Source organism: Ornithorhynchus anatinus, chromosome 3 (genome assembly GCF_004115215.2).
Source record: "Ornithorhynchus anatinus isolate Pmale09 chromosome 3, mOrnAna1.pri.v4, whole genome shotgun sequence".
Taxonomy (NCBI): domain Eukaryota; kingdom Metazoa; phylum Chordata; class Mammalia; order Monotremata; family Ornithorhynchidae; genus Ornithorhynchus; species Ornithorhynchus anatinus.
This window is the reverse complement of record NC_041730.1, coordinates 7,234,269-7,797,876: the sequence shown is the minus strand read 5'-3', so window position 1 is coordinate 7,797,876 and position 563,608 is coordinate 7,234,269. Positions and strand designations below refer to the sequence as shown.

Below are 563,608 nucleotides of genomic sequence, written 5' to 3'. Positions count from 1 at the left end.
GCTGAACTTTCACCAGAGCTCCCACTGCGGATGCGACGATTCCGAGCTTCCACGACTAAACGTTCCTCCTCAAATCGGGGAAGCAGCGGGGCCTGCTGGCAAGGACTCAAGTCACACTGCTGTGTGACTTTGGGCAAGTCGCTTACTTTCTCTGTGCCTTGGTTCCCTTATCTGCAAAATGGGATGAGAGTCCCACGGGGGACCTGATTACCTTGTCTCCGTCCCAGCGCCTGGCATAGAGTGAGCACTTCAATATCACACTTATTTTTATTCTCAGTCCCAATCTTTACGCGGGGGACGACTGGTCCAGGGGCCGCCACCTTGGATGTAACCAAGGATATACGTACACGTTTGGAAGCAAGACCGTAAGCCCGTCGATGGGCAGGGATCGTCTCTATCTGTTGCCGAACTGTCCATCCCAAGCGCTTAGCACAGTGCTCTGCACATAGTCGGCACTCAATGAATACTAAATACTAAAGCAATTTAAATTCTAGCCTACTAGAAAGCGCTTGGAACTGGAGAGACAGATTCTCATTGAAGCTCTGCCAGTGACCAGCTGTGGGACCTTGGGCGAGTCTCTCCGCCTTCCTGGGGTTCAGTCTCCTCATCTGTTAAATGGGGATAAGACATCTGGTCTCCCTAGTCATTCATTCAAACGTATTTATTGAGTGCTTACTCTTCGCAAAGCACTGTACGAAGCCCTTGGGAGAGTACTATAAAACAACAGAGAGACACATTCCTGCCCACAGCGAGCTCAGAGTCTAGGGGGGGAGTCAGACATTAATATAAATAAATTACAGGTATATACAGATTCTGAGCCCTGAGTGGGATGGGGTCAGTGGTTAATCTGGTTACTCTGTATCTACCCCGGGGCTTAGTGAGTACCTAATAAATACCATAACTGAAGATCACAGCTAAGCAGGCAAGGTTGTTTAGGTTGCTGGGTTTTATGCTCAGTGGCCCATCTCAAAGCAGGGGACCGTTTCCAGCGGATACAGCCCGGGGCTGGGAGTCGGAAGGACCCGGGTTCTAATCCCGGCTCTGCCACGCATCCGCTGTGCGACCTAGGGCAAGTCACTTCACTTCTCTGGGCCTCAGTTGCCTCATCTGTAAAAATGGGGATTAAGACGGCGAGCCCCATGTGGGGCATGGACCGAGTCCAACCTGACTACCTTCTATCTACCCCGGTGCTTAGCACAGTGTCCGGCACACAGTAAGCACTTAATAAATACCTCAATTTTTATTACTACCACCACTCACGGGCTACTTTACATTTAGATTATATCAATCAATGGTATTTATTGAACATCTACTCCGTGGAGAGCACTGTATTAAATGCTCGGGAGGCTACACACAAAAGATTTGGTAGACCCCCTTCCCTGGCTACGAGGAGCTTACAAGACATATTCATTCATTCGATAATATTTATTGAGCGCTTACTATGTGCAGAGCACTGTACTAACCGCTTGGAATGTACAATTCGGCAACAGATGGAGACCATCCCTGCCCGATGACAGGCTCACAGTCTAAACGGGGGAGACAAGGCAGCACCGCAAAACAGAACAAAACAAGACAACATCATCGAGATAAACAGAATCAAGGAGATATACACCTCATGAACAAAATAAATAGGGTAATAAATAATATATACAAATGAGGACAGTGAGTCCCATACGAAACAACAAAGGGAAGAGATCGCTCCTCATGCTTTCCGGGCTAATCTTGATCATCCGAAGCGCACTGTGGACAGAGAATGTGTTTTTTTACTATCGTATTGTAGTCTCCCAAGGGCGTAGTACAGCGCTCTGCACACAGTGAGCGCTTAATATTGACTGTCCACATGAGGATCATCTGCTCTTTATTTAGCTTTTCTGCCGGTTTCTGAGAGTTACCACCATGGGACGAGAGAGAGGGGAGAGGAGGCCAAACTCAAACCAGTCCCTGCTGTTTCCACATTTGCTACCTAACACCCTTGAAAAACAGTGGTACGGACTTTCCCAAGCGCTTAATTCAGTGCTCTGCAAACAGTAAGCGCTCCATAAATGAATGAATGGAAGAGAGTGATTAGGGACACTGAGGCTGGGGAAGATTATTTATGCATTTCATTTTGCCTCCACCAGCAAGGCCAAGGGGGAGACTTCCCTGAAGTGGTTTGAAAGTTCAGCCGGTTTCCTTGCCCCGAAGGGGATTTCCAAAGAAACGAAACCAAATGAAGGGCACCGTTCATTCATTTAATCGTATTTATCGACTGTGTGCAGGGCACTGTACTAAGCGGTTGGGAGAGTGCCAACCAACAATAAACGGACACATTCCCTGCTCACAATGCTCAGGCGGCATCTGGGAAAAATCAGTGGGGACTTTTGCAGGCCAGGGGTTTCCGAGCCGCTCGGGGACACGTAAGCGGACTGGCTCCCTCGACCCATTTGGGCGACTACCGGCCCCCCCGGTACAAGGCCGGCCATAGGGCCAGTACAGATTGGACTGGATTCTCCCTCTGTGCTCGGCAACCAATCGACCGGGCACCGGTGAAACCTGACGATTAATAGCTATAATAAAAGCATCAGGGACTAAAAGACAAATGGGCCACTGCTGAGGCAGATACCAGTGTGCTTGCCTTGTGTGCCCGCCTTTCCGGGAGAAAACAAATGAAGGAGCTTTTTGTCAGATCTGTAGAACTTCCTGGAACTAAGTAAACAGGCTCAGGGCCACCATTATCTCCTGTTTTCCAGGTGAGCTGTTTCTAAATTCAACCACTTACAGGGTCCTTGGTTACATCACCTTGAAATCAACTAATTACTACTTTCTAACCCAGTTTTCCATGGGGAAATAAGCCAGCCGGTCTAATTTGGTCACACATGATGCAATCCCAACTCGGTTTTCCCCGAAAACATCCGAGGAACGGTCTCTGCTCCTAAAGACGGACAGCATGCTTGCCTTTTTGGGGGGGGGGGGGGGGGAGGGGAAACCAAATCTCCCCAAGATGACAGGATTCGTCTCCATGAATCGGCACCCTCAAAAGGTTGGCTACTAAAGAGGAGCAGCGTGGCTCAGTGGAGAGAGCCCGAGCTTGGGAGCCAGAGGTCGTGGGTTCGAATCCCGGATCTGCCACCTGTCAGCTGTGCGACTGTGGGCAAGCCGCTTAACTTCTCTGTGCCTCAGTTACCTCATCTGTAAAATGGGGATTAAGTCTGAGCCTCACGTGGGACAAACTGATGACCCTGTCTCTCCCCCAGCGCTTAGAACAGTGCTCTGCACATAGTAAGCGCTTAACAAACACCAACATTATTCAAGGGTTTGGGGAGCCTGCGCAAGCGCCCTGGGCTACCCAAGGACACCTCAGAGAATGGGTTGGAGCCAAAGCTGTTCCATGTCATAACCTGACGGAGCAGCTCCCTCCTCCATGCTGATTCTTGAATTGGGAACCCTTAATGCTGAACTCTTGTACAGTCCTGTCTCTGAGCTTACTCACTGGCTCACGGTGGCTTCTCGCGGAAGGCGAGGTGTTTCCTGAGGAGGAATGTGGTCTAATGAAGAGAGCAAGGTCCCGGGAATCAGGAGCCCCAGTGTCGAACCCTGGCTTCCTCGCTCTGCTTATTACTACTACGGTACTTGTTAAGCGTTTACTACTACGTGCCAAGCGCTGTTCTAGGCACCAGGGTATATACAAGCTAATCAGGTTGGACACAGTCCCTGTCCCACATGGGACTCACCGTCTTAATCCCCATTTTCCAGATGAGGTCACTGAGGCCCAAAGCAGTGCAGTGACTTGCTCAAGGATGAAACAGCAGACACGTGGTGGCGCCGGGATTAGAATCCAGGTCCTTCTTACTCCCGGGACCGTGCCCTATCTACTAAGCCACCCTGGGCATGTCAATTATTCATTGGTATTTACTGAGCACTTCCTCTGTGCAGAACACTGAACTAAGCAGTTGGGAGAGGACCCTAGAACACACGACAGAATGGCAGACACGTTTCCCACCCACAACGAGTTTACAGTCTCGTGCGGGATCACGGCCCAGTTTAGGAGTCCGACCCAACGCCTCCCTGGGGAGGAGACGGGGGACCAAGGGGGGCTTCTCGGGGCCTCCGTTTCCGCATCTGCCGGACGGGGCGGGGTCTGATCTGACGGCATCTACCCCAACTTTTAATACTGTGCTCGCACCCGGCAGGCTCTTAACAAATAGCCCAATTCTCATTACTATTTGCTGGGAGCCTTTTCCCCAGTTCTCATTCTTCTGAGCCTCTTGGAGCTCTGGGGCTCTTGTCGATCTTCCTTTTCCCTCAGTTGAGTTCTCCCCAAGACCTTTTCCCGTCTCCTGCCTCCTCCAGGTCCAAACTCTAAGCCGGGGTGGTTTCCGTCAATGTCACCCCCTCTCCCCCACCCCCTCAAATGCCTTTGGCAGCCCTTCCTTTGGGCTCCTCGACCTCCATCAATAAGTCACTCAAACCACTCCGCCAGGGCACGAGACTAAAACCAAATCGCCTTGTGCTGCATATTATTATTATTATTATCATCAACGGAATTTGCTAAGCGCTGACTGTGTCAGGCACTGTTTCTAAGCGCTGGCGTAGCTCATCGGATGGGATGCAGTCCCCGTCCCACACGGGACCCACAGTCTTAATCCCCATCTTCCAGAGGAGGGAACTGAGGCCCAGATAAGTGAAGCGATTTGGCCCAAGTCCCACATCGGAGAAGCGGCGAAACCGGGACTAGAACCCAGGTCCTTCCGACTCCCGGAACCTTGACCTTTCCACTAGGCCACACCTCGGCCCGTCCTGAAATCCGGGGATTTTCCGTCCCCGCCCACCGCCACAGTTTACTGCTGACGAGGGTAGGATTGACGACGGTCCTGTCCACGGGCAGCCGTCCGGGACAGTAACTCTGTCTTCCTGAAGATCCGGAGATTTAAGAGTACACTGGGGCCAGAGGGCAATCACTGACTCACCGCTTAGGGAAATTATTACTCATGGCATCTTAGAAAAAGCTGGATCTGGGCAGGCAGAGGAGACCGGGCTGTTTCCTGTAGGACACTCAGCCACTCCAGAGGTCTCATAGCCATGTTTTTCCAAGGACGGGAGTGGGGTAGCAGAGATAGGAACAAATACGAGGAAAAACAAAACTCCTGCCAACGATAAACAGTCCTGGGAGGGCGAGTTCCTCTCCAAGCCCGCAGAGATGTTTACTTTCTACCGTTGGCTGCCCAAACCACAGGTGTCCATTGATTTTGCTGTTTTACAGCTGTCTCGTGGGCACCGGAGGGGAGTTCAGAAATGACTCAATTATGCAAAGGCGATTCTGTCACGACGCGCGTACAGATTTCTGCCACACACACGCACCGCTTCGCCCCCATCAGAACGCTGCCCTGAGAGAGGCTGTCCCCTTGGACAGCAAGTTGAAGCTACATCGCAATTTGGGCGGCTAAAGCCAAACCGACAAAACGGCACCGTCCGTCCCAAGCCGGGGCTCTTTCCACTAAGCCACGCTGCTTCTCTAGGTCGGGTTGGGGGGGAGGGGAGAAACTGGAGCGTTAACGGCCAGACCGGCCCCTGGAGTAAGGCAGGGTGGACGCACGCACCTACCCACAGCGAGAAGCACACAATCACGCACACATTCATTCATTCATTCAGTAGTATTTACTGAGCGCTTACTATGCCCCGAGAAAGTACAATTCAGCAACAACGAGAGACGACCCCTGCCCACTTTGGGTCTACAGTCCCTCGGCGAGGGGTACATTTGGATATACACAGAGGGAGAGGGACATAGGGACACACATTTACACAGCGAGAGGGACATACGGACACACACACTGACACAGAGAGGGCACGTACGGCCATCCACAGAGGGAGAGGCACACTCGGACACACAAACACACAGAAGCTAGAGAGACATACGGGCACACACACTGACACAGCGAGAGGGACAGACGGACACACAGTGACACGGCGAGAGGCACGTAAGGGCTTACACATAGAGGGAGGCACATTCGGACACATAAACACACCCAAGCGAGGGGGACATATGGACACGTACACAATGACACAGCCAGGGGCAGATATGGACACACACAGAAGGAGAGGGACATACGGACACACACAGGAGAGGGACATACGGAGACACACACATTGACACAGCGAGAGGGACGTATGGATACACACACTGACACAGCGAGGGGCACATACAGACACACACAGGAGAGGGACATATGGACACACACACATTTACACCGTGAGAGGGTCATACGGACACGTACATTGACACAGCGAGGGGCACATATGGACACATACACATTTACACAGCGAGAAGGACATACGGACACACACAATGACACGACGAGGGGCACATAGGGATATACACATATATAGAGGGAGGCACATTCGGACACACAAACACACACCCAAGCGAGAGGGACATACGGACCCACACGGACACGGCGAAGAGGGACATACGGACACACAGGTACATGGGGGGAGGCACATTCGGACACACAAACACACACACAGGGAGAGGGACATACGGACACACACATTCACACAGAGGGAGAGAGGCCCAATCGGACAGCGACGGCCGGGGGGGGGCGAGGCACACAGGGGACACACAAGCGACAGGGACAGAAGGACGGACACGCAACCCATACCCACTGAGGCACGGCCACACACCCAGACACACACACGCCAGGGAGAGTCACAGACACCCCCACGGGCGCTCATTATATATATTATCTATTACCCTATTTATTCTGTTAATGAGGTGTCCATCTATTTATTCTATTTATGGTGATCTTGTCTTGATTTGTTTTGTTCTCTTTTGCCCTGCCCTCAGTCCCCACCACGATTAGGCCGTGAGCCCGTCATGGGGCAAGGCTGGTCTCTATCAATTGCCCAACTGTCCATTCCAGGTGCTCAGTACACTGCTCTGCACATAGTAAGCGCTCAATAAAGTTGACTGAATGACAGTCAGAGACCCCCCCGACCATCGCGATTAAATTGTCTTGTTTTTGTCCGTCTGTCCCCCCCCCGCGATTAGACTATAAACCCGTCCTTGGGCAGGGATGGTCTCTATCTGTTGCCCCATTGTCCATTCCAGGCGCTCAGTCCAGTGCTCTGCACATAGTGAGCGCTCAATAAATACCATTAAAGGAACGAGAGTCACAGACCCTCCCCACCACTATCGCGATTATATTTTCTTGTTATTGCCGTCTGTCCCCCCCCGATCGGACTGCAAGCCCGTCCTTAGGCAGGGATGGTCTCTGTTGCCTAATTGTCCATTCCAAGCGCTTAGCGCAGGGCTCTGCACATCGTCAGCGTTCAAAAAATACCACTAAATGAATGCACGAGAGTCACAGACCCTCCCCACCGCTATCGCGATTATATTTTCTTGTTATTGCCCTCCGTCCCCCGTCCCCCGCCCCCGATCAGACTGTAAGCCGGTCCTTGGGCAGGGATGGTCTCTGTTGCCGAACTGTCCATTCCAAGCGCTTAGCGCAGGGCTCTGCACATAGTCAGCGCTCAAAAAACACCATTAAATGAACGAGTGTCACAGCCCCTCCCCCCCACTATCGCGATTATATTGTCTCGTTATTGTCCGTCCCCACGACATTCTGTCCCTGGTGTCTCTGTGTGGCCCAACTGTCCCTTCCAAGCGCTTAGCGCAGCGCCCTGCGCTCAGTAAGTACTACTGAATGAATGAGAGTCACGGCCCGGCTCCCCCCAGGCCCCCCGACCCCTGACCCTTGACCCCCACGGGCCGACTCACCGGGACGCTGCTGAGCCCCTGCTGCTCCGACGCCACCAGGAGAATGTCCCGGAAGTCCATGGCGGAGGCGGCCCCGGGGTCGGGATCGGGATCGGGGTCGGGGTCGGGACCGGTCGGAGGGGCAGCCGCGACACCAACCCCCTGCCCCCGCAGCGCTGGGCCGCCCAGCCGGCCGGCCCCCCCCCCCACCCGCCGGCCCCGGTCCTCACTTCCGCTTCCGGGCCGGGCAAGTCCCGCCGGCTCCGCCGCCGCCGCTGACGTCAGCGCGTCGGCCCGGCGTCCCTGGCGGGACGCCGCCGCCCTGCCGTCGAGGGGGCGCTCGCCGGGGGCCGTCACGTGACGACGACCGCGCGCTGCGATTGGGCCGCGGGGCTGAGGGGGGCAAGAGGCCTTTACCTCAGGCCTTTACCTCAAGCCTTACGTCAGGCCCTACCCTCAGCCTTTACCTTAGGCCTTTACCTCAAGCCTTACCTCAGGCCCTACCTTAGGCCTTTACCTCAGGCCTTTACCTCAGCCATTACCTTAGGCCTTTACCTCAAGCCTTTACCTCAAGCCTTTACCTCAGGCCCTACCTCAGGCCTTACCTTAGGCCTTTCGTAGGCCTTTACCTCAGGCCTTTACCTCAGCCATTACCTCAGCCATTACCTCAGCCATTACCTCAAACTTTACCTCAGGCCCTACCTCAGGCCTTTACCTCGGCCTTTACCTCAGGCCCTCAGCCGGGTAGAGCGACTCTCGAGCAATGAGAGAGCCCGCCCGCCCGCCCGCCGCCCTCCTTAAATGGCGGCCCTCCCCACACTTTAGTCGTGTTCACAGAAGAGTTCACACCCCAGCGATGGATCCATTCATCCATCCATCCTCTTTAGCGCTGGGCTTCACACTCCCCTCCCTGGGACGCTTTTGTTCTCTCTCCACCACCTTCTAGAGTATAAACCCATTTTCTTGGGCAGGGATTGACTCTATCTATCTGTTCAAATCCCGGCTCCTCCACCTGTCAGCTGGGGCGAGTCACTTCACTTCTCTGTGCCTCAGTTACCTCCTCTGTAAAATGGGGATTAACTGTGAGCCCCACCTGGGACAACCTGATTACTCTGTATCTACCCCAGCGCTTAGAACAGTGCTCTGCACATAGTAAGCGCTTAACGAATACCAACATCATTATTATTATTAGTAGTATCTGCTCCCCATTTGGACATTCCAAGCGCTCAGTCCAGGGCTCTGCCCCCAGTAAGCATTCAATCAATACCATTGAATGAATGGGGTTTGACACCTTTCTCCTTCCTTTCATTCAATTTATTGAGACTTTCCAGTGTGCAAGGCACCATACCAAGCGCCTGGGTGACTACAGTAATATTCATGATGATTATTACAATAATAATCACGATTATTACAATAATAATAATTATTACAATAAGAATCATTTGATTAGTCAAGCAAATGGGATTGGACACAGTCCCTCTCCCACATGGGGCTCACAGACTCAAACCCCATTTTGCAGATGAGGTAACTGAGGGACAGAGAAGCAAAAGGAGTTGCCCAAAGTCACATGGCAGTCGAGTGGTGGAGCAGGATTAGAACCCATGACCTTCTGATTCCCAGGCCATGCTACTTCTCATTCATTCATTCATTCATTCATTCAATAGTATTTATTGAGTGCTTACTATGTGCAGAGCACTGTACTAAGCGCTTGGAATGAACAACAGTACAGGGGCTGAGCAGCATGGCCGACTGGATAGAGTCCGGCCCTGGGAGGCAGAGGGTCTGGGTTCTAATCCCGCCTCCACCACTTGTCTGTTGTGTGACTTTAGGCCAGTCAGTTACTTCATCTGTAAAATGGGGATGGGGGACATGGACTGTGTCCGACCTGATTGGTTCGTATCTATCCCGGTGCTTAGAACAGTGCTCGACACATAGTAGGTGCTTAACAAATGCCATCATCATCATCCTTAAGTGTGCCCGCAGGGCGTGCTAGATGGAGATTGTATCGAACTCTCCCAGATGCTTAGTACAGTGCTCTGTACATAGTCAGTGCTCAATAAATACCATCGAATGATTACTAGAGAATGGACAACAGTAGGAAGACACACTAGCAGCCCTCAAGGAGTTTATGATGTAATGAGCACAGAAAAAATTATTTCCAGAGACTGAAAGCAGAATAGTAATATTAATAAATAATACCAATCATGATAACTGTGGCATTTTTAAGTGCTTACTATGTACCAGAAGCAGAGAAGCAACGTGGCTCAGTGGAAAGAGCCCGGGCTTGGGAGTCAGAGGTTCGAATCCCGGTTCTGCCACTTGTCAGCCGTGTGACTGTGGGCAAGTCACTTAACTTCTCTGTGCCTCAGTTACCTCATCTGTACCTCAGTTACTGTGAGCCTCACGAGGGACAACCTGATTAACCTGTATCTACTGCAGCGCTTCGAACAGTGCTCTGCACATAGTAAGCGCTTAACAAATACCAACATTATCATTATTTTTACCAGTTATTGTTCTGTGCTCTAGGGTAGATACGAGGCAGTAGGCTGTACACAATCCATGTCCCACCTGGGGCTGACATTCTTAATCCCCATTTTGCAAATGAGGTAACTGAGGCCCAGAGAAGCGAGTGTCTTGCCCAGGCCCTCTTACCACCTTCATAAAGTTCTCCCTGATGAATTTCTAACAATCCTGCACCTAGTACTTTAATCCATGATCAGCAATGCCACATGTATATTTATTCAATTATTGATCCTGGCTCCACCCTTTGTAAAATCCTCCTCCCTTCTTAAAGAACATGCTTTAACCTCCTCATTCTCAAACGCTTAGTAAAACAATAATAATGACAGGATGAAAACTCAGGTCCTCCGACTCCCAGGCCCGAGCTCTTTTCACTAGGCCACACTGCTCCTCAGCAGGAGAATAAAAATAAAGCAGGCGGCTAAGCAAACACATCAGGAGTAACAGCTGAACAAACAACAGTAAGCGCTCAATAAATACGACCGAATAAATGACCTTAATGTGCTCTTAAGAGTTAAAGAAAAAATATATATCTCTATACAGGAGTGTTGAGAATAGAGATAAAACACCTTAGTGCTAAAAGTGGCTTTAAGGCGCTCAACCTGCTCTCTCCCTTCTATTTATCCTTCCTCCCCTCTCTCTATAACCCAGTCCATATCCTTCTCTCCTGTTATCAACCTATTCACTGTGCTTCCCTCTGGCAATACTGACCCCTTGATTCATTAATTCATTCAATAGTATTTATTGAGCGCTTACTCTGTGCAGAGCACCGGACTAAGCGCTTGGAATGGACAAATCGGTAACAGATAGAGACATTCTCTGCCCTTTGACGGGCTTACAGTCTAATCATTCATTCATTCATTCAATAGTATTTATTGAGCGCTTACTATGTGCAGAGCACCGTACTAAACGCTTGGAATGAACAAGGCGGCAACAGATAGAGACAGTCCCTGCCCTCTGATGGGCTCAAAGTCTAATCGGGGGAGACGGACAGACAAGAACAATGGCAGTAAATAGAATCATGGGGAAGAACATCTCATTAAAACAATAGCAAATAAATAGAATCAGGGTGATGTACATCTCATTTACAAAATAATGATTGATGAAGTTTGATTGATTGGGCTTGATGAAGCCCTCCTGCTGCCTAGAACTCCCTCCCCGTTGGAAGCAGTGTGGCTCAGTGGAAAGAGCCCGGGCTTGGGAGTCAGAGGTCATGGGTTCGAATTCCGGCTCTGCCACTTGGCAGCTGTGGGACGGTGGGCAAGTCGCTTCACTTCTCTGTGCCTCAGTTACCTCATCTGTAAAAGGGGGATTAAGACTGTGAGCCTCACATGGGATAACCTGATGACCCTGTATCTACCCCAGCACTTAAAACAGTGCTCTGCACATAGTAAGCGCTTAACAAATACCAGCATTATTATTATTATTGTTATTAATAAAAGCTTGAACTTTGCTGCCCTGCCAGGACTGAATTCAGGGCTGAGAGCAAGATTTCATTCATTCATCCATTCACTCATATTTATTGAGCGCTTACTGGATGCAGAACGCCGTGTGAGAAGCACTGTGTGAAAGCAGCGTGGCTTAGTGGAAAGAACCCGGCCTTGGGAGTCAGAGGTTGTGGGTTCTAATCCCGGCTCCATCAGCTGTGTGAGTTTGGGCAAATCACTTAACTTCTCTGGGTCTCAGTTTTCTCATCTGTAAAATGGGGATTAAGACTGTGAGCCCCAAATGGGACAATCTGATGACCTCATGTCTACCCCAGCTCTCAGAACAGTGCTTGGCACATAGTTAAGTGCTTAACAAATACCATCATCATCATCACCTCACTAAGCTCTTGGGAGGGTACGATATAATAGTACGACAGTCACACTCCCTGCCCACAAAGAACTCCCAGCCTAGCGGGGGAGGCAGACATATATAAAAATGAATGAATTATTCAATCATATTTATTGAGTGTTTACTGTGTACAGAACACCGTACTAAGCACTTGAGAGACAGCTATATAGCAATTCGTTCATTCGTATTTATTGAGCACTTACGGTGTGCAGAACACCCTATTAAACGCTTGAGAGGGAGCAATATAGCAGTTTATTCATTCACTTGTATTTATTGAGCATTTACGGTGAGCTGAGGACTGTACTAAGCGGTTGGGTGAGGACAATATAAGAATAAACAGACACATTCCCTGCCCACAGCGAGTTTACAGTCTAGTTCTCGAGCACAAGGAAATATCTCCCTGCAACCCCCAAATCAGGTCACAAGGAAAAATCTCCCCGCAACCCCCAAATCCTAGTAAGGACAGCAGGCGGGTCTTTTATTTCCAAGCACTGCACTAATCAGGTTGGACCCTGTCCGTGCGCCGCATGGGGCTCACAGGTTTATTCCCCATTTTACAGATGAGGTAACTGAGGCCCAGAGAAGTGACTTCCCCTCCAAAAGGCCTTCCTCAGTGAGGCCCTCATTTCTTCTTCTCCTACTCCCTTCTGGGTCACCCTGGCACCTGAATTTGCACCCTTTATTCACCCCTCCCTCGTCCCCACAACGTTTATGTACATACCCATACTTTGTGAACTCATATTAACGTCTGTCTCCCCCTCTAGAGTGTAAGCTCGTCGTGGGCAGGGAACGTGTCCACCAACTCTGCCTTATTGTGCTCTCCCTGCACAATGTAAGCACTCAGTGATAATAATAACAATAATGTTGGTATTTGTTAAGCACTTATTATGTGATGAAGACTGTAAACCTCACATGGGACAGCCTGATTACCCCGTATCTCCCCCAGCGCTTAGAACAGTGCTCAGCACATAGTAAGCGCTTAACAAATACCAACATTATTATTATGTGCAGAGCACTGTTCTAAGCGCTGCAGGGTGATCAGGTTGTCCCACATGAGACTCCCAGTCTTAATCCCCATTTTACAGATGAGGGAATTGAGGCCCAGAGAAGTGAAGTGACTTGCCCACAGTCACGCAGCTGCCAAGCGGCAGAGCCGGGATTGGAACCCACGACCTCTGACTCCCAAGCCCAGGCTCGTTCCACTGAGCCACGCTGCTTCTATAATGTTGGTATTTGTTAAGGGCTTATTATGTGCAGAGCACTGTTCTAGGCGGTGGGGTGGATACCGGGTCGTCATGTTGTCCCACGTGAGGCTCACAGTCTTCATCCCCATTTTACAGATGAGGTCACTGAGGCACCGAGAAGTGAAGCGACTTGCCCACAGTCACACAGCTGCCAAGCGGCAGAGCCGGGATCTGAACCCATGACCTCTGACTTCCGAGCCCTGGCTCTTTCCACTGAGCCACGCTGCTTCACATAAATACCACTGATTGATTGATTGACTTGCCAAAGGTCACCGAGCAGATAAATGGTGGAACTGGGATTAGAACCCAGGTTCTCTGTCTCCCGGGCCTGGGCTCTTCCAGCTGTGTGACCTCGGGCAAGTCACTTCACTTTTCCGTCCCTCAGTGACCTCACCTGTCAACTGGAGATGAAGACCGCGAGCCCCATGTGGGACAACCTGATGACACCGTATCTACCCCAGCCCTTGGAATAGTGCTTGGCACATAGCAAGCGCTAAACAAATAAAACAAATAATAATAAATAATATCATTATTATCATTCCAGCTTCTTTGGCTTTTTCACTCCAAATAAGAGAAGCAGCGTGGCCCAGTGGAAAGAGTCCGGGCTTGGGAGTCAGAGGTCATGGGTTCGAACCCCGGCTCTGCCACTTGGCAGCTGGGGGACTGTGGGCGAGTCACTTCACTTCCCTGGGCCTCAGTGACCTCCTCTGGAAAATGGGGAGGAAGACTGGGAGCCTCACGTGGGACAACCCGATCACCCTGTATCTCCCCCAGCCCTTAGAACAGTGCTCTGCACATAGTAAGCGCTTAACAAATACCAACAATATTATTATTATTCTTCTTTCTGGGAAGGCCGGCCCTGTTGACAGTCTCGGCGCCTTGTTCCTCACCCTTCCTTCCAGCAGGTGGCGCCAAAGACCTGCTTCCTTCCCCCCCATCAATCAATCAATGACACTTATTGAGCGCCTCCTCTGTGCAGTGCACTATACTAAGCGCCTGGAAGATTTCATAGACACGTTCCCTGCCCGCCATCAACTTAAGTCGTCTTATTTTTGTCTGTCTCCCCCGATTAGGCTGTAAGCCCGTCAATGGGCAGGGATGGACCCTATCTGTTGCCCGATGGTCCATTCCAAGCGCTTAGTACAGTGCTCTGCACATAGTAAGCGCTCAATAAATAGTATTGAATGAATGAATAGAGGGAGACATAAAGACATTTACAAGTAGAGTAGGCAACGTGGCTTTTAACGGCTGGAGACTGGGCCTGGGAGTGGGAAGGACCTGGGTTCAATCAGGCATTCATTCGGTCGTATTGTTTGAGCGCTTCCCGTGTGCTGAGCACTGGACTGAGCGCTTGGACTGTACGATTGGGCAACGGATAGAAACAATCTCTGCCCAACAACGGGTTCACAGTCTAAAGGGGGGAGACGGACAGCAAAACAAAACAAGGAGACAGGCGTCAATACCATCAAAATAGATCAATGGAATCATAGATATAGACATACCGTTAATAAAATAGAGTAATAAATAATATATACAAATATGCACAGGTGCTGTGGGGTGGGGAAGGGGGAAGAGCTGAGGGAGGGAGGGAGGGGGATTGGGGAGAGGAGGAGGGGAGAGGGAAAATAAATAAAAATAAATTGTGGTCTTTGTTAAGCGCTTACTATGTGCAAGGTACTGTTCTAATTGCTGGGGGATACAAGGTGATCAGGATGTCCCACATGGGGCTCACCGTTTTAATCCCCATTTGGCAGATGAGGTAACTGAGGCACAGAGAAGTGAAGTGACTTGCCCAAGGTCACAGAGCTGACTAGCAGCGGAGCGGGGATTCGAACCTGTGACCTCTGACTCCCAAGCCCGCGCTCTTTCCACTGAGCCACGCTGCTTAGTACAGCGTACACTGAAGTGTACTAAGCACCCCTCTACTCTGGGACTCTGGCCTCCCCCCGCCCCTTTCTCCCCCCAAGCTCCTGCACCTCCCTACTCCCCCTGCGGGACCCAAGACTCCAAGAGACAGGAACCAGGTGGGTGGGGAAAATTTCACCCTGCCCTCGGAAGGAGGGGACCCCAAAATAAATCTCTCCCCCGGGGGGCTGGTTTGGCCCTGTCTCAGCTCCAGAGTCTGAGCCCTGCATTCATTCACTCAACCGTATTTATCGAGCGCTTACCGGGTGCAGACCACTGTACTGAGCGCTTGGGAGAGGACAATACAATAATAGACACATTTCCCCCCCCCGCAGCATGGCCTAGTGAGTAGAACCTGGGGCGCGGGAGTTGGAAGACCTGGGTTCTCATCCCAGTTCTGCTCTGGCAAGTCAATCAATCGCTGGTATTTATTGAGCACTTATATCGTGCAGAGCACTGTACTAAGCGCTTGGGAGAGGACAATACAATAATAAACACACACATTCCCCCCCTGCAGCATGGCCTAGTGGGTAGAACCTGGGGCATGGGAGTTGGAGGACCTGGGTTCTAATCCCAGTTCTGCTTTGGCAAGTCCCTCAATCAATCACTGGTAGTTATTGAGCACTTACATCGAGCGGAGCACTGTACTAAGCACTTGGGAGAGGACAATACAGTGATAATCAGACCCAATGCCCCCCCCCGCAGCATGGTCTAGTGGGTAGAACCTGGGGCATGGGAGTTGGAAGACCTGGGTTCTAATCCCAGTTCTGCTATGGCAAGTCAATCAATCAATCACTCGTATTAATTGAGCACTTACATCGTGCAGAGCACTGTCCTAAGGGCTCGAAAGAGTACAAGATGACAGATTTGGTAGACGCCTTCCCTGCCTACAGGGAGCTGCTCTGTCTCAGGCGAGAAGGGAGACCTTTCTGTTCCCAGGCCTTGTGTGAGGGAGTGATGACGTCCAAGGCCCCGGGCTTCGCCCGCCGTCCTTGACCTTCCTGCACAACGTCCAAAGCCGCCGCCAGTGGGGGAGAGAAGTGGGGGGTGGCCATTTGAGGTGAGAAATGTAGAAAAACTCATCATCTGGAGAGGAAGGAAGGGGTCTTGTAAGCTGCCTAGGCTGGGTCTAGCTCACGGTCCTACACCGAGAGCCCAGGCCGGGTGGAACAGGGTGTGTGTCGCTCTGTGTGGCGTCTGCCCCAGTTCTTAGCACAGTGTTTGACGCCTTGTAAGCTCTTAATGAACGCCACCATTACTGACAGACTGAACCCACTCCGGTTGGGACCTCAGTCAAACAATCATCTGACGGAAAGCCCGCCCCAGGGAGAGATGCGTTAATGTTATGGGAGAGCCTCGTGACCGGAGTGCCTTGCTTATGAGTAAACCAATCAATTCATTCATTCAATCGTATTTCTGGAGCGCTTACTGCGGGCAGAGCACTGGACTAATTCGCTTGGGAAAGTACAATACGACAGTAAACAGTGACGTAAATAGAAATGAGTGAATTGTGGCTATGAGCGTAAGCGCTGGGGGGACGGGAGGGATGAACCAAGGGAACAGGTCAGGGAAGCGGAAGAAAAGGAGAAGAGGGGTTGGTCGAGGAAGGCCTCTTGGAGATCGTGAGCCTTCGGTAAGACTTTGAAGCCGGGGGGGAAGTAATTGTCCGTCAGAATGAAGAGGGAGGGCATTCCGGGCCAGTGGCAGGACCCGGGCAAGAGGTCAGCGGCGAGATAGATGAGATGGAGGTAGGCTGTGTAGGCTGGCATTAGATCTGTGAAGTGTGCGGGCCGGGTTGGAAAAGAGCGGCGAGGTGAAGAAGGAGGGGGTAAGGTGATGGAGTGTTTTAAAACCAAGAGTTTTAAAGCCAAGGGAGGGGGCAAGGTGGAGGTTGATGGGCAATCATTGGAAGTTCATAATAATATTGGTATTTGTTAAGCGCTTCCTATGTGCAGAGCACATAGGGTAATCAGATTGTCCCACACGAGGCTCACAGTCTTCATCCCCATTTTACAGCTGAGGGAACCGAGGCACAGAGAAGATAAGTGACTTGCCCACAGTCACACAGCTGACAAGTGGCAGAGACGGAATTCGAACCCATGACCTCGGACTCCCAAGCCCGGGCTCTTTCCACTGAGCCACGCTGCTTCTGGGGAAACGTGGACCGAATGTCTTTGTAGAAAAATGATCTGGGCAGCAGAGTAAAGTATGGACTGGTGTAGGGAGAGACAGGAGGCGGGGAGGTCAGCAAGGAAGCTGAGAGAGCAATCAAGCCGGGATAGGATAGGGTGAATTCTTCGATGAACGCGGTAGACGTTTGGCGAGGAAAGGGCAGATTTTAGCAGCGTGGTGAAGGTTGAGCCGATAGGATTTAGTATAGCCTGTAAACTCGTTGTGGGCAGGCAGTGTGTCTGTTTATTGTTATAATGTACGCTCCCAAGTGCTTAGAACGGTGCTCCGCACACAGTAAGTGCTCAATCAATACGATCGAATGAATGAATAGTGGTAGATTGCAAGTGTGGGTTGCACGAGAGAGGGGAGTCAAGGATAACGCCAAAGTTACGGGCTTGTGAGACGGGAAGGATGGCGGTGCTGTAATAATAATAAGGTTGGTATTTGTTAAGCGCTTAATAATAATAATAATGATAATGTTGGTATTTGTTAAGCGCTTACTATGTGCCGAGCACTGTTCTAAGCGCTGGGGGAGACACAGGGGAATCAGGTTGTCCCCCGTGGGGCTCACGGTCTTAATCCCCATTTTACAGATGAGGTAACTGAGGCACGAGAAGTTAAGTGACTTGCCCAAAGTCACACAGCTGCCAAGTGGCAGAGCCGGGATTTGAACCCATGACCTCTGACTCCAAAGCCCGTGCTCTTTCCCCTGAGCCACGCTGCTTACTACGTGCAGAGCACTGTTTTAAGCGCCGGGGGAGATACACGGTCATCAGGTTGTCCCACGTGAGGCTCACACCCTTTTAATCCCCATTTGACAGATGAGGTGATTGAGGGAGATGGGAAAATCAGGGGAAGGGCGGGGTTTGGGTGGGAAGATAAGGATCTCTGGTTGTGACACGTAAAGTTTGAGGTGACGGCGAGACATCCGAGTAAGGATGTCTTGAAGGCGGGAGGAGATGGGAAACTGCAGAGAAGGAGAGATCAGGGTGGGAGATGCAGATTTGGGAATAGAGATGGTAGTCGAAGCCAAGGGAGCGAATGAGTTTTCCAAGGGAGTGGAGAATAAAAGAAGACCCAGAACTGCACCTTAAGGGACCCCCTCGGTTAGGGGGTGGGAGGCAGAGGAGGAGCCCGCGAAAGAAATCTAGAATGAGAGGCCAGAGAGATGGGAGGAGAACCAGGAGAGGACAATGTCAGCGCAGCCGAGGTTGGGCGATGTTTCCGGGAGAAGGGGATCGGCCGACGGCGTCGAAGGCATCCGAGAGGTCACGGAGGATGAGGATTAGGATGAGGGGGTGGTTTCTGTGAAGTGAAGGGGACAGTAGCCAGATCGGAGGGAGTCAAGGAGAGAACTGGAGGAGAGGAACTCGAGGCAGCGGGCGTAGATACGTAGGGCGTAGGCTCAAGGAGTTTGGAGAGGTAGGAGGGAGACGAGGCCATAACTGGAGGGAGCTCTGGGGCGAAGGGAAGGTTTCCTTTGGGACGGGGAGACAAGGGCAGGTTTGAAAGCCGCGGGAAAGAAGCCACTGGAGAGCCAACAGGCGAAGACGGTGGTTAGGGAGGGAAGAAGGCAGGGGGCAGGTATTTTGATAAGGTGCGAAGGGATGGGGTTGGATGCGCAGGTGGAGGGTGTGGATTTGAGAGAAGGCGGGAGATCATCTTTCCTCTCTTGCTCTAGAAAACAGTGTGGTCCACTGGAAAGAGCACAGGCCTGAGAGTCAGAGAACCTGGGTTCTAATCCCAGTTCTGCCATTTGTGGGCTGTGTGACTTGGGCAAATCACTTAATTTCTCTGTCTCTCAGTTAACTCACCTGTAATATGGGGAGAAGATACCCACTGACCCTGCCTTTTAGACTGTGAGCCCTATGCGGATAAGCGACTGTGTCCAGATTCGCTTAGTACAACCCCAGTGTTTGGTACAAACTAAGCGCTTAACAAATGTCATTATTATTATTATTATTGTTCGCCAATCACCTACTCCTGCTCCTCTACTGCCCTCTCTTCTCTGACTTTTTCTCTGCAAAAAGACCAAAGGTGCAGAGCTTAGAAGGAGGAAATCGACTGATGGATTGACTGAGGCAAGCTAACGGTGTTTGTTAAGTGCTCGCTACGTACCGGCCACTGTACTAAGCGCCGGAATAGGTAGAAAATAAGCGGATTGACACAGCCCCCGTCCCACGTAAAGCTAAGAGTCGTAATCCCCATTTTACAGATGGGGTAACCGAGACACAGAGAAGTGACTTGCCCAAGGTCACACAGCAGACAAGTGTCAGAGCTGGGTTTGGACCCAGGTGCCCTAACACCCAGCCCGTGCTCTTGCACTAGACCATTCTGCTTCGGAAGCAATTAGGAATTCTAATCGTGTGTAGGTAATCATAATAATAATAATGTTGGTATTTGTTAAGCGCTTACTATGTGCCGAGCACTGTTCTAAGCGCCGGGGTAGACACAGGGGAATCAGGTTGTCCCACGTGGGGCTCACGGTCTTCATCCCCATTTTCCAGATGAGGTAACTGAGGCACCGAGAAGTTAAGTGACTCGCCCAAAGTCACGCAGCTGACAAGTGGCCGAGCCGGGATTCGAACCCATGAACTCTGACTCCAAAGCCCGTGCTCTTTCCACTGAGCCACGTAGGTGTGATCTACACATAAAACTACCCCCTTTGCCACGGTCTGAGAGCTACCAAGAAGATCCAAGAAATGCCTAGTTGATGTGTTGGGGGGGAGGATAATTAAGGAGATAATAATAATGATCGTCGTATTTGCTAAATGCGTAATATGTGCAAAACACTGAACTAAGTGCTGGGGTAGGTACAAGAAGACCGTGAGCTCACTTTGGGCAGGGGAACTTACTGTTTATTAATAATAATAATAATAATAATGATCATCATCATGGTATTTGTTACTATGCGCCAGGCCCTGTAACTAAGCACTGGGGTAGATACAATCAAATCAGGTTGAACACCGTCCCTCAATCTCCATTTTCCAGATGAGGTAACCGAGGCCCAGAGAAGTGAAATGACTTTGCCGAGGTCACGCAGCAGACAAGTGGCAGAACCAGAATTAGAATTTACGACCTTCCGGCTCCCAGGCCCGTGCTCTATTCACTGTGCCATGCTGTTTATCGTTATAATGTACTCCCCCGAGTCCTCAGTACGGTGCTCCACACGCAGTAAGCGCTCAATAAATACGACTGAACGAACGAACGACTGAACGAATAATCAGGTCCCACATGGGGTTTACGGTCTAAGTGGGAGGAAGCGCCTACAGACCTCCGTCTCCAGTCCTGATATCTCCCCACACCGCAGTCTCCCATTTCCTCCCACTTTCAAAACATCTTGGATGTCCTGCCGACACCTCCAATTTAACATGTCCCAAACAGAATTCCTTATCTTCCCACCCCGATCCTGTCCTCCCCCTGATTTTCCCGTCACTGTAGACAGCACGGCCATCCTTCCTGTGTAGCGAGCCCGTAACCTTGGCATTATCCTTGACTCCCTCTCTCTCATTCAACCCACACATTCAATCTGTCACTAAATCCCGTCGGTTTAACCTTCACGACATCGTTTAAATCTGCCCTTCTCCTCTCCGTTCGACCCGTTACCACGTTAATCCAAGCACTTATCCCATCCCGCCTCGATTACTGCATCGGCCTCCTTGCTGACCTCCCTGCCTTCTCTCTCTCCCCACTGCGGTTCATACTTCACTCAGCTGCCCTGATCGCTTTTCTATAAAAATGTTCAGTCCATGTTTCTCCACTCCTCAAGAACCTCCGGTGGCTACCATCCACCTCCTCCTCCTCCTCCTTACCATTGGATTTAAAGCAATCCATCCCTTGGCCCCCTCCTCCCTCACCCCGCTGCTCTCCTATTTCAACACAGCCCGCACACTCTGCCCCTCTAATGCCATCCTACTCGCTGTCCCTCTATCTAACAATAATAATAATAATGACATTTGTTAAGCTCCTACTATGTGCCGAACACTTTTGTGAGCGCTGGGCTAGTTAGAAGGTGATCAGGTTGTCCCACGTGGGGCTCACAGTCTTAATCCCCATTTTACAGATGAGGTAAGTGAGGTCCAGAGAAGTGAAGTGCCTTGCCCAGGGTCACACAGCGGACAAGTGGAGGAGCCGGGATTAAAACCCACCTCCTCCGACTCCCAAGCCCGGGCCGTTTCCGCTAAGCCACGGTGCTTCCCTAAAAATGATGATGGTATCTGTTAAGCGCTTACTATGTGCCAGGCACTGTTCTAAGAGCTGGTGGAGATACAGGGTGATCAGGTTGTCCCACGTGGGGCTCGCAGTCTTGGTCCCCATTTTCCAGATGAGGTCACCGAGGCCCAGAGAAGTGAAGTGACTTGCCCATAGTCAGCTGACAAGCTGACAGCCGAGCCGGGATTTGAACTCACGACCTCTGACTCCCAAATCCGTGCTCGCTGGCCTCTCGGCCACAACCTGCCTCCGGGCCAGAATGCCCTCCCTCTTCATATCTGACAGACGATTACACTCCTCGCCTTCAAAGTCTTATTGAGGGCCCATCTCCTCCAAGAGGCCTTCCCTGACTTCCCTCATTTCCTCTTCTCCCACTCCCTTCTGGCTCATCCTGATCTGCTCCCTTTATCCACCCCTCCCTCAGCTCCACAGCATGACTGTGGGCAAGTCACTTCACTTCTCGGTGCCTCAGTTACCTCATCTGGAAAATGGGGATGAAGACCGTGAGCCCCACGTGGGACCACCTGATTCCCCTGTGTCTACCCCAGCGCTTAGAACAGTGCTCTGCACATAGTAAGCGCTTAACCAATACCAACATTATTATTATTACATCCAAATCCATAATTTATTAATTTCTATTACTGTCGGTCTTCGCCTCTATACCGTGAGCTCCTTGGGTTAAGGGAATGTGTCAATTCTGTTGCATTGTAATAATAATAATAATGTTGGTATTGGTTAAGCGCTTACTATGTGCAGAGCACCGTTCTAAGCGCCCGGGTAGACACCGGGGAATCAGGTTGTCCCACGTGGGGCTCACCGTCTTCATCCCCATTTTACAGATGAGGTAACTGAGGCACAGAGAAGGGAAGTGACTCGCCCACCGTCACCCAGCTGACAAGTGGCAGAGCCGGGATTCGAACCCATGACCTCTGACTCCAAAGCCCGGGCTCTTTCCACTGAGCCACGTTTCCCCAGTGCTTAGTGTGATGCTCTGCACACAGTAAGCGCTCTATAAATACGATTGATTGATCGGAGAACAGGTATTGCAGCAGCGGGGCTCAGTGGAAAGAGCCCGGGCTTGGGAGTCAGAGGTCATGGGTTCGAATTCCAGCTGACAGCTGCGTGACTGTGGGCAAGTCACTTCTCTGTGCCTCGGTTACCTCATCTGTAAAATGGGGATTAACTGTGAGTCTCACTTGGGACAACCCGATGACCCTGTATCTCCCCCAGCGCTTAGAACAGTGCTCTGCACATAGTAAGCGCTTAACAAATGCCAACATTATTATTATTATTATTATCATCACCATTCTGCAGATGAGGGAACCGACGCACAGAGAAGGAAAGTGACTTGTCCAAGGTCAGTCCATAGGATTTGTTGAGCGCTCGCTCTGTGTAGAGCGCTGTACTAAGCACTCGGGAGAGTTCAACATAAAATATTACAGACCCATTCCCCGCCCACAACAAGCTTACAGCCTAGAGGGAGCGTACAGTCTCACGCAGCAGGAACGTGACAGAGGCCGGAGTAGAACTCGGGTCCTCTGACTCCCAGGCTCGGGCCCTTCCCACTTGGCTATGAATGTGGAAGGGGAGATAATGGGGATAACAGGGATATGAAGAAGCAGCGCGGCTCAGGGGAAAGAGCCCGGGCTTTGGAGTCAGAGGTCACGGGTTCGAATCCCGGCTCTGCCACTTGTCAGCTGTGTGACTTTGGGCGAGTCGCTTCACTTCTCTGTGCCTCAGTTACCTCATCTGTAAAATGGGGATTAAGACCGTGAGCCCCACGGGGGACGACCTGATTCCCCCGTGTCTACCCCAGCGCTTAGAACAGTGCTCTGCACATAGTAAGCTCTTAACAGATACCAACCTTATTATTATTATTATGAAGAGGAGTATGAGGTGGGGTCAGAGATTATTCAGAGGGTGTGGGGGGGAAGAGAATCGGGCAAGGAGGAAGAAGATGAAGTGGAGAAGAACGAAGAAGAGAATGACACAGAGGAGATGGAGGAGGAGATGGATGGGTCGATCCATCTTATTTATTGAGCACTTACTGTGTGCAGAGCACTGTACTAAACACTTGAGAGAGTACAATATGGATAGACTGTAAACTCATCGTGGGCAGGGAACGTGTCTACCAACTCCCCATTTCCCCCACCTGCTTCCTTTGCTCTCCCCGCCACTGCCCCACAGCACTTGTGTGTATATATATATATATATATGTACATATTTATAATTCTATTTATTTTTAAAATGTGTGTATATCTAGGATTCTATTTATCATGATTTATTTATATATTTATATTTCATGAATATATTCATTTATATGTACCTATAAATACATAGACTCATAGATATACACCCATTAATAAAACTAAATTATTATTAATTATAAATCATTATTTATTTATAGTGAGGCTACTGATGCCCACTGACTTGTTTTGATGTCTGCCTCCCCCTGCTAGACTGTGAGCCCGTTGTGGGCAGGGATCGACTCTCTTTATCGCTGAATTGTGCTTCCCAAATGCTTAGTACAGTGCTCTGCACAGAGTAAGCGCTCAATAAATGCGATTGAATGAATGAATGAACTCTGCTACGCCGTACTCTCCCAAGCACATAGTCCAGGGCTCTGCACAGAGTAGCGCTCAATAAATACCACTAATAATAATGTTGGTATTTGTTAAGCGCTTACTATGCGCAGAGCCCTGTTCTAAGCGCTGGGGTAGATACAGGGTCATCAGGTTGTCCCACTTGGGGCTCACTGTCTTAATCCCCACTTTACAGATGAGGGAACCGAGGCTCCGAGAAGTCAAGTGACTTGCCCAAAGTCACACGGCCGACAGGTGGCGGAGCCGGGATTAGAACCCACCACCTCTGCCTCCTAAACCCGGGCTCTTCCCACTGAGCCACGCTGCTTCACTACTTGATTATGGAGAGCGAGAGGAAGATGATGGAAAGAAATACGGAAGATCCATGAGGAACCTTTTTATTTCTCAGGTAAGAGATTGACAAATAGCATCCTTTCAAGTTTCCACATCGCTGACGGCCCAGGTGGCCCAGGTTGGGAAGCAGTGACTCAGAAGGTGGAAACTAGGCCGGGTGCCAGTGAGGAGGCCACAGAAACAGTGAGTCCTTGAAGGGCTAAAAGCCAAAAAGCCACACCAAGAAATACAAAGATAAAAAGGCAAAGAGAAAGATGTCCTTTAAGGATACCAGATGTGAGGGAAAATTTAATGCGCGGCCTTTTTATTAGAGAAGAAGGGATTAACACACGGCTTCAAAGGCAGAGAGGCTTAATCCTCTTTTAAAAACCTCATTCTTTATAAAAGGGATCAGCAGGGATTAGAGAGAATCATAGCACTGCGAGAGACCTTGAGAAATCGTCTAGTCCATCCCACTAGCCCAACTAGCCCGGAGAAGCAGCGTAGCGTAGCGGAAGGAGCAAGCGACTGGGAGTCTGGGGACCTGGGTGCCCATCCCAGCTCAGTCAATCAATCAATCAATCATATTTACTGAGCACTTACTGCATGCAGAACACTGGGAGAGTACGATACGATAGAGTTGGGAGACACATTCCATGCCCGCAACGACGTTCACGTTCACCGTGGACGGCACGACCATTCTTCCCGTCTCCCAGGCCCGCAACCGTGGCGTCAGTCTCGACTCAGCTCTCTCGTTCACCCCACACGTCCAATCCGTCACCGAGACCTGCCGGTCTCACCTTTACAATATCGCCAAGATCCTCCCTTTCCTCTCCATCCAAACGGCTACCGTGTTGGTACAAGCTCTCATCGTATCCCGGCCGGATTATCGTGTCAGCCTCCTCTCTGCTCTCCCTTCCTCCCGTCTCTCCCCGCTCCGGTCTATTCTTCATTCCGCTGCCCGGCTCATCTTCCTGCGGAAAGGCTCCGGGCCTGTCGCTCCCCTCCTCAAAAACCTCCAGGGGTTGCCTATCGACCTCCACACGAAACAAAAACTTCTCACTCTGGGCTTCGAGGCTGTCCATCACCTTGCCCCCTCCTACCCCTCCTCCCTTCTCTCTTTCCACCGCCCACCCCGCACGCTCCGCTCCCCGGCCACCCCCCTCCTCACCGTCCCCCGTTCTCGCCTCTTCCGCCGTCGACCCCCCGGCCCACGTCCTACCACTGTCCCGGAACGCCCTCCCTCCTCACCTCCGCCAAACTGATTAGCTTCCCCTCTTCGAAGCCCTACTGAGAGCTCACCTCCTCCGAGAGGCCTTCCCAGACCGAGCCCCCCCTTTCCCTCTACTCCCCTTCCCCCCCACCCTCTGCTCTTCCCCCTTCCCCTCCCCTCAGCACTGTGCTCATTTGTATATATTATTTATTACCCTATTTATTTTGTTAATGAGGTGTCCAGCCCCTTGATTCTATTTATCTTGATGATGTTGTCTTGTTTTTGTTTTGTTCTGTTTTGCCCTGCTGTCTGCCTCTCCCGTTTAGACTGTGAGCCCGCCATCGGGCAGGGATCGTCTCTATCTGTTGCCGAACTGTACGTTCCAAGCGCTTAGTCCGGTGCCCTGCACACAGCGAGCGCTCAATAAATACTATTGAATGAATGAATGAACGAACGAGCTCACATCCTAAAAGAGGAGGCAGACATTAATAGAAATAATTATGTTCCGGATTTGAACACGGGTGCTGTGGAGCTGAGGAAGGGGTGAATATGGGAAGCAAATCGGGGTGATGAATGAGAAGCAGCGTGGCTCAGCGGAAAGAGCCCGGGCTTGGGAGTCAGAGGTCGTGGGTTCTAATCCCGGCTCCGCCACTTGTCTGCCGTGTGACCTTGGGCAACTCAACTTCTCTGTGCCTCAGTTACCTCACCTGTAAAAATGGGAATTAAAAAACGTGAACCCCACGTGGGACAATCTGATTACCCTGTATCTACCCCAGCGCTCGGAAGAGTGCTCTGCCCAGAGTAAGCGCTTAACAGATACCATAATTATTATTATTAATGAGGGCTGAGTCAGGGAAGGCTTCTTGGTGGAGGTGGGCCTTCAGAAAGGCTTGGAAGGTGGGGAGAGTAATCATCTGCTGGATATGAAGAGGGAGGGCGTTCCAGGCCAGAGGCAGGATGTGAGTGAGACAGACGAGATCAAGATACAGTGAGTAGGTCGGCAGGTGCAATATCACAGAGTTGGTAGACACGCTCCCTGCCCACGGCGAGCATTTCAGTCTAGAGGGGACGACGGACGTAAATCCAAGCGCTCGGTACAGTGCTCGGCACACAGTAAGCGCTCAGTAAATACGATCGGATGAATGAATAGAAATAGATGAATTACAGATATGGACATAAATCCCGTGGGACTGACGGAGGGGTAGATAGAGGGAGGAAATCCGAATGTAAGGATGATGTAGAAGGGAGTGGGAGAAGAGGAAATGAGGGCTTAGTCAGGGAAGGCTTCTTAGAGGAGGCGTGCCTTCAGTAAGGCTTTGAAGGGTGGGGAGAATCATCTGTTGGATATGAAGAGGGAGGGCATTCCAGGCCAGAGGCAGGTTTGTGGGCGAGAGGTCAGAGGAGAGCTATCTATTAAACTATAAATAGTTAGATATCGAGGCACAGCGAATAGGTTGGCATTAGAGGAGCGAAGAGCGTGGGCTGGAGTGCGATAGGAGAGCAGTGAGGTGAAGTAGGAGGAAAGGTGACTGAGGGCTTTAAAGCCGACGGTGAGGAATTTCTGTTCGATGCGGAGGTGGATTGGGCAGCCACTGGAGGTTCTTGAGGAGCGGGGAAACTTGGGCTGAGAGTTTTTGTGGAAAAACCATCTGGGCAGGGGAATCAACTGGAATGGAGGAGGCAGGGAGGTCAGCAAGGAAGTTGATAGAGTAATCAAGGCGGGATAGGATAAATCCCTGGATTAAGGGGTTAGAGGTTTGGGCGGAGGGGACAGGGCGGATTTTAGCGATGGTCGCGAAGGTTGAACTGACAGAATTTAGTGACAGATCGAATACGTGGGTCGCTGAGAGAGGGGCGTCAAGGATAGTGCCAAAGTTTCAGGCTTGCGAGACGGGATGTGCATATCTGTCCCTATCTGTCATTTATTTATTTCTACTAATGCCTTCCTTCCCCCTCGACTGTAACTTCGTTATGGGCAGGAAATGTGTCAGCTTATTGTTCCGTTGTACCCTCCCAAAGGCTTGGTACGGTGCTCTGCACACGGTAAACACTCAATAAGGACGATTTGAATTGAATGAGAGGAGGAGATGTAGATTTAGAATCGTCCACACAGAGATGGTAGTGGAAGCCATGGGAGTAAATAATAATGTTGGTATTTGCATTTGTTAAACGCTTACTATGTGCAGGGCACTGTTCTAAGCGCCGGGGTAGACACGGGGGAATCAGGTTGTCCCACTTGAGGCTCACAGTTAATCCCCATTTGACAGATGAGGGAACTGAGGCCCAGAGAAGTGAAGTGACTCGCCCACAGTCACACAGCTGACAAGTGGCAGGGCCGGGAGTCGAACTCATGACCTCTGACTACGAAGCCCAGGCTCTTTCCACTGAGCCACGCTGCTTCTCTGACTTCTCAAGTCTGCCCCCTTGTCGGCTGGGTGACCTTGGCCAAGTCACTTCCCTTCCCTGTGCCTCGGTGACCTCATCTGTAAAATGGGGATTAAGACCCTGAGCCCCAGGTGGGACCGGGACTGTGTCCGACCCCATTTGCCGGTAGCCACCCCAGTGCTTAGTACAGTGCCTGGCGCATAGTAAGCGCCTTATAAATATCATAATTATTATTACTATTACCTCGTCTGTAAAATGGAGACCAAGACTGTGAGCTTTATGTTTCCTAGCTGAGTATCTTGTGTGCGCCCCAGCACTTAGTAACACTAGCTGGCAGGTGGTAAGCATTTAGCAAATGCCATTTAGGATAAAAATATCCCACTCCTTCTAAGCAAGATCACCCCTGAACTTTACTAGGCAGATGACAGTAATAATGATGGTGTTCGTAAGCGCTTACTTTGCGCCAGGCGCTGTACTAAGCGCTGGGGTGAATATATGAGCAAATCGGGTCAGACGCAGTCCCTCTCCCTCGTGGGCCTCACGGTCTCAATCTCCATTTTACAGATGAGGGAACGGAGGTCCAGAGAAGTGAAGTGACTCGTCCAAGGTCACACAGCAGGCAAGTGGCGGAGCCGGGATTAGAACCCAGGACCTTCTGATCCCCAGGGCCGTGCTCTATGCACTAAGCCGTGCTGCTTCTCTTTTATGCTTCATCATCCCTGGGAAAGGCAAACCCCACAACCTCCCCCTCCCCTCCCCTGTTACCTCATCCTCACCGTCAGGAAGTTCTTCCCTAAATCTAACCTAAATCCTTTCTGATGCAATATAAACCCATCTCCTTCCATATATTATCTGATATTTGTTCAATACTTACTATGTGCTAGACACTGGACTAAGAGCTAGGCTAGATACAAGATCATCGGGCTGGGCGCAGTCCCCCGCCTCATCTAAGGCTCATAATCTTCATTATATATATTCATATATATACGGTATGGCAGACAGAGCACAGTCCTGGGAGTCAGAAGGTCACGGGTTCTAATCCCGGCTCTGCCACTTGCCTGCTGTGTGACTTTGGGCAAGTCACTTTACTTCTCTGGCCCTCAGGTACCTCATCTGTAAAATGGGGATGGAAACTATGAGCCCTAAGTGGGACAGGGACTGTGTCCGACTCGATTTGCTTGTATCCATCCCAGTGCTTAGTACAGTGCCTGGCACATAGTAAGTGCATAACAAATACCGTTATTATTATTATCATATATTTAGACACACCTACATATTATATATAGCCCGTCATCGGGCAGAGATTGTCTCTATCTGTTACCGAACTGGACATTCCAAGCGCTTAGTACAGTGCTCTGCACATAGTAAGCAAGATCACCCCTGAACTTTACTAGGCAGATGACAGTAATAATGATGGCGTTCGTAAGCGCTTACTTTGCGCCAGGCGCTGTACTAAGCGCTGGGGTGAATATATGAGCAAATCGGGTCAGACGCAGTCCCTCTCCCTCGTGGGCCTCACGGTCTCAATCTCCATTTTACAGATGAGGGAACGGAGGTCCAGAGAAGTGAAGTGACTCGTCCAAGGTCACACGGCACTTAGTACAGTGCTCTGCACGTAGTAAGCAAGATCACCCCTGAACTTTACTAGGCAGATGACAGTAATAATGATGGTGTTTGTAAGTGCTTAGTACATAGTAAGCACTCAATAAATACTCTTGTATATATGTTTTATAATATATATACATTTCATATGTATATGTACATATAGTATTTGTTAAACACTTACTATATGCCAGGCACTGTTCTAAGCACTGGGGCAGATACACACCTAATTAGTTTTGACACTTCTCCTATCCCACCTGGGGCTCACAGTCTCAATCCCCATTTGACAGATGAGGGAAATGAGGCCCAGAGAAGCGAAGTGACTTGATAATGTTGGTATTTGTTAAGCGCTTACTAGGTGCAGAGCACTGTTCTAAGCGCTGGGGTAGATACAGGTTGATCAGGTTGCCCCACGTGAGGCTCACAGTCTTCATCCCCATTTTGTAGAAGAGGTAACCGAGGCCCAGAGAAGTGGTCACTTGCCCACACTCACACAGCTGACAGGTGGCAGAGCCGGGATTAGAACCCAGCTGTGCGACTGTGGGCGAGTCACTTCACTTCTCTGGGCCTCAGTTACCTCATCTCTAAAATGGGGATTAACTGTGAGCCTCACGTGGGGCAACCCGATGACCCTGTATCTACCCCAGCGCTTAGAACAGTGCTCTGCACCTAGTAAGCGTTTAACAAATACCAACATTATTATTATCATTATGACCTTAGAACCAATGACCTCTGATTCCCAAGCCCGGGCTCTTTCCGCCGAGCCACGCTGCTTCTCCGCCCAAGGTCACACAACGGACGAGTGGCGGAGCCGGGATCAGAACCCAGGTCCTTCCGACTCCCAGGCCCAGGTTCTCTCCGCCGGCCCGCGCCGCTTCTCTGCGTGGGGAGACGGAGTTCCGCCTGGACCGTGGGCTCTGCACTAACACGTCCCTTCTCTGAGGAATAACATTTCAGAAGCCTTGAAAATGGTGATGCAACTGTCCCTCAGTCTCCCCCGGAAAGGAGAGGGCCACGCCAGGAAAGAAAGGATCCGGTTGAGGTTATTCAAACTACTTAGATGGGTTGGAAAATCAGCCTCACTGCCAGGGTCTAGTAAAGAGTGAGGGTCTGCCTTCTCCCTTCTCGCTTCCTGGTAGGAGTTTGAAACCTCAGAAGAGGGCAGCGAGGTCAACCCACGGTCAAACTTGAGTTTATAATAACAATAAGTTTGGTATTTGTTCCCGATGAGGTAACTGAGGCACAGAGAAGTGAAGAGACTTACCCAAGGTCACACAGCAGATAGGAGGTGGAGTCGGGAGTAGAACCCATGAGGTTGCATTTTATATTCATTCATTCATTCAATAGTATTGAGCGCTTACTAGGTGCAGAGCACCGGACTAAGCGCTTGGAATGGACAATTGGGCAACAGATAGAGACCGTCCCTGCCCATTGACGGGCCTGTGGCTCACGGGCAAGAGCCCGGCCTTGGGAGTCAGAGGTTGTGGGTTCTAATCCCAGCTCTGCCTCTTGCCAGCTGTGTGACTTTGGGCAAGTCACTTCACTTCTCTGGGCCTCATCTGTAAAATGGGGATTAGAACTGTGAGCCCCACGTGGGACTACTTGATCACCTTGTATCCCCCAGCGCTTAGAACAGTGCTTTGCACATAGTAAGCGCTTAACAAATGCCACCGTTATTATTATTATTATAGTCTAATCCACTGTGCTGAACAGGGCGGGGGGGGGGGGGGTCCTCAGTCTCTATAAAGCGTGGCTCAGTGGAAAGAGCCCGGGCTTGGGAGTCAGAGGTCATGGGTTCGAATCCCAGCTCTGCCACTTGTCAGCTGTGTGACTGTGGGCAAGTCGCTTAACTTCTCTGTGCCTCTGTCACCTCATCTGTAAAATGGGGATTAACTGTGAGCCTCACGGGGGACAACCTGATCACCCTGTATCTACCCCAGTGCTTAGAACAGTGCTCTGCACATAGTCAGCACCTAACAAATGCCAACATTTTTATTATTATAAAGGTCAGTTTTCATCAGTCAGAATTGGCTTCAGTTCTCACTAACGGGGACTCTCCTTTTTGCCCTATTGGCCTCGGTTTATTATTTTTTTTATGGTATCTGTTAAGTGCTTACTATGTGACAGTCTCTGTACTATGCACTAGGGTAGGTCAATCAATCAATGGTATTTATTGAGCACTCACTATATGCCAAGCTCTGTACTAAGCACTTGGGAGAGCATTCATTCATTCATTCGTATTTATTAATATTAATAATAATAATAATGATGTTGGTATTTGTTAAGCGCTTACTATGGGCAGAGCACTGTTCTAAGCACCGGGGTAGATACAGGGTAAGCGGGTTGTCCCACGTGAGGCTCACAGTCTTAATCCCCATTTTCCAGATGAGGTAACTGTGGCACAGAGAAGTTAAGTGACTTGCCCACAGTCACACAGCTGACAAGTGGCAGAGCTGGGATTAATGAGCGTTTACTATGTGCAGAGCACTGTACTAAGTGCTTGGAATGCACAATTTGGCAATAGATAGGGACAATCCCTGCCCAATGACGAGCTCAAAGTCTAAACGGGGGAGACAGACAGCAGAGCAAAACAGAACAAGACAAAAACAAGACAACACCATCAAGATAAATAGAATCAAGGAGATGGACACCTCATTAACAAAATAAATAGAACAGAGTACAGTGCAACAGAATGAGCAGACCCGTTCCCTGCCCCTAACAAGCTTCCAGTCTAGAGGAGGAGACGTGCAAGATAATGGGTTGGACGCAGTCCCGGTCCCACAGAGGCTCACGGTCTTTATCTCCTTTTTACAGATGAGAGAACCGAGACACAGAGACTTGACTTGTCCAAGGTCACACAGCAGACAGGTGCTGGAGCCGGGGTTAGAACTCATGTCCTCTGTCTCCCAGGCCATATGAGGTAACTGAGGCCCAGAGACGTGAAGTGACTTGTCCAAGGTCTCACAGCAGACAAGCGTCAGAAGGGGGATTAGAACCCGTGACCTTCTGCCTCGCGAGCCGAGGGTCGCCATGCCCAGACCCTCCCTCCCTCGCCCGGCAATGAACATCTCAGCCGTGGTCCCTTCCTCTTTTCGCGGCTCAGTGGAAAGAGCCCGGGCTTGGGAGTCAGGGGTCATGGGTTCGAATCCCGGCCCTGCCACTTGGCAGCTGTGTGACTGTGGGCCAGTCACTTCACTTCTCTGGGCCTCAGTTCCCTCATCTGTCAAATGGCGATTAACCGTGAGCCTCACGTGGGACGACCTGAGTACCCTGTATCTTCCCCAGCGCTTAGAACAGTGCTCCGCACATAGTAAGCGCTTAATAAATACCAACATTATTATTATTATTTTCCCACTCTCTCCTACCTGTCGCTTCGAGCCCTGGCCAGAAATCTGTAGTTGTAATTCCGCCCGGTGACCTCCCCCTCGGAAAACACCCAGCCCCATGGGCACCAGTCTGGGGGGTGGGGATGGAGGATGATGGTGGTATTTGTTACGCGCTTACTATGTGCAAAGCACTGTTCTAAGCGCTGAAAAGCAATGAATTCTAAAGATATGTACATAAGTGCTACATGGGAGGGGGTGGGGTTGGAGAAGATAATAACCATGATGACACTTGTTAAGCACTTACGATGTGCCAAGCAATAAGGTAAGCGATGGGGTAGATAGAAGGGAATCAGGTTGTCCCACGCGGGGCTCCCAGTCTTCATCCCCATTTTACAGATGAGGTCACTGAGGTCCAGAGAAGTGACTCGCCCAAAGTCACCCAGCTGACAAGCAGCAGAGCCGGGATTAGAACCCATGACCCCTGACTCCCAAGACCGGGCTCTTTCAGAGCTGCTGAGGATTGGGTGGGGGCCGGGAGGGGACGGTCCAGGGGATTCGTGCAATTCCTTCTCTCCGGGAATTCTTCAGCCAAGGTCCTGTTGGGGGGTGAGGGGGTGAGTGGGGGTTGGGGAAGGGTCAGGTCAGTTGACTGGGGGGAGGTGGGAGGTGGGGAAGCAGCGTGGCTCAGTGGAAAGAGCCCGGGCTTGGGAGTCAGAGGTCATGGGTTCTGATCCCGACTCCGCCGCTTGTCAGCTGTGTGACTTCGGACAAGTCACTTCACTTCTCTGGGCCTCGGTTACCCCATCTGTAAAAGGGGGATTAAGACTGTGGGCCAACCCGTGGCCTTGTAACAACCCCAGCGCTTAGAACGGTACTTGGCACATAGTAAGCGCTTAACAGATACTTGAATTATTATTATTATTAACCAGTCATATTTACTGAGCTCTTACTATGCCCACTAGTACTAGCTGAACCGAGCGCTTGCGAGAGTACAGTACAACAGAATTAGCAGCCACGTTCCCTGCCCATAAGGCACTCAGTAGTATCGAGGGGGAGACAGACATTAGTATGAATAAATAAGTAATTTATAACATACAACTTAAGCATGTACATAAGTTGTCTGAGGTTCAGCTCTCCTTGGCTCGCTCTCCCTTCTGCGTCATCCGTGTACTTGGCTCTCCGGCCTTCGGACATCTGATACTGGCCCCACCCCCGTATCTTCTCACGTATATATCTTTTAATTATACATTATAAATGACTTACCTGTTGTCTGTCTCCCCTTCTAGACTGTAAGCTCTGTCTGGGCAGGGAACCAAGGCGTCTGCCAATTTTTTTTTGTACTGAACTCTCCCAGGTTCTTGCTAGAGAGCATAAGTAAGGGCTCGAGAAATACCACTGATTGATTGAAAACCTACAAAAAGGAGGCTTCAGTCAATCCTCAGAGCTAATTTATCGAATCTCTACTGAGGGTCAAGCAGTGTTCTCCTAGTATCGCTTGGGAGAAGATAATAGAACTAAGACACGCATGGCCTGGCTGCAAGGAGTTTATAATCTAATGGGGGCAACACAAAAATCATTTACAAATAAGGTAAAAGGAGGAACAGGGATGAAGTAGGAATCTTGATAATCGACTGTGCTGCTTGTTAAGCACTTATTATGGGCCGAGGACTGTGGTAGACAGAAGATAATCAGCTGGAACATAGGCCCAGTCCCACATGGGGCTCACGGTCTAAGTAGGAGGCAGATCAGGCATCGAATCTCCATTTAACAGCTGAGGAGACTGAGGCCCAGAGAAGAGGTCGTATCGTATTGAGCACAGGCCGGGGAGTCGGAAGGTCAGGGGTTCTCAGCCCGGCTCTGCCACCTATCCGCTGTGTGACCTTGGGGAAGTCACTTCGCTTCTCCGTCACCTCATCTGGAAAATGGCGATTAATAATAATGTTGGTATCTGTTAAGCGCTTACTATGTGCAGAGCACTGTTCTAAGCGCTGGGGTAGATACAGGGCGATCAGGTTGTCCCACGTGAGGCTCATGGTTAATCCCCATTTGACAGATGAGGGAACTGAGGCACAGAGAAGTGAAGTGACTCGCTCACAGTCACACGGCTGACAAGTGGCAGAGCCGGGAGTCGAACCCATGACCTCTGACTCCGAAGCCCAGGCTCTTCCCACTGAGCCACGCTGCTTCCCCTAAGAATAATTTTGGTATCTGTTAAGCGCTTACTATGTGCAGAGCACTGTTCTAAGTGCCGGGGTAGATACGGGGCGATCAGGTTGTCCCACGTGAGGCTCACGGTTAATCCCCATTTGACAGATGAGGGAACTGAGGCACAGAGAAGTGAAGCGACTTGCCCACAGTCACACAGCTGACAAGTGGCAGAGCTGGGATTCGAACTCACGACCTCTAACTCCCAAGCCCATGCTCTTTCCACTAAGCCACTGCCATGTGGGACAGGGACTGTGTCCAACCTGATGAACTGGTATCTACTGGTGTCTCCCTTGATTAGACTGTAAGCCCGTCATTGGGCAGGGATGGTCTCTATCCGTTGCCGAATTGTACATTCCAAGCGCTTAGTACAGTGTTCTGTACGTAGTAATAAATACTACTGAATGAATGAATGAATCTACTCCAGCGCTCGGAATAGTGCTTGGCACATAGTAAGCGCTTACCAAGTACCATAATTATTATTACTGTACTCTCCCAATCGCTCAGTACAGTGCTCTGTGAACAGTAAGTGCTCAATAAATGAATGAATGAATGAGAGTGAAGTGACTCGCCTAAGGTCACCCAGCCGACGAGTGGCGGAGCCGGGATTAGAACCAGGATTAGAGATTAGAACCGGGATTAGAGAAGTAGCGTGGCTCAGTGGAAAGAGCCTGGGCTTTGGAGTCAGAGCTCATGAGTTCGAATCCCAGCTCTGCCACCTGTCAGCTGTGTGACTATGGGCAAGTCACTTAACTTCTCTGTGCCTCAGTTACCTCATCTGTAAAATGAGGATGAAGACGGTGAGCCCCTCGTGGGACAACCTGATTCCCCTGTGTCTACCCCAGCGCTTAGAACAGTGCTCGGCACATAGTAAGCGCTTAACATATACCAACATTATTATTACTTCACTTCTCTGTGCCTAAGTTCCCTCGTCTGTAAAATGGGGATGAAGACTGTGAGCCTCCCGTGGGACAACCTCATTCCCCTGTATCTCCCCCAGCGCTTAGAACAGTGCTCTGCACGTAGTAAGCGCTTAACAAATACCAACATTATTATTATTGTTATTATTATTATTAAAGCACCCCGCTAACCATCTGGAAAAACCACATTGTTGAGAATTAGACACGGCTCTCCAGGGGCTCATAACCTCAGAATGAGAAGAGGAAAGGGGAGGCAGCGACAGGCCCACGAGGAAAGAATAAGATCCCTGCCCTCAGAGAGTTTACAATCTCACCGGGGAGGCGGACGTCAAAATTGATTCCAGGAAGGAGGGATCAACAGGGTATAAAGAGATGTACCTCAGTGATATGCTTCTTCCCCTCTCATTGCCTCTGGATCTCTGGACGCCTGGGTCCCACTCTTTTCCACCGGTCGATCCATCCGCCGTAGGCATTACGTGTCCGCCGCGGGCAGAACCCAGCGAAGAGGACCTGGGGAACACGATCCCAGGCAATCTCAACGATTCTTCTCATCCCCCCGGCCCCGAGCCCTCCCTGAGCCCTCCCGGCCCCGTCGGCCTCAGACGGCCCCCGCGGGCCGCTTGCCTTTGGCCGTCTCTTGGCAGCCGACCTGAATGTATGAGCCGCTCTTGGCCCCGACCGAATGGGAAAGATGGAAAAGGCCCAGCTCTCTCCTCCCGCCCCTCGGGCACAGTGCGGCGGCCCCGGGGGTGACCCGACCCCCATTCTTGGCGGCGTCACAGCGTCGCGGGTTCTCCCGCCAGGCCCGCACGTGCCCCCGGGGCTGGGGGTGAGGGGGAGACCGCAGCCTGGGTATCTCTCCAGATCCTCCCAGGAGGCCCGAAGGCCCCCCAAGCCAGCCCCCTTCCCCGGAGCCAAAAAAAAAGGACAGGACCGGAGCCAGGGATGCGATTTTCCATTTTTATTCGCATGCCACCTCGCCTGCCGGTCTGGCTTCTATTTAGTCCTGGTACTCCCTGGCAGGACTAAGTGTTGGTATGCGCGTGGGTAAGCGGTAAGAGTATTTTCCTCGAATTTCCACCGACCGCTCCCCTCTGTGACAAGAACGCACTTGGCTACGAACCCCTTAAACCCTTTGACTCTGTGGGGAAGCAGCATGCCCTAGTGGCTAGAGCCCGGGCCTGGGAGTCAGAAGGTCACGGGTTCTAATCCCAGCTCCGCCGCTCGGCTGTTGTGTGACCTTGGGCCGGTCACTTCACTTCTCTGGGCCTCAGTTCCCTCATCTGTAAAATGGGGATTAATGATAATGATAATGATAATGTTGGTATTTGTTAAGCGCTTACTATGTGCAGAGCACTGTTCTAAGTGCTGGGGGAGATAGAGGGTCATCGGGTTGTCCCACGTGGGGTTCACGGTCTTCATCCCCATTTTACAGATGAGGTCACTGAAGCGCAGAGAAGTGAAGTGACTCACCCACAGTCCCACAGCTGACAAGTGGCAGAGCAGGGATTCGAACCCATGACCTCTGACCCCCAAGCCCGGGCTCTTTCCACTGAGCCACTCTGCTTCTCAAGACTGATTAAGACTGACAGCCGTATATAGGACAGGGACTGTGTCCAATGTGATTTGCTTGCATCCACCCTAGTGTTTAGTACAGTGCCCGGCACACAGTAAGCGCTTAACAAATGCCACAATTATCATTATTACTATTATTAAGCCAGATCCTTCTGACTCCCAGGCTCATCATGCTCTACCCACTAGGTCATACTACTTCTCCCTATCTACCCCAGCGCTTAGAACAGTGCCTGGCACATAAGTAAGTTATTATTATTAAGCCCCGACCTTCTGATTCCCACGCCCGGGCTCTATCCACTAGGCTACGCTGCTTCTCCCGTCTATCCCAGCTCTGCCACTTGTCGGCTGTGTGACTGTGGGCAAGTCACTTAACTTCTCCGTGCCTCAGTTCCCTCATCTGTAAAATGGGGATTAAGACTGTGAGCCCCACGTGGGACAACCTGATTCCCCTATGTCTACCCCAGTGCTTAGAACAGTGCTCGGCACATAGTAAGCGCTTAACAAATACCAACATTATTATTATTATTATTATTAAGTCACTTGCCTTCTCTGTGCCTCAGTTCCCTCATCTGTAAAATGGGGATGAAGACTGGGAGCCTCACGTGGGACAACCCGATGACCCTGTATCTCCCCCAGCCCTTAGAACAGTGCTCGGCACGTAGTAAGCGCTTAACGAATACCAACGTTATTATTATTATTATTACCCCAGCGCTTAGTTCAGTGCCTGGCACAGAGTAAGGCGCTTAACAAATATCGCAATTCTTATCATTATTATTAACGATAATTATTGTTATCATCAGCGCAGATGGTGAGCCCTTAACAAATTCTGGTTTCATTAAGGAAACCCAGTGGCGCCTGGAAACGTGTCGGGGCCAGTTCCGCCAGAGACTCATTTCCCGGATGTTCCACTTGTGATCTGCCAGCGCCTGGGATCGAATTCTCTTTCTGGTCACCTCTGGCCTGAAAAGGCCGCGGTCCCGGTCGGTGCCTCGGCTTCCGGGCTTTGTCCGAGAGGAGGCTGCCCGCCCGGGCCTTGCAACTCCTAGGTGCTCGCTTTTTTGGGCAGCATCTGCGGGAGGCCCCGGGAGACAGGAAGGAGAGGCAGCAAAAATATCCTCCGGGCTTTCCTCCCTGGGCGGGGGACGTCTCCAAACGAGACCCTCTGTTGCGGAGGAAAGCCGCGTGGCCCGGTGGAAAGAGCGCAGGTCCTGGGTTCTAATCCCAGCTCTGCTCCTTGCCCGTCGTGGGCTCCTGGGCAAGTCGCTTGGCTTTTCTGGGCCTCACTCTCCTCAACTGTCAGTGCTTGTTTTCACTCCTGTTTAGACTGGGAGCTTCATGGGAAGCAGAGGAGCATCGTGGCTCGGTGGAAAGAGGCCGGGCTTGGGAGTCAGACGTCATGGGTTCTAATCCCGGCTCGGCCACTTGTCTGCCGTGGGACTTGGGGCAACTCACTTCACTTCTCTGGGCCTCAGTTCCCTCATCTGTAAAATGGGGATGAAGACTGAGAGCCCCACATGGGCCGACCTGATCACTTTGTATCCCCCAGCGCTTAGAACAGTGCTTTGCACATAGTAAGCGCTTAACAAATACCATTATTATTATTATTATTACTGTTATTATTATTACGTGGGGCAGGGACTGGGTTGAACCCTATTGTCTTGTATCTACCCCATTACTTCCTCTAGACCAGAAGCTCACTGTGGGCAGGGCACGGGTCTACCAACTCCGTTGTATCATACTCTCCTAAGTGCTTACTGCTCTGCACAGAGTGAACCCGCCATAAATACCCTCGATTGAGTGACTGCTTTGCTTCCTGTAAGTGCTTAACAAGATACCACGATTATTATGTGTGAGACAGTATGGTGTAATAGATAGAGCCCGGGCCTGGAAGTCAGAAGGTCAAGGGTTCTAATCCAGGCTCCGCCATTTGTCTGTTATGTGACCTTGGGCAAGTCACTTCACTTTTCAGGGCCTCGGTTACCTCATCTGTAAAATGGGGATGGAAATGTGAGCCCGTACGGGCCGGGGACTGTGTCCAACCCGATTTCCTCGTATCCACCCCAGGACTTAGTACGGTGCCTGGCATATAGTAAGCGCTTAACAAAAACCACAGGGGAGGAGAGCGTCTGCCCTATTGCCTAGTCCCTTTTCCCATCTAATAATGATAAATAATAATCATGGCATTAGTTAGAAACTTACTATGTGCCAGCTACTGGGGTGGCTACAAGCGAATGGGGTTGGACGCAGTCCCCGTCCCCCATGGGGCTCCCGGTCTTAATCCCCGTTTTCCAGATGAGGAAACAGAGGCCCTGAGAAGCGAAATGACTTGTCCAAGGTCGCGAAGCAGACAAGCGGAGGAGGCGGAATTAGAACCCGTGACTCTCTGACTCACGGGCTCACAGACTCCATGCTTCCCGACACATCAGATTCACACTCTGAGGGCGAGAGAAAAAAAGGTTTCTTATGCCCATTTTACAAATGGGTCCCCAGCTTTCATGCCTCACCCCTCAAGTCTCTCTCCGCTTGCCCCCGCCCGTCTCCCTTGGCCCTCTTTCTCCCACTCCCGTCCCCCACATCTCCGCCCTTCAGGGTCCTGTCCAGTGTCAGAGGTCGGGTGACTCTGCTGACCGCTCAGTTTCAGTTCCTGGCCTAGCCCGTCCCGTGACTGGCCAGTTCTGCGGACGGACAGCGGCTCTTTGAGAAAATGCTGACGGCTCAGCTGTTCCCTCCAGAGAAGGGGGTTCGACGGGGAGGCAGGGACGGAGGAAGGAGAAGGAGGTGGCGGCCGGGAACGGGGGGAGGAGGAGATAATAATAATAATAATGATAATAATGTTGGTATTCGTTAAGCGCTTACTATGTGCCGAGCGCTGTTCTAAGCCCTGGGGTAGATACAAGGTCATTACAGTCTTAATCCCCATTTTATAGATGAGGTACCTGAGGCACCGAGAATAATAATAATAATGTTGGTATTTGTTAAGCGCTTACTATGTGCAGAGCTGGGGGAGATCCAGGGTCATCAGGTTGTCCCACGTGAGGCTCCCAGTGAATCCCCATTTTACAGATGAGGGAACTGAGGCCCGGAGAAGTGACTTGCGCAAAGTCACACAGCTGACGGGTGGCGGAGCCGGGAGATGGGCCTCAGATATCCCCACGGGGACCTTCTGGGCCCGAGGGAAAGCAGGAGAGCGGCCGGAGGTTTCAAGATTGAATGGGAGATCTCATCTTCCCAAAAGAGAAGGGGTCCGAGCCCATCGATGCTCCTGTGGGGAAGGAACCAGAGTTTGGGGAGTGGGGGGATTCATTTAATCGTATTTACTGAGCGCTTACGGTGTGCAGAGCACTGGACTAAGCGCTTGGAATGGACAATTCGGCAACAGGGATACCACCGGGGCAGGAAGGGAAATGAGGGGAAGGCCAAACCAGTTCATCTTCACGTCTCTGTCTTCTGCGTCTCTCTGGGCCCCCCTCTCTGCCCACCTCCGTCTTTTCCTCTTTCAGGCTGGGGGGCCGGCGGGATAAGCCTGCTTATTCTCTGTTATAGTGGATCTGTTATACTGTTCCAGCATAGTCTCCCAGTCGCTTTGTACAGCGCTCCGCACACGGTGAGCGCTCAATAAATACGACTGATTGATCTACCCCGGTCGGCCCCCTTCCCTCTTCTCCTCCTCCCCTCCCCACTCCCCCCATCCCGCCCTCTGCTCTTCCCCCTTCCCCTCAGCACTGTGCATATTTGTATACATCCTTCGTTCAGTAGTATTTATCGAGCGCTTACTATGCGCAGAGCACTGGACTAAGCACTTGGAATGTACAAATCGGCAACAGATAGAGGCAGTCCCTGCCCACGGACGGGCTTATTATTTATCACCCTATTTATTTTGTTAATGAGGTGCATATTCTGTGATTCTATTTATCTTCATGATGTCTGCGCTAGACTGCTTGTTTGGTTTCGCTTTGCTCTCTGTCTCCCCGGTTTAAACTGTGAGCCCGTCCCTGGGCAGGGTTTTGTCTCTCTGAAGCCGAGTTTTACACTCCAAGCGCTTAGTCCAACGCTCTGCACACGGTAAGCGCTCAGTAGATACTATGGAATGAATGAATGAATCGAATGAAGGCTTTAGAAGGCTGGAGGAAGGGGTCCCAGAGCCCCAAGACCAGCAGGCCGGTGGGAGGCAGGGGGCTGGCTAAGGTGAACTGAGGGAGCGGGTGGCCGCCGCCCGCGTCTCGGTCAGTCCTATTTAATGATGATAATAATAATGATGATGATGGTATTTGTTAAGCACTTACTATGTGCAAAGCACTGCTCTAAGCGCCGCTGGGGGGGGGGGGTGGATTCAAGCCGATCAGGTCGTCCCAAGTGGGGCTCACAGTCTTAACCCCCATTTTAGAGATGGGGGAACTGAGGCCCGGAGAAGTGAAGTGTTTAGCTTGTATCTACAGTGCTGGGCCCATAGTAAGCGCTTAACAAATACCATCATTATTAATTGTTAAACAGACACGCTCCCCGCCCACGGGGGAGCTTACAGTCTAGAGTTTCTCTGTCTCCGCTCCCTCCCCCACCCTCTCCACAGCACAGTGTGCAGCCCCCAGTATGCGGGTGCTCCTCCCCCTCTCCCTCGCCATCCCCTCAGCACCGTACTCGTCTGCTCAACTGTAAATATTTACATTACCCTATTTATTTTGTTAATGAAATGTACATCGTCTCGATTCTATTTAGTCGCCGTCGTTTTTACGAGATGTTTCTTCCCCTCGACTCTATTTATCGCCATCGTTCTCGTCCGTCTCCCCCGATCAGACCGTGCGCCCGTCAAACGGCCGGGACCGTCTCTATCTGTTGCCGACTTGTTCCTTCCAAGCGCTTAGTACGGTGCTCTGCACATAGTAAGCGCTCAATAAATACTACTGAATGAAAAGGTCACCCCCGGGCTCAAGTGGACCCGTGCACACGTACACATAAACCCTCAGTCCTCTTTCCCTCCCTTCTCCTCCCATCCCCCAGCTGCCGAGTTGTGTGACTGACTCTCACGCCAGCTGACTTGCGTATTAAGCTCCAGCAGATCTGCATAATAATAACGTTGGTATTGGTTAAGCGCTTACTATGTGCAGAGCACTGTTCTAAGCGCTGGGGTAGACACGGGGGAACCAGGTGGTCCCCCGTGGGGCTCACAGTCTTAATCCCCAACTTCCAGATGAGGGAACTGAGGCCCAGAGAAGTGAAGTGACTTGCCCACCGTCACCCAGCTGACAAGTGGCTGAGCCGGGATTCGAACTCATAACCTCTGACTCCCAAGCCCGGGCTCTTTCCACTGAGCCACGCTGCATCTGTCCTCGCCCCCACCCCAGCTCTTGAGCAAGAGCCTGGGAGCCAGGGGGATCTGGGTTCTAATTCTGCCTCAGCCGCACATCTGCTGTGTGACCTTGGTTAAGTCGCTTGATGATGATGTTGGTATTTGTTCAGCGCTTACTATGGGCCGAGCACTGTTCTAAGCGCTGGGGTAGACACGGGGGAATCGGGTGGTCCCACGTGGGGCTCCCAGTCTTCATCCCCATTTTACAGATGAGGTCACTGAGGCACCGAGAAGTGAAGTGAGTTGCCCAAAGTCACCCCGCTGACAAGGGGCCGAGCCGGGATTCGAACCCATGACCTCTGACGCCCGGGCTCTTTCCACTGAGCCACGCTGCTTCCCTTCTTTGGGCCTCAGCTACTTCACCTCTAAAACGGGGATTAAGAGTGCGGGTCCCATGTGGGCCAGGGACCGGATCTAACCCTATTTATTTTGCTAATGAGATGTACGTCACCTTGACTCTATTTATTTGCTATTGTTTTAATGAGCTGTTCATCCCCTTGATTCTATTTATCGCTACTGTTCCTGTCTGTCCGTCTCCTGATTAGAGGGGCAGGGACTGTATCTGTTACCGATTTGTCCATTCCAAGCGCTTGGTACAGTGCTCTGCATAGAGTAAGCGCTCAATAAATACTACTGAATGAATGAATCTAACCTGATTAGTCTGTATCTCCCCCAGCGCTCAGAACAGCGCTTGGCACACATAGTAAGTGCTTATGAGAAGCAGCGGGGCTGAGTTCGAATCCCCGGCTCAGCCACTCGTCAGCTGGGTGACGGTGGGCAAGTCGCTTCACTTCTCTGGGCCTCGGTTACCTCATCCGTAAAATGGGGATTAACCGTGAGCCTCACGTGGGACGACCCGATGACCCCGTATCTATCCCGGCGCTTAGAACAGTGCTCGGCACATAGTAAGCGCTTAACAAATACCAACATTATTCTTAACAAGTAGCATTATTATTATGATGGCTATTACTGTGGAGCCCCTCGCCCAGTGTGATCTGGAGAGTTTCTGTTTTCCCAGAGGGCAAATGAAGCAACCCTGGGGACCTGAAAGGGGGTGGCATGATGGCTCTCTGAGGGGTGACTGGGTCAGCTCCCCGAGGCCCCTGGGAAATACCTTTTTTTAATGCTATTTGTTAAGCGCTTACTATGTGCCAAGCACTGTTCTAAGCGCTGGGGTGATACAAGGTGATCAGGTTGTCCCACGTGGGGCTCACGGTCCTAATCCCCATTTTACAGATGAGGCCCGGGGAAGCGAAGGGACTTGCCCAAAGTCACACAGCTGACGAGCGGGGGAGCCGGGATTAGAACCCACGCCCTCCGACTCTCCAGCCCGGGCTCTTTCCACTGAGCCACGTTGCTTCTCGTTATCTATCCCAGGGCTCAGCGTAGTGCTTGGCACCTAGTAAACACTTAACAAATACAAGCGTTATCGTTATTCTCCTTATTATCATTATTGCATTTTATATTCATTCGATAGTATTTATTGAGAGCATACTGTGTGCAGAGCACTGTACTAAGCGCTTGGAATGGACAAATCGGTAACAGATAGAGACGGTCCCTGCCCTTTGACCGGCTTACGGTCTAATCCTTTTTATTTTATTTTTATTTTATGAAATAAAATCCTTTTATATCCTTGATTCTATTTATTGCTATTGTTTCTGTCTGTCCGTCTCCCCCGATTAGACTCTAAGCCCGTCAATGGGCAGGGACTGTCTCTATCTGCTGCCGATTTGTACACTCCAAGCGCTTAGTACAGTGCTCTGCACATAGTAGGCGCTCAATAAATACTACTGAAAAAATACTATTGAATGACTGTCCATCTGCCGCTCAGTCCCAGGGTAAGAGCTCCAGTTACCTGCTCAGCAGCGTGGCTTCGTGGCAAGAGCCGGGGCCTGGGAGTCAGAGGGCGTGGGTTCTAATCCCACCTCCGCCGCTTGTCTGCTCTGTGACCTTGGGCGAGTCACTTCACTTCTCCGGGCCTCGGTTACCTCATCTGGAAAGTGGGGATTAAAAGTGCGAACCCCAAGCGGGACGACCTGATGACCCCGTATCTACCCCAGCGCTTAGAACGGTGCTCGGCACACGGGAAGCGCTTAACAAATACCATCATCGTCGTTGTTATTATGACTCCCTCTCCAGCCTCCACTAGGACACAAACAGCACGGAGCTGAAGCCGGAGTTCTGTCAGGGTGGGATGGGAGGAGGATCCACGGGCCGGGGGGGACCTTGGACGTTCTCCACTGTTATTACCCTATTTATTTTGCTAATGAGGTGTCCATCCCCTTGATTCTATTTATCGTGACGATGTTGTTTTTGTTTCGTTCTGTTTCGCTCCGCCGTCCGTCTCCCCCGATTAGACGGTGAGCCCGTCACCGGGCAGGGATTGTCTCTGTCTGTTGCCGAATTGTCCATTCCGAGAGCTTAGTACAGTGCTCTGCACAGAGTAAGCGCTCAATAAACACGAATGAATGAATCCCTATCCCTTTCAGCAGCTCCACTCTACTCTCTACTCGCCTGCTGTGTGATCTTGGGCAAATCACTTAACACGGCAGACCTGCGGCGGAGCTGGGATCAGAACCCAGGTCCCTCTGACTCCCAGGCCCGGGCTCTAATAATGTTGGTATTTGTTAAGCGCTTCCTATGTGCCGAGCACTGTTCTAAGCGCTGGGGGAGATACAGGGTCATCAGGTTGTCCCAGGTGAGGCTCAAAGTCTTCATCCCCGTTTTACAGATGAGGCACAGAGAAGTGAAGTGACCTGCCCACAGTCCCACAGCTGACAGGTGGCAGAGCAGGGATTCGAACCCATGACCTCGGACTCCCACGCCCGGGCTCTTCCCACTGAGCCACGCTGCTATCCTCTAGGCCTCACTACTTCTCACAGCTGCATCTTCCATCCAAACAAGACCCCTCCCACGCCTCCCTCCCGATTCGGGGCCCCCGTTCCTTGGCCTTGCCCCATGCAAGGCGCCGGACCCCTCTGCTGACGCACCAAGGAAAGATGGATTTGTCCATCTTCGCTCAGCGTTGGTTTAATCGTCCGGATATCATCAATGCCGGGCTGCGTCGATGTCTTAGCATGAAACCTTTTAGAAAACGGGGGAGCCTGCCTTGGTTTTGTTTCACGCTCTATGCCGGCGCCGTGCCAGGGGGTGATTGCACTATTTGCCCATGTAATAAGAATAATAATAATGATAATGTTGGTATTTGTTAAGCGCTTACTCTGTGCAGAGCACTGTTCTAAGCGCTGGGATAGACACAGGGGGATCAGGTTGTCCCACGTGGGGCTCACAGTCTTAATCCCCATTTTACAGATGAGGGAACCGAGGCACAGAGAAGTTAAGTGACTTGTCCACAGTCACACAGCTGACAAGATCATGATGATGGTATCTGTTAAACGCCTACTATGTGCCAGGCACTGTCTGAAGCGCTGGGGTAGAGACAAGCTAGTGAGGTTGTCCTACGTGAGGCTCATAGTCTTAATCCCCATTTTACAGATGAGGGAACTGAGGTCCAGGGAAGTGAAGCGACTTGCCCAAAGTCTCACAGCTGACAGGCGGCGGAGCCGGGATTCCTCCTCTCCTGTTGGTTTCCCACACTAATACTCCATGATATTCTCCTCCCTCAAAAGAGAGCTCACACCTTCTCGTGGCGGAGGATTTGGGTACCGGGGGCCGCTGTCGTGTCAATCATTCAGTAGTATTTACTGAGTGCTTACTATGTGCAGAGCACTGTACTAAGCGCTTGGAATGTCCAACTCCCGACTCTGCCACTTGTCAGCTGTGTGACTGTGGGCAAGTCACTTCACTTCTCTGTGCCTCAGTTCCCTCATCTGTAAAATGGGGATTAACTGTGAGCCGCACGTGGGACGACCCGATGACCCCGTATCTACCCCGGCGCTTAGAACGGTGCTCTGCACATAGTAAGCGCTTAACAAATACCAACATTATTATTATTAATGTCCAAAATCATGTCCCCGTAGGACACACCCACGAGGTCTCCCGTGGTAATCTCGCCCAGCCCGGCACCACGTGACATAACTTCTCTGTGCCTCAGTTCCCTCACCTGTAAAATGGGGATTAAAACTGTGAGCCCCTCATGGGACAACCTGATCGCCTGGTAACCGCCCAGCGCTTAGAACAGCTCTGTGCACATAGTAAGCTCTTAACACATACCGCCATTATTATTTTTATATTGGATGAAAAAGGAAGAAGAGGAGGAGAAGGGTGACGTTTGCATGGCTGTTTTTGGGTCTCCTTGTACCGGGAGGGTGGGCGGGGAAGGGAGAGAGAGACAGAATTGAATCTGCTGGGCTCTGTCTCCAGGAGTGGATCTCGTCTATAAATCTCGCCGCCGACTGCTCGCCCACATCCTGCCTCTGGCCTGGAACGCCCTTCCTCCTCAAATCCCACAGACAATGACTCCTCTCCACCTTCAAAGCTGCGTTAAAGGCCCCTCTCCTCCAAGAGGCCTTCCCTGACTAAGCCCTCATTTCCTCTTTCCCTAGAAGTTCGGTGGAAAGAGCCCGGGCTTGGAAGTCAGAGGTCATGGGTTCGAATGCCAGCTCTGCCACTTGTCAGCTGGGTGACCGTGGGCAAGTCACTTCACTTCTCTGGGCCTCAGTCACCTCATCTGTAAAATGGGGATTAACTGTGAGCCTCACGGGGGACAACCTGATTACCCTGTATTTACCCCAGCGCTTAGAACGGTGCTCTGCACATAGTAAGCGCGTAACGAATACCAACATTATTACTGTTACTCCCTTCTGCCGTCGCCCTGATTTGCTCCCTTTATTCCTCCCACCTACAGCCTCACCGCACTTAGGTACGTATCCGTGATTTATTTATTTCTTTTAATGTCCGTCTCCCCCTCTAGACTGGGAGCTCCCTGGGGGTAGGGAATGTGTCTACCGACTCTGTCGTACGCTCCCAAGTGCTTAGTACAGGGCTCTGCGCACGGTAAACACTCAAGAAATCCGATGAATTGATTGACTGGAGTCCTGTAGTCACAATGACGGCATTTTGTTGTTACGTTCCAAGCACCGACGTGGGTACAGTTTCGTCAATTCAATGACTCTAACTCTGTTGTATTGTACTCTCCCAAGACCTTAGTACAGTGCTCAGCACACAGTAAGTGCGCTGCACATAGAAATACCATTGATGGACTCATAGAGGTAATCGGATGAGCCATATTCTCTGCGCCTCAGTTACGTCATCTGTAAAATGGGGATTAAGACCGTGAGCCCCACGTGAGACACGGACTGTGTCATTCATTCAACAGTATTTATTGAGCGCTTACTATGTGCAGAGCACTGTACTGAGCGCCTGGAATGTACAAATCGGTAACACGATCGGCTCGTATCTACCTCAGCACTTACCGAATACCATTAAAAAAAGATAAATTCAGACACAGTCCTTGTCCCAGATGAGGCTCACAGTTTAAAGGGAAGAGAGGCCGGGTCTTAATCCCCGCTTTACGGACGAGGTAACTGAGGCCTATTCATTCGGTCGTATTTATTGAACTCTTACTCTGGGCCAAGCACTGTACTAAGTGCTTGGGAGAGTACAAGCAGCGTGATTAGTAGGAGCAGCGTGGCTTAGTGGAAAGAGATGAGCTTGGGAGTCGTGGGTTCATTCATTCATTCAATAGTATTTATTGAGCGCTTACTATGTGCGGAGCACTGTACTAAGCGCTTGGAATGGACAAATCGGTAACAGAGAGAGACGGTCCCTGCCCTCTGACCGGCTTACAGTTTAATCGGGGGAGACGGACAGACAAGAACAATGGCAATAAAGAGAATCGAGGGGAAGAACATCTCCTTAAAGCAAGAGCAAATAAATAGAATCAGGGTGATGGACATCACTCCGCCGCTTATCAGCTGTGTGACTTTGGACAAGTCCCTTCACTTCTCTGGGCCTCAGTGAACGCCAGGGGGGACAGGGACTGTGTCCAACTTGATCGACTTGTATCTACCTCAGCCCTTAGATCCGTGTCCGCCACATAGTAAGGGCTGGTGGATAGAGCACAGGCCTGGGAGTCAGAAGGTCACGGGTTCCAATCCCGACTCTGCCACTTGTCCGCTGTGTGATCTTGGGCAAGTTATTCCACTTCTCTGGGCCTCGGTTGTCTCATCTGTAAAATGGGGATTCAGACTGTGAGCCCCATATGGGACAGGGACCGTGAGTTCCTTATCTTCCCTCCCAAACCCCGTCCTCTCCCTGACTTCCCCGTCACCGTAGACGGCACGGCCATCCCTCCCGTCTCACAGGCCCGCAACCGCGGTGTCACCCTTGACTCCGCTCTCTCATTCACCCCACACGTCACCCAAACCTGCCAGTCTCACCTTCACTCCGTGGCCAAGATCCGCCCTTTCCTCTCCGTCCGAACCGCTACCGTGTTAGTCCGGCCGCTCATCCTGTCCCGGCTGGATGACTGCCTCAGCCTCCTCTCTGATCTCCCATCCTCCCGTCTCTCCCCGCGTCGGTCCGTACTTCTCTCTGCTGTCCGGATGATCTTTCTACGGAAAGGCTCTGGGCACGTCACCCCCCTCCTCAAAAACCTCCAGCGGTTGCCTATCCACCTTCACGTGAAGTAAAAAACTCCTCATTCTTGGCTTCAGAGCCCCCCATCACCTCGCCCCTTCTAAGGTCACCTCCCTCCTCTCCTCCTCCATCCCAGTCCGCACGCTCCGCTCCTCTGCTCACCCCCTCACCGGGCCTCCTTCTCGCCCGTCCCGCCGTCGACCCCCGGCCCACGTCCCCCCGCTGTCCCGGGACGCCCTCCCTCCTCACCTCCGCCCAACTAGCTCTCTTCCCCTCTTCAAAGCCCTCCCGAGAGCTCACCTCCTCCAGGAGGCCTTCCCGGACTGAACCCTCCTTTTCCTCAGCTCCCTCTCCCCCCTACGTCACCTCGACTCCCTCCCTTCGCTCTACCCTTCTCCCCTCGCCACAGCACTTGAGTAAATATGTACGTCTTTAACTATTTATACGAATGCCCGTTTAATAATAATGTTGGCGTTTGTTAAGCGCTTACTATGTGCGGAGCACCGTTCTAAGCGCTGGGGTAGACACAGGGGAATCAGGTTGTCCCACGTGGGGCTCACGGTCTTCATCCCCATTTCACAGATGAGGGAACTGAGGCACCGAGAAGTGAAGTGACTCGCCCACAGTCACCCAGCTGACAAGTGGCAGAGCCGGGATTCGAACCCATGACCGCTGACTCCCAAGCCCGGGCTCTTTCCACTGAGCCACGCTGCTGCCCTAACCTGTTCTGACGCGTATGCGACTTTGTAATTCTATTTATTTATATCGACGCTACTGATGCCTGTCTACTTGTTGCGATGTCCGTCCCAGCGCTTAGAAGAGTGCTCGACTGATAGCGAGCGCTTAACAAATGCCATTATGATGATGATGTAGAGAAGCAGCGCGGCTTAGCGGAAAGAGAACAGGCTTGGGAGTCAGAGGTCGTGGGTTCTAATCCCCGTTCGGCCCCTTGTCCGCTGTGCGACTTGGGACAAGTCACTTCATTTCTCTGCGCCTCAGTTCCCTCATCTGTTAAATGGGGATGAAGACCGTGAGCCCCATGTGGGACAACCTGATGACCTTGTATCCACCCCAGCGCTTAGAACGGATGGATTAGACCGTGAGCCCGTCACTGGGCGGGGATCGTCTCTATCAGTCGCCGAATTATCCATTCCAAGCGCTTAGTACAGTGCTCTGCCCATGGTAAGCGCTCAATAAATACTATTGAATGAATGAACGAATGAATGAATAGTGCTCAGCACATAGTATGCGCAGAGAAGCAGTGTGGCTCAGTGGAAAGAGCCCGGGCTTGGGAGTCAGAGGTCATGGGTTCCAATCCTGCCTCTGCCACTTGTCAGCTGGGTGACTGTGGGCAAGTCACTTCACTTCTCGGCGCCTCAGTTACCTCATCTGTAAAATGGGGATTAACTGGGAGCCTCGTGTGGGACCACCCGATGACCCCAGCGCTTAGAACAGTGCTCTGCACATAGTAAGCGCTTAACAAATACCAACATTATTATTAGCAAGCACCATCATTACTGTAGAAGCAACGTGGCTCAGTGGAAAGAGCCCCGGCTTGGGAGTCAGAGGTCACGGGTTCAAATCCTGCCGCAGCCGCCTGTCAGCTGGGTGACTCTGGGCCAGCCACTTGACCTCTCGGTGCCCTCATCCGTCACATGGGGATGAAGAGTGGGAGCCCCCCGTGGGACCACCTGATGACCTCGTATCTCCCCCAGCGCTTAGAACAGTGCTTGGCACAGAGTAAGCGCTTGACAAGTGCCCTCATGATTATTGATAGTGAATCCTGCCAGGATTATTCTGAGCATGGTGGGGGGGGGGGGGGGGGAGGGGAGCTGAGGGGTCTGAGGGGTCTGAGGGGACTGAGGGGAGCTGAGGGGGGCTGAGGGAGCTGAGGGGAGCTGAGGGGAGCTGAGGGGAGCTGAGGGGTCTGAGGGGAGCTGAGGGGACTGAGGGGTCTGAGGGGAGCTGAGGGGACTGAGGGGAGCTGAGGGGGGCTGAGGGGGGCTGAGGGGTCTGAGGGGAGCTGAGGGGTCTGAGAGGAGCTGAGGGAGCTGAGGGGCCTGAGGGGAACTGAGGGGTCTGAGGGGAGCTGAGGGGACTGAGGGGAGCTGAGGGGGGCTGAGGGGGGCTGAGGGGAGCTGAGGGGTCTGAGGGGACTGAGGGGAACTGAGGGGTCTGATGGGAGCTGAGGGGTCTGAGAGGAGCTGAGGGAGCTGAGGGGCCTGAGGGGAACTGAGGGGTCTGAGGGGAGCTGAGGGGAGCTGAGGGGACTGAGGGGAGCTGAGGGGTCTGATGGGAGCTGAGGGAGCTGAGGGGTCTTGACCCCGCCCGGGCTCCCTGGCCCCGCCCCCTCCCTCCCCGGCCCCGCCCCTGACGTCACTGTCCCGCCCCGCCCCTGACCACGCCCACTTCCCTCCCGGCCCCGCCCCTGACGTCACTGCCCCCGCCCCGGCGCCCCCTCCCACCTCTGGCCCCGCCCCGGCGCGCTTGGCCCCGCCCCTTTCTGCTTCTTCTGGCCCCGCCCCTCTCCCGGCCCCGCCCCTCTCCCGGCCCCGCCCCCCGGCGCCCTCTGGCCCCTCCCGCCCGGGCTCCTGACCACGCCTCTTCTCTCTCCCGGCCCCGCCCCTTCCCATCCGGCCCCGCCCCTCGGGGTTTCCCGGCGTGTCATTGGCGGCGGCGCGGTGACGTCCCCGGGGGGGTGGAGCCTCCCCCTCCTCCCGCGGAGCCCGGCCCCGCCCCCCCCGCCCCGCACTCGCCCGCCGCCCTCCGCCCTCCGCCCGCCGCCCGCCGCCCGCAGCCATGGTGTCCCCCGTCACCGTGGTGAGCCGCCGGCGCCCCCACACCCACCTCTGGGGCTGTCTGTGTGTGTGTGTGTGTGTGTGTGTGTATGGGGGGTGGTCGGGGGGGTCCCCTCCAGGGAGAGCCCGGCGCCGCTGCGGCCCCTGTGTGTGCGTGTGCATCTGCGGGTGGGGGGATCAGAGGGCTCCGGGGGGCGGGGGGCGACCCCCGGGGGGAGGCCGGCTCCCTGCGCTCCGGGGCTTCGTGTGTGTCTCCGTGTGTGGGTGTGTTTGTGTGCATGCGGGAGGGGAGGGGAGGGGAGGGGAGGGGAGGGGCAGCCCCTCGAAGGAGGCCGGAGCCCCCCCCCCACCCCACCGCACCGTGTCTCTCTCTGTCTGTGGCTCTATGTGTGTGTGTGTGTGTGTCGGAGCGGGGGGGGAGGGGAGGGATGGGGGAGGGATGGGGGAGGGCAGCCCCCCCTCCCCCTCCCCCCAAAAAGGTCACTGGGAGGCAAAGCGGCGGCACGTCACCGCGAAGGCCGACGGCCCCTTGCATTCCTCCGCCCCGCCCCCCGGGACGGGGCCCACCGACCACAGGACGGGCCCCACGGAGGACAGGACAGGCCCCGCCGAGGACAGGACGGGCCCCGCCGAGGACAGGACAGGGCCCGCCGAGGACAGGACGGGCCCCACGGAGGACAGGACAGGGCCCGCCGAGGACAGGACAGGGCCCGCCGAGGATAGGACAGGGCCCTCTGAGGACAGGGCAGGGCCCGCCGAGGATAGGACAGGGCCCGCCGAGGACAGGACGGGGCCCACGCAGGACAGGACGGGGCCCGCCGAGGACGGGACGGGCCCCGCCGAGGCCGGGACAGACCCCACGGAGGACACGACGGTGCCCGCCGAAGACGGGAGGGCCCCACCGAGGACGGGGCGAGACCCACCGGGGACGGGACGGGGCTCACCGAGGACGGGACGGGCCCCACCGGGGACGGGACGGGGCCCCGAGCCAGCGCGGGCTCCGGGCCTGGACCGCTCCGTCAACCGCTTAGAAGAGCGCGGTACAGCGGGGGCGGGAGACGCCTCCCCCGCCCACGGCGCGTCCGAGGCCCAGGAGACGGTCCCGACCGGCCCCCGCGTCCGGCACCGCCGGCCTGCCCGGTGCCCTCGGCCGGCCCGGCCCCGGGAGCCGGGGGGAGGCGGCCGGGGGCGGAGGGGCCGCGCGTGTCCGTGTTTGCGTCCGAGCCTCCGTGCGTCTGTGACCTCTGGCGGGAGCGGTGTAGGTGTCGGCGACGTGACCTCCGTCCGAAATCTACGTCGGACGCGAGCTCGCCGTCGCGGACGGCGGGGATCCACGTATCCGAGCGCCGCGACGGCGACGGCCCTTGCGTCCGTCGAGCGCTTCCGATGTGTCGGGCGCCGTTCTGGGCGCCGGGGTCGACGGAAGGCGACCCGGGCCGGGCGCGGTCCCCGTCCGGCGCGAGGCACCTGCCCCACGTGGGCGGGAGAAGGGTTGAATCCTCATTTTACGGCTGAGGAAACCGAAGCGCGGGCGAGCGCGGCGATCCGCCCGAGGTCACGCGGCGGAGGAGTCGGGATTAGAACCCTAGACCTCGGACTCCCAGGCCCCGGGCTTTTTCCACTCGCTCACCGTGCTTCTGTACCGTGCGTCTCCCCTGGCTGCATTCATTCGTTCAACCCTACTTATCGAGCGTTTACTGTAGGCAGAGCACTGTACTGAGCGCTTGGGTAGTGCCCGCCCCTCCGAGGTCGGCGTACGGCTCGGCACACGGGAAGCGCGCGGCTCAGTGGGACGAGCCCGGGCTTCGGAGTCGGAGGTCGTGGGTTCGACCCCCCCCCGGCTCGGCCGCCCGTCGGCTGTGTGACCGTGGGCGAGTCGCTTCGCTTCTCTGGGCCTCAGTGACCTCATCTGGAAGATGGGGATTAACCGTGAGCCTCACGTGGGATGACCCGGTTACCCCGGCGCTTAGGACGGTGCTCTGCGCATAGTAAGCGCTTAACAAATGCCGACGTCGTTAAATCCCGGCGTTATCATTATATGGCGACCCCTCCCCTCTAGAGTGTAAGGTCACCGTGGGCAGGGAGTGTGTCCGTCCTATTGCGGTGCTGCACTCTCCCAAGGACTTAGTACGGCGCTCAGCACGTAGTAAGTGCTCGGTACACACAGTGTGACTGTGGGCAAGTCACTTCACTTCTCTGGGCCTCCGTGACCTCATCTGGAAAATGGGGATTAGAACCGTGAGCCCCACGTGGGACAGCCCGATTACCCCGTGTCCACCCCAGCGCTTAGAACGGTGCTCTGCGCACAGTAAGCGCTTAACAGATACCGACGTTATTATTCGGTCGACCGGCCGACCGACTGACCTGATGGGGGGAGGGAGAGAGAAAGAAAGCAAAGCACAGTGCGGTCCAGTGGCCAGAGCGACGGCCCGGGAGTCAGAACGTGCCTTCTAATCCCGCTCCTCCACGTGTCTGCTGGGTGACCTTGGGCAGGTCACTTCTCCGGGCCTCAGTTCCCTCATCTGGAAAACGGGGGTTAAGACCGCGAGCCCCGTGCGGGACAGGGACCGTGTCCGACCCGATTAGCTTCTATCTACCCCAGTGCTCAGAACGGCGCCCGGCACACGGTAGGCACTCGCCGGATGCCGTTGTTATCACTTTACGGTCAGTGGGCATGCGGCCCATGGAGGGAACGCGCCGTACTTCTCTCGGCCCTCCCCCGCCCCCCGCCGCGGGACCCAGCCGGATAGAGGAAGCGCCGCCCTGGCCCTCTGATCTCACTCTGGCCGCTGAGGCTCGGGAGTCCCAGGAGGAGGGGGCTGGGCTCCTCCCTCGGTTTCCCGGTCTGTGAAACGGGGGCAAGCCGGGAGGAAGAGGAAGGTTTTCTCCGGGCCGGGCACCGGCCCAGGCCTAGGCGAGGCGGCGGGGGGTTTCCTTCCGCCGCCGCGGGGGCCGGGAGCTGGGTCCATTCGAGTATTCTCCCCCTCCTGCCGCGGGCCCCGGACCTGGCCCCGGCCCCCGCCCCCCCCCCCCCGGCTTTCCCCTTCTCCCCCGGCCCCCCAGGACCCAGCCGTGCCTTCTCGTGGTTTGCTCCTCCCGGACCTCTCACGGGGCGAGACTGCTTTGGAGGGAAACTGAGGCCCGGGACAGGCCCCTTGGCCCGACCCCGGAGGCGGCCTTGCGCGGGGCCTGGGGCCGCGCCGCTCTCGCTTCGGGTCCCTTCCGTCCGTCCGTCCGTTCGGCCCGTCGTATTTACTGAGCTCTTACTGCGTGCGGAGCACTGTACCGGGCGCTTGGGAGAGTCCGACATCACGGTAAACGGACACGTTCCCCGCCCACAGCGAGCTTACGGGAGTCCGGAGGCCCCCGAGGCTCTCCCCAGCCCCAGGGGCAGGGGTTCAAACGCCCCCTCCGTTCCCCGACCTCGCTTCTGCGGGGATTCCCAGTCTGGGGCAGGGGGAGAGGAGGCAGGGCGTCTGCCTCGGCGTGGGGTTTCTCTTCCGGAGGAGGGGAGCTCCACACCTTCCTCTTCCCCCACACTCGAATCTCGCCGTTCGCTTAGGAGTCCCCGGTCCCCGTCTCTCCCCTCTTCAGGACCCTCTCCGGGTGGGTCGGGTGACGGGCAGCGAGGCCCCAAGGTCAGCGGGGCCTGGTGGTCGGGACTCGGGGCGGACGTAGCGACCCCCGCCTGGTGCCCACGATGCCCTCGTTTGGCCGGGGGGACCAGCGGGGGGTGGAGTGGGGGGCGGGAGAGGGACTGGCGTAGGTGAGCCCCCCCCCCCCGCCCCCACCCACATTCCTGCCACTCGTCGGCCGGGCGACCGCGGGCGAGTCACTTCACCCCTCCGGGCCTCGGTTCCCTCGTCGGCCAAACGGGGATTAACTGTGAGCCTCACTCGGGACGACCCGATGACCCCGCATCTACCCCAGCGCTTGGAACCGTGGCTCGGCGGCAGGGGCCCGGGCTTGGGAGTCGGAGGTCGTGGGTTCGGATCGCGGCTCTGCCGCCTGGCGGCTGGGTGACTGTGAGAAGCGGCGTGGCTCAGCGGAAAGAGCCCGGGCTTTGGAGTCGGAGGTCAGGAGTTCGGATCCCCGCTCTGGCACTTGTCAGCCGGGTGACCGTGGGCAAGTCACAACTTCTCCGCGCCTCAGTGACCTCCTCTGTCACATGGGGGTTAAGACCGTGAGCCCCACGTGGGACGACCTGATTCCCCTGTGTCTCCCCCAGCGCTCAGAACAGTGCTCGGCACTTAGTAAGCGCCTCACAAATACCAACATCATTATTCCTGGCCTCACCCGGCGGCGGGAGGGCCCGGAGCCTGCGGTGACTTGGCCGGGTCACCGGGCCGCCGAGGCGGGGACAGCTCTCCGAGCTTTCCCTGCTGACCCTTTTCCCCGAGCAGTGGTTCATTCGTTCATTCGGTCGTATTTATTGAGCGCCTACTGTGCGCAGAGCGCCGTACTAAGCGCTTGGGAGAGTACAGTAGAACAGTAGCCGGACACATTTGTCCCTCCCGGGCCCCGGGTCCTCCAGTGGGCGGCTCTGCTGAAGACCCCGTAAATCCAGCCCCCTAACCCTCTCCCCTCAGCCCCCCACCCCATGGGGCCGCCAGACCCGGACTGGCCCCGGGGCGGGGGACGGAGCACTGCGGGGGAGGAGATGACAGTAATAATGAAGTTACTTTTTAAGCGCGTACTCTGCGCCGAGCGCCGACGGAGGGCCGGCCCGGGCCGGCGATCTGGAGGCTCCCGGAGGCTCGTCCTGGGAGGGCGAGGAGTCCGCGAGGATTTTTCAGGGTGGATAGCAGACCCCGCGTTGTCCTCGGGTCTATCTGGAGGAGGGCAGAGAGTCGCCTTTTCTCCACCGGAGTCACCCGGGGGTGTTTAAAGCGGTTCTGAGGAACCCCCGCCCCACGTAGCTCTGGACTTGATACCTCCAGCCCGCCCCGGGCCGGCCGTTCGGATCTCCTCCCCCGTCCCGGCCTCCCCCGCCATCCCGCCCCCGCCTTTGGGCTCGGTTCGGTACCCCGGGCCCAGACGGGGACGCCGGGGTCCTATTTCCCCCGTCTCCTCCGCGGATCGGCGGGGCTGGTCTGACCGGTCCGTGCTGTGGCTCGGCGGTGGCCGGCCTCAGTTCCCTCACTTCAGAAATGGTCTCAGGACCGTCCGGTGGTGGGCGGGGCCGGGCCGGGCCCGGCCAACGGCCCGGCCGCCCGGCCGGAGGGCGTCAGCCTCGGCTCCCGGGCCCGGGCCCTGGCCCGGGATCGAGGAGCCGGGAGAGCCGGGGAGGCGGTCCTCTCCTCCTCCTCCCCCCCCCCGGATCTTCCCCGCGGACCGCCCCTCGGCCCTGACGAGACGCGCCCGGGTGCCCCGTCCCCTCTCTGTCCCCACCAGGTGAAGAGCGAGGGGCCCAAGCTCGTCCCCTTCTTCAAGGCCACGTGCGTGTACTTTGTGCTGTGGCTGCCGTCGGCCAGCCCGTCCTGGTTCAGCGCCCTCATCAAGTGCCTCCCCATCTTCAGCCTCTGGCTCTTCCTGCTGGCCCACGGGCTCGGCTTCCTGCTGGCCCACCCCAGCGCCAGCCGCATCTTCGCCGGGCTCGTCTTCTCCGCCGTGGGCGACGCCTTCCTCATCTGGCAGGACCAGGGCTACTTTGTGCACGGTCAGTGGCGGGGAGGGGGGCGGGGGCGGGGGCGGGGGCGGGGCCGCCCCGGGAGGCCGGCCCCCCTCACGGGGCCGTCCCCTCCTCTGTCGCCCCCCTCCCCGCCCGCCTCCAGGCCTGCTGATGTTTGCGGTGACCCACGTCCTCTACGCCTGGGCCTTCGGCACGCGTCCCCCGGCCCCGCGGCTGGGGCTGGTGATGGCGGCCCTGTCCGGCCTGAGCTACGCGCTCCTCTACCCGTACCTCAGCGGCGCCTTCACCTACCTGGTGGGGGCTTACGTGGCGCTGATCGGCTTCATGGGCTGGCGGGCCGTGGCGGGCGTGCGGCTGGGCGGGACCCTGTGGCGGTGGACGGAGCTGGCCGCCGGCGCCGGGGCCGTGCTCTTCATCGCCTCGGACCTGACCATCGCCGTCAACAAGTTCTGCTTCCCCGTGCCCTACGCCCGGGCGGTCATCATGTCCACCTACTACGCCGCCCAGATGCTCATCGCGCTGTCCGCGGTGGAGAGCCGGGACCAGGACGGCGGCCAGAGAGACTGAGGCGAGGACCTAGTGGGGACCTAGCGGGGACTCGGCTCGGGGAGCTCCGGACGGGCGGAGCCCTCCGGGACCCCCGGCCCCCGCCCGGGGCCGCCGGATGAATCGGGCCCGCCCGCCTCGGGCGGCCGGAGGCCGCCTCTCCCCGACGCCCCCCGCCTCCTCCGGTCGGGCCCGGGCCCCCGTGCCCGGTCCGGGCCGGGCCCCGCGGCGGCACCCGGCCTCTCCTACCGTCCCCCGGCTCGGCCGCAGCTGCGCACGTGGGACTCGGGAGGGTCTCGATTTAGAAGGGAGCCGGGGAGGCGATAGGCTGATTGCCCCGAAGGGGATCATCCTGTCGGGGCCACTGCCCCGAAGTTGGGGGGAGGCGCGCATCCCGCCCCTCCCTCTGCCTCTGGGCCAGATCCCCCTGCCCCCGGGCCAGGTGAGGGAGATCTGCGGGCAAGAGGCGCCCGGCGGTTCCCCGACCGCCCCGGGGAAGACGGACGAGGCCGGCCGGGCCGGCCCGAGGGCGGACCCGACGCCGGGGGGTCCCCGCCCCCTCCGGCCCCCTCCCTCCCCGCTGCCTCACACCCTCATCCGTGGTACTTGAACCGAGCTTGGAGCGGGGAGGGGGGTCCCCCCCGACCAGGGAGCCCTGGCAGTGGTCAAGCTGTGGTATCCCCTTGCCGGTCCATCCTGCTCCCCCAGAGGCCTCGTCCCCCCCCCCCCCCGGGGCGGGTTCAGCGCTCCCCAGCTGTCTCCGTCCCCATCTCCCGAGCCCGGGCGGAGCCAGGTCCCCCGTTCCCGGGGCCAGAGGATTCAGGCGTCCGTCCGCCGTGGCCCTGTCTCCGAGGGGTGAGGGCGGGAGCGGGAGGGGAGGCCTGGCCCCCAGACCGTCGAACCGAGGAATCGCCCCCGCCGGGACCCGAACCTTCCGAGCGGGGGCCGAGGGGAGGAGGGAGGGAAGAGCCTAGCCCCTGGGGGACCCCCCCCCCCCGCCCCGCCCCCGCCCCCGCTTTCCTTCCCGCCCCTCCTCGGTGGGTCCACGGTGCCCGGGGCAGGGGGCCGGAGGGCGCCGAGGCACGTACAATGCAAACAGACCGCGGCGGGAAACCCCGGCGGAATCGTCGCTCGTGTGTGAACGATAAATAATAAACCAGGGCCCGCGGCCCCCCCGGCCTCTTGTCCCTTGGCTGGGCTCGGGTGGGGGCCGGCGGGGCCCCGGCCTGGAGCCGGATTTCCGGGGAGAGGCCGGGGGCTTCCCCGCTTCCAGGGGAGCGAGCCGAGCCAGGCCCGTGGCCGCTGCGAGAGAAGGGGTCTCGTTCACCCCCGGCCCCCCGGCCCGAGGCCCGAGGGAGAGTCGTTTCAGTCGCGCCCTCCCCGCCGACTGGGCCGATCAACCGGTGGATCAAGAACATTTATTGAGCACCCGGGGGGGTGCAGAGCAACTCTACCGAGCGCTACCAACGAAGCGGTTGAGACGATGACCGCCCTCAAGAGCTCAGCAAGGAGCGGGCGCCGAGAGGAGACCCCAACCCCTGGGGACCGGAGGTCTCCCGGTGCCGCCGGGCGCGTCTCCCCCTCCGGCGCGGGGCGGAGCTCACATGAGGTGCTTGGATTTCCGCTGCAGACTCTCCGCCACGGCCGCCAGGATGGCTTTGTCGTCTTTGTCTGGGAAGCGGAAGGGCGCCACGTCACCCGAGACGCCTGCCGGGCCCCGGGAGACCCGGCTGGGGCTGCCCCCTTGCCCCAAGACCTGAGCCCGTGAGCTCGTTGCGGGCGGGCGGAGTCGACCGAGAAGCAGCTCGGCGGTTAGAGCGCGGGCCTGGGAGTCGGCGGCACCTGGGTTTGAGCCCCAGGTCCGCCACGTGTCTGCCGTGTGACCCAGACTGGGTCACCTGACTTCTCCGGGCCCGTTACTTCATCTGTAAAATGGGGCTTACGAGCGGGAGCCCCATGCGTGGGCAGGGAGGGGTCCAACCTGATCAACCTAAATGGGGGGTTGGCACGTTAGTGAGCGCTTAATCGTCATCCTGCTCTTGCAGGGCTCAGTACGGTGGGCGTACCCCTCCGGCCGCTCGGTACGGGTCCCGCACCCGGTAAGCCCCCGACGGACACCGGTGACGACGACGGCCGTCCCCGGGCGGACCGGTTCCCTCCCACCTCCATCCTCCCCTCCTCCCGGCCCCGGCCGGGGCCCGGGCCGGAGGGGGAAGGGACCGCCTCTCCCCCGGGGCCGCCCTCACCGTAGACGTCAGGCCCGCAGCTGCTCTTGTCCTTGCCCAGCTCGTTCTCGATGAGCCACGCTGTAGGTGCCGCTGTCCTTGAGGGTGCAGTGGGGATGACCAGGGTGCAGACGCCGCTGTGGAGTTGTACCAGAACTTGGTGTCAGGCAGGTGATGTTTGACGTTGTCCTTGTAGAGGGTGACGGTGGGCCGCGGGGACCCCAGGAAGGCGCAGCTCATGGTGCAGTCGTTGCCTCGCAGCACCGTGTGCGACTTGAGCTTCGTGATGAAGCGGGGGGCCCGGCGCCAGTCCTTCTGCGCGTACGGCCGGAGCTTGGAGCTCAGGTCCTCGACTGCGGGGGCGGGGACGGACGGACGGAGAGGGGAGGGAGGGGGCTCAGCGCCGGCCCGGGCCCCTGCGGCCCGACCCCCCCCCCCCGGGAGAGCCGGGAAGGGGCAACCCGCCCCTCCGAGGAGAGGACGCCCAGGCCAGTCCTCTGCACACGGTCAGCGCTCTGGAAATTTCCCACCGATTGGGAGGGGGACGGGGGCAGGGCAGGCCCTCGGACTGGGGGCGCGGGACGGAGCCACCGGAGCCCAAGGAGGGGGCGTCACTGCCAGGGCAGAGGGGCAGCACAGCTGAGTGGATCGTCCACCCCGGGCCCCCGATCGGTACCGGGGCCCGAGCCGACGGAGGCGGAGAGGGAGGGAGGCGGCGGGACTGGGGGAAAGAGCCCGGGGCTGGAAGTCGGGGGATCTGGGTTCTAGTCCCAGCTCTGCCCCGGGCCTGCTGTGTGGCCTGGGGTGAGTCGCTTGACCCCTCTGGGCCTCGGTTCCCTCCTCCGTAGGACGGGGATGAGGGCGTCAAACCCTCCCTCCCGCTCAGGGCTGTTGGGAGGATAAAAGGAGGCGGCCGGTGGGAAGGCGCTTCTTTTTTCACGGTATTGGTTAGACGCTCACTGCGTGCCGGGCGCTGTACCGGGCACCGGGGCAGATCCAAGCTAATCGCGTTGGACACGATCCCTGGCCCACGCCAGGCTCCCGGTCGTAATCCCCGTTTTACAGCCGAGGGATCCGAGGCCCGGACAGGGGGGGCCGACCCGCCCGAGGTCACGCGGCGGACGACCGGCGGACCCGGGATTAGAACCCGAGTCCTTCCGACTCCCAGGCCCGTTCTCCGTCCATTGGGCCGCCCTGCTACCCTCGAGCAGGGGGAGGGGGGACAGCTGGTCTCGAGGCCTCGGGGTCAGGGGTCAGAACTCCGCCCTCTCCCTGCTTCGGTCCTTCTCGCTCCCGGGACCGGGGGTCCTGACTCGCCCCTCGCCCCCTCCCCCCCCCTCCTGCCCCCAGGAGGCCCCCAGCCCCCCCACCCTTCAGTGGCACGGGGGGTCCCTCCCGGGCTCACTCTCGTCCTTGTTGACCAGCCAGGTGTCCTTGGAGTCGAGCGGGTCGCTGTCCCCGATCTCGTTCCGGGCCAGCACGCGGAAGTAGTACCTGCGTCCGGGCAGCAGGCCCGGTGACCGTTGTACTTGTTGCTGAACACCCGCTCGGCGGCCGTGAACCAGGTGGCCGTGCTGGCGTCCCGCTTCATGATGACATAATGCGCCTGGCCGTCCTCCTGCACGTCCGGGCTGTGCTCCCAGCTCAGCGTCACCGTGTTGGGCACCTCCTCGAAGAGCCTCAGGTCCGTCGGCGGCCGCGGGAAATCTGGGGACCGCCGCCCCGCTCAGCCGAGGGCCGCCGGTTCTGTCCGGCCCCCTGCCCCGGGGCTGGGCACCCCGGCCCCCGGCCCAAGAAGGTGGAAGCGTTGCGTGCTTCCTCTCCTCTTCCTTCCCCTCCCCTCTTTCCTTCCCTCTCTTTTCCCTTCCCTCCTTCTTTCCTCCCTCTTCCCTCTCTCTTCCCTCCCCTCGCCTCTCCCTCCCTTACTACGTGCCAGGCTCTCGTAAAGTGCCAAGGGAGATACGAGATGGGCGGAAACGGTCCCCGTCCCGCATAAAGTTCGCTCTTCCCTTCCTCTCCGCCCTGCCCCGGGAGTTCCCCCGCGAAGCAGCGTGGCTCAGTGGAAAGAGCCCGGGCTTCGGAGTCAGAGGTCACGGGTTCGACTCCCGGCTCCGCCGCTCGTCAGCTCTGTGACCGTGGGCGAGTCGCTTCTCTGGGCCTCAGTGACCTCGTCTGTCAAACGGGGATTCACTGCGAGCCTCACGTGGGACGACCCGAGGACCCCCGTATCTCCCCCAGCGCTCAGAACGGTGCTCTGCCCAGAGTAAGCGCTTAACAGAAACCAACGTTATTATTAAGAAGCCCACCTCCTGCCCTCCATCTTCCACTGGGTTTCGGCCTTAGGCTGCCCAGTGCCACCCAGTCGGGCCATTAACCTTCCAGATTCCCCCCCTCAGCCTGGAGGAGGAGGAAGAGGAGGAAGAGGAGAAGGAGCAGTCTCAAGGCCTTCACATCCATCTCCTTTTACTCGACTATTTCCCCATCTGTGATTTATTTTAATGCCCCTCTCCCCCCGTAGACCATAAGCTCCTCGTGGGTAGAGTAGCTCCGCGGTCTGTCGTACCGAGCGCGGTGCTGGGTACTCCCATAAGCGCTCGGTGTATATGATGACGATAACGACGGTATCCGTTAAGCGCTTACTATGTGCCGAGCACCGTTCTAAGCACCGGGGTGGAGACGGGGTGATCGGGTGGTCCCACGTGGGGCTCCCGGTCTTCATCCCCGTTTTGCAGATGAGGTCACTGAGGCCCAGAGAAGTGAAGCGACTTGCCCGAAGTCCCGCAGCCGATCGGCGGCGGAGTCGGGATTAGAACCCGCGACCTCCGACTCCCAAGCCCGGCCTCTTGCCACTGAAGCCACGCTGCTCGCTATTGTATATCCAGAATATTATTATACTTAGTTATACAAGTACCATAGTTACACAGTCAGTTATTGGGTATACAATTTGTCGCTGAATTGTACTTCCCAAGCGCTCGGTCCAGTGCTCCGCACCCAGTGAGCGCTCAGTGAATACGCTCGAATGAGTGAATGCAGTCGACCGATTAACTGATGGGTCCCGGAGGGAATGGGAACAGCACTGAATGAGCCCCACTTTAGGACCAGCAAGCGTCGAGGTAGTTCTTGGGTGCCCACGTAGTAATATTAGTAATAACACTAATGACGATTGGGGTATTTATGCGCTTACTTTGGGCCAAGCACCGTTCTGAGCGCTGGGGTGGACACAAGATAATCAGGCTGGATCCGGTCCCTGTCCCACACGGGGCTCACCGTCTCCATCCTCGTTTCACAGATGAGCTAAGTGAGGCCCAGAGAAGTGAACCGGCTTGTCCGAGGTCACACAGTAGACACGTGGCGGAGCTGGGATCAGAACCCACGCCCTCTGGCTCCCAGGCCCGGGCTCTTGCCACTGGGCCGTATGGTACCGATGGCATTTACTGAGCTCCCCTCCTAGTAGCCGCGCTAGTAACATCAGCATCTATGGCTCACCCGGTTATTAACGATAATAACGGCGATGATGCTATTTGTTAGGCACTTACTAGGTGCCGAGCACTGTACTAAGCGCCGGGGTGCATACAAGCAAATCGGGTTGGACACGGTCCCTGTCCCGCACGGGGCTTACAGCCTCAATCCCCATTTTACAGATGAGGAAACTGAGGCCCAGACAAGCCAAGTGGCTTGCCCAAGGTCGCCCAGCAGACGAGTGGCGGAGGCGGGATGAGAACCCAGGACCTTCTGATTCCTAGGCCCGTGCTCTATCCACTAGTAATCGTGTTGGTATTCGTATCTGTTAAGTGCTTACTCCGTGCAGAGCACTGTACTAAGCGCTGGGGTAGATGCAAGGTAATCAGGTCGGCCCACGTGAGGCCCACGGTTAATCCCCATTTGACAGATGAGGGGACCGAGGCCCCCGAGAAGTGAAGCGACTCGCCCACGGTCACCCAGCTGCCGAGTGGCAGGGCCGGGATTCGAACCCATGACTCCCGACTCCCAAGCCCGGGCTCTTGCCGCTACACCCCGCTGCTCCTCGTCGGGGCAGCGCACCGCGCGAGGTGGGCTGGGAAGCCCCCACTAGACCGTGAGCCCGCCGTGGGCAGGGGTCGTCTCTCTTGGTTGCTGAATAGTACTCTCCCAAGCGCTTAGTACAGTGCTCTGCACACAGTAGGCGCTCAATCAGTACGATGGAATGAATGAATGAATGAATGAATGAATGAGTGAAGAAATGACACACTCCTTGCCCACTAGGAGCCGACTCGCTGGCGGGGGAGATGACCCCGGTTGATTCAGTGAGTTCGCCGTGGGCAGGAATGTGTCCGTTGCTGTACCGTACTCTCCCAAGCCTTCAGTTCAGTGCTCCGCACGCAGCGAGCGCTCAATAGGTACGATTGAATGAGTTCAGCCCTCCCCCCGGGTTTCCCACCCCGCCCTCCGAATCGTCCGTCTCCTCCAGCCCCTCTCTCCTGGGCCTCTCCGTCCGGCGCGCCCGCTCGCTCTGCCTTCCGCCGCCCCGACTCCGTCCGGCCCGATTAGCCTGTGTCTACCCCGGCGCTCCCGACGGTGCCCGACCAATCCCCCGACGACTGGCGTCGTCACCACGGTGCGGCCACCTCGCGCCCTCCGGCCTACCCGCCACGCGCACGTGGACGTCGTAGTGCGCCTCCCCGAACTCGTTTTGCAGCTGGATGCGGTAGACGCCCGAGTCCCCCCGCTTGGTGCTGTTGATGAGGAACTGGGAGTGGTTCTTGCTCTTGGTGATGGTCTCCCGGCCCTTGGTGGGGATCCCGTTCTTCTTCCAGACCACGCCGGGTGGGGGGGAGCCCTGGGGGACAGACGGGGTCCGGCGTGGGCCCGGGGAACGGACGGACACGGCGGGCTCCTCTCGGCACCGTCCCCCGGGCCGGGGCCCTTGGCCCGGGGGTTGGGGGTGTCGTCGCCCCTCGGCTTTCCGCCCCCCGGGTGGCCCGGGGGGGGGGGGGCAGGGAGGGAGGGAGGCGGGGAGCTGGGGCTGTTTCGGGTGCAGGCGGCAACTCACGGTGAAGGAAGCGTGGATGCACAGGGCAGTGCCCGCCCGGACCACCATGTGACTACTTAGCCTGCCACCGAGGTCAAACTTGGGGGCGGCTAGAGGCCAGGGAGGAGGGAGAGAGAGAGAGAGACAGAGAGAGACAGAGAGTCGGACGACGGCCAAGGGCAAGGCGAAGCCCTTGGCTATCCTCTTCCCTCCCCTTCCCAGCTTGCTCCAGCCTCCCGCTGAGGAGATCTGGTTCCAAGCCCCGGGAATCCTGTCCCGACTCCCGATCTGTGCCCCCCTACCCGCTCCGCCCATCAGCCCCGCCTGGGGCCTTAATGTTATTAACACGATCATAATAACTGTGGTATTTGTTAAGCGCCGGACTGAGCGCCGGGGTAGGTTCACGACGATCAGGTCGGACACGGTCCCTAGCCCACGTGGGGCCCGCGGTCTTAATCCCCGTTTTACAGTTGAGGGAACCGAGGCCCAGGGAAGTGAAGTGCCTGGCCCAGGGTCACGCAGCGGACCGGTGTCGGAGCCGGCATTGGAACCCGGGTCCTCCGACTCCAAAACCCCTGCCCTCTCCGCTAGGCCACGCTGCTCCCCGCCGCCCGGAGCCCTCGGGAGAGAGTCCGCTGCAGTTCGGTTAGAAATGATCCCTGCCCTCTGGGAGCTTATTCATTCGATCGGATTTATCGAGCGCTTACTGTGTGCAGGGCACCGTACCGAGCGCTTATGGCCCGGCGGGGACGGCTCGCCCTCAGCGGAAACCCAGAGCGGCAGTTCCCCCTCTCCGGCCCGGGTCGGCGGGGTCGGGAGGGGGTGGGGATGGCGTCGAGGGGGTGGGGCCCCACCCCCGGGCCTGCCCGTCTCGGGGGGAGGGTGGTCGCCGGCCTCTCACCCGGGGGGGCATGGCCCGGACCCCCTCGTCCAGCTCCACGGGCTCCCCGACGCCCGCCTCGTTGACGGCGCGGATGCGGAAGAGGTACGTCTGCCGCTCGGTCAGGCCGCCCACGGTGTAGCAGGTGCCGGAGATGGGGATCTTGGTGCAGCGGGACCAGTCCCTGCTGTCCTCCGCCCGCATCTCCAGGATGTAGCCCGAGGGCGGGTCCCCCTCGGCGGGCTCCCGCCAGGCCAGGGAGATGCTGGAGTTGGAGGAGTCGGACACGTGCAGGCCCTGCACCGGGCCCGGGGGCTCTGCAACGGGCCCGACCGGCCGGGCCGTGAGCGGAGCCGGGCCCGCGCCCGCGGCCCCCGGCCGGCCCCGGTTGCCACCCGGCCTTCTGTCACTCAACCCGCCATCCAACCTTGCCACCCGCCACTCGCCCCGTCGCTCACCCCTTCACCCGGCACCTCATCATCCATCACTCCAGGACCCGTCACCCACCACCCTGTCACCCGCCATACACCCCGTTACCCGTACCTCACCCCTTCATCGGTCACCTCATCGCCCACCACTCCGTTACCCATCGCTCACCCCGTCACCCGCCACTCACCCCGTCGCCCGCCTCCTTGTCCCCCGCCACTCTCCCCATCACCTGTCACCCCATCAGCCGCCACTCATCCCATCGCCCGTCACCTTGGCACCTGCCGCTCCGTTACCCATCGCTTGCCCCGCCGCCCACCACTCACCCCGTCACTCCCCCCGCCCTGCCACGCACCCGAGCCGTCCGACGGTACCCACACGGGCAAGGTGTCGTCGCGGAATCGACTACGTGGGCACGTGCGGACCGCCCTTCCCTCTCAGGGGACCCCGCCCTGACCCCCCCCCAGGGGGAGAGAGGGGCCCGGGCAGAGCGAGGAAGGGATCCCCGCGGGGCCCGCCTCCCTCCGGCCCGCACTCACTGATGGGGTCCTTGGCCACGACAGAGTTGGAGGGGCTGCTGGGTTGCCCGGGACCCGCGCGGTTCACCGGGATGACGCGGAACTCATACTCGGTGTCCTCCAGGAGACCGGTCACCGTGCACTTGGTGTCTGCGGCGAGGCCACGGGGCGAACGATCGATGATATTATCATCGTCATTAGCATTATCATTATGGTATCTGTTAAGCGTTTACTATATGCCAAGCACTGTTCTGAGCACTGGGGTAGATTCAAGTTAGTCAGGTTGGACACAATCCCCGTCCCACTTAGGGTTCACACTCTTCGTCCTCATTTCCCAGATGAGGGAACCGAGGCCCCGAGAAGCAAAGTGATTTCATTCATTCATTCAGTCGTACCGAACGCTTACCGTGTGCAGAGCGCTGTACTGAGCGCTCGGAACGGACAGTTCAGCAGCAGATAGAGGCAATCCCTACCCAACAACGGGCTCCCAGTCTAGAAGACTTGCCCGAGGTCACACACCAGACAAGTGGCGGAGGCTGGATTAGAACCCAGGTCCTCCTGACTCCCAGGCCCGGGCTCTAGCCACTAGGCCAGGCTGCTTCTCGTGTGACCTCGGGCCAGTCTGTGCCTCAGTTCCCTCAACTGGAAAATGGGGATAAAGACTGTGAGCCCTACGTGGGGCGGGGACTGTGTCCAAACTGGAGTTCTCGTGCTCCTCCCCCAGTGGTTAGTACAATGCCTGGCACCTAGTAGGCACTTACCAAATGCCACAGTTATTATCTTTATTATTATTCCAACCACTTAATATGTGTAACCTCGAGCAAGGCACTTCACTTCTCTGTGCCTCAGTCACCTCGTCTGGAAAAATGGGGATTGAGACTGGGCCCGACGTGGGACCGGGGACCGCGTCCATCCCAACTCGCTTGTACTCCTCCCCGAGCCGGGCGCGGCGCTTGACAAATAACACAATTATTATTGTCATTATTATTAATAAGGGTGGTGCCTGTTAAGCGCTCACCGTGTGCCAGACCCTGCACTTCTCTGACCTACTCCCCCCGTCCCCCCAAGCCTCCCCAATCCCGCCCGTCCGGGACCGCTGACCCGGGATGGGGTCCCGGTTGAAGGGCACCCAGAGGTTGCTCCCCTTCTTCCTCCGTTCCACGAAGTAGCCGATCACCGGCGAGCCCCCGTCGTGCGTGGGCGGGTTCCAGGTGATGGTGATGGCGTCCTTGGTCACGTCGGTCGCGTGGGGCTGGGACGTCAGCCCGGGGGGCTCTGGGGTGGACATCCGGCCCCCAGAGAGGAGAGGGTCAGGCACCCCGACTCCCAGGGCCGGGCCTCAGACCTCCTCTCTCCCTTTCTTTCCGAGCCCCGATACCTAACCGCCGTCCAGTTGTGCCCCCCCAACTCCGTGAGGCAAGATGGGGGGACGCACAGGGCCCGGGGCGAGGCCAGTCGATCGCGTTTATTGAGCGCTTACTGTGTGCGGAGCACCGTGCTAAGCGCTCGGGAGAGTACTGTACAACGATAAACAGCGTGGCCTGGTGGGTAGAGCACGGGCCTGGGAGTCCGAAGGGTCACGGATTCTAATCCCAGCTCCGCCACTTGTCCGCTCAGACAACTCACTGCACTTCTCTGCTCCTCACTCACCTCAGCTGCCCAGTGGGGATTGAGACCGTGAGCCCCACGCGGGACAAGGACTCTGTCCAACCCAATTTGCCTGTATCCACCCCAGCGCTCAGTACCGTGCCCGGCACGTAGTAAGCGCTTAACGAATACCGCAGTTATCATCAGACAGACACGTTCCCTGCCCACGACGAGCTTACGGTCCAGAAGGGGAGACGGATATTGATAGACATAGAGAGATAAATAACGCTGGGGGTGGGAGCCCGGGGCGGGGACGAAGGGGGGCCCGCCCGCCCCCGGGACTGACCGACGGGGTCGCCGGCGAACACCTCGTCGCTCTCCAGCGGCTCGCTGACGCCCTCGGAGTTGACGGCGCGGATGCGGAACTGGTAGGCCCTGCCCTCCTCCACCTTGTCGGTGGCGAAGTTGGTGAGGCCTCCCTCCACCTCTCCCACCTTGATCCAGGACTTCTTCCCGGCCGCCCGGCGCTCGATCACGAACTGGGTCACCGGCTTCCCCCCGTTGTCCTTGGGCGCCTTCCACTTGAGGTTCACCCGCTGGCCCGTCAGCTCCAGGAACTCCACCTTCCCCTGCGGCGGCTTCGGCTTGTCTGGGGGGCGGCGGGGGGCGGGGGTCAGGGCGGGCACCCCGGGGCCCTCCGCTGACCCCGACCCTCCCCCGAGGGAGAGTCTGAGGCCTCCTGGGCAGGGCCTCCCCCCTTCCCGGGGATCGGGGACCAGCCCGTGGGCAGCCGGCTAGACGTGTCTTCGGGGGGCCGGGGGCTACACCGGAAAGACCGTGGCCCCTCGCCAGCCATTCTTAAGCATGCTCAGGCACACTAGGTCCATATGGGAAGCCTCGCTCCTTTCCTGCCCCTTCATTCGTTCAACGGTATTTATCGAGCGCTTACTCTGTGCAGGGCACTGTCCCGGGCGCTTGGAATGGACAATTCGGCAACAGATAGAGACCATCCCCGCCCAGTGACGGGCTCGCGGTCTAATCGGGGGAGGCGGACGGACAAAAACAAGACAACTTAATCGCGATGAATAGAATCAAGGGGACGGACACCTCATTAACAAAAATAAATCGGCTAATAAAAATATATGCAAATGAGCACGCCTTCCCGCCATAGCGAGCATGCTCAGATGAAGTAGATCCATATAATAAAAATAATGGGGGTATTTGTGAAGCGCTTACTATGTGCCAAGCACTGTTCTAAGCGCTGGGGTAGGTGGAACAGGGACTGTGTCCAACCCGATCGGCTTGTTTCCACCCCAGTGCTTACTACAGTGCCCGGCACGCAGTGCAAGCACTTAACAAATACCACAGTGATTATCATCATTATCGTTGCACAGGGAATCAGATTGGACACGGTCCCTGTCCCATGTGGGGTTCACAGCCTCCCCCCCCCCCCATTTTACAGACGAGGGAACCGAGGCCCAGAGAAGTGAGGCGACTTTCCCAAGGTCACACAACAGATAAGTGGAGGATCTGGGGTTAGAACCCATGACCTTCAGACTCCCAGGCCCGGGTTCTACTCACTTTGCCATGCATAATAATAATCATAATAATAATTTTGGTATTTGTTAAGCGCTTACTATGTGCCAAGCACTGTTCTAAGTGCTGGGGTTAGTACAAGGTAATCAGGTTGTCTCACGTGGGGCTCACAGTCTTCATCCCCATTTTACAGATGAGGTAACTGAGGCACAGAGAAGTGAAGTGACTTGCCCAAAGTCACACAGCTGATAAGAGCTGGGATTAGAACCCATGACCTCTGACTCCCAAGCCCGGGCTCTTGGGCCCCACTCCTTTGCTGCCTATCCCCCCCGCCCCCCCCCCCCCCCCGTAATAATGACTTTATGTGAACCCGTTACTGGGCAGGGATCGTCTCTATCTGTTGCCGAACCGGACATTCCAAGCGCTTAGTACGGTGCTCCGCACACAGTAAGCGCTCGTTGAATACTACTGAATTTATCTATTTTGATGCTATCGACGCTCGTCTACTTGCTTTGTTTTGCTGTCCGTCTCCCCCCTTCTAGACCGCGAGCCCGTCGTTGGGTAGGGATGGTCTCTATCTGTTGCCCAATTGTACTTTCCGAGCGCTTAGTCCAGTGGTCTGCACGCGGTAAGCGCTCAATAAATACGACTGAACGAATGAATGAATGAACCGGGGTATTTGTTAAGCACTTACTAGGAGCCAAGCACTGTACTACGCGCTGAGGTAGAGAACAAGATCATCGGGTCCCTCATGGGGCTCCCTCTCTGATTAGGAGGGAGGGCAGGTAACGAATCCCCATTTTACAAATGAGGGAACTGAAGCCCAGAGAAGGGAAGTGACTTGCCCAGGGTCACACAGCAGGCAAGTGGGAGAGGTGGGGTGAGAACCCAGGTTGTCTGACGCCCGGGCCCGGGCCCTTTCCACTAGGCCACATGCTTCGTACAGTGCTCCGCACCCAGTAAGCGCTCAATAAATACGATTTAATAATGCTTCTTTTTAGTGGGCGTGCTCAGATGTAGAATGGCTCCATGGGAAGCCCAACTCCTTGACCTCCCCCTCCCCGAGCCATACAAGAAGCAGCGTGGCTCGGTGGCCAGAGCCCGCGCTTGGGAGTCGGAGGTCATGGGTTCTAATCCCGGCTCCCCCACTCAGCAGCTGTGTGGCTTTGGGCAGGTCGCTTCGCTTCTCTGGGCCTCAGTTCCCTCATCTGTAAATGAGGATCAAGACTCTGAGCCCCACGTGGGACGATCCGATAACCCCGTATCTACCTCAGCGCTTAGAACGGTGCTCGGCACACAGTACGCACACAACGGATACCGTCATAATTACGAGAAGCGGCCAGGCTTAATGGAAAGAGCCCGGGCGTGGGAGTCAGAGGTCATGGGTTCTAATCCCGGCTCCTCCGCTTATCGGCTGTGTGGCTTTGGGCAAGTCGCTTCACTTCTCTGGGCCTCGGTGACCTCATCTGTAAAATGAGGATTAAGACTGTGAGCCCCACGTGGGACGATCTGATAACCTTGTATCTCCCCCAGCGCTTAGAACAGTGCCCGGCACGTAGTAAGCGCTCAACAAATACCATTATCACCTCACCTCTCTGTGCCTCAGTTCTCTCCCTCCGTAAAATGGGGATTGGAACCGTGAGCCCCACACGGGACAGGGTCTGGGTCCGATTCCACTTGCTCCTCCCCGCCCCAGCGCTTAGTAGAGCGCCCGGCGCACTGTAAGCGCTTAACAAACACCGCCGTCGTCGTCGTCGTCGTCGTCAGGTGCGGAGTGGCTTTGGGTGGGGGTGGGGCGTGCCTCGGTTTCCCCCTCCTCCCCTTCCCCCGCCCCCTCGGGGGGCCCCGTACCGAGCACGCTGAGATGCAGGGTGGCCGTGGCGGTGCCGAAGTCGTTCTTGAGCTTGAGCAGGACGGCGCCGCTGTCCTCGCGCACGCAGTCCCGGATGATCAGCAGGGCTTGGTCCGGCGTCCGCTCCATGGTCACCCGCTCTTCCTCCGTCACCTCCATCCCGTCCTTGTACCACGTCACCTTGGGCAGCGGCTTGCCCCGGAAGGGCACCTTGATGTAGGCCGTCTGACCCACCTTCACCGTCACCGGGTGGGTGGCCAGCGCCTCCAGAACCGACGGGTCGACGAAGGGAGGGTCTGCAGAGCGGGCGGGCGGCAGGAGGAGGGGGCATCAGCGTGTCTGCTGCCCCATCAAACAGACCCGGGCCAACTTAATAATACTAATTACGGTGTTTGTACGCGCTTACTGTGTGCCAGACACTCTTCTAAGAGCGGGGGTGGATACGAGTTAATCGGGTGGAACACGGTCCTCGTCCCACGTGGGGCTCGCACTCTTATCCCCACGTTACAGCCGAGGGAACTGAGGCCCGGAGGAGTGAAGTGATTTGCCCACCGGCAGACGTGTGACGGAGTTGTGATTAGAACCCGGGTCCTTCCGACTCCCAGGGCTCTAACCACTAAGCCACGCTGCTTTCTGTCTACTTCTCCACCCACCCACGGAGAGATGGCTGCTACTCCTCGACTCTGCCGACCTCCTCCTCCACCATACCGCGCCCACTCACCGACTCGGTCACACCCTCGATCTCGTCATCTCCTACCGCTGCACTATCTCCTCACTCACCGACTCTGAAATCCCTCTCTCTGACCATAACCTTCTCACCTGCCTCATCTCTCACACTCCCTCCCCCTGCAGATCTTCGCTACTGCCCCACAGAGACCTCCGCTCTCTCGATCCCATCCGTCTTTCCAATAGCATCTCTCCTCACCTCGCCGCCCTGTCCTCTCTTCCCACTCTCGACGATCGGGTCTCCGCTCTCGACTCCACCCTCTCTACTCATCTCGACTCTCTCGCCCCCCTTTCCCTCTGCCGCTCTCGCTCCACTAACCCACGGCCCCGGATCGCCTCCTCCGTCCGCCTCCTACGCTCCTATGCTCGAGCTGCCGAGCGCCGCTGGCGAAAGTCCAAGCACCGAGCCGACCTCACACACTTCAAATTTATCCTTTCCTGCCTTAACTCTGCCCTCTCCTCCGCCAGGCAAAGCTTCTTCTCCTCCCTCATCGACACCCATGCCCGTCACCCCCGCCGATCGTTCCGGACCTTTAACTCTCTCCTTAGGCCCCCTGTTCCTCCCCCTCCCCCATCTCTCACCCCTAATGATCTGGCCACCTATTTCCTCACGAAATCAACACGATCAGGTCTGAGCTCCCCAAAGTCACCCCTCCGCCTCTCCCCTCCCCCCCAACGACCCCCTCCCCTACTTTCCCATCCTTCCCTGCAGTATCCTCAGAGGAGATCTCCTCCCTCCTCGCAAGCGCCACCCCCTCCACCCGCGCCTCGGACCCCATTCCCTCTCACCTTCTTAAAACCATCGCCCCTGCCCTCCTCCCTTCCTTAACTTCTATTTTTAACCACTCGATCTCCAAGGGCTCCTTCCCCTCTGCCTTCAAACACGCCCACGTCTCCCCCATCCTAAAAAAACCCGCTCTTGACCTCACTTCCCCCTCCAGTTATCGTCCTATCTCCCTACTACCCTTCCTTTCCAAAATCTTAGAACGAGTCGTCTACAATCGATGCCTAGAATTCCTTAACTCCCATTCTCTCCCAGACCCCCTCCGATCTGGCTTCCGTCCCCTCCGCTCTACCGAGACTGCTCTCTCTAAGGTCACCCGTGACCTCCTTCTTGCCAAATCCAATGGCTCCTACTCCATTCTGATCCTCCTTGACCTCTCTGCTGCCTTTGACACTGTCGACCGTCCCCTCCTCCTCCATACCTTATCTCACCTTGGCTTCACGGACTCTGTCCTCTCCCGGTTCTCCTCTCACCTCTCTGGCCGATCATTCTCGGTCTCCTACGCCGGAGCCTCCTCCCCCTCCCATCCTTTAACTGTTGGAGTTCCTCAAGGGTCAGTTCTTGGCCCTCTTCTGTTCTCCATTTACACTCACTCCCTCGGTGAACTCATCCGCTCTCACGGCTTTGACTACCATCTCTACGCAGATGACACGCAGATCTACATCTCCGCCCCTGTCCTCTCCCCCTCCCTTCGGGCTCGCATCTCCTCCTGCCTCCGGGACGTCTCCACCTGGATGTCGGCCCGCCACCTAAAACTCAACATGAGCGAGACTGAGCTCCTCATCTTCCCTCCCGAGCCCGGTCCGCTCCCAGACTTCTCCATCACCGTGGATGGCACGACCATCCTTCCCGTCCCGCAGGCCCGCGATCTCGGTGTCATCCTTGACTCGTCCCTCTCGTTCACCCCACACATCCTATCTGTTACCGAGACCTGCCGGTTTCACCTCTACAATATCGCCAAGATCCGCCCTTTCCTCTCCACCCGAACGGCTACCTTACTATTACGGGCTCTCGTCATATCCCGGCTAGACTACTGTGTCAGCCTTCTCTCTGACCTCCCTTCCTCCTCTCTCGCCCCGCTCCGGTCTATTCTTCACTCCGCTGCCCGGCTCATCTTCCCGCAGAGACGATCTGGGCATGTCACTCCCCTTCTTAAACAACTCCAGTGGTTGCCCATCGACCTCCACTCCAAACAAAAACTCCTCACTCTAGGCTTCAAGGCTCTCCATCACCTTGCCCCTTCCTACCTCTCCACCCTTCTCTCTTTCTACCGCCCACCCCGCACGCTCCGCTCCTCCGCCGCCCACCTCCTCGCCGTCCCTCGGTCTCGCCCATCCCGCCGTCGACCCCCGGGTCACGTCCTCCCGCGGTCCCGGAACGCCCTCCCTCCTCACCTCCGCCAAACTGATTCTCTTTCCCTCTTCAAAACCTTACTTAAAAATCACCTCCTCCAAGAGGCCTTCCCAGACTGAGCTCCTCTTCCCCCTCTACTCCCTCTGCCATCCCCCCTTTACCTCTCCGCAGCTAAAGCCTCATTTTCCCCTTTTCCCTCTGCTCCTCCACCTCTCCCTTCCCATCCCCACAGCACCGTACTCGTCCGCTCAACTGTATATATTTTCGTTACCCTATTTATTTTGTTAATGAATCGTACATCGCCTCGATTCTATTTAGTCGCCATCGGTTTTTACGAGATGTTCTTCCCCTTGACGCTGTTTAGTGCCATTGTTCTCGTCTGTCCGTCTCCCCCGATTAGACCGTAAGCCCGTCAAACGGCAGGGACTGTCTCTATCTGTTGCCGACTTGTTCATCCCAAGCGCTTAGTACAGTGCTCTGCACATAGTAAGCGCTCAATAAATACTATTGAATGAATGAATGAATGAACTTCCAGCTGTAGGTATCTTGCGCCAGCTGCCCCTGCTAGACTGTAAACTCCCGGTAGGCAGGGATCCTGTCTTACTCTATTGTCCTCCCCAGGTGCAGCATAATAATAATAATAATGATGATGATAATGATGCTATTTGTTAAGCGCTTACTATGTACTAACGAGCATAGTGGTAAGTATCCCCGCCCGTCGCGCGGGAGACCGGGGTTCGATTCCCCGACGGGGGGACTGCAATCTTCTCCCCCGATTAGACCGTGAGCCCGTCAGAGGGCAGGGACCGTCCCTATCTGTTACCGATTTGTCCATTCCAAGCGCTTAGTACAGTGCTCTGCACCTAGTAAGCGCTCAGTAAATAGTATTGAATGAATGAATGTTCAAAGCGCTGGAGTAGATATGAGAATATCGGGTTACACGTAATTCCTATCCCACACTGGGCTCCCAGTCTTACCCCCCCATTTTACAGATGACGTTACTGAGGCCCGGAGAAGTGAAGCGACTTGGTCAAGGTCACACAGCAGACAAGTGGAGGAGCCGGGATTAGAACCCAGGTCCCTTTGACTCCCAGGCCCGGGCTGCATTCACTAAACCACACTCCCCAGCTCCACACCGCTCCCCGCCTCTGCACCGTGAGCCCGTGGTGGGCAGAGATTGTCTCTCTTTATTGCCTGACCGGACTTTCCAAGTGCTTAGTACAGTGCTCTATCCACAGTAAGCGCTCGATAAATACGACTGAAGAGAATCGAACGGTTTCTCAGGCTTAGGGCATTCTCGGACTCCGAGAGACACAAGTCAGTGCTATTGACCGATTAGGGACTGGTGCGTCCTTGGGGTTCTTGGAGGTGAAGGCCCGGGTCCAGACCCCCAGCGCGATGGGGGTGTCCCGGGGGCCGGGGGGGGGGACACGGGGGACCGGGATGCAGGTCCTCAAGGGACGGAGGGAGTGACCACGTCCGGGGGCGGCGGGGCCGATGGCCGGAGTTGGAGGGGGGCGGCTCCCAGGGTGGGGGGAAGATCGATCGATCGATCAAGGAGAAGGAGCTTGGCCTAGAGGAGTCCAAAGGATCTGGGTTCTAATCCCAGCTCCGCCACTTGTCCGCTGGGTGACCTCGGGCAAATCTCTTCACTTCTCTGTGCCTCAGTTCCCTCATCTGTGAAATAGGGATGAAGACTGTGAGCCCCATATGAGACAGGAACTGTGTCCGACCCGATCATCTCGTGTCTACCCCAAGCACTTAGTACAGTACCTGGCATAGAGTAAGCGCTCAAGAGATGCCGTTAAAAAAAAATCAGTGGAACTTATTTGGTGCTTATAGTGGGCAGGGAATTCATCGATTCATTCGATCGTATTTATCGAGCCGCTCACTATGCGGGGAGCGCTCTATTATACTAAGCACTTGGGAGAGTACAACGTACCAGAGTTGACGGACATATTCCCTGCGCACGAAGAGCTTACGGTCTAGAGAGGGAAGTCTCGTCCCATGCCGTCGAGTCGTCCCCGACCCGTAGCGACTCCGTGGACGCATCTCCCCCGGAACCCCGCTTCCGTCTGCAGTCGCCCTGGTTGTCGACGGACTCTGTACCAAACGCTTTCCCTCATGGGACTCCCGGTCTCAAATCCCCATTTTACGGAGGAGGTAACGAGGCACAGAGAAGCGAAGTGACTTGCCCAAGGTCACACAGCAGACCGGCGGTGGAGAACCCAAGGCCTTCTGACTCCCAGGCCCGGGCTCTCTCCACTAAGATAAGATTGAATGAACGGAAGTGGCGGTGGGGGCGGGGGGGGACGAGGAGCTTACGGTCTGGAAGAGAGGCCTTAAGATCATTTAGGGTCGCGTATCCGTGCGCCGTGGGGCGACTGTCAAGTGCTTAAAGGGGACGGACCCAAGCGCCAGGGTGACGCAGAGGGAGAAGAGGAGGGGAAATGAGGAAATCTTGGAGAAGATGCGACGGCTTCGGAAGTGGGGAAGGTGACGGACCGTTGGATAGGAAAGAGTAGGGAGTTCCCGGCCAGAGGGGAGAGGCGAGCAGAGGGTCGGCGGGCCAGCGGCCGGGGCCTACCTGCGATGGAGACGGTGGCCTCGCTCTCGGCTCCCTTGGCCCGGAAGGTGTACTTGCCCTCGTGCTCGGGGCCCATGTTGGGGAAGATGACCTTGTGCACGGCCCCCTGCTTGACGATCTGGATCCCCGTCATGTCCGTGATCTGCGGCGCGGGGTGAGGGGAGGCGGGCTCCCTGCTGAGTCCCCCCCGGGCCCGGCGTCCCGCCCCCGGCGCCCCGCGCCCGGCCCTCACCTCCTTGCCGTCCTTGAGCCAGACGCCGTCCACCTTCTCGTCGTTCAGCACCACGCAGAGCTCGGCCAGGCTCCCCGTGGCCGCGTGCACGTCCGACATCCCGCTCTTCACCGTGGCGAACCGCTCTGGGCACGGGGGGCGGCGGGGTTACCTGGGCCCAGGCCCCTGGGGCCCCCGCCCGGGGTGGGGCTCCTGGGCCTCGCGGGTGGGTGGGCGCTACCTCGGTGGCGCCCGGCGCCGTGAGTACGTGGCGAGGGGGCAGTGTGGGTTGGGAGGGGGACGGGTGATGCCCTGAAGGCACACCTCCTCCAGGAAGCCTTCCCCGATCGAGCCCTCCTGTCTTCCTCTCCCACTCCCTTCTGCTCCATTCATTCATTCATTCATTCATATTGGAATTTGTTAAGCGCTTACTCTGTGCCAACCACTGTTCTAAGCGCCAAGGTAGCTACGAGGACATCGGTTTGCCCACGTAGGGCTCCCGGTCTTCATCCCCATTTTACCGGTGAGGGAACTGGGGCACGGAGAAGTGAAGTGACTCAGTAATGTTGGTATTTGTTAAGCGCTCACTGGGTGCCGAGCACTGTTCTAAGCGCCGGGGGAGATACAGGGTCATCAGGTTGTCCCGTAATTTACTTATCTGTTTATTTGTTTATATTCATGTCCACCTCCCCCTGTAGACTGTGAGCTCGTTGTGGGCAGGGAATGTGTCTGATGTAATAATTATGGTATTCGTTAAGCGCTTACTATGTGCACAGCACTGTTCTAAGCGCCGGGGTTAATACGAGGTAACGAGGTTGTCCCACGTGGGGCTCACAGTCTTCATCCCCGTTTTCCGGATGAGGTCACCGAGGCCCGGAGAAGTGAAGTGACTTGCCCGAAGTCACACGGCTGATCGGTGGCGGAGCCGGGATTCGAACCCATGACCTCTGACTCCCGAGCCCGGGCCCCTTCCGCTGAGCCGCGCTGCTCCTGGTACTATCGATGTACTGTCGTACTCTCCCAAACGCTTAGTACGGTGCTTCGCGCCCAGTAAGCGCTCAGTAAATGACATTAATAGTAATTATGGTATTTGTTAAGTGTTCCCTACGTCCCGGGAACCGTACTAAGCGCCGGAGCGGACCCCAGCGGATCGGGTCGGACACGGTCCCCGGCCCACACGAGGCTGACAGCCTCACTGCCCGTTTTACGGATGAGGTGACCGAAGCCCAGGGAAGCGAGGTCACCTGCCCGAGGTCACGGAGCGGACGGGGCCGGGATTAGAACCCGTGACCTCTGGGACCGGCAGGGCGGTACCTCCGACGGAGACGGCGCCGCCGTACACGGGGAGGGGGACGGCGTGTGAAGGGGACGGGGGCGCTGCCTTCAACGGGGATGGCGCCGATAGTCCGGGGGGAGGGGACGGAGTGTGTCTGTGCGTGTGTATTTGCGTGTGAGGGGGTGGCGGGGGGGGGGAGGATACCTTCGACGGTGACGGTGGCGGTGCTGTAGTACTCTGTGGGGTCCCCGTCCTGCACGGCCACCACGGTGTACTCTCCGCCGTCACTGAGCTGGGCGTCGTCGATGACGAGCTCGGCCCGCTTGCCCTCGTGGCTCATGCCGTATTTAGCGCAGCGCTCCAGCAGCCGGCCGTCCTTCTTCCAGCGCAGCGTCACGTCCTTGGAGGTCAACTCGCACTCCAGGCAGGCCCGGCTCTTCTCCTTCACCCGCACGTTCTTCAGGGTGCTCAGGAACTTGATGGGGATGCCTGGCGGGGGACCGGCCCGGGCAGGGTGGACGCGGGGCGGGGACGGCGGGAGGGGATGGGGGACGGACAGGGGACGGACCCGGCCGGGTCACCCAACCCTCACCCCCCCCCCCCCCGATTGGCCTTCCTTATCCGGTGCGTGTGCGGGCGCGTGTGAGCGAGAGAGTCCGTACACGCGTGGGGGTCTGCGTGTGGGAGTGGGGGGGGGGTCCCGGTGAACGGGTGTCCGAGTATACGCGTGTGGATGTGAGCATCCTTGCCCGGATACGTGTCTGCGTCTATGGCGGAATGGGGGGTTCCAGTGGGTGGGCGTGTGTCTGAGTATATAGTTGTGCATATGCGATAGTATTTATTGAGCGCTTACTCGGTGCAGAGCACTGGACTAAGCGCTCGGAATGGACAGATCGGCAACAGATAGAGACGGTCCCTGCCCAGTGACGGGCGCACAGTCTGATCGAAGGGCTTACGGTCTAATCGTGTTTAGGAGCATCCCTGTGTCTGGGTGTTATAGGAGTGGGGGGGGGGGGCGGGCGGGCGGGGGGGGTCTAGTGAGTAGGCGTGTGCCTGAGTTTGTGTGTGCGTGTCCGCATGAGCGTCCCTGTGTGTATGTGTGTCTGTGTGTGTGTGACAGTGAGTGGGTGTGTTTCTGAGTATGTGTGCGTGCGTGGCTGCATGAGCATCTCTGCGTGTATATCCCGACTCTGCCACTCGTCAGCTGGGTGACTGTGGGCAAGTCACTTCACTTCGCTGGGCCTCGGTTCCCTCATCTGGAAAATGGGGATTAACCGGGAGCCTCACGTGGGACGACCCGATGACCCTGTTTCTCCCCCGGCGCTTAGAACGGTGCTTATATGTGTGTCTAAGTGTCTATAGGAGTAGAGTACGCGTGGCTCCATGGAAAGAGCACGGGTTTAGGAGCCAGAGGTCATGGGCTCTAAGAGAAGCAGCGTGGCTCAGCGGAAAGAGCCCGGGCTTGGGAGTCAGAGGTCATGAGTTCGAATCCCAGCTCCGCCACTTGGCAGCTGTGTGACTGTGGGCGAGTCACTTCGCTTCTCTGTGCCTCAGTGATCTCATCTGGAAAATGGGAATGAACTGTGAGCCTCACGTGGGACATCCTGATGACCCTGTATCTGCCCCAGCGCTTAGAACAGCGCTCTGCACATAGTAAGCGCTTAACAAATACCAACATTATTAATCCCCGCTCCGCCGCTTGTCCGCTGTGTGACTCTGGGCCAGTCACTTCACTTCTCTGTGCCTCAGTGACCTCATCTGTAAAATGGGGATTACCCTATTTATTTTGTTGATAAGGTGTACATCTCCTTGATTCTGTTTACCTCGCCGATGTTGTCTTGTTTTTGTTTCGTTCCGTTTTACTTCGCTGTCTGTCTCCCCGCTTTAGACTGTAAGCCCGTCATCGGGCGGGGATCGTCTCTCTCTCTCTGTTGCCGAATTGTACATTCCAAGCGCTTAGTGCGGTGCTCCGCACATAGTAGTCGCTCGATAAATACTATCGAATGAATGACTGTGAGCCCCATGTGGGACATCCTGATTACCTTGTATCCCCCACAGCGTTTGGCACACAGAAGCGCTTAACAAATACCATCGTTATTATTACGTGTGTCTGAGTGTGGGTGTGGGTGTGTGTGAGCATCCCTGTGTATATATGTGTCCGTGCATATAGGGGTACGGGGATCTCATTGCGTGGCTAATAATGATTATGATGGTATTTGTTAAATGCTTACTATTTGCCAAGCCCTGTTCTAAGCGCCGGGGGAGATACAAGTTCATCGGGTTGTCCCAGTGGGGCTCACGGTCTTTAATCCCCAAGTTACAGATGAGGTCACTGAGGCCCAGAGAAGTGAGGCGACTGGCCCAAAGTCACACACAGCAGACAAGTGGCGGAGCTGGGATTAGAACCCATGACCTCTGACTCCCAAGCCCGGGCTCTCTCCACCAAACCGTGCTGCGTGTGTGTACGAGCATCCCTATGTGTACGTGTGTCTTCGCGTCTGCGGAAGTGTGGGAGTCCCGGGGGGCGGTGTGTGTCTGAGTGTGCTTCTGAATGTGTGCGCGGTGTGCGATTGCGCGTGCGTTTCCGTGTATATCTTCGAATGGGAAAGCCCCCGCCTATCTACACGCGTGTCCGAGTTTGAGAAGTCCCCCTGTGCGTGCGTGTGTGTGCTGGTCCCTGGGCGTGTCCTAGTAGTTTGGAGGAGTCTTTCGTGCCTCCTCCTGCCTGTGTACCGGGAGTGTGTGTAGATCAGCGGGCAGGGGCCACTTCACGTTCGATGACCAGCTGGGCCTTCTGGACCAGCCCGCCGGCCTCGAAGGAGAAGTCGCCGATGTCGCTGAGGCGGGCGTCCTTGATCTTCAGGGTGTGGGTCAGCCCGTCCTCCGAGGTCACGATCTCATACTTGTCGTCCCGCTTCAGCTCCTTCCCGTTGAACTTCCACGCGAAGTCGGGCACCTTCTTGGACAGGCGGATCTCGAACACGGCCGTCTGTCGCTCCGTCACCTTCAGGGCTTCAGCTCCGCCAGGAACTTCAGGGGCTCGTCTGCCCGAGGGGGAAGGAGGAGCCAGGAGGGGGGACACATCCTGGGTCGCCCGCTCTCCCCGCCCGGCCCCTCACGGCTACGCTCGGCTCCCCCCGGTTCCCCCCCCCCGGGTCCCCGACCCTCTAGAAACCACCCGGTCCCCCTGTCTAGTCTCTTGCAGGTGGCCTCTTTATTTCCCAAAGTACGTCCCCATCCCTTATCTCACCTCCCAGCTTCCCCGAGGTAGGGAGAGGCAAACCTCATCACCCTCATTTTACAGAGAGGGAAACCGAGGCTGGCCTCTTGTGAGATCGGGTCCTCCTCTCCATTTGCTCGGTCCCGCCCCTGCCCGGCTCCCTCGCCGACAGGGTCTCCCCACCCCGTCCCACCCTCCATCCCTGCCCCCTTCCGTGGTCCCCTCCGGTCCCCCGCCCCGGCCATCCACCCCGGCGGCGTCCTCCTCCCCGGGGACCCCCCCGTCCCTCCAGATACCCAGGACGGTCAGCTGCGCCGACATCTTCTTGTCGCCCACGGAGAGGGAGTAGGTCCCGATGTCGTTCATGTTCACGTTGGTGATGTATAACATGTACTTGGTTCCCATCTGCTTCAGGTCGTATTTCCCCAGGGAGTACTGGATCCTCAGGGGCTCCGTGCCCTGGGGAGGCGGGGGGTCCACCCCGCTCAGCCTCTGAACGCCCCCCACCCCGGCCGCCCACCTGCCCTTCCCTCGGACTGGTCCAACAGGAGGTGGTGACCCCACTCTTCTTTTAATATGTTTGTCGCGCGCTTACTACGCGCCAGGCACCGTACTGAGCGCTGGGGCGCATAACAGTAATTGTCACGTTTAATGATAATCATAGTTGTGGTATTTGCTAAGCGCTATGTGCCAAGCACTGCTCTGAGCGCCGGGGTAGATACGGGGTCACCAGATTGTCCCACATGAGGCTCACGGTTAATCCCCATTCCCCCGATTAGACTGTGAGCCCATCAGCGGGCAGGGATTGTCTCTATCTGTTGCCGAACTGTCCATTCCAAGCGCTGAGTACAGTGCTCTGCACATAGTAGGCGCTCAGTAAATACTATTGAATGAATTTTACGGATGAGGTAACTCAGGTCCAGAAAAGTTAAGTGACTTGCCCAAAGTCATTCAGCTGACAGGGGGCGGAGGCGGGATTAGAACCCACGACCTCTGACTCCCAAGCCCGTGCTCTTGCCACTGAGCCACGCTGAGTGCTTACTAGGTGCCAGGCACCGTACTAAGCACTGGGGTAGATAATTACAATTGTATTTTTCAAGTGCTTTCTATGAGCCAGGCTCTGTACTAAGCATTGGGGTAGATAATAATAATGATAATTGTCGCATTTGTTGAGCGCTTACTCTGCGCCAGCCACTGTACTAGATAATGATAATTGTCACATCTGTTAAGCGCCCAAGGTCACACGGCAGACAAATGGCGGACGACACCGCTGAGCCTCTGAACCCTCCCGCCCTTCCCTTAGACTGGTCCAACAGGAGGCGGTGACCCCCTTCTTTTTTTTATGTTATTTGTTGAGCACTTAGTATGTGCCAGGCACTGTACTGAGCACTGGGGGGGTAAATAATGATAACTGTCGTATCTGTTAAGCGCTTACTGTGGGCCAGGCACTGTACTAACCGCTGGGGTAAGATACAGTGCTCTGCACACAGTAGGCGCTTAACAAATACCAACATTATTATAGAGAAGCAGCGCGGCTCAGGGGAATGAGGCCGGGCTTGGGAGCCAGAGGTCATGGGTTTGAATCCCGGCTCCGCCACTTGTCAGCTGTGTGACTGTGGGCGAGTCACTTCACTTCTCTGGGCCTCAGTTCCCTCATCTGTCCAATGGGCATTAAGACTGTGAGCCCCCCATGGGACAACCTGATCACCTCATATCCTCCCCAGCGCGTAGAACAGTGCTTTGCACGTAGTAAGCGCTTAACGAATACCAACGTTATCATCATCATCATACCAGCGATCAGGCTGGACACCGCCCATGTCCCACATGAGGCTCAGAGTCTTAATCTCCATTTGACCGATGAGGGAACTGAGGCCCGGAGAAGCGAAGTGATTTTACTTCTCAGACAGGTGGCGGAGCTGGGATTAGAACCCGGGTCCTTCAGACTCCCAGGCCCGTGGCTCTATCCACTAGGCCACGCTGCTTCTTGTGGCCTAGTGGGTAGAACACTCCCTCCCCTCACCCCACTGTGTCTGAGCTTCTCCTAGTCTGGGGGTGCCAGCCTGGCGGAGGAGGAGCCAAGCCAGGGCCCGACCCTGCCCGGTGCCCGGGGCTTAGAGATGTGCTGGTTGGTTCATTCATTCATTCATTCAATAGTATTTATTGAGCGCTTCCTATGTGCAGAGCACTGTACTAAGTGCTTGGAATGTTCAATTCGGCAACAGATAGAGGCAGTCCCTGCCCAGTGACGGGCTCACAGGCTTCGAGGCTCTCCGTCCCCTCGCCCCCTCCGACCTCTCCTCCCTTCTCTCCTCCCACCGCCCAGCCCGCCCGCTCCGCTCCTCCGCCGCCCGCCTCCTCGCCGTCCCCCGGTCTCGCCCGTCCCGCCGTCGACCCCCGGGGCCGCGTCCTCCCGCGGTCCCGGGACGCCCTCCCTCCTCACCTCCGCCAAACTGATCCTCTTCCCCTCTTCGAAACCCTACTTAAAGCTCACCTCCTCCGAGAGGCCTTCCCAGACTGAGCTCCCCCTTTCCCTCTGCTCCCTCTACACCCCCTACACCCCCCTACACCTCTCCGCAGCTAAACCCTCTTTTCCGCCCCTTTCCCTCCGCTCCTCCCCCTCCCTCTTCCCCTCCCCTCGGCACCGTACTCGTCCGCTCGACCGTATATATCTTCATCACCCTATTTATTCTGTTAATGAGATGTACATCGCCTCGATTCTATTTATTTGCTATAGTTTTAATGAGACGTCCATCGCCTCGATTCTATTTATCGCTACTGTACTCGTCCGTCCGTCTCCCCCGATCAGACCGTGAGCCCGTCAGAGGGCGGGGACCGTCTCTATCTGTTACCGATTTGTCCGTTCCAAGCGCTCAGTGCGGCGCTCTGCACATAGTGAGTGCTCAATAAATACTATTGAATGAATGAATAATCGGGGGAGACGGGTGGACAAAAACAAGACAACGTAATCACGATAAACAGAATCCAGGGGAGTTGGTTACGTGCTCGCCAAAGTCCAGGCCCCAGGTGGATAAAAGAGAATCCGATCCAACACAGTCCCCCGTCCCAGTCGGGACTCACAATCTGACTTCAAGTGACTCACCCGGGATGACCTAGCAGGCCGGGAGCAGAGGCGGGATCGGCACCCGGATCTCTCGACTCCCAGGCCCGTGCTCTTTCCACCAGGCCGTGCCGCCTCTCGCTAGGTGGGCGGACGAGCCGCGGGAATCTCTGGTTCCATCGGCCTCACCGTCGAGATGAGGGGTCGGAGGGACCGTGGGATTCTGGTTTGGGGGGGGGGGTCGTCCCTGCCCGTCCCACCCCCTCTTTTTGGGGGGGGGCGTCTCCCGCTGGCAATGGGGTTTCCCCTCACCTTGCACCAAGTCATCTTAATGTTGGGGTCCTTCAGTTCCAGGATGCAGTCAAACACTGCAGTGCTGTCCACCTTGACCTCCAAGTCTTCCAGTGGCTTGAGGATCCGGATGGCCTGAAAGTCGCGGGGAGATGGGACCGATCCGTCCCCGCTGGGTCTCCCCCCGAACCCCTCCCCGTCCAGAGCCGGGAATCCCTCTCTCCCTCCCATCTCCTCTCTGACCCAGCCCTCGGAATGATGATGATGATGATGATGTTATTCGTTAAGTGCTTACTATATGTCAAGCTCCGTTCTAAGCGCCGCGGCAGATACAAGCGGATGGCGTCGGACGCGGCCCCCGTCCCGCATGGGGCTCTCAGTCTTCACCCCCATTTTACAGAGGAGGCGGCTGAGGCCCGGAGCGGTGAAGCGACTTGTCCAAGGTCACACGGCAGACGAGTGGCGGACGACACTGCCGAGCCTCTGAACGCGCCCACCGCCCACCTGCCCGTCCCTCAGACTGGTCCGACAGGAGGTGGTGACCTCACTCTTTTTTTTATGCTCTTTGCTAAGCGCTTACTTTGTGCCAGGCACTGTACTAAGCACCGGGGTAGGTGATGATGACTGTCGTTTTTGTTAAGCGCTCACAGTCTCCATCCCCGTTTTACAGATGAGGTGGCTGAGGCCCAGAGAAGTGAAGTGACTTGCCTAAGGTCACACGGAAGACAGGCGGCAGAGCCGGGATTGGAACCCAGATCCCTCTGACTCCCAGCCCGTTCTCTATCCACTAGGCCAAGAATGAAGGAGGGGCTGCCAGGCCCAGTTACAAGGGGACCTGGAGTTTGCCCCCAACACAGACCCTTTATCGCTCCCTTTATTCACACCCCTACTCCAGCCCCACGGCGTTTACGTCCATATCGGCGCGGCTCGGTGGAAAGAGCCTGGGTTTTCGGAGTCAGAGGTCGTGGGTTCGAATCCCGGCTCGGCCACTTGTCAGCTGTGTGACTGTGGGCGAGTCGCTTCACTTCTCTGGGCCCCAGTGACCTCATCTGTACAATGGGGATCAACTGTGAGCCTCACGTGGGACGACCTGATTCCCCTGTATCTCCCCCAGCGCTTAGAACGGTGCTCGGCACATAGTAAGCGCTTAACAAATACCAACATTATTATTATTCTATCCATAATTTATTTTGATTAACGTCTGTCTCCCCGTCTAGACTGCAACTTTGCTGTGGGCAGGGAACGTCCCAACTCTGTTACACTGTCCTCTCCCAAGGGCTTAGTACAGTGCTCTGCACACAGTAAGCACTCGGTAAATACGATTGATCGATAGACCCATTCCCCTCCCGGAGGAGGGTTTGGAGAGGTCAGTCTATGGAACGCTAACAACGACAGTAATAACAGTAGTAATAATGATGATAATGTACACGTTAAGCGTTTACTATGCGTCAGGGACTCTACCGAGCACTGGGATGTATACAAGCAAATGGGGTTAGACCCAGTCCCGGTCCCACGTGGGGCTCACAGTCTCAATCCCCGTTTTACAGATGAGTTAACGGAGGCACGGAGGAGCCAAGTGATTTGCCCAGAGTCACCCAGCGGACGAGTGGCGGAGGGCGATGGGACAAAATCAGCGCTAGCCAAGTCACCAGAAAGAATCCAGTTCTCGACACCCCGGTAGAAGGGACGGTGGCCGGGGCGGGCCGGGGTGACCATCCTGGGGGTGAAAGGTCAGCCCGGAGGTCGGCCCCAGGCTCACTCCTCTGTATCCCCGACTTCCCTCGGGGGGTCCCTGGTCACTGACCTCCACCTCCACTTTCTTCTTCATCTCCTTGAGCTTCTTGAGCAGCCCGCGGAAGTCGGTGAAACCGTATTCCAGGCAGACCTTCTCGAAGTCCTTCTTCTGCACCTTGGACAGGATCTTCAGCATCTCCTTCTCGTCGGTCACCTTCTGTGGCTTCTTGGGAGCCGGCGGTGCCCTGGACGGGGTCGGAACCGGGAAGGGGTGGGGCAGCCAGAGGCCCCGGGCCTTCTCCCCCGCCCTCAGCCGCTCCCCGGGTCGTCGACAGGTCGGGGAGGAGCCGAAGTGGGAGGGGTCAGTCGGGGTCGCAGTCTAGATCCCCCCGCCCTTGCAGCAGAACGGCCTAGGGGCCAGACCACGGGCCTGGGAGTCAGAAGGACCTGGGTTCTAATCTCAGCTCCGCAACGTATCTGCTGTATAACCTTGAGCAAGTCACTTCTCTTCTCTGGACCTCGGTTATCTCCTTTGTAAAATTGGGGATTGAGAGCGTCAGCCCCTTGTGGGACAGGGACCGTGTCCGACCTGATTGACTCGTATCTACCCCAGTGCTCTGAATGGTGCTTGGCACATAGTGAGCACTTGAACAAGTATTATTCTTATTATGTTCAACAAGAGGTTCGAAGCTGGTGGCTAGTAAACTTGGCGATCCAACGTGATAAGGGTCTGTCTGGGGTGGGGGGCTGGTCTGGACAGGCTCTGAGCCGGTGGAGATGGGAAAGAGGGGCTCCACTGACCAGTGAGGAGATTTAAGGTCCTCGAGCTCCTCGTGGGCAGGTATCGTGATGCTTAGTTCTTCCATTGTCACTCTGCTGCATTATACTCTCCCAAGCGCTTAGTAAAGTGCTCTGCACACAGTAAGCACTCAATAAATACCCTCAACTGACTGACCGACAGTGTACCGCTCAACTGTGACTCGGTAAATGCTGCCGTGACGTCCTTCCGGTTGGATATGCACCCTTTCTCCAACCCTCCCTCGGCCTCCTGGGGCTTAGAGAAGCAGCGTGGCTCAGTGGAAAGAGCCCGGGCTCGGGAGTCAGAGGTCGTGGGTTCTAATCCCGGCTCCGCCACTTGTCAGCTGTGTGACTGTGGGCAAGTCACTTCGCTTCTCTGGGCCTCAGCGACCTCATCTGTAAAATGAGGATTGACTGTGAGCCTCACGTGGGACAACCTGATTACCCTGTATCTACCCCAGCGCTTAGAACAGTGCTCTGCACATAGTAAGCGCTTAACAAATACCAGCATTATTATTATTATTATTATGTCCCTATCCGTTATTTATTTATTTTAACGTCGGTTTTCCTGTCTAGACTGTAAGCTCGTCGCGGACAAGGAACGTGCCTATCGTATTATAATACTATTGTACCGTCCTCTCCCAAGCGCTTAATACAGTGCTCTGTACATAGTAAGTGCTCAATATACAGGATTGATTGCCCGCTAAGTCTTACCTTTTCTTCAGCATCTTCTTGAAATCCATCTTTTCCTGGCCTAAGGACCAAGGTCGACACCGTCAGTAGTTAGACAAACGATCCAGCCGCTGTCCTTAGCGCTTACGTTCAGAGCGATCTAAGCCCTCTACCTATTCTCTTATTCATTCGTCTTCCCTACCAGTTGGATCTTCTGGTCCCACTATTTGCAAATAATTTATGTCCTCCTGTCTCCCCCAGTAGGCCGTAAGCTCCCTGAAACACATCTTGTAGATGCGTGCGGTGCTCAGGACACAGTGGGTAATGAATGAATAATTCATTAATTGTATTTGTCAAGCGCTTACTACTTGCCAGGCACTGTACCGAGCCCTGGGGTAGATACGGGCTAATCAGGTGGAACACAGTCCACGTCCCACATGGGGCTCACGGTCTCAATCCCCGTTTTATAGATGAGGTGACCGAGGCCCAGAGGAGTGAAGTGACTTGGCCAAGGTCGTGGAGCAGACAAATGGTGGATCCAGGATTAGAACTCAGGTCCTCCGACTCCCGGGCCTGTGCTCTTTTGACTAGGCCAGCTTCTCAGTTGATTTCAGCATGACTTAGTGGCCCGATGGAAAGAGCAGGGGCCTGGGAGTTCTAATCTTCCCCCACCATTCTAATTCTTGCCCCACCATTTGTCTGCTGGACGGTCTTGGCCCAAGCCGCTTCTGTGCCTCAGTTTCCTCAACTATCAAATGGGTGTTCAATACCCGTCCTCCCTCCCCCTTACCCTGTGAACCCCATATGGGACAGGGACTGAGTCTGACCTGGTTATCTTGTATCTGCCTCAGTGGTTAGTAGGGGCTTAGCACGTAGTAAGCTCTAATAGAGGGCTTAGCACGTAGTAAGCTCTAATAGATACCACCGTTATGAAGGTGAAGGGATTGCGGGGACTGGACGGATGCCCAGAGTCCCAGAATGACCCAGGGCCCGGTCACACGCCTCGCTGCCCCATCACCCAGCTATGACCGGACCATCTTCGGGCTTGCGGCGGAGAGAATCTTCTTCCCCGGCTCCGTGAGTCAGTTGTCTCTGGGGATGAGTTCCCCGGCCTGGAGGCCGTTATAAATAAAATGGACGTTTTACGGTATCTTATTACCGTCACATTTTTAGTCTGCTGGTTGGCCACTCTGTCTCTTGGGCAGTAGAGCCCGAGGAGGAGTTAGAGAGAGTGGAGGCCCCACTCTGACGCCCCCCCCCTTCCTTCCCGTACCCTCATCCGCACCGACGCTCCCTTCCTCACCTCTGTTCCTGCCTCCCTCAGGCCCCTCCGACTCCATCTTTTCCAGAAGCTTCCAGTCAGCCCCCCCCGGACGCGCCGCCCCCCATGCCCTCCCCGCTCGGCCCCCTGGCCTCAGACTCACTTTCGGTCACCAGGAGGGACATGGTGTAGATGGCGTCCGCGTGGCTGTTGGCTGCAATGCACTTGTAGTTGTCGGAGTCGTCCGAGGCGAGCGGCTCCAGCTGGAGAGAAGGGCGGGGGGAGCGGTCGGGAGGGCCAATCCCGCCGGGGGGGGTCCGTGGGAAGGGCAGCGGGGTCACAGTGGGGACGGGTAGGCATTGCCGGGTGAGGCCCGGGCCATTCGTGATGACGGTGATGCTCGTGCTTCTCCGGACCTGGTCTCCCGGCTCCCCGTCTCGGCCCCAGATAGACTGTAAGCCCGTCATTGGGCAGGGATGGTCTCTATCTGTTGCTGAATTGTCCATTCCAAGCGCTCAGTACAGTGCTCTGCACATAGTGAGCGCTCAATAAATACTACTGAATGAAGAGGGAAAAACCAGCAGCTGCAGAGTGCACGAGAAGCAGCTTGGCCTATATATATATAGGTAACAAATACGATGGTATTTGTTAAGCGCTTACTATATGCAAAACACTGTTCTAAACGCTGGGGAGGATACAAGGTGATCAGATTGTCCCACATGGGGCTCACAGTCTCAATGCCCACTTTACAGATGAGGTCACTGAGGCACAGAGAAGTGAAGTGACTTGCCCAAAGTCACACAGCTGACAAGAGTCAGAGCTGGGATTTGAACCCATGATCTGTGACTCCCCAGCCCGTGCTCTTTCCACTGGGCCACGCTGCTCCTCTGGTGGCCTAGCGGCCTAGTGGCAAGAGCTCCAGACCGGCAGTCAGAGGATCTGGGTTCTACCGCCGACTCCGCCACTGGTCTGCCGTGCGACCTTGGGCAAGTCACTTCGCTTCTCTGGGCCTCATTTTTCTGATCTGTAAAACGGGGATTAATTTCGACTCCCTCTACTTAGACCGTGAGCCCCATGTGGGACAGGGACTGCTCTGACCTGAATATCTTGTATCTACCCTAGCATTTAGCGCAGTGCTTGGCACATAGTAAGTGCTTAACAAATATAATAATGATAATATAAATTGGGACGGTTGTGGCTGGGGCCGGGGTTGTGACTGTTGGATTAATAATAATAATAATACTGTTGGTATTTGCTAAGCGCTTACTATGTGCAGGGCGCTGTTCTAAGCGCTGGGGTAGACACAGGGGAATCAGGTGGTCCCACGTGGGGCTCACGGTCTTCATCCCCATTTTACAGATGAGGTAACTGAGGCACAGAGAGGTGAAGCGACTCGCCCCCAGTCACACAGCCGACGAGTGGCCGAGCCGGGATTCGAACCCATGACCTCGGACTCCAAAGCCGAGCCGTGAGGCGTCTCCGACTCCGCTCTTCCAGCCGGAGTATCCATTGCTCTTATCACACTTTGCACCGTTCTGGTCTTTAAGCTTGCTCTCGTGTTTTCATTACGTGTCTCTCCCATTTTTACCTATTCTTACATGGTGAGCCCCTCTGGGACCAGAGATCCGGCCTACTTCTCACCAGTGTATTTTTTTCCCAGGGCTTGGCACACAATAGGTGCTCAGTAAATACCGCACTTAATAATACTTAATAATACTGTATGTTAAGCACTTACTGTGGGCCAGGCACCCAACTAAGCGCTGGGGTGGATCCAACCAAATCGGGTAGGACACAGTCCCTGTCCCACGTGGGGCTCCCAGTCTCAATCCCCATTTTACAGCTCAGGTAACTGAGGCGCAGAGAAGTCAAGTGACCTGCTCAAGGTCACGCACAGACAAGTGGTGGAGCCCGGGATTAGAATCCAGGTCCTTCTGACTCCCAGGCCCGTGCTCTAGCCACCGGGCCACGCTGCCGCTTTCCTCGTCGCCTCTTTCGGGTCCTCCCGCCTCCCCGCCCCTCCCCTGGCCGGCCTGGTCCGTACCTTCAGCACGTACTCCTTATTGATGCTGTCGTAGAAGATCTTGGCGCTTTCCTTGATGGGGAGCCCGCTCTCTCTCTTCCAGGTCACGGTGGGTTTGGGGCTGCCCGTCACTCTGGCCCGGAACACGGCCTTGTCTCCTGGCGTCGGGGCCAGGCGGGAGCGACGGCGGGGAGGGAAAGTTTAGATTTCTTTGCCTCCTCCATCTCACCTGGGGACGCGGCCCTGCTTCTGCAGGTTGACAGGCCCCCGGACCGTCCCGACCCTAAACTTAGAACACCCTCCGGCAATGGGGAGGGAAGATCCTCTCGGAGCCCGTTTTCGCCGGACCGGTCACCGACGGGGGAGGGCAGTTACTTCCCGTTCACATCCCGAGCAAAGGCAACTGGCCTCGTAATGTTGGTATCTGTTAAGCGCTTCCTATGTGCCGAGCACCGTTCTAAGCGCCGGGGGAGATACGGGGACATCGGGTTGCCCCACGTGAGGCTCACGGCCTTCAGCCCCATTTTACAGATGAGGGAACTGAGGCACCGAGAAGTGAAGTGACTCGCCCAAAGTCACCCAGCTGACAGGTGGCGGAGCCGGAATTCGAACCCGTGACCTCTGACTCTTAAGCCCAGGCTCTTTCCACTGAGCCACACTGCTTCTCAAGTACTCCAGACATAATAATAATAATAATGGTGCTTAAGCGCTTACTATGTGCCAAGCACTGTTCTAAGAACTAGGGTCGATACAAGTTAATCACTTTGGACGCAGTCCCTGTCCCGCATGAGACTCGGTTTTAACCCCCAAGTTACAGCTGAGGGAACTGAGGCCCAGAGAAGTGAAGTGACTCTCCCTAGGTCACACAGCAGACACGTGTCGGAGCCAGGATTAGAACCCACGTCCTCTGACCCCCAAGCCCGTGCTCTTGCCACTAGGCCATGCTGAAGTCTAGACCGTAAGCTCACTGTGGTCAGGGAGTATGTCTGTTTATGGTTGTACTGTCCTCTCCCAAGCGCTTTAGTCCAGTGCTCTGCACACAGTAAGCGCTCGATCAATACGACTGAACGAATGAACGTCCATGGGAGCCTGAGGCTCCAGCCGTCGTCATCATCATCATCCAACTGTGTGGTATTGCACTTTCCTAAGCGCTTAATACAGTGCTCTGCACGCAGTAAGCACTCAATAAATACCACTGATGGATTGACCGATCGATCATCATCATCATCATCGTCGGTATTTATTGGGCATTTACCGTATGAAGAGCAGTACACTGAGCACTTGGGAGAGTACAACGGAGTCGGTAGACATGTTCCCTGCCCACAACAAGCTTACAGTCTAGAGGGGGAGATGGACATTAATATAAATGAATAATTTATAATGTATAATTTACAGTTATGTACATAAATGCGGTGGGGCTGCCGGCGGGGCGAATGTCAGATTCCCAGAAGTTACAGATCCAAGTGAATAGGCGATGCAGAAGGGAGAGGGAGCTGAGGAAATTCTGTTCATCTGTCCGTTTATTGTTGCATCGTATTCCCCCAAGCGCTTAGTACGGTGCTCTGCACAAAGTAAGCGCTCAATAAATACCATCGAACGAATAAATACCATCGATGATGATAATAATAATAATAATAATGTTGGTATTTGTTGAGCACTTACTATGTGCCGAGCACCGTTCTAAGCGCTGGGGTAGATACAGGCTCATCAGATTGACCCACGAGGCCCACGGTCTTCATCCCCATTTTACAGATGAGGTAACTGAGGCCCCGAGAAGTCGAGTGACTTGCCCGCAGTCACACAGCTGACAAGTGGCAGAGTCTGGATTCGAACCCATGACCGCTGACTCCCCAGCCCGTGCTCTTTCCACTGAGCCACGCTGCTCGATGAGGTTGATGACAAAGGGGCTCAATCGGGGAAGGTCGGGATTCATTCGTTCGCTCGGTCGTATTTATCGAGCGCTTCCTGTGCGCAGAGCGCTGCACTGAGAGCACGAGCAAGTACGACGAATAAACGGCGCCATTCCCTGCCCACGGTGAGTTTATAATCTAGAGGAGGAGAGCAGCTGCCGAGCGGGGGCACGGGGAGCGGGTTGGTTTGTTCCGGGGCGGGGGGACGGGGGAGAGGTTGGGGGGGGGGGACGGACCTTCTGCAGCGGTGATGGGGTGCGGCTTATCCACGAACTCTGGGACACTCTCCCCCTCGGGGATGGTTGAGCTGTGGGTCACCAGCCTGAAGTGCTCCACCGTGGCAGAGGTCTTCCTGGACACGACTTCCTCTGTGAGGGCGAGGCAAGGGGGTGGGGGGGTCACCACTGGGGCAGGGTGGGGAAAGGACAGGGTTCAACTGTGCCACCCAGGGAGAAGGGCTGAGGCCTTGCTTCTGTGAAGTCATAATAATAATAATAACCGCGGTATCTGTCAAATGCTTATTATGGGCCAGGCACCCTTCCAAGCACTGGGGTAGATGCGAGATAATCAGGTGGGACGCAGTCCCTGTCCCACACAGGGCTCTCGGTCGTAGTCCCCCTTTCACAGATGAGGCCCAGAGAAACCCAAGACCGCACGGCAGACAAACGGCCGAGCCGGGATTAGAACCCAGGTCCTTCCGGTTCCCAGGCCCGTGCTGTATCCACCAGGCCGTGAGCCGGGCGGGGGAGTGAGGGGGACGACCTACCTCCCACAACCTTGGTCGTCTGGGAGAACCTCTGCACGTGGGAGCTGGAACTGGAGCTGGAGAACTCCACGGACACGTGCTCCTGCACGGTCACGTGCTCCTGCACGGACACGTGCTCCTGCACGGACACGTGCTCCTGCCTGGACACGTGCCCCATGCCCGCGGACGTCATGCTGACGGAGGTCCGGGGACACCTGTGGGAGAAGGAGGTCGGCTTCGGTGGCGGGGGAGAGGGCTGTCAGATCTGCCTCTTCCCTGTCCCCCTGGAATTATTAATTACAATAATAATAACGGCATTGGTTAAGCACTTACTATGTGCCAGGCACTGTATTAAGTCCTGGGGTGGATACAAGCAAATCGGGTTGGACACAGTCCCCGTCCCAGGTGGGGCTCACAGTCCTGTTCCCCATTTAACCGATGAGGTGACCGAGGCCCAGAGAAATGAAGCGACTCGCCCAAGGTCACACAGCAGACGAGTGGCGGTCCGGATGAAAACCCACGACCTTCTGGCTTCCGGCCCCACGCTCCATCCACTACGCCACGCTGTTTCTCTAAGGCCCCGCTCCCTTCCCCTCAGCCCGTCCTCAGCTGCCCCCCACCAGGGCACGTGCTCCGCCCTCACCCCGCCGCAAGGGATCGAGGGATCATGACCTGTTTTAGCCTCCCTTCTCAGAGTGGCTCAGCGGCCTGGCCTCCGGCCTCCGCCCCGGGGTCAGCTGGCGATGTGGGTCCGGAGCGCGGGGGGTGCTCCGCTCCTCTGGGCCCTGGTGGGCAACCCCTGGAGGGAGTCGCCGGTCCTGGCCCACGCCTCACTCGGGGAACCGGCCCGAAGGGTCCCTCGACGACCTCCACCCCTGGCTGACGTCAGGGGTCCCCGGAGAGATGGTCTTCCTTCTCCCTGGGGAAGAGAAAGGGGGTCATCCTTGGGACGGATAATAGTAGGAATGATGATAATAATCATGGTATTTGTTAAGCACTTACTATATACCAAGCACTGTTCTAAGCGCCGGTGTAGGTCCAAGATAATGAGTTGGGACACGGTCCCTGTCCCACATAGGCTTAGTGGAAAGAGCCCGGGCTTGGGAGTGAGAGGATGTGGGTTCTAATCCTGACTCCGCCGCTCGGCTGCTGTGTGACCTCGGACAAGCCGCTTCTCCGTGCCTCAGTTACCTCATTTGTAAAATGGGGATTAAGGCTGTGAGCCCCACGTCGGACAACCTGATTACCTTGTATCCACCCCAGTGCTCAGAACAGTGCTCGGCACATAGTAAGCGCTTAACAAATACCGTTATGATTATCATTATGGGGCTCTCAGTCTTTATCCCCATTTTACAGATGAGGGAACTGAGGCCAGGGAAGCGAAGTCACTCTCCCGAGGTCACAGAGCAGGCAAGTGGTGGAGGTGGAATTAGAACCCACGACCTCCTGACTCCCAGGCCCTCGCTCCATCCATCGGGCCACGCTGCTCCCAGCAAAAATAGATATTTATCCTGGAAGGTGGGCGGGGTGGGGAGGGGGTTCAGGGGTCTCCGCCCCCAGATTCTGCTGGAGTTGGTTCCTCCGGCTGCCCCCGAGGCCCTCCCCACCCTCCTCCGGAGCCGACCAGCAGCGGGTCTCCGGGAAGAACCAGGGGAAGCCTGTGACGGTTATTAATGTCACACGGCGGTTCCCAGGTTCCCAGCTCTGGGGCCGGTGTGGAGCTCGTAATTACCGGTGCTAATGACTTGCCCGGGTCCTCGAGGGGGAGAGAATTAGCCCAGAGGAGCGCGGCTCGGCCCTCCCCAGCTCCGGCGAGCCTCCCGCGGGCCTAATTAGGAGCACAATCCACTCCGCTGGGACGGGGGGGGGGGGGATCCCCAGAACCAGTAAGGCCGGGGGAACCTGGCGAACAGTGGGCCGGAGGCAGGGGGAGGGACAGGAAGACCCTGGAAGAGCCCCTCCAGTCTCTGGGCTGCAGAAGCAGCATGGTGTAGTGGATAGGGCTCGGGCATGGGGGTCTCAGAAGGACATGGGTTCTATTCTCCACTCCTCTACTTGTCCGCTGTGTGACCGTGGGCAAGTCACTTCACTTCTCTGGGCCTCAGTGACCTCATCTGTAAAATGGGGATTAAGACTGTGAACCCCACGTGGGACAACCTGATCACCTTCTATCCTCTCCAGCACTTAGAGCAGTGCTTTGCACATAGTAAGTGCTTAACAAATGCCATCATCACCGTCATCGTCATCATCGCGAGGGGCTGTGTCCAATCCGATTAGCTTGTATCCACCCCAGCGCTTAGTACAGTACCTGGCACACAGTAAGCGCTTAACAAATAACGTTATTATGCTGGGGAAATAGCCAAACTGCCTCCAGACTGTCCTCCCTCTGAAAGCCTGGGGCACTTCCTGTAAACTCGTCGATGGCAGGGATTGTCTCTATCTGTCGCCGAACCGTACATCCCAAGCCCTCAGTACAGTGCTCTGCCCACAGTAAGCGCTCGATAAATTCGATTGAACTTCCCCAGCAGCCTCTTAGCAAATTCCTGCTGCCTGCCCATTGTACAGCCGGGAAGACTGAGGCAGGAGATGCTCTGAGAGAGCAGGGCGGGAGCCAGAGACAAGACCCGGTGCTCTCCCTGGTCTGACCTGCCCTCCTCGTTGCTTGCCGGGCGTTCTGGGGCCCGGTGCTCCCCTCCGGTGAGGGGTCGGGGCAGGGCTGAGCAGGTGACCCCTCAGGCTCCCCGGTGACCGCGACCTTCCAGGTGACCTCTGTAACTCTTTGGGAAAGTCTGCGGACGGGGAAAGGCCAAGCCGTGAAAATGCCCTCGACCCCATGCCCGGGCCTTTCCCAGACACGGGGAAACCGAGGGTCAATGTGGGGAGCCTCTCTCCTTCCCCCCCCCTTTCAGACTCTTTTCTCTCCCCCTGCCCCCCTCAGTGACCTCCTCGCCTCGGTGCCCACCCCCTGTTCTCAATGCCACCATCCCGGCCCCCAGAATTCTGGGGTAAGGGCAGTTGGCGGTGCCCCCATCCCCTATTGTGGAGAAGGAAAAGTGGCTTCTGGGAAACTCTACCTTCCGACTCGGGCCGATCTCGGTGGCCCCTCGCACTCGCAGGGTCAGGGACGTCGAGGCGGCGGCTGCTTCCTCGCTCGGTTGGGAACAAACACGGGGTAGAAATGACGTGCCTTTAAATACACCGGTCCCCGCGGGGGTATTCCTTCCCAGGCCCGGCAGAGACAGCTGCACAGATGGGGTAGGGGAGCCGGTGACCTTCCAGAGGTCACAGGCCACTCTGTCTCCCCAAGTAAGTAGAAAGTCGGTGCGATCACTCATTTTTTTTTATGGTATTTGTCAAACACTTAAGATGTTCTAAGCAGCACGGTTTAGTGGATAGACCGCAGACCTGGGAGTCAGCGGACCTGTGTTCTAATCCTGGCTCTGCCACTGGTCTGCTGTGTGACCTTGGGCAAATCACGTCACTTCTCTGGGCCTCCGTTACCTCATCTAGAAAATGGGGATTAAGAGTCTGAGCCCCCTGTGGGACGTTGACCGCGTCCAACCTGATTAACCTGTAGCTCTCCCGGCGCTTCGTAATAATAATAATAATAATAACGATGATGGCATTTGTTAAGTACTTACTTTGTGCCAAGCCCTGGTCTGAGCACTGGGACAGATACAAGCCAATTGGGTTGGACGCAGTCCCTGTCCCACATGGGGCTCACAGTCTCAATCCCCATTTTCCAGATGAGGAAACTGAGGCCCAGAGCAGTGAAGTGACTTGCCCAAGGTCACACAAGACAAGTGGAGGAGCTGGGGTAGAACCCATGACTCCCAAGCCCATGCTCTCGCCAGGAGGCCACGCTGCAGTGCCTGGCACCTAGTAAGTCGGGTTGTTCCGGCTTGGCGTGTCCGCTTCTGAACATTAAGGGGAAGAAGGATCCAGCTGGACGGAGAGTCCATGCTCTCATCTCCAGTCTGGGGCGTCGGTGTCCGGGCTCGGCTTCCCGGGAGTTGGCCCTGTAGGGCTAGGCCCCGGCCGAACTGGCCAAACCTGGGCCCGGTGCCCGGCGGAGTCCCTCTCTGGGTTCCATCCACGGGCCCGGCCGGTCGAACTCGCAGAAGGGACCGTCCTTGCTGAAGAGGGCGGTCTGTCAGTCAGGTCCATCAATCAGTGCTTGGCACACGGTAAGCGCTTACCAGATACCATCATCATCATTTAATCCAATCCCGACTCCGCCTCTTGTCTGTTGTGGGACCTTGGGCAAGTAACTTCACTTCTCTGAGCCGCAGTTACTTCATCTATAAAATGGAGATTTGAGACTTTGAACCCCAGGTGGGACAACCCGATTACCTTGTATCCACCCCAGCGCTTAGTACCATGCCCGTCACGTAGTGATTATTATTTACTATTATTTATTCATTGAGCACTTTCTGTGTGCAGAACACTGGACTAAGCACGTGGGAGAGTACAACAACAAACAGACACGTTCCCTGCCCACAGTGACCTTACGGTCCAGCGGAGGCGACGGACGTTAACATGAATAAATTACACTTATGTAACAGACATCACACTCTCAGATTCAACTCCTCCATCGTCTTCCACCTGGGGCCTTGTCTGCTGAGTTGGGCCTGGAAACGTGGCCGGGTGTAGGGGGCTTCTCAGACACAGGGAATGTGTCTATCTATTGGTACATTGTACTCTCCCAGGTGTTTAGTACAATGCTGTGCACACAGTAAGCATTCAATAAATACAGTCGACCGACTGACTGGACCAGTCGGATGCCTTTCGGTCAGGTCTGGCGGCAGACAGAAGCCATCCCGAGCCAGGGCCTCACGGCCACGAAGCTGGCCAGCCCTACTCTCCGGCTACCTTGGGAGACCTTCCCTCCTCCTCCTCCTCCTCGAGCCCCTGGCTGGCCCCATCCTCTTCTGGCTCATGCCTTGGCATCGCAGCCTCCCTGTCCCAGGGGCTCCGGTTAAGAATAAAGCTGGAGGACTCGCCAGGCCTGGCTCCGGATCCCCCCGCGGGCCCAGGGGAGCCCCCCGCCGCACGCTCCCGACCTTACAAGGGAAAAGCCACCACTTGCAGCTGCCGCAGGGACTCACAAAGTTGGGGGCGGGGGGTCGGCCCGCCGGAGGGGAGGAGGGGTGGGGGAGGAGCGGTCAGAGAAGTCCGGGGAGGGGCTCAAGGGGAAGTGCGGGGCGAAGCCCGTGGGACCCCAACCTCAGAGGAGGCGCGGGCTCAGGTTCGGAGGAGGGCAGACCGCCCCGCCCGACCCAGGCCTTTCATCGCCTAGGCACCCGGGAAGGGTTTTGACAAGGTGCCAGCTGCAGTTAGACCACGGAAGACTTACCCACAGGCCTACGGGAAGCCGGGACGCAGCTTCCGCCTCCACCCACGGCTGCCTTGCCCCTGAGATGGCACGAGGGTTTGCACCTGGCCCTGAGGTGGTGGAGGCAGGCAAAGGCCCAGCCCCTAAGGACCTGAACAACCGATCACTTGCTCCCTCCAACCCTGTCCCCCGACTCCCGACCCCAGACTCAGTGACACACGTCCGACCCCGGCTTCCTGAAGCAACAGACCCTCATCGGTTTAGCCAGGAAGACTCTCCCATCCTCAACCAAACCAGGCCTGGGACAGCACTTGATAACCACAGTGGGCACTTAGTAAATACAATTCCAAAGTACCAGTCACCACACTAAAACCTGGGGTTTCTACAATATAGGCAGACGGGTTACAGTCCTCGACCCCCTGGGGCTCCCGATCTAAGCGGGAGAACAGGTACTTAACACCGATTTTTACAGAAGAGGAAGCGGGCACAGCTGAGAAGCAGTGTGGCTTCATAGAGAGAGCCTAGACCCGAGAGTCAGAAGAACCCGGGTTCTAATCTTGTCTGCAGTGTGACCTTGGGCAAATCACTTAACTTCCTGGTGCCTCGGTTACCTTGTCTGTAAAATGGGGATTAAGACTGAGACCCACGTGACACAGGGACTTTATCTTCCCCAGCACTTAGAACAGTGCCTGGCACATAGTAAGCTTTTAAAAACCATAAAAGAAGGCAGTTAGGTGACCTGTCCAAGATCACCCAGCGGGTAAGTGTTGGAGCCAGGATTAAAGCCTGTCTCTCCTCGCTCCCTGGTCCTGTTCTCTTTCCACTAGGCAACACAGCTTTCTGGAGCTGGAGGGGGAAGCGAAAAGCCTTTAACCCTGGTTCTCCAGGGACCTGGAAGATTATATCCTAGAACAAAAAGCTTGAGTTGTGTTTTTTTTATGGTATTTGTTAGGACTGTACTAAGCACTGGAGCGGATATAAACCAATCGGGTTGGACACAGTCCAGGTCCCACAGGGGGCTCACAGTCTTAATCCCCATTTTACAGGTGAGGCGACTAAGGCACAGAGAAGTTAGGTGATTTGCCCAAAGTCACACAGCAGACAAGTGGGGAGCCGGGCCTAGGACTCGGATCCTTCTGATTCCCGGACCTGTGCTCTATCCACTAGGACCCCCTGCTTCTAACTGGGTTGGAGAGGGATTGGTGACCACCCAGGAGGAAACAGGAGTGGACTCCACCCACGTGAGAGAGAGAAAGAGAGAGATAACGTGAGAACTCTCCACAACCGTGGCACCTGTGGGCTCTGGGGAAACCCCCTCCCACGTTCCCCCTGCTCCAGAGAGAGCCACTGAAGCAACCGCGTGAGCGAGGGAAGGAAGGGAGTGAGACAGAGGCGGTAGACAATTATGCTCAAAATGCTCAAGTTTATTGCTCTATTCAATGACCACGAGCGGGATTATAAAAAGACACCAAGTGACTGCCATTGAATAAATATTTCAATTCAGCAATAAAACCATGGGGCCCCAAGATAACACACATTGCCAAAGTCATGCACACCCTGCTGATGAGTTCTCTACACACATGGATACGGGAACACACGCAGATATACGCAGTGAGTTTTCGGGAAGTGCTTTCCCCACAGTGACACAGGAAAACATCGGCACAACGGGCCAGCCAAGGGACTCTCCTCACCCCCGCCTGCCCGGCCTCTCGAGAGCGGACCTCGGGCAGGGCTGGATTCCCCGTTTCCTCCCCGCCGGGCAGAGGGATGGGGGGATTGGGTCACTGAGAACCCCCAGCTCTCCCCCACTCCCCAGCTACACTTGCTCCGGGAATGCAGGGTTTAAGCCCACTGGGCCCAAGCAGGAAGGATCAGATCGGGCTGACCGGGCCCGGAGGAAGTATCCGGGGCGGCTGTGGGAATTGGAGATCAAGACTGGTTTTCCCCTTGGCGTTCTCCGGGCTGGAGCCAAGGAGGAGGGGACAGAGAGGGGGGTCGGGGGGCATGAATGGGAGCAAGAGAGCCCAGAGTGGGGGAAGGGGGTGGCTGAAGCCACTCCTGCCTCCTCCCCAGCAGGCCACGCAAGGGGACCGTCCCCCGGCAGGCTGCCTCTCGGGGCTCACGTTTGGGTTCCGGCCCCAGCCCCGTCCCATCGGACCAGGGCCCCGGTGGGGGCGCGGCGAGGGGCGCACAGACACAGTATTCGGTAGTTTCCGGATAAAAACATCAGAAAAGGCAAAAAACGGGCTCCCAAGCTTCGTGGACGTACAGCACACACCTCAGCAGGACATTCAGAGCGTCGTGGGATTTGGATCGATTAGCGATTAAGTCGTCGTTAAAACCAGCCAGCCGGGTGGGCCACTGGGCCGGCCGGGGCCGGGCCTCGGGGGCGGGGGCGTCTGGGAAGGCAGGGGAGCGGGGGCCGGGGTCCCTGCACCGGGCAGGGGCGGGAGGGGCCGCTCAGTTCTCAAATGCCGATGCAAAGTAGAGCGAGAGGAAAGCAAGACCAAGAGGAAATGAAGCTGGGCAGGGCCAAGGTCGCCGCTGGGTCACAGGGGGACCCCAGCCCGGGGGTTCCGCCGTTTTCACCCAGGGCCCGGCCGGGAATGGGGGTCGAGGGAGGTGGGGGCGAGGGGTCACTCCTCTGCTGCCCGAGAGAGCTGCTTTTCGTACAGGCTCATGACATGGTGCACAAACTGGTACTGCTCGCAGGTCTGGATCATTCCGCCCCTGAGGAGAGAGCAGGGCAGAATTGAGGACATCCCACAGCCAAGATGGACACAGGGGCCGAGCAGGGTCAACAAGGGAGACGGGGGCCTTGCTCTAACGCTAACCCTCTCGCTGTACTTCCATCTCATCTATCTCACCGTTGACCCCTCACCCACGTCTCACCTCTGACCTGGAACGCCCTCCCTCCTCGTATCCGACACACGATTACTCTCTCCCCCTTCAAAGGTTGTTGAAAGCCCAACTCCTCCAAGAGGTCTTCCCTGACTGAGCCCTCCTTACCTCTTCTCCCTCTCCCTTCTGTGTCGCCCTGACTCGCTCCCTTGATTCATTCCCCCTTCCCAGCCCCACAACCCTTCTGTACATACCTATAATTTATTTATTTCGATTAATGTCTCCCCTCTAGACTGTAAGCTCACTGTGGGCAGGGAATGTGTCTGGTTTTTGTTATATCGTACTCTCTCAGGCACTCAGTACAATACTCTGCACACAGAAAGCGCTCAATAAGTACGTAAGCTCGTTGTGGGCAGGGAATATGTCTTATTGCTGTACTGTACTCTTCCAAGTGCTTAGCACAGTGGACTGCCCACAGTCAGCATATCGGTCTTCATATCAGACAATTGCTCTCCCCCACTTCGAAGCCTTACTGAAGGCACATCTCCTCCAAGAAGCCTTCCCTGACTAAGCCCTCCTCTCCTCTTCTCCCACCCCTTTCTGCGCTGCTCTCACTTGCTCCTCCATTCATTCTCCCTCCCATCCCCAGCACGTACGTATATATCTGCATATAACTGTAATTTATCTACTTGTTTATTTATATTAATGTCCATCTCCCCCTCTACACCGTGAGCTCGCCGTGGGCAGGAACGTGTCTGCGTGTGCTATACTGTACTCTCCCAAGAGCTTAATACGGATTCATTCGATCGTATTTATTGAGCACTTACTGTGTGTAGAACCCTGTGCTAAGCACCTAGTGAATGAATGAATGGGTCAGCGCTCAATAAATACGACCGAATGAAAGAAAAGGCGAGGTGGCATGGCCTAATGGAAAGAGCACAGGACTGGGAGTCTGAAGACCCCAGAAAGGGCCCCCTCCCCGTAATCATCTCACCCATCCATCCCCTTCCCCACGCCCGCACACGAGCTTGCTAGGTTGTGAGCTTTCTAGGGCCGGAAGGCTGCTTCCTAGAGACCCGACTAGGGCGGCAGCTGGAGCCCGCTGCCCAGAGACCACATCCGGGCCCATACGCTAGCCCGGGGAGGTGGGGTTGGGAAGGGGTCGGGGACCTCCTCGGCAAGGAGGTCTGCCGAACTGTTCCTGCTGCCCCGGGATCACGCACCGGTCCTGCCTCAGTTGGCAGGTCGTCCGCAAGATGTCCACGATGCCCTCGTTCTTCAGCTGCTGGCAGCAGATGCTGGTGGCGATGAAGCAGCCGGTCCTCCCGATCCCTGCACTGGATGACAGATGGCCAGGGGAGGGCAGGCCGGGTGGGGGGGGGGGGGCGGGGGGCGGCAGGCCGGATCGGGGGGGTTCTGGGGCGGGGGGGAGGGCAAAGGCCTTCTACGAGGCCCAGGAGCTGCACACTAATGCCTCAGGTACCCACCCGGAGCGAGCCATGACCAGGGAGGCCGAGATAATAAAAATAATAATATATATTATTATAAGTATGGTATTCGTTAAGCCCTTATTAACAGGCACTCTAAGCGCTGGGCTAGATACGCTAACCTCTTCACTTTACCTCGTTCTCGCCTGTCCCGCCGTCGACCCCGGCCCACGTCCTGCCACTGACCTGGAACGCCCTCCCTCCTCACATCCGCCAAACTAGGTCTCTTCCCCTCTTCAAAGCCCTACTGAGAGCTCACCTCTTCCAGGAGGCCTTCCCGGCCTGAGCCCTCCCTTTCCCTCCGCCCCTCCTCCCCTCCCCGTTCCCCCTATTCCCTCCCTCTGCTCTACCCCCTTCCCCTCCCCACAGGACTTGCATTTATTTGTATATATTATTTATTACTCTATTTTATTAATGATACGTATATACCTATGATTCTATTTATCTATTTTGATGATATTGATGCCTGTCTACTTGTTTTGTTTTGCTATCTGTCTCCCCCTTTAGACTGTGAGCCCGTCGTTGGGCAGGGGTTGTCTATCTGGTTGCCGAACTGTACATTCCAACAGTGCTGTGCACACAGTAAGCTCTCAATAAATATGACTGAATGAACGAATACAAGCAAATCGGGTTGGACACAGTCCCCGTCCCAGACGGGGCTCACGGTCTCAATCCCCATTTTGTAGATGAGGAGGTAAAAGAGAAATGAAGTGCCTTGCCCAGGGTCACAGAGCAGACACGTGACAGAGGAAAAGGGGAAGTGGGATGGGGTGCAGGGACCCACCTGCAGCAGACAGGGATGGTTGGGGGCGGGGAGGGGTGCAAGAACCCAGCTGCAGGGGCCCACCTGCAGTGGGGGGCGGGGGGAGGTGCAGGGACCCACCTGCAGTGGACAATGACCGGGGGGCCTCTCCGCTGGCCGTGCTGCCTGGCCTCCTCCACCTCTCGCACCAGCTGCAGCAGCGGCGGGGCCTGGTCCGGGGTCTTCTGGTCCGGCCAGGACGTGAACCAGTAGTGCCTCAGGCTCCGCACCTCGTCCCCACTCTGCCGGGACACCCGCGGTCAGCACCGACACCACGACAAGGCCTCACCTCTGCCCCTGCCTCTCTCTCCGTCTCTGACCCTCACGACCCAGAGGAAAGGAACTGGAAATGCCAGGAGGTTCCCTCATGCTCCCAGTAACAAGGCTGACGCTGGCATTTATTGGGTGCTTGTCTTGTCTCATGCGGTCGAGTCCGCGTCCGACCCATAGCGACTCCGTGGACACAACTCCCAGAATCCCCCACTCTCCAACTGCAATCATTCTGGTAGTAGATCGGTACTGTTTTCTTGGTAAAAATCCAGAAGTGGTTTACCAGTACCTTCTTCCGCACAGTAAACTCAAGTTTCCACCCTCGACTCTCTCCCCTGCAGCTGCTGCCCAGCACAGGTGAGTTTTGACTTGTAGCAGATGGCCTGCCACTCGCTAGCCGCTACCCAAGCCAAAAATGGGATGGGTAGGCCTCCGCTTGACTCTCCCTCCCACCGCGGAGACTGGTAGAGTACCGGAAACTCTCCAGATGCGATCCTGAGAGGGGATATTAGGTGCTTACCTTGTGCCAAACTTAACACTAAGCCCTGCTGCGTAAATATACAGTGCCTGGACAGGAGTCCCCTTGGGAAAGATCAGAGGTAGCCAGGCTAGAGGAAAGAGCACGGAGCTGAGAGTCGAGAGACCCATATTCTCATTCTGGCTTTGCCACTGGCCTGATGAGTGATCTTGGGCAAGTCACTTAACCTTTCTGGGCCTCCGTTTCCTCATCTGTTTCAAGAGGGATAAGATATCCACTCTCCCTCCTTCATAAATTACGAGCTCCATGTGGAACAGGGGCTGGGTCTTCTCTGATTAACTTGTATCTACCCGAGGGTTTAGAACAGTGCTTGAAACATGGTAAGGTCTTAACAAATGCCATTAAAAAAAAACCCCAGCTGCTTCAGGCTCCCTGATGACCCTGATGCTAGTTTGGAAGTTCCTGGAGACCAGGGATCATGTCTACTATCCATAATAATAATAATAATAATGATTACGGTATTTGTTAAGTGCTTACTCTGTGCCAAGCACTGTTCTAATCACTGGGGTAGCTACAAGGTCAGGTTGGGCTGAGTCACTGTCCCACATGAGGCTCACCATCTTGATCCCCATTTCGCAGATGAGGTAACAGAACCATTGCCCGAGGTCACACGGCAGACACGCAGCAGAGCCGGAATTAGAACCCACATCCTCTGACTCCCAGGCCCGTCTCTTTCCATTAGGCCCTGCTGCCGCTCAGCTCCCAGCCAGGTGGGGAGGGACAGGGAGGGAAGGAGGCCTGGGCCTTACCCTCAGGGTGATGAGTCTCAGGCGGTAGTCATCTGCCTGAATGACGCGTCTCACGGTGACCTCTATCCCTTCGTACACGACCTGATGCTCCGGCCAGTACTCGGTGCATTTCTGGGGACAACACGCACGGCGGCACGTTCCGGCAACGTCCTCCGCGCCCGGCCCTCTGCCGACTCCAACCCCAAGATCTGGCCCTGCCCGCCCTCCGAGTCGGCCAGTTGAGTGTCTAAAATTGGGTGGGTAAATATTCGGCGCTTAGAAAGCGGGGATGGGGGCGGTCCCTCAACAGTGTACGTCCACCCCCTTGCCCGTCACACTCCCAGCCCCTCGGAGCAACTCCCCTCACCCCCCCGGACCGCAGCGTCTGCCCCAGGGAAGCCAGGGAGGTGGAGACTAGCAGTGTGAGATCTCCTCTGCCCCTTCCTTCCTGCCATAGCCCTGGGGGCTGGGACCAGTGGGCCCTGATCTCAGAGGGGTCACAGTCACTTGCAGTTTTGCAATAAGCAGGGGCGGGGGCACTTTATGGATAGAGCAGAGTCAGGGGGCCCCCTCACTTCTATCCAGGCACCCCCATCTCCCCACAATACTCTCTGGTCCCAGAGCCTGGATCTCTGTGCCCCAGAGTCTTTCCATTCTAGCTAAGGTTCGGCGTTTCTGCATACCCCGGCTTCTCTTTGAGAGGTGCTGGGAGGCGGGAGGGGGGAGCTGCTCTGATTTTAGGGGCCTGGGGAGGTGCTAAATCCAAAGCTTCCCCCAGGTTAACCTCACCCACCCAACCCCCGTCTCTCGGGCGGAGGGGTGGCGATACCTCATTCATCTCCTCGATGTTGGTGATCATGACAATGATAGGCGAGCGCTCCTGCCACACCATCCTCCAGAAGTCACTGACGGTGTTGACGATCGGCCCCTGAGTAGCAATGTACACCTTCTCCTCGTCTCCATAACCCTGCCAACCAGACACAGCGTATGCAAAAAAAAATTAATAATAATTCTGCGCTCCTGCCACTGTGGGGGCGGGAATCACGCAGTCACCCACATCATGATTCTCCCCCAGATTCACCCTATAGAGCATCGTTATCACCCAGGCTCGCTCTATATAACAGTTTAGAAGCAACGTGGCTTAGTGGAAAGACCACGGGTTTGACAGTCAGAGGTCGTGGGTTCTAATCCCCACCCCGCCACCTTGGGCAAGTCACTTAACTTCCCTGGGCCTCAGTTCCCTCATCTGTAAATGGGGATGAAGACTGTGAGCCCCATGTGGGACAACCTGTTTACCTTGTATCTACCCCAGTGCTTAAAACAGTGCTTGGCACATAGTAAGAGTTTAACAAATACCACCATTTTCATCGCTTAACTTTTCTGTGCCTCAGTTATCTCATCTGTCATGAGATAATGTAATGGGCATTAAGACTCTGAGCCCCAAGCAGGGCAGGGACTGGGTCCAAGTGCTGTATCCACCCCAGCACATGGTCAGCACTTAACAAATACCACAATTATTATTATTAGTAGTAGTAGTAGTACCAGGCCTGGAAAGACAGCAGTCATTCAGTCATATTTATTGAGTGCTTACTGTGTGCAGAGCACTGTACTAAGCACTTGGAAGAAGAGGATTTAACAATAGACACATTCCCACATCAAGCTCATAGTCTAGAGGAGGAGACAAACATTACTAAAAATAAATAAATTCTAGATATGTACATAAGTGCTGTGAGGCGAGGACGGGAGATGAATAAAGGGAGCAAGTCAGGACGACGCAGAAGGAAAGGGGAGAAGAGAAAAAGGGGGCTTAGTCACCAGCTTTACCCTTTATACCATCATTATCACCCAGGTTCACCCAATATAACATCATTATCACCCAGGTTCACGCTATGTAACGTTGTTATCAAGGAGCATGTATCCCAGTTGTGATCCTAGGTCTCTCCGGTGGGGAGAGCCCGGATTTTACCTTGACACTTCCCGGTTTCGGATAGGGGGAGCCCTGGCCTGAGTAACGAAGAGCCACAGCCCCTCATCTCCCGCCCCGCTGGAGTCAAGAAACCCGAAGTGGCGGGATCCATCCAGGGCCAGGGCGCCCAACTCGACCACTCTGTCGAGGCTAGATGCAGCGGCCACTTGAGCGATTTTTACAAAGGTTTGGCCAAATGTTCGGATGCCCAATCTCCTTGGGGTCGGAGTGACAGAAGCAGAGGGGTCAGAGACCCCCGGGCCTCCTGAGATGGGGGAGGGGAGGCTGGATTAAGCAGTGATCACCCCCTTCTGTGGGAAAGGCCCAGGGCCCAATGCACGAGGACTCAGAACAGCCCTGGAGTGGGTGGGAGGGGGCGGATTCTCACCCTGATGTAGTTAGCGTTGATGTAGGAGCTCAGTGGATCGTCCTGGTCCGGTGAGGTCAGGCATACCCTGCTGTGGGGGTCTGCAAGGGAGGGAATAATAATAATCCTGGTATTTGTTAAGGGCATACTATGTAACAGGCACTGCTCTGAGCGCTGGAGTGGATACAAACAAATGGGGTTGGACACAATCCTTGTCCCATGTGAGGCTCACAATCTCAATCCCCTTTTTCCAGATGAGGTCACTGAGGCCCAGAGAAGTGAAATGACTGGCCCAAAGTCACACAGTAGTCAAGTGGCAGAGCCAGGATTAGAAACCTTGACCTTCTGGCTCCGAGGCCCATGCTCTATCCACTACACCACGCTGCTTCTGAGGGAAGAGTAGTTGCTGAGACATCCCGCCCCTGAACGCCCCTTCCACCCCCTTCCTCCCCAAGGATGAATAACTGCAGATCTGGATTCAGAGGAAGGTCAGGACGGCCACTAGCTAGATCAATCAATCAATCTATTTATTAATGGCATCTATTGAGGGAAGGGCACTGTGTGAGGAGCACTGTACTAAGCGCTCGGGAGAGTACACCACAACAGAGTTGGTAGAGATGTTCCCTTCCCACAATCAATAAATTTGATTTATTGCTTACTGGGTGGCGTGAGGGTGTGGTGACTACCAAGTGCTTAAAGGTCAGCGCTTAGTGCAGTGCCTGGCACGTGGTAAGCGCTTAACAAATACAATAATAATAATAATAATTACCATTATTATTGTTGTTAGCAGATCCAAATGCAAGAGTGACGGAATGGAGAAGGAGTAAGAGAGATGAGGGCTTAGGGAAGGGCTCCTGGAGGAGAAGTGAATTTCATAAGGCTTTGAAGGTAGGCAGAGGGGGTGGTCTGTCAGATAGGAAGGAGAAGGAAGTTCCGGGTCGGAGGGAGGACACAGGAAATGGGTAGGCGACGAGACAGATGCGATCGAGGGACGATGAGTAGGTTGATGTAAAAAGAGTGAATCGAGCGTGCTGGGTTGTAGTAGGAAATCAGCAAGGTAAGATTGGAGGGGGCAAGCCGATGGAGTGTTTTAAAGCCCGTGGTAAGGAATTTCTGTTTGATGCAGAGTTATGGGCAATCACTGGAGATTCGTAAGGAATGTCGGAGATAGGGACTGAACTTTTTTTTTTAAGACAGATGATCCGGTCAGCAGAGTGAAGTATGGAGCGGGGTGGGGAGAGACAGGAGGCAGGGAAGTCCACGAGGAGGCTGATGCAGTAGTCAAGGTGGGATAGGATAAGTGCTTGGAGCAGCACGATAGCAGATTATTGACAGCCAGGAGATATTAAGACTGAATAAGAAAGTGCTCAATAAAGACCACGGATTGATTGTGTAACTGGATGCCCATAAAAAAATAAGCAGGAGGAAATGTATCCTGTTGTTTCTCTTTCTCAGCAGCAGGGGCCGTCTCCCTGCCCAGGATGGGAGTGGGAAGCCGGCTTTGTCTCCGCATCGGGAATTAGCTCTGCTGCTCCCTTGGAATCTCTGCTCTGTGCCTTGGGGCTCTGGAGACCCCTTTCTCTGGGGTCCCCAACTCCCCGAAGGTGACTCCCCTTGGGAAGCTGCAGACAGGGCATCTTCCCAGAGGAAGACGTTGCCAGAGAAGAAACCGCGAGGCCTAGTGGCTAGGTCACGGGCCCGGAGTCGGAAGGACCTGCATTCTAATCCAGGCTCTGCCGCGTGTCTGCTGCGTGACCTCGGGCAAGGCCACTCGCTTCTCTGGGCCTCGGTTCGTTCGACTGTAAAAGGGGGATCGAGGCTGTGAGCCCCATGCGGGATGATGATGATGGTATTTGTCATGTGCTTCCTGTGTGCCAGGCACTGTTCTAAACGCTGGGGTAGATACAAGGTAATCAGGTTGTCCCACGTGGGGCTCACTCTTAATCCCCATTTTACAGGTGAGGGACTGAGGCCCAGAGAAGTGAAGTGACTTGCCAAAGGTCACAAGGGAGACAAGTGGCGGGGGTGGGATTAGAACCCACGTCCTCTGACTCCCAAGCCCGTGCTCTTGCCACTAAGCCACGTTGCTTCTCTGGACTTCTGTGGATTTGGTCCAGTCTGATTCGCTGGTACCCACCTCGGTGCTTGGCACAGTGCCTGGCACATAGTAAGCACTTAACAAATACTCCCCCCTTCTAAAAAAGGAGGTTTGACCCCCGGACCCCTCTGCTGTGGGATGCCCAGAATCAGAACCAAGCCAGCCCAGGGTATGGGGGCCTCGGCCTGGCCCCTGCCTTTTTTCGGTGTGGACTCAGGGACCCAGGGAGCGGGCGCTTGGGAGCCCCCAGCCGCATCACGGGAGACTCTGGGTGCATCCCCTAGCCTTACCGCCTCTGGGACACCCGGAGGGGGTGGACTGCTCTGAGCCTCAGCCTCCAAGTGAGCCCCCTCCTCCTCCCCCGCCCAGCTCAGGGCTCGGATGGGGAGGAAACAGATTGACCCAGAAACAATTTGGAACATATATAACAGGGAGAGCACAGTCACCGTAGGAAGAAGGAAAGCAGCCTGGTGAGGGAAAAGGATTTGAGGGTGACTGTTGCTTAGAGACACGAAGTGGGGCCCCAAATCTGAAGCTTCCACTACTTCAGCCTCCAAAAGGGTCTGGATACTCACTGGGGAGGATTGTCTTGTACCGATTTTTCCGTACTAAACCCGGAATGTCGTACTCCTTGGGGTCCACGAAGTTCATTGGTATTTCCTGCCGGAAGATGGACATGGGATTCATTCTTTCATTGTCATATTTGTTGAGCTCTTACCGTGTGCAGAGCACCGTACCAAGCACTTGGCGGTTTCGTTCCGGCTTCCTCCCCGACCCCCGAGCCTCCCTGCCCCCGACATGAGACAGGGAGGATCCAAGTCCAGGTGGCAGTTCTGCCTGGTGGCCTGCGCGGGGGCAGGGCTAAGCCCAAGAAGCCCCCAAACCTGAAAGGTGGAAAAGATCTCCCCACGGCTCAATTACGTCGAGCTCAGGGCTTCCCTGCCTGATCTAGGGGAGTGTGGCTCTCAGAAAGCCCCATCTGCCGGGGTGCCAACTTACGCCAAGGCAACTGAATGGGGCGGGATGCCTTATACTCGCCGCGGGCACTGGCGTGGGCATCGCCAGTCTAGTCTAAGCAGGCATCACCGAACGTCCTTCTCCCCGCTTCCGACTTCTCCGGATCAAAAGGAAGAGTTAAAGCAGGGGAGTGGGAGAGAGGAGAATAAAGCTGTTGGATCTTCCTCCCTCGGCTGGGCACCACCTGACTGGCTCCAAGACCGCCGGTGAGGCCGACGATGACGATGGTATTCGTTAAGCATCTACTGTGTGCCGAGCACTGGGCTAAACGCCGGAGTAGATACGAGATAATCAGGTTGGACACAGTCTCTGTCCCGCTTGGGGCTCACAGTCTAAGTGGCCCCAGGAACTCAGAAGGAAGAGCCCTGCTCCGGCCTGGAAAATGGAAGTGGGGCGACAGAGCGGGAAGGCAAGGCGGCCCAGCGGAAAGAACCCGGGGCGGGGAATCAAGAGACCCGGGTTCGAGTCCCAGTTCTTCCCTTGGCCTGCTGGGTGACCTTGAGCGAGTCATTTCACTTCTCTGGGTCTCGGTTTCCTCCTCTGTAAGATGCGGATAGGGTATATTATGACCCCGTGAGAGACAGAGACTGTGTCTGAGCTCATAACTTTATATCTACCCTCACGTTTAGCACAGAGTGAACACTATTACTATTACTATTATTATCATCACCCAGCCTTGGGGAACGATTAGGGTCTGGGTGCCAATCTACAATGCATTCGCAAATTCGGAACTCTCTACACCGCCCGTAGGTTGACACCCAGTCTACAGGGTGGTAGATTGGGCATTGATCCTGAAATAATAATAACAAAAATAATAACACTTGTTAAGTACTTTCTCTAGGCTAAGTACTTTCACTATACTAAGTCCTGGGGTAGAAGCAGGATAATCCAGATTCCACATGGGGCTTACAGTCTAAGGGGAAGGGAGAAGAGGTTTTGGATCCATTTTACAGATGAGAAAACTGAGGCCCTGTTAAGTGACTTGCCCAAGGTCACCCAGCAGGCAAGTAGAAGAGCTGGGATTAGACCCCAGGTTCTTCTGATTCCCAGGTCTACGATCTTTCCTCTAGGCCACGCTATTCCTCAGTTGCGGTGAGGGAGACCGCCAGCCAAAGACCCCAGGTATTTTCCAAACCCAGACCCACACGACCCTCCTGGATCGTCTCATCCAAGCCTCCCCGGGGGAGACCGTGCCCCCCGAACCCGGAGGATTTTGAGGCGGAGCAGCGTGGCCCAGTGGAAAGGGCATGGGCCTGTCACTTGTTGGCTGTGTGACTTCGGGCAAGTCACTTCACTTCTCTGTGCCTCAGTTCCCTCATCTGTAAAATGGGGATTAACACTATGAGTCCAACGTGGGACATGGACTGTGTCCAACATGATTAGCTTGTAACTACCCCAGTGCTTAGACCAGTGCTTGGCACCTGGTAAGCAATTGAGAAGTGCAATAATTTTTGATAATAATAGTAATGATGATGGTATTTGTTAAGCACTTACTATGCGCCAAGGACTGTTCTAAGCGCTGGGGTAGATATAAGGCAATCAGATTGTTCCACGTGGGGCTCCCAGTCTTCAACCCCATTTTACAGATGAGGTAACTGATGCACAGAGAAGTTCAGTGACTTGCCCAAAGTCACACAGCTGATAAGAGGCAGAGCCAGGATTAGAACCCACTATCTCTGACTTCCAAGCCCGTGCTCCTGCCACTAAGCCATACTGCTTCATAATTATTATTATTATCATAATATTATTATTATTCTCTGCGCCTCAGTTCCCTCATCTATAAAATGGGGATTAAGACTGTGAGCCCCGTGAGGAACAGGGACTATACCCAACCTGATTAACTTGTATCTACCCCAGCACTTAGACAAGTACTTGGCACATAGTAAGCGCTTCAGATGAACAATAACTATGATTATTATTATTCTCTGTGCCTCAGTTCACTCACCTATAAAATGGGGATTGAGACTGTGAGCCCCATGTGGGACATGGACCACGTCCAACCTGATTAGCTTGTATCTACCCCAGCCCTTAGTACAGCGCCTGGCACATGGTAAGGGCTTAACAAATACCCTTAAAAAAAATGGGCGGGCCCAGCCCCCCGGGGGTGTGGGTACTCACAAAGAACTCGGCCTGCAGCAGGAATGGGTCGAGAGCCTTCTCGTGCAGCTCCCCAGCCGTCAGCACGCTGGAGGCGCTCTGCAAGTAGTCCCGGGACGACTGCTCGCGGGGAGACATGACGTAGCCGAAGCCCTGCTCGGAGCAGCCCGGGGTGCACATGTCCAGCGTCAGCGACACGTTGGAGCCCCTCCTGGAAGACAACAGGCCCCAGCTCAGGCCTCCCCGCCGGACGGGCCGGGGCCTAGCACGGGGGGCAGGTGGACCTCTCCGCTCTGGGCCGGGCCCCCTCGTGCCTCACCCCATGTCCAGAGTTCTCCGGGCACCACAGAGGACCCCACCCTGAAGGGGACGGGGAGGTGGGGACAGAATGGGGGCCGTGAGATAATAATAATTATGGTATTTGTTAAGCACTCAGTAGGTGCCAGGCACTGTGCTAAGTTCTGGGGTGGGTACCACAAATTGGGTTGGACAGAGTCCCTGTCTCCCATGGGGCTCACGGTCTCAATGTCCATTTTACAGATGAGGTAACTGAGGCACAGAGGCATGAAGTGACTAGCCCAGAGTCACACAGTAGACAATAGGCTGATCCGGGATGAGAAGCCATGACCTTCTGACTCCCGGACCAGAGCTCGATCCACTTTGCCACGCCGCTTCGCAATCTCTGCCATCTCCTCAGCTCCAGCGGCGGGAGAGGGCCGTCCATCCATCCATTTACTCAGCCATTCTTTCGTTCAGTAGTAGTCAGACTGTCAATAGTATTTATTGAGCGCTTACTGTGTGCAGAGCACTGTACTAGCTCTTGGGTGAGTACAACAATAAACAGAAACATTCCCTGCCCACAGTGAGCTTACAGTCCTGGGGGGAGACAGACAGTATTAGAAATATATGTACACAAGCGCTGCGGGGCTGGGAGGGGAGGGATGAATAGAATGAGCAAGTAATAGAAGTACTAAGTGCTGGGAAAGAATACACAGGTGGGAATTAGACACAGTTCCTGTCCCTAAAAATATCTAAACATAAAAATAAAAAGGGGGAGCGGGAAGTGGTGACAGATAAGTAAGGAGAGATGAAACAAAACAATAAAACAAAATAAAAGCAAAAACTAAGATCAGTAGGCTTCTGCAGGGAGAGGGAAACATTTCAAGCTCTTCATGGCTCAGAGTCCTCGGTCACAACTGCGACCGCAGTGACCCTTACAGCGGCAGCTGCTATGGACCATTAGAGTGGAAGCTCCAGGAAGGCCGGGAACGTGTGTCTGGTTTCCGATGAGCTCTCCCAAGCACCCAGTATGGTGCTGGGCACTCAGTAGGTGCTCAGTAAATACCACTGACTTCTGGATCAGAAGTGAGTGAGAGACCACCCTACTCTCTGCCCAGCCCGTTCGGGACAGGACGGGTTCCTTATCTGTCTTCTCCCATGTCCTTCCTCCACCCTCCACATCGCCAAACTGCGGCAGCCCTTCGAACCCTGGGGTCCGAATGTGTCGGTTTTGGCTCCTGTTAGGAGGCAGGGCAGAGGGGGTGAGCCAGCTGGAGTGTTGACAGCTGATCAGGAGGACGGCAGGATGACGCTTAGTCTGTTTCCCCGATCTGTAATTTGTTTGCACAGCTGTCTGCCCTGCTAGATTGTAAGCTCCTCAAGGGCAGGGATTGTGTCTACCAAGTATGAAGCAGCGTGGCTCAGTGGAAAGAGCCCGGGCCTGGGAGTCAGAGGATCATGGGTTCTTATCCCGGCTCCGCCACTTGTCTGCTGTGTGACCTCGGGCAAGTTACTTCACTTCTCTGGGCCTCAGTTACCCCTTCTGTAAAACGGGGAATTAAGACTCTGAGCGCCATGTGGGACAGGGACTGTGTTCAACCTGATTAGCTTACATCTACTCCAGTGCTTTGTACAGTGCTTGGTACATAGTAAGTGCTTAACAAATACCATAATCGTTATTATTATTATTATTACCAGTTGTATTGGATTTTCCCAAAAGCTTAGTACAGTGCTCTGTACACAGTAGGCACTCAAGAAATACAATCGATTGATGGATTAGGGAGAAGGAGCCTGGTGTCCAGAGACCCACCGCCTCATTGGAAAGAGAGGCCCACGTCCAAGGGGCACCAGGCCGGAAGGTCGACCGGGACCACCCATCCCCGATGGCCGGGAAACCCGTTCCCTGGTTTAACCAGGTTCAGAAGCCCCAGGCCCGAGCCTCACGGGGCCCCGACCCATCCACCAACCGCATCTGCGTCCCGCTTGCCGGTGCCAAGCCCTCTGCCCGGTGCCCGGGAGTTGATAGCCGAGGGAAAAAGCCCGGTTCCCGCCCTCCAGGGCACACCGTCCAGCGGGGGCCATGAGCCTACCTCTCCTGCAGCCCCACGGACTTGACCGTCAGGGTGGCCGGGTCCGTCTCGGCCTTGATGTCCATGACGCAGTCGAAGACGGGAGTCTCGGGCACGGGATCCAAGTCCAGGAAGTCCTCTTTGATCTTCTCCTCCTCTTCCTCCGTCCACTCGGAGTACGTGAAGGACGGCTGGCGGCTCACGGACTGGCGTCTGTCTTCCGGTGGGGAGGGCGTCGGTGGCCCCGGAGGGGTCCGTGCCAGGTGGCAAACCTGGAGGGCAGCCCTGGGTCACGGAAGCCGGGACTCCACTAGTGGAGCAGGCCACCTGGACCGTCCACTCTCGCCCGCTCTCCTGGGGCCTTTCCAAGTCAGCCTCTACCTCCCCACATCCCTCTAGCTGCACCTCCCTCATTTGGGGCAGGAAATGAATCTGTGTATTGTTGCACTGTACTCTCCCCAACTCTTAGTACAGTGCTCTGCACACAGTAAGCGCTCAATAAATACGAATGACTGACTGACTGGCTGATCCCCCAGGGGCAGCCATTCCTTCAGAGTGGAGCGGGAGGCCCCTCGGGGGCGGCCCCCTACCTCGCTCTTCCGCAGCCCCCTCCCCAGTTTTTGACTTTTTCCATTCGTTCATTCATTCATTCAATCCTATTTATTGAATACTTACTGTGTGCAGAGCACTGTACTAAGCGCTTAGTCCATACCCCGCCCCCCCAGCCCCCTCCAGGAAAGTTTCTGGGTGGGTCCAGGCTGTCCTTAAAGGCCGGCTGCTCCTGGCAGCGGGGTGAGAAATGGGGATAGGGTCTGTCCCGGGGAGTTTCTTGCCCAGGCCACTGCCTACTCCTCCCCTCTCACCCAGACCCAATCCCCTTTCCATACAAAGAGCCCCCCCCCCCCCATCCACCAGCAACCCCGGAAGGCCCCTGCCTCCAGGTGGGAATCCAGCTCTCTGACCAAAGACTCCCACGGCCAACGATGGGCAGACCCGGATTCAGGGGATGGCGATGGGCCCCGAGCCTTTGGGTGTCGGAGACCATCCCCGCGGGCGTCTGGGCATCGGGTACGTAGCGGTGACTGGTAGGGGACCCCGGCACATTTCTCCGATTCCAGCTGCCCTCTCCCCTCACTCACAGGACAGGTGTCCACGCCCCTCCCAGTGCCTCTCGGACCCTCGGGAGGGGTAACGCTGACCTGTCCGGGTTCTGAAGGAAGCCGGTCTGCTCGTCTGGGGTTAGTGTGGCACCCCCGAGGCAGCGGTGGCCCCAGGGACTGCGAGAGCCAGACCCCCCTCCCCGAGAGGCAAGGCTGCTTTGGCAAGGCGGGGAGGGGCAACTTACCAGGACCCCCGCGAGGAGCAGGCCCAGAGACAGCGTAGCCAGCAGCACGCAGGGCGTCTCCGAGCTCTCCAACCTCGAACCGGCCTGGGGAGGAGCAGATACCCAAGTCAGCCCCCGGCCCGAGCCCAGACGATCCAGACAACGTCAACCTCTCCAGAGAACTGCCCGCTCCGCTCTGCCACTGACCGCTGGGTGACTGTGAGCAAGTCACTAAACCTCTCTGGACCCCGGTTTTCTCACCTGTAAAATCGGGGACACTTGCCCTTCCTCCCTCTTAGGCTGTGAGCCCCGCAAATGTCAGGGACTGGGTCCAATCTGATTCTCTTGTATGTACCTTAATGCTTAGCGTAGTGCTTGATACCTAGTAAATGCTTAGGAAATACCATAACCAAAGGAGAGTGACCATTTCGTGACTCCAAGCCCTAATGGGCGTAGGTTACAATCCAGTTTCAATAATCCGCTTCAAGGTAGATAAGTCAGGCATTTCCCCCACTTGTTACTAAGGAGGCAGTTGAGGCAACCGAAGGAAGAGAAGTGACTTGGGAGGCACTGAAGTGAATTAATGGCTCTGTGCAGCCTTACTCAGAGGGCTGGAGCAGGCCTGGATCTCTGCCAACCCTAGAAGCAGTGTGGTCTAGTGAATAGGGCACGGGCCTGGGCGTCAGAAGGACCTGGGTTCTAATCCCTGCTCCTCTATGTTGGGCAAGTCGGCTAACTTCTCCTTGCCCCATTTACCTCGTCTGGGGATCAAGACTGTGAGCCCCACGTGGGAACTATGATTTGCCTGTACCCACCCCAGTGCTTAGTACAGTGTCGGGCACTACCATTTAAAAAAACAAACCCAAAAAACAACTCTCGTCTCCCCACCCTGCCCTTTCACCTTGCCTTCCTGCCATCCTCAGGGCTGGTACTAGTCTCCTTGAACACGTTGGGGACGGGAGGAAGGCGGACTAACTGCAAAGGCTGCTGGCACTTGGAAATTGCGAGCTCTTTGAGGACAAGGATGGCTTTTACTAACTCTCTTGTTCTCTCCCAAGGGCCAAGTACAGTGTGCTGCATACAGTAGGTGCTCAATTAATGCTACCGATGGGTTGATTGATAGAGATCAAATTCGAAGAAGCACTCCCTACCTCAGGCCGGTTGCCGACGAGCGTGTTCAGGCCTGGAGGGGCTGGCTGGAGGTGATGGAGGAACCCCCTCTGTCTTCCCCCAGAGTCAGCCCCGGACCCCAGGTGAGGGGATCTCTGCTTTGTATCCCCTGCCCCCCACCCTCCCCTCAGAGGTCCCCATGATCCACTCACCCCTGGAACGGTCAGGAGTCGTGCCATGGGACCGGTCAGGTGGGACAACAGGTCAGAGACTCTCTGGGCCACGGTAGCCCCATAGCCGCTGTACCAGAACACTGCACAGGCCAGCTGGGAGTCCAAGAGGAAGGTCGTTAGTCGGAGCTCCTACGGCTCCGGGTGACTCTTCGAGGCTCCCCCCTCTCCCCCAACCCTGGGGCCCCACGCCTGGTGGTCCGCCACCCTCTACCCCCCACCCACCCCACCTGTCATTCCCCCCCACCTCCTGCGACTCCTAGCCAGAGCCTCCGGGGTCTGCCTTAGCTCCCGCGGAGGTGGCAGAGGGAGGGAATCCTGAGTCACCAACAAAAACTCCTCCTCTTGGATGCCCAGGCCCAGAGCCCCGTGCCCCGCGTGGTGAGCAAAGGAGGAAGCTTGTCAATTGGCGACATGGGCCTCCAGAGTGCTGGGTGGTCCAATCCCATCCCTCGGTCTCTCTGAGCCACCCAGGTAAAGTATCTGTTGCTACGGTCAGTCCGCTGAGTCCATTTCTGGCTGCCGTTGGGGGAGGGGGAAGGACCCAGGGAGGCTGCCCTGCAGAGGACGGCCTCGGACTCCCTGGAGAAGGCCCAGAGCGGGGAGTCCCGGGACCTGCCTTCCCTAAAGATGGCCTTGCCCCACACAGAGAAGCAGGACTGCAGACTCTGGGGGACATTGAAGCTGCCATTTTGGGCAAAATGGCCAGGTCAGAGAAGCCAAGAGTGGCCATTTGTCTGGTCTTATATTTACAGCTGGTCTGGCCCCCATCTGAGCACCACAGTGATGGGGAGTTAGCAAAGATGGGGGTCCAGTATTCTAAAGAGCTGCCCTTCGCCACCCTAGAGAGCACCCCCCACCCCCGGCCTCCCACTCCACCCCGCTCCAGTTCCACACCCCAGGTCTGCCCCAACCGGGGATCCCGGGCCAGGCGCACCCTTACCAAGATCTGGGAGAGGGCGAACACGCACACGCTGCCTCTCGTGGTCCGGGCGCGTCCACGGGGGTGACCCCGGGCGGGTCCATCGGCAACGTCTGAGGAGCGAGGGGGTGGCACCGGACCCCCGGGCTGGTCCTGCGAGCCTTCTGCCTCGCCCGGCGGTGGCTCCATCGCTACTGACAGAGAGGGATCTGCAAGTGCAAAACCCCAGTCAGGAAGTGAACTCCACGGTGGCAGGGGCAGGGGTGGCACGGCTGCGGAGGGCACGGCCAGGGGAGGGCGGCGAGGGGCCGGGGGGGGTATGGCTGGAGGGGGAGAGGGCACATGGCCAAGGGGGCGCAGGGAGGAGCGACGAGGTGTGGCCGGGGCCGTGGTCCCGAAGGATCCTGGGAGGTGCCGGTTTTGGGGGGAGCTGCCGCAGCGATTTGCTTCCTTTGAGCAGAGAGCGTCTGTGGTCCTGACATCAGTCCTGCGCTCCCCTGCAGACGTCACCCGTTCTGAGCAGAGCAATGCTCACCTCCCTTTGTCACAAAGAACCGAGTGTGGGTGGACAATTTATTTCTCTTTTATTTCTCTGGGAACAGAGTGAAAATGGCAGGGGGATTTAGGGAGGGAGGGCCTCCGGGCTTACGTTGCCGCTGCCTTCCTTCTCTCCGCTGCCAGGGGGTGTGTTCCAAACCATTCTGAGAGACAGAGTCCTGGACTCCTTTGGCTGGCTGTCTCTCAGGGCTCTTACCCCCGGCCGGGCCCCTGAGACCTACTGGAAGACCCCTTCAGGGAGGTTCTGGGGGGAGGTCTCACCTGGGCCGCTCACAGGCTCCAGACTGACCACGGGCAGCCTCGGTCCTCTCCCAGCACGCTCCTGGTACGCTCCAGCCCCAATTTCGTGACACAGTGGCACTGGGCTGGCTTGGGCCCTCTTCGTCCCCCTTCGCTCACTGCCCTCTTTCTCGAGGATGAGGACAAGGAGACTACCAGGTCCGTTCATGGCCTGCCTGTAGCACCCCTTTTTGGGTTTCCCAGGCAGGACAGGACTGACAGGGGAACCTCTGTCCTCGCAGACAGCAAAGAGGATGATGGCCCCGGTGGGTGAGGAAGCCAAAGGATTTCTGGGAGATCAGGTCTGCTTCAGCAGGACCTACAGCAGCTCTACCCCCTAGAGCAGCAATTCCAGGTTCCAGGCTCTGCAAACCCTAATTCCTCCACATCGTTGGAAATTCCCTGGGCTCAAATTCCAAATGCCCTCAGGTGGGTGCCTTTCTGTCACCCTGTTTCCCCCCACAGCCTCTTCTCCCACCTTCTGCCGGTGGGTATGTGTCCCTCACCCCAAAATGGGATACGGGAGCACTCTCCCAATAGTAGAAAGAGTCCCGGCTGAAATATGAGGCGGGCAGAGGGCCAGTATGGTCTGGGACCAGCACGGGCACTCAATGGAGGCCCAGAAGTGAGGTTCTCGGGGCAGCTCCTGTCGGAAGTATCCATCTAATAATAATAATAATAATGTTGGTATTTGTTAAGCGCTTACTATGTGCCGAGCACTGTTCTAAGCGCTGGGGTAGACACAGGGGAAGCGGGTTGTCCCACGTGGGGCTCACAGTCTTAATCCCCATTTTACAGATGAGGGAACCGAGGCACGGAGAAGTTAAGTGACTTGCCCACAGTCACACAGCTGACAGGTGGCAGAGCTGGGATTCGAACTCATGAGCCCTGACTCCAAAGCCCGTGCTCTTTCCACTGCGCCACGCTGCTTCTCTACTTCTGCTTCTCTGCTTATCTAGGGGTGTCTGCACCCCTTCCCTCCAGCAAGGAGAGGTTTTACGCCTCCTTTAGAGCGACCAGCAGATCCCCCGGGTATGTTAGGGTCTTAACTCCAGACTCCTCATCTTTAAGTCGGCTCTCTCTAGAGCCTGGACCCTAGGAGAGGAGGCCCCTTCCTCACGCTAAGACCGGAGTCAACACTGGCTCTCGGGCTCAGGAGCAGCTGCCTCGGCTCGCTCAGGGCCCACCCTGCTCCCCTGTCTCTTTGCCCGATCATGAGTGGTTTCAGGGGGCGGGCGGCTGTTGAGCTGTTGAATGGTCTCTCTGGGGCCGTTGGGTACTTCCGGCGAAGTACCCCAGCTGGGGCTCTGCCTGTTTTTACCGCTGACGGGAGGAGGCGATGCTTCCGACACAATGGGCCTCCGCGTTTGTAGTCCCACGCTACACTCCATCCGTGTGCCTGGGCGGGAGCCCATACAAACAGTCCGGAGCCTGAGGGATCCGGGTACCGTTCGGGTGGGATAGATGCCACTGAGGCCCAGTAGAGAGAACGTAGGCTGGAAGGTTCTTTGGCCTGGTGCCTCAGTTTCCCTCTCTTCAGACTGGAGAGATTGATCTCCAGCCCTCCTCAGCAGGAGGTTTGAGAGGCGAGAGTTGGGGAACTGAGGCTGGGAGGGCCGGGTGAGAGAGTAGTCTTCCCTAGACCTGGACGCCTCCCCTCCCTCCTCCCCTCTCCCCGTGGGCAGTGGTTTCTGGAGCAGAGAACTCGGCACCATGGGCGGGAAGGCTGGGCCAGCCAGCTTCAGAGCTGACTCCGCTCAGGAAAGGCTGGAAGCACGTTTCTCTGTAACCATGGCAACAGTGAAGGGGGGGTCACTCCTTCAGATGCCCCTGCTTGCTGGCATGGGCAGCCTGTGGTCCCCGCTCTCATCTCGAAAACCAACTCTCCAATCCCGACATGAAAATAATAACTGCGCTGAGTGCTTGCTATGCGCCAGGCACTGTATTAAGCACAGGGGTAGATAATCGTATCAGGTTGGACAGAGTCCCTGTCCCACATGGGGCTCACAGTCTCAATCCCTGTTTTACAGATGAGGGAACTGAGGCACAGAGAAGTGAAGGGACTCGCCCAAGACCACGCAGCAAAGTGACACAGCTGGGATTAGAACCATGACCTTCTGACTCCCAGGCCCTTGTTCTATCCACTAAGGTCATGCTGCTTCATACCGTTTATTCATTCATTCAATGGTATTTACTGAGCGCTTACTCTGTGCAAAGCACTATACTAAGCACCTATTTATATTGATGCTAATGATGCCCGTTCACTTGTTCTGATGTCTGTCTCCCCCCTTTTAGACTGTGAGCCCGTTGTTGGGTAGGGATTGTCTCTATTTGTTGCTGAATTCTACTTTCCAAGCGCTTAGTACAGTGCTCTGCACACAGTAAGCGCTCAGTAAAAACGATTAAATGAATTGAATGAACGGACGAATGAACAACAAACAGACACATCCCCTGCCCACAGCGAGCTCACAGGCTAGAGCCCTGGCCAGCGTCCCCGATCTGATTCCCGAATCTTTTCGTTCCCCTCCCACATCCAAGCCACGGAACGCAGAGGCTGGAGCTGAGGCGATTTCAGCTGCCTTTGACCATGTTGACTATCCCCTTCTCCCGGAAACATTATCCAACCTCAGCTTCACCGACCCTGTCCTCTCCTGGTTCTCCTCCTGTCTCTCTGGCTGCTCATTCTCAGTCTCTTTCGCGGGCTCTTCCTCTGCCTCCCACCCCCTAACTGGGGGGGACTCGAGGTTCAGTTCTGGATCCCCTTCTATTCTCCATCTACACCCACTCCCTTGGAGAACTCGTTCGCTCCCATGGATTCAACTGCCACCTGTATGCGGATGATTCCCAAATCATCCTCTTCAAAGCCCTAGATGATTCCCAAATCATCCTCTTCAAAGCCCTAGATGATTCCCAAATCATCCTCTTCAAAGCCCTACTGAGAGCTCACCTCCTCCAAGAGGCCTTCCCAGGCTGAGCTTCCCCTTTTCCCTCTGCTCCCTCTCTGCTCCCCCTTCACCTCCCCTCAGCTAAGCCCCCTTTCCCTCTGCTCCTCTCCCTCCCTCCCCTCTGTGCCCCTCAATGGTCAGGGATTGTCTCTATCTGTTGCCGAATTGTACATTCCAAGCGCTTAGTACAGTGCTCTGCACATAGTTAGCACTCAATAAATACTATTGAATGAATGAATGAATGAATCTCCAGCCCCAATCTCTTTCCCTCTCTGCAGTCTTGCATTTCCTCCTGCCTTCAAGACATCTCTACCTGGATGTTCCGCCATCATCTCAAACTTAACATGTCACAAACAGAAGTCCTTATCTTCCCACCCCAAATTCTGTCCTCCCCCTGACTTTCCCATCACTAGACAGCTCCACCATCCTTCCTGTCTCACAAACCCGTATCCTTGGCGTTATCCTTGACTCCTCTCTCTCATTCTACCCCCGTATTCAATCTATCGCTAAATCCTGACCGTTCAATCTTCACAACATCACTAAAACCATCCCTTCCTCTCCATCCTAACTGCTTCCATCATTTATTCAAGGACTTATCCTATCCTGCCCTGATTAGAGACACAGCATAGCTTAGTGGAAAGAGCCCGGGTTTGGGAGTTAGAGGTCGTGGGTTCTAATCCCGACTCCGCCACTTGTCAGCTGTGTGATTTGGGGCAAGTCATTTAACTTCTCTGTGCCTCGGTCACCTCTTCTGTAAAATGGGGATAAAGACTGTGAGCCCCAACGTGGGACAACCTGATAACCTCGTATCTATCCCAGCGCTTAGAACAGTGCTTGGGACATTCATTCATTCATTCAATAGTATTTATTGAGCGCTCACTATGTGCAGAGCACTGTACTAAGCACTTGGAATGTACAAATCGGTAACAGATAGAGACAGTCCCTGCCCTTTGACGGGCTCACGGTCTAATCGGGGGAGACGGACGGACGAGAACAATAGCAATAAATAGAATCGAGGGGATGAACATCTCATTAAAACAATAGCAAATAAATAGAATCAAGGTGATGTACATCTCATTAACAAAATAAATAGGGTAATGAAAATATATACAGTTGAGCAGACGAGTGTCTTATATTGCTGAGGGGATGGGAAGGGAGAGGGGGAGGAGCAGAGGGAAATGGGGGGAAAAGAGGGTTTAGCTGCAGAGAGGTGAAGGGGGGTGGTAGAGGGAGCAGAGGGAAAAGGGGAAGCTCAGTCTGGGAAGGCCTCTTGGAGGAGGGGAGCTCTCAGGAGGGCTTTGAAGAGGGGAAGAGAATGAGTTTGGCGGAGGTGAGGAGGGAGGGCGTTTCGGGACAGGGGGAGGACGTGGCCCGGGGGTCGACGGAGGGATGGGCGAGAAAGGGGGACGGCGAGGAGGTGGGCGGCGGAGGAGCGGAGCGTGCGGGGTGGCCGGTGGAAAGAGAGAAGGGAGGAGAGGTAGGAGGGGGCGAGGGGATGGACAGCCTTGACATAGTAAGTGGTTAACAAATACCAACATTATTATTACTAATATTCTATCACCCTCCTTGCTGACCTCCTTGCCTCCTGTCTCTCCTGCCCAAGGACACCCAGAAGACAAGCGGCAGAGCCGACATTAGAACCCAGGTCCTTCTGACTCCCAGGCCCGTGCTCTATCCACTAGGTCATGCTGCTTCTTAAATGAAAGAAGGTGGGTCCTGCTACACTTCAGCAGTTTCGGGGGCCTCTGGGTCTCTCCCCTGCATGTGGGGGTACCCGCACTAGGTGTGGCCAAGTGGAAAGATCTTAGGCCTTGGAGTCAGGCTCCCCGGGATCTAATCCCCACTCCGCCACTGCCCTGTTGTGTGACCTTGGGCAATTCATTTCACTTCTCTGGGCCTCAGTTTCCTTATCTGTAAATATGGGAATAAAATACCTGTTCTCCCACCCCTTCAGATCGTGAGCCCCATCTGGGACAGGGACTATGACCACCTTTCATTCATTCATTCGTTCAATCGTATTTATCGAGCGCTCGCTGTGTGCAGAGCACTGTACTAAGCGCTTGGAATGTACAATTCGGCAACAGATAGAGACAATCCCTGCCCAGCAATAGGCTCACAGTCTAGAAGGGGGAGACAGACAGCAAAACAAAAGAAGTAGTCAGGCATCAATACCAACAAAACAGATAAATAGAATTATAGATATATACACATCATTAATAAAATAGAGTAATAAATAATCTATACAAATAAACACAAGCATCCGCTTATAATAATTGTAATAATAATTTTACAGATGAGGGAACTGAGGCAAAGAGAAGCAAAGGGACTTGCCCAAGGTCACGCAGCAGACAAGTGGCAGAGGGGGAATTAGAACCCATGACCTTCTGACTCCCAGGACCCTGCTCTATCCACTAGGCCACGCTGCTTCTATTGTATCTCCTTCAGCTCTTGGCACATAAGTTTTTATTCAATCATTGACTGAGGGCACTTATTAAGCGCTTACTATGTGCAGAGAACTATACTAAGCACTTGGAAAAGTACAATACAATAGAGTTGGCAGAAGCGCTCCTTGCCCACCAGGAGCTTATAGTCAGTCGGTCAGTCAGTCGTATTTCATTCATTCAATCGTATTTATTGAGCGCTTAATGTGTGCAGAGCTGTGTATTTATTGAGCGCTTACACGTGCAGAGCACTGTGCTAAGTACTTGGAAGAGAACAATATAAGACACATTTCCTGCCCAAATGAGCAAACAGTCTGGCAGTGGTTCTTCCAGACTGTGGGCAAGTCACTTAACTTCTCTGTGCCTCAGTTTCCTCATCTGGAAAATGGGGATTAAGACTGTGACCCTCACGTGGGACAACCTGATTACCCTGTACCTACCCTAGCGCTTTTGAACAGTGCTCTGCACATAGTAAGTGCTTAACAAATACCATCATTATTATTACAGACTAGAGGCAGGGAGGCAAACCCTCATTAGAGGAGAGAAATAAAAGGGGGAGACTTTGGTGGGGGGAGACATACATTATTGTCTCCAGGGGAAGACATACGTTTAGATAAATTACAGTTAGGGGAAATAGTACAATATAATAATAATAATGGCATTTCTTAAGTACTTACTATGTGCTAAGCACTGTTCTAAGTTCTGGGGTAGATACAAGGAAATCAGTGTGTCCCACTTGGGGCTCACAGTCTTAATTTCCATTTTACAGATGAGGTCACTGAGGCACAGAGAAGCAAAGTGACTTGCCCAAGGTCACACAGCAGACAAGAGGCGGAGCCAGAATTAGAACCCATGACCTCTAACTCCCAAACCCGAGATCTTTCCACTAAACCATGCTGCTTCTCTAAGGATATGGACATGGGTTCTGTGGGGTCGAGGTGCATGTCAAAGTGTTTAGGAGGTAGTCAGCCAAGTGCACAGTCAACAGTGATGGGAGGGTAGATAAGGGAAATTCAACACAAGAAAGTTTAAGCGGAAGTTTCTGAGTAAAATACTACAGTTATTATTCAATTAGTGGTACTTTTTGAGCACTTACTGTGTGGAGAGCACTGTACTAAGCGATTGAGAGAGGACAGCATAACAATAAACCAGAGTTGGTAATAATAATGTTGGTATTTGTTAAGCGCTTACTATGTGCAGAACACTGTTCTAAGCGCTGGGGTAGATACAGGGTAATCAGGTTGTCCCACGTGAGGCTCACAGTTAATCTCCATTTTACAGACGAGATCACTGAGGCATAGAGAAGTGAAGTGACTCGCCCACAGTCACACAGCTGACGGGTGGCAGAGCCGGGAGTCAAACCCATGACCTCTGACTCCGAAGCCCGGGCTCTTTCCACTGAGCCACGCTGCTTCTCCCAAGGTTCCAAAAGTGACCTTATCATCTTCTGCCCGCCAAACCAACCTCCTCAATGGCGTCCACGGGACCGCTCGCCACCAGGGTTCCCGCCCCCCCACCCGCTCATCTCGTGACCTTGAAGTCATCTCTGACTCATCTCTTTCTCTCCTTCCTTCCACACCACCATCTAATCTATCACCATACCCTGCTGATTCGGTCTCGGTCCCATCTCGTGGATCCACTCCTTCCTCCCCATTCCCCAAGACTGGGCCGGATTAACCCCACGCGGACCTCGGAGCTGATCCTTATCGTGGAGCCGCCCGTGCAATGCATCATATAATCTGCTGAAGCCGTGATATACCTCACGTCGTTACTCTCCTACTGAAACCCAGCCCGCACACTTTGCTCCTCCAGTGCTAACCTACTCACTGTACCTCGATCTCATCTATCTCGACACCGACCTCTCGCCCACGTCTTGCCTCTGGCCCTGAACGCCCTCCTTTCTCATATCCGACAGTCAATTACTCTCCCCGCTTTCAAAGCCTTATTGAAGGCCCATCTCCTCCAAGAGGCCTTCCCTGACTAAGCCCTCCTTTCCTCTCCTCTTTTCCCACTCCCTTCTGCTTTGCCCTTACTTGGTCCCTTTATTCGTCCCCCCGTCCCAGCCCCACAGCCCGTATGTCCATCTCTGTCACTTATTTATTTCTATTAATGTCTGTCACCCCTTCTAATAATAATAATAATGGTAGTTGTTAAGCGCTTACTATGTGTAAAGCACTGTTCTAAGCGCTGGTGTAGATACAAGGTAATCAGGTTCTCTCTGATCTCCCTTCCTCCTCTCTCGCCCCGCTCCAGTCTATTCTTCACTCCGCTGCCCGGCTCATCTTCCTGCAGAAATGATCTGGGCCTGTCACTCCCCTTCTTAAACAACTCCAGTGGTTGCCCATCGACCTCCGCTCCAAACAAAAACTCCTCACTCTAGGCTTCGAGGCTCTCCGTCACCTCGCCCCTTCCTACCTCTCCTCCCTTCTCTCTTTCCACCGCCCAGCCCGCACGCTCCGCTCCTCCGCCGCCCACCTCCTCGCCATCCCTCGGCCTCGCCCGTCCCGCCGTCGACCCCCGGGCCGCGTCCTCCCGCGGTCCCGGGACGCCCTCCCTCCTCACCTCCGCCAAACGGATTCTCTTCCCCTCCTCAAAACCCTACTTAAAACTCACCTCCTCCAAGAGGCCTTCCCAGACTGAGCTCCTCTTCTCCCTCTATTCCCTCTACCACCACCCCTTCACCTCTCCGCAGCTTAACCCTCTTTTCCCCCATTTCCCTCTGCTCCTCCCCCTCTCCCTTCCCGTCCCCTCAGCACCGTACTCGTCTGCTCAACTGTATATATTTATTACCTTATTTATTTTGTTAATGAAATGTACATCGCCTCGATTCTATTTAGTCGCCATCGGTTTTTACGAGACGTTCTTCCCCTCGACTCTATTTATTGCCATCGTTCTCGTCTGTCCGTCTCCCCCGATTAGACCGTAAGCCCGTCAAATGGCAGGGACTGTATCTGTTGCCGACTTGTTCATTCCAAGCGCTTAGTACAGTGCTCTGCACATAGTAAGCGCTCAATAAATACTATTGAATGAATGAATGAATGAATCAGGTTGTCCCACATAGTCTTAATCCCCATTTTACAGATGAGGTAACTGAGGCACAGAGAAGTTGAGTGGCTCGCCCGAGGTCACACAACAGACAAGTGGCAGAGCCGGCATTAGAACCCACATTCTCTGACTCCTATGCCCGTGCTCTGTCCACTGAACCATGCTGCCTCTAGACTATAAGCTCGTTGTGGGCAGGGAATGTGTCTGTTTATTGTCATATTGTACTCTCCCAAGCACTTAGTACAATGCTCCGCACACAGTAAATGCTCGATAAAAACAACTGAATGAATGACTATTCCTTGCCCTCAACGAGCTTACAGTCTAGAGGAGACTGTCTCCCCTTCTAGACTGTAAGCTCATTGTAGGCAGGGAACGTGCCTGTTATATTGTGCTCTCCCAAGCACTTAGGGCAGTGCTCTGCACACAATAAATGATCAATACGTAGAACTGCTCTTCTCAGGATGGCACCTGGAGAGTTTCCAGGACTCACCAGTCTCCGCTATGGGAGGGAGAGTCAAGCAGAGGCCTACCCATTCCATTTCTAGCTTGGGCAGTGGCTAGAGAGTGAAAAGGCAATCCGCTACATCTCAAAACTCACCCGTGCTGGGCAGCAGCTGCACGGGAAAGAGTCGAGGGCAGAGACTCAAATTTACTTTGCTGAAGAAGGCAGTGGTCAACCACTTCCATATTTTTACCAAGAAAACTCCATGGATCCACTCCCGGAACGACTGCAGATGGAGGTGGGGCGTCCTGGGAGAGTGGTGTCCATGGGATCGCTCTGGGTCAGAGACGACTCGACGGCATAAGACAAGAAGTACAATTGATTGATTGATTGATTGATTGGAAGAGGAGGGGAAGCTCCGTGTTAGACAGGAGAAGGCCCTGACAGTTGGGGAAATAGCCTCAGCTGCCCCTTACCCTCTGGGACAACAGGCCCGGAGGCTACTAGGTGGGCACTGTTAGGATGAGGCTGAACAAGGGTCTTCCTCTGGCTTGCTTTTCGTGCGTGTTTTCCAGAACGTGCAGGGGGGTGCCCACCTGAAAGCCACACAGAGCCCTGCCCGAGCCTCCAAAAATACCCTGGGCCATCAGATGCCAATAATCATAGAGGAACTGTTGTAGTCATTAAGCACTTACCAGGTGCCCACCACTACGCTAAACACTGAGGAAGATACGAGGTAATCAGGTCGAAAAGTCCTTGTCCCACAGTCTAGGCAGGAGGGAGAATAGGTGTCGAGCCCCGTCAACTGCAGATGGGGAGACTGAGGAGACTGAGGCACAAAGTATACTCACACAAACATATCAATTGTGGTATTCGTAAAGCTCTTCCTCTGTGCCAAGCACTGAACTAAGCACTGGGGGAGATACAAACCATCAGATTGGACACAATCCCTGTCCCACTTGGGACTTACAGTCTAAGTAGGAGGGGAACAGGCACTGAAGCCCCATTTTACAGATGAAGAAAGTGAGGCACAGAGAAGATAAGTGACTTACGCAGGGCACACAGCAGGTCAGTAGTAGAACCAGGATTAGGACCCCGGTCTCCGGACTCCCAGGCCTACGCTCTTTCCACCAGGCCATGCTGCTTCTCAATCAATCGATCAATCACTCAGCCAATGTTATTTACTGAGCGCAAAGCTCTGACTAAGCCCTCATTTCCCCTCTCCCTAGCTTTTCTGTATCCCCCTTGCGCTTAGATCTGTATCCTTTAAGAACTCGATATTCACCCCATAGTCACTCGATACTCACCCCATTCTCAGCCACACGGCACTTATGCACATATATGTAATTTATATTAAATAAATATATTACATTAAATTAATTTATTTATATTATTGTCTGACTCCCCATCTAGACTGTAAGCTCCTTCTGCACAGGGAACATGTATCACTGATTGATACTAAATATTTGGGAAAGTACAGCAGAAGCAAGATGTGCATTTCCTGCCTTCGAGGAGTTTATAATCTAATGAGGGAGACAGACAAAAATGATTTACAATAGTGAAGGCAAGAGGAAGAATAAGGCTATAGCAGGAATAAGTAGAAATATATCAGGATGAAATAGCTGTACATAAATAAATCTATAAATAAGGTTAAGGGACAACAGGCTATTGGAACTGGATTTTTTTTGGGGGGGGGGGGGTGGAGGGTATTTGTTAAACGCTTACTCTATGCCTAGAGCGCTTACTTAGGTCCATGTATATGTCCCACATGGGGGCTCACGGTCTTATTCCCCATTTTGCAGACGAGGTAACCGAGGCATAGAGAAGTTAAGTGACTTGTCCAAGGTGACACTGCAGACATGTGGTGGAGCTGGAATTAGAACCCAGGTCCTTCCTACTCCCAAGCCTGTGCTCTATCCACTAGACCACACTGCTTCCCAATCCACCAATCCATACAGATTCCCAGCATTCCAGAAGACAGCAAGATGATGTCAGGCCCCTACCCGAGCCCCCCAATCAGCCCTCAGGGCCCCCGTCCCAGCCCCGGCAGCCCCCACACCCTCCCGCCGCCAACCCCGGAGCAGAGACACAGCGTTTCCTGCCTGAAGGCCAGTCTGGTCTGAGCCCAGGGAAAGCTGTCCAGTAAACAAGGGGCAAATGCTGAAAAATAAATGAGGTTTTAAAGGCAGAACACCCCGAGGGCTCCCTGAGAAGAAGGCTTCTGGGTTTAATTTTCCTCTGACTGAACACCATTAAGACAGCCCGCAGAGACAGGGAGAGAGAGAGAGAGAAAGAAAAAGAGAGAGACTCCACCAGGTGAATCTGCATGCTTCCTTGGGCTCTGGACCGAAGAGCAGCAGCTCCCTAGGTGGGCAGAGAATGGGGCAGATCGGTGACCCAGCCATAAGGACCAGCTCCCCCACTGCTGGGAGACTGTGGAGGAAGGGGACACAGTCCGGCCTTCAGCTCCCCCTCTGCCCCAGGGACGGGGCATCAAGCCTGGGCATCAGATTTAAAACCAAAGCACTGAAAGGTATCTTGTCTCCTGTCTCCCGGATGCATCAGCCCAAGACGGGGGTGGAGGGGAAGGAGAAAAGGTGAGCGACCGTGCCCCGGCAGGGTCACCTCAAGGTGGACCATCGCTTACCACCCTTCCCCACCTCAGAGCCCACTTTGACCCCCACCCCAAGATGGCCTCTTGGGTCATCCGTGTCCAAGAAGTGCAAATCCTGGTGGCACAAACATACACCCTCTGTCTCACACACAGGTTCGCAACCCCACAGGTACCTTTTCCTACTAGGTCTCTAGTGCGAGTTGTCACACACACATACAAACACACACTATCTCTCTCTCTCCATCCCTCCCTCCATCTCTCCCTCCCTCATCTTTGCAACAGCTTAGGCTATCTGGAAATCTTTCCCTTTCCCTTTAGATTCCCTAAAGAAGAGTGACTCAGGGTGGGCATCGGTGACAGAGCAAACATCTCCCCGGGGTTGACTTCATCTCTCTGACTCCACACTTGGAGCAAATCTTCACTGAATGAGCGTGAGCGTGTCGTGTGTGTGTGCTGGGGAGGGACAGGGGCAGCTCCCCCAGCCCCCCAGCCTCTGGGCGGCCCGGCTTTAAGGCCCAAGCCCTCCCCGGAGGGGTGAACCGGGGGTCTGGGAGCTGAGCCTCAGGAAGGAAGACAGGCAGGCAGGCAGGCAAGCAGGCAGGCAGGGCCCCGCTGCCTACGCCAGTGTGTGGGAGCCGTTTAGTCATGCTGGGCACACGCCTGCTTGGCACGTGGCCTCCCTCTCCCGCCCGGGGGGTGGCAGTGAGAATTACTCATGGGCTGTATTTTTACACCGTCATTATATAACCGCCAGCCAAGCACACAGGCTTCCTTCTCCGGCAGGCGGTCCGCCGGCCGGGGAGGGCCAGCCCAGAGGGCCCGTGGGCGTTGGCCCCATGGCCTGCAGGACAGCTCCATGGGGAAGGGCGAGGGTGGGGGCAGGACCTCGAGTCAGAAGGCCAACGATCCTAATCCTGGCTCCACCACTTCTCTGCTGGGCGACCCTTCACTTCACCGGGCCTCAGTCACCTCATCCGTAAAACCGGGATTAAGAGCGGGAGCCCCGTGTGGGACAGGGATTGTAATAATAATGATAATGTTGGTATCTGGTAAGCGCTTACTATGTGCCGAGCACTGTTCTAAGCGCTGGGGCAGATACAGGGTAATCAGGTTGTCCCAAATGAGGCTCACAGTTAAACCCCATTTTACAGATGGGGTAACTGAGGCACGGAGAAGTGAAGTGACTCGCCCACAGTCACACAGCTGACAAGTGGAAGAGCTGGGATTCGAACTCATGACCTTTAACTCCCAAGCCCGTGCTCTTTCCACTGGGCCACACTGCTTCTCAAGATTGTGAGACTCTGATTGTGAGTCAAGATTGTGAGGATGGTGTCCGACCTGATCACCTTGTATCTACCCCAGGGCTTAGAATGGTGGTTGGCACATAGTAGGTGCTTAACAAATACAAGATTTTAAAAATTATTATTATTACTACCCTTCTGTGGCTCCCGGACCCAACTGCCAGGGCACCTGGCCCCCTGTACTGTGCCCCACCCATTATTCCGGGCTGTGGTCTTGGAGCTCACAGCCTGGCATCCGGTTGGGGCCGACTAGTTGAACTGGGCCAGGGCTCTGCCGGGGCCAGTTCCCCCCCACTGGCCGAGCTGGCCCTCTCTGAGTGGGAAGGGAAGTCCGGTTAGGTCCAATTCAGGACAAATCCCAAGAAGTCACTTCACCTCTCTCTGCCTCACTTCCCTCATCTATAAAATGAGGATTGAGACTGTGGGCCCCTCGTGGGGCAGGGACTGAATCCAACCTGATTTGCCGGTATCCACCCCGGCACTTGCCTGGCACCACAATTATGATTATCATTATTATTATTGATGACAATTAAATCCGATCCAAAACGATGCAGGTTGGGTTTTGTGGGTCAACCTTCCTTGGCCCCAAGGTTTGGCATAAAGGGAACTGGGCAGGATCTGGGATGCTCATCTGACTGACTTTCATTATCCAGTGTAATACCTGTGACTGGGCCCCACCTCCCTCTACCAGCCTGACAAGGGTTCAGAGACTGTAAGCTCATTTTGGGCAGGAATGTGTCTGTTTATTGTTATATCGTACTCTCCCAAGTGCTTAGTACAGTGCTCTACATGCAGTAAGTGCTCAATAAACACGAATGAATGAATGAATGAATGAAACAGAGGGGGGTCACTTCCAGCCCCACTGGGTCCTCTACTCAGCATTTAGGGCAGTGTTCTGCACCCAGAAGGTACTCGATATCCACCAACGATGGACTGATGGAGATATTTTCCTGTCATACTCATGCTAAAAAAGACTGTCCTTAGTTTTTCTCTCCCTTGGACCCCAGCAACAACCCGGTTCCCCTTGCCGAGTTCTAGACCTACACTCCCTGGGTGCCCCCCATCCCAGAATTTGCTCCCAATTCCGGTCGTCCCTCACCGTAGCCAGTCATGGAGGGACAGGCGAAACTGGTTAGATGCCCCCACTGGGGAGCAGCGCGGCCTAACGGGAAGAGCCCGGGTCTGGGAGGCAGAACGCTTGGGTTCTAATCCCGCCTCCGCCACTCGCCTGCTGTGTGACCTTGGACAAGTCACTTCACTTCCATGCCTCAGTTCTGTCAGTTGTAAAATGGGGATTCAATTCCTGCCCTCCCTCCCGCTTAGACTGAACTCCATGGAGGTCAGGGACTGTCCAACCTGATTAACCTGTGGGCACCCCAGCTGCTCGACACACCGTAAGCACTTGACAAACGCCACGGCTGTGATTATCACTGTGATTATCGTGACCCACTGGGAGCCCAGACCTGGTCTCCCAGGGCGGGATGAGAAACCGCCTAGCCCAAACCGTGACCGTACGGTTCTTTCCGCTCCAGCCTACGTGGGCTATTTCTGGGCGAGTGGTCAAGACCAAGGCTGGACAGTGCTCAGCGGGGGAGGGAGGCAGCCGGGGCCGAGAGGACTCACCAAATAGCCACCCGCTGCAGCACATCTCTGGGGTTCCTCCGGCTGAAACATCGGAAGCGCCTTCCGCTCTCTCCTACGGTGGCGGAGAGAAAGAGGACACAGCCGTTCAGGGGAGGAGAGGCAAGCCCATGGGAAAGCCTCTGGAAGGGCCTTTAGCCTGCCCCCTGCCCCTGCCCTATAGGCCACCCCTAGCCCTCCCTCCCGCTGTTGTGGAAGGCGCCCTGGAGGCATGGACCCTATTTATTTAATCAATCGTATTTATTGAGCGCTTACAGAATGAGGAGGACTGTACTGAATGCTTGGGAGAGAGAGTCGGTAGATATAATTATAATCCTGGTAGCCGTTAAGCGTTTACTAAGTGCCAGGCACTGTTCTAAGCACTGGGGTATTACAAGTAATGGTGGTATTTGTTAAGCGCTTACTATGTGCTCTGTTCTAAGTGCTGGGAAATCAGGGTGTCCCACGTGGGGCTCACAGTCTTCATCCCCATTTTACAGATGAGGTCACCGAGGCACAGAGAAGTTAAGTGACCTGCCCCAAGTCACACAACTGATAGCGGCGGAGTCGGGATTAGAATTCACAAGCCCACATGGGGCTCACACTCTCAACCCCCATTTTCCAGATGAGGGGACAGACCCAGAGAAGTGAGGTGACTTGCCCAAGGTCACCCAGCAGACATGTGGCGGAGCTGGGATTAAAACCCATGACCTTCTGCTTCCCAAGCCCGTGCTCTATCCACTAAATCAAGCTGCTTAGTTGCTGACGTGTTGCCTGCCGGAGGAAAACTTACAGTCTAGAGAAAGTCTAAGGGTGGTCACCCAAGCTGGTCGACCAGTCAGCTCCCAGGGAGACTCGGGCCGGCCTCCTTCGGGGTGGGGCGATCCCAGGCCTGGAAACCAACGTGGAGCCCAGCACCAGGATGGTTCGGGGAGCAGGTGATGATGATGATGCTGGTATTTGTTCAGTCCTTACTATGTTCCAAGCACTGGGGTAGATACAAGGTAATCAGGTTGGACCTAGTCCCTGGCCCGTATGGGGCTCACAGTCTTAATCCCCATTTTCCAGATGAGGTCACTGAGGCCCAGAGAAGTGAAGTGATTTTCCCAAGGTCACCCAGCAGACAAGGAGAGGAGCCGGGATTAGATGAATCCCAGGCCGGTGCTCTATCTGTTAGGCCACGCTGGGGGAAGGTGAAAAGGGAGGGGTGCCTGAGTGGACGCCTACGACTTCACATGGTTCTCTGTCAGTCGGCCTTCCCCAGAGAACGGCAACGTCCTCTTCGGAACACAAGAAAGCCACGGAGTCGGAAAGAGGAGCGGCGAACTAGCCCTTCCTGACTCATCCTCCACAGCTCCGTGAATCCACCTCGCTCTCCACCTTCAGAGCATTATTAAGGTCACATCTTCTTCCGAAAGGCCTTTTCCGATTCAGCCCTCTTCCCCACCCCCATGCTCTCCCATCTGCGGCGTCTGGGCACTTGGTCTGTGACCTTTGGAAGTTCTCTATCTGCCTCACCCCCAACCCCACAGCCCTTACGTACATATCTTTAAATTACGTCTGCTAAATGATTTTTTCATATTAATGCCTGCCCCTCCCTCTAAACCGTAAGCTCATTACGGGCAGGGAGCAACTCTGCTGATTCTGTTGCGCTGTACTCTCTCAAGCACTTAGTACAGCGCTCTGCACAAAGTAAGCGCTCAATAAATAGCACTGATTGATTGATTGATTGATCGATTAACCTCAAGCTGGGTTTTCCCAGGGTCGAAGGGAGGTCCCGGGTCCTCTAGAGGCCGTTAAAGGTATTGCAGCAATGTGCACAGGGTGGGAACAGGGAGCGACGCCGCCGCCTAGTGGTCGGGGTTGGTACTCTGCCTAAAGCCACCGTTTGGGGGTAGCTTTGTTAATGATAATAATTATTATGGTACTTGTTAAGCGCTTACTATGTGCCAAGCACTGTTCTAAGCCCTGGGGTAAATACAAGATAATTGAGTTGGACACAGTCGCCGTCCCCCATGGGGCTGAGCCCCTTGATCCTCATTTTACAGTTGAGGTAACTGAGACCCACAGAAGTTAAATGACTTGCCCAAGATCACACCGCAGACATCATCATCATAATAATGTTGGTATCTGTTAAGCGTTTACTATGTGCAGAGCACTGTCCTAAGCGCTGGGGGAGGTACAGGGTCATCAGGTTGTCCCACGTGAGGCTCACAGTTAATCCCCATATTACAGATGAGGTAACTGAGGTAACAGAGAAGTGAAGTGACTTGCCCACAGTCACACGGCTGACAAGTGGCAGAGGCGGGATTTGAACTCATGACCTCTGACTCCCAAGCCGGGGCTCTTTCCGCTGAGCCACGCTGCTTCTCTCAGACATGTGGAGGAGCTGGGATTAGAACTCAGGTCCTTCTGACTCCCAGGCCCTTGGTCCCCCCGACCCTCACCCATCTTTTCTCTTCATTCATCTCAACCCCAAGCAGAAGAATTCCCAGGAGCCCCTGGCGACCCCCACCCTAGCCTTGCCCATATAAACGTAAGAGGGAGGGGGCACAGAGAGAAACACTGGAGCAGAGCAAGAAAGTCCTCTCCTGCCATCCAAATTCCCAGAAATCCTCTCCCTTCTTTCCTTGTTTCAGTGTCTGTCTACCCCGTCAGACTGACTCTCAGAGGGCAGAGAATCTGTCTACTGATTTTACTCTACTCTTCCAAGTGCTTAGTACAGTGCTCTGCACACAGTAGACACTCAGTAAATATACTGATTAATGAATTGCCCCCATGGGTTTGTGTTTCCAGACGAAGTTGGTTAGGAGTAATCAAGGGAGGACGATTAAGAGTTTGGGAAGAGAAAGTTAGAGACATGGATGGAAAAGGAAGGGATTAAATAATCCATCCCTAGACAACAGGGTGGAAGTCAAGGAGAGGGGTGGCCACGGCACTCTTCTCTAAGTCCCTGTCCCGCGTGGGGCTCCCAGTCTAAGTAGGAGGAAGAACAGGAGAACAGAAGCACAGAGAAGTGAAGTGACTTGCCCAAGGTCACACAGCAAGCAAGTGGCAGAGGCAGGATTAGAACCCAGGTCCTCTGACTTCCAGGCCCACACTCTTTCCACTAGGCCATCCTGATTCCTCGTGGTCAGGGCATGAATTCATTCATTCATTCATTCCGTGGTATTTATTGAGCAGTTGCTGTGCGCAGAGCACTGTAATAAGCACTTGAGAAAACACAGTATAACAATAAACACATTCCCTGCCCACAATGAGCCTACAGACTAGAGTGGCGGGGAAATAGACATTACTGTAAATAACTAAATGACAGATATGTACATTAGTGATGTGGGACTGGGATGGGGGAAGAACCTAGTAAGCGCTCAAAAAATACGATCGAATGAATGAATGAACAAAGGGAGCAAGTCAGGGCGACGCGGAAGGGAGTGGGAGAAGGGAGTACTCTGCACGCAGTAATTGCTCAATAAATGCGATTGAATGAAATAAGCACTCAATAAATACCGTTGATTGATTGGCCGGAGATGACACTGCTGGGATAGATGACCCAGCCACGTGACAAAGGAAAGACCTGGCTCACAGCTCTTGCCATGTTCGACGGAGGAAGGGAACAGAGAAGAGCAGTGTGGCCTAGTGCTTAGACTGTGAGCCCGTTTAGACTGTGAGCCCGTTGCTGGGCAGGGACTGTCTCTCTCTGTTGCCGAATTGTCCATTCCAAGCGCTTAGTCCAGTGCCCTGCACAGAGTAAGCACTCAATAAGTACGATTGAGTGAATGAACCTGATTAACTTAAATACGTATGAATGAATCTGATTGACCTATGCTACCCTGGCTCCTTGTTTGGTTTTGTTGCCCGTCTCCCCCGTTTAGACTGTGAGCCCGTTGCTGGGCAGGGATTGTCTCTCTCTGTTGCCGAATTGTCCTTTCCAAGCGCTTAGTCCAGTGCCCTGCACAGAGGAAGCACTCAATAAATACGATTGAATGAATGAACCTGATTAACTTAAATACGATTGAACGAATGAACCTGATTAACCCGCGCTACTCTGACTCCTTGTAGAAAGAGTAGTAGAAAGAGCCCAAGCTTAGTAGTGGGCCTCAGTTTCCTCATCTGTAAAATAGGGACAGCAATACCTGTTCTCCCTCCTACTTAGATTGGGACCCCCATGTGAGACAGGGACTGTGTCTGACATGATTAACCTGTCCTTACAAGAGTGCTCGACACATTATAAGCACTTAACAAATACCATGATTATTACCGAGAAGTAGCGTGGCCTAGTGGAAAAAGCACGGGCCTGGGAGTCAGAAGGACCTGGGTTCTAACCCTGACTCTGCTACTTGCCCGCTGTGTGTGAGCTTGGGCAAGTCACATTGCTGGGCCTCGGTTTTCTCATCTGTAAAAGAGATGAGACCCCCGTTTGTGACTGTTTGTGACCCCTGTTTGGGACTGTGGTGGGTCAGATGATGATAATTAATAATCACCACAACTATTATGGTACTTGTTAAGCACTTACTATGTTCCAAACACTGTTCTAAAGGCTGGGGTAGGCACCAGTTAATCAGGTTGGACACAGTCCCTGTCCCACATGGGGCTCATACTCTTATCCCCATTTTACAGATGAGATAACTAAGGCCCGGATAAGTGAAGTGACTTGCCCAAGGTCACACTGTAGACATGTGGTGGACCCAAGATTAGAATCCAGGTCCTTCGGACTCCCAGGCCCACGCTCTATCCACTCTACCCCAGTGCTTAGTTCAGCGCTTGGCACAGAGCAAGCACTTAGCTCAGTGGAAAAAGCCCGCACTTGGGAGTCAGAGGTCATGGGTTCTAATCCCGGCTCCGCCACTTGTCAGCTGTGTGACTTTGGGCAAGTCATTTCACTTCTCTGTGCCTCAGTTACCTCATCTGGAAAATGGGGATTAAGACTGTGAGCCCCAGGTGGGACAGCCTGATTTACCTTGTATCCCCCGCCCCCCAGCACTTAGAACGGTGCTTTGCACATAATAAATGCTCAACAAATGCCATCAGTATTATTATTATTAATAAATACTAAAATTATGAGCACACTATCTGGCTGCTGGAAGGCTGGGAAGTCCCGCCAGGCATGGGAAAGACGCTCAACACGCCCTAAATGGAATATGCCCGATTGATCTCTCCCACGCTCCGCTTTTTCGAGTCTCTGAGATCAGACCTTGGCTTCCTGCCGTGCTGAGGAATGATTTTTTGCCTCTGATTGGCCACCTTTGACCCAGACAGCCACCTGCCAGGGCCGACTGGGACCACTGCCCAGCTGAAACTTCGCTCTCCGATCCTTTGTCCTTCTTTGTAGCCCCTTCTTCTTCCGCTAGAGTCTTCCTTAGGGAAGCAGCGTGGCCTAGCGGATAGAGTATGCGCCTGGGAGTCAGAAGGACCTGGGTTCTTCGCCCGGCTCTGCTGCCTGTCTGCTGTGTGACCTTGGACAAGTCACTTCCCTTCTCTGGGCCTCAGGTACCTCATCTGAAAAACGAGGATTAAGAGTCCCGTGTGAGACACGGACTGTGTCCAATCTGATCATCTTTTATCTACCCCAGGGCTTAGTGCAGTGCCTGGCACATAGTAAGCACTTAACAAAAACTATAAAAAAAAATGGAAGCGAGTAAGACTCGGTTCAGCCGAGGGAGACACTGCAGTATGTTCGCCTTTATTTATTTATTGATATTAATGTCTGTCTCCCCCTCTAGATGGTGAGCTCGTTGTGGGTAGGAATGAGTCTCTTTGTTGTTATATTTAAGTCTCCCAAGGGCTTAGTACAGTGCTTTACACACAGTAAGCGGTCAATAAATATGATTGAATGACACTTGTGAATGCCCCAGACCCAAGCATCTTGAGCAGGACAGGACCTTGCTCTTTCTATCGCCCTCATCCACGATCTCGCTCATCCAATGTCTTACGGACAGGAGATTTGGAAGATGATGGGGTTGGGATAAAATTCTTCACTATAAAATCCATTTTTGGTAAGATCTGACTTGGGTCAGAAAGGGACCCCCCTATGATTCCATGTTTCACTAGAATTATACCTGGAGGTAGAGCAAAAACAGAGGTGTGAAACCTGTCTCTCAGAAAAGGCTTTGGTCTAATCGAACTCCAGAACCATGGGAGAAGGGGAGAAAGGGAGCCCAGAAGCTAAACAAATGAGTTTGGCGCACAGTCCCCTCTGGGGTGGTGGGGGCGAAATCACCCATCCCTACCACACGGGCAGGAGGGTGTCACATGATTACCTCTGGGGAGGGTGGGATCACATGGGCTGGAGAGCTGGGGGGGGGGTCACACCCCACCCAGTTCGCCCCACCCCCTCATCTCCACCATCATCATCATGGCATTTGTTAAGCGCTTACTTTATGCCAGACACTCTTCTACGGGCTGGGGTGAATACAAGCAAATTGGGTTGGACACAGTCCCTGCCCATCATGGAGCTCACAGTCTCAATCCCTATGTAACAGATGAGGTAACTGAGGCACAGAGAAGTGACCTGACCACGGTCACCCAGCAGGCAAGCAGGGGAGCAGGGATTAGAAATCATGACCTTCTGACTCCCAGGCCTACTTTCCATCCACCACATCATGCCACGCTACCGGCTCTTGCTCTGAATTGCCCCTCTGGACCCCTACTTTTACAGGCTGCTTCTCTGGGCCTCCCTGTGGCAGTGCCCTCGAGCCCCCCAGAAGCAGCTAGGGCGGTCCGGATCCAGGAGAGGCAGCAGGGATCCCTCCAGGAGTGGAGTCCCCGCCGGGTCCTCTCTCCCTCCCTCCCTCTCCCCTCGCAGGTTGGCACGGCAACAACAAAATGTTGCCAGGGCCTGCTCCGGGAGTATCCAGGCGGCTCTCGGCACAACATCGTCATCGGCTTCCGCCGGGCCCACAGGAGCCCGTTGGCTGCTGGCCGCTTTGCCGTGACCTGTCAGGATCCAATTGGCCATTTCCAATAGTCAGTCAGTCGTATTCATTGAGCGATTACTGTGTGCAGAGTATTGTACTAAGCGCTTGGGAGAGTACAATCTAACAATAGAACAGACACATTTCCTGCCCAAGAGAGCTTAGTGTCTACAGTCTTACAGGTGGGGGGTGGGAAGTGTACAAGTGAAAGAGAAATTCTCATCTCTCAGAGAGCTTTTTAGGGCCAGCCTCGAAGACAACCCTAGGGAAGCAATATGGCATAATAAAAATCATAATTATGGTATGTGCCAAGCATTGTACTAAGCACTGGAGGTAGAGACAGAATAATCAGGTCAGACAAACCCCGACCCACATGAAGCTCACAGTCTAAGGGGAAGGGAGAAGAGGTATTTCATCTCCATTTTATGGATAAGGAAACAGATGTACAGAGAAGTTAAGTGACTTACCCAAGGCAAGTGAAGGAGAAACAATTAGAAGCCAGGTCCGCTGACTTTTTTAGTGGCATTTGGTAAGCGCTTACTATGTGGAAGGCACTGTTCCAAATACTGGAATAAGTACAAGGTAATTAGGTTGGACAAAGTCCATGTCCTACATAATAATAATAATAATAATAATAATAATAATGTTGGTATTTGTTAAGCGCTTACTGTGTGACAAGCCCTGTTCTAAGCGCTGGAGTAGATACAAGGTAACCAGGTCGTCCCACGTAAGGCTCACAGCCTTAATCTCCATTTTCTAGATGAGGTAACTGAGGCACAGAGAAGTTAGGCGACTTGCCCGAGGTCACACAGCAGATAAGTGGCGGAGCTGTCTTTCTGACATTATACAATTAGTGGTCTTTATCCAGCACTGCTTGGCACCTAGTAAGCGCTTAACAAATACTATCATTATTACATGCAGAGCACTGTGCTAAGCACTTGGAAGTTTATGATGGCTCTAAAGGAGCTTACAATCTATCAGGGGAGACAGCCAAAATAAATTAGATAAATAAAATAAGTTAGAGATGGGAGGAAGAGGAGATGGGAAGAGGGGTATGGGGAGGAGTGAGTGTGTAAGCAGTAGAGTGTGTAAAATGAAGGGATTACAAGGGAGTGTAGGAGTGTAAGCATAGAGTTGAGACAAAGTGCTGAAGTGGGAGGTGGGGGAGGATGTAACCAGGGGAAGAGAAACACGAATCATGGAACGCCTCCTGGAGGAGGCACGATTTCACAGGAGGGTTTTGAAGATGAGGAGAGCTGGGGTCTGGCGGTTTGAAGGAGGAGGGAGTTCCAGGCAGGAGGGAGCAGTGGGCAGAGGAGGGAGAGACAAGAATGAGGCACAATGAGATTAGTTTAAGAGGAATGAAGAGTGTAAACTGGGATGTAATGGGAGTAGAGAGTAGATAAATAAGGGAGAGAGCTGATGGAAGGCCTGGAAGCCAAAGGTCAGGTGCTTTCCTCTGCGGTTAAGCAGCAATAGCAATAATTACTAAGCAAGAATTATGGTTTTTTGAGCTCCTACTGGGTACTTACCACACTGTGGTAAGTGTTTGGGAAGTTGTTTATGAGGAAACATTTATCCAGTCATGTGAAGTTGATATGCTTGGAGAATAGGGTCAGAATAACAATTCTCTTTATCTTCCTTACATCCGGGGAGCGGTCAGGGACAGTGACCTGTTCACTCCATATAGGTAAAATTTCACGAATCAGCCCCCAAATGGGGCTAGATCAGGTAGACCAGAAGTCTAGAGAACTGCTAGAGCTGATAATCAGGTGCCACGTGGGGCTCACAGTCGAAGTGGAAGAGAGAACAGACACTGAGTCCTCTTGCTTTTTAAAGGTATTTGCTAAGCACTTACTATGTGCTGGGCACTGTGCTAAGCGTTGGGGTGGACATAAGATAATCAGGCTGGACACAGTCCATGTCCCACAAGGGACTCATAGTCCAAGTAAGAGAAAGAACGGGTCTCACAGTCTTAATCCCCATTTTGCAGTTGAAGGCCCAGAGAAGTGAAGCGGAGCCAGGTTTTGAACCCATGACCTCTGACTCTCAAGCCCGTGCCCTATCCACGAGATCCTGCTGCTTCTACCAACCACCACCCCCTCGGGGATGCCCTGACTGGTTACCTCTGCTCCAACTACCTCTCCCCCCAGGGACCCCAACCCAGAAATTTTCCTGCACCCTTCCCCATCCGCCACCCCCGAAGAACCTAGACTGCGAGCCCGTGGCTGGGCAGGAATTGTCTCTATCTGTTGCCCAACTGTCCGTTCCAAGCGTTTAGTACAGTGCTCTGCACACGGTAAGCGCTCAATAAATATGATTGAATGAATGCTACCCTGTTGATCCAAGCACTTCTCCTATCCCGACCTGATTGCTGCATCTCTGCCTCCTGTCTCTCCCTGCTCCAGTCCATACTTCACTTTGTTGTTCGGATCAATTTTCTATAAAACCATTCAGTCCTCGTGCGCCCGCTCCTCAAGAACCTCCAGTGGTTGCCCATCACCACATCAAACAAAACGTCTTTCTATCCTCTTCAAAGCACTCAGTCACCTGACCCCCTCCTACCTTACCTCCCTAATTTCTTACTACAACCCAGCCTGCACACTTCACTCCTCTAACGCCAACCTTCTCACTCTACCTCGATCTTGTCTGTCTCGCTATTGACCCCTTGCCCACGTCCTGCCTCTGGCCTGGATTATTGTCCCTCCTCCTATCTGACAGACTCTCACTCTCCTCACCTTCAAACACAGTTCTCCTCCAAAAGGCCTTCCCCGACTAAACCCTTCGTTTTCTCTTCTCACACTCCCTCTGCATCACCCTTGCACTAGAGCGTGAGTTTGGGAGAGAGAGGTCGTGGGTTCTAATCCCGGCTCCGCCACTTGTCAGCTGCGTGACTTGGGCAAGTCACTTAACTTCTCTGTGCCACGGTTACCTCATCTGTAAAATGGGGATTAAGTCTGTGAGCCCCGCGTGGGACAACCTGATTACCTTGTGTCTGGGTCATGAGTTCGAATCCCGGCTCTGCCACGTCAGCTGTGTGACTGTGGGCAAGTCACTTAACTTCTCTGTGCCTCAGTTACCTCATCTGTAAAATGGGGATTAACCGCGAGCCTCACGCGGGACAACCTCACTACCCTGTATCTACCCCAGCGCTTAGAACAGTGCTCGGCATATTGTAAGCGCTTAACAAATACCAACGTTATTATTAGAACGGTGCTTGGCACATAGTAAACGTTTAACAAGTACCATCATCATCAATCACCCCTCCCTCAGCCCCACAGGACTTACGTACCTCTCTGCAATTTATTTATTTGTATTAATTTTATAATTATTTAGCATCAGTTATATGTATATTAATATCTGTCTCCTCTTTCAGGCTGTGGGCAGAGGACATGTTTACCAACTCTGCTATATTGTACTCTCCCGAGTACTTAGTACTGTGCATTGCACACAGTAAGCTTGGGAAGAATTAAACCCCGTCGGTCCCAATTTCACAACATTGCTATAATCCGTCCTTTCTTCTCCATCCAATCTGCTGCCACTTTAAAACAGTTGCTCATCCTATCCCGCCTGGACTACTGCGTCAGCCTCCTTGCTGACCTCCCAGCCTCCTGCCTCTCCCCTACTCCACTCTGCTGCCCGGATCATTTTTCTACAAAAAATGGTTCAAGGCATGACACCCCCCTCCTCAAAAAACTCCAGTGGTTGGTTGCCCATCCACCTCTGCATCGAACAAAAACTCCTCACCATTGGCTTTAAAGCACTCATTCACCTTGCCCCCTCCTACCTCACCTCTCTACTCTCCTGCTACAATTCGCACGTTTCGCTCCTCTAATGCTAACCTTCTCACTGTGCCTCGATCGTCTTGCCACCGATCCCTATCCCACATCCTGCCTCTGGCCTGAAACTCCCAACACTTTGCTCCTCTAGTGCCAAGCTTCTCACTGTGCCCTGATCTTGCCTGTCTCCCCGATGACCTCTGGCCTATGTCCTGCCTCCGGCCTGGAATGTCCTCCCTCCTTAAATCTGACAGACAATTACTCTCTCCCCTCTTCAAAACCTTACCGAAGGCCCATCTCCTCCAAGAGCCCTTCCCTGACTAAACTCCCCTTTCCTCTTCTCCCAATCCCTTCTGGCCTCCCTCACTTGCTCCCTTTGTTCTTCCCCCTTCCCAGCCCCACAGCACTAATGCTTATATCTTTAATTTATTCATTTATATTAATGTCTATCTCCTCCCACTCTTGACTCTACGCTCATTGTGGACAGGCAATATGTTCGTTTATTGTTCTATTGCACTTACCCAAATGATGTGCATACAATAAGTGCTTAGTAATGTCTGTCTCCCTCCTTCTAGACTGTAAGCTCCTTGTGGGCAGGGAATGTGCCTATTAATTGTTTTCTTGGATTCTCCCAAGCGCTTAGTACAATGCTCTGCCCACAGTAAGCATTCAATAAATACGATTGAATGAATGAATGAATGGACTGTAAGCTCACTGTGGGCAAGGACACAGTAAGGGCTCAATAAATATGATTGAATGAATGAATGAAATGTGTTTGTTATATCGCACTCTGCAAATACTTAGTACAGTGCTTTGCACGCAGTAAGTGCTCGATAAATACAATTGACTAAGCACTTAATAAATATGAGTGACAGATCGACTGACTGACTGATCCCTAACCTACATCCTGCCTTTAGCTGGAACACGCTCCTTCTTCAAACTTGACAGACGGATCATTCTCCCCACCTTCAAAAACTCATTAAAAGCACATCTCCTTCAAGAGGCTTTCCCCAGCTCAACCCTCATTTCCTCTTCGCCCCTTCCCTTCTGCCTCATCCTCGCACTTGGATTTGGACCTTTTATTCACACCCTCCTCAGCGCCACCCCACTTATATCCACACCTGTAATGTATTTATTTATATTAATGCCTGTCTCCCCCTCTAGACTGTAAGCCCGTCTCGTGGTTTTATTATTTTTTAATGGTATTTGTTAAGCGCCTCTTCTGGGCCAGGCATTAATTAATTATGGTCTTTGTTAAGCGCTTACTATGTGCCAAGCAGTGTTCTAGGCCCTGGGGAAGCAGCGTGGCTCAGTGGAAAGAGCCTGGGCTTCGGAGTCAGAGGTCATGAGTTCGACTCCCGGTTCTGCCACTTGTCAGCTGTGTGACTGTGGGCAAGTCACTTCACTTCTCTGTGCCTCAGTTACCTCATCTGTAAAATGGGGATTAATTGTGAGCCGCACGTGGGGCAACCTGATGACCCTGTATCTACCCCAGCGCTTAGAACAGTGCTCTGCACATAGTAAGCGCTTAACAAATACCAACATTATTACATGGTAATCAGGTTGTCCCACTCGGGGCTCACAGTCTTAATCGCCATTTTACAGATGAGGTAACTGAGGCACAGAGAAGTGAAGTGGCTTGCCCGAAGTCACACAGCCCCCAAGTGGCAGAGCCAGGATTAGAACCCACGTCCTCTGACTCCCAAGCCCGTGCCCTTCCCGCTAAGCCACGCCGCTTCTCTTGCGTGGATGGGGAACGTGTCTACCAACTCTGTTACACTATACTCTCCCAAGCGCTTGATACAGTGCTCAGCACACAGTAAGTGCTCCATAAAGATGATTGATTTCTTCACCGAGAAGCTGAGATTACCCCAAAGCATAACCGAGCCCCAGATCTTGGTCAATGGGAACTGAAAACTCTAGGGCACACAGCATTCTGCAGAAAGAACAGAAGAAAGCAAGAATGATCATTCTGGGTCAGAACAACAGTCCAGCCAGACAAAGTACTCTCCCACCAACACTGGCCTAATTATTTTCAATATCACCAAATACCATCAGTTAATGACCCCATTCATGGAACTCTGGGCCAGTCATTACGCAAAACGGGTCAGACTGGCATAAAGAACTCGGTAACATGGACGTTCTCACCAAAGCACGTGAGCGTGTACATTCACAATCATTATTGCAAGAGCTTCCGCAAGCTAACAAATAAATAGAGAGAAAATCTGGTTACCAGTCACCAAGTTAATCCATCTGAAGTCTATTCGTCCCGGGAGCTGCTTAAACTTCGAAATGTCCTCTTCTGACCCCCATTTTAATGAATGAAAAGACACTAAAGGACCCAGCCCTCATTCTGAGTTTCCTGCTGAGCTTTCAAAGTCATTAACATTGCTAATCAAGCTTCTGAGGTTTTCTCCGAACAGATTTTCTGTTTGTGTTTCTTGTGTGTTATGGAATGTGTGAGTTGCTTGGAAGCTGGGATTTGCAGGGGGAATTATGTTCTCACTATCGAGGGAAAGCTTTGGGACAGAAAGTGAAACTCCAGAAAAAAACGGGAAGGAGGAGGACAGGAAGGGTCTTTGGCAGGTAAAGCTGAGGGGGGAGTTTCGGAGCAGAGAGCGGGGTGAGTGAAGCTGTGGGAAAATTAGGCGGAAGCTAAAGCAAGCAGGTGTATGTGAATGGAGCTAAGGAATCGAGAAGCAGCACGGCCTACTGGAAAGAACCCGGGCCTGGGAGGTCAGAAGGGCCTGGGTTCTAATCCCGGATCCGTTACTCATTTGCTGTGGGTGACTTTGGGCGAATCATATCACTTCTTTGTGCTTCCGTTCCCTCGCTTATAAAATGGAGATTAAGACTGTGAGCCCCATGTGGGACGTGGACTGTGTTCAACCCGATTAGCTCGTAACACCAGATCGAAGGAGACCAAGGCAGTCCAGGATTTTGACTGACCGTGTGCACAGCGTTCTGGGAAGAACAGAGTGATGGTCACCCTCGGAGGGATCCAATCTCCGCGACTCTTTTTCCTTTAGGGTATTTTGTTGCGCACTTACTAAGGGCCAGGAATCGTACTAAGTGCTGGGCGTAGATACAAGTAAATCAGGTTGGAAATAGTCCATGCCCCACATGGGGCTCGCACTCTTAATCCCCATTCTACAGTTGAGGTAACTGAGGCCCAGAGAAGTGAAGTGGCTTGCTCAAGGTCACCCAGCAAGCAAGTGGCAGAGCTGGGATTAGAACCCAGGACCTTCTGGCTCCCAGGCCCCTGGTCTATCCATTAGTCCATGCTGCTTCTCGGGGAAGTTAGAATCTTCCCTCTAACTCCGTTCGCCCCAGGAAACCATGAGAGGAGGAAGGTTTCATTCACGATGGAGGAGTCAGAGTTATATTAGCACAGTCCAGCCCGCCGGGAGAGTCAGGTGAGAGAGTGAGGCTGGAGGTGCCAAGGCTATGAACTGCCCGACCCAAAGCAAGCCCTGGCAAATATTACGCACATCCACCGCAGACGGAGGATGCTAATACTGATAACTGTGGCATTTGTTAAGCTCTTACTATGTGACAAGCACTATCCTAAGTGCTGGGGTGGATATAAGCGAATCAGGTTGGGACAAAGTTCCTGTCCCACTGGGGCTCACAGTCTTAATCCCCAATTTACAGATGAAGTAACTGAGGCACAGAGAAGTAAAGTGACTTGTCCAAGGTCACATAACAGACAAGTGGCAGCGCCAGGATTAGAACCAATGACCTTCTGACTCCTAGGCCTGGGGGATCTAACCATTGCACCGTGCTGCTTCTCAGGATGCTGTTTCTGCTACTGCTGCTCCCCGGGATCCTTGAAGGAGGGACATTTTGGCCTGAGTGAATTGGCACCCCAACGCTTAGCACAGTGCCTGGTACATAGTGAGCACTTTACAAATACCATCATCATTATTATCATTGTTACTGTTGGCAGTGATGAAGGGGCGGATAACCCAATCAGAGGGGAAGGCAGACTGCTGTGTGACCTTGGACAAGTCGCTTAGCTTCTCTGTGCCTCAGTTACCTCATCTGTAAAATGGGGATTAAGACTGGGAGCCCCAGGTGGGACATGGATTGGGTCCAACTTGATTAGCCTGTAAATACCCTGGCACTTAGTAGCACATAATAAGTACTTCATAATAATGGTGGTACTTGTTAAGCGCTTACGATGTGCAAAGCACTGTTCTAAGCGCTGGGGGGAAACAAGTTGATCAGGTTGTCCCATGTGGGGCTCACAGTCTTCATCCCCATTTTACAGATGAGGTCACTGAGGCCCAGAGAAGTTAAGTGGCTTGCCCAAAATCACACAGCTGACAAGTGGCGGAGCCAGGATTAGAACCCATGACCTCTGGCTCCCAAGCCCGTGCTCTTTCCACTGAGCCACCCTGCATCTCCTAACAAATACCACTTAACAAATACCGCTTAACAAATACCGCTATAAAATTGGTGGTACAAGCCTATAGCACAGGGCTCTGCACACAATAATTGTTCAGTAAATACCACTGATGAACTAACTGACTTCCTACTTTTCAGTGCAGGTAAAGAAACAAAAAGATCAGGGCAACCACCACCTTCATTGATTCATTCAATCTTATTTATTGAGCGTTTATTGTGTGCAGAGCACTATACTAAGCGCTTGGGAAAGTATGGTACAACAATAAACAGTGACATTCCCTGCCCACAGCGAGCCTGCGGCATCAACATGGCATCGAGCTCTAAGCCAAAATCTAGGGGTCCACCTCTCTGTCAATCAATCACTGGGGTGTACTGAATACCAAGCCCCGAATGCCAAGACCTAGTGGGAAAAGCACGGGAGTCAAGAGACGTGGGTTTTAGTCCCATATAATAATGTTGGTGTTTGTTAAGCACTTACTATGTGCAGAGCACCGTTCTAAGCGCTGGGGGAGATACAGGGGAATCGGGTTGTCCCACGTGAGGCTCACAGTTAATCCCCATTTTACAGATGAGGTCACTGAGGCACAGAGAAGTGAAGTGACTCGCCCACAGTCCCACAGCTGACAAGTGGCACAGCCGAGAGTCGAACCCGTGGCCTCTGACTCCGAAGCCCAGGCTCTTTCCACTGAGCCACGCTGCTTCTATCCTACCTCCATGTTGCGTGGGCTAGGGCAAGTGACTTAACTTCTCTGGGCCTCAGTTTCCTTATCTGTAAAGTGGGGATAAAATACCTGCCCTCCCTTCCCCTCAGACCGTGAGCCCCACATGGGACTGTGTCTTATCTAATTATACTAACAATAATAATGTTGGGTATTTGTTAAGCGCTTACTACGTGCCAAGCACCGTTCTAAGCGCTAGGGTAGATACAGGGTAATCAGGCTGTCCCACGTGAGGCTCACAGTCTTATCCCCCTTTTACAGATGAGGTCACTGAGGCACAGAGAAGTTAAATGACTTGCCTAAGGTCACACAGCTGCCAAGTGGCAGAGCCGGGATTCAAACCCATGACCTCTGACTCCCAAGCCCGGACTCTTTCCACTGAGCCACGCGGCTTCCCTGCACCTACGCCTACCCTTAGCACTGGGCTGGGCCCATAGCAAGGAATTAGCAAATACCAGAATGATTATTATGTATTAAGCCTTGGGAAAGTATAACAGAAGCAAAATACATTTTCCTGCCCACAGGGAGCTCACATTCTAAAGGAAGATCCTGCTGACAATCTCTCGGAAATCTGGGAGCCGTGGCCCGCCCCCAACCTGGGGCAAACAGGCCCAAGCGTTTACGGAGTAGCCACCTCCGGGGCTTGGACCAGATAAAGAAGGGGAATCGTGGCCCGGGGGGCCGGGGTGGCGGGGAAGGAGGTGGTTGGGCAGAGAAGGGATGGCCGTTGTAGGGGCCTGACGGCTTGGAGGCCGGGCGCAGGAAGCCCAGGCCGGAGGGCTGGCAGGATGGTGAGCCGGTGAGAAGCGGCATGGCGTAGTGGAGAGAGCCGGGGCTTGGGAGTCAGAGGTCGTGGGTTCTAATCCCGGCTCCGCCGCTTGCCAGCTGTGTGACTTTGGGCAAGTCACTTAACTTCTCTGTGCCTCAGTTCCCTCATCTGTAAAATGGGGACGGAGACTGTGAGCCCCACCTGGGACAGGGTCTGTGTCCAACCCAATTTTCTCGGATCCGCCCGCGCCTCAGTCAGCCTCTCCGCGCCCCAGCAGACCTCTCTGCACCCTAACCGGCCTCTCTGCGCCCCAGCAGACCTCTCTGCGTGCCAGGCAGCCCCTTTGCGCCCTAACTGACCTCTCTGAGACCCAGCACTTAGTACAGCGCCCGGCACATAGTAAGTGCTTAATAAATACCATTATTATTATTATAACAACCCAGGGATCATTCGGACTGCCAGGTGTGGAGCAGAGCGAAGGGCGAAGGCGCCCTCCACCAGAGCCTGCTCCGGCTCCTGGAGGGACCCCGGGCTCCTCTTTGCTCCCTAGCCTGTTTCTCTGTACCCCGGGCAGCCTCTCTGCGCCCCAGCCAGGCTCTCTGCTCCCCAGGCAGCCTCTCTGCACCCCAGCCAGGCTCTCTGTGCCCCGGGCAGCCTTTCTGCACCCCAGCCAGGCTCTCTGCGCCCCGGGTACCCTTTCTGCACCCCAGCCAGGCTCTCTGCGCCCCAGTCAGGCTCTCTGCACCCCAGCCGGCCTCTCTGCACCCCAGACAGCCTCTCTGAGCCCTACCCAGCCTCTCTGTGCCCCAGGCAGCCCCCCTGCGCCTCAGGCAGCCTCTCCGAGCCCCAGTAGACCTCTCTGTGCCCTAACCGACCTCTCTGCGCGCCAGGCAGTCCCTCCGCGCCCTAACCGGACTCTCTGCGTCCCAGGCAGTCCCTCTGCACCCCAGGCAGTTTCTGTGCGCCCTAACTGGCCCCTCTGCGCCCTAGCCGGCCTCTCTGCACCCCAGCCGACCTCTCTGCGCCCTAATTGGCCTCTCCGAGCCCCAGGCGGCCCCTCTGCGCCCTAACCGGCCTCCCTGCGGCCCAGGCGGCCCCTCCGCGCCCTAACCGGCCTCTGTGCGCCCCGGCCGGGCTCCCTGCGCCCCGAGCGGGCCCTCCGCGGCCCGCCTCCCCTCCCGGAGCCAACGGGTCCCGGACTCGGTCGGAGGGGAGGGGCGGGCGACGGCGGGGGTCCCGGCCGCCGCTGGGGAGGGGGCCGCGGGCGCGGGAACGAAGCAAGCCGAGCGGGCGGCGGCCGGGGCGCAGCAAGGGGGAGGCGGAGGCGTGGGCACGGGCGCGCCCGGGGAGGCGGGCACCCCGCCGCCCCTCGCCCCGTCCAGGCCCGGGACCCTCGGGGCGCGCCCCACCGGCCGCGCGGGGGACCGAGGACAGCGCCCCGAGCCCGGGGGTCCTCGCCGGGGGACCCAGGAGACCCCCCGGCCCCGACCAGGAGGACGAGGAGGAGGGGGAGGAGGGCGACGGGCCGGTCCTGTCCGGAGGCTGCGCCGGAGAGGTCGGATCCCCCCTTCCCGGATCCCCTCTCCCGGGTCCCCTCCCCTCCCCAGGGCCCGAGAGGGGACCCCGGCGGCGGGCACCCAGCCGCGCCCCCTCCGACCTCCGCCCACCCTCCGGGACCCAGACAAAAGGCGAGGACCCAGGGGTCGCACTCACCGGACAGCGGGACCCGAGCGCGACGGGGACGGGACGGACAGCCAGAAACCGGGGGCGCGGGGGGCTCTGTGTCTCCGTGGGGAGGGGCGGTGGAGGGATGGGTGGGTGGGTGGCTGGATGGGTGGGTGGATAGATGGGTGGGTGGATGGATGGAGGGATGGATGGGTGATGGTTGGACGGACGGACGGATGGACGGATGGGTGGATGGATAGGTGGATGGATGGATGGATGGATGGATGGATGGATGGATGGATGGATGGATGGATGGATGGATGGATGGATGGATGGATGGATGGGTGGATGGATGGGTGGGTGGATGGATGGGTGGGTGGATGGATGGATGGGTGGATGGATGGATGGATGGGTGGATGGATAGGTGGATGGATGGGTGGATGGATGGATGGATAGATGGATGGGTGGGCGGATGGGTGGTTTTCGGGGGTCTGCGCGGGTGGCGGTCTGTGCGTCTGTCCGGAAGGAAAGCCTCTCTGGTTGTGCGCGTCTGTGTGCGCGCCTGTCTCTGCGTGTGTCTCTGTGGGTCTTGTCTGTCTGTGCCTGTGTCTGAATGCGTGTCTATGTGTGTGTCGTGTGTGTGTGTGTGAGTGGGTGTGCGGCCAGGGTTGGTCTGCGGGTTTCCCTGGGCTTGTCCGGGTGTCTGTGTGGCGGCGTGTCCGTGTGTCCGTATGTCCGTGCGTCCGCGTGTCCCCGTGTCCGTGTCCCCGGGCCGCTGTCCAGTGGAGGCTGACTTTGGCCAGCACGGCCGCCCCTTCTCCCCCCCCCCCCCACCCCCGCCCAACTCCCCCCCGCCTTCCTCCCCGGGCGGGGTCTCCGGCTCCCCGGGAATGGCGCAGGGGCCGGGGGGCGGGGGGCAGGCAGACCTCCCCTCCTCCCCCCTCCCTCTCTTCCTCCTCCCCCCACCCCCCGCTTCCCTGACTCCCTGGGGGATGGGGAGGGGAAAGCGGGGGGAGGGGCCGTGGGAGGAGGGAGGAAGCGGGGGAGGGAGGGCAGGGGGCCGGCAGCAGCATCCATTTCATTCATGCTTTTCCTCCCCCCAGGGCCCGGCTGCAAGAGGCAGCAGGAGGAGGAGGAGGAGGAAGAGGAAGAAAAAGAGGAGGGGAAGGAGGAGGAGGAGGAAGAAAAGGAGGAGGGGAAGGAGGAGGAGAGGGAGGAGGAGGAGGGAGGGGAGGAAGAGGAGAAAGAGGGGGGGGGAGGAAGAGGAGAAAGAGGAGGAGGAGGAGGAAGGGGAGGAGGAGGAGGGGAAGAAAGAGGAGGAGGAAGAGGAAGATGGGGAGGAGGAGGAGGAGAAGGAGGAGGGAAAACAGGAGGAGGAGGAAGGGGAGGAGGAGGGGGAGGAGGAGGAGGGGGAGGAGGAGGCGGGTGAGGAGGAGGCGGGTGAGGAGGAGGAAGAGGAAGAAAAGGAGGAGGGGAAGGAGGAGGACGGTGAGGAGGAGAAGAAGGAGGGAAAAGAGGAGGAGGAGGAGGCCCGGCCCAGAGGTAGAGAGAAGGAGATGCGGTGAAGGAGAGACCCCCCTCCCCACCCATCCACCCCCTCCAGAGGCAGAAACGTGCGCTTTCTTCCCCCAGGAGAGACCCTCCCTCCTCCCCCAAGGTCACCCGGCATCACATGACACCCCCCTTACTACCCAGAGGCGGACATGTTCCACGCGTGTCACACGGAGGCGGATGGCTCGCCCTCCCACGCAGAGACCGGCCTCCCGCAGGACCACCCCCTGCTGTCTTTGGCTGAGGGGGTACCGAAGGTGTCCCTGACTTGTCCCCGCTCGCTCCTCCAGAGTTCCCTCCGAGGTTCCCTGCTCAGACCCTCCAGACGACCCCCGGGGACCCCCAAGGCCCCAAGGGAGGGTGGCTACCAGCTCCGAGGTCCCCCCCGACCCCTTCCTCCCCTCAACCTCTCCAGCTGCCCCTGCCAAGAAGACGAGGAGAAGGAGGAGGGAGAGGAAGGTGGAGGCAAGGAGAAGGATGGGAGCAGGGATAGGAAAAAGCGTGCAGAGGCCAAAAGCACGGGAAACGGGCCCTTTGTACTTTCCGCGGTGCTTAGCACAGTGCTCAGCACCCAGTAAACCCTTAATAAATACCAGTGATTGAGTGAGCTCGGGAGGAGGGAAAGCATCTGTCCCCTTTAAGCACTTGATATTTTCCTCACTTCCAGCCCCACAGCCCTTACCTTCCTAATTTTATCCACTCCCATTTCCCCTAACTGTAATTTATTTTACTGTCTCCCCTCCTCAGACTGTAAGCTCCTTGAGGGGAGGGATCTTGTCTGTTGTACTGTACTTTCCCTAGTGCTTAATACAGTGCTCTGCTCAAAGAAAGAGCTCAGTAAATACCAGTGATTGAATGAGGGCAGGGATCATGGTGACTGGCTCTATTATACTCTCCCAAGCATATAGTAGGGTGTTCTGCAGAGAGTAGGTACTGAATGAATCTTATTGATTGATGGATCCCACCTGGAGAGTCAGCGTGGAGGGTCTTTCCAGTCTCCATGGTACCGGGCCTTTCTGCCTCGAGTTTGACTGTATCTCTGGCCACCAATCCTAAAACCTGGCACTGCCCGTGGGGACAGAATTATTATTATTATTATTATTATTATATTTGTTAAGCGTTTACTATGTGCCAAGTACTGTTCTAAGTGCTGGGATAGAGACATTTTACAGATGAGTTAACTGAGGCCCAGAGAGGTTAAGTGGCTTGCCCAAGGTCACACAGCAGACAAGTGGCAGAGCTGGGATTAGAACCCACTACCTCTGACTCCCAAGCCCGGGCTCTTTCCACTAAGCCACGCTGCTTCTCTGAGAACCTCAGAGGCTTCATTTCTGTCTGCGGAAGAGGCTCATGGGCCTATGCAAACATCACAGCCCGACTTTCATTTACATAATGACTCTCCCCATTCATCCATAATAATAATAATGATGATGGTATTTGTGAATCGCTTACTATGTGTCAAGTACTGTTCTAAGAACTGGGCTAGATACAAACTAATCACGTTGGACAAAGTCCATGCCCCACATGGGGCTCACAGTCTTAATCCCCATTTTACAGATGAGATAACTGAGGCCCAGAGAGGTCAAGTGACTTGCCAGGGGTCACCCAGCAGATAAATGCTGGAACCAGGATTAGAGCCAGGTCCTTCTGACTCCCAGCCCACGCTCTATCTACTCCTATGCTGCTTTTCTAGCTCCAGAAAGGAGCTAATAGCCAGAACCCCCATCCAATCGCATCCCATCCCATCCCATCCCATCCCATCCCATCCCATCCCATCCCATCCCATCCCATCCATCCCTCCAGCCAGCGAATGCTTATTTGGGTCCCAATCTGCTTCACATAAAGACCCAGCACAAGGATTTCCATCCTTCCCTCTCCAACCAAACCTTCACCAATATTCTGTGGTTGCCCCTATTGCATCAGAAAGGGAAAAAGGAAAACCTATTCAATTGAGGGAGGCAGTGTGGCCCAGTGGAAAGACTTTTTTTTATGGTCTTGGTTAAGTGCTTACTACAGATATAAGCTAATCGGGTTAGTTGGACAGTGTCTACGTCCCACATGGGACTCACAGTATCAATGCCCATTTTACAGATGAGGTAACAGAGAAGGTAAGTTACTTGCTCAAGATCTCACAGCACAAAAGTGGCAGAGCCAAAACCCAGAACCCAGGGCCAGGGTCCACCTGCTATGAGACTCGAGGCCACGCTGGGTCTGGGAATCAGGAGATCCGGGTCCTAGCCCCATTATGCCACTTGGCTGCTGTGTGCCCTTGGGCAAGTCGTTTAAATTATCTGTGCCTCAGTGTCCTCATCTGTCAAATGGGATAATCAATCAATCAATTCAGGCATTTATTGAGTGCTTACTCTGTGTAGAGCACGGTACTAAGTGGTTGGTAGCATAGCATACAGCAGAGTTGGTAGATAAATTCCTTGCCCACAGGAAGCTCACAGTCTAGAGGCAGAGAAGATAAGATACTTGCTGTCCCCTCCCTTTAGACTGTGAATCATGTGGGTGATGGGGCTTGAGTGATTTATGATGATCTCGCCTTCACCCCAATGCTTAACACCTTGTTATGTCCTTAATAACCAATCAGCCAGTGGTATTAGAGAAGCAGTGTGGTCTAGAGGATAGAGTATGGGCCCGGGAGTCAGAAGGACCTGGGTTCTAATCCCATTTCCGCCCCTGGTCTGCTGTGTGACCTTGGACAAGTCACTTCGCTTCTCTGGGCTTCAGTTCCCCCATCTGCAAAATGGGCATTAAGACTGTGAGCCCCCTATAGGACAGGGACTATGTCCAACCTGATTAGCTTGTATCTTCCCCAGCCCTTAGGACGGCGCCTGGCACGTAGTAAGTGCTTAACAAACAACGTAAAAAATGAAAAAAAAATGTGATTTATTGAGCACTTAATTTGTACAGAGCTCTACTAAGGGCTCGGGAGAGTACAATAGAACAGAGTTGGTAGACAGAATCTCTGCCCCAAAGACCTTAGAATCTAGAGGCGGGAGGTGGGGAGGAGAAGACAGACATTAAAATAAATTATGGCTATGTACGTCAATGCTGTGGGATGGAGGGTGGGGTGATTATCAAGTACTTAAAGAGTAAATAAATACCATTACCTAACGGTGCCCCAAATAGCAGAGCACATCAGCAGGCAGGGTTCAGCCTGATCGACTGTCACCCTACAATCATTCTTCTTTAATGGCATTTGCTAAGCATTTACAATGTGCCAGGCACTATTCTAAGTGCTGGGGTAAATACAAGTTAGTCAGGTTGGACACTGCCCACATCCCACGTGGGACTCAGGGTATCAGTGCCCATTTTACAGGTGAGGTAACTGAGACACACATAAGGTAAGTGGTTTGCCCGAGGTCACACAGCAGACAAGTGGAAGAGCTAGGCTTAGAACCCAGGCTTTCTGACTTCCAGGCCTATGCTCTAGCCACTATTCATTCATTCAATAGTATTTAATGAGCGCTTACTATGTGCAGAGCACTGTACTAAGCGCTTGGAAGGTACAAATCGGGAACAGATAGAGACAGTCCCTGCCCACTGATGGGCTTACGGTCTAATCGGGGGAGAGATCCACTAGGCCATACTGCTTCTCCACACTCTCTCGGAAGGGAAAATTTTGACCATCAGCAGAAGAAGGGGAAGGAAAGATTCTAATTAAACACATCGGTGGGTCCCTCCCTGTTCTCAATGGCCCTCGGGTCCTTCCCACCCAGAAATCATAGCCCCAGATTCTTCTCCGGCAAGGGGCGGGATTTATCCCCGCTCCCCATCTCTCTAAGCTTTTCGTGCTAAACTTCAGCACTGGGGCATCGAACCCCTCTCCTCTGCTTAGCTCTCGGGGGAGATGACTTGGAGCTACAGTTTAAGGGAAAGCAACAGGAGGAATGAGATGGCTGCAGGAATCAAGGACCTCCGGAGCCAGAGATGATAGAAGGGGATTGGGGAGAGCAAGTATACTCTTCACAAATATTCCCTGGTTGCCCCTTTTGCCTCAGACGGGAAAAAACAAAACGTTATTCAATTTAGGCAGGCAGTGTGGCCCGGGTGAAAGATGTTTTATGGTCTTGGTTAAGTGCTTACTATGTTCCAGGCGCTGTACTAAGTCACTGTTGGGAGCAATGACTCCTGGTGACTGCTCTAGACTGTAAGCTTGTTGTGGGCAGGGAATGTATCTGTTTATTGTTGTATTGTACTCTCCCAAGCGCTTAGTACTGTGCTCTACACACAATAAGCGCTCAATAAATACAACTGTGAGACCTGCAAGAAGCCTGGCTTGGACTGATCTAGAGGGAGCAACCCAGTGTTTAGCAGAATTGTAGGGGGAAATCTCCTTGAGGGCAGAAGTCTTAAATATCCACAATTTATATTAATATCTTTCTCCCCATCTAGGCTGTAAACTTGTTGTGGGGCAGGGAACGTGTCTACCTATGCTGTTGTATTGGACTCTCCCAAGCGCTTAATACAGTGCTGTGCACATAGAAAAGGCTCAATAAATACCACTGATTCATTCATTCTTTTCAATCAATCATACTTATTGAGCACTCAATGTGTGCAGAGCACTGTACTAAGTACTTGGGAAAGTATAATATTACAACAGTCAGACACATTCCCTGCTCACGACGAGCTTGCAGTCTAAAAGGGGAGAGAGGCTTAATAATAATAATAATAATAATAATAATGGCATTTATTAAGCCCTTACTATGTGCAAAGCACTGTTCTAAGCGCTGGTCGGGCAGATACAAGGTGATCAGGTTGTCCCACGTGGGGCTCACAGTCTTGATCCCCATCCCCCCCGATTAGACTGTGAGCCCGTCACTGGGCAGGGATGGTCTCTATCTGTTGCCGAATTGTCCATTCCAAGAGCTTAGTACAGTGCTCTGCACACAGTAAGCGCTCAATAAATACTATTGAATGAATGAATGAATTTTACAGACGAGGTAACTGAGGCACAGAGAAGTTAAGTGACTTGCCCACAGTCACCCGGGTGACAGTGGATACGAATTCTACCCTATTCTCCCAAGAGCAGAGTATAGGGCTATACCCACTGCAGGCTGTTGATTGATTGAACACGGTGACTTACCCTAAACACTGGAGAAGTGGTTTCCTTTCCACCTCTTCATGAAACAAACTCTCTACCGTGGTTTTAATCACTTTGCCCACTCCTACTTTACCTCCCCGATTTCCTACTACAGCCCAGCCCGTCCACTTCACTCCTTTACATAGCAGCTGGCTCACCGTGCCCCGATCTCGCCTATCCCACCACTGACCCCTTTCCCACCTCCTCCTTCTGGCCTGGAACTCTCTCTCCCTCTCCACAGAAGACAGACCATCCCTCTCCCCACTTTCAAAGCCTTATTAAGGTCACATCTCCTCCAAAAGACCCTCTTTCCCCAGACTCCCTAATAACAGCCGTGGTCCTCATTAAGTGCTTACTATGTGTCAAGCACTGAACTAAGATCTGGGGCAGATACAAGATAATCAGTGCCCATTTAGGGTTCAGAGTTGAAGGAGGAGGGAAAACAAGTATTCAATCCCCAGTTTGCAGCTGAGGGAACCGAGGCACCGAGAAGTTAAGTGACGTGCCCGAGTCATTTGTGCACCTGGATCTGTGTCCTCGGGGCTTTTGGTATTCGGTCCAGGCTCGATACCACCGCACTTTATGTACATATCTATAAATTATATATTATAAATTATTTATTTGTACTGTCTGTCTCCCCTCTAGACTGTAAACTCGTGTGGGCGGGGAACGTGTCTACCAACACTGTTGTGTCACACTCTCCCAGACGCTTAGTACGCTGCTCGTTGTGGGCAGGGACTGTGTCTATTATCGCATCGTACTCTCCCAAGCGTTCAGTACAGTGCTCCGCACATAGTCAGCACTCAATAAATACCATTGATTGACTGATTAACGCCCTCGGGAGCTCTGCCCTCCACCCGATTCCTCTTTCCTCCCGCCTCTCCCCCGATTCTTCCCCCTGCTCCCCGATTCATCTCCCGTGACTCCCATCCTGGCCCTGTCTGAGATCAGAGCCTTTACTCTGAGTCAGAGCTCCTCAGCAGAGGAGCCTGGCAGAGAGTGTGAGCCCAGGAATTTTCCCAATAAGGAGCAGCACACTGGTGAGGAGAATGACGAGAGGCTGATGGCGACTGAGTCAGAGAGAGGGGGGAGGGAGGAAGGGAGGGAGGCAGGATTGGGTGCAAGGGCACGGAGTGTCCCCTGCCCCCCCAGTGACCTAGCCAGAGACAGGGCTGGCCTCTCTGGTGTCTCTCTCAGCAGCTTTCCTAGCCAGGCCGGAAGGAGCCTAACCTAAAGTTAAGAAGCCGAGAGGCAGCCAGGAGCGGGCCTGGAAGGGGTGAAGGATCCCCCAGATCCCTGCTTTTTTGGGGTCCCAAATTGAAGGCGTTCTAACCACCGGACCCCTATGTGAGCTCTGTGGAGGCAACATCTCTAAAACCCATCTGGAATGGGGGGGTTTCTAAGATTACAAGTCCCAGAATCACTTGGTGCAGAGACCTCCCTCGCTTCCTGTTCTCACCCTTCCCCAGACTCCGTCCCTCCATCTCCCTCACCTCGGGTCTGACTGAGGAGAAGGCACAGCTGTTGGCTTTTCCCTGCCTCAGTTGCTTCCCAGGTTCACTGAGGGTGGAATCCATTTCTCCTAGACCCCATTCCCCCGACTACACCCACCACCAGCAGTCACCTCTCCTGTCTCTCCCACCTGAGTCTCTGATTCCTTCCCTGCCTAAAAATCAGGGTTATTTATTTAGGATTTACTAAACACTAAGTGCCGGAAAGTTAAGAGATAATAAGAGCGGATGTAGTCCCTATGCCACACAGGACTAGCTAGATACAAAGTAGGGAGAGCCGGTAGCTTATTCCCATTTTCCAGAAGAGGACACTGAGTCCCAGGGAGGCTAAGTGACTTGGCCAAGGTCACGCTGCAGGCCAGTGGCAGAGCTGGGACTAGAAGCTGGGTTTCAGGACTCCTATTCCCGTCCTCTTTCACTAGGCCACACTTTCTTCCTCGAATGCCGTCAAGTCCGATTCATAGCGACTCCGTGGGCACATCTTTCTCTAGAACTTCCCATCCTCTTCCGTGATCCACGGCTCAACCAACGACTCCTCTGCCACTGTTGTCATGGTCTCCATCCATCAAGCTGCTGGTCTGCCCCTTCTGCGTCGTTCTGGCACGTGAATCCATGGAGTTTTCTTGGTAATCCCGACTGGATTATTGTGTCAGCTTCCTCTCTGATCTCCTTTCTTCCTGTCTCTCCCCGCTGCAGTCTATTCTTCATTCCGCTGCCCAGCTCATCTTCCTCCAGAAACGCTCTGGGCCTGTCACTCCCCTCCTCATAAACCTCCAGTGGTTGCCTATCGACCTTCGCATGAAACAAAAACTCCTCACTCTTGGCTTCAGAGCTCTCCATCCCCTTGCCCCCTCCTACCTCTCCTCCCTTCTCTCTTTCTACCGCCCACCCCGCACGCTCCGCTCCTCCGCCGCCCACCTCCTCGCCGTCCCTCGGTCTCGCCCGTCCCTCCGTCGACCCCCGGCCCACGTCCCCCCACGGTCCCGGAACGCCCTCCCTCCTCACCTCCGCCAAACTAACTCTCTTCCCCTCTTCAAAGCCCTACTGAGAGCTCACCTCCTCCAGGAGGCCTTCCCACACTGAGGCCCCCTTTCCCTCTGCTCCTCCTCCCCACCCATCCCCATTCTCCCTTCTCCCGCCCTCTGCTCTTCCCCCTTCCCCTCCCCACAGCACTGTGCATATTTGCATATATTATTTATTACTCTATTTATTTTGTTAGTGATGTGCATATATCTATGAATCTATTGTTGGGCAGGGATTGTCTCTGTTGCCGAATTGCGTATTCCAAGAGCTTAGTACAGTGCTCTGCACATAGTAAGCGCTCAGTAAATACTATTGAATGAATTTATCTTGATGATATTTACGCCGGACTACTTGTTTTGTTTTGTCTGTTTCGTTCTGCTGTCTCCCCCGTTTAGACTGTGAGCCCGTTATTGGGCAGGGATTGTCTCTATCTGTTGCCGAATTGTACATTCCAAGCGCTTCGTACAGTGTGCTGCACATAGTAAGCGCTCAATAAATATGATTGAATGAATGAAAGAAGAAATGCTTTACCATTGCCTTCTTCCACGCAGTAAAAACTTAAGTGTCTGCCATTGTCTTTGATCAACACTTTGATCGCTTGATCAGCTGCCTTTGACTCTTTCCCATCCCCCTGATTGCCAGCAAAGGTGAATCCATTTTGTCTGATGCTCCGGCTTAGACCTTTTCACCGTGGGTAAACCCGATGAGAGAATAGCTCTCGATGGCATCGTGCTAAGCTTCTTTTGCGTACGTAAACTCTCCTGCCGCAGCGTGGCTCAGTGGAAAGAGCACGGGGCTGGGAATCGGAGGTCATGCGTTCGAATCCCGGCTCCGTCACTCATCAGCTGTGTGACTGTGGGCAAGTCACTTCACTTCTCTGTGTCTCAGTAACCTCATCTGTAAAATGGGGATTAAGACTGTGAGCCCCACGTGGGACAACCTGATTCCCCTGTGTCTACCCCAGGGCTTAGAACCGTGCTCTGCACATAGTAAGCGCTTAACAAATACCAACATCATTATTATTATTATTCATAGAAGAGTAGGCCACCCTGCCTTCCTCTAATTTTGCCACCTCATTCATCACCTTTTCAGGCCTGAGGAGACTCCTCTTTGCCGCTTCTCTCAGGGCAGTAATTGTTCGCCAGCCTCAGGTGGCTGTGCCTCCTCTGGGGACCGGTCCTTGCCCTCCGCTGACCCCGGGGGAAGTTCTTGACCTGGGAAGGAGAAACTGTGGCTTGCTGGTCACCGCAGTGGGACCTTTCCCTGTGATATCCTCTGGGGTGAGAGGCCCCCGGAAGCGTGGAAGCACAATGACCAGGGCCTTAATAATAATAATAATGATGATGGTATTTGTTTAGTGCTTACTATGTGCCAAGCACTAGTCGAAGCACTGGGGTCGATACAAAGTCATCAGGTTGGATGCAGTCCCTGTCCCACTTAGGGCTCACCATTTTAATCCCCATTTTACAGATGAGAGAACTGAGGCACAGGGAAGTGAAGTGAGATGTCCAAAGTCACAGAGCAGTCAAGTGGCAGAGCCAGGATTAGAACCCAGATCCTTCTGACTCCCAGACCCGTGGTCCATCCACCAGGCCACGCTGCTTCCTGCAGCGTCTCTTCTCTTCACACTATCCCCTGGAAGCCGTTCGGCCTCCAGACCCACTTGACTGCCTCATAACCATCTCGATTCAGTGAACAAAGAATAACTCTGGCGACTAGAGTCCCTAGGAGCGGCCGAATACCAAGGGATGGAGCGTGAACGGCCTTTAGGCCTGGACTCCATTTTATCGGCACAAGCCGCCGTTTATTCAAAGCGGACGCATCACGTACCCTCCTCTCCCTTGTTCATCCTGCCCAGGTGTCTTCCTTACCGGGAGCTTGGCACTTCAAGGTCTTGAGAGAGTTTGGAGCCGTTCCTCCCTTAACAAGGTCAGGACCCTTGGCCGGCTTGCCCGTAGTATTTGCCCACCTGACCTCCGTAATGAGGAGAACAGTGGCAAGGCCAAGCAATTAGCCAGAGTAGAAATTTACTGCTGCCTGTTCTAGTCTGTATACCGTATATCATGCTCTCCCATCACGTGCTTAGCTCAGATGCTCTACAAACTACAAATAAAGAAACCCCGTATTGCTTGGAGCTGAGTTGGCCTGGACTAATAGAGAAAACTCTTCCCGTCAACCACCGCTCCCTACTAGTAGTAGTAGAAATAAACTCGTCTCCGACGTACCCACTTGAACACAAGGCAGAGTTCGGAAAGTTTTCTTTGACGGAAGCAATTTGAGGCAAAAATGATAATAATACTAATGTTGGTATTTGTTAAGCGCTTACTATGGGCAGAGCACCGTTTCTAAGCCCTGGGGTAGACACAGGGGAATCAGGTTGTCCCACGTGGGGCTCACAGTCTTCATCCCCATTTTACAGATGAGGTAACGGAGGCACAGAGAAGTGAAGTGACTCGCCCACAGTCACACAGCTGCCAAGTGGCAGAGCCGGGATTCGAACCCATGACCTCTGACTCTAAAGCCTGGGCTCTTGCCACTGAGCCACGCTGCGCCCCCGCCTCAAGAGCCCTCACAACCCCTGTACTCCATCCAAGTCAGTAGCTACACACCACCCCCAGGGCGACCACCCCCATGACCCCTGACCATCAGTTGGGCTCCAGTTGGGTCTCCTGCTATTTGTGGACAGAAGTAGCTGGAGCGTTTGCTAAGCACTCACTCTGTGCTAGGCCCTGGGATAGGCACAACACAATCAGATCAGACCCAGACCCCGTCCCCAATGGAGTTCATAGTCTAAGAGGGAGGAGGGGACGACTGCTGAATCCCCATTGTGTCGTCTCATGTTATCGAGTTGTCTCCGACCCGTAGCGATACCAGAGATACGTCTCTCCCAGAACGCCCCACCTCCATCTACAATTGTTCTGGTAGTGGATCCATAGAGTTTTCGTGGTAAAAATTCGGAAGTGGTTTACCGTTGCCTCCTTCCGCTCGATAAACTTGAATCTCTGCCCTCGAGTCTCCTCCATACCACTGCTGCCCGGCATAGGTGAGTTTCGACTCGTAGCCCATTGCCTTCCACTCTCTAGCCAATGCCCAAGCTAGGAATGGAATGGACAGGCCTCTGCCTGACTCTCCCTCCCATAGTCGAGACTGGTAGAGTAGTGGAAGCTCTCCATTCAATAGTATTTATTGAGCGCTTACTATGTGCAGAGCACTGTACTAAGCGCTTGGAATGAACAAGTCGACAACAGATGGAGACAGTCCCTGCCGTCTGACGGGCTTACGGTCTAATCGACGGGCTTACAGTCTAATCTCCAGTCTCCAGCCGCAACCCTGAGAGGGGGAATCCCCATTTTACAGGTGAGGCAATCGAGGCACGGAGGAGTTAAGTGACTTGCCCCAGGTCATCCAGCAGACCACTGGCGGAGCCGGGATTAGAACCCAAGTCTCCTGCGCTTTCTGCTAGGCCGCGCTACTTCTCTTGGAAGCTGTTACCCAGACGCCTTGCTGACAGTTTACGGGAAACTCAGCCTGGAAAAGGGAGACTTGCAGAGCGATTTAAAACCTGACTTTGAGTCTGAGAAGATTGGTCTTGAGGATTCTGAGCCATCATATCACATGCCCTCAGGGGATCAAACAGGAGGTGAATTTAAATGGCAGCAGGCTCAGTGGAAAGAGCATGGGCTTTGGAGTCCGAGGTCATGGGTTCGAATCCCGCCTCCGCCACTTGGCAGCTGTGTGACTTTGGGCAAGTCACTTCACTTCTCGGTGCCTCAGTTACCTCATCTGTAAAATGGGGATGAAGACTGTGAGCCCCACGTGGGACAACCTGATTCCCCTGTGTCTACCCCAGGGCTTAGAAATGTGCTCTGCACATAGTAAGCGCTTAACAAATACCAACATTATTATTCTTCTTCTTTCCCACATGCCTAGTACTGTGATCAGCACTCAGAAAGCGTTTTATAAATACCACTGATTGACTGAATGGTCACCAAGGACATTTGGTATTTACCCTACCCTCATCCCCACAGCACTTACCTAAGTATCTCTATAATGTCTGCCTCCCACTCTAGACTGTGAGTTCCTTGGAGGCAGAGAAATATCTACCAACTGCTATATTATCCTGTATTATATATCCAACCGCTCAGTATAGTGCTGGCACATGGTAAGCGCTCAATAAGTGCCTTTGGTTGACCAATTAATCAAGGGGACTAATCTACCAAGACAGATTCCCAAGGGACATCGAGGAGTCTACAATCCTGGAGATTCTCCATAAAAACAAACGAAGAAATGAAGGTGCAAGTCCGTCCCTGAGCATCCTCTGTGGAAGCTGAGGACGATGACGGAGGAAAGCACTCTGAGTGTCACAGAGCCCCCGTGCTCTCTCTTCCTTGCCGGCCACGATCCCGCCGGAATAAGAAGGATCCCGCCGGAATAAGAAGGGTGACAGGAGAGCAGGGCGGCCAGGGACGTTGCCAAATGCCAACTAGAATTTCACATATGAAACCCAGCTGTAGTCCAATAGTAATAATAATAATAATAAATAATAATCACGGTATTTGTTAAGAGCCTGCTATGTGCCGAGCACCGGGGTGGATACAAGCAAATCGGGTTGGACACAGTCTCCATCCCACGTGGGGCTCACAGCCTCAACCCCCATTTTGCAGATGAGGTAACTGAGGCCCAGAGAATCGAAGTGACCTGCCCAAGGTCACACAGCAGACAGGAGGTGGAGCTGGATTAGAACCTGTGACCTTCTGATTCCCAGGCCTGTGCTCTATCCACTATGCCACACAAGGAACCCAAGTTGGTGCCGATACTGTGCCCTAGCCCGGGGACGACAGACGGCTGCCAAGGTAGCGACCTCGCTGGCCGCTGGGGCCTTGGCCGCTCCCGTTAGCCAGTTCGTTCATTCATTCATTCAATAGTATTTATTGAGCGCTTACTATGTGCAGAGCACTGTACTAAGCGCTTGGAATGAACAAGTCGGCATTTACTTCCCGGACTCCTGCCGAGACTGACTGCTCACCCCACGGACCTGCAGAGACGTCCCCGGCGGTTTCCCGCTCAGAGACCTTCTCCGCCGTCGGCTTCGAGGCTCCCTCATTTCCCGTTGCTTCGCCTCCCCACGGCACTGAGACGAGGGTCCGACCGGTGGGAGTGGAGTTAGGGGAGACTAGCGAGTCTTCTTCGGTCCAGTGGGGGACCCTCCGCCCAACCCCAAGGTACCAATCCAGACATGAATAATGCTGGGGTGTCCCCGTTTCAGATCCCTCTTTAAAAGAGAGGAGCAGAGCAAGGCAAAGTCAGCATTCATTCATTCAATTGTATTTATTGAGCGCTTACTGTGTGCAGAGCACTGTACTAAGCGTTTGGGAAAGTACAATACAACGATAAAGAGTGAAAATCTCTGCCAACAAGAGCTCACAGCTAGAGGAGGATAGTAAGAGTCTGGGAACTGCAGTAGCCAGGCCTCTCCTTTTCCACGAGGATGCCTGACTGATTCTTCCATTTATTTATTTTTTTTAATAATGTTATTTGTTTAAGCATTTACTAAGCGCTGTTCTAAGCGCTGGGGTAACTACAAGCTAATAATGTAATAATAATAATGTTGGTATTTGTTAAGCGCTTACTATGTGCAGAGCACTGTTCTAAGCGCTGGGGTAAACACAGGGGAATCAGGTTGTCCCACGTGGGGCTCACAGTCTTAATCCCCATTTTACAGATGAGGGAACTGAGGCCCAGAGAAGTTAAGTGACTTGCCCACAGTCACACAGCTGACAAGTGGCAGAGCTGGGATTCGAACTCATGAGCCCTGACTCCAAAGCCCGTGCTCTTTCCACTGTGCCACGGTTGGTCACAGTCCCTGTCCCACAGAGGGCTCGCAGTCTTAATCCCCACTGTACAGATGAGAAGCAGCGGGGCTCAGTGGAAAGAGCCCGGGCTTGGGAGTCAGAGATCATGGGTTCGAATCCCGGCTCTGCCACTTGGCAGCTGTGTGACTGTGGGCAAGTCACTTCACTTCTCTGTGCCTCAGTGACCTCAGCTGGAAAATGGGGATGAAGACTGTGAGCCTCACGTGGGGCAACCTGATTAGCCTGTATCTACCCCAGCGCTTTAGAACAGTGCTCTGCACATAGTAAGCGCTTAACAAATACCAACATTATTATTATTATTATGAGGGAACTGAGGCCCAGAGAAGTGAAGTCACCTGGCCAAGGTCACCCAGCAGACAAGAGGCGGAGGCAGCATTAGAACCCAGGTCCTTCTTACTTCCAGGCCAGGGCTCTAGCCATTAGGCAATGCTGGCCGGCCTGCCTCTGTCCCCCAGGCTCCAGAGGTCAGGTCAAGCCAAGCATGAAGGCGACCCAGAGAGGCCGCATGGCCCAGTGGAAAGAGTCCGGGCCTCGGAAGCGGGAGGCCCGGATTCTCACCCGGGCTCAGCCACTTGCCTGTCCTGTGACTTTGGCAAAGCACACGGAAGAAGGAGGAAGTGAAGGAGGGGTAAAAGGGGAAAGAGTGGCAAAAGACAGAGAAGCAGTGTGGTCTAGTGGCTAGGTCGCAGGCCTGGGAGTCGGAAGGATCTGGGTTCTAATCCCGGCTCCGCTACTTGTCTGGTCTGTGACCTCGGGCAAGTCACAGAGACTTAGAGAAGCACCGTTGGCTCAGTGGAAAGAGCCCGGGCTTGGGAGTCAGAGGTCATGGGTTCAAATCCCGGTTCAGCCGCTTGTCACCTGGGTGGCTTTGGGCAAGTCACTTCACTTCTCTGCGCCTCAGTGACCTCATCTGTAAAATGGGGATTAAGACTGTGAGCCCCTCATGGGACAACCTGATCACCTCGTATCCTCGCCGGCACTTAGAACCGTGCTTTGCACGTAGCGTTTAACAAATGTCATAATTATTATTAATATTATCAAGTCACTTTACTCCTCTGGACCTCAATTACCTCATCTGCAAAATGGGGATTAAGACTGGGAACCTCTGTGGGACAGAAACTGTGTCCAACCTGATTATCTTGCATCTACCTCAGCACTTAATACAGTGCCTGGAACATAGTAAGCGTTTAACAAATACCATAAAAAGGAGGGGGAGAGAGGGAAGGGAGAAGACTGACGAAGACCGTAAGCTCACTGTGGCAGGGAATGTGTCTGTTTACGGTTGTACTCTCCCAAGTGCTTAATACGGTGCTTCGCATGCAGCAAACGCTCGGTAAATGTGATCGAATGAATAAATGACTGAAGGGGAAGGGGGAGAGGTAGGAGGAGAGGGAAATATCCCCTTCAGCTTGCAACCGCACTGCCTTCCCTTCTCCTCCCTCTCGGGGAAAGAGCTCTGTGTGGGAGAATTGCGGGGGGACCCCCGAAGTCCGGCGACGATGCCCCCCCGACACGTGGACCACTGGAATTACCCTCCTTTCTTCAAAGCCTTCCTGAAGGCCCGTCTCCTCCAAGAGGCCTTCCCAGACTAAGCTCCACTCTTCCTCACCTCCCATTCCTTTCTACCTCACCCTGACTTGCCCCCTTTGCTCTTCCACCCTCTCCCCTCCCCACACCATTAATGTCCGTATCTGTAATTTTATTTATTTCCAGAGATGTCTGTTTATTTGTATCGCTGTCTGTCCATATCTGTAATTTTATTTATTTTTACGGATGCCTGTTTATTTGTATCGCCGTCTCCCCCACACCTAGATTGTGAGTTCGCTGTGGGCAGGCATTGTCTCTTTCTTGCTGCATGGTACTTCCCCAAGCGCTTAGTACAACATCCTGCACACAGTAAGCACTCAAAAAATATGATCGAATGAACGAATACGGGAACCATCTGGCCGGGGAGGAGGTGAGGGCCTGGAGGGCTCCTGTTTCCAAGGCAACGATCCCACATCTTTCCTTCTGGAGCCTCAATTGCAGAGAGATGCAATTCCCGGGTAGATGATTTCGCTGTTCCCCTCTTGCTTGCGGGAAGAAGGAATCAGGAAGCCGCCCCTGCCGTCCCCTGATGCCATGTCGGTATCGCTGGTCCAGGGATTCGCAGAGTGCTTTTTGGGGGGCGGGGGGATATGGGGAGGGGGTGAACCGAGAGGGTGGGAGGGGGAAGAGGAAAAAGGTCCAGGGCTTCGCAGATTCCCGGTGTCCCCCATCAGTCCACGGCGACCCCTCGTGGGCCAGCAGGGCTCCTGACCCGACCCACACTGGCTTCCCCCAAGGAAAATCAGTCAACCAGGCAGTCAGTCCTATTTACTGAGCGCTTGCTTTGTGCAGAGCACTGTCCTAAGTGCTTAAAAAATACCGCAATTACTATTATTCACTAGGCCATGTTACTACTCTTGATAAACATTTATCAAGTGCTTACCCTGTGCAGAGCACTGTTATCAGGTGTGGGGAAGAGTAACTGGGTCACGGAATGGCCCATCCAGATTGACCCATAGGCTGGGTCACCAGAACAGGTGAATGCCAGGTAATGATAGCAATAAAAATAAATAATAGTAGTAATGATGATGATGGTGATGATACTTCTCAAGAGCTTTATATGCACCAAGTTACGGGATTGATAGATGGTAATCAGATTAGACACAATCTCTATCCTGCACAGGCTAATCAGTGATCTTTATTGAGCACTTATTGTGTGCAGATCAATCACTCAATCATATTTACCAAGCGCTTACTGTGTTCAGAGCGCCGTACTAAGCCCTTGGAAAGTTGGTTAACATGAATCCTGCCCCCAGGAAGCTTACAGCCTAAGAGGAAAGGAGAACTGCCTTATATCCCCCCTTTTTTTTTGGCTGAGAAAACAGACCCAGAGAGGTTAAGTCACCTAGCGAAGCTCACACAGCAGGCAAGCGGCAGAGCTGGGTCTTGAACCCAGCTCCTCTGACTCTTAAATTTGCACTAGGGCGTGGCGTGTCCTTGGCGGAGGGCTTCCGGCAAGCCCGTTGGGCGCAAGGGGAAATACCTGGGCATCTCTGCCAACCCCAGAAGGGGCTGGTCTCACCTAAGGCATCAGCCGGGGGCTTAGATAGTGTAAGGGGAGAAATGGGGGAGGAGGACAGGAGGGAGGGGAAGGGCAGACCCAGGCCCAGTTTGAAAAACCCTTGGGGAGAGAACACTATCGCAATCTCTTTTGCTCTCTGCCTCTGGATCCAGATTAAACAAGGGCCTCGTCTTGGGTCGATCTACAGATGAGGTCAAGCAGGCTGAAGAACCGCTAAATGGATTTTGGGGATATTTTGTGATGGGACCCTGGGGTTGAGATAGGGAGGTGGTCTAAATCAAGACGGCAATTAATTTATTAAGTGCCTACCGTGGATATAACACTGCAATAAACGCTGGAAACAAATCTCCTGAAAACATGGGTGAGAAATAAGCAGAGTCCCCGTCCCCCCCAGGGCTCGCGATCTAAGAATACGGTGGGAGTGGGTTGATGCCAGATGCATAAGGAAAGATGAAATAATACAAACCTCAAAACAATTTTAAAAGACAAGCGCAGTTAATAGAGTACAAGTTTGCATTTTGCCCTGGTTTTTGTGTTCTAGCAGTAGCGACTCTATTCCTTTTGACCCGTACTAACATTATTTTAGCAATAATGATCATTATTATTATGGTACTTGTTAAGCGCTTACTATGTGCCAGGCACCGTACTGAGCGTCAACCTAATTATCTTGTATCTACCCCTGTGCTTAGCACAGTACCCGGCACATAGTAATAATAATAATTATTATTAAAGTACTTATGAGGTGCTTACTATGTGTCAAGCATTGTTCTAAGTACTGGGGTAGATTCAAGTTAATCAGGTAACATACAGTCCCTGTCACCTATGGGGCTCCCGTTCTTCATCCCCATTTTACAGATGTGGTAACTGAGGCCCAGAGAAGTGAAATGACTTGCCCAAGGTCACACAGCAGACACGTGTAAGCGCTCAACAAATACCATTAATAATAATGTTGGTATTTGTTTAATAATGTTGGTATTTGTTAAGCGCTTACTATGTGCAGAGCACTGTTCTAAGCGCTGGGGTAAACACAGGGGAATCAGGTTGTCCCACGTGGGGCTCACAGTCTTAATCCCCCTTTTACAGATGAGGGAACTGAGGCCCAGAGAAGTTAAGTGACTCGCCCACAGTCACACAGCTGACAAGTGGCAGAGCTGGGATTCGAACTCATGAGCCCTGACTCCAAAGCCCGTGCTCTTTCCACTGCGCCACGCTGCTTCTCGAAGCTTATCATCATCATTATCATTATTATTGTTATTAGTGGCATGGAAAAGTAGATAGAGCATGGGCGCGGGAGTCAGAAGGTCATGGGTGCTAATCCTGCCTCTGCCACTTGTCTGCTGTGTAGCCTTGGGCAAGTCACTTAACTTCTCTGGGCCTCAGTCACCTCATTTGCAAAATGGGGATTGAGACTGTGAGCCCTATGTAGGACAAGGGACTGTGTCCAACCCCATCTGCTTGTATCCACCCCAGCGCTTAGTAAAGTGCCTGGAACATAGTAGTCATTTAATAAATGCCATTATTATTATCATTTTTATCATTATTATTATTAAGACCGAAGCCATGTGTGCCCTTGGTACACTAGGCTGGGCAAGAGTTGGTCGCAGGTCAGCGGGAGGAGGCTTGGCTGACGGGCCGTGAACGTGTCGGGGGGGTCTCGGAAGGGGTCACTCCTCGGTGCCCCCCCAGCCCCAGGGTCCAGAGGTCCGCTGTGTGTCGGCGGAGCCGGGGAAGAGGCAGGGCTCCAGGCAGCGAGGACGCAGGGCCGCCCACCCACCCACCTCTGGCCCGGGGTGGGGGGGGGCCAGGCCACTGGCTGGGGTTTTCAAAAGCAGCTCGAGTAACGAACAACCTCCCTGCTCCAGGGACCTTGACCCCGGGGATCATTAATCACAGACAGAGCCGGTTAAGCCAGAGATAGCTAACCGGAGGATCTACTGGCCGAGGCCAGAGGTGTCTTCCCTGACCTTGGGACCGGAGGAGCTGGAATAATCAAAGCCCAGAAGCTGAACAAACTCCCTTCCTGCCACCCTCCCGCCTCTGGCTACGTGGAGGAGTCTGGGTCTCAATAATTAAGCCAGGCATGACACGTTCCAGCCTTCTACGGAGACGCCTCTTCGTCCCCATTCAAAGGCGCTGCCCTCCAGAACCTTCTTTTGAACCTTCTCGGACCTTCTCAGAACCTCGAAGCGGGGTGGCCTAGTGGGAAGAGCCCTGGCCTGGGAGTCGGAGGCCGTGGGTTCTAATTCTGACTCCTCCACGTGTCCCCCGTGTGACTTAGGAAAGTCCACTCATTCGCTCAATCGTATTTATCGAGGACTTGCTATGGGCAGAGCACTGTGCTAAGTGCTTGGGAAAGTTCAAAACAACAATAAGCAGATGCATTCCAAGCCCACGACGGCTTACGGTTTAGAGGGGGAGACGGACAGTAATATAAATACATTTCGGTTATGTAAATAAGTGCTGTGGGGCTGGGAGGGGGTAGGAATAAAGGGAGCTAGTCAGGGTGACACAGAAGGGACAGGGAGAAGAGGGAAAGTGGGCTTAGTCAGGGAAGGCCTCTTAAAGGAGATAGGCCTCTTGGAGTTAAGTCACTTAACTTCTCTGTGCCTCAGTTACCTCATCTGTAAAATGAAGATTAAGACTGTGAGCCCTATGTGGGAAAAGGGACTGTATCCAACCTGATTACCTTGAATCAACCCCAGGGTTTAGAATAATAATAATAATAATGTTGGTATTTGTTAAGCGCTTACTATGTGCCAAGCACTGTTCTAAGCACTGGGGTAGACACAGGGGAATCAGGTTGTCCCACATGGGGCTCACAATCCCCATTTTACAGATGAGGTAACTGAGGCACCGAGAAGTGAAGTGACTTGCCCACAGCCACACAGCTGACAAGTGGCAGAGCTGGGATTCGAACCCATGACCTCTGGCTCCCAAGCCCATGCCCTTTCCACTGAGCCACGCTGCTTCTCTAACGGTGCTTGGTGCCCGGTAAGTGCTTAACAAATACCACAATAATAATAATAACGATTATTACTCTTCTCCGTCTCTGCACCCATTTGGTGAATCGGGAAATTTTCTTTGGCTTCACGTTCCTGCCTTCCCACCCTCTGTTGCCCCGGGAGGGGCAAACAAATGCCACTAGGGATGAGGGGGCTTAGTAATGTTGTCTGTCTCAGAATGTCCCTTCCCCCCAGGCCGGACCGAGAGCAGTCGCCCTACGGAGGCTACTGGGAGAGCCAGGGAGGCCGGAGCAAGGGGGTAATAATAATAATAATAATGTTGATATTTGTTAAGCGCTTACTATGTACCGAGCACTGTTCTAAGCGCTGGGGTAGACAGAGGGGAATCAGGATGTCCCACGTGGGGCTCACACTCTTAATCCCCATTTTACAGATGAGGTCACTGCGGCCCAGAGAAGTTAAGTGACTTGCCCACAGCCACACAGCCGACAAGTGGCAGAGCCGGGATTCGAACTCATGACCTCTGACTGCAAAGCCCAGGCTCTTTCCACTGAGCCATGCTGCTCCTCTAGAGAGCAGCCCGTCCCCCTGGCCCACTTCGGCTGGAGCCCGGCATCACTTTCCCTCTCTTTGCGGCTCCCGGAAGTCATTCGCCGAATCCTCAGCAGCTCTGTCCCTTTGCTTCCCCTCGCTCTTCTGTCAGGGATCTCTTTCAGGCTCTGCTCTCCCTCTCCTTGAAGAAGAGATAGTGAAGGATGGATGGAGAGCCACTTGAGAGTAGACACCGTGTCTCTCACCCCTAACGAACTCTCCCGAGCGCTTAGAAGAGTCCGCTCAAGGGTACTCAGTGCATATAGCGTGGCTCAGTGGAAAGAGCATCGGCTTTGGAGTCAGGGCTCATGAGTTCGAATCCCGGCTCTGCCACTTGTCGGCTGTGTGGCTGTGGGCGAGTCACTTAACTTCTCCGTGCCGCAGTTCCCTCATCTGTAAAAGGGGGATTAAGACTGTGAGCCCCACGTGGGACAACCTGATTCCCCTGTGTCTACTCCAGCGCTTAGAACAGTGCTCGGCACATAGTAAGCGCTTAACAAATACCAACGTTATTATATGATCGATGGATTTATGTCTCCCTAGCAACTATCATTTTCTCTACTCAAGCTTGCCGTGGGCAGAAAAAGTGGCTGCTTATTGTTGTGTTATACTCTCCCAAATGCTTAGTACAGTGCTCTGCACACAGTAAGTGCTCAATAAACACGATTGAATGAATGAATAGACGTCTTGTGCCAGGCTGTGAATATCAGCAGTCCCCAAACTTGGGGTTCCCTGAATGAGCTAATGCTTCCCAGGGCTGAGCTTCGGCAGCCCACCAACGGACCCCCCAAACCTCACGCTGCCTGGGTTACTTGATTTGCTCCCTTTATTCATCCCCCTTCCCAGCCCCACAGAACTTTTAAAACCTATTGCTTTTATTAATGTCTGTCTCCGCCTCTAGACTGTAAGCTCGTTGTGAGCAGGGAATGTGTCTCTTCTATTGTTTTATCGGAATCTCCCGAGAGCTTAGTACAGTGCTCCGCACAGAGTAAGCGCTCAAAAAACACGATGGACTGACTGACGCAGCTGAACATTCATCAGAAGATCACTAGGCAAAAATTGTTCATCCAGTATCAGGCACAGAAAAGTTAAGTGACTTGCCCAAGGTCACACAGCAAGCAGTTGGCAGAGCTGGGATTAGAACCCTGCTCCTCTGACTTCCAGGCCTGGGTTCTTTCCAGTAGGCCACACTGCTTCTTATTGACTTACCCACTCTAGTATTCATTCATTCAATAGTTTTTATTGAGCGCTTACTATGTGCAGAGCACTGTACTAAGCGCTTGGAATGTAGAAGCAGCGTGGCTCAGTGGAAAGAGCACGGGCTCTGGAGTCAGAGGTCATGGGTTCGAATCCCGGCTCTGCCACTCGTCAGCTGTGTGACTTTGGGCCCGTCGCTTAACTTCTCGGTGCCTCAGTTACCTCATCTGTAAAATGGGGATTGAAGACTGTGAGCCCCACGTGGGACAACCTGATTACCTTGTATCTCCCCCGGCGCTTAGAACAGTGCTCTGCACATAGTAACCGCTTAACAAATACCAACGTTATTATCAGTGTACAAATCGGCAACAGATAGAGACGGTCCCTGCCCATTGACAGGTTTACAGTCTAATGGGGGGAGACGGACAGACAAGAACAGTAGCAGTAAATTCATTCATTCATTCATTCATTCAATAGTATTTATTGAGCGCTTACTATGTGCAGAGCACTGTACTAAGCGCTTGGAATGAACAAGTCGCTAACAGATAGAGACGGTCCCTGCCGTTTGACGGGCGCACGGTCTGATCGGGGGAGACGGACGGACGAGAACGATGGCGATAAACAGAGTCGAGGGGAAGAACATTTTGTAAAAACAATGGCAACTAAATAGAATCGAGGCGAAGTACATTTCATTAACAAAATAAATAGGGTGATGAAAATATATACAGTTGAGCAATAGAATCAAGGGGATGGACATCTCATTAACAAAATAAATAGGGTAATAAATATATATACAAATGAGCACAGTGCTGAGGGAAGGGGAAAGGAGAGGGGGAGGAGCAGAGGGAAAGGGGGGAAAGGGGGTTTAGCTGCGGAGAGGTGAAGGGGGGGTGGCAGAGGGAGAAGGGGAGCTCGGTCTGGGAAGGCCTCTCGGAGGAGGTGAGTTTTAAGTAGGGTTTTGAAGAGGGAAAGAGAATGAGTTTGGCGGAGGTGAGAAGGGAGGGCATTTCAGGACAGCGGGAGGACGCGGCCCGGGGGTCGACAGAGGGACGGGCGAGAAAGGGGGACGGCGAGGAGGGGGGCGGCGGAGGAGCGGAGCGTGCGGGGTGGCCGGTGGAAAGAGAGAAGGGACGAGAGGTAGGAGGGGGCGAGGTGATGGAGTACTTACATGGCCAACTCATCCAATCAGTCAGCGAATTTAGTGAGCGTTTAACGAGTGCAGAGCACTGAACCAAGCACTTGAGAGAGTACGACAGAGTTGGTAGACACGTTCCCTGCCCACGATGAGCCTAGCCATCTTCCGTTCTCCTCTTCCTCCTATCCGTAATTTATTTTGTCTCACCCTTTAGACTGTAAGCTCCTTGACAAGTAATGAGCTCTCCCAAGTGCTGAGTTCAGAAGTCGCTCAGTATTCAGCACTTGGAGCATTCTTTCATTCATTCATTCATTCATTCAGTAGTGTTTATTGAGCGCTTACTATGTACAGAGCTCTGTAGGGCTTTGCACATAGTAAGCGCTTAACAAATGCCATCATTATTAGTTGTTATTATTATTAAATTCTGTTGACTGAGAAACCAAACACACTCAATCCCTCCAGGCTCCAGCCAAATAGTAAAAAATCATAATAAAATAATATAAGTACCATATAATGTAAATATTAACTATTAATATTAACATTTATCATTTAACTATCACGTACGAGAAGCAGCGCGGCTCAGTGGAAAGAGCACGGGCTTGGGAGTCAGAGGTCATGAGTTCGAATCCCGGCTCAACCACTTAGCGGTGTGACTGTGGGCAAGTCACTTAACTTCTCTGTGCCTCGGTTACCTCATCTGTAAAATGGGGATTAACTGTGAGCCTCACGTGGGACGACCTGATTACCCTGTATCTACCCCAGCGCTTAGAACAGTGCTCGGCACATAGTAAGCGCTTAACAAATACCAACATATTTAATTAAATATTTAATTAATTCATCATTATATTTAGATTTAAATAAATTACATTTATTTAAATATAAACACTTAAATATTAAGTTAAATGATTGAATAATAATTAAAAGATCATAATTAAATGATAATAATTATTAAATAACTGGACCGTGACTGGCGCCCTCTAGTGGTCGGAATAGCTTTTTTTTAAGGTATTTGTTAAACTCTGTACTAAGCGCTGGGGTAGATTCATTCATTCAGTAGTATTTATTGAGCGCTTACTATGTGCAGAGCACTGTACTAAGCGCTCGGAATGTACAAATCGGCAACAGATGTAGATCCAAGCTAATCAAGTCGGATACGGTCCCTGTCCCACATAGAGCTCACAGTCTCCATCCCCATTTTACAGATGAGGGAACTGAGGCCCAGAGAAGTGAAGTGACTTGCCCAAGGTCACCCAGCAGACAAGCAGCAGAGCCGGGATGAGAACCCAGGTCCTTCTGACTCCCCGGGCTGTGCTCTACCCACTGTAACCTCCCCTGGGGGAGGGTCTGCCCCTGCCCCCCTCCACCCAAACCTCGCCTAGAGGGGCTTCAACTCTGTCCCCACCTTTTGGGAGGTGAATGGCATGACTGCATGGTGGCTATGTATAGACCTCAACATCAGATACTCACTTACTGAGTGCCTACTGTCTGCAGAGCACTGGGCTAAGGGGCTGGATTCTAATCCCGGCTTCACCACGTGTCTGCTCTGTGACCTTAGGCAAGTCACTTCACGTCGCTGGGCCTCAGTTCCCGCATCTGTAAAATGGGGAGTAACATGTGAGACGGGGATTGGGTCCAACCTGATTACCTCGTATCAATCCCAGCACTTAGTACAGTGCTTGACGCAGAGTAAGTGCTTAACAAATATCATCCTCCTCCTCATTATTATTATTATTAATGCAGTAGAGTTAGGAAAGCACCAAGATCTGTTGGTGCTTTATTTTCTTATGTCAGGCTCTCTCTTTTTCTCTCTTACACACACATAACTCTCACACACACTCATTCAGCCTATCCAGCAGCGTGACTCAGTGGAAAGAGCCCGGGCTTGGGAGTCAGAGGTCATGGGTTCGAATCCCGGCTCGGCCACTTGTCAGCTGGGTGACTATGGGCAAGTCACTTCACTTCTCTAGGCCTCAGTGACCTCATCTGTAAAATGGGGATGAAGACTGGGAGCCTCATGTGGGCTTACCCTGTATCTACCCCGGCACTTAGAACAGCGCTCGGCACAGAGTAAGCGCTTCACAAATACCAACATCATCATCGTCATCCATCCCCAAAGATGCCTGATGGGTTAGGCACAAGGCAATTAGATCAGACATAGTTCCTGCCCCACGCAGGGCGCAGGGCTCACATCTATTTCACCCCCATCGTTCTGGTGAGGAAATGGAGGCTCAGAGTACTTAGGTAATCTGTCCGAGCTCAAAACCAGGCCGGGGACAGAGCGGGGCTCAGAACCTGGTTCTTCCAACTCCCAACCCCACGCTCTTTCCGCCGGGTCATTTAGTAAATGTCTCCCCAGCTTAATATTTGTAATAATAATAATTACTGTGGTATTTGGTAAGCGCTTACTATGCACCAAACACTGTTCTAAACTCTGGGGTAGATACAAGGTAATCAGGTCTTCCCGTGTGAGGCTCACAGTTTTAATCCTCACTTCACAGATGAGGTCCCTGAAGCACAGAGAAGTTAAGTGGTCTGCCCGGATTCACACAGCAGACAAGTAGCGGAGCCGGGATTAGAACTCACGTCCTCTGACTCCCAAGCCCGTGTTCTATCCACTACGCCAAGGTGCTTCTCTAGCAGACTCCTACCCTTTTGGTACCAGAATCACCTGTTCTTTGTCCTACTAGTGGAGAGGAATGGCGATAGGTCGTAATAATACGACTCCTTAATGATTCCCAGGCCCATGCTGCTTCCCCTGATGCGAGCGCAGCGCTTGTGAGGAGGTGGAAGTGGCCTCCCTGGACCAGACCCACGGTCCGGAGAAGGGATGTGGCCTAGTGGAGAGAGCACGAGTTATAATATGGGTTCCAATCTCAGCTCCCCCACTTCCTCGCTGTGTGACCTCGGGTAAATCAGCTTAACTTCTCTGTGCCTCAGAGAAGCCGCGTTTAGTAAAGTGCTCTGCACACACTGAACGCTCACTAAATATGACCCATTGATTGGGAAGCAGCGTGGCTCAGTGGAAAAGAGCCTGGGCTTCGGAGTCAGAGGTCGTGGGTTCGACTCCCAGCTCTGCCACTTGTCAGCTGTGTGACTGTGGGCCAGTCACTTCACTTCTCTGTGCCTCAGGTACCTCATCTGTAAAATGGGGATTAACTGTGAGCCTCACGTGGGACGACCCGATGACCCTGTATCTCCCCCAGCGCTTAGAACGGTGCTCGGCACATAGTAAGCGCTTAACAAATACCAACATTATAACATTATAATCCTGAGCTACTGTAGATAGGAAGGGGAGACTTGGTCTCTGCCCTCGAGGAGGAAAGAGAACAAACACAGATAAACAAGCACAGAGGAGCGTTCGCAAGCTACAAATGGTGGGGATGGGTGAAAAATAACAGGTCCGTAAAAAACAAGATGTCAGAAACGGAAAAGCTAATCACATGGAGATTAAAAACCAATTGAGTTGCCTTCGGGACGTCTCCACTTCCACACCACCAGCAAAAATTCAATATTTCTAAGACTGCAGTCCTCCACCTCACTCCTACCTTACTTCCCCGGACTCCTCTCTTCCACACCCTCCCCTGTACACCCTCGGAGTCAACTTGGAGTCAATCCCTTCGCTTCCTGACTCACCTCGCTGCTCTCCTACTACAACCCAGCCCGCACGCTTCGCTCCCCTATTGCCGACCTCCTCACCGTCCCTCCATCTCTTCCATCTCGCCGCCGACCCCTGGCCGCATCCTCCTGCCTCTGGCTTGGAATGCCCTCCCTTTTCGTTTCTGTCGGACGATGACTCTCCCCACCTTCGAAGTCTTTAGGAAGGCCCATCTCCCCCAAGAGGCCTTCTCTAACTGAGCCCTCGTTTCCTCTTCTCCCACTCCCTTCTGCGTCTTTTCATTTCTGACAAAGACTCTCCCCACTTTCAAAGTCTTTTGGAAGGCACATCTTCTCCACGAGGCCTTCTCGAACTGAGCCCTCATTTCCTCTTCTCCCACTCCCTTCCGTGTCACCCTGGCCCTGGGATTTGCTCCCTTTATTCACCCCTTCCTCAGCTCCACAGCGCTTATGTACGTATGGTACATATCCCGCCTCAGCCGCTTGCCAGCTGGGTGACCTTGGGCAAGTCACTTAACTTCTCCGTGCCTCAGTTGCCCCATCTGTAAAATGGGGATCAAGGCTGTGAGCCCCACGTGGGACATACCGGTTACCTTGTATCTCCCCCAGCGCTTAGAACAGTGGTCGGCACATAGTAAGCGCTTAACAAATACCAACATTATTATATGATTCATTAATTTATTTATAAATAAATAAAATTAATTACATTTAATTAAAATTTATAAAAATTACATTAAAATAAGGTCTTCGCCTCTAGAGTTTAAGCTCGCTGTGGGCAGGAAACTCGTCTAATAATAATAATGTTGGTATTTGTTAAGCGCTTGCTATGTGCAGAGCACTGTTCTAAGCGCTGGGGTAAAGACAGGGTCATCAGCTTGTCCCACGGGAGGCTCACAGTCTTAATCCCCATTTTATAGATGAGGTAACTGAGGCACAGAGACGTTAAATGACTTGCCCACAGTCACACAGCTGACAAGTGGCAGAGTCGGGATTTGAACCCCTGACCTCTGACTCCCAAGCCGGGGCTCTTTCCACTGAGCCACGCTGCTTCTCTAAGTCTGCCAGGCGTGTTATACTGTGCTCTCCCAAGTATTGAGTAGAGTGCTCCGCACAGAGTAAGCGCTCAATAAATACAATTAATGATAACAACTGAAACTCTAGTTATACGCGGTAAGCGCTCAATAAGTAGGATTGATAGAGAAGCAGCTTGACTCAGTGGGAAGAGCTTGGGCTTGGGAGTCAGAGGTCGTGGGTTCTAATCCCGGCCCTGACGCTTGCCAGCTGTGTGACTGTGGGCAAGTCACTTCACTTCTCTGTGCCTCAGTTCCCTCATCTGTAAAATGGGGATTAAGACTGGGAGCCCCATGTGGGACAACCTGATGACCCTGTACCTACCCCAGCGCTTAGAACAGTGCTTTGCACATAGTAAGCGCTTAACAAATACCAACATTATTATTGTTATCAATCCCGGCTCTGACGCTTGCCAGCTGTGTGACTGTGGGCAAGTCACTTCACTTCTCTGTGCCTCAGTTCCCTCATCCGTAAAATGGAGATTAAAACTGTGAGCCCCGCGTGGGACAACCTGATCACCTTGTATCCCCCAGCGCTTAGAACGGTGCTCTGCACATAGTAAGCGCTTAACAATACCCACATTTTTTAATTGAATAAATATCCCTGACTGGTTGCCCGGATGTCGTAAGCGCTCAGTTGAGAGACTGGGACCCAGGGGGTGCTCGGTACAAAGTCCTGCTTCTACTAGATTTTCTCTTAACGACTTCTCTACTACGTCAACGCGACTGGCTGATCGGCACCAGGGAGAGAGCCTGGGCAGCCCTAAAGTCGTAGCCTCGCTTACCCCAGGAGACTCAAACAAACATACTCGTGGAGTGCCAACTATGTGCAGAACACTCTACTTCTCTTGAGAGACTAAGCAACGAGGCCCGAGAAGCAGCGAGGCCTAGCGAATAGATCACGGGCCTGGAAGTAATAATAATAATAATGTTGGTATTTGTTAAGCGCTTACTACGTGCGGAGCACTGTTCTAAGCGCTGGGGGAGATAAAGGGTAATGAGGTTGTCCCACGTGAGGCTCACAATCTTAATCCTCATTTTCCAGATGAGGTCACTGAGGCCCAGAGAAGTGAAGTGACTCTGCCCACAGTCACACAGCTGACAAGTGGCAGAGCTGGGATTCGAACCTATGACCTCTGACTCCCAAGCCCGGGCTCTTTCCACTGAGCCACGCTGCTTCTCTATCTATGTTAATCAGGTTGGACCCAGTCCCTGTCCCACATGGGGTTCACACTCTTAATCCCCATTTTACAGATGAGGGACCTGAAGTCCAGAGTAGTGAAGTGACTTGTCCAAGGTCACCCAGCAGACATGTGGTGGATTAAAACCCAAGACCTTCTGACTCCCAGGCCCATGCTCTTTCCACTAAGCCACGCTGCTCCCCAATGAGAGTCACATTCCCTACCTCCAGGGAGTTTCTGCTTCGAACACCACAGCCTTCCTGATGATTGATAATAACTGTGGTATTTATTAAGTGCTCACTAGGTGCCAGGCACTGTTCTAAGCGCTGGGGTAGATATAAGCAAATTGGGTTGGACTCAGTCCCCGTCCCACATGGGGCTCACAATCTTAATCCCCATTTTACAGATAGGGTAACTGAGGCCCAGAGACTAATAATTATTATTATTGTTATGGTATTTGTTAAGTGCTTACTATGTGCCAAGCACCGTTCTAAGCGCTGGGGTAATCAGGTTGTCCCACTTGGGGCTAATGGTCTCAATCTCCATTTTACAGATGAGGGAATGGGCACAGTGACTTGGTCAAGGAGTTAAATGACTTGTCCAAGGTCACACAGCAGACATGTGACAGATCTGGGATTAGAACCCAGATCTTACTGACACTCTGTGCTTCGGTCTTCCTGTTCTCATCAACCTTCCTGAGGTCCAGGGGCTTAAGGCGGGGGACCCCAAGACCCCATTTCAGCCTGCCCTCCTGACTCTTCCCACTAGCCCCCCTCCCTTCACCTGTTATTTCTCCCCAGGACCCCTCCCCTTCTACTCCGCCCTCCCTCTTTTGCAGGAGGATCCAGGACTTTGTAGGAGACATCTGAGGGATTTTGCAAATGTTTTTCCCGGGTCAGTAATGGGGGTGGGTGGGAAAGGCTCAGGTTATTCAGATGTGAACCCCGGAGATGCTGCCAAAAATCGCGGGGGGCAAAGACCGATCCGCTGCTCGGCTCTCTGGGGGAGAGAGCGTGACCAGGCTGCATTTTAACCCGGAATGTTTGCTCATCCCAGATAGGGAGGGGAACAGATGGGAAGCAACGAGGGTCTGAAGTAGGCCCATGAGAGGCTGGAGCGTGTGGCCAGAGCCCATCCCATGGAATAATAATAATAATGATGTTGGTATTTAAGTGCTTACGATGTGCAGAGCACTGTTCTAAGCGCGCGGGGAGATATAGGGTAATCAGGTTGTCCCACGTGAGGCTCACGGTTAATTCCCATTTTCCAGATGAGGTCACTGAGGCCCAGAGAAGTGAAGTGACTCGCCCCCAGTCACACGGCTGACGAGCGGCAGAGCCGGGAGTCGAACTCATGACCTCTGACTCCAAAGCCCAGGCTCTTTTTCCACCGAGCCACGCTGCTTCAGTCACACTCAAATTGCCTGGCGGGTCAGTCCCGGGAGAGCCAGACCAGCCCCTGGGAGGGGAGAGGGGGGACAGGGAGGGGATGATAGAGCCAGGCCAGCCCCGGGGAAGGGGAAGGGGAGCCGGGGAGAGGACGAAGGAACTGGGCCGGTCGCCCGGGAGGGGAAAGGGGAGTTGATGGAGTTAACCTAGGCCCAGCAACTTCACTCTCCTGGGGCTGCAGTTGCACTTCAGGACGTGGGCCGGGCTCTTAGCCTTGTCAAACTGCTAAAGCACTCTCTCTGAAAAATAGTAGCGGCCTAAGTGCGTTATTGTTAAATAGAGCAAAAGGAAATTAAATCGGTGAATATAATTATGCTAATTTCTTGCTAATTCAGTGTTAGCGGGCTGAGCTTCTACGGAGGCGAGGCGGGAGGCTCAAGAGTCTGGAGCAGGGAAGGATGGAAAGGGAGACCCATGGCGAGAGACGGACAGAGACACTCTCTCTCTCTCTCTTTCTCATACCCTCACACACGTTCACCACACACTTTCCGACTCACATACACACCACCATATTCACTCGCCCAATCGTACAACACGTACACTTTTGCCCATATTCACATCTGACACACCTGCTCTTTTTCACACAGATATACATTTTTTCACATATACACAACACACTCTCTCACACATGTATACACAGTCTCTCACTTATATGCACACGCACACCACATACTCTTATATTCACACTACACCCATTCACATATACACGTTTTTTAACGTACGCATACCATCGACTCATACCCTTTTGCGTACATATCCCACCCACCCTTTCACGTACTCACCTGACACACCTCCTCTAACGTACACACACTCTCTCACATATACACATCTCATACACGATCTCCCTCTCTCCCGGGAACGCAACTAGAGCAGACGCGGAGGGCACTCTAAAATACCGGACATGGAGAGAGATGGACACGATCTTGCCTGCATTCTTCCGGGCACGTGTGACACAGTGACATCGTAAGGTCCGTCTGGCAGTTTACCAGTTTCGCCCGAACCCAGCATTTTACCCAATACCTTCACTCCAGCAGTGGTATTTATTGAGCCCTTACTACGTGCAGAACAGTGTATTAAGCGCTTGGGAGAGTACAACCTAAATATTATGCGATAGCATTTAAAAATCTCTATACTGTAAGCTCATTGTGGGCAGGGAATGTGTCTGCTTATCGTTATAGTGTATTCATTTATTCATTCATTCAATAGTATTTATTGAGCGCTTACGAGGTGCAGAGCACTGTACTAAGCGCTTGGAATGGACAAATCGGTAACAGATCGAGACAGTCCCTGCCCTCTGACGGGCTCACGGTCTAATCGGGGGAGACGGACAGACAAGAACAATAGCAATAAATAGAATCAAGGGGAGGAACATCTCAGTAAAACAATAGCAAAAATATAGAATCAAGGCGATGTACATCTCATTAAAAAAATAAATAGGGTAATGAAAATATATACAGTATATAGTGTACTCTCCCAAGCACTCAGTAGAGTGCTCTGCACTCAAGAAGCGTTCCCTAAATATGACTGATTGAATGAATGAATCGTAAAGGAGGAGGAAGAAGAAGCAATCACATGAAATTAGGGAGTGGGTATTGTGGATCAACTCGACCAAAAATTAGAACCATATTAGGTTTGGTTCAGTAGGAATTCCCTGGGCACTGGCATTGGGGAATCATTTTTCTGGACCACCCCTTTTTTTAATGGAATATATTAAGCGGCACGGGAGAGTCCAAGGAGGATGATCAAGTGATCAAAACGTTGATCCAAGACAACGACAGAGACTGAAGTTTTATACTGCAAGGAAAAAAGCAATGGTAAAGCTCTTGCATATCTTTACCCAGAAAACTCTGTGGGTCCACTTACCAGAGGGACTTTATGACAGAAGATGGAAAGTTGTGAAGAGGGTGAGTCCATGGAGTCGGCATTTGAAGATAGATCGAGCACTTACTCTGTGCCCGCCCTGCCCGATGAGAAATGAGCAGTACCTACTCCTACACTCCCCTGAACTCTCTGACCAGCTCTCAGCCACCATATTTCAGGTTCCTTTCCTATCTCTCTCCCTTCCTTTCCTCATCTTCATTACAGCCCTCTTATTTTCCTGTTCTGGGGAGACATCTCTTCCCCCTTCTTTTCGGGGTCCCATAACTTCTTTTATCAACTTCTTTCCCTCCTTTTCTCCCCCAGAGTTTTCTCTTCCCCCCCTTTCCTTTCCCCACGCTAACTTCCTCCTTTTCCTCTGTCGTTTTGTTGCTTTAATAATTATAATAATTATGTTATTTGTTAAGCGATTACTGTGTGCCAGGCACCGTATTAATAATCATAACGTTGGTATTGGTTAAACGCTTACTATGTGCCAAACACTGTTCTAAGCGCTGGGGTAATAATAATAATGATGCTGGTATTTGTTAAGCGCTTACTATGTGCAGAGCACTGTTCTAAGCACTGGGGTAGATACAGGGTCATCAGGTTGTCCCACGTGAAGCTCACAGTCTTCATCCCCATTTTACAGATGAAGGAACTGAGGCACAGAGAAGTTAAGTGACTTGCCCGAAGTCACACAGCTGACAAGTGAGGGAACCGGTTTTAGAACCCATGACCTTTGACTCCCAAGTCTGGGCTCTTACCACTAAACCACTAGGGTGGATACGAGCAAATTGGGTTGGACGCAGTCCCGGTCCCACATGGGGCTCACAGTCTCGATCCCCATTTTTATAGATGAGGTAACTGAGGCAGGGAGAAGTAAAGTGACTTGCCCAAGGTCACACCGCAGACAAGCGGCAGAGCCGGGAGTAGAACCCATGACCTTCTGACTCCCAGGCCCATATTCTATCCTCTATCCCATGCTGCTTCCCACGTTACTTTAGATTAGTTACTTTTAGCTCATTGTGAACAGGGAATGTGTCTACCATTTCTATTATATCGTTATATTGCACTCTCCCAAGCTTTTAGTACAGTGCTCTGCCCACGGTAAGTGCTCAATAAAGATGATTTTCCTCCCAAGAAGCACCCCCTCTATATCTCACGGTGTAGGAGACAGAGCACGATCCTGGGAGTCAGAAGGTCATGAGCAGGGACTGTCTCTATCTGTTGCCGACGTGTTCATTCCAAGCGGTTAGTACAGTGCTCTGCACAGAGTAAGCGCTCAATAAATACTATTGAATGAATGAATGAATAATCCCAGTTCCGCCACTTGTCTGCTGTGTGACCTTGGACAAGACACTTCACTTTCAGCGCCTCGGTCACCTCATCCATAAAATGGGAATTGAGACTGTGAGCCCCACGTGAGACAGGGATCGTAACCCGATTGGCTTGTATCCACCCTCTGCGCTTAGTACAGTGCCTGGCACATAGTAAGTGCAAAATAAATACCATTATGGCTATTATTATTATTATTCTCCCCACCAACTTTTAATAATAATAATGTTGGTATTTGTAAAGCGCTTACTATGTGCAGAGCACTGTTCTAAGCACTGGGGTAGATACAGGGTAATCAGGTTGTCCCACATGCGGCTCACAGTCTTAATCCCCATTTTACAGATGAGGTAACTGAGACACGGAGAAGTGAAGTGACTTGCCCACAACCACCCACCTGACAGGTGACAGAGCTGGGATTCGAACCCATGACCCGTGGCTCCCAAGCCCGGGTTCTTTCCACTGAGCCACTCCACTTTTCTCCTTCTCGCTGAGCTCTCCTACAGCCTGGGAAGTTATTTTCCGGAGAAGCTGGCCTGAGTCAAAGCCTCTCACCTCCAGGAAGGTTCTGCTGAGACGCCTTGTTAGTTCCCAATTGGACTCCACTGTCCTCGTAGGGATGAAGAGAAATTTCCAGTTAAATTTCAGCTGAGGAAGCTGCCCGCGCCGGGGTCCTGGGGGGAGTTGGGGAGGGGCTCAGGGAAACTGACCCCACGGCTGCCCATGTCCACCCTGCCATGCCCAGGTTGGGCGAGGCGGCTCATATGCAGTGGTACCTAGAGATCTCTGGGCCACGCAGGGTGGGCACAGGAGTCCGGCCCGTACTGGACTCTTGAGGAGAATCAGCGTGATTCATTCATTCAATCGTATTTACTGAACGCTTACTGTGTGCGGCACACTGTACTAAGTGTTGGAGAGATTACAAACGACAGCAGACACATTCCCTGTCCACAGTTAGTTTACAGTCTACAGGGCCCAGCTATGATGTAGTGGAAAGAGCACCTGTCTGGGAGTCAGAGGACCTGGGCTCGAATCACAGCCGCTGGGTGACTTTGGCCAAGTCACTTCATTTCTCTGGGCCTCGGTTCCCACATCTGTAAAATGGGGATTAAGAATGGGAGCCCCACGTGGGACAGGGACTGTGTCCAACTGGATTTGCTTGAAACCACCCCAGTGCTTAGTACAGTGCCTGGCACACAGAGCTTAACAAATACCACAATTAGTATTAATTATTATTTTTAATATTATTCTTTGGGACTCGGTTTCCTCATCTGTAAAATAGAATTCGATGCTTGAACTCCCTTCCACTTAGACTATGAAGCCCATGTGGGGTAGGGACCGTATCCAATTTGATGAGGTTGTATATACCCAAGCAGTAATTACAGTACTTAAACTGGGATTCGTTAAGTACTTACTATGTGCCAAGCACTGTACTAAGCACTGGGGTGGTTACAAGCAAATGCGGTTGGTAACAGTCCCTGTCCCACACAGTCTCAATCAGTCTTAGCAAATATCACTATTATTGTTTTATTATTATTGTGATTATTATTATTATGATGTGAATCCCACGAGCCTGACTCCAAAATGCTGGAAGTCAGAGAGCAATGGTATTTGAGGATGCAACGCTTGGGAAAGTGAAACCGGATCATGAGACACATTCCCTGTCCTCAAGGAGCTTCCAGTCTAATGGGGGAGAGGGAAATGCAAATATTTACAAATAGTGTAGCCAGAATAAATAAACTGAATGTGCGATATCCAGATACGTATACATGCTGAGGGAGAGCACAAATAAATGAATATGGAAGGGTCTTAATGACTGTCTCTCCCATTAGACTGGAAGCTCCTTGAGGGCAGAGATCCCGTCTACCAACTCCACCAAGCATTTAGTACAGTGCCCCTTAAACAGTAAGTGCTTAGAAAATCAATCGATCGATCGATCAATTTATTGAGCACTTACCGAGTGCAGAATAATAATGTTGGTATTTGTTAAGCGCTTACTATGTGCCGAGCACCGTTCTAAGCCCTGGGGGAGATACAGGGTAATCAGGTCGTCCCACGTGAGGCTCACAGTTAATCCCCATTTTACAGATGAGGTCACTGAGGCCCAGAGAAGTGATACTAGACTACGTGCTTGAGAGAGGGCGATACAACGGAGTTGGTAAACAAGTTCCTTTCCCACAGTGAGCTTACAGTCTAGAAGGGGAGACGGTAACAAATACAAATAAATAAATTACGGATACGTACATGAGTGCTGTGGGGCGGAGGGTGGGGTGAATAGCGAGTGCTTAAAGGGTACAGATCTAAATGCATAGGTGACACAGAAGGAAAAGTAGGGACTGGGGGAAATGAGGGCTTAATAAGGAAAGGTCTCTTTGAGGAGATGTGATGTGAATCAGGCTTTGAAGGTGAGGGGAATGGCGGGCTGTCAGATGGAAGAGAGGGTGGTGAGAGAGATGAGATCAAGGTGAGCAACCTGGTGCTAGAGAAGCAAAATATCCGGGCTGGGCTGTAGTAGGAAATCAACAAGGTAATAATAATAATAATAACGTTGGGTTTTGTTAAGCGCTTACTATGTGCAGAGCACCGTTCTAAGCGCTGGGGGAGATACAGGGTAATCAGGTTGTCCCACGTGGGGCTCACAGTGAATCCTCATTTTATAGATGAGGTAACTGAGGCACAGTGAAGTGACCTGCCCACAGTCAGACAGCTGACAAGTGGCGGAGTCGGGATTCGAACCCGTGACCTCTGACTCCCAAGCGCGGGCTCTTTCCACTGAGCCACGCTGCTTCTCCACCTAGGTAAGGTAGGAGGGAGTGAGCTGAGTACTCGAAAGCCGACGGTAAGCAGTTTCTGTTGGATGTAATACAGTTGATTGATTTACTGAATGCCTACTAAGTTGATGGCGCTGCTCGAAGAGTTGGGAAGAGTCCGGCGGAAGCAAGAAACACGATCACTCCCCTCCGGGAGCTTATCATCGGCTGAGTCAGATGGACAAAATTTCTTTCCACGGGACTGGCTCTCCCTCTAGACTGTAAGCCCCTGTGGGCAGGGAATGGATCTAGCAACTCTGTTAATATCACACTCTCCCAAGTGCTTAGTGTGGTGTCCTGTACACAGTAAACTCTCATATTCCCTATTTATTTTGCTAATGAGAAGTACATCCCCTTGATTCTATTTATCGTGATTATGTCGTCTTGTTTTTGTCCGTCTGTCTCCCCCGATTAGACTGTGAGCCCGTCACTGGGCAGGGACTCTATCTATTGCCGAATTGTACATTCCAAGCGCTTAGTCCAGTGCTCTGCTCATAGTAAGCGCTCAATAAATACTACTGAATGAATGAATTAATATATATGGCTGTTTGATTGATTGATTGATTGATTGATTGATAATGGAAGCAGGAGTGAAAACAGGGATCTCACAGGAAGTAGTCCAGACACATCATGACATAGAAGAACATGGCGGAGTGGATGGAGCACGGGACTGGGAGTCAGAAGGTCGTGGGTTCTAATCCTCACTCCGCCACTCGTCTGGTGTGTGACCTCAGGCAAGTCACTTCACTTCTCTGAGCCTCAGTTGCCTCATCTGTAAAATAGGGATCGAGACTGCGAACCCCATGTGGGACAGGGACTGTGCCCAACCCAATTTGCTTGGATCCACCCCAGCGCTCAGTACAGTGCCCAGCATGTAGTAAGTGCTGAACAAATACCATAATTATTATTACTGTTACAAATATTCATAGGTGCAAAACACTGGAGATAAGAATGAAGCTGCATATGCAAGAGGTCTTGGGGAATGTACTAAAAAAAAAAAGTGATGAAAAACAGAAGCTACCATCAAGAAGCAAACCAGTTGGACTGGGGTCGGGGGCAGGACCATTCATGAACAGAGATCATTAACAGCTCAGCACTCTGGATTATGTTTCAATCATTAAATAAGTACCGTTCAGGCGTCAGTGGAATTCTAAAGTTTATCTAAATTGCAGTGATCTCTCTCCACTCAGCCCCCTCAAGGAGCAGGGCAGGGCACCTGGCTACCGGCGACCTTAATAATTATTCTTAGTAATAATAATCACAAGCACCATTCTGATTATTACTATGGTATTTGCTAACCACTTACTGTGCGCCAGATCCTGTTCTAGAGCTGGATACAAGATGATCAGGTCAGAGCCAATCCCTGTCCTATACGGGGCTCACAGGCTAAGTAGGAAGGAGAACAGGTTTTGGAATCCGTTTTACAGATGAGGAGACTGAGGCTTCTAGAAGTTAAATGACTTAATAATAATGTTGGTATTTGTTAAGTGCTTACTATGTGCAGAGCACTGTTGTAAACGCTGGGGGAGATACCGGGTAATCAGGTCGTCCCACGTGAGGCTCACAGTTCATCCCCATTTTAAAGATGAGGGAACTGAGGCCCAGAGAAGTGAAGTGACTCGCCCACAGTCACACAGCTGACGAGTGGCGGAGCCGGGAGTCGAACTCGTGACCTCTGACTCCGAAGCCCGGGCTCTTTCCACTGAGCCGAGCGGGGAAGTGGTGTTAGAAGTAGAACTCGGGTCTTCTGCCTCCCAAACCCGTGGTCTTTCTGCTAGGCCACACTCCTTCCTATCTATAGAATCGATCGATCAATAGCACTGATTAAGTTCCCACTGTGTACCGAGCACCGTACTAAGCATTTGGGAGAGCGCGATCTAACAGACACAATCCCTGCCCACAACGAGTTTACAGTCCAGAGAGGAAGAAACCGTGGTCCTCCGAATGCCGGCATGGAGGGTGACTTGGAACGGATGAGCAGGAATGTGACCTGCAGGAGGTGGGCACTTATGTCAGGCCCGAGGAGACCCCTGGATCCAGTGTCCGCTGTCCAGTGTTGGGTGTCACAGTGTGAAAATGATGAGGAGAAACTGGAGTGAGGCCAGGGAAGACAACTAATAAAAGTTATTGGTGCTTAACAAACGCCGTCTTTGGGTCAAGCACCGTTCTGACTGCTGGGATCGACACAGGTTGGACACAGGCCCTGTCCCACGTGGGGCTCACAGTCTCGTTGAGGTAACCGAGGCCCAGAGGAGTGAAGTGATTTGCCCAAGGTCACACAGCAGACAAGTGGCGGAGCTGGGCCTCACCTGTAAAATGAGGATTGAGACTGTTAGCCCCACGTGGGGCAGGGACTGTGTCCAACCCCAATTTGCTCGTACGCGCCCTAGCCTGACACGTAGTAAGCGCTTAACAAATACCGTAATCATTAATTTTACCGGGTGTGGCCCGAAGGAGGGAGAAGTTTGGAGGACAGAAGATCTCTCTGTCGTTAAGACGTCTAAGGCGAACCTGTCCCTTAGACGTCAGGCAGCCATACGGGCCTTGACAGTGTTCCCCTAGGCCCTGGGATCACGATACTCTGCGTAGAGAAATCTGGACTTCATTTCTACTCTTGTGACTCCATCTCAGAGTTAAGCTTTAACTGAAGCGTTGACTCGCTTCACCTTTATCCAGTAACATTAACTCGAGAGGTGTTGGATTCTGGTTATGCAGGGAAAGAGTTGGTAAGAATCTTCACCCTCCACTGGTTCTTAAATTCAGTCTTTCCTGGGCCCACTGGGAGTTGGCTGGCCGGGGAATTTGTTGCAGAATGGACTGAACTAGGACAGCCTCGCCTCCCGGAGCAGATGAGGGGAAGGAGGAGGTTTTCCCGGGCCAGACAAGGCTGACAGATGAGGATTCGTTCCTCTCCTCCAGGAGTTTCTTTCCGTCTGCTGATCCCTGGGGGCCCGGTGCGGAGGGATTGGCAAACCCGGCCGGTCCCAGATCCTAAACTCCTCTTACGCTCTCCTGTCCCGGAGGTTTTCCGCACTTCCCCCACCCCAGGGAGCCAGAGCGGTCTCCGTTCGGCCCCCCCGAGCCCCCCGGTGCCATGGCATTCACGGAACTCTTAGAAGAGGCGGGAGGACTGGGCCTATATCAGATCCTGCAGATGATCTCCCTCCTTATTCCCATTGTCCTGGTCACCACTCACAATCTCGTGGAGAACTTCTCGGGGGCCATCCCAGCCCACCACTGCCGGGTGCCCGGGCTCGAGGCCCACTCCGACCCTGCCGGGATCCCTGGGAACCTCACCCCTGAAGCCCTCCTGACGGTCTCCATCCCTCTGGGTCCGGACCAGGAGCCGGAGAAGTGCCGGCGGTTTCTGCACCCCCAGTGGCAGCTCTTGTCCCCCAACGCCTCGGCCGCCAACGCCAGCCGGCCGGACACGGAACCCTGCCCGGACGGCTGGACGTACGACCGGACCGTCTTCTCCTCCACCATCGTGGCCGAGGTACGGGGGGCTCTGGTTCCCCCATCGCTCCACTGGAGAGCGGGAAGCGCAGATAGGGGGGAAGCGGGGAGCATCGGATCAGGGCCCGGGACCCCAGGGTGGGTTCTCCCCCAGGGTTCCCCACAGCTCGACGCTCTACCCCAGGGAAGCAGCGTGGCCTAGTGGAAAGAGCACTGGCCTGGGAGTCAGAGGACATGCGTTCTAATCCAGGCTTCCGCCACTTGTCTGCTGGGTGAACTTGAGCAAGTCGCTTCACTTTTCTGTGCCTCGGTTTCCTCTGACACAACCTACTCGCTGAACCTCGTTCTTGTCTCTCTTTCGCCCCCTCACTCACCTGGAAGACCCTCCCCCTTCGTGCCCGACAGACCACCATGCTCCCCACCTTCGAAGCCTTATTAAAATCACACCTCCTCCGAGAGGCCTTGGAAATCACCGCTCTCTCCCCACCTATTTGCCCTCCTTTCTGCATCACCTCTGCGCTTGACTGAGCTCCCCTTCCACTTTGATCCCCCCCCCCCCAACCCCACAGCACTTTGCACTTCTCCTTCTATTCTGCGGCTTCCCCTTAGCCGTAATCGATTTTAATATGTGTCCCTCACTGGATTGTAAGCTCCTTTAGTGCAAGGATCAGGTCTAGCGTTATTGTATTCTCCCAAGCTCTTAGCACAGTACTCTGCACATGGTAAGCGCTCAATAAATACCACCCATTGATTGATTGATTTCACTTGTAAAATGGGGATTCAATACCTGCTCTCCCTCCTAGACTACGAGCCCCATTTGAAACAGGGACCGTGTCTACCCCAGCACTTAGTACGATGCTAAGTACATAACAAGTGCGTAACAGAAGCGGCGTGGCCTGGCAGAAAAACCATGAGCCTGGGAGTCCGAGGACCTGGGTTCTAATCCTGGGTCCACCGCTTGTCTGCTGTGTGACCTTGGGCAAGTCACTTCACTTCCCTGGGCCTTATTTCCCTCATCATCAATCAGTGGTACTCACTGAGCGCTTATTATGTTTAGAGAACTGTAATAAGGACTTGGGAGAGTCCAAATACAACAGAATTAGTGGACAAGTCCCCCGCACTTTACAAGCTTACGATCTAGAGGGGGAAAGAGACGTTAATATAGACTCTCATCTGTCAAATGGGGATGAAGACTGTGAGCCTTACGTAGGACAACCTGATTACTTCTTATCTACCCCAGTGCTTAGAACAGTGCTTGGCACATAGTAAGCGCTTAACAAATACCAACAAATACATGTCCAACCTGATTAGCTTGCATGTACCTCAGTGCTTAGGACAGTGGCTGGGACACAATAAGTGCTTAACAAATACCTTTTTTTTTTTAAAGTCCCCATTATTATCATTAAGCTCTGTGTTCCCCTTCCTGCCTCCTCCAGTGGGATCTGGTGTGTGACTTCCAGGCACTGAAGCCGTTATCTCAATCCATATACATGGGGGGGACTCTGCTGGGTGCAGCTGTTTTCGGCCACGTCTCCGACAGGTGAGGCTCACCTGGTGAACCCCCACCCCGCCCCTGCCCCCGATTCTTCGTAGCCCCGCAAAATCTGGGAAATCATCCCCCAGACACCTCTCTCTGCAGCCATCTTGGCCTGGTGGAACGAGCCCCGGGCTGGAAGTAAAGAATCCCAGATTGTAATCCCAGTTGGGCCACCGGCCCACTGTTAGCCTCTCTGGGTCTCAGTTTCCCCGTCTGGAAAAGGGGGCAAAGGTCCCTGTTCTCCCTCCCTCTTAGCATCTACCCCAACACCTGGCATGGAGGGAGCCAGCGGATGTGATATTTTCTCCCACACGGGTCCAGATTCATTCGCTGGATTAGAGAGCCCCTAAAGCGCGTCAGAGCCGACCAACCCCCCGCTCCGGGGCTCTCAGACTCCGGGTAACTGACCCCGTGATGATGCAGGTTCGGCCGGAGGCTGGTGCTGAGCTGGTGTTACCTGCTGATGGCGCTTTGCAGCACCTGCGCCGCCTTTGCCCCCAACTTCACCCTCTACTGCGCCCTGCGCTTCCTGTCGGCCTTCGCGGTGGCCAGCATCATGATGAACACCAGCTCGCTTTGTAAGTCCAGCGCGGCCCGGAAGGTCCGTCGGATGTTGTCTGAGGGGACGCCGGAGCCCTGAGGGAGAGTCCCCGCTGACCCCGGCTGCCTCTGTGTGTGCGTTTGTGTGTCGTCTGTGTGTCCTCGCAGTGATGGAGTGGGCCACCAAAGAGACCCGGGCCACGGTCATGACTGTGAACGCGCTCAGCTTCAGTTTCGGTCTGGTCTTCCTGGGCGGGGTGGCGTACGCCATCCGAGCCTGGCGGTTGCTCCAGCTGATTCTGTCCATTCCCTTCTTCGTCTTCTTCATGTACTCGTGGTATGTGCGCTCTGGTTCTCAGCCCAGTTGGAACCCGTCCCCGGCTCCCAGCTCCTAAACTCCGCCACCCGGAGGGTCTGGCTCTCAGTTATTTATGTTCTGGGTTTTATGGTATTTGTTAAGCGCTTACTGTGTGCCGGGCACTCTTCTGAGCACTGGGGTAGATGATGATATTAATAGTAGTATTTGTTAATTGCTTACTATGCGCCAGGCATTGTACTAAGTGCTGGGGGACATACAAATTAATCAGATCGGATACAGCCCATGTCCTACATGGGGCTCACGGTATTAATTTCCACTTTACAGATGAGGTAAACGAGGTGCAAAGAAGTGAAGTGACTTGCCCAAACTCATACAGCAGACCCTGGAAGCGGGGATTAGAATCCAAGTCCTCTGGCTCCCAGGCCTTGCTTTATCCACTATACTATGCTGCTTCCCTGCTGCTTCGCTGATTCCTTGAGGCAGTTCACTCAAGTAATCTATGCTTCAATCTCCCCATCTGTAAAAAGGGGATTCGATACCTGTCCTCTCTCCAATTTAAAATGTGAACCCTGTAAGGAGCAGGGAGTGTGCCTGAAATCTAGAGAAGCAGCGTGGCTCAGTGGAAAGAGCACGGACTTGGGAGTCAGAGGTCATGGGTTCTAACCCCGGCTCTGCCGCTTGTCAGCTGTGGGACTTGGGGCAAGTCACGTAACTTCTCCGTGCCTCAGTTCCCTCATCTGTAAAACGGGGATGAAGACTGTGAGCCCCACGTGGGACAACCTCATCACCGTATATCCACCCCAGCGCTTAGAACAGTGCTTTGTACATAGTAAGCACTTAACAAATGCCATCATTATCATTAAATGATTACCTCGTGCCTACCCCAGTGCTTGGCACATAATGTTTAACAAAAAACCACAACTATGGTTATTATCATTATCGGTTTCACTATTATTACTACTATTTTTATTACCCTCTTCATCACCATCTTTCGGCCAATTTGGTCAGTGGGCAGTTGTCCCCAACGGAAGAGCCAGTCCAAGGTCATGAGTGTGAAACACCTGGAGAGAGAGAGAGGAAGGGACGTTAGGGAATCTACCTTGGACTCATTCCGGGGATGTTTGGGGTCTATAAGCCTGTGGTGGGCAGGGAATATGTCTGCTAACCCTGTTGCACCGTATTCATTCATGCAATCGTATTTATTGAGCGCTCACTATGTGCAGAGCACTGTACTAAGTGCTTGGAAAGTACAATTCAGCAACAGATAGAGCACCCAACAACGGGCTCACAGGCTAGAAGGGGGAGACGGACAACGAAACAAAACAAGGAGACAGGCATCCGTCTCCCAAGAGCTTAGTACAGTGCTCTGCACGCAGTAAGAGCGCAACAGACCCCGTCGATGAGGATGATGGAGGCCTGGGAGGTGCCTGGGCTTGGGATGGGGGAGGGCGAGGGAGGCGGGAAGGAGGGGTGAGGGGTGGGAAGGGGGTGGGAGGGAGGTGGGGGGAAAGGGCAGGGGCGAGGAGGGGGCGAGAGGGGCGAGATCTGAAGGGGGAGGGAGGAGGGGGAGGAGGGTGGGAGGGATGAGATGTGAGGCAGGGGCTGGGGAGGGGGTGAGAAGGGGAGAGGAAGGAGGCAGGAGGCAGGTGTGAGGGAGGAGTGAGGTGTGAGGAGGAGGGCGGGAGGAGGTGGGAGGAGGAGGAGGGTGGGAAGGGTGAGGAGGGAGGAGGAGGAGGGTGAGAAGGGGGAGGGGTGTGGAAGAGGAGGGTGAGAAGGGGGAGGAGGGAGGAGGAGGAGGGTGAGGGGGGAGAAGGAGGAGGGTGAGAAGGTAAAGGGTGAGGGGTGAGGAGGAGGAGAGAGGGAAGGGGGAGGGGGGAGAAGGAGGGTGAGAAGGGGGAGGAGGTGCAGGGGGAGAAGGGGGAGGGGGGAGGAGGAGCAGGGTGAGAAGGGGGAGGAGGGAGGGGTGAAGTGTGAGAGGGAGGGCGTAAAGGGTGAGGGTGAGCAGGAGAGCAGGAAGGATGAGGGTGAGCAGGACGGTGGGAAGAGTGAGGGGTGAGGAGGAGGAGGAGAAGGGCGGGAAGGGGGTCGTGAGAGGAGGAGGAGGAGGGTGGGAAGGGGAAGGGGAGAGGAGGAGGAGGAGGGCGGGAAGGGGGAGGGGCGAGGAGGACGAGGAAAGTGGGCAGGGGGAGGGGGGAGGTGAAGGAAGGGACTGAGGGGGGGTGGGAAGGATGAGGTGTGAGGAGGAGAAGGAAGGTTGGGAAGGGCGGGAAGGGCGGGAAGGGCGGGAAGGGGGAGGTGTGAGCAGGGCGACGGCGGGAAGGAGGAGGCGTCAGGAGGAGGAGGAGGAGGAGGTGGAGGGCGGGAAGGGGCAGGTGTGAGGGGGCTGAGGTGGGACGTGAGAGGAGGAGGAGGGGGAGGAGGGCGGGAAGGGGCAGGCGCGAGGAGGGAGGCCGGCGGCGGGTCCCCGCTTGGGGACGGAGCCTCATCCTCCCGCCGCCCTTCCCGCGCCCCCGCGGCTCAGGTTCCTGGCGGAGTCCGCCCGCTGGCTCGTCATAACGGGCCGCACGGAGCGGGGGCTGCGGGCTCTGCGCAGAGTGGCGCACATCAACGGCCAGACCGAGCCGGCAGCACGACTCACGCAGCAGGTGGGCCGGGACCGGGGACCGGGGGGCGGGGCCCCTCCCCTTCCTCTAGCCCCCGCCCGCATGGGAACCCCCGCCCCTTTCCTCTAGCCCCTGCTCGCTTCATAAGCCTCGCCCCTCTCCTCCAGCCCCGCCCCCTTCCCCTGGCCCCGCCCCTTGCCTGCATTAAGCCCGTCCAAGGACAGGGACCGTCTCTGTCTGTTACCGATTTGTCCATTCCAAGCGCTTAGTACGGTGCTCTGCACATAGTAAGCGCTCAATAAATGCCATTGAATGAATGAATGAATGAATGATCCAAGCACATACCTTATCTCACCTTGACTACTGCAGCAACCTCCTCATTGATCTCCCTGCCTCCTATCTCTCCCAGCTCCGATTCACAGCGCGGCCTGAATCGTTTTTCTAAAGAAAGTTCAATTCCTGTCTCTCCACTCCTCAAGAACATCCATTGGCTGCCCATCCATCTATGCATCAAACAGAAACCCCTTACCGTTCGCTTTAAAGCATTCAATCAGTTCTCCCCTCCCACCTTCCTTTACCGCTTTCCTACAACAACCCAGCGCACGCACTTCATTTCCCCAACGTCGACCTACTCAATGAACCTCAGTACGGTCTTTCTTACCACCGACCCTTTACCCGCCTCCTCCCTGTGGCCTGGAACTCCCCCTGCAAATGCAACGGCTCATCGCTCTCCCCACCTTCAGAGTCTTTTTCATTCAGTTGCATTTATGGAGCGCTTACTGTGTGCAGAACACCGTACTAAGTGCTCGCCGGAGTACAATCCAAGAATAAACACACATTCCCTGGCCACAGCGGAGCTCACAGTCTAGAAGGGGATGTAAATAAATTAGTGCTGTGGGGTCGGGAGAGGGGATGAAGAAAGGGAGCAAATCGGGGCGACGCAGAGGGGAGTGGGAGGAGAGGAAAGGAGGGTTTAGTCGGGGAAGGCTTCTTGGAGGAGATGGGCCTTCAGTAAGACTTTGAAGAGGGGGAGAGTCACTGTCTGTGGGATATGAGGAGAGAGGGCGTTCCAGACCAGAGACGGGAAGTGGGCGAGAGGTTGGTGGCGATATAGATGAGATCAAGGTACAGGGAGTAGGTTGACATTAGAGAAGCAAAGTGAGAGGGGTGGACTGTAGGAGGAGAGTAGTGAGGTGAGGAAGGAGGGGGGCAAGATGATTGGGTGCTTGGGGCGGCTGACAAAGATTCCTTGGAGTCTCCCCGTACCCTCAGCCCCTTTCCCCTCAGAGTTCCAACAGTGGAGCCCGGGTCTCATCCATGGAGTCCAAGCTGCAGAGGTTGGGGTGGGGAGTCCCCACTCCCGTGACGGGAACCAAGTCTCCTTCCTAGTCTGACTCTGGTTGTGCTCTCCTTCACTCCCAAGACTTTGAACGCTGCTATGCAGGAAGAGTTGGCCATGGCAAAGTGCCAACACACCGTTTTGGATTTGTTCCGCACCCCAAACCTGCGCAGGAGAGTCTGCTACATGATCCTGGTCTGGTGGGTGCTTCCCTGGGTGGGATTCTGCTCTGTGCCCCTGGCGGGGGAGGGCTCTGCTGGGGTGCCCCTCGTCCGTGTCGGGGGGTGCCGCCCGGCACTCCGACACCTGGGTGGTTTTTGAGGAAGCCGCCGGCAGGGATGTGCGAGACCACGTCCCAGTGCTCCGGATGGCCGCCCTGGTCCCCATCCAGGGCTGGGCGAGAGAAGCGGCCCAGAATCAGCTGCGGCCCGATGCCGGGCCTGGGCCACCAGTGAGGGAAAGGTCCCCTGGCCGTGACACGAAGGGGGACGGCCCTTCCCGGAGAAGCTGATGGAGCCCACCCAGTCATGGTGCCCCTCTGACCCTTGACCGCCCCCTCCGGGTCCCCCCACCAGCCCTCCGCCTGGGAGGTCCTCCTTCCATCCGGTGCTCGGGGCCCCCGTGACACCTCCAACGTCCCGCCTGTCCTCACGTGGGAGGCAGAACCCTGCTTCCCCAGGCCCCAGTGCCTCAGCCGGTGGTAGCCGGCAGGGAGAATGGGCGAGCCCTCCAGGGGGGCTGGAATCCCACTTCTCCTTGCCCGGGCGAGGAACGGTACACCCATCACATTCGGCCCGCCGCCCCATTTCCTCTGGGAGGGTGGGACCGCAGGACGGACCAGAAGCTCCAGCCCCAAGGGGCCACTCTCTTATCATCCTCTCCCCGGCCGTGCCGTCCCTCGGAGAGCCCCCGGGCTCGGGGAGATGGGAAGGGCCCAGCTGGATTGAGGGGTTCGTGGGTCCAGCCATAACATGAGACCCAGGAAAAGCGGGCGGCCCCCCTCTCCTGCCCTGCCCTTCCTTGCTCCGGTTGGGGCATTCTGCCTCTCGCCCCGTGCCCCACAGGTTCTCCTTTGGCTTTACGTACTATGGGCTCGCGCTGGACCTGCAGTCCCTGGGGGGCGACATCTTCCTGCTCCAGGTCCTCTACGGCACAGTGGACTTCCCGGCCAAGTTCATAGCCCTGCTGGCCATGAACCGCGTGGGCCGGCGCCCGACGCAGATAGCCTGTTTCTTCCTGGCCGGACTCTCCGTCTTGGCCAACGCGTTCGTGTCACAGGGTGAGGAGACGAAGACGAGGACTCTGGTCTTCCGGGCCCCCATGAGTTCTGGGGTGGGTTGGGGTGGGGGTCAGGGCTGGGAGACCCTCTCTAAGAGTCCTGGGGAGGTCCCTCGATGCTGGCCTGGAGCTCTGGGGGCCCCTGAGCTGATCCCGGGAGGGGGGAGGGGCCGAGATGAGCTGGACAGCGAGGACCATCGTCAGGCTTGAACAAGGAGGGCCAGGGATTGGGGGTGGGGGCGGCAAGCAAGAAAACCGAGCTCCTCCCCTCCTGATGCCGTCCTCCTGCTCCAGTCAGACAGAAGGACCTGGATTCTAATTTCCGCTCTGCGACTCGTCTGCTGGGTGACCTTGGGCGACTCATTTCACTTCTCTCTGCCTCAGTTACCTCCTCTGTAAAATGGGAATTAAGATTGCGAGCCCTATGTGGGGTAGGGACTGTGCCCTACCCAATCACCCAATCATCTACCCCAGCGCTTAGTACCGTCCTGGAGCATAGTAAGCGCTTAAATGCCGCAATTATTATCATTATAATTATTATTATTATCATCCTAGCTCACTGCCCACCTGGCCCCAGTCTAGAAAACCCATTCAGAATCCACCCCTTCTTCCATCCACACTCCCGTAACGCTCTCGCTCTCACTTGCTCACTCACGTTCACAAGTCATCCTCACTCCCGTAACGCTCTCACTCTCACTTGCTCACACACTTCACACGTCTCCCACACGCTCACCCCTAATCGCACACTCCCACGTTCCCAAACACTCGCACGTGCTCACACGCACTCTCACGGGCTCTAACGGGCTCTTTCATACTCTCACACCAGCTCTCACATGCTTTCATGCTCACACATGCTCACACACATCTTCACACGCTCCCATACACTCTCACAGGCTCACGCATGGTCTCACCTGCTCTCTTGCACAAATACTCAACACGAGCACGCATGCTCTCTCACACACACTTGCAGATGCTTATATACGCTTAGAAGAGTGCTTGGCCCCTAGTAAGTGCTTCATAAATACCATAATGATTATATGCTCACACACACCTTCCCATGCTCCCACAGCATCACACCCCTCCTCCCCCCCCCCACCAAACTCCTCACTTCCACAGTGCCGCCAGCCGGTTCGATCACTGAATCCCCGAGGGTCTCGTGTTGTCCTGAAATACAGAAGAGGGTAGACACAGGTCTTAGATCCAAGAAGTTTGCAGCCTATCAGAGGAGTGGATGTGAGGGATGTGAGCAGAGAAACAGTTGCAGGAGGCGGGGGTGCTGGTGGGGGAGAAGAGGGGCATTTCAACCCTCCCCTGACTTGTGGCCAGAGGAGAAGACGGACCTGCAGGACTGATGGGAGTTGTAGTCCCTCCAGGACTGCAGTTTTGGGGTACCGGAGAGGGGGGACTTGGCAGAGTTTTCTGCTCGTCCAGACCTTGGCCTCATCAGCTGTTTGGCAGCCTTCCCCTAGAGGCCTCTGGGAGGAGGCGGGCGTTGATCGGCAGACGGGAGAGGGTTGGCCCAAGATGAGGGGAAGGTTGTCCCAGACCTGGAGCAGAGGGTCCAAAAGACTGTGCTTTGGGCAGTCGATACTCCTGAGACTGTGAGCCCCACGTGGGACAGGGACTGTGTCCAACCCGATTTCCTTTTATCCACCCCGCACATAGTAAGCGCTTAACAGATACCACGGTTATTGCGGAGGGAGGGGTCTTTGGATCCCTGGTAGGCTTAGCTCAAGCCTCCAGGCCCTCCCACCTGGAAGGGGTTTAGTAATAATAATAATAATGGTATTGTTAAGTGCTTACTATGTACCAAGCGCTGTTCTAAGCTCTGGGATAGATACAAGGTTATCAGGTTGTCCCACGTGAGGCTCCCAGTCTCACTCCCCGTTTTAGAGATGAGGCAACTGAGGCACAGAGAAGTGAAGTGACTCGCCCCAAGTCACACAGCTGACAAGTGGAAGAGCAGAGATCAGAACCAGCGACCTCGGACTCCCAAGCCTATGCTCTTTCCACTAAGCCACGCTGCTTCTCTGTTTAGTGTGAGTGAAGCCACCAGACATTTTGATCAAGGTTCTCTCTGCTCGAAGAAGATTCCACAGGCAGTGTAGAGTTTGTCGGGGGCTCTGAGGAGTCCGGTGGCCTCTGGGACCCTCACCCAGTTTGTGTGGGCGTGGGGGTCGGGGCCGGGCACGGGGGAGGAAGATGGCCTTCGTGTTCAACTCTCAGAACCACGGCATCCTCAGCGCAGCTCTGTCCCGGAAGCCGGTGGGGCCTTCTCTGTAGACGAAATGTCCTCCTCTGATCTCCGCTCCTCCTCTCCCCAGAAATGCAGGCCCTGCGCCTGTCTTTGGCCATCCTGGGAATAGGGAGCTTGGGAGCCGCCTTCTCCTGCCTGTGTGTCTTCAGCAGTGAGCTCTACCCAACCGTGCTCAGGTACAGTGCTCCGCCGCTCCCATACGGTGCTCTGCCGCTGCGACCGAGGCCACCGCCCTCAGCAGCCGGGAGAGCTGGTGTAGGTGCGAGGGAGTGGAGAGCAAGCTGCTGAAAACAGATGCAGTGAAAAATCCTTCCGTGAAAATGAGCAATAACCGACTTTAGCGAATGAGCTGATGAGGCACAGCTGGGAAGCTTCCAACATCTATTAAATGGACCACAGATTCATTCATTCAGTAGTATTTATTGAGCATTTACTTGTGCAGAGCCCTGGGCTAGGAATTCGGGAGAGTATAATACACCAGTAAACAGGCACATTCCCTACCCACAACAAACTTACAGTCTAGAGGGCTGAACTACTTAGAAATAAGTAAATTACAGATGCGTACGTAAGTCCTGCGGAGCTGGGAGGGGAGATGAATAAAGGGAGCAAGTCAGGGTGACGCAGAAAGGAGTGGGGAAAGAGGAAAGGAGAGCTTAGTCGGGGAAGGCCTCTTGGAGGAGACGGTGCCTTCGATAAGACTTTGAAGCGGGGGAGAGATTCGGGGGGAGAGAATGGGGACTGGGCTGGAAGAGGGACTCCTTTTAGAGTAGATAGAAGGCCGGGACTGGTTCCTTTTGATGAGCAGAACATCGTTCAATCCATGTTATTTATCGAATGCCTACTCTGGGCAGAGCACTGTAATAAGTTCTTGGTAGAGTACAATAAGAGTTATAATAATAATTGTTGAATTTCACGATCCCTGCCCACAAGGAATGTGGCTAATTGGCAGGTGGGTTGATAGTCATTCGATCATTCATTCGTTCAATCGTATTTATTAAATGCTTACTGTGTGCAGAGCACTTTACTAAGCACTTGGGAGGGTACAATACAACAATAAACAGACACATCCCCTGCCCACATCGAGCTTATAGTCTAGAGGGCGGGGAGATAGATAGTAATACAAATTAACGTCCGTCTCCCCCTCTAGTCTATAATCTCATTGCGGGCAGGGATCATCTATTCCTACTCTTTCATACTGTGCTTTTCCAAGGGCTCAGTGAAATGCTCTGCACATAGTAACTACTCAGTAAATACCACTGATTGACTGAGTGACCTGAAGGTTTCTACTCTACTGCTTTCATTGCCAAGTGACTTCTTACTCCGCTCCCAGACATTCCACACTCCCCGGTGGTATTCGCTAGACCGTAAGTTCCTTGAGGACGGTGATCTTGCCTAGAGAAGCAGCGTGGCTCAGTGGAAAGAGCCCGGGCTCGGGAGTCAGAGGTCATGGGTTCGAATCCCGACTCTGCCCCTTGTCAGCTCTGTGACTGTGGACGAGTCACTTCACTTCTCTGGGCCTCAGTTCCCTCATCTGTAAAATGGAGATGAAGACTGTGAGCCTCACGTGGGACAACCTCATTCCCCTGTATCTACCCCAGCGCTTAGAACAGTGCCCTGCACATAGCGCTTAACAAATAACAACATTATTATTATTACCAACTCTCCCAAGAAAGTATACCAACTCGATGATATTGTGCTCTCCCAACCGCTGAGTGCAGTGCTCTGCTCACAGTAAACGCTCGATAAATACCACTGATTGATGGCACACAGACGGTGCTCGAGAAATCCCATCGACTGATTGAGTCCCTTTCCAGATTCAACTTGCAGCTCGCCAAGGGGTGCTCTCAATCGATGTGCTGGAGGACATGCTGAGCCCCAACCTGTCACTGAGTGGGGCACGGAGAGTGGGGTGTTGGGGGGATGGACGGAAGGAGGAGGATTGTTTGGGGGGATCCGTAGGGAGGAGGTTGGGGGGCAGGGAGCTGAACTCCACCATTCTACTGGGGAGGAGAGGGCATGTGTACACGGGGGGAGAGGGAAGAGGCAGCTACAAGATGGGGAATGTTCACTCCCTCCCCTTTTTTCTGGGTTATGGAGAAGTCCTAACTGCACCTACAGGGCTCTGAATTGAACAGCGTCGTCTATGGGCCGGGAATGTGTCTGTTTATTGTTGTATTGTATTCTCTCAAACGCTTAATACACGGTAAGCACTCAATAAATACGATTAAATGAATGAATGAATGAATGAATGAATAGTGGAAAGAGCGCAGAACTGGGAGTCAGAAGACCCGGGTTCTAATCCCAGCTTCACCCACTTGCCTGCTGGGTGACCTTGGGAAAGTCACTTAACTTAACTTCCTAAAGAACCTCCGGGAGTTGCCCATCCACCTCCACGTCCAACAGAAACTCTTCACTTTAGGCTTTAAGGCACTCACTCACTCTAACCTCTCCTTCCTCACCTCACCGCTCGCCTACAACAACCCAGCCTGCACACTTTGTTCCTCTAATGCTGATCTTTTCACTGAACCTCCAACTTGCCTATCTCATCGCTGGCCCCTCACCCATGTCTGCCTCTGGCCTGCAACGCCCTTCCTCTTCATATCCAACAAACAATCACTCTACCCTCCTTCAGAGCCTTATTAAAAGCTCATTTCCTCTTCACCCACCCTTCACCCTTACACTCAGATTCGTACCCTTTATTCACCGTTCTCTCAGGCCCACGGCACCCATGTCCGTATCCGTAATTTATTCATTTACATTTATGCCTACCTCTCCTGCTAAACTGTAAGCTTGTCGTGGGCAGGGAACTTGTCTTGTACCTCTGTTATCTCTGCTACACTGCACACTCCCAAGCAGTACAATGTTCCGGATACGGTAAGCGCTCAATAAAGTCAACTGATTATCTGGATTTCAATTTCCTCATCTGTAAAATGGAGATTAAGTCAATAGCTGTCCTCCCTCCCTGCCAGACTGTAAACCCCAAGTCAGACAGCCACTGTGTCTGATCTAGCTCAGTGCTTGACACACAGGGACGCTGCACGGCCTAGTGAAAGGAGTACGGACCCTCGAGTCAGAATAACCTGGGTTCTAATCCCAGATCTGCCACATGTCTGCTAAGTGGCCTTGGGCAAGTGGCTTCACCTCTCTGGGGCTCGGTTCTCTCTTCTGTAAAATGGGGATTAAGACTGTGATCCCCATGGGGGACAAGGACTGAGTCTGACCTGATTACCTTGTATCTATCCCAGCGCTTAGTACAGTGCCTGGTACATAGCATTTAACAAATACCACAGTTAAGTACCCCAATTATTGTTATTTCCACCCGAACAGAATGACAGCCTTCAGCCTGAACCAGATAATGGCCCGCCTGGGCTCCTTGCTGGGCCCACTGATGAGGATGACCAGCCAGTTCTTTCCTGCCCTGCCACTGGTCACCTACGGTACCGTCCCCATCATCACCAGTCTGGGGGTCCTCTTCCTCCCTGAAACCAAGAACCTCCCTCTGCCTGACACCATCCAGGATGTAGAGAGCGGGTGAGCCCCAGCGGAGAGGCCGGGGGCGCGTCCAGGGATGGGGCTGGGCTGGTGGGACCACACCACGAGGTGGGTGGGGGGGGCCACAGGGAAAGAGAAGCAGTGCAGCCTTGTGGAAGGGGTCTGGGCCTGGGAGACAGAGGATGTGGGTTCTAATCCCAGATCTGCCAATTGCGTGACCTCGGCCGTGTCGCTTAATTTCTCTATGCCTCAGGTTTTTTGATCCGTTTGTTTTTTAAGGTATTTGCTAAGCGCTTACTATATGCCAGACACTGTACTAAGATGGGTGCCCACCCACCCTCCCCCGCCAGCAGCACCCCTGCCTTACAGGCTCTCGACGGGGGGCGGTTTGTCTCCGATTCTCCCCAGGGGACGAAGGGAGGAGGGAGCAGGAGGCGTCGACAAGCGAGAGAAGACCGCCTGGAAGACCACCCGGTTCTAGGGGGGTCCCCGGAGACTGAGGGAATCAGGAAGCCCTGGTGCGCCCAAGGACGATACGCTCGCTGCTGCCCCTGCTCCTGCTGCCGCCTCAGGCCTTCTGGGAGCTGGAGAGCCCCAGGAAGGAGCTGGAGGTACTGCGTGAAGCAGGGGTGAAGACTCACAAGATAACCGGGATGGAAAAGGCCCAAACCAGTTCCCTCGACCTTCGGCCCGTCCCTGCTCACCTCTGCTCTCCGGCCATGACCTTCTGCTTCCCCGGCGCTCCCTGGGTCCCCACTGAATGGGACGGAGACCGATTTTCCCACCCACCCGTCTCCGTCAGCCTTCCTGAACATTCCAGCTCCCTCTGGCCCAAGGCTGAGTAACCTCCTCCCTCAGATTCCACCTGTCCTCCAGTTAGTCAATCAGCGGTATTTAGTCAGCCGATCAGCGATATTTATTGAGCTCGTACTGCGTGCACAGCACTGGATTAAAGGTTTGGGAGAGGACGACGTTCAGTCCTTCAGGCAGTAGGTTGTATTTATTGAGTGCTTACTGTGCGCACAGCACTGGACTAAGCGTTTGGGAGAATTCAATAAAACAATAGAACAGACCCCTTCCCTGTCCACAACGAGCTTACAGTCTAGAGGGAGAGAGAAGCCCACCGACAAGTCCTGGGAAGGGGCTCCCTTAACTTAGGGGTAACTGATGGGTGGGGGGGATCTCTGGGAATGATAATAATGATCATAATAACGATGATGATGATATTTGTTAAGCACTTACTATGTGCCAAGCACTGTTCTAAGTGCTGGGGTAGACAAAAGGTGAACAGATTGTCCCACGGGGGGGCTCAGAGTTTTAATCCCCATTTTACAGATGAGGTCTCTAAGGCCCAGAGAAGTTAAGCGGCTTGCCCAAGGTCACACAGCAGACAAATGGCAGACCCGAGATTAGAACCCACGTCCTCTGACTCCCAAGCCCATGGCCTTCCCACTAAGCCACGCTGCTTCCCAGGTACCCCCAGGCCTGTGGATCTGCACAGTCTGCAAGTGAAGCTGCCCTTTCTTCCCCATTTACCACCCCCAACTTCCAGGCCCTACCCTGCCGAGGGGCTTGGAGCCCCTTCCTGGCTGAATGACCTGCTGTTCGTGGGCAGTGGGAGGCAGAAATGTTTCCTGCTGTGGGTTTCCCTCGTTAATTAACTGGCCTCCCTCACCCACACCACCTCCCCGATCCGCCCCGCAGATCCTGCTGCTCCTTGCCTTGCTGGAGCCAGGACTGATTGCAGGCGGCTCCAGATCAGCCTGTCCTCCGGTCACGGTCACGGAAGAGGGAACTCTAACCCTCATCGTCCCTCCTTGGCCGCGAGCGGGGGCATTTAGGTTTTGTTTTGTTTTGCAATGGTGTCTGTTAAGCGCTCACTATGTGCCAGGCACTGTTCTATGCACTGGGGTTGATACACGTTAATCAGGTTGGATACAGTCCTTGTCCCACATGGGGCTCACAGTCTTAAAACCCATTTTAATAATCATAATCATAATAATGGTACCTGTTAAGTGCTTATTATGTGCCAAGCACCGTTCTAAGTGCTGGGGTAGCTACAAGATAATTGGGTTGGACACAGTCCCTGTCCCACATGGGGATCACACCCTTAATCCCCATTTTACAGATGAGAGAAGTGAGGCACAGAAAAGAGAAGCGACTGGCCCAAGGTCATAGAGCAGGATAAGTGGCGGAGCCAGGATTAGGACCTTTGGCTCCCAGACTCGGGTTCTATCCACTAGGCAATACTGCTTCTCTATGTTCTGAGCCAGCTTACTGACCGAGATCTCACCTTCAGCCTGCACTTGTTGACTTTCTTCAGGCCCAAATAATCTTCCATCTTGCCCAGCCCAGAACCCACCATTGGCTGGAAATTCCAGCACCAAAGCCTAAGCGTTTAATACAGTGCTCTGCGTGCAGTAAGCGCTCAATAAATATGACTGACTGACTACAGTGGGGAGGGGAGCAGGGGGTGGGCAAGGAGGGATGCAATCCTCCTGCCTGCTTGAAGCGGCAGCCTCGGGGCGGTGCCCGGAGCTCTGAGCGGCCAGGTGCCACCTGGGTCGGGCCCACAGGCCCCCAGCTTCCCAGCATCTCAGGGCCCGGCCTGGAGGTGATCAGATGTCAACGTTTAGGGCCCCTCAGCCCATCGATCAGTGGTATTTATTGAGCGCTCACTGCATGCAGAGAACAGCTCCTGTCTCCGGGGCTGCCCCCTTCAACCGCCCACAGAGACTCTCTGGGACACATTCAAGCCCCGAAAAAAACCTTCTCCCCTTTATCTCTCTCTCTCTCTCTGCCCCTTCACTCAAGCAATCAATAGTATTTATTGATGTGCAGAGCACTGTACTAAGCTCCTGGGAGAGTACAACAGAAGCAATCATTCAATGAATGGTATTTATTGAGCACTTACTATGCACAGAGCACTGAACTAAGCACTCGGGAAAGTACATTACAATTAGTGGACACGTTCCCCGCTCATAAGGCACTGACTCCCCTTCCCTGCCCCTTTGGCCAGGTATCTGAGCCGGGCCCGCCCTAGACCTGGATCTGGGAGTTGGGGATTCTGCCCTCCTCCCGGTCACCAGGCCAACTGGTAGACACCATCTTATGAGTCCAGGGCAACCCCCAGGCCTTGCTCAGGTGCCCCTGCTGTTTGGGCTAAGATTAGGCCCCGGGGAGCATCTCTGTAGGGATTGTATGACCCCTGCTGAAGCGGGAGAGAGACAGAGACACAGAGAAAACAACCCAGAAAGAGAGAGATGCAGAGATGGAGAGGAGAGAGAGACAGAGCCACAGAGGACAAGAGAGTGAGAGAATATGAGGGAGAGAGGAAGGGAAGAAAGTAAAGAGACACAGAGAGAGAATGAGAGAGGAAGGGGAGAAAGGAGAGACAGAGGGAGGGAAGAAAGAAGAGAGACAGAAAGAGAAAATGAGAGAGAGGAATGGAAGAAAGGAGAAACAGGGAGGGAAGAAAGGAGAGAGAGGATGAGAGAGAAGAAGGGAGGAAATGAGAGAGAGAATGAGAGAGGGGAAGGGAGGGAAAGAGAGAGAGAATAAGAGAGGAGAAGGGAGGGAAAGAGAGACAGAGAGAATGAGAGAGAGGAAGGGAGGGAGAGACAGAGAAATGAAAGAGGAAGGGAAGAAAGGAGAGAGAGACACAGAGAGAATGAGAGAGAGGAAGGGAGGGAAAGAGAGACAGACAAGAGAAAGGGAGTGAAAGAGAGAGACACAGAGAATGAGAAAGCTAGAGAAAATGAGAGCACGGAAGAGAGAGAAGGGAAAAGAGACAGAAGTGGCATTTCCCCAGGAGCCCAGATTGCGGACTTGGGCCTCCAGGCCAGAGCCTCTCCCACTTAGACTGGAAGTGGAGCTCAGTGTGATGCTGAGGCACAGGGCGAGGGGGAAGGGAAAGGAAGCTGAGACACCCTCGTCCCCCTGGCCGCCGACTCCCAGGGCTCTGGGTCTCCAAGGGGGCAGGGGATGCCATTGTCTCGGTCTGGGCCGGGTCTAGTTCCCACCAGGCCCAGGCCCAGATCCAGCAACTTTGGCACCGAACCGAAAAGAACCCAAACCTTTCGAACCCAATAGCTCTTTGCAGCCTGCCAGGCAGTCACTCCCAAACCCCACCTGCTTGCCCCCACTAAGTCCCTCCCCTCTGGGCCCCTACAGCCAGAACATAAAGTACATAATAATAACGGTATTTTTTAAGTATATGCTATGCGCCAGAGCCCCTACTAAGCACTGGGGTAAAGAGAATTGGGTTGAACGCAGTCCCTGTCCTACATGGGGCTCACAGTCTTAATCCCCATTTTACAGGCGAGGAAACTGAGGCCCAGAGAAGTGAAGTGATTTGCCCTAGGTCACCAGCAGACAAGTGGCAGGCCCGGAATTAGAACCCAGCCCCTCTGACTCCCAGGTCCCAGGCTCTTTTCATTAGGCCACGCTGCTTCTCGAGTAGGTGCCCAAGTACCCGGTTCACTCATGGCAGAGGTGGTGTCAGCTGCAGTGGGCAGGGAATGTGTTTATTGTTGCATTGTACTCTCCCAAGCGCTTAGTACGGTGTTCTGCGCACAGTAAGTGCTCAATAAATACGATTGAATGAATGAATGAATTTCTCCAAGCCTGTCTCGGGTTCTGGTAGTCCTGCCTGCCCGGCTTCCCCAGGGAATTCATTCTACCAGTGGGGCAAAGTTTGCTCTGGATTTCCCCGGGATGGGATTCGTCGGCCTTCCCCGGGTCCCAGAGCTGGGGCTCAAGGTTCCCCCGACTGCCCCAACCTCGCAGCCTCCCCGAGGCTAAGCCCCGGGGGCTCCCTGGCTAATCCCCCCAGCACCGAGGGCCAACAAAAGTGCTGCGACTCAGTCACCATTGGGTGCTGCTCGCACTCTCCTCTACCCTTGAGGGTGTGTATATGTGAGTGTGCAAGTGTGGAAGAGCAGGGGGAGATTGGGGCGTTTGGGGTGCCTACTGCCTGAGAGGATGTGAGTGTATTTTTGTGTACGTGTCTGTGTTCAAGGAGAGGGAGGGGACCCCAGGTTAGTGGGGAGGACCAGATGCTCCACTGCGGGGGGCAGGAGCGGCACGGTGTAATGGCTAGATCCTGGGCCTGGGAGTCAGAAGGGCATGGGTTCTAATTCCGGCTGCGCCACTTTTCCGCTGCGTGACCTTGGGCAAATCACTTGGCTTCTCTGTGCCTCATCTGTAAAATGGGGATTGAGACTGTGAGTCCCAGGTGGGACAGGGACTGTAGCCAACCCGATTTGCTTGTACCCACCCCAAGCTTAGTACAGTGCCTGGAACATAGTAAGTGCATAACAAATGCCATTATTATTATCAGGAGGGGACAGAAGCACAGGTCGGGGGGCAGGCGCTCGTCACTGGAGGAGAGTTCTCTCCCAAGCGCTTAGTACAGTGCTCTGCACACATTAAGTGCTCAATAAATACCACTGACTGACTGAGGGGGCATAGGTCGGGGGCAAAGTCTCCACTGCCAGGGAGAGGAACACAGGTTGGAGGAGGATCAGGCTATGGGAAGGTGAACGGGGTCCGGGGCAGTGGGAGGAGGAGGAAGAGGAGAAGGGGGAAAAGAAGGAGGAGGATGAGGAGGAATAGTATGGCTTAGTGGAGAAAGCATGGATCTGGGAGTCAGAAGGACCTGGGTTCTAATCCCAGCTCTCCCAATTGCTTGCTGAGTGACCTTGGGCAAGTCACCTCATTTCTCTGTCCCTCATTTTCCTCAACTGTTAAAAAGGGATCTCTGTTCTCCCTCCTACTTAGACTGTGAGTCCCATGAGGGACGGGGACTGTGTCTGACCCGTGTCTGACTCAACTGACTTTTACCTTCCCCAGCGCTTTGAACGGGGTTTGATGCACAGTAAGCTCTCGACAGATACCACTGGAAAAGCAGCGTGGCCCAGTGGGTTCTAATTCTGGCTCCGACACTTGTCTGCCTTGTGACCTTGGGCAAGTTACTTAACTTCTCTGTTTCTCAGTTAGCTCATCTGTAAAATGGGAGTTAAGAATGTGAGCCTCATATGGGACAGGGAATGCGTCCAACCCAATTATCCTGTATCTACCCCAGTGCTTAGAACAGTACTAATAAACACTTAGTAGATATCATAATTGCTATTACTGTTATTATTTTAAAAGAACAGCTCCGGGGATGTACGTTTGTCTGCCGTCCCCAGCCTGTCCTCCCACCTCGGCTTTGCCCTTTCCATCCACCTGTCCAGTCCTCAGGGACATGAGCCTGGCTGGCTGACACCTCAGCTTCGAGCGGGGCCCCCAGGCAGAGGGCAAGTCCCGCCAGCTGGCCGTCCTGCTAGGGAGATTGTCGCCACTGCCTTAGCACACACATCCAGTCGGGGCTGGGCTGGTCGCCCAACCAGCCACTGGCCAGGAGCCGGAGCCCCGGTGAGCTAAGCCGGGACCAGCCGGCCCGGGCGGGGGTTGGGGTGAGGGCGGCTCTCGGCCCACTGGGCATGGAGAGAGGGAGCAAGGCCCAGCGGGGGGAAGGGAGAGTGGTTCTCAGCCAACTGGGCACAAGTGGAGGGAGGGAGCAGGCCAAGGTCTGGGGGAGGGCAGTTCTCAGCTGACTGGGCACAGGAGGAGGGAGCAGACCGAGATTAGGGGGTGGTGATTCTCAGACCACTGGGCACAGAGGGAGGGAGCAGGCCGGGAGCGTTGACTGAGGAGGAGCACTGGAGCCCAGGCCGGCCAGGTCATCTTATGAGCCTCCCAGGCAGCCATGAGCTATGGGCAGGACCCTCGCCTCCCTGACCGGGCCCCAGTGTGGACAACCAGGTGGAGGCCAGGGCCAAGCCTGGGCACCGTAGCCCGACTCCAAGTCTGCTCCTTTTTTCTCTTTTTTTTCCTTAAGGGTATATGTTAATTGCTTACTATGCCAGGCACTGTACTAAGCACTAGAGCAGATGCAAGATAACCAGGTTAGACGCGGTCCCCGTCCCATGTCCTTAATTAGCCTCAATCCTCATTTTACCGATGAGGTAACTGAGGCAAATAGGAGTGAAGGTGACACAGCAGACGAATGGTGGAGCCGGGATTAGAAGCCAGGTCCTCTGACTCCCAGGCCCGAGCTCTTTCCACCAGGCCACGCTGAATCCCAACCCGGCTTCCCAGTGGCCCACCCAGGTGCCTGTTTACCTGTATTGATGTCTGTCTCCCCGCCTCTGGACTGTGAGCCCACTGTGGGTAGGGATCGGATCTCTTCATCGCTGTATTGTACTTTCCAAGCACTTAGTCCAGCGCTCTGCCCACAGTAAGCCCTCAATAAATACGATTGAGTGAATGAATGAACGAGAGGGGCAGGCAGGGAGGAAACGGGGACCACCCGGCACCCACCTGGATACCCAGAAGGACTCAGCGGAGACCCCCCGGCTCCTCGCTCCGAGCCAGGCTGGAAACATCGGGGCCCGTGGAGGGGAAGAGGGAAGCAGGGTCCCGAGCTGACTGGCTGCCCAGAAGCCACACTCGTCTCCGCCAGGATAGAGGCTCGGTTGGCCCCGAGCCCTCCATCTGTTGCCGTGGCAACACGTCCAGCTCCATGCCCATCTCTCCCAGCGCTCAGGGAAATGCAGGAGCAGCTTGGCCTTCGAAGGAGCCTGAAACCCAGGTATCCTCCTTCCAAAGGAAGCAAGCCTCTTCTCCTGGGCCCCGAGCCTGGCCGCGGCTGCTCCGTCTATAGATGGCTCAGACTGGTTTCCGTGGTGACCTCCTTCTTAACCAGAGAAGAGAACATCCGGATCTTCCAGGCAACCCCCGGCCAGCCCCCTCCCAAGGGGCAGGGCTCGGCCCGTCCTCATTCGAGTGTGCAGAACCCGGGGCTCCGGGTGTTGCTTTGGGCCCAGACCATCTTCAGTGCCAACAGGGCCCCGGATGCTCCCCAGCTGCCGGGCCGGCCCTTGGCTCCGAGCAGACGGGCAGTCTGGTCCTCAGAGGCTCCAGGTAAAGAAATCCTCTCCTATTCTGCAAACCCAGGGCCCCGGGCAGAGCTTTCAAATGGGCCTTGTGCTTCTGGGATGGGTGTTGGAGTGGCGGTTGGGGGTGGGGGAGAGAAGCAGCGTGGCTCAGTGGAAAGAGCACAGGCTCAGGAGTCAGAGGTCATGGGTTCTAAATCCAGCTCCGCCACCCGTCAGCTGTGTGACTCTGGGCACCGTCACTTAACTTCTCGGTACCTCAGTTCCCTCAACTGTAAAATGGGGATTAAGACCGTGAGCCTCACGTGGGACAACTTGATTCCCCCGTATCTACCCCAGTGCTTAGAACAGCGCTCTGCACATAGTAAGTGCTTAACGAATACCAACATTATTATTATTATTATCTTTGCTCCAGAGTTCCACATACTGCCAGGAAGCAGGCGAGATTTCCAGGGCCCTGGGTTCCCAAACCTCCCAGGGCAGCGGCAGGGGGCCGGCGGTTTGGGTTCTGAAACGGCCCTCACCTCCCACCCCCTTCTAATGTTCCCAGCGGTCCAGGCCCAGCCCACTCCCCTTTCCGGACCCCACCCACTAATGGAGATTCGCACAGACTCACAGCTGGAAAAATTGAATTTGAATTCCAAGTTGCTTCCCGGCCTCCAGCAAGTGGGACCGACCCCCTCAGCCCCCGGCCCCCCGAGCTCACTTTTCATTCATTCGTTCAATCGTATTTATTACCTGAGGGTGCTGCGAGGATCTTTCTGCCTCTCCTGGGGCATCCAGGGAAGGGCACATGAATGTGACAGCCGTGACCAGAAAACTGGATGGACAGCGGGATTCCCCCACCGTGTCCTTCCGGTGCCTACCCTGCGGCCTGGCTCCTGCCCTGGGGCCAAACCTGTTCCGGTGCCACTCCTAGCTGAGCTCTCTGAACCCACTATGGCATCTGGGATTTAGAAATGGGAAAGCCGCAGCCCTGACCCCCACCGGATGTCCTGGAGATCAAGTCCAAGGGCTTAGAGTGGGTTTCTCGCCTCCACGGGTTTCAGTAGGGTGAGGACAGGGTGCCAATCACTTCAGGGGAGTGTGGGCAGGGGATCAGTCAGGAGTGGCTTAGTGGATAGAGAAGGGGCCTTGACGTCAGAAGGACCCTGGTTCTAATCCTGGCTCTGCCACGTGTCTGAGGTGTGGCCTTGGGTAGGTCATTTACTTCTCTGGACCTCAGTTACCTCATCTGCAAAATAGGGTGAAGAGCGTGTGCCCCATGTGGCACAGGGACTGGGACCAATCTGATTAGCTTGTATCCACCCCGGCTCTAGAACAGTGCTTGGTATATAGTGAGCACTTAACGAGCACCATAATTATTATTAACTACGGAGCTTTCTGGGGCACGTAGACCTCCAGCCTTTCCAGCTCAGCAGACGCAGGCTCGCGGTCCGACAGCAGACGCAGGCTGGGGTCTTGCAGCCCCTCTGGCCCCTTTCTCCACACTCAAAAGCCTTCTGGGTGCCAGTTGGGTCTGCTTCAGGGAGAGCGCCGTGCTGGCATGCTCTAAGCTCACTGTGGGCAGGGAATGTGTCCGTCGTTTTGTTGTATGGCGCTCTCCCAAGCACTTCGTAGAGTGCTCTGCGCACAGTAAGTGCTCAATAGACTGACTTTCTGCCAATGCTCTCGCTGGCGCCCCTTGATGCTTCGGCCCTGATGGCGTTCAGGAAGGGCTGCGAATGCCAACAGGAGCCAGGAATCGCTTCTTTTTCTTTCCTTTTCTTTTTTTATGGCATTTGCTAAGTGCTTATTATATTCCGGGCACTGTACCTGGGGTAGATACAAGAGAATCAGGTTGGACCGGTCCATGTCCCACATGGGGCTCACCGTCTCAATCCTCATTTTACAGACGAGGGAACTGAGGTTCAGCTTCTGCATAGAAACGTTGGCAATGGCTGGTGCCCAAGGCTGGAAGCTATGCTGAAGGTGCTGGTCCGGGTGGGAGAACCTTCCGGGGCAGTCACCCGTGCCAGGACCCTGGGACCGGGAGGGAGAGGCCGAGGAGGGCCAGCCAACAGAGGGGGAGGGAGGGATTGGCACAGGAGCCGTGGGCAAACCCAGGGGCTGTTGCCCTTCAGCTTCCACCTGGACAAGGGATGGAAGTGGCGGATCGCTCCCCATTGCTGTTTTCAGCCCGGCGTGAGCCAGTCTGCACCCACCCTGGCAAGGGAAAACCAGTTGGCTTCGTGTTCACCAGCCGAGGCAGCCAGCCCAGCCATGCCAGGCGAAGACAGTCGGCCATGCCACCCCGGGCCCGGCCCCGCTGCCCGCAGCCGCGGACGAGGGAGAACGGACCTCCCACCTCCAGCTTCGCGCAGCTTGGCAGAGTGGGTAGAGCACGAGCCTGGGAGTCAGAAGGTTGAGTTCTAATCCGGACTCCGCCAATTGTCTGCTGTTTAACTCTGGGCGAGTGACTTTCCTTCTCTGGGCCTGTTACCTCATATGTAAAATGAATTAATTATGGTATTCGTTAAGCACTTATTATGTGCAGAGCACTATTCTAAGCGCCGGGGTAGATCCAGGGTAATCAGATTGTCCCATGTGGAGCTCACATTTTTTAATCCCCAGTTTTACAGATGAGGCCCAGAGAAGTTAAGCGACTTGCCCAAGGTCACTACAGCAGACAAGTGGCGGAGTCGGGATTAGAACCCACGACCTCTGACTCCCAAGCCCGGGCTCTTTCCACTGAGCCACGCAGCTTCGTAAAATGGGGATCGAGACTGCGAGCCCCCATGGGACGGGGGCCGGTTCCAACCCGATTTACTTGTATTCACCCCAGTGCTTAGTACAGTGCCTGACACCTACTAAGTACTTAACAGATACTATCATAATTATTATTATTACTATGACTGGGGAGGGACACAGCCTCCCTCCAGCTCCTGCCCAGGCCCCTGAAACCCCCGTCCTTCCCCGTCCACCACTCCTCCTCCACCGGGAGGGAAGCAGGGTCCTCTGGGGGGGGGGGGGGGGGGGTCCACTGCATAATGAGCAGACTCCACCAGTGCACAGAAAGCCCCCCTGCCCCACCGCACCCCTAGCCAGGATGCAGCCCAGTTGCTTCCTCCCTCTTAGAAAGGAGGACTTCCCTTAGAGGGCAGGGAAGACTGAGGGCGACTACGCCCTGCAACACACGCAATATGCCAGACCGCCCACACAAACACATCCCGCTCCACCCCCAACCCCCTGCTCTTTTTCTGGTATTTATTAAGCGCTTACTATGTGTCGGGTACTTTTCTGAGCGCTGGGGTAGATCCAAATGAATCAGGTCAGACACCGTCCCTGTCCCACACGGGCCTCCCAATCTAAGCAGGAGGGAGATCAGGGATTGAATCCCCATTTTGCAGTTGAGGAAACTGAGGCCCAGCAAAGTGACTTACCCAAGGTCCCACAGGAGACAAGTGGCGGAGGTGAGAGGAGAAGCCAGGACCTCTGACTCCCAGGCCCGGGCTCTCTCCACTGGGCCGCACCGCTCCCTCTGCCTGGGAAGCAGCGTGGCTTAGTAGAAAGAGCCCGGGCTTGGGAGTCAGAGGTCGTGGGTTCTAATCCCGGCTCCGCCACTTGTCAGCTGTGCGACTTTGGGCAAGTCGCTTCGCTTCTCTGTGCCTCAGTTCCCTCATCTGTAAAATGGGAATTAAGACGGTGAGCCCCAAGTGGGACAACCCTAGTGCTTAGAACAGTGCTTGGCACATAGTAAGTGCTCAACAGACACCATCGCCAACCGGCGTTTAGCATAGTGCCTGGAGTCCGAGGTCGTGGGTTCTAATCCCGGCTCCGCCACTTGTCAGCTGTGTGATTTGGGGCAAGTCACTTCACTTCTCTGTGCCTCAGTGACCTCATCTGTAAAATGGGGATTAAGACGGTGAGCCCCCCGTGGGACAACCTGATTCCCTTGTGTCTATTCCAGCGCTTAGAATAGTGCTCTGCACATAGTAAGCGCTTAACAAATACCAATATCGTCATCATCACATAGGCGTTTAAATACCATTATAACAATGATGTAGGCTTAGAGCTGAGAAAGCGGCCGATGGCCCCCTGGGAGGGGGACACAATGAGAGCCTTAGGCCACCGACAACCTGCTCCCCGAGCCAGGGGCCACCCCAGAGGCAGGAGGACCCACTCAATCTTCAGGCCCTGGGAGACTGAGTAGGGCCCTCTTCCTTAGGCCGGGAGCCCACGTAGGACAGGGACTATGTCCAACCCAATTAACTTGTACGTACCCCAGCGCTTAGTATAGGGATCGACACATTATAACACTTTATACCATAATAATAATTTAGAATAACATTATCATAGTCTATTCCCCTAGACTGTAAGCTCGTTGTGGATGGGAAATTTGTTATATCGATATGCTGTACTCTCCCAAGCGCTTAGTACAGCGTTCTGCACACGGTAGGCGCTCAGTCGATACCACTGATTGCTACTATTGGAGCTGAAATGCTCAGACAAGGCCTCAACCCCCAGCACGGACGCTGCAGCCCAAGAGCACTGATGAGTGGAGCCCGTCTGCCCCTCTGTCCGTCGCCCCTCCGTCCGCCCATCCGTCCATCCGTCCATCCTCCCTCCCGTCTCCCTGGCTGACTCCCATTATGAGGGAGCCGCCTCGGAAGCCAGGTGGAAGGAAACTCCACCTCAGAACTCAGGTTTCTATTCGCTAATCTGAATTCGCTACTTTCGGACCCATCGCCCGGGACACGGCCCCTTCCCCCCTTTCCCTTACCCAGATGAACACAGGACCCTCGGGAGGGGCAGGGGTGGGGAGGAGGGAGCAGCAAGAGAAGAAAACTGGGGAACTGGAGTTCAGTCCAGAGAAAGCATGGGCGTGGGACTCAGAAGGACCCGCGTTCTAATTCCGACTCCCCCGCTACTCTGCTGGGTGACCTGGGGCAAGCCACTTCACTTCTCTGGGCCTCCATTACTTCATCTGTAAAATGGGGGCTTAAGATGGTGAGCTCCACATGGGACAGGGACCGCGTCCAACCTGATTAACCAGCACTTAGTACAGTGACTGGCACAGAGCGAGCGCTTAACGAATATCGGAAAAAAAGGAATAACCAGCAGTCTGCAGGTCCCCGCCCCTTCGCGGCCCTGCTTCCGTCGGCCAGCCAAGAGGAACCATGGAGGCACAGGGTGTGTGCTCGATAAACACTATCGACTGGCTGATCGATCGATCGATCGATCGATCGAGAGGCTGCTGAAAGCCCGTCAGAGGTACGGAGCAGCAGGAATGGAGGGGGTCTGGTCTAGGTCCTTACAAGCTGGAGAGTGAGCCGGAGGAGGAACGGGTGACCTTGGGCCCTTAAAGCCAGGGCCCAGGCATGTCCCACCTGGGGGGGGGAAGCAGCAGGAAAGGGAGTTTCCGCCTGATCTCTGCTTCTGGAAACCAAGAATCCTGGCAACCCTATCGTCACCTTGGTTTCTCTTTCCCACCTCCTAAGATCGCCGAGCCCTTTCAACAATATCATCCCCGTTGTGTAGATGGACAGACTGAGGTACCGTGAGTGGCGAGGAGGTTTCAGCCAGGCTAGGGGCAGGCCTGCTGACCTCTCTGTCCGGGGGCCAGTCCCCGACAGCTTCTGCCGTTGGGAACCGCAGAGGGTGATCTTGAGTTACTAGAGTAGGCCTTCAACCTATGTAAAACACGAAACCCCTCACTTCTCATCTCTGCCCTGCTTTCTGCATCGCCTACGCGCTTGTGTTTGTAGCCATTAAGCCCTTTTATTTTCACCCCAGTCCCACAGCGCTTACGGACGTGTCCGGAGAAGCAGCGTGGCTCAGGGGAAAGAGCCCGGGCTTGGGAGTCAGAGGTCAAGGGTTCAAATCCCAGCTCAGCCGCTCGTCAGCTGTGTGACTGCGGGCAAGTCACTTCACTTCTCTGCGCCTCAGTCACCTCATCTTTAAAATGGGGATAAGGACTGTGAGCCTCAGGTGGGACAACCTGATCACCTCGTATCCTCCCCAATGCTTAGAACGGTGCTTTGCACGTACTAAGCGCTTAACAAATGCCATCATTATTATTATTATTAATAATTCATTTTAATGTCTGTCTCCCCCTCTCGTCCTTAAGTTCCTTGTGGGCAAGGGATCGTGCCTACCCACTCCATTGCATCGTACTCTCCCGAGCATTTAGTTTAGCGCTTTCTGCACAAAAGAAGCACTCAGTAAAAACCACCGACTGATCAAGGGCAGGGATTTTCGTCTACTTAATTCAGTGCTCTGCTCACAGCCGGGTGATGATCCAGGCGGCTGCGTGTGTCAATCGATGCATTTATTGAGTGCCGACCGTGTGGCAGAGCACTGTACTAAGCGCTTGGGAGAGTACAATATAACAAGATAACAGACATATTCTGCGCTCACGTCGAGCTTAGGGTTTAAAGGGGGAGATGGACACCGATATAAATAAATGACAGAGATGAACGTAAGTGTCAGGGCGCTGGGAGCGGGAGGGATGAATAAAGGGAGCAAGTCAAGGCGACGCAGTCTGTGGGTCTGTCTGCGTTGTGTGAAGTGTGTGTTTGTGTGTGTGTGTGCGCCGGACTGGCAACGACCCGGAGGCTTGGCTCCCCTCCTCCTCCTCCTCCTCCTCGGCCCAGGCTCCGACCGCAGCATCGTGGAGATCCCCGCACGTGGTCGGGAAGCAGCCGGAGCGAGGAGCCAAAAGCCAGAGGAGGGTTCTCCTACCGGGGAGGGGCGGGGACCTCATTTTGCTCACCTCCCGGTACCCCCTTTTGTGGAAATGGGGGCGATGGTGGGGGGTGGGTGGGGAAGGGAGGGAAGGGAGGAGCGGGGCCGTGGTTGACCGTCGAACAAACTGCACGGGGCCTTCGGGGTTTGGAAAGTTCGTTTTCTTTTTCCCACACATTTCCGGGGTTTGGGTGTTTTCCAAGACTCAGACACATTTGTTAACAAAGAGAAGAAAAGAAAGAAAAAAAAAAACCAGTGGGAAACGGGGAGCCCCTTGGGCAGATATCTCCCCCGGCCCCCCCACCCAGCAAGTCCGCGGAGCGGCTCCCCCCTGCTCCCTCTCGCCCAGGATGCCGCAGGCTATTGATATCTAGATATTTGTCTTTAATATATATTTGCATTTTTCCTTCCCCCCTCCCCCCTCCCCACACACCCACACACCCACACGCGCACGCACACACACACGCACACACCCCCACACACACCCCCCGATGCTCATCTTTTCCGGCTGCCGAATGCATTTTGCCCCTAAACTTCTCCCAGGACCCCCTAATCCCTTCTCCTGCCCGGGGTGCCTCTCGACCGGGGAGCGAGGACTTGGGCCTGGGGGGGGGGGGGCGTCCTCCTCCTCCTCCTCTTCCTCCAGGCAGCAGCCCCGGCCCTGTGGGACATTTGGGGGCCCCGGTCCCTCCCCCCACGGCCCTCCCCGCTTTCCATCCCCTGCCCGCTCGCCAGCTTTCTCCACCCCCCCACCCCCCACATTCCCAGAACCCAAACACCAGAGGAAAGGAACAGAGGGATCCAACAGCAACAGGGGATAAACCCAAGAGAGGGATGGGGGAGAGGGGAGGCGAAGGTCAAGGGGGGGGGGGGGAGAGAGAGAGACGGGAGAGACAGAGAGAGGTCGAGGGAGCGGACGGGCGGGAGAGAGAAGAGGGGAATTAGAGAGGTGGCGACGAAAGACGGAGGAAGAGAAGGGGCGAGGAAAAAGAAAAGGAGTGTGAGACCGCGGGGGGGGAGGGAGGGAAACTGAGAAAATCAACGAGGGGAGAAGCCATCCCTTTGGAACCACACACTCTCTCCATTATCCCCTCCCCGCCCACCGCCGCCCCCAAGGAAACACAGCCCGCCCCTTTTAAAAAAATAAATAAATAGATCCGGGGAGGTGAGGAGAAAGCCACGGCGGGCCCACCCCCGGTTCCCCGCCCGCCTCGGCCTGCCGGGCAGAGGTGGTGGGGGGCGACCCCGAGGCCCGGCCACCGTGGAGGGGAAGGAACGGGGTGGGGGGGCAAAGGCCGGGGGCGGGGCTCATCATTCGGAATCGTTATTAGTATTAGTAGTATTAGTATTATTAGTATTCTCTTTTTTTCTTTTTTTTGCTTTTCCTCTTGGCGAGAGCAGTCTGAGGAGGCCGGGGGGAGCGGGGGGGAGCCCGGGGGGGACGGGGAGGTGGAGGGGCGGGTGGGTGGGGTGCGTCTGGGTGGGTGGGGGAGTGGAGGAGGGGGTCCGTCCTCGGCCCCACCCCCTCCCAGGCGGGCTGGGGGGTGGAGGACGGGGGTCCGTCCTCCGCCCCGCCCAGTCCCAGGCGGGCTGGGGGAGGGGGCGTCTCAGACATAGTACTCCTTGTCCTTGTTCTTCTTGGCCTTGGCGGGGGTCTTGGGGGCGGCGGGGGCCTTCTCCTTGACGACGGCGCCGTTGGTCTGGGCCGAGTTGCTGATGTAGTTGCGGCTCTGGTCGACCTGGTAGGAGCCCTCGTCGCGGTTGCGGTACTTGTACATGGCGTAGAGGAGGATGAGGATGCAGAGGGCGGCGGCGGCCACGATGCCCACCACCATGCCCGTGGTGCTGCTGGACTCGCGGATGACCTCCACCGCCCCCGGCGGCCCCCGCTCCCCGGACCCGCTGGTGGGGCTGGCTGTGGGCAGACGGGGGAAGCCGGGGGGACCGGCCGTTAGGGCGGGGGAGGGCGGGGCGGGGGCCGGCGCCGTCTCCAGCAGGGGCTGCAGCGGGTCGCGGTGGTTCATTTTGCCGGCCGGCCGGTGCGGGGGCGGCCCGGTGGCCCCGTCTGTCCTGAGGTCGGGGCGCGGGGCGGCGGGGGGTCCCGGGGGCTGGCGAGGGGCCAGCAGGCCGGGCCGGTCCGTGGCCCCCAGGGGGAAGGCGGTGTAAAAATCCTCGTCGTCCGTAGGGGGCAGGCTGGAGTCGAACACCTCCCCGGACGCCAGCCCCGACGCCTCCGCCGGCTCCTCGCAGTCGCTGTCGTCGGGGTCGGCCCGGCAGGGGGCGCCCGCCGCGGGGGGCCGGCGCCGCCCGCCGGCAGGGGGCGCGCCGGGCGGCGGGGGCGGCGGCGGCGGCGGCGCCGGGGGGTCGCGGGTGGCGCCCCCCGCCGGCGGCAGGAAGGGGTGCAGGGTCGGGGGCGGGGGCGCGAAGGGGGACCGCGTGGCCACGGGAGGGGGGTCTAGGGAGTCCTCCGTGATTATAGGCAAGATTAACTCTCCTCCTGCAACGACACGCACACGGACGGGCGGGGGGGGGGGGGGGACGGGAAAAAAGAGAGAGAGAGAAAAGGAAGAAAAAGACACGGGGGTCAGGGACGGCCCGGGCCCGGGAGGGGCGGTCCGCGGGGGCGCCCCGCATCACAGAGAAACCACAACAGCCTCCAAAACCCCCAATTGTGCCGTGGCCCCATCGGCTTTTTAGTTTGGGGTTTTCTTAGCATCATCATTTGCTTTTTATTCTTTTGGTTCTTTTTTTTTTTTGTCCGAAAAGGGCCACCGGCCCGCTGCCACGGGCTACCCTTACACGGCAGCGGACCGGGCCGGGCGCCTAAGGCGACCCGGTCAGACTGCGTTGTTCGCTTGGTTTTTCTTTATTTTGACAATTGCTTTTTTTTTTTTTTTTTTGGTCTTTCTCATTGCTTTAAGAAACCAAAAGGAAAAAGGAAAAGAAAGGAAAATCGAAAAGGAACGGAATAAAAAAAGAGAAAAAAACTACTTTGTTTAAGGCTTTCAAACAGATACAACAGCAGCATTTAAACAAACCTACAGCAATGACTTTGGTTTTTCTCTAGGTTTTTTTTTTTTTTGCTTTTAAAAAAGAAGAGAGCATACCACGGAATTCAGGCAACTTACATCAACAAATAGGCCGTGTGATTTTAGCATGAAGAAAAAAATTACAAAACAGAGCTGTGTAAGCGGGTTCTCCCGGAAAAAAATAAAAAAAAACAACTTTTCCGTACAACTTTGTTTCTTTCTGCTTTAGCATCTCTCTCTCTCCCTCTCTCTCTCTCTGTCTAGCTCGTTCTTTCCTCTCTAGTTCTCCATTGACGTCCAAATCCTCTCAGGCTCCCCTCTCTGTAACTCCCTCTCTCTCCAACTCCCTCTCTCTCCCTTTTCCCCCTCTTCCGACCGACGGTGCTGATGTCTAAATAATCGGGGCCAATATCCGAGCCATCATAATAAGAAAACATTACCGCCATTTTGTGCCTCCGTCCTCCTTGTTGGATGGGGAGGGAGGGGGGGAGGAAGGTTTCGGTTGAAAGTGAATGTCGGTTTTTGTCAAAATTGATATTCTATTCACACACACAGAGGCATGCACACAAACATACACAAAGACACACATACACACTCAAAGAGGGGCCCGGGCAGCTGTGAGGACACCCCAAAGCTCAGCGTGTCGGGGGGCCGGGAGATGAGAATCTCAAGGCCCCGTCCCCCAGGCCGGAGAAGGCTCCCTTACTGGGCTGGACCCAGGGGACAGGCCGAGGGGAGACGCCTCAGAGATACTCTGTGGGATCATTGCTCGGGAGAGGGGAGTTTGATGGAGGATGTCCACCGTCGGTCCTGAGCCCAGAGGAGGACTGACGGGGAGGAGGGAGGGTCATGGGGTGCGGGAGGGAAGGGGGAGTCCTCGGAACCCGACTCAACTTCCCCGCCTCCCTGGATAGTCCAAATGCTCTCAACCTTTCTCCTGCTCCCCCGCCCCCCGGGTAACTTTTCCCCTTTTGCCCCTTCCCCAGTGCCCCACTGGTCCAGGGCTTGGCTTCCTCTGACCCTGAGGGTGACTGCTCCCTCTTGGTAAAATCAATAATAAGCCAACAGAAAGAAGAAGAAAGCAAAAAAAGAAAAGAAGATACACAGCCGTCTAGGGAAAATGCTCCTGTCTGGAAGGGGAGGCCTGCAAAAACCGTTGGGGGGTGGGATCACAGCGCTGGGGCAGTTTGGAAAAAATGGCAAGAGGGCTTTCTCTTTCCACTCAAAAGCCCCACGGGGCTCTCTGGGAAAGGCCTGGAACTGTAACTCCCATCAGGACCTTGCTGAACACTACAATTCTCATCAGCCTTCAGGTTATGGGATAAAGCCCCCACTGGAACTCAGGACAAGGACTACAGCTCCCAGCAGTTTTCGCAGTGAAGAGTACCATTCCTAGCAGTCTACAGAGCGGAGACTACAACACCCAGCAGCCTACAGAGACTGCAACTCCCAGAAGCCAGCAAGAGTGAAGACTACAAATCCAGCAGCCTCTCCTCATTTACTCTCCCCCCACCCCCTTCAAAGCCTTATTGAAGGCACAACTCCTCCAAGAGGTCTTCCCCGACTAAGCCCTCTTCTCCTTTTCTCAACACCCTTCTACCACGCCCTCACTTGCTCCGGTTATTCACCGCCCCCCCTCCCAGTTCCACAGCACTTTAGTCCATATCTGTAATTTATTTATTTATATTAAGTCCCCCTCTAGACTGTAAGCTGGTTGTGGTCAGGGAATGAATCTGTTATATTGTTACAGTGTACTCTCTCAAGCGCTTAGCACAGTGCTCTACACACAGTAAACTCTCAACCAATACGACTGACTGACTAGAGTGGAGAATACAACGTCCAACAGTAGGTAGAAGGAAAAACTTCAACTCCCAGCAGCCTGTAGAAGGAAGGCATCTCCACCTGGATGTCCTCCCACCCCCTAAAACTTAACATGTCCAAGACTGAGCTCCTTATCTTCCCACCCAAACCCTGTCCGCTCCCTGACTTTCCCGTCACTGTGGACGACGCCACCATCCTTCCCGTCTCACAGGCCCGCAACCTTGGTGTCATCCCTGACTCCACTCTCTCGTTCCACCCACATATGCAATGTCACCAAAACCTGCCGGTCTCACCTTCACGACATCACCAAGATCCTCCCTTTCCTCCCCATCCAAACCGCTACCTTGTTGGCACAATCTCTCATCCTATCCCGACTGGATGACTGCATCAGTCTCCTTTCTGATCTCCCAACCTCCTGTCTCTCCCCACGTCAGCCCATACCTCACTCTGCTGCCCGGATTATCTTTCTACAGAAACGCTCTGGGCATGTCAGCCCTTCCTGGAGAAGCTGCGTGGCTTCGTGGAAAGAGCCCGGGCTTGGGAGTCAGGGGTCGTGGGTTCTTATCCCACCTCTTCCACTTGTCAGCTCTGTGACTTTGGGCCAGTCACTTAACTTCTCTGGGCCTCAGTTACCTCAACTGTAAAATGGGGATTAAGACTGTGAGCCCCACGTGGGACAACCTGATGACCTTGAATCTATCCTAGCGCTTAGAACAGTGCTTGGCACATAGTAAGTGATTAACAAATACCATCATCATCATCAATAATCAGCAGTGGTTGCCTATCCACCTTCGTATCAAGCAAAAACTCACTCTGGGCTTCAAAGCTCTCCATCCCCTTGCCCACTCCTACATCACCTACCTTCTTTCCTTGTCCAGCCCAGCCCGCTCACTCCGCTCCTCTGCCACCGCTCACCTCCTCACCGGACCTCGTTCTCGCCTGTCCCGCCGTCGACCCCCGGCCCGCGTCCTTCCTCTGGCCTGGAACGCCCTCCCTCCTCACATCCACCAAATTAGCAAACTTCCCCCTTTCAAAACCCTACTGAGAGCTCACCTCCTCCAGGAGGCCTTCCCAGACTGAGCCCTCCCTTTTCCTCTGCTCCTCCTCCCTCCCCATCGCCCCGCCTCCCTCCTTCTGCTCCACCCCACTCCCCGCCCCACAGCACGTGTATATATGTACATATTTATTATTCTATTTATTAATGATGTGTATATATCTATAATTCTATTTACTGATATTGATGCTATTGATGCCTGTTTACTTGCTTGGTTTTGTTTTCTGTCTCCCCGCTTCTAGACTGTGAGCCCATTGTTGGGTAGGGATTGCCTCTGTTGCCGAACTGTACTTTCCAAGTGCTTAGTACAGTGTTCTGCACACAGTAAGCGCTCAATAAATACGATTGAGTGAATGAATGAAGACTACAACTCTCAACACTCCAGGGAGGCTGGCTCTCCCTCACTTTCCAGGAAGTGGTATTCGGTCAAGCAGGCAGCATCCTTGGCCTAGGAAGTTGGGGGAGATTGAGGTCGAGGATCTGGAGTTGGGATGAAGGCTTAAGGAAAACCTCAATTAAAGGGCCTTTCTCTCTCATGTGACGGCTGCTCTGCCCCTTCCTTGCCAGGCTGGGGGTCCCAGGGACCCCTGTGCTGGGAGAGAGGGCTGGTTGGGTTCCAACTCTACCCTGGAGGTATGGGTTCATTCGATCGAATTTATTGAGCGCTTACTGTGTGCAAAGCATCATACTAAACGCTTCTGACTAAGGAATGCACAGTCCCTGTCCCACATGGGGCTCCCTGTCTTAATCCCCCTTTTATAGATGAGGTAATGGAGCCACAGAGAAGTGAAATGACTTGCCCACTCCCTTTTGCGTTGCCCTGGCTTGCTCCCTTTATTCATCCCCACTCCCAGCCCCACAAGACTTTGGTCCATATCTGTAATTTATTTATATAATAATAATGGCATTTGTTAAGCGCTTACTATGTGCCAAGCACTGTTCTAAGCACTGAGGTAGATAGAAGGTAATCATTAATGTCAGTCTCCTCCTCTAGACTGTAAGCCCGTTGTGGGCAGAAAATGTGTCTGTTTATTGTTCTACTGTACTCTTCCAATAATAATAATGGTATTTCTTAAGCACGTGCTATGTGCCAAGCACTATTCTAAGCGCTAGGGTAGAGACAAGGTAATCAGGTTGTCCTTCGTGGGGCTCACAGTCTTCATCCCCATATCCCGGATGAGGTAACTGAGGCACAGAGAAGTGAAGTGGCTTGCCCAAGGTCACACGGCAGACAAGTGGTGGAGACGGGATTAGAACCCATGTCCTCTTGACTCCCAAGCCCATGTTCTTTCCACTAAGCCACGCTGCTTCTCTGAGAGCTTAGTACAGTGCTCTGCTCACAGTAAGCACCCAATAAATATGACTGGCTGCCTGCCTGACTGCACAGCTATCTGCTCTGGTCCAGTGGATCTCTGGTGGCTTGGTCTAGCCCAGTTCTGGTCATAGCAGAACCACCTGATATGGAACTGACTTTGTATTTGGATCAGTCAGTCGATCGTATTTATCAAGCACTTACTATGTGAAGAGCACTATACTAAGTGCTTGGGAGAGTACAGTACAACAGACTTAGCAGTCACATTCCCTGCCCATTATGAGTTTGAGTGCCAAATTGGATCCCTGAATCTTTCTGGACCAGACCAACAGCTCTGGGCTGGAGGAAGTGACCGGACCAAGGCCGAAGCCCCATCCCCAGGCCTTCTCTGGCCCTCCCCTCTCTGGGGGTGACCCGGAAGCCCCCTCCTCCAGCCTCTGAATGCTGGCCGCAATGTTTGCAGTATTTGGAAAGCGCTCACTACGTGCCAGGCACTGTCCTAAACCCAGGGGGGGAATACAAGCAAATCGGGCTGGACACAGCCCCCGTCCCCATATGGGCTCACTGCCTTAATCCCCTTTTTATAGATGAGGTAATCGAGCCACAGAGAAGTGAAATGACTTGCCCAAGATTACACGACAGACAATTGGCAGAGCTGGGATTAGAATGCACAACCCACTGACACCCAGGCCCATGCTCTCTCCTCTAGGCCACGCTGCTTCTCTATTCGCTCCCAGACGACCTGACCCCAACAGATTGATTCCCAGCTCCCTAGGGTTGTCCGTGGCTGAACTAGGATATAGACAGCATGAAGAGCCCATCAGTACCGCACTCACCGGATTCCTCTCCCAGTTGCTCCGCGGCCTCCACCTCCTCTCCAGGCGCCTGTCTCCCTGGAGCCTTCTCTTTGTGCCTCCGACTCTCTCTGCTTGCCTGAGTGTCCCTGGATACTTGCCTCTCCGAGCCCCGCCTCAGTCATGATTCTGAAGGGTCTCCCGTAAGCCCTTAGAGACTCACCCCTTCCCCTCCCCTCAATGACACTTAAGTACAAATCTTTAAACTCTGCTGCTTCTCCCTACCTGCAATTTGTTTTAGTGACGGTCTCCCCTGCTAGATCGTAAGCTCCTTGAGGTCAGCGATCATATCTCCTAACTCCATCGTGCCCTCCCAAGCACTTGAAAGCATGAGAGCAAGCGAAAGCACTCAATAAATACTATTAACTGATTGCCTTCTATTGTAATAATAATTATGGTATTTGTTAAACGCTTACTATGTGCTAAGCACAAAGTGCCAGCCTGTGTTTCTGTTTCCGACTCTGGGTCTTTACCCAACTCTCCCTAAGAGCCCAACTCTCCCTGGGTCTGTCTCTGGCCATATCTCTCTGAAGGTGTCCAGGACTTTTGTACATAAGATTCTGAACAACACACTCCTGGGTCAGACCTACCATCCAGTCGGCCCAGGATTCTGTCTGGAAAACAGTACCGGGATTGCTCGGAGGAACGGTAGGATGGGTTCCTTCCTTGATGTCCATCCTCGTGGTTGGGAGTGTATCATTTTGCTCCGATAATCAATCGATTTACGGGCCCGTGATCCATGAATTTTGTCCCAACGCTTGAACCTGCTGGTTTCTTCTCTGGGCATGACTTCCCATTACGGGAAGAAGTGTTCCCTTTAGTTTGGTTTGCACCTACCGCTTTAAAGTTCCCTTGCCCGGGCTCAGCGTCAGCTCCTGATAGAGTGGAAGCTCCATAGGGGCAGGGAATGGACCATTTATTTGCTTTTCTATTCCCCAAGCGCTTAGTACAGTGCCTTGCCCCTTAGTCGGCTCTCAGCAAACACTCTTACCATTCCAGTGGTGGGTTGGGCCACCTGTGCACCCTGCACGCCCTGACCGCTCGGCACATAGTTGGTGCTCCATAAATACGATCGATTGATTCTTGATGTCTTATTCATTCGTTCATTCATTCAATCGTATTTATTGAGTGCTTACTGTGTGCAGAGCACTGTACTAAGCGAGTGGGAGAGTACAATCCCCACTCTGCCACTTGTCAGCTGCGTGACTTTGGGCAAGTCACTTCACTTCTCGGTGCCTCAGTTCCCTCATCTGTAAAATGGGGATGAAGACTGTGAGCCTCATGTGGGACAACCTGATGACTCTGTATCTCCTCCAGCGCTTAGAACAGTGCTCTGCACATAGTAAGCGCTTAACAAATACCAACATTATTACAATAGAACGAATAAACAGACACGTTCCACTTTGGTCTCCATCCTCTCAGCCTTGGCCTTTTTGAACTGGACAGATCTAGCAGTTGGAGTCTAACGTCATACGGAAGCTCTCTTCCCCCCTCAGCACCTTGGATGGCCTGCTGAAATTTCTCCAACTCTTAATGGCGGCCAGAACTACCTGTGTGGTGTCCATGTGCGGATGGGACACATTGGCTTTGGCTAGTGGCAAGACTGGGTCTCTCCTGTGGCCGACTTTGTGTCTTAGATGCCTCACCATTGGGTCCCTCTGCCCCCCCGCCCCTCCCATCTCTCTGGCCCCTGCCTCTGTTAACCTGTTACAGGTCACGTCTCTGTCCCTGTGGGACAATCTAGGTCTGGTTTCCTGGCCTTTTGGAACTACATCTTCGCCCTAGGGAAAAAACTGGCCCTGACGAAAACGAGAAAAGCTGCCCTGCAAGGTGCATTCTGAGGCCCACAGGGGCATATATGGGTATGGAGGGCAGGGCCAGAGGGGTATAGCTGGGGCAATCTTCCCACCCATTAGGTATCTCCAGGACAGGGGGCAGGGAGAGAAGCAGCGTGGCTCAGTGGAAAGAGCACGGGCTTTGGAGTCAGGGGTTATGAGTTCGAATCCCAGCTCTGCCACTTGTCAGCTGTGTGACTGTGGGCAAGTCACTTAACTTCTCTGTGCCTCAGTTACCTCATCTGTAAAATGGGGATTAAGACTGTGAGCCCCACGTGGGACAACCTGATTCCCCTGTGTCTACCCCAGCGCTTAGAACAGTGCTCGGCACATAGTAAGCGCTTAACAAATACCAACATTATTATTCTCATCGGAGCTGGGGGTTCAGCTAGTCTCCTGACTAGGACAACTCCCCTCAGCTCTGAAGGGGTCATTGTAGCATCTGCCCAAGTTTAGAGGGGAGAACCAAGCCCTGGGGATCCCCCTCCTCCTGAATGAGCTAGAGAAATGTCTGCTTGGGTCTGACGAAATGTGGCCATTCCCATTTCACCCAAACCCCTCACCTTGTCCACCTCCCCAGCCTCTGGTAGTAGTCCCAAGGGATCCCCGCTGAACCCTCCAGACACCCTCCCCATGCTGAAGATTTCGGGGAGACCAGGCCTGGCCCGAGGCCCATAGTCTCAGCTTGCTGGTTAGTGAGTCGGGGTCCCTCCGGGGAGTCCTGGTCCAAACTCCACATCCTCTGAAGAGCACCCCAAACTCAGGCGAAGTCCAAGACTGGCCTCTCCCAGACCCCTGCCGATTGGAGCAGAGACCAGGCCTGGTCTCGTCACACTCCAGGGATGTCCCACACAAAGGGGTGCATCCCTGCTGTTCAGCTCCCCACAGGCCCACCCGCCCGCCTTTTTCACTTTGCCTTCGGGCCTAGGGCCCTCAAAGTCTCTCACTCCCCATTCATCCACCTCTCTTCCATTCCCTTCTGCAGTTGTTGGCCTCCTGACTTTGGTACTAATAGCCTCCACTGGCCTTTGGCCTCCAGAAGTGAGATGGAATTCACTTTGTATAGGATCTCTCTACAGCCTCCTACATAGTGTTGTTCCGATCTTGTACCTTCAACTAGGTTGAAGACGTGTGTAAATTACCTCTAATCCTCCTCTCTTCTGGCCCAAGGAAATCTAGTCCCATGACTCTTGCTCCTTGAGGTTATGGTTCAAACCATTTGTCATTCTACAGTGAAGAAGATTTGAACCTCATCCACCGTCCGTCAAATTCCCGGGTTTTTTGGGGGGGTGGTTAATGGTATTTTTAAACGCTTACTATATGCCAGGCACTGTACTAAGCGCTGGGGTAGACACAGGCTAATCAGGTTGGACACAGTCCCTGTCCCACATAGAGCTCATAGTCTTAGTCCCCGTTTTAAAAATGAGGTAATTGAGGTCCAGAGCGGTGAAGTGACCTGCCCAAGGTCACTCAGCAGACAAGTGGCAGAGCTGGGATTAGAACCCAAGTCCTTCTGACTCCTAGGCCACACTGATTCCTGGGTTGATCGGGATCCAGTGGCGTTCAACTGGCAACTTCCATATTTGCTAATGACGTTTGCCTGTGTAGAAAACACAGCTTCCAAGAGTCTTAGAGTGAGTTTCGGTACAGGCTATGTCCAGCCCACAGTACCGACTCCCTTACAGGTTGTTGCCCTTGGCCACCTCAGCTCACCCTAGGCCACCTCAGCTCAATGGGCAGGGCCAGTGACAGAGGATTCCCCCCCCGGTCTATCCTTTCAGCCCTGTGGATGACGCTGCTTGCCGGCTGGCCTTAGAGAGATAATAATAATGACGATGATGGTATTTGTTAAGTCCTTACTATGGGCCAAGCACTGTTCTAAGGACTGGGGTAGATACAGGGTTATCAGGTTGATCCATGTGGGGCTCACTGTCTTAATCCCTATTTTCCAGATGAGGTCACTGAAGCACAGAGAAGTTAAGTGACTTGGCCACTTGTGGTGGAGTGGGGATTAGAACCCGGCTCCTCTGACTCCCAGGCTTGCACTCTTTCCATCAGGCCACACTGCTTCTCATTTCCACAGGAAGTTGTGCAGGTAGGCAGTACCAGCAGGTTCGAATAGCTCCCTACTTTGTCCCTTGTCAGCTGTGTGACTGTCGGCAAGTCACTTCACTTCTCTGTGCCTCAGTTCCCTCATCTGTAAAATGGGGATGAAGACTGTGAGCCTCACGTGGGACAACTTCATTCCCCTGTATCTACCCCAGCGCTTAGAACAGTGCTCTGCACGAAGTAAGCGCTTAACAAATACCAACATTATTATTATTATTATTATAGATTCCGGGGTAGGTAGTCATGATGGGTTTAATAAGGGGATGTTACATCAATTTCAAGAAAATTTAGGGATGTGACATGGTCCATTCCTAACCATGAAAGCTACCTAAGCACTTAGGTACTCACATCTCTCCGTAGCACTTGCGTACGTAACTGTACACTCTGATGCTTCCTCCTACCTGCATTCATTCAGTGGTATTTACTGAGCACTTATTATGCCCAGAGCACTATTCTAAGAGTTTGGGAGAGTTCAATACAACAAAGTTGGCAGACATATCCCACGCCCACAACAAGCTTACGTATGTATTTTAAATAAACTCTCTCCCCTACTAGAGTGCTAGTTCTTGAAGACAAGAACCAGCATGGTCTAGTGGTTAGAGAAGGCCCTGGGAGTCAGAAGGACCTGGGTTCTAATCCTGACTTCGCCTCTTGTCTCTGCGTGACCTTGGGTAAGTCACTTCACTTCTCTGGGCCTCATTCATTCATTCATTCACTCGTATTTACTGAGCACTTACCGTGTGCAGAGCACTGTACTAAGTGCTTGGGAGAGTACAGTTCGACAATAAACAGACATTCCCTGTCCATAACGAGCTTACAGTCTAGAAGGATTTACCGTGCCTTAGTGGAAAGAACACGGGTTTGGGAGTCAAAGGTTGTGGATTCTAATCCCGGCTCCGCCGCTTGTCAGCTGTGTGACTTTGGCCAAGTCATTTAACTTCTCTGTGCCTCAGTTAAGTGGTAAAATGGTGATTAAGACTGTGAGCCCCAAGTGGGATAACCCTGGTGCTTAAAACAGTGCTTGGCACATAGTAAGCACTTAACAAATACTATCATTAGTATAAAAAGCAGCATGGTGTAGTGGTTAGAACACGGGGCTGGGAGTCAGAAGGTCATGGGTTCTAATCCCAGCTCTGCCGTATGTCTGCTGTGTGACCTTGGGTAAGTCACCTGACTTCTCTAGGCCTCAGTTGCCTCATCTCTACAACAGGGATTAAAACTGTGAGCCCCATGTGGGACTGTGCCCAACTTCGTATCTTCCCCAGCGCTTAGAACAATGCTTGGCACATAGTAAGCACTTAACAAGTACCATAATTATTATCCCCCCTTTTCCTCTGCTCCTCCTCCCCTCCCCATTGCCTTGACTCCCTCCATCTGCTCTATCTCCCTCCCCGCCCCACAACACTTGTGTAGTATTATTCTATTTATTAATGATGTGTATCTATAATTCTATTTATTTATATTGATGCTACTGATGCCTGATTATTTGTTTTGATGTCTGTCTCCCCCTTCTACACTGTTGAGTAGGGATTGTCTCTATTTGTTGCTGAATTGTACTTTCCAAGCGCTTAGTACCGTGCTCTGCACGCAGTAAGCGCTCAATAAATGCGACTGAATAAATGAATAAAAGAGGGTCTAAGACTGTAAAACCCATGCGGGACATGGACTGTGTCCATCTTCATTAGCCTGTAGAGTCATGATGCAGAGTAAGTGCTTAACAAGCACCATTAAAAATAATACGGATCATGTTTGTTAATCATGGTATTCTCTCAAGTGCTTAGTACAGTGCTCTGCACACAGTAGTAAATGATCGATTGCTTGTTTGATCCTGTAGCCACTCCGGCAGACAGAATCCCAGGCGGGAAGGATCCGACCCACGGAAGGCATTCCCTCATGGTCTCCCTTTCCTTTCGGCCGACAGCAGCTTTGGAACGCCCGATGAGGACACGCATCTGTGGGTGAGTGTGCGTGCGAGTGTGTAACACAAACATGTATCCCAGGGTGCAAAGGTGTGTCTCCCTGGATGTGCGTGGGACCTCCCTTTCTAGGTGGTTCTGGGTCCTTGCATCTGGGTGTGAATTTGTGGGAGGTTTTAATGAGTGATGGTTTGTGTGTGGGTTTCTTGAGAGTGTAGCTTGAGTGTGTAAGATTGAAGTGTGGAATCTGGGTCTAAATGAGTGTAAGTGTGCCTAGGTGAGCGTGCGGTATCTGGTGCTTAATTCGTGCTGGAATTGAGTCCTGGAGTCTCCGTGGAGTCCACGGCCCCGGCACCTCTGGTTTAGCAGCTCGTAGCCCCGGCGGTATTATTGTCAATGGTATTATGCCTACCCATTCAATCATATTTATTGAACACTTACTGTATGCAGAGACTGTACTAAGCGCTTTCCTATGATCATCATTATTATTATCATCATTATTATTCTCCTTGTGAAGCACTTACTATGTGTCAGGCACTGTACGAAGTGCTGGGGTAAACACAAGATAATCAGATCGGACACAGTCCCTGGCCCACATAGGGCTCACAGTCTAAATAGGAGGGAATAGGATCGAATCTCCATTTTACAGATGAGGAACCTGAAGCACAGGAAAGTGAAGTGACTTGCCCAAGGCCACACTGCAGGCCAGCAGCAAAGCTGGGATTTTGTTGCTAAATTGTATTTTCCAAGTGCTTAGTACAGTGCTCTGCACACAGTAAGCACTCAACAAATATGACTGAATGAATTGATTGAATGAATTAATAATAATAATAATAATAATAATAATGTTGGTATTTGTTAAGCGCTTACTATGTGCAGAGCACTGTTCTAAGTGCTGGGGCAGATACAGGGTAATCAGTTTGTCCCACGTGAGGCTCACAGTCTTAATCCCCATTTTACAGATGAGGTAACTGAGGCACAGAGAAGTTAAGTGACTCGCCCACAGTCACACAGCTGACAAGTGGCAGAGCCGGGAGTCGAACCCGTGACCTCTGATTCCGAAGCCCACGCTCTTTTCACTGAGCCACACTGCTTCTCCAGACTCCTAGACCCATACTCCTTCCACTAGGCCGTGCTGCTTCCCAACACTGGCCTTGAAATGCCCTTTCCCAAGAGCTTAGAACAGTGCTCTGCACCGGGTAAGTGCTCAGAAAATAGCACTGATAGACTGATTGACGGGTAATGATCATGTCCACACCCCACATTACTTATTGGAACTGAAAATCTCCAGAACGTCTTGAGCCCCGACAGCTCTTTCACTAAGAATGAAGCATTGGTGTGTCTCTGGAAGCCTCAAAGTGAGGACCCCCCTTTTTTTTATGGTATTCGTTAGTGCTTACTACGCGTCAGGCACTGTTCTAAGCTCTGAGGTAGATACAAGATAAGCAGGTTGGACACAGTCTCTGTCCCACATGGGGCTCACAGTTTAACCCCCATTTTACAGATGAGGGAACTGAGCCCTCAGAAGTGAAATGACTTGCCCAAGGTCACACGGCAGAAGGTCACACGAAGCCAGGATTAGAACCCAGGTCCTTCTGACTCCCAGGCCTGCGCTGTCACCAGTAGGCCCAGTGCTGTCTGTTCTCTGTGCCTGACTGACCGGCTGCCTATGTCAAGGTCAGGCTACAGTCAAGGTCAGAGGGCCTCTTGGAGGCTGGGGGCCCCTTCTGGGCTTCCCGGGGCTTCGCCGTGGGAGGCGGGAAGGAGAATAACAGCCGAAACCCAGACTGGATGGCTAAAATGACTCCAACAGGCCCCTGGCACAAACAAGCGAGCATCAGCCACAACCCTGTCTTGGAAAAATCAGCCCTTCTGAGGCCCAAGTTATCTACCAACTGGTTTGTTTTGTCCTCTCCCAAGCGCTAGGTACGGAGCTCTGCACCATAAGTGCTCAGCAAATACCACTGACTGATTGGTGGGGAATTATCATGCCTTGGGCTCCCTGCAGTGCTGGGAAACTCTTCTGGGACCACTAGACCCCAGGGGAGGTGGAGGGAGGGAAGGCAGTGGTTCCACACACCTCGGTGGTCAGAGGGAAACAGAACAGCAAAGGGCAGACTCACTTTCTTTTGGACCTGGTTACCATATGGGCACGGCCCTCAAGGGGGGTGGGGGGCTCCCCTGACTGCTGCCCTTTGGATCCCAAACCAAGCTTCAGAGCCTCGTCCATTCCCTGCTCCCTTGCTGTGGCCTGGTGTGAGAAATGTGTGTGTGTATATGTGTGCCTGTGACTGCAAATGCACACATCTGTGCAATAATAACGCTAATAATAATGATGGCATTTGTTAAGCGCTTACTATGTGCCAGGCACCGTACTAAGCACTGGGATAAATACAAGGTAATGGGGTTGGACACAGTCCATGTCCCACCTGGGGCTCACAGTCTTAACCCCCATTTTACAGTTGAGAGAACTGAGTCACAGAGAGGCAAAGTGACTTACCCGAGGTCACACAGCAGACAAGAGGCAGAGCCGGGATTAAACCCCAAAACCTTCTGACTCCCAGGCCCGGGCTCTACCCACTAGACTCCGCTGCTCCTCCGTGTCGCTTGGTGAGTGGGCATCCGTACGTCTACTTGAGCACGTGAGTCTACTAACTTTACTGTATGCTTCCGAGCGCTTAGGACAGTGTTCTGCACAGGATAAACGCTCCAGAAATACTACTGATTGATTGCCTGGGAGAGTATAATAAAAATAAATAGACAAAACCCCTGTCCTCAAACTGCTAAAACCTTGTTCAGAGAAGGGCCAGGATCAGGCCTCAGAACAAGTGTCGATAAATCACTACGCCAGAGGCTGGCAATGGGCCTCGAGGCTCTTGGCTGGGGCAATTAATTTCCTGACCTCACTCGGACATCCCAGCTCCACACAGAGATTTCCAGTCACAGAAACATCTGGGAACAGTGGCCCCTGCACAGATGCGATGAAACACCCCATTGTATTCAGACATGCATATTTGGGTAGCATGAGAACTCACACGATCCTTTCTTCCGCCCTCTCTGGGTGTAAATGTTTCCAGGCTTGTCTCCCCTGTTAGAGTGTAAGCTCCTTGTTGGAGAGTGTCACTCTATTCTGTACAGAGCACCGCACCAAGTGAGTGCTCAATAAACACCACTACAAACACTAAAATCGCACACTCACTCACTCACCTGCCTCTTCGCCCTGCTCCCAAGGCTGCTCCGGGCCTCGAGACCAGACTGTGATTTTCTTGGGACTCCACCATCTTCCCTCACCCGCCTCCTTTCCTCCCTCCCTCCTGCCTTCCCTCCTCCACCCCTCAAGTGGCCCAGAGAGGCTCAGGCATGCCCTGAATAACAAGCTACCAATGAGCGACCAATTGACCCTATAATTGGGGGAAGCAAGGGTCCATTTTTATTCCCCAGGACAGATCCACCTAGGGAAACTATAAGTTCATTAATAATAATAACAATAATAATGCTATTTGTGAAGCGCTTACATTGTGGGCAGGGAATGTATCCATCAACCCTGTTGTATTGTATTCACCTAAGCGCTTAGTATAGTTCTCTGCACATAGCAACGCTCAATAAATAACATTGATGATGATGATTTAGGGTCAAGGCAGGAGCCAGGGTTGAAATGCAGCAGGCAAAGTCTGAAGGAGTTTCTCTGGAGCCAGTTGTCATTCCTGCCCTGAAAGCCCTTTTGAAGTGAGGGTGTGGCATTCCATCCCCTCTCTCCTCCCTTTGGGGCCCTGCAGCCTTGCACAGGTGAGTGAGCTTTCAAGGATTTGAAGGGCTCAGGGCAACCCTGACCCTCTGTGACTTTAGGCTTATAAAGCCTCTCCTGGACACTAGGGGTAATTTAGTCCATGCCCCTGCCTCTAGGCAGATCACATCTAGTCCATTTTCAATGTCCCTCTGGGCCGGGGAGCTGGGCCGGGGAGCAGGACATCCCATTTTCTTAGGTTTTTCTGAGTCAGGTACTTCACCTGGAGCTCCAGAAATCCTTCTAGAGCAGCAACATGGATCCCTTACTGCCCAAGCACCTAGTACAGGGCACCCCACAAAGAGTGCACCCCATAAATACTATTACTATATTATTTCTTTGAATCTGGCCACCCAATCCTATTCCTTATTCTTTGGCTCTTTTTCTTTCCCCCCTCCATATTCTTTTTTCCCTCCTCTCTATGTCCACTTTCTCATCTCTGATTTTCTCTCTTCCTCTCCCTCTCTGGAGCAATGATATCTCTTGGTATCTCTTGATATCAGTGATATATCAAGACCTATTGCAGGACTGTGCCTCGTTGAGGAAAGTCTATGCAGCAACCTGTGAATCCCCAAACGCGGCCCTGAGATCATGACGGCAGATGAAGGGCGGAGCAGGGCCCGACTTCTTTGGTTTCATTCAGGGTGAATTTCCACACTAGCCTACCTCATCTCTTTTTCTTCTCCCCACCCACATGGAGAAACACAGGGGGGGACACACACATGAATTTGCACACATACATTCACACACAAAAAAGCAAGACTCATTTCGCTCCTGGGGTACTAAAGGTTTTGGAACTATTCATGGAGCCAATCAAGTGTGTAAGTAAGAATGTGTGTGAGTGAGAGAGAGTGAGAGAGAGAGTGTTTGTTTGGGCACGAGTCCGTATATATCAATATGTGTGCCTGTTTCTGATGCCAGATTAATTCTATATTGCACATCAACAGGATGTTAGATGCTGTGCTGCCAACATTGAAAATAGACGTATTCTCCTGTCCATCTTTTTGTGTTTGTGTGTGTTAATGCACATATTTTGTGTACTTCTGCATAGCACAGACCCTTCCTCCCTACTCAGTCCCTAAAAAATGAGTTAGTATCTGACTCTCAGAGCAGCAGCAGGAGGCGGTAGGGGTCATGACATCAGAGTAGTTAGAATTCTTGATCTACCCAACCATGCCCTCTTCCGGTTCCTTATATTCTGTCTCGGGGCACGGCCCCTGCCCGTATTAGCTAATCTTCCTCCCCCAAGACACAGGTCATCTCGCTCAACCCAGTCGCCCTGGATTCCAGCAGAGCCCAAAATTGGGGATAAAACCAGAACCAACTGGAGTCAGAGCCCGGAGAGTCTCGGAGAGTCCCAGGGTATCTGAAATGGGCCCGGTGGGCCATTCCCACATGGGTAGGGAGGCAACCAGACCCTGAACAGGGATGTGGCTGGACCTCAGCCAAACTCAGGACGGTCTCCATGGCAACGGCCAGAGAGCCTGGTGCGTTCCTGCTGATGCAGGGCACAGCTTCTGGGGCAAAGATCATGCTGTGGTCTAGTGGAAATCCCAGGATTTCCTGTAGTTTCAATTTGGGGGCTGCCCCAGGGCATAGATCCTTCCTTGAGATGCTCATGGAAGTCACAGTTCCTGCCTCAAGGCCTAATGGCTGCTTTAATCTCCGCTCTGCCTCCCCACTGTTACCAAATGCAGCTGGGAGGGAGAGTTCCTTCCCTACAGAAAACAGGGGTCCCCATCCTGGCAATCATTCTCTAGGTCCCTTAGGACGGATGAGAACTGTAGAACTTGTCCCAGAGACCTGATGGGAGTTGTAGTATATACCCCTCATGGGTTTCCTGGGATTATAGTTTCCCAGTCTTCCCCGGGTGGATTTAGCTTCTCGGAATGACGGCCTTGATGAATTAGACTGAGGAGAGGGGAGGAGGCTCCCTAAGGCGGCTGGGGAGAGTGGCAGAGCTGCTCACCGCCTTTCTCTTGGGATGGGGCAGTTTAAGGGGCAGAGGGGGAAGGTAGAGGGAGTGTCTGGGGTTCCTCCGCTGGTGTTCTAGTCAAAGGGTGAAAGGTCAGGAAAAGCTACCGTCTGAAAGTGACTCCCTCTGGAGTGGGGTGGGGAACCCGAAAATCTGAGTCTGAATCTAGGTGAGGGGGTCCTAGAGACCGTCGCCCTTCCTCCCCCATCCCGGGAGGAGTCAAAAAATGAAGGGTCCCCGGGGGAGGCGGGAGGGGCGGGGGAGGGGGGAGAGGCACTCACCAGTGCTGGGTTCACACTCCTCCAAATCCTCGTCGTCACTAGGACACTCAGCTGATGCCACCAGCAGGTCGTCCGTGTTCTGGGGGGACAAGAGGGAGCGGGGGTCCCCGGGAGAAGTCAGAGCTCCCCGGGCTGAGCCTCTCTGTCCCCACCCCTGGGGCCCAATTTCCAGGGCCCATTTCCGGTGACACCGGCTCAGGCTGAGACCTGACTCCCTGTCAGAACACTCGGGGCTGGGTCACGGGGGTGAGGGTGGTTCTCTGGGGTGATGGGGGACACACCTCTTACTTCACCTCGCTACTCTCCTACTACACCCCAGCCCATACGCTTCGCTCCTCTAGTGCTAACCTAATCACTGGACTTCCATCTCGTCTATCTCCCCGCCGACTTCTCACTCACATCCTGCCTCTGGCCAGGAACGCCTTTCCTCCTCAAATCCGACAGACTCTCACCCTCTTCAAAGCCTTACTGAAGGCACATCTCCTCCAAGAGGCCTTCCCTGACTAAGCCTTTCTTTCCTCTTCTCCCTCTCCCTCTGCATCCCCCTGGCTTGCTCCCTTCATTCATCTCCACTCCCAGCCTCACAGCAGTTAGGTACGTATCTGTCATTGATTTATTTATATTAATTTCTGTCTCCCCCTCTAGGGCTTGTTGGGGGCAGGGAATGTGTCTGTTATATTGCATCATTGTACTCTCCCAAGCGCTTAGTACAGTGCTCTGCACACGCTCAGTAAATACAATTGACCGACTGACTGACTGGCCTGATCCCTAGCTGGTCGGCAGGGAGGATTGGTTGTGGGGAGGAAGTGTTCATCAAGGTCACCAGAGGTAGGGCCTCTTGGTTCCACTGCTGGGAGATGAGAGGTGCCAGTGGATTCAAGGTGGGTGGGCTGCCAGGCTCTGATCTCGAGAGGCTGCTAGGGGCATGGGGGGGGGAATTAGGATCAAGGTGGGTTGGTTGGTACAAATGGGCACTCTTGGTATTGATGTGGAAGAACAGGAAGGTGCTGAATGTGCTAAATTCCAACTCTGAGGGCTCCCATTCCGCGTGAGAGAAAGCATGGACACTGGGGCTTCTTACCCCAATCCAGAAAGAAACTGAGGACCTCTCTCTCTCTGTCTGCCCCTCACCACCACCCCCATCCTCCTTCCTGTCCCTCTCCTAACCCCCACCCCTTCCCTGGGCTAGAAAGAACCAGGCTGCACGCACTAATTAGGGCTGTGGTTGCCATGACGACCAGAGACGACTTTGTCAGCATTTTCTTCCCTCCGTGTCTGATCCCGGAGAGTGAGAAACCCTCACAGCTCGGAGGGAGGAGGGATGGGAAGGGCCGGGGAGGCGAGGACCCGACTACCAAACCAGCCCAGGCCGAAGGCTGAGATGGGGGAGGGCGAGGCAGAGACAGTGGGGGTGAGAGGAAAAGGTCATGGAGCTCGTCTGGGCAGGGAGAGGGAGGACGGAGGGGAAAGAGAGAAAGGGCAAACAACAGAGGAGTCCCGGGATGACCTTTGATCCGGCCTCGTCCCTCTCCCATCCTCCAGCTCCACTCCTCACCTGGTGGACTTAATACCTGGTGGGCTTCTCTGCATCTGTTCCTCTCACCATTTCCCCTTCTCCGGGGCAGAATGACTTCTCCACTCCCAAACTGTACCCTCATCCCTCCCAGCTACCACATAGGGTGTGCTCTCACCTCTCTCCGAGGAAGCAACATGGCCTAGTGGAGAGAGTGAGGGCCTGGGAATAATAATAATAATGTTGGTATTTGTTAAGCGCTTACTATGTGCAGAGCACTGTTCTAAGTGCTGGGGTAGATACAGGCTAATATGGTTGTCCCATGTGAGGCTCACAGTCTTAATCCCCATTTTACAGATGAGGTAACTGAGGCACAGAGAAGTTAAGTGACTTTGCCCACGGTCACACAGCTGCCAAGTGGCAGAGCCGGGAGTCGAATTTATGACCTCTGACTCCCAAGCCCGTACTCTTTCCACTGAGCTATGCAGAGGACCTGAGTTCTAATTCCGTCACGGCCACCCTTTTTTTTTTTTGATATTTGTAAAGCGCTTACTATGTGTCGGGCACTGTATGAAGCGCTGGGATAGATACAAGCTTATAGTTTGGACACAAACATTCGGAGTCTTAATCTTCATTTCCCAGATGAGGTAACTGAGGCACAAAGAAGCAAAGTGACTTGCCCAAGGACACACAGCAGGCAAGTGGTGGAGCCAGGATTAGAACACACGCCCTTCTGACTCCCAGGCCTGTGCTCTATCCACTAGGCCAAGTTGCTTCTCAGCTATGTGAACTTGAGAGCAAGTCACTTAATTTCCCTATGTCTCAGTTTCCTTATTGGTAAAATTGGGATTAAATACCTGTTCTCCTTCCCACTTAGTCTGTAAGCACCATGTAGGACAGGGACTGTGTCCAACCTGAATATCTCATATTTAACCCAACGCTTGGTGCGTAGGATGTTCATAACAAATATTATCATTATTATTATCATTATTATTATTATTTTATTATCTCTTCCCGAATGAGTGGGACCATCCACCTTTCCCCTTACTTGGAGGATGAAACTGCCTTTCCTCTCTCATCTGGTAGTAAAATCAGTCAATCATCCAATCAATCAATCATATTTATTGAGCGCTCCCTGGGTGCAGAGCATCGTGTTTAGCACTTGGGAGAGTACAATATAACAGATTCTCTGCCCACAACTAGCTTAGAGTCTAGAGGGGGAGACATACTTAAATTGAATAAATAAATTACAGATATGGACATCTGTGCATCAGGAGTCACCCCATATCCTCCTAGATAAATATAGTCCAATATCCTCCTTGCCTTGATGGTTCTATCAGCTCCCCTATACTGGTGTGGATGGTACTGCCCTTTCTCCCTCTTGCCTCCTGAACACTGCCCACCCCACCTCACCTGAGTGGCAGTGTCCATGCACCTTGTTTTTCTTTACCAAAAAAAGGGTATTGCTCCTTTTTGACCCCTCTCACCCCTTCCAGCTCCCCTGACCCTCTCTCCGCCTGCCTTTGGCCAAACCCTACTAGATTCTGAACTCTTCAAGGCCAGGGACTGTGTCTACAGCTACTGTACTGGACTCTCCCAACCACTTAATACAGTGCCTGAGGAAGCAACGCTTGAGGAAAAAGTATAGCCTAGTGGATAGAGCATGGGCCCGGTGGGTCAGAAGGACCTGGATTTTAATCCAGGCTCTGCCACTTGTCTGCTGCATGGCCTTGGGCACTTAACTTCTCTGGACCTCAATTCACATCTTTCCTCTGGCCTGGAACATCTTCCTTCCTCAAATCCACCAAACAATCACATTTCCCCCCTACAAAGTCTTACTGAAGGCTCACCTCCTCCAGGAGGCCTTGCCAGACTAACCCCCCCTTTTCCTCAGCTCCCCTTCCCCGACTTGCTCCCTGTGCTCTATCCCCCCTCTCCGCCCCAGAGCACTTGTGCATATATGTACATATCTATAATTCTATTTACATTAATGCCTGCTTTACTTGTTCTGTTGTATATATATTTCTCTAATTCTATTTACCTATATTGATGCTACTGATGCCTGTTTACTTGTTTTGATGTCTCCCCTCTTCTAGTCTGTGAGCTCCTTGTGGGCAGGGATTATCTCTCTTTGTTGCTGAACTGTACTTTCCAAGTGCTTGGTACAGTGCTGTGCACGCAGTAAGCCCTCAATAAATACGATTGAATGAATGAATGAATAAAATGGGGATTAAGACTGTGAGTTCTATGAGGGACAGAGTCGGTGTCCAACCTGATTAGCTTGTATCTACCCCAGCGCTTGGAGAAATGCTTGACACATTGCAAGTGCTTAACAAATGCCATTATTATTATTATTATTACTAGTGCTTGGCATACAGGAAGCACTCAATAAATAGTATTGAGTGAGTGGGTGGGCCGCTGTCCCCTGTGTTCCCGGGCTGGACAGCACCCTGGGCTCTGAGGCTGGGGAGGAGGGGACGCAGACCAAGAGTAGAACAACTCCAAGGATCCTGGGCCAGGGGCCTTTTACTGAGGCTTCAGTCTGTGAAAGGGGTTGGTGGGCTCGGGTGGTGTAAGGCTAGACCAACACCATGAAGCTGCATGGGGTAGTGGATACAGCACAGGCCTGGGAGGTCCTGGGTTCTAATTCCGCCTCCGCCACTTGACTTCTGTGTGACCTTGGGCAAATCACTTAACTTCTCTGCAACTCAATTACCTCATCTGTAAAATGGGGAATAAGAGTCTGAGCCCCATATGGGGCAAGGATTATATCCAACCTGATTATTTGTATCTACCTCAGCACTTAGAACAGTGCTCGGCACACAGTAAGCACTTCACAAGTACCATAATTATTATTATTTATTACTGGGGGCTTTACTATGGTCTCAGAGCCCACGTAAGGGTTTCGGGGGCTCTGGGGAGTGGAACTCCAAAGGGAGGGGGTACCTCAGACCTAAGTTCAGACTCTCCTGCTCTTTTCCCCAAAGCATAAGTGCACCCCCATCTCTGTCCACGGCACCCTCTCTCTCCACATAATGATCCCTATTTCTACATACGGGCAATTGGCCTACGTCTCTGCAATTGGCCCCTGCTACTTCTGCACATGGACACCGCTATCTCTATGAACAGGCACTCTTATCTCTGGGCAATGTCACCCTAACTCTGCAAATGGGCACCTCTACCTTTGCACATAGGCACCCCTATCTCTACATAAAGGCACCCCCATTGCTTCACAAAGGCACCCACATCTCTGCACACGGGCACCCCTAACTCTGCACACGGGCACTCCATCGCTGCACTTGGGCTCCTCTACCTCTGCATATGGGCAGCCTATTATGCACACGAGCACCCCACCTTTGCACATGTGCACCCCTATCTCTGCACAAGAGCATGCTTACTTCTGCACACAAGTACCTCTATTTCTGCAAGCGGGCACTCTTACCTCTGAACAGGGGCACCCCCATCTGCACATGGGCACCCCTACCTCCACACATGGGGACTTCACCTCTTCACATGCCCCCTCAGGGGGCCCCCAGTGAAAGGGGGATTGAGACTGTGAGCCCCATGTGGGACAGGGACTGTGTCCAACCTGATTAGCTTGATCTACCCCAAATCAGAGTTTGACACACAGTAAGAGCTTAACAATTACCATTATTATTATTATTGCTGGGATTCTTAGCTTTCCCTCAGCCAACAGGGGCTAGCCGCATACGTGCCCCTCCCCTGGGGGGCACCTTGTTTCCTTTCACAGCATGGCCAAGTGGATAGACCCTGGGCCTGGGCGTCAAAAGGACCCGGGTTCTAAACCCAGCTCCACCACGTGTCTGCTGTGTGACCTTAGGCAAGTCACTTCACTTCTCTGGGCCTCAATGACCTCATCTGTAAAATGGGGATTGAAACTGTGAGCCCCACATGGGACAGGGGCTGTGTCCAACTTGGTTTGCTGCTATCCACCCCAGCACTTAGTACAGCGTCTGGCACATAGTAGGGGCTTAACAAATACCACAATTATTATTATTAAGTACCATAATTATTATTATTGTTACCTGGTAAGTACCATCCATCTCATCTTCCCCAGAGTCTTATTATCCACCCACAACTCCTTCCTCTAGCCAAAGCCCTCCCCCAGGGGAGCACCTTCTGCTTCCGAGCTCCTGCCAAATGGGGGCTATTTATCCCCTACTCCCTCCCCAGGGTGGTGCCGGGTGCCCCATCTCTTAGCCAGGGATGGTACTAGGTCTTCTCTAGAGAGGTGCTGCCTCCCCCAGCCCTTCTCTCAGAGTGTTACTGCCCTCCACGGACTCTTCCACCAGAATGGTGCTGTCTAACCAAACCCTTCCCCCAAGGTGGTACTGTTCATTCATTCGTTCACTGTCATATTTATTGAGTGCTTACTCTGTGCACAGCACTGTACTAAGAGCTTGCAAAGTACAATACAGGAATAGAGAGAGACAATCCCTGTCCACAACAGGCTTACTGTCTGGAGGGACTGTGAGATCGAGCTGGAGAATAAGTCCCAGCTCTTCTGACTCCCAAATGAGGGGTTTTACCCACTTCTCTTTGCAATTTTACATCAGAGTCGCTTGAGTGCTCTAAAGCCAAAGCAAGGAGTTTGTTGCGGAGATGGACTACCTGGTCAGTACTTGAAGGGGGTCCACCTATTTTGGGTGAACCTAGCCCGAATCCTCCAGGTTTCTGTGAGCGAGCTATGGCTTCTACTGGGGTAAGAGCTATTCACAGCTCCACCCCTTGCCAACAAGATGCTGCCATTACCTGGTTCACTGGGCTCTGAGATAAGGCCAGAGGTCCCATCTTCTTATCCTTGGGGGGCTCTTGAAACTCAGGAGCAACCGCAGAGCCAGGTTTAAGTCAGTGGCACCACAGTCTCCAGCCTCTGCAGCTCCACTGCCAAACATGCCAGCAGGGGCGGGGACGGTGTGATTCCATCTGCTTTAAACTGGCATGGCAGTAGCCTAGAGCTGAGGTGGGTCAATGGTGGTCCTTACTGGGCTCTAAAATCTAGTGAGAGTAATCATCATAATGAAGCCTCCTCATCCCTCTTTCCTCTCTCTTCATGCCTCAGCCCATGTGGGCATCTCTGTCCCCAGTTAGGCAGGTATGAAGAAAAATGCATACTTTAGCCCCTCTCCCTGGGTGGACCTGTTTACCTCAGCCCTTTCCCCAGGATTCTAGACTGTAAACTCATTGTGGGCAGGGTCTGTGTCTGTTTATTGTTGTATTGTTCTCTGACAAGGGTTTAGCACAGTGCTCTGCACACAGTAAGGGCTCAATAAACATGATTGAATGAATGAATAATGCTGTCCACCACTAGCTCTTGTCCTAGGGTGGTGCTGTCCAATTCAGCCCTTCTCCCAAAGTGGTTAATAATAATAAGGGTAACAGGGTAGAACTATGGCATAGTGGCTAGAGCCCAGGTCTGTGAGTCAGAAGGCCATGGGTTCTAATCTGCTCTGTCACTTCTCTGCTGTGTGACCTTGGGCAAGTCACTTAACTTCTCTGTGTTTCAGCGACCTCATCTATAAAATGGGAGTTGAGACTGTGAGCCCCACGTGGGACAAGGGGCTGTGTCCAACCCGATTTGCTTGCATCCACCCCAGCGCTTAGTACAGTGCCTGGCACATAGTAAGCACTTAACAAATACCATAATTATTAGCCAAGTCCTTCTCCCACAGTGGTACTATCCCACAATTACCTCTTCCCCAGGGTGGTACTGTCTACCCCAGCCCTTCCTCCAAGGTGACGATGTCCGCCACTCGCCCTTCTCCCAGGATGGTACTTTATACCACTAGCTCTCCCCCCAGGGTGGTGCTGTCTACCCCACCTCGTTGCCCAGGATGGTACTGCCCACCACTAGCTCTCCCCCCGAGGGTGGTGCTTACCCTACCTTTTTGCCCCAGGATGGTACTGCCCACTCTCCCTCCAGAGTAGTATATTGTTAAATTGTTGTATTACTGTTGTATTGTACTCTGACAAGGATTTAGTGCAGTGCTCTACACACAATAAGGCCTCAATAAATACAACTGAATAAGTGAATAATGCTGTCCACCACTAGCTCTTCCCCTAGGGTGGTGCCCCTTATCCTATGCCCAGAAAGGTGCTGTCTATCCCAGCCAGATGCCCAGGGTGGTACTGCCCATCTCTAGCTCTTCCCCCAGGGTGGTGCTCTCCACCCCAACCTTTCCTCCAGAGTGCTGCTGTCCACCTCTAGTTCTTTGCCCAGGATGGTGTCCACCCCAGCCCTTCCCCAAAGAGCGGTACTGCCTACCTCAGCCTCTCCCCCAGATTAGTACTGCTCTCCCAAGCCCTCGCCCTAGAGTGGTACTGTTGACCCTGGCCCTTCCCCCTAGAGTAATAATGTTGGTATTTGTTAAGCGCTTACTATGTGCCGAGCACTGTTCTAAGCACTGGGGTAGACATAGGGGAATCAGGTTGTCCCACGTGGGGCTCACAGTCTTAATCCCCATTTTACAGATGAGGGAACTGAGGCACGGAGAAGTTAAGTGACTTGCCCACAGTCACACAGCCGACAAGTGGCAGAGCTGGGATTCAAACTCATGAGCCCTGACTCCAAAGCCCATGCTCTTTCCACTGAGCCACGCTGCTAGTAGAGTAGTACTGCCCACCCCAGCCTTTCCCCCAGAGTGGTAGTACCCACTCCAGCCCTTCCCCCAGAGTAGTACTCCCCACCCTAGCCCTTCCCCCAGAAGAATGGTACTGCCTATCCCAGTCCTTCCTTCAGAATAATACTACCCACCCCAGCCCTTCCCACCAGAGTAATACTGCCCACCCCAATCTTCCCCCTCCAGAGTGATATCATCCACTCCAGTCCTTCTTCCAGAGTGGTACTCCCAGCCCTTCCCCCTCAGAGCGGTACTGCCTACTCCAGCCCTATCTCCCAGGTGGTAATTCCCAGCCATCCTTTCCCCAAAGTGGAACTGCCTACCCCAGCCCTTCCCACCATATTGGTACTCCCCCCTCAGGTCTCCCCTTAGCCCCCGACTGGTACTGATAACCAAGTCCTTTCCCCCGGAATGATCTGCCCACCCATTTCCTTCCCCTCCCCCAGAGTGGCACTGTCCACCCCATCCTTACCCCCCAAGGTGGTAGTTCCCACCCCACCCCTTTCCACCAGAGTGGAACCCCAGCCCTACCCCCCCAAGAGTGGTACTGCCCACCCCAGCCCTACGCCTCATGGTTGTACTGCCCACCCTGGCTCTAACCCCTTTAGTGGTACTGCCAACCCCCACCCCCAGCCCTACTTCCCAGAATGGTAATAATAATGTTGGTATTTGTTAAGCGCTTACTATGTGCAGAGCACTGTTCTAAGCGCTGGGGTAGATACAGGGTAATCAGATTGTCCCACATGAGGCTCACAGTCTTAATCCCCATTTTCCAGATGAGGGAACTGAGGCACAGAGAAGTTAAGGGACCTGCCCACAGTCACACAGCTGACAAATGGTAGTGCCCATCCCACCCCCTCCCCCCACATTGACACTGCCCACCCCATCCTTCCCCTAAAGTGGAACTGCCCATCCCAGCCCTACTCTTCCCCTCAGAGTGGTGCTTTTCACTCTCTCCCCTATAGTATTTAGCACACCTCCCCTTCCTTTGAAAGTGCGTTCATTCCCCACTTCCTTTCCTGATTGGTTCAGTCTATTCCCCGCCCCTCATCAACACAGGACCATCCTCAGCACCTTTCATATCCCCCCCCACTTAGGTCCAACCCTCAGGCCCTTAGGACCATGTCCCTCACATCTCTGAAGGCTGTCCCCCAGCCCTGACTCTCTACTCCCACCTCCCCGAGGCGGGAGAATGGCCCCCTCAGGAAGGCAGAACCCAGCCCGGCATTGATATTTTTAATGGTATTTGTTAACAATAATAATAATAATTATTATATTTGTTGAGTGCTTACTATGTGCCAGGCACTGTACTAAGTGCTGAAGTGAATACAAGAAAATCGGGTTGGACACAATCCCTGTCCCACATGGAGTTCACACTTTTAATCCACACTTTACGGATGAGGTCACTGAGGCACAGAGGAGTGAAGTGATTTGCCCAAGGTCACCCAGCAGATAAGTGCTGGAGCCGGAATTAGAACCCATGATCTTCTGACTCCCAGACCTGTGCTCTGTCCACTACACCACGCTTGTTATTATTAAGTGCCGTCGAGTCATTTCCGATTCATAGCGAATCCATGGATAAACTTTGTTCAGAAGGTCCTGTCTTCTGCCATAATCCACAACCTTTCTAACAGTTCTTCCTCTATCGTTGTTGCGGTCTCTATCTAGCTGTCGGTCTGCCTCTTCCTCCTTTTCCCTGGACTTTTCCTAGCATTAGTGTCTTCTCCAGAGAATTAGTCCTCCCGATTATGTGTCCAAAATATGTTCATCTACGCCACCCTATTAAGCGCTTATTTTGTGCCAGGCACTGGGCTAGGCGCTGAGGTAGACACAGACCAATCAGGTTGGACGCAGTCCATGTCCCATAAAGGGCTTCCCAGTCTTGAGAAGCAGCGTGGCTCAGTGGAAAGAGCCCGGGCTTGGGAGTCAGAGGTCCTGGGTTTGAATACCGGCTCTGCCACTTGTCAGCTGTGTGACTGTGGGCAAGTCACTTAACTTCTCTGTGCCTCAGTTCCCTCATCTGTAAAATGGGGATTCACTGTGAGCCTCACGTGGGACAAATCCCAGCGCTTAGAACAGTGCTCGGCACATAGTAAGCGCTTAACAAATACCAACATTATTATTATTATCTTACTCCCCATTTTACTGATGAAGCGCCTGCGGCACAGAAGCAGCTGTGGCTCAGTGGAAAGAGCCTGGGCTTGGGAGGCAGAGGTCATGAGTTCGAATCCCGGCTCTGCCACTTGGCAGCTGTGTGACTATGGGCAAGTCACTTCACTTCTCTGGGCCTCAGTTCCCTCATCAGTAAAATGGGGATGAAGACTGTGAGCCCCGCGTAGGACAACCTGATTACCCTGTATCTACTCCAGCGCTTAGAACAGTGCTCTGCACCTAGTAAGTGCTTAACAAATCCCAACATTATTATTAAGTGATTTGCCCAAGGTCACACAGCAGACACAGGGCAGACAAGGGATGATCTTCGGGAGGGCTGCCCTTGAGGCCCCGAGGCCTCCGTGACTGCAGTGGCAACCCCTCCATCCGCACCTGACCCCTCTTCTCACCCGGTTGGTGCTGCTCCTCACCGGGATGAGGTTTCCATGGCAACAGCCCCTTCCAGGTGGCAGCGACCCACTCACCTGAGGGCTGCTCCAAGCCAGTGGGGGAAGTGGGAGGGGAGGGAGGACTCCCTTGGCTGCTTCCCCCGCCCCCCACTCACCTGGGTGGTACTGTCCCTCAGCGTGGGCGAGCGTCCTCTCCGCGTGGTGGTGGTGGCCATGGTGGTGGTGGTCTCCATGATGGTGGTGGCCATGTCGGCCAGGAGGGTGGTGGCCGTGGTCTCGGCGCTGAGCAGCACGGACGGCCCCTCCCCCACCAGGCGCAGGTGGCCTTCGGCCCGCACGTTGGGGTCACTCTCGGCCGCCAACGCCAGCACCTTGAGCCCATTGTAATAGAGGCCGGACACCTGACCCTGGAACGGCCGGCCCTGGTCCCGGCCCCCGATCTTGATGGCCGCCTGGCTGTTGAAGATGGTCAGCTGACGGCCTGCCGGGGCGAGGAGGGGGGTGGGAGGGACGGGGTTTTGGGGGGGGGGGGGAGAAAGGGCAGGGGAAAAGAGGAAGGGGGTGGTAAGAGGAACAGGGAGATGGAGGAGGCCGAGCGGATGAGGAAAGGGACGTGGGAGAATGGGGGGTGGTGATGGGGGAGAGAGAGTGGGGCAAGGGGGAGAGTTTGGGGGAGGGACCGGGATAGACAACCAAAGGGAAAGTCCTTGTCAGCCACGGTCCCCATCCACCCAGGCAGGCAGGGGACCCCCGGGGGGCGCACGAAGTGGTGGGGGGGAGGGGGCGCTTCCCCAGTTCGAAGGGGAAAGGAGCCCCCAAACTCATCTCCTCTTCCGGCCTCTTCTTCCTTTCCTTTTGGACTCCCCCTTGCTTGTTTCCTTACCCGTCTGTTCTCTCTCCCCTCACCCCGGCTCTGCCCCAACCACCCCAACATCCAGCTCCAGGCCCTGAGACCCAGCAAGCAGGAGACAGAGACAGAGAGAGACAGAGACAGAGACACAGAGAGAGAGAGAGAGAGATTCAGACAGAGCTGGAACGAATTAGGGAGGAACAGAGAGAAATATACAAAGAGAAGGCCAGAAACAGCAAGAGATAGCAAGAGACACAGCTCACACACCCTCCTCACCCCCCAAACTCCGCCCCCCAGCCCCCTCCTCTCTCGTCTCTGGACTTTGAAGCCTTGCAGCCCCCGACCCCAACCCCAGGGTCCCCACGCCCCCTGCCCACCAGGATCTCCAAGCATCGGAATGAAAAACGTTAAAGGGACCTCGCGCCACTGTCAGCCAAAACGCTCCAGTGTGGTTGTTTTCGCTTGGACTTTATGCAGCCGGTTAGAGCTCGGAATTAGTGCTGAGGTTCGGTTTTAAACGGATCTGGGGGTCGGTTTAACCCTCTGAGTTTGCTGCTTTTGTTTCTTGGCGTTTTGTTTCTGTTTGTTTGGTTTTTTGTTTGTTTTTAGAAAATAAATTTATTATGTTTAAGTTTAGGTTTAGCTCTGGTTTTTGACGTTTGGTTTTGGGCGAAAGAGCGGGGGCAAGGGGTTGACACTGTGCCCCCCGCCGCTCAGCTCCTGGCGCTGGGGGAGGGTTTAAGGATCTGGCTTAGCCCTCTTTAGCTTCTGGTTTAGCTCCTCGTTAGCGATCTTGTTTAGAGTGTTAGGGTGCCGCTCGCCCACCTCCACCCCCATCCCGGGCTGAGGACGGGCCAACTCGTGACGCCAGCGGCACCCACTCCAGGCCCGGTTTCACGCAGCATCTCCATCCCTCTGCCGCCCCGAGCCCGGACATTTGTCTGCCACCTTAGTCAGGCACACACTCCCACACGCACCTCTTCCTCCCTCTCTTCCCCTAACTCTATCTCCCCACCCCATCTCTCCTCAATCCCCCTGCCCTCCACCTCGTTCTCTCCCCCTACTAAATCTGACAATTACTCCCCCCTCCCCTCAAAGCCTTATTGAAGGCACATCTCCTCCAGGAGGCCTTCCCTAAGCGCCCCCTTTCCTCTTCTCCCACTCCCTTCTGCGTCACTCTGACTCGTTTCCTTCTGTTCGTCCCCCCTCCCAGCATCACAGTACTTATGTCCATATCTGTCATTTATTTATTTCTATTCTATTTCTATCGTCTCCCCACTCAGGTTGTAAACTCTTTGAGGGCAGGGAATGTGTCTCTTTACTGTTGTATTGTACGCTCCCAAGCGCTTAGTACAGTGCTCTGCACAAAGTAAGTGCTCAATAAATACGAATGAATGAATCCCCGCTCCACTCCTTACATATCTATCGCCCCTTTCGCGCTCTCCCCTTTACCTGTATCTCCCCCTTCCCTATCTCCCTCTGTCTCTCCTAAATAATCATCATCATAATAATAACTGGCATTTGCTATGGGCTATGTGACAAGCTCTTTAAAGCACTTAATCACCTTGCCCCCTCCTACCTCACCTCGCTACTCTGCTACTACAGCCCAGCCCGCACACTTCGCTTCTCTAATGCCAACCTTCTTACTGTACCTCGAACTCGTCTATCACGTCTCCGACCCCTCCGCCCACAACCCGCCTCTGGCCTGGAACGCCCTTCCTCCTCAAGTCCACCAGACAATGACTCTCCCCGGCTTCAAAGCCTTATTGAAGGCACATCTCCTCCAAGGGACCTTCCCTAAGCCCCACTTTTCCTCAAATCCCACTCCCTTCTGGGGCACCCTGACTCGCTCCCTTTATTCATCCCCCCACTTCCATCCCTACAGCACTTTTGTGTATATCTGTAACTTATTTATAATTAGTGTCTGTCTCCCCCTCTAGATTGTAAACTCACTGTGGGTAGGGAATGTGTCTGTTTATTGTTATATTGTACTCTCCCAAGCGCTTAGTACAGTGCTCTGCACACAGTAAGGGCTCAATAAATACGATTGAATCGAATGAATGATAGAAGTACTGTTCTAAGTGCTGAGGTAGATACAAGTTAATCAGGTGGGACACATGAGGCTCAAGGTCTTAATCCAGACGAGGTAACTGAAGCCCAGAGAAGTGAAGTGACTTGCCCAAGGACATACGGCAGACAAGTGGTGGAGCCAGAATTAGAACCCAGGTCCGTCTGACCCCCAGGCCCGTGCTCTATCCAGTAGGCCACATCGCTTCTCCTCTATTTTTCCTCTCTCAGCATGGTGTAGTAGACAAGGGGGACAAGGGATTGATTGTGTCCAATCCATATTGCGTGTATCCATCCCTGCGCTAAGTAGCACGAAGCAGCGTGGCTCAGTGGAAAGAGCACGGGCTTTGGAGTCAGAGGTCATGGGTTCGAATCCCCACTCTGCCACTTGTCAGCTGTGTGACTTTGGGCAAGTCACTTAACTTCTCTGTGCCTGTTACCTCATCTGTAAAATAGGGATTAAGACTGTGAGCCTCATGTGGGACAATCTGAATACTCTTTATCTACCCCAGTGCTTAGAACAGTGCTCCACACATAGTAAGCACTTAACAAATACCAACATTATTATTAGTATATTGCCTGGCACATCGTAAGTGCTTAACAAATACCATAATAATAATTATGATTATCTACCTCTATCTCCCTCCCCCAATCTATCTCTATTCTTCCTTCCCCATTCCTCACTCTATCCCTCTATCTCTCTCTAACTACCGCCCTGTCCCTCTCCATCCAACGACCACTCAACGGCTGGAGCCCCCTCCCATCCCCGTCGCCAGCCCTCCTGCCCCCTCCCCACCGGTCCTGGGTCACGAGCTGTCGCAGTCTCAGCCCAGGCTCTCCCTCGGCCTCTCCGATTGCAGGGACGGGGGGTGGGTGACGAAGAGGGGGGGATGCAGGCTTAGCCAATGGGGCCCCAGCGCCCCCTCCCCTTGTCCCACCCCCCCACACACTCCTCAAAGGGTTAAAGCTTGCCCAGCTGGAGAAAGCAGCACGATACAGAGTTTTGGGTCGGATGGTTGGTTGGTTGGTTTAGCGATTCAAAGTCGTTACAGTCCCTTTAACTTTTTGTCCTGAAGGTTTCTCACGGGTTTATCACATCTGATTATCAGCGTGTTTAGTCCCCTGGTGTCTGGGACGGGAGGTTAGGGGGTTTAGCTGGGGCTGGTCCCCAGTGGACATTTAAAAGCACAGTTATCAGCTGGTTAAGTGGACGTTTAACAGTTCTACTTCCCCCTTCCAGGTTTAGCCTTAAAGGTACAGAGCTCGCCCCCGGGGAGGTTGTGGGGGCCGAGGGAGGAGCCTGAATCTCTGTCCCTTGCCCCGAAATTTCAGGAGACCCACCAAAGTCTCTTCTGTTTCCGGGCCTCTCTACCCGCTAGCATCCTTTCTGCCCTTCCTCGGTCTCTGACTTGACACGAGGCCATTCTGGGCCACCTCCCACACCCCCATCTCACTTCCCCTCTTGACCTTTCCTAGATCCTTAGTGTCCAGGGCCAGCCTGGGGGCAGAAACCGTCCAGGCCCTGGTCTCCACAGAAACCTCTGCCACGGCCCTGGGCCCAGGACATCTCTCTCTCTCTCTTTGTGTCTCTGTTTCTGGCCAGATTTCGGGCCGGGCCCTAAAAGCCCTCCCATCCCACGCCTTTCGTTGCTTCCTAGAGACCCTTCCCTCTCCCCCTGCAGCTCCTCCAGGCTTCCCTGACTCTCCTACTGATCCCTCCTCAATCCTCCTTGCTTCGGCGAGACCTTCCAGTCCCCGAGCCCGTCAAGGTCCAGAGGGGAGAAATCTCTGTCTGGGGGACAGCAGACCTGCCACAGCTAACGACAGCGGGACCACCACCAACCCCCCACCCCCGAACCCCTGGGTTCCCGGTAGGCTCTCTCTTCCCTTAGGCCTGGGGCGATCGACTTTCCCTTCACCTGGGGATGGCCGGGCAGGCGAGGACGGTGGAAAGGAGACTGGGCGGGGTGGGGGAGCTCCGCACCTTTAAGATTGTGATTTTTAAGTGAATTAATTAATTAATTCTGGTTAATTACCTTTGTCGAGCAGCCACTCATCTACTACTCGACCAAGCCGGTAGGGGATTCTCTGTCTAGCAATCGCCAGGCGCTCGTTATCAAAGTTTCCTTGGAAAAGTTTAAAGAGACAGCAGGTTTCTCATTCGGCGAAGTCCAAAGGAATTAGAAAAGTAATTATTCAGAACTCAGGAGAATCAGCGCAAGCGGCGGCGGCGGCGGCGGCATCCAGCAAGGAAGGGAAAAGCCCCCTCCCCCTCCCCTCGGGAAGCAGAAGGCGGGAATTCTGCAGCCCCCTCTCTCTTTCTCTCCCTCTCGCCACCCCCGCGCTCCCCGCTTTCTCTCCCCCCACCCACCCACGTAGCCCCGGGTCATCCTCAGGCCCCACACGGTACCTCCTCGGGGAAATAAATAATAATAATTATGGTATCTGTTAAGCGCTTACTATGTGCCAAGCACTCTTCTAAGCGCTGGGGTAGTTACAAGTTAATCAGGTTGTCCCATGTGGGGCTCACAGTCTTAATCCCCATTTTAATAATAATAATAGGAATAATGGTATTTGTTAAGCGCTTACTATGTGCCAAGCACTGTTCTAAGCGCTGGGGTAGTTACGAGGTAATCAGGTTGTCCCACGTGGGGCTCACAGTCTTCATCCCCATTTTACAGATGAGGTAACTGAGGCCCAGAGAAGTTAAGTGGCTTGCCCCGGGTCCCACAGCAGGCAAGTGGCGGAGCCGGGATTAGAACCCACATCCTCTGACCCCCAAGCCCGTGCTCTTTCCACTATGCCACCCCCCCCGACACACACCTCCCAGATGGCCCCAGACCAAGAGAGGAATGACTATGAAATGAGAGGGCCAGCAGCCGGAAGGTCCGAGATTAAAAGCAAATTTAGAGGCTTGCCGGTGGCTCACCGTCCCGGGGAAAGGGGACCGGATGGGGGCGGGGGGCGTTTAGAGGGTTTAGGTAGGGGTGGGAGGAGGCGGCAATTCTGAACGGTTACTAGGTTTAGAGGGTGGTTTAGTGGGGGGGGAGGGTTAAGCGGGGTTTATGCGGCATTATTTAGGGGGGATGCCCGCCGGCACACGCATTTACCACAGGATTGAGAAGCCCCCCTCCCCTCCTCCCCTGCCGTTTCCCCTTGCTTTCCCCACCCCATCACCCTGCTTGAAGGCACTTTACCGAAGGCAAGAGACCTTCCCTGACTCAGTCCTCCTTTTTCCTCTCCCACTCCCTTCTGCGGCGCCCTGATTTGCTCGCTTTATTCATCCCCCTTCTAGGCCCCGCAGCACCTACAGACGTATCTGTAATTTATTTATTTCTATCAATGTCTGTCTCCCGCTCTTGACCGTAATCCCGTTGCGGGCGGGGAATGTGTCTATATATTGTTATAATGTACTCTCCCAAGCGATTAGTCCGGTGCTCTGCTCACAGTGAGCGTTTAGTGGATACAACTGAGTGACTCACCTGCTTTTTCTCCTTCCCTCCTCCAGCCTGCACCCCCCTCCCCTCCCTATCCTCCACCCGCTCCCCATCACCCCTGCTTGGCCCCTTACTGTTTCCCTGACCCACACACGAGCACAGAGTCAGTGTCTCAGGCTCTCAATCTTCTTCTCATTCTCCTCCTTCTCCCCTCCCTCTGACACTCGGGCAGCACAGATTGCTCAGAGTGGAGGACGCTCGGGCCCTGGTCCAAGCCCATGGCCACTTTTGCTGCTCCAAGACCAGCCCAGCTCGGCTTCCTATGCCCCTGCTGCTGCTGACCAGAGCTGCACGGAGGCAAGATCTACCCTCTCCCCCAAATAGGGACCAGGCTTTGGGGCAGGGAACCCAGGAGCTGCAGGGCTAGGCTGAGTGGCAAGGGAAGGGGGTTGTCTGCTCTGAGCACCAGCTGAATACCTCCTAGTCTTTCTGCCCTCTATCCCTCAAAAAATAAAAAAATGATGGTTTTTGTTAGCGCTTACGAGGTGCCAAGCACTGTTCCAAGCGCTGGGGTAGAGAGAAGGTAAGCAGATTGTCCCAGGTGGGACTCACCGTCTTAATCTCCATTTTACAGACGAGGTGATTGAGGCACAGAGAAGTTAAGTGGCTTGCCCAAGGTCACACAGCAGACAAGTGGTGGAGGTGGGATTAAAACCTCCTCTGACTCTCAAGCCTGTGCTCTTTCCACTGAGGCACGCTGCTTCTCTCAAAGCCCCGCACTCCTCACCATCTCCTTGCCCTGCCCCCCTCATCCTGCCTCGACCCCCCTCCCCTTTTTCGTGCATTCATTCATCCATCCAATCGTATTTATGGAGCGCTTGCTGTGTGCAGAGCACTGGACTGAGCGCTTGGGAGAGGACAACAATAAACAGACATATTTCCTGCACCACAAGGAGGTTACAGGCTAGAGTCTGTTCGGGGCTCCTCTCCCAGCCCCGTCATTCTCCTGGTCCGCTCCCCTCTTCTTCCCTTGCCTCTCCCCTATCCCTGCCCCTCCCCAATTCTCTTCTCTGTCTGCCTTTCACCATCATTCCTCCTCCTCTTGGCTACCATTCAAGCCAACCCCCAACTCCTCCTCAGGCTTCCAATCCTGCTCTCCTTTGCTGCCACTCCCACACCTCTCTCCTTCCTTCCCTCCCTCTCCTCCACTTTCTATTTGCCCACCTTTCCGGCTGCTTGCTCCTCTCCCACCAGAAGTCTTGGCCCTCCTCACGTCCCAGCTTCGAGCTCCTCTCCTGGCTCCTCGGCAACACCGTCCCTCGAGACTGTTCACTGGTTTGGGGTAAGGAACGTGTCTGCTAATTCTATCGTATTCCCCTGAGCGCTTAGTATAATGCTCTGCACAAATAAGTGCTCAACAAAAGCCACTGATTGATTTAGTGACAGAGGGGGCCAGGGCCAGGCCCCTAGTGGGAAGTGAATGGAGGCATCCACCCTTAAATGTGTCAGAGCCCTGACCTGGAAGTCAGAAAGACCCGTGTTCTAATTCCCATTCTGCTACTTGTCTGCTGTGTGATCTTGGGCAAGTCATTTCACTTCTCTGTGCTTCAGTTACATCATCTGTAAAGTGTGGGTTAAGACTGTGAGCCCCACGTGGGACAGGGACTGCGTCCAACCCAAATGACTAATATCCACCCCAGCACTTGGTACAGTTCCTGGCACATAGTAAGTGCTTAACAAATTCAACAATTATTATTATTACTGGGGGACTCTGGATGCGGGCTATATAAGTGATCATTCATGTCTGGGGGCTGGTGTGTGGATATAAGCCTGCAGGGATGGAGTGACTCCAATTCCCTCTAAGAATTCAGGGTCTTCCCAGAAAACTACTGGTCTCTAGTTACAGTATTTGTGTGCTTGTGGGTGGCTACACAAATATCATCAGAACTCCCCCATCCCCATCTCCACCCCTCTAGACTGTCAGCTCCTTGTGGGTAGGGAACTCTTTACCAACTAACTCTATTGTATTCTTCCAAGTGCTTAGTAATTGTCTACACCCACTGTCTCAAATTCCTCTCCTCCGATTCTCTCCTTGACCCCCTCCAATCTGGCTTCCACCCCCTTCACGCCACCAAAACTGCCCTCTGAAGGTCATCAATGACCTTCTTGCCAAATTCAATGGTCTCTACTCCATCCTAATTCTCCTAGGTCTCTCAGCTGCCTTCGATCACCCCCTTCTCCTGGAAACATTATCCAACCTCGTCTTCACTGACACTGTCCTAGTTCTCCTCCTATTTCTCTAACTGCTCATTCTCAGTTTTTTTAATGGGCTCCTCCTCTGCCTGCGTTGCCTGGACTTATTCCCTTTCTTCTTCCCCCTTCTCAGCCCCACAGCACTTATGTCCATATCTGCCATTTATTTATATTAATATCTGTCTCCCTTCTCTCTAGTCTGTAAGTTCGTTGTGGACAGGGAATGTCTGTTTATTGTTGTATTTTACTCTCTTAAGCAATTAGTACAGTGCTCTGAACACAGTAAACGCTCAATAAATACGATTGAATGAATGAATGCTTTACACCCCCTAGCCATGGGATTCCCTCAAGGATCATTTCTGGACCCCCTTCCATTCTCCATCTACACTTAATCCCTTGGAGAATTAATTCACTATCTTCTCTATGCGAATGATTCCCAAATCCACGCCTCCAGCCCTGATCTCTTTCCTTATCTGAAGTCTGGTATTTCCTCCAGCCCGCAGGACATCTCTACTTGGATGTCCTGCCGATACCTCACACTTAACATCTGCAAAATAGAACTTATCTTCCCACCCAAACCCTGTCCTGCCCCTGACTTTCCTATCACTGTAGAAGCCATCGCCATCCATCTCAAGTCCATAGTCTCGGTATTATCCTCGACTCATCTCTCTTATTCAACCCACATATTCAACCTGCCACAAAATCCTGTCGGTTCATCCTTTACAGCATCACTAAAAATCTATCCTTTCCACTCCAAACTGCTACTATGTTCATCCTAGCACTTATCCTATCCTGCCTCGATTACTGCATCAGCCTTCTAGCTGACCTTCCTGCCTCCCGTCTCTTCCCATTCCGGTCTATACTTCATTCTGCTGCCCAGATCATTTTTCTACAAAACCATTCAATCCATGTTTCCCCACTCCTCAAGAACCTCCAGTGGTTGTCCATCCACCTCCAGATCAAGTAGAAACTCCTTACCATTGGCTTTAAAGCACTCAAACACCTTTCCCCTTCTTACCTTACCTCCCTGATTGCCAGCTCGCACACTTCACTCCTCCAAAAGCCAACCTATTCATTTTACCACAGTCTTACCACTGCCAACCCTCACCCACATCCTGCCTCTGGCCTGAAATTCCGTCTACTTCTGGGTGGGGCTCTGTTTGGGTTGGGCGGCTGTTGGGGTCTGAGTTTGTATCAGATTGGAGTTCTATCCAAGTGTCTACCAACTCTGTTAGTTTGAACCCTCCCAAGCACTTAGTACAGTACTCTGCACACAGTAAGCATGCAATAAATACCATTGATTCATTGACTGAGCATCTGTCTCTCTGGGTTTGCTGACCCAATCCCTAATTAAGCATCTGTTCTGGGAGGGTATCATTGCTCTGGTCCACCCTAAGTGCCCTGTCCCTACTGGGGTCCTGTCCAGGCCTCGAATTTGGGGGTCCAAAATGCAGCAGGGATGGCTTCAGACCCCACCCAAGGCCACATGGTCTATGCCATGGTCCCAATACCTATGATACTCATTTCTTCCTGCTGTAGACTGTAAGCTCATTGTGGGCAGGGAATGTGTCTGTTTTTTGCTACATTGTACTCGCCCAAGCACTTAGCACCGTGCTCTGCACACAAGTGCTCAATAAATATGCCTGAATGAATGAATGAATGTTCTCTGCACCCTTACTCGCACACTCACACTCCTCCTGGGCCAGAGTTCAAGGTTTGGGCTTGGCCTCCCACTGAAGCCCTATTGCTCCCAGCTCTTATGGGGTCTGGGTCTTTCAATCCCAATCTCTCTCTCTCTCCATATCTCTGTTCCTTCATTAGGATCGTCTGTCCCTGAATGTCCACATCTCTCAGTCTCTCCATCTTTGTCTCTTTGCAACAGTATGCGTGAGTCTCTGCAACTCTCTTTATGAAGGTCTCTGTTCCAAAGTTTTTCACCACATGTCTCTGGATCTTCCTCTATCCCTTTCTGAGTGTCTGTCGCTCTCTGCCTCAGTTGTCCATTCAACTCATCCACATGGTTGAGTTTCTTCAATTTTGTGTGTGTTTGTGTGTGTGTTCATTCCTCAGGCTCCTATCAGATCTCTGAATCTCTTCCCTTGGGTCTCTGAATCTCTCTCCAGATATCTTAGGGCATCTCTCTTAGCAGGCCTGGTTCTCACAGGCCCCTGTGTGACTATCTCTCTGGGTCTTTCAGCATTCATATCTCTTCATCTTTCGTCCTCCTCCCTGTTTCTGAATCTCTCGCTTCTAATCTTTTCATTTCTTTTTCCCTTAGTTTAAAGGCTTTCCCTTCTCTCTGCCTCCCTCCATGTCTGTAAAGCTTCCTCCCTGCATATCTCTGCAGCTCTTCTTTTTTTTTTTTAACACTGGATCTGGGTGTCTTGCATTTCTCTTCTCTCCATTTCTCTCTTGCTCCCCTCTTTTCCTGTGTTTCTGTAACTCATGTTTTTTTCCACTATGTTTTCTTGGATTTGTTTCCAGTTCTTTCTTTGCATCTCCCTTTCTCTCTATTTTGCCTTGCATCCATGTCTCTCTGTTTCTTGGAAGCTTCATTCCCTGTGCCCGTTTTCTCATGGCTCACTCTCTCTGCATGCCTTTAGGGCTCTCTTACTCCGCTTCCGAGTTTCCTCCGTGCCTCTGCATGTCTTTCCGTCTCTGTCCTTGGCACTCTCCAAATAGCCTCCAATTCTTTTTTTAAAAAAATGGTATTTGCTAAGTGCTTATTATGTTCCAGACACTGAACTAAGCACCGGGATAAATACCAGCTAATCAGGGGTGACCCATGTGGAAAACATGGGGCTCAAAATCTTAATCTCTATTTTTTCAGATGAGGTAACTCATGCACAGATAAATTCAGTGACTTGTCCAAGGTCACACAGCAGACAAGTAGCAGAGGCGGGATTAAAACCCGGTCCTTCTGACTCTCGTTCTCGTACTCTATCCACTAGGTAATTTTCTGCCCCCAAATCTGCCCTTCTCTCTCCTTCCCTACATTTTTCTCTTTAACCTTCTGTACTTTTTCTCTCCTTTGTTCGACCTATTCCTATGTTTCTTCCTCTCTCGTTCATCCTTCCCTTCCCCCTTTTCCCTCCTCCCCACCCTTCTCCTCCCTTCCAGAATGCTCCGTCCCCTCACTCACCCCCACCCATAGTTCCTGGTCACCCCCAAACCTCCCCAAGCACCCTCTTCCCTTCTAGGACCTCCTTGACGTCCTGGCGTTCGTGGCGTTCCTCTTCCCACTCCCCTTAGACCCACCCTTAGTCCCTTCTCTCCTGATGGACTCCCCGCCGGGTCCTCTTCCCTTTACATCCCCAGCAGTGGCAGCAGTCCCCAGCCACTCCCGGACTGGTCTGTCTTTTCCCTCCCCTTCCCTCCCTTTCCCGGTAGACCGGGCCGCCCCTCTCCCGCCCCCCCCCCCCCCCCGCCTCTTTCTCACCCTCCTCCCCTCCCCTTGCCCTGCCGCTCTCTTCCTCTCTCTCTTCCCTCCCCATTGGCCCCGTCTCTCCATGTCTCTCTCTCTGTCTCTTCTCTCCCCACTGCCCCCGCCTCTCTGTGGCTCTCTCCCCCCGGCTAACCTAGCCCCTCCCCCGCTGACCTCTCTCCCTCTCCCCGCTGGCCCTGTCCCTCTCTCTCTGCTGACCCCCTCCCTCCTCTCCCCCCTCCCCGCTGACCCCTTCTCTCTCCTCCTCCCCACTGACACTGCCCCCCCCGTCTCTCTCTTCTCCGTTGACCCTGCCCCCATATCTCTCTCCCTGCTGACCCCGTCTCTCCCCACTCCCCCCGCTGTCCCTGTCTCTCTCCCTCTGACTCTGTGTGTCTCTCTTTCTCTCCCCTTCCCCGTTGGCACTATGCCCCGTCTCTCTCTTCCCCGCTGATCCTGTCCCCTTATCTCTCTCCCTGCTGACCTCTTCTCCCCCCCGCCACCCTGTGTCTCTCTCTTTACCACTCTCCCCTTCCCCGTTGGCACTGTCCCCCTGTCTCTCTTTTCCCCGCAGTCCCTGCCCCCTTATCTCTCTCCCTGCTGACCCTGTGTGTGTCCCTCTTTCTCTCTCTCTCCCCGTTCCCGTTGGCACTGCCCTTAAATGTCTTTCCCCGCTGACCCCGTCTCCTCCCTCCCCCCCACCCCCGCTGGCCCTCTCACCCCTCTGACCCTGTATGTGTGTCTCGTTCTCTCTCCCCCTCCGTTGGCACTGCCCCCTGTCTTTCTCTTCCCCGCTCACCCTGCCCCCTTATCTCTCTCCCTCCTGACCCCATCTCTCCCCACCCTCCCGCTGGCCCTGTCTCTCTCCCCTCTGACCCTGTATGTGTGTCTCTTTCTCTCTCCCCCCTCCGTTGGCACTGCCCCCTGTCTCTCTCTTCCCCGCTCACCCTGCCCCCTTATCTCCCTCCTGACCCCATCTCTCTCCCCTCTGACACTGTGTGTGTCTCTCTTTCTCTCTCTCCCTCCCCGTTGGCACTGCCCTCTGTCTCTCACCCCTCCCCTGCTGGCAGTGCCCCCCCGTCTCTTTCTTCCCCCCGATCCTGCCCCCCCGTGTGTGTGTGTCTCTCTCTCTCACTGTCTCTGTCTCTGAGTCCGTCTCTCCCCCGTCTCTGGGCCCCGCCTACCTGCGGGGTAGCGTTCGTTGACGGGCCAGCTGTCCACCTGCAGGGTGGCGTTGCCGCCGCTCCGGGTGAAGCGCACCACATGGTACTTGCCGTCGCTCACGATGGCGTTGGGCTCGTCGATGGCGATGTCATCCGTGCCCACATTAAAGATCACCCCCACGGTGCCCTGGTCCTGGGAGAGGAGTGGGGTTGGTGATGGAGGAGGGGGTCAGAGTGCAAGGAGAGCCACCCCCGGGAGGGAAGAAGGGGAGGTCAGCGGGCCTGGGGCAGGACGAGGAGGACAAGATCCGGGCTCTGGGCAGGGGACGGGGTGGTGTGGGGGCACAGCCCCGGCCGGGGGGTTTTTCCTAATCGCTCCCCCTGCGCCAGGCAGAACGGAGTCCCGGAGGTGAGGTTCGCACGTAACGGCTCCAAGCTTTCCTCTCCCGGCAGCTCTGATTTCTGTAAGTAGGTCACCGCTCAGGGACGAGAGGGGGAAGGGGTGGGTGTGCGTGTCCACCGATATCCACGTGGGTGGACACCGAATGCGGTGGGTAAGCTGGGGGGAGGGGGCAGGAAAGGGGGAGCTGGGGGCTCAGACACCGAGAATTGGGGGCCAGGGAGGGGTCTGGGCGTTAGAGGGTAAGGGGTAGAAAAGGGGAGGTCGGGGGTGCCTGTGATTGTATTTAATAATCATAACGAGGGTATTTGTTAAGTGCTTACTATGTGCCAAGCACTGTTCTAAGCATTGGGAGAGATATAAAGGCATCAGGTTGTCCCAGGTGGGGCTCACAGTCGTCATCCCCATTTTACAGATGAGGTAACTGAAGCGCAGAGAAGGTAATTGACCTGCCCAAAGTCACACAGCTGACAAGTGGAGCCGGGATTAGAACCCCTCGACTTTTGACTCCCAAGCCCGGGCTCTTGCCACTAAACCTCGCTGCTTCTTCGCTGCTACTGTGGGCTGAGAGAGTGGGAATCCTGGGAGAATTTGAGGCCGGGCTGGGAGAGGGGGGAAAGTGGAATGGAAAAATCCTTGGCTGGAAACAGGGAAAGGGTGACAGGTCTCTATGCAGGGAGCAGATTTGGGAGTGGGAGTACCCCTAAAGAAGAGAGGATGACTGGATTCTGCACCTGGCACCCCACACCCACCCACCCACCCATCCACCCACAGCCTCCTCTTTGCTTACTCGTCCCTTTATTTCCTGCTCTGTTCTTCTCACAGGCCTGATGCCCCGGGCAGGGCCAAGGCTCGGGCCCTGGCATCCAGACACGTCCAGCCCCACCAACACAGACTCAGCCAAGAGCACCACCAATCACGGTGTCTTACACACACACACTCTCACACACACACCACCTGCCTTCACTCACCCCGTTCCCACCCCCACGGGGGGTCTCATCTCTCCTCCCCCTTTCTGCTGAGAGTTGGATTCATTCATTCATTCATTCAGTCGAATTTATTGAGCCCTGATTGTGTGCAGAGCACTGCACTAAGCGCTTGGAAAGTATACTACAGCAATAAGGAGGGACGACCCTGGGAGGTGGAGGAGATAACTCGCTCTAGGCAGAGAATGTGTCTATCAACACTATCGTATTGCATTCCCCCAAGCGTTTAGTACGTGCTCAACGCACAGTAAGCGCTCCATACATAGTTGGCGAAGCAGCGTGGCCTAGTGGGTAAAGCTCGGGCCTGGGAGTCAGAAGGTCACGGGTTCTAATGCCCATTCGGCCACTTGTCTGCTGTGAGACCTTGGGCAAGTCACTTCACTGCCCGGGGCCTCAGTGACCTCATCTGGAAAATGCGGATTGAGACTCTGAGCACCACGTGGGACAGGGACCTGTGTCCATCCTGATTTGCTGGTATCCACCCCAGCGCTTAGTACAGGACCTGGCGCAGAGTAAGCGCCTAACAAATACCATAATAGTTATTATTGCAACTGAGTGATCGACTGATTGAGAGAGGGGAGTGGGGAAGAGTAGGTAGCTTGCTGGGAAGGGCGAGCGAGAGTGGCTCTGACTCTCCCCACGCCTCCTCCCCTTTCTGGATGTACCTCAATTTCCCCTTCGGCGACCGCTCAGTTTCCATCTCCCTTCGTTCCTGAAGGAGCGTCCTCTATTCCTATTTTCTGGAGGGGGCGAGAAGAAGAGGGGCTCCCTGCCTCTTTTAGGAGTCGCTGGGTGGGGGGAGATCGAGGAGGAGGCCTAGAGGCTGGGAGGGGAGTCCAGGATCTGGGGAGAGTTGGGCCTGGGGCGAGGGAGGCCGGACGCCTGGGTTCCCCGGAAAAATGCGGTAGCTCTGAGCTGCGCGCTCCGGGGGAAGAGCCAGCTCCCGGGTGCCGTTCCCAACGAGAAGTCAGTTGTCACTTCTGTTAAAGTCATTAATTCCTAATTCCCCAATTACCTCATTAGGCGGCGGTGGGGAGAGAGCGGTCGCTCCTACAGCAAATAATTATGGGAGTCAAAATTAATTTGGCAAAGTGGAGCGACGCTTTATTAGAAACGTCAAATTGCTTTTCTCTTATTTTGCTGCCGCCTCCCCGTTCTCCCGGAGCTGTTAATGAAGCCGTCGTGGGAGCGGCGGAGACGATGTGTCACCGCTGGGGAGTCGGGGAGGGGGGAGAGGGGGTCTCCGCCGCCGCCCCCCCCCCCCGGGAGGGATGGGTGAAAGTGGGTCCCAGGCGTCCGGGCCCAGGCCTCTCCCTCGGGGCTAGCCTCCCCATAGGCCCAAATCCTAGCCCTCCCTCCTTTTCTTCCTCCCTCCTCCACTTCCTTCTAGAATCTCTCCCCATCCACCCACCCACCCACCCACCCATCCTCTCCCTCAGCACGAGGCTTCTCGCCTACTCCTCCCCCACCCCTCACCCACCCCGCTCTCTCCAGAAACCTGAGTTCTGCCCTCCACCCTCCCATTCTCCCCCTCACACTTCTCTCTCCTTCCACGACGCTGCCAAAAGGTCCCTATAGAGAAGGGGGCGTGGGAAGGGAAGCATTCAGACCCCGCCCCCTCCCCTATAGGGACCCTGAGAGATTCTGGGAAGCAATCCAGTGCTATAGTGAGACCTGGGAGAGACGCGGCAGGGAATATTGCAGGGATCAAGGCGGGGAGCATGGAAAAGCCTCGGCCAGCACTCTTGGTTCCAGAGACCCCTCTCGCTCCAGGCCTGGTGGGCAACTGCAGGGAAAGCTCTGACCCCACCGACCCTTCAGACAACAGACACGACCCAGCGCCCTCGCAAACACCCACGCACTCACCTTACTTCGGATGGGATTTCGGGATGGAAAAAAGCCACGGAATTGGAGATCATCACACCCCTAGTCACACAGCCCCAGAACGCATCAACTCCGGTTCATACAGGGAGACCACAAGCCTACACGCCCACAGCCGAGCCCTCATTCACAGCCTGATAAACACGGGGACCCACACATTCACACACGCCAGGAACATACAGATACCAACACCCACATCTACACACTCCAATGCACGAACCCAGGGATATAAATACAGGTGTGCCCGGGCCCAGAAAGGCCCAGGCAACTAGATACAAGTGCCCAACACACCCGTATTCCCCCCAAGACAGCCACGCACAGGCACGGTTACACGCTTTTACGCAGTCGCTCACACGAAGGTCACATATCCACGCACCCAGGACCAGACGCAGGGCCGAGCCCAGGCATTTTTTTACTTTGGCCTCTACTAAGTGATCAGTAAATGATGATGGCGTTCGCTAAGCGCTTACTATGTGTCAAGACTCTTCTGAGCGCTGGGGTAGATAGAAGCTAATCGGGTGGGACACAGTCCCTGTCCCACAAGGGGCTCTCACTCTTAATTCCCATTTTATAGATGAGGTAACTGAGGCTCAAAGAAGTGAAGCCACTTGTCCAAGGTCACACAGCAGACATGCGGCAGAGTCGGGATTAGAACCCAGGTCTTTGCCGATATGAGCTAGGAAGGGGCAAGGAACAGGTTCCCTAATGCAGGTGGTATTTGGGAACCTGTCTACCCCAAACACAAGCCCCTCTCCCTGGGGTTTAATCAGGGCTTCACCACAGCAGGGGAATGGATTCCATAGATGTGAGAACAGAGGGAGGGGGAAAGGAGAGGGCACTGAAGGGAGAAGTGTCCATGGCCTTCTAGTTAAAAATGTTTCTGTTTGTCTCTCCCACTTAAGAGTGTAAGTTCCTTGTGGGCAGGGCACCTGCTGCTTTTTTATTCCGCTCTCCCAGGTGCCTAGCACAGTGCTCCGCAACAGGTGAGCACTCAATAAATACTATTACTGGGGCCTTCCCCACTAGGGCTGAGGGGCTTTTACCCCAAGTACAACCCCTCCCTCCACAGCAGCGGGTTGCGGCTAATATTAATAATGATGACGATTATTATTATGGTACTTGTTAAGTGCTTATTATGTGCCAAGCAGTGTTCTAAGCGCTGGGGTAGATACAAGAGAGAAGCAGTGTGGCTTAGTGGAAAGAGCACGGGCTTGGGAGTCAGAGGTCGTGGGTTCTAATCCCGCTCTGCCATTTATCAGCTCTGTGACTTTGGGCAAGTCACTCCACTTCTCTGGGCCTCGGTTCCCTCATCTGTAAAATGTAGATGAAGACTGACAGCCCCACGTGGGACAACTTGGTTACCTTGTCTCTACCCTAGTGTTTAGCACAGTGCTTGGCACATAGTAATCGGTTAACAAATACCATTATTATTACAAGTTAATCAGGTTGGATACAATCTCTGTCCCAAATTGGGCTCGCAGACTTAGTCCCCATTTTTTACAACCGAGGCACAGAGGAAATGAAGTGACTTGCCCAAGGTCTCATAGCAGACAAGTGGTGGAGGCGAGATTAGAACCCATGACCTTCTGATTCCCAGGCCTCTGGTCTACCCGCTACATCATGATGCTTCTCATATTGGGGTTGTGCCCCCAACAGCAGAGCAACACCCCAATGAGCCCCCCCCTCCCCAAGTCCAGGTCTTCCCCAACCCCCTCCCTTCAGCTCTCCCAAAGCCTCTCCCTGTCTGCCACGCCACCACCTCCATCAACTGCTATTTCCAGCTCTGCTCAGCTCAGCCTGGGAGTGGGGGAGGACGGAGGACAACTTATTCCTCTCATCCCCTCCCTCCTCCTCCTTCCCACACCAGTCCTCTCACAGAATCTGCTTTCCGGGCCCTCGCCTGCCAGAACCCAGGTGTCCTGTCCCCTACCTCCAATCCTCTCCTTGGGATCCAGGTGCCCTGACTGGGGTTGTGGGGATGTGAGATCGAGGTCCAGAAAGGAGCTGGGTGGGAGAAGAGGTCCAGAGAAATCCAAGGATGGAGAGATTCGAGGGCACCGATGGTGGAAGGGACAATCAGGGGAACTGGGCACCTGCAATTTATTTATTTCTATTAATGTCTGTCTAGACTGTAAACTCACTGTGGGCCGGGAGTGTACCTGTTTATTGTCCTATTGTACTCTCCCAGGGGCTTACTAAAGTGCTCTGCACATAGTGAGCACTTAAGAGAAGCAGGGTGGCTCAGTGGAAAGAACCTGGGCTTGGGAGTCAGAGGTCATGGGTTTGAATTTCGAATCCCAGCTCTACCACTTGGCAGCTGTGTGACTGTGGGCAAGTCACTTTAATAATGTTGGTATTTGTTAAGCGCTTACTATGTGCCGAGTACTGTTCTAAGCGCTGGGGTAGATACAGGGTCATCAGGTTGCCCCAAGTGAGGCTCACAGTTAATCCCCATTTTACAGATGAGGTAACTGAGGCACAGAGAAGTTAAGTGACTCGCCCACAGTCACACAGCTGACGAGTGGCAGAGCCGGGATTCAAACTCATGACCTCTGACTCCCAAGCCCGTGCTCTTTCCACTGAGCCACGCTGCTTCTAATCTCAACTCTGTGTGATCTGTAGGCAAATCACTTCCTTTCTCTGTGTCTCAGTGACCTCATCTGTAAAATGGGGATTAAGACTGTGAGCCTCATATGGGACAACCTGATTACCCTGTACCTACCCCAGCGCTTAGAACAGTGCTCTGCACATAGTAAGTGCTTAACAAATACCAACATTATTATTTTTATTATTAATAAATACTACGTATATATATATGTATAAATGTGTTTATATCTATAGTTCTATTTATTCATATTGATGCTGTTGATGCTTGTTTACTTGTTTTGATGTCTGTCTCCCACCTTCTAGATTGTGAGCCCATTGTGGGCGGGGATTATCTCTCTTTGTTGCTGAATTGTACTTTCCAAGTGCTTAGTACAGTGCTCTGCACACAGTGAATGCTCAATAAATACGATTGAATGGATGAATGAATGAAAAGCCACTGAATAAATGGGCACAACAAGAAGAACTGTGGTATCTCTTAAGCACTTTCTAAGAGCCAAGCACTGGAGTAGTTAACGATAATCAGGCTGGTCAGAATCTCTTTTCCACTTTAGGCTCACAGCTAAGAATGAGAGAGACAGTGGGCATTGCCTCCTCACTTTTCAGTTAACAGTAATAATAATTATTATGGTACCTGTTAAGTGCTTACTATGTGCAAGGCACTGTTCTAAATGCTGGGATAGGTTCAAGTTAATCAGGTTGGACACAGTCCCTGTCCCACGTGGGGCTCACAGTCTTAATCCCCAGTTTACAGATGAGGAAACTGAGGCCCAGAGAAAGGAAGTGATTTGCCTACAGATCACACAGAGGTGAGACTAGAACCCAGGTCCTCTAACTCCCAGACACATGCTCTTTCAACTAGGATATGCTCCTTCCATGTCCCTATTTATTTAGGATCCCCAGGACCCTCTGCACAGTCCCTTTCCCACAGGGGAAGCAGCATGGAGGGCTTGGGGATCCGAAGGTCACGGGTTCTAATCCCAGCTCCACCACTTGTCTGCTGTGTGACCTTGGGCAAGTCACTTCATTTCTCTGGGGCTCAGCTGCCTCATCTGTAAAATGAGGACTGAGACTGTGAGCCCCATCTGGGATAGGGACTGTTTCCAACCTGATTTGCTTGTCTTCACCCCAGCGCTAAGTACAGAGCCTGGCACACAGTAAGTGCTTAACAAATACCACAATAATAATGATTATTATTATTAGGGGACTCACAGCCTAAGAATGAGAGAGAATGGGTATTGAATCCTCATTTTACAGTGTGGCTCACTGGAAAGAGCCCGGGTTTGGGAGTCATAGGTCATGGGTTCGAATCCCAGCTCTGCCACTTGGCACTTGGCACAGTCACTGTGTGACTGTGGGCAAGTCACTTCACTTCTCTGTGCCTCAGTTATCTCATCTGTAAAATGGGGATGAAGACTGTGAGCCTCACGTGGAATAAGGTGATGACTCTCTATCTACCCCAGTGCTTAGAACAGCGCTCTGCACATAGTAAGCGCTTAACAAATACCAACATTATTATTTTACAGACAAGGAGACTGAGGTCCAGAGAAAGGAAGTGATTTGCTCATGATCACACAGTGGACAAGTGGCAGAGCTGGGATTAGAACCCAGGTCCTCTGACTCCCAAGTCTGTTCTCTTTCCACTAAGCCACGTTGCTTCTCTAAGCCACCTTGTTTCCTGGCACATGGGGTAAAGGGACTGGCATCCCAGGGCCTGAATCAAACCTGGGTTCGGGGTGAATCAGGATGCAACCTAGGGACCGTGGAGGTGTTGGAGAAGAGAAAAGGAGGGAGGAGGAGGCAGGGGGTTCAGAGGGGTGCCCTGGGGAGAAGCAGGGCATTCAGTATGGCCTGGTGGAAACAGGCCTGGGAGTCAAGAGCCCCAAGCTGGTGGGTCTCAGTTTCCACATCTGTAATATGGGGATAAAATACTTCCTCTCCCTCTCAGATTGTGAACCCCGGGTGGATTATTTTATATTATTTTTATGTCTACCATAGTGCTGGGCCCAAAAATAGCATAATTGGAATTATTAGGGAGGGGCCTTGGAGGGTTGCTCTTGGCAGCATCAGCGGGGTTGGGCGTAGTAGATGGGAAACCTGAGGGGGAGTCAAAAGGACCTAGGACTTCAGGGTCACCTCTGGTGGATGGGAGGTGGGGGGAAATCCAGGAGGCTTGGTCCAGGAAGTTTTTCCTGATAACTCCCGCTCCCCCTGTCAACATCCCCATCACTTACAGAAACATGGGTATGTTTGGAAGCGGTATGGCATAGTGGAGAGAGCAGACAGCACGGGCCTGGGAGTCAGAAAGTCATGGGTTCTAATCCCAGCTCTGCCACTTGTCTGCTGTGTGATCTTGGACAAGTCACTTCACTTCTCTGGGCCTCCATTACCTCATCTGGAAAATGGGGACTGAGACAGTGAGCCCCACGTGGACCAGGGACTGTATCCAATTCAATTTGCTTGTATCCACACCAGCGCTTAGTACAATGCTTGGCACATAGAAAGTGCTTAACAAATACCATAATTATTAATAGTGGATAGAGTCCGGGCCTGAGAGTCAGAAGGACCTGGGTTCTGATTACAGCTCTGCCGCTTGTCTGATGTATGACCTTAAGCAAGTCATTTTACTTTCTGGCCTCAGTTCCCTCACCTGTAAAATGGAGATTAATCTCTGTCCAACCTGATTAGCTTGCATCTACCCCAGCGCTGAGAACAGTGCCAATAAATACCATAAAAAAAAAGAATTATGGGAAGCAGCATGGTTTAGTGGAAAAAGCACAGGTCTTGAAGTCAGAGAATCTGGCCTGTAATCCCAGCTCTGCCAGTTGCTTGCAGGGTGACCTTGGGCAAGTCACTTCACTTCTCTATGCCTCAATTTCCTCAACTGTAAAATGAGGATTCAAAACCTGTTCTCCTTCCTACTTAGACCGTGAACCCCATGTGGTACTGAATCTGACCCGATTATCTTGTAGCTGCCCCAGCACTTAGCATTCATTCAATCATATTTATTGAGCTCTTACTGTGTGCAGAGCACTGTACTAAGCGCTTGACAATGCTCGACAGATAATAAGCAGTTAACAGATACCATTAAAAAATTCAGATCACATGGCCATCTTCCTTCATTAGATTGTAAGCTGCTGGAGGGCAGGGAATATCTGCTGTTGTAGAGAAGCAGCGTGGCTCAGTGGAAAGAGCCTGGGCTTGGGAGTCAGAGGTTGTGGGTTCTAATCCCAGCTCTGCCGCTTGCCAGCTGGGTGACTTTGGGCAAGTCACTTCACTTCTCTGTGCCTCAGTTACTTCATCTGTAAAATGAGGATTAAAACTGTGAGTCCCACATGGGACAATCTGATCACCTTGTATCTCCCAACACTTAAAACAGTGCTTTGCACATAGTAAGTGCTTAACAAATACCACCTTTTTTTTTGTTTTCTGAGATGCCCTCTCTCCCCCTCCCTGGGCCTCAGTTTCCTTATCTGTAAAGTTGAGGAGTCATTACCCATTCTTTCCCATTCTTAGACTGTGAGCCCCATGTGGGAAAGGGACTGTGCATAAGGCCTTGGGGACCCTTACTAAATATGGACACGGAAGCAGCGTGTTCTAGTGGAAAGTGCACGTGCCTGGGAGTCAGAGGACCTAGGTTCTAATTCTGACTCCACCTCTTGCCTGCTCCATGATCTTGGGCAAATCACATCACTTCTGTGGATCTGGGGTGTTAAATGCCTGTTCTCCTTCCCTCCAAAAATGGGTGTCCAGTGTGGTTCAGGGACTGTCTGAGCTGATCATCTTGTATCTCCCCAGTGCTTAACACCACAATTATTATTATTGATATTTCTACTGCTACTGGAACTCGAGAAGTCTCCAGCAGCACCCCAGACCGCTGCGTCCGAGGCTTGACTGTGTCCATTCAAACCGGAAAGGACCCTTTAAGACGTGAGCTGGGTTGCACTTCCAGGGGCGCTACCGTGAGGGCATGGGAGTCATAGGCATGTGACTGTGGGTTGGCCGATCTCTGGTTGGGGGTGTCCCAGCTGCTGTACCTAATCGCCCCTGACTCTGTCTCTATGGGCTACACAAGGGGTCACCAGGGGGTCACCAAAGTGACCCCTCAACAGCTTGTCCTGGTTGGGCTTGCCTCTGGGCTCCAGGTCTGGGCAGGATTCTAAGGGACACAGAGGCACTGGGGCAGGGCCAAAGTAAGCTATTCTGGGGAGGGAAGGAGCTAGAAGGGACTGTGATGAGAAACGGGGGGGGGGAATTCTAGGGGTGCTCAGAGGGGTGGGGCAGGGCCAAACTCTGGTGGGGAGAGACTAGCAGGGTTTGGGATGGGGGGCGGGGAGAGGTGCAATATTGGAAAAGGCTAAAGAAAAGGGCAGTCTGGGCTCTGGTTGGAAGGATGAAAGGAAGGGGGCAGATTTCAGGGACCCAGAAGAAAGGGCCAGAGCTCAGGGCAGGGTGGGGAGCCACAGGGTCAAGGGTCGGGGGGATCGGCGTTCTGGGTCATGGGAGGGGGGAGAAGGGTGGCCCTGGTTTGACATAGGGAAGAGGAAGGGCTCCGGGACGGGGGCTGAGGGCTTGAGGGGTGGAGTTTGCAGGACCAAGAGCTCTGCTGGGTGGCGAAGCAGGCTGGGAAGGAGGGGATCAGGATCCTGGGGAAGGGGAGGGAAAGGCCAAGATTTCAGGGAATCTTGTTGTACTTCCCAAGTGCTGTGCTCTGCAGGCAGCAAGCAGTAAAAGTTCAGTAAATACCACTGATTGATTGATTGAGTCAGGGGTTTGCGTGTTGGGGGGGCAAGACTAAGGGGTGGGGGTGGGGTGGGGAACTCAGGGAAGCCAGATTCCTTACGATGTGCAGCTGCAGATAGTCCCCGAGGCCGGAAGCACTGTCCACCCGGACCAGCACGGCGCTCCGCTGGTGGGTGCTGAAGCCCACGGCCAGCCGATCCATCCGCGTGCTGGGCCGGTCGTTGGGGGGCCACGTGTAGGTGATGAGAGCCCCCCCCTTCCCAAAGATGTACGTCGTCCCAGCTGTGGAGAGACGAGGGAGGGAGGGAGGAAGAGAGGGAAGGGAACAGGGACGGGAGAAGGGAGAGGAGGGAAGAGAGAGAATGAGACCTCGGGGTGGAAAGCCAGGCGCAGGCGGTGAGGTGCCGGGAGCGGCAAAATCACCTAGTTTGGACCGAGACCCGGAGGGCCAGGACCCCTGGGTTCCGGTGGAGGGGTGGAGGTTGAAGCTGGGATGCCCAATGCGTCCAGCACCTCACGGGGAAGCGGGAGGGACCAAGAAACCCAGAGATGCCGCTGTCTCATCAAGAAATCAGGCCTTAATTACAGCTACATGGCGAGAGGACAGAGAGAAGGAGGGGCTAAGGGAGACACAGAGGCGCAAGGGCCCAGTCAATGGGATAAAGACCCAAGTGTGTGGGCCCCTGGTGGCTCACTCTCCTGTCCCTCCCCACTGTGCTGAGGTGGCCCGGATGACGGGCTGTCCTAAAAACACAGGAAAAGGGCAGTGTAGAGGTGGGGGGTGTGTGTGTGATGTGCACGGGCATAGGCACCCAAGTATTAGGCTGGGGGTTTTGCTGCTGAAGAAGCAGTGTGGCTTAGTGGAAAGAGCACAGGGTTGGGAGTCAGAGGAATGGGTTCTAATCCTGCTTCCGCCGCTTGCCCGCCCGTGACCTTGGGCAAGCCGCTTAACTTCTCTGTGCCTCAGTTACCTCATCTGGAAAATGGGGATTGAGACTGTGGGACAACCTGATCGCCTTGTGTCTATCCCAGCGTGTAGAACAGTGCTTGGCACATAGTGCTTAACAAATACCGTTATTATTATTATTTGTTCTGGGTTGACTCGGAAGGTACAGTTCCGGCTTCCCTCCCCCAGCCCCAGCTCCCCGCCCCTCCTTTCCTCACCCTCGCCTGAGTCCCCTGCCTCCCCGTTGTGGCCAGGGAATGTGTCTGCTTATTGTTATATTGTACTCTCCCAAGCACTTAGAAAAGTGCTCTTCACACAGTAAGCGCTCAATAAATACGATTGAAGGAATAAATGCCACTTCGCCTTATCCCTCCCCCAAACCCAGGCTGCCCAGCCTGTCTTGATCCCCACCAAGAGCCGGGTACCACCTGGGAGATAAAACAGCTGGGCCCAGGGCAGCCTTCACCTGCCTTCTTATCTGACCTGCCCCTGGCTCTATTCTCTCTTCCTTCCCAGGCTCAATCTATCCAGGGCTGGTCTCATGAACTTGCCTAGAGAGGCACTGCCAGGTCCATCCATCTTCCGGGCTCCGGGCACGGTGCCTTGTGCCCCGAGGGACCGTCCTCCCCTTGCCCACCCAACCGTGCAGCTGAGTCTGGGGTGGGGCCGTGGCACCGCCAACAAGAACGTGGCTAATTTCAGGGCTAGGGGAGGGTGAAGAATGACCTCTCTTGAGGCTACGAGTTGGCGGGAAGAATGAGGGTTGGGGAAGCTCGGGTGAGGGGGAGAGACAGACAGACAGAGATGAAAAAGAAGGACGGTGAGACCTAGAAAGAGGGAGGGATGGGGCGGGGGGGGGGGGGCTGGCAGAGCTGGAGAGCTCTCCCTTCCCTCTCCCCTCCTCCCCCCCGACTCCATCTCTCTTTCTCTCTGTCTCCTCTGCGCCATCCGGCTGCCGGGGGCGGGTGTGAGGTCCCTAACGATCTCAGCCCCAAAATAAACCCCATTAGTCGCCACGTTCCCTCCTGCGGCTGCCCGCCTCCCCGGGGCCCGGAGGGTGACTCCGAGGGCAAAGGGCGGGAGCCGTGGCCTAGTAGCAAGTAGCTTTGGAGTCAGAGGTCTTGGGTTCTAAATCACTTGCCTGTTTTGTGACCTTGGGCAAATCACTTCCCTTCTCTGGGCCTCACTTACCTTACCTGTCAAATGGGGATTAAGAGGGTGAGCCTCATGTGGGACAGGGACTGTGTCCAACCTGATTAGCTTGTATCTACCCCAGCGCTCAGAATAGTGCTTGGTACATAGTAAGCGCTTCACAAATACCTTAGAGCAGTAGGGTGTAGTGGATAGAGCACGGGCCTGGGAGTCAGAGGTGATGGGTTCTAATCCCGGCTCTGCCACTTGTCTGTTGTGTGACCTTGGGCAAGTCACTTCACTTCTCTGTGCCTCAGTTACCTCATCTGACAAATGGGGATTGAGATTGTGAGCCCCAAGAAGGACAGGGGACTGTGTCCAACCCGATTTGCTTGTATCCACCCCAGAGCTTAGTACAGCGTCTGGCACCACATAGTAAGTGTTTAACAAATACTATTATTATTATTAATGAGGAGGGGGTCCAGGATGGGGGGCGGGATTTAGAAGGGAAGGGCTCATGGGGAGGAGAAGTGGATGGGGGAGCAGGGTCGAGAGAGGCGGGGTTCCTGGGGAGGAGGAGCCTGGGGCACTGGGGGGGAGGGAGGGGCCTCAAGGCTCCCTTTGGGAGCGGGAAAGGGAGGTCTCTTATTTCGGGAGAACATAATGGAGCTAACATGGGCAGCTTCGTGGCAGATTAGATTCATAAAAAGTTTAATTAAATAATTAGCCACTAACGACTCTCCTCAGGGTACTTAATGGGGGCTGGCCGTGGGGTTGGGGGAGGGGGTGGGGGGGAAGGGAGACTTGGGCTAGTGAGAATCTGGAAGCCAGGCTATATGGGGTCTGGGCTAGGGAGTTTAGGGCCCAGGGCCGGCAAGGCCTGGGGAGAAGGGGGCCTGGGTTTGGGAGGAAAATGAGAACTGGAGGGCAGGACGCTCGGGTCCCGGGAAGGGGGCAGCTGTGGAGAGCAGGGGATTGGTGATGGGACGGAACAAGGCGTGATTTGCAGAGAAATAAAAACTCAGGTTGCAGCAGGCCCGGTGGTTAAACCGCTTCCTCTGGGAATGTCTCCCACAACCCAGCCGGGTAGGGGCTCTCCGGGACCCAGACGTCCTGGCCCTCCCAGCCCTGTCAAATTCAGAGAGGCGGTAACTAGCAGGGTCTATTTTGAGAGGAGGGGGGAAGGCAAGGGTGGGAGGAGAAGTGGGGCAGCGAGGGCTGGGGGACGCTCGGTCCTGGGAGGGGGGCCAGACCGTGAGCAGGGACTGTCTCTATTTCTGTATCGTACTTTCCCAAGCGCTTAGTACAGTGCTCTGCACACAGCAAGCGCTCAATTAATACGATTGAATGAATAAATGAATGAATGAATGTCGAGGGCTGTTCTGGCGGCAGGCTTGAGCTTGGGGTTCCAAGAGGGGAAAAAATTATTATTATTATAGTATTTAAGCGCTCAACACGTGCCAAATGCTTTTCTAAGCACTGGGGTAGATACAAGGTAATCAGGTTGTCCCACGTGAGGCTCACAGTCTTAAGCCCCATTTTCCAGATGAGGTAACTGAGGCACACAGAAGTGAAGTGATTTGCCCAAGATCACACAGCAGACAAGTGGCGGGATTAGAACCACGTCCTCTGACTCCCAAGCCCTTGCTCTTGCCTTTAGGCCATGCAGTCCCGCAGAAAGAGGGGGCGAAGCCCTTTCCCAGTCTACACCGGACCCCGCGGAGTCCTGGGGGTGGTTGGGGGGTGGGGAAGGGCCAGAGAGTAGGTTTCCCCGGCTTATTCATTGACAGGAACGTCATAGTGACGTCTAGTTGCTGCTGGTGAACGCATCTCCCCACCCCCAGGCTGCCCTCCAGAGTCAGGACACCCCATTTTCGAGTGGGGGAAGTCGGGGACAGTGAGTCCCAGGGAATACCCAGACTCCCTGCACTCTAGCTCCCAGCCCTGTCTCCCAATCCCTGACCACCCCATCCCCCAGGCCTCGGGGTCCCTTCCAAATGCAAGGCCTGGGGATGGGTTGAGGGGGGGACACAGCCTGGGGGACAGCCTGGGGGAGGGCGACTGAGCTCGGGGGAGGATCGAAGGCAGGGGAATGGCTGGTGGCGGGGTGTGTGGGGGGGTCCTCCCTGCTCCCTCTAGGGGGAGGCTGGGAGGCAAGGGGCTGGGGGTGGTGGGAGGCCTCAGCTGGTAACAAGCCCCTCAGCTCCCATCACTGCAGCACTCCGGAAAATCGGCTGTTTCCATGGCAACCTTAATACCCAGAGTCCTCCCTTCCCCCTCTGCTCACGCACTGAGCGTCCAAATGAGGGCAGAAGTGGGGGGGTACTGTTGACCTCCCCTGAGCCCCCCCCCTTCCTCCCCAGATTGCAATCAAGGGGTCTCCGCCCCTGAGCCCCCAGCTGCCCCGGAAGTGGGGGGTGGGGGAGACCCTTGGATCAGCAGGGAAAGGCTTCATCTCCCTCCAACCTCAGAGGAGCGCAGATTAGAAGGACCAAGGTCCTGGCCCCCCCAAACCTCCCATCTTCCCTGGGCTTTCCGCTTTTGCGAAAGCCCAAGGTCCAGGCTGGCCCTCCCCTGGGCTCCTGCCCCCTGGAGCGTCACAAAACCTGACTCAGGCCCAGAGGCCTTCTCCCAACTCCTCCCAGGGTGATTCCCATCCTTTCGCACCCCGGGGGAGAGGGAGGAAGGGGAAGAAGAGGAGGAGGAGAAGACCTGGGCAGTCACCCTCCCAAACTGAGCCCCGGTCACTCCCAGGCTCACACCTACACTCAGTCATACCAGACACACTTGCAATCACGCGGATCCAGCCATGCATAGTCACAGGTACAAATACCTGCAAGCGAAGACCCGTGCAGACACTGCAAGACCCACGTCAATACAGTGACAGTCACACATGGACATTCAAACGTACAAACGCAGAGATACAGACATAGAAGCAGGGGCAAATAGGGACAGATGTGCAAGTGAGTATAGACATACAGCAAGAGACACTGACAGAATCCTAGACACGGAAACGGAAAAGGAATGGATCCAGGGATTCACATGCACACAGACACCCCGATTAGACCGTAAGCCCGTCAAATGGCAGGGACTGTCTCTATCTGTTGCCGACTTGTTCATTCCAAGCGCTTAGTACAGTGCTCTGCACATAGGAAGCGCTCAATAAATACTATTGAATGAACATAGAGACCTGGAATACAGGAGGAAATGTGTATACACACACACTCACATCCAGAATAGAGAGGTAAATGAGAACAGTGCTCGGCACATAGTAAGAGCTTAACAAATACCAACATCTACACACACAGACATAGAGACCCAGCAAAAGAGGGAAATGTGTACATATATACACAGAACATACAGACCCAGAACGCAGAAGGAAATGTACACACAAGCATACACACAGAGAAATCCAGAACAGAGAGGGATTTGTGTACACAGACAGACATAGAGATCCAGCATATAGAGTGAAATGTGTACACACACACATACACAAAACATAGAGACCCAGAATACAGAAGGAAATGTACAAATATACACACACAAATAGATCCAGAAGAGAGAGGGAAATGTGTACACACACAGACATAGAGATCCACCATAGAGGGAAATGTGTACACATAAACATACACACAGAACATAGAGATCCAGAATATAGAAAGAAATATGTTCACACATAGACAGGGAGACCCAGTATACAGAAGGAAATGTACACACACATGCGCACACACACAGAGACACACACATACACACTGACATAGAGATCCAGAATACAGAGGAACATGTTTGTACACAAAAAGAGAGAGACCCAAAATACAGAGGAAAATATGTACACACACACACACACAGATATAGAGACCCAAAATGCAGAGGGAAATGTGTATATACACAGATACAGGGTCTCAGAATACAGAGGGAAATGTGTATGAGAAGCAGCATGGTGTAGTAGATAGAGCACGGGCCTGGGAGTCAGAAGGTCATAGGTTCTAATCCTGGCTATGCCACTTATCTGCTTTGTGACCTTAGGCAAGTCACTCCACGTCTCTGGGCCTCAGTTACCTCATCTGTAAAATGAGGATTGAGACAGTGTCCAACCCGATTTAGTTGTATCCGCCCCAGTGTTTAGCACAGTGCCTGGCACATATTAAGTGCTTAACAAATACCATAATTACTATTAATTATACATGCACACACACGCATACACAGAGACACCTAAAACACAGAGGAAATGTGTATACATACACACAAGCACATACAGATGCAGAATACAGAGGGAAATGAACACACAAATACAGGCGCACACACACATGAACAAACACACACACACCTACAAAGAGACCCAGAATACACAGGGAAATGTAGATACACAGGCACACACAAGCAAAGACATACATGCAAAGAGATCCAGAATACATAGGGAAATGGAAATACACACAGACATAAAGGCCAGAACACAAAGTGAAAAGGAAACACACATAGAGACCCAAAATTCCGAGACAAATGAACACGCGCACACACACATACAAAGATATCCAGAATACAGAGGGAACCGAGACTACGTATACATACAAAAAAATACAGAGGGAAACAGACACACACATACAGAGACCCAGAATACAGAGGGAAATGGGGACACGCACAAAATTACAGAGGAAACTGCACACACACACAGACATCTACGGAGACCCAGAATACAGAGGAAAATGAATACGGCCACACACACACACACACATATAGCCACACATAACACCGAGGGAAACGGACACACAAATATACATAGAAACCCAGAATACAGAGTGAAATGGACACACACGAACACACGCACACATGCACACACAGCTGGAATCGGCCCCGTCGGGGCTCCAGACCTGTAGAAGATGGGCCCCTCCCTTGGTTTCCCCAGCTCTGGTACTCCCCTGCCTCCCGCCCTTCCGCCCTAGGCCCTTCCCCAGCTTCCCGGGGGGACCCCACTCCTGAAAAGCCCTGGCTCCTGGCCCGGTCTCCCCCTCTCCTCTCCCCTCCCCGCCTAGCCGGGCCAGGGCGGATTTATTAGGCGACTGCTATCACACTGCAGCCGGTTTATTACGCCAGGGTGGGGCCTGTCCAAGACTGAAACGCTTTTATTACAATAGCTGGGAAATGCTTCTCGGACAAGGGAGGTGAGAGGGGTTTATTGGGCTAGGGAGATGGTTCTTTGGCCAGGGAGGTGTTCACCACATCAACCGTGCAGCTCCTCCCCAAGGGCTCCCCGTAGCCAGCTGAGGAGGCATTTATTACGCCGGAAGAGGAGGCTCGACACCCTCCCCTTCCTTGCCCACAGGCTGGAGGGAGGCCAGGACTCCCCACGCCTCGGGCCTTGACCCCGGAGGGCTTCCCGTCTTCCCCTTCTGGGATGGGACCCTCTTTTGTGACCCAGAAAGATTCCAGAGATGGCGGCATTTGCAAACCACGTCCCAAAATGGTGACCCGGAATAATCCCAGAACACCCACTCCCACGGATGGCGGTTGCCCTCAGCAAACCGAGATCGCATCCAGGACCTCCCGGGCGGCGCTACTCTAGAACTGTTCCCGCAATGCTCCACGCAACCCTCGGGCCTCCTCAGCCTAGACCCCACAAAAGGGTGTTGCACCCACTGATCCAGAAAAAGCTCAGACGGCGATACACGTCCCCCTCCTCCCACCCTCCATGTGAGCCGGAACTTTCTAGACAGCCCCCACGCCCACACTCAATCATCGGTCTCAAAAGGCAGTGAGTGAAAGCTCAGGAAAAACTCGGTGCCAAATCCCTTTCCATATTCCAAACTGCCCAGGTGGGAATGCCTTTGTAATACTGAACCCATTCCGGAACTCTTCCATTTTTTGCTCCATAATCCCAAGGCAGTGTAAAATAACCTTACATCTCTAGAACACTGAAGGACATCAAGGCCCTGCATAATCCAGAAAAGGCCTCCCGGCAAAAGTCAGACCCAACAGGCGGTGGAGAACCAGAATCGTGGTCCCAGAATTCCAGTTCCAACGCCTCCCGAGACCCAGAATCCAATCTATTGTTCCCTCTTGATCTGGGGCTCCAGGTTTTCCAAGAAAACTGAAATCTGATCCAGAACCCCAAAGAACATTCAACATATTTGCCCCTTCCAGCTTAGAATCCTAAATTAGCGCGCACAAATCCGGAATCGTGGCTAATGGAGACGCCTCAATCTACAGCCTCAGCACACCAGGCCCCTCTAGGCCTCTGGCGGCCACTGATCCAGAAGTCTGGGTGGGCCTTTCTCCCCAAGAGATTCATGGGAGAACAGAAGGGGGAAGGATTCCAAGATGGAGGGGCCGAGAGGGTGGGCGGGGACCCTGAGTACAAAATTGGGGGGTGAAGGGGAGAAATGCAGGGATTTCTGCAGGGATGGGGTGGGAGGGGGAATCGGTCCATCCCCACTTCCTCAGCTCCCAAGTCTCCTGGTCCTTCCTCTCCCCAGCCCCCCAACCAGGATTTGGTGCACAAAGAATCTGTCAGCGGGTGTCTGGTGGGTCGATACAGGTGTTATGTAACTGGGAAGGGGGGAGGAAGACAAAGGAGAGAGGAAAACCAAGAGGGAGAAAAGGAGGAAATGTGTGAAGGGAGGGATGAGGGGAGAAGCGAGGAGAGCAAGGGAAAGAGGCAGAAGAGAGGGAGATGAAGGGAGAGTGGAGAAGACTGAAAGAGGGATGGGGAGGGATCCCTTCAAACTGGACTGTATATTGGGAGTGGCCAAGAAGGAAAGAAGCCCCATCTGGAGGCAATATTCCTCCATCCACCCCTCCCTCGCTAGGCCCGATTCCTGTCCCCTCTTGTCCCAAGGCCTGGGAAGAGCCATGATATTGGGGCTCAGCTCAAAGAGAGTCTTGGCTCTCCCCACAGCTTAACCCCAGCTTCCCCCATTCTTTCTTCCTCTTTCCCCATCTCTCACCCCCTGCACTGTCATCCCGGTCTTCCCCCGGCCCCTTGCCTCTCGTCTCCTTTCCTGCCCCTACCCCTGCAGGATCGAGGCTGGGCCTGGCCTCCTCTCCTGCTGGCCTCCTCTCCTAATTCTCATGCTCCCAACCCCATCTCCCTGCCCCTCTCTTTCCCACCATCTCCTCTCTAGGGGAAGTGATTCCCCCACCGGGTCTCCTCCAATCTCTTCCCCATCCGCTCCCTCCATCTTTCTCCATGTCCTCCCCATCTCTCCCTTCTCCCAGGCCTCAATTTTTCCACCCTCCCCAGCCTCTCTATCCTCCTTCACTTCTACCCAACCCTCCCCATCTTCCACTGCACCCTCTTTCCCACCCCTTGATTTGTCTTCCTCCTTCCCCGTGCGTCCCCCCGACTTCCCCAACTCCCCTCTTCCTCTACCCTTCGCCTCCTCCAGCCCCTCTCTCCTCTCTTTGCCTGCTTCCCATCCTGAAGGCCCGAGTGCCATGAGTCCAAGATGGGCAAGGCTGGTCGGGGCAGGGCTGGGCCGGGGGACGGGGCCTCCACCCGGAAGGAGGATGGGAAGAGGGGGAGGAGGATGAGATGGAAAGTCCAAGAAGAGAAGGGTTGGGGAAGATGGGATGTGGAAGCCATTAGCCCTAGCAGAGCCACTAGCCCTAACATTATAAATGCCCCCTTGGGACAGGAAGGAGAGGAGCAGGAAAGAGGTGGGAAGACAGAAAAGGACAGATCAGGGAAGGAGGAAGTTTGGGAGAAGCCAGGAGGTTAGGAGGGGCTGGAACTGCAGAAGCCCAGGAAGGAGGGTGTGTGTCGGGAAGGGAAGAAGGATGGAGGGGTATGAAGGGGGGGTGGGGGAGGGCAGAAGGGGAAGCGGGAAAGAGAATGGAAGGTAAAGAGGAAGCAGGGGTGGGGGGAAAGAGGGGTCAGATGGCAACAAAATGGTGGGGGGGGGGAGGGTGACAGAAATAAAGTGCAGGGGACCCAGAAGGGAGAGAAAGGGTGAGGGGTCCGAAAGAAGGGGCGGGGCATAGATAATAAGAATAAAAAAGGGGAGCGAGGGGGCATACAATGGCGGGGGGGAGGCTGAGGGCCGGGGAAGGGGGAGATGGCAGGGAGAAGTGAGCAGGGGAAGGGAAGGAGAAGAGAGGGGAGGCAGAGAGGGGTGTGAGGAGGTTGAAGGAGTTGAGAGCCGCACACAGGGGAGAGGGGTTCCCGGGGGAGCCGGGGTCCTGGGCGCCACTTACCGTGCCCGCCGCGGGTGAGGAAGGGCATGCGGTTGATGGCGATGGGCACGGTGCCGTGCTTGCTGTGGAAGTGGTGGACGTGGTGGGTGGTGCTGAGGCTGGAGGACACCCGGGCCCCCTCCCCCGTCCCCAGCAGCAGCAGCAGCAGCAGCAGCGGCAGCAGCAGAGGCTGGGCCGGGCAGGGGGCAGGGGGGCAGGGCGGGCACCCCCATCGCCCCTGCCCGCTCCCCCCGGGAGGCATCTCTGCCCGGGCACCGGCCGGATCACAGGGCCATGGCCGGGGGGCGGGCGGGGGAGGGGGGCGCGCCGCCCCGGGGAGCCCACCCCCCTCTCCGGTCCGAGCCCCGGGGGCTGGGGACGGGGCCTGGAGGGATGGAGGGAGGGATGGAGGGATGGAGGGCTGAGCGGATCCCGGGCCTCGGGCCGGAGCCCTCGAAATCAGCTGGATCCCTCCGGGGGAGCCGGGATCCGCTGGGCGGTAGCCTCAAGGTCCGGGACGCCTGGGTCCATCGCGGGGGGCGGGTGGAGGTGGGGGGGCTAGGGGTCTCCCCGCATCTCCGCCGGGGGCGAGGGGAGGGGGGCGTCAGAAGCCGGGGGGAGCGCCCCGGGGAGGGGGCATGATGGTGCCAGGGAGGGGGAAGGGATGGGGAGGGGGAAGGGATGGAGGGGAGGGGGCGAGGGGAGGCGGGGGTGGGGGGGAAATCCTGCGGAAAAACAGCCGGGGAGGAGAGGAGGGGGGAGAAATAGAGGGGAAGGGGGGACGGAAAGGAGCAGGACGGTGGGCAGACAGGAGATGGCGAGGGAAAGGGGTGGGGGGCCTGGGAATTGGGGAGGGGGCCGGGAAAAGGCTGGGGGGTGGGAGGGGAAGGGGCGGAGGGCGGCCGGATCCTTGGGGAGGGGGTCGTGGGTGTCAGGGCGGGGAGGGGGGGTCCCGGGAGGAAAAGGAGGGGAGAAGAAGGGGGAGAGCGGGGCGCGACGCCGGCGGAGCTGGAGGCAGCCGAGTGTTGCTGCAGAGGCAGGGACCGCTGAGGAGGGGAGAGAGGGAGAGAGGGAGAGGAGAGAGGGAGAGGAGAGAGAGAGAGAGGGGGGAGGGGAGAACAGGGAGGGAGGAAGGGAGGGAGAGAGGGGGGGAGGGACGGACCGAGCTGGGGAGGGGGCAAGGAGGAGGGACAGCACCGGCTCCCAATCTCCCGCCGGCGCGGGCGGGCTTCGAGGCCTGGCACCTGGAGGGGCTGCTTTCCCTCCTCTCCCCCTCTTCTCCCTCTCCCCCTCCTTTCCTTTCCCTCCTCTCCCTCTCCCCCTCCTCTCCCTCCTCCTCTCCCCTCCCCGTCCCCCTCCCCTCGCCGGAGAAGGGGCCTTGCTGAATAATTGAACAGAGCTGAGGCTGACAGGAGAGACCGCCCTCCTCCTCCTCCACCTCCTCTTCTTCCTCCTCCTCCACCTCCATCCGGCTCCCACACCCCCCCCCCCGCCCCCGCCATTCTCCTCAGCCCCCGTGTACACGGCCACATCCCCGGGTATACGCGCCCGTCCACATACCTCAAACACACGGGCAGACACACAGAGACACGGCTACACAGCCGGGATGGCACCCGGGTACCATTTCTGACACACCAAGAAACCCGCCCTCACGCACTCACACGCGGATACACGTGTACACAGGTGGACACACAGGTGCCAGGCAGGCATCGCACGCAGACGCCTGCGCGCGCACACACAACCCTTGCAAACACACCCAGGGAGGCATGCATACAGACTTAGGATCAGAGATGCACACACAAGACCATAGGTGCACCCACAAAGGGACATGCACACACACACACGGGGACATGCACACAACACCATAGGCATACCCACACACGGACACGCCGACATGCACAACCACAGACACAGACGCAGGGACGCACACACATACACTGACATACAATGCCATTGACACACATAGGGCCATCCACATGCATGGATTTACACAGTCACAGACCCACACCCAGAGACAAACACATTAATCCATAGGCACCCACATACACACACCCTGAAAACACCGCCACTGACACACACACGCATGGGGTCACACGCATACACTGACATGCAATGCCACTGACACACAGGGGCCCCCACATACACGGACATACACAGTCACGGGCCCACACCCAGAGACACACACACAAATCCGTAGGCACACACATACACGGACATACACGGTCACAGGCCCACACCCAGTGGCACATACCCAGATCCGTAGACACCCACATACACGCACCCTGACAAACACCGCCACTGACATACACACGGGGTCACACACATACACTGACATCCAATAGCCATAGGCTCACACACAGGGACACACACACAAGCTTGCCCGTGGAACCCCTTGCAAACACCCCCAGAGGAAGCAGCCCTGCAGTCCCGGGGAAACACACCCATATGCACACATAAGAACATGCACCTACTCTCCGGTCCTCCTTTCCTCTTCCTTCTCTCTATCTAAGCGTCAGGTCCCAGGGTGTGTTGAGGGAGGGGGGCAGGAGAGACCCTAACCCATTACCTCCTCCTGGGAACACCACGGGGACAGCGGGGGGGGTGGGGGGGCCTCCTGCTTGCCGGCCTGCCTGCCCGGCCCACTTGCCCGTTTCCAGCCATCTCTGGCTGTGATCCAGAGGGACATTTCCCCAATTAGGATCATTTCCCACTGAGGCCATTTCCTGGGCTGTTTCCTATTTCCCCGTCTTTGGTCTGGGGAGGGGGCGGGAGAGGGGGGGAGAAGGGCGGGGTGTCGGGCCCTCGTTTATACCGCCCCCGCCCTCAGAGTAGCCCCGTCCGGGCTGCCCACACAGCCGTGCCAGCTGGGCCCTCTCCCCGCCTTTGCGGAGAGGGTTTGATGGAGGAGGAAGAGGAGGAGGAGGAGGATGACGAGGAGGAGAGGGAGGAAGAGGAAGAAGAGAAGAGGGAGGAAGAAGAGAGTGGGGAGGAAGAAGAGAGTGAGGAGGAAGAGGAGAGGGAGGAGGACGAGGAGGAGGAGGAGGAAGAGAAGGGGGAGGAAGAGGAGAGAGAGGAGGAGGAAGAGGAGAGGGAGGAGGACGACGAGGAGGAAGAGGAGAGAGAGGAGGAGGAGGAAGAAGAGAGGGAGGAGGACGACGAGGAGGAGGAGGAAGAGAAGAGGGAGGAAGAGGAGAGAGAGGAGGTGGAGGAAGAAGAGAGGGAGGAGGACGAAGAGGAGGACGAAGAGAAGGAGGAGGAAGAAGAGGACGAAGAGAAGGAGGAAGAGGAGGACGAAGAAGAGGAGGAGGGGGACGAAGAGAAGGAGGAGGAGGAAGAGGGGAGAGAGGAGGAGGAGGAAGAGAGGAGAGAGGAGGAGGAGGAAGAGGAGGACGACGAGAAGGAGGAAGAGGAGAGGGAGGAAGAGGAGAGAGAGGAGGAAAGGGAGGAGGACGACAAGGAGGAGGAGGCGGAGGAGGATGACCAGGAGGAGGAGGGGGGCGAGGAGAAAGAGGAGGGGCAGCTCTATTCCTTTGCCACATCCGCTGGGTCCGGATGCAAGTGTCCAGAGCTGTGGGCGCACACTCCCCCCACCCACCTCAATCGGCCCCCCACCAGCGGCACCCTCAGCGGCAGGTGATGTCACGGGGCGGGGGGGGGGGGCGGGCAGGGGGAGAAAGAAAGCTGGGGGAGGGGGTTGGAGAGCCGGATGGAGGGACTGAGGAGGGAGGACCGGAGGAAGGAGACAGAGATGGAGGAAGAGATCTGGGGGTCAGGGAGGGAAAGGGGAGGGGGGAGAGAAGATAGTGGGAGAGATAAGGAGGAGGCAAGTGAGAAGGAGGAGGGAGGAGGTGGAGGGAAGGATGGAAGGGGGCGAGACAGGAAAGGGAAGGCTACAAGGGTGGAGTAGGGCGGGCAGGGGTTGGGATCTGGACATCGATTTCAAATTGGTTTTCTAAGGGAAAATAGTAAACAAGGACCCCACACTCTCCCTCTGCCCCCAAAGAGAGAGAGCCCCCAAACCCTCCCCCTTTTCCTCCAGGGGCATGGGGGGGGGGGCTGTCCCGAGGGAAGGCCCCCCAGACACCCAAATTAACGGGCCGGTGGGCGACCAGAGACCCCTCCCCCCCACCCCACAGGAGTCAGCCAGGGGAGACTGGGGTGGGGCCCCCACCTTCCTCGTTCCCAGCTCTGCTGCCCCTGGCTTGATTCTGGGATATCGATAGAGGAGGCTCGGAGCAGTCAGGAAATTTATGGGCCCCGGAGGGAGGGAGAGAGGGGGAGGAGCCGGTGGCGAGAGGAGAGGAAGGGAAACAGCCCGGAGGCCAATCAATATTAGTCCGAGTGGGAATTAGAGAGAGAGAGAGAGAGGGATGGGATGGGGTGGGGTGGGGTGGGGGGAGGAGAGGAGAGACACAGAGACAGTGAAACAGAGACAGGGAGAGGTGAGAGAAGCAGATCCAGGGAGACCCACAGAGAAGGAGGGAAGGGAGAAGGGAAGCAGGGCAGGAGATGGGGAGGCAGGGGATATAGGAAGGGATTCACAGAGACATGGTGTGAGGGGGAGGCAGAGAGACACCCAGGGATAGAGGGAGACCGAGAGACCCAGAGATAGCAACACACCACACACACACACACTCACGAGAGAGAACGAACCAGAGCCAGCCGTAGGGCAACAGAGGCAAAGACAGACACAAAGATGGAGACAGAGACTTAAACTCAGAGAAGGAGGGGTGGAGGGAAGAGACCAGATGGAGAGAACGACAGAGGCGGAACCCAAAATGAAGCGAGAGGAAGAGTCGGACCCAAACAGGCCCAGCAGAAGCCGGAAGAAGCTGCTGAGCGCTTAATAAATACAATTGAATGAATGAATGAAGAGAACAAGGGAGAGGAGAGCCCAAGTACAATGGCCTGTCATCTTGCTAGCCCTGGGCAACGTGTTCTGCCCTTCTCTCTGTCTCAGTGTCTCCACCAACCAGCTTTGCTTCCATTCTGCCTCAGTCGCCCTCTCTGCCTCTCCAGCCATCTCTTTGGGGAGGCAGCGTGGTCAGATGAAAAGAACCTGGGTCTAGGAGTCAAAAGACAGGGATTCAAGTCCCGGCCCTGCCCCGGGGTCTGCTGTGTTTCCTTGGGCAGGTCACTTAAACTCTGGGCCTCAGTTTCTTCATTTGTAAAATGGGGATAAGAAAGATCGTGAGCCCTTTACAGAATAGGGGGTGTGTCCAATTTGCCAATTTTGTATCTATCTCAGTGACTGCTACATAAGAGGAGTTTTAAAATGTCATCATCATGATGATTATGATTATGATTTTCCCGCTCAGGGATTAGGTGCCAGGAACAGGCTTCCTCCCTGGACTCCAGGCCCTGCTATCTCCCCCGATCCCGCCAGCCCCCTCCAAAGGCTGTAAATGGGGAACTGAGGCAGTAGAGAAGCATGCCCCCACACCCCTGCAACAGCACCACTAACCCTTGAAATAGCATCCTGGTTCTCTCTCTGGATCTCTCTGCCTCTGTGTCTCTCTCCACAACCCAGGCCTCCCTTGATGCCCCCACAGCTGCTCTGCCATGGGCCAGTGGGTTTGGAAACCGGTCCTCACCGCCCCACCCATCTCCAACCCTGGTCGCCAACCCTCTTACCCCTCCCCACCACCGCCCCACTCTCTACGCTCACAGGACACCCATTCATTCAATCGTATTTATTAAGCGCTTATTATGTGCAGAGCACTGTACTAAGCGGTTGACCCATGACACCTCCAGACTCCTGGACAGAAGCTACCGAGGAAGTTCCTCAAGTTCCAGACTGGCAGCCCACCTCTCAGGGTCCCTTCAGAGGGATCAGAGTTCAAACACGTCACTGAAGTCCCGTTGGCTTCTCCGGGACCTTCCATGATCAACATCACCGGGCCCACCTTCCCTCCAGGCTCCTTCAAGGGATTGTGATTTCAGCCCGATCCTGTTGCTCAACGTCCCCAAAACACACACACACCATCTCTCCCACGCACCGTCCCCACCCCACTTCCAGGCTCTGACAGGGATAGCCTGAGTTCTGTGGCCAGGAGATGTTTGTTGGGGAGTGGGGGGGGGGGGGACTGTGGGGCAGATTCCTGCCAAAGCCCCATCCCCAGGCACCTCAGGGTCCCCTGGGGCTCCAGAAATGAGTCCCAGAAGGGAAACTGTGGATGAAATCCAACCGCAATCACCGTGGGAACCAGCGCAGAGTTCTTTGGGGACTAGGGGATGGCGGCGGGGTGAAGGGGGAACACGGGGAGAAGCTTCCCTACACAGCAGAAACGAATGGCCAGGCCAGGCCCGCCCAGGGCAGACAGCACAGAGGCTGGGGAATGGTGAGTTTGTGGGCATCTCAGGGGTTCTCTCGCTACCTCCCATTTACCCAGCTGAGGGAGGAGGGCCTGCTCCCGGGGTTTTGGGTCCTGAGGCAGCCCCCAAACCGTATGATTGAAGCCATATCCCTCCGACTGGGGCTGGAGTTGGCCTGATGGCCAGCCAGTCAGGGCACTGGGTAGCACCTCAGGGATCACAGAAACAGTAATATTCATTCAGTCGTATTTTGGGGGCACTTACTGTGCGCAGTGCACTGAACTAAGCACTTGGGGATAGCACTTAGTGTAGCTGACCATCCAGGCCCTTGCCTCTCCCCACTCCAGTCCATACTTCATTCAATTGTATTTATTGGGTACTTACTGTGTGCAGAGCACTGTACTAAGCATTTGGAATGTACAATTCGGCAACAGATAGAGACAATCCCTGCCCAACATCGGGCTCACAGTCTGCTGCCCGGATCATTTTTTTTTTTTACATATTCAGGATATGTCACCCCACTCAAAAAACTCCAGGGGTTGCCCATCCACCTCTGCAACAAACAAAAACTCCTCACCATTGGCTTTAAAGCACTCCGGCACCTTGCCCCCTCCTACCTCACCTCATTACTCTGCTACTACAACCCGAACCGCACAGTTCGCTCTTCTAATGCTAAACTTCTCACTGTACCTCGATCTCGCCCGTCTCGCCGCCGACCCCTCGCCCACGTCCTGCCTCTAGCCTGGAACGCCCTTCCTCCTCAAATCCAACAGTCAGTTACTCTCCCCACCTTCAAAGGCTTATTGAAAGCATATTTCCTGCAGGAGGCCTTCCCTGACTAAGCCCCCGCTTTCCTCTTCTCCCACTCCCTTCTGCGTGGCCCTGACTTGCTCCCTCTGTTCTTCCGCCCGCCCAGCCCCACAGCACTTACGTACATAGTTATAATTTATTTATTTGTATTAAAGCCTGTCTCTCCCCCTCTAGACTGTCAGCTCTTTGTGAGCAGGGAATGTGTCTGTTTATCGTTGTACTCTCCCAAGTGCTTAGTACAGTGCTCGGCACACAGAAAGCGCTCAAATACGACTGAATGAACTGAATGAAGGAATGAGAGGAACTGGGCTCGGGGATAGGATTCAGTGCGGGGAGATCAGTGTGGGGGAGAAGAAACCAAGACACAATCTCCCACCCTGGCCAGGGTGCCAGGGTGCCCAGTCGTGGCTGGCAGCAGGGGCCAGTGATCCTTGGCTACCAAGATGCCAACCCCAAGACGTCTATAAGAAAATCCCTTTCCCACAAAATGTACGAGGCCCAACAGCCTTTGTGAGCCACCGACGCACAGTCCAGTCTCCCCAGGGGAAGGAAAGCCAACAGCCTGCCTCAGAGTTTGAGTCTTATAAAGCAGCAAGTTTATCCTGTAGAGCTGCCCACGTCACACCCACCTTTTCTTCAGATTGTCGGGTCCATCGGGACGGGGCCTGGGGTTTCAGCTGGCCACAAACATCCGGACACTCAACGCTTAGGTTTCGATGAGGTTAAAGAGGAGGCGCCCTGCCCCTCACCCCCGCCCCCACAAGCCTTCCAGAACCTGGGTATCTCATTTCCTTGCTCAGTTCTCCCCTCCCCGGCCTTTGCAGAACCCAGGATTCTCAGCCCATGCTAGGTGTGATTATCTCCAGAAGCGAGCCGGTTTCGGATTACAGAGAGAAAGGTGGTCTGGGAACTCTCAGGCCTCCTGTGGGGGTGGCATTACCTGCTCCCGAATACAAGTCAGAATAAGCAGCAAGTTTATCCTCTACCCAGCCCATACCCACAGTTTACCATCCCTCTGGTGACAGCAGTGGGGAAACGGCAGTGCCCACTCAGAGTCTACTGGGAAACAGGCCCAGTGCCCTCCTGGGAGAACCAACCGTGCCCATCATCTGTAGCTTGACTGCAAAGTTCTCAGAGGCCAGAACCCCTCGCGAGGCCACCCCGGTAGCCTTTTTCCCGCATCTCGCTTCCCAGTCTGCCACGCCGCACGCTGAGAAGCAGTGTGGCCTACTGGATAAAGCACAGGTCTGAGAGTCAGAAGGACCTGGGTTCTAACGCCGGCTCCATCACTTTTCTGCTGTGTGACCTTGGGCAGATCACTTCATTTCTCTGTGCCTCAGTTATCTCATCTGTAAAATGGGGATTAAGACTGTGACCCTCAAGTGGAACATGGACTGGGTCCAAACTGATTAGTTTGCATCGACCCCGGCGCTTAGTACAGTGCCTGGCACACATAAGCGATTAACAAATACCATAACAAAAACACCGCACAGACCCCAGAAAACGGAATGATAACGAGGCCCTTGGTGGGGCATAGAGCAGCAAGTTCAACCTGTGCATCTGGCAATACTATCCTCACGTGGAAGAGAGTTACAGTTGGTCAAACCTCTGTCTCAAGGGGGAGGAGCTAAAGCAGGAAGCAATCTTCAGTATTCTCTCACGTGCTGTGCATAAAATAAGCACTCAATATATACAATCGATGGATTGATTAATGGATAAGGCATAGGGACAAGAAGAAGAACTCCCAAATGCCTCTGGTGGCATCATGGAAAGTTGAAAGGAGCGGGTGGAGGGGAGGAAGGTGGGCTTGAAAGGGGCCGGGGCAGCTCTTTCACTGGGGAGGGGAGAGAATAAAAAGGGATTGAGTGAGACTTCCCTCCCCCTCAACACCCTGTCTCACCCCGCCCCCTTGCAACAGTTCTGAAACAGACTTGAAAAAGAAAATCATCACTCTGTCAAGCCGCACTAGACAATTAGCCTGACATCCCGCTCGTTTTCGCGATAGTCAACTGGACTTTCGGGGGTGGGGGGTGGGGGGCAGGTGCAGCAAGTTTATCCTGTATACTCCAAAGGACACTGGGAAGGAACGGAGAACTGCGAGCTCAACTAGCCTAGTTTCTGACCTGTCATGGGCAGGTATTTGTGTGTATTTGTGTTTGTGTGTGTGTGTATTTGTTTGTGTGTATGTGTGTGCGTGCGTGTGCACACTCACATGTGAAAGCAACAAACTCGCCCACCCAGGGGAAGGGTTCAGAAGCAACGAATTCCTGGGAGTCAGGAAGCAGCAAGTTTATCCTGCACGGTTCCTGATCACATCCTAGCAGGAGCCAGGGAGAGGAAAGCAGCAGACTCACTCACTGCTGCAAACCTCTAGGAGAAGGGAACGGGAAGCCACCAGTTCATTCTACAAAGCCCTTCAATGCATTCCCCGTTTCTCTCCCCCACCCCGGGTGACCTAGCATCCCCTCCGACACCGGGCACTGGCACAGGCCCCGGGCAACCCCCGCGTGACCCGTCCCCCTCCTCCCTGGGGCAGAAACTCACGGTCGTTGCAGACAGGACCCCCGTATGAGGTCATGGAGCAGTCGCAGGTGAAGCCGTCCCATTGCTGCAGGCAGACGCCCTGGTTGGCACAGGAATCTTCGGTGCAGGTGGTGCTGGGGCCTGGGGAGGGAGGGACGGAAGGGCACGACGTCCCGCTCAGCCTGGCCCTGCCCACCCCCCCACACCCACCCCCAGCTCGGCTCGAAGAGGCAGCTGGCTCTAATGATGACGATTTCGGTATTCATTTTGCACTTACTAGGTACCAAGCACTGTATTATGCGGTGGGGTTGATAGCAGATATTTAGTTTGGACACAGTCCCTGTCCCACACGGCTCCCATTCTAAAGGTAGGGAAAGCCAGGATCTTATCACTATTCTACAGCTGAGGGAAACCGAGGCTGGCAAAGCAGCATGGCATAGTGGATAAAGCACGAAGTCAAAAGGTCATGGGTTCTAATCCCGGATCCACTGCTTGTATGCTGTGTGACCTTGGACAAGTCACTTCACTTCTCTGGGCCTCAGTTACCTCATCTGGAAAATGGGGATTGAGACTGTGAGCCCCATGTGGGACAGGGACTGTGACCAACCCGATTTACTTGTATCCACTCCAGTGCTTAGTACAGTGACTGGCACATAGTAAGTGTTTAACAAATACCACTATTAGTGTTAGTATTATTATTGAGTGATCTCTCAACAGTATGCAATGGGTCAGGGGCAGAACCAGGTCTAAGCTCTCAGGTCCTTGCTCTTTCCATTATGCCACACAGCCTCTGGCAGCATTTATGTCAGTGGGCATGGCTTGAGCACTCTCTGCCCATTATGTGTTATAAATTATTTATTTAAATTAATATCTGTCTCCCCCTCTAGAACATTTTTATCAAAGCTCTTGTATTGTACTCCCCCAAACGCTTAGGACAGTGTTCTGCATGCAGAAAGTGCTCGGTCAATACCATCTGATGATGGTATTTCTTTCTACTTTCCTCCTTCCTCCTCTGACCCAACCCCTGCCCATCCTGCCGGGGAGCAAACATTGGGGCACGTGTCCGGTGTCCCGGCCTCGGGGACCCTTGGCCGTCATCTCGCTGCCAGCCGGAGGCAGCCCAGCCCTGCCCAACTTCACCAGCCTCGACGACGGCAGCATCCTGGCCCACGGCCTGCCTCTGGCCCGGAAAGTCCTCCCTCCTCAAATCCGCCAGACAATTACTCTCGGCCCCTTCAAGGCCTCAGTGAAGGCCCATCTCCTCCAAGAGACCTTCCCAAACTAAACCCCACTTTTCCTCATCTCCCACTCCCTTCTGCGTCACCCCGACTTGCTCCCTTTGCTCTTCCCCCCTCTCCCAGCTCCGCAGAACTCAGAATATCTATCGTTATATTTATCTGTATTGATGTCTTTCTCCCCCACGCCCCCAAACTGTGAGCTCGTCGTGGGCAGGGATTGTCACTCTTTATTGTTGTATTGTCCTTTCCCAAGCGCTTAGTACAGTGCTCTGCACACAACAAGCGCTTAATAAATACGACTGAATGAATGAATGGATGAGAAGAGCGGGGAAGCAGCCTCCACCAAAGGCAGAAAGTGCGGGCTGGACCACTCTGGGGGACCTGCTGGGGGAGCCAGGATCTCTCTCTCCCACTGGTATCGCCCCCGTGCCCCGACCCAGACCCCGGGACCGCAGCGGAGCGACTGGATCCTTGGGGCTGATCCAGACCACCCTGCTTTACTCCTGGGGGGGCCACGGATCTCCCTGACCTATTAATGGGGGACCACAGACCTCCCTGTTTTACTATTGAGAAGCAGCATGGCCCATTGGCAAGAGCACTGGCTTGAAAGTCAGAGGACATGGGTTCTAATCCCACCTCCGCCACTTATCAGCTGTGTGACTTTGGACAAGTCACTTAACTTCTCTGTGTCTCAGTTACCCCATCTGTAACATGGGGATTAAGACTGTGAGCCCCATGGGGACAACCTGATTATCTTGTATTTCCCCCAGTGCTTAGCACAGTGCTTGGCACATAGTAAGCATTTAACAAATACTATTATTATTATTATTATTGACTCATCTGTGCCTCAGTTACCTCATCTGTAAAATGGGGATTAAGGCTGTGAGCCCCGCGTGGGACAACCTGATTACCTTGTACCTACCCCAGTGCTTAGAACAATGCTTGCAACATAGTAAGTGCTTAAAAAATACCATTATTATCATTATTATTACTGGGGGACCACAGACCTCCCAGTGTTGCTTAGTGGATAGACCATGGGCCTGGGAGAAAGAAGAACCTGGGTTCTAATCCTGAGTCAGCCACATGTCTACTATGTGACCTTGGACAAGTCACTTCACTTCTATGGGCCTTGGTTACCTCATCTGGAAAATGGGTATTAAGGGTGTGAGCCCGATGTGACACAGGGACTGTGTCCAACCTGATTAACTTGTATCTACCCCAGAGCTTGAGATCAGTGCTTGGCACATAGTAAGCGCTTAACAAGAATGATTTTTTCTTAAACAGAGGGACCACAGACCTCCCTAGCTTACTACTGGTTGACCCCAGACCTCCACGGGCCCACGGGCTTTGGGTCAAACCCAAGTGGCAGCTGATCCTGAGACAGCGCATGAGCCCCGGAGTCAGGAGACGGGGGTTCTAATCCCAACTCTGCCGTTCGCCTGCTGTGCAACCTCAGGCAAATCATTTCATGTTTTTGTGCCTCTGTATCCTCTTCTGTAAAATGGGGATTCAATAACTGTTTTCCCTCCTCCTTGGACCGGGAGTCCCATATGGGGAAGGGACTGTGTCCCACCTGACTGCACTGTAGTTTCCCTGACACAGCACAGGGTTTGGCACATAGTAAGCACTTAAATACGATTATTATTATTCTTATTGCTATTGTTACTAAACGCTGCTTGACTTGGAGTAATTAATCCCAAGGGGAAGTGTTTTAGTCCAGTGCTCTGCACAGAGTAAGCACTCAATAAATATTAGTGATTGATTGATTGAGGGGTTATCACCCTTTCCCAACTGCCCCACTGGACAGCTCTCTTAGCCCACCCAACTTGTCCCCTCCTCCAAGGGGTGGGCAGCTGGTTCTAGGGGATGGGGTTGAGGGCAGGAATAATTTCTTCCTTGCAGAATGGGCCACGTGAACCCCCTGCCCCCACCCCACCACTTGCTCTCCCTCCGCTCTAATCCAGCTCTCTCTTCCCTAGGCTGAGTGGATGGGGATGATGGCAGCTGGCTCCGGGGTGGGGCAATCCAGCTCACAGGAATGGCCTAGCTCTCCCCCACGGGCGCTCACCATCACAGCCCCTCTCCACCTGCCCGATCCGGTGCAGGGCGTCGGCGATGAGGTCCGGGAGGCGGCCGTTGAGGTCCACAGAGGCCAGGCACCCTTGAAAACCGTCGCGGGAGGCCACCAGTTTGGGCAGGTTGTTGAACATGTTCTTGCTGAGGCCTCCGATGTACAATTCACCTACGAGAGGGAATGGGGTCAGATCCCTGGGCCGCCAGCCCCTAGGCAGGACCCTGGCATCCGCCCCTCGGCTTCTCCCCCTTCATCCCGCTCCACCCTGCCATCCGCTTCCCTCCCCGTAGGCCCCAGAAATGGGAGCCCCTGGGGAAGGACAGCGGCTACTATCTCCCACCCATATGCACCCCCTTTCGTCCCTTAATTGGGGTCCTTCAGAGCCGGGGTGGCCCGCTCCCCTCCATTCCACCTCCACCTCCAGCTCTTTGGGTTGGCCCCCATTAGAGGGGGAACTCCTGTGGGCAAGGAACGGATCACTATGTTACCCTAAACTTCCCGGTTGTCTAGTACAGTGCACGTGGGCACTTGATAAATACTATTCCTATGCCGCTAATATTACTTGACTGCAAGCTCGTTGTGGGCAAGGAATGCATCCATTTATTGTTACATTGTACTCTCTCATGTGCTTAGTACAGTGCTCTGCACACGGTAAGTGCTCAGGGTATAGTGGATAGAGCACGGGCCTGGGTGTCAGAAGGCCATCGGTTCTAAAGCCGGCTCTGCCACCTGTCTGCTGTGCGATCTTGGGCGAGCCGCTTCACTTCTCTGGGCTTCGGTTACCTCATCTGTAAAAGGGGGATCGAGACTGTGAGCCTCACGTGGAGCAGGGACTGTGTCCAACCCGAGTACTGCGCTTGCACACAGCAACTGCTCAATAAATACGATTGAAGGAAGGATTTACTCGTGTCCACTCCACCACTTAGTAAAGTGCCTGGCACATAGCGCTTAAAAACCACAATTATCTTATTATTAATAATAAATACAATTGAATGAATGAAAACTACTGCTGCTGCTGCTGCTGTTCCCCTCCTCTCAGCTTCTCCTAGAGACCTTATCTCCTGTCCCAGCCTCCCTGCTTCTCTTCCTCTCTCTCTCCCTCTCTCTGTCTCATTCTCTGATCCTCTCTGTCCTTTTTTCACCTGCCCAGCCCCTTCCCCCTGCTGCAAGCCCCCATAAAGTCACCGAAGAGGCTGAAAGGATCCAGTGCCCATCGCTCCCTGGTCTTGCCCCAGCTCTCTCCTGTCTCCTCTTCCAGCCCTGTCTCTGGTAGGGTGTTGGGGCAGAGGGGAAGGGTCCGGGCTAAAGGCCCAGGTGACGGCAGTGAATCCTCAGATGGGCCCGGCTGACTAAAGCTGTGCGGGCGGGCCCACCGACCCCACTGGTGTTCAAACTTGCATCCCTGCTGGAAGGTGCAGTGATGGCCCCCACGCTGGCTTCACAGCCCCCTCCCCGGTTTGACCTGGCTCTAGTTAGCCGGGATGAGAGGCCCTCTGGCCAGCTGCTTCCGGGTCTTGGACCTGGGACTGGGGGATGAAGGTAGGGACCTGGAGGGCACCGTGTCTGGGACTGACTAGGACCCGGGGAGATGGATTCCTCGGGACATTTTCTGGTGAAGAGTGGAGAAGGACCCCCGCCACCCAGGCCCCTCTTAGAGAGCACAGCTCCCCGCCGGGCCCCCCTCCCCTGCCATTAGGGAAGTTCTTTCTCGGCCTCTCCTGGTTTCGCCCATTCATCATAGTATAGTGGATAGAACATGGGCCTGGGAGTCAGAAGGTCTTGAGTTCTAATCCAGACCCCACCACTTCTCTGCTGTGTGACCCTGAGCAAGTCACTTCACTTCACCATGTGCTTTGCACACAGTAAGTGCTCAATAAATACGATTGAATGAATGAACTTCTCTGGGCCTCGGTTACCTCATCTGGAAAATGAGGATTGAGACTGTGAGCCCCACGTGGGACAGGGACTGTGTCCAACCCGATTTGCTTGTATCTACCCCGGCGCTTAGTGCAGTGCCTGGCACATAGTAAGTGCTTAACAAATACCATAATTATTATTATTACTACCATCACCTCCTCTTTCTCTGACCCCACGCCCCAAGAGCGAGGTCCTGCCTTGGCTCGGCGGGAAGCGGTAGGGGACAGAAGTCTCCCATCACCCCATCGATCCCCCCGGGGTGGGTGGGAAGGGACCGGACGGTGCCGGGGGGACCTAGGTGAAGGACACTGCCCCGACTGCTCCGGCTAAACTCTGAGCCCAGGCAGGGCAACAGCTTCACGCTGCCCGCTGGTGGGATCCCTCCTCCCTGCCCTCTCCAGGGGGCCCAGCTCTGGGCTTTGTTTGGGCCACTGAGGGCTGAGGTAAGGGCCAGCTGGCCTTGGGATGGGGCTGTGGTCTGGACGTCCCATCACCAGGGCCCTTCCTCCAGCTCAGGCATGAGAGTTATACTGTACTCTCCCAAGCGATTAGTACAGTGCTTTGCACACAGTAAGCGCTCAATAAATACAATTGAATGAACGAATGAGAGTAAGAGGGGGCAACGGGGCGGGTGGTGGTCCCAGAGAGCAGGTGATGGACTCCGGAGGGCACCGAGAAGAGCCCGGAAAGGGGGAGCAGGGGCTACCGGTCCGCCCTACCTTTGAGGTCGAGGTTGCGGGCGCCGTTGGAGTGCTGAGTGACGGTGCGGGAGTCGATCTTGAGGGTGTGCACGTTGCCCGGGTCCCGCGACACCACCACGTTGTGCCACTGGTTGTCATTGACGGGCTTGTCCGAGTTGCCCTTCATGAGGGACGGGCCGTTCCCCAGGTCGAACACGTAATGGATGTACCTGGGTTGGGGGTCGGGAGGCGGGTCCGTGGTCAGACCGCCGTGAGGTCTTGGGGGGCCGTGCGGGGGGTTGGGTTCCACCAGGGAGATGGGAACATGGGAGGGAATATGTCTGCTCATTGTTTTATTGTACTCTCCCAAGCGCGTAGTATAGTGCTTTGCACACAGTAAGCACTCAACGAATATGAATGAATGAATGAATGAAAAGACCCTGGCATCCCAGGATCTCAGGAGAGATTTGGAGGGATGGAGGGGGGTCTGCCTAGGAGGGAGGGGCTGCAAGGGACTGGGCCTTTGTGTCCCAGAATGGGAAGTGGAGAAAAGGGAATTGAAGTTTCTGAAGCGCTCGGTACAGTGTTCTGCACACAGAGAGCACTCAATAAATACCATTGATTGACTGAGAGAAGCAGCATGATCCAGTGGAAAGAGTCTGGGCCTGGGAGTCAGGAGACCTGGGTGCTATCCCCAGCTCCACCATTTGCCTGCTGGGTGACCTTGGACAAGTCACTTAACCTCTCTGTGCCTCAGTTTCCACCAATGTAAGAGGGGGATTATGCGTACTGTGATTCTGCAAACTTCAACTGTGAGCCTCATTTGGAACAGGGACTGTGTCCAACAGGATTGGATTGTATCTGTCCCAAGCGCTTAGTAAGGCGCTTGGCATGTAGTGAGCCCTTAAACACTGATGAGGAGGAGGAGGGCAGGCGGTCGTCCCAGTAAGGGGAACTGGAGAGGGCAAAGTTTGCATGGAGGCAGAGAGGGAGAGTAGCAGGGCCAGAGGAGGACGGTCGGTGAGAGCAGTCAGGTGGATGGTGGGAAGCAATGAGGCCTAGTGGATAGAGCATGGGCCTTGGGGGTTCAGGGTTCTAATTCCAGCTCTGCCACTTGTCTGCTGTTTGACCCCGGACAGGTCACTTAACATCTCTGTGCCTCAGTTCCCTCATCTGAAAAAAATGGGGATTATGATTGTGAGCTCCATGTGGGACATGGATGTGTCCTATCTGACTGGCTTGTTTCTGCCTCAGCGCTTAGTACAGTGCCTGGCACATATTAAGTGCTTACCAAATGCCATTTTTAAAAATGCCTGTTTTCCTTTCCCTTTAGATTGGGAGTCTCATGTGGGGCAGGGATTGATAATCTACCCCAGGGTTTAGTACAGTGTTGGGCACATAAGCACTTAAAGGCCACACACTATTATTATTACAGTGTCTGTTAAGTGCTATGTCCATAGCTGTAATTTATTTATATTAATGTCTGTCTCCCCCTCTAGATGATGATAATAATAATAATAATTATGGTATTTGTTAAGCGCCTACTATGTGCCATGCACTGTTCTAAGTGCTGGGGTAGATACGAGGTAATCAGGTTGTCCCACATGGGGCTCACAGTCTTAACCCTCATTTTACAAATGAGGTAACTGAGGCACAGAGAAGATAAGAGGCGTGCCCAAGGTCACAGAACCTTAGAACCCGCATCCTCTGACTCTCAGGCCCATGCTCTTCCCACTAAGCCACCTTGCTTCTCCAACTCTAAGCTCAATGTGGGTAGGGAATGTCTATTATATTGTACCCTCCCGAATGCTTAGTACAGTGCTCTGCACACAGTAAGCGCTAAATTAATATGACTGACTGCCTTACTCTGCATCAAACACTGTTCTAAGCACTGGGATAGATAAGGTTAATCCGGTCAGAGTCCCCATCCTATATGGGGCCCCCGGTCTACGTACTCGTTATGGGTCGGGGCAGGACTCGAAGCTCCCTGTGGGCCGGGAACGTGTCTACCAACTCTACTATATTGTACCTCCCAAGCGCTTAATACGGTGCTCTGCACACGGTAAGCGCTCAATAAATACCGTCGATTGATCGATTGGGCGGAAGCCAGATGGGATGGAGGAAGCAGCCATCACACAGTGGTCGGGGGTGCCCAGCCGGGGCAGGGGGCGAGGGCGGGGCCCAAAGGCTCACCCCTTGACCAGCTCTATGACGATGAAGTCGTTGCCGTTGCCCGAGTTGAAGAGGAGGAGTCCGTCGGGCGCCGTGGTCTTGAACTGGAAGAAGAGGTGCATGGACGCGTAGGCCTGAAGCGTGGCCAGGGCCAGGTAGCTGGCGCGGCTCTTGAAGGTGACGGGGTCGGCCACGATGGCGCGCAGGCCGAAGCGGGCATTGAGTTCGCAGTAGGAGATGTCCCCGTCCTTGCACTGGTCCATGTAGGGCTGGCTGTTGAACAGCAGCCCGCTCAGGTGCCCAATGAAGTTGGACGGCACCACCGAGATGAAGCGCCGCTCCGTCATGATGCCCGTCTCGATGTTGTGGAACTCCAGCCGGGTGTGGGCGCCCGCCATCTGTCCTGCTCGGGGGCACAGGTTGGGGTGAGGGGAGCGGACGGGGTCCACCCGGGGGCCCGCGGGGACGGGGCAGGGACGGAGCCTGAAGACGGGTGGGCGGGTCTGCAAATCGACACCAGCCACGAGCCCCACCTGGAGCGCAGGGTGTGGGTGGGGGGGACAGGAATGGGGCTCGAGTTTTGAGGAGGGGAAGACTGGGAAGGAACAGGCTTCAAAGGGTCCTCTGCGTGGGTTCCTTTCACTCCCTGGAAGATCCCAGGTCTTGCACGAGGCCTGGGTGACCGTAAAGGCTGCGGCAACCATGGCCGCCTTCACCCCCTGGACTTGGGTAGGTGGGGGAGGCGGGGGCTGGGGAGGCAAGGATCAGAAGTTGGATCTGGGAAGGTGGGGCCTAAGGAAGAGGGGGGTCTAAGAGAAGATCAGGGAAGACGGGGCCGGGAGAGGTGGGGTCTCAGGAGGTAGGGTTGGGGGGCGGGGGGGTGGCCAGATGAGGCGAAGCAGCATGGCGTAGTAGCTAGAGCCCGGGCCTGGGAGTCAGAAGGTCATGGGTTCTAATTCCGGCTCCACCACTCGTCTGCTGTGTAACCTTAGGCAAGCCACTTCTCTGAGCTTCAGCTCCCTCATCTTTCAAATGGGGATTGAGACTGTGAGTCCCAGGTGGAACATGAACTGTGTCCAACCCGATTTGCTTGTATCCACCCAAGCACTTAGTTCAGTGCTTGGCACAAAGTAAGTGCTTAACAAATACCATAATTATTATGATGAAGATGACGAGGCACGATAATATGGGGGGGGAGGGTCTTGGAGAGGTCAGGTCAGGTCAGAGGAGGCGGGGTCTGGGGAGGAAAGGCCGAGAGAGGAGGGGCCTAAGGAGGCAAGACCGGGGAGGCGGGGTCTGGGTGGTGGAGCCGGGGGAGATAGAGTTTGGGGAGGGAGGGGTGGGGTGGGGGTCTGGGGTGGCAAAGCGGGGGCCCCAGGCTCCAGGGCCCCCCAGATAGTGCCAGAGGGATAAGTACAGGAGAAGGATGTTTCCAGACGAATTGTACATTCCAAGCACTTAGTACAGTGCTGTGCACATAGTAAGCGCTCAATAAATACTATTGAATGAATGAAAAGAGCCCGGGTTTGGAAGTCAGAGGTCTTGGGTTCTAATCCCTGCTCCGCCACTGATCGACAGTGTGACTTCGGGCAACTCACTTGACTTCTCTGGGCCTCAGTTCCCTCATCTGTAAATTGGGGATTAAGACTGTGAGCCCCACGTGGGACAACCTCATTACCTTGTATCTACCTCAGCGCTTAGAACAGTGCTTGGCACATAGAGCTTAACAAATGCGACCCTTATTATTATTATTAAGAATTGCCGCCGAAGTGGGCGGTGCCAACCAGGAGCCAGGGGTGTCGGGGAGAGAAGGGAGCGGTAGAGGGTGGGTGGGGTGGGGCCGGGCCGAGGCAGTACCCATCCACTGACCCGGGGTCTGCAGGATGGCAGTGTGGCCAGTGCTCAGGACGGGCCAGGAGCCCAAGCGGGGCGCCCTCCCCCCACCAATCCCACGGCGGGGACCACCTACCCTCAACGGTGACGTTGTCCACAGACAGCTGCAGGCTCTTGCCACGCCGCACCACCCGCACCGTGTGCCACTCGTTGTCGTTGAGCTTGTGCCCTGCGAACAGGGTCTCGGGACCCTTACCTGCAGCACCGAGGGGGGGGTGAGCGGGGCTTACCGGCCCGGGTATACGCACACATACACATACAAAGCTGTGCCACACATAGAGGGACACTCACCCAGCCACTCCACACACGCAGGGACACACGACCACCACAGATACCCACGGACAAACACGCAACCGCTACAAACACCCAGGGTCACACATATAGCCACTCCACACACCCAGGGTCACACGCCCACAACCACTCCACACACCCAGGGACACACACATTACCACGACAAATATCCACGGACACGCAACCACTACAAACACCCAGGGATACACGGGCAGCCACTCCACACATCCAGGGTCACAAACATAGCCGCTCCGCACATCCAGGGTCACACACATAGCCACTCCACACACCCAGAGTCACGCACACACAGCCACTCTACACATCCAGAAACACACCCATAACCACGCTGCACACCCAGGTACACGCACAACCATCGCACACTCAGTGACACACACACACCCAGCCACTCCACATACCCAGGGGCACACACACACAGCCTTACTAGAGGTGGAGTCCTCCTCACAGCCTCACCACACCCAGACACACAGCTGCTCCGCATACAGACAGCCACTCTCCCAGCTTCCACACACTCAGGGATGCACTCATGGCCTCACTACACACAGGGGCGTGCACACACACACAGCCTCACCCCTTCCCGGGACCACTATGTTCCCCCCCACACACACACAGCCACACCACACCCAGGGATGGATTCCCCCCCACATCTCCCCCCAAAGCCAAGGATCCCCCCACAGACACACATACTCCCCCACACCCAAGGACCACTAAGTCTCCCCGACACACACAAACACAGCCTCACCACCCCAGGGACGGATCTCCCCCCCCACCCACATGCACACACACCCCACACCCAAGGACCACACCGGGATGGGGTGAAGCCGTGTGTGTGTGTGTGTGTGTGTACCCGCCCCTGTGTGTAATGAGGCGATGTGTGCATCCCTGAGTGTGTTGAAGCTGGGAGAGTGGCCGTCTGTATGTGGGGCAGGTGTGTGTCTGGGTGTGGTGAGGCTGTGAGGGGGACTCCACGTCTAGTAAGGCTGTGTGTGTGCCCCTGAGTACACACACATGCACACACACACCCCCCACACCCAAAGGACCTCCCCAAACACACACACACCCCCCACACTCAAGGACCACTGCGTTCCTCCATCCCCGCCACACAAACACATACCCCATACCCCCCCCCCCCGACACACACACATACACATACACAACCCACACCCAGGGACCACCAAGTCTCCCCGACACACACAAACACAGCCTCACCACACCCAGGGATGGATCCCCCCAACACACATGCATGCACGCACACATCCCACACCCAAGGACCCACCCGAGCACACACACGCACTCCACGCTCAGGGACCCCTGCGTCCCCCCACTCCACCACACACACACCCGGCCTCGTGGCCTGCAGAAACACAAACGTGGCCAGCCTCCGTCCACCCTCACCACCCCGGCGGCCCCCCCCGGGGCCCGACAGCACCCATTTGCCCTGCATACGGCCAGCCGGGCTGCCAGCCTAGGGGGACCCCTCAGACGGAGCCGGGCGGACCCAGGGCAAGCCCCTCTCTGTGCTCATTTGTACACCTTCCTCGGGCAGGCTCCCTCAGCTGGACCTGATGCGTGGGCGGGCGCGACCCCGCCGCCTCCCTCCGCGCTCCCGCCGCCTCCCTCCGCGCTCCCGCCGCCTCCCTCCGCGCTCCCGCGCCCGCCCGTCGGCGCAGAGCGGACCTCGCCCGCCCCCGCGCGGTCACCGCTGGGACTGCAGAGGCCCGGCCGGCTTCTGCGGCCTCCTCCTCCCCGTCCGTCCTCCCCCTTCATCCTCCCCGTCCGTCCTCCCCCTTCATCCTCCCCGTCCTCCCTCCCCTTCATCCTCCCCGTCCTCCCTCCCCCTTCATCCTCCCCGTCCATCCTTCCCCTTCATCCTCCCTGTCCATCCTCCTCCGTCATCCTCCCCGTCCGTCCTCCCCCTTCATCCGTCCTCCCCCTTCATCCTCCCCTTCCATCCCCCCTTCATCCTCCCCGTCCATCTTCCCCCTTCATCCTCCCCGTCCATCCTTCCCTTTCATCCTCCTCGCCCTTCTCCACGTCCACCTCTCTCCCCATCCAGGCTCCCCGTTCTTCCCCAAGTCTATCTTCCCGTCCACTCTCCCCCTCTATCCTCTCCCTTCATCCCCCGCCTCCATCTTCCCCGTCCATCTCTCCTCTCATCCTTCCCCCTCCTTCCTCCCCATCCATCCTCCTCGTCCATCCTTCCCCTTCATCCTCCCCGCCCTTCTCCACGTCCATCTTCCCGTCCATTCCCCCCGCCTATCCTCCCTCTTCATCCCCCGCCTCCATCTTCCCCGTCCATCTTATCAGCTGGGTGACTTTGGGCAAGTCACTTAACTTCTCTGTGCCTCAGTCACCTCATCTGTAAAATGGGGATTAAGACTGTGAGCCCCACGCGGGACAACCTGATTTCCTTGTATCAACCCCAGCGCTTAGAACAGTGCTTTGCACATAGTAAGCTGTTAACAAATACCATAATTATCATTATTGTTATCTCTCCTCTCATCCTTCCTCCTCCTTCCTCCCCATCCATCCATTCCGTCCATTCTCCCTGTCCATCCTCCTCCTCCACCCTCACCCTTGGATACAGCACGGGCCTGGGAGTCAGAAGGTTCTAATCATGGCTCCGCCACTTGTCTGCTCTTTCACCTTAGGAAAGTTACTTAACTTCTCTGTGCCTCAGTTACCTCATTTGTAAAATGGGGAATAAGACTGTGAGCCCTATGCGGGACAAGGACTGTGTCCGATTTCCTCGTATCCACCCCAGCGCTTAGTACAGTGCCTGGAACATAGTAAGCCCTTAACAAATACCGTAATTATTATTATTATTATCTCCCCCCTTCATCCTCCCCCTCCACCCTCCCCCACGGAGAAGCAGCGTGGCTTAGTGGAAAGCGCTCGGGAGTCAGAGGTCTTGGGTTCTAATCCCGGATCGGCCACTTGTCGGCTGTGTGACTCTGGGCAAGTCACTTCACTTCTCTATGCCTCAGTTACCTCATCTGAAAAATGGGGATTAAGGCTGTGAGCCCCACGTGGGACAACCTGATGACCTTGTAACTTCCCTAGCGCTTAGAACAGTGCTCGCCACTGAGTAAGCGCTTAACAAATACCGTTATTATCATTATTATTATCCATCCTCTCCCTCCACCCTCCCCCCTCCATCCTCTCCCTCCCCCCTCCATCCTCTCCCTCCATTCTCCTCGTCCATCCTCCCCCTCCATCTCTCCCTCCATCCTCCCCCTCCATTCTCCTCGTTCATCCTCCCCCTCCATCTCTCCCTTCATCCTCTCCAACCATCCTCCCAGTCCCTCCTCCCAGGCCGTAAATCCGGGCCTGCCGCCTGACTTTCCTGACCGTGGTCCTGCCCTCCCCCGCCCCGGTCCGCCCCGGTCCGCCCGGTCCTCTCGGCCCCCCCACCCCCACCCCCAGCCCCCCGGCCCCCCCAGGGCCCGGGTCCCAGGGTCCCTGCTCCCCAGGCCCGGCTCCGGCAGAAGAAGAGGGAAGCCACTTACTGGGTGCGCAGCCGACGCGCAGGCAGTCTGGGGGGGTCGCGGGGGGGAGGGGCACGGGAGACAAAAAGGCAAAAGAGGTTTTTTTTTTTTTTTACATCCTTCACCGGGGGGCATCTGCAGGCGGGGTGTCCCCCCCGGGGCCACTTTCCGGGGACCACGCGTGGCCGGGTGCCCTCCCCCCTCCCCGGGCCGACCCCTCACCCCTCCTGCCCCCAGCGGGGCTCTCGGCCCCGGGGCCGGGAGGCAGGACCTTCGGGGTGATCCGTGGGGACCAGGCCGCTGGGGGTGGGCCGGGCCCCCCTTCCTCAGAGGGACCCGGGCCCCTCCAGCCTGGGGGAGGTGGGCATCTCGTGAACCCCAGTCGTACGACAGGACGCCGGGAGGGGGGACAGGGGCTCGGTCCCCCCCGCCCCAGCCTCCCTCCATCTCTTGGAGAGGAAAGGATGGGCGTGGGGGGAATCAGGCCCCGTGTCACCCCCTCCGCCGTGGGTCGGGTCCCTGCTCAGACCCGGGGGGTGGCTTCTCTCTCCCCCCGCCACCCCCAGGCCCTAAACCAAGAGGAGGGATCCGCCCCACGTGGCCCTGCCCGCGGCCTCCCCCTCCCCTCCAGAGCCGCGGCCACCGGCCGGTCCGGGAACCTTCATCCCCGGGAACGCCGCGCCTCGGGGGTCGGGGGGTGCCAGGGAGGAACACTTCCAAACTTGCGCCGGGAACGACAGCCCCCCTCCTTTCTCTCTTTAGGAGCGGCAAGGCGTAGTGGATAGAGCAGGGGCCCGGGAGTCGAAAGGTCATGAGTTCTGATCCCGGCTCTGCCGCTTGTCTGCTGTGTGACCCCGAGCGGGTCACTTCACTTCTCTGGACCCCATCTGTAAAACGGGGATCGAGACTGTGGCCAACCCGATTGGCTTGTACCCACCCCAGCGTTTAGTGCAGGGCTTGGCGCGTAGTAGGCGCTTAACAAATGCCATAATTATTACCATTATTATTAAGCGCTTAGTACAGTGCTCTGCACATAGTAAGCGCTCAATAAATACTATTGAATGAATGAATAACCGTCCCCGGGGCTTGGATCCTAGTGAGTGAAACGCCTCCATTTCACAGCCGAAACGACTTGAGGCCTAGAGAAGTTAAGCGCCCTGCTCGAAGACGCACAGCAAGGCAGTGTGAGAAGAAGGCCTGGATCTCCTGGTTTTCGGCCCATGCTTCGCCCCCCTTTCTTGCCTGGAGCGGGATCGGGGTTGGGGGGGGGGGGTCGAGTCCGCACGTGGGCCCCGGGGGGCTTCGTCCCACCCCCCATGGCCTCTGCAGCTCTCTGTCCCCACTGAACTCTGTCCCCGGGGGTGGGGGGCCGGCGTTCCCTGAGGCCCCTGAAGGTTCCCGGGGCGGGGGTACCTCCTGTCCCGCCCGCCCCCCGCCCCCCGCGGCTCTGGTTTGGTGGGGGTCGCTCCGCGGGTTGTACAGCTGAGTTCTTCACGCGTCGTCAACCGCAGCAGAAGAGTGGGGGGAGCAGCCGGGACCCCACCCCAAAGCCCGGCACCGGGAGGGGCGAGGGGACGGTGGGGCAGGGGGACACGGATCAGAGAAAGGAGAGGAGGGGAAGCCGGGGGGGGCGGGGGTGGAGATCAGAGAGGATTGGGGAGTCCACGAGGGAGTGGGGTCCCGACACAACAAGAATCGTTATAGCATTTATGCCTTTCTTCATGCCGAGCACTGTGCTAAGCCATGGGGTTGAACCTATGTATGCTGATCGGCCACAATCACACTCCGTCATGGGATTCTCAGTCTAAGGAGGAGGGAGCAGGCATCTAAATCCCGTTTTAGAGCTGAGGAAAGTGAGGGTCAGACAAAGTCTGGCCTAGTGGAGACAGTGCAGAACTGGGAGTCAGAGGGATCTGGGTTCTAATGTGGGCTCCTTCTTTTAGGTCTTGCCGCTATGGCCTAGTGGGCCAGCCAGTGCCAACTCCAGCCTTAAGGCAGAGCCGCTCGGGGCTGCTCTTTCTCCTCCTCTGTAGAGGGTCGGGAAGTCGGAGGAGTGGGCTTCACTGAGTGGGGGACCTCCTCTGCACGTGGGTTTCTGATGAGTGTGAGGCAAGGGCACCGGTCGGCCACCACAGGGCCCCAACGGACCGACACCTCCTCCTTTCCTAGGGGTCCTCTGAGGGGATGGGGGCTACTGAAAGAGAAAGGGGCAGTTGAGGACTCCAATGAAGGAGTCTAATACAGCTCTCGGCCTGAAACACGTTGGCTTTGCCCAAGGCCCCGGAGCAGAGGCCTGAGGTTTCTGTGGAGACTGTGGCGATGTCAGTAGGAGACGCAGCGTGGCGTAGTGGATAGAGCGTGGGCCTGGTAGTCAGAAGGCCATGGGTTCTAATCCCGGCTCCACCATTTGTCTGCTGTGTGACCTTGGGCAAGTCGTTTCACTTCCTCTGGGCCTCAGTTCCCTCATCTGACTGCGAGCCCCACCTGGGAAGGGACTGTGTCCAACCCGATTTGCTTGTATGCGCCCCTGCGCTTGGTACAGTGCCTGGCAAGTAGTAAGTGCTTAACAAATACTACAGTTCCAATTGAGGAGAATCGGATGGGGGGGGTGGGGGGCAGGAGAGGAGAAGGAAGGGAGACTTCAGGGGGAGGAGCGAGTCAGGGGTGGGGGAGGGGAAGAGACAGAGAAGGGAGACTAATAATAATAATAATAATAATAATGGTATTTGTTAAGCGCTTACTAAGTGCCAGGCACTGTAATGCTGCTGGGGGCAGGAAGGGGTGTCAAGGTGTGGAGGGAAAGAGGGATGGGGATGGGGGGGAGGGAAGGAGGGATGGGAGAGGGGATGCCGGACTCTGAGATTGGGTCGCCGGTGGCTCTCTGGGGGCCCGCAGAATCTTCACCAATGAAGGGTCCAAAAAAGAAAAAAAGGGGGAGAGGGGCGGACCCCAGAGGGGAGGGAGGGGGAGGCCCCCGGGAGGCAGCTCACACCTCCTCTCCCTTGCAGGGGGCTCAGGGCGGGGGGCTGGGGTTGGGGGGAAGGGAGCGCCCCTCCGCCTGGAGAAGTTTCCACCCGACCACAACGCTGGTCGTGCTCCTCGCCCCGGAGGTGTACACACTGCGTGGGGATTGTCACAGGCCGAAGGATACACAGTGGAAGATCAACACCACCTGCCAGCGTGGACCAGCGCGTGGGCAACATCTCCCCGAACGCGGGTCCGCACAATACACAACCAGAAACTCATCCGCTCCCCCCTGAAATAATCCGTTATAATAATGTTGGTATTTGTTAAGCGCTTACTATGTGCCGAGCACTGTTCTAAGCGCTGGGGTAGACACAGGGGAATCAGGTTGTCCCACGTGGGGCTCACAGTCTTAATCCCCATTTTACAGATGAGGGAACTGAGGCACAGAGAAGTTAAGTGACTTGCCCACAGTCACACAGCTGACAAGTGGCAGAGCTGGGATTCGAACTCATGAGCCCTGACTCCAAAGCCCGTGCTCTTTCCAATGAGCCACGCTGCTTCTCTTATAGTTTTATAGTCTTTGTTAAGCACTTATTATGTCAGTCACTGTTCTAAGCGCTAGGATCGATCGATTAGACCGGACACAGTCCCTGTCCCGCATGGGGCTCACAATAAATAATAATAAATAATCTAAATAATGTATGTCCCCATCACATGAAATGGACAAATTCAAGGCGTAGGCACCACTGAATTGATCTAAATAGGTAAGATCGTGCACTGCGTGTGTGAATAGCACCTTGTGTCTGCACAAGGTTGTACCATTCATGTATCTACGTATGCATGAATTTGTATAAATAACTTGTATAAATAAATTATAATAAATAATAACTTCAAATAAATAACTTGAAGACATCTAGGAGGCTTTTGAATGCTTGAATATCAGTGTGTAAAATTCAAGCGATTTTTTTTTGGGGGTGCCAGTCTGGCAACTGGCTAAACTGGAAAATACACTCACCTTTTCAAACCTTCGGAATCCTGGAGGGCGGAGGGGGGTGTTTTCTGAAATCACATCTCCTCCAGGAAGCCTTCCCTGATTAACTTCTAATCTCCCGTTTTATCTTTCTCCTACTGCCAGTTCAGCACATCCGAGCCACCCGGCACTTAGATACTCACGACCTCCAGGGGCGTTTTTATTACATATCTTAAATCTCCTATTAGTTAACCACTAACTAATATATGAAGCCCCTTTTCCCTTTCCTCTGATCTGTAATTTATTTCGGTGTCTGCCGCCCTGCCGCATTGTAGACCCGAGGGCAGAAAATGTGTGTCTTCCTTCTGTTCCCTCTCTGAGCGCTAAATCCAGTATTTTGCACATGACAGCTTCCCGGGGTTTGTAACTAAAGACGATTTTACCTGGAGCAGTGGGGAGATCTGACACACAACCCCCAACCCCCAATACACACACCCTCCAAACACACACACACACACACACACCCCACGACCACCTTAGAACTAACTTGCTTTTAGGTTGCCCTCCTGGTTTATTGACTCCTTTGCTTAATCTTGTTCGCTTTTCAATGTTATCAACATTTTTGATCGGTTTACCCCGACCTGGATCGTGAGTTCCATGTGAGATAGTGACTGTGTCCGATCTGCAGTCCTGAGTTTGCATCCACCCCAGTGCTTAGTGCAGTGCTTGTCTCATGGATTTCCAGCTGTGACATGAAGCCACTGTTTTCTCTAGTGGCTTTTGGAACCGGACTCTCCATCTCACTCATTCCTGGTCTCTGCCAAGGCCTTAGAACAGGACTTAAAGGAGCTATGTTTGTCAGCGGGACTAAAAAGATCCGTCAGATGTAAACGCCTTAAGGGTTGGGATTGAGAAGCGGCACCGTTTAGTGGATAGAGCACGGGCCTGGGAGTCAGGAGGACCTGGGTTCTAATCCCGACTCTGCCCTTGTCTATTGTGCGACTTTGAGCAAGTCACTTCACTTCTCTGTGCCTCCGTTCCCTCAACTGGAAAATGGGAGTTGCCTGGGAGCCCTTTGTGGGACAGGGACTATGTCACACCTGATTACCTTGTATCTCCTCCAGCGCTTAGTACTGTGCCTGATACACAGTAAGCATTTAACAAGTACCACAATTAATTATTCATTATTTCTATGAACCAGTGAATTCTCCCAAACGTTTAGCACAGAATAAGTGCTCAATAGATACTATTGTTTGAGAAATACTCTTACTAGTTGTCCCTAAATGTGCTACAGTGGTGTTTGTTTCAGTGTGTGAGTAATGTAAGAGTTGTGTATCTCGGGGTGGGGGAGTGTCTCGGGGAAGAGTGGGTCAAGGTTGGGGGACGGTGTCTCAGGGAAAGAGTATTTGGGGGTGGCGTCTCAGGGAAAGAATAGGTAGAGGCTAGGAAAAAGAGTATCTCGGTCAGTCAATCTTATATATTGAGCGCTTACTGTGTGCAGAGGACTGTACTAAGCACTTGGGAGAGGACAATAGTACAATATCTCGGGATGAAAGTGAGGTTTCAAAATGTAAACTGGAGTCTATAAAATCCTTGTGGTGAGGGATCGCGTCCACCAACCATTATATTGTACTTTACCAAGTGTTTATTGCGGTGCTCGGCACATAGTAAGGGCTCAGTAAATACTACTGATCGATCGAGCTGCCTCTCTCGGCCATTCTGGATTTATATCTGGTCCAAGCGGCGACTTTCTGGCTCGGTCCAATAATGGCATTTATTGGCAGTGTCGATATGCACCTGGGAGGGTACAAATACAAAAGACTTGACCTTCTTGGCCTACAAAAGACCTTCCCTGCCCACAACGGGCTTGTCTAGAGGACAAGCTCAGAAGTCGGAGCCAGCAAATAGCTGCTTGGAACCAGTAAGGAACGCCACGGGGAGAAGAAGAAAAAGCGTCCATACTCACAAATCCAAATTTTCTCCCCCCCTCCTCCGCCCCCCGTCCCGTCACATCCGGTGATTCCCTAACTCTCCCACCAAGGGGGGGCAACCCAAGAAATAAGCCCGCCCTTGGGGACACCCCTTGGGATAATAATGATGGTATTTGTTAAGCGCTTACTATGTGCCAAGCACTGTTCTAAGCGCTGGGGGGATACAAGTTAATCAGGTTGTCCCAGGTGGGGCTCGCAGCGTGGCTCAGTGGAAAGAGCCCGGGCTTGGGAGTCAGAGGTCATGGGTTCGAATCCCGGCCCTGCCACCTGTCAGCTGTGTGACTGTGGGCAAGTCACTTCACTTCTCTGTTCCTCAGTTCCCTCATCTCTAAAGTGGGGATTAAGACTGTGAGTCTCACGTGGGACAACCTTATAACTCTGTATCTACCCCAGCGTTTAGAACAGTGCTCTGCACATAGTAAGCGCTTAACGAATACCAAAGTTATTATTATTATTATTATTATTCATCCCCTATCTGCTTTGAGGCGATGCCTTAATAATAATGAATAATTATGGTTTTTGTTAACCTTAACTCCTTTAGACCACGAGGGGGCGGTGCTGGGTCCGAAATGCCCGGTCTCCATTAATAATAATAATAATAATAATGTTGGTATTTGTTAAGCGCTTACTATGTGCAGAGCACTGTTCTAAGCGCTGGGGCAGATACAGGGTAATCAGGTTGTCCCACGCTGGGCTCACAGTCTTCACCCCCCTTTCACAGATGAGGTAACTGAAGCACAGAGAAGTTAAATGGCTTGCCCAAGGACCCACAGCAGACTAGTAGCGGAGTCGGAATTAGAACTCACGTCCCCTGACTCCCAAGCCCGTGCTCTTTGCACTAAGGCACGCTGCTTCTCCAAATATTGATGCCTGTTTACTTGAAGTGATGTCTCTCCAGAATGTGCGCCCTTTGTGGGCAGGGATTGTCTCTCTTTATTACTGCAGTGTACTTTCCAAGCGCTTGGTACAGTGCTCTGCACACAGTAAGCGCTCAATAAATACGGTTGAATGGATGAATGAATTAATTAATTATCCGTGGTGCTGTGGCGGCGGGAAGGGGGTTGCTGATCTTCTCGGGGAACGTTGTTCGACCCAGTTTCCCACTTTGGAATCCCTTCTCTCCCCTGCTTTATTTTCCTTGGAGGTGGAAGTTTTGCCGTCTTTCCCCAACAAGCTGCCAGAGCAGCTGGGAAAAAGGGGGCTTCTCCCTCCCTCCCTCCCCCTCCCCACCTCCACATCGCCGGAAAGGGCCGAAAGGCCGAGCGAGTTATGAATCCCGTGTACCTAGGTGCCGGGTGTACACGCCACAGGGCCGCCAGGACGGTCCGGATTGGTGGCCGCTGCCCCCCAACTCTCATTGCTAGAATAAGTTGCCGACCCACTCCTGGAGGGTCATGGTTCAGGTCACCACCCTTGCTCCTTCCCCAGACCCCCAGCCCCCCAAAGCTGGCCAGAGCAGATAAAAATAAGCTCCGAGAGGGGTGGGCCCGGAAAGGGAGGGGACCCAGTGGCCCCTCCTGCCAGTGGGCTGGCACGGGGGCTCCCACTGCCCAGCTGGACCTCGCCGTGCCAAAGGAGGTCTTGGGGGCATGCAGGAGGGCAAAAGGGGGTGGTGGAGACTTAGTCTTGACCATCCACGGCCCTGTGCATGGTACCAGACCAGATCAGCATGGAAACCAGTGGCTTCTCGCCCTAGCCCCGGGTTTAGCTTTTTCCCTCTGTCTTCTCACTTCCTGCTGCCCAACATACAGAGGGTCGCTGGGGGGTGGAGGGGGAGGGGGTCTGGAAGGGTCCCCGGGGCGTTCAGCCCCGCCCCTCCACCCCTGGGCACCTACACACTGGGCCGCTGGTGCGGCTTGGGCCTCCCAGAGCAGCTGGGCTTGGTGTGATCGCACCCGCACACATACAAACATATACACACCCAGGCGCACTGTGCACACAGGACAGAAGCTGTGGTCGCACCGTGTGCCTGTTTCGTACACACAGCACAGATGGTGCGATCGCACATTGTGTATCCAGCTCCGGCTGCGCGGCCGCGATGTGCCGGGGGGGGACCCCCTCCCGTCCCCCCTCGGTGTGTACACCTCTCAGGCCAGGCCTTCGGTGGGGGTCTCCAGACGGGGCTGGGGGTGGGGAGGGGTGGGGCGAGGGGGAGGGACGGGTCGGGCGGTTACCAAGGTTGACGGTGAGCTTCATCTGGCCGCCGTCCAGCTCGAGGCGCAGCGTGTCGGCCGACTCCTTGGAGGTGGTGGCCATCATGAGGCCGTAGGCACGCTGGGACATGAAGCGCAGGGACACGTCCTCCGCCTCCGTGTGCATGGCCCCCGGCAGCATGATCTTCATGTACATGGAACCGTCGTAGCTGAGCACGGTCGCCTCTGTGCCGGCGGAGGTGGACAGAGATAATAATAATGATGGTCTTTGTTAAGCGCTTCCTATGTGCCACACACTGTTCTAAGCGCTGGGGTAGATACAAGGTCATCAGGTTGTCCCACGTGGGGCTCACAGTCTTCATTTTTCAGAAGAGGTCACTGAGGCCCAGAGAAGGTAGGTGACTTGCCCTGAGTCACACAGGTGCAAGTGGCGGAGCCGGGATTAGAACCCACGACCTGTGACTCCCAAGCCCGGGCTGTAGCCACTGAAGCACGCTGCTTTTCGTGCAGATAGAGATGCTGGGGGCGATGCCGGTGGGCAGACAGGCAGAGTTGGGGGGCAGAGGGGATGGGAAAAGTGGTCAGCAGCGGGGGGCGTCAGGGGAACGGGGATGATGATGATGATAATAATAATAACAATGCCATTTGTTAAGCGCTTACTATGTGCCAAGCACTGTTTTAAGCGCTGGGGGAAATATAAGGTAATCAGGTTGCCTCACGTGGGGCTCACAACCTTTAATCCCCATTTTCCAGATGAAGTAACTGAGGCACAGAGAAGCAACGCAACTTGCCCAAAGCCACACAGCTGACAAGTGGGGGAGCCGGGATTAGAACCCACGACCTCCGACTCCTAAACCCGGGCTCCTTCTACTAAGCCGCCCTGCTTCTCGTGCGGATGATGATGGTATTTGTTAAGCGTTATGTGCCAGGCACCGTTCTAAACCCTGGGCCGGGGGCACCGTGGGGGCAGAGTTGGAGATGGTGGGGGTCTCCCCGAGGCAGTAGGAGGGACTGGGGACGGTGCGGGGTCACCTCGAGGAGGGACGTTGCCTGAGGTCGGTGAGGGGGCCGGGGGGCTGGTAAACCCCGGAGGGCGCGGGGGCCGTACGGGGGAGGGGAGAGCTTGGCCCGGTGCGGGGGAAAGGGGTGTCTGCGGAGAATTCGGGGCGGGGATGGGGTGTGAGGGCGGAACTTGGCCGGGTGCGGGACCGGTGCGAGGGACGATAATAATAATAATAATGATGGTCTTTGTTAAGCGCTTCCTGTGTGCCAAGCACTGTTCTAAGCGCTGGGGTAGATGCAAGGTTGTCCCACGCGGGGCTCACAGTCTTGACCCCCATTTTCCAGATGAGGTCACTTGAGGTCCAGAGAAGTCTACAGGCTTGTCCAAGGTCACACAGCAGGCTAGTGGCGGAGCTGGGAGGAGAACCCATGACCTTTTGGGGGAAGCAGCGTGGCTCAGTGGAAAGAGGCCGGGCTTGGGAGTCAGACGTCATGGGTTCAAATCCCGGCTCTGCCATTTATCAGCTGTGTGACTGTGGGCAAGTCACTTCACTTCTCTGTGCCTCAGTTACCTCATCTGTAAAATGGGGATTAAGACTGTGAGCCTCATGTGGGACAATCTGATGTCCCTGCATCTACCCCAGCGCTTAGTACAGTGCTCTGCACATAGTAAGCGCTTAACAAATACCAACATTATTATTATTATTATTTTTACTGCCAGGCCTGGGCTCTTTCCACTAAGGTGGCGGGGGGAGGCGGGGTTGATGGGGGGTGGGGGCTATGGGGCGTGCGGGGCTCACCTCTGTCGCAGACCGGGCCCAAAAAGCCGGTCCCCACGCAGTCACAGACGAAGCGGTTCCATCCCTCGCGGCAGAGCCCCCCGTTGCGGCAGGGCGCCGCCCCGCACTGCTTCAGGGTCTCCCGGGAGCAGAAGGGCGCGACGCCCACCGCCCCCTGGGCCTCGGCCAGGCCCCGCAGGTCACGGCTGCGGCCGTCGATGAACAGGTCCCGGACACAGCCCACGTAGCCGGCCCGCAGAGCCGCCGTCCACACCTCCGGGGGCAGCGGCTGGTCAGGCCGGACGCCCTCCGGGAGGCCCCCCAGGTACAGCTCGCTCTCCAGGTCCAGGATCTCGCTCTCCCCGCTGGCCAGGAACGGGGTGCTGCGGCTGTTGACCGAGATGGAGCCTGCGGGAGGGGGCGGGGGGGCGGCCGGGATGGAATGAGAACGATGGTAGTCGTTAAGCGCTTACTTCGTGTCCGGGACCGTTCTGAGCGCTGGGGTGGAGACGGGGCAATCGGGTTGTCCCACACGGGGGTCACATCTTTGTCCCCATTTGACAGAAGAGGGAATGGAGATGCAGAGAAGCCAAGTGACTTGCCCCAGGTCGCAAGTGGCCAAGCTGGGATTAGAACCCATGAACACCATGGGGGCTGAGCTCCCCAAAATCACTCCTCCTCCTTCTCCATCCACACACCCCCCCGCCCCCGGCTCTCAACCCCCTCTTCTACTTTCTCATCCTTCCCAGCAGTATCTTCAGAGGCGATGGCCTCCCTCCTCTCAAGTGCTTCAGACCCCATTCCTTCTCATCTTATAAAAACTCTCACCCCTTCCCTCCTCCCCTCCTTAGCTTCCATCTTCAACCGCTCACTCTCCAACGGCTCCTTCCCCTCTGCCTTCAAACATGCCCGCGTCTCCACCATCCTAAAAAAACCCTCTCTCGACCCCACTGCCCCTTCCAGTTATCGCCCTATCTCCCTCCTAACCTTCCTTTCCAAACTCCTAGAGCGAGTCGTCTACACTCGCTGCCTCGGATTCCTCAACTCCCCTCCGATCGGGCTTCCGTCCCCTCCGCTCCACCGAAACTGCCCTTTCAAAGGTCACTAATGATCTCCTTCTTGCCAAATCCAATGGCTCCGACTGTATCTGAATCCTTCTTGACCTCTCAGCTGCCTTTGACACTGTCGACCAGCCCCTTCTTCTCAATACATTATCCAACCTTGGCCTCACAGACTCCGTCCTCTCCTGGTTCTCCTCTTATCTCCCTGGCCGTTCATTCTCAGTCTCCTTCATGGGCTCCTCCTCCTCCCATCCCCTAACTGTAGGGGTTCCTCGAGGGTCATTTCTTGGTGCCTTTTTGTTCTCCATCTATACTCACTCCCTTGGTGAACTCATTAGCTCCCACGGCTTCGTCACCTCTGCACGGATGACACCAAAATCTACATCTCCTCCCCTGTTCTCTCTCCCTCCCTCCTGGCTCGTATCTCGTCCTGCCTTCGGACATCTCCACCTGGATGCCCAACCGCCACCTAAAACTCAAGGTGTCCAAGACTGAGCTCCTTATCTTCCCTCCCAAACCCTGTCCTCTCCCTGACTTTCCCATCACCGTGGACGGCACTACCATCCTTCCCATCTCACAAGCCCACAACCTTGATTCCGCTCTCTCATTCACCCCACACATCCAATCTGTCACCAAAACCTGCCGGTTTCACCTTCATAACATCGCCAAGATCTGCCCTTTCCTCTCCGTCCAAACCGCTACCTTGTTGGTACAATCTCTCATCATATCCCGACAGGATTATTGCATCAGCCTCCTTACCGATCTCCCATCCTCCTGTCTCTCCCCGCTTCAGTCTATACTTCACTTGGCTGCCTGGATTATCTTCCTACAGAAACGCTCTGGGCATGTCACTCCCCTCCTTAAAAATCTCCAGTGGTTGCCTATCAACCTTCACATGAAGTAAAAACTCCTCACTATTGGCCTCAAAGCTGTCCATTACCTGGCCCCCTCCTACCTCACCTCCCTTCTCTCCTTCTCCAGCCCAGCCCGCACACTCCACTCCTCTGCCGCTAACCTCCTCACTGAGTCTCTTTTCGCCTGTACCACCGTCGAACGCTGGTCCACATTCTACCTCTGGCCTGGAAAGCTCTCCCTCCTCACGTCCGCCAAATTAGCTCTCTTCCCCTCTTCAAAGCCCTACTGGGAGCTTACCTCCTCCAGGAGGCCTTCCCAGACTGAGCCCCCTTTTCCTCTGCTCCTCTTCCCCTCCCCATCACCCCTACTCCCTCCCTCTGCTCTACCCCCTTCCCCGCCCCACAGCACTTGTGTCTATTTGTACATATTTATTACTCTACTTATTGTATTAATGATGTGTAGAGATCTATTATTCTATTTATCTATTTTGATGCTATTTTGTGCCTGTCTACTTGTTTTGTTTTATTTTCTGTCTCCCCCTTCCTGACTGTGAGCCCCTTGTTGGGTAGGGATTGTCTCTATCTGTTGCCGAATTGTACTTCCCAAGCACTTAGTACAGTGCTCTGCACACAGTAAGCGCTCAATAAATACGATTGAATGAATGAATGAATGAATGAATGAATGACCTCTGACTCCCAAGCCCAGGCTCTTGCCACTGAGCCACGCTGCTTCTGGACGGAAAGCCAGGCCGGGGGAGAGCGCCCAGTCAGGACCGGCCGAGGGAGAATAGGCCGATGGAGAAGCAGAGAGAGGCAGAGGAAGAGACACAGATGTAGATAGAAACCAAGAGAGAGAGAGAACCAGAAGAAACATCCAGTCCAGCCCCCCGTCTCTGAGGCTGATGATAACGATTACTACGGTATTGGTTAAGCACTTACTATGTGCCAGGCACCATACTAAGTGCCGAGATGGATACAAACAAATTGGGTTGGACACAGTCCCTGTCCTACATGGGGCTCACAGTCTCAATCCCCATTTTACTAGAGGAGGGAACTGTGGCACAGAGAAGTGAAGCAACTTGCCAAAGGTCACACAGCAGACAAGTGGAGAAGCTGGGATTAGAACCCATGACCTTCTGACTCCCAGGACTGTGCTCTATCCACTACACCATATATATATATAAATGTATATAATGAAGATTATGAGCCTTAGATGAGCCAGGGACTGCACCCAGCCCAATTATCTTGTATCTAGCCTTCTGACTCCCAGGCCCGTGTTCGATCCGCTAGGCCACGCTGCTTCAGAGAAGGAAGAAACCTCCCAGCAAGAGAAATTACAACCACTACGGGACACGAGCCCTCAATCTTCTGATCCGGAATCAGTCGATTTATAAATTGGTCCACGGGGTCGTGTGGCAACAGATGGTTTGCCTTGGGTTTCTTAAATAATAATGTTGGTATTTGTTAAGCGCTTACTATGTGCAGAGCACTGTTCTAAGCGCTGGGGTAGACACAGGGGAATCAGGTCGTCCCACATGGGGCTCACAGTCTTAATCCCCATTTTACAGATAAGGTAACTGAGGCACAGAGAAGTTAAGTGACTTGCTCACAGTCACACAGCTGACAAAGCTCTGAGAGGGGAGGAGGGGAGCTTCATAAGCAATCAACTAATCAATGGTATTTATTGAATACCTTCTGAGGGCTCTGTACTATGATCGCAAGAGAATAGGGTGATTGATTCAATCCCCGGTCAAGAAAGTTATTCTTAGCAGCTACCTGGAGTCCCCCCTTTTCTTTTCTTTTTTTTAAAATGGTATTTGTTAAGTGCTTGCTATGTGCCAGACACTCTACTAAGCACTGGTATAGATACAAGCTAAACAGGTTGGATGCAGTCCTTCTCCCACATGGGGAGAAGCAGTGTGGTCTAGTGGATAGAGCAAAGACCTGGAAGTCAGAAGGTTCTAATCCCAGCTCTGATACTTGTCTGCTGTGTGGCCTTGGGCAAGTCACTTCACTTCTCTGTGTCTCACTTATCTGTAATACGGGGGTTGAGGCTGTGAGCCCCACATGGGACAGGGACTGTGACCTGCTTGATTTGCTAGTATCCACACCAGTGCTTTGGTATAGTGCTTGGCACATAGTAAGCACTTAACAAATACTATTATTATTACTTTGTATCTACCTCAGCGCTTAGTACAGTGCCTTGCACATAGTAAGCGCTTAACAAATACCATAATTAAATTACTAATAATAGTAATCCCCATTTTACAGATGAGGTAACTGAGGCACAGAGAAGCAAAGTGACTTGCCCAAAGTTTCACAGTAGACAAGTGGCAGAGCTGGGATTAGAACCCAGGTCTTTCAGTCTCCCAGGCCCATATTCTAGCCAGTAATAATAATAATAATATAATAATGTTGGCATTTGTTAAGAGCTTACTATGTGCAGAGCACTGTTCTAAGCGTTGGAGTAGATACAGGGCAATCAGGTTGTCCCACGTGAGGCTCTTAGTCTTCATCCCCATTTTACAGATGAGGTAACTGAGGCACAGAGAAGTTAAGTGGCTTGCCCACAGTCACACAGCTGACAAGTGGCAGAGCAGGGATTCGAAACCGTGACCTCTGACTCCCAAGCCCATGCCCTTTCCACTGAATCATGTTGCCAGTAAGTGAGGCTGCTTCCCTCCTGCTTTAATTGACACTCCTTTCCCCTTGTGCAGTCCTTGGATGGGCAAACAGCTGGCTGGCAGAGGAGGCAGTGTGGCCCAAAGGAAAGAGCAAGGGCCTGGGAGTCAGGAGAGTCCCAGGCTCTAACCCCAGCTCTGTCACTGTCTTGCTGGGTGACCTCGGACAAATCACTTAACCTTTCTGTGCCTCAGTGGCTGGCAGAGGAGGCAGTGTGGCCCATAGGAAGGAGCAAGGGCCTGGGAGTCAGGAGAGATCCAGGCTCTAATGCCAGCTCTGTCACTGGTTTGCTGGATGATCGTGGACAAATCACTTAACCATTCTGTGTTTCAGTTTCCCCCAGCATAAAATAGGGCTAGAAACCCTACCCTCCCTTGTATGAGGGGGGACAGGCACTGTCTTCAGTATGATTAAATTTTATCCATATGCAGAACTGGCATAGTGAGCACTTAATAAAAACCAAAAATATCATGATTATCGACTGCATAAAACCCTTCATGCTCTTAGAGATGGGTTTGGTCTTCCCTTAGCCTTCCTGTCTTCAGGTTCAACACCCTGAAGGAGAAGTAAAGGAGAAAGATGGGGAGGGGAAAGGGGAAGAGAAGAGGAAAGGTGGGAAAGAAAAGAGGGACAAGTGAAGGGGAGTTGGGAGAGAAGAAAGAAGTGGAGAGAACGAAGGGTAGATGGAGGGGCAGTGGAGAGGGATTGGGAAGGTCGGGGGCAGAAGAGAGGGATGGAGGAGGTTGGGGGCAGGAGGCAGTGGAGAGGGGTGAGGGAGGCAGGGGGACAGGGGTAGTGGAGAGGGATGGAGGAGATGGAGAGCGGAGGAGGACAGGACCCGCGAGGCGCAAGAGACCAGGAATCAGAGGAGAGGAGTGAAGAGGAAGAAGAGAGCTGAGAGGCAGTGGGGGCGGGGAGGGGCTGGGAGGAGGAAGGGGCCAGGGCCCCGCTGACCTTTGCGGCCATCCCTCTGGAAGTCCACGTGGCACCACTCGCCGTCATTGACCTTGCGGTTAGACGCCCGCAGCTTGATGCCCCCGGAGCCCATGTCCAGCAGCAGATAGAGGTGCCCGTCCAGCAGCTCCATGGCAAAGTAGTCCGCCCGCTGGGTCAGGCCGGGACCCCCGGGACCCCCCGCCCGCCGGCCCTGGCTGAACAGCAGCAGCCCGTTGGGTTCGGTCGTGCGGAAGTCGAGCGAGACGGAGCCCGTGCGCTTGGCGCTCCAGCGGGGCAACGCCACGAAGGCCTCGGGGCTCTCGAAGGTCACCGGGTCCAGGGCGGCCACGTCCTCGCAGCGGAAGGACAGGTCCCCCTGCAGCTTCATCTTCGGGTCCCCCTCCCGAGCCAGGCGGGACAGCTCCAGCTTGAAGTCATTGTTCTTGTAGACCACCTGCGGGAAGCACCCCTAGGTCAGGAGCGGGAGTGGGGACGGGGGCGGCCAACGGGAGACCTAGTGGGGCTGGGGAGGGAATGTGTCTACAGTGGCCAGTGCTTAGTACAGTGCCTGGCACATAGTAAGCACTTAACGGTTACCATGATTATTCCTATCATCACCGACTCTTACGTTACACTCTCCCAAGTGCTTAGTACAAAGTAAGCACTCAATAAGTATCAATGATTGATTGACAGATTGATTGGGATGAGAGGATCCGGGGTTCTGAGGAGGAATGCCTCCTTGCTTCCAGTCCGGAGCAGAGGGGCACGGGGAAGTCTGAAGAAGTGATCTCCAATCTGGCAGTCAGTCAATCGTATTTACTGAGCACTTACTGTGTGTAAAGCGCTGTACTAAGCGCTTGGGAGAATACAATACAACAGTAAGTCACATTCCCTGCCCACAATGATCTTACTGGAAGAACGAGGGAAGAGGCCTCAGAGGACCTTGGGAGCCATGTGGGAGGCTCCTAGCTCTGATAGAACAGGAATGAAGCTGGAGGTGTGGAGTGCGGCAGTGTGGTCTAGTGGAAAGAGCACAGGACTGAGTGCCTGGAGACTCCGGGGTCTAATCCAGGCTCTGCCACATGCCTGCTGGGTGACCTTGGGCTAGTAACTTTATTTCTTTGGGCCTCAGTTGCCTCACCTGTAAAATGGGGACTCAATACCTGTTCTCCCTTCTCATAATAATCATCGTACTTGTTAAGTGCTTACTGCGTGTCAAGCACTGTTCTAAGCACTGGGGTAGATACAAGTTAATCAGGTTGGACACAGTCCCTGTCCCAGATGGGGCTCACCCTCTTAATCCCCATTTTACTAATGAGGTAACTGAGGCCCAGAGAAGTGAAGTGACTTGCCCAAGGTCACCCAGCAGGCATGTGGCAGAGCCTGGATTAGAAGCCAGATCCTTCTGACTCCCAGGCCCGTGCCCTATCCCCTAAGATGTTCTGCTCTCCTTAGATTAGGAGCCCTGTGTGGGACAGGGGCTGAGTTCAATCTGATTATTCTGTATCTATCCTAGTGTTTAGCACAGTGCTTAATCCATAGAAAGTGCCTGACAAATACAGCAATTATTACTTTTATTGTGAGACGGGCCCCTGATGTGACTCCCCGGGGAATGGGGGACGGGAGCCAAGCGGCCATACTGGTAGTTGTCCTCCTGGGCCACGTCAGCCCCTCCCCAGACCCGGCCGCCACTCACATCCTTGAGGCAGCCCATGAAGTTGTTGCTGACCGGGGAGCCGGGCAGGTCGGCGGTGTTGGGGCTGCCCCCGATGTAGAAGAAGTCGTCGGAGCCCAGCATCGTGTAGTCTTCCTGAGTGTAGCCTGTGGTGGTCAGGATCCCGTCCACCGAGATGGTCACCTGTCCAGCCCAGGGAGGGAGGGCGGGGAGACAAGGAGACAACCCGACATCAACCCCTGTGAGGAGCCAGGGACTGGGCAGGGGAAGGACCAAGGATATGGGGGCGGGGGGCCCCATTTTTATGTCTGCTTGTCTCAGAGGGTACAGCGGGGGGGAGGGGAGAGGGACACTGGGGTGGGGAGGGGAGGCACAAGATTTGATGGTTTCTGTGGCGGAGGAGAGGCCGAGGCTAAACTGTGTGTGATACAGATGGGGAGGGGCTGCTGGATTGTTGGGGGCCCAGCAGTCACAGGCCCTGCCGAGGATGGGGGAGGGGGCAGAATCAACTCAGGCCTGGGAGGTGGGGGGTGGGAGGCAGGGCTCAGGGGCTACCAGCTCCCATCCCCCAGGGCAGAGAACACAGGCCAGGGGTGGGGGTCGGAGGGCGGGGGAGTTGGGAGGGTGATGACTTCCCCACTCTGCTCATGCAGGGCCCGGGGCTCTCCACCGTATTAGAGACACCCCCCATAGGGGGCCCTTCAACCTTTGAGGGCGGTGCTCCGATCCCCTGGGTGCCTGGCCCTCCGGGTGAGAAGAGCAGCCCCGTCCCCCATCCCCAAGGGGAGTCTTAGGTTCGAGAGACAACCAGAGAGAAGCAGCATGGCATAATGGATAGACCACTGGCCTGGGAGCTCCATCACTTGTCTGCTGTGTGACCCTGAAGTCACTTCACTTCTCTGGGCCTCAGTTACCTCATCTGTAAAATGGGGATTGAGACTGTGAGCCCCATGAGGGACAGGGACTGTGTCCACCCCAATTTACCCAGCGCTTGGTACAGTACCTGGCACATAGTAATAATAATGATTACTATTATTATCCTGGGTCCAACCCCAGCGGGGACAAAAGTCTCCAGGACTGAACCTGTCTTCCCCGCTTCCCTTCCTGGGCTGTTGTGCCCGCCTGGAGTTTGTTCCCCGATCCCCTGCCAACTCCTCCAGGACCATATGATCCCTCCTGTGAGCAGGGATGCCTGCGTCTGCGGGAGGAAGAGCCACAGCCTGGCAGGGAGATGGCTGGATCTATGAGCCTGGGGGCAGGATGCCTGGGCCTACGGCGGTAAAGAGTCACAGTCTGGGGACAAGACCCCTGGGTTTATGGGGGAGAGTCACAGTCTGGGGATAGGATGCCTGGGTCTGTGGGGGGAAGTCACAGGCTTGGGGCAGTGTGGCTGAGTCTGTGGGGGGAAGAGCCGCAGCCTAGGGGCAAGATGGCTGGATCTGTAGGGGGAGAGGCACAGATTGGGGGCAGGACACCTGTGTCTTTTGGGGGGAAAGCCACAGACTGAAGGTGAGAACACATCGGTCTATTGAGGGGAAGAGCCACAGCCTGGCGGCAGGATTCCAGGGTCTACGGGAGGAAGCAGCGTGGCCTAATGAATTACAGGTTTTAGAGTCAGAAGGACCTGGGTTTTAATCCAGGCTCTGCCACTTTTCTGCTGTGTGACCTTGGACAAGGCACTTCACTTCTCTATGCCTAAATTACCTCATCTGTAAAATGGGGATTAAGGCAGTGAGCTCTGCGTGGGACATGGACTGTGTCCAACCTGATTATCTTGTATCTATCCCAGTACTTAGTACAGTGCCTGGCACATAGTAAGCATTTAACAAATACCATAAAAAAGAGCCACGACCTAGGGGCAGGGTGGCTCGTGCTACGGCAGAAAAGCCACAGCCTGTGGGTAGGATGACTGGGTCTATAGTGGGTGTGGAGGGTGCGGGGGAGGTAAAGGAGGGAAGCAGCATGGCCCAGTGGATAGGGCATGGGCCTGGATGTCAGAAAGACCCGGGTTCTAATCCCGACTCTGACACTTTTCGGCTGTATGACCCTTGGCAAGTGACTTCTCTCCTGCAGTTACCTCATCTGTAAAATGGGGATTAAGGCTGTGAGCTCCTTGTGGGACATGGACTGTGTCCAACCTGATTATCTTGTAACTATTCCAGTGCTTAATATAGTGCCTGGCACATGGTAAGTGTTAAATACATACCATATACATACATAAATTTATTCAATATATTTATTAATGATACATTTTATTATTATATTTATTGCTAATATATTTAGCATATTATATATACATTTTTTAAAAGAGCCACAACCTGGATGCAAGATGTCAGGAAGCAGAATGGCGTAGTGGCTAGAGCACGGGTTTGGGAGTCAGAAGGTTAGAAAGAGCCTGGGCTTTGGAGTCAGAGCTCATGAGTTCGAATCCCAGCTCTGCCTCCTGTCCGCTGCGTGACTGTGGGCAAGTCACTTAACTTCTCTGTGCCTCAGTGACCTCATCTGTAAAATGAGCATGAAGACTGTGAGCCCCACGTGGGACAACCTGATTCCCCTGTGTCTACCCCAGCGCTTAGAACAGTGCTCTGCACATAGTAAGCGCTTAACAAATACCAACATTATTATTATTATTAAGGTTATGGGTTCAAATCCCACCTCCACCACTTGTCTGCTGTGTGACATTGAGCAAGTCACTTCACTACTCTGTGCCTCAGTTCCTTCATCTGTAAAATGGGGATTGAGACTATGAGCCCCATGTGGGATGGGGACTGTGTCCAATCTAATTTGCTTGTATCCATCCCAGCGCTTAGTACAGTGCCTGGTACATAGTAAGTGCTGAAAAATACCATTATTATTATTATTATTATCTGGGTCTATGGGGGGTGAGAGAAGAGTCATAATCTGGGAGCAGGATGCCTGAGTCTATGAGGGGAAGATTCACAGTCTGGAAGGCAGGATGCCTGGGTCTGTCCAATGGAAGAGGAGCCACAGTCCAGGCTTGGGCCTACAGGAGGAGAGCTACAGGAGGGGTCGGGAGGGCTGGGTCTCTGTGGGAGAAGAGTCGCAGTCAGGGAGGAGGATGCCTGAATCTAAGGAAGGAAAAGACACAGACTAAGGGAAGGATGCCTGGGTCTATATGGGAGAGCCACAGGCTGAGGGTTTAGGCTAGGGGCAGGATGCCTGGGTCTAGGGGGAGATGCCTGGGTTCAGGAAAGAGTAGACAGGAGGGAGCGCTGTGGGAAAGAATCTGGGAACAGGACCTTGGAATTTGGGGGGCAACAGGAGAGCTATCATTGGGGTGACTGAATGCCCGGCTTCTTGTCTGGTTCTTCCCCTCCAGGGCAGGCACCCCTCTCCCCATGCTTCAGCCTCTCCCTCCCATCCCACTGTAGAAACCTGGGAGAGGAAGAGAGGGGAGGCAGGCTGGAGGTGCATCCCAGCCATGACACACCCAACACCCCACACCTGGGTCCATACGCACATGTCGCCAGAAATCTTCCATCCGCCCGGACTCCTGGGTCTCGCAGGTCCATGGGGAGAGGGGGTGGGGGAACAGTTGGGGTGTGAGGCTCTGCGGGGAGGGCAGTGGGCCCCGGGAGGACGTGCCGGGAGGAGGGGATTCTTCTGGAGGCCCCTCAGCCCTCTCCCCCATCAGCCAGCCCCCCCGATGAGGGAACGCTGGAGGGGTGGGGGTCTCGGGAGTGGGGGCCTCCCATCCGAGAACCATCAAACCTTGTGCTAGAGAGGACATCTGAGGGGAAGAGGGGAAGGAAGCCGGGTGGGTGGGGGGGGAAGGGGATAGGAGGAGCTGAATGCCTGGGACTTTTGTGTCTCTGTGGGGGGAGGGTTATAGGGGTGTTTACTGCCTCTTCCCCCCAGAACAGGAGAAGGGAAGGGAGGGAGGTGGGAAGGGAAAGGCTCATTAGTATTAGTCACGACGACATGCAAATGAGGTCAGGGTGGGTTTGGGGAAGGAAGGGGGCTTGGCGGGAGGGCCGGGCCAGAGCAACATCCTAGAAACATCTCCCCCTTCACAGGACCCCATTTCCCTTCCCTGCCCACCCCCCTCTCGTGTCACTCCCAGGCAGCCTGGGAATCAGAAGGTCATGCTTCTAATCCCGTTTCCACCACTTGTCTTCACCACTTGACTTTGGGCAAGTCACTTCACTGTGCCTCAGTTCCCTCATCTATAAAATGGGGATTGAGACTGCGCGCCCCATGTGGGACAGGGACTGTGTCTGACCCGATTTGCTTGTATCCACCCCAGCGCTTAGAACGGTGCCTGGCACATAGTAAGCACTTAACATATACCACAATTATTATTATTTCTCTTCACCCTTCTCATATCCCCAGGATCTGTGTTGTAAGCTTCTCTTCCCCGGCCCCATCCCCAGGTCATTCAGTCCCACCCCCAGCCTCCAGGCCAGGTAACATCTAACCCATCCCAGGGGCTCTGGAGAGTGGTGGATCTCTCTGGTTTTCCCCAGCCAGTCCTGCGGGGTCAGAAATTCCCTCTTGTGTCTGGCTTCTCCCCCTACCCTTTCGTGGCCTAGTGGATAGAGCCCGAGCCTGGGAGATGTTCTTCCCCTTGACTCTATTTATTGCCATTGTTCTTGTCTGTCCGTCTCCCCCGATTAGACTGTAAGCCCGTCAAACGGCAGGGACTGTCTCTATCTGTTGCCGACTTGTTCATCCCAAGTGCTTAGTACAGTGCTCTGCACATAGTAAGCGCTCAATAAATACTATTGAATGAATGAGTCAGAAGGGCCTGGGTTCTAATTCCGCCTCGGCACTTGTCTGCTGTGTGACCTTGGACAAGGCACTTCACTTCTCTGGGCCTAAATTACCTCATCTGTAAAATGGGGATTAAGGCCCTGAGCTCTACGTGGGACGTGGACTGTGTCCCACCTGATTATTTTGGATCTATCCCAGTGCTCGGTACAGTGCCTGGCACATAGTCAGCACTTAACAAAACCCATAAAAAAGAGCCACAACCTGAGGTGCGGGATGGTTGGGACTATGGGGGAAAGCAGCAAGGCCTAGTGGCTAGAGCACGGGCCTAGAAGTCAGAGGACCTGGGCTCTAATCTCAACCCATCACTTGTCTGCTGCGTGGTCCGGGGCAAGTCACTTCACTGTGCCTCAGTTCCCTCATCTGTAAAATGGGGATTGAGACTGCGAGCCCCTCGTGGGACAGGGACCGCGTCCAACCCAATTTGCTTGTAGCCACCCCAGCGCTTAGAACAGTGCCTGGACCATAGTAAGTGCTTAGAGAAGCAGCGTGGCTCAGTGGAAAGAGCCCGGGCCTGGGAGTCAGAGATCATGGGTTCGAATCCCGGCTCTGCCACTTGTCAGCTGTGGGACTGTGGGCAAGTCACTTCACTTCTCTGTGCCTCAGTTACCTCATCTGTAAAATGGGGATTAAGACCGGGAGCCTCACGTGGGACAAACTGATGACTCTGTATCTACCCCATCGCTTAGAACAGTGCTCTGCATATCCTAAGCGCTTAACAAATACCAACATTATTATTATTAACAAATACCCCAATTGTAATTATTATTATTATGTCCCCTCTCAGTGGCAAAGGACAAGAGGCGGGCAGCCGCCTTCCCTCCTCCTGGATCGCCCTGTCCGAGCTCCCTCCGGGGTGCGGGGCGCGGGGCCGGGGTCGGGGGGCTCGGGGGTGCGCCCTGGACCGAGCTGTGCCGGCCCCCCGCTCCCCCTGGAGTCCCCGCTAGGCTCGGGGACAAAGCCAGACTGCAGCCCGCCGGGGGATGGGGACACAACGGGCTCCTCCGCTCAGGCCCGAGACCCTTCAGGTTGCGTTTGGAGAGGGGAGGTCCAGGTCCCCCTTCTCTCGTCCCACCCTCCGGGACCCCCAGCCCCAACCCAGTCCCACCCCCAGCCCACCTCCGACTGGCCAAGGGCCTGGGGGTGCGAGGGCGGAGGAGGCCCTGGCCCTGCCCTGGCCCTGCCCTGGCCCTGCCCTGGTCCCGAGAGATGCCAGAGCTGGGGGGGGGGGGGGGGCGGTGGAAGAGGAAGGCAAGGGGGCAGAAGAGCCGGGGGACCGGGGAACGGGAATGGGGTGAGGGTGGGGGCAGGGAAGAGATAGTTGGAGGGAGGAATCGGGGCCCGAGGGGAGGCCTGGAGAGCAGGGTAGGCAAGGGCGGAGGAAGGACAACAGGGAGGTCGATGAGGAGGAGGGGGTTGGGGGTCTTGGAGGTGGGGGGAGGGGAGGGGATGAACTGGATTAGTAAAACCCGTCTGTTCCCTCAGACAAAATCATAAAGTCCAGACACAAAAATGACGGCTCGTTAGTAGAAGCGGGGAAAGGGGCGCGATCCCCCCGCCCCTCCCCCTGGGGTCCGTGACCCCCCCGCCCCCACCCCCTGCGCGGCTTCTGGAGGGGGGGAGGGGCCGGCCGGGGTTGGGGGGTGGTGGGGGGAGAGGAGGTGGGCATGCCACACTGAGGGCCACAGCCCGCCCGGGACTCATGCGGGTTAAGAGGGGCCACGGCGGGGCGGGGGCTGAGGCAGCTGAGCTGGGGGAGGCCCGCGGTGGGCATGCGGGGCCATGCCAGGGTGGGGGGCGGCAGAGATGGAGGCCAGAGCTGGCGGCGGCGGCGGGCGGGCGAGGGAGGGAGGGGAGGGGGTTTCCTTCCTGTGGGGGAGGGAACCGGCAGGGCAGACCGCCCCCCGGGACAGGGGAGGGAGGTGGGGGGGCTCTGAGGACCACCCTTCAAAGGTGACCTCTGCCCACCAACCTCTTACCAAAGGCAAGGGAACCCGCAGCGTCACTCTCACCGTGACACCAAACCAGGTGGCCGGACACACCCTCACACGAAGAACACAGGGCCGCCCATACGCACACACTTAAGCACACGCACTTAAGCACACACCCGACAGACCCGGCTCATCGGGGGGCTCCCATCTCCACCACAGAACGGCCAGGGGAGTCGTGTGAGTCCTCGCCTCCGGTGACAGTGGGGAATTTAGGAGGCCGAAATCGGGCGGTGGGGTAGAATGGCACCTTCGTGGCTCGGTGGAAAGAGCCTGGGCTTCGGAGTCAGAGGTCATGGGTTCGACTCCCGGCTCTGCCACTTGTCAGCTGTGTGACTGTGGGCGAGTCACTTAACTTCTCTGGGCCTCACTTACCTCATCTGTAAAATGGGGATTAACTGTGAGCCTCACGTGGGACAACCTGATGACCCTGTATCTACCCCAGCGCTTAGAACAGTGCTCTGCACCTAGTAAGCGCTTAACAAATACCAACGTTATTATTCTTCCGAGTGTCCGCCTCTCGTCAGCCTGGCATTTACTGGGCACTTACTTTGTGCAGAACACTGTAGTAGGTGCTTGGGAGGATTTCATGGATTGCCGAAGGGGCGCAGTAAAAAAACCAACCCGATCAATAGTCTTGTTCATCACCTGCTGTGATCTGCCCACTACACTAAGCGCCTTGGCGAGGACGGCCACGCTTACCCGGACCCCTACCCAATATGGAGCCTTCAGTCTCAATCCCCTATTGATGTGGTTTGGGTGACTGGGGGCAGTGTCTTGCCCTTGTCCTCCCGAAGCCTGACTGAATGAGTTAGACCTGATCAGTGAACTCCAGGTGTTGGGGTCTAACACACTTACCTTGGGGATACCGGCGTGGTGGTGGGCGGGAGGAGCAGCTAGGCAATCCTCAGGACTTGGGGGTTGGGTGGGGGTGGATTTTAAGCTCTTCGAGGGCAGGGATCCAATCTACCTACATTATAGGGCTCTCCCAAGCATTTAGCATGGTGCTCTGCACAGTGAAGCGCTCGATAATTCCTTTTGATTAATGGGATATGGAAGGAGCATGGCCTAGTGGATACAGCATGGGCCTGGGAGTCTAATCTCGACTCCACCACTTGTCTGCTGTATAACCTTGGGCAAATCACATCGTTTCTCTGTGCCGCAGTTACGTCATCTGTAAAATGGGGATCAAGACTGTGAGCCCAATATGGGACCGGGTCTGTATCCAACCCAATTTGCCTTTATTAACAATGATAATAATAATAATGTTGGTATTTGTTAAGCGCAGAGCACTGTTCTAAGCGCTGGGGTAGACACAGGGGAATCAGGTTGTCCACGTGGGGCTCACAGTCTTAATCCCCATTTTACAGATGAGGTCACTGAGGCACAGAGAAGTGGAGTGACTTGCCCACAGTCACACAGCTGAGAAGTGGCAGAGCTGGCATTCGAACCCATGACCTCTGACTCCCAAACCCGGGCTCTTTCCACTGAGCCACGCTGCTTTCCCTAGCCACCCACTCCAGCGCTTAGTACAATGTCTGGCACATTGTAAGGGTTTAATGAATAGTACAATTATAATTATTATTATTATTATGGATCCCATCCACCGCAGTAGTACAGTCCCTTTCCAGTGCTGTGAGTGGCTAGATGGCTTAGCTCTCAGGCTCTGGGATTCCTTGGCTTTGTCTTTGCCCTTTCAGAGCCATGGGGACAGGTGCCCTGGCTTCCTCTCAAGGATACGCTTAAAATGGCTGGATTCCCATGGGGCTTGAGAGGGGACAGCGCGGGGAGCTTCATGCCAATTTCTCCCTGCCTGAGGGAGAAGAGACCACCCCTTCTCCTTCCTCGTTTGCCCCAGAGGAGGGAGAGGACTTTCACAAAAAGTCAGCCACCTAGTCCAGATCCACTGGGTGAGGTTTCAACTTCCCTGTCCCCCAGAAAGGAAAGAACCTAGCTCTCCTTTTAGAAAACCAAAAGAAACAACTCATTTGTGTTCATTGAAGGGACTTCCTGGTTCCTTTCTGGGTTTTTTGTTGTTGTTGTTTAATGGTATTTGTTAAGCGCTTAAGCAAGGCACCAAACTAAACGCGGGGCGGGGGGAGATACAAACTAATCAGGTTGGAGATAGTCCCTGCCCCACATGAGGCTCATAGTCTTAATCCTCATTTTGCAAATGAGGCAACTGAGGGCCAGAGAAGTAAAGTGACTTGTTCAAGGACACACAGCAGACAAGTGGCAGAGTTAGGATTAGAACCCAGGTCCTTCTGACTCCCAGGCCCTTGCTCTATGCACTAAACCTCACTGCTTCTAAAGAACCTAGCTCTCCTTTTAGAAAACTAAGAGAAACCACCGATTTGTTTCCTCAGAGAAGGGGCTTTCTGGTTTCTTTCTGTGGTTTTTTGTTGTTGTTTAATGATATTTGTTAAGCACTTACTATATGTGAGGCATTAAACTAAGTGCAGGGGTAGATACAAGCTAAGCAGGTTGGACACAGTCCCTGTCTCACATGGGGCTCATAGTGAAGCTCATGGGGCTCGAGAAGCCGCGTGGCTCAGTGGAAAGAGCCTGGTCTTGGGAGTCAGAGGTTATGAGTTCGAATCCCGGCTCTGCCACTTCTCAGCTGGTGACTGTGGGCAAGTCACTTCACTTCTCTGGGCCTCAGTGACCTCATCTGTAAAATGGGGATTAACTGTGAGCCTCACGTGGGACAACCTGATTACCCTGCATCTACCCCAGCGCTTAGAACATGCTCTGCACATAGTAAGCACTTAACAAATACCAACATTATTATTATTATTATTATTATTATGGGGCTCATAGTCTTAATCTCCATTTTACAAATGAGGTAACAGAGGCCCAGAGAAGTAAAGTGACTTCCTCAAGATCACACAGCTGACAAGTGGCAGAGCCAGGATAATAACTCAGGTCCTTCTGACTCACAGACCTGTGCTTTATCCACTAGGCTGCACTGCTTCTTTTAATAATAATAAGGATAATGGTATTGGTTAAGCACTTACTCTATGCTGAGCACTGTATTAAATTCTGGGGTAGATTCAGATTCCTTTCCCTCATCTCCCACCCCTCCCTGGAGGCTATGGCCTAGTGGACAGAGCATGGGCCTGAAGTCAGAAGGACCTGGGTTCTAATCCTGACTGTGCGACGTGTCTGCTGTGTGACCTTGGGGAAGTCACTTCACTTCTCTGGGTCTCAGTTACCTCCTCTGTCAAATGGGGATTAAAACTGTGAGTCCCATTAGCTTGTATCTACCCCAGAGCTTAGTACAGTGCCTGGCAATAGTAAGCGCTTACCAAATACCATCATCATTATTATTATCTGTCAGATTAGAGCAGCAGAAGCAGTGTGGCCCAATGGCAGGAGCAAGGGCCTGGATATCAGAAGTCTTGGGTTTCAGTCCTGGCTCTGCCACTTGCCTGCTGTGTGACCTGGAGTAAGTCACCTAACTTTCTCATCTGTAAAATGGGGATTCAGTATCTCTTTTCCCTGCTTTTATTAGTAATCATATTTATTGAGCACTTACTGTGTGCAAACTTGGACAATGAGTCCCAAATGGGCAGAGATTGGGTCCATCCTGATTAGTTTGTATCTACCCGGCTCTGCCGCTTTTCAGCTGGGTGACTGTGGGCAAGTCATTTCACTTCTCTGTGCCTCAGTTCCCTCATCTGTAAAATGGGGTTGAAGACTGTGAGCTTCATGTGGGACAACCTGATTACCCTGTATCTACCCTAGCACTTAGAACAGTGCTCGGCACATAGTAAGCGCTTAACAAATACCACATTATTATTATTATTACTCCAGTGCTTAGTACAACGCTTGACACATAGTGAGCGCTTAGTGAATGCCACAAAACTATTATTAAGAGCCAACATTAACTGCCAGCCCTCAGTGAACTTGTGCCAGCCGCCATCTCTGCGGGGAATCTGATCCAATCAATCGATGGTATTTATTGAGCACTCTAATAAGCACTTGAGAAAGTACAATATCATAGAGATGATAGACATGTTCCCTGCCCAGTACGACTTTACAGTCTAAAGGGTTAGAAATCGCTGCCCTTTACAGTGTTTGGTCCCCACTTGGACTCATTCTAGGAGTGATTTCCAGGGGAAGGGCCTGAGCGTGAATCAGCGGGGCTCAGTGCAAAGAGCACGGGACTGGAAGTTAGGACACCTGGGTTCTAATCCCGGCTCTGCCAGTTGCCTTCTGGATGACCTTGGATGGGTCCCTTAAATTGCGCCTCAGTATCCTCCCCTTTAAAATGGAAATTAAGTACCCATTTTCCTTGCCTCTTAGCTTATAAACTCCATGAGGAACAGGGACTGTGATCTGACTGTATCTATCCCAGCCCTTAATACAGGGCTTGACCCAAAGTGTGTGCTTAACCAAAGCCAAGTTATTGTTATTACTGTTATTTAGGGCAGGGTCTCCTTCTGAGGGATACTCAAGGCCAAAGAGAACAGTGCCTACAGACTCCACTCTCACAAGAAGGGCACCAATGTGGGCTGGGAAAGAGGGGAGCTTGTGGCATTATGCCAGGGTCTTCCCCTCCCCAGTTGTCCCTTCCAGCCAAGGAGTCCAGTCCAGGGAAGGAAGAGGCAGACGGCGGGCCGAACCCACTGATTCATTCATTCATTCATTCATTCATTCAATCTGATTTATTGAGCACTTACTGTGTGCAAAGCACTTTACTAAGTGCTTGGGAGAATACAAAATAACAAAGCCCATCTCCAGGACCTCAACGCGGGGGACCCGTGGAAGGTTGTGGTACAGGCCGCAGGGTTGCCGAAGGGTCAGAGACTCGGAGCGGACTGAGCTGGCCACCTCGGGGCGAGCACACACATTCGTAGGCCAAAGGCCCTGCGTGAACCTCCCGGGAAGCCCGTTATCCCTCTGACTTTCATCACCCGTCCTCCCACCCACCTGGAAACCCACCCCTTGGCTCATCATCCCACGCACCCGCCGACACTCAGCCCCCACTTCCACACACACCGCCATATACATGTATATACCACACATACCTGCACTCACAACCCCCCCACACCAAGAACACAGGCATATACCACACAGGCCCACACTCACCACACCACACACACACCATGCACCACACCACACACGCATACACCACACCACACATGCATACACCCCCCCCATACCTGCACTCACACCCACCCCCCACACACAGTCACCACAACACACACATGATGGAACTCACCGCCCCCACACATCCTGAGGAAAGCCCAGAGGCTGCATCTCCCACCCCCCTGCCGCCCCTGCCTAGTCTCTCATCCCCAACCTGGAAGAAAATCAGCCCCTTCCACAGAGCATGCGAGGTAACAGGGTGGGAGGGGGTGGGGCGAGAGAGTGCGAGATGGGGGAGGGAAGACAATGTGAGACACAGTGTTAGTCGGGAGCTGCAGAGCGGTTTGGGGGAGAACAGGACACTGTCCCTGGGGTGTGGGGAGAAAGACCCTTCATGCCATGCAGAATGGAGGGGGAGAGAGGTTGAGCCCACCCTGGAGCAGAGAGAGGAGGTCGGTTGCCCCGGCAGCCAGCCTGGACCCCTGGATTGGGATAGACCCTGATGCCAATAGCTGGTGCCAACTTGGGTGATGCCAGGCCCGGGGGGCCTGACGGGACTCTGCAGGCCCCTCCCCGACATGCCGGCCTGATCCCCCCCGCCTAATAGATCCCCCTCCCCAACTCAGCTGACTGCCAAGGGGATCTGGCCCGTGGCCCCCCTCTGAGCCCCAAGGGGTCCCGGGCCGGGAACTAACGGTGAGCAGAGCAGTAGCATGTCATGGGATGGTGTTTTCCATGGATTTTCAGGAGACCAAGAAAGAAATTAAACCAAAGAAAGAAAAGAAAAAGAAGAAAAAGAGGAAAAGCAAAGGAAAATTCCCGGTGCCCGCAGGCTAGCCAAGGCCGCCCACATCAGAGTGGGACCCCGGGGCCCGCCAAGTGCCCTCTGGCTGCGGGGCTCAATTGGTTGGTGGGGGGGGAAGGGGTGGGGAGGGCCAAATTTTTTGGATTTCCATTTGACTTTTGGTCTCATTTGTTTGTTTTATTAAAGGAAAAAGAAAAAGAAAAAAAGGAGAAAACAACTCAGGAGAGAGAAGAAAATCCAGAGATCGTCCAGAACGCAAGAACCAATCGGAAGAGCAGAACGAAGGGGGAACTCAACCAATAAAGAAAGGAAACGAAAGAAGGAGAATCGAACAGTTAAAAAAACCCACGGCAAACCAAACGATAAGACAATTAGAGTGATATCTACCAGGTAATGCAGTTTGTTTACCATAGCGTGTCCAATCCCTGCGTGCTTCACCGGAGATATGAGGGGAGGGGATGGGGGAAGGTGGAGGGGGGGAGTCGTGTGTCAAAAACAAAACAAAACAAAACAAAAGAACAAAATGAAAGAAAAGAAAAATAAAATGACCAACCGTGAAACTCAAGGAAAGAGGAGAAATATATATATATATATATTTTGTTGTTGCTCAACCAGACCCTCCCCAATCCCCGGGCCCAACTGGCCTCTCTTTAATGTTTAATAAGAAAATAAAAAATCTAGTGGAAAAAAAAATGAAAAGAAAATCTAAATCCCTTGTTTTCCGAGCCCGGCCTTCCCCTCCCTGGATCCTCCTTCCCCCCCTCCCCACAGCCCACCCCGAGTCCCCCTCCCCGAAGAGCCGTCTGCAGAGAAGGGGGAACAGTTAGAGATCTTGGTTAGTAGAGAAGGAAACAATGAAAAGAATTGGACCGAGAAAGCAAAGACTTAAAGATGGCCGACATTCCGCGGATGAGACAGAAAGGTTAGTTCGGTTCCTGGGCCCGCGCACGCCACCCACCCACCCTCCATCCCGGGTTATTAAGCGTGTTAGTAACACACACAGAGTCGGCGACGGGGTGGGGGGTGGGTAGGGGGAAGGCAGGGGGGTTAAGAAGCAAACCCACTAGGCGGTATTAGTAAGTCCTGTCAGCTGAAATGTCACGGGGAAGTGGCAGGGGGTGGGAGTGGCAGGGGGAGGGGGATAACAGGATTGGTGAGGGAAAGGGGGGGAAAGAGGGGAGTGAGAGAGGGATGGGCTGTTGGATTGGTCTATTTCTAACTGGTCAACCTGACAGCTGGCTGCTGCACCCTCCACTAGGTAAGCCACGAGGCTGGTTGGTCAATTGGCCAACCAGTTGACCGATTGGCTAGTTGCTGCCTAGGCTAATGGAAGGCCCGATGGCTGATTGGCGGTGGTCCATCCAGCAGATTGGGGGGTGACTGACCAACCGGGCCCTACGGCACCACCAGTTGTCCCGGACCTTAGCCCTTGGGTGTGATGGGGCTTTACGTGAGTTCCGGGGGAGAGGCCCAGAACCATAATGGGGGAAGAACCATAATGTCTGCTTTTTCTGAGGAGTGGGGGGGTGGGTGTCAGGGAAATGGGTCTCGGGAAGCCAAGGGAACCTCCCCCTCCCAGCTTCTCCCATTTGTACTGTGTCTCTTCGCCCAGAAAGGAAGAGGTAGATGATCACCGGAACGGGGAGGTGGTGATCCCCCAGCACCCCAGAGATCTTCTCTCCCAACAGTATCCAGCTGACCCGACCGCCACCACTCGCCCACCACATTGACTTCATCTCTTCTTCCGACCACCGCCCCCACCCCATAATCCCTCCCCCCCAGCAACCCCACATTACCTCGTGATTCCCAAAGAGCCCAAGACTCTTCCCATCCCCTTTCCACCTTCCCCTTCCATTCATCATCCATCCTTCCATCCCATCTCACTCTTTTGCCCCTTCTGATTTCCCCAGATTACATCCTCCTCCTTCTCTTCCTCTGTCCAAGCCTCCAGATCGGTTGGATTCCCTGAGCTTCCGATGATGTCTCCATCCTTTCTCCCACCTCTCCATACCCCTTTTTTAGGACTTTTAAGTTTTTCTTCCCCAGAGAGGGGTCCTGCTCCCATCCACTCGCTCCCACTCCAACATCTTCCTCCCATCCTGCATTGATACCTAAGGAGAGACCCAGCTGGACCAGCAGCATAGAGACATCCCAACTGGCTTTATCTTCAGGGGGATTCCTTTCAACAATGGTCCTGAGCACAGAGACAGTTATTCCTTTGGCGTGCAGGGGGTGGGGAGAGGATAAGGATTTTAATGGGGATGGAGCCTGAGGGGGGACAGATTTCAAAGAGCTCATGTAGGGGTCTTTTCAACCCCAGTTTAATCTTCTCAGATCTTGTCAGAGACCAGGGATGAGAGGCCGAGAGGCCTGTTCACCCAGCTTTGTGAGGGATTGGGCCCACTGCTCCTGTGGTCCCAGGTCAGGATCAAGCCAAGTATCCTGATGGGCAGCAGAGGCAGGGGAGGTAGTGTTGCCTAGTGGAAAGAGCACAAGACTGGGAGTCAGAAGACACAGGGTTGAGTCCCAGCTCTGCCACTGGCCTAAGGGGTGATCAAAGGACTAGGAAAGTATTCAGGTAAATTCTCCAGGTGGTTGAGTAAGGAGCAAAGGAGAAATTAAGGACCCAGAGAATTCATCACTGGTAGAAATAGTATGAACTCATCCCCACTGGCCTTGCTCTACAACCTCAGCAAGTCAGTTAACCTTTCTGGGTCTCAGTTTCCTCATCTGCAAATTGGGAATAAAGCCTTTCTCTCCCTTCCTCACAGAAGCGCCGTGAGACAGGGAACATGTCTTCCAACTCTGTTGTATTCTACTCTCCCAAGCACTTAGTACAGTAACCGGCCCACAATAAGCCCTGAATCAATACCACTGATGATGAGGCTAAAATGAGGCCACTAATGTGAAAGCGCTTTGGGAAAATAAAAGTGCTGTGTGGCTTAACTGCAGTTTAAATTGCAACATGAGAAGAGGATACAGAATAGTCAGCAATCGATCGATACTTGTTATTGAACACCCACTCTGTGCGGAGCCCTGTTCTAAGGGTTTGGGAGAGTTAGCAGGGATAACATTGGAAATATTTCATTATTGCACCTAGAAGGAGATATTTGAGGCCATATAGGATCATTGAAAACTCTGTCGGAGTTCCAGAACTCAGCTAGGATTAACAGAAATGGAAAAATACAGGAAGAGTTGGTGCATATTTTTAATGGTATTTGTTAAGCGCTTACTATGTGTCAAGGACTGATTTAAACATTGGCATAGATACCAGCTAATTAGGTTGGAGGCAGTCACTGTCCCGTATGGACTCAACCTAAGTAGGAGGGAGAACAGGTGTCGAATCCCCATTCTGTGGTTGAGGAAACTGAAGCAAGGAGAAGTTAAGTGACTTGCCCAAGGTCACATAGCAGGCCAGCGGCAGAGCCAGGATTAGGCTCCAGATCCATGCTTTATCCACTAGGTCAGAGAGTAGCTTTATTCGTGGCCCAGCAAAAACTTTTCTAGGATGCCAACCCAGACATTTCCCACAATACTCCTTGTACACCTAGGAGTGTTTGCGTAAAAGTCAGTAGTGGCATTTATTAAGTGCTTTCTATGTGCCAGGGACCAAGCACTAAATGCTGGTGAAGGCAGAAGAGAAGCCAATCAGACACAGTCCCTGTCCCACACACACGGAAGCAGTGGGGACAGTATTACTTTGCAATAAGCCAACAGCCAAGTCACAGGCATGAAAGCAGCCCAATCCCCCATAGTGGCTTAACTGGTGGCAGGGGTTTAGTAACAGGGTTGTTACGAGCAATGCTATCCAAATCGCTAAAGAGGAATGGCAGCACTGTTAAAATTGGGGGAAATGGTGGGTTTTGAATGAAGAGAATTCATAAGGCCTTAACGGGCTGGGTAGAAAAGGGTGAATAAGTCAACAGTCAAGGAGGAGAGATGGAAGGGGAGGAGTACAGGAAAAGAGGGTTAGGAAATAGGGGGTGTAGGGGTCATAGGACCTGGAGGTCGGGGCGGGGGGAGCCTAAGGGGATTAGAGTTTCATCATTTAACCCATCAATCAACCAGGTTGGTGGGGGTATGGTGTTAGAATTAGTAACGGGAGGAGGAGGAGTGGGGTTAGAAGGAGGATAATTAGGAACATTAACTGGATCAAGTTGATGACATCCAGTGAGTCGCTGGGAGGTTGGGAGAGGGGAGTTGGGGGAAAGGGGGAAGAGGGGCCAGGGGAAGCTAAGTACAAAACAAGAGCAGCAACAACATTCATGGTCTTGGGGCAAGAGATGGAGAGGGGCCTGCCTAGTCAGAGAGGAACAATGGGTGGACATGGTTATGACTAGGCCCGCATTCCCCAGGGCCCAACCAGGGCCAGCCGAGGCCAACCATAGCCATGAGGCAGAGCCGCTCAAGGCTGCTCTTTCTCCTCCTCTGTAGAGGGTCGGAAAGTCAGAGGAGTGGGCTTCACTGAGTGGGGGACCTCCTCTGCACGTGGGTTTCTGATGAGTGTGAGGCAAGGGCACCGGTCGGCCACCACAGGGCCCCAACGGACCGACACCTCCTCCTTTCCTAGGGATCCTCTGAGGGGATGGGGGCTACTGAAAGAGAAAGGGGTAGTTGAGAACTCCAATGAAGAAGTCTAATACAGCTCTCGGCCTGGGAACACGTTGGCTTTTGCCCAAGGCCCCGAGGCAGAGGCCTGAGGTTTCTGTGGAGACTATGGCGACAACAGTAGGAGACGCATCGTAGAGTAGTGGACAGAGCACGGGCCTGGTAGTCAGAAGGTCATGGATTCTAATCCAGGCTCTGTCACCTGTCTTCTGTGTGACCCTGGGCAAATCACTACTTCTTTGGGCCTCAGTTACATCATCTGTAAAATGGGGGTTCAGACTGTGAGCCCCATGTGGGGCAGGGACTGTGTTCAATCCGATTTGCTTGTATCTACCTATGGGTTTAGTACAGTGCTAGGCACTTAGTAAGTGTTTAACATATACCATAATTATTACTATTATTATTATTATGGGGTCAGGATTGGCCTTCCTCTGGTCCAAGGGATTCAGCGGGGGAGGAAATGGGCCCTGTGGGCTCTCCAAAGAGCCCAGTAGCTAGCATGGTCACTTGATGGAGTGGAGGCTCGGAGGGTGACTTGTCCTCATGTCCTCCCAGAGCCCACCTCCCCCGCCGGGCCAGGGGCCATCTGGGAAGGAGGCCCGGAGCCCACCCACTCAGGGCCCCCGAGGGCCCCTGTGTCTGAGGGAGAGCTCACTCCTGGTCACCTTGGCCCTGTCCCAACGAGGCAGCCCCGTTCCAGCTCGGAGTCCTAGGGGGTGTGGAGGCCACCTTCTCTAGATTCCCTCCCCGGGCCATAGCCAGCAGTGGTGGGCTCATTAACCCTCCATCTCCGATATTCCATTTGTCTTGTAGGGATTGTCTGCCCACTGGCTGGAGCCTCAGCCCGCCGTTCTCCTCCAGAAGCAGAAATTATGCTCGGAAGGGGCCAGAAAAGCAAACCGGGGAGTCTGGGAGCGGAGCGATAGAGAAGAAATTGAGCAGCAAAGGGAAAAGACTAAGGGACAGTGACTTTCAGTCTTAAGTGCAGCAGTAGCCGGTGCAACTGTGTGACCGATATGGCCAAGGCAGAAGGTCTCACATTGGCTTTTTCTGCCACATATACACTCTTGAGTGAACTTCACTGTCGGTGCTGTCTCCGAGTATGAAGGACGGATGCGTGTGTGTGTCCGTGCGTGCCTGCCTCGATATATATGTGGCAGCAGGAGAATTTAGACAGATCCATGGCATATGCAGGTCCAGTGGATGGTCCTACCCATGCCCCTGAAAACCTCAGCCGATCAATCAATCTATCAGTGTGGTTCAGTGCTGGGGAGAGCAGAGAGGCCCAGTGGGGCAGGAGCAAAGCAGGAAGGGGAGAGGGGTCTGTGGGGGAGATGGGGAGAGCCGGGGGGGGCTCCGGGCTCGGTGGAGATGGGGAAGATCCAATGGCAGTGGCAAGAGGAGGGAACGAAGGACCAGGCCGGGAGTGACGGGGCCTGTTGTCTGCATGAGAGAGGCTGGAGCAGGGGTGAAATTAGTAATGTGCAAAACCGGGTCAGGGTCAGTGCCTCAGAGGCTTGTGGAGCTGCGTTTCTTGGAAGGGCTGGAGGAGGAGAGGGAGGAGGACGATGAGGACGAGGAGGAGGACAAGGAAGAGGAGGAGGATGAGCAGCACTGTCAGTGTGGCCTGGTGGCCGTGGGATGGGGAAAAATCTTTTTACGATTAGTAAACGATGTTACAGCAGGTAGGGGTGGGGGTGGGGGGGGAATAGCATCACTGAGGTGTGTGGGAGAAATCAGAGGAGGGGAGGGGAGGGCTCCTCTGGGAGGCAGTTTTCCCCAACTCATACTGGGATCACCCCTCTAGTACCTAGGGAGGCAAGAGTTCTGCCCAAGAGCAAAGCACAGCCCATTGCCCAGAGGGAGGAGAGGGTGTGCCCTTTCAGAGGGCTGAATCTGGGCCTCGAGGGTCCAGGAATCAATCGGGAGATGGGCAGGGACTTCGGGACTATGAAGGTCACAACTCTGAGGAACCAGTGTGAGAAATGAGGAACTTGGGGGGGCTGAGGCTGCACCTAGACAGATTCAAAGTGGAGCAGGGGGGTTATGCGTGGGGTGACCTGGGAGAGACCTGGGAGAGAATTGAGAGGAACTGGAAGGGAATTGGGGGAGACCTGGGAAAGGACTTGGGAAGAGACCACTAAGTCCCGGCAGAGGACTCAGAGGGCTCCTAGCCCAGGCATACAGCGTGGAGAAGCAGCATGGCTTAGTGGAAAGAGCATGGGCTTGGGAGTCAGAGGTCATGGGTTCTAATCCTGGCTCCGCCACTTATCCGCTGGGTGACTTTGGGCAAACCATTTAACTTCTCTGTGTCTCAGTTACCTCATCTGTAAAATGGGGATTAAGACCGTGAACTCCACGTGGGACAGCCTATTATCTTGTATCTACCCCAGCACTTAGAACAGTGCTTGGCACATCGTAAGCGCTTAACAAATACCATCATTATTATACAGCCTCTCCTAGAACAGGGATCCGGCCCACCTCTGGGACTCTCAAAAGGTCTGAGCCCCAGGAGCATGGTTCATATGGTTCACATAAATTGAGAAGCAGCGTGGCCTAGCGGAAAGAGCGAGGCCCTGGGAGTCAAAGGAACTGGGTTCTAATCCCGGCTCCATCTTGTACCTGCTGTGTGACCTTAGGGCAAGTTACTTAACTTGTCTGGGCCTCAATTCCCTCATCTGCAAAATGGGGATTCAATACCTGTTCTCCCACCCACTTAGACTGTGAGCCCTAGGTGGGACCTGATTACCGTGTATCTGTCCCATTGCGTAGTACAGTGTTTGGCCCATAGTAAGTGCCTAACAACTACCACAGTCATTATTAACATTATTATAATATGTAATTATATATATGTATATACAGGTTTATAATAAACTGTATAATCCCAGAGTGTCCTGGGGCAGAGCAGTCCTCTGGGAACTATGAGGACCAAGCTGAGGTGGGCTGGGCTGACAAGGGCACAGTGTCCCTAATGTTGGGTTTACCTAGCCAATCCAAGCCCCAAGGGAGCCCCCTCACCTCAAATTCCACCCTAATCCCCTGCTCTGCTTCCCCCGGCCCTCGCTTTGCTACACGGGCCCTGTCACCCCGTCATCCTGCTTCTAGCGTCACCCTGGGCCTCACACACTCCTCCTGGCGGTACCTGGCCTTGGTCCTCCAGCCCCACTTTGCTCAGGCCTTGCCTCTGGTACCTCCACTCTCAGGGTCCTTCTCTCCAGCCTCCAGCCCACTGTAGAGGTCTCCATGCCTACCACTATGCCCCAAATACTAATCCATACATGCCTGCCCAGCACTTGATGGGAACTAGGGCTGCCCGGGCCTGTTCACCCCCAAGGCCCAGACCACCTTATTCTCCCTTCCTCTGCCACCTCTTCTTCAATATACCCACCCTGTCTGGACCAAAATGTCCAGCCCAGACCTCTGCCCCACCACTCCCTTTCCGATCTCCCCACTTGCCCTAGCTTCCTCTCTTTCAAAATCCTTTTGCCAGCCCCTACTCTTCACACTCCAACCTAGTCTGACCCCCTGGGTCTAGTCTCCACCCCAACCCTGGCCCGCTCTTGTCCAACCCCTGTCAAACCCCACCCTCCACTTGCTGACCCTCTGATGACCCCATTCTCTACCCCCTCACACTCTGCCCCCACCCCTGTCCTTGAACTGACCCTTCCCCCCGCACAGCCACTCCTCCTCTGTCCTCATCCCTCCCATGCCCCAGACCTCACCCTCCTCCCCAGCGCCTATCCGACGTCAGCCTCTTGCCCGCCCCAGTGCCCGTTCCGTGCCATCTTCACCCGGTCCTCCGGGGTGCCCCCTGTGCCCATCCCGTGCCAGCCCCCGCGCCCTCCGCTCCCCCTACCTGGCGCAGGTTGCGGGTGACCCGGACGTCGTGCCAGGCGTTGTCGTTGAACTTGCCGTTGACGGGCTCGACGAGGGCCTCGAAGGCGCCCGACCCGAGGTTGATGACGAGCCACACGGCCCCGGCCTTGAGGGACAGGTTGACGTAGTCAGCCGACTTGCCGGTGTGCAGCATCAACCCGTTGCGCTGCAGAGTGCGGAAGGCCAGCGTGATCTCGTCCGTGCTGCTCTGGATCGGGTTGTGGGACAGGTCGTAGCAGAAGAACTCGTTGCCCTTGAAGGTCGCCACATACTCCTCCTTCCCTGGAGGTGGGGACGCGGGGTGGGGGTGACAAGGGAGGTGAGGGGCCAGAAGTCGAGCATCTGACACCCTCTCTTCTCCCCCGCCCCTTCATCTGGCCTCCCCTTACCTCCTCCTGAGACCCAGAAGTCCCCCCTTCTTACCCTGCTCCCATAGCATAGGGCTCAAACTCCCGGGCCCCAGCTCGCCTCCGCCCACCCTACTACCCAGGATCCAGTCATCCGTCCAGCCGGGCATCAGTTCTCTACCCATCTCCACCCATCTCGGTGCTCTGGGCGGGAAGCGTCTGTCACCCCGACAGCTGCCAATTAAGCTGTCACCGGATGAGGTTCATCGACCACTCTCCTGCTCTCTCACCCCAACCATTGCGTCAATGTGAGCCGGCCTGGGAGCCGGGAGTTGGGGACACTGAACCTGAGCCTGAGCCACCCCTACACCTTCGTGCCTCCCAGAGCTAGAAACTCTGGGCCCCAGTGGGCACTCCTTGCTCAGTGGAGAGATTGGAACCTCCTTGCCTCTCTGGTCTGAGGGTCCAGGATGGGTGGTCAGAGGGGGCCACCCAAGGGGGCTCATGACTCCAGGGGGAGAGGGCAAGAGAGTGGCAGGAGTAGGGGCCAGGCAACAGGTGGGATGCCTAAGCAGGAGGGGGCAATCAAGGATCCAAGGAGGAGTAGACGGTAAGCTCGTTGTGGGCAAGGAAGGTGTCTGTTATATCGTCCTCTCCCAAGCACTTAATAAACACCCTCTAGACTGTAAACTCATTGTGGGCAGCGAATGTGTCTGTTAACTGTATTCTCACACTGTAAGCACTCAATAAATACAGTTGACTGATGAAGTTTGACCGGGGGAGGGGGGCAGCTGTGGCAAGTAAGTCCAGTGGGAGGGTGGGAGGGAGAGCAGGGTCGAAGCTCCTTGCGGACAGGGAACATGTCTACCAACTTGGTTATACTGAATTCTCCCAAGCGCTTAGAACAGTGCTCTGCGTACAAAAAGCACTCAGTAAATTCCATCGGCTGGTTAAATGACAGAGTACAGGGACACAGCTAGGCAGCAACTCACTGAAGGGGGAGGGTGTCCACCCCAGGCCACATAGGGTGTTCTCTGCGGGGACCCCGGAGGGCGGGGGAGGCAGTCAGGGGCTTTTTCTGGAGAAGCAGCAGCGAGGCTTAGTGGAAAGACCGCAGGCTTGGGAGTCAGAAGCTGTGGGTCCTAATCCCAACTCCGCCACATAATAATAATAATAATGGTATTTGTTAAGCACTTACTATGTGCAAAGCACTGTTCTAAGTGCTGGGGGGAGGGCTACAAGGTGATCAGATTGTCCCACGTGGAGCTCACCGTCTTAATCTCCATTTTACAGATGAGGTAACTGAGGCACAGAGATGTTAAGTGACTTGCCCAAAGTCACACAATTGACAAGTGGTGGAGTCGGGATTAGAACCCATGACCTCTGACTCCCAAGCCTGTGCTCTTTCTACTGAGCCACATTGGTTCTCACTTGTCCGCTGTGTGACTTTGGGCAAGCAGTAGCATCCCGGGCCCACCCCAACCCCCTTACCCAGAAGACTCTCTGGTCCTCATATTCCTTTCCCCTCCCCCTCTGCTCAAACCAATGTTCCGAAAAGGTAGAGGGGAGGCGTGGCAAGGAGGAAGTGTAAAGCTCAAGAGCAGGAATCATGTCTACCATCTCTGTTATACTGTACTCTCCCAAGTGCTTAGTCCAGTGCTCTGCACAGAGTAAGCACTCAATAAATCCCACTGATTGGTTGAATGATTGAGTCACCAGGTGAGTTTCTGGGTCAGCAGATGAGCCAGGGCCTTATGTCTTCCTGTGGGTGGTTCTAGGTCTGGGGGCCTCTTTGGGGAGTCCCTATGTTTCTGCCACAAAAAGGGCAGTGCGTTGACCTGCAGCGGCCTCTGGGGCCAGGGTCGGTGGCTTCTGGGTAAACTGGGGGGTGAGTGGGATCACAGGTTCTTAGTTGTTTTAATGGTATTTGTTAAGAGCTTTCTATGTACCAGACACTGTACTAAGCACCGGGATAGATACAAGATAGTTTGGACCCAATCTGTGTCCCACATGGAGCTCACAGTCTTAATCTCCATTTTATAGATGAGGAAACTGAGGCCCAGAGAAGTGAAGTGTCTTGCCCAAGTCACGTAGCAGGCAAGTGGCAGAGCTGGGATTAGAGTTTAGGTCCTCTAACTCTCAGGTCCGGGCTCTTTCCACTAGGCCATGCTATTTGGCAAGTGCTGAGGCGAGTATGGAGGCGAAGGGGGCCACAGCCCCCATTTTTGCTGGCCCAGCCTCCCAGTCTCTCAGCCTCGCCCCTTCCAGCTCTCAATCAAGACCTAAAAGATTCCAAAGGGGGCTGAAAAGACCCAAAATGGTGACTCGCTGACCTAAGAGTTCTCTGAAGCCTGCCCCCTTCCAGTCTTCCCCTTTACAACTCCTGTTCCCTTGTCGCCCCTGTGCTCAAAATGACTGTCGACATGGGTGGAGAGGATTCTTTGTTTGAACATATTACTGTATCTGAGTGTCTGTGCCCAGGCCTGTTCAAGTGACTGTGTGCCTGTGCGTCTCTGGATGCCTGTCCCAGCATCTGTGTGCCTGTGAGTCTCTGACTTGCTTGTTCCAGTGTCAGTGTGCTTGTGCCTGTTGCTCAATAAATACAACGGACTGACTGAACATCCCTGACTGACTGTTCCAGTGTCTGTGTGCCTGTGCATCTCTGACTGCCCGTTCCAGTGGGGGTTTTTTTGCCTTTGTGCATCTGTGACTGACCATTCCAGTGTCTGTGTGCCTGTGAGTCTCTGACTTGCCTGTTCCAGAGTCTGTACATCTCTGGCTGCCTGTTCCAGTGTCTGTGTACCTATGGCTGTTGCTCAGTAAAGACGATTGACTGACTGACTGAGCGTCTTTGACGGCATGATCCAGTATCTGTGTGCCTGGTTGTCTCTGACTGCTCATTCCAGCATTTTTTTGCCTTTGTGTACCTGTGAATGCCCATTCCAATGTCTGTGTACCTGTGCGTCTGCCTGCCTGTTCCAGTGTCTGTGCATCTGTGACTGCTATTGATGCCTGTCTACTTGTTTTGTTTTGTTGTCTGTTTCCCCCCTTCTAGACTGTGAGCCTGTCGTTGGGTAGGGATTGTCTCTATCTGTTGCCGAATGGTACTTTCCAAGTGCTTAGTACAGTGCTCTGCACACAATAAGCGCTCGGTAAATATGACTGAATGAGTGATTACCTGTTGCAGTGTGTCTGTAACTACCTGTTCCACAGTCTATGTGCCTGTGTCTGTGACTGCTTGTCCCGGTGTCTGTGCGCCTGTGCATCTCTACTGCCTGTCCTAGTGTCTGTGGGCTCATAACTCCACGCACACACATGTCCTTGTGAGGGTGCCCCAGAAGATGCCATCCAGGGGGCAGTGAGCTGCCCTCCTCTGCCCCCAGGTAGTGGTGAAACTCGGGGGGAGGATAGAGGACAGAGGGGAATCCACAGCTTTTCAAGTTTTCTAAATTGAAAGTTAATTCTTGGGGATTTTCCCCCTGGGACCTCCACCCCACAGAGAAAAATCCTAGAGAAGGAATGCCCCCCCAGGGAAAATCCCTGAAAATTAACTTAAGATATAGGAAAAGCACGGAAAGCCGTGTTTTCTGTCCTCCGGAGTCTGCCCCTCCCAGCGGGGTGATGGTGCGGGCCCCAAGGGATGAGCTGGTCTGGGGGGGCCGGCGTGGTCTGAGCATCTGCAAGTTTTCCATTCCCCTGCTTCCACCCCTCAGCACTGCTCCTCCCCCTCCCTGTCCCCACCTGGGCCTGACCCGGGCCCACTGCCCACAGATTCTGTCCTCACTGCTGCCCAAATGCCAAGGTGCCAGCTGCCACCCCAGGGCCTGGCACAGGAACCCACTGCAGCTGGCATCACCCGCTTCCTGGACCTGGGAGGGAGAGGTCCGCTGGAGATGTCCCAGCCCTGAAAAGCCCCATCCTCCCTCAGGGTCAAGGGAGAGAAGAAGAAGGGGGAAGGAGAGAGAAGACAAGGAGGGGGAGGATGGGGAACGATGAAAAGAGAAAAAAAGGCCATTCAAAGAGGAAGAATGTCTGGTGGGGTGGGAGAGAAGACTGTAAGGGGTTGGAAGGAGAAGCAGCGAGGGAAGAGAGAGGGAAACTCGGCAGAAGACACAAAGGGAGGGAATTGGAAAAGGAATATAGGAGGCGAAGACAAAACAGGCCGGGGTTAAAGAGGGAAACAGCCATGGGGCTCCGAGAAAGTTCAGTGAGAGCTAGAGCTGGGGGGAGGCTGGAGAGAGGAGGAGAGGGGTCTCGCCTGAGGGGTTGTTTTAGCTTCCCGCTTCACAGCCAAGTTCCCTCCCTGTATCCCAGGGGAACTTGGCAGCCAAAGTTTGAAGGGCTTTGGAGGGTTTCAGAAAGAATCCCTCGGGATTGAGACGCAGCATGGTTTAGTGAATAGAGCACAGGCCTGGGATTCAGAAGGTCATGGATTCTAATCCCAACTCCACCACATCTTTGCTGTGTGACCTTGAGCAAGTCACTTCACTTCCCTGGACCTCAGTTCCCTCACCTGTAAAATGGGGGTTAAGACTGTGAGCCCCATGTGGGACAGGGACTGTGACCAAGTGGATTAACTTGTATCTACTCCAGCACTTAGAACAGTGCTTGACACATAGTAACCACTGAACAAGTACCATAAGTATTATTATTAGAGAGCTATCGGGTCAGTCTGGAGCCCTTTCCCTCAGGGTTACAGGCTGGCCAAGGCAGATTGATTGATTGAATTATTCATTCATTCAATCATATGTATTGAGCACCTACTATGTGCAAAGCGCTGTACTAGCACTTAGGAGAGTATAATATAACATCAGACGCATTCCCTGCCCACAGCGAGCTTAGATAAGCAGCAGTTGTGTCCCCATGGAAGGACACCCCCCCACCCTGGGGAAAGGTTTTCCCATGAAGGCTGGACCCTCGGGGGCAGCCCTTACTCCTGGGCCCCACGGGAGATTCCGGGAATGGGAATCCAGCCTGGAGGGTGCCCTAGGCCAATCCTTCTGGAGGCCAGAGCTCTCCTGGGGGCTTTGGGTTGCTCCAGAGTGGGCCGCAGCACCCTGTCAAAGCAAGACCCCAAACCTTCTCCCACTGGGATTAATTAATGTCTGACTCCCTCTCTAGAATGTAAACTCCTTGTGGGCAGGTAATTTGTCTGTTTATTGTTCTAGTGTACTTTCCCAAGTGCTTACCTTAGTGCTCTGCCGGAATGGGCGGGGGTCAAGCGCTTAGTACAGTGCTCTGCACATAGTAAGTGCTCAATAAATACTATTGAAATACTATTGAATGAATGGTGGGGGAAACTGAGGAGAACTAGGGGTGTGGCATGGACCACCCTGCACTGGTCAAGCATATCCCCACTCCACTAATCCTGCCCCAAACTGCCAACCCTGTGTCCAACCTCTATATCGACCCCAGCGCTTAGTACCCTGCCTGGCACATAGTAAGCACCTAACAAATACCATTAAAAAACAAAACAAAAAACCCTGGCTCAGTCTGACAGTCCATGGCCCCTGACCCCAAATTTCAGCCGGCCTCCCTCTTCCCACAGGTGGCTGGCCAACTCCCCTCCCACGGCCCTGGCCTTTGGCCCGGTGGGCCCCATCCCAGGATGGGAATGCAGGAATTTGGGGTGAGGGAGGGGGGAAAGTCAGCGGGAAACAACAGAAGAGCAAAAGATGGTTAAGAAAAACACAGAGCCAGACAGTCTGACAGAGATTGGGACAGAATGGGATCAATGAGTAAAGAGCCAACCAGGCCTGGACAAGCAGAGAATCATAAACTCTAGGGTCCCTCGGACTGCCCTAACCCCCCAGATGTCTGAGAGAACCTGGGGGTTTGGTCCTGGAGGGTCCGCTATACCCCAGCTTAACTCCATGTGCGGGCCTGGTTGGTGTGAAAGAGAGAAGAGGTTGAAGCCAACAGAGGTGTGCAGAAAGGGGGAATGAGAAGATGGTAAGAGGACCCATGAAAAGCTAGGGAGGGGGAAGGAGAGATGGTGGGGGGGGATGGAGGAAGGGAGGGGTCAGCAGTGACTGAATGTGACCCAGGGAGGAGGAGGGGCAGGGAGAGATGGCGGGGAGCGGGGCTGGTCCCCAGGGTAGCCTCATTTAGTGGATGAGGGAATGTGGTGCTAGCGGGTGTCGCATTGATGTGACAGGAGTATGGCTCTCCGGGGAAGCCGGCAGGGGAAGAGGGGAGCACAATAATAATAATAATAATGTTGGTATTTGTTAAGCGCTTACTATGTGCCGAGCACTGTTCTAAGCGCTGGGGTAGACATAGGGGAATCAGGTTGTCCCACGTGGGGCTCACAGTCTTAATCCCCATTTTACAGATGAGGGAACTGAGGCACAGAGAAGTTAAGTGACTTGCCCACAGTCACACAGACGACAAGTGGCAGAGCTGGGATTCGAACTCATGAGCCCTGACTCCAAAGCCCATGCTCTTTCCACTGAGCCACGCTGCTTCTCAAAACAGGCCTGGGGAGAGGGCAACAAGAGGTGTTCTCCCCTCTCGGCTTCCACCCAGCAGCTTCTTGCAGAGAACAGAGACTACGACTCCCATCCGGCCCTGGGGGTAGGAACTAGCAAGCCCCTCAACCCCCACCACCTAGGGAAGGCTGGCCTACCGGCCTGGAATAGCCAAACTTCCAGGTCAAGCAAAGGGGCAGGCACGTTGGCTGTGGCCACGTTGGCTGTGGCCCCAAGGGCTGATGGAAGTTGTAGTCTGATCCACTCCCACCTTTAGGAGCGCTTAAATAGGAAGGCCTGACAGAGAGGGATGGGAAAGAAGGAAGGGAGAAGGGCTGGATTGGGATGGGAGAGAGAAACCCCTCTAGACTGCAAGCTCATTGTGGGTAGGGGCCATGTCTGTCGATTCTGTTGAACTGTACTCTTCCAAGAGCTTAGTAGAGTGTTCTGCACATAGTAGGTGCTTAACAAATGCCGTTGATTGATTGAAAGCCAGGGTCTGAGGGAGGCTGGCCAGGGACGAGCAAGAAGGATGTCTTGTTCTAAAAAGGAAGGAAAGCCTCAAGTGAAAACTGGGGCTGGGAGACAGGAGGGGGCAGGATCCCTGGGTTCTGGAAAGGAGGATGAGGAGGGAGAGGCATTTCTGGGTTTGGTGATGGGGGGGAGGGGGAGAGAGAGAGACAGAGTGTTCCCATAATGCAGCTTCCCCTAGGGGAGGGTAACCTCCCCTTCCCACCCCACCAATCCCCACTGGGTGGGGTCAGGAGGGGCTGTGGGGTCACTGACCTTTTGTGGGCTGGTGCACATCGCTGGCTCCTCCTCGCCCGGCCCCCCCCTCGGAGAACAGTAAGGACCCTACTGGAGAAGCAGAACCGGGGAGTCAGGCACTGCGGGTAGCCCCCTGCCTCCCCAACAGGCCCCCTCCTTCCCACCAAAGGCTGGGCCTCTGCACCAATCGTTGTGGCCTTTCCTGCTGGTACAAGTGATCTTGGGTTCTTCACCCCTGCTGGGTTGTACCCAAGAGTACCCCCTCGTGCTCTCCGGGCCAGGATTTCAGGGAGCTCCATGCCACCGACTCACACAGGCACCTCGCCTTCTGCCACTCCACTCCTGGACTCACGGTCCTTCCTGTCCCCACTGTGGGGTCATGTGCCCCATCTGTCACTCTCACGCCCAGGTCAAATCACCCCCAAGAGGGCTTCGGAGGCCTGGACGCCCATTTGCACAATCAAACTGATGCAGGGCAGCATAAGCTAGGTCGTTCCTGTCTCGCCCCTTTCCCTCATACCCTCACGCCTTCTACGTGGGCACCTCGGGCACGGGAAGACCTGGCTCTCACCTCCAGGACTTCCTGGCTCGGGCCTCACCAGGCGGCCTTGGGTGCGAAGGGTGAGGAGACGCAGCCAAAGGCACACTCACCCCAGGGAGGGGTCCCACTCAGTCCCCAGAACGCTGAGCCCCGGGGGCACCCCCAACTCCTGAACAGTCAACCCTGCACACTCAGGCAGATGCCCTCCAGGTCCTGGAGACCTGGAGACCTGTGACCTTCCCAGCTCACACTTGCGGGCCTCTCTGCACACTCTGCCATTCACCACGCCTTGCACACCTGGGCTGGGACACCGAATGGGTCACAGGGGGTCATGGGGAGGACCTGCCAGAGCCCCAAGGGCTGTAGGTAGGTAGAATGCAGCTAAAGAGCCATAAAACTTGCCTAGGGGATGGGGGTGAGGATTGCTGGAGAAGGGGGTGGATTCCTGCCTTGGTTGACAGAGGCAGAGAATCTGAGAGTCCTTGAGAGGACATTCAGGTGGACTCCTAGGGGACTCACTCCGGAGGAAGGAGGTAGGGGAGATGTCTAATCTCTTTGAGATTCACCCACTACTCTTCCCACCTGAACCCACAGAAAGAGGGGCTCCCCTCCCACAAAAGTCTGGTCATCTTTATCCTGAATTCAGCTTCCAGCTCCATCCCAATCCTGCCCCCTTCCCAAACCCTGACATCTTATTTCTCCTTCCTGTCTTCCCCACTCCCCAGGGACACCGCAATCCCCCAGCCCCAGCCTCGGGGCCCCTCTGTCCCCGACAGCCTCAGGGAGAGGTCCAGCCGGGATCTTCTGCTCCTCAGCTTCTGTGGAGAACTAGTCATTCCTAGCAGATGGGGACCAGGACTCAGTGTGGGATAGGGCAGGGAGACTGGGGACTAGGAAAGGGGCAGGGCCCGGGAGGAAGAGAATTTTGGTTCCTCTATTGAGGGGCAGCCGACGTGTACGTATGGGGGTGCCTGTGTCCCCGCCTTAAAAATCAAGGTCATAGCATCTCCCCATTTCCTACCCGCCCTGCCCTGTACAAGGGGTGAGGGTAGACTGGTCCCGGGGGCGTGATCGGGGAGCCTGGGAGAGGGGCTGACCTGGTCCCTCTTTCTCCAGCGCATGCTTTCTCTTTTCGGTTGGTTTCGGAAACGAAAGAATGAACGGTACGTGGGAAATCAAAAAATAAAAGAAAAACACCAACACCGAGGAAACTCAAAAGGTGAGCAGAGACAGCGGCAGGAGATCAAACATCTAGTGATGTCAGAAACCAAGGTGAGATGAGAGCAGATGGAGAGGGTGGGGGTAGGGAGAGGAGGTGAGGGAGAGCGAAGACCAAAACAACACCCCTCCCCCCCCCAAAAAACAACCCCAAAGAAAAGAATGGACGTGTGTGGAGGGGAGTGGACAGGTGGAGGGAGGAGGGGAGGGAGGAAGGGAAGAGAACAGAATCCAGGTGAGGGGCATCCAATCCAAACCAAACCAAAACTTCAAACCATACCTTGGCTGCTTAGCGTCAGGTGAGCCGGACCTTGGAAAAGGGGAAGGAGAGAGAAAAACAAAACAAAGAAGAAAAAGGAAAGAAAAGAAGGAAGAAACAAAGAAAACACGAGTCATCAAAAGCGGCCAGAGAGAAGGGGAAAAGCCTTCTGCTGCCACAATTTAAAAACCCTTTAACTTGTGACAGGCATCGGGGAGATGCCCGGCCCGGGAGCCGGGGAGAGAGAGCCGATGCCGAAACGGAGAGAAACGGGAGAGGACGAGGAGGAGAAGAAGGAGGAGGGAGAGGGAGAAAGAAAGAGAAAGAGAGGGAGAGAGAAAGAAAGGGCGGGGAGAGGAGAGAGTGGGAGAGAGAAGGGGGGGAGGAGAGAGAAAGTGGGAGAGAGAAAGAGAGAGAGGGAAAGAAAGGGAAAGAGAGAGGAGGAGAAAAAGAGTGGGAGAGCGAAAGTGGGAGAGAAAGAGAGTGAGAGAGAGAGTGGGGGAGAGGAGAGAGAAAGAGAGTGGGAGAGAGAAAAAGAGAAAGAGAGACGGAGAGAGAAAGAGAGGCGGGAAGGCAGGAAAGTGTGAGGGAAGGACGGGCGGAGCCAAGGGGTGGAGCGGGGCGTCACGGGGAGAGGAAGAAAGTTTGGTTTCTTTTTTTTCTTCTTGCCGAAAAAAAAGGAAAAGGAGGAGAAGCATAAGGCCAGGGCGATGCTTATTCCTTTTGCTTTTTTTCTCTTTTTTTTTTCTTCCGGGTGTGGAGAGAAAAAAAAAAGTCAACGAGAAAAACGATTCAGATGGAAGAGAAAATAAAACACGACACACAGATCAAAGCCACCTGGAGAGAGAGAGTCCCGTTAGTCTGGAGACGGGCGGCGGGAGGAGGAGGAAGACCCCGCTTTCCCAACTGCCTCAAGAGGGAGGAGAAAACGAGGCGCTGGAGTTTGGGGGGGTGGGGAGGTCCTGGGCTGAGGGGAGGGGGCATCCACCCTGGCTGGTCCTCGACTGGGCACAGGATCAAGGTGCCCTCTGGACTGCAAGCTCGTTGCGGGCAAGGAATGTGTCAGTTACATTGTACTCTCCCGAGCGCTTAGTACAGTACTGTGCACACAGTTAACGCTCAATACATGGGGAGGGACCGGAAGAGCCAGGACCCTCGGAGCTGGTCGGTAGATGGAGAGCAGCTTAGCTGGAGGATCCAAGATCTGCAGAGCCAGCTGAGGGCGCGAAGGGGAGGGGAGGAGGAAGGAGAGGAGGGCAGGATGTCTGGGTTCTGCTAGGGGATGAAGGGCGACGTCTAGAGCAGAACGCTGAGCGGCAGGAAGCAGGGCACACTGTAGCGCCGGCCCGTCCTCCCTGTCTAGCACCTGTCCTGGGGCAAGGGTAGTAAATAATGATAATAATAGTGGTATTTGTTAAGCGCTTACTATGGGCCAAGTACTGTTCTAAGCACTGGGGTTGATACAGGGTAATCAGGTTGTCCCACTTGGGGCTTAGTAGTCCCTTGGGCTGCTCAGAGAGAGAGAGATAGAGAGAGAGAGTGTGTGTGTTTGTGTGTAGGGGGAGAGGATCTGCTCTTAGAATTAACCGGTGAGCGACCCCCACCCACAGAGAGGCCCTGCAGAGGCCTCCTCCTGGGGTCCGCATCGTCCCCTTTTCCGCCCATCCATATTCTCCAAAAGCCAAGGCCAGCGCAGTGTTCGCTCCCCCAGCCCAGAGTTCTTTCCTACTCGGGGGTGAAGTTGGGGCTGAGTTTCCCCCCCCCCCAAAAAAAGGTCTGAGTGGGGAGGGGAACCCCGTAGCCCTCGAGGCTCTGGCTTCTTTCCGGGTCCTTCGGCTCCTCGCTGTTTACCAGCTCCTAGGGGAGCCCCTGCTGCTCACACCCTCCATCTGCAGGGTGAGGGAGGGGGGTCTCCCCCATCCCCAAGCAGGAGCTGCTGCCTGGGACCACCTCACCCCAGAGCCCGCCCCGCCTGGGAGCTGCTGTCCGGTGTCCTGGCTTTCCCCTCCGGCTGGGCGCAAAGCGGGGAGGGAGGCCAGCGGACGAGAGCGGCAGCGCTGTCGCCCTTGGATACCGTCGCCGTTGCCGTGGTGATGGGGATGTTGGCCCCGGGGAAGGAGGCGGGTGGGGAGGGCGGTATTTGGGGTCAGGACGCGGCTCGTCGAAGCCCAGATTCTTCTGCCGCCTGAGCGGGAGGCCAGGACGCCTGGGTCCCACCCGGGGGAGTCGAGGAGCGGGAATCCGGGCCCGGAGAGGCCGGGGGCTGGGTGGAAGTGTCTGGACTCGGGGCAGAACGGCAGAAGAATAGTAATAAGGTCGGTCTTTATTAAGAACTTGCTAGATGCCAAGCACCGTGCTGAGGCGGAAGGGTCGCGGGTTCTACCGGATCTTCGCTGCTCGCTCTTCTCCCACCTCCCGGGTTTCTATCGATCCCTTCCCAACCGCAGGTCTGGCGGAAGGGTCTGCTCCCCTCCGTTCGACGCCGGATCGGCCGACTGCTTCCCACCTTTAGGTGACAGTCGCTTTTACCCCAGGGCGGGCCCCGCTTCCAGCTGCAACGTAAAGAAGGGACCCTCCACCCCAATACTGCTAGCCAGACATTCCCCGGACGGCACTCACGCACCCTAATCCCCGGTCCTTTCCCCCCGTAACCTGGACATCCTGGTTCCCCCCTTCCCCATCGGCCTCGACCCCCCGCTTTTGGTCTCGGTCACTCTCTCTCTCTCTCTCCCCGCCCCAAAGTCCAAGCGTCTTCCAGGGCGTCTCCTCCCCCATCCCTCCCCTCCGCTGCGGAAGTCGAGGCTTCTCATGTCCAGCGGCCTGGATCTCCCCTCTCGGCCCCCGGCAGGACCGGCCGGGGGAGGGGGAGGCCGAGGCTAGGGCCCGGGCCCTGAGTGAAGGACGGATCGGAGCCACGACCCGCTGACACCCCTTCCCCCTCCCCAGGACCATGCATCTGCCCGGCTCCTCGCCGGCCTCATTAGCATGCGGCGCTCTCCTCCCGTCGCCACAGCAACCGGCTGCTCGGCTCCCTCAGGCGTGACGGCACCAGCCATCTTGGTGAAGGGGGAAACCAGTTCCTTCTACACATACACACACACTTCCCCCCAAAAGGGGGTTCACCCCAACGGGGCTCAGCCCCCGACCGTCCTGACCCCTACCCCCCACCAACCCAGAGCCCGACCCCAGCTGTCAATCAGGGGCCTGCACCGAGCCCTTCCGAACCCCATCCCTCCCTCCCGCCTCCCGGAACCTGGGACTCAAGCCCTCCGGCTCCCGACTTTCTCAGAGCCGCTGCTGCCCTCCCAGAACCCAGGCCTCCCCACTTCCCAGGCCCTTCCAGCGGCGCTTTCTCTCTCTCTCTCGCCCCTCCCCCCCGGCCGCCCCTGCAGGTGGCGGTGATGGATGGTGATATCAGAGACCCTGGCCAAGGCCCAGAGATAAGGTGCCAGGGTTTTTCTCTCCGGCTGTCTCCCTCACTGCTGCCCTCTCGTACCAAAAATGAGGGGCTTGGGAGGCGGCGCATAAAAGACGGAGGCTAGGGAGAAGTGACCACAGGTTCCCAGGGCGGGAGGGTTAGGGCTGGTGGGGGGGGGGGGGGAGGGATGCCTGGGTTCTGGGGAAGGGAGTGAAGCCCGAAGGAGACAGCCTGGGGCGGAGACTGAAGACCGCAGCGTTGTCGGAATGGGGGGAGGGGGAGATGGAGAAGGGGTGGCGAGAGCGGGGGGTCTGAGGGACTGAGGGGAAGCCAGCTCTGGCACATTCCTGTTGCCGCCCACACTCTTCTCCTCATTAGCACACAGCCCCTGGGGGATCCCGGCTGGGGAAGCCTCAGTTCTGAAGCTTGGGGTAGGGACCCGTCTACCCCTTCCTGCCTCAGCTCGTCCCCTCCCGGCATCACTACGGGGAACAGAGAGCTGGGAGAGAATTCAGGAGTCAAGTAGGGGCAGAGTTCAGCCATACACACACACACTAACACATACACATCCAGACACACACCTGCAGACGCTTCGGCATATACCCAGACACACACACACACACACACACACAAACACAGAGATAAGTCACATACCTACACTTCTACAACCAGCTCTGTCCCACACACACACCCCTCCCCGCCAGACAGGCACACGCTCATCTACCCAGGCACATCACAGATACACCCTCCAGACATACAGACAGGCACCTATTCAGCTCCAGACATACAGCAACTCACACAGAAGCAATGACTCGTATCCAGAGACATAGCCACTAAACCAGCGCTATACAAACAGCTGGGCGTGGTCGCCTGTTTCCCCCCATCCTTTGACAGGGAGGACGCCGAAATCCCTAACGGCCAACCCAGCTCGCCTCCTCCCAGCTCACCCTCCCTCTCTAATTCTGTCTCCAGGTCTCCCCTCCTTCCACCTCCGTCCCTCCTTCCCTCCCTCCCTCCCTCATTCGCTGTCTCTGACACTATCTCCCCATCTTTCTCTTTCTCCCTACATTCTCTCCAAATCAGTCTCTCCCTGCACTCCTCTTTTCTGCTCTCTCTCTCTCTCTCTCTCTCCTTTCCTCTCTTCTGTTCTCCCTATCTCTCTCTCCACTCCCCCTCCGCTCCCCCTCCCCTCCTTCCTCTCTCCATCTCTTCCTTTGTTCCGGAGGAGACATGACATCAAGAGCAAGTAAAAGTCACATCAGCACTAAATCTTATCTCCAGTGCTCAGAAGGCTGTGTCCACCCAGCCAACACACACACACGCACATATTCTCTCCCTCTCTCTCTCTCAGGGGCAGCCGCCTGGGGGTCAGGGGAACCGTGTGGTGGATGAGGGCACACAAGAGAGGAAAAAACAAAGCGAAAGGGAGAGCAACGAAAGTGCCAGACGGAGACACAAGGACACACAGACCCATAGAGGTGTACACACACTCAGATACACACACAGCCCCAGGCTCTCCTTTACCCCGGCCTACAGACCACAGGTTTCCAGACCCTAAAGGATCCTTCTTCCCACTTAACTAGACTCCTTTCCTCTCCCAAGGCCCAGACACACTCCATCTCCCCCATCAGAGACCCACCTTGCTCCCCCAACACAGAGACAGCTCTCTTCTTTACCCCAAAGGCACCCTCCCTCCCCAAAGCATAGCACTGCACCCCTCCCATCCAACCCCTAGGGATGGACGAAAGGGGGTCAGGCCTGATTCCCTGCTCCCAAAGGTCTTGGGACTACTCTGGTTGGAAGCCAAGTGGTCAGAGAATTGCCTCACTACTCCCTTCTTCCCACCTCTCCCTCTCTCCCCACCACTCCAGGAGGGGCAGCGGCAGGAGGGAGCCTCGAGGAGAGACCCCGACCCCCACCTACAGCCAATGGGCAGGAGCAGGAAAGGAACAGGATGCACCGGAAATGAAAAAACCAGTGGCCAGGCTGTCGGGAGCCCTCCCCTTGGCCCCTCCCCAATGGGGCAGTGGGACCAGAGCCCCCTCCCCCACCAGCCCGGGAGCCACCGCAATCATTAGTCACCAAGCAGAGCACTCTGGGAAAGGAGGGGCAAAGCAACTCCCCTCGGGCGGACCCTGCCCCCTGCGCCCAAGTGCCCTCACCCCTGAATCTCTTTGCCCCCATCATCCAGCAGACTCTGAGGGTCTGGCCATTCCCGACCTGGGATGGGGGGGGAACCAAGGGGTGTGGCAGGTTGATCTGAAGAATTCCGTATTTTTGCCAGGCACCTCGCAACCCTAAATAACAGCCTTTCCTCCGACCCGGCTTTCGAAATTCTTCCCTGCCTGCTGGAGGGGAGACTGGCCAATGGGGCAGTTTCTCGCCTTCATTACCTGCGAGCCTCTCAGCTTCCTGTCTCTCCCCTCCACTCTTGGGGTGGTCCCAGAGAAATGGAGCCAGAGACCAGGCAGAGTAGCACACCAGCCCCGCCATCCCCAGTCACTCTAGCACCAATCCTACCAGCTCCATGTTGCCCCTCACCCTCAAGGCAACAGGTTGGGGGGCCCGTGACGTGGGTAAAACCGGGACGGTAAGAGGGCAGAGGCAGCCAGGAGGTGCTATCAAGGGCAGGAGACCCAAGCATCCTGCACCCCAATCCCAGCTCCCTTCCTCTATTTTCCCTCCCAGACTTCAGCACCCTGGGCCGGAGTTGGGGAGGGTGGGCGGGGAGACTCTGGAGGGGAAATGCCCTCCAACAGAACCGGGTGGACTCCCCAGTTACCATGACAACCTTAAGGAGTCACTCACCTTCCACGGGACGTTCCTCTGCAGGGGGTGGTCAGGCCCAGTCAGGAGGAGAGAGAAAGAGAGAGAGGGAACACCGTTGTCAGCAGAGGCATTCAAGTAGGAGAAGGAGAGGAAAGGACCCACCCCCATCCCGGGGAGAGGCCTAGTGGGGGCCATCGGAGGGAACGGGCAGGTTGGCCTATGCCCCACATATAGGCCCAACCCAATTTGCTTGTAGCAATCCCAGCATTTAGTACAGCGCCTAGGACATAGTAACTGCTTAACAAACGCCACCATTAATAACAGGTCTCCCTGTCTGGATCAGGCCAGACCTGGGGCTCTGAGGATACTCCCTGTGGAGAAAGGAGCCCCACAGTCAGAGATGGGAAGGCCAGGGTGATGGGTCAACCTGCGGGCTACACCCACGAAACAGCACCGACCTCTGCTTACTGTCACTATCTCAAGGGTTCCCTCAGAAGGTGAAGCAGCATGGCCAAGTGGAGAGAGACCGGGCCTCAGAATTAGAGGACCTTGTTCCAATCCCGGCTCCTCCACTTTGCTGTGTATGACCTAGGACAAGTCGCTTCACTTCTCTCCGCCTCAGTTACTTCAACTGCAAAATGGGAATTAAGACTGTGAGCCCCATGTGGGACAGGGACTGCGTCCACCTTGCTTATCTTGCATCTACTCCGGTGCTTAGTACAGTGCCTAGCACAAAGTAAGCACTTAATCAATGCCAATAAAAAAAAGGGAAAGCACTGGCAGGGAGACTCACCTCCTGCCTAGAGCCACAGGCACACTTCTCCCCAACCACCATCCTCCGGGGACCAGCTTGCCCCCTGTCTCCTCATCTCTCTAGCCCTCCTCGATAAAGCCCAGCCAGCCCGCACTCCTGGAGTTCCAACCCCAGGGCCTGGCTACCCTTCCTGGGAAACAGCCCCGTGGAGCAGGAGAAGCTCCCAAGAGTCAAAGGGTGTGGGCGACCCCTGGAAGTCACGGGACTCATTCATTCGATCGCATTTATTGAGGGCTTAGTTCAATATAGCAAAAAACAGACACATTCCCTGCTCACAATGAGCTCACGGTCTAGAGGGACTCCAGCCTCTTCTCACTGCGCTTTCCAGGACAGGCAGAGCCAGGTTCTCTCTAACGGCCCCTAGACTAGGGCCAACACACCTCCACCCCTAGCCCAAAGGGGTGCCCTGGGATCCCAGTCTAGTGGAAACACTCCGATCCCACGGTGCCCAGTGTGGACTGGGTTCACAGCAGCAGGTTGTTGGGGGTAGGGTGGGGGGAGATGGAGGGAGGAGGGGTTTCTTCAGCTGAGCTCTCTGCTCTGCCTGGGCTGAGCCTTGTCTGGCTTTTTAAAGGGCCAGGAGCCCCACGACATCTTCCTGAACTCTCAGGGAGTACAGACAGCGGGCCGGGGAAGAGAATCCCATCTGGGCTCCCCCAGATCCTCACCCAGCTATAGCTCTCCCCCACCCCCAACCCCGCAACATACACAGAGCTGTAGAGGCAGTAAAGAGATGGAGAGGGGACCGAAAAAGATGCAGCGTGGCTTAGTGGATAAAACACGGGCCTGGGAATCAGCAGGTCGTGGGTTCTAATCCCGGTTCTGCCACTTGTCTGCTGTGTGATCCTGGGCAAGTCACTTCAGTTGTCTGTGCCTCATTTACCTCATCTGTGAAATGGGGATTGAGAGCCCCACATGGGACAGGGACTGTGTCCAACTTGATCTGCTTCTATCCACCTCAGAACTTAGTACAGTGCTTGGCACATAGTAAGCACTTAACAAAAACCATAATTATTATTATTTTATTATTAATAAGAAGAATAAAAGAGAGGAAGACTGCTGCCCAGTTTGTGAGGGGGATTAAGACCCCCAAGTGTTTAGAATAGTGCTCTGCTCACAGTAAGCACTCAATAAATACCATTGATAATGCCCCAGGCAATAAGGCGAGCACTCAGATAGGGTGAGGGAGAAGGGGAAAGGAAAACGTAGTGAGAGAAAATAGAGGCAATGGAAGGAAGGCCCTGGAAGAGGATTGGATCGGGATTAGATTAGGGTTAGATGGGGATTGGGAGAGTGGCGGGGGGCTATTTTGTCTGGGTTTGGGGGGCGAGGAGGGGGGCGTGGGGAAGGTGTCTCTAAATCCCTTATCTGGAAAGGCAGGAGTAGGATCTCAGAGATGGTCAGCTAGCTGTGGGCAGGGCATCTATCTGCCAACTCTGTTGTACTGTACTCCCCCAAATGCTTAGTACAGTGCTCTGCACGCGGTAAGCACTCAATAAATACCATTGATTGAGAAACAGCTGATATATGGGAGGTTTTTTGTGCCTCAGAAACAGCATCTTTCTTTGGACCCACACACACATATACACACACACACACACACACACAGAGTCACACACCCAGCTCACACTCTTTATACATAAATACAGTCTGTTTCTAGCGTGTACACTTCTGCCTCGGTTGAGCAAATAGCAGGCACAGGCCTCAGAGGAGACACACACACAGACACACACAATTCACACTCACCCAGGGCTGAGTACACACAGATGGATCTCCATAAACAAATGTCTCTCTCACGCTCATCAGTATCTACACACACATCTCACTTCTGTTTCTAAACACAAGCTCCATTTCATCAGTATCCTCCTGTGTCTATAGGCATCCCGACCTCACCCAACACCAGAATCGCATCCTCATGGTTTTTTTCCACCAACACAGTAATAATGATGATGGCATTTGGTAAGTGCTTATTATGTGCCAGGCACTGTACTAAGCTGTGGGGTAGATACATCCCCTCTCTTTCATCTCTTGCACGGGCTTTTGTGTGTAGTCTTCCAAGTCTGGCACCCACGCCCTCAAGAATCATGTGATTCTGCTATCTCTTTTGGGACGGAAGACTGCAAGGGAATTTGGAAAGGTTCTTCTGATAGCATGTGTTTATCTGGACAGTCCGTTGTCGCAAGAAACCGTGGTGCCGGATCCAGGGGTGCAGACTGAAGCGTGGGTTTTCCTTTGGCCGGGGGCGGGGGTCATCAGGAACACAACGTGTTTTGGACACCTGTTTGTCTCCCAGATGGACCCCTCTCCCATCTATCAAACGTTTAATTTCTGTCCTGATCGGTGGGTAATAATAGTAATTATTATAGTATTTGTTAAGTGCTTCTTAAGCACTGTTTTAAGCGCTGGGATTGATACAAGATAATCAGGTTGTCCCACGTGGGGCTCACGGTCTTAACCCCCATTTTACAGATGAGGTAACCGAGGTGCAGAGAGGTTAAGTGGCTTGCCCTAGATCACACAACAGACGAGTGGCGGAGCCGGGATTAGAACCCACGTCCCCTGACCCCCAGGCCGCCACTAAGCCACTTTCCACTAAGCCACCACCTCCCTCCAAGCCTCCGTATTCCAACCTCTTCCACGCTCCTGGGCGCCAGACCAAACTCCGCGACCTTGGTCGGGTCCTTTCTCCCTCTTTTGGTGCCTCAGTTTCCCCACTCCAGCCCCTCCCCACCCACACGAGACAAGGGAGAGGGAAGGCGCTCCCGACACGGAAGCTGGGAAGGTTGGCGCCGGAGACAGTTGAGCGGCGAGGGAGGAGGAGGGGGCGGTGTCAGTGTGGATATCCTTGTCATCGTTATCCCTAGCATGAGAGCTATACTCTTCATGTACTGCTCTGCACACAGACACCCCTCATATACCCACGCAGTTCTCGCTGCACACAAACACACCTGGCTGAGTGTCACGCGCTCACGCACGCCTTCCAGCCGGGTGCAAGAGGATGCATGGATCCCAGAGCTGTAAGGAGACAGTCCATGCTGGGGGGTCCCTGGGGTCGGGGAGGGCTGGGTCAGGCCACTTTGGCATCTACAGCGTGACTCCTAGTTACGACTATGAGACGACGTGTGTCTTGGTAGAAAGAGCCTGGGAGCCAGAGGGCCTGGGTTCTCATCCTAGCTCTACCGCTTGCTTGCTGTATGACCTTGGGCAAGTCATTTCACTGTGCCTCGGTTTCCCCATCTGTAAAATGGGGATTCGATGCCTGTCCTCCTCAGACCGGAACCCCGTGTGGGCCAGGGACGGCGTCTGGCCTGATTATCACACGTCCACCTCAGGGTTTAGTACAGTGCTTGGCACATAGTAAGCACTTAGTACCACAATTTAACCCTTTCCCAACACCCGCCCCTCGCTAATCAGTGGCATTTGAGCGCAGAACATCGTACTAAGCGCTTGGGAAAGTACAATGGGTAGAGTTGGTAGACACCAATACCTGCCCTCAAGGCGTTTACAGTCTAGGAGGGCAGACGGGCATTAAAATACATCCTAGGGGACGCGGTAGAGTTTAAGGATATGCCACACAGCGTGGCTCAGTGGAAAGAGCACGGGCTTGGGAGTCAGAGGTCATGGGTTAGAATCCCTGCTCTGCCACTTCTCAACTGTGTGACGGTGGGCAAGTCACTTAACTTCTCTGTGCCTCACTTACCTCATCTGTAAAATGGGGATTAAGACTGTGAGCCTCACATGGGACAACCTGATGACCCTGTATCTAGCCCAGCGCTTAGAACAGTGCTCTGCACATAGTAAGCGCTTAACAAATACCAACATTATTATTATTGTTTCTTGGGTATGTAGGGGTGGTGACTTAGTGACCAGAGCACAGGCCTGGGAGTCAAAAGGTCCTGATCCCAGCTCTGTCACTTGTCTGCTGTGTGACCTTAGGCAAGTCATTTCACTTCTCCGGGCCTCAGTTATCTCACTTTCAAAATGGGGATTAAGAGTGTGAGCCCCATGTGGGACAAGGACTGTGTCCGACTTGATTAATTTGTATCTACCCCAGGACTTAGAACAGTGCTTGACGCATAGTAAGCGCTTAGCAAGTACCATTATTACCGTTATTATTAGAGTAGGCAGAAAGAGAATTTCCCCTCCCTTCTCATGAATACTCTTCAGTCAGTCGATCGTATTTACTGAGAGCATACTGTGTGCAGAACACTGCATTAAGCACTCGTGAGAGCGAAACAATATACCACACATTCCCTGCCCACAGTGAGTTTACAATCTCGAGAACGCTTCCCCCAGGGAGGTGGGAAGGGGAGAACCGGGAGGTGGAGAGAGCAGTGGCATCCTGAATTCTTCCCCTTGGGCTCATCCTGCAGCTTCCCCCCCAACACACACACCCACCCCACCCCCCGGCCCTAGTCTCATGCCATATTGAAGGCCCATCTCCTCCACGAGACCTTCCCAGCCATGCCCCACTTTTCCTCATCTCCCACTCCTTTCTGCGTCACCCTGATTCGCTCCCTTTGCTCTCCCCCTTCCCAGCCCCACAGCGCTTGTGTACATATCTGTCATTTTATTTATTTGCATCGATGTCGGTTTATTTGTATCGGTCCGCCTCTCCGTCCCACCGCAGACTGTGAGCTCGTTACGGGTAGAGGTTGTCACTCTTTATTGTCGTCTTGTGCTTTCCCAAGGGCTTAGTACAGTGCTCTGCACAGAGTAAGCGCTTAATAAATACGATCGAATGAATGAATGAACGAGAGGGGCTGAACCCCAGAGAAGGTCACCTGTGGAAATTGACGTTGTTAATGCAACCTTGTCCTATCCCTGAGGGGGAAGTAAGGGATTTAACACCATCTTTTACTTGTCCTGTCCCTGAAGGGGAAGTAAGGGATTTAACACCATCGCTTACTATGTGCCAGGCACTGTACTAAGCACTGGGATAGATAGATGCTCATCAGGTTGGACGGAGTCCAGGTCCACGTGGGACTAACCCTCTTAATCCATTTTGCAGATGAGGTGCAGAGGAATTATGCGACTTGCCCAAAGTCCCACAGCAGGCAAGGGCTGGATCCCAGGTCCTCTGACTCCCAAGCCCAAACTCTTTCTACTAGGCCAAGGTACTTCTCCCCTGTGACCCTCATTGCTATGCTTTCATAAAGTTCTAGTCCCAACTAGCCCCCGGACTGGCTGTGTGACATTCAATAAACTACTTAACCTCTCTGTGCCTGTTTCCCAGCTATTAAACCAGAGACCCTCTAGAACACAGTCTACAAACCTTTAAGACTGTGAGCTCATTGTGGGCAGGGAATGTGTCTGCTGATTGTTATATCATACTCTTCCAAGAGCTCTGTACAGTGTTTTGCACACAGTAAGTGCTCAATAAATACGATCGAATGAATGAATGAGATGAACAAATCCCTTCTCCCCCCACCTATTCATTCAGTCGTACTTATTGAATGCTTACTGTGTGCAAATCACTGTATTAAGCACTTGGGAGAGTACAGTATAACAACAAACAGACACATTCCTGCCCCCAACGAGCTCACAGTCTAGAGGGGAAACATTTATCTGCATTCCAGGTACAGGATTTCGCCCCTACATTTCTAGGTATCACAGACACAGCCACCCTTCCAATAGACAGAGACAAAGAGTTACACACAGGGGCAGATTCACAGTTTGCAGAACACCTGAACTCCTGGGAGAAAAGGTGTGAAGGTGTCAAATCATCTGAATATTCATAGCCCTGGGTAGAGACACACCACCCTCACAGCCAGCCCCCTACCAGTAACTGCCACACAACATGGGTTTTCATCCTGCACAGCCACACGCTGTTCGGCAGTCTGTCTTGCATATACACAAGTCTCCAGGACCCCTTTTGTGTCCCTATCCGGACAACCCTGCCCTCCCCTACTCTAACACACATATACACACACACACACTAACCCTGACACCCCCTAGTACCCTTAAACCCTGGGCACATTCCCAAGAAAATACCCAGGCCACAGTGCGTACACACATGTGTGTAGCTGAGCCCTACTCACGGTAAGCACCCAAGCGTCTCACACCTGCACAGAAAGGAACCCGCAGCCACGGAGAACAAAGGAAAACAGCAGGCGGAGGCTCCTCCCTGGGACCCCCAAACTGGAGCTCCCTCCAAGAGTCGACGGTGTTGGGAGGGTCTCTGGGCTTCTTCTCCATCCAACCCTGACGCCAGCCTGCCACAGGGCGAATCCTCTCTCTCGCCTGGCCACGTTTCCCTTGCCAAAGTTTTGCACCTCCTGCAGCAGTGCCCCTCCTCCTTCGGAGTGAGTCCCCCTCCCTGACACCTGCTGAAGAAGCTCTCCTTTCCCTCTAACCCTCAAAAATGCTCCCACTTCCTCCATCCGCTGCCCCTCACGCTCCACCAAAATAGTCCACCTCCCAGCTGGAGGCTTCTAACCCCCTCCCCCACCCCAATCTCCCCACCAAAATAGCCCACCTCCCAGCTGGAAGCCTCTACCCCCTCCTTCCTCAGTCTCCCCACCAAAATAGTCCATTTCCCAGCCAGGAGCCTCATCATCTCATCCTGTTCCCCCTCCCCTCTACACACACACACACACACACACACACACACGCACAAACACACACACCCCAAGATAGTCCATCTCCCTGCTAGAAACTTCTGGCTCCTCCCACCTCAATCTCACCACTAGCTGGAAGTTTCTAAACCTTCCCCTCCCCAACAGCCCACCACTTCAGTCTCCCCATCAAAATAGTCCTCCTACCAGATCGGAACCTCTAACCTCCGTGGCCTTTCCCCTAATGCCACCCACCTCAATTTTCAGTTCAAAATTTAGACCACCTCCTGGCCGGAAGCCTCTTCCTGACCTCCATCTCCCTGCCAAAATAGCCCACCTCCCAAACGGGAGTCTCTAATTCCCCCATCTCAATCTCACACCAAAATATTTCAGGTCCACGTGTCCGGGCTCTCAGATGGCCCTCCGCCCCACACCCTCGCAACTTCCCCTTTCAAAGCAGCATGGCCTAGTGGATAGAGCATGGGGCCTGGGAGTCAGAAGGACCTGGGTTCTAAGCCCTGCTCCGTGTTTGCCGTGTGACCTTGTGCAAATCACTCAATTTCTCTGTGACTCACCTGAAAGATGGGGATTAAGACGGTGAGCCCCATGTGGAGCATAGACTGTGAACCACCTGCTTAACCTGTATTTACCCCAGAGCTTAGTACAATGCCTGGCACATACTAAGTGCTTAACATATGCCATTTTAAAAAATTAACCCTCCCTCCTCCAAAAAAAAAAAAGGAACCACTTTCTCTACCCCAGCCGTCGATCTCTAATGGCAAGACTCTCTGTCCTCTTCCCAAGAGCCAACTTTCTGCTTACGGGGACACAGGGGGCAGTAGGCTATAAACTCATAGTGGGCAGGGAGTGTGTCTGTTTACTGCTGTAATGCACAACCACTTAGCACAATGCTCTGCACACAGTAAGCGCTCGAAAACACGATACATACACACACGCACATACACTCTCACACAGAGTTCCCACCGAAACCTTCCATCTTCCTGGCATCAGTGAGCGTAGGCACGGGCAGGCACACACACACACACAAGACTGAAACCCCATGTGAGCAGGAAATATGCCCACTTATTGTTAGTACTCCTCCAAGCGCTTAGTACAGTGCTCTGCACGCGGTAAGCACTCAAATACGATCGACACACACTTCCCACCAAAACCTTCCACCCTTCTGCCATCGACGAGTGTAGGTGCTGGCCCCCACACGCACGCACATTAGACCGTAGACTCACTGTGGGCAGGGAATGTGACCGTTTATTGTGAGTACTCCCCCAAGCGCTTAGTACAGTGCTCTGCACACGGTAAGCGGTCAGATACGATCGACACACCCTCGCCCCCACGACCTTCCACCTTTCCGGCCTCGGTGAGTGTAAGTGCGGGCACCCCCATACTCGCACGCACTAGTCTGAAAACCCGCACGGGCAGGGAACGTGTTTACTGTGAGTACTCTCCCAAGCGCTCAGCGCGGTGCTCTGCACACGGTAAGCGGTCAGATACGATCCCGGCTCCGCCGCTTGTCAGCTGCGTGACTGTGGGCAAGTCACTTAACTTCTCTGTCCCTCAGTGACCTCATCTGTAAAGCGGGGATCGAGACCGTGAGCCTCGCGTGGGCCGACCCGCTTACCCGGTTTCTACCCCAGCGCTTAGAACGGCGCCCTGCACACGGCGAGCGCTTAACAAATACCAACGTCATCATACGATCGCCACCCACTCCCCGCCGAAACCTCCCACCTCCCGGGCCCCGGCCCGGCCCGCCGCTTCGAGGGGCGCCGCCCCGGGGAGGCCTAGCCGGGGAGGGAAGGGTAGGGGCGTCGCGGCGGGCCCGGTGGACCCCCGGCAGCGGGCCGCGGCTAGGTGGGGTGGGGGAGGAGGGGATCCCGCCCCCCCCCCCGCCCCGGGCTCACCTTCGCTGCAGAACTTTCCGCCGAAACCGGTGTGACTGCAGTCGCAGCTGACCTCCCCGGCCAGCACGGCGCAGAGCCCGCCGTTGGCACAGGGGTTCCGGCCGGCGCAGAGGGGCTCGGCCCCGACCCCGCCGAGCCCCTGGCTGCCCAGCAGGGCCGGCGGCCGCTCGCCCAGCTTGAGGTTGGCCAGCAGGCCGCGGAAGGGCGGCTCGTACTTGACGGTGCTGAGGGTCAGGGCGGAGAGGCGCACGTCCGGCGGGACGCCCCCGACGAAGAGGTCGCTGCCCACCACCATCTCCCGCCGTTTGGAGCGGACCTCGGCGGCGCGGGCCTCGCCGTCCACCGCCAGGGCCGTGCGGCGGGCGTCGCGGGTCAGCAGCACCATGTGCCAGCGGTCGTCGGCCACGAGGGTCTCCGGGTGCAGGGTGGCGGGCTCGGCGCAGGACAGCGTGAAGCGCAGGCGGAGCCGCCCGTCCACCAGCAGCAGCTCCAAGAAGTCGCAGTCGCCGCCGTCGTCCAGGTAGAGGATCAGCGCCCGGCTGGCGTTGGTCCTCAGGCTGAAGCTCAGCTGGCCGCCGGCCGCCGCGCCCGTCCAGCCGGCGTAGCGGGCCCACTGGCCCGGCGCCCCGCCGAACTCCAGGCCCCCCGCGCCCGCCACCAGCAAGGCCAGGGCCAGCAGACGGCTCCAGGGCGCCATGCCCGACGCCGGACCCAGGCCCCCGGACCCCCGGACCCCTCGGCCCCCGGCCCCTCGGCTTCAGAGCCGCAGGCGCATGGGGCTGGGAGGGGGCGGCTCCCCCGCGGCGCCCTCGGGCTCCGGGCCGGACGGGGGTGTGGGGGGGGGGTCACGGTGCCATGGCTGGGGCCCCGGGGCCACCGACCAGGCTTCGGGGGGCGCGGAGGGCGGGACGGAGGAGGGGCCCGCCGAGGCGCCCCTTCCCCGGGATCCGCGAGGGGCCGGGCGGGGACCTCTTCTCTCCGGACGGCAGCCTGTGGAAACGGACGGACGCAGAGAGAGAGAGACACAGAGAGAGTCACAGAGAGGGACAGTCAGAGAGAGAGAGTCAGAGACAGAGAGACAGAGACAGAGTCAGACAGAGAGTCAGACAGAAAGAGACAGACGGAGAGACCGAGAGACAGACAGGGACAGAGGCAGAGAGAGACGGAGAGACAGAGCCACACAAAGAGAGAGACAGAGCGAGACACGAAGAGACAGAGAGAGAGAGACACAGAGAGAGGGAGGGACAGAGAGGAGACGGGGTCGTCAGAGGGGGCTAGAGACTGGGGGAACCGACGTGCCGTTGGAGCCCAGGACAGGCAAGCCGGGATGGGGCACCGGCCGGAGACAGAAGGGCGCTTGGAGCGAGGCAGAGAGGTCCTGACTTCCTCCAGGCCGGTGACCCGGCCTGCCTCGGTTTCCCCGCCTGTCACCCGGGGGTTGGAGCGAGGAGGGCCAGGAGCGGGAGATGCCAGCCAAGATCCTGACCAGGTGGCGGAGGAGGAAGTGAAGATCTCAGTGGGGGCCGAGAGCCCCTCCTCATACACACACCTCACCGGCTCTCCTCTGAAGACTCTCCCCAGGGCTCGGTCCAGTGCACTGCACACAGTAGGCGCTCCATAAATAGGATCGAGTGACTGATCCGGGGGGCCCCTGGGGACCAGCCACGTGGGTCCGGAGAAAGGGAAGATGGGGACAGCGCGAAGGGAAGGAGCAGCCCCTCCCCCAACCCCAGCATGGCTCTCACCAAGGGGTCCCGGCTCCAGATTCGCCCGCCCCAACCAGAACCCCAAATCGTCCCGCTGTCCGGAGGGCAGGCCCCAGTCCCGCCTCCTCCCCGCACCCCGCCCCAAGGTCAGCCCCAAGAAGTGTCGGCCCACCTCGGCCCGACCCTCCCTCCCTTCTTCCTCCCTCCCTCCCTCTCCCCTCCCGGGCCCGCGCCCGCCAGCTCTCATCAGCCCCTGACGCTGGATAATGAAGCCGTTAAATAATTCATCGCGATTAATTAAATGCCGATTCGTCAATGGCCTCACCGGGTAACCAGCTTGGGAAAAGGGGGAAGGTAAGCAGGTGGACCCGGGCGTCCGGCCCCCCGATGCCCGGGGGCTCCCCGGGGCCCTCCCCACCCAAGCCCCGGTGTGTGTCTGCCTCCGCATCTCCACTACCGTCCGGTCAAGTCGACACCTCTCCAGAATTAAAGGGGCTGGCCTCCAGCGACCTCCCCCCTCCCCCGCGGCCTCCTTCAAGACCCCTCTCTCTTCCTGGATCCTGCCTCCCCAGACCCTTCCCCTCCTATGACGCCCCCTCCTCCCTCGATCCGGGCGCAGGCTCCAGCAGCTCCTCCCCCTCCTCTAAATCCCTCTCCCCGCCCAGATCCGGGCTCCAGGCCTCCAGAATCCCCCCAGAGTCAGCCCCAGTTCCCCCCGCCACCCCCAGCCCTGGCTAAGACACCGAACCATTAGGAAAGAAAGTTCATTTGCATAAAATTGCCTTTCTGAAATGATTACCCTTGTAACGGGCTGTCAGAGAGCAATTTATACCCCACACCGGGGAGGGGAATTTGCATCTCGTTAAACTCCGAGTCGTAATTATTTATATCCAACAACCCTCCTGAATATTGCATCGATTTTATTTTGGGGAGGGAGGGAGAGGCTGGGAATTCGAAGGAGGGAGGAGACCGGGAGAGACGGAGATGGGGCAGAGCCGGGGGGAAGCGGGGGGGAGAGAGAGAGAGGGAAAGGAGAAAGACCGAGGAACTCAAGAGTGGAAAAAGGGGACAAACACTAGGGATCGAACGAGACACAGAGAGATGGCAGAAAAGGAGAAAGCGAAGGAATTATGGGAGAACAGGATATACAGAGAAAGAAGGAGGGGGACGGGGGAGAGGGAAAGAGGGACACAGACAGAAAAGGATTTGGGGATAAGAGGGAGAGGAAAGGGAGGGAGATCTTAATTACATCTGGTTTCCCACACACACACCAAAAAAAGGGCACGCCTGCCCCTGCCCACTCCATGCCACCTTAGTCATCTCTCTCACAGCCCGGCCCAGGGCTGGGTCCCCCAGAGTGAGTCCCCTAATACCACCCCCACCTCCTCCCTCGGCTGCTTTTTCTCTCTTGGGCCTTTGCCCGCCCTGGCGACCCGACCCCCCTCCTTCTCTGGGGGTCACGGCTCACGTGACTCTGAGCTGCCCCCCCGTCTCTCCCCCACCCCCAATTTCACAATCCCCGGACATCACCTGCCTCCACCTCTCCCCACCCTCCGTCCAGGTGTCCTCCACGCCACCCCAGCCCCCCCAAAATTCCGTAACCCCACTTCTCTGCCCCCGCTGACCCCAACCCCCTCTCCCTAGACGACTGGGTTATATATAGTCTTTTCGTTTGCGGCTCCTCATTGGGTAATGGGGGATAATTAACATGCGCGGGCTAATTAGCCAATCAAATTAAATGCAGCACCTGCTCCCCGACTGATTGACGCCCTCGGCCCTCCCGGCCCCCCTCACTCTAGGGAGAGGGGAGGGGCAGCGTCCCGGCCAGGCAAGGGTGGCCACGGGGGGGACCGATGGACCCCCCCCCCCAGGGGAGGGGGAGGCTGTTGGGAGTTTGGGAGAGAAAAACATTTTTCCCTTCTCTGCCGGTCGCCTCCAAACCCGCTTCCTTTCCTTCACTGTCTCGGCAGCCCTCTGTCTGTCTGTCTGTCTGCCTGTCAGTCTCCCTCCGCGGGTCTCTCCCTGCCTCTGTCTCTCTGTCTCTGCCTCACTCTCTCTGCCCTCCCCCCTCCAGACTCTATTTTGGGAGGGAATTAATTAGCTATCGATTTCCGCTGGCCGAGGGAATGGGATTTCGTGCTGCTGTCCACACGTCCCGGCTCGGGGAGGGGCGGGGCAGGGGCGAGGAGGAGGAGGGGCTCCGTGTCGGGGTGGGGGGCTCGGACGTCCCTCCCCCAGCCCCCGCGAGTGTCAGGGGGAGGACTGGGCGGGGGCGGGTTAAGACTCAACAGGCTGGAGGTAGAGGAACTCCGGGACAAAGTCTCCTAAACTTCCGGAGCCTGGAGGAGATGGGCAGAGGATCCAGACGCTGGGGCGGTGTCAGAGGGGGTGGAGTGAGGGGTGACCCTCGACTCAGGGACGAATCCGGGGGGAGGGACGGAGACGAGAGGTGTGGGCTGGGGGCAGTGCGGGGGGCCAGGAGCCTGGGTCCTGGGAGAAGAGGTGAATTTGAATCGGAGAGCAGGAGCTAGAGGGGCCAGGCATAGGGGTTTGGAGGGGTGAGGGGCAGACTGGGGCTGGGGAACAGGATTTATTAATAAAAATAATAATATTAATAATAACTGGGTCATTTAAGTGCATACAGTGTGCCAGACACTGTACTAAGCGCTGGGGGGGGATACAGGCAAATCAGGTGGGACACAATCCCTGTCCCACATGGGGCCCAAATGGGTCTCAATCCCCATTTTACAGATGAGGTAACTGAGACACAGAGAAGTGAAGTGGCTTGCCCAAAGTCAAACAGCAGGCAAGTGGCAGAGTAGGGATTAGAATCCACGACCTTCTGACTCCCAGGCACATGCTCTGTCCACCGCACCATGCCGCTCTATCATTTCTGGGAATGCTCTGTCTGCATAAGTGAAAGGAGGGGAAATCAAACAGTTGCATTAATTGACTGCTCACTGTATATAGAGCACTGTACTACGCTCTTGGGAGAGTAGGACACAAATCCCTACAGATATATTCTCTGCCCACAACGAGCTTGCAGTCTAGAGGGGGAAATTTTGATCCCAGGCGGGGTTGATCTGGTGGGAACCGAAGGAACGGCAAGGGGAGGGTCTCGAGCTTCGAGGGCTGCTGTTGCTTTATCAGTTTCCATTCCACTGTCACCAGCCCCTCTCCCTTCCCTTGTTCGCCAGCCTGTAGGAGGGTGTGGGGTGGAAGGGGTGATGGGGTGATGGGGTGATGGGGTTCAGAAGTGCGGGTGGAGGAGACATGCATTCCATCGTATCTATTGAGTGCTTACGGTGTGCAGAACACTGCATTAAGCATTTGAGAGAGTACAACAGAGTAATAAGCAGACACATTCCCTGCCCACAAGTTTATGCATAATTGTGTGTGTTGTGGGGTGGGGGTGTAAGGGCATCCAGTGGGTGCGAGACTGGCCATTCGTAAGTGGGAGGGGGGTGGGGGCAAGGGGGCAGAGAGCCGTGAATATGAGTGTGCGTGTGTGTATGTGTGTGTATGTGTGTGCCTCTTTGTGGAGGAAGGGTTGTGGGGTTTTGTGGCGATTCCCTTGAGGGAAAGGGTGTGTGAGTGTGCGTTACCAAGACCGGAGACAGGGGTGCCAGGGCCCGGCCTGAGACCATGAGGGTCTGGGCAGAGGCCAAGGGAAGGAGGCCATCTTAGGGTGCGGTCCCCCTGGATTCTGGGCCAGGGGTTGGGACCGTGTGGGTCAGTCAGCCAGTGAGTCAGTCAATCATATTAATTGAGCACTTACTGGGTGCAGAGCACTGTACCAAGCACTTGGGGATGTACAGTATAACAGACACACAACGAGCTTGTTGTCTAAAGGGGGAGACAGACATTAGTATAAATAAATGACAGGTGCCCCTGCTCCTCCTCCAGCGGCCCTTCTCCCCCCTCCTCATTGCTCATTCTGCCCACCCCCGGGCTCCGCAGGAGCAGACAGTTTCAGGGCCACCGTCAGGGTCCGCGCCCGGGGCCGTGCCAGGGCCTGAGTCTGCTCTGGGACCTGAGGCTGAGCTGGGGCTGAGGCCGGGGCCTGAGCGAGCCTGAGCCTGGCTAGGGCTAGGCTGGGGTCTGAGCTGGGGCCTGATCTGGGACTTGCACCGGGGCCCGTGACGGGGCCAGAGTGTGTGTCAGGACCCGTGCTGGGGCCTGAGCCAGGGCAAGGCTCAGCCAGCAGGCAGGGCCAGAGGTCCAGGGGTAGAGACGCCCGCTGAGGAACCCCCTGCCTTCACCCGGCTCGGCCCAGGGCTCCTGCATCACGGCAGAAAATGGGACACAGCACCAGCCTTCTTCCAGATACTGCTCCGGAGCCTCGCGGCCTCCCCAGCCCTTCTCTTCCCTCTCTCCCGGCTTCTGGATCTTCCTTCTGGAACCCAGGCCCCTCCGCCCTCGGCCTTCACTCTCCCGGCCCCCAGCTGCCCCCAAACCGGGAACCCCGTTCGTTCATTCAGTGGTATTTATTGAGCGCTTACTGCGTGCAGGGCACTGTACCGAGCACTTGGGAGAGTACAACATAACAATAAACGGACACATTCCCTGCCCACAACGATCTTACAGTCTAGAGGGAGAGATGGACGTTTATATAAGTAAACGAATTACAGATATGTACGTAACTCCATTCCTCTCCCGGGACCCCAGGATCCATCTCCCCCTTCCGGTCTCTTCTGCTCTCCCAGAAGGGATAGTGACCCTTTCTACTCCGGCCCCAACCAGGCCAGGAGGCTTCGGCACAAATAGGATCCAGAGGCGGCTTCCTTGGCTACCACCAGCCAATCCAAACCAGTGACTTCACCGGATCCTTACTCTCTTGTCTCATCACTGCCCCCCTCAGCCTCCGAAGACACATCGGTCACTGGCTGCACTGGAAGCCACGGGCCAGACTCTGGTCCCCACTGCAGCGTCCAGTTCGCGCTGCAGCGCCCAATCGGCGTCCCAGCTCGCCCGCCCAGAAACCCTCAGGCCCATGGGGTCCTTTTCATTCATTCGGCCGTAATTATTGAGAGCTTACCGTTGTGCAGAACACTGTACTAAGCGCCCCACCGCAGCCCACCTACAGGGCCTCCAACCAGCCTGGTCCAGGGAGGGGCCCTGATCCAGAGAGGGTCCCTTTCCCCACACCGCCCACCCTGCACTGTCTACTGTCATCAGCCCTAGTTATGGATGCAGTATGTTCATCTCTGGACTGGGAGGTCATTGTGGACGGGATCGTGTCTGTTTGTTGTTCTATTTATCGTGATTATGTTGTCTTGTTTTTGTCCGTCTGTCTCCCCGGATTAGACCGTTAGCCCTTCACTGGGCTGGGATTGTCTCTATCTGTTGCCGAATTGTACATTCCAAGCACTTAGTACGGTGCTCTGCACATAGTAAGCGCTCAATAAATACTACTGAATGAATGAATGAATACCGTACTTTCAAAAGTACAGTGCTTCGCACACGGTAAGCGCTCAATAAATATGATTGAATGAATTAATCTGGCCTTTGCTGGAAGGTCCGGGAAGGGGTTTCTGCCTCGTCATTCACTGCAAATCCTGGGAGAGAATGTTCTCCTGGTCACTGGCCCACTGCGGCTCTCCGAGGTCCACTCCTATGAGGTGAGTGTACTCTGCAATCCAGTGGCCTCCCCTAGCATCTGTTCCAGTGTCTTAGGAGCTCCCACAGCTTTCTGGGGGGCTGGATCCCTCAGGGACTATTGCTCAGCCTGGATCCAGGGGGTTTCCCTCGGCCACAGCCTTCACACGCGGGATGCAGCAAGAGAGTCTGTGCGGTGGACACAGCAACCTGGTGCAGTGATGGCAGGCAGGGGAGTGGGCCGGGAGGTGGCCTGGTCCTTGCTGCAGCTCCAGGGCCCCACTGGGGCAGTCCTTGCTGGGCTGTCCCCTGCAGATCCAGTGGGGCCCTCCTCTCCTTGTTGCACTGGGTCTCACTGCCTGCGGCACTGCCTCCTGCTGCCTTCAATCCCGCCGCATGTGGCCCCTTGCACCGCCTCTCACTATCCAATACACTGCCTCTCACCGCCCGCTGCATTGCCTCTCTCTGTCCACTCCACGGTTCGTGTCCTCTCCATGGGAAGCAGTGCGGTCCAGTGGGCAGAGCACAGGCCTGGGGGTCGGAAGGGCCTGGGTTCCAATCCCAGCTCCACCATTCATTCATTCAGTCGTATTTATTGAGCGCTTACTATGTGCAGAGCACTGTACTAAGGGCTTGGAATGGACAGATCGGCAACAGATACCTGCTGTGTGACCTCGGGCAAGTCACTTCGCTTCTCTGAGCCTCAGTTACCTCATCTTTAAAATGGGGGTTAAGAGTGTGAGCCCCATGTGTCCAATCTGATTAACTTGTATTCATTCATTCATTCATTCAATCGTAATTACTGAGCGCTTGCTGTCTGCAGAGCACTGTAGTAAGCGCTTGGAAAGTACAATTCAGCAACAGATAGAGTCAATCCCTACCCAACAACGGGCTCAGTCTAGAAGGGGGGGAGACAGACAACAAAACAAAACAAGTAGACAGGCATCGATAGTATCAAAATAGATAAATAGAATTATAGATATATACACATCATGAATAAAATAAATAGAATAATAAATATGTACAAATAGACACAAGTGCTGTGGGGCGGGGAGGGGGGTAGAGCAGAGGGAGGGAATAGGGGCGATGGGGAGGGGAGGAGGAGCAGAGGAAAAGGGGGTGTCTAGAACAGTGCTTGGCACATAGTAAGCACTTAAGTATCATAATTATTAAGTACCCAGCTCCCTGCAAATCAGTCCTGTATCTTGGACCTGGCTACCAGGCCCGATCACTGCCCTAGGCTCTGGGCCACCAGCTAGTGCTGACCAGGCTGGGCCTTGGGGCTGTTGGTCTCCGCCATGCCCCCAGGGAGGGGGGATGAAGACTCTGAAGATCTTCAGGAATGCTGCAAAGGCGAGGGAGGGACAAGCTGCCCTGTCTGAGCCCCGGTGAAGCCAGGGGATCCAGTGCCACTTCTGTGGCGGCCTGGGCACCATCCGGGCATGTGATGATGATGATGGTGGTATTTGTTAAGGGCTCACAATGTACCAGGCACCATACTAAGGGCTGGATACAAGGAGATCGAGCTGGACACAGTCTCCATCCCGTGTGGGGCCTCACAGCCTCAATCCCCATTTTACAGATGAGGGAACTGAGGCATAGAGAAGTGAAGTAACTTGCCCAAGGTCACACAGCAGACAAGTGGCAGAGCCGGAATTAGAACCCGTGACCTTCTGACTCCCGGGCTCTATCCATTATGCCATCCGCTTCTCTTGTGCTCCAGTGCCCACCCAGGGCGATCCATTTGCCTCCCTCCATCTCCCTGGCCGAGCCTTTTGCAAACCCAGAGGCATCAGAGAACTGCCCGGCCAATTTAGAGCAGAGCGGGGACCCCCAGCCCCCACTTCCCGCCCTGCCCTTGCTCACTACTGAGCTCCTGGAGTCGCTCCCTTGGAAGGCCGGGCTGCGGCCGTGCCCGTGCGTTGCCCCCTCTCCACGGGGAGCATCCTTCCCCACAGGTCACCCGAGCTCCTGACAGCTGCGGCCCTCACCCTCCTCCTGCCCCCCCCCTTCAGCCCCACCCTCTGCTGACATCACCCTGCCCCCCCCCCGGCATCACTAACTCTCCCTGGGGCCCTCCACATGCCAACAACCTCCAGTGCCAGCTGAGAGTGAGACACTGGGATCCTCCCCAAAACCCATTGAGAGTGCCAGGGTAAGGGATGAGGGGCAGGATGCCTGGGTCCCTTCTCACCCTCCTGTCCTCAGAGAAGGGGGTGGTTCAGAAGAGGTGGAGGATGGGGGGACTAGCCCCCTTCCACCCTTAGCCATGCTAAACTGGGAGATCAGGGAGACAGAGAGAGGGATAGGTTCTTACTTTTATTCCCTTTATTCAACCCCCACCCCAGTTCTACAACACTTCGCCATATCCGTCGTTTATTGATGTCTATTAATAGCTGTCTTCCCCTCTAGACTGTAGACTCCTTGTGGCCAAGGGAATGGGTCTGTTCATTGCTATATTGTACTCTCCCAAGCATTTAGTACACTGCAGTGCTCATAATAAGCGCTCCATAAGTACAATTAACTGACTGACCACCCACCTCCAGCCACTCTCCCCAAACCATCAGATGGCCCAAGCTACCAAAGGAAGGAGAGAGGAGGACAAGAAGAAGGAGGAGAGAGTGAAGGTATAAGCAGAGGAGGGGAAAGAAGTAGGGAAGAAGGACGAGGAGGGTGAAAACTCCGGAGCCCAAGACTGAGGGTTAGGGGCTTAAAGGAGAGATTACTGGTCCCCTCTAGACTGTCAGCTAGTTGTGGGCAGGGAACATCTCCGCCAACTCTGTTGTACTCTCCCAAATGCTTAGTACGGTTTCCTACCCATAGTAAGTGCTCAGTGGATATCACTGATCGATTGATTCTGCAGCATGTAGGTGGTGTAAAGAGGAAGGGGTAATGATGATTTTAACAGTTACATTATTTCTTAAGCACCTAGTAGGTACCGAAGCACTGTGCTGAGTGCCAGGGTAGATACAGAAAATCAGGTTAGACACAGTCCCCGTCCCACACTGCACCCGATGTCTAAGAGCAAGGGAGAGCAAACGATCTCATCCCCATTTTGCTGATGAGGAAACTGAGGTCCAGAGAAGTTAAATGACTTGCCCGAGGTCACACGGCAAGTCAGTAGCGGAGCTGGCATTAGAACCGGGGTCTCCTGACTCCCAGTTCTGGTCTCTTTCCACTAGGCTACAAGAGAAGCCGGAGGTAAAGTCGGGAGGGGAAGGAATAGAGATTAAATTTAATTGTGTCTTTTTTCACTGGGTCCCCGAACCTATGGGTCCATAGATGGCAAGAGGGTGAAGGGGAGTTGTGTATACCATCCCCAGACCTTGTTCTCCCCTCCCTCACAACGAACCACTTGCTCACGCCCTTCCTTCTGCCTGGACCTCCCTCCCCCTTCACCTCTGGCAGACCATTGACCTCCCCATCTTCACAGCCTTTCTGAAATCACATCTCCTCCAAGAGGCCTCCCTTGATTAATCTCTCCTCTCCCCACTCAATTTCCCTCCCCGAAGCAGCGTGGCTTAGTGGAAGGAGCACGGGCTTGGGAGTCAGAAGTCGTGGGTTCTAATCCCGGCTCCGCCACTTGTCAGCTGTGTGACTTTGGGTGAGTCACTTCACTTCTCTGGTCCTCAGTTACCTCATCTGGAAAAGGGGGATTAAGACTGTAAGCCCCACGTGGGACAATCTGATTACCTGTGTCTACCCAAGCTCTTAGAACAGTGTTTGGCACATAATAAGCACTTAACAAATACCATCGTTATGATTATTATTATAATATCATCACTTTTGTGTTATCTAAGCGCTCGCACTCACCGGCCCGCCCCTCCTTGCACTTACCTATGTGTATTTATACTCTATTGCTTCTCCCTTTCTGCAGTTTATTTTAATGTCTGCTTCCTCCCACGAGACTGTAAACTCCCTGAGGGCATGGACTGTATCTAACAAATCTCCCAAGTGCTTAGTGAAGTGTCAGCGCTCAAGAAATAAGATTGATCAAGAAGAGACAGATGAGAGTGAATGACTCCATGGTAGAGGGTGCTGGAGAGTGTCAGAGCATTGGACACCTCTTTTAGCATGGGTCACAACTACAGAGAAGCAGTGGAGCTTAGCGGCTAGAGCATGAATCTGGGAGTCAGAAGGACCTGGGTTTTAATCCCGGCTCTGCTACATGTCTCCTGTGTGACTTTGGCCAAGTCACTAACTTCTCTGGGCCTCAGTGCCCTCCTCTGTAAAATGTAAGACTGTAAGCCCCATGTGGGACAAGGACTGTGTCCAACCTGATTAACTTGTATCTACCCCACTTCTTAGAACATTGCTTGGCACATAGTAAGCACTTAACAAGTATATATCTATAATTCTATTTATCTATTTTGAGGGTACTGATACCTGTCTAGTTGTTTCGTTTGGTTGTCTGTCTCCCCCTTCTAGACTGTGAGCCCGTTGTTGGGTAGGGATTGTCTCTGTTGCCAAATTGTACTTTCCAAGCGCCTAGTACAGTGCTCTGCACACAATAAGTGCTCAATAAATGCAGTTGAATGAATGAAAGTACCATAATTTATTATTACTATTTTAGATCAGAGGCCCCCTGATGGCCAGGGACCTGTCTTTTAGAGAAGCAGCGTGACTCAGTGGAAAGAGCACGGGCTTTGGAGTCAGAGGTCATGGGTTCGAATCCCGGCTCGTCCACTTGTCAGCTGGGTGACTTTGGGCAAGTCACTTAACTTCTCCGTGCCTCTGTTACCTCATCTGTAAAATGGGGATTAAGACTGTGAGCCCCACGTGGACAACCTGATTCCCCTGTGTCTACCCCAGCGCTTAGAACAGTGCTCGGCACATAGTAAGCGCTTAACAAATAACAACATTATTATTATTCTTCATCCTTTATTGTATTCTCCCCCGGTGCTTAATGCAGTGCTTGACCTTAAGTGGATGCTCAGTAAATCCCACTAAATGAAGGAAGCAGGAGGAGAGCGGAGAGGTGTCTCAAGGGGTGCAAAGAGGGTGTGCTATAAGGGTTGGTGCGAATATGGAAGAAGGGGTGCCGAGGTGTGTTGGGGGATTTCATGTGGACAAGATGTGGCTGGATGAGTTCAGGGGGAAGGAGTCAAGGCGGTAAGGGTGACCTTGAGCAAATTACTTCTCCGTGCTTCAGTTACCTCATCTGTAAAATGGGGATCGAGACTGTGAGCCCTACGTGGGACAGGAACTGTGTTCAACCTGATTTGCTTGTATCCACTCCAGCGCTTAATACAGTGCCTGGCACATAGTAAGCGTTTAACAAACACCATAATTATTATTATACCACAATTATTATTATTATTGAGTCAGTCAATTGTGTTTATTGAGCATTTACCGTGTGCAGAGCACTCTACTAATCGTTTAGAAAGTACAATATAACAACGTGTGAATGGGGTGTCCCTAGGCTGGAGCCTGTCTGGGTGCTGACTGGGGGTATGGGGCTGTGGGTGGGATGTGGGTGGGATGGAGGTGAGTGGGGAAGAGCTTGTGTGGGGGGAAAATGTCCACCCGAGGAAGAGGAGGAGGAATAAGGGTGTGGCTGATCTGGGTTTCCTCCAGGAGGGTGCAGGACTTTGCTGAAGCTGGTGAGTTAGCAGTTGTGTGTGTTTTTCAGGAATGCCTGAAGTGAGTGAGGGTGTGGGTGAGGGGCAACACTGTACAACACACCAACTCAACAAAGAATGAAATTATGGATCAATCGACCATGTAGGTGCCCTGATCGGGGTTAGGCACGGATGGGAGATAGATCAGGAGATAGGAGAGGTGAGTGTCGGGGGTGGGGGCGGAGGGGGGAATGAGTGGAATGTATACACAAGAAGGTTATTCTGAATGAGTGTGTGTGTGTGAATGTATGTATACAGAAATCAGAGCGAATGGAACGTAAGTACACATGAGGTGTATTTTTTAAATGGTATTAGTTAAGCACTTACTATGTGCCAGGAACTGTTCTAAACACTGGGGTAGATATAAGGTAATAGGGTTCAACACGGCCTGTGTCCCACATGGGGCTCACAGTCTTAATCCTCATTTTACAGATGAGGCAACTAAGGTACAGAGGGGCGAAGTGACTTGCCCAAGTTCACACAGCAGACAAGTGGCGGACCTGGGATTAGAACCCAGGTCCTTCTGACTCCCAGGCTTGTGCTCTATCCACTCAGCCATGCTGCTTCCCATATTCTGAGAGTGTGTATGTGTGTACTGAGTGTAGAGTGAGTGGAATATAAGTGTAATCTCAAGAGGTGTATTCTGAGTGCCTGTATAGAATGTAGAGTGAATGGAATATAAATGTATTCACAAGAAGTGTATTTTGAGTGTGTATGTGGGTGTATGTGGAATACAGGCTGCATGGAACATAAGTGTATAAACAGGAGGTGTATTTGTGCATGTATGTTTGGAATGTAGAGCAAATAGAACACAAGTGCATATACAGGAAGTTTATTCATGTATGTGTGTTTGTATTTGGACTATAAAACAAATGGAACATTTGGAATATTCAGGAAGTATATTCTGAGAGTGTGTGCGTGTGTGTGTGTGTGTTTGGAGTATAGAGAAAATGGAACATAAGTATATATACGGGAGGTATATTCAGTGTGCGTTTGTGTGTGTGTGTGTGAGAGAGAGAGAGAGAGAGTCTGTCTGAGGAGCAAGAATAAGGTGGGGGCTATTTTGGGTGGTGTGCAGTTCATCAGAGGGAATGAATAGAATTTCTTATCCTACTGTGGTATTTGTAAAGCGCTTACTATGTGCCAAGCCCTGTACTAAGCGCTGGGGTAGGTCCTAGATAATTAGGTCAAACACAGGAAAGTATAGGAATGACCGGATGTTGAGTGGGTTGTTGAGTGGGTGTTGAGAGGGTTTTGGAGCAGGGGCTGTGTAGGTGTGTGGATATGGTGCCACAAAGATGTGTACTGGGGGAGGGACTCCTTCAGGGCCCTCCTAAAAAGCCACCTCCTCCAAGAAGCCTTCTCTGACTAATCCCACCCCTCCCACCTTTTTCTGTTCGGGACAGCCACGTTGGTTCTCGGGTGTATCATCCGTTTATTAACTTGGCGATTAATTAATGAACAAATTAACTGGGGTTTTTTTATCCGCTGTACCTTATCTTACCCTTTTACCTATTGTATATTCTGTATATTTGTCAATTTGAGTCTGCTGAATAGTCTCCGTTATTCTTTAAACCGCCATAGGACAGTTTGACGTCTACTGTAGAGAAGCGTCTAGTACAGCGCTCTGCACACAGCAGGCAGTCACAAAAGCCGCAGAGGAGGAGAGGGGGCAGAAGGAAAAGGAGAAGGAGAAGAAGGAGGAAGAGGAGGTAAAGTCGGAGGAGGAGGAGGAAGCGAGAGAGGAGCAGGAGGAGAGGAAGACAAGGAGATGGAGATAATGGAGGGAAATGTGGTGTGTAACGTGAATAGTTTGCATCGCAGGGGGCAGGCGGGGTGTGGGACTGGAGACCGAAAGCGGGTGCGATGAGTGTTTGTGTGTGTCTACGAGCTGAGGGAGTATAGATGGAAGATGTGTAGGGGGGAGGTGGGCCCGGAGCGGGGTGAGGTGTGTGTTGGGGAAGTGTGGGAGGTGTGCGACGCGGTGAGTATTGTGCATTGGGGTGTGTGTGGGAGTGTGTGTGTGTCACCGTGCATGGGTATCAGTGTCAGCGTGTGGGTTAGATTTGCGTCTGAGTGTGTGTAGTGGCAGGTGTGATATGTCAGTGTGAGCGTGTCATAGAACTGCGCCTAAATTAGTGTAAAAGAGTCCCCGGGGTCTTCCCACCTTCTAACAACTGTCCATCCCCCTCCCCCACCAGGGTTTCCCTCCCTCTGGGTACCCCCGAGAGAGAACCCCCCCCCCCCCCCCCCGGCCCCTCATCCTTCGTCCTCAGCATCCCTCGGGCGCTGAAGAGGATTCTGGGAGTTTCCAGGGGTGGGGCCCCAGTGGAGAAGACCTAAAGACCAGAGAGCCCCCTCCCCCCGGGGGGAGGGAGAAAGGGGATGGGGAGGAGGGGAGGGGGTGGGGGTGGGGGTGGGGGAGACGCCTTCGGGAGGCAGATGCGGGGGGCGGCTCGAGGGGGCCATAGCATGCGGGGGTGGGCACCGGGGAGAGCAAGGGGGGCAACAGAGCAGAGAGAAAACCCAATCCAAAGAGGGACTTCTAGCCCCCCACCCCAAAGTCACCAACCTGCGGCAGCGGCAGCAGGGGCAGAGGGGGCAATAACTCGCGGGCCCTCCCGTTCTGTCTCTCTTCCTCTCCCAGGGAGCGGGGACGTTTCCTCGGGCGGAGCAGAAAGCTTCCCGTCCTCTCCCTCCTCTCTCTCACCTTCCCCCCACCACCCGCCGGGGCCCCGGTTCCCTCCAGCCTCGGACGCCTGGGTTCTCTGCCGGGCCCCGGCCTCCCCACGGAGGGCTGGGAGAGGGGCGGGGGACGGGGCGGCTGGGAATGGCAGGTGACCTCTCCCCCCCCGCCCCTCGCCGCCCCTGCCCCCTCCCCGGGCTGCAGAGGACCGGGCCCGGGGCGCACCCCTGCCCCGATCGGGCGGGGAAGAAGAAGGGGAGCCGATCAAATAGCGCTGGAACAAGGATGCGCCCGGGAAGCTAACCCCAGACCGGTCGGAGAGAGCCTCGGGAGTCACCCTGAATTGGAGCAGAGAGATGAAGACCCCCCCCCTTTTCCCTCCCCCCATACACGCACGCACACACACACACACACACACACACACACAGAGACGCGCAGCCCCCCCCTCTCCCCCCCGAGGAAGGGAGAGGACCAGATTGCAGGCCGCAGGGCCCCCAGCCTGTGGCGGGACCGGCCGGGCTGACCCGCCTCCCTGATCTGCAGAGCTAGGGCTCGGTCCCCCGCATCCCACCCCGCCGATCCACTCGGCTCCCCACGCCGACTCCGGCAGACCCAAGCGGCCGCCCCCCTCTGTCCTCACCCTCCGCGGGCAGGAGGGACGGGGATGACGGCGCGCCCGCCGCCTCTCCCGGCACACACCCACCGCCCCCCGCTCCAGGCTCGGCGGGCGGCCGGGTTCGGGCCTTGGGGGCAGACGAGGCTCATCCCCTCCCGGCTCCGGTTCCTCTCCCTCCCTCCCCCGGCAACCCTCCTCCTCCTCCTCCTCCTCCTCCTCCTCCTTCTCCTCTTTTTCCTCCTCCTCCTCCACACATGGAAGCCCTAGTTCTTTCTGGGTTCCTGCCCTCGCCCCCGGGGCCCCGTCCCGACCAGGCTCCCCCTGCCCTCCCTCCTCCTCCTCCTCCTCCTCCTCGTGGGAACCCCGGTCTTCCCATCCCAGTCCCCTTCGCGCCTCTCCTTTTCCCAGTGTAGCCCGAATCCTCTCTAGCATCTTTCCCTTCCCCTCGGCCTCCCCCTCCCCCATCCGTAACCTCTTTTCCCCTTGCCGAACCTCCCCCAGGAACCCTCCGGTTTTCTGGGTTAGCCCCAATTCCCCCCGCCACCCCCAGGCGCCCCTTCCGACTCTCCCCCCTCTTTTCCTCCTCCTGCTCTTCGGCCCTCCGTCTTCCTCCCCGACCAGTTACAATTACAATCGCCCCTCCCACCGATCCCAGTGTCTCACTGGTTTCTCCCCCCCTCCCACCGCTGCAGCTTCCCCGAAGCCGCTCAGCCCCCTCCAGCCCTTCCCCCCCCCCATCACTGGGGTAGCACGGAATGAGGGGACCACCCCCCGCAGGCTGTCGACGTCCACCCCCTCTTCAAACCCCCTCCCCAGTCTAGGCTGGGAACCCCCCTGCCTAATCACCTCCCAGATCCCTCTACCCTTTCCAATCCTCTCCCAACCAGTCCTCGGGCCCCCCCCCACCTCACAACCAGCCCTGGGGGCGCCCCCGGACCACCCCCCCCCGATGCCCAACCCGGCCCTCCCCGGCCTTCCCGACCCCGTCCAAAACCACTCCCCGGCCTCCGGCCCCTCCGACCTCCTCAGCGACGGCCTCCCCTTTGCGGTCCCCCGACATCAGTCCCCCCACCTCCCCCCTCCTCCTTCATCCCACCCAGCCTCGACCTCCCCCCGCCCCCGCCTCGGTTTCCCCCCCCCACGCCCCTCTCCGCAGCCCCCACCCCCATACCTGGCTCTGGGGGCGCGGGGGGCTGGAGGGGAGGGGGCCTGGGGCCTGGGGCCGCCCCGTCCCCGGCGTCGGCGAGCCCCGGGGGCTGCGGTGAGAGGGCCGCCTCTCTCTGTCTCTCTATGTCTGGGGGGGGTCTCTGCGACCCTGGTCCCGGCCGGTGGCGGGTGGGGGGGTCCGGCTGGGGCGGGGGCGGGGGCGGGGGGTCCGGCTGCGGGGGGAGGAGGGTCGGTCCCCCCGGCCGCGGTGCAGGTCCGAGGATGCGCCGGGAGTCAGGGCGGCCGCTCCCGCCGCCGCATCCCTGCAACAGCGACTGACGGCCCGGCCCCGCCCCCGGGCCCGGAGCCCCGCCCCCCCGGGACCCCCGCCCGCCCCAGGACCCCCGCCCCTCCCAAGCCCCGCCCCCCAAGCCCCGCCATTGGCCCGCGGCCCGCGGCCCGACCTCCCGCTCCGCCAATCGGGCCGAAGAGCAGCGACCCGCTTTCCCGCCCTCTCCGCACCCCCCTCTCCACGCGCCCTCTGAACCCCAGCGTCCCGCGTCCTGCCCCGCAAGCTCACGCTCACCGGCCCTCCACCCCGCCTCCTAATAGTGCTATTAATAATAATGGTGGTATTTGGGAAAGGTTTACTAGATGCCGAGCACTGTTCTAAGCGCTGGGGGAGATCCAGGGTCATCAGGCTGACCCGCACGGGAGGCTCCCGGTCTTCATCCCCATTTTCCAGATGAGGGAACTGAGGCCCCGAGAAGTGAAGTGACTCGCCCAAAGTCACACGGCTGACAGGTGGCGACGCCGGGATTAGAACCCAGGACCTCTGACCCCTAACCCCGTGCTCTTTCCACTGAGCCACGCTGCTTCTCACATTAATAGTCATTAATAATAGTAATGGTGGTACTGGTTAAGCGCTTCCTATGTGCCAAGCACTGTTCCAAGCGCTGGAGGGGGAGACGAGGCGAGCAGGTGGTCCCACGTGGGGCTCGCGGGAGTCAGAGGTCAGGAGTTCGAATCCCGACTCTGCCACTTGTCAGCTGTGTGACTGTGGGCAAGTCACTTCACTTCTCTGGGCCTCGGTTCCCTCATCTGTAAAATGGGGATTAACTGTGAGCCTCACGTGGGACAACCTGATTCCCCTGTGTCTACCCCAGCGCTTAGAACAGTGCTCTGCACATAGTAAGCGCTTAATAAATACCAACACTATTCATCCCCATTTTACAGATGAGGGAACTGAGGCCCAGTGAATAATAATAATAATGGCATTTGTTAAGTGCTTACTATGTGCCAAGCACTGTTCTAACCGCTGGGGGCGGGGGGGATACAAGAGGAGTTGGTTGTCCCACGTGGGCTCACAGTCTTCATCCCCATTTTACAGATGAGGGAACTGAGGCCAGAGAAGGGAAGTGACTTGCCCAAAGTCATACAGCTGACAAGCGGCGGAGCCAGGATTAGAACCCGTGACCTCTGACTCCCAAGCCCGGGCTCTTTCCACTGAGCCACGCTGCTTCTTCTACACCCTTGGATCCCTTAGTCCTCAACCCCGCTCGTGCCCAGTTTTTTTAATAATAATGATGGTATTTGTAAAACTGTTACTCTCTGCCAAGCACTGTACGAAGCAGTGGGGGGGATACAAGGTAATCAGATTGTCCCCCTTGGGGCTCACAGTCTTCATCCCCATTTTACAGATGAGGGAACCGAGGCCCAGAGAAGTGAAGTGACTTGCCCAAAGTCACTCGGCTGACAAGCGGCAGAGTCGGGATTGGAACCTCTGATTCCCAAGCCCGGGCTCTTTCCATTGAGCTACGCTGCTTCCCTCTCCTTTCCCCCTCGGGGCCTCCCTAAAAATAATAATAACGGTATTTGTTAGGTGCTCACTCTGTGCCGGGCACTGTTCTAAGCACTGCGGTATACAAGATAGTTGGATTGGACATAGTCCCTGTTCCATAAGGGGCTCACAGTCTTAATCTCCCTTATAATAATAATAATGATGATGTTGGTATTTGTTAAGCGCTTACTATGTGCAGAGCACTGTTCTAAGCGCTGGGGTAGACACAGGGGAATCAGGTGGTCCCACGTGAGGCTCACAGTCTTAATCCCCCTTTTACAGATGAGGGAACTGAGACACAGAGAAGTGAAGTGACTTGTCCACAGTCACACAGCTGACAAGTGGCGGAGCCGGGATTCGAAGCCACGGCCTCTGACTCCCAAGCCCGGGCTCTTGCCGCTGAGCCACGCTGCTAAGGGAACTGAGGCACATAGTCCCCGCTCGCGCGGGGCTCACATTCTTAATCCCCCTATACAGATAAGGGAACTGAGGCACAGAGAAGTTGTGACTTGCCCAAGGTCACCCAGCAACCAAGTGGCAGAGGCGGAATTAGAACCCACGACCTTCTGACTCCCACACCCGTGCTCCTTTGTTAATGACGTGTCTATATCTATGAATCTATTTATCTTGATGGTGTTGACTCCTGACTACTTGTTTTGTTTTGTTGTCTGTCTCCCCCATTTAGACCGTGAGCCCGTTGCGGGGCAGGGATGGCCTCTCGCTGTTGCCCGATTGTCCATTCTAAGCGCTCAGTCCAGTGCTCTGCACATAGTAGGGAAGCAGCGTAGCTCAGCGGAAAGAGCCCGGGCTTGGGAGTCAGAGGTCATGGGTTCTAATCCCGACTCTGCCACTTGGCAACTGTGTGACTGTGGGCAAGTCACTTCACTTCTCTGGGCCTCAGTTCCCTCATCTGTCAAATGGGGATGAAGACTGGGAGCCCCACGTGGGACGACCTGATTCCCCTGTCTCTCCCCCTGCGCTTAGAACAGTGCTCTGCACATAGTGAGCGCTTAACAGATGATACCAACATTATTATTATTATTATTATTGTAAATACGATTGAATGAATGCTGTACCCACCGTGCCATGCTGCTTCTCCCTAAAAGCGGGGCATCGCTTGACTCCCAGCCCCGGCTCCCCCTCGCTCTCCCCGTCCGGTCGATCGTCGCCTCCGTGGATCTGCAGGGAGCATATGAGGGCATCTCCGTGGGCATCATCTCCGTGGGCATCATCTCCGTGGGCATCATCTCCGTGGGCATCGCCCAGCCCGGCGTCCCGCTGCCCGGCAACGGCTCTGACGAGAGGAGAGCGCCCTCTGCCGGCTCCCTCGGCCCCGGAGGGAGGGGGGAAGGAGGGCGGCCTGGAGGAAGAGGCCACGGGGTGGGAGGGTGGGGGCGACTTGAGGAGTAACTGAGGCAGGTGGGGGGCGGGGGGGAGGCAAGGTTATTGGCCTGGAGGTCACTGGGTCGAAGCAGCGTGGCCCAGCGGAAAGAGGCCGGACTTGGGAGTCAGAGGTCATGGGTTCTAATCCCCGCTCCGCCGCTTGCCGGCTGGCTGACTTTGGGCAAGTCGCTCGGTGCCTCAGAGACCTCATCTGGAAAATGGGGATTAAAACTGTGAGCCCCGCGTGGGACAACCTGACCCCCTTGTATCCCCCCAGTGCTTAGAACAGTGCTTTGCACAGAGTAAATGCTTAAATAAGCAGCGGGGCTCAGTGAAAAGAGCCCGGGCTTGGGAGTCAGAGGTCGTGGGTTCGAAGCCCGGCTCTGCCACTTGGCAGCTGGGTGACTGTGGGCAGATAACTTCACTTCTCTGGGCCTCAGTTCCCTCATCTGTAAAATGGGGATGAAGACTGTGAACCTCAAATGGGACAACCTGATGACCCTGTATCTACCCCAGCGCTTAGAACAGTGCTCTGTAAATAGTAAGCGCTTACCAAACACCAACATTATTATTATTACCACCATTATTATGATTATTAGTATTATTATTAGCACAGTGCTAAGTGCTTAGTACAGTGCTCTGCACACGGTAGGCGCACAATAAATATGAGTGAAGAATAAAAATAATGATAATGGTATTTGTTAAGCTCTTACTATGTGCCAAGCACTGTTCTAATAATGCTGGTATCTGTTAAGCGCTTACTATGTGCCAAGCACTGTTCTAAGCGCTGGGGCAGATACAAAGTCATCAGGTTGTCCCACGTGAGGCTCACAGTCTTCATCCCCATTTTACAGATGAGATAACTGAAGCACAGAGAAGTGAAGTGACTTGCCCAAAGTCACACAGCTGACAAGTGGCAAAGCAGAGATGGTGGAGCCAGGACTAGAACCCGCGACCTCTGACTCGCAAGCCCGTGCTTTTTCCACTGACACTCGCTGCTAAACGGGATACAAGTTAACCAGGTTGTCCCACGTGGGGCTCACAGTCTTCACCCCCCCTTTTACAGATGAGATAACTGAAGCACAGAGAAGTGAAGTGACTTGCCCAAAGTCACACAGCTGACAAGGGGCGGAAGAGGGATTCGAACCCATGACATCTGACTCCCAAGCCCGTGCTCTTTTCACTGAGCCACGCTGCTTGAATGAATGATTGGGGCGAAGCATTCCCTGGGGAGAGCACAGTATAACAATTAATGCAGTCAGTCGTATTTATTGAGCACTTACTGTGTGCGGAACACTGTACTAAGCACCTGGGATAGTACAATATAACAATTTCTGCATTCAGTCGTATTATGAGCCCTTCCTGTGTGCAGAGGACTATACTAAGCCTTGGGAAAGTACAACACAATAATAAAGAGAGACCTTCCCTGCCCACAACGAGCTCACAGTTAGGGGGCTGGGGGGAGACAGACGTCAATACAAGTAAACAGACGTCATTATAATTAAATAAAATTACAGATATATACAGAAGTGATGTGGGGCAGGGAGAGGGGGGAAGAGCAAAGGGAGCGAGTCAGGGTGATTCGGGAGTGATGAGACGGGGTGATGAGGCAGATGCCCCAGGCCCAAAGAACCTCCTGGAATAGCGCATAAGAGGCCCCATCCCAGCAACCCGGACCCCTTGACCTCCACCAGTTCCCCCAAGTCAGAGCTTCTCCCTTTTCCTCCTGAGTCACTCAGCTTCCCCGGCTCATAGGCCCAAAGTAGCCAGGCGCCGCCTGGCCCCCGACTCGACCAAGAGACCTTTTCTCTCCTGCCTTCTGCACCAGGTCGCTGGAGAAAAGAGGGGAGAGAGAACGCCGATGGGTTTGGGGGGTGAGGGGGACGGTGACGGCCTCTAAAAGCGCAAGAAGAGTCGGCTCCTTCCCTGCAAACCGGAGCTGGAGAGGGTGGTGGAAGGATGAGGGCAAGGGGGAGGGCAGAGGCAGGGAAAACCCAGAGAGAGGAAATATGTTCGTTGGTCTGGGGTGAAGGCCGGGGGGACGTTGTGACCCTTCCGGTGCCTGCCGGTCTACCAATGGCCAGCAGCGCCTTAGCGTGGAGCAGGGAATCCCACGGGGTTCAAAGGAGGGGTTCCCGCCATGCCGGCCTCAGGAATCATCTGGGATATCTGCGTTCCACAGGGGTGGGGGTGGAGGGGAAGGGAGGATTTCTCACCCAGAACCATCCCAGCCACTAAAGCATCCCGAGTTCCTTTTAGCCTCCCCCTTGTCCGTGTTGAGGAGCTTCCCTAAGAGCACTGAGGAGTCTCCCTAAAAGCACGTGGCCGGATGCTAGTGTCCATTGCAGCAAATCCTCAACCGTGGGTGTGAGTGGATGGGGGGGTGTGTGTATCAGTGTGTGTATTTGTGGGCGTGGGACCCCACGGAAGGTGTGTTTGTGTGAGTGCAAGAGGGCGTATGACCATTTGTCTATTTTGGGATGTGTGTGTGTGTGTGTGTGTGTGTGTCGGTGTCTACACAGGGCAATAATTCATTCCCAGACCCCTTATTTGCTTCTCTGGGTTCTGTGGTCTGTACTACCAAAGGCAGTTCTTCATTAGCCAGTGTGAATTGGATGAACTCCAGGGCCGTTTTCCCGATATAGACCTGCCTTTGTTAGGTTGAGTGTGTGTGTGCATGTGTGTGTGTGTGTGTGTGTGTGAGAGTGTGCGTATACGGGTGCCTACCTGGGTTTCTTTGGGTCTGTCTGTCTTGGGGGAGAGCTGAGGGGGAGAGAAGGGGAAAGTCAAGACCAGCAGGAGGGAGAGCCACCTGGGGATAACCTTGGTCCATAACCTTGGGGACCTTGGGGAAAGTCCTCCTGTGACTCAGCTTACCCTCCCCCTTACACACAAACACACACACACTTGCAGGGTTCAGGAGTCCTCCAATAAAGGGGCTAGGGATGTGATAGCCTGGGTCAGAGATTCAAACCTTCGGCAGGGAGACAGTGAGCACGGATGGGAAGGCAGAGGGATGGGAAAGAGCCCGAGACACACGGAGGAGGTAGGGAAGCTGAGGAGAGAATCTCCGGCAGTAAGACACACCTCCCTTCCCCCAGCCCCTTCCTCATCACCTTATTCCTGATCTTTCTTCCCCCACATCTGCACCCTCCCCTCTCCTTCTCTTCCTCTTATACCTCACTCCTTACCCTTAGCCGGCACCCTCTGATCCTGCTCCCCGAGATCTACTCCACCGGGCTCCCTATTAACAATAATAGTATTTGTTAAGCGCTTACCATGTGCCAGGCACTATACTAAGCGCTGGGGTGGATACTAGCAAATCGGGTCTGTCATTGTCCTTGTCCCACGTGCGGCTCACAGTCTCAATCCCCATTTGACAGATGAGGTAACTGAGGCCCAGAGAAGTGATGCGATTTGCCCAAGGTCACACGGCAGACGAGTGGCGGAGCTGGAATTAGAACCCATGACCTTCTGACTCTCAGGCCGTGCTCTATCCACAACTCCACGCTGCTTCTCACTACGCCCATTCCGCTCCTCACCCCTCCCCTCCCCTCCCAGCATCTTGTTCCCTCTTTTTCGCCCTTCGACACCTCCGGGTCCCCAGGACTCCTGAATGGGGTTAGTAGAGGGGGAGGGGGTAGAGGAAGGAATGGAGAGTTTAAGGGGGTAGGAGAGGAGGGAGGGGGAGGAAGGGGGTGGGGATTGGGAATGGAATTTGGAGTAGAAATGGAAGCCGGAGGCGATGGGATCGGCTGAAGGAAATGAGGGACGGAGCTGAAGGAGCAGAGTGGAAGAGAAGGGCATCCTCGCCTTCCGTCTCCCCCTCTATTTTGGCCTCTGTCCCCCTGACTCAGTCTCCCCCGTGCTCCTCTCCAGCTCCATCCGTCCCAGCCCCTCCTTAGCCCTGTCTCTCCGCCTCCCCCTCTCCCCAGGCCCCTCCCCATCCCCCTAGCCCCGATCTAACGGTTGTTGCATTTCGCCCGTCAAGGGCAGAAAAGGTCAGGGTTTCAGCTTGACGGTTCCCTGCCCGGCATCGCCCCGTTCCGGCTTCAGTGCCCGGCCCTGCCTCCCACCTGCCCCTTCCCCCTCCATTCCCCCTCCCCATCCTTCCCGCACTGGGATCTTGCGGGGAGGGAGGGCGGGGCCGGGTGGGGGGGGAGCGTAACGGACCCCTGGGTTCCAATAGGTGGGGAGCCTGGGTGTCTCGGGGACCCCCGCAGGCCTCCCCGCTCAGCCCCCGCACCCAGGGGCGGGCGGGCAGACACATCCTCTCACCGCAAGACAAGAGCCCCGATGGCATTCGGAAACGCACGCGGAGACAGAGACAAAACGCGAAAACGAAGCAGGCCAGAGCAAGCACACACACCAACACACACCCACCAACACACACACACACACACCCCCAACACACACACACAGGTCAACCCCCCCCCACACACACACACACACTCCCCCCAGCCCCATACACTAACAGGGAAACACGCACGCAAGGCCCACGGGGGAAGGGAGAGAGAAGGACCATGCGGGAGAGGGAGGGGGGAGAGGGAGGGGGAAGGGGGGAGAGGGAGACGCTCTTCACAACACAATCGCCGTCTGTTGTTATAGCAACTCGGCCCCCAAATCGTGAAACGGATATTACAGCCGCGGGAGAGGCGGGGGGAGCCAGGGGGAGGGCAGGGGGCGCAGAGGAAATCAAGGGCAGACTTGGGGGGGTGCAGAATAGGGGAGGGGGTAATCTCCAAGTCAGTGAAGCTTCTCCCCCGCCCCCACCGGGCTATGACAGGGAAGGGGGTGTCTGGGAGTCAAGGGACTCCGGGGTTCGCCCCCCCACCCCGCATCCGGGTACCCACTGAAGGGCCTGGGGTATCAGAACCCCCCCACACACACTTCCACACCCTCCCACCCCGGATTTTCTTGGATGGGAGGTGCTGGCCGGCCGGGGCCCGGCCTGCAGGACCGGCCGGGGTCTCCCCAAACGCGAGGGACCTCGGGGCAGGGGATTGGGCCTGGTGGGGGGAAGAAGAAGGGGGGGAGAGCGGTGAAGCGGCCTTGGCAGGCGAGGGGATGGGCCCGGAGGTGAGGAGCTTGAGATCAATATGCATTTCCTCTCGAAATGATTTTTCTTTAATCCCTCGGAGCGGCTGGGTGGGAGGGAAGGGGCTGGGGAGGGGCCGGGGCACCTGGGTTCCGAGGACGGGGGAGCCCGGAGAAGCCTGGCTAGGGGTGGGAGGGAGGCAGTGCAAGACCAAGAAGAGTTCAGCTGTTCCTCGACCACCCCCCTTCCCCTTCTCCTACCCCCAACTCTGGCTTCTCCAGAATCTCCAGGCCTCCCCCAACAATCCGCCAAAATGCAAGCCCAGTTCCAAAGCTCCCTGGTTCTTGGATGTCTTTATTCCGTCTGGAAGGTTCAAATATTCACAAGGATTCTGTACAATCTCGGGGTCCCCAGTTCCCCCCACCTGCTCCCCCCTCCCATCTGTCCCCCACCTTCCCCTTCCCCGGCCTGGGTGGGAGCTGTCCGGTCCAGTCCGGACCCGGGCCCGGTGATGGAGATGGGTCAGTGCTTCGGCCGCAGCCCCAGCCACTGAGGAGAGGAAAACAGCCCCGGTGAAGCAATCCCCCTAACAAAATAAAAGTTTCCCCCCGACCCCAGCATCCCTTTCTCCCAGCGGTGGGCCTCCGTTGCAGCGGCTCAGCTCCGACTCACGTGTTACAAGTGAATATCAAACACCCCGTCTTCCACGTCCTGGACCTCCTCCTCCCGGATCTCTGGGGGGGGGGGGGAGCGGACAGGATCAAGGGTCAGAAGAGAGGGTCAGGGCCCTCCCTCCTCAAATGCACCAGACAATTACTCTCCCCTCCTTCAAAGTCTTACTGAAGGCCCAACTCCAAGAGACCTTCCCAGATTCCCAGATCTGCAAGAGGCCTTCCCAGACTAAGCCCCACTTTTCCTCATCCCCCACTCCCTTCTGCATCGCCCTGACTTGCTCCCTTTGCTCTTCCCCCAGCCCCCGCCCCACACCCCATGCATATATCTGCCATTTGATTTATTTCTACTGATGCCCGTTTATTTGTATTGATGTCTGCCTCCCTCAGCCTCTAGATGTGAGCTCGTTGTGGGCAGGGATTGTCACTCTTTATTGCTGTATCGTACTTTCCCGGGCGCTTAGTACAAGCTCTGTAGCCAGGAAGGGCTCTTCTAGACTGTGAGCCCGTTGTTGGGTAGGGATCGTCTCTATCTGTTGCCGAATTGTATTTTCCAAGTGCTTAGTAGAGTGCTCTGAACACAGTAAGCGCTCAATAAATACGATTGAATGAATGAATGCATGAAAGGAGAGTGGGCCTCGGTGGGGAGGAAAGCAGGCCTGGGTCCAGTCTACTGAGCAGCGCAGCCACTGGAGGACGCGGGGCCCGCGCAGCGTGGACTCCTTGAGGGGGCGAAGGGGAAGGAGAGGGACCGGTCCCCCAGGGAGGGGGCCAGGCTTCCCAGACCCCTCCCCCTCCCAGCTGGGGAGCAAACAGGAAGTGAGGAGGGGGCCTGGCTATCGGCTGGACCCGGGGCAGGAAGCAGGAGGGAACAGGCGAAGCTTATCGGGGAGGGGCAGGCCGCATCCGGCTGGGGAATTGCGGGGTTGGGGACCGGTGGCCCACAGAGAGGTTCAAACAAGCGGCTCCCCCACCGAAATGAGAATCTTCTTCACAACCACCCAACGAAGTCTCATCTCACTGACAACATCCTCCTAGGCCACAGCCTCCCTTTCCCAAGGGGGCACCTCCCCAAAAAAAGAAAAGTCTCAGTTCCTCTTCACCCCCTCAACAAAATACAAGTTCCCGGCTCTTCGAGAAAATAAACCCACGCCGGTATCCCTCACCGAAATACGAGGCCCTTCTTACCTGGTGGCCGGGAGCCACGCTTCCCGGGCCTGGGGAGGGAAAAGCTAAAGGCGCGGAGGTGGGTGTGCGTGTGGGACGGGGAAGAAACGGGTTGCTCCAGGCTCATGCTCTGGGCCCGTCGACGGCATTCCACGGACAGCTGCTCCCGGCACTGCTTGTGGCAGTTCACGCCACAGGCTGGGGATGATGGGAAGGCCGAATCAGGGAGGGCGGCCCGACTGCCCTTCAAATCCCACCCACCGTGGAGACGGGGCTCTCGTATTGTACTCTCCCAACTGCTTAGTACAGTGTTTTGCACACGGTTAGCATACAATAAATACTATTGAATGAATTTACACACACACTCAGGAGACAAAATTCCCCTTCATATTTTGGCAGTCAGCCTAATGAAATAAGAATCCTCTCTGAGGGCAGCCCCCTCAGTTCCCCAGCCCCGCCCTCCCTGGTTCTCTGCAAAATTCCCTTGATTATCAGTCTTCAGGCCAATAATCTCCCTTATAACCCCCTTCCATCCTGCCCCAGAAGCCTCCTCACCTCGGCACTTGAGCCCCTGTTTGTAGATGCCCAGGATCTGGAAAGGAAGAGGAGGCAGAGCTTAGGAGAATAGAAGGAGTCGAGGGGAGAGGCCAGGAGAGGGGGGAATCTGGCACCCCAGCCCTCGGGGGGTTGGGATGTTGAGGGTGAAGGAGGTCTTGGGTCAGGCTGGGGTTTTCTGGGATGGTAGCTTGGCTGGGGGCTGGGGATGGGGGGCTGTGGGGACTGAGATTTCATAAGGGGTTTCAGAAGGAGGCTGGGATGGGTGGAGGGGGTCTCACCAAGTTCTTGCAATGGCGGCAGGTGACAGGGCGCAGGGAGCTGCTCTCTTGGAAGTTGTGCACGAAGCCCATGCGGCCACCCAGCACGGAACTGGAGCGCAAGAAGTAGGAGACCATCTCCTCCCGACTGATGCAGCCATCCCTGGGGGGAATGGGGGGCGGGGGTCAGCACCTGACCCCTACCCCAGCTCACCCCTCCAAGTAAGAGTCCTCCCCATACACACCCTCCCTGAGCAAAATAAAAATCCCCAACCTGGGACATAAAATCATGAGCAATGCTATCATTAGGACAGAGCAATCCACCCACGGAGGAGCTACAGGCTGGCGGTTCCTGCTAGACTGTAAACTCCTTGTGGGGAGGGATTGGGTCTACTGAACTCTCCCAAATGGTTAGAACAGTGCTCTGCATACAGTAAGTGCTCAGTAAGTACCTAGATGGATTGAATAAATGGACACTCGGGCTTATGGTTAGGAATTGACCATCCAACATCCCTCTCTCCTCCTCTCCATTCCTAACCATTCTTCCAATCAATCGATTGCTTACTGTGTGCAGAGCACTGTGCTCAGTGCTTGGGAGCACTTCAAAGCCCCCTTTCAAAGCCTTACTGAAGGCACATCTCGTCCAAGAGGCCTTCCCAAACTAACCCCCACTTTTCCTCATCTCCAACTCCCTTCTGCATCACCCTGACTTGCTCCCTTTGCTCTTCCTCCCTCACTCCGCCTCACAGCACTTATATATGTATATACATTTAAATAAAGTGACAGATAGATATATATAAGTGGGGGTTAGTTTGGGAAGGCCTCTTGGATATATATCTATCTGTCACTTTATTTATTTATATTAATGTCTGTTTACTTGTATTGATGTCTGTCTCCCCCACTCCCCCAGACTGCGAACTCACTGTGGGCAGGGATTGTCTCTCTTTATTGCTGTGCTGTACTTTCCCAAGAGCTTAGTACAGTGCTCTGTACACAGTAAGTGCTCCATAAATACGATTGATTGATTGAATGAATGAATGGGAGAGAATAATACAATAGAGTTGTAGACACAATCCCTACTCTCAAACTGCTCACGGTCTGGTGAGGGAGACATACATTAAAATAAATTACAGAGAAGGCAATCAGCAGAGAATAAGGCTATGAAATAGTTGCTGTGGGAGTGGGGTAAATATCAATCAAAGAGCATTAGGGATACAGACCCAAGTGCCTAGACGATGCTGAAGTGAGGGCGAATTGGGTGGGGAAATGAGAGGTTAGTCAGGGTAGGCTTCTTGGAGGGGATATGATTTTTAGTTGGGCTTTGAAGATGGGGAGAATGACAGTCTGCCAGTTATATTTCAGGCCTGAGGGAGGGTGTGAGTAAGGGTTAGACACTGAGAGAGATGAGATCGAGGTACAGTAAATACGTTGATGTTAGAGTGAAGAGAGCGGGTTCGGTTGTAGTGGGAGTGGAATGAGGTTAGGAAGGTTAGTGTAGGGACCGGTGTGGCCTAGTGGTTAGAGCATAGGGCTAGGAGGCAGGAGGACCTGGGTTCTAATCCCGGCTTCGCCACTTGTCTGTTGTGTGACCTTGGGCAAGTCACTTCACTTCTCTGTGTCTCAGTTACCTCATCTGTAAAATGGGGATTAAGACTGTGAGCCCCTTAGAGGACATGGACTGTGTCCAACCCGATTATTTTGTATCTACCCCAGTGCTTAGGACAGTGCATGGCACATAATAAGCACTTTACATCAAAAAAAAGAAAGAGTGAGAGCTGATTAAGTGCCCCAAAACTGAGAGTGAGGAGTTTCTCCTTGATGTGGACATGAATAGGCAACCACTGCGGGGGTTTGAGGAATGGGAAAACTTGCACAGAATGTTTTTTTAGAAAGGTTATCTGGGGCACAAAGTATTGCCTGAATGAGGGAGGGAGAGGTCGGATGCTGGGACGTCAACAAGGAGGCTGATGCAGTAATCGGGAGGGATATGATAAGTACTTGGATCAGCGTGGGTGGAGGGGAAGGGGCAGATTCTAGAGAGATTTTGGAGGTAGAAGAGAAAGAATGTGGTGACAGTCTGAATAGGCAGGTTGAATGAGTTGAGGATAATGCCAAGGTTACAGGCTTGGGAGACAGAGAGGATAGTGGTATTGTCTACAGTGATTCGGAAAGTTTCGGGGAGGAGAGGGTTCGGGTGGGGAGATGAGGAGTTCTTTTTTGGATATATTAAGTTTGAGGTGACTGCAGTCTATCCGAGTAGAGGTGTTCTGAAGGCAGGAGAAAATATACTGCAGAGAAGGAGAGAGGTCAAGTTAGAGAGGTAGATTTGGGAATCATCCTCCAGGAGACGGTAGTTTAAGCTAGGAGATGGGGGAATAACCGGAGGGAGCCGTGGGGTCAAGGAAGGGGTTTTTTAAGTTAGGGAATACATGGACATGTTTGAAAGCAGTGGAGCAGGAGCCTTTGGGGACTTGAGTGATTGAAGATGGCGGTCAGGGAGGGAAGAAGAGAGGGCAGCTGTTTTAATAAGGTATGAAGGGATGGGGTCAGAGGCCCCACTTAAAAGTCTCCCAACTCTGCCTGAACCTACTGCTCTTTCCAGCTGGCAAACTTCTGGTGGGAACAGACTCCATCCTCTTACCTACAGGATGGAGAAGGGTTTCTCTTTGTTCTGAACCTACCACATTCACGCTTCACCAGGTGGCCCCTTCTGCCTGCTGCCAGTGGCATTTGGTGAACAGCAATTCTAGCTCGCCCTGTCCCCTCCCTTCATGATTCTAGAAACTTCAACCCTGACTCCCCTCAGTCTGAGTCCCCCAAATGGGTGAATCCTACCTCTTTCCATCTAACCTCACAAGGAAAGCTCCTCCTTTTCCCGATCGTCATCAGGAAGCAGCCTCGGCCTAGTGGGAAGAGCCTCTTGCCTGCTGTGTGACCTTGGGCAAGTCACTTTACTTCTCTGTGCCTCAGTTACCTCATCTATAAAAGGGGGATTCAATAGCTGTTCTCCCTCCTACTTAGACTGTGAGCCCCATGAGGGACCTGGTAAACTGATATCTGCCCCAGTGCTTAGAACAGTGTTTGACTCATAGCAAGCGCTTAAAAAATACCACAATTATTATCATTATTACTGGTTAACCTTTTCTGTCCCACCTCCAGCTTCCTATCCTTCCCTAAAATGCAACCAAAACCACAACCCATATTCCATGATCTCTGTGTGGTTTTGTGGAAAGACCCCGGGCTTGGGAGTCAGAGGACACGGGTTCTAATCCCCGCTCCACCACTTCTCAGCTGTGAGACTTTGGGCAAGTCACTTCTCTTCTCTGTGCTTGTTACCTCATCTGTAAAATGGGGATTAAGATTGTGAGCCCCACATGGGACAACCTGATTACTTTGTATCTACCAGTACAGTGCTTGGCACATAGTAAGCGCTTAACAAATACCATCATCATCATTATTATTATTATTACTAAGAGCACTTCACCTCCCTGTCAAAATCAGAGTCCCTCCTTCCCCTTTCCCCTTGCCATCCTGCTCCCATGCCCGCTTCCTGGCCTCACTTGTTCTGGTCGAGATCCCTGAAGGTGCTGAGGTAGGGAAAGTTTCCCCGGATGATCTGGAATTCCTCCTGCGAGATGTGCCCATCGCCGTCCACGTCGAAATTCCGGAACACAGACTGACGGACAGGCAGAGACACGTGGGTGAGTGTGGGCCCAGGGCGGCCCCTCCACCACCTGATCGGGAGGATTCAGTGCCCCCGGTTGGGGAGAGGGGAGGCGGTGGCACGGAGCAGAGACCTACCCTCCCACGCCTCCACTCCCAGCCAGGGCCGGAAGGGGGGGGACGGACGGATGGACGGACAGACAGACAGACAGGGGGGTCACAGGGAGCCACCTCCACCATCTTCTCAATGTGCTCCACCACCAGGGCCTGGTCCAGTTTGGGCTTGGCGGCCGCAGTCCACTCCTCCAGCACGGGCGGGCGAGGCGGCAGGGAGCAGGCGGTGGGGCTGGTCGGCTGCGGGAGGGTGAGGGGACAGGCGAGGGGGGCCCGGCTTGAGGCGGGAAAGCAGCCTGGAACACCCTTCCCCCCGCCAGTTTACCTCACCACAGCTCTCCTCCCCCTCGACGCTGTCTCCAAATCCCTCCTCCTCCTCCAGGAAGCCTTCCCCGATCCTTCTCATATCCTCCCCGCTACCACTTCAGCACTTCCGCACTCCGCACAGCTTTCAGATTCTGCTATTTGAGCTCTGGTTCCTCCTATGTGTACTGTATTTTTGTCTGTCTCCCCTGCTAGAGTGTGGTCCTCGAGGGCAGGGATCATGGCTGTCCCTTAGTCCACTGCTCTGCCCCCGGGAAGTGCTCTCAATGAAGGAGCTTGGCCTAGTATAACGAACACGGGCTTGGGAGCCAGAGGACATGGGTTCTAACCCCGGCTCCACCATTTGTCCGCTGTATGAACTTGGACAAATCATTGTTTTTAATGGTATTTGTTAAGCGCTTATCATGTGCCAGGCGCTGTTCTAAGCGCTGGGGTAGATACAAACGAATCCAGTTGGACACAGCCCGTGTCCCAGCTGGGGCTCACCATCTTAATCTCCATTTTACAGAATAGGTAACTGAGGAACAGGGAAGTGAAGTCACTTCTCTGGGTCACATTTCCTCACCTGTAAAGCGGGGGATTAAATCCTACTTCCTCCCATTTAAGATCATGAGCCCCATGTGGGTCAGGGACTCCGTCCAACCTGATTATGTTGTATCTACCCCAGCGCTTAGTACAGTGCTTGGTAAATAGTAGAAGCTTAGCAAGTACCGTTAAAAAAAATAACTAAATGATCATTTTAAAAATTAAGACTGCTTGACTGAAGCCCTCCCCGGAGGTACCGACTGTGGGGAAGAGAGCGAGACTGAGCTGGGATACCCGGGTCCCGAGGTCCCAGCGTTGGAGACCATCCCCAGGTTCAGTGGTCCCCGGCCCCGGGAGGAGTCTTACCGAGGTTTTGGAGCGGGGCTCTCGCTGTAGGGAAAGCTGGTACAGCTCATCCTCTGTCTGGTACTGATCCAGAGACACCTGGATGGGGAGGGTAAGACCGTAAGCCCCTCCCGGACCCCCAGCCTGCCTCAGCCCCCCGGTCCCCCTGGACGTTGAGTCCGCCTTGCCCACGCCTGCACGCCCACACACTCCTGCGCTCCTCGGCCCTTCCCCTCCCCCCCGCCCTGGGCCCACAGTAGTCCTGCACCGTCAACAGGCTGAGCAGGTCCGGGTTGGCCTGCACGGGGGGGCCGCAGGCTGGTCACCATGGCCAGCTCCTCCAGGATGCTGAAGAGCTGGCGCATCTTGGCGCCGTTGAGCAGGGTGTGGGCGGGGTCCAGCCAGTCGGGCAGTGCCAGCTGCAGCGCCACCAGGTCCTTGAGGTGGACGCCCAGGATGGGGAAGCGGAAGCCCACGCAGGCCGCCAGCCGCCGCCGGTAGTTGCCGTAGTTGCCCGTGGCCGTCACCAGCTCCGTCAGACTTTCCCAGAGCTGGGGAGGTTCAGGTCAGAGGTCAAGGGGCCAGGAACGCACTAATCTGTCCCCTACCTCTCTCAGACTATCCCAGATCTGAGGCCGGGAGGAGGACGGAAGGGGGTCTTGGGGTTGGGTGATCAACCAATGATCTTTCCTTTGCCCCCAGAACCCTCTCACCAGCTTCATCCAAGGAGGGGAGAACTCAAAGTTCAAGAGGTCATGAGCTCATCCCTCCTGCCTCCAACCTCTCCCATCCCCAACTCCCTGTTCTTATAAGCCTTCATTATTGGACGTGGAGAGAGAGCAAAGGTTGGGCATGGGGAGGGCATCATGGAATTCATTTATTTATTTATTCAGTCGTATTTATTGAACGCTTTCTGTGTGCAGAGCACTGTACTAAGCGCTTGGGAGAGTACAAGATAGCAGTAAACAGACACATTCTCCTCTCACACTGGCCCCGGGGCCCTCTTGACCCTTCAGCTCACCCTGAGGAAACGGGCCAAACGACAAAGGTCAAAGGTGGGAGCGGTCACCTGACCCACACGGGAGCCCCAGTTCCTCCCGACTCCTCCTCTAGGACCCCACCTTGACGGTCTCCGAGCTGACGAAGCTGTGCGTCTCCTTGAGGCGGGAAATGGAGCTGTGACTCAAGCCCCCAACCACGGCCATCAACGTGTTGAAGTTCTGCAGCTGCAGCAGCTTCTGCGGGACAGAAGGACGGACGGATAGATGAACAGACAGGCCGCGGGGCGAGGGGTGGGGGGTTGGTCAGCCTGCCGGCTATCCCGCAAGAGGGGTGTCACCAGCTCTGGGAAGAAGGGGCTCGGCTTGTCTAAATCTGGGCTGGGAGTGTTTTATTGTACTTTCCCAAGTGCTCAGTACAGTGCTCTGCACACAGTAAGCGCTTAATAAATACGATTCAATCAATGAATGAGTGGAGGGAGGCAGAAGGCGAGGAGGACTCTGCGTCTCAGGCGGCCCTGCCCGCCTCACCTCACCTCTCGAGACTGTCAGCTCGCTGTGGGCGGGGGATGTGTCTGTTTATTATTGCATTGTAACCTCCCAAGAGCTGGGTACGGTGCTTTGCACACAGTAAGCGCTCGATAAATACGATTGGATGGATGGATGAATGAATGCATGCATGAATGAATGAATGCTTGACCTCTGCCACGTGGATGAAGTGGGTGATGACCAGCGCCCTCTGCTGGGCGGTGGGCTTGCTGAGCACCATGAGCTGCACCCACTGAGAAACGCTGTTGAAGAGGGAGATGAAACGCTCCAGGATGGGGTTGTCCACCGTGCAGCCGTGCGTCACGAAGCTGTGATAGTCCTGGAACTGCAGTCCCCCGGGGGGAAAGTCAGGACCCCTTCCCCATCCCCCAGCTCCTCCCCCTCCCACGCCCGGAACTGCAGCCCTCCAAGGGAGAACCTATCTGGAATTTATTTATTTATATTAATGGCTGCTTCCCCTTCTAGACTGTAAGATCACCGTGGGTAGGGAATGTGCCTGTTTATCGTTATATTGTATTCTTCCAAGCGCTCGGTACGGTGCTCCGCACGCACTAATTGCTCAATGGTAAATACGACTGAATGAATGAATAAGGTCAAGACCCCTGCCTCACCCCTCACTCCCACGCTCTTCCCTATCTCCCAGTTCCTCCCCCACCTAATCCTGGAACTGAAGCCCATCGCACATTTTTCCTGATCTCCCAAACTCTCCCCGCCTCTGGTCCCCCTTCCCCGTTGCTGTTGGCCTTGGGGCTCCTCCCCAGAGCCAGCTGCCCCCTGGGAGTACTCCCAGGGACCCTCGGTGCCTGGGCTCAACCCCCGTTAGATAGTGAGCTCCCCGCAGGAAGGGGGGCGGCCTGGTTTGTCCCGCTATTGCTGTATGCTCCCAAACATGCTTAGACCAGCGTTTGGAGCTCCGCAGCTGTCCGGGAGATGCCACCGAGTGACTGGCAGCAAGACCCTTGGGTGCGGTGCCAGGCCTCCCCTGGCCCGCGGCCATGCCCCCCGCCCACCTGCCTGCTGGCGCCCTCCCACACCCCCCGTGCCCACACCAGGATCTTGCAGAAGGAGCGGTACTCCAAGAAGGTGAGATGTTCGGCCAGCTCTGTGGGCTCCAGGTGATCGAAGAGCAGAGACATCTTCCTCTTCTTCTGGCTCACCGGGTTCCGCTGGGTTACCTGACGCTTCCACTTGTACGTGGGCCTGATGAGGGGAAGTTAAGGGTCAGTGAGCTCAGACCCCCCCAATCCTGTAGCCCCCTGCACGCCCCTTCCAGGGCCTGGGCATCCTGGTCCTCCCCACCCACACATATACACACACACAAACACACAGTTTCTTCCCCCAGACTTAGTCTACTCCTGGTCCCAGTGCCCCAGCCCCAACTAAGGGCCCAGCACCTGGCCCCCTCCGGGTCTCCCACGCCCCGCCCACCCCACGCACACGCTGTCGATGTCGATGAGGCTGCTGTGCCTGCGGTTGCCCTCCCGATCCAGCAGGGATTTCAGCTCCTTGATCTGTTCAGCCAGTTCTGGGTTCAAGTCAAACTCGGCAGGAAAGGCCGAGATCCAGTACCTGGGGGAATGATCGGTGGGGGTGGGGAGAGGGGAGATCCCGGAGTGAGTCACCGGGACTCCGCCTCTGTCTCGGATAATCATCCGTCAGTTCGTAGAGTGATTCTTTTAAATTTCCCAAAGTGATTTCATATCAGTGATGTCATTTTACCCTCATAACACCACTGAGAGGTAGGGAGGGGCAGATATTATTATTTCCATTTTATAGGTGGGGAAACCGAGGTATAGAGCAGTGACTTCAATCAATCCGAGGTATTCATTGAGCATTTACTGTGTGCAGGGCACTGCATTGAGCATTTGGGAGAAGATAATACAGTACAGTTAGTAGACAGGATGCCTGCCCACGAGTCTACAATCTAGCGTGGGAGACAGACTTTAAAATAAATTACAAATTGGGGAAGCAACAGAGAATAGGACTTTGGACATAACTGCTGTGGGGGTGGGGCATAAGGACCAAAGGCATAAGTGACACAGAGCGGAGGGTGAATAGGATGCGGAGGTTAGAGGTGAATCAAGGAGTTTGGATTTTAGAAGAGTTTTGAAGGTGGAGACAAGTGGTGGTCTGTCGGATATGAAGGGGGAGGGAGTTCCAGGCTGGAGGGAGGATGTGAGCAAGGGGTCAGTGGCAAAAAAGACAACATCGAAGCGTAGTGAGTAAATTGGTGTTAGAGAGTGAAATGTGTGGGTTGGGTTGTAGTAAGAAATTAGCCAGACAAGGTAGGATGGGTCAGATTCTAGAGACGGGGTGAAGGATAGGGTGACAGACCGAATATGCATGTTGAATAGAAGAAACGAGTCGAGGATCATGCTGAGGTTATGAGCTTGTGAGACAGGGAGGATGGTGGTGTTGTGTACGGGGCCGGGAAAGTCAAGGAAAAGAGAGAGATTGGGTGAGAAGATGAGGAGTTTCTCTTTTGGACATGTTAAATCTGAGGTGTCGGCGGGACATCCAATTAGAAATGCCCTGAAGGTAGGAGGAGATGTGAGACTGCAGAGGAGGGAGGTCCGGGGTGGAGAAGTAGATTTGGGAACCATCTGCATAGAGATGGTAGTTGAAGTCATGGGTGTGAATAAATTCTTCAAGGGAATGGGTTTAGATGAAGAATAAACCGGGATCCAGAACTGAGCCCGGACGGACCCCCACAGTTACAGGGTGGAAAGCAGAGGAGGAGCCGGCGAAAGAGACTGAGAAGGAGCGGCCAGATAGGAAGATAATGAAAAAAGGATAATGCCAGTGTTAGTGTTAGTGTTAGGTTAGTGTTTCCAGGAGAAGTAGGTGGCCAATAGTGTTCACAGCAGCCGAAGGGTCGAGGAGGGTTAGAATGGAGTAGAGGTCATTGGATTTGTTAAGAAGGAGGTCACTGGTGACCCTAGAAAAGGTAGTTTTCGTGGAGGTGGGGGAGAGGAAGTTGAGGCATTCGATGTAGACAACTGGCTCAAAGAGTTTGGAGAGGAATGGTAGGAGGAAGATGAGGTGATAACTGGAAGGAGTCGTGGGAATCAAGCGAGATATTTTTCAGGATGGCGGATACATGGGCATTTTTGAAAGCAGTGGGGAACGAGCCATTGGAGAATGAGCGATTGAAGACGACTCCCATGCCTATTGCCTTCTCAGGGAGGGAAATTTTTGTGCCTTTATGAATGTGTACAGAGTGGTGTATCTGCATTTAACCCGCCCTGTGGGTGGGGTGATGCGGCTGTCGGTTGGGGTGTGTATTTACAACCCACACGTTGCCCGGGTGGGAAGCTTAGGGAGCCGCCATGACACCAGTTTCTCACCCCGAAGCCCCTGGGATGCAACCCGCCTCCCCATCCAACAGAGAGCTCGGAGGGTGGGGGGAGGGGGGGAGGGGGGAGGCTGAAGAGAATTTCTGGGTGCTGGGAAGGGGGGTGGCGGGGTCGTTGGGGGGAGCGCTCTGGGCTGGATTTAGGGGGAGGGGGGGAGGGGGGAGGCTGAAGAGAATTTCTGGGTGCTGGGAAGGGGGGTGGCGGGGTCGTTGGGGGGAGCGCTCTGGGCTGGATTTAGGGTTCCTGGACAGTGGATTGGGATGCGGTGGACTGGATCAGATCCTTGAGTTGCAGAGAGAGGAGAAGTGGGGAGTGGGGGCCGAGGGAGGGGGTTGGGGCCTGGCCGCAGGGTTCAAGGGAGCTGGAAGGGGAGCTGGGGGAATGGGACCTCAGGTCTGGAGTAGGGAGTGGGACTATTTCCCAGGCCGTCTCTCGGTGACTCATTTTAGGTCTCAGCCCCTCCAGCCCCTTTACTAGGATTACCTGTCAGTAAACAGGTACTGTCCTGTTACTGTCCTGTCAGTTCCTGAACCAAGGCAGAGGGGAGGTGGGGAATCTGGGCAGCCTCTTCCCCTCTGTCTCTCCATGAACCGCGCCCCCGGGCATCAGGGGCAGGAGGAGGGGGCGAGTGTTTTGGAGGAGTGGGTGGAAGGGGTAGATTCTGAGATTAGGCAAGAGATCTCCTCTTGAGATACTGCTCGGTAGCATCAATCAGAAAATCAATCAATGATATTCACTGAGCACTTACTGTGTGCTGTGCACTGTACGAAGTGCTTGGGAGAGTACAATACAACAGAGTTGCGAGACACATTCTCCGCCCACAAGGAGCTTACAGTCTAGAGGGGGAGACAGACAATAAAATACATTACGGACATGTATACGAGGCCTGTGGGGCTGAGGGTGAGGTGAACATCAAGAGTTTGAAGAGTCCAGTTCCAATGATGGGAGAGTCAAGAGGAGCAGTAAAAGAGAGGGATTGGAGAGGTGCAGGAGAGATTGAGTGCAGAGCACTGTACTAAGCGCTTGGCAGAGTACAGTATAACAGATTTGGTAGAAAGGTTTCCTGTCCACAAGAAGCTTACTCTTTAGAGGAATCAATCAGAGATATTTATCAAGCGTTTACTGTTTGCAGAAGCAACGTCACCGAGTAGAAACAGCCCAGTCCTGGGCAACAGAGGACCTGAGATCTAATCCCGACTCCGCCGCTTGCCTACTGTATGACCTTGGGCAAGGCACTTCACTTCTCTGTGCCTCGGTTTCCTCATCTGTAAAATGGGGATAGGTACAATACCTGCCCTCTCTCCCACTTAGACTGAGCTCCATTTGGGACAGGGACCATGTCTACTCCGAATACCTTATTTTACCTCAGTGCTTGGCATATAAGTGCTCAAAAAATAGCACTGATTGATAAGTAATCAACAAATAACATTATTATTATTATTATTATTATTGTTAGAGCACTGTAATAAGGGCTTGGGAGAGTGCTCTAGAGTAAATAGATATGAACCTCGCCCTAAAGTAGCTTACAATCTAAATTTTTAGATGTGAAAACACACATCGTCCCTACTTCTCTTTCAAATCGGGAAGCAGTGTGACCTACTGGAAAGAGCAAGCGCCTGGGAGTCAGAGGACCTGAGTTCTATTTCCAGCTCCACCACTTGTCTGCTGTGTGACCTTGAGCAAGTCACTTAACTTCTCTGTGCCTCAGTTACCTCATCTGTAAAATGAGGGATAAGACTGTGAGCCCCATGTGGGACATGGACTGTGTCCAACCTTGTACTAACCCAGGGCTTAGTACAATGGCTGGTATACAGTAAGGCTTAATAAAGACCTTTAAAAAAAATCATCTGGGTAGCAGTGTGGTCTAGCAGAAAGATCACAGGTCTGGGAATCAGAGAACCTGGGTTCTAATCCTGAGTCTGCCACTTGCCTGATGTGTGACCTTGGTCTAGTCACTTAACTTTTCTGCGCTTTACTTTCCTCATCTATAAAATGGGGATTCAATACCTGTTACCCTTCTTACTTAGACTGTGAGTTCCACGGGGGACAAGGACCGTGTCCAACCTGAGGATCTCATATCTGCCCCAGAACTTAGTACAGTGCTTGGCACATAGAAAGCATTTTACAAATCCCGCAATTATTGCTATCATTATTATTATTATTGTTATTACTACTACTATGGACTCAGGAATGAATAGACTGAAGTTTCCAGCAGCTCAAGGAATCTGGCCTCCCTCCACAGTGACATAGGCTGTCCCAAGGGGCTGATATACTTGTCCCCTGAGAGTCAGTAGGGGGTTCCTGTGTTGCTCCCTGTGTTGCTCCCCAAGGATGTTTGAGGTGACTCCAGAGCTGGGAGCTAGAATGGCCCCATTGTCACACCGGTTCTGGGTGACCCCAAAGAGGGAGCTGGGCCCCAGGGCTCTCCAATCCCGCAAGGGTTCGGGTTCGACTCACCTGACCAGGTGGCAGGTCTTCACCTGCAGCGAGTTGGAATTGTCCTTCCGGGACTGCTGGTAAGTGGAGACAGTTAAGGAAAACGGGCTGGGGGCATCAAGGGAAGTTGCCCAGCTTCTCGGGGGGTGGGTGAAAGCATGGGGACCCGGTCTGAAGGAGTGACAGGTCTGGGGGTCGGTGAGGGCACGAGTGAGGAGTGACTAGTCAAGGGTTGGATGAGGGTGCAGGATGAGGATGCCGGCAGTTTGGGGGTGGGTGAGGGTGGGGGGGATCTGGGGAAGAATGGCTGATTTGGAGGGCGGGTGAGGGCACGGGGTGGGGTCCAGGGGGAACTACTGGTCTGGGGGCGGAGAGGGCACGGGGGTCCGGGGAGGAACGACCCATCTGGGACTGAGAGAGGACACGGGGACCGGGAAGGAGTGACCGGTCTGGTGGTGGATGAAGACACGGGGGTCCGGGGAAGGATATATGTGGAGCAGCTTGGCAGCGAGCTGGGAGGAGGGGATGTACCAGGGATGCATCATGAGGAACATTCGCACCAGCTGAGGGTCCCGCACCTTTCCAGAGTCATCTGCAGGAAGACACAGCTCAGGACCCCTGACCGCCACCCCCAGCCTCTGCCCGCAGCTCAGCCTCCCCTCAAGCCCGTCTCTGCCCCAACCCCATAGCTCTGCTAGTTGTGGCCTTCTGCCCTTCTAGGCCCACCTCTCCCCCCGCCACCCAACACTCCCGTCCTCTTCCCTCGGCTCTCCCGGGCTCTTCGCCACCTCCCTCGGAGCGGGGGGTGAAGACAGCAGAAGGGGAAGCGGGAGAGTGAGAGGTTTGGGACGCATCCCGGAGGGGAGGGATGGAGGGCCGAGGGGAACCAGCTGGGGCGGAAGGAGTGGGGTCCCACGGGGAACCGCAGGGTCAGGAGTCCAGACCATTTCCTGAGGACAAGTGGGGGAGGGGCGGGGGAGCACACCCAGCTGGGGAGGGGGGTTCCCCTCCCCCACCCCCACCCCACCCCCACTCCCTGGGACCATCCTCTAGAAGCCAGTCCTCCCCATCGCCCGGAAACAGCCCCGGGGGCAGAGATAGCGGTTTCCTCGGCCCCTGCTTGGCCCCCCGGCTAGCGTCCCTCAGATGTCACCGAGTTGAGGGACAAGGGTTCCCTTGGGCTTTCTAGGACATCTTTGCCGGCCCTCTCCAACCTTCTCAGAAGTAGGCTGAGCTCTGGAATGCATCCAGCTCCTGGGAGTAGCATCCCCAGCAGGAACAGAAACCCCCCACCCCGCAACGCACGCACACTCCCAACTCACCAAAGGCCTCGATGCAACCCTGCAACAGCTCCTCCACCGTGCAGCCCTTCTCCAGGTCCAGGGTCCCCGCCATCTCTGCCCCCAGAGAGGAAGGGTCCGCCCGGGGTGTCTCCCTGGGAACCAGCTACGCGGGGATCCGATCTGTCCGGAGAAAAACACTCTCTAGACAGCTGGCTCTGGGGCAGAGCGTCCCGGCTCCCGGGAATGCGGAGTAGGGGAACGCACGACCCCGGTCGCGCCCCCCACCTCGCCCCCACTCCGCCGTGCCCCTTCCTCCAGCAGCACGGAGAAGGTTAAGTCGTGACCTACAAATTGTGCAACCAGGTCGTTTGGAAATGTTCCCTCCGGCTTCTTCCGGCCCCCCACTGTGAGGGGGGTGAGGGAGCCAGGGTGATCCAGCTGGGCTGGGAGAAGCTCATAGGGCCAGGGGAGATGGGGGGGGGGGGAGAGAAGTGGGAGAGGGGGCGGGGTGGGGGCCAGTCAGCTGGGAGAGCTGGGCTGGAGTGGACAGGGCTGGGGAAGGAGGGATGGAGGAGAGGGCTTGGCTTCCCGCTGTCCAACGCTGGCAGTGGGGCGCGGGGGCCACTCGACTCCAGCCAGGGCCCGGGGGAGCGCCCACCTCTGCCCCGGGGCCCAGGACGAGCTCTGCTCCACCCCGCTCCTCCCGGCTCTTCCCCTCCCCGCCAGGGCTATTTTGGGAATGAGGAGTCTGCAGGGACCTTAGAGGAATTTCTCCTCTGGGCGGGACGGCGGAGGAGAACAGCAGAACCCAGGCGCCCAGTTTCGCTCCCCTGAGTCTCTTTTCTTCCTTCTGCTCCTCTTCCTCCTCTTCTCCTCATCTTCTCCTCCCTCCCGCTCGCCTTCCTCCTCATTCTCCTCCCCTTCTCTTCCTCCTTCTCCCCCTTCTCTCCATCCTCCTCCTCCTCTCCTTCTCCTCCCTTCTCTTCCTCCTCCTCTCTCCTTTTCCTCCTCTCCCTCCTCTTCTCTTCCTCTCCCTCCTGCTCCTCTTCTCTCCCTCCTCCTCTTCCCTTCTCTCCCTCCTCCTCTCTCCTTTTCCTCCTCTTCTCTTCCTCTCCCTCCTGCTCTTCTCTTCTCTCCCTCCTCCTCTTCTTCCTCCTTCTCCCCTTCTCTCCATCCTCCTCCCCTTCTCTCCTTCCCCTCCTCCTCTCCCTTTCTCTTCTTCCTTTCCCCTTCTCTTCATCCTCTTCCCTTCTCTTCCCTCTCCTCTCTCCTTCTCTTCCTCCTTCTCTTCTTTCCCTTCTCCTCTTCCTTTCTCTCCCTCCTCTTCTTCCCTTCTCTCCCTCCTCTCCCCCTCCTCCTCCTCTCTCCTCCTCTGCCTCTCTCCCCTTCTCTTCCTCCTCCTCTCCCCTTGTCTTCATCCTCCTCCTTTCCCTCTCTTCTTCCTCCTCTTCTTCCTCTCCCCCCTCCTTCTCTCACTCCTCCTCCTTCTGCCCCTGATGCCCGGGGGCGCGGTTCATGGAGAGACAGAGGGGAAGAGGCTGCCCAGATTCTCCACCTCCCCTCTGCCTTGGTGCAGGAACTGACAGGAGGAGAGGTAATCCTAGTAAAGGGGCTGGAGGGGCTGAGACCTAAAATGAGTCACCGAGAGACGGCCTGGGAAATAGTCCCACTCCCTACTCCAGACCTGAGGTCCCATTCCCCCAGCTCCCCTTCCAGCTCCCTTGAACCCTGCGGCCAGGCCCCAACCCCCTCCCTCGGCCCCCACTCCCCACTTCTCCTCTCTCTGCAACTCAAGGATCTGATCCAGTCCACCGCATCCCAATCCACTGTCCAGGAACCCTAAATCCAGCCCAGAGCGCTCCCCCCAACGACCCCGCCACCCCCCTTCCCAGCACCCAGAAATTCTCTTCAGCCTCCCCCCTCCCCCCCACCCTCCGAGCTCTCTGTTGGATGGGGAGGCGGGTTGCATCCCAGGGGCTTCGGGGTGAGAAACTGGTGTCATGGCGGCTCCCTAAGCTTCCCACCCGGGCAACGTGTGGGTTGTAAATACACACCCCAACCGACAGCCGCATCACCCCACCCACAGGGCGGGTTAAATATACACACGGGGATACATGCAGATACACTGCTCTGTACACATTCATAAAGGCACAAAAATACAGACACCCACACCCAAGCACTCCAAAACACCAAGCCACACACTTCCATAAACAGACAAAGCTTCTTTTGCAAACGCAGCAACACACACCCACCACACACATACTCACACACACACACACACACACACACACACACACCTGGAGAAACACACAGGCATAAAGGTGCAATGGCCATGCCTGCAGGATGCAGAAATACATCAGAGAGACGCATTCCCACTCAGAAGGATGCAAATCCAGCCAGTTCGTGCACCTCGGCAGAGTTCACGCAAGCCCCCCCCCCCCCCCAACCTCCCACCGCCGCCACCCCCTTCCTCTCCCCCTGCATGTGCTTCTCAAATCTACAGTAACACCGGACCTTCCGAACACTCACACCTCTGCAGCCTCCGTCCCAACCCCAGCCTCACCCCTCTCCCTCTCCCCTTAGCACCCCAACCTCTGCCCCTCTCCCCCTTTCTCTGCCCCAACCAGGCTGAGACCCCAAGATGCATCCTCCGCCCTCCCAACCCTGACAGAAGACCCCCCCCCTTCCCCACCCACTCCCAAGACCTTTTCCCACGCAGCCCCCTGCCCTGGCACGTGAGCGCCTTCCTCCCCCCCTGTGCCTTCTCCCTCAGGAGCCCTTCCCTTCCCAAATCCTTTCCCCGCGGGGCAGGGCCTTGTCCTGATGATTAATTTGGGGCTTATTAAGCGCTGCACTGAGCGCTGGGACAGAGGGAAGGTAACGAGGTCCCGGGCGAGTGGGTTTCCATCGTGCAAGCCAACCTTTCTTCCCTCCCGGGCCGGGGGCACGAGGAGGGCGCCTTCTGCCCCCTGGTGGACGTTGGGCCACTCACCCGCGGGGTCTCAGCGGCGATGCCCTCCAGCTCCCTGCACTAGCCCAGGCCAGTCACCCACTTGCCACCAGATCGCCCTCGGCTGCTTTCCTTCGTCCTCTCTCTCTTCTCTTCTGCTGCTGCTGCTGCTCTCCTCCGCTCCTCCTCTTCCTCCTCCTGGGGGGGGGGTCTCTCTCGCTGTCTCTCTGTCTCTGTCTCTCCCCTCCAGCTCGCTGCTTCAGCGCCGGGCCTTCCTCTCCGAGCTTCTCTCCCCCAAACCCTCCTCCCCCTCACTCCTCCCCCCCTTGATCCCTCCCTCTCTGACTGTCCCTCCCCTCTCTCCCCACCCCGGCCCCCCTCCTCTGTCCGCCCATCTCTTCTCTGCTTGATGCCCGTCGTCCTCCTGGCACACCGCAGCTCCCGCAGGACGTCTAAACCCTTGCCCCGCTCCGCTGGGCCGAGAGCTCGGGGTGGGGGTGGTCGCTGGGGTCAGGGCCGGGGTCGTTCAGGCCTTCGCCCCGGGGATGGGTGGAGGGAGGGAAGGTCGAGGGGAGAGGGCCGGGGGTGGCACAGATCGAACGGTGAGATGCCCGGGTAATGGGGAGCGGAGGCGGCCAAGGGGGCCGGAGAAGGGGCCAAGATTTATAGTCAGTCAATCGTATTTATTGAGCGCTTACTGTGTGCAGAGCACTGGATTAAGCGCTTGGAAGAGGACAGTATTACAATAAACGGGGTCTCAAGATTGGAGGTAGGACCCATGGGTGGTGACAGCTGGGAGGGTTGGGGGGAAAAATTGGCGGGACCGGAGGGAGCCGGAGGGTGGGGGGCGGTGTGGGTGAGTCTTCCCCTCCCCGCCCCGGGCCCCCCGGGCACCCTCTCTGCGAATGGGGTGTCGTGAGGCAGGAAATAGGGGGAGGGGCAGGAAACGGGCTGCGGTGGGGGGGGGGGAGGGCACCGCACCCCAGCTCAGAGGCCAGGTTCCTGTTTTCGAAACAAACAGTTCCCACGGACTCTTTCCCTCCTCCTCCCCTCCCCACCCCGAGCTGCCTGTCACCGGCTTCCGGCCCGGAGGCCAGGATGTCGGGGTCCGGGTGACAGTTGGGACCCTCCGCCCAGGGGGCAGGATGCTGGGGTGCGGGGAGACAGTTGGGAGTCCGCCGAGGCAGGATGGCAGGGTCCGGGAGACAGGTGGGAGTCTCTGGGGTCCAGGGGACAGCGGGAGCTAGGGCGTGGGGCCCCCGGGATCTAGGCTGGCATCCCGGAGGGGGTGGGGGCGGGCAGCTCCTGCCCGCTGCTCTGGGCGATGCCCAGTCTCTCTGAGGAGCCGGAGGCTGGACTAGGCCCTTGGAAGAATCAGCAGGGCCCAGACCGGCCCCAGGAGGCGCCAGCCGGTGAACAGGACGGAACTGGTGGGGCCGTGGGGATGGGGGCATCGGGGGGCGGAAGGGGGGTGTGGGTGTGTGGAGGATGGGGGGGAGGGAGGGGCTCTACTCAGGCGAAGTTGCACACCCAGGGAAGCCACATGCAAAGGACGAAGGACACACCTCAGCGGCCCTCCCTCAAATCTCTTAGAACCCCGGTCTGGGAGTCAGAAGGTCATGGGTTCTGTCCCGGCTTGAGCTGTGTGACTTGGGCAAGTCATTTAACTCCTCTGTGCCTCAGTTATCTCATCTGTAAAATGGGGATGAAGACTGTGAGCCCCACGTGGGACAACCTGATTTCCTTATATCTACCCCAGCGCTTAGAACAGTGCTTGACACATAGTAAGCGCTTAACAAATATTAACAGTATTATTATTATTGTCTGCTGGGTAACCTTGGTTAAGTCACTTCACTTCTCTGTGCCTCAGTTACCTCAAATGGGGATTGAAACTGTGAGCCCCACATGGGACCGGGACTGGGTCCAACTCGATTTGCTTGTATCCACCCCGCACTTAGTAAAGTGCCTGGCACATAGTAAGTGCCTAACAAATACCATCATTATTATTACTATCATCACTATTATTATTACTATCCCTGAGGGCTGGGGAGATCTGAGGGCCAGGATGCTGGGGAAAGGCCCTGACCTCTCCTCACGCTAAGGGAGAGAATGGGGCCTGAGAAGAGACTAAAAGGACTTTGTGGGGCAAAGGCTGTGAGTGAGGGCTTCATCTTCCCTCCTCCATCCTAGCCCCCGGCCACTCCTGTCCCCCAGTTCAAGGGAGAACTCTCCCCCCAGGATGGACAGCTTGGACCCCTTCCCCAGGGCAGGCAGATTGCGACCCCCAAGGCCCCTGCTCCCCCAAGCTGGAGTCCAGAGCGAGGGGTGTGAGTAGGGCGGGAGAAGATGCCGGGAGAGGAAGCGGAGCCAAGCCTGACCCTTCCACTAGGCGCCGATGACCCGCCCCTTTTCTCCCCTCCCCTCTCCTCCCCTCCCGGGCCGGCCAGAAAGAGCCTAGTATGGGCACAGTCCTGCCGCCAGCCCCGAAGCCGCCAGGGAGAGAGAGAAAAGCAGAGGCAGAGAACCGCGCCAGAGAACAGTCACGGGCTGAGGCGGGGGTGGCAGGGAGGGGGTGTCCAGAGGGCAACCCCAACCCCCAGCCCCCCGCCCAGGGCAGCACCTGCTCACCCGGCTCAGGGCTGGCCTGGGGTGGAGGGGGTAGGGAGGGGGTCTGGCCGAGAGCCACAGTTTCTGAGCTCTGTCCAGTCTGGGGTGAAAACGAACCTCTCCCCTCTCTGAGCCATGACACATGAGCCCACGCAGAATTGGCCCCGGGGCTGGTTTATTAGAGGCAGACCCCAGACCCGTCACTAGGTCGTCACAGTGTCAGACGCTGGGAGGGGGGACCCCTCCGCCCCATAAATAATGGGGATGGAGGAGGAAGGCTGGAGAAAGCAGGGCCTCAGACCCCGGGGGACTGGGGAGGGGCTTGGATTGTGAGCCCCCTTTGGGACAGGGACCGTGTCCCACCTAATTATCTTTGTAACCAACCTAGCGCTTAGCACAGTGCTGGGCTATGATAAGCGCTTCACAAATAGCACGCTTGACATGGAACTGGGTCGCAGGGGTCACGTGAGGGCACAAGGAGACGTCAGAACATCTCCCCGGGGCCGGGGGCAGGACGGGACACAGATGCAGTTAGAAGGGAGGAGGTTCCAGGGCCGGAGAGGGCTAAGCCAGCGGCGGGGGGGCGGGGGGGGGGCGGGGGGCAGGTCTGGGACTGAGCACAGGGGTCCTGAGAGCTCAGAAGTGTTCATCGGGGGCTGCCAGGCGCTGATGGGAGGGCTCCACGCCCCAGATCTCCCTGGCGTACTGAGCGATGGTGCGGTCGCTGGAGAACTTGCCAGAAGTGGCGATGTTCCTGATCACCATCCGTGTCCACTCCCGTGGGTTCTGGGGGTCGGAGGGTCGGTCACGCACGCACCCCGGCGGGCAGCCCACCCAGTCCCTGACCCCTCACAGACACCCCTAGCGCCCTGCTGGCCCCGATCCCTCAGGGGCTTCTATCTCACCTTGTACAAGGCGCTCACTTTCTCTTGGCACTGGATGTAGGCTTTGAAGTCAGCAAACACCTTAAACCTGGAGCAGGGAGAGAGATCCAGAGCCGGAGATCAAGGGGGGAATGTTGGGGAGGGGCTGGGGGGGGGGTCCTGGTTCCGTTGTGATGGACATGGACCAGCAACAGTGACTGTCCCTTGAAAAGGGTAGCTGGGGAAACATGCTCTAGGGGTGGGGTGGGGGGAAAGTGGAGGAGGGAGACGGTGAATCAGTGGTGGAACCAGGGATCAAGCTCGGCCCCTCGCCCCACCCTCTCAGGACCCAGGCGCCCATGCCCCAGGTCTGGCCCGGTATCCGGCCCCGTGCTGACCGGTCGTGGTGCATGAGCATATTGACGATGTCCTTGAACAGGTCAGGCTGCTTCGGGGAGAAGAAGCCGCTGCTCAGCTGCTCTATGACCTGTCTGAGCTCAGGGAGGCTGTCGTAGAATTCCTGAGCGTTGTACCTGGGTGGAGAGAAGCTGGTCAGAGGCTGGAGGGACTGGGGGACCCAGGCTACCCTTCCTCCCCATCACCCAGCATCCCCCTTCCCCCGCTAGTCCTCTGAGAGGGTCCATCTCCCTGCAGCCACCTCCTCACTAGAGCTGCTAGGCAATCCTTGTGTTCCAGTGCGCCCTGTGAAGACCCGGAGTAGCAGAGTGTGTACGTGGAAGATGGAGGGACCAACCCCTCTCCCACAGACAGAGGGGGACACCAATCCCAGTGCTCCCCAGGCAGGCTTGGATAGCAGATTGTGGACAGAGGGGACAGAGGGACCAACCCCTCTCCCATGCACCCCGGGGGACACCGGTCCCCAGCGCTTTCAGGGCAGGCCCAGGGTGGCAGGGTGTGGATGGGGGGACCAGCCTCTCTCCCACAGACCTATGGGGGGACACTGGCCTCAGGGCTCCTGAGGCACAGGCCCAGGGTGGCGACACAGTGTGAACAGAGGGGACAGAGGGCCCAGTCTTTCTCACACAGTCCCAGGTGGGGACACCCAGCCCAGAGTTCTCCTTGCAGGCTAGGGGGCAACAGGGAAGACCCTCCTCCCTGCCCTATCCTCACCTCTCCCCGTTGCCTGAGCCCCTCACACATATCAACCCCTGGAGTCCTTATGGACTTGGGCTTGCCCCTAGATGGTCTGAGGAGGTGGGGGGGGGTCACAGGTTCCCACTGCTGTCAGCATCCCCCAGCCCCAAGGGGACAGGCACCTTCCCTCAGGGGTTCCAAGCAGCCCTTGGGTCCACAGGTACCCAGCGTGGGAACCGGATCCCTGTGCTCAGCGCTTATAACAGTGCCCAGCTCCTAGAACAGTGCTCAGCACATAGTAGGCACTTAACAAATACCATCATTATTATTCCTGGGCACACCCCAAGCAAGGGCAGAAACAACCACCCCTTCAGGACTTCCCCCACAGGGATCCAAGCTGAGCTTCCCCCACCGCCGCATCTCCCGGGCAGCCCCCCGGTCCCAACTCCCTCACCCCTTCTGGTCTAGCCGGTCTACATCCTCGACCCTCATGCCGAAGATAAAGAAGTTCTCCTCGCCCGCCTCCTCCGCCATCTCCACATTGGCACCGTCCATGGTGCCGATGGTCAGGGCCCCGTTCAGCATAAACTTCATGTTCCCGGTGCCTGAGGCCTCGGTGCCAGCGGTGGAGATCTGCTCCGACAGGTCTGAGGCTGGGATCACTGTAGAGGTGGGGGAGGGAGGCGGAGGGCGTGGAGAGGAGGGGGGCCCCGGGAAAGGTCTCAGGTCATGGAGGTCACATGGTCCCCCTCAAGGTAAAGGAGTCAGGGGTTGCAAAAGGGTTATGGGGCCACTAGGTAGTGTCAGGTCATCAAGCAAGCAATTATTTCGAGTGACTGAGAAAACACTGTTCTACGCCCTTGAGAGAGTGTGTAAAAGACACAGTCCCTGCCCACCAGGAGCTTACAGTCTAGCCAGGGAGAGAGGAATAAAAAATCATTTACAAATAGGAGGGAAGAGTACTACTACTAATAATAATAACTGTGGTATTTGTTAAACGCTCACTATGTCAGGCACTGTACTATGCACTGGGGTGGATACAAGCAAATCCGTTTGGACACAGTCCGTTTTCCACATGGGGCTCACAGTCTTAATCCCCATCTTAGAGATGAGGTAACTGAGTCACAGAGAAGTGAAATGACTTGACCAAGGCCACCCAGCAGACAAGTGGCGGAATTGGGATTAGAACCCATGAGTTGCTGACTCCCAGGCCCATGTTCTATCCACTCTACCACCTGCTTCTCTAAAAAAAGAGTTTGAATAGTATACTGTGAACAACACATACAAAAGTGCATCGAGCAATTGAGTCAAAAGTGATGCCAGGTCAAGGGAAGTCAGAAATAGAGGAAAGGTTATAATGGAGAAGGCAAAATTAGGCCCCAGGGTGGGAGGGGGCCCAAGGATAAGAGGAGGAAATTGGGATACCCCCCACTGCCCACCTTTCTCAGCCAAAGACACCCGGTAGTTCTCCAGGAAGATCATTTTGAGGCGATCCCCCACAACTGGGTCATTATTGACCACGTCCCCGATGGAGGTGATGAGTTTGATGATCATCTTGGCCATGTGGTATCCAGGGGCTGCCTGGGAAGGGCCAACTGGAGTCAGATCCACCTCCACCGCCCTGATTCACTGTATTCCCCACAGGTAATGGGGAGCGGGGGGGGAACCCATACCCCTGGATTACAATGCCATCAGCCCTTGTAGCTATGACCTCCCTTATTCGCACATCACTCCCGTCAGCCCTGGCAGAAACCGCCTCCTTCCCGTTAACCGAAGTTATAATCCCTCCAACCACCTTCAGGGCACTTGGGGAAAGGGAGAGCCCCCCGACCGCCAGCTCCCCCAAATGCAGCCTCTCACCTTCCCTCCGATCATCACTGTCCGCGGCACAAAAAACTTGTTGGGATCCTTCTTGATGCCTGTGTGAACAAGGAAGGGAGAGCGAAGGTGTCAAGGTGAGAAACTCCCAGCTTTTAGTACCTACTGACTCTGGGGAAGAGCAGCCAGCAACCAGCCCACGGAAACACCTGGGTCAATCTGGGAAAAAAAACCCAAACAATCAATGGTATTTACTGAGCACTTATTGTGCGTGGAGACTGCACTGAGTCTGGAATCAGTAGTATTGTACATTCCAAGTGCTTAGTACAGTGCTCTGCACATAGTAAGCGCTCAATAAATACTATTGAATGAATGAATGAATACTATTTATTGAGCACCTACTGCGTTTAGAGCATTGTGCTAAACACTTGGGAGAGTACAGTACAATTAGTACATATGACCCCTGCCTTCACGGAGCTTACAATTTAGTGGGGGAGATACTAAAATAAATTAGGAAGAACTAAAAGGACATGAAGATATGAATAAAAGTGTAAGCTCGTTATGAGCGGGGAACATCTCTGCTCATTCTTTTGTATTGTATGCTCCCAAGTGCTTAGTACAGTGCCCTGCATCTAGTAGGCGCTCAATAAATACGACTGATAAGTGTTTTGGGTCTTAGGAGGGGGTGAAAAACCAAGGAGGGGGTGAAGTAGCTGAAGTGGCCTTAGTGGGGTTACAAAGTGAGAAGGTTTGAAATCATTTGGAGAAAAACCTCCTGGAAAAGATGTGAGGAAGAGGGCTCTGAAGAAGAGGAGGGCAGGGAAGTGGAGGCTGTGCCAGGAAGGAGGGAGGCTGTGAGGCAAGAGGCCAGCAGCAGGGAGAGAGGAAAATAAGGCATGGGTTGGAGGTTAGCTTGCGAGGAATGCCTGTAAGCTCCTTGCGGGCAGGGAATATGTCTGTTTGTTGTTGTATTGTACTCTCCCAAGCACTCAGTAAAGTGCTCTGCACACGGTGAGCGTTCAATAAATACAAATGAATGAATGAATGAAGGGTGAGAGCTGGGGTGTTGCAGAGAAGAGGGTATATATCTATGAAGGAGATGATTGAGTGCCTTAAAGCCAATGGCTACTCTTTGTCAGCTGCCACAGTCTTCTAGATTCTAATCTCTTTATTGACACTTGGAAGAATATAATAGAATTAGTAGACTTGACTCCTGTCCTCAAGGAGCTTACCATTTAATAGGGGAGATGGACACTAAAATAAATTACATAGAAGGAAGTGAAAGTGCATGAAGATAGGAATAAGAGCGTAAGCTCGTTATGGGCAGGGAACGTGCCTGCTGATTCTGTTTTCTTGTACACTCCCAAGTGTTTATTGGTGCTCTGCACATAGTAAACGCTCAGGTGCTGGTAATGACCTCCTAACAGTCAAGAAAAGCGTTGCCCCAGAATGTAATGGGAATTGTGGTCTCTCTGCCATAGTCTCTGGCTGAAGGAGGGCAGAGATGGAGGGGGGAAGGGGCGGGGGGGAGGGGAGAAGGCAGGTGGAGGATGAAAGGAAGAGGAAGCCCCTGCTGCTCACGGTTGTACAGGGTGATGACGTGGAGGCAGTTGAGGAGCTGCCGCTTGTATTCGTGGATCCTCTTCACCTGGACGTCAAAGAGCGAGTTGGGATTGATGTGAACGTTGTACTCTTTCTCCAGGTAGGCTGCAAACTTCAGCTTGTTCTCCTGAGGGTGACAGGGCAGGGCGGTCACTGGCCCCACTCCAGAAGGATGGAACCCAGAGGCCCCCGTCCCCATCCCAGAGCAGACCAAGTGTCTTTGACGTCCCTGAACCATAACCCCACAGCCTCCGCTGCCCCCGCATCTCCAGGGATGAGATGTGGATGCCCCCATTATCCTCAGCCCCTGTGCCCCAGGCCCTGCTCCCCCAACTCCCCCAGTTCCCCAAGCCTGGGATACCCCCAGCTCCCTCTCAGGAATGCCCCAAGTCTTCTCTAGAGGCTCCCGTCCCCCTCCCCGATCCCCTCTTACCTGTTTGACCTTAGCCACGTCCCGGATGAAGCCCTCATCGTCCACGTAGGCCAGCAGCTTGCGCAGCTGGTCCAGGTCCGAGATGTACTCCTCCCCGATCCTCTACCGGGAGTGGAGGAGGTGGAGGCGTTACCCCAAGATGCTCCCAGGACCCCCTTGTCCATACCTGCTCCTTGGCCTCCAGCCCTTGAGGCCCCTCCAGAGCTTGCCAAGCCCTCCCAATCCAAGTGCCCACCGAGCCCTTCAGGATGCTGTTGGATCCTGGAGGTGACATCAGACTCCTTAGGGACCAATCCTGACCCTCTCTTCAGCAATGACCATTGCATTTTCCCTTCTGGGCTGCCTCCTTGAGGCCTGCTGGGGTGAGGGTCAGCCCATGGGCTCCAAGCCAGCCAGTAGTCAGGGTCAGGCTTGGGGGCAGAGGTGGGGGTCCAGAGGGTCCGAGCTAGGCAGCCCCGCCCGGGAAGCAACGCCAGAGTTAAGCCAAATCAGGTGGCTTGATCCGGGGCTCGGCTCAGCTGACGGCCCTCGGTGACCCCGGGGGGGAGCGCAAGGTGACCCTCGCCTACCTCAGCGATGACCTCGGCCAGACCCGGATTGCACAGTACCAGCCAGCGCCGGGGCGTGATCCCATTGGTCTTGTTCTGGAACTTGTGTGGCTCCAACTCGTAGAAATCCTTAAAGCTGTAGAGCCGTAGGGAAGGCCCCAGATGGGGGGGGGGGGGGTAGGGAGGGAGAGCACACGAGATCACTGTCAACCTTCCCCAGCGGGTGTTGAGGGTCCCCAGCCCAGGGTCTGAATGGGGTGGCTGAGGAGACCACCCACAGGAGAGAGTTCTGGGGCCAGAGGGTCTTATGGGTGGAGGACTGAGAAGCAGTAAGGCCTAATGAATAGAGCACAGGCCTGGGAGTCAGAAGGATCTGGGTTCTAGCCCCAGCTCTGCCACATTTCCACTCTGTTACCTCGAGCAAATCCCTTCACTTCTCTGGGCCTCCGTTACCTCATCTGTAAAGTTGGGAGTAAGACTGTGAGCCCCATGTGGGACGTGGACTGTCACCAACCTGATTAGCTGGTATCTACTCCAGCACTTAGTAGAGTGCCTGGCACATAGTAAACGCTTAATAAATACCATTAAAAAAAAGTAGGGGAGGACGAGGGGGATGGGAGGAACAGGGAAGATGGGGGACGGGAGAGATGGAGAGTGGGGGCGGGGGGCAGAGGGAGCCTCACATGGTCTTCTTGAGGATTTCGGAGTGGATGCGGGCGACGCCATTGACGGCGTGGGCCCCGGCGATGCACAGGTGTGCCATGTTGATGCGTTTCACTCCGCCCTCCTCCACCAGGGACATGCGCCGCAGCCGATCCATGTCTCCGGGAAACGCCGCTGCCACCCTCTGAGCAGGATACACAGAGGTGCGGACACATGCTCAGACCTACACGCTGGGGCACTCCTGCTCGGACCCAACCACTCAGGCCCCCGCCTCCCATCTCCCCGCCCCACCCTGAACCCATGAATCCTGCCCTTCAGCCTCGCCCTGAACCAGGGGTCCAATCCCCTGGCCCCCAGACTCCCCGAGCCTCCCCCCTCACGTTGAGGAACCGCTGGTTGATCTCGTAGATGATCTGCAGGTGGCGGGGCAAGAGGGTCTCCAGCAAGTGGACGGGCCAGCGCTCCAGAGCCTCGGGCAGCACCGTGTGGTTGGTGTAGGCACAGGTTTTCACCGTCACATCCCACGCCTGCACCCGGAACAGACCGGCGGGGGAGGAGGTCATCTTCAAAGCCCGGCCCCTCTCCGACCTCACCCGCTCCAGATACGAGGCCCAGCCCTGGGCCGCCGCCCCTGTCGTCCTCAACCACAGGAATGGGTCAGGCCCCTGGGAAAGTAGCCCTGAGCTCCCCCTGCCTCTCCTTAGCACAACGCCTGACCTCCCCGTACCACAAACTCCATAAGCCTCCAGGGCAGGGCCCGCCCGACTCCCGGCCTGGATTCCGACCAAGGGCCAGTGGGCGTCATAGGCTTTAAGAAAGGCACGGTGGTCAGGGGGCCTGGGTGTGAGGGCCCTGCTCAGCGTAGAGGTCAGATCTGGGTTCACCGCTGCCTTTCTAGGCCTGTCCCCTCTCCTTGGGTTGTGGTGCAGGCAAGAGGAGCCAAGATAGCTGCTCCTTTCATCTATGTGTGGCGGAAGCTGCCTGGGTCAGCCAAGCTCATCCTCCTAGGGAGCGGGTTTGACCCATCTCTGGGTTCTGGCTGCCTCAGCCCGGATCAGGGGACGAAGGGGGTGGGAGGGGACCATTTGTCCCCCGGTGGGCTCTGAGTGGGGGGGGGGTGTAGCATCCATCCCCCGCAGTCACCTTGTCCCATTCGAGCTTCTCCACATCCACCAGGACCCTCATCAGCTCCGGGATAGCCAGTGACGGGTGAGTGTCGTTCAGCTGGATGGCCACCTAGGAGGTGAAGGAAAGGCCTTAGCCTCGAAGCCCTCCCAGCCTGCCCCCCCAAAGAGGCCGAAGGCTCTGGAGAGAAGGTCACGACTCCATACGAATGGGTCCCCCTCCCCATGGACCGGTTTTTCTGGTCAAGCTCCAGTGTGGCTTTCTCTGGGGAAGGAGGACAGTATCCCCATCGAAAAGAAGTTTTTCCTACCCCTGCCTCTATGATGCCCCCTGATAAGCAGACCTGGGTTCCCACACCGCACCCCCTCTAGCCACCTTTCATCTTCAAAAGGCAGTCAGGTGTCAGTTGGAACAACACCCCTAACAGGAACAAGTGACTTTCCCCCGCCAACAACACCCTTTACTGGATGAAGCCGCTGTGGGCCGGCCCCTCACTGCCCCCTCCCCCAGGATCCCTCCGCCCAGGGGTACCTTCTCGGGAAAGGCTTCGAAGTTGGTGCGCACAGCGTCCCGGCACCCAAATTTGGAGGATTTGAAGCGGCGGATGATGTCCTGGAGTGTGGCAGCCACCACGAAGTATTCCTGCTTCAACCTCAGCTCCTTCCCCTCGAAGAACTGTGGTGGTAGGAGGGGGGGAAAAGAGGACAGGGTGTGGGAGAGTTGGCAGGGGGCTGACAGGACACCCTGGTGCCTGCCATCTTCCCCACAACTAGGCCTCCTCGTCTCCCTCCACTCTTCACCCTCCCACCCCACTCCAGCTCAAGTGGGGAGCTCCCTCGCCCCCCCAGCCCATTCCCTCCGAGGGGATAGTTACCCACATTGTCATTGGGGTATAAGACTCGGGAGATGTTCTCGGCCAAATTCCGGTCCAGCACAGCCTGGATGTAGCCGCCGACGTTAACTGGAGGGAGTGGAGAGAGAAGAAGAGGAATTATGGGAGTTTCTGCCTTGGCTTTGGGAACGGTGCCTACTTCTGCGGGGGAATGGCCATACACCAGCCAACAGGAATACCGCCTGAGCTGAGGAGCAGAGGGAGCACTCATCTGTTAGTCTCTGGGCCAGTGAGAAACCCCGACCCTTCAGCATGTGCAAGGCAAACAGGGAGAGTGGGCAGTCCTGATGGCTCACCCCCAACCCTTTCCACGGTCTGGTGTCAGGGGGCAATCAGGGAAGAAGAGAGTCTAGTTGGGGAAGGCATCCCCAGCATTTCCCCCTAGGGCCAGCCGGGGTCGGCGGGGGCCGATCGGAGAGGATGGGTCCAAAGGCAACGGCACAGGAGGGACTCACAGTCCTTGAGATTGAAGTCATTGGGGGCCTTGGCAGACCACAGCCGCATGGTGTTGACGGTATTGTTGCGGTAGCCGGGCACCGGGGTGTCATAGGGCATGGCCAGCACGATCTACGGACACATGGACAGGAAAGAGGCCTCCAGGAGTTGTAGGCTGAGCAGCGAGGGCTCAGGGCCCTGGCTTCCTGGGAACTGGCCAGCAGCTCTGAACCAGGGCCAACGGGTCACTTGGTCGCCACCAACCCCAAGGCAGAAAGGGAGACGGGACTGGCGATCTTGACTCCAGCCCTGCCACTCTGATGCGCTGGGCAACCCAGGGTGAGTTCCTCAACCTCTCGGTTCCACCTTTAAAGCGAGGGGAAGGATCCCTGTCCCCGCCTGGCTCCACCTCCTGCAAGAACAAGGCAGCAGCATCGCCTCTCGTGTACAAGGAGAGGGCAACGACAGGGTTGCAGCTGCCCGTGGGCCCCCGTGGCTGGGGAGACCCCATCCTAACCCTCAGCCCCTTCGTCCCGGAGAAGGTCGGTCTCTGAGCTGTCTAAGCTCAAGGGAATAGCCGTATTAATGGTATTAATGAACAATTAATGAAACGGCCATTAATCGCCACCGCCCGTTAAAGAAAAGATCAGGACTCAATGATGGTCCAGCGTGCAAGTGATCAATGGCCAATTATTAAATGTCACCCGTCGTTATTCATTCTTGGTTGGTGATTAGCTAGCTATTGATTACAACGAACTCTCCCTCCCAGTGGTGGGGCAGGGGAGTAGGGGAGCTGCGATCGATCATTTGTCATTAGTGGGGTGCTGGACCATCTGGGGTGGTCTCCCCCAGCTCTCAGGTGTCAGTCATCGTTCCTCGCGACTCCTGGTAACTGGATTTTGGTTGGACATCGCATACGGCCCTAGAACTCTCAATTCCCAAGCGGCAGAGTCTGACATGGTTTCTTGAGGGCAGGGATTGTGTCTACCAACTATGCTGCATTGGACTGTCCCAAGCATTTAGTACAGTAATCATCACACCGTAAGCACTCATTAAACATTACTGATTAATTCATTGATTGAGTGAGTGGGTAGTCTCCTCCGCTGCCCAGTGCCCCCTGGCTAGACTTGAAGAATATTCTTCCCCTCTTCAAAGCCCTAACGAGAGCTCATCTCCTCCAGGAGGCCTTCCCAGACTGAGCCCTCCCTTTCCCTCTGCCCCTCCTCTCCTCTCCATCGGCCCAACTCCCTCCCTCGGCTCTACCTCCTTCCCCTCCCCATAGCACTTGTGTATATTTGTATATGTTATTTATTACTCTATTATGTTAATGATGTGTATACATCTATGAATATACTTATCTATTTTGATGGTATTGATGTCTGACTACTTGTTTTGCTTTACTGTCTGTCTCCCCCTTTCAGACTGTGAGCCCGCTGTTGGTCAGGGACTGTCTCTATCTGTTGCCAAATCGTACTTTCCAAGTGCTTAGTACAGGGCTCTGCACACAGTAAGTGCTCAATAAATATGATTGAATGAATAAATGAGGATAATAATAAATAACTGTGGTATTTGTTAGGTATTTGTTAGATGCAAACCATATGTAGAGCACTGTACTGGGATAGGTATAAGATACTCAGACTGGACACAGTCTTTGTCCCACATGGGGCTCATAGTGGAAGGGGGAGGGAAAACAAGTATTAAATCCCGATTTTACAGAAGAGCAAACCGAGGCAAGGAAACTAAGTGACTTATAAGTGTCAGAGCTGGGATTAGAACCTGGTGTCTCCTGACTGTCAGGCCTTTGCTCATTCTACTAGACTTTGCTGCTTCTGAGGATAGAGAACTGGTCTCAGTTTTTTATAACCAGCAGAGCGTGCAGTAAGGTGGGGCCATGGGGTGGGGGGAGTGTCTGTGTGTAATCAGCATAGTGTGTGTGTGTGTGTATAATTAGCAGTGAGTAATAGCCACTAATAAATCATTGCTGGATTGTAAACAACTCAGCCTCCATCCTTGATGCTTAATAAAACTAATAATTAGTCAATAGGTTATATGTAATCCATTTCAAAACCAACTTATTAATGTCCAGTCAATAAGCAGCATGGCTTAGTGGATAGAGGAGTTAGAAGGGACTGGGTTCTAATCCCAGCTCTGCCACTTGTCTTCTGTGTGACTTTGGGCAAATCACGTAATTTCTCAAAGCCTCAGTTACCACATCTGTAAAATGGGGATGAAGACTGTGATCCCCATGAAGGAGGTAGACTGTGTCCAACCTAATTAGCTCGTATCTACCCCAGCACTTAGTAGAGTGCCTGGCAGATAGTAAGAGCTTAATAAATACCGTAAAAAATCCATGACTAAGAGGCAGCCCCCACACCTAGTGGTAATCAAAAATCCCTGAATGATCAATGGCTATTGACTCTGGGCTACATCGGTGTGGATAACTGACCCACTCAACTGAATCACAGCTGTCAGTCCGCCCTTCATAAACCACAGGGCCGAGGGCAAATACCGAGTGACCGTTACTGAATGAACTGCTGTTCGCGGTTGATCGATCCCATCAATGTCTAACTGGGGCTGAGCGTGGAAGGGAATCCCCCACTTTCTCTCACCTGGTGAATTTGTACTTCTCTTCCTCAGCCGGTCCCGGCTGGGCTCTCTCTGTTGGTCCCACCCTGGGTTTCCCCTCATCCCCGTCCCCCGGGCCGGACACCTACCTGGGTGTCCACCCACTTGGCTCCTTGGTCGGTGTGCTCCACTCGGCCATAGAAGTGGACAGGCAGGGTGAACTCGGGCCGGGCCTTCTCCCAGGGGTTCCCGTAACGCAGCCAGTCATCCGCCTCCTCCATCTGGCCGGGAGATGGGCGTCAGCTCTGCCCCCCACCCTTTCCCCGAAACAACTCCAGGAGGAGCCAGGGAAATGGGTCTTCCCTCCCCCTCCTTGTTTGTCCGGGTAACTGGCAGGAGACAGGCACCGGAAATGAAAAGAGACGGCCTCCCCCTGGCCCAAGCTGCAGGTGGTTCAGGGCTGGAGCATCACAGCTGACTAGAATAAAACTCAAAAGAGGTTCCCTGGAGGAGTTTGGAGGGCTGGGGTGCATGCTCACCTGCCAGCCGTTATTGATCTTCTGGTTGAAAATCCCAAACTCGTAACGGATCCCGTAGCCATAGGCGGCCAGGCCCAGAGTGGCCATGGAGTCCAGGAAGCAGGCTGGAGGCAGAATGGCGAGGTCGCACGGGATCTCGGACGCGGCCTCCGTGAACCCGCCCCACTTCTCCTGGAAGCCGTTCCTACGGGGAACGACCCCCACCCCTCACCACCTCCCTGCAACTCCTGCCCCCGCAGTTCCTCCCGACATTCCCGTGGAGTCTCCATGGGTCCTCCCCTGGCTTCCCTGGGACAGTACTTCAGCCCTTCTTTCCCAGCCTCCTTGAGCTCCCCTGCAACTCCCGCTCCTTGAGGTCCTCCACCACAACCTCGACTCACCTGCCAGGCGGCCCAGCCCACCATTCCCCAGTCCAGCATCCTCTTCTATCTCTTCCAGCTCCTCCATATCCAGGCCCAGCTGCGGGGGAAGGGTAGGGGAAGCAGTCAGGGAATAAATCAAGGCAGAGGCGAGGGAGGACCGACCCAGCGAGCCCTCTGGGACCCCCGGACTATCTCCCGGTGATTCCTGCTTCCAGATACCTGGTACGTGGCCTCGTCACAGGCATTCTCCAGGGCTAAGTTCACCATGGTGTTCTGCAGTGTCCGGCCCATGTAGAACTCCAGCGAGAGGTAGTAGATCCTCTGGAGAGCAGACAGAGTAAGTTTCCTACCCGACAATCCATTGCCCGGCTTCCCTCTCTTCAGGTGGCCCAAGGCACCCGGGGCTTGACTGGATCTGAGTGGTCTGACCCTAAGCCCCCTAAGGGCAGGGATAGTGTCATCTGAATCTGTTGCATTCTTCGGCACTTCTAGAATGGTGCTCTGCACATAGATAGGCACCTAAGATGGTGTCCTGCACACAATGGGTACTAAGTAAATCCCACTGATGGCATGATGGATTGACGTGCCCCTATTTGCCTTCCATTCTGGAGGCAGTTGCTGGGGCCCAGTTGGATACGTGGGACCCTTGGGTCTCAGCTTTTTCCAGCACTGGGGCGTGGATAACACAGCTATTGCCTCTGTGGGCAGCTCCTAAAATGGGGGGCCTCTCAGTCTACACTTCCTGTCTGCCGGAACTTGTCCGGGCCCTGGATTTCTGGTCTCTAGTAGGTGGCCCACCGCCCGTGCCTCTGAGACTGGTTCAGTCCCCAGTGGGTGAGCGGTGGGATTTATTTGTTTAGGTTAATGTCTGTCTCCCCTCTAGACTGTAAGCCTGTTGTGGGCAGGGAATATGTCTGTTTCTTGATATATTGTACTCTACCAAGTGCTTAGTTCAGTGCTCGGCACACAGTAAGCACGCAATAAATTCAAATGAATGAAGGAGAAATACCTGGCCAGGAAATGTGGAGTAGCCCTAAGCGGGCTCCTCACAATCTAGAAAAGGCCCACCTCCTCCAAGAAGCATTCCCTGCACCCCCAGATTAACCCCATGTCCTTGTGACCTGACCAATTCCTCCAGACCCTGGCCCACCCTTATCTGTCTTTGAAAATGGCCCCCAGGGTGGCCCTTGAGTTTCTATTTTCTCCCTAGACCTCTTACGTTCCTGGAGTTAGCCTGGCTGGTCTGTTTGTTTGTTCTGTCTCCCGGCTGGACAGCGAGCCCCTGGAGGGCGGGGACAATGTCTCGTCCTCGCTCTGTGGCTGCCACACTGCCCAGTTCAGAGCTCTACCCAGGGGGTGGTCAATCTCCACCGCCACCCTACTGGGCGTGTCGCTCCTGAGGCCCGGCCCCACCCGGGGGGACGGGGAGGAGAGGGATAGCTGCCAGACCCTGGGTTAGGGACGCCTCCGGCCTCTCTCCCAGCAGCAGTAGCCCAGATCCTCCAGCCCAGTGAGTCCCTAAACTCCATCAGGATGGGCGTTCCCAGCTCCTCTCTCCCCTCTCGGGTATCAAGTTCCTGACATTTTGACTTGACCTGTGCCACCTGATATCTTAGGGGGCACCCAGGGGGAGGGGGACAAAGGCTCAGGGCACAAGGAGAGGAACCCCCCAGGGCTCTCTAGACTGTAAACTCGCTGTGGTCAGGGAATGTATCTGTTTAGTGTTATATTGCCCTCTCCCAAGAAAGCAGCATGGCACTGTGGATAGAGCCTGGGCCTGGGAGTCAGAAAAACCTGGGTTCTAGCCCTGGATCTGCCACTTGTCTGCTGTGTGACCTTGGGCAAGTCACTTAACTTCTCTGGGCCTCAGTTCCCTCATCTGTAAAACGGGGATTAAGAGTGTGAGCCCCACGTGGCACAGGGCCTGTGTCCAACTTGAGTAACTGATTACCCCAGCGCTTAGAATAGTGCTTGGCGCATAGTAAGCGTTTAACAGTACCAAAGTTATTATTATTGTTATCCCAAGCGCTTAGTACAGTACTCTGCATACTGTAAGCGCTCAATGACTGGCGTAGTGGATACAGCGCGGGCTTGGGAGTCGGAAGGTCGTGGGTTCTAATTCCGACTCCGACACTTGTCTGCTGTGAGACCTAGGGCAAATCCCTTCACTTCTCCATGCCTCAGTTACATCTTTAAAATGGGGGGCTTGAGACTGTGAGCCCCACTTGGGACAGGGACTGTGTCCAAACCAATTTGCTTGTATCCATCGCAGCGCTTAGTACAGTGCCTGGCACGTAGTAAGCGCTTAAAAAAATCACAGTTATTATTATTACTGTGATTATTAACAACGCTGCAGCCTCCAACGTGGCTCAGTCACGGTGTCCCCCGGCATCCCCCGGGCCCACCCCACCCCCACTTCCGGCCCGTTGTCACTCAACACTCGCCCCACCCCCTCCGCGGCACCTTGGGGTCCTTCTCGTAGTAGTGCTGCTGGGTGCGAATCCAGCGGCCCACCAGATGGTCCCGCACGGTGTGCGCCAACGCGAAGTAGTAGTCGCGCGGGGTGGCCACGTTCCGGTCCTTGACCAGCGTGAAGTGCAGGTGCCGGTTGAAGTTCTTCTTCAGGTCGGAGACGTTCTCCACCCCGGCCAGGCCCCGCACGCTGATCTGCTTGCGTTTGTCGTGGTCCGACATGGGGAGCGACATGGCGGCGGAGTGGGTGTCGCCTGGCACGAGGAAGCTGAGGGAGCTGGGGTGGTCTCCTGGCCCGGGACAGGGGCACCGGTGGGGGGATCCGGTCGACGCTGCTGTGCTGCCGCGGCTGCTGCCTCCAACCCCTGAGTCCCGAGTGGTGGGCCCGCCCCCCTCCCTCCAGGGTTAAAGACAGCGTCCGCTGCATTATGCATGAGGCCCGGCCCTGCCACTCATGAATATGCACAGGGTAGGTCCTGGGTGTTGCACCGAGGGAGTTATTTTGAGGGTTGAGCGGCCGGCGCTGGAACGGGTCACCTGCCCTCCCCGAGAGCCCAGAGGTCCGATCTCTGAATCGCTCACTTAAATCCTACACTTCCGTCAGTCTTCCCCCATCTGAAGGCCCCACTCCACCAGGCCACAAGCTCCTTGACTGGGGAGGGGAGAGGCCAGGGTCCCTCATCTTCAGCCTTCAGGGCCCAAGCCGAGAAGCGTCTCCTCTTCCAAACCCTCGGGAGGGGGTTCCCTGGGAAATGGGGGGAACAGATGGTGGGAGTCACGTCATTTGGCTCATCTCAATGGGGAAGCAGATGCCGTTTGGGTGTGTTTTGTCCAGACTTCCTGATCAGAGAGGATTGCCAAGGGACCCGGGTGACCGAGCCCCAGCCTGCTTTCTCTCTCTCTCTCTCTCTCTCTCTGAAGAGCAGCAGTGGAGCAAGATAAAATTTCAGATGTATTGATGTCTGTTTATTTGTATTGATGTCTGTCTCCCCCGCCAGAATGTGAACTCATTGTGGGCAGAGATTGTCACTCTATCGTTGTATTGAACTTCCCAAAGAGCTTAGTACAGTCCTCTCCACACACTAAGTGCTTAATAAATATGTTTGAATTGAATTGAATTGGGCAGAGAGAAGAGTTGGGGGCCTGAAAGGGGAAGGGCCAAGAAGCAGATCGTCTTGAGTTGCAGGTGAAGTTTTGGGGAGGAGACACAGCTGGGTTTTAGGAAACCTTTCATAGGGCCCTGAGGATTGATCCCTCAAGCATTTATTACATGCCTATCATATGTAGAACATTCTATTAAGTGCTGGAGAGTTGGCAGACCTGATCCCTGTCTTCAAGAAGCTTACAGACATTAAAATAAATAGGGGGAAATGGGAGAGCGTAAGGATATGTAAGGATATGTACCTCAGTGCTGTGGGGCTGGGGTGAGCATCGGAGTACTTAAGGGGCTCTCAGTCTTAATCCCCATTTTACAGATGAGTAACTGCGGCCCAGAGAAATTAAGTGACTCGCCCAAGGTCGCAGAGCAGATATGTGGCGGAGCCGGGATTAGAACCCAGGTCTTTCTGACTCCCAAGCCCGGGTTCTATCCCTTAAGCCACACTGCTTACAGACCCAAGTGCATAGGGAAAGGTAGGGAAAGGAGTTGGGAAAGTTGGGGAGACTAGACTGTAGAATCTTTGAGGACAGGGGACACTATCTTACTTCTGTTCTACTCTCCCAAGGGCTTAGTATAGTGTTCTGCACTCTGGGTGCTCAATCCATACCAGGTTGGGGGGGGTCAGGATCGGGGAAAACAGAGGGCAGAGTTGAGTGTGCTGATGGAGAGGACCTAGGGATCCTGAACCTGGGGATTTCCCCCTGTGAAAAACATGTTTTGGAAAAGCACTCCCCTCCCCCACCAAAGGCGATCCTACCCTAGCACCCTCTGTTGCTGTCCTTCAAAGGAGCCCTTAAATACTGTGACCTTCAGACACCGGAGGTCAGGTTACAGATCCTGGCTCCTCACCAACAGTCCAACATCATCGCCTTTTCCGGTCAAAGGGCTCCCTGGGAACTGTAGTTCCACCGGGGTGGGGGCAAAAAGCCCCCAAAGTTCTCCCCTCTGCTCCCCTGGGGGCTCTCCTGTCGTCATCCCAAAGTCCTGTCTGTCCTGCTGCCTGCTGAATCTGGCTGGCCTCTCAATCAATCCAGCACTTACAGTGTGTGAACCGCTGTACTAAGTGCTTGGGAGAGTACAATATCATAAAAGTTGGTAGAAATGTTCCCTGCCCACAGTGAGCTTAGTCCAGAGAGGGAGTCGGACTTTAAAGTAAACTACAGATACGGACATAAGTGCTGTAGGGCTGTGGGGTTGAGGGGTGGGGGCGAATAAGGGGTAGAGACCCCAAGTGCCATGGTGCCAGAGAAGGGAGAGGACGTAGGGGAAAATGAGGACTTAGAGTGAAGGCCTCTTTGGAGATATGATTTTAATAAGGCTTCTAGGGGCAGGGGGAAGGAGTGATTGTCTGCCCATTATAAAGGGGGAGGGAGCTCCAGGCCAGAGAGAGAACCTGGGCGGGGGGCGGGGGCAAGATAGACAAGATCAAGGTATAATCGGGTAGGTTGGTGTTAGAGAAGCAAAGTGATCGTGCCGGGTCATAGTAAGAAATCGGCGAGGTAAAATCAGAGGGGGGAAGGTGATTGAGTTTTTTAAAGCCAAAGGTGAGGAGTTTCTTGTTCGGTGTGCCGGTGGACGGGCAGACACTGGAGTTTCTCGAGGAGTGGGGAAACATGGACTGAATTTTTTTAGAAAAATGACCCATGCAGCAAAGAGACAGGAGGCAGTGAGATCAGGGAGGAGGCTGATGCAGTAGAGGCAGAACCCAGCTGACCTGTCCATTTATCTGCTGGCCCTTAGGATGTGTCGAGAACCCAGGTAAGCCTCCCCTGGTCCCTCTCTAAACCACCAGCTCCGTCCATCGGTCCCAGGCCGGGAGAAGCCCAATTTGGAACTGCTGCGGCAGCGGCCCGAAAGAGGCCAGTGGGAAGGCCCACGCTTGCGTGGCAACTGAACCTGCCCTTTCCCCTTGGAGTACAAAGCATGCCAGCCATTCAGCCAGCCACAACTGCTTTACCATTTTTGGGGGCCCAGGCCCCGTAGGGTAGACAGGGTGGGGAGGTGGATGGGCCAAGCCCTGAGAGTAGGGACAAGCTAACCCAGTTAGCTCGGGACAGTAAGCCTGGGAAGGCAGGTGAACCAGGGTGGGGTCAGTCCCGATGCCAGGGACCCCTTCTCCAGGCCCATTTCCTGCCTGGCAGTAAGAAAGACCCCATGTTCTCCGGGGGGCTGCAGCCTGCTCCCACTCCTTCCTCGGGCCTGTCTCGGGCTCAGGAGTTTCTCTGGAGCTAGAGCCCAAATCCCTGGCCAGCCCTTGGTAAGAGGAGCCCCAAACTCTAATTGCCCGTAACCTTTCCCAAATGGCTTCGGTTCTCAGCAACCCTTCCCCGATCCCAGGGAGCCTCAAACCTTTTCCCCTAGCTTTCCCGGGATCCGCCGTTACGGGGAAAAGCGGGAGCATTTCAGAGAAACTAGAGCCGGCGGGGGGGGCAGCCTGGTGTTGACGGGCTCTCGTCGCACGCTTTCTTCCCCGACCCTGGGGATGAGCAGGCATTCCGTCCAGGGAGCCGGGCTACCGGCCTCTATTCTCGGCCCCTGACATTAGTTCCTGGTGGGATTTGGGTGGGGGGCCCACCCCTCCTGGCAGAACCTCCATTTCCCACTCTGGGCTCGGAGGTCTCGGGAGAGGTGCCTCAGGCAGCTGTCGTGTTCCTCGCCGGGCTCTTTAAGTGAGGCGGAGCCGGCAGAGGCGGCTGTTAGCCGGAGCCAACGCTGGTGGTGGAATGCAGCCGGGCCCCGGGGGAGAGAAACGGACCAGATAGCTGCCGGGCTGTGGTTAAGTCATTTATTGATTTTATTTCTAAAACCCACATAGCACCACTTCGCCTCTTCCACAGCTTCAAAGAGCTAATTAACCACCCGGGGTGTCCACCGGGGGAAACCAAGGCAATAGAAGGAACAGCGAGAGACCCGAGGTCGGGCAGACAGGCAGGAGGGAGCAGGGCGGCCCGAGTGGGACCTGGCCCGAGGACACGTTTCAGTCTCCCCTGGCCCCCGGAAGGGGTGAAACTGGACCCACTCCCCGCTCGCCGACTTACAAATACGCCCCGGCCTTATTTAGGAATTGGGCTCTGGCTTTGGCAAGTCAGGGTAGCCCGCTCTTTGTGGGCAGGGACTGTTATCTACTGACTCTAATTGTACTGGACTCTCCCAAGCATTTAGTACAGTGCACACAAGCACTCAAGAAGCATCACTGACAGGTGACTTCCCGCTCCCCACTGGGTGAGCTGTGGTGGGGGCTGTCTCACAGGGAAGAAGGGGGGAGGAGGCGGGTGGGCAGGGGTAGAGGGAAGCAGGGGAAAAAAGATAGCAATGGCAAAGGGAGGGGCATAGCCTTAAAGAGTCTCCCAGGGGCAGCACAGCCGAGCAACAGCAAAGCAGGGTAAACAGCCCACCCCCCAGCCCTTCTGCCTCAGTTTCCCTTGGAGAGCAGACGCTCTGTCCTGCTGCACGGGCCGGGTGTTACTAAAGTGTCGAGGCACTTGGGAACTTAGAAATGCTCAACGTGCACCAAGGAGCCCCGGGTGGAGGTTTATTCGGCCCTTACTCCTTCCCTGTCCACCCCCTTCCTCCAAACAAGGGCTGGAGGGCTAGAAGTCACCAGTGTAGGGAGAAAGAGCCACTTGGCGGTTTTAATTTTAGCTGTTCTGTGCGTGACAGGCGGGATTAGCAGGGCTGACCTTTAATGCCGCTGTCTCCCTGGGCCCCAGCGCCTCTGTCAGGCGGCTGCCCACAGAAATAAAACCCTAATGGGGGTGATCAAAGCTGAGGTGCTACCCCAGGGAAGGACCCGCAAAGGGCAGAGGCCGGCGGGGTGAAGTGGAAAGGGGGCGGGGTGCTCTTGGGGGAGACTGGACCTGTCCCTCGCTTAAATCAAAAACTAGTGTGGTGGTGGGGGGAGAGAAGACATCAGATGGCACTGCCCAGACCCTCACTGGGTTCTACAACTTGATAGCCAGTCACTGTCCCATGCCAAGGGGAGAGCCAAGGGAGGTGGGGGGTGAGGCTAGGGCCAGGGCTGAGACAGCAAAGATGAAGGGGGAGGGGAGGAGGGAGAAAAAAGAAGAAAGAGAAACCGGACCCAGAAAACCACACTGCTGCTTTATTCAATGGAACATCCCCCTTTTAATGCAGTGTTTAAATCATACACCCCTCCCTCCCCCCCAAAAAAGCCAAGAGGAATTTTTGCAGATAAACCGGCGAGGAGAGTGCATTTTACACATTATTGTCAACGTAATCACTTCATGAAGGAGAGGAGGGAGAAAAGAAGGGGAGCAGGATCCCCTTCCCACACCACAAAACATTCAGACGTTTGGGGAGGAAGAAAATAAAATTAAAAGGAAAGAGGAAGCAGCAAGGAGAGGAGCAAACGGACCCCGAGGCAGCCGGGGCCGGCTTGTCGGGGGATCCCGGGGTGGGGCGGGGGCGGCCGGGGGCCCCGGGGGTCGTCTCGCCCCCGCCTCCCCGGGGACGTCGGGGGAGCCGGCGCTGAGGGGCCACCCTCCCCTCCCCCCGGCCCCGCCGTCCCTCGGACGGGAAGGCCTGCCCGACCCGTTTGCTCCTCCCCGCGCCGGAGAGAGCGGGGGGGAGGAGAAATCCGCAGGTAGAGGGGAACGGAGGAAGAGGCGGGGCGGAAGGGGAGGAGGATCTAATTGCAGCAGAAGGCCGGGGAAGAGCGTCTCCTTGGACGGAGTCTGAGAAGAGGAGGAGAAAAGGAAAATCGGAGGAGGAGGAGGAGGAGGAGGAGGAGGGAGGGAGGAAGGAAAAAAACAAAACCAAAAAAATCGATAAAAATTTCACGATATGGAGCCAGCGTGTTCCGATTCCGTCCACAAAAATAAGTCAGGCTGCTTTGCCGAACCATCCTGTCCACCAGGGGCGTTGCTGAGGCTGTCTGCCCGGGAGGGTCACCAGTGGGCGCGGAAAGTCCTCACTCGCATGGCGCGGGCCACCGCCGCGGGGACGGATCCTGGCGGCCCCCGTCGGGGGAAGGGGGGAGGTGGGTGAGGAGAGAGAAGAAGACAAAGAAGAGACTCGATGCTACGGGGTGCCAGGAGAGCCCAAGCTAGCTGGCGCCCCGACTCGGACGCCCGCCGGCCCGCTCCCCGAGCGAGTCCTCGGCCGCTCGGGAGGGGCCCCGCTGGCCCGGCCCCCGCCCGGGGCGGGCGCACCCACACACAAGCGTGCCCACACACACACGCCTGCGACCCACTGTCTGGCTCCATATGGTGAGGTTCAGCGTGTGTTTTACGAGACCAATCGTATAATATATATATATATATAATATATATATCTTTAAAAAAAAAACGAGAAACAAAAATCGAGTCTAGTTCTGTGGAGGAGGCGGTGGGGGAGCTGGAGGCATCCCGAAGGGCGGCATGCCCGCCACCCCCATGCCCATCATGGTGACAAAGTTAGAAGGGTCCATGGGAGGCGGAGGAGGAGGGGGCGGGGCATACATCATGCCGGCGGAACCAGGCGGCGGAGGCGGCGGAGGGGGGGGGGCCCCGGGCGGCAGAGGCGGCTGGACCCCGGGGGGCAGGGGCACCATAGTGGGGTTGCCTTGCATCTGAGGGGCTCCTGGAGAAGCTGCGGCAGCCGCCTGCTGCTGTTGCCATGGCGGGATGGACCCTGTGCCAGCGCTCGTGGTGGTAGTCGTCGTATCTGGGGTGGTAAAGAAGCCCAAGGTCACACGCGCGGGGGGGGCACACCGCGGCTCTCTGCGGCTGCTGGCCTGGGACCGGGAGGACCGGGCCGGGGACGCCTGCCTGCTCTCGACGCGGCATGCGGTAAGGTTGGTTGGTCTTTGGTTTTCGTTTATTTTAGCTTTTATTTTTGGGGGTGGGTGGAGGGGGCTGGGTGGAGGGGCATGGTGGGGGCGGGCGGGAGCCACCCAAGGGTGGGGGGGAGTGGTCAGCCTAAAGGTCTCTGGGCTGAAAAGAAGCAGCCCCTGGTCACCGACGCCCCTGGAGGAGCCGCGGCCGATACCAGACACGAGAACCAGCCGGAGCAACCCTCCGCGCCCCCATCCTCGCCATCCAACTGCGCTACGCTCCTGGCCTGCCCTCGCCCGCCCCGCCCCCGCGGCACCGGGCCATGCAGCTCCCCCACGCCCGGGCGCCACCGCTCCCGCTCCGGGTCCGGTCCCGGACGACCGCTCGCCCCTACGGCGAGCTCCGCCGTGAGACCCACCGGCTCTGGCCCGGCCACACGCCCGGAGCCACCGGGGCGACCTTACCCGCTGCCGGCCGAGGGCCCCGGCACGGCGGGACCCGACGGTGACGGCCGCCTAACCTCCCCCCGGCCCCGCCACTCACGTGCACGCGCCGGCCCCGCCACACACGTATACGCCACTCGCACACGCCACACCCACACACCCACCCCGCCGACCCGCCTCGGAGGGCGAGAGAGTCGACTCACTTTGCTGCCATGGCAAGGGGGTACTGGAAGCCATACTGCTGCTGGGCGGCGGGGGAGGCGGAGGCTGCTGCTGCTGCTGCCATGGGGGAAGAGGGCCAGAGGGAGGGGGCGGGGGCTGCCCACTGGGAGGCGGCGGCGGCGGCATCATGCCCATAGGCGGCGGCGGCGGCGGCATCATACCTGCGGGCGGGGCGGGGGACCGACGGCATTTATTGAGGTGGATCAAGCACCCGGGAGCGTCCGACACCCTCGAGCCGGCAGTCAGTCGCGATCCCCGCCCCCTCGAGGAGGGGCGCGGTGCACGTTGACAGAGGGGGGTCCCGACAACGGCCCCGGCTGCCCGGGCCCCGCCAGCCCATTACCTTTTCCTTGATGCAGGCGATAGACCCCAGAGCCCACAGGCGTACTTCCCAGGTACTGATCTTGATGGAAGGAAAGGGCAGGAACTTAGCAGGACCCCTGGTCTGGCCAGGCCAGGCCAGACTCCCGCCCCCTTCCCCGGTGCCCCGCCCCCGGCGGACGCGGTCGTGGGTTCGACGGGACCACGCGACCTCCCCCGACTGGCCCCGTGGAAGAGCCGATCCTTCCGTCTCCCCGCCCGACCCAAGGATCGGCTCTCCTCCGCCACAACGGGAGCGCGGCTCCCTCCCCGCCCCCCAGGTTGGGGCCCTCGGAAGGCCGAGAACGGAAGCTCACCCCGGAAAGGTAGGCCGGGCACTCCGAAAGCTGCTCCCAGCTCTCCCAGTGTCCTGGCGCGACCCCCGCCGCCACCTGCCCCAAATCCCCAAGGTTTCTGGTCTGACACTTACTTACCCATTGGAGGAGGGCCATGGTGCCCAGGCGGGTGGGGGCCCTGGTTCATGGGTGGGAGCGGCGGCTGCATCCAGGGGGGTGGCGGCCCGTTGGGGTTGTGCTGCATAGGGTGCCCGCCGTGCCCTCCGGTCAGGCTGGGCAGCGGGTGGGGGAAGCTGTGGGGTCCACCTCCTCCGTGCATGCCGTGGTAGGGGCGGCTCTCCGAGGGGCCCGAGTTCATCCACGGCGGGCGGCTCTGGGCGGTGGACATGAGAGACTACGTGAGGGCATTTCCTGTCGCCGCTCGGCTCGTACGCCCCGGGTGGCAACATTGTCCCCTCGGGCCGTGGGGTCGCCATGGGCCCGTGGGGACAATGTTGCCGGTAGATCCGAGCGCCTCCCCCTTCCCACGCCGGGGCTGCTGTCGCCGCCAAGACGGCTGGCGAGGCAGAGCCGGGGAAGGGAACGCCGAGGGCCACTCACCGGCGGTGGCGGGTTGTTGGCAGGGGCGGCGGGCCGGGGGGCGCTGGCCAGAGGCGTGCTGGTGGGCCCAGAGGTCGAGCCCACGGAAGCCGGGACGGGAGCTTCGCCCAGCTCGGCCATGAGGGACAGATATTCCTTATCCATCCGCGCTTTGTCCTGGGCAGACTGGGGGTCTCCCGGCCTGGGGGAGAAACAACACCCACACGCAATTTAGGAATCCGAGAAGCCGTTTGAAAAAGCGAGCCCTTCCCAGGCAGGGCTCCTGGTGCACAAAGACACCCCAACGCCCTAGAAAGAGAAAACAGCCCTACAGACAAACCAGATTGGGAGAAATCTGGCCATCATCAGCTCCCTCCTTGGCGTGGGGAGGTAGGGGTGGGAAGGAGCCGGAATCGGGAGGTCTTTGGGGAACGGCACGACAGCTCCGTTACGCTGTCCGTTGGACAGCACTACACTGACCATCCCGCCGGACGCGAAGGCCGGAGAGCCCCCGGCTCTGCCCAGAGGACCCCGCCAGCGTCCCAAGGAGCGCATCGCAACTTGGGTCTGAGGATGGACAATGTCCCCAGCCTCCCCGGGGTCCAGGTGCACCCCCCGGGCAGCAGCGGCAGAGCCGGCGGTCAAGGCGGTGGGATGAATGTGTTCGAGTTAACCGCTTAAACCCTGACGGGACCCATCCCGACAGAACGACACATGCCCCACTCTTCTAGCCGCCCTGCAACCGCCAGCGGTCCTGTGCAGCCCTAGGCCTGGCCTCCCAGGATCACCTGCCCTAAAGGCCTGGCCGGCTCCCTACTAGGCCCTCCCTCAAAGGAAAAACCAAATTCCGACGTGGAACTTCAGCGGGGAGAGCGGGACGCGCCCAAGATAAAGGGACTGGGTCCAAAGGTCTACGCTCTCATACGGTCCCAGCGGAGCAGGTGACTTGGGCGGTGGCCGCTCCAAACGGGGAAGGGGGTCGACTCTGAATCCGGCCAAATTGACCACAATTGCCAGGCCTGGCTCCCCCACCGTTCCCACGCCAGGACCCGGGGTATGGGCCGAGGGCTTCCTCACCGCTGGAATTTGCAGTCCGAGGCGATGTGGCCGGCCCCTCCACACTTAGTACAAACGGTGGTGTTGGTGATGCTGCGAGTCTCTGAGCTTTGCCAGGGTCTCAAGATCCTGCCGGGAGACGAAAAGTTAATTCGAGGCCCGGGCAGCTTCGCCGGGGTGGGTGGAGGGGAGGGAGAAGAGGCGAGGTGGGGGGGCGGGGGGGGGGGGGTCTCTCCATCCCTGCTCTGTACCTGTTGTCATCCTCCCGCAGGGTTCCGTTCAAACGGGCCAACTCCCGCAGCTGCATCTTGCGTAGGTCGTTCTGATCCTCGGGGGTCTCGATGCCTTGTTTCAGGATATTCCGGATCTGGGGAAGACGGGCAGCGGGGTGAGTGACAGCCATGGGGCAGTTCTCCCTGGTGTGCTTCCCAGAGGACCCAGGAAAGCCCAGAGCCAGGCTGGCTCTGGGGAAAACCAAACCCCATCTCTGCTCCTGGCTGCCCGGCTCACCTGCTCGACCGCCTTCTTTACGTTCTCCATGGTGTTGGCGGTCACCAGCGCGTGAAGGGGTTCGTCCTCCCCCGGCAGCATCTGCCCATCTTTCCGGCCAACCTTGCCTTCCTTGACCGAGCCTTTGCCTCGGATCATGATCTTGGCATTGCATTCCTTCTCTATGTTCTTCAGGGTGTTGCCTCTGAAAAACGGGAGAGCCGTCCCAACCCAAGTCTCAAGGTGAGGAAACCCAAAAGGCAAGAGCCAACGCCGCGCGGGCTCTCTGTTCACACCAGGAGGCGGGGCTGGGGCAGCCCAGCCCAGGTGGGTGGCACTCCAGATTGGCACCGCTCCGCGAGTGGACGCCGTGGATTAAAAGCAGGAGTCAAAGGGTGGGACACTTGGGCGACCCACGTACGACCCAGGGAATCAACTCCTTTGCGGCATACGGCTAACTGCATGTCACCTTTATTCACCTCGACTGGGTTAACATTTTGATGTTGGCTTCCCCCTTCAGAGCAGAAGCCCCTGGTGGGCAGGGAACACGTCACTTTGTTACTCCTCTTCCCAGGTTCCCAGTCCCGCACCATGCGGGTGCTCAAAAAATATCCTTCTCCCGCTCTGGTCCTTATGGGCAGGGATCGTGTCTACCATCTTTCGTTTCGTACTCGTGCTCTGAACACGGTAAATGCTCAAGAGACACCATCGACTGATAACATAGGCCTCCGTCCTCTAGCCTCACTACTGAACAGGGGAGCAGCAAGCATGGAACAATGGCCTTCGAGGCCTCTTCATCGACTGCCTGCCTGCCTAGGAGAAGACTGGGCCCCAGCAGCCAGAGCCGGCTGGCCAGTGGGCCGGCCGGGCCCTGCACCCCCAGGCCGCTCCACACCGACGTCCCGGGTTCCCGGCCGCTTACCTGGGCCCAATCAGCAGTCCCACAAAGTTGATCTCGGGGTACTCGTCCTGGGGGATCATCACCTTATCGCTCACCCGGGTGGCCGGAGGTCTGCGGGGATAACAGAGGGTCGGTTGGGGGCATCCCGAAACTCCGCCCGGCCCTCGGAGCCTCTCGCCGGCAGCCCGAAATTCCCGAGCGGCCCCGGGGCCATCATTCCCGATTCGGGAAGAAGGGGAGGAGGGGCCGGTGGGTCGGCACCGACGCGGGTCCCCGCGGGCCCCTGCCCCTCCCTGGGAAGACCAGCCGGCCCCGCCCATTTACTTGTAGTCGGCGGGCGGCTTGAAGTCAGGATTGAGCGCAACCATCTCCGTGATGAGGTTGTGCCGTTCTTCCTCCAGCTTCTTCCGGGTCCGGAACTCACGGGTGTTCAACCGCTTCCCCTCGCTATTGTAAATGGGCTCGGGGGAAGGGGACCTGTGGGGAACAAAACGGCGTTACCCCTCCAACCCGGGCGCCCCCCGTGCCAGAAGACAATACGACCTCCCCCGACACCGCCCCGGACACTCCTGCCCCTCACGCCCTAGTGTGACCCTGCGGAGGCACGCCCTGTCCCTTCGAGATTGAGGGGGTTCGGAGTTGCGGGGCAGGAAAGAGCGATGGGCTTCGTTCACCATGTGGTGTGGGGAGGGGGTGGGGGTAAAGTGGATCTGTAACGACAAAGGACAAGAGGGGAAAAAATGATCTTGCCCATAAGGGGAAGGGAACGGCGGTTCAGATGGCCATGACCGAGGCGGTTTTCGGCCTGAAGTTTTCTTTGCGTGTGCTTTATCGGGTGGTGAGGCATTACTGGGCAGTGGGGTTTTAGGAATCACCCCCCATCCTGTTTTTTTTTTTAAAAAAGTTAGTTTGACTTGCCCAAAACTTTCCAACTCTGGGAGCTGGTGAAGCCCAAAGCTTGGACAGGTCATCGCTCTCAGGGAGAGACGCCCCACCCCAATCCCGCCCAACTACAGAGAGAACAGCGCCTGAACCCTGAAAACAGAGGAAGCATCGAACTCTTTATTCCGATGCGATCGGGACTCGGGGCGGCTGCAGCTGTTGGGCCGCCACAACGGACAGAGATGGTTCGAGGCTTCCGTGGTGCTCTCTGGCGGTTTTCAGACTTAGAGGCTGGGGAGTTTGGTTAGAGAAAAAGGGGAAAGTGGTAGGGCGGCTTCGGGGAGTGGGGGCGGGGTGGGCTGCAGATGTACTTCGGGCCCAACCCCTGCCTAAAGTCTGGCCCTCGCAAGTGGTAAGGGAGAATCCACCTTTCTCCACCACAGTTTTACATGTCCCACAAGGCAGATTCTCCTTATCTTTTTTTTTGTTGTTTTTGAGGGGGTGGGGGGGGGGCGGGGAGGGGGTTTGGCAGGGAATGTCGCTACAAATAAAAAAAAATAGCAATGATAAAAAGGTCAGTTTACCACAGCTGGCTTTGCGGTAACAAAAAAAAAAAAATGAGAGAGAAGTTACACCCTTAGAATTTTGATTAAGGTTATAAAAAGGACCACAGCTCGACATTCTGAATCAAAATTTAGTAGCAGCTGCAAGAAGGGAAGAGACCGTGTGGATCAGGTTATCCCAAAAACATCCTGAAGAGAGTCAAGGCTCCTACCCCGCTCCCACCCCCGCCTTGGCGGAGAAAAACCTTGCCTAGCTGGAGAGCAAGGACTCAAAGCGGCTGCTCCCACTGTCTTCTCGGCCTAAAGGGAACCGGGTCGCGCCACGTTACACACACGACGGAATAAAAGGTCAGGTTCGTTCGTGACTAATGACGGCTAAAATTGCACCGCCGACTCTAGCACCTGGATCAACTGTTAGCACAATCCAATAGCCGTTCACAGTGCGAAGACTCTCCCCGGGCGGGCTAACCGACTTAAAAACATTTAAGCTACAGAAGGCTTAAAAGACATCTTAAACTGTGCAAGTTAAGGTAACACCGAGAGGGCGGAAAGTGGTTCAATTTCAAGATGACACTTTCGTAAAGAGACCGTCCCTTCGGACCCCGGCTGTGCCACCACACCGTTAAGGGACCATCGGGGACTCGGTAGGGCGGAGAGGAGGAGCTCCACTCTGGCCCGGGTTTGAGCCCCCGCACGGGCTTGACGTTTAAAGGAGCCCACGGCCCTGGCCAACTGCCCGCCCACACCTGGGTTTGGCGGGAATCGGGCGGTGTCACTGACTGACTCGAGCACGTCAAAATTAAGGTTTCCAGTTCTTTCGCCAAGCTGGTCACTGAAATGCCTCACCGCCTCACCTGGGACCACAGTCACATTTTGGAACCTCTTCCTGTTTCGGGAAACGTGAAAAGCAGAAACTAACACTCTAGCCGTTCAGGTTGGCCCGTGTTTCTTTTTCCTTCCCCCACCTCGGATAAAGCAGCGGATGAGGATAAACTAAATGCTAAAGCCCATTTCCTCCGGGGAGCAAGGGGGTTATAAATTCACGGTGTGGAGAATGGTTTGATAACCTGTAAACACGTAGTTAGAGGGGGAAGGGGTAGGGGGGAGAGGGAAGGGAAAGCCAGAAAGGCACTATATATACCATTGTGGTCTGTAACCTAGGAGGTTCAACCCTTCCAAAAGCCCCAACCCAGCCCTCCAAGCCAAAGCACTGCAAGTGAAAAATTAATGAAATTCCATGTGATAAGTAAAACTAAAGGGTCAATGTGGAGAATTAAGGACGTTAATTTGTTTCGTGGCAGAGGGCGGCAGAAAGATGCATAAGTGAGTGGCTTCTGCAGCCATTACATCACCTTCCTGATTTAATGCACCATTAATTGGTAACAAAAGCCAAAAATGAACGAGAGAGACACAGAACGCCAGTTTTAAAAGCAAAATGTTTTCGGTTATCTGCATGCTCTGACAGAAATTCCCGGGGAAAAGGCGGGCTTACTGCCCGTCTAGGAGGCAACCAGATTCTGCTGTTCAAGGATCAACGAGCCAATAAAACCCCTGTTAAAAAAGTGACGCCCTCTCAGGGCAACTTGTGAACTTTCCAGGTCAAGAGACTGAAGCTGAAAGAACAATGTGATCACAGCCATTTGAGGATCTCCCTCGCCCCTTTTTCCTTACTAATTGTAAAAATGAATACGTTAAAAAAAAAAAAAAATCCCCGGGGCCACCCTCCATCCCCAAAATACAGGTGACACACCCCTGCCCCTCCCAATACCCGTTGGGGAGGGGCATCGGTCAAGGCGGTAATATTAACCGGCAGGGAAGGACGGTCGGTTAGAAAGCTCATCTGCTTTTTCAAAAGCCTCTAGACCGTGAGCGGGAACACGGCAGTTATCAGCGGATCAGAGCGGGTTTCCGGTCTGCTCAAACTCAACGAGGCACCCCCGAGGTGAAAAAAATTGAAAAAGCTGAAATCCCGCAACGGGTACCTGTGAGAAAGACTCCACCCCCTGGGCTCCTGGCCACAGCAGATTCTGAGAAGGCAGGTTTTAACTGGCCACCTGACTTGCCCCGGAGGGCAAGTCAGGTTCAAGCCTCCAAACTCACCGGGTGGACACCGGCGGTCCCTCTCTGGGCTGAACGTTTCCCTGCCGTGTTATTTGATTTTGCTAGAAATTAAGTTTCATTAAAGGTCGCCCCAACTCTAGCCTGCTCATATGGACACAGAATATTGAAAAATCGGTAGCTCTCCGGACCCCGGTTTCCCCCTCCCCGCCCTCCGCCCCACCCCGCCCCCCCAGCCCCTGCCCTAAACACAGCATATTGAAGGCGTCATTTTAGAATTTCAATGAACTGACACATTATGATGCCACCAAAAAACGTATTGAGAAAAAGGTAAAAGCGTTACTGTCAGCTGGTTAAAACTGTTTCCCAACCTGTCCTCAGGGTTAGGGGGGATGCCCAGGTCTCCTGTGCGTAGTTTGCGAGTCAGGTCTTCTATCTGCAGTTGCACTGGAAGAAACCAGGTTAGGAAAGAAAAAAAGGATGGAAAAAAGACAATGTTACCAAAAAACATCTCAAATCTCATCATCAAAGCATGAAGAACTCGGAGACTTTGAAAGGGACGACTGATCGGGGTGGGGGGGTGGGGGGAAAACGAGCCAAACCGAGAAAAAACCCCCAACCACCTACCGCCATCATCTACTGCGGCGGGGCTGCGTCCATTACCATCTAGAGCTACTTTTCACTTCAGAGATGCTCGTCAATTAGGAAGCAAACAAAAACAGTTTGTTGGAAGATGGGTTAGCGATTTTAAAAAAAAAAATAATATATATAATAAAAATAAAAGGCTGTCCGACCGCTCCGGCCACCATCAGAGCAGCTCGTGGGGGGGGGGGGGGGGGGGGGGCACCTGGGCCACGCCCTGGCCAGTTCGGCCTTCCAAAGCGGAGCCTCGGCGGACAAGCCCCTGTCCCCCCCGTCCTCCCCCAATTAGCCTTCTCTTCAGGCAAGAGGTTTTTTGGCTCCCCACAGTAAACGAGCGATAGCCTCCGGGCCGCGAAAGCCTCCGGGCCGAGGCCCAGTTAACACAGGTCACGATTATTACGGCAGAAGCGGTACCGGTTGAGCAGAGAACTCTGGCTTTTTGGAGAGGTCACGTTCATTGCCCCGAAAATATCCTTCTTCACCAAGTGAGACACTTTCGAAATCGCAGCTAACACCTTCTGACCCTTAAGTCTGCATGCCCTCTCGCTTCATGCCTCCAGGCCCACGCTAGACACGGGCCTCCGATAGCCACCGGGCTGTGATTCGAGTGTTAGATTAGAGGCGATAAACGCAAATAAACCAATAGCCACAGAGATGTAGGGACCGCTTTGGGGACCTCTACGTTATCGCGGTGGGGTGGGGGAGGCGGGAATTGCGAGCGACCCCCGGTTCTCGACATTTGAGGCTGTAGGGAAGAAGGAAAGTGGGGGATCGGTTTAGGAAACGAAGAGCATCATAAAAAATGGTTTTCCCCGTGTCCCCGTGCAACGAATCTGGCTTCTTTCTAGAGCCAGGCAGAAAGAGCGAGGTGACATAAAATCCGTCGGGGAAAGGGTGCGTTAGTAACCAGTGGGTGCCCTTGGCTGCTTCTTACCTTTGCACCCACTGAAGAGCGTGGGCCAGGCGCACCTACCCGAGGGCAGTGGTTTACTGGGACGGCGGCTAAACCCGTCCAGTGAGACTTTGTGCACGGCCAGTTTCGGTCTACTCCCGAGGCTCCTGACCGCTTTTGAAAGCAGGACCTGAAGTCGCCAACGAACGGCCTGGCGGTTTGAAGCGGTTGAGCCGGGGGGCAACGGCAGAGACCTAATGGCATCAAAGGGACACAGGCTCCCTCGGCCTTCTGGATGGAGCCCAACACGCTAATGACTTTAATGCAATTCCCTCCCCCGCTGGTTGTTTGTGTCTCACGCTCTGTGGCTTTTGGTTTGCCGAGATATACTCTGGGCTGCCCTTTGACTCTGCTTTGATTGCTGCTGTAAATAACTCGGGGCTTTGTCCTTTAACAGGCAGTGGTGGTGAGGGGAGGAGGAGACTTGGCTCTTTATGTTTTTCATTTTTTTTCCCCAGCTCCGGGGTCTCCGTCCTTCCTAACAGTCCACTACTGTCCAACTCTCCGCTACAGGGTAACTTTCCCAAGGTTAGTGAGTCAATTCTGGGGCCGGGACCCAGGAGGGCCTGGAGGCGCTTGGCAGAAGGGACACGGACAGACCACTTCGGTGCCTTAAAAGCGTCAGTGGCTTCGCCAAGGTAGGAAGCAAGAGAGTTAACACCATCGCACCCACTCCTGAAGAGGCTTTTAGGTTGGTTTTTCTTAGGTTTCCCACCAGGCTCCATTTTAAAGGCGGTCTCCTGGGTTAGTGGGAAATAAATTTAGCGCTCCATCTTTTTTGGTAATCGCTTGCACGTGTTGGCAGATGAAGGCAAAGTCTGGTTAAAACCTTTTCTAGTGGAAAAAAATACAAAACGGATAGAACTGGTAAATTTAAGGTTAATCTGAACTCCTGTGTGGTGCAAGTTATTCCCAACACCCAGAAGTCTTAACCGCTAAAAATCAGTGTCTGTAGAGGGAGTATTAAAATAAATTATATATATATATACACATAGATTTATTTTCTCACCCCACCTCGAAGCAGTTTCCCTTTCCCAGCAGAGTTCATGAGCAAATTAAGAGCCTCCTTAAAGATGCTCTCCAGAGACCAAACCAGAACAGATACTGAAGGAAAAAGCCTCAAACCATCTTTGACGTTACTTGGGTAGTGGGGAAGACTTGTTTTCCTTTGTACCAAACAGGCATTTTCTTGACCACCTTTAGACACCCCAATTGAGCTGCTCAAAGGTTTCTGTTTTGCTTTTGGGGTGGGGGAGGGGAGATAAGTCTAAACCTTAGAACCTATAGGAAGTAAAGATCGAGAGACCACATTTGAAGGAGGGGAGGAAAACGACATCTGAGGGGTATAAAGACATTGCTGTGGAAAGGTACTTGCTTTACAGAGATATACCTGCAATGTTCTCCATCGAGGACATTTCCACTGAGACACGAGACATTCACCTCGACACTTTATATTCAGATGTATTGAGACTATTAAAGCAGCTGTTTGGAGGGGAAGGGGGTGGGGGAAGGGAGAGTTGGGACTTAAGCTGGTCTCAGAGTGGATCCCCTGCACCTTCCTGGCACCCAAAGAGAACATTGCTCTGTCATGAATAAACCAGGACCAAGAGCTGCCAGTACAGGACTCAATGAACAAGAAGTGTCAAGTTCCCAATTTCATGATAAGGACGTTACACCTGACAATATCTCTAGTCTTTAAAAAATGGAAAAAAAAAATTAAAAGGATTAAACGTCAGTTCTGACACCTCAAAACATTCGACAGCTGGAAATGGTTCTCCTGGGAAACAGTGGCTGACGGATCGGACCCCACGTGCAGATGCAGAACATGTATTTACCTATGTAGGCTCTCTCCTGCTCCCGGGTAAGTCCTGGGGGTATCACGGTAGGCATGCCCGGAATCACCGTCTTCTGTTCCATGGTGTCTTGATTCCAGCGGCTCCTCTTCCGCTTCTTACTTGGGAAGTCTAGGGCCAAAGCAAATCCATCAGCCTTCAACCTGACACAGGGAAAGCTGGCAGCCATCAAATTCAGAAGACGGAACCCAATAACCCCCCTGGTTCATGGCAGCCATAGCCTGTCCCGGGGTGGGGCTCGGAGGGAGATGACGACTCCAGGCCCAAGTTGGCAAGGAAGGAACGGGGATGCTTCACAGGGGAACACGTGAACCAAAAACCGATTCTAAGAGGGCTTACCAAAGGCTGCCAGATCATTTACTACTGCTAGTTGACAATATTTGAACGGATACACTTTAACACATCCTTTCTACAGAGAACGCCCCCCCAAGAACAACGAAATTTGAATCATTTTACTCCACAAGTTAACAAGGTGAAAAGGAATTCAGAATACGTTGGCTACATTGCTCTAAGTTTGTGGCACCTTGGCTTGCTCCCAGGACACGACCTTAAAATGCCAAAAGTGGGGCTGGGGTGGGTTTTTGGTTTTTGTTTTTTTTTTTTAATTAAGAAATTACAGAGGAAGTTTGTTTGGCAAATGGAAATGGCAGATTTACAATCTCCAAATCAATCCAGCTCCCAATCTCCCACCCAGAGCGCTTGTACACATGGCAGAGACGCTCAACGCTCCCCTCGGAAATACCCACGCACAGCCTGGGGCAGAAAACGCCCGGTTTTCCCACTGAGCCTCCTGGTCCTTTCAAGAACCGACCCCATCCACCAACTCCCCAATGCAACGGCCTCCAAACCAAAGGCTCCCAACAAAACTCCTGGTCCTCTCTCGATCGCTTTGTCCGAGGCCCGTAGTTTAGCGAGAGAACCCAACGGATTTTTTTACTGGGCCCGTCAATCCGGGGGCAGATCCCGAACGGTTCAAGAACACCCAAGATTTCTTCCCACGTCTAGGAAGACGTGTTTTTTTGCTTTTAACTGCCAGGTGGCCGCTGGGAGCCTCGGCTTTCAAAAGAAAACGCTGGGGGTGTCGTCAGAGGACACAAGAGCCTCCTAAACACAGCGCGAAGCGTCCTCCTTCCTTCCGCCACCCCCTCCAAGTCAGGATAATAATAATAATGATGGTGGCATTTGTTATGCGCTTACTATGTGCAGAGCACTGTTCTAAGCACTGGGAAGGATACAAGATCATCAGGTTGTCCCACGCGGGGCTCACGGCCTTAATCCCCACTTCACAGACAATAGTAATAACATTGGTATTTGTTAAGCGCTTACTATGTGCCAAGCACTGTTCTAAGCACTGGGGGAGATACAAGGTAATCAGGCTCCCCAAGTTGGGCTCCCAGCCTTCACCCCCATTTTCCAGATGAGGTAACTGAGGCCCAGCGCATAATTAATTATAATTTATAGTACTTTTAAGCACTTAACTACATGCCAAGCACTGGACTAAGCGCTGGGGTGGATACAAGCAGATCGGGTTGGATGCAGCCCCAATCCCAAGTGGGGCTTCACCGTCTCCATTCCCATTTTCCAGATGAGCTCAGTGAGGTCCAAAGAATTAATTAATCATAATTTATAGTATTTGTTAAGCGCTTAACTATGTGCCAGGCGCTGTACTCATGGCTCAGTGGAAAGAGCCCGGGCTTGGGAGTCAGACGTCATAGGTGCGAATCCCAGCCCTGCCACCTGTCAGCTGTGTGCCTGTGGGCAAGTCGCTTCCCTTCTCTGTGCCTCAGTTCCCTCATCTGTCAAATGGGGATGAAGACTGGGAGCCTCACGTGGGACCCCCGATCACCCTGCATCTCCCCCAGCGCTTAGAACAGTGCTCTGCAGATAGCAAGCGCTTACCAAACACCAACATACAAGCAGCTCGGGTGGGAGGCGGCCCCTGTCCCCCGTGGGGCTTCACAGTCTCCATCCCCATGTCCCAGCTGAGCTCACTGAGGCCCAGAGAAGTGAAGCGACTGGCCCAAAGCTGGCGAGCGGCGGGGCCGGGATTCGAACCCTTGACCTCCGACCCCCCGAGCCACTTGGTTTCCTAGGCTTCTCCTCTGCCCAGCCCCGGCGTTGCTTCCCTCCCTGCAGGCGGCGGGCGGAGGCTCCTCCACCTTGCGGACCTCGGGGATTGCCAGGGCGGATTCCCGGGAGGGCGGGAGGCGCCTCGTTCCCCAGGACCGGCACCTCCCGACACGCACGGGCCGCCTTCTCCGCCGGCCCCTCGCCATGGCAACCGGGGGCTTCCAGCAGCCACATTGCGCGGACCCTCAGCAGCAGCAGCCAGCGCGCCCCCCCCCCCCACCCGCCCCAAGCAGGAGCCGTTTCAACGGCGCGCATGCGCACGGCGCCCCCGCTCCAACGGCTCCGCCCCTTCCCCCCCCCGGCGGGGCGCGCATGCGCACCCGCGCCGCCCGCTCCCGCGGGACGCGCGTGCGCAGTGGGGGGCCCCCGCGCGCGCGCGCCTGCCTCGCGGCCTCCCCCCCCCCTTTCACCGTTCCTCGCGCGCGCGCGCGCGCGCCTGCCGCGTGCAGCCGCCGCCGCCGCCGCCGCGCGCCCCTGTGCGCCGGCGCGCCGCCTCTGCCCGACTCACCTCCTCCCCCGCCGGCCGGGCCCGGCTGCTGATCCTGGAGCGGCTGAGGCGGCGGCTGAGGCGGCGGTTGGGGCTGAGGCTGAGGCGGCGGCTGAGGCGGCGGCGGCGACAGGTGCTGGAAGAGCGGCGGCGGCGGCGGCTGAGGCGGCGGCGGAGGAGGAGGCGGCGGCGGCGGAGGAGGGGGCGGCTGCGGCTGCTGCGGGTACGAGGCACCCGGCGGCGGCGGGGGCGGCGGCGGCGGCTGAGGGGGCGGCGGCTGCTGCTGTTGTTGAGGGGGCGGAGGGGGCGGCGGCGGCGGCGGAGGCGGCGGCGGCGGCAGGGCCGCGAAGGGGAAGGCCGCAGACAGGGGGCCCATCAGCGGGGGGGGCGGAGGCCCCGGGACCATGAGCCCCGCCCCGGGCCCCGGCGGCGGCGGCGGCGGCAGCGGCTCGAAGCCCCGCTTGGGCCCGGGAGGGGGAAGCCCGGGGGGGGCCGCGGCCGGCGGGTGCAGCTTACCCAGCGGCGTGGCGTTCGCTCCGGTCGCCATGGCGCCCCCGGGGACCGGCGGCGGCGGCGGCGGCTTCGCTCCTCCGACAACGGCTTCGCCCGCTTCGATCTTCCGGTGGGGGGAGGAGGGGGAAGGGGAACCTCCGCTGGCCGAGCGCGCGCGAGCCCCTTCCTCTCACGCGGCGGGCGGGCGACGACGACAGCGGCGGCGCGAGACGCACAAAGAGGGAGGAGGGAGGGGGGGCGCGAGGGCGCTGCGCGACGCCCGAGGGGGCCGCCCATTGGACCGCGCGGGGGCGGGGGGCGGGGCCTCGCCGGCGCCGGCGGCCTCCCATTGGCCGAGCGCCGGGGGGCCGGCCGCGATTGGCCGGGGCTCCAGGAGGGGAAAGGAAATGGCGGCCGGAGGGGGGGCGGCCGGAAGTGGGGCTGCGCGCGCTCGGCTCGGGGCTGCGCGCGGGGGGAGGAGCCTCTCATTGGCTAGGATCCGACGACGGAGAGGCGCGCCGCCGCGGGATTGGCCGGCGGGGCCTGCCGCCCCGCCCCTTCGGAGAGCGAACGCTTGTGATTGGATGAGAGGAAGGCGAAGCTCGGGCGCCAGGAAGCCTCCACTCGAGGGAGAAGCCAGTGCGCATGCGCGCGGCCCCCTCTGCCCTCCTGGCGCTCTTTGCCGTCCTCCCTAGGGAGGACCTCGGTCTCCTCCCCCTTCACTCATTCATTCATTCAATAATAGTATTGATGATGACGTTTGCTAAGCGCTTACTACGTGCCGAGCACTGTTCTAAGCGCTGGGGGGGAGACAAGGTGATCCGGTCGTCCCACGTGGGGCTTACCGTTTTCTTCCCCATTTTCCAGATGAGGTCACTGAGGCCCAGAGAAGTGAAGCGACCTGCCCAAAGTCACACAGCAGGCAAGTGGCGGAGCGGGGATTAGAACCCATGACCCCCGACTCCCCAGCCCGGGCTCTTGCCACTGAGCTATTGAGCGCTTACTCTGGGCAGAGCACTGGACGAAGCGCTTGTAATGGACAGTTCGGCAACAGATATTGAAGCAGCGTGGCTTAGTGGAAGAAGCCCGGGCTCGGGAGTCAGAGGTCGTGGGTTCGAATCCTGGATCCGCCACTTTGTCAGCTGTGTGATTTTGGGCAAGTCACTTCCCTTCTCTGTGCCTCAGTTACCTCATCTTTAAAATGGGGATTAAAACTGTGTGCCCCACGTGGGACAACCTGATCACCTGATATCCCCCAGCACTTAGAACAGTGCTTTGCACATTAAGTATTTAACAAAGCAAAACAGAACAAAACTAAAACAAGACATCGTCGTCAAGATTAGTAGAATCAAGGAGATATACACCTCCCCTTGCAGCCGTATCTGGGGCTGGAATAAGGGAAGTGGTTTCACGGTGTAAAGAAGGAGCGGAGACTTGAGGTCTCCGATCTCGGTTTCTGTCCTTTTTTTTTCCATCCTCGCTGGCCCCTGGGAATGGTTTAGGATTCTCCTGGCCTCCACCCCGCTTTTGCAAATGGAGAAATAGGCCCATAAAGTGGAAAATGACTCATGCGACATCACGACGGGCCTGGGCAGTGAATCAAAACCAGGCCTGATGATGATCATTCATTCAATTGTATTTATTGAGCACTTATTATGTGCACAGCACTGTACTAAGTGCTTGGAATGTATAATTCGGCAACAGGTAGAGGGAATCCCTGCCCAATAACGGATGATGATATTGGTATTTGTTAAGCGCTTACTATGCGCAAATTATACAGTCCAAGGGCTTAATACAGTGCTCTGCACATAGTAAGCACTTAAATATAACAATGAATGAATGAATGCCAAGCTCTGTTCTAAGCGCTGGGGGGATACACAAGGTCATCAGGTTGTCCCACATGGGCTCACGGTCTTCATCCCCATTTTACAGATGAGGTAACTGAGGCCCGGAGAAGCAAAGTGACTTGCCCAGAGTCACACAGCTGACAGGTGGCGGAGCCGGGATTAAAACCCACGACGTCTGGCTCCCAAGCCCAGGCTCCTTCCACTGAGCCACACTGTTTCTCTCAACCCAATTTAGTCCTGACAGATTTGCACTTTGCCCTCTGGAAACCCTGAAACCAACCCAGCCATCATCGGTGCCATTCATTTAGCCCCTACTGTCGTTGTGGGCAGCGAATGCGTCCGTTACTAGCGTACTCTCCCCAACGCTTAGTACAGTGTTCTGCACACAGTAAACACCAATACATACGATTGACCGACGGACCGGACAGCCCTGTCCTAAGTGTCTGGGAGCATCCAATAAAACAGAATTGGTAGATGAATTCTTGACCCAAAATGAGTCTGAGGGGGTGGTCCCAGATGCAGCCTGAACAAATCCCAGATATCAAGAAGTTTTGGCGGGCGGGGAGAAGGGAAGGGCAGGCCAACCTGCTAAAGGGGCCCAGGTCCCCTGAAAATGTCTGCTCCCACAGCACGGTCCTACCAGCAGGTTGCTGGAAAGCCCAGAACCCATCTCCGCTTCTCGCAGCTCCCGCTTTTCAAGCGGGGACTGTGCCGGCTTCACCACAGTGGGTTCCAACCTGGACCGTCCATCCAGAAATTCTGGGCCTCGTAAACCAGTCGGGCCCAGTGCAGGAGGCAGCGGCAGCACTGGGCAAGAGATGGTGATCTCCCTGAGCAGATTTCAGTGCTCTCCTGCCCACCTATAAAGATGAAGCAAAAACTGAGAACATTTCTAGATGCATTTCGTCCTCCTTCCATCCCTCTCGTGTTAGTCTTCACTGAGACCCAAGCAGCGGGATGAAAAGGCCGGGGAGGGTTCGGACCTACACTGACCCGACTGGGCACTGACCCAGCTGACTGCTATACTACTGACTCAGTTTATTGAGCACTTACTGTGTGCAGAACACTGTACCAAGCACTTGAGAGAGTACAACATGACAATAGGAGATAGAGACACATTCCCTGCCCACAACAAGCTTACAGTCTAGAGACTGAGTTTGCTCTTGGGCTAGCCTGACCCTCGGGTTCGGATCTCTTGCAACCCAAGGTCCCTGGAATCGCCAGTTGGCCTGGCTTCTCCCTACCCCCAAGGACAACACATGCAGCCCTAGATCTTCCCAAAGCCTCTGGCAGTATGGCAGTCCTGTCATTCAGTCAGCTAATCAATCAATCATCTTTACTGAGAACCTACTGCGAGTAGAGCTGCTTGGGAAGGGTACACTACAATTATTGATAAAACCCCTGCCCACAATATGCTTACAATCTGGGGGTAGCGGGGAGCAGACACTAAAATAGGGCTAAGAAGAAGGGAAGAAATGCCTACAAGACGACGTTGAAGGAATAAGATATGTAATAGTGTGGGAACAAAAGTGTTCCCCAAGGTTGTGAGTACTTAAGCGGCCCCAACGTGCTCAGTGGGCATTGGAGGGGAGGTTAGAAGCTAAATGGGGAAGACCTCCTAGAGGAGGTGGGATTCCAGAAGGGCTTTGAAGATGGGGGAGATCAGTGGCCTGTCCAGGATGTGAAAGAGGAGGGAGTTATAGGCATGGGGAGGGCACGAGCAAGTGGTCCGTGGCAAACAAAGACATCAGTGAACTATCCTGGGATCCCCTGACACATTGTCCACTACACATTGTCAAAAACAATGTGAAGCATAGAAAAGCAGTGTAGCTCAGTGGAAAGAGCATGGGCTTGGGAGTCAGAGGTAGTGGGTTCGAATCCCGGCTCTGCCACTTGGCAGCTGTGTGACTGGGCAAGTCATTTAACTTCTCTGTGCTTCCGTTACCTCATCTGTAAAATGGGGATTGACTGTGAGCCTCACGGGGGACAACCTGATTACCCTATATCTACCCTGGTGCTTAGAACAGTGCTCTGCACACAATAAGCACTTAAATACCAACGTTATCATTATTATTATTAATAAAAACAATTGTCATTCCTACCCAGAGTGCAGCTCTTCATCTATATTCCAGGCTGCATCCATTCAGAAAAGTCAGGGGCAGAGAAACTCCTGAACAGTCCCCAGATTGTGGAGTCCAAAAGGTCTTCCCTGACTAAGGCCTCTTTTCCTTTTCTTTAGCTCCCTCCTGTGTCGCCCTGACTTGCTCCCTTTATTTATCCCTCCCCCCCACCACCGCCCAGTCCCATGGCACTGAGGTCCATGTCTGTAATTTTTTTATATTCATGTCTGTCTAGACTGTAAACTCGTTGTGGGCAGGAAATGTGTCTGTTATATTGTACTCTCCCAAGTGCATAGTATAGTGCTCTGCACCCACTAAGCGCTCAATAAATACGACCGACTGACTCAGTGACTACTCCAGGTAGTGTGGGATTCGGCGCTCAACCGTGCTTACACCTTGTTCCACACCACACCGTTCACCTGCAAAGCTTACTCTCTCCAGATCAGCCTACCACTCCACCTATATTTTTTATTAAATGGAATTTGTTAAGCACTTACTATGTTCCAGGCACTGTACTAAGCGCTGGGGTACATACAAGTGAATCAGGTTGGACACAGTCCATGTCCCACATGGGGCTCACTGTCTTAATCCCCAGTTTACAGATGAGGGAATTGAAGAAGCACAGAGAAGTTATGACTTGTCCAAGGTCACACAGCAGACAAGTGGCGGGGCCAGCTCCTTCTGACTCGCAGGCCCGTGTTCTATCCATTAGGCCACACTGCTTTTCTTCCCCTGCATCACTGCCCTTTTTAGGTGCCAAGCCCCCGCCTACCTGCTTTCTCTTCTCCCCTACCTACCCACGTTGTCAGCATGCATGCCTCTCCACACATTTGTAACACCACCATGGTTCCAGCTCCCCGCCTTCCACACTACCATCCTCTCCTCTTCCCTCTGGCTGCACCTCCATGCTCCCTGCTGCAGGTAACTCCTTCCAGAATCATAACTTCGCCCAGACAACCGAGGGCAAACTTACTTAACTTCTCTCTCGACTGACCTCCATCGAGGCAACTGCCCACCGGGCCTCGAGGCTATGGCACGGGATTGGCACCGTGCTGCGGGTCCTCCAACCTATAGTGGGACCTGTACAAAACGCCGCTCGCCTGCCCGCCCGCGACACCCTGGAAACACAACCGGCAAGGACGAGAGAATCCGAGCGACCCTGTGCCAGCCATCCGCGCTCAAATCGCTTCCTCCGTGCAGGTTCTCGGACCTGAAGGCTCAAGACTGGGGGCTTGTCCGTTGTTCCTGACCGGAGACCCTAGGGTCACTGTGTCCTATCCTTGTAGGGAAAATCATATTGATTGTGGTATTTATTAAGCATTTACTGTGTCCCAAGGACAGTATTTAGCGGAGGTAGCTACAAGATAGCACCTACTGGGAAAGCACTGAGAAAAAGCACATGAGTGGGACACCCACGCCCCCGTCCAAAGGCCCATCATCTCAGAGGAAGGGGATTGGCAACAGAACCCTCAAGGAAGATGAAAATTAAATATGGAAAAAACAAACACGTTAAGTCTTAAGCAGGTTCACGTTCACTCCCGGGGTAGATCCGGCAGGGAAACCTCTCTTGCGGGGTAGCAAATGTCGTATTCTTTAGAGCTTCGAGGGTATAATGGTAATCGTGATCATTTCTGCTTGCCCTAACTCAGCCCCCACTCCCACCTCCCAAGCAACAGCAGGAACCAAAGGAAGAAAAACCAACACGCTTTAATATCAACATAATCTCTCATAAATACCACATTCCCCTGGGACCCAGGCAGGACAGCTTCCAGGTTTGGGAGGAGAAGGAAGAAGCTGGGAGAAGAGCATTCTCAGGTCCTCTGGCTCAAGGGAGCAGGAGGCGGGGGGGGGGGGGCGCCCACCTAGGCTAAGTAGCGGTCAGCGGGCCCAGTTCTGCCGCCACTCCCAGTCTTCAGGAGGACCGGCTTGTGCTCAAGGGACCGGTGAGCACCGAGGGAGAGGCGGGAGAGCATTCAGCAGGCCAGGGAAAAGTCACAGCAGCTCGGTCTGGTCCAGTTATTGCAGAGGCCCGGTGGGCTGAGGGGAACCCCCTCCTACCCACCACCCCAAAACCCTTCTCAGGAATACGTGTCCCCGCAGGGACCACGGAGCCTCGCCTTGCTCAGGGAGACCCTGCAGATAAGGCACCATCTGGAGGGGCCGCACCGGCCCCAGAACCCCCGGGATCCAGGAGTGTTGGGCCGGCCGAGGCTCAGTAACTGCTCTGGTGGCCCGTGAGGATGTACAGGTTGCTGTGAGCCCCAGGGTTGTCAGTAGGGAGGCTCTGAAGGATGATGTCTCTGGCGGGGTGGAGGGAAAGAGGTCGATGAGTGGGGTGTCATTGGGGGAGCCCCCACTGGGAGGGAACAGAGGGAGAGAGCTGGGGGGGGGGGGGAGAGTCCGGTGGGAAGGAGAGAAGCTGGAGAAGGGGAGTGGGCAGAGACTGGGCGGTCGTGAAGTAGAAGGAGATTGCTCTTACTTGTGGGCTCCCAACACCTGGAACACCCTGGTCTTATCCGTGATCTCCTGAGTCACCTAAGGGTGAAAACCAGGATAATAATAATAATAATGGCATTTGTTAAGCGTACTATGTGCTGAGCACTGTTCTAAGCCCTGGGGAAGATACAAGGTAATCACGTCCCACGGGCTCACAGTCTTCATCCCAATTTTACAGAGGAGGTAACTGAGGCCTAGAGAAGTTAAGTGAGTTGCGCAAAGTCACACAGCTGATCAGTGGCAGAGCCGGGATTAGAACCTACGACCTCCTACTCCCAAGCCCGGGCTCTCTCCATTATGCCACGCTGCTTCACGAGAGAGCCAGAGAGGACGTCCCTGACCCCCCCATCCCTCAGAGGTCATCTCTCCCCCAAAAGAGTCTGTTCCTCCCTGTCTCGAGGGCACCATCTCTGCACAGATACTTGGCCTTTCCCCTCCAAACATTCAATCGAGGGTATTTGGGTGCTCACTGAGGGCAGAGCACTGTTAAGACTCCAAACCCCTCAATCCTTATTCGCGAGAGCGGAAGCAGCGACCGGGCCAATTGCACTGCAGGAAGCCAGTTGTGAGGTTCGGATGTGACCCGAACCAGCCCCGCTCCAGTCCCCCAGCTAGCCAGCCCTCACCTCATTGGCCTCCAGGCTCCGGCCCTGCATGCCGTGCCTCCAGAAAGCCAGAACGCTGTCCTGAAGGCACACTGCGGGCGAGGAGAGAAGCAAAATCAAGTGGGGCCCAAGGAACAGGGAGCTTCCCTCCAGTCGGGCCTCCAGACCCACCCCTTGGGCCTCCCTCGCCAGCGGGGCCTCCGGGAGCAAATCCGGGCCTCTAGAAGTGTGAATGCTGGCCTTTCACTCACCCACAGTCTCAATGGGGAAGTCAAAGGTCAGCTCGGGGGCCAAGGCTCCCGTAGGGTTCCCTTGCAAGTTGACTATTCTCACGCAGCCTACGGAGAAAGGACAGGGTCGGTTCCAGCCGAGGGAACAAAGAGCCCCCCGCAGAGGCCGGTCCTCCCCAGGGCAGCACTCACTCACGTTCAAAGCTCACGAGGACCGTGTCCCTGTCCATCTGGATCACCTGCTGGGCCAAGCCGGGAGTCCCCTCTATGGCCGGAGAAAGGAGAAAGGCCCGGTCAGCTGACAGCCCTCTTCTCGTCCCTCCAGAACTCGGCCAGGCCGCCGTCCAGCGCCTCCAGATTCGCCCGACTCCATCCGTCAAACACCCTAGGCTCCACTCCTTTCCCAGAAGGTAAGCGTCCTGCCCTCATATGGACTTACTTTCTTCCTAGAATGCAGTTGGCCCACCCCTCCCAACCGACTCCCTTCCCACATCCCGGGATCCTCCCCTCCGTCCCGGGGTGCGACGTCCCCGCTCACCTGGGGGAATGGGGTTGCTGGGGGTCGGGCCACCCTCCAAGGGGACGATGTGGAAGTGGAGCTCCAGGCCAGGTCGCCCAGGGCCAGTTGCCCCAACACACACCTGGGGCAGCTCCTCTCCCTCCAGGACCAACAGCTCTAGTAACCCCAAAGGGGTGGGCAAGTTGGTGGGAAAGTGCTGGGAGGGAAGGAGATGTATTTCACCTGGCTATAGCCCATGCTGAGCTGGGCTGGGCGGTCCCCTCCCGCCCCCCCTGAAGCCCTCCTGGACCCTACCCACCTCGCCCCTTGGCCTCCCCCGTACCCTGGCCCCCACACCTTGAGAAGCATGAACTTCTGCAGCGGCTCGTACCACTGCAGCAGCAGCAGGCTGGAGGGTAGGGCGGCCAGCAGGAAGGTGTTCTCCGTGTAAGGGTTCCGGACTAAAAGAGGAGGAGGGACGTGGTGTGAGCTCCCCCTGAGGGGAGCTCACCCCTCCCCTCGACGTCCCCCCCCCCCCGCGCCACCCGAGGCCCTCCTCCCCCAGCATCCCTGGTCCCTACCCACTCGGCACATGAGACAGCCTTTGGTGTCCGCGATCTTGTTGGACAGCGCAAACCGCCTGCGGAGAAGGAGGAAGTGGGTCAGCGCTGGACCGGGGGAGGGAGAGGCTGAGAGCAAGGGTTTGGCCAATGCGGGAAAGAATGCAGGGGAAACCCATGTGGCCTTCTGCCCGGTGACTCCCTCCTCGATCCCTACCCCACCTCCATCCCCGCAGGGTTGTCTGGATCCAGGTCAGCCCTGGAGGGCTCAGTTTGGCCCCTGGGTCCACCCTGCAACCAGTCAGGGTCGCCCCTGGGCCAGATCTGTACCCACGAAGTCATCTTATTAAAAGTAATAATTAACCGTATTTGTGGAATTTGTTAAATGTTGACTCTCTAGTAAGCACTGGTGCAGCCACAATACAGTCAGCTGGGACACAGTCCCTGATCCGCGTGGGGCTCACGGTCTTAGGAGAAGGAAGAACAGGTATTTCGTCCCCACTTGACAGATGAGGAAACTGAGGCCCGGAGAAGTGAAGTGACTGGCCCAAGGTCACATAGCAAGTAGGTGCTGGTATTAAGACCCAGATCCGGTGACTCCTGGGCTACCGCTACCAGGCCGTACCATGTCCCGCCGACTACGTGTCTCCTTTTAAGGGCTCAGGACGGTGCTCTGCACACAGTAAGCGCTCAATAAATACGACTGAATGAAATACCCTGGCGGGGTGAGTAGGGCATCGGCCGGCCGGTGTCCATGCTGGAATCCTCATCCCCAGCTCGGGTCCTCCCCTCTGGTTCCTTACCGCCCAGAGTCCTGCCCTCCCATCTCCCCCTCCTCACCCCACACCTGCCCTGGCCTCCCCGCCTCACCCCCACACCACCCCCGGCCGCCACACCTGGGGATGATGCGCTGGGTGAGCCTGTTGGTAGGGATGGAGAGGGGGACCTGCCTCTGCTGACGCCGCTGTTCAAACAGCCCCAGGAGGTCGTGAGCCCAGACGTGGGACGACTTCCCTGAGAACCAAGCGGGGAGGGAAGCCAGGTCAGACGATCGGGGGGTTGTCCCTTCCTCCCTGCCCATCACCACTCCGCTCCCCTCCCCACTGCCCTCCCCGCACCGCTGATTTCCACCCAAGGCCCCGCACCTGACAGAGACAGCAGGACGTTGTTGATGCAGTAGAGCCAGGAGCAGCGATGTGCAATCAGCTGCAGGACAGACACCCCCCACCCCCCCCGCGCCCCCCAATCCCAGAGTCAGGCCTTCCGCTTCCCTGCCACGAGCCTCCCCCCGCCCCCCTGCCGTGAGCTCTCCCAATCCATTCCGAGAGGAGGCGATGGGCTCTCGGGAGGAAGGGGGTAAATCTTCGGGAAAAAGATGGCAGTCGTCAGCTCCTGGGACCCTTCCCTTCTCACCTTCTCCAGTGTGTCTTCGTGCAGTTCATGCAAATTCAGTGTGTAAATGCCCTCCTCGGCCCCCACCACCAGGAACTGATCTGGAGGGAGGGGTGAGAAGCCCCCGGTCCGTTCCGCCCACAGATCAGCCAACCGCCACCATGTGCGCCGCTCTTCCTCCCTCCCACAGTGACCCCAGGGCAAGCGACACCCCACGATACGCCCAGGGTTAGGCTCAACCCTCCCAGACCCCTCCCACCGGCACCGCTCCCGCCCAAGGGGGGTTGGAGCAGCCCCTCGTGTCCCCAAGAGAGGTTGGCCTGTCCACGCCTGCCCCTACCACGCGTGACGGGGTGAATCCAGGTGACGGCGGCGTGGATCTTGAGGGGGCAGCCGTTGAAGACTTTGGAGAAGCAGGCGCCCATCTGGGGGAGGGCAGAAAGACAAAGGGTGCAGATGGGGCAGGTGGGCAGAGTGGGAAGTCATCTGGCAGTTATGGAACTGAGGCAGTTGTGGGGCGGCAGGAAGGGAGGAAAGGACACTCACGTGAACTTTGGGTGTTGGGGGGAGGCCGTGGCAAGAGGATCTCTACGAGAAAAAGGGGGACGGACGGCGTGAGAATCACGGTGGGCGGCTCTCCCGGCCCCAGCTCCGACCACGGATCTCCAGTCCCCACCAAGTCCCGCGCCCCTCGCTCACGCACCTCGGTGTCCTCTTTCCGTCTCATGGTGGCCCACTCGGTAGACAGCACCGGGGAGGTTTCCGAAGGAGGTAGAGACAGGTCCTGGAGTCCTGTTGGGCACATGGGCCCACATTTCTACTAACGTCTGTCTCCTCTAATAGGACTGATGGATGATTGACTGATTCCCGCCACATCCTCAGAACCTCACCTCCTCTCCCCAAAACATTCTCCCTTGGTACACGATCACATCCCAGCCAACCAGCCCTGATTTTTTTGCCCCTCACCACCCTCCCCATGGCTGCTTCTGGGGGAGACCATCCCTTCCCTGGGTCAGTCTGGCTGTCTCCTTTCTGTCTTTCCCTCTTCCCCAGTCTCTTTCCTCCCCCTTCCCTCCCTCACATCTCCCCTTCTGGGCCCCTCCCTCCTTCCCTCTCTGCGCCCTCCTCCTCTCCTACCCTCCCCCTGCCACTTCTTACCCCCGAATAAGTTGGCAGCAGTCAGTGCCAGGGTCAGTTTCCCTACCTGTGGAGAAGAGGCTGGTGGCGACAGAGTCGGAAGGTTCCGAGCGTCCTGTCCCCTGGAACGGGGACCGTTTGACGGTTGCCATCCCATCCTCGGGGGAGATTAGGGACTAAGAAGAAAACCCGAGAGGTCATTAATGCAGCTCAGCATTCCGGCCCCCCGGCCCCCCCCCCCCCCCCCACGGTGCCCTGGGCACCGTCCTCTCAGCGCTCCCGGCCCGGGCCCTCCGCCGCGGAGCCCGGCTCTCCCCACCCCGGATCCTTCTCCCCATCCAGCAACCGGAGACCTCAGTTTCCCAAGCTGAGGAAGACTGGGCTACCGCTCCCCAACCCTCCTCCCCACCCCCTCAGCTCCACCTGTAGCTCCAGAGCAGGCTTCATGGTCAGACTCCTGTGGGGAAGAGAAGGGACGTGGATGAAGCCTCGTTCACTCAATCATACTTATTGAGCACTTACTGTGTGCAGGGCACGGTACTGAGCATTTGCGAGAGTACAATAAGGGAACAACATAACGTTCATTTGATCTCATATTAACTGAGCGCTCACCGTGTCGGAACGCCGCAATAAGCACTTGGGAGAATACAATATAACAATAAACAGTGACATGCCCTTCCCGCCCTGTCCACTCTCCTGCCTCACCTTTCCTCCAGGGCTTCCTGAACAGATTGTAACAAGCTCCTGACATGGGACACAGATGGCGGGGTCAGAGGTCGGCCACCCCCCCCACCTCCCTCCGCCCGCCCCGACCTCTTCACCCCCGTCCTCGTCCCAAACTCACCCAGTCAGTTCTTCCTTCCCCAACAGCGTCCACTCCTCTTCCCACTGGGGAGAGAGGAAGGAAATTATTAGTCACCGTGTCCGGCTGCCTCTTCCCAGGCAGGCGGCACTGCAGCTCTTCCCAGAGGTCACCCTCCCTTGGGACCTGGGGGACCGAGGGGCGGAGGGGAAGGGGGAGAAACGGGGTCATGGTGAGTGGCTCCTGCCCCAAAACCAGGGCATCCTGCCCCAGTTCCCACCGCTCCCACTCCCCACTCCGAGCTGACCCGGGGTGAGCCCCCCACCGCCATCCCCACCCCGGGGCCCTCCTTACTGGCTCACTGAGAGGCTCGGTTTCCTTCCTGCGTGGAGTGCCAAACTTCACCTGGTGAACTGGAGTCCCGGCGGGAGCCAAGTGAGGAAGAGGAGGAAGAGGAACAGAAAGGGTGGTGGGGGTGAGGTGGTGCCGGCAGTGTGGAGCGCTGAGCCCCGCCTCCCTCTCCCTCCCTCAGCCCCCTCCCCCCGGCCACCCCGCTCCAAAAGGTGTCTCACACTGGATCTCCGAGGGGGTCCTCTCTGCCTGGCTGTGCTGTCCCCGGGAGTAGATGGTATCAGGAAACACGTCGTATGTCTGGAAGAAGAGGAGGGTCCGGCCAGGATTCGCCCCACCTCACTTCCCCAACCAGGACCCGAGGCGAGCCCCCGGCTCCTCATCCCCCTCCCCAGCCACAAACGGACCCAAGCATCTCCCCGAACTCCAACTCCTCTCCCCGCCCAGGGCCGAAGTGAGCCCCCTCTCCTCTGACCCCAAATCTCCTCCCTGATCAGGACCAGTTGGGCCCTCACCCCTGGTTCCTCTCCCCAGCCGGGACTGGGCCAAGCCTCACCCCCAGCTTGCCTCCCCGACGAGGCCCCGCCCGAGCTCCCCCCTCCCCTCTAGGACCAGCCCGAGTCCCATTTCCATCTCCTCTCCCCACCTGGAACGACCCCCGCGGGCAGCCCCTCGCCCCCGTTACCTCCAGGTCACAGTCATCGGAGGAGGGGACCCCCAGGTGGGGGTCATTGACCTTGTCCAGAAGCTGAGTGAGGAGGGTGCGGGGGAGGGCCTGGATGGTGAAAGGGTGCTGGGGGGCGGGGGAGGGAGAGAAGGGGCGCTCAGCGTCCATCCCGGCCTCGCCCATTAAACCGTTCCCTCAGCCCTCCCCCAGCCTTCCCGGCACCCCCCAAAGGTCAGCCACCCCCTACAAACAGTCCCTCTCCCACCTCCCCGTCGAGCCGGCGGCCACCTCCCCCACCTGCAGTAGCTTCTCCGCGGTGGGTCTCTTCTTAGGGTTCTTGGTGAGGGCGAGCTTGAGGAACTGGTGGAAGTCCTGGGACCTGGGGGACGAGGCCCACCCCGCGGGTCAGGCGTGGGCCCCCGGCCCCCTTCTCCGCTCACCGGCCCTTCCGGTCCACCCTCGACGGACCCGGGCATCGACCCGAAGGTCCGTCCCCCAGGTGTCTCCCCTCCGACTTCTCCTGGTGCTTCGACTGCCCTCCCCCCAAAGCCATCTAGGGCGAGGGGGGCGGGCACTCGTGTCGCCCCCTCTCTCTGGGGTCGAGGTCGGGAAGGCCAGGGCCCACCCCTCCAGGACGCTGGAGCTCTCTGCACCCGCTCCCCGGCCACGAGCGGGGCAGGTGGGCCGACCCAGCAGAGGGCAGCCTTTCCCAGCAACAGCCCACCGCGCTCCAGTGCTTAGAACAGCGTCTGGCACACAGTAGGCGTTGGAATACCACCACCATCATCCCCAAGCGTCACGAACGCTCTCCTCCTCCTCCCCGCCCCCAGAAGGGAGCAAATTTAACCAATTCCGAACAAACGCTCACCAGTGGGCTTTGTCCCGCAGCTTGGGCGGCTGGAAGCCGCTCTTGGACATAAGCATCAAGGCCCTGCGGGGAGATTCGGAAAGTCAGAGGGCCGGGGGGGGGGCAGTGCCGGGGGTTGGAGGGTCAGGGGTCAGGCCGGCACTGACCTCATGGGGTGAAGGTGGAAGAGGGGGGGCTGCAGCTCCCCCAGCTCGATGGCAGTGATCCCCAGCGCCCAGACGTCACACAGTTCGTTGTAGCCGCCTTTCCTCTCCACCGCCGCCACCTCGGGCGCCATCCTAGGGGTGGGGCGGAGGGCGTCACCCACCCGAAGGGTCCAGGGGCCCTCCCTCCCCGGCTACCCATCCCCAGACCTCCCCCTCACCAGTACGGGGTGCCGATGAACGATCTCCTCTTGGCCACGGACGCCGTGAGCTCCCCCGCCACCCCGAAGTCCGCTGGGAATAGACGAGGGTGAGCGGCAGATGTGGGGCCGGACCTCCGGCTGCCTTCTCCCCACCTCAGCCGCCAGGGCCCCCTCCGCGCCCAACTCCCTGGGACCCTGAGTCCTCCCGGGCACCAACCAGGACCGCCCCCCACCCCCACCCCGCCAGCTCTCTGCCTTCCACCGGCCCTGGTTTTCCCCCAGCTTCGGCCCCGCCTCCCCGTTCCTTCTCGAGCACTGACCCAACTTGACATCTCCGTGGAGGGTGAGGAGAAGGTTGGCTCCCTGGAGGGACAGGGAGGGAAGGAAAAGAGAGGAACGGGAAGTGGAAGGGAGGAGAAAGTAGTGAGACTCTCATTTCAGGCCCTGCCCTTCCTCCAGATCCCATTCCTTCCTGGTTCCCCCTGCCTCACCTTGATGTCTCTGTGTATCTTCCCCTGAGAGTGAAGGTGCTGCAGGCCCTGGGAGGGAGAGAAGACTACCAAATCGGCCTCCCCAGGCCCCCACGTTGCACGCCCCTCACCCCCCGCCTCCCGACCCTGGGCCGGGGACCCATTCTTCAGGACCTGAGGGGTGGAAGGGGTTAGGAGGGGGCCCAGTGGGGGGCTCCTCCCCACCCAAACTGCTTCCTCCCTTCCCCACCCTCAGACAGGAAGTGGCTGAGCCAAGGGGGAAGCGAGCAGCTTCCGGCAACAGGGGATCATAGGGGCCCTCCCCTCGCGGCACACCGTGCCCCCCACCGTCCCCCGGGGCCTCTCCCCCCCACCCCGGGCCCAGGACAGCTTGTCCGTCTGCCTGTCCACTCCATCTCCTCAGCATCCCTCAGTCCACCTCCCCAGGTAAAAACTGGGCAGGCAGGCAGGAAGAAGGGAAGAGTTTGGGGAACGGATGGACATCGGGCAGGGGATGTGTGCGGGGAGACCGGGGGATGGGGGGATAGGGGGACCTTCGATAGAGATCGACAGAACAGGGAGCCCACCCACCTTCAGGGCCTCCCGGCACACGTAGGCGATCTGCTTCTCCTCCAGGGGTCCCGTGGCTGAAAGGGGATGCGGATTCAGGCCGGGGCCTGCGGCCGGTTCAGGCCCCCTTCGGGAAGGGAAACTGAGGCGCGGGCTTTGGGAAGCCGTCCCCCTCCCCTCCGGCGTTGAAGGCAGCCCCCAAATGTGGCGGGACGCTGGGGTCTCGGGGGAGGGTGGGAGCTGGGGGCCGGAGAGCAGGTCCCTGGGGGGTCTGGGGGCCGAAGCCCGGATCTCACCCTGATAAACCTCCTGCAGAGAGCCCCCTCCGCAGAACTCCATGCAGATCCATAACCGGTCCCCCCTGAGAGGAAAGGGGGGAAAGGGGTCGTTGGCCCCAGCTGGGGGTGACTCCCTCCCCCCGCCATGGGCCTGCAAACCCTCCCACCCACGAAGGTCCCAAAATGGTGGCTCTGCCCGGTGGCGAAATGCAGCCGACTCTGAGCTGGGTGCCCTGGTGGCACCTCAGCCCACTGCCCGGCTTGGCCCGGGGAAGGGCAGGGCCTCCACCTGAGGTAGCTGCCTATGTAGGCGACGACGTTGGGGTGTCTGCATTCCCTGAGGATGGTGATCTCCTGCTGGAGGGCGCTGATGTCATCTCCTGGGGGAGGGTTGCGGGGGGGGGGGGAGGAAAGCGGTGGTCAGTCCCGGGGCTGGGGGGCGATGGACCACCATCCCCCTCCCCTCCCCCGCCCGGGCCCCGGCGCCCTGCCCTGCCCCTCCGGGGCTTCACCTGGATCCAGTTTGACTATCTTCACCGCGGCCAGTTCAGACGTGTCCGTGTCCCGGGCCTGCGGGGGGGAGGGCGGAGACCGGTCAAGCCGGGCGAGGGACCCGCTCCCCCCGCCCCCGCCCGGGGGGACCGACCCTCGTCCCCCGCACCTTGTACACGTCTCCGTAGGTGCCGGCTCCCACCCGCTGCAGCAGCTCGAAGCGCTCCCGGGGATCCTGCAGCGACACGTCCCGGAGCAGCGACATGGCCCCGGCAGCGCGGGAGGGCGGGCAGGGACGGAGCGAGAGGGGTAGGGTGGGGGGAAACCGGGCAGCTCCGGAGCCCGCAGCGGCGGCGGGCGGGCAGGCGGGCAGGGGGCGGGGCGGGGCGGGGCCGCTAGGGGGCGTGGTCGCGGGGATTCCCCGCGGCGCCCGGCCGGCAGCAGGGGGCGGCCGCCGTCCGTCGGCAGGGGGCGCTGGCGGGGCCGCCCACGGGCCCGCGCAGCGCCGCCTCGCCGCCACCCGGGGGCGCTCACGCGCACCCTCCCTCTCAGGAACCCGCCCGCCCCCCCCCCCGTCCCCCCCCTTCCCACCCGCCCCAAAGAAACCAGGCCTGAAGACTCGCTTTTTTAAGAAAAAAAAATGTATTCAACGCCGTGGAGTTTTAAAAATAAACCTATGTACAAATCAGACTGGAGGGCTTATTGATGATGCCCTTGGCTCCACCCCTCGAGGTGCGGGTGTCCCCTAGGAAATCTCTCCTCCACCATGGTGGGTGGGAAATCTGTTCTGAGGGGAGGTTTGATGAGAACGGGGTGGAGGGAGGGAAAATGGGGGAAGGGGAGACGGGGGGGGGCTGGGGGTTCTAGTTGTCATCCCCCTTCTATACACACACAGACACACACAGACACACAACACCCCCTCCCCGGGCTCAGAGGCCCTTGCGCTGCCGCTTGAGGAAGGACAGGGTGTAGTCACTGGGGGCAGACACCTTCTGCTTCTTCATCTGCACCTGGGACTGGGCCGTGAGCTGCAGTTTGATGGCGCTGGAGTTGATCTTGGTGGCCACCAGCAGCTCCTTCATGCCCTTCATCTTCTCGCTCTGGAAGGTGAGGACGGGGCCCTCGGGGGGCGGGGAGGCCGGGGGCGCGGGGGGCGGAGCCGGGCCCTCGGGCCCCCGCGGCGGGCCGGGAGCCACCCCCGGACGCCGGCTGCCCGCCTTGTCTGGGGCCGGCTTCTTGGGGGGCGGCGGCTCTTCGGGCTTCGACTCCCGCCTCGGCCCCCTCCTGCGCCCCTCCCGGGCCTCCTCTCCCCACGGCTCCTCCGTTTCCGTGGCCTCCGCCTCCCGGCTCACTATGTGAACCTTCTGCCGGACCTGGGGGGCGGGAGAGCGGACGGGCCGGGGGCATCTCACTCGGCCCAGGACCCCCTCTCCCGCCCCCCCGCCGTCGGAGCCTTTCCTCGAGGCTCCCGCCCCTCCGGCCGGCCGCTCACCTGCCCCTCGAAGCGGCCCAGGGACTGGACGAGGAAGGTGGCCCAGCCCACGTGCAGCACCGGCGTGGGGCTGCCCTCCTCCCACTTGCAGATTCCGTCATAGAAGCGCAGCAGGTGGGCGAAGCACTCGGGGTCTTGCAGGGCTGAGCTGGGCACAGGGGAGCCCTGGGGGAGGGGAAGCATCAGCGGGGTGGAGGTCTTCCCCTCCCCCTCACATGCCCGGGGGCCTCCCGCACCCTCATCCTCACGGGGGGGCCGAGGGGGCCGCGCCTTCCCGTACCTGGGGGCGCTCCCCTCCGCCCCGCTCCTCACTGGCTTCCAGCAGGCTGGCCGCCTCCTTCAGTAGGTTCGGCACCACGTCGTTGGCCACCTCGAAGAACTCCTTGTAGATCTCCTCATCCTCCCGGCAGTAGTTGTAACTGAGCGAGCCCCGGGAGAGGACGGATGGGCACGTCCTCTTCTCCCGGGCTCCCCCCGCCCACCCCCCGCGCCCTCGGCAGTTGGCCACCTGGCTTCAGGGAGAGGACGGGACAGTGGGCGACCTAGAGCCGCTGGAGAGGGCCAAGGAAGGAGAGTGGGGGGTGGGTGCTGCCCCTGGGGGTGCTGAAGAGAGGGAGGGAGCCGGGGGGAACCTCACTCTTGGATGACGGTGGCGGTGTCGGCCCAGGCCTGCAGGGCCTCCCGCACGTTGCGGTTGCGGCAGTGATAACCGGCCAGGTACATGTAGGGGTAGATGTGCTCGTCTCGATAGTAGGTCTTCGCCGACGCGATGCCCTGGTGACGACAGTTCAGCTTCAGGGAGCCAGCGGGGTCCCATCCCCAGAGCTCCCTGCCCTTCGTCCACCCCGGAGGGCGGGGAGGGGGGTTCGATTCGGCTCCCCACGCCCCATCCCCGGTGCTCACTGCCCTCCCCCAGGCCCCACCTTATGGTAGATGGTAAGCGGGTCGGGGCGGTCCGGGGTTGGCTCCAATTCCTCCAGGTCCGCTAGGTTGCCCAGGGCCATCGGGTATCTGGAGAAGAGCCACTGGGCCGGTCACTGGGGCTCTAGCTCCCCTCCGGGAAGCGCTGCCCCAGTCTGACCCCAGCGTCCCCCTCCTCCCACCCCCACCCCGGGATCCCAGCAGGTCGCCCGTGGGCTTCGCCCCTTCCAGTCAGTGATCTCTTCACACACCCACCTTTCCAGGTGGCCCAGGTCATACAGGAGCCACAGCAGCTTCTGAGGAGACAAGGGACGGGCAAGGCGGGGAGTCAGAAGAGCCGCCCGGGGCTGGGGAGCTCTCCCGCGGCCTCGGGAAAGTGAGAGGAGGCGGGGAAGCGGCCAGGGACGGAGCTGGGAGCGCCAGGGTGCGTTCGCTCTGGGGGTTTTGGGAGGGAGATGGACAAGGTCAGAGATCCTGGGGGGGAGGGTCTCACTTGCTGCAGCTGCAGCAGCTCCAGAGAGTCGGTGTGCAGGTCAATGGAGGGGTTGATGGCGCACACCATGAAAGCCACCTCCATCTTCCGGTCGCAGCGCAGGTAGGAGCCTTTCAGATACAGCCAGCTCTGGGGAGGAGCCGGGGCTGGGATCAGAGCACATCCCCCAGCCCCCACTCCGCCTCCCAGCCCGGCTCCCCGCACCCCCTGCCCTTGCTTGTTGGAACAGGGAGCTCCAGGAGGGCAGGGTCGGGTCCTCTCCGTCCCCCGCGGGTTCCCCCAGAACAGCAGCCCGATAAACGGTGACGACGTCCGTTACCCGCTCGGCTACACCGGCGTTGACCGTCTGCCCCCTGCGGTCCTCGTTGCCCTTCCCGTGCCACGTGACCTCGGCCGTCTGCTCTCCGTCGGGCCCGAAGACGACCCAGGCGTGGTCCTCGGACAGAGCCAGGTGGACGTCCCAGAGCCCCAGGGCCTGGCAGGCCCCCACCACCGCAAAGGCCACCCCTGAGCTGTCTAGCTTGGTGCCTGGGTGGGGAAGGCAAATGGGTGGCCTGTGTGAGGGCCAGGCCAGCTCGGGAGGGCCCGAGAAAGGGCGGGGGGGGAGGGCAGCGACCCTGAGCAGTGATGAATCGGTAACGGGGAACTCAGCGTGGCTCAGTGGAAAGAGCCCGGGCTTGGGAGTCAGAGGTCATGGGTTCGAATCCCGGCTCTGCCACTTGTCAGCTGTGTGACTGTGGGCAAGTCACTTTACTTCTCCGTGCCCCAGTTCCCTCATCTGTAAAATGGGGATTAAGACTGTGAGCCTCACGTGGGACAAGCTGATTACCCTGTATCTACCCCAGCGCTTAGAACAGTGCTGGGCACCTAGTAAGCGCTTAACAGATACCAACATTATTAGTAACTCTGGGGAGAGGGCCCAGGAAAGCGGACCTGGCCGGAGCCCGAGAAGATGGGAGGTGTTGGGGGGGCTGGGGGAAGGTGCTCGTCCGCTCAATTGTATATATTTTTATTACCCTATTTATTTTGTCATTGAGATGTACATCACCTTGATTCTATTTACTGCTAGAGTTTTAATGAGATGTCTATCCCTTTGATTCTATTTATTGCTATTGTTTTTGTCTGTCTCCCCCAATTAGACTGTGAGCCCGTCAATGGGCAGGGACTGTCTATATCTGTTGCCCATTTGTCCATTCCAAGTGCTTAGTACAGTGCTCTGCCCATAGTAAGCGCTCAATAAATACTATTGAATGAATGAATGAAAGGTAATGGAGCCTGGTGCGAATCGGACCCGGGTCCAGTCTTGCACGGCCCCTGGCCCTGGGAAGGGGGAGGTAGGGTTCAATAGCTCCCCTCTAGGGGTTACTGGGGGGGGGGGGGGGGGCTCTTCAGAGAATCAGCGTGGCCTGGCGGACAGAGCGCGGGCCTGGGAGTCAGAGGACCTGGGTTCTAATCCCGCTCCACCACCTGTCGACTGCGTGACCTTAGGCAAGTCGGTGCACTGCTCTGTGCCTGTTACCTCCTCTGTAAAGGGGGGATTAATGCTGTGAGCCCCGGGGGGGACACGGACCGTGTCCAAGCTGGCTCGTACCTACCCCAGCACTTTGCTCTGCACATAATAAGCGCTTTACAAATACCAACATTATTATTAAAGAAACAGCGTGGCTCAGTGGAAAGCGCCCGGACTTGGGAGTCAGAGGTCATGGGTTCGAATCCCTGCTCTGCCACTTGTCAGCTGTATGACTGTGGGCAAGTCACTTAACTTCTCTGTGCCTCGGTTACCTCATCTATCAAATGGGGATTAACTGTGAGCCTCATGTGGGACAACCTTATTACCCTGTATCTACCCCAGTGCTTAGAACAGTGCTCTGCACATAATAAGTGCTTAACTAATCCCAACATTATAGAGAAGCAGTGGCTCAGTGGACAGAGCCCGGGAGTCAGAGGTCATGGGTTCAAATTCCGACTCTGCCCCTTGTCAGCTGTGTGACTGTGGGCAAGCCACTTCACTTCTCTGTGCCTCAGTTCCCTCATCTGTAAAATGGGGATGAAGAGTCACGTGGGACCACCTCATTCCCCTGTATCTACCCCAGCGAGCACGTAGTAAGCGCTTAATACCAACATTATTATTATTAGAAGAGCGCCTGGCGCGGCGTAAGCGCTTAATACCATCATTACCGATTGCTGCTACGTTTAATTATTCTTGATAACGATGGCATCTGTTAAGCGCTTACTATGTGCAGAGCACTGTTAATAATAATGACGTTGGTATTTAAGCGCTTACTATGTGCAGAGCACTGTTCTAAGCGCTGGGGGAGATACAGGGGAATTCAGGTTGTCTCCCAGTCTTCATCCCCATTTTACAGATGAGGGAACCGAGGCACCGAGAAGCGAAGTGACTCGTCCACAGTCGCACGGCTGCCAAGAATCTTATCGCTTCTCCCCCACCCCAGGGGCTCCCAGGGAGGCGAGGAGGTTGTCTCCGCCCCCGGGGTGGGAGAGGAGCCCCCAAACCTGTGATGAAGCTGAAGAGCGACTGGATGTGGGCCCGGTCCTTGAAGTAGGAGCGGCTGAGGCTGTTCCAGATGACGTCGGACACCTTCTTGACCAGCTCCCGGCTGGACACGCCGCCTTCGCGGGGGTAGAGGGACAGGTCCACGGCGCCCCGGATCTGGGCGGTGAAGCGGGCGTAGAGGGCGGCGATGATGGAGAGGTCGGCCACGGGGAAGTAGGTGAGGCCGCCCGGCGGGTCGGGGGCGGGGCTGGGCTGGAAGCTGAGCTCGGGGACGTTGGTGGGGATGACCCGGTTGACGGCCAAGAAGTGCTCCACGAAGCCCAGCACCAGGGACAGGAGCACCAGGTCCGGCTCCTCCCGGTTGAGCTCGGCGGCGAAGAGCCGCACCACGTCGTCGATGGAGCGCAGGGGGAAGAGGCTCTTCTGGGCGGCCTTCAGCCCCATGGCGGCCGGAGGGGAGGGACGGGCCGGGGGGACGGGCCCGGAGGCGGGGCGGGGCGCTCTCACCCCGTGCACCGCTGCTGAAGACAGACAAAAGACCCGCGCGCGCTTGCTCGCTTGCATGCTCGCGTGCATGCTCCCTTGCTTGCATGTTGCATGCTCGCTCGCTTGCATGCTCCCTTGCTTGCATGCTCGCTCGCTTGCATGCTCCCTTGCTTGCATGCTCGCTCGCTTGCATGCTCCCTTGCTTGCATGCTCGCTCGCTTGCATGCTCCCTCGCTTGCATGCTCGCTCGCTTGCATGCTCCCTCGCTTGCATGCTCGCTCGCTTGCATGCTCCCTCGCTTGCATGCTCGCTCGCTTGCATGCTCGCCTCCCAACCCCGACCCGCACCCTGCAGCCTCCCCACCCCCAAACCATTCAATGGCACTTAATAATAATATTCCCGTCAAAGGGCAGGGACCGTCTCTATCTGTTACCGATTTGTGCATTCCAAGCGCTCGGTCCAGTGCTCCCCTCAATAAATACTATTGAATGAATGAATAATACCGGTACTCGTTAGGCGCTTACTATGGGCAGAGCACCGCTCTAAGCGCTGCGGGAGCTACAGAGTACTATTTCCTGAGCGCTCACTACGTGCAGAGCCCTGCACTAAGCGCTGGGAATGTACAACTGGACGAGAGGCAGAGACGATCCCTGCCCGGCGACGGGTTCTCAGCCCAACCCGACCGGCCACCGCCTCGACCTCCACCCGAGCCTCACCTCCCGGGCCTGGCAGCCCACGGGCCGCCCTCGGGGCATTCTGGGAAATGTAGTCCGCCCTCCCGCGGTGCCTCCTGGGAAACGGAGGACGGGACACCGCCTGCCCGCACGCAAGGCCTGACGGGACTCGTAGTTTTTAAGGCCCACCCGCGCGCGGGGCCTTCTGGGAAACGTGGCCCAGAGTAAATTGGAGGCCCTTGTGGCCTCCTCTTGCTGAGGCGAAGTCCCCAAGGCCTTCGCCCTGATAATCATCACCATAATGATGGCATTTATTAAGCGCTTACTATGTGCACTGTTCTAAGCGCTGGGGGTGATGCAGGGTGATCAGTTTGTCCCACGTGGGGCGCACAGTCTTCATCCCCACTTTATAGATGAGGTGCCCGAGGCACAGAGAAGTAAGTGACTTGCCCAGGGTCACCCAGCTGACAAGCGGCAGAGGCGGGTTTAGAACCCATGACCTCTGACTCCCAAGCCCGGGCTCTTTCCACTGAGCCACGCTGCTTCCCCATGTGCCAAACACACACAGCGTGGCTCAGTGGAAAGAGCACAGGCTTTGGAGTCAGGGCTCATGAGTTCGAATCCCAGCTCTGCCACTTGTCGGCTGTGTGACTGTGGGCAAGTCACTTAACTTCTCTGTGCCTCAGTTCCCTCATCTGTAAAATGGGGATTAAGACTGGGAGCCCCACGTGGGACAACCTGATTCCCCTATGTCTACCCCAGCGCTTAGAACAGTGCTCGGCACATAGTAAGCGCTTAACAAATACCAACATCAAACACGGTTCTTAGCGCTGGGGGAGATCCAAAGTCATCAGGTCGGCCCCAGTGGGGCGCCCAGGCTTTATCCCCATTTTGCAGAGGAGGTCACTGAGGCCCAGAGAAGTCAAGTGGCTTGCCCAAAACCACACAGCTGGCAAGCGGCGGAACCGGGATTCGATCCCACGACCGCTGACTCTCAAGCCCGGGCACTTTCCACTGACATTGATGATGCATTTGTTAAGCGCTTATTATGTGCAAAGCACTGTTCTAAGTGCTGGGGAGAATACAAGATGATCAGGTTGTCCCACATGGGGCTCACAGTCTTCATCCCCATTTTGCAGATGAGGGAACTGAGGCCCAGAGAAGTGACTTGCCCAAAGTCACACAGCTGACAAGTGTTTAGAACAGTGTTTGACACATAGTAAGTGCTTAACAAATGCCCTCATTATTATTATTATCATTATTAAGCACTTCCTATGTGATAAGGACTATACTAGGTGCAGGATAATCAAATTGGACACAATCCCCATCCCACATGGGGCTCACAGTCTAACTAGGAAGGAGAACAGGTGAATGTGAATCTCCATTTTACAGATGGGGAAACTAAGTAATAGAAGTAGTCATTGTCATATAGAGGCCAGGGTTCTCAGATCTGCCACTTCCCTGCAGTGGGGACTTGGGCAAGTCACTAAACTATGGGCCTCAGTTTTCTCATCTGGAACATGGGGATTAAATTCCCGTTCTCCTTCTCCTTTGACAATGAGCCCCATATGGCACATGGAATGAGTTTGATCTGATTAGCCTCTACCTTAGTGCTAAATGCGTAATAATAGTAGGACTAGGAATAGAATTTATTGAGCCCCCCTCCCCCCTAATTCCCAGGTTGAGAAGTACAAAACAAGGAGACACATTCCTTGGCAACAAGGAGCTTTCAATCTAATGGGGGTGACAGACATAAAAAATATTTACAAACACAATATTACAAAACAGAATGTACAATTCAATAATCACATAAGCATGGGTAAAAGTTCATAAGTGACAGAGATCATGCGGTTTGTGATTTTATTATTATTATTATTAATAATAATAATAATAATGTTGGTATTTGTTAAGCACTTACTATGTGCAGAGCACTGTTCTAAGCTCTGGGTAGGTACAGGGTAATCAGGTTGTCCCACGTGAGGCTCACAGTCTTGATCCCCATTTTACAGATGAGGTAACTGAGGCGCTGAGAAGTTAAGGGACTTGCCCAAAGTCACACAGCTGACAGGTGGCAGAGCCAGGATTAGAACCCATGACCTATGACTCCTAAGCCCAGGCCCTTTCCACTGAGCCATGCTGCTTCTAATCCCGACTCCGGCACTTGTCAGCTATGTGACTGTGGGCAAGTCCCTTCACTTCCCTGGGCCTCAGTTACCTCATCGGTAAAATGGGCATACAGACTGTGAGCCATAACTTGGGACAACCTAATACCTTGAATCTACCCCAGCATTTAGAACAGTGCTTGGCAAACATTAAGCGCTTAACAAATGCCATCATAATTACAATTATTACTTCTAGGGCTAATTCTTCCTCTACCACTACTATTCGAGACTCTAAGCTCCTCGTGGGCACGGAATACGTCTAGCAACTCTCTTGAATTGTACTCTCCCAAGTGCTTAGAACAGTGATCCGCACACAGTAAGCGCTCAATAAATACCACTGATTGATCGATTCTACTCACCTCGAGGGATCCCATTCCAATGGAGGAGACACAAGCCCCTCACTAGCAGATGGTACAGAGATCTTCCTCATCTCCACTATAGTATAAACGCTTCGGCTACTACTGGACCTGTTTCCGGCTGCCCTACCCTACCAAGGCCCCACCTTGCCCGGGAAGCATTCATGTCCTGATGAATTTCTATGCAGATGATTCCCAAATCTACATCTCCAGCCCTGGCCTCTCCCCTTCCCTGCAATCTTTCATCTCCTCCTGCTTTCGAGACACATCTTCGTGGCTGTCCCGCCGACACCTCAAATTGAGCGTGTCCAAAACTGAACTCCTTATCTGCCCGCCCAAACCCTGTCCTCCCCTGTCTTTCCCATCACCATAAGCAACACCACTATCCTCCCTGTCTCATAAGCCCGTAACCTTGGCATTATCTTCGACTCATCGCTCTCATTTCACCCATATATTCGGTCTGTCACCAAATCCTGTCAGTTCTACCTTCACGACATGGTTAAAATTTGCTCTTTCCTCTCCATCCAAACTGATCCAAGGATTTATCCTATCCCACCTCGGCTACCGCATCTGCCTCCTTGCTGATCTCCCGGCCTCCTGTCTCTCCTCACTCCAATCCATTCTTCACTCTGCCTCCCGGATCATTTTTCTACCAAAACGTTCAGTCCACGTCTCCAGTGGTTGCCCATCCACCTCCGCATGAAACTGAAACTCCTTACCAACGGCTTTATGAGAAGCAGTGTGGCTCAGTGGAAAGAGCCCGGGCTTGGGAGTCAGAGGTCATGGGTTCTAATCCCGGCTTCACCACTTACCAGCTGTGTGACTTCGGGCAAGTCACTTCACTTCTCTGTGCTGCAGGTACCTCATCTGTAAAATGGGGATGAAGACTGTGAGCCCCACATGGGACAACCTGATTACCTTGTATCTACCCCAGCGCTTAAAACAGTGCTCAGCACATAGTAAGCGCTTAACAAATACCATTATTATTATTTAAAACGCTCGATCAGGTCGCCCCACCCTACCTCACCTCACCTCCTACTACAGCCCAGCCCGCACACCCCGCTCCTCTGACGCCAGTTTACTCCCTGTGTCCTGATTTCGTCCATCTCACCACCAACCCCTTTCCCACCTCCTCCCCCTATCCTGGAAGTCCCATCCCCTTCCATATACACCAGACCAACCACTCTCTCTACCTTCGAAGCATTATTAAGGTTATATCTCCTCCAAGAGGCCTTCCCCGATCAAACCCTCTTTTCCCCGGCTCCCTCTCCCTTCTGCGTCATCTATGCATTTTGATCTGTGACCTTGGGGCATCCGATGTTTGCCCCGCTCCCAACCCCACAAGCACTCACGTACCTAGCTTTAAATTATATATTATACATCATTTATTCATATGACTGTGTCTCCCTCTGTAAATTGTTAGCTCATTAGGGGCAGGACTGTATCTGCTAATTCTGTTGTACTCTCCCAAGCGCTTAGTACAGTGCTCTGTACTAGGGTAAGCACTCAATAAATATGACTGATTGAATTCCCAGACATTCCAGCTGTCACCTCATCACTTATCAATCACTCACATTTACCAAGCAGCTACTTAGCGTGCAGAGTCCTGGGCACTAGGCTAAGTTATTGACCTTTCAGTATCAATCAATGGCATTTATTGATTGTTAAGCAGCGTGGCCTAGTGGAAGCAGCATTGGCCTGGGAGTCAGATGATCTGGGTTTTAATCCTGGTTTTGCCACTTGCCTGCTGTGTGACCTTGGGCAATTTGTTTAACTTCTCTGCGCCTCAGTTTCCTCATCGGGAAATGGAGATTCGACACCTGGTCTCCCTCCTACTTAGACTGTGAGCCCCATGTGGGACCCAATCATCTTGTATCTACCCCAGCCCTTAGTACAGTGCTTAGCACAAGAGTTGCACTTAAATACCATGATTATTATTAGTCATTTTCATTATTTATTGAGCGTCTACTGTGTGCAGAGCACTGTATGAAGAGCTTGGGAAAGTACAAAACAATAGAGACCTCATCCCTGCCCTCAAGGAGCTTATGAGCCAATGGGGAAGACAGAGAAAATGATTTACAAATAAGGGGAATAATAATAATAATGACATTTGTTAAGCCCTTACTGTGTACAAAGCACTGTTCTAAGTGCTGGGGAGGAATACAAGGTGATCAGGTTGTCCCATGTGGGGCTCACAGACTTAATTGCCATTTTCCAGATGAGGTAACTGAGGCCCAGAGAAGTTAAGTGACTTGCCCAAAGTCACACAGCTGACAAGCGGCAGAGCCAGGATTAGAACCCATGACCTCTGACTCCCAAGCCCGGGCTCTTTCCACTGAGCCTGCTGCTTCTCCTACGGATATGTGGAGAATCAAGTGTGTTAATACCAGAATGTATAAATCGGTAGGTACCGAAGTGTTACCGGTGGCTAGAAGTGCGAAATCTGTGAGGGTAGAGGAGATGATCTGGGGAAAAGAAAAATTAATTGGGAAAAATATCAATCAATCATCAATGGTATTTACTGTAAACAAAGTACTATACTAAGAGCTTCGTAAAGTACAATATAATAGAACTGGTAAATCCAAACCCTGCCCATAAGGAGCTTATAGTCTAATAATAATAATGATAGTAATCATGCTATGTGTTAGGAGCTTACTATGTGCCAGGCACTGTACTAAGCATTGGGGTGGAAACAAGCAAATTAGATTGGACATGAGTCTCTGTCTGCCATGGGGCTCACAGTCATCATCCCCATTTTACCATGAGGTAACTGAAATGACTTGCCCAAAGTCACACAGCAGACATGTGGCAGAATGGGGATAATAATAATAATAATAATGGCATTTGTTAAGCACTTATAATGTGCAAAGCACCGTTCTAAGTGCTGGGGGGGTTACAAGGTAATCAGGTTGTGCCTCATGGGGCTCACGGTCTTCATCCCCATTTTACAGATGAGGTAACTGAGGCACAGAAAAGTGAAGTGACTTGCCCAAAGTCACACAGCTGACAAGTGGCGGATCCAGGATTAGAACCCAGGTCCTTCTGACTCCCAGGCCCGTGCTCTACCCCTAAGCCACTCTGCTTACAGGAGGAGCTTCTGGTCTACAGTCTCATGGAGGAGGTGGATTGTCAGAAGGGCTTTGAAGAAAGGAGGAGCTGCGGTTTGGTGGATTTGCAGACTGGAAGAGGGAGCACCCAGAAGGAGGAAGAGCATGAGCAAGAGGTGGGAGGTGGGAGAATCAAGAATGAGGTCCAGGGAGGTGATAAACTTGGGAGGAATAAAGAGTCCTAGCTAGCTAGAGTGTAGTGAAAGAAGAGAGTCATTGTGCTAAAGTATCTTAAAGCTAGTGGTCAGGAGTTTCTGTAGTTTCTGTTTGCTGTGGAGAGAGGTGGGAAACCACTGGAAATTTTTGAGGAGTGTGGAGATGTGTGCAGAGGGACATTTTAGAAAGTGACTCAGGCAGTGAAATAATAATAATAATAATGTGGGTATTTGTTAAGCGCTTACTATGTGGCAAGCACTGTTCTAAGCGTTGGGATAGATACAAGGTTATTAGGTTGTCCCACTTGGGGCTCACAGTCTTGAACCCCATTTTACAGATGAGGTAACTGAGGCACCGAGAAGTGAAGTGACTTACCCAAAGTCACACAGCTGACAAGTGGAGGAGGCAGGATTCGGACCCACGACCTCTGACTCCCAAGCCCGGGCTCTTTCCACTGAGCCACGCTGCTTCTCGAGTGAAATGGAGTTTAGGCTCGAGAGAGGAGAGACAGGGAGACCAGTGACAGGGAGAGACTGCGGATAATAATAATAATAATTATGGTACTTGTTAAGTGCTTACTGTGTGCCAAGCACTATCCTAAGCACTGGGGTAGATACAAATTAATCAGGTTGGACAGAATCCCTGTCCCACATGGGGCTCACGCTCTTAATTCCCATTTGATAGATGAGGTAACTGCGGTCCAAAGAGATGACTTGTCTAAGGTCACACAGCAGACAAGTAGCGGAGCGGGGATTAAAACCCAGGTCCTTCTGCCTCCCAGCCCCCGTGCTCTATCCAGTAAGCCACACTGCTTCTCTAGCCGGGATCCTAAGCGCATCCGGACCACAGGGTTGGTCATCTGGGTGGAGAGGACGAAGGGGAGCCGGGAAAAGCGGTGGAGGAAAAACTGGCAGGATTTCACTACAGACTAAATGTGAGTGCGGACAGCGAGCACAGGAGTCGAGGATAAGGCCAAGGTTGAAGGCGTTGGACTCATCCACTGGGATCCCTTCTGGACGCTTATCGATTCGGGTCCCAGAGGGCGGGGACCCGATCCAATTCAGGCCCTTGGCTGATCTGAGCAGGCCGGAGGGAGGGAGGGATGGACGAAGGGAGGCCGAGAACCGAGAGACTGAGAGTCCCAGCTGGCACAAATAAGGCCGGACTGCTGATAAAAAGAAGAAACAAGGAGTCCTTGGAGTTGGACGAGGAGCCACAGACAAAGGGAATGTTGACTGGGGCTGACCTGAGGTGACCCATCTCCCGGAGGGCATCTCCCAGAGGCTCTTCTGCACCCCCTCCCTGGGAAGCAGCGTGGCCTAGCGGATAGAACCCGGGCCTGGGAGTCATAGGCTCCTGGGTTCTAATTCCATCTCCTCCACTTGTCTGCTGTGTGACCTTAGACAAGTCACCTCTCTGGATCGCAGGTACCTTCTCTGGGTCTCAGTTTCCTCACCTGCAAATTGGGGATTAAGACTGTGAGTCCCATGTGGGACATGGGCGGTGTCCAACCTAATTTATTTATATCTACCCCAGTGCTTAGTACAAGGCGTGGCACATATTAAGCACTTAATGATCATAAAATAAATTAAATTCTGGGGGAGGGGTAACAAAATAGGGGTACAATGAGGAGGAGGAAGGAGACAGAAGAACGGAGAAGGGGAAGAGCAGCGTGGCCTGGTGGAAAGAGCCCGAGCCTAGGAGGATCTGGGTTCAAATCGCAGCTCTGTCACTTGTCTGCTATGCGACCTTGGGCAAGCCACCTCACTTCTCTCTGCTTCAGCTTCCTCAGCTGTAAAATGGGGATTCAAAACCTGTTCTCCTCTCTTTGACTGGGGGCCTCACGTGGGATAGGGACTGTTCATTCATTCATTCAGTCAGTCAGTCATATTTATTGAGCGCTTACTAGGTGTAGAGCACTGGAGTAAGCGCTTGGAATGTACACTTTGGCAACAGAGAGAGACAATCCCTGCCCGACAACGGGCTCATGGTCTATAAGGGGGAGACAGACCACAAAACAAAATGAGTAGTCAGACATCAATACCATCAAGATAAATACAATCATAGATATAGACACATCATTAATAAAACAAGAGTGATAAATAATATATACAAATATGCACAAGTGCTGTAGGGAGGGGAAGGGGGAAGAGCAGAGGGAGGGAATAAGGGGAATGGGGAGGGGAGGAGGGGTGGAGGGAAAGGGAGGGCTCAGTCTGGAAAGGCTCCTGGGTGTCCAATCTGCTTATCTTGTTATTTACCAGTGCCTACTACAGTATTAGGCACATAATAAGCACTTTACAAATGCCACTATTATTAGGAACCAGGAATGCCAACCGGGAGTCGTACAATGTTCTGCACTCAATAAATATCATTGATTGATAGACAGCAGGTTGGTCTCCGAGCCCTCTTTTCCTCTTCTCCCAGTCCCTCCTGCGTCGCCTTGACTTGCTCATCCCCCCTCCCAGCCTCCCGGCACTTATGTCCATATCGTCATTTTATTTACGTATATTAATGTCTATCTCTCCCCAGACCGCAAGCTCGTTGTGGGCAGGGAATGAACCTGTTGTATTGTTATAGTGTATTCTCCCAAGGGCTTAGTAGAGTGCTCTGCACACAGTAAGCGCTCAATAAATATGAGTAACTGAGTGACTGACTGAGTGCTTAGGCCCCAAAGGAGCACCTTCAACCTCCTCTTCAATCAATTAGTCAAACACAGGGGCCGACTCCTACAGCAGGCCCCGGGGGAGAGCCCAGCGGAACAAGCTTCTCTGTTCAGGAGCCTCAAGCCTCAATAAAGATGTGAAAAAACGCCAATACGCACTCCCAGGACAGTCAGTCAGTACAAACCCATGACAGAATAGTGGCCATAGAGGGGAGGGGGCTATACCCCAGATCCGAATGTTCTGGACAAGCCCAAAGTCTGACTCGATGACCCCTCCAGTCCACGACGCATCAGATCCCTATCCTGGGTCCCAGGAGGCCTGGGGGAGCAGTGGGATGGTTGTCCTCTTGGAGGGGCTAATCCTGGAAGGCCTCGTGGAAGAAATGGGTTTTTAATAACCTTTTGAAGGAAAGGAGGGGATTGGTGAGAGCAGTGTGACCGCTTTGCCCTGCCCCCTCGGGGGCGGGGGTCTGGCATCAGAGTCCTGTTCCTCCCTAGCTGGGCGGCAGGGCGGGACGGGGAGAGGGGCTCCCTGGCTCTGCCGCCCCACAAAAGAAGTGGAAAAATACCGCAGCACCTGGAGGGTCTGGGTTGGAAAGCCATAAGGGGCAGTTACAGAGGAGGAGGACCCCAAGCCCGACGGGAAGCAGTGTGGCCTACTGGATAGAGCACGGGTCTGGGAGTCAGAAGGACCTGGATTCTAATCCCAGCTCTGCTACTTGTCTGCTGTGTGACCTTGGGCAAGTCACTTCACTGGGCCTCAGTTCCCTCGTCTCTAAAATGGGGATTAAGAATAGGAGCCCCATGTGGTACATGGACTGTATTCAAACTTGTAGTTACACCAGTGCTTAGTACAGTGTCTGGCACATAGTAGGCACTTAACAAATACCATAAAAAAAATGGGGTTGGGGCAGGTTGGATTGATTTCCCCATCAACACTTGGGAGCTGATGTGGACACCGGGACACACACGCGCACACACACACACACACACACACACACACACAATCATACTACTTAATAATAATAATTATGGTATTTATTAAGTGCTTACTATGTGCCAAGCACTGTCCCAAGCGCCCGAGTAGACACGAGGTAATCAACTTGTCCCGCATGGTGCTCACAGTCTTGACCCCCATTTTACAGATGAGGTAACGAGGCACAAAGAAGTTAAGTGGCTTGACCAAGGTCACACAGCAGACAAGTGGCAGGGCTGAGATTAGAACCCACGTCCTCTGACTCCCAAGCCTGGGTTCTTTCCGTGAAGCCAGGCTGCTTCTCGCTTGGGAGCTGACCTGGGCACAGGGATATGCACACACACTCTCTCTCCCCTCCCTGTCCCACCCAATTTACCCAGGCTTCGCAGAGATTAGAGTATGTAATATTCAATAAATGCCCAGCCCCCCCACCAAACCCTTTGTTTTCGGTGACAGCAGCAGCACGAGGGAGGGAGGGAGGGAAGGAAACTCTCTGGGCATTTACAAAGAAGCCTTTATTAGATTTCTGGTAGTCACACAGAACATCTGTATCTGTCCTTCCACAAAACACTGGAAGCCATTAGATAAATATTTGTCTTGCCCTCCACTCCAAGGCGGAGTTTAAAAAAATAATAACAACAATAATAATAATATTATCAATAATAATAATAATAAAATTCTCCCCAATATGACTCCCTAATACACGACTGGTTGAAGCCTTGACAATAGCATTCCCCCCCTCACGAAGGGTTAAAGAGTCAAACTGGATTCTCTCCCCAACCCAAGCCCTCTCCCCTTCCCCACAATTTAGCTCATCATAAATACTCCCTCGCCCCCACCCCCCAAACAACCCTCCCCGTAAAATCATCTCTATCTGGCCAGGCTGATTAGATGATCATGTCCAATTTCTTTAAATAAAACGTTCCCTAACCCACCCCTCAGCCCTCATGCCGCCTCCTCTTCTCTTCCTGACTCCCGAACCCATCTCACCTCTTTCCCAATCTCTCCTCTTCTGATCTCTCTATGCTGCCTCAGTTCCATCTCTTTCCATTTCTCTCCTGTCATCTCCCCCATTAGAGCGCTCCCTCTCCCATCTCTCTCCCTTAATCCCATCTGTCTCCATCTTTTGCGATATCCCTCTATCTCTGTCTCTTCCATGGACCTCTCCTAAAACTACTTCTCAATCCCATCTCTTTGTCTCTCTCCAATTATCTCCATCTCTCCCTCTTGATCCCACCCCTCTCGATCTTTCTTGATATCTCAATCTGTCCTACTTACTGACTGAACTCTGTCTCTCTCCCATTAGAGCTCCCATCTCTACCTCTCGAACCCACCTCTTTCTTTCTGTCTTCCTTTCTCTGTCTCTCCTGTTAGACATCTCCCACCTCTCACTACCTGTCTCTGTCTCTTTCTCGCCAGATATCTCCCCAACACCATCTGTAGATATTTCCCCAATACTGTGTAACTCTGTCTCTCGCCCACCCCCAGCCCCTGCTGTCTCGCCCTTCACCATCACCTGGACCACATGGCTAGCTCTGACCTCCTCCTGGCTCAGGTCCTCGGACGGGTTTCCAGCCACGGGTCGGGGACAGCCCCCAGGGAGATCTGGCGAGTTCGGCTCAGCGTCCAGATCCCCTGTGGCCCCCTCAGCCCACGTGGGAGGCTGGGACGGGAGGGAGGGGATCCCCGGTTGGGAACCAAATGGGCCTGGGGGGCCCTGAGGTGAGGAGGGGGTGGCGAGGGGCTCTTTGGGTAGGGTTAGATGAGGCCATCTCCTTACCCGGGCCGGAGCCCAGATGGCGGCAAAGCCGGGTTCTTCCCTCCGATGCTCCCGTCCACAACTTCCCTTCCTCCTGATTCTTTCCTTCGCTCGTCTCTGTGGCCCCGTCCCTCCTCTCCGGAGGTCTCTCTCTGGCCTCTGCACTGCTCTCCCCTTCTCACCTCTCCCTCCCAGATGGCGACATGGCGCTTTGGCACAGATAACCCCAGAGGGGCAGGGGGGTGGGGGTGGGCAGGGGAAAGGACGAGGGGACGGCAGGGGGGAGCAGGGTGGTGACAGAGACGTCCCCAAGTGGCTGGGCAGACTCGCCCTGGGGCGCCGCCGGGCCCCTGGTTCCTCCCCAGGCTGAGCTGCAGGGGGAAGCCCGGGCCCCTGTAGGCCCCAACTAAAGGCCCGATGAGGAGTCGTGATCCTGTTACAGCCCTGAAGCTAACACTACGGCTAACACTGTGCCCCCTCAGCCCACATAGGGGGCTGGGACGGAAGGGAGGGGCTCCCTGGCTGGGAACCTAAGGGGCCTGGGGGGGCCGCCTGAGGTGAGGAGGGGGTGGCGAGAGGCCCTTGGGGTAGGGTTAGATGAGGCCATCGGGTTGAGCGGGGAGGGTGATGGACAGCTCCGGGCTTTTGGGGCCTCGGAGTGGGTCCCTGGGCCTGCCCCCGGCCCTCCACCCCCACCGGGACGGTTCGAACCCTGAAATGGCTTCCGGAGGAAACGGGGGTTCTCATCCCCTCCGGCTACCAGGCCTCCAGACGGCAGCAGCCTGGCTTCCGGCTGGCCGGCCTTTCTGGAAGGGGGCCGGAGGGGCCGGGTGACCTCAAGCCACACTGACCAGCAGGGGACACTTAAGCCCCAGCCCCCCCTCCCCACCAAATGGGGCCTCTGGACGGCCTGGTCAGAACGGGGGTTGGGGATCCTCCCCGGGGTGGGGGCGCAGGCCCCCCACGGGGGGCGGCGTCAGAGGGAGCTCTCGGAGGCGGGGACCGGCGGCAGGCTCCGCGGTCTCTCGGAGATCTGCGGGGAGGAACGGGGCGGTCGGTGAGGGGGGCCGCGGGGAGCCCCGCTTGTCACGAGGACATTTAGGCAGCCGGAAGGGTCACAGAGGTCAGAGTCCCCCAGCAGTGAGCAGGAAGGGGGAGAAAGCCGGGGAGCTCTGTGATGGCCTCAGCACGAAGATCCGTGCGGTAACCCCGGGGCCGGGGGGGGTGGGAGGTGGTCCCTCTCCTCCCCCTGCCCAGCCCAGCATCCTCAGCTCTCTCACCTGGCTCAACGAAGCCGCGGGGGCCAGGGGATCCTGAGGGCAGGACACAGACTCACTGGAGAGGGAGGTCCTGGGTTTGCATTTCACTGACCGGAGAGAAGAGCAGAGAGACCCGGTCACCCCCAGAGCCCTGGGGCAGGGGTGGGGGGCCCTGGGGGAGCGGTTGGACGGCCAGGTCCTTACCGACGTCCGCCTCCCCAGTCAGGATCTCGCTCCCCATGGACAGCGGACGTCTGGGTGCCTCCGAGAAGCTGTGGGGCCGGGTCAGGATGGGACCCGGGGCTCCGCGGGTCTTGGTCTCTGCGGACTGCAACCGGGCGTTAGACCACACAAGCGATCGGGTCTCCCGGGGCTTGGCCCGCCCGAGGGGCAGAGGGACAGGGGCTCAGGACGCCTCGGTCCCCGCCCTCGGGGAACGCCCCCTCCGCCAGAAGCCGGCTTCCCGTCTGCACTGTGCTCTACGGGGGCTGGGGGCAAGGGTGGGGCCCATGTTCCGGCCCGTGGGCGTGAGTGTGAATGGACCGGTGGGTGCCCTCCCGGGACCCCGGCCACCCTCCCCAACAGGTGTGGGCGGGCCCTGGGGCTCTGGTTCTCACCGAGGGCGGGTGCTTAGGGGCCGTCCGGCCATCCCCGGGCCCCATGTGCACCAGGTGGTTGAAGTTGGTGGGAAGGGAGATGAACTTGGAGCGCACGTAGGGGTCTTTCAGCATCTCCCTGGAAGGGAGTGACAAGTGGGGGGGAGACAAAGAGGGTCATCACCCACACCCCCCGGCGGCCCCACCCCTTCCGATGGTTCATTCGTTCATTCGATCGCATTTATGGAGCGCTTACCGTGTGCAGAGAACTGAGAACTGTACTAAGCGCTTGGGAGAGTACAATATAACAACAAATAGACACCTCCCTGCCCACAACGAGCTCACAGTCTAGCTTCAGGGGTTCCCATGCCCACCCGCCATCCAGTCTACAGCCCAACCTTCCCGGGGAACTGGCTCAGCCCCCAGCCTGAAGGGAGCATCCCGTTCTCCCGGGCCCCATCCCGGCTGGCTAATAATCATAATAATTACGGTACTTGGTAAGTGCTATGTGTCAAGCACTGTTCTAAGCGCTGGGGCAGACACCATTCATTCATTCATTCAATCGTATTTATTGAGCACTTACTGTGTGCAAAGCACTGTACTAAGCGTTTGGAAAGCACAATTCGGCAACAGAAACAATCCCTACTGTTAATCGAGTTGGACACGGTCCCTGTCCCACATGGGGCTCATACTAGAACAGTGCTTGGCACCTAATCAGCGCTTAACAAGTACAACATAGTTATAATAATAATACGGTACATACGGCACATAGTAAATGCTTAATAAATACCACTAATACATAGCTGTAATCTATTTATATTAATACCTGTCTCCCCTTCTAGACTGTAACTCCTTGTGGGCAGGGATCTGTTTCTGCCAACTGGTTTTACAGCTGAGGCAACTGAGGCCCGGAGAAGCGAAGTGACTTGTACTCACACAGCAGACATGTGGCATAGCCGGGATTAGAACCCGGGTCCCTGTGACTCCCGGGCTGGCCTACCTGCGCTGTTGCTGCCGCTGCTCCTCAGAAACGCGGAAGGAGAATCGCCGTTTGCTCTTGGTACGCAGCAGCTGACGTCGGCTGTTGTCCGTCAGGTCCGGGATGTCGAACTCGTCCTTCTCTGCGGGGAGGGAGTGGGGGTGGACCGGCCATGGCGGCGTCAGACCCACAGGACGGTCGCACCCCCTTATCCCAGAGACCAGAACCACCCCCACCCCCGGCTCCCACCTCACCCCCGGGGCCGGGACACCCTCCCGACCTCGCAGGGCCGCCGGGGCAGCACCCTAGCTCATTGGCACAAGAGCAGACCCTCAGGAGACCAGACAACAATAATAATAGTGATGGGACTTGTTAAGCGCTTACTATGTGCCAAGCACTCTTCTAAGCGCCGGGGTAGATACAAGGTCATCAGGTCACAGTCCCTGGCCCATGTGGGGCTCTCGGTCTTAACCCCATTTTACCGATGAGGTAACTGAGGCCCAGAGAAATGAAGCGACTCGCCCAAGGACACACGGCAGACACGTGGCGGAGCTGGGACTAGAACCCACATCATCTGACTTCCGGGCCCGGGCTCTTTCCACTATACCATGCTGTTTCCCAAGCCACAGAGGCAGACAGCTATCCCAAGAATCAGCAACTGACCATTTCCACACCCACTGGGCCCCCAGTAGGCATGGTGAGCCCAGTGTGGACAGGCACTGTCTCTCTTTATTGCTGAATTGTACTTTCCAAGCGCTTAGTACAGTGCTCTGCACACAGTAAGTGCTCAATAAATACAATTAAATGAATGGTGGCCCCAGTCTGGGTGTCTGGAGTCAGAACAAGGTGAGAGGAAATGCAGGGAACATAGAGGAGTGGGATGTATGGCCTAATAGACAGAGCCCAGATTTGGGAGTCAGGGAACATGGCCTTCCTGGACTCTAATCCTGCCTCTGTCACTTGCTTGTTATGTGACCTTGGCCATGTGTCGACTTCTCTGTGCCTCAGTTTCCTAATCTGGAAGAGATAACACACCTGTTCTCCCCGCCCCCACACTTAGACATTGAGCCGTGCGGGGCAGGGTCTGATTTATCTTATATCTACCCCAATGCTTAGCAGAGCTTATTTCTTGAGGGGGTGAGGGAGCAGGAAAACTGGAGATAACAGAAGAAACTGGTGGAGGAGTTGAGACAGATCTATATTCTTTGAGCACGTGATATTCACCCTGCCCACTCTGTGATCTTTGGACACTTGATATTCTCCCTACCTCCAACCCCACAGCACTTAAGTACATATCTTTAAATTACACATTACTAATTTATTCCTGTTGTCTGTCTATCTCCCCCTCCAGACTATAAGCTTGTTTTGGGCAGGGAACGTGTCAGCTAATTCTGTTGTATTATACTCTCTCAAGTGTTTAGTACAGTGCTCTGCACATAGTAAATACTTAATAAATGCCACTAATTGATAGCTGTAATCTATTTATTTATACTAATGCCTGTCTCCCCTTCTTGACTGTAACTCCTTGTGGGCAGGGATCTGTTTTATTTATGGTACTCTACCAAGCGAATGCACTGCGTGGCCTAGTGGATAGAGCCCGGGCCCAGGAGTCAGAAGGACTTGGATTCTAATCTCGACTCTGACACTTATCTGCAATTCACTTTGCTTTTCAGAGCCTCAGTTTCCTCATCTGTAAAATGGGATTTGAGATGGTGGGACAGGGACTGTGTCCAACCCAATTTGCTTGTGCCCACCCCAGCGCTTAATGGCTTAGTGGAAAGAGCATGAGCTTGGGAGTCAGAGGACGTGGGTTCTAATTCTACCTCTGCCACTTGGCATTCATTCATTCATTCATTCATTCAATCGTACTTATCCACTTAACTTCCCTGTGCCTCAGTTCCCTCATCTGTAAAAGGGGGATTAAGACTGTAAGCCCCATGTGGGACAACCTGATGACCTTGTCCAATGTACTCCAGCACTTAAAACAGTGCTTGGTACATAGTAAGCACTTTAACAAATTCCCTAATTACTATTATTATTATTTTTACAGTGCCTGGCACATAGTAAGCGCCAAATACCACAATGATTATTATTGCTTAGTACAGTGCTCTGGACACAATAAGGGCTCAATAAATACATCTGATTGATGGACTGATCTTGGGGAGAAGGATCCACCCGCTCAAGCCCACATCCAAAATCCCCACGCACCCGCCAGTCTGTTCCTGAGGTAGGTCAGTCGGACTTTCTCGGAGCCGTAGAGGCACAGGGAGCCTTCAGGGTTCAGGGGTCGCACCTGTCCCAAGAGACACGCGGATGGGTCCGGACAGGATAGGACTGGACCGGACTGGACCGGATGGGACCAGCCCGGACCTGACAGGGGCTGGTGGTCCCATATCCTCTTCCCTGCCCCTCTGCCCTGCTCCCTGCCCCCCTCCTCACCTTCTTGAGTGGCACGGACTGGACCCACTCCGCTTTCCTCACGTCAAACACGTCGATCGCGTTCTCACTGAACACCGTCAGGTACGGCGTCGCGTACCCTGGAGGGGGAAGGGGACAAGTGGCAGGGGAACGGAAACACAGCGTGGCTTAGGGGAAAGAGCACGGACTTGGGAGTCAGAGGATGTGGGTTCTAATCCCGGCGACCCCGCTTGTCTGCCGTGTGACTTTGGGCAGGCCACTTAACTTCTCTGGGCCTCGGTTACCTCATCTGTAAAATGGGGATGAAGCCTGTGAGCCCCTGATGACCTTGTAATCTACCCCAGCACTTAGAACAGTGCTTGGTACACAGTAAACACTTAACTAATACTGTCATTATTATTATTACTAGGGAGGGAGAGGGAGCTGTCCCCTAGTCCCGCTCCACCTCCACCCAGCCCGATAAACTTCAGCCCAGCCCCTCCCTGGATCCTAGGCTCTGCCTCCTCCCCCTTGGCTCCAACCCTCCTCCTCGGCTCTGTCCCTCCCCTCATGGGGAAGCCGCGAGGCCTAGTGGCCCAGGCCTGCGAGTCAGAAGGTCATGGGTTCTAATCCCAGCTCCACCACTGGTCTGCTGTGACACCCTGGGCAAGTCCCTTCACTTCCTGGGCCTCAGTTCCCTCATCTGTCAAATGGGGATTAAGACTGTGAGCCCCATGTGGGACAGGGACTGTGTCCAACCTGATTACCTTGTATCTCTCCCAGTGCTCAGAGCAGTGCTAGGCACATAGTAAGCACTTAACAAATACCATCATTATTATTATTATCCTTGGTTCCACCCCCTCCTAAGATCCCCCACTCCCCTGACCGTGGGCCACACCCCCACCTCCCAGGGCCCGGGGTGTGGGGTCTGGGGTCCGGGGGTCAGGTCTCACCCCAGCCGCAGGGGGCCGCGGGCCAGAGCAGCTCCTGGCTGCGGGACTTCCTGCCGTTGGCGTCCACGTAGACCCCGGCGGCAGCGAAGAGGAGCAGGAACTCGCTGAGGCTGAGCTCCACCACGCCCAGCGCCTCGCACGGCCCGGCACCCCGCAGCTCCTCCGCCGCGCCCAGCGCCAGCGGGGCCGCCTCGTTGAGCAGAGGGTGCAGGGCGAAGGCCCCGGCCGCCCCGACGCACACGCGGTCGCCCAGTAGGCCCAGGCTCTGCACGGGCGCGGCCGCCTGCAGCTCGCGGATGCGTCGGTGCCGGGGCCCCGGCCCGGGCCCGGGGCTCAGCTGGAAGCACAGCACCTGCCGCTTGACGCCCAGGCAGAGCACGGGCGTGCTGGCCTGCAGGATCAGCCCGGCCGCCAGCGCCAGGCAGCCGCGGGACTCGGGGATCTTGGTGCCCGCCGTCTCGCCGCTCTCCAGCTCGCTCAGGGGGAAGAGGCGGATGCTGGGCCCCCGGCCGCACATCACCGCCAGGAGCCCGGCCGGCGGGCACACCGCCAGACGCTGGACACGCTTACAGTCCCCCACCTGGAAGATGTCTGGAGAGGGGGAGGAGGAGAGGCGGTCACCCTCTCCATGACCCCCGGACGGTCCCTACCGCCCCCGGGCCCAGTCATCTCCTCCCGGTGGCCCCCTCGGCCTCCCCTCACCGTTACTGCGGAGGTGGATGACGAAGAGGCCCTCTTCGGTGCCCAGGGCCAGGCGCTCCCGATCTGAGAAAGGAGGGAAGGAAGACCGGAGCTGAGGGTCCGCACCGTGCCACGCCGGGGGCGCCTGCTGCCCTCGAGGCCCGGGCCTCCTCCCGCCGGCCCGTTAGCAGTAGTAAGAGTAATAATAATGGCATTTGTTAAGCTCCCACTATGTGCCAAGTGCTGTTCAGGTTGTCCCCCGTGGGGCTTACAGTCTTAATCCCCGCTTTCCACAGGAGGTCACGGAGGCCAAGTGAAGTGACTCTGACCAAAGTCACACAGCTGGCAAGTCCCAGAGCAGGCATTCGAACCCACGATCTCTGACTCCCGAGCCTGGGCTCTGTCCACTATGCCATGATGCTTTCCCTTAAGCAGCCGCCCCCTCCCCACTGCCTCCCCCCAAACGAGGATGCATCTCCCCCGCCGCCCGCCTCCCGGGTCTCACCGACAATGGCGGCGCAGAGGGCGTGGGCCAGGAGGGGCAGCCCGTTGTCGTAGGCCTCCTTGAGGGTGTAGATGGGCAGGGGCCGGGGCCGGGTGTCTAGCAGGAGGCGCTGCAGCTCCCCCAGCACCTGCAGCCAGCGGCCCCGCTCCTCCTCGCTCTCGGCCAGCAGCAGGACCGAGCACAGGGTGGGCGGCACCGTCAGCTGGGAAGCCGTCACCTGGGGGAGGCGAGGGCCCGAGGGTCGGCCTGGGGGCCACGGGGGCCGGGTGCCTTGCCCGGGCACCGTTTGGGAGACTCTGCTCCGCCCGGCTGGGTCACGACTCCTTGGCCCCAAGTACGTTTCGAGGTCCGGTCGCTGGGCTGAGGGCCGACTGCCCAGACAGTTAATAATCGTAATAATAATTGCGGTATTTGTTAATAATAATAATGATAATGATGACGGTATTTGTTAAGGGTTTACTATGTGCCGAGCACTGTTCTAAGTGCTGGTAGATACAAGGCAATCAAGTTGTCCTGCATCGGGCTCACGGTCTTAATTCCCATTTTACAGATGAGGGAACTGAGGCCCAGAGAAGTTAAGTGGCTTGCCCAAGATCACACAGCAGGCAAGTGGCGGAGCCAGGATTAGAACCCACGTCCTCTGACTCCCAAGCCCGGGCTCTTTCCACTGAATCACGCCGCTTCTCTAAGCACTTACTGTGTGCCAAGCACCGTTCTAAACAGTGGGTTAGATACAAGGTAATCAGGTTGGATACAGTCCCTCATCCCACCTGGGGCTCACAGTCTTACTCTCCATTTTACAGATGAGGCACGGAGAAGTTAAGTGACTTGTCCAAGGTCACGCCGCAGACATGTGGCGGAGCAGGGATTAGAACCCACGTCCTCTGACTTCTAGGCCCATGCTCTGTCCATTAAGCCTCCCTGCTTCTCTAGGCCATGCTGTGCTGTCGGCATAACGGTTCTCACCAGTGGTGCAGAGTGGGCCCGGCTAGCTAAGCCTACCTTGGGAGGAGGGCAGCAGGTGGGTAGTTCCCAGTGTGGATGGCTAGCGGGGCGGGGGAGGCTGATGCCCATGCGGGAGGGAGGCCATTTCAGTAGCCCTGCCCCACTGCTAGAGGCCCCTCTAGGGAGGGCACAGCTTCCCCGAGGGGCTGGGTGGCCTTCGCCCATGAGGAGGAGCTGGCCCACCGGGAGCAGTGGGTGGAGAATTCACGGCAAAGACACGGGACTGCCTATTCTGAGATCTTCCCACCCCCAACCCCCTCCGGGGCCCCTAGGATCCCACCACTCACGCGGAAGATGCAGGGCAGCTCTCGGGTTTGCGCGTGGATGACATCGGAGGCCAGGACGGGGGTCGCTGAGAACTGGGGGTCCCTAGTGCCCACAGAGCAGGGGGTCAGCGGTGCCCCCACATTGTGCCCTGGAATGGCAACCCCCCAACAAGGCCTGCCCCTGCCCCAGAGGAGCTCCCCACCACGTCCTTCTCCAGGACCAGCGACCTCCAGCTCACTACCCACCTCAAGTCCAGCACTTGTGCCAGCGCGTGGCTCGCCGGGGGGACCCGGGCATCGGGGGCATCGTAAAGCAGAAGGCGGAAATCGCTGAGCGTGGCGAACATCCTCTGCCAGCCCCGGCGGACTCCCGAGGGGCGGGGCACCTAGGACGGCCCAGGTCACGTCAGGGGTGGCAGAGGGGAACCGGGCCTCCGTCCCGCGATGCTCTTTTCCCACCCCGGGCTCTAGCTGCCTGCCCCCCAGATCTCTTCCCCCAGGTCCCAGCCATCCGCTCCACAACTTCAGCCCTATCCTCCGGGGCCCAATCACCACCCCCGCACTCCCCACCAGCCCTCCCCCTCAGGTCCTGGTCCCCTGCCCCAAACTCCAGCCCTACCCTCCAGAGTCCAGTTGCCCTCTCCCCCAGGCCCCAGACACCCAACCCCCAGTCCAACTCACCGACAGATACCCCTCATAGGCCGTGCCAATGCCAGTTTCGGGGTTCACCCCCAGGACGGTGCGGAGCAGCTCCTGAGGCACAGGGCAGGGAGGTGCCAGAGGGGCACACGCCACGTGGCAAAAATAGCCACACGCTGGGAGCGGGTAGAGGCACGTGGCAGTGAGGACCGGGGGCAGAGACCCAGTCGGGCGGAGGCAGGGGCGTGGGAAGGGGGACGCCTAACAAGGGAGGGTCCTGGGTGCCGGTCGCTGGGAGGGGGAGGGAGGCGAGTAGGTGAGGGACCCCGGGTCGCAGAAGCCCCAGCGGGAAGCAGAAGGGGTGGACAGCGGGGGTGGGGGATCCTCTCACCCTCACAGTACAATCCCTGGCGGCTGAGCCCCAGCATGAGGGCGGTGCAGTACAGGCACTTGTTGGGTGAGGGGAAAGTCCGGGGACGCAGGGAGTGGACTCCGGGCTGGGCCTGAAGGGAAGAGGAAAGGTTGGTACCCCTGAACGTCCCCACCCCAGCCTGACCCTTCCCCACGGTCCATCCGCCCGCTGACCCACCTGCCCATCGGGACCGTTACCTTGGTGGGGGAGCTGTCCCCGGGGGCTGGGGAGGAATGCGGGAAGACCATCTGCAGTCCAAGAGATAGAACAAGAAACTGACCTCTCGTCCTCCATTTCCTTCTACCTAAAGGCCATCTCCACTTGGATGTCCCACCGACACCCCAAACTTAACATGGCCAAAACAGAACTCCTCATCTTCCCACCCGAACCTTCTCCTCCCCTTGTTTATCGTTATATTGTACTCTCCCAATTGCTTAGTACAGTGCTCGGAACAAAGTAAGCTCTCAATAAATAGAATCGAATGAATGACTGAATTTCCCATCGCTGTAGATAACATCATCCTCCACACAAGCCCGCAACCGTGGCATTATCTTCAACTCATCTTTCTCATTTAACCTGCATATTTAGTCTGTCACAAAATCCTGTCAGTTCTACCTTCACAACATCTCTAGACCCTGCCTCTTCTTCTCCAACCAGACTTCCTCCACGCCGGTCCAAGCACTTGTCAAATCCTACCTCGACTTCTGCATCAGCCTCCTCGCTGACCTCCCTGCCTTGAGCCTCTTCCCCTCTCCACTTCATTCTGCTGGCCGGATCAATTTTCTAAAAAAATCATTCTGCACCCGCCTCCCCATTCCTCCAAAATCTCCAGTAGTTGCCTCGGCGCCTTCTCAAACGGAAATTCCCTTATTATTCGCTTTAAGGCACTCAATCAGCTTGCCCCCTCCTATCTCATTTCACTGACTTACTGCTACAACCCAGCCCACACACTTCACTCCTCTAACCCCAACCTTCTGATTGACGACCCCTTGCTCATGTCCTCCCACTGGCCTGAAACTTCCTCCTTTTCCTTATCTGACAGACCGTATTCCCATCTGGTTTTGTTTTTTTTTAATTTTACGGTATTATATGTATCCATCACCCTTCTAAGCACCGGGGTGGATACAAGATAATCAGGTTGGCCACGGTCCTTGTCTCACATAGGGTTCAAGGTCTAGAGTTGGAGGGAAGAGGATTTAATCCCCATTTTACAGATGAAGTGAAGCACAGAGAAGTTCAGTGACTTGCCCACGGTCGCATAGCAGACAAGTGGCAGAGCTGGGATTAGAACTCAGGTCCTCTAGCTCCCAAACCCATGCTCTTTCTGCTAGGCTAGACTGCTTCTCAAGGCTCTCCTAAATTATATCCCTGCCAAGAAGCTTTTCCTGACTAACCTCGCTTTTCTCCTCCCTATTGCATCGCCTATGTTCTTGGGACTGTACCCTTCAGGCACTTTAATTCCCATCTACCCAGCATACACATCTTCTTTTCTGCTGCTTCTCCTATCTGTAATTTATTTTAATGTCTGTCTTCCCCTCCAGACTATAAGCTTCTTAAAAGTAAGGAGTGAGTGAGTAAGGAGTAAGTAAAGAGTAACATGGCATAGTGGAAAGCACATAGGCCTGGGAGTCAGAGGTTGTGGGTTCTAATAACGACTCTACCATATGTCTGCTATGTGACCTTGGGCAAGTCACTTAACTTCTCTGTGCCTCAGTTACCTCATATGTAAAATGAGGATCAAGACTGTGGGCCCCATGTGGGACAGGGGCTGTGTCCAACCTACCTTGAATCTACCCATGCCTAGAACCCTGCTTGACACACAGTTAGTGCTTAACAAATGCCACAATTATTATTCACCTACCCACCCTACTATACTATACTCTCCCAAATGTTTAGTACCATGCTTTGAACATGGTAACACTCAAATATCATTGATAGGATGATTGATTGGATAGGATTTTTTTTAATGGCATTTGTTCAGCACTTACTGTGTGCTGGGCACTGAGCTAAGCGCTGGGGTAGATAAAAAGTAATGAGGAAAGACACAGTCCCTGTCCCACAAAGGGCTCACAGCCTTAATCCCCATTTTACAGGTGAGGTAACTGAGGCAGCCCCTGGGTTAGGGCTGAGGTCAAGTTCTGGGAGTGGGAGGGGGTAGGGGCCGGCGGGGCAGACACCTCACCCCAGTCCTCATACTGCGACGCCCCTCTGGCCGCAGCTCAGCTTCGCCCCCGGATCTGCGGTTCTCCTGGGGGTCTGAGGACCTGGAGGGATCCTTCTGTTGGGGGGCCAGAGGAGGAGAGAGCAAAGTGAGGAACTCCCTCCCACAGGTGGGCCTCACAGACCCATGAAGTGCATGATGCGAAGGGCCAGACCGCACCCCGCTTCGGACCCAACCGCTTCCTGACCACGGCCGTCGGGGACGGACTCACCTCAGGGCTCCTCAAGGGCAGGAAGGGGATCAAGGAATTTGGGGGCTTGGAGTCTGAAAAGGGCAGAGAGAAGGGATCAGCGTGGGTCCGGCCGAGGCTAGGTTCCCAAGGGGCACGGGTTTGGGCTGGAGCCTGAAATCAGGGGAGCTTTGGAGGTGGGGGCTTGTGGAACAAGATGGAGGGGAAACTTTCTCTCCCCGCTCCAGTCTATTCTTCATTCCGCTGCCTGGATTATCTTTCTACAGAAATGCTGGGCATGTCACTCTCCTCCTCAAAAACCTCCAGTGGTTGCCTATCAACCTTCACATGAAACAAAAACTCCTCACTCTTGGCTTCAAAGTTCTCCATCCCCTGGCCCCCTCCTACCTCACCTCCCTTCTCTCCTTCTCCATCCCACCCCGTACACTCCGCTTCTCTGCCGCTCACCTCCTCACTGTCCCTTGTTCCCACCTGTCCCGCCATCAACCGCTGGCCCACGTCCCACCGCTGACCTGGAATGCCCTCCCTCCTCACATCTGCCAAACCAACTCTCTTCCCCTCTTCAAAGCCCTACTGAGAGCTCATCTCCATCAGGAGGCTTTCCCAGACTAAGCCCTCCCTTTCCTTCTGCTCCTCCTCTCCTCCCCATTCCCCCACCTTCCTCTGCTCTTCCCCCTTCTCCTCCCCACAGCACCTGTGCATATTTGAATATATTATTTATTACTTTCTCTTGTTAATGATGTATCTATATCTATGATTCTATTTTTCTTGATGGCGTTGACACCTGACTACTTGTTTTGTTTTGTTGTCTGTCCACCCCCTTCTAGTCTGTGAGCCCATTGTTGGGCCAGGACTATCTCTGTTGCTGAGTTGTATATTCCAAGTGATTAGTACAGTGCTCTGCACATAATTAGTGCTCAATAAATGCGATTGAATGAATGAATGAATGAATAAAACCAGAGTGGGAGGGATATGGAGGGGGAGGTAGCGGGTGGAGCTATGGGAGGGACTTAAAAAGGGAGCTGAGGGAGAGAGCTGGTGGGCCGGGGGCTGTGGGAGAAAGTTGAGGCGGGAGTTAGACACGGAGCTAGAGGGGGAGTTGAGGGGGAGCTGTGGGAGGGAGCTAGAGGGAGAGCTAGAGTGGGGGGTGTGGGATGGAGCCGAGGTAGAGAGCTAGAGTGGAAAGCCAGGAAGCTGCAAGGAGAATTCTGGCCCAGACTCTATTGTCCCCACCCAAACACTTAATACAGTGCTCAATAAATACCACTGATTGTTTACTGCCCTATGTCCCTTTGGGGAACCCAGGATGGGGTACGGTGCAGGGGGCTGCTCCTGTTGGCACGGGAGCTGGGTATGATGCCGGGAGTCCCAGCAGTCTTCAGAGAGTCAGAAAGCCCACGGCACAGAGCCCCGCCATCGCTCACCTCCAGGCCCCCGAGTCTTCATCTCCTCCTTCAGCTTGGTCAGCTCCTGTTGGAGAACCTGGTTCTGCCGCTCCACCTCCTGCAGGCGGCTGGGGAGACCGGAGAGACCGAGGGAGACGGGCGAGGGAGGGGAGACCGGAGAGGGAGGATAGCTCACTGTGGAGAACCCAGGAAGTCTAGACCCCTAGTGGGAAATCCCCATCCACCCTGGGGATGGCCCCCGACTTGACAGTCTGCCTCTCTATCTGGTCCCCAATGCCAACATCCATCCCCCTCTCCTGTTCCCCCAACTCCACCGTGTCCATCCCTTTTTGGCCTGGTGGATAGAGCGTAGGCCTGGGAGCCAGAAGGATCTGGGTTCTAATCCCAGCTCTGCCGCTTGTCTCCTGGGGGACCTCGGGCAAGTCATTTCCCTGTGTCTCAGTTACCTCATCTGTGAAATGGGGATTAAGACTGTGGAGCCCCATGTGGGACAGGGACTGGGTCCAACCCTATTAGTTTGTATCTAGGCCACTTAGAAAAGTACTTGACACATAGTAAGCGCTTAACAAATGCCATCATTATTTTTTCCCATTCCCTCAACTTCAGTGCCCATCCCCTAACAGCTGGAGCACCTGTCCCCCAACACCACCACCTGTCCCCTAGCCTACCCACAGCCCCAGTGCTATCCCTCCACCCTGTCCCCCACACCCCTTGGGCTGCTGCCCTCCAGGCTTCCTGTTCCTCCCTCCTCACCAGTCTCCCTGCCGCTGGGCCTCCTTGACTCGGTTCAGCTCCTCCTGGATGCCCTGCTTGGCCCGGATTTCCGCCTCCAAGGCCGACTGCAGCTCCAGTTTGGCCGACGCCTCCATCTTCTGCAGTCGCCGGGCCTTCCACTGGTGATCCTGACGCAGGGAGCCCGACTGCCCGCTGAGCTGCTGGCCAGAGACCGCAGGGCCCCACCCCCTCCCACCAGCTGCCCTGGACTCGGCCCCGGCCCGCTCAATGGCCCTTTCGGCCCCACATGGCCTGGCACTTGGCACAGGAGGGGCCCCGGACGAGAGAGTCTCACCGACCAACTGATGGTCCGAGACCAAACACCTCTGCCCGTGTCCTGCCTAAGTGAGGCCCGTGTTCTGCCAAAGCTTGTGCCCAGACCATTTCCCGCTTGTTCCCAGCCCCTGCCCTGCCCATGCCCCATTCCCTGAACCCGCGTACTCTCAGGCCTGGGGTAGGAAATGGGGCGAAGGCAGTTTCCAAGCCCCAGAGGTCTGTCCTAGGCAACCCACGGGGCCCAGCCTGAGGAGGCGGGCACGGCCCCCGGAGTCCAGGCTCACCAAAGACCGGGTTGGGAGAGTCTGGACCCCGACGTTGCGCAGGGTCTCCAGCTCTTCTCCCATCTTGGTGGCCAGAGCCTGCAGGTATCCCCGTGAGATCTTCTCGTCATTCATCCTGGTGGGGGGAGTGGGAGATCACAGTCAGAGCCAGTCCCCCGCCCCGCGCCGGGGCCTCCCCCGCTTCCTGCCCCCGGGCCCCTTCGGCCCCCTCTGGCTCACCAGGACAGGATGTCCGAGATCTGGGCCTCCCAGTTGCTCTCGCTCTCCCTCCGCTCATCCTCTGTGCGCTCCCTCTTCTGCTGCTCCTGCATCAGCTCTCTGGCCAGCTGGGGGAGGGGGCAGGGCCCCGGCCCGAGGGGCCCCAGAGGATGAGTTTCGGCCTCGACATTCCCTCGGCCTGGGGGTCCCCAGGACCCCCAGTGTCTAGGCCTGGGATTCATAGGGGCCCCCCAACTGTCTAGGTTGTCTGGTGGGTCGGTCTGACTATGAGGAGACCCTAAGCCTTCAGTCAATCAATCAATGGTATTTACTGAGTGCTTAGTATGTGCAGAGCTGTTCTACAATTAGAACAATTAGAGACTACAATTCAACACGATTAGTGGACACGTTCCCATAATTGGCTTACAGTCTAGACGGAGAGACCAGCCCATCTTAGGGATTTGGACCCAACACCTCCCTGTGGTTGTGGGCAGGGAATGTGTCTGTTTATTGTTGCACTGTACTCTCCTAAGTGCTTAGTAAAGTGCTCTGCACAAAGTGAGTGCTCCATAAATATGACTGAATGAATAAATGAGCTGGGGAGGAAGGGGAGGAAGGGAAAGAAGGAGAACTCACCCGATCCTGTTCCTGGACGAGACGCTGATTCTCCTCTCTCAGCTGGGACAGTGTCTCCTCTTGCAGGCTGGGGCAGGGAGAGCCAGGGGCGGTTTAGGAGCGGGTCACTCGGAGCAAAGTGTCCTCACCCCCAAGCTCCCCCTCCGTCCCCCCCATCCTCTCTCCTTGAGCCCAGGCCCTCCCCGGCCCACCCTGTCCCATTCTGCCTCGCTTTCTCTCGTCTCACCACCGGCTCAGGCCCTGGCCCATCTGGACCTTCGGGCCCGACGTCTCCTTCCTCGGCACCTCCTGCTGGCTGCTTGGGGTGTCCGTGGGCGGGGGGCTGGAGCCGTTGGTCTCAGGGTGCGGGTATATGGTCTGAGGACCAGGGGAAGAGGTGACAGGGCTCTGGGCTGAGCGCCTCCACTGCCCCGCACCTCCCCACCCCCAGATCCCAGCAGAGAGGTCCCATGACCTATAACCCCGAACCCTACTGGACTGCCCCCACTCCCCGAGACTGGAGGCAAGACCCAATCTGTTCCCCCGGGCCCCCGGTTACCTTGACTGTAGTCAGCTCCTCCCAGCTCCTCTGTCTCTGCTTCTGCAGCTGCACCACCTCATTGTTCAAAGTGGCCACCTTGGCTTCTAGCTGAATCGGGGAGGAGAGCAACGGGGTGGGGAAGGAAGATAAAATCCCAGAAGCAGCGCACACCCTTCTGGTCTGGCCCCTCTTTCTCCCCCCGCTCCTCTTCCCCTTGGGACCGTGTCTCAGGTTCTGGCACCAGTGCTTCTCACCCTCCCGGGCATCCCCTCCCCACCAGAGGCTTTCTGGGATCTGCCTGGGCTCCCCTATATTCTGGGGAGGGGGTTGCCCATTGCAGGTCCACGAAACAGCAGCAGCAGCCCTGTCTGGGACTCAGCCCTAGGTGGGTGTCAGGTTTTCCAGGCCCTCCCCGAAGTGCCTTGCTCCTTCTCCCCCCAGTGCCCACCCCTGTGCCCTTGGGCCTTCTCTACCTCACTCCGGGCTGCCCTGGCCTGGTCCAGATCACGGCTCAGCCCTTGGGCCTGCCCTCCTGCAGCCTCTGCAGCCTCCTGGGCCTCCCGCAGCCTCTGCTGTAGCTTTTTCTGCTTCTCCCGGCCCCCTTGCAGCTCCAGCTCCTGAGCCCGCAACTGGGCCCGCGCCTCTCCCAGTTCCTAGGCAGGGGGGACCGAATGACTGCCACCCGCATCACCCCAGAGCCAGCTGCCTCCCACCGCCACTCACCCACCCCAGAACCAGCTGTTCCACCGGGGGAGAGGGCGTCATCCAGCTCTGAACTGCACCTTCCCATCCAGCCGGGACTCTAACGGACTCCCCCCAAGCGCCTAGTAAGTGCTCTGCACACAGTGAGAGCTCCATAAATACTACGGATCGACTGAGGGGTTGGGGAGGGGGTTCTTACCTGGTGCAGCTGGTCCTTTTCCTGAATCAGTGCTGTGATTCGGGGGGCCGGCCCCCCACTCGTTGCATCCGAACGGAGGGCGGTTCTCTCTTTCTGGGACTCTGTGGGGCGAGGATGACCCCTGCTCCATCCCCTACCCCAGAAGCGCCCTACGACCTCCCCTCCTTTCCTCTCTGCAAGCTTCTTGCTTCCTACTCCCCAACTCCATCACCCCAGGGCCCTGGATGCTGAGAGATGGGGAGCCGGGGGGTTTGGGGTACAGAGGGGCGAGGACCCAGGTACCTGTCAGTTTCCTGCGTAAAGTTTCCAGCTCCACTTTCAGTTGCTCCAGCTCCACGGGTCTGGAAGAAGCTTTCTGCAGGGCCTCTGGGGAGGAGGGAGGAAAAAGAGGGGGAGGGGGTAAGTGGATGGTAGAGCGGGGGTGGTGGCACAGACAAGCCTTGATAAGTCAGCCGCATCCCCGAGACAGAGAGAGAAACTCCCTGACCTTGGAGTTGTCGGTTCAGCTCCATCTTCTCCTGCTCCAAGGCTCGGATTCTCCGCTCCAGACCGGATGTAGGCAGGCTCGGACTCCTCTCTGAGACGGGGCTGGGGACGGGTATTCATTCAATTGTATTTACTGAGTGCTTACTGTGTGCAGAGCACTGTACTAAATCCCCCCATTAGACTGTAAGCCCGTCAAAGGGCAGGGACTTGTCTCTGTGTTGCCGATTTGTACATTTCAAGCGCTTAGTACAGTGCTCTGCACATAGTAAGCGCTCAATAAATACTATTGAATGATTGAATGAATGAATAAACGCTTAATACCCCAGGGGTATGAGTCACACAAACTGGCCAACCGGGTCCTTCTGACAGCTTCACTGGGGACTGCCCTCCCACCCTCCGGCCTCCCCACTCTCTTCTTGCCAGATCCCAGACCGCCCCCCCACCTTATGTTGCCCCCTCAGGCCTCCCACGGCTTCCCCAGCCGGAAGGTGAAGGGGCGATGGTGGGGGCTGCTGCTCTCACCTGCCTGAGGTGAAGGTGAAGCCCACAAAAGGCAGGTGGTGGCCAGAGAAGGCACTGTGGGAAGGGGGAGGGAGGGTCTCCTGGAATGGGGAAGAGAGGTCAGAGGGGAGGAGACACTGTACCACTACCAACAGAGACGGAGAGGGATCGGGCCGGAGGAGAGACTGAACTTCCGTCCTCAAAGCTCGTGAGGGAAGGAGGAAAACCCTGCCGGCCCTCCCCACCTTCCTCCCCAACCCCTAAATCCACACCCCTCGGCCTGGGCTCCTGAGGCTGACAGGACTACAAATCCCACGAGTCTTTAAGGTGTGGCCTCCCTCCTGCCCCCAAGAGAAGACAGCAGGCCTGGCTGGTCACCCTCATAGGAAGATGAGGGTTGTAGTCCCTCCTCCTTCAGCCCTAGGGAATGCCATAGAGCCAGAGTATGGTGAAATTGTTAAATGCCTTCCTCCAGCTCCCATTCCCTGTGTCATGAATGACTACACCTCCCTGTCTCGGAGACATCAGGAGTTAATAGGAGCCCTCTCCGGGCCCGGGAGAGGTTCAAGACGGTGGGCCTGACCCAAAGGGCTCACGGAAACTGTAGTCCACAGGCAGGGGAGCTGGGGTGGAGGAGAGGATCCGGGAGGGGTGCGGCCCCCTCACCGGGTGATTGAGACTGTCATCGTCCACGTCGAAGTTGGAGGTGTCCAGGGGTCCCCGGAGTTCGGGGACGTAAGGGGCAGAGCTGGCGGGGAGCCGCTCCCAGTCCACCCCCTCGAAGAAGGGGTGACTGCGAAAGTCCTCCAGGCCTCCCCGGCCCAGGCGTTCCTCCTGACGGCACAGGAGCTTCCGGATGAGATCCCGAGCGCTGTCCGACACCTCGGGGACGTCCGAGGGGAACTGCAGGTGGTCCTGAGGGTGGGAGGGGAACGGGGCGCTGGGACACCACTTATGTCCATAACTGCAATTTATTTCTATTCATGTCTGCTTCCCTCTCTAGACTGTGAGCTCGTTGTGTGCAGGGAATGTGTCTTATTGTGGTACTGTGGTCTCTCAAGCGCTTACTACAGTGCTCTACACATAGTAAGTGCTCAGTAAACATGATTTACTGACTTACTGGCTAATTGGTTCCACCGTCCACCCACCTGGCCTCAGGGCATCCCAGGCCCGTTCCCACCTTCCTTGGGTCTCCTTGCCCTGCCCTCCCCCAGCACCGCCCCCTGCCCTGCCCCGGCCCAGACCTCGTGATTCATGATCTTTCCGTAGGTCTCCACCAGGGATTCGGCGTAGAACGGCGTCTCGCCGAACAGCAGCTCATACATGCAGACGCCCAGGGACCACCAATCGCACTGTGGGCCGTAGCGGTCCCTGCCTTCTTCCATGGCCTGCAGGATCTCGGGGGAGATGTAATCTGGGGTCCCCACGGCCACCGAGGAGTCCACCTGGATGCACGGTGGGAAGGAGTGAGGGCTGGAGCACTTACTTCCATACCGTAATTTATTACTTTATAATAATAATAATGATGATGGTATTTGTTAAGTGCTTACTATGTGCCAGGCACTGTACTAAGCACTGGGGTGAAAACAAGCAAATCGGGTTGGACACAGTCCCTGTCCTACATGGGGTTACAGTTTCAATCCCCATTTTACAGGTGAGGGAACTGAGGCTCAGAGGAGTGAAGTGATTTGCCCAAGGTCACAGAGCAGACAAGCAGTGGAGCCAGGATCAAAACCCATGACCTTCTGACTCCCAGGCCTGTGCTCTATCTGCTTCGCCATGCTGCTTGAGTTAAACAAAGACCCTGTCCCACGTGGGGCTTACAGTCTCAAACCCCATTTTACAGATGAGGTAACTGAGGCACAAAGAAGTGAACTGATTTGTCCAAGATCACACAGCAGACAAGTAGCAGAGCTGGGATTAGAACCCATGACCTTCTGACTCCCAGGCCCGTGCTCTATCCACTAGGCTATGCTGCTTCCTTGTGGGCAGGGAGCGTGTCTACCAACTCGGTTGTATTGTAGTCTCCCAAGTGCTCTGCGCATAGTAAGCACTCAATAAACACCACTGATTTTTTGAGGAGCGGGGAGAAAGGAAGGGGTTCCCAGCCCACAAGGCAGCAGTAGTCTCACAGAGCACGAGGAAAGACTTCTGTCTTTCCCCTTGAGACTGTAAAATCCTTTGTTTCTTATTGTATTTGTTAAGCGCTTACTATGTATCAAGCAGTGTTTAAACTGTGGGATAAATATATATACATCAGGTCGGACACAGTCCCAGTCCGTCGAGAGACTCATAGTGTAAGCAGGAGGAAGAAGTGACATTGAATCCCTATTTTACAGTTGCATTGTGACCCTTATTTCTCTTATTATGTTATGGTATTTGTTAAGCGTTTACTATGTACCGGGCACTGTACTAAGCACTGATATAGATAAAAGTTAATTGGGTTGAACACAGTCGCCGTACCACTGGGGCTCATAGTCTTAATCCCAGAACTCAGAGAAATTAAGTGACTTGCCCAAGGTCACACAAAAGACAATTAGTGGAGCGGGGATTAGAACACAGGTCCTTCTGACTCCCAGGACCATACTCTATCTACTAAACTACACTGCTTCCCCTGTTCCTTGTGGGAAGGGAAAGTATCTACCAATTCTGTAGATTCTCCCATGCACTTAATGCCAAGCTCTGCACTCATTAGGCACTCAATAAATAACTGATTAGTTGATCGATTGATTGTGTGTGCCTGGCTGGCACAGGGCACCAGCCGGGACTACAAATCCCAGCAGCCCACAGGGACAAACGCACAGAGGCCTCCAAGAAGTTTTGGGGTAGCCATCTCTGCCGCAGGTTTGGCCCAGGGACATGTCCATGTTCTTCGGTCCAGTACCGGGGCACTCCCTCCCCACCCCCAAACTCAGGGGGCCTCACCATCCCATCCTCGTTGAGTCGCAGGCAGGAGCCGAAGTCGGCCAATCGGATGTGCCCGTTGGTGTCCAGCAGCACGTTGTCCGGTTTGATGTCCCTGTTTGGGCGAGGGAGAGCTGGGGGTGCTGGGCAGACAGGACACCCCGGTTCTGGGAAAAGGAGCCGGGGACGAGGGGAGCTCGGTACAGGGGCCTTGGTTTGGGAAGGAAAGCGGGGAGCTGTGGGATGAGGCAGGCACTGGGTTCATGGCAAGGGACGGGGCAAGGGTGGGGCTGGGCCCCAACAGGTCAGGTACCTGTGGACGTAGCCGAGCTTGTGCAAGGAATGGATGGCCAGCACCATCTCCGCCAAGTAGAACTGCGCCAGCTCCGGGGGCAGCCGGTCCTCAAAGCGGCTCAGCAGGGTCAGCAGGTCTCCCCCGGCGTAGTAATCCATCACCAGGTACTGGCGGGGGCAGGCCGGGATGAAAGTAAAGGGCGGCAGGTCGAGGGAAGCCCAGGATGGGAATCAGGGGCAGCAGGTTGGGACAGAGCAAAGGCCAGGTGGGGAGGGACAACCCACCGTCCATTCTCTCCCCCAGGTGCGGAGGGGCCCTGCCCATCCGTAGTCTCACCAGATACTCCTCATCCTGGAAGGCGTAGTGGAGAGCTGTCACCCAGCGCCTGTCTCCCTTCACCAGCACGTCCCGCTCTTCCCGGAAACATGCCGTCTGGGAGCGAGGGAGAGGAGAGCGGAGGGGGAGATGAGGGGACTAAGAGCCTTGGGTCAGGGCATGAGGGGATGCTCCCAGGGGTGATAAAGGACTGGGAGCCAGAGGGGCTGGAAAGCGGAAGGCAGACCAGAGGTCGGAGGGAACGGAGGGCAGCGAGACAAAGCTGGGGGTCGGAGGAGTCAGAGGGGATGGACGGTGGAGGGACAGAGCTGGGGGTCAGAGGGCCGGAGAGTGGAGGGACAGAACTGGGGGCAGGATGGGATGGAGGGTGAAGGAACAGAGTTGGGTGCTAGAGGGGCTAGAGGATGGGGGAGCAGAGCTGGGGGTCAGAGGGGCCACAGGGTGGAGGGACGGAGCTGGAAGCTGGAGGTTGGAGGGGCAGACCTAGGTGTCGGAGGGGCCAGAGACTGGAGGGCAAGAACCGGGGGATGAAGGTAGAGGGATGGAGCTGGGGGCTGGAGAGGATGAAGGGACGGAGCCAGGGGTCAGAGGGGATGGACGGATGGAGCTGGGGGTCAGAGGGGATAGAGGGTCAGAGCTGGGGGCCTGATGGTGGAGGGACCAAGCTGGGGGCCAGAGGGGACGGAGGGACAGAACTTGGGGTCGGAAGGGATGGAAAGATGAAGCTGGGGGCCGGAGGGGATGGAGGGAGAGAGCGGGGGCCAGGTGGTGGAAGGATGGAGCTGGAGGCCAAATGATGGAAGGACGGAGCTGAGGGCCAGAAGGGATGGAGGGACGGACCAACCTCCGCTCTCTTGAGCATCTCCCACTTGTGCAGCATTTTCATGGCGAAGATCTTGCCGCTGTTTTTCTCCCTCACGACAGCGACCTGCAGGGATGTGTCGAGGGCTTGGCTCAGTCTGAGCTACTGCCCCATGGCCCAGCACTCCCCTCGGTCCCCCACATCATTCAGAACACTCACCTCCCCAAAGGCTCCTCGGCCAATCACCTTCAAGATCTCAAAATCATCCCTCTGGAGTCGTAATTCCTTCACTTTAGTCACGAAGGGGGTGACTGCGGGGAGGGAAGAGCCAGGAGGGTAGGTGGAAGTCAGGGCCAGTGGAGGGCACGCTCTTCCCACCTCCTGCAGCCCACGCCTGGACAGGTCATCCTGCCTAACTCTGTCCCTTCCCAAACAAGCCCCCCTGCCCTCAAAGGAAGAGGGAAGATCACAACTCCCATCAGTGTAGTGGAAGACAAATCATGCTCCAGAGCAGGGTCAAGGACTCCAGAAGCTGATGGGAGTTGGAGTGATTTATAGGATGAGGGGCTTAGATCAAGCAGGATGAATGGTGGGGAGTGCTCTCCACTTCTGCAGCGGCTGACCTCGTCAGGAAGGTGGTGGGAAGCGCCGACCATTGGAGGCTGCATCTGTGAGCACTGGAAAGGGCACTGGAAAGAGCAGGGACTACAACTCCCATCAGCCCTCGGGATGGTTCCTGCCTTGCTTATAAACTCGGGCTCCAAGGGAGCCAATGTCCTGGGACCAGATGGGATTTGGATTCTGTTTGGCCTGGAACGGTCTGGATCAAGCAGGGCGGGGACTGAACTGGGGAGAGAATGAGGGGGTGCACTCCCAACTGCCCGAGTCCCCAGGCCCGGTTCTTCTCTCCCCTTGGTGGGGGGCTGGGCCCGAGCCAGTCCGGGGAACTGGAGGGACGGCATTCCTCGCCCCAGAGGGAGGAGCCTCCCGGGGCGGGAGGTTCAGGGCTCCCTGCCAACCCCAACCTGAGGGGCAGGAAGCCGGGGCACTGGGCAAAGGGTAGGGGGCTCCCAGGGGGCAGTGATTTGGGATGCCCATGTCTGCAGTGGTCTGGGGTGGGGGGAGAGATGCAGAACTGGGCATCTCCAGGTGCCAACAGCCTGACGCTTATTCCCTGAGATTCTAAGAGAAAGGGCAAGGGTAATAAATCATTTACTGAGCCCATAAACCCTGACTCCCTCCACACCATTCAGCCAGAGGAGGCCGGCCTTCCCTCAGCACCCAGGCGTCTGCCCCGCTGGGTCCTGCTCTCCTCTCGCCCCCCACCCACCTCCCCAACGCCAAACCCTCCTTCCCTTCCAGATGCCTCGGTACTTCATACGCACTGAGAGCCGGGGGGCCGGAGGGGCTGGGGAGTGGGGGTGTGGGGTGCTGGAAAGGAAAGGGCTTTGTGTGGTTGGGGAAGACCAGGTGGGCCCGGGGAAAGTAGAGGGAGGGCGGGGGGGATAGGGACGCCTGAAGCCGGGCCCTGTGACCTCGGGTTCGCTCCCTGCCTCAGTTTCCCCTCCTGGGAGACGAGGAAGGTAAACTCCCCGCCGGCAGGGCTGGTTTGTAGGCGGCTCGGAGCTGCTCCGCAGGTTTATTAGACAGAAACCCCGCAGCGGGGGTGGTGTGGAAACCTCGTTACAGAAATTAATTGCCTCTTTCCCAGCCCAGCGTGAGGAGGGGAGGTGGCGGGAGCAGCCCCGGGGCCCCTGGGGGAAACTGAGGCCAAAGGAGCCGCTGAACCAGCCGGTCAGGGGTGGGGCCCCGGAGTGTGAAGCAGGAGCCCCCGGCCCGGCCGGCAGTCCCTCGGATCTCACTCCCATGTGTTGCTGGGGAATAGGGACCCTGGGAAGGAGGGAGCAGGGCGAGTCAGGGCAGGTGCAGAGATGAGTCACAGACACACAGCCACACACACACACACACACACTCAAACACACAAAAATCAGAGAGACCCAGAGGTAGACACACAGCCCTCCCTGCCCGGGGACCTTGGGCAAGGGGCCTGAGGGGTCGTGGTGGGGGTGGGGGACCCTGGGCCTGGGAAGGGGACCCAGAGGCCTCTGGAAGGCCTTGGCCGGCCGGCTCCTGTTGGCTGAGGAGTGACAGGAATGCTGAGGGCCCGTGTTCGGCAAACACTCTGCCACTCCCCTGCCCTCCGGGGCACAGAAGCCAGGCGCCCGGCCTCCCAGCCCCCGACGTCCCCGGCCAGCACCCAGCTGGGGTGGGGGGGCGGGGGGTTCCCACCTCTCCCAGGGAGCGAGGGCGGGGAGGGAATCTAAGGAGTGCGGCTCAATGGTCAGAGCCAGCAGCTGCAGGCAGGACACCTCGATCCCAGCTCCCGGGCAACCCACGGCCGCCCCCAACCCCACCTCCCGGAGTTCCCAGCTTTTCTGCAGGAAGGCGGGAGGTCGGAAGAGCCTCACTTCCTATTGGAAGGGCAGAAAGTGGGGTGGGGGACAAGGGGACGGGGAAGGACATAACCTTTCATCTCTCACGGCAGCAGAAGCAGCCACAACGAAGGGGTCGAGCATGTGTGCCCAACCGGCGTGTCTGGTTGGGTGTCGGGTCCTGGCATGCGTGTTCGTCTGTCCCGATGTGTGCGGGTCTGCCCATCTCCTTGAGGGTGCAACTACCCAGTGGGAGTGTGGGGGGGAGGGGGAAAACGTGTATGTCCAGCATGCTGTGGGCCTGGTGTGTGTGTCCGTCCAGCACTCGGTGGGGACATGTGTGTGTGTCCAGCGTACTGTGGGACTGATGTGTGTGTGTGCCCAGCATGCTGTGGGCCTGGTGTGTGTGTGTTTGTGTATAGAGCACGCAGTGGGACATGTGTGTCCAGCATGCTGTGGGCCCGGTGTGTGTCCAGCACTCTGTGAGGACGCGTGTGTGTGTCCAGCAAACTGTGGGACTGGTGTGTGTGTGTCCAGCGCGCTGTGGGACTGGGGTGTGTGTGTGTGTGTGTTTCCAGCATGCTGTGGGACGTGTGTCCGTGTCTGTGCCTCCAGCACGCCGCGGGACATGTGTGTGTGTGTGTGTTTACGCATGGACATCGGTGTGTGTCTAGGTCTCCGGCCCTTTGGCCTTTTCTTCCTCCCCCCCTCCAGAAAAACCCACCAACCCCTACGACATGGTCACGGTCCTAATCCCGGCTGCGCCGCTTGCCGGCCGTGTGACTTCGGACAAGTGACTTCCCTTCTCTGGGCCTCAGTTCCCTCAACTGTCAAATGGGGATGAAGACTGTCCCACGGGGGGGCCAACCCGATGACCTCGTATCCTCCCCAGCGCTCAGAACAGTGCTGGGCACGTAGTAGGCGCTCAACAGATGCCATCCCCACGCTTATCCTTACGAAGGTTTCCCCGGGAGGCGCCGGGCGGAGGGTCCCCCGGCTCGGCCGGCCCCCGGCACTGGGCTTCCCGACCCCGGGCCTTACTTACCCCAGCTGAGGAAGTGCGCCACGGTTCTGTCCGGCCGCAGGGGGGCGCTGCTGAGCTCGTGGTGCAATCCGAGCAGCAGGTCGAGGAGGCCGTCCAGCCCTCCTCCCTCCCCAAGCACCAGCCTCTCCAGGGCCTGCAGCCTCCGCTCCATCGCCCCCCGCCCCCCTGCCCTAAGGCCCGCCGGCCCGCATGGCCGGACAGCGGCTGGCCGGCTGGCAGGCCCGCTGCCCACCCCTCCCTTCCCCGCTGTCACCTTCCTCTCCCCGGGCCTCCACCTGGGATTCCCCGCCCATTGGGCCACCCCGCCCCCTGACGGGCAGGTAGGAGGCAGCCAATCCCAAACCCCGGCCGGGGGGGGAGGAGGGGGAGGCCCAGCTGCCGCTCAGGAAGTAGCCGGCCAGGGGCGTTAAAGGGTAACTCGGCCCTTGACCCGAGGCGCCCTCCGCTCGCTCCTCTCCAGACTCCTCCAGCGGCCTCCACTCCCCTCCTTGATAATAATGTTGGTATTTGTTCAGCGCTCACTATGTGCAGAGCCCTGTTCTAAGCGCTGGGGGAGATAATAACGGTGGTATTTGTTGAACGCTTACTATGTGCCGAGCACTGTTCTAAGCGCTGGGGTAGACACAGGGGAATCCGGTTGTCCCACGTGGGGCTCACAGTCTTCATCCCCATTTTACAGAGGAGGTCACTGAGGCACCGAGAAGTGAAGTGACTTGCCCAAAGTCACACCGCTGACAAGTGGCCGAGCCGGGATTCGAACCCATGACCTCTGACTCCCAAGCCCGGGCTCTTTCCACTGAGCCACGCAGATACAAGGTCCCACGTGGGGCTCCCAGTCTTCATCTCCATTTGACAGACGAGGGGACTGAAGCCCAGAGAAGCGAAGCGACTGGCCCGAGGGCTCACAGCTGATAAGTGGAGGAGCTGGGATTAGAACCCATGACCTCGGACTCCCAAGCCCGGGCTCTTTCCACTGAGCCACGCTGCTTCCTTGTCCTCCCTCCCGCCCCGGTCTGGTTTCCACCCCCCTTTATTCCATGGAAACTGACCCCTCTGAGGTCACCCGCGATCTAATAATAATAATAACGATGGTATTTAAGCGCTTTCTATGTGACAAGCGCCGTTCTAAGCACTGGGGGAGGATACAAGGTCATCGGGTTGTCCCACGTGGAGCTCAAAGTCTTCATCCCCATTTTCCAGATGAGGTCACTGAAGCCCAGAGAAGTGAAGCGACCTGCCCAAAGTCACTCAGCTGATAAGTGGCGGAGCTGGGATTAGAACCCACGACCTCTGACTCACAAACCCGGGCTCTTTCCACTAAGTCACGCTGCTTCTCTTGACAAATCCGCTGGCCTCTACCCATCCCCATCCTCCTCGACCTCTCAGCGGCCTGCAACCCCGCGTACCATCCCCTTCTCGGTTATCTTGTAATAATAAGAGCTCTGGTGTTTGTTAAGCGCTTAAGGCCCATCTCCTCCAAGAAGCCTTCCCTGACTAAGCCCGCCTCTCTTCTTCCACTCCCTTCTGCATCACCCTGCTTTGCTCCCTTCATTCGTCCTCCCTCCCATCCCCACAGCACATATATATGTAGCTGCAATTTACTTTTTTACTTATGTATGTTAGTGTTCATCTCCCCCTCTAGACTGTGAGCTCGTTATGGGCAGGGAAGGTGTCTGTTTGTTGTTGTACTCTCCCAAGTGTTTAGAAGAGTGCTTTGCATATAGTAAGCGCTCAGTAAATACGATTGAATGAATGAATACCAGGCACTGTACTATGCACTGTGGTGGATACAAGCAAATTGAGTTGAACCCAGTCCCTGTGGGGTTCACAGACTCCATCCCCATTTTACAGATGAGATAAGTGAAGGCCAGAGAAGTGAAATGACTTACCCAAGGTCCCACAGCAGACAAGCGGCAGAGCCGGGATAAGAACACATGACCTTCTGACTCCCAGGCCCAGGCTCTATCCATTATGCCATGCTGCTTCTACCCCAGTACTTAGAACAGTGCCTGGCACATAGTATGAACTTAACAAATCCCATAATTATTATTATTATTATTATTCTCCTGGAAACATCCAACCTTGGCTTCACTGACACTGTCCTCTCCCCCTCTAGACTGTAAACTCAATGTGGGCCAAGGTAGTATAGGTTATATTGTTATATTGAACTCTCCTAAATGCTAAGTACAGTGCTCTGCACACAGTAAGCGCTCAGTAATCATAATGCTAGTATTTGTTAAGTGCCTACTATGTACCAAGCACTGTTCTAAGTGCTGGGGTAAATAGAGGGTAATCAGGTCGTCCCACGTGGGGCTCACACTTTTAATCCCCGTTTTACAGATGGGGGAACTGAGGCCCAGAGAAGTCAAGTGACTTGCCCAAGCTCACACAGCAGACAAGTGGCGGAGCTGGGATGAGAACCCACGTCCTCTGACTCCCAAACCAGGGCTCTTTTCACCAAGCCACGCTGCTTCTCCATAAATACAACTGAATGACTGACTCTCTTGGTCCTCCTCCTATCTCTCTGACCTCTCTTTGTTGTTGTTTTTTATGGTATTTATTAAGTGCTTTTTATGTTCCAGGCACTGTACTAAACGCTGGGGTTGATACAACCTAATCAGTTTGGCCATAGTCCATATCCCACGTGGAGCTCCCTCTTTTACAAATGAGGGAACTGAGTCACTGAGAAGTTAAGCGACTTCCTCAAGGTCCCACAGCAAACAAGCAAGCAGCGTGGCTGGGTTTGGAACCCAGGTCGTCAGATTCTCAGGTCCATCGAGAAGCGGCGTGGCTCGGTGGAGAGAGCTTGGGAGTCAGAGGTCATGGGTTCGAATTCCAGCTCTGCCATTTGTCAATTGCGTGACTGTGGGCAAGTCACTTAACTTTTCGGTGCCTCAGTTCCCTCATCTGTAAAATGGGGATTAAGACTGTGAGCCTCACATGGGACAACCTGATTACCCTGTGTCTACCCCAGCGCTTAGAACAGTGCTCTGCACATAGTAAGCGCTTAACAAATACCAACATCATTATTATTATTATGTTCTTTCCATTAAGCCACAGTGCTTTTCCTTTTCAGTCTCTTTGGCAGGCTCCCCCTCTACCTCCCACCTTCTGTCAGTGGCGATCTTTGAGGCTCAGTTCTGGGTCCCCTCTCTTCTCCCTTAGAGAATTCATTTAACTATCATCTTTAACTCTCATCTTAATGCAGATGATTTCCAAATTAACTCTCCAGCCCTCCTCTTCTCTTTTCTTCTCCACAGTCTTGCATCTCCACCTGCCTTCCAGACATCCCTACCTGGATGTCCCAGTGACTCCTCAAACCTAATATGTCCAAAACAGAACTCCTTATCTTCCCATCCAAACCCCGTCTCCTCATCTTCCCCATCATTTATGGACAGTTCCACTATCTTCCCTATCTTACCGACTCGTAACCTGGGCCTTATCCTCGACTCGTCTCTCTCGTACCACCCATATATTATTGCCATTGTTCTCGTCTGTCCGTCTCCCCCGATTAGACTGTAAGCCCGTCAAACGGCAGGGACTGTCTCTATCTGTTGCCGACTTGTTCATCCCAAGCGCTTAGTACAGTGCTCTGCACATAGTAAGCGCTCAATAAATACTATTGAATGAATGAATGAATGAATAATTCAATCTATCACCAGATCCCGATGGTCCTACCTTCACAACATCGCTAAAATCTGCCCTTTTCTTTCCATCCAAACTGCTACTAAGCTGATCCAAGCACTTATCCTATCCAGCCTTGACTAGAGAATCAGCCTCCTCGCTGACCTCCCTGCCGCCTGTCTCTCCCCACTCCAGTCCGTATTTCACTCTGTTGTTCAGATCATTTCTCTAAAAAACCTCAGTCCACGACCCCCAACTCCCTAAAAACCTCCGGTGGTTGCCCACCCACCTCTGCATCGAATGGAAAGTCTTCACCGTCGCCTTTAAAGCACTCAATCAATTTACCCCCTCCTACCTTACCTCACTGATTTCCTGCTACGGCTCAGCCCGCCCACACACTTCACTCCTCTACCACCAACTAACTCACTTTGCCCCGATCTCGCCCCTGACCCCTTTCCCACATCCTTCCTCTGGCTTGGAACTCCCTCCCCCTTCATATGTGGCAGACCACCACTCTCCCCACCTTCAAACCCTTATTAAAGTCACATCTCCTCCAAAAGACCTTCCCCAGTTGAGAGGGGCTTTTTCCCCCTACTCCCTCTCCTTTCTGCATCATCTACGCACTACCCTCTACACTGTAAACTCGTTGTGGAAGCGCTGGGGTGGGCCCAGGCAAATCAAGTTGGGAACAGACCCGGTCCTATGTGGGGCTCATAGTTTCAATCCCCATTTTACAGATGGGGTAACTGAGGCACGGAGAAGTGAAATGACTTGCCCAAGGTCACGCATCAGACAAGTGGTGGAATGGGGATTAGAATCCGTGACCTATATTACATTGTACTTTCCCAAGCGCTTAGTACAGTGCTCTTCACACAGTAAGCGCACAATAAATATGATTGAATGAATGAGTAAATACGATTGACTGACTTGGGTCTGTACCTTTTGGGCACTTGGCATTCACCCCACCCTCAGCCCCAAAGCACGTACTAACATATCCGTATTTTATTTATTTATGTTAACGTCTGTCTCCCCCTCTTGACTGTTAGCTCGTTGTGGATGGAGAACGAGTCCCCCAACTCTGTTGTACACACCCAAGCGCTTAATACAGCGCTCTGATTGATTGATTGACCTTTTGGGGCCGTGCCTAGTGCCTATAAAAGGCACACCCCCTCCAAGAAGCCTTTCCTGAATAAGCCCTCCTCTCCTCTTCTCCCACTCCCTTCTTTGTCGCTTTAACTTGCTCCTCATTCATCCTCCCTCCCATCCCCACACCACTTATGTATATATTTCCGTATATATTTGTAATTTATTTATCTGTTTATATTAATGTCTATCTGCTTATATTAATGCTTATCTATTGATCTATCTGCTTATATTAATGTCTTTCTCCCTCTCTAGACAGTGAGCTCGTTGTGGGCGGGAGCATGTCTGTTGTTATAGTGTTATCTCCCAAGCGCTTAGTACAGTGCTTTACACACAATCAGTGCTCAATAAATACAGATCATATTTATTGAGCGCTTATTATGTGCAGAGCACCGTACTAAGCGCTTGGAATGTACAATTCAGCAACAGTTAGAGGCAATCCCCGCCCCACAACAGGCTCACAGTTTAAACGGGGGAGACAGACAAGAAAATAAAACAAATAGTCAGGCGTCAGTACCATCAAGATAAATTCATTCTTTCATCATTCACTAGTATCTATTGAGCGCTTACTATGTGCAGAGCACTGTACTAAGCGCTTGGAATGTACAATTCGGCAACAGAGACAATCGCTGCCCAATGACGGGCTCACAATCTAAACCGGGGACACAGACAGCAGAGCAAAATAGAACAAAACAAAAACAAGACAACACCATCAAGATAAATAGAATCAAGGGGATGTACACCGAATCATAGATATAGACCCATCATTAACAAATAAAAAGAGTAATAAATCATATACACAAACAGGCACAAGTGCTGTGGGGTGGGGAAGGGGGAATAGCAGAGGGAGGGAGGAGGGGGAATTGGGGAGGGCAGGAGGGGCAGAGGGAAAGGGAGGGCTCAGTCTGGGAAGGCCTCCCGGAGGAGGGGAGCTCTCAGTAGGGCTTTGAAGAGGGGAAGAGACTTAGTGTGGCGGCTGTGAGGAGGGAGGGCATTCCAGGTCAGCGGTAGGACGTCAGAGGTCAAGGGTTCGAATCCCGGCTCTGCCACTTGTCAGCTGTGTGACTGTGGGCGAGTCACTTCACTTCTCTGTGCCTCATCTGTAAAATGGGGATGAAGACTGTGAGCCTCACGTGGCACAACCTGATGACCCTGTGTCTACCTCAGCGCTTAGAACAGTGCTCTGCACATAGTAAGCGCTTAACGAATACCAACGTTATTATTATTATTCCGTGGGCCAGGGGTGGACGGCGGGCCAGGCGAGGAGCTGTCATTCTCTCACCGTCCTGGAGGGGGCTCCCTGCCGCTGGCCGGCTGCCCACCCGCGGAGGGGAGGCGAGAACTACAATTCCCATCAACCCCCAGGGCAAGCCTCCCTCCCTCAGCGAGAGGGCGGCCCGCGCGGGGCTGATGGGAGTTGTAGTCCGGGGAGGCGGGGACGAGGCAGGGAGGGCTCGGCTCCGGCCGCGGCCCTTGCCGGCTGAGCCCCAGCTTTGTAAGGAATGCTAGGAAGCGGGAGGGAACGAGGCAGGGCCGACGAGGGGAGCCCTCCGTCTGTCCATCCCGCGGGCCAGGGGTCGGCTCCAGGAAGGGGGAGGAGGAAGCTTCTCACTCTTCATTCATTCAATAGTATTTACTGAGCGCTTACTATGTGCAGAGCACTGTACTAAGCGCTTGGAATGGCCAAATCGGGAACACATAGAGACAGTCCCTGCCCTTTGACGGTCTTACAGTCTAATCGGGGGAGACGGACAGACAAAAACAATGGCCATAAATAGAATCAAGGGGAAGAACATCTCATTAAAACAATAGCAAATAAACAGAATCAAGGTGATGTACAACTCATTAACAAAAAAGCCGTCCATCCCCGTGTCCTTTCCTACCTCAACTCCCTTCTCTCCATCTGGCTCAGTGGAATGACCACGGGCTTGGGAGTCAGAGGTCTTGAGTTCGAATCTCTGCTCTGCCACTTGTCAGCTGTGTGACTGTGGGCAAGTCACTTAACTTCTCTGTGCCTCAGTTCCCTCATCTGGAAAATGGGGATTAACTGTGAGCCTCACGTAGGACAACCTGATTACCCTGTATCTATCCCAGCACTTAGAACAGTGCTCGGCACATAGTAAGCGCTTAACAAATACCAACATTATCTCCAGCCCAGCCCACACTCTCTGCTCCTCTGCCGCCGCCGCTCACCTCCTCACCGTCCCCCGTTCTCGCCTCTTCCGCCGTCGACCCCTGGTCCACGTCCCCTCCACCTGCGCCTCGGACCCCATTCCCTCTCACCTTCTTAAAACCATCGCCCCTGCCCTCCTCCCTTCCTTAACTTCTATTTTTAACCACTCAATCTCCAAGGGCTCCTTCCCCTCTGCCTTCAAACACGCCCACGTCTCCCCCATCCTAAAAAAACCCGCTCTTGACCCCACTTCCCCCTCCAGTTATCGTCCTATCTCCCTACTACCCTTCCTTTCCAAAATCTTAGAATGAGTCGTCTACAATCGATGCCTAGAATTCCTTAACTCCCATTCTCTCCTAGACCCCCTCCGATCTGGCTTCCGTCCCCTCCACTCTACCGAGACTGCTCTCTCTAAGGTCACCCGTGACCTCCTTCTTGCCAAATCCAATGGCTCCTACTCCATTCTGATCCTCCTTGACCTCTCTGCTGCCTTTGACACTGTCGACCATCCCCTCCTCCTCCGTACCTTATCTCACCTTGGCTTCACGGACTCTGTCCTCTCCTGGTTCTCCTCTTACCTCTCTGGCCGATCATTCTCGGTCTCCTACCCTGGAGCCTCCTCCCCCTCCCATCCTTTAACTGTTTGAGTTCCTCAAGGGTCAGTTCTTGGCCCTCTTCTGTTCTCCATTTACACTCACTCCCTCGGTGAACTCATCCGCTCTCACGGCTTTGACTACCATCTCTACGCAGATGACACGCAGATCTACATCTCCGCCCCTGTCCTCTCCCCCTCCCTTCAGGCTCGCATCTCCTCCTGCCTCCGGGACGTCTCCACCTGGATATCTGCCCGCCACCTAAAACTCAACATGAGCGAGACTGAGCTCCTCATCTTCCCTCCCAAGCCCGGTCCGCTCCCAGACTTCTCCATCACCGTGGATGGCACGACCATCCTTCCCGTCCCGCAGGCCCGCGATCTCGGTGTCATCCTTGACTCGTCCCTCTCGTTCACCCCACACATCCTATCCGTTACCAAGACCTGCCGGTTTCACCTCTACAATATCGCCAAGATCCGCCCTTTCCTCTCCACCCAAACGGCTACCTTACTATTACGGGCTCTTGTTATATCCCGGCTAGACTACTGTGTCAGCCTTCTCTCTGACCTCCCTTCCTCCTCTCTCGCCCCGCTCCGGTCTATTCTTCACTCCGCTGCCCGGCTCATCTTCCCGCAGAGACGATCTGGGCATGTCACTCCCCTTCTTAAACAACTCCAGTGGTTGCCTATCGACCTCCGCTCCAAACAAAAACTCCTCACTCTAGGCTTCAAGGCTCTCCACCACCTTGCCCTCCCTCTCCTCCCTTCTCTCTTTCTACCGCCCACCCTGCACGCTCCGCTCCTCTGCCGCCCACCTCCTCGCCGTCCCTCGGTCTCGCCTATCCCGCCGTCGACCCCTGGGTCACGTCCTCCCGCGGTCCTGGAACGCCCTCCCTCCTCACCTCCGCCAAACTGATTCTCTTTCCCTCTTCAAAACCTTACTTAAAAATCACCTCCTCCAAGAGGCCTTCCCAGACTGAGCTCCTCTTCCCCCTCTACTCCCTCTGCCATCCCCCCTTTACCTCTCCGCAGCTAAAGCCTCATTTTCCCCTTTTCCCTCTGCTCCTCCACCTCTCCCTTCCCATCCCCACAGCACTGTACCCGTCCGCTCAACTGTATATATTTTCGTTACCCTATTTATTTTGTTAATGAATTGTACATCGCCTTGATTCTATTTAGTTGCCATTGTTTTTACGAGATGTTCTTCCCCTTGACGCTGTTTAGTGCCATTGTTCTTGTCTGTCCGTCTCCCCCGATTAGACTGTAAGCCCGTCAAACGGCAGGGACTGTCTCTATCTGTTGCCGACTTGTTCATCCCAAGCGCTTAGTACAGTGCTCTGCACATAGTAAGCGTTCAATAAATACTATTGAATGAATATTGAAGGAGTCCTACCTCTGTCCTGGAACGCCCTCCCTCCTCACCTCTGCCAAACTACCTTTCTTCCCCTCTTCAAAGCCCCACTGAGAGCTCACCTCCTCCAGGAGGCCCGTTGGTGGGCAGGGATGGTCTCTATCTGTTGCCCAATTGTACATTCCAAGCGCTTAGCACAGTGCTCGGCACACAGTAAGCGCTCAATAAATACAATTGAATGAGGCCTTCCCAAACTAAGCCCCCTCCTTTTCCTCTGCTCCTCCTCCCCTCCCCATTCCCCCTTCTCCCTCCCTCTGCTCCACCTCCCTCCCCGCCCCTCGGCACTTGTGTATATTTGTACATATTCATTATTCTATTCATTTTATTAATGATGTGCCCATATAATTTATTTTGGTGCTATTGATGCCTGTCTGCTTCTTTTGTTTTGATGTCTGTCTCCCCCCTTCTAGACTGTGAGCCCGTTGTGGGGCAGGGATGGTCTCTGTTGCCGAATTGTGGTTTCCAAGAGGTTAGTCCAGTGCTCTGCACATAGTAAGGGCTCAATTAATACGATTGAATGAATGAATGAATGGATGGATGGATGACTGAATGAAGCCCTCCCGGTCCCGCGGCGGGACCGGGGGTGTGTGTGCTTCCTCGGGAAGCCACAAGGGGGACCCCGAGACCAGGGAATAGGCGGGAATCGGTGCGTGGCAGGGAGCGCGCAGGCTTTATACATAACAAACACACACGCATGCATTATAATGAATAATAATTGATAATAATGATATTAATTATTATTATTCTTATGCAGGGAGAACGTCAACCGGATAAGGCAGGTGCCCGGTGCCCTGTTGCCCGCCCGCACAATCGGGCAGCTGAGGTTTTCCGCGTGCGGCCAGAAGGGGGCAGCAGCAGGACGCCTCGCCTGAGGTTAAACTGGAAGGGGAGGGGGAGGAGAGTCAGACGATCGGATTTATTGAGCGCTTACTGGGTGCAGAGCACTGTAATAATAATAATGTTGGTATTTGTTAAGCGCTTACTATGTGCAGAGCACTGTTCTAAGCGCTGGGGTAGACACGGGGTAATCAGGTTGTCCCACGTGAGACTCAGTTAATCCCCATTTGACAGATGAGGGAACTGAGGCACAGAGAATAATAATAATGTTGGTATTTGTTAAGCGCTTACTATGTGCCGAGCACTGTTCTAAGCGCTGGGGTAGACATAGGGGAATCAGGTTGTCCCACGTGGGGCTCACAGTCTTAATCCCCATTTTACAGATGAGGGAACTGAGGCACAGAGAAGTTAAGTGACTTGCCCACAGTCACACAGCCGACAAGTGGCAGAGCTGGGATTCGAACTCATGAGCCCTGACTCCAAAGCCCGTGCTCTTTCCACTGAGCCACGCTGCGTGAAGTGACTTGCCCACAGTCACACAGCTGACAAGTGGCAGAGCTGGGATAATAATGTTGGTATTTGTAGCGCTTACCACGTGCAGAGCACTGTTCTAAGCGCTGGGGGAGATACAGGGTGATCAGGTTGTCCCACGTGAGGCTCACAGTTAATCCCCATTTTACAGACGAGATAACTGAGGCACAGAGAAGTGAAGTGACTTGCCCACAGTCACACAGCTGACAAGTGTAGAGCTGGGATGTACTAAGCCCTTGGAGCTCACCTCCTCCGAGAGGCCTTCCCAGACTGAACTTCCCCTTTTCCCTCTGCTCCCTCTGCTGCCCCTCTACCCACCCTTCACCTCCCCTCAGCTAAGCCCCCTTTTCCCCCCGTTTCCCTCTGCTCCCCTCCCTCTCCCTTCCCCTCCCCTCAGCACTGTGCTCGTCCGCTCATTTGTATATATTTTTATTACCCTATTTATTTTGTTAAGGAGATGTACATCACCTTGATTCTATTTATTGCTATTGTTTTAATGAGATGTACATCCCCTTGATTCTATTTATTGCTATTGTTTTTGTCTGTCTGTCTCCCCCAGTTAGACTGTTAGCCCATCAATGGGCAGGGACTGTCTCTATCTGTTGCCTATTTGTACATTCCAAGCGCTTAGTACAGTGCTCTGCACATAGCACTGCGCTCAATAAATACTATTGAATGAATGAATACAGTATAACATACACGTGCCCTGTCCACAGTCTGGAGGGGATGAAGAAGGGGGGACAGGGAGAATAAATAAGGATGGGATTGGTTAATAATAATGTTGGTATTTGTTAAGCGCTTACTATATGCAGAGCACTGTTCTAAGCGCTGGGGTAGATACAGGGTAATCTGGTTGCCCCACATGAGGCTCACAGTCTTAATCCCCATTTTACAGATGAGGCCCCCTTGGCCCCCTCCTCCCTCACCTCCCTTCTCTCCTTCTCCATTGCAGTCCGCACGCTCCGCTCCTCTGCCGCCTCTCACCTCCTCACTGAGCCTCCTTCTTGCCTCTCCTGCCATCGACCCCGGCCCACATCCTACCTCTGGTCTGGAAGGCCCTTCCTCCTCACAAATGCCAAACTAGCTCTCTTCCCCTCGTCAAAGCCCTATTGAGAGCTCACCTCCTTCTAGAGGTCTTCCCAGATTGAGCCCCCTTTTTCTCTGCCCCTCCTCCCCTCCCCGTTCCTCCTATTCCCTCCCTCCGCTCTACCTCCTTCCCCTCCCCACAGCACTTGTGTATTTTTGTACATAGTTATTACTCTGTATTTTATTAATGATGTGTATTTACCTATGATTCTATTGATCTATTTTGATGGTATTGATGCCTGTCTACTTGTTTGGTTTTGTTGTCTGTCTCCCCCTTCTAGACTGTGAGCCCGTTGTGGGGCAGGGACTGCCTCTATCCGTTGCCAAATTGTACTTTCCAAGCACTTCGTCCAGTGCTCTGCACACAGTAAGTGCTCAATAAATAGGATTGAATGAATGAATGAATGCTTGCCCTGATCCTTGCTGAGGAGGTGGGGGATGATTTGGGCCTTCAAAGCAGAAGCTGACACAGATTGTTTGTTTGTTTTTTAAATGGTATTTGTAAGTGTTTACTAAGTGTCAGGTATTGTACTAAGCTCTGGGGTAGGTACCTGCTAATCAGGTTGGACACCATCCACGTCCCACGTGGGGCTCACAGTCTTAATCCTCATTTTACAGATGAGGGAATTGAGGCTCAGAGGAGTGAAGTGACTTAATAATGGTATTTGTTACACACTTTCTATGTGCCAAGTACTGTTCTAAGCGTTCGAATCCCAGCTCTGCCACTTGTCGGCTGTGTGACTGTGGGCAAGTCACTTAACTTCTCCGTGCCTCAGTTCCCTCATCTGTAAAATGGGGATTAAGACTGTGAGCCCCACGTGGGACAACCTGATTCCCCTATGTCTACCCCAGCGCTTAGAACAGTGCTCGGCACATAGTAAGCGCTTAACAAATACCAACATTATTATTATTATTATTATTATTATTATTATTATTATTATTACAAGGTAATCAGGGTGACCCACGTGAGGCTCACAGTCATAATCCCCATTTTACAGATGAGGGAACTGAGGCACAGTGGAGTGAAGTGACAATAATAATAATAATAATAGTGGTATTTGTTACACGCTTACTATATGCCAAGCACTGGGGTAGATACGAGGTAATCAGGATGTCCCACACAAGGCTCACAGTCACAATCCCCATTTTACAGATGAGGGAACTGAGGCCTAGAGCAGTGAAGTGACGCCCAAAGTCACACAGCTGATAAGTGGTCCAGCCTGGATTAGAACTCCCGACCTCCTACTCCCAAGCCCGGGCTCTTTCCACTGAGCCACACTGCTCCTCTGGCTACAGGGACACGGAGCGGAGAGAAGTGGGGCGCGGGCTGGGCCGGATCTCACTCGCGGTTGGGCATCCAGAGAATCAGGGACAAGGAGGGAGGGGGTGAGGAGACCCCCCAGCCTCAACCAGCAAGGCCACCCAGCAGACAAGTGGTGGAGGTGGAATCGGAACCCAGGTCCTTCTGCCTCCCAGGTCTGGGCTCTGTCCATTAGGCCACCCTGTTTCTCATGCTCTCATGCGTGCTTTTCGTTGCCCATTTTTTCCCATGCTGCCTTCTCATGCCCTCCAGCTGGCTTCTGGGGAGTGGAAGTAGTAGAGGCAACATGGCCTAGTGGATGGAGCCCAGGCCTGGGAGTCAGAAGGTCACGGGTGCTAATCCCCGCTCCACCATTTTTCTGCTGTGCGACCTTAGGCAAGTCACTTCACTTCTCTGGGCCTCAGTTCCCTCATCTGGAAAAGGGGGACTAAGACCGTGAGCCCCACATGGGACATGGAAGGTGTCCAAATCTATCCCAGAGTTTGGTACAGTACCTGACACTTAGTAAACCCTTACAAATACCATTAAAAAAACAACAAAAAACAATCTGTCTGCTTCTGCCTTGAAGGCCAAAATCAGCCCCCACCTCCTCAGCAAGGGTCAGGGCAAATCACAGGCTTCAGTTCCCTCATTTGGAAAATGGGGATCGAGACTGTGAGCCCCACGTGGGATAGGGACTGTGTCCAACCTGATTTGCTTGTATCCACCCTAGCACTCAGTACAGTGCCTGGCACATAGTAAGTGCTTAACAAATGCCATTATTATTATTATTATTGCCAAGATCCGCCCTTTCCTCTCCACCCAAACGGCTACCTTACTGCTACGGGCTCTCGTTATATCCCGGTTAGACTACCGTGTCAGCCTTCTCTCCGACCTCCCTTCCTCCTCTCTCGCCCCGCTCCGGTCTATTTTTCACTCCGCTGCCCGGCTCATCTTCCCGCAGAGACGATCTGGGCATGTCACTTCCCTTCTTAAACAACTCCGGCGGTTGCCCATCGACCTCCGCTCCAAACAAAAACTCCTCACTCTAGGCTTTGAGGCTCTCCGTCACCTCGCCCCTTCCTACCTCTCCTCCCTTCTCTCTTTCTACCACCCAGCCTGCCCGCTCCGCTCCTCCGCCGCCCGCCTCCTCGCCGTCCCCCGGTCTCGCCCGTCCCGCCGTCGATCCCCGGGCCGCGTCCTCCCGCGGTCCCGGAACGCCCTCCCTCCGCACCTCCACCAAACTGATTCTCTTCCCCTCTTCAAAACCCTACTTAAAACTCACCTCCTCCGAGAGGCCTTCCCAGACTGAGCTCCTCTTCTCCCTCTACCACCCCCCCTGCACCTCTCCGCAGCTTAACCCTCTTTTCCCCCCATCTCCCTCTGCTCCTCCCCCTCTCCCTTCCCATCCCCTCAGCACCGTACTCGTCCGCTCAACTGTATATATTTTCATTACCCTATTTATTTTGTTAATGAAATGTACATCGCCTCGATTCTATTCAGTCGCCATCGGTTTTTACGAGACGTTCTTCCCCTCGACTCTATTTATCGCCATCGTTCTCGTCTGTCCGTCTCCTCCGATTAGATCGTAAGCCCGTCAAACGGCAGGGACCGTCTCTATCTGTTGCCGACTTGTTCATTCCAAGCGCTTAGTCCAGTGCTCTGCACCTAGTAAGCGCTCAATAAATACTATTGAATGAATGAATGAATAAATATTATTATTGACTCAGGTGGGTGCTAATGTATTGCTTCCATGGGTGCCCTCTCTCCTTCCCAGGGAGGGTTGGCAGGCCCCAGTTACCGCGTCAGCCGAGCAGGGATCGGCAAGCCGTTCCTCTCTAACCCGTTGCCCTAGAGTCAGCAAGCCTGCCCGCTTCTGGCAGAGGACCAGGGCCCATCTCGGAGGCCGGGCCCGGACGTGGGAGGGTCGGGGGGATGCGGTTCAGGCAGGGCTACAGAGTTCTGCCCCACCTCCTCTCCACCCTGCAGCTTCCGGGACCAGAGGAAGTGGCTCAGGGGCACTGAGTAGTGGTAGTCAGCGGGCAGCCACCGGCTTTCAGCTCCTCGTGGGAAAGTTTTGCCCTACTCCAGCGGGGCAAGTCGTCGTGACCAGTGGGAACAACTCAGTTCCCTAGATGCAGTTTTGCGGCCGGGAAGGGAGGAGGAAGTGGACTGTGACCCAAGGGAGAGAGCGAGGGTCACCCAGAGCGGGAGGAGCCGAGGGGATGGAAGGGGGGTGGGGGCCTGCTGCGGCAGGGTGGCGGAGGCACGGAGCAGAGAGAAGTGGGACGCGGGCTGGGACGGATCTCACTCGCGGGTGGGCATCCAGAGATCAGGGACAAGGAGGGAAGGGGTGAGGAGACACCCTTGCCCCAATCAGCAGGCAACAGGAGCGAATTGTCTAGGCCGAGGTCTGGCCCCTCGAGCCTACAGATTTCCCAATACCCCCTCCTGAAGACACCATTCTAGCCACGACACCATTCTAGCTACCGTGACCTCACAGCAAAGCTCCTCCCACCGACCCCTGTGGCTTGGAGCTGGCACGCTAGACCCTCCCGGGGCGCAGGCCTCACCTCCTCCAAACACAACACCCAGGGGCCTTTCCTCCTTCTGAGCCCTGAAGGTCAGGCTGGGGGTGGCCCCAAGCACACAGTGGCCCCACTGGGGTCTTGCTGAGCTTGATGGGGGCGGCTGAGCCAGCGAGGAGCAGCAGCAAGTCGCAGTCCTGGGGTACACAGTGTCGGGAGGAGAGAGGCCTTCCCTGGCCAAATCCTCATTTCCCCTTCTCCCACTCCCTTCTGCATCGTCCTTTCCCTAGGATCTGCAACCTTCATTCACCCCACCCTCGGCACTTATGTACATACCCATAATTTGTTGATTTATAGCTCCTCCTCTGGACTGTAAGCAACTGGTGGACAGGTAACATGTCTACCAACTCCATTGTATTGTACTCTCCCCAAAGCTTAGAACACTGGTCTGCACACACTAAGTGCTCAATAAATTCTGTTGAATGATGAAGGGAGAGGTGGGGACAGATGCAGAGTACTTACTGAATGCTTTCCTCCCCATCCCTGTGGCACTTAAAAGTCACTGCCTTTCCCAGAGCCTCAAGTGCTATCCCTGCCATCCATCCCGGCCCCAACTCCCAATAGGGCAGGGTTGGTTGGAGGGAGGGAGATCCAAGAAGGCCAACACCTGCTCTGGGCAGAGAGCAAGAGAGGGGCCTCCTGCCCCTTCCCGAGGCCCCTTTCTCCTCTGCTGTTCCGGGGCTTCCCTGCAGCCCAGGGCACGGGCCTGAGAACCAGAGGGCCCGGGATCTAATCCCCGTTCCGCCACTTGTCCGCTGTGTGACCCGGGGCAAGTACTTGGATTTTCTGTTCCTCACTTACCTCATCTGTAAAATGGGGATGACGACTGTGAGCCCGATATGGGACAGAGACTGTGTCTGACCCGATTAGACTTTATCTACCCCAGCTCTTAGGATGGTGCCTGGGACATAGTGCTTCACGAATACCTCAATAATAATAATAATCATTATTATTATTAAAGTCTGAAGGAACACCTCAGTATCCCAGCACTCTGGACCCTGTCTGGCTCCTCTTGGGTTCAGTTTCATAGAAACATCAGGTGAGGAGCCACTTCTCCCCCAGGGTTTTGGGGTTTTTTTTGTATGGTATTTGTTAAATACCTCCTATGTTTCAGACCCTATACTAAGCGTTAGGGTAAATCGATCAGGTTGGACACAGCCCCTGTCCCACATGGGTTCTGGAATAATATAATAATAGTGTTTGTTAATCTCTAAGTACCAAGCACTGCAGTAAGCACTGGTATAGATCAATCACTGGTATTTATTGTGTGTTTACTGTGGGCAGAGCACTATTCTAAGCACCTGGGAGAGTACCCAGTGCTTAGAACGGTGATCGGCACATAGTAAGCGCTTCACAAATATCCTAATTATTATTCCAAGTTAACAGTCAGTAATTACAGTCCCTGCCCAAATGAAGCTAAGAGTCCAGAGGACTATGAAGCAAGATACAAGGTGATCCTATCAGGTTGTCCCGTCCTGTCCCACATGGGGGATCACAGGTTAAAAGGAGGGAGAACGGGTAGTTAATTCCCATTTTACTGAGGCGGACACCGAAGCAGAGAAACGTTAAGTGACTCGCCCAAGGTTACCCAGCGGGCAAGTGGCAGAGCCAGGATTAGAACCCAGGTCTCCTGCCTCCCAGTCCTGTGCTCCTTTCCACTAGGCCACACTCTCCGATTCTCCCCATTCCTTACCCCAGCATCTCCCACACCGCCAGGAGCCCAGCCCCAGAGCTGGTGGCAAGAGTGCTTAAGGGAGGGAAGGCCAGCTGAGCTGGTACCCTGGCACCCACCCACTACAAACTGTTAGAGAAGTAGTGTGGCCTAGTGGACAGAGCATGGTCTGGGAGCCAGGACCTGGGTTCTAATCCTGGCTCCGCCACTTGTCTGCTGCGGACTTGTCACTTGGGCAGGTGACTTCATTTCTCTGGACCCGTTACCTCATCCGTAAAATGGGGATTAAGAGTGGGACAGAGACTACTCCAGCGCTCAGAACAGTTCCTGGCCCATAGTAAGTGATTAGCGAGTATCAAAATAACATTAATAATTATTAACACAAGGACCAGTAGTACAAGTCGATTGTTCGGTCAGTTATTTATTCTGACCCCTGGCTCCCCTTAAGCAGGTAAACTCGTTGGGGGCAGGGAACAGGGCTTGTGCGGTTGTGCGTTTCCCCAGCGCTGAGGTCCGTACATCACCAGGGGTGCTCAGTAAATATCACCGACTACCACGGAGCAGATTTGGCTTTGCTGGGAGACAGCAGGTGCAGGGCAGCGATGAGGATCGGGAAGCCGGGAATTCAGAGATGGGAGGGGATTGACCGCCACCGCTGATCTCTCCCGCCTGCTGATGCTAGCCTTCTTTTGCTGCTGTATTCACCACCTCTACCCGGTTAGCCCAGGTTTAGAAGGCCAACAGGCCCCTTGAGCGACCCTCTCTTTGTTCAATCGTATTTACTGACCGCTTACTGTACGCAGAGCACTGTACCAAGCGTTGGGGAGGGGACAATACGATAAATTAACATTCCCTGCCCACTCTCCTCATTCTCACCCCCACCCGCTGCCCTTCCCAGCCCTCCCCGGACTCCTAGAGAAAGAACTAGGAGGGGGCGGGGATGGACACCCCATCTGTTTTTCCATTTAATTAGCGGCGGAGCTCTAGAGCAAGGCTCAGGAAAGGCGGCTGTCACCACCGCCCACCGTGGGCCCCAGAACCAAGGCGCCGCCTTGTCTCTGGAGACTGGAACCGAGTGTGCTTTTGGAGCCTCCACCCAGCCCACCTTTGCCAGGAGGGAGGACGGAGGGAGGGGCTCGGCCCGACTCCCGCTCCGTCAGGCACGGGACGCCTCCGCTGGGAAGGACCGGGCCTGGGAGGCAGCTAGCCCATGACCCCCACGCTCCCGTGTCACGGGTTGAAAAAGGCACCCCCCTTCCCAGAGGAGGCCAAAGGCCAGGTCGGAAGACGACCCGCACCCTCGGTGGGGGCCATTTTACCTCACGAACTCCTTTCCTCCAGGCAGCTCCGCGTCCAGAGTGTGCACAAGCAGCATGGACTAGGGGAAAGAGTCTGGGACTGGAAGTCTGAGGACTTGGGTTCGATTCCCTGCTCTGACACTTCGCCTGCTTGGACAAGTCACTTCTCTTGGCCTTACTTTTCTCACCTGTTAAAATGGGGATTCAATACCTGTTCTCCCCTCTACTTAGATCATAAGCCCTATGGGGGATGAGGGGTTGGGACTACATCCAACCTATTTATCCTCTATCTAGCCCCGTGCTTAGTCCATAGTAAGAGAAGCAGCATGGCCCTGTAGCAAGAGCTCAGGTTTAGGAGTCAGAGGGCATGGGTTCTCCCCGCTGTCACTTGCCTGCTGCTTGGCCAAGCCCCTTCGCCTCCCTGTGCCTCAATTACCTCAACTGTAAAAAGGGGATTGAGACTGTGAGCCCCATGTGGGACAGGGATTGTGTTCAACTTGCTTATTTTGTGTCTAGCCTAGCGCTTAGAACGGTGCTTGGCACCTAGTAAGCGCTTAACCAACACCATAATAATTAATGATTAAACTCCATAATTATCGGCAGGCCAAATGCTAAGGCTTATGAATCTTGAATTATCCTGTCCCCAACCCCAACCTACACCTGCCACCATTTTGCTGCTGGGAAACCTGGGCTTTCCCAGCAACTCTTCTTCTGCTTCCCGCCGGAACAGAACCCCTTAACCAGAATGACCTCACTTACCTCAAGTGAGGCCAGTTGTCAGCCCAGTGGGAGCTGGGGGGAGGGGAGGCAAGGAAAGCTGATACCTCAGCAAGAAGGCCCGCATTTTGACTCTGGGTGGGACGGCCGCCCCGTCCACCCACCCTCTCTGGGGCTGGGGAGGGGCAGGAACAGATGGACACAGCCCGACGGTAAGAAGGATTTTCGTGTTTGTCTCCCGCGGTGGAGCGTAAGCTCTTCGGGGTCAGGAAGTGTGTCACTTCATTGTTCTGTACAAGTGCACTGCAGCGAGTGGGAGCTCTATCGATTCCACTACCGCTACCTTTCTTTCCAGCCTAGAGCCTGCACATCCAATCACAGGCCCCAGGCCCGTAAGGCTGAGGCCCCTGCCGGGAAAGAACCCCCAGCCCGCTCCTCCAAAGAGCCCTTGCCCAGCTCTATAAATAGGAGCCGGCAGCTGCTCCCCCACAAGACAGCTGAAGGGACTGGGCGACAGGCAAGGGTTGGGTGGGAAGATGCCTGGGAAGCAGGCGGGGCTGAACCTCGCAGAGATACTGGGAACGGAAATAGGGGCAGAGGGAAGACAGCCGACCAGCAGAAACCGCTCCAGATTTGGCACCATTTCAACTTTTTTAATGCAAGGGGGGGGGGGGGAATGTTCTCAAAACTCAGATTTTCACAGGTGAGTATAAATAAGATAGTGCCCCTCTGAACAGATGGCGGCCCTGGGAGTCGGTGGGAGTCGGCCGCTTCCGTCCGCATCCGACCCCTGACAGTGGGACCTGTGGTTGAGGTTGGGGTCTCTGGAGGTAACACAACCACTCCTAGGAGCCGACACGGCAGAGGTGGCCGACGCGGCCCGGGCAACTGGTGACGGGAGCGATGGGATGCTTGCCCCGGAGCCCCGGGCCTCAGCCGGCAGCTCCCTCGGACCCACCCCCGCCCTGCCCCGCATGCAGAACACCTCCGATCCCTCCCCTCCGGAGCGACTACAGATCCCAGATTTGAGGTGCCACCGAAAGGGGCTCGGAGTGGGTCGGGCGCCGCCCAACTGCTGGAAAGTCCTGGGGAAAGTGGGTGCTGGTGACACATACCGGGGGTGGGGGAAAGTGAGGGAAGGCAAACCCGAAGAGAGCCCAGGGTTTGTCCAAAGGAGGCCGAGGGCCCAACGGGATCCCCAAACTGGCGGTGCCCACGGACAGGCTGTGCCCAGGCCACGTTCTGGAGGGTGAGTTTCGGCGGGCCAGGAGTCCACACCCACACCCCACTCCCCACCGGGCCGTGAGGCCGCCGCCCCGGGGATAGGTCCCCGGTCGGGCGGAGAACCGAGCGGACGCCGCCTGGGCCGTTGAAAGCCCTGCGGTGGAGCGTTTCCTCCCGCTGGTGGACGGTGCTCAGGAAGAAGACTTCTGGAAGCCCCGGCGGGGGTGGGGGCTCCTGCCGCTGCTCCGAGGACGGGGTGTGAAGGCACGGGCACCAGATGGGGCCAAAAACCGGAGGAAGGAAGGAAGGAAGGAAGGGGGTTCAGCAGGTTAGAGTCTGTTCTAAGCGCCGGCCACCCCCCACGCTAACATGTGAACAGAGGTGGCCAGGCACACAATCCACTGCTTCCGCTTGCCTGGGTTGGGGTAGGGGGACAGCGCCGTGTGGGTGTAGAAGTCACGATCTCCCCCGACAGGCTGTCCGGGAGGGAGGGAGGGGAAGCCGGGAGCCTTGGTTCTGCGGAGACCAGGGCGTGTGTGGGTGTGTGTGGGTGGGTCGGCCTGAGGACGAGGTCTCCAGGACAGGGTGAGAAAGAATACTGCCTCTAGCGCCATATTAAAAAAATATCCATAGTTCTTGTGCACAGGTTCCAACATTTACAGTGGTCGCCCCCCTCCCGGGCCTGGAAATAGGCTTCCAAAAAAGAGAAAAAAAAAAAAAATGAAAGTAAGGTGGCCTTTCCTTTCAAGAGCTGCAAAAGGGCATCCACCAGGGGTCTTCATGGAACCGCCAGCCCTTAGAATGGTGACATCGCCCCCAGCCCCGGGTGTGTGATGGGGAGGTTTGGGGGTGGGGGGAAGAAACAGCGGGAAGCGGGGAGGCGGGAAGAGGGAGGGGGCGGTCACTCATGCCTCCGCTTGGAGGGCGGTACCAGGTGAGGGGGCAGGTCGGCGGGCAGCTCGTGCCCTTCCAACTTGACCTTGATCAAGTGGTTGGCCAGGGCGAACTCCTCGTCGTCCAGCAGCCCGTCCTTGTCCACGTCTGCCAGTTTCCAGATCTTCCCCAGGACCGTGTTGGGCAGCTTGGACTTGACCATCTCCTTCTTGGCGCTGGCGCCGGTGATCTTGCCGTTGACGGGCGACAGGGTGTAGAAGATCTCGTCGTAGGTGGGCTTGTCCTTGCCCACCACCCACTCGACGTCGTCGATGCCCTCGCCGGCCCCTTCCCCGTAGCCGTGGCCGAAGGGGCCGTTCATGGTGCCCTCGAAGGCGCCGCCCTTGACCGCCTGGCTGGGCATCTGGGCCTCCTCCTGGCGCACCATGACCATGAGGCGGGCGATGTCGTTGGCCAGCATGTCGTCCACCGTGTCCAGCAGCTTGGGCCTCAGCGTCTGAAATTTGCTGAAGTCCTGGGTCTGCAGCTGCTCCTGGGAGGGGTGGGGGAAGGATGGACCGGGGGTTAGTTTCATCTTTCCGCTCCTTCGCTTTGAGGGTCACCAAAGGTCACCCCTGCCCCGGAAACAGCCCCTTACCCTAGCCCCAAGTCGCCGCATTCTCCAAGCACCACAGGAGTCACAATCAAGCCGGCCCGGGCCGATTTGGGGGGCTTCTGGGAGCCCACTTTGGTCTCCTCTGCCAAATCGGCCCATACCACGCGTGGACATACAGACACAAAAACAAAAACACACCTGCATCTTGCGCAGGTTGGGGAAGTCCCCCGGCGAGATCTGGTGCTCACGCTCGATCTTCTGGTAGATCTCCCCCAAGTTGTTGACCAGCTCCTTCTTCTTGCTCTCTTTGCCAAACACATTGGGCATCTCTTTCTTGAGGGAGCTGATGATGTAGGCGTGTACCTGCGTGACCAAGAGGCCCGTTCAGGTTAGCCGGTGTTGCCCAGCTCCCGGCCCCATCCCCGTCTCACTCCTCTACAGATACATGGCCTGCCTCCTCTGAAAATGGATCTCCCCAGGTCGACACACCGAGTGGCTTAGCTTCCAGGTCCCGGGCACCAGGGTCCTTTTCGGGTCTACCCCTCATCTACGTTGGGGAGGGACCGCGGCTCAAAGAGTACGGGGTTAAAGCACCGGGCTTTCCCAGAGGACGGAGGAAGGAGGGAGGTAGTGGGAAGGTCAAGCACCAAGGTGAGCCCCGGTGGCATTTTCTCCCCGAGCCCTGGAGTGGGCTCCATCCCAAGCCAGGTGGGGAGCAGCCTAAACTCGGTGCCTGTCATCAGGCACCTACCAAATGCCGAGAAGGAAAATCGGGAGGGAAACGGTTTGCCTCCGGCCATATGGGAATCATCAAGCCTCAGCTGTGACTGGGCTGGGGGAGGAGGGAGGAGCAGGAGCAGGGGTGAAGGGAGGGAGGGAGCTGTTTATGGAGGAGGCTGGGGATGTAAACACTGTTTTACTGCCACAGCCCTAGGGGACCAATGGAGAATTCCCACTTCCTGCACCAAGCCTCCTCTCCCATTTGGTTTCCAGTTGGTTAAAACGGGCCGCAGCTCACACCGCACTCCTGCCCCCGGGGAAAGGAGCACCGGTGGGAGCTGTGGGCGAGCTCTGTCCATCCCCACCGGCTGGCACACAGCCCACTCCCCAGTGTCGGCCAGGCCTGACCTAGTGCCGTTTCCCTTCGCTGCAGAAAAGCCAAGTGCTCACACATCTGGGCCTCAGTTCTTTCCCTTCCTGGCCTGGTGACATCCTCCATCACCCCCATCCCCAGGGTCCCCGAGGTAACCTGGGGAGGCGGGGGGTTTGGAGGCTGATGCTCCGAAGTCCAGTTCAGAGCTTTGAAAGCCAGCCACCCCAGGAGCGGCTGCCGGTTGGTTTCGGCACCTGGCAGCCTCTGCCCTCCACTTGCCGAACATGGGGCAGAACTGCCTTCCGGAAAACTGGAGGAAGCACGAGGTGCTCATCGGAACTCCCTTCAGGGCCTCGATGGTCTTTCTGTCCAGGCTATGCCGGCCCCTGCCGGCATAGGGACCCCAGACCTGCCAGCGAAGCCCGCCTGCGGCTTCCTGTCTGTATGGGCCGGGCCGGTGGCAAAGGGCTCGAGGGATGTGGCGGCGGGTTGCCGGGGCTGGAAGACCAGTGGGTGTTGGCAGGAGGGGAAGTGGGGGACTAAGCGTGAGCTCCCACTGACAACACGTGGCACGTCTAAGACCCACAGGTGGCATGGCGAGTTAGCGATTAGAAAGCCCTGGGCTCATCCCAGAAAGAGCCAGGACTCCAGCTGCAGCTCCCCCGACCAACATGCCTTGATGGGGAAGAAAAGCTTTTCTGGCATCGACAGAATCGTTGCAGGACCAATCAGCCTCAGCTAGCTGGTCTGCCAGTCCATGCTCTCCTAGGTTTTCAAGAGGGCTTGGGGCAAGTCAGATAATAATTATTATACTTAAGCGCTTACTCTGTGCCAAGCACCGTTCTAAGAGCTGGGGTAGATACAAGTATGGTAATTATTATTAATCGGCTTCTCTCCCCCCTCCCCCCTGCTCACCTGGCCCCAATCTACCCACCTCCCCTCGCCTTCCCCTGCCTGGCGGCCACCCCGAGGCCCACCCTCTCCCAGCCCGTCACCTTGGCCAGCCGGGCCCGCTTGATCAGGTCGTTGAGCTTGCGGAGGGCGGCATTCCGGGGCAGCGACTGGATGTCCTTGAAGAGGTCCTGCTCCTCGGCCTCGAACAGCTTGCGGTTGTCGGGGATGAGCAGGGGGTGGGACCAGAAGGAGCCGATGTAGACGCGCACCACCTCGGGCGTGTTGATGATCTTGCCCAGGGACCACATGAGGGCCCCGTACACCCGCATCAGCTGCTGCGTCTCGATCTGGTCCGCTTTGTTCAGCACCACGCGGATCTTGTCCTCGTGGTTCTTCAGGGCCTTGATCACCTCCGAGAACTCATCCGAGATGTCCAGCTTGTGGGCGTCGAAGAGCAGGATGATGCGGTCCACCCGCTCGGCGAACCACTCCAGTACCGCTGCGAAGTCGTACCCTATGGGGCGGGGGAAGGAGACCGGCGGGAGAGTCCGTTCAGAGGACGGAAGATGGAGAGGCTGGGGTTCCCCCCTCCAGTTGTCAGCCCCGACTTCGGGGGTTCCACCGCCCACAAGTTCCCCCAACCCAGGACCCCCTTCCTTCCCACTGTTTGTCTCCCAGGATCATGGAGGTGTGAGACTGCCTTCAGAGAACTTAGAGCCACATTCCAGGACCGGGAGGGGACCCCGACAAGCAGCTCCTCATTTACGTTGCCTTCCGATGTCTACCGACACTCAATCCCCAGGAAGACTGAGACAGAGCTACTGGCCAGTTACCTCCAGTGGCGTTCATGGCACTGTCCAGGGACGAGGCTCAACGGAGCCTCGTTTAGTGTCCCTGGGAGAAAATACTCATATTTTATGGTTCCGGGGCAGACTGGCCAAGCACTGGTCCCGTACCACCCACCTTCCCCAGCCCCGGCAGCCCCAGGCAGCCCCATCTCAGCCAGCCGGAGTTAGCGACATGTTGAGGGGAAGTATCTGGAAAGCCGGAGAAACCGGAGGAATGGCATCCGTCGAGCACCGGGGAGAGGACGATAGAAGCCGGAGACCCGTTCCCTGACCGCTCAGACTGGGAAGAAAGAATATGAGCCTGGGAGTCAGAGGGCTTGGGTTCTAGTCTGGCTCTGCCGCTTGTCTGCTGTATGACCTCGGGCAAGTCACTTCACTTCTCTGGGCCTCAGTTACCTGATCTGGAAAACGAGGATTAAGTCTGTGAGCTCCACGTGGGACTTGGACTGTGCCCAATCTGAATAGCTCGTATCTACCCTGGCACTTAGGACAGTGACTGGCACACAGTAAGCGCTTGACAAATGCCATTTTTAAAAAATACAAACAAAGAAAACGGTCCAGCAAGAGGGCCCAGCAGAGGGCTCGGTATGGACAAGGTGGGTATGGGCACTGGTGCTGAGTATGGGCACATGGGCTGCTTGTCGGCCGGAGGCCTGAACGTGTCCTGGCTCACAGTCTCTCTTTAGGCTTCACTCACTCATCCTTATTAGGAAGGGGCCGACTCAAAACCAGGAAGCCAGTGGCACCTTGGGGCCATTTTGCTCCTTTTTGGGGGCTGGGGGAGTCCAAGCCGCTCTCCTGATCAGAACCAGCATCCAACAGGCAATCACTGGCCAGGGTCCCTGGGCCCCACAGGAAATTCTCACTTGGGCCTTCTCGGTGCACAGCCTGGCCTGGAAGTGCACAGGTGTCATAACACTCCCTTCTCCCCCCCCAACCCCAGGAACACCGGTCGGGAAGCCCTCGGGCCCATCCTGGGGGAAATGACAAAGAAGCGGCTCACCCCGCTAGGCCCCCCACGCTAGGCCCAGCCTGGTCTGGGCCCCGAGCGAAGAGAAGAGAGCCCGCAAGCATGAGGCAAGCCGGCTGAAACCCGCCACCTCAGCAGCTGTCTGAGGCAACTTCCCCCTCGGCCAGGAATTCCTGGGGGTTTCCGCCTCGTTTCCCAACCAGCGATTCTCCCGGGGGCCGGGTCGCGGGCTGGGGGACAGGATGAGGCTAAGGGCCGGGCGCCTTTCAGACAGGGCCTCCAGGGGGACTGTTTCTGGCCAAGGCCCTCTGTCTGGGTTGTAAGACTGAATGGCTCTGGGTTCAAGAGTCCAGTGGAACTGCAGCCTGACCTCCCCTGGCTGGCCAACGGCTGGGAACACAGTCCGCTGGGGATAGAAGAGCCAACTGAGGGAAACTGAGTCACCAGAGCCCAACCCCACCTGGGAAGATTTCATTTCCCAGCCCAGTTGGTTAGCTGGACACCCCCATCCTGAGGGGGAGACCGGGGTTGCCACATTTCCCTGAGCTGGTTCCGGGTCCAGAAGGCCAGCAAGGACACAGAGGGGCACTTGGGGGTCTCCCCCAGGCCACGGCAGCTCCGGGGCATTTCCAGAGGTAGCCGTCCAGGACCGACCACAAAGGCGGGATGAGTAGCTAGTTTCCAAGGTTAAGTCAATCAGATTTCTTGAGCACTTACAAGTGAAGAGCACTGTACCAAATACTTGATAATATTTGTTAAGCACTTACTACGTTCCAAGCACCGTACTAAGCACTGGAGTGCTTAATAATAATAACAACTGAATAAGACATTCAGTTTGGACACAGTCCCTGTCCCATAGTCCTCGAGTAGAGGGAGTAGAGGAAACTGAAGCCCAGAGAAGCAAAGTGACTTGCTTGAGGTTACACAGCAGACAAATATCCACTCGTTGTGGGCAGGGAATAAGCCTACCAAGGAGCATGGTGTAGTGGATAGAGCACGGGACTGGGAATCTGAAGGTCATGGGTTCTAATCCCGGCTCCTCCACTTCCCTATTTGCTTGCTGTGTGACCTTGGGTAAGTCACTTCATTCAGTTACCTCATCTGTAAAATGGGGATCCCATGTGGGACAGGGACGGCCCAACCCAATTTGCTTATAACCACCCCAGTGTTCAGTAGTTTGTCTGGCATATTGTAAACACCTAAATACCATTATTATTATTATTATTATTACTAGCACCAATACCATTGTATTGTACTCCCCTAAGTGCTCAATAAATACAAGTGATTGAAAAATGCATTTGATTGACTGAAAATGGCAGGGCTGGGATTAGAACCCAGGTCCTCGGACTCCTAGGCCGCAGTTAATATCTTGGGTGTCTCCATGTGGAGCAGGGGCTCGGGGCACGAGTCCCCTCCCCTGAACGCCTATCAATCAATAGCATTTACTGAGCACTTACTGTGGGCACAGCCCTGCATTAACTGCTTAGGAGAGTCCAGTACAACAGGGATGGTAGACATGTTCCCTGCCCACAAGAATTGAGTATTTTAATCCATTCAATTATAATTACTGAGCGCTTTCTGTGTGCAAAACCCTGTACTTAGCGCTTGGAAGAGTACAACAAAAGGTACATTCCCTGCCCACAACGAATTCACAGTCTAGAAGGGGAGACAGACATTAATATATACAAATGAATAACAGATATATATGTGCTATGGGGATGGGAGAGAGGATAAATGAAGGGAGCAAGTCAGGGCAACACAGAAGGGAGTGGGAAAAGAGGAGAGGAGGGCTTAGTCAGGGAAGGCTTCTTGGAGGAGATATATCTTCAATCAGTGGGGGAGAGCAAATATCTGTCTGTTATGAGGAGGGCGGACATTCCAGGCCTGAGGGTAGGACGTGGGCAAGGGCTCGACGGCAAGACAGATGAGATCGAGGTATAGAGAGGTTAGTATTAGAGGAACAGAGTGTACGGACTTGGTTGTAGTAGGAGAGTAGTGAGGTGAGGTAGGAGGGGGGAAAAGCGATTAAGTGCTTTAAAACCAGCGGTGAGGAGTTTTGGTTTGATGCGGAGGAGGATGGGTAACCACTGGAGTTTCTTGAGGAGTGGGGAAACAGGGGCTGAACGTTTCTGAAGAAAAATGATTCGGGCAGCAGAATGGAGTATGGACTGGTGCCGGCCGAGACAGGAGGCAGGGAGGTCAGCGAGGAGATTGATATAGCAATCGCGGCGGGGTAGGAGAAGTGCTTATATTAATGTCGTAGCAGTCTGGAAGGAGAGGCAAGGGCAGATTTTAGTGATGTCGTAAGGGTAGAACAGACAGGATTTAAGGAGGACTTGAATATGTGGGTGGAATGACAGTCAAGGATGATGCCAAGGTTACGGGTTTGTGAGACAGGAAGGATGGTGGTGCCGTCAACAGTGATGGGAAAGTGAGTGGAAAGACAGGATTTGGGTGGAAAGATAAGAAGTTCGGCCTCCTTTCTGAAATGTGGCAGCTGACCGACGACCGGCCAAGGTGCCACTTCCTCTCTTGTTACGGGACCACCGGAGTCCCCTGACCCACACCAGATGTGGGCCGGGACCCCCACCTGCCCAAAGAAGCCCAACTCGTCTCTAGACAATGTGTGCTGGAGCCCACTTCCAACAATGCGCTCCTCCCACCTCCACAAAAGAAAAAAACGCACAAAACAAAACCACACACAAAAAAAGCATGCCAGTCCAGCCACCAAGATGGCCACACCAGTGGTCAGGCACAGATATTGGCCCAGAAGAAGCTCTTACCTCCCCACCTTGATCCTCCTCCTCCTCCGTGTCACCTCTGTACCCGCTAAGCACTCTGCAGCTCATCCCAGCTCCACAAGTCCCATGTACGAAATCTTTTGCTTCCCCTACCTGACATTTATCTTAAACGTCCGTCTCCTTGGCTACATTGTAAGCACCTCAAGCGGATGAATCCCGTCTACTTTACTGTCCCATCCCAAGTGCTTAGTCTGGTGCTCGGCACCCAGTCACTGCTCAAAAAACAAAAACAAAAAAAACCACCACCTGATTGACTGCCACTGTCGGACGCACGGCCGACTCGGTTCGTAAGAACGATCGGATACGGCAGTTAGAGCAGTGAGAAGGGAATGTTTGATCTGTTGTCGGGGGCAACCGCCCAGCCACCAAGTGCCGGGGTCATTGAGGAGGGAAAGTGGAAGTTGTGGTTTGCCTGGTTAGATCGAAAACGGCTCCTGGTCCCAGATGTTCGTTTTCGGGTCGGCTGGCCATCCAGACTCCGGGTCGGGACGTGAATTCATTCATTCATTCAATAGTATTTATTGAGCGCTTACTATGTGCAGAGCACTGTACTAAGCGCTTGGAATGTACAATACGGCAACAGATAGAGACAATCCCTGCCCATTGATGGGCTTACAGTCTATTCGTGAATGCCAGGGGAGTGGGGATGGGAAAAACATGCTGCAGAAAGGGAAAGCGAAAGGAAGCCTCTCCCTATCCCTCCCAACGCTTTCCGCCTTCCTGGCATCAGGTCGGCCATCATAGCTTCAACAGCGCGAGCTGGCTGGGGTGTGGGCACCAAGGAGGAGGCTGCGGAGGCAGCCCTGTGGCCGGGAGGGGAAGTCTTGGGAGTGGGCATGCTGAGCTGGGTACAGCTAATGCCGTGGATGCTTTGGACCCAGGACAAGTTCCTAAGATGCACGAGCGGTCCTTCGCTTATCTCGGCCTCGCTCCCCCGCAGCAGCCGCCACCCCAGCGACTCCCTCCGGCCCAGCCCTGCAAGTGGCACGTGTGCTCCTTGATAGGCACGAGACCTCGGGGTTCCCTCTGCCCCGTTCCCGGGGTGGGGATGGGGGGGAGGGAGGAAGAGAAACAGCTGCCCGAACATTCCCACCCTCGGCCCTACACAGCGCCTCCCCACTGACTCGCGGCTTCCCACATTCCAAACGTGCCCGGGGAGGGAGCAACAGCTGGCTCCTCTCCAGGGGAGCCCGGTCTCCTGCCAGTCGGGTGGATGGTGCCCCGACACCGCTCACGCCACTTAGAGAACCCCCATACCCCACCAGTGCGGCACCACAGGCCTTGAGGTAAAGGGTCGGTGTGGCCGTCTATAGGAGACACGGGGCGAGAGGCCCAGAGGCTGGGATCAGAGAGACAGGACACCCGGGGTCCGATCCCGGCTTCACCGTCCGCCCGCTGCGTGACCCTGGGCAAGTCGTTTGACTTCCTGTGGCCTCAGTTTCCTCATCTGAAAATCGGGGATAAGATACCCATTCTCTCTCCTCAGACTGGGAGCCCCGGATGGGACGCTGGCTAGGTCTGATGTGCTTATCTTGTATCTGTCCCGGTGCCCAGCACAGTGCTTGGCATATAGTAAGCACTCACCACATTCCACCATCAGGATGCTCAGAGTCTAGAGGACCCTGCGGATCGCCCCATCCCAAAGACGTCCCACAGCCCTGCTGGCCAGCCCCGCCGGGCAACAAATACCCAGCCTCCTCCAGCCTTCCCGGGGCAGACTTTAGAAGGGGAAGGGGCACTTCTACCCCACGGCGGGCACTCCGGGCAACTCTCACTAGGCGCTGCTCCCTGGAGTCCGACGGGGTCTCCCAGAGGGGAATGAGGGGGTAAGGTGACTCCCACCCACTCAGTGGAGGAAAGCCAACCCAACGCCCCAGCAGGCTCTCACGGTGGAGGGCGGGGGGGACGGCAGCTGGAGAGGCTCAGGGCCAGAAACGTGCTTGAAGCGGGATGGGCTGGGGGGGGAGGGTGGAGGGGAAGAGGAGGAAGTGGGAAGGGAAGGAGATGTTCTGAAGAGAAGCAGTAGAGAACGGCAGGTGGGGATCGGCAGGAAGAAGGCGGGAAGGCCTCAGTTTGGAAAGGCAAACGTCAGCTGGGAGATGGGACCCTGGGCGAGAGAGAAGAAGCGCAGGAGCCCAGTCGGAGGATGAGGGAATCGCTGAGCCGGACAGGAGAGGAGGGGAGGTGGGCTTAGAAGATGCCACAGCCCACGTTCCACCTCTGGAGATGGGAGGCCGTCGCTGTCCCTACAGGCAGTGACCCGAGGGTCAGAAGGGAGGGCTCGCTGAGCTTCTCTCGCCAAAACTCTCCGAGGCCCCTGGGTGCAACTGAGGGCCTGGAGGGCTCCTGGGCGCAAGTGAGCCAATGGGGCAGACTCCCGGCACCCCGGCCTCCCCCCGGGCCCAGGGGAGTCTGGACCATAATTCGAGGTATCAGTCAGTCAATGGTATCTATGCCGCCACCCCGCCAATGGCACCTGGTCAGCAAGGGCGACGGATGACCGTTGGGAAACTCGGCCTGGGAAGTTGGGTCAGGAATGAGGCTTGAACCCAGTTTTCCCAGACCTAGTTCTGGGCACTTTCCGCTAGGCCACCCTGCCTCAGCCATCCCTCCAACCCCTTCTCACAGCGACACCTACTCTCCGTCGGGGCAAGGTGGGGGTTCCGCTTGGCTAGTGCAGGCTACCAGCTGGGGCGATTCAGTTGAGACTGAGCTCATTGTGGGCAGGGAACGTGTCTGTTTGTTGTTATATTGTATTCTGCTGACAGCTCAGTACAGTGCTTTGCAGAGAGTAAGAGCTAATAAATACAACTGAATGAGGAAAGCAGCGAGCCTGGAGAAAGTACCACCCAGCCACGGGTCACACAGGGTTCCTGATTCCCACCAAACTGTGGATCGCACACCCAGGAAGAGGTAGGAGGGAGCTCCTTGATGTGGAGGCTTCCTCACTAAACTCCTCATTCTTGGCTTCCAAGCTGTCCATACCCTGGCCCCTACCTCCCCTCCCTTCTCTCCTCCATCCAAGTCCGCACACTCCGCTTCTCTGCTGTTAATCTCCTCAATGGGCCTCGTTCTCGCCTGTCCCGCCGTCGACACCTGGCCCACGGTCCTACCTCTGTCCTGTAATGCCCTCCCTCCTCACATCTACCAAACTAACTCTCGTCCCCTCTTCAAAGCCCTACTGAGAGCTCCCCTCCTCCAGGCGGCCTTCCCAGACTGAGCCCCCCTTTTCCTCTGCTCCTCCTCCCCATGGCCCCGACTCCTTCCTCTGCTCCTCTCCCCACCCCACAGCACTTGTGCTTATATGTACATATTTACTTTAGCGTTCTATTAATGATGTGTATATATCTATACTTCTATTTGTTTATATTGTCGCTATGGATGCCTGTCTACTTGTTTTGTTGTCTGCCTTCCCCCTTCTAGACTGTGAGCCCGGTGTTGGGTAGGGATGTTCTCTATCCGTTGCCGAACTGTACTTTCCCAGTGCTTAGTCCAGTGCTCTGCACACAGTAAGAGCTCAATAAAGACGACTGAATGAATGAGGCTTGCCCTGGACTGGCCGGGGGAGGGTAGGGGGGTTCTGCAGGCTTCTCCTCTCCTGAGCCGTCCCCCCTCCCAGACCCCACTAGGGATCTGGGACAGCAGCGCCCCGCAGCACGGCAAGACGTGCTGACGTGGGAAAACCTTATCTCCCGGGGCTTTTGGGAAGCCGACCGGCGCCCGCAGCATTCTGGGGGTTGGGGGGTGGGAGGGGAGCCCCAGCCGGCACAGCCAGAGGTATGCGTGCGTGTGTACACCCACACATACGCACACAATCCCACCCAGTCAGGGAATGTGTCCATCTGCGGAGTAACCCATAGCTTTGTTTAAAGTTGCATCCTGGTTGCCTGGAGCTCAGCTGGCCTCCCTCTGCCTTATCTGTTGGAGCAGAGTTTCCTGCACACATCACACATGGCAGCGGGGAAACAGAACGAAAAAAAGGGGGCTGGGGGGGGAGGAGAAGTGGGGAGGAGCCAGAGGTGAGGTGGGGGTGCAGATCGGGGAGGGAAAAACAGCACCAGCCCGATTCCTTAGATTCCAGGGCCACAGCATCTCTGCCGGCCGAAACGGACATGCCGTGTCCAGGGAAGCGGGCGGCTGGGTTGGCACACGTTTTGGAGCTGGTGGGCCGAGGCTGACCCGAGGACCCCCTCCCGGGCGCCGCGGGGGAAACACCTGCTTTCCAGAGAAGCAGCGTGGCTCAGTGGAAAGAGCCCGGGCTTGGGAGTCAGAGGTCATGAGTTCGAATCCCGGCTCTGCCACTTGTCAGCTGGGTGACTGTGGGCAAGCCACTTAACTTCTCTGTGCCTCAGTTCCCTCATCTGTAAAATGGGGATGAAGACTGTGAGCCTCACGTGGGACAACCTGATTACCCTGTATCTACCCCAGTGCTTAGAACAGTGCTCGGCACATAGTAAGTGCTTAACAAATACCAACATTATTATTATTATTATTATCAGTCACAGGGCGTTGCTGCAGAGGCCGGGATCCAGCTTCGCCGCCAACGAGCAGACGCCCGGTGACCCCCTCCGGGGTGGGGGGAGAGGGAGAAGGGAGGTGCCCACCCAGCTCCTCCGCCAGCCCTATCCACTCTGGCCCGCCCTCGGAGTTTACAGTCCCACCACTCGGCTTGCCGCGGTAAAACCGATCCCAGAAGGGACCCAGTTCGACGGGGGTCGGGGGGAGAGCGTTACGGGTTACTCACTCGTGGGAACACATTTATTACTTCACCCCTCGCGGTGAGCTCCTAAACTCCCAAAGGGCAGAGATCACACCCACTAATTCTCTGCGCTCTCTTAAGTGCTCAGCCACGGGTAAATGTTATCAATGAAGGCGGGGGGACATCAAGAAGGTCAGCCAGCTCCACGTAGTGTTTAAGCACTTACTGTGGGCTGAGGTCTGCACTAAGGGCTGGGGTAGGTACACTACAAAAAGGTCAAACAGCCCTTGTCCCACTTGGGACTCACAGCCTAAGAGGGAGGGAGAACAGATATCTCATTCCCCTTTGACAGGTGAGGACAATGGGGCAGAAATAAGTGAAGCAACTTGGCCGAGGTCACAAGGTATGCAAGTGGTGGAGCCGGGATGAGAACCCCGGTCCGGGATACAGTGGATAGAGCACGGGCCTGGGAGTCGGAAGGTCACGGGTTCTAATCCCGGCTCTGCCACATGTCTGCTGTGTGATCGTGATCACTTCACTTCCCTGTGCCTCAGTTCCCTCATCTGTAAAACTGGGATTAGGACTGTGAACCCTATGTGAGACGGGGACTGGGTCCAACCCGATGACCTTGCATCTACTCCAGCGCTTAGAACAATGCCTGGCACATAGTAGGCGCTTAACACCATAATTATTAATACTATTATTCCAGGCCTGGGCTCTTCCCTGGAGCCCGCGCTGCCTCCCGCTACGAGAATTTTCACACTCTGTCACAACTGGCAAGCAAGTGGCTTCAAACACTTCGTTCTGGAGACTGGGTAGAGGTTGCTGCAGATCCGCGCCCACCTCGACATGCCAGCCCGCCCCCCCACCAACACAACGTTGCCCACAATGAGCCTTCCACTGTGGTGGCCTCTAACTCTGCTCAATGAAACTGAGCTCGGGGGTCAGACTCGAGAGCCCCGAGGAGGAGGAGGAGGAGAAAGCGGAGACAGGGAAACCATTCATTCATTACCAATCAGCCCCGCCCAAGGGGTCCCCTCCAGTCGGTTTGCCCGAGAAGGGGCTGCCCAAACCTCAGCTCTCCTCTCCTGGCTCAGACACCGAGAGCCACGGGGCTGTCAGAGCCAGGCCGAGCCCATCAAACTCCCCGACTCTCAGGGCCTCGGGGAGACGGGCCCGTTAGACGGTGGGAGGCTGGTGGCTGCCCGCAGGGTCCTTTCGATAAGGATTCCACTCCAGGGGACCCAACTACCACCTACACTTCGACCTTCTGCTCCACAGGCTGGGCCGACCTTCAGCCTCCCGCGATTAGCTCTATCAGCTGGGCCGCACACCTTTACCCGGAGAAGGCGGCCGGACGGCTGGAACCCCCCGGAGCCCCACACGGGACGGAACACCCAGCCCACCCCCGGGAGAGGGGAAGGGACCTGAGAAGAGGAGAGTGGATGGGCCGCCCCTCGATCCCAGGGGGGCGGGGGGGGCCCTGCATGCAGCCATCTATCTTTACTGCTGGCAAAGGGGAACAAAGTCCCTTTAATGGCCTCACTACCTCAACCTTTCAACCGCCGCTCGGTCCAGCCTCGCATACCGGTTCGGCTCCTGACCCACCCGTTCTCGCTCCGGCGGGGGCGGCCTGAGCTCTTTCACCAGAGGAGCCTGGCGACCCCTCCCCAGGCTTCCCCCAACACCTTCCCGTAAAATTTTTCTGCCGAGTAGACTTTCCATATGAAGTCTAGGTGGAGGGCATCAGTTGGCCACGTGAGAGCCGCGGCCTAGGTGCTAAGGCAAGTTGGGTCGGAAGAATTCACTCCTGCCCCTTGACCTGGGCCCAAAGGCCTGAAACAAAGCCAGACTTTTGCTAAACAGAATTTCTCAAAGAAAAAGAAAATAAAAAAGAAAAAGGGGGGGTGGGGGACAAGGGTGAAGACTAGAACTGACTGCAGTAATCCCATAAAGTGGGAAGCTCTTTGGGGCCTGGGTTTCATGCTTCCACTGCCTTTCCCCAAAGTGTTTCACAAATCGCTTGGCCCTCAGTAGGTGTGTGCGAGAAATACCACGGTTACCATGGGGGACCCGATGACCTAGTCTCTAACCCAGTGCCTAGTACAGTGTTTGGCACATAAGCGCTTAACAAATGCCACATTACTGTTTCCCGGACTACTAGAGCTACTGCAGCTGGGCGCTTCCTGCCAGGGGCTTCACGCCCAGGACACCGCCCACAGGAAAAACTGCTTAGCTGGAAGGTTGGTGGGGAGATTTATTCGAGTGGGCGCTGCAGACCGGCCGGGACCCCCTTTCTCGCCAGCAGCTGCATCCGGGGGGAGAAGCGTCCCAGACAGCCACGCTCCCACTCCCTCTCATACTCAGACAAGTACGGTCCGAGACGGGCGGCCAGCTCCGCCACAGGGGGATGGGGAGGGAAGTGGGGACCTGCTGACCTGTCCGGGCCTCGCAGAACGGCTCCGGAGAAGCGGGAACTGCTTCCCGTCGGCCCCTGAGCCCAGCTCCGCCAGTGGCCCCCTTGAGCTGACCAAAAGGGGAAACCCAGAAACCCTCAATACGCTTCTGCCCCTTAGTGAACTGTGCTTTACCCAGACCACACACTTTTGGCCTTAATGAGAGAAGCAGTATGGCCCGACGGAAAGAGCACGGGACCCGGAATCGGGAGACACCGGTTCCGACCCCGGCTCTGCCACCTGACTGCTGAGTGACCTCGGATGAGTCACTTGACTCTGTGCCTCAGCTTCCTCAGCTGTGAAATGGGAATCAAGTGCCTCTTCTCCCTCCCCCTTAACTTCTGAGTCCCATGTGGAAAAGAGACCTGGCCCGATCTGATTGTTTGTCTCAATCTCCGAGTTTTAACACGGTGCTGGGTACATAGGAAGCAACTGACAAAAACTACAATTTTCTTCAACTTGTCAACATCAGCGCCCAGAGCCAGGTCCAAACCAAAGTCGTGGGCAGGGAATGTGTCTGTTTATTGTTATACTGTACTCTTCCCAAGTGCTTAGTACAGCACTCTGCATGCAATAAATCAGATTCACTGACTTTCCTTCACAGATGTTCTTAGGCTCTCTATATCACCCATTTCATGGTGGTAATAATAATACTAGACGGTATTTGTTAAGCGCTTACTATGTACCAAGCACTGTTCTAAGCACTGGGGTAATCAGGTTGCCCCACGTGGGGCTCACATTCTTAATTCCCATTTTACAGATGAAGTAACTGAGGCACCGAGAAGTGCAGTGACTTGCCCAAAGTCACAGAGCTGATAAGTGGAGAAGTCGGGATTAGAACCTCTATCTCCCAAGCCCATGCTCTTGCCACTAAGCCACGCTGTTTCTCTAAGATGGCACATCTTGAATGTTTACTGGGTGCAGAGCACTGCGCTAAAGTGCTTATGAGCCACCACCTGCGAACTGACTCGGAAGCTGGGGCGGTGATGCGTGCTCTCTACCTTAAAGCTGAGGCAACGGGAGGCCACCGGAGCAGCAACCGACTTGCCCCCGTGACCACGAGGAGGAAGCGAGCACCCAGGCCCGGTAGTCAGGACTCCCGACAGCCAGCGGCCAACCCGTTCAGTCACAGGCCAGCAGCGAGGCCCGGGAGGCTTGGAATCAGACGTGACCCCGAAGCCGGAGCCCTTGGGATCTGGGCACCCCAATGGCCGGGAGGGGCAGTTGTCGGCTTTCTCATCCGTGGGAGGTTCTCAGAGTAAAGTGCGGTGCAGGCTCAGGCCTCCCCCGGAAAGAGAGAGAATGGTGCCGGGAGAAGACTCCGGCCCACCCGGAGCACCGACCAGACAGGGCGCAGGAGGAACTCGGCAGCACGGAGAAGAGGCATGGAGTAGTGGATAGAGCTCGGGCCTGGGAGTCAGAAGGTCGTGGGTTCTAGTCCCAGCTCCGCCACTTGTGTGCTCTGTGACCTGAGGCAAGTCACTTCACTTCTCTGGGTCTCAGTTACCTCATCTGGAAAACGGGGACTGAGACTGTGAACCCAATGTGGGCCCCACCCGATTTGCCTGTATGCACCCCAGTGCTTGGTAAAAGTGCCTGGCACATAGTAAGCGCTTAAAAACCACAATCGTTATTATTATTCTTATTATTTAACTCAGAGGGCAGCAGGGAAAGGCACGGTTGAGTTACCTCTGCTGATGCGCTGCTTCTCTCCAGACAAGATGCCTGGGGTGTCGATGATGCTGATGCTCTCCAAGACCGGATTGGGCAGCTGGGCACACATGAACCTGCCGAGAAGGCGGAAGGAACGGTAACAACAGGCTCTGACGCGTAGGCCCCACCGAGGAGCGGGTCGGGCGCACGGTCCTCCCCCGATCCTCTGCTGACCTTCTTTCCTCCGGACCCCGGGCAGCCCGAGACCTACAGGTTTACACAACCCGGGGGCACCGGGAGACCCGATTCTCACCTCACAAACAGACCCGTTCTAGCCAATTCGAGTTCCCGCCTCCGACAAGAGGCCAGCCGGCCACGTATGCAAATTCTCTGCAAGGCCAGCACTTCGGCAGACAATGCGGCCAACACGGACACATTAGCTTTTAGCCTAGTGCTAGAGGTCGGCCTTCAAGCTGCTGACACCAACACCACTGGCCCGATTGCTCTCCCGACGGAAAGGGAGATGGGGAGGGCGACGCTTGGACCTTGGAATTTCACCGCCAACTCTGACCGACACGGCCGGACTCCCACCCGTTTGGGCTTCGGCTTTCCTTCCTCTCACAGGGGTCTGCCTGACGACCTCCACCGACTCTGCTGTTGGGGGGTGAGGGGGCCGGGGAGGGGGGAGGGGCCGGCCACGGCTCTGGACTGGAAATACGAACTGCAAGTCCTGCAGGGAGGAGGAGGTGGAGGAACATTTACCGCTGACCTAGGACAATGAAACCAAAATTACCTCTCAAATCCTCCTCTTCCCCGATCGCTTTTTACATCTAAGACACTCCAGGATTGGCTTCATCCCGGTGGTACCGACGCAGTGGCAGCCGAGGCCCCCACAAGCCACGCCGGCTTTGGAACGGATGGTGAGGTGGAGATTGTTCTCAAATCGTCAGCTGTGCGATGCCCCTCTCCCCCAGCCCCACCCTAATGAATTGCCTTTAAAATGCACCCAAGAATGTGACTGCATAATTGTAAAGGCACGCGCTGAGCACTTGCTGCGTACCAAGCCCTGGAAAGACACAAGACGACCGGGTTCCCGGCCACATTCCCCAATCCCCCCGAGGTATTCTCCCCATTTGGCAGATGACGACACTGAAGCCCAGAGAGGTTGAGACTTTCCCTCGGTCACAGAGCAGCCTGAGTCCCAGGAGGGAGGCCTCTCTGCGTAAGTGCTAAAATACCAGAACCTAGGACCAAAATGGGGGAAGATGGACGTGTGGGAGGGGGATAGCGTTCGATCCGACGAGCCTCTATCCATCCCAGCATGCTGTCCAGGCGCTTATAACCTCATCTGTAAAATGGGAATTAAGACTGTGAGCCCCATGTGGGACAACCTGACAACCTTGTACCTACTTCAGCGTTTAGAAAAGTGCTTGGCACATAGTAAGTGCTTAACAAATACCATTAAGCAGCATGGCCTAGTGGACAGAAGACGGGTCTGGGAGTCGGGGGGATCTGGGTTCTAATTCCACCACTTAGTCTGTTGTGATCTTGGGCGAGTCATTTCTCTGTGCCTCAGTTCCCTCACCTGTAAAACGGGGGAGCCCCGTGTGGGAATATGGACTGTGTCCAACTCGATTAGGTTCCATCTACCCCTGAGTCTAATACAGTGCCAGGCACATAGTAAGGCTTAAATACCATTTAAATTTAAAAAAAAAAAACCCCAAAAACACACAAACCACAATCATCATCATCAGTTTCTGCCCCAAGCCATAGGGTTTCATTTAATGATTCTATTTAAGGGCTTTTCTATTCCGCTCTAACACCAGTTACTTCCTCCCCAAAGAGTACCAGCCTCGCCAGTAAAGGGGAGGTGGGGGATGGGGGTGGTTTCCTCTCCTGTTGCCCGGCTCCCCGCACTCACTAACAGAGGGCGCGGGGGCAGACTGCAGTGGTGCTCTGCCGTGGGCGTTCCCATTTACACAAGAGGGAGTTTTCACAAGCCGATGTCTTAGGACACTCTCCCTCCCTCGTTAGCGACTTCCTCGGCCTACCAGGCCGGGCCAGGCGTCTCCCCTGCATCATCAGGCCCTGGTTCCAGGAGAAGAAACCGGGCTAGCCTCGGAGGCTCGGGGAAGGGTCACTTCGAGAAGCAACAGGGGCTCCTGGGCTGCATCTCGACCTGGCGGGGGACCGCCCGACCCAGACTCCGCACGGTGCTCTGTCTGCATGCTCGCTTGAGCCCAGCTCCTCCATTAGTCTGCTGTGTGACCTTGAGCAAGTCACTTCTCTTCCCTGGGCCTCAGTTCCCTCGTCTGGAATATGGGGATTAAGTCCCATGTGGGACATGGACTGTGTCCAACCTGATTAGCTTCTATCTACCCCAGTGATTAGAGCAGTGACTGGTACATAGTAAGTGCTTAACAAATACCATTTAAAGAAAAAAAGACAATTGCTCGGGAACTCAAAGCAGCTGAGGACTAAAATAAGCCAATCCAACCAGTCCTCTCTAGATCGTAAACTCAGTGTGGCAGGGAAGGTGGCTTACTTGTACTCTCGCAAGTGCTTAGTACAGTGCTCAGCACATAGTAAGCGCTCAATAAATACAACTGAATGAATGAATGACCAGGGACCTTCTCCCATTTCAATCACACTCGAAGGCACCCTAGTGGGTCTTCCAGATCCAGACTTTCCGGGCCGGCCTGCTTGACCTAGGCTGGGACTTAAATCGAGAGTGGTTTAAAAGTCTGCTCCCCAGTCAGAAGGGAGAGGAACTAGGAGATTTGAATTTAGTGGCCAGTTTTTCATTTTGAGTGTGAGTTGGGGGTGGGGGGTACTTTTCCAGGAGAGCAGGGGCTCTGGGGATTGGGAGTAGCAGGCAAGCAGCCAGTGGCAGTTGAATATTAACTCCCACAATGCCAAAATGTCAACAATCTCTGGAAAAGGGAGCTGGTAGGGCTATTTAACTGGAGAGGTAAGGCTGGAGCCTCTAACCTCCCCTCCCGCAGACTCTGGAGATAGGAAACAAATCCTCGGAGAACTACAACAGGATAAAACAAACCCGGCCCAGCCGCACCCACAACCCAGGCCTCACTCAGCCCTGTCCTCAATCTGCCTCAGACGAGCTGGTCTACCCAGCACGACAGGCCCAATGATGGCCGAGGAATGTGATAATTTGGGGGGAGGAGGAGGAGAAGGGGAAGGGAAGAGTCATGAGTTAGGTCTCTCCTGCAGGTCACTAGTTCAGCTCTCCTAAAGTCAGGGCAGGGAAGGTCACCACTCTGCGGAACCTGGGGTGAAATTGAGGTTTCGGACCAGGCACGAGTCAGCGTCAATCCTGCCCTCCTGCAGCATTTTTTCAGACAACTCAAGCACTTCCAGTGGCCTGTCTTGCCCTATCCTTCCAGGTGTTTTTTTTGGATTTGCATGGTTTTTTTTTTTTAAAAAAAGGATAACATGAAAAAGACACACCCATTTTGCCGGTGGAGAAACTAAGGCCCAGAGGGGGAAGTTGCTGTGGGAAAAAGAAAACCAAATGTCATGTCTCCTTTTAGACTGTGAGCCTGTTGTTGTTACAGAACAAGCACTTAGTACAGTGCTCTTCACATAGTAAGCGCTCAATAAATATGATTGAATGAATGAAAATGGAAAAAAGGCCTGGTCCCCGGATCTTCAGACTCCAGCTGCCACTAAAGTTTCCCTGGACCTGTTTACTGAAGTCCCCAGATAACGCCTTTGACTCTTGTGACAGCTTCCAGATAGAGATCAGCAGGAGCTGCCTTTATTTTAATGGTATCGGTGAAGAGCTTACTATGTTCCTGGCACTGTACTAAGCGCTGGGGTACACACAACTAATCAAGCTGAACCCAGTCCATGTCCCACTTAGGGCTCCCAGTCTTGATCCCCATTTATCAGAGGGAACTGAGGCCCAGAGAAGTGAAGTGACTTGCCCAAGGTCACACGGCTGGCAAGTGGCAGAAGCAAAATCAGAACCCATGACCTTCTGACTCCTGCCTTGCAGGAGGGATTACCCTGGAACCCACAATTAGTGGCGGATAAGCATGATCCCCTCACCACTGATTGAGCACCAAGGGCCTAAGCTTCATTAAAAAAATAAAATAAAAAAGACACAAGAGTGCACACCCCACACCCTGAGAGCAAAATGGGTGAGTAGCAAATGTGTCACTCTCTAGTTCAGTGACACATTTAAGAACTATGCCTCTAAAGAGGCCAGGGGGATAAAAAAAAATGAATGAGCTTTGACTGGAGCTGGAAGGAAGGAGTGTCACCGGAAAGAGAAGAAAAAAGGGAAAGAATGATTGGACTGGGAGTCGTTGACCAAGGGAGGGAGTGGCCGGGGAATACCGGACCCTGCCTAGACCTCGATCGGGGGGGAAAAACATTGAGGCTACTGGGGAATTTGGGGCGGCGGGCGGTCAAGTCGATTTAAAGACAACAAAAAAAGGTGTGTGGGGAGGGGAGAGAGTGTGGAGAAATGCGGTAATCCACGTTGGCTGGCTTCGTGGCTACACCTCCCCTCGGGACATGAATCACAGTCGTGTGGGGGGAAATGGGACTGATGGAAGACCCAGAGGCAAGGGTGGAGGGGGGCCTGGAGCCGGGAGGGTGGCAAATGGGGGGGTCAGTTTAGGGGGGTGAGAAGGGGAGGCCCTCTCGGCTGGAGGAGACGCTAATTGTTTTGTCGTCTGTCTCCCCGGTTTGGCCTGTGAGCCCGTTCTTCGGCAGGGCTTGTCTCTATCTGCTGCCCAAGTGCTTAGTCCAGTGCTCTGCACACAGTAAGCACTCAGTAAATACCACTGAATGAATTCTTGGGAGTGTGCTGAGCGGTCCAAAGGGGGAGGGAGGGGAGAATGGGAACAGAAAGGTCTCGCAGAAGGGGCGGGTGGGGACCCCGCTGGGGACCCCGCAGGAAGTTGGAGGATGACTTTTCACCCCCACCCCCCAGGAGGGACTGGATCAAGGGGGGGACGAAGCCCCTCAGGGTAGAGAGAGACACATATTGTGTCCATATGATTCCATTTATCTTGATGATATTGACGCCTACTTGTTTTGTTCTGTTGTCTGCCTCCTCTGTTTAGACTGCGAGCCCGTTGTTGGGCAGGGATTGACTCTATGTGTTGCCCAACCGTCCAGTCCAAGCGCTTAGTCCAGTGCTCTGCACATCATAGTAAGCGCTCAATAAATACGATTGAAGAGAAGCTGCATGGCTCAGTGGAAAGAGTCCGGGCTCAGGAGTCTGAGGTCATGGCCACTTGTCAGCTCTGTGACTTGGGAGGGCGGTGAGAAGAGGAAGGGGGTCAAATTCACCCCCTGAAATCAATGGGGACTGACTGGGGGGGCTTCCCCCACACCCCTGACGGCCTGTCATGTTATTGGGCAGGACTTGTCTCTCTCTGTTGCCAAATTGTGCATTCCAAGCGCTTAGTCCAGTGCTCTGCACATAGTAAGCGCTTCAGAAATACCAACACTTATTATAAGTGAGGAAGGGGGTCAGGTTCACCCCCTTAAATCAATGAGGACTGATTGGGTGGGGCCTCCCCCAGAGCCCTGACGGCCTGTCATGTTATTGGGCAGGGCTTGCCTCTCTCTGCTTGCCGACCTGTGCATTCGGAGGGCTTAGTCCAGTGCTCTGCCCCCAGTAAGCGCTCAACAAATACGACCGAAGGGGCAAGCAGGGCTCAATGGAAAGCGCCTGGGCTGGGGACTCGGAGGTCCCGGGTTCCAATCCCGCTTGCCAGCTGGGTAACTCTGGGCCAGTCGCTTCCCTTCTGTGGGCCTCAGTTCCCTCACCTGGAAAATGGGGGTGAAGACCGTGAGCCCCACGAGGGCAACATGGTGACCTCATAGGCCCCCCGAGCGCTTACAAGAGCGCTGGTGCACACGGTTAAGCAATGCCATGGTCATTAAGAGGAAGGGATGGAAGGGGCTCAGTGAAAAGATCCCGGGCTTGGGAGTCAGAGGTCATGAGTTCGAATCCCAGCTCTGCCACTTGTCAGCTGTGTGACTGTGGGCGAGTCACTTAACTTCTCTGTGCCTCGGTTCCCTCATCTGTAAAATGGGAATGAAAACTGTGAGCCCCACGTGGGACGACTGATTCCCCTGTGTCTACCCCAGCGCTTAGAACAGTGCTCGGCACATAGTAAGCGCTTAACAAATACCAACAAGCCGAGTCAGAGGTCATGAGTTCGAATCCTGGCTCTGCCACTTGTCAGCTATGGGACTGTGGGCACGTCACTTCACTGCTCTGGGCCTCAGTTCCCTCATCTGTAAAATGGGGATGAAGACGGTGGGCCTCACGTGGGACAATCTGATGACCCTGTATCTCCCCCAACGCTTAGAACAGTGCTCTGCACATCGTAAGCACTTAACAAATACCAACATGATTACAGTGCCTGGCAGCTAGTTAAGCGCTTAAGAAATGCCGCAATTCTTATGATTTCAGGGGGCGGTGGGGGAGGTGGTCTCAGTGGCTGGGGAGTCAGAGGTCATGGGTTCGAATCCCGGCTCTGCCCCTGGTCAGCTGCGTGCCCGTGGGCGAGTCCCTTCGCTTCTCCGGGCCTCAGTGACCTCATCTGCAAAACGGGGACGCAGCCTGATGAGCCCGGCTCTCCCCCGGCGCTTGGAACCGTGCTCCGCACAGAGTGAGCGCTCGGCCCACCCCAACGGGAGGACGCTTACCTGTTGAGGAAGGCGTTCCCGAAGGCGTTGAGCTTGCGGAAGGGTCTCCGGGGGTCGACGACGAGCGCGTTTCCCGGCACGACGCCCTCGGTGGCGCCGTGCATGACGGCGATGAAGGAGTCGGTGGTGGGCTCCGGCCCGATGCGCATGCCGGGGAAGTCCTGCTCGATGAGGTGGCGGATGAAGGTGGTCTTGCCGGTGCTGTACTGGCCCACCAGCAGCACCATGGGCTTGTTGTCGAAGTCGGCGTCCTCCAGGGCGGGCGAGTGGAACTCGTGGAAGCGGTAGTGCTCCTCCAGGGGCAGCAGCTTCTGCGCGTACAGCTGGCGCAGCCCCTCCGCCACCGTCTGGAACAGCTCCGGCTCCTTCTTGCGCCGAGCGTCTTTGCTCACCCAGCTGAACATGGCTGCGGCGGCCGTCGAGGAGCGCTCCAGCCGGGCCGGCCGGGCGCAGGGGGCGCGGTATAAGCGGGGGAGGCGGGCGCCGTTAGAAAGGGCGGGACCTCCGCTCTGCGCAGGCGCGCTATCAGCGGGGGAGGCGGGCGCCGTTGGAAAGGGCGGGGCCTCCGCTCTGCGCAGGCGCGGAGGGAGGGGGGCCGCGGTAGAAGCGGGGAGCCGCGCGCCGTTGGAAAGGGCGGGGCCTCCGCTCTGCGCAGGCGCCGAGGAGGGGCCGCGGTATCAGCGGGGGAGGCGGGCGCCGTTGGAAAGGGCGGGGGGGGGGCCTCCGCTCTGCGCAGGCGCGGGACGCGCCCTCGCACCGCCCCGGGGTGAGGGAAGCCCCGCCCTCCTTCCTTCTCCGCCGCCTGCCTCAACTCGACGACGACGACGACCCGCGAGGCGACGGAGGCGGCCTCGCCTCATCGGGCCCCGACCCCCGGCCACGTCTTCCCCGCTCCTTATTGGCCGATGCGAAATCTCGCGAGGCGTGGCCGCGCCGAGGCCACCGCGCGGCCGTTCTCTGCCGGCGCCTGCGCACTCGGCGGGAGGGGGGCAGGCGCGCGCGCAGGTTGGGAAAAGGCGGGAAAAGGGGGCGGGCGCGAGGCCGTCGCCTCAGGCCGCCCGTTGCTTCCCCACACTTTGCCCTGTGGGGTTTTTTTTTGTGGGGAAGAAAACCTTTCCTTTCATTCACTGTTGAAACAGCGTGGCTCATTGGAAAGAGCCCGGGCTTGGGAGTCAGAGGTCATGGGTTCCAATCCCGGCTCCACTGGGTGACCTTGGGCAAATCCCTTCTCCGGGCCTCAGTCCCCTCATCTGGAAAATGGGGATGAAGCCTGGGAGCCCCACGGGGGACACAACCTGATCTCCTTGTAACCCCCCAGCGCTTAGAACAGTGCTTTGCACATAGTAAACGCTTAACAAATGCCATCACTATTATTGTTATTCATTCTTTATCATTCTTTAATTCATTGGGTCATACTTAGTGAGCGCTTACTGTGCGGGGAGCACCGTGCCAAGCGCTTGGGAAAGTACAATAGGGCAATAAGGAGCGACAGTCCCTGCCCGCAACGACCTCACAATCTAGATGGGGCGGGGTGGGAGACGGACGTCAATAATAATAATAATGATGGCATTTGTTGGGCGCTTACTGCGTGCAAAGCAAAATGCCATTCATTCAGTCGTATTTATTGAGCGCTTACTGCGGGCAG

At 55.2% G+C, this 563,608-nt stretch overlaps 14 protein-coding genes and 1 long non-coding RNA gene across 64 annotated transcripts in view; 3 read left to right on the top strand and 12 right to left on the bottom strand.

Moving 5' to 3' along the window:
- SPTY2D1 (SPT2 chromatin protein domain containing 1) overlaps positions 1-7,931 on the bottom strand; it is a 22,041-nt gene extending 14,110 nt beyond the window's left edge. The window contains exon 1 of the mRNA XM_029060343.2: positions 7,754-7,931. Coding sequence (XP_028916176.1) covers positions 7,754-7,813 — 60 coding nt within the window. The 5' untranslated portion in view covers positions 7,814-7,931. The remainder of the gene's footprint in view (positions 1-7,753) is intronic.
- Positions 7,932-52,418: 44,487 nt separating this feature from the next.
- On the top strand, positions 52,419-58,745 carry TMEM86A (transmembrane protein 86A). The gene is made up of 3 exons (XM_029059239.1): positions 52,419-52,466; positions 57,839-58,103; positions 58,219-58,745. Exons 1-3 carry the CDS (start codon positions 52,446-52,448, stop codon positions 58,641-58,643), a joined length of 711 nt encoding a protein of 236 aa, XP_028915072.1. The 5' UTR covers positions 52,419-52,445; the 3' UTR covers positions 58,644-58,745.
- Positions 58,746-60,026: 1,281 nt separating this feature from the next.
- IGSF22 (immunoglobulin superfamily member 22) lies at positions 60,027-95,493 on the bottom strand. The gene is given in 25 exon segments (XM_029061696.1): positions 60,027-60,293; positions 60,869-60,985; positions 60,988-61,200; positions 62,253-62,367; positions 62,370-62,554; positions 65,471-65,663; positions 65,877-65,965; positions 66,750-67,052; positions 67,701-67,829; positions 68,781-68,954; positions 69,613-69,915; positions 72,654-72,950; positions 78,105-78,246; positions 78,337-78,461; positions 79,796-80,080; positions 82,364-82,600; positions 82,603-82,635; positions 83,108-83,270; positions 86,182-86,295; positions 87,965-88,139; positions 89,407-89,446; positions 90,789-90,888; positions 92,667-92,803; positions 94,792-94,923; positions 95,322-95,493. Coding segments are annotated over 25 exon segments (4,044 nt in total). The 3' UTR covers positions 60,027-60,222.
- A 7,685-nt stretch (positions 95,494-103,178) lies between these two features.
- On the bottom strand, positions 103,179-154,421 carry PTPN5 (protein tyrosine phosphatase non-receptor type 5). Its single transcript, XM_029061802.1, has 14 exons — positions 154,327-154,421; positions 136,029-136,101; positions 120,802-120,989; positions 119,841-119,954; positions 118,540-118,623; positions 117,216-117,466; positions 114,868-115,057; positions 112,308-112,392; positions 109,656-109,735; positions 108,131-108,268; positions 107,323-107,433; positions 105,847-106,007; positions 104,700-104,813; positions 103,179-103,365 (listed from the first exon to the last, which is right to left on the bottom strand). The coding sequence occupies exons 2-14, from the start codon at positions 136,051-136,053 to the stop codon at positions 103,272-103,274; spliced, it is 1,635 nt and encodes a 544-aa protein (XP_028917635.1). The 5' UTR covers positions 136,054-136,101; positions 154,327-154,421; the 3' UTR covers positions 103,179-103,271.
- Positions 154,422-194,383: 39,962 nt separating this feature from the next.
- Positions 194,384-209,413, top strand: LOC100087819 (solute carrier family 22 member 12-like). The gene is made up of 10 exons (XM_029061783.1): positions 194,384-195,132; positions 196,529-196,632; positions 197,053-197,207; positions 197,338-197,506; positions 200,010-200,133; positions 201,515-201,630; positions 202,495-202,709; positions 205,033-205,141; positions 208,293-208,496; positions 208,866-209,413. Exons 1-10 carry the CDS (start codon positions 194,731-194,733, stop codon positions 208,936-208,938), a joined length of 1,671 nt encoding a protein of 556 aa, XP_028917616.1. The 5' UTR covers positions 194,384-194,730; the 3' UTR covers positions 208,939-209,413.
- NRXN2 (neurexin 2) lies at positions 198,445-375,332 on the bottom strand. 37 transcript variants are annotated; one of them, XM_039911367.1, is made up of 23 exons: positions 374,591-375,332; positions 365,343-365,360; positions 359,138-359,167; positions 357,117-357,188; positions 349,494-349,795; positions 341,417-341,461; positions 328,373-328,534; positions 326,695-327,130; positions 321,165-321,551; positions 319,384-319,587; positions 311,303-311,329; positions 307,561-307,689; positions 305,613-305,994; positions 303,459-303,649; positions 300,817-300,990; positions 297,532-297,651; positions 277,717-277,898; positions 267,024-267,195; positions 258,762-258,851; positions 253,964-254,289; positions 243,094-243,172; positions 203,817-203,872; positions 198,445-198,549 (listed from the first exon to the last, which is right to left on the bottom strand). In XM_039911367.1, exons 1-23 carry the CDS (start codon positions 375,285-375,287, stop codon positions 198,493-198,495), a joined length of 4,338 nt encoding a protein of 1,445 aa, XP_039767301.1. In that variant the 5' UTR covers positions 375,288-375,332; the 3' UTR covers positions 198,445-198,492. The 37 variants fall into 37 exon arrangements, with proteins under 37 accessions (XP_039767301.1, XP_028917579.1, XP_028917601.1 ...); XM_029061746.1 differs by lacking the exons at positions 198,445-198,549; positions 203,817-203,872 and adding an exon at positions 224,598-225,620; XM_029061768.1 differs by lacking the exons at positions 198,445-198,549; positions 203,817-203,872 and adding an exon at positions 224,598-225,038.
- On the top strand, positions 361,300-364,854 carry LOC120638265. The gene is made up of 2 exons (XR_005659831.1): positions 361,300-361,431; positions 364,406-364,854. It is a non-coding gene; the product is annotated as an uncharacterized LOC120638265 (long non-coding RNA).
- LOC114810334 (basic proline-rich protein-like) lies at positions 375,324-398,716 on the bottom strand. The gene is made up of 4 exons (XM_029061692.1): positions 398,708-398,716; positions 394,884-395,081; positions 391,989-392,166; positions 375,324-375,580 (listed from the first exon to the last, which is right to left on the bottom strand). Exons 1-4 carry the CDS (start codon positions 398,714-398,716, stop codon positions 375,348-375,350), a joined length of 618 nt encoding a protein of 205 aa, XP_028917525.1. The 3' UTR covers positions 375,324-375,347.
- A 1,846-nt stretch (positions 398,717-400,562) lies between these two features.
- On the bottom strand, positions 400,563-419,710 carry RASGRP2 (RAS guanyl releasing protein 2). Its single transcript, XM_029059101.1, is given in 18 exon segments — positions 400,563-400,773; positions 400,897-400,958; positions 402,084-402,260; positions 402,618-402,654; positions 402,899-403,040; positions 406,438-406,553; positions 406,772-406,894; positions 407,870-407,947; positions 408,117-408,158; positions 408,160-408,399; positions 408,970-409,086; positions 409,547-409,720; positions 410,445-410,595; positions 410,833-410,964; positions 415,209-415,271; positions 415,677-415,779; positions 416,510-416,650; positions 419,463-419,710. Coding segments are annotated over 16 exon segments (1,827 nt in total). The 5' UTR covers positions 416,583-416,650; positions 419,463-419,710; the 3' UTR covers positions 400,563-400,773; positions 400,897-400,899.
- Positions 419,711-422,180: 2,470 nt separating this feature from the next.
- PYGM (glycogen phosphorylase, muscle associated) lies at positions 422,181-437,810 on the bottom strand. Its single transcript, XM_029061602.1, has 20 exons — positions 437,431-437,810; positions 435,187-435,288; positions 434,986-435,064; positions 434,606-434,709; positions 434,216-434,347; positions 431,522-431,633; positions 431,053-431,135; positions 430,706-430,849; positions 430,193-430,285; positions 429,430-429,576; positions 429,070-429,233; positions 428,408-428,522; positions 427,839-427,940; positions 427,385-427,532; positions 425,846-425,904; positions 425,425-425,566; positions 424,440-424,647; positions 423,289-423,423; positions 422,933-422,999; positions 422,181-422,813 (listed from the first exon to the last, which is right to left on the bottom strand). The coding sequence occupies exons 1-20, from the start codon at positions 437,671-437,673 to the stop codon at positions 422,664-422,666; spliced, it is 2,529 nt and encodes an 842-aa protein (XP_028917435.1). The 5' UTR covers positions 437,674-437,810; the 3' UTR covers positions 422,181-422,663.
- Positions 437,811-442,677: 4,867 nt separating this feature from the next.
- On the bottom strand, positions 442,678-459,005 carry SF1 (splicing factor 1). Of its 11 annotated transcripts, none has more exons than XM_039911363.1 (14): positions 458,307-459,004; positions 455,651-455,779; positions 452,593-452,668; positions 449,043-449,195; positions 448,740-448,829; positions 447,839-448,022; positions 447,580-447,695; positions 447,350-447,457; positions 446,294-446,474; positions 445,832-446,087; positions 445,381-445,440; positions 445,019-445,198; positions 444,058-444,262; positions 442,678-443,567 (listed from the first exon to the last, which is right to left on the bottom strand). In XM_039911363.1, exons 1-14 carry the CDS (start codon positions 458,830-458,832, stop codon positions 443,441-443,443), a joined length of 2,391 nt encoding a protein of 796 aa, XP_039767297.1. In that variant the 5' UTR covers positions 458,833-459,004; the 3' UTR covers positions 442,678-443,440. The 11 variants fall into 11 exon arrangements, with proteins under 11 accessions (XP_039767297.1, XP_028915851.1, XP_028915847.1 ...); XM_029060018.2 differs by having other exon boundaries at positions 458,802-459,002; XM_029060014.2 differs by lacking the exon at positions 444,058-444,262 and having other exon boundaries at positions 458,307-459,003.
- Positions 459,006-464,432: 5,427 nt separating this feature from the next.
- On the bottom strand, positions 464,433-474,846 carry MAP4K2 (mitogen-activated protein kinase kinase kinase kinase 2). Of its 3 annotated transcripts, XM_029061290.2 has the most exons (32): positions 474,677-474,846; positions 474,528-474,585; positions 474,305-474,395; positions 474,034-474,098; positions 473,759-473,814; positions 473,189-473,236; positions 473,018-473,060; positions 472,716-472,788; positions 472,498-472,629; positions 472,352-472,414; positions 471,781-471,862; positions 471,502-471,609; positions 471,038-471,116; positions 470,820-470,878; positions 470,508-470,551; positions 470,369-470,407; positions 470,087-470,120; positions 469,731-469,839; positions 469,230-469,318; positions 469,073-469,114; positions 468,867-468,951; positions 468,548-468,627; positions 468,280-468,340; positions 468,031-468,148; positions 467,156-467,214; positions 466,932-467,035; positions 466,614-466,791; positions 466,272-466,340; positions 466,097-466,183; positions 465,867-465,937; positions 465,224-465,279; positions 464,433-465,044 (listed from the first exon to the last, which is right to left on the bottom strand). In XM_029061290.2, the coding sequence occupies exons 1-32, from the start codon at positions 474,770-474,772 to the stop codon at positions 464,957-464,959; spliced, it is 2,466 nt and encodes an 821-aa protein (XP_028917123.1). In that variant the 5' UTR covers positions 474,773-474,846; the 3' UTR covers positions 464,433-464,956. The 3 variants fall into 3 exon arrangements, with proteins under 3 accessions (XP_028917123.1, XP_028917124.1, XP_028917125.1); XM_029061291.1 differs by lacking the exon at positions 470,369-470,407 and having other exon boundaries at positions 474,677-474,772; XM_029061292.1 differs by lacking the exons at positions 464,433-465,044; positions 465,224-465,279; positions 465,867-465,937; positions 468,280-468,340 and having other exon boundaries at positions 467,160-467,214; positions 474,677-474,772.
- A 284-nt stretch (positions 474,847-475,130) lies between these two features.
- On the bottom strand, positions 475,131-481,173 carry MEN1 (menin 1). Its single transcript, XM_029061673.2, has 10 exons — positions 481,131-481,173; positions 479,928-480,449; positions 477,733-477,941; positions 477,414-477,542; positions 477,176-477,216; positions 476,923-477,010; positions 476,637-476,773; positions 476,280-476,418; positions 476,000-476,164; positions 475,131-475,880 (listed from the first exon to the last, which is right to left on the bottom strand). Exons 2-10 carry the CDS (start codon positions 480,370-480,372, stop codon positions 475,437-475,439), a joined length of 1,797 nt encoding a protein of 598 aa, XP_028917506.1. The 5' UTR covers positions 480,373-480,449; positions 481,131-481,173; the 3' UTR covers positions 475,131-475,436.
- A 9,831-nt stretch (positions 481,174-491,004) lies between these two features.
- On the bottom strand, positions 491,005-518,363 carry CDC42BPG (CDC42 binding protein kinase gamma). 2 transcript variants are annotated; one of them, XM_029060978.2, is made up of 37 exons: positions 518,169-518,362; positions 514,911-515,002; positions 514,734-514,817; positions 513,890-513,985; positions 513,572-513,720; positions 513,280-513,373; positions 511,599-511,799; positions 511,021-511,269; positions 510,376-510,455; positions 509,855-509,955; positions 509,650-509,733; positions 509,368-509,468; positions 508,940-509,119; positions 508,485-508,574; positions 508,173-508,303; positions 507,947-508,013; positions 507,332-507,438; positions 507,113-507,227; positions 506,532-506,680; positions 505,797-505,885; positions 504,394-504,446; positions 504,144-504,239; positions 502,159-502,209; positions 501,941-502,052; positions 501,592-501,725; positions 501,157-501,296; positions 500,932-501,013; positions 499,640-499,856; positions 499,156-499,218; positions 498,454-499,044; positions 497,543-497,640; positions 497,312-497,396; positions 495,125-495,245; positions 494,146-494,263; positions 493,733-493,856; positions 493,550-493,635; positions 491,005-493,302 (listed from the first exon to the last, which is right to left on the bottom strand). In XM_029060978.2, the coding sequence occupies exons 1-37, from the start codon at positions 518,317-518,319 to the stop codon at positions 493,246-493,248; spliced, it is 4,638 nt and encodes a 1,545-aa protein (XP_028916811.1). In that variant the 5' UTR covers positions 518,320-518,362; the 3' UTR covers positions 491,005-493,245. The 2 variants fall into 2 exon arrangements, with proteins under 2 accessions (XP_028916811.1, XP_028916812.1); XM_029060979.2 differs by lacking the exon at positions 502,159-502,209 and having other exon boundaries at positions 518,169-518,363.
- A 19,409-nt stretch (positions 518,364-537,772) lies between these two features.
- On the bottom strand, positions 537,773-562,490 carry EHD1 (EH domain containing 1). Its single transcript, XM_029060361.2, has 5 exons — positions 561,964-562,490; positions 555,304-555,401; positions 541,942-542,354; positions 540,052-540,216; positions 537,773-539,790 (listed from the first exon to the last, which is right to left on the bottom strand). The coding sequence occupies exons 1-5, from the start codon at positions 562,365-562,367 to the stop codon at positions 539,266-539,268; spliced, it is 1,605 nt and encodes a 534-aa protein (XP_028916194.1). The 5' UTR covers positions 562,368-562,490; the 3' UTR covers positions 537,773-539,265.
- Between the last annotated feature and the right edge of the window lie 1,118 nt (positions 562,491-563,608).

Excerpts from the sequence above, each read along its gene's own strand:
- TMEM86A (XM_029059239.1), top strand. The coding sequence starts at position 52,446 with ATGGTGTCCCCCGTCACCGTG. Across the intron at positions 52,467-57,838 it reads TGGTGTCCCCCGTCACCGTG|GTGAAGAGCGAGGGGCCCAA; the intron begins GTGAGCCGCCGG and ends TGTCCCCACCAG. Across the intron at positions 58,104-58,218 it reads CCAGGGCTACTTTGTGCACG|GCCTGCTGATGTTTGCGGTG; the intron begins GTCAGTGGCGGG and ends GCCCGCCTCCAG.
- PTPN5 (XM_029061802.1), bottom strand. The coding sequence starts at position 136,053 with ATGTGCTGCAGCGGGTGGCTATTTG. Across the intron at positions 118,624-119,840 it reads GACTCCTGACCGTTCCAGGG|GCCGGTTCGAGGTTGGAGAG; the intron begins GTGAGTGGATCA and ends GCTCCTCCCCAG. Across the intron at positions 107,434-108,130 it reads ACATCGAGGAGATGAATGAG|AAATGCACCGAGTACTGGCC; the intron begins GTATCGCCACCC and ends TGTTGTCCCCAG.
- LOC100087819 (XM_029061783.1), top strand. The coding sequence starts at position 194,731 with ATGGCATTCACGGAACTCTTAGAAGAGGCGGGAGGACTGGGCCTATAT. Across the intron at positions 197,208-197,337 it reads GATGAACACCAGCTCGCTTT|TGATGGAGTGGGCCACCAAA; the intron begins GTAAGTCCAGCG and ends GTGTCCTCGCAG. Across the intron at positions 200,134-201,514 it reads CAGCACGACTCACGCAGCAG|ACTTTGAACGCTGCTATGCA; the intron begins GTGGGCCGGGAC and ends TTCACTCCCAAG.
- NRXN2 (XM_029061746.1), bottom strand. The coding sequence starts at position 375,287 with ATGGCGCCCTGGAGCCGTCTGCTGGCCCTGGCCTTGCTGGTGGCGGGC. Across the intron at positions 327,131-328,372 it reads TCATGGGCTGCCTCAAGGAT|GTGGTCTACAAGAACAATGA; the intron begins GTGAGTGGCGGC and ends TGCTTCCCGCAG. Across the intron at positions 267,196-277,716 it reads ACTATCTGCAGCTGCACATC|GACCAGGGCACCGTGGGGGT; the intron begins GTAAGGAATCTG and ends CTCCTCTCCCAG.
- LOC114810334 (XM_029061692.1), bottom strand. Across the intron at positions 392,167-394,883 it reads GGGAGAAGCAGCATGGCACG|CCGGACCCCCCCACCCGCCA; the intron begins GTGGGTACAGCA and ends CCCCCGCCCCAG. Across the intron at positions 375,581-391,988 it reads CCCCGCGCCCCCAGAGCCAG|GCTGCCGTCCGGAGAGAAGA; the intron begins GTATGGGGGTGG and ends CCGTTTCCACAG.
- PYGM (XM_029061602.1), bottom strand. The coding sequence starts at position 437,673 with ATGTCGCTCCCCATGTCGGACCACGACAAACGCAAGCAGATCAGCGTG. Across the intron at positions 435,065-435,186 it reads GTGACGAGGCCACGTACCAG|CTGGGCCTGGATATGGAGGA; the intron begins GTATCTGGAAGC and ends CTTCCCCCGCAG. Across the intron at positions 434,710-434,985 it reads TGGGCTGGGCCGCCTGGCAG|CCTGCTTCCTGGACTCCATG; the intron begins GTGAGTCGAGGT and ends TTCTGCCTCCAG.
- SF1 (XM_039911362.1), bottom strand. The coding sequence starts at position 458,832 with ATGGCGACCGGAGCGAACGCCACGCCGCTGGGTAAGCTGCACCCGCCG. Across the intron at positions 455,780-458,306 it reads CCCGGCCGGCGGGGGAGGAG|ACTTCCCAAGTAAGAAGCGG; the intron begins GTGAGTCGGGCA and ends CTTTGGCCCTAG. Across the intron at positions 446,088-446,293 it reads CCAACAACCCGCCACCGCCG|TCTCTCATGTCCACCGCCCA; the intron begins GTGAGTGGCCCT and ends GCCCTCACGTAG.
- MAP4K2 (XM_029061290.2), bottom strand. The coding sequence starts at position 474,772 with ATGTCGCTGCTCCGGGACGTGTCGCTGCAGGATCCCCGGGAGCGCTTC. Across the intron at positions 468,952-469,072 it reads CCCCAACACCCAAAGTTCAC|ATGGGCGCCTGCTTCTCCAA; the intron begins GTGAGTGTCCTT and ends GCCCTCCCCCAG. Across the intron at positions 466,184-466,271 it reads GGTCCTCGTGAGCTTTGAAC|GCTGCGTGAGAATAGTCAAC; the intron begins GTGAGTGAGTGC and ends CTTTCTCCGTAG.
- MEN1 (XM_029061673.2), bottom strand. The coding sequence starts at position 480,372 with ATGGGGCTGAAGGCCGCCCAGAAGAGCCTCTTCCCCCTGCGCTCCATC. Across the intron at positions 477,217-477,413 it reads AGCTGCTGCAGCTGCAGCAA|AAGCTGCTGTGGCTCCTGTA; the intron begins GTGAGACCCTCC and ends TTGTCTCCTCAG. Across the intron at positions 476,774-476,922 it reads CGCTTACCATCTACCATAAG|GGCATCGCGTCGGCGAAGAC; the intron begins GTGGGGCCTGGG and ends TGTCGTCACCAG.
- CDC42BPG (XM_029060978.2), bottom strand. The coding sequence starts at position 518,319 with ATGGAGCGGAGGCTGCAGGCCCTGGAGAGGCTGGTGCTTGGGGAGGGA. Across the intron at positions 507,439-507,946 it reads TCGTCCAGGAACAGGATCGG|CTGGCCAGAGAGCTGATGCA; the intron begins GTGAGTTCTCCT and ends CCCCTCCCCCAG. Across the intron at positions 493,857-494,145 it reads CCCCTAAGCACCCGCCCTCG|TCCGCAGAGACCAAGACCCG; the intron begins GTGAGAACCAGA and ends GCCCGGTTGCAG.
- EHD1 (XM_029060361.2), bottom strand. The coding sequence starts at position 562,367 with ATGTTCAGCTGGGTGAGCAAAGACGCTCGGCGCAAGAAGGAGCCGGAG. Across the intron at positions 542,355-555,303 it reads GAAGCAGCGCATCAGCAGAG|GGTACGACTTCGCAGCGGTA; the intron begins GTAACTCAACCG and ends CCCGCCCCATAG. Across the intron at positions 539,791-540,051 it reads CCAACCTGCGCAAGATGCAG|GAGCAGCTGCAGACCCAGGA; the intron begins GTGTGTTTTTGT and ends CACCCCTCCCAG.